The 576,716-nt window shown below is 40.4% G+C and overlaps 7 protein-coding genes, 1 non-coding gene and 1 pseudogene across 18 annotated transcripts in view; 7 read left to right on the top strand and 2 right to left on the bottom strand.

The window, feature by feature from the left end:
- Nucleotides 1-25,000: 25,000 nt before the first annotated feature.
- On the top strand, nt 25,001-29,051 carry SMIM28 (small integral membrane protein 28). Its single transcript, XM_030853351.2, is given in 3 exon segments — nt 25,001-25,118; nt 28,705-29,026; nt 29,029-29,051. Coding segments are annotated over 3 exon segments (456 nt in total). The 5' UTR covers nt 25,001-25,007.
- A 6,743-nt stretch (nt 29,052-35,794) lies between these two features.
- On the top strand, nt 35,795-36,073 carry LOC115851543 (ATP synthase membrane subunit K, mitochondrial pseudogene; annotated as a pseudogene).
- Nucleotides 36,074-45,847: 9,774 nt separating this feature from the next.
- On the top strand, nt 45,848-51,575 carry HEBP2 (heme binding protein 2). The gene is made up of 4 exons (XM_030853350.3): nt 45,848-45,991; nt 46,561-46,696; nt 47,440-47,620; nt 51,029-51,575. Exons 1-4 carry the CDS (start codon nt 45,893-45,895, stop codon nt 51,225-51,227), a joined length of 615 nt encoding a protein of 204 aa, XP_030709210.1. The 5' UTR covers nt 45,848-45,892; the 3' UTR covers nt 51,228-51,575.
- A 14,304-nt stretch (nt 51,576-65,879) lies between these two features.
- NHSL1 (NHS like 1) lies at nt 65,880-305,713 on the bottom strand. Of its 2 annotated transcripts, XM_030853346.2 has the most exons (8): nt 305,424-305,713; nt 122,974-123,126; nt 98,566-98,693; nt 86,273-86,462; nt 81,761-81,892; nt 72,256-75,504; nt 71,603-71,735; nt 65,880-66,857 (listed from the first exon to the last, which is right to left on the bottom strand). In XM_030853346.2, exons 1-8 carry the CDS (start codon nt 305,704-305,706, stop codon nt 66,122-66,124), a joined length of 5,004 nt encoding a protein of 1,667 aa, XP_030709206.1. In that variant the 5' UTR covers nt 305,707-305,713; the 3' UTR covers nt 65,880-66,121. The 2 variants fall into 2 exon arrangements, with proteins under 2 accessions (XP_030709206.1, XP_030709208.1); XM_030853348.2 differs by lacking the exon at nt 81,761-81,892.
- A 66,321-nt stretch (nt 305,714-372,034) lies between these two features.
- CCDC28A (coiled-coil domain containing 28A) lies at nt 372,035-388,491 on the top strand. Of its 4 annotated transcripts, none has more exons than XM_030853342.3 (6): nt 372,036-372,213; nt 374,085-374,284; nt 377,429-377,592; nt 381,827-381,981; nt 383,764-383,786; nt 386,142-387,912. In XM_030853342.3, the coding sequence occupies exons 2-6, from the start codon at nt 374,127-374,129 to the stop codon at nt 386,272-386,274; spliced, it is 633 nt and encodes a 210-aa protein (XP_030709202.1). In that variant the 5' UTR covers nt 372,036-372,213; nt 374,085-374,126; the 3' UTR covers nt 386,275-387,912. The 4 variants fall into 4 exon arrangements, with proteins under 4 accessions (XP_060139980.1, XP_069899615.1, XP_030709202.1 ...); XM_030853343.3 differs by lacking the exon at nt 386,142-387,912 and adding an exon at nt 387,930-388,491 and having other exon boundaries at nt 372,040-372,213; XM_060283997.2 differs by lacking the exons at nt 381,827-381,981; nt 386,142-387,912 and adding an exon at nt 387,930-388,491 and having other exon boundaries at nt 372,035-372,213.
- Nucleotides 388,492-397,476: 8,985 nt separating this feature from the next.
- Nucleotides 397,477-463,498, top strand: ECT2L (epithelial cell transforming 2 like). Its single transcript, XM_060283521.1, is given in 26 exon segments — nt 397,477-402,831; nt 403,431-403,557; nt 404,684-404,823; nt 422,046-422,096; nt 422,098-422,155; nt 422,157-422,193; nt 426,004-426,099; nt 426,102-426,257; nt 427,064-427,232; nt 428,194-428,339; nt 430,187-430,315; nt 435,844-435,902; nt 435,904-435,937; nt 437,507-437,689; nt 439,677-439,721; nt 439,724-439,779; nt 446,807-446,889; nt 448,774-448,921; nt 450,612-450,685; nt 450,784-450,830; nt 450,833-450,886; nt 450,889-450,938; nt 451,606-451,698; nt 453,020-453,108; nt 461,517-461,689; nt 463,371-463,498. Coding segments are annotated over 25 exon segments (2,400 nt in total). The 5' UTR covers nt 397,477-402,831; nt 403,431-403,455.
- On the top strand, nt 445,292-445,364 carry TRNAG-GCC (transfer RNA glycine (anticodon GCC)). The gene has a single exon. It is a non-coding gene; the product is annotated as a tRNA-Gly (tRNA).
- A 2,366-nt stretch (nt 463,499-465,864) lies between the features above and the next one.
- Nucleotides 465,865-538,222, bottom strand: REPS1 (RALBP1 associated Eps domain containing 1). Of its 7 annotated transcripts, none has more exons than XM_060283587.2 (20): nt 537,937-538,221; nt 507,125-507,248; nt 505,301-505,497; nt 505,015-505,168; nt 504,398-504,459; nt 503,668-503,830; nt 503,326-503,389; nt 502,026-502,180; nt 490,693-490,814; nt 487,127-487,207; nt 480,600-480,687; nt 479,713-479,814; nt 477,562-477,634; nt 476,118-476,236; nt 475,250-475,314; nt 472,731-472,916; nt 471,465-471,560; nt 469,651-469,799; nt 468,430-468,535; nt 465,865-466,125 (listed from the first exon to the last, which is right to left on the bottom strand). In XM_060283587.2, the coding sequence occupies exons 1-20, from the start codon at nt 538,087-538,089 to the stop codon at nt 466,057-466,059; spliced, it is 2,328 nt and encodes a 775-aa protein (XP_060139570.1). In that variant the 5' UTR covers nt 538,090-538,221; the 3' UTR covers nt 465,865-466,056. The 7 variants fall into 7 exon arrangements, with proteins under 7 accessions (XP_060139570.1, XP_060139569.1, XP_030709195.1 ...); XM_060283586.2 differs by having other exon boundaries at nt 487,127-487,204; nt 504,335-504,459; XM_030853335.3 differs by having other exon boundaries at nt 477,562-477,631; nt 504,335-504,459.
- A 30,778-nt stretch (nt 538,223-569,000) lies between these two features.
- Nucleotides 569,001-576,716, top strand: part of ABRACL (ABRA C-terminal like) — a 12,070-nt gene continuing 4,354 nt past the window's right edge. The window contains exons 1-2 of the mRNA XM_030853329.3: nt 569,001-569,167; nt 574,115-574,181. Of these exons, the coding sequence (XP_030709189.1) occupies nt 574,121-574,181 (61 nt within the window). The 5' untranslated portion in view covers nt 569,001-569,167; nt 574,115-574,120. The remainder of the gene's footprint in view (nt 569,168-574,114; nt 574,182-576,716) is intronic.

Raw genomic sequence — 576,716 nt, forward strand, 5'->3', positions numbered from 1 at the left:
ACAAATGCAGATTTATTTCCAAGGAAATGCCGACAGAGTTGGCACTTGACGAGCCCTATCAGGTCCAATGCCTTTGGCCCTTGGCAGCATCATAAAGGTTTCTGCCTCTTTGGGAATAAGGCTGCCTCATCAGATCATCTTCCACTGAGGTCCCAGATTCTCTCCCCTGAGATGTGTGAGCTAGTTTGACAGAGTAGAGTTTGGTTCCTCCCATCTGGAGGCCCCAGATGCTGTAAGCAAACCAAATGTGACCTCCACCTGATTCCCTAGCCTCCCTTCTAGTCGCTCCCAGGTAAACTTAGGCATCTCACCTCCCTTCTGCCAGTGGCTGCATTAGTCCCACTTCATGTTGTAGCTAACCGGCAAAAGACATCGCCCATTCCATGTGGATTGTAGCCAGATTCAGTCTTAGAACTGTAACTTATTTCTTTATATAATCTCCATAAGGAACATAACAGGACAAAAGCTTACTGAGTGACTCAATCTCTATGAAAAACATGCCTCCCCGTACCTCCAACGTATACACCTGCACCAGCTCAGCTACTCTGGACAGTCTCAAATTGTAATGGAAATAACAACTATTTGACTGATGGTTGAACTTGCAGGTGTCCAGGCCTCACCATAGAAATTCTCACAGTAAGAATGATGCAGGCCTCAGGGATCTGCATTTTGACAACCTTTCAACAGGATTCTGATAGAGAGCCTATAGATCACTCTTCAAAAATTATTCTATGTTTAGTCTTATTCTAAGAATCTGATATATAATCTGACCTAAAATTAAAAGGCTGTAAGTTTGGTCCCTCAAAGGAATAGTGTAGGTAGAGGCCCAGAAGTGGGTAGCAGTTGTTCAAGCATTTAACCCCCCCGGTTGATTCACTTTAAAGCAGAGATTTGTGACCTGGGGTGTGCAAAGAATTAGGGGATTCTTAAAGAAGAAAGGGAAAAAGTATAGCCTTATTTTTACTGACTTCTAACTGAAATTTAACATGTCTTTCAATTTGTAATGTAGGCAACAAACCACAGTGATGATGGCAGGCCTAGTGACTTGTTACCCATAAAGTCACAGATCTTTTCCTATTGCAGATCCCTCAAAATTCTCACATTTGGGAAGCACTAGAGTTGCTAGATCTTGTCATTTAATGTGTTAATGGGGAAGAATACCTATATATTACTGTTTCGAAAACTGAGTATTTTGACAGCTACATTGGTTTCGTTTGTAATAAAATGTATTTTAGTCTATGCATTTAAAGTTATTTCAAATCTTTAACATTACTCTCAAAAGGGATTCACAGACCTCCCCAAACTGCAAAGGAATCTGTGGCACAACAGTCAGTGAAAGAAATTCTGTCCTAGGATTATCATAATGAAGGATGGCTGTAAATCTAGGGTAAACTCATCAAGTTATGTTTGGGACAGGTCCATTTTCTCTCATGTCACCTTATATTCTACTGTGATCACCTGGGAATCAGGAGCCCTAACTCCCAGTCTTAGATCAACACAGTGTGTTTGTAAGCAAATTACCTCTCCGAGTCTCATTCCCTCATCTCCTACGTGACATGGCTCGTGAAGTGATTGCCTACATCTGGTAAAATATAAACAACTCAGTTTCCCTGACCAGAATTCTGAAAGGCAGCTCCTGTAAATTCTCACAAAGGCTGCTGCTTTGGAGATATTCAGATGAGGAACAGTGCACAGATTTTTCCTACTAGGAAGTATCTCCCTACTATAAAGTTTACATACAGTTCCGTATGTATTCATGAAATTCATACTTTTTTTTTTTAAATTCCACTTGGTCTAGGCTTTTAAAGCACTGTAAGAAAAAATATTTAACAGAAAAATTCAATGTTTTAATGTTGGGATTGGCCCTTTAAATTAAAAAAAATACTAGTCTCGTGTAATAAATTTTAAAATTGCTTTGAATTAGGAACATTCCAAAAATAAAAATAGACCTAACAATGTTTAAAGATGAAATGGGTAATATATAAATCAAAAGAATGAATTTTAAATTCTTATCCAGATTTGGCACCCTATAAGTGAATATACCAACACTTAGATGTCTGGAACCTATTGACTGCTAATTACTAAGCTAATATTCATTCTAAAATATTCAATAACTGATATTGGCAATGACTTTACTAGGGAAACTTGGTAAATGGTCAAACTCATTTATTATCACAGTCTCATACTGTTAGTCAAAAGACTATGCAAAAAATCTAGGAGAATTTTACCTACAACACCAATAATGGGCAGCCAGTGTTGACTATTTAATCATTTCTTCATTTTTTTTGTTATTTTCATTTTTAAAATGAATTTATAGACCACTGAAGTAAGCATTTTCTTAAGAAAGGTGAGACTAAGAGGAGAGAACTTTCCAGAGGAACAGGAGCCTCTGCTACTTCATGTTTAAGCTTGTCACAGAAAGAATATTTCCTGTCTGAATGGAGCATCAGATGGCAAGGAACCCAAACAAGCCCCCAAAACCACATCCTCACTATCTCAATACCCAGACTGTGCTAGACAACGTACTTACAATATGTTCTCTCATTTCACCAAACACCGCAATGTAAGTTTCTCAGATCACATTTTACAGGTGGAAAGTTAAGGCTCCAAAAAATAGAAGGGGGCATAAGTTGCTGAAGGTCACATGGCTAGCAACTGGCAGAGCCAGAATCAAACCCAGATCAGTCTAACCGCAAAGCCATGCTCTCTCCATCACATGATACCTCGGGGTAAAAATGAAAAGGAAATTAGCTTGTCTTGTTGTAGAGCATAGGTTCCAGGCACACGGGCTCAGCAGTTGTGCCTCGTGGGCTCTAGAGCGCAGGCTCAGTAGTTGTGGCGTATGGGCTCAGTTGCTCTGCAGCATGTGGGATCTTCCCGAACCAGGACTTGAACCCGTGTGCCCTGCATTGGCAGGCGGATTCTCAACCACTGAGCCACCAGGGAAGCCCTGCCCTTTAGTTTTATATGGTTTTTATTTATGAACAACCTGAAAGCCTTTTTGTAAGCAAGCAATATGTAAATCACATGTAAATAAAATATTTTCCCAAGAAACATGTGATCTAGCTAACTCTATGATACAACTGAAACCATGCCCCTTAGGGTTAAAAAGCCCATCCTGAAACTGTGCCCCATAGGCTTAACAGAAACTGGTGACTATGAGAAATACTTGAGCTTGTCTTGCAGAACAGTGGGTAAGGGATAGCTTCTTAAAAAACCCACCCGCTGCAGGACAGAAGGGAGTGGCATGATATATTTAAGGTGATGGAAGGGAAAAACCTACAACCAAGAATACTCTACCCAGCAAGGCTCTTGTTCAGATTAGATGGAGAAATTAAAAGTTTTACAGACAAGCAAAAGCTAAAAGAATTCAGCACCATCAAACCAGCTTTACAACAAATGCTAAAGGAACTTCTCTAGGTGGAAGAGACAAGGCCACAACTAGAAACAAGAAAATTACAAAATGGGAAAGCTCACCCGAAATGGCAAACATTCAGTAAAGGTAGGAAATCATCTGCATACAAACATGATATCTAAACCAATAATCATGAGAGGAGGAGAGTACAAATGCAGGATATTTGAAATGCATTTGCATTAAGAGACCAGCATGAATCTAGAAAAATGGTACAGATGAATGTTTTGCAAAGCAGAAACAGAGACAAAGATGTAGAGAACTTATGGATACCAAGGGGTGAAGAGGGGTGGGATGAACTGGGAGATTGGGATTGACATATAAACACTACTATGTATAAAATAGATAACTAATGAGCACCTACTGTATAGCACAGGGAACTCTACTCAGTGCTCTGTGGTGACCTAAATGGAAAGGAAATCTAAAAAAGAGGGGATATATGTTTACATATAACTCATTCACTTTGCTGTACAGCAGAAACTAACACAACATTGTAAAGCAACTATACTCCAATAAAATTAATTAAAAAAAAGAAATTAACAGACCAGAAACTTAAAACAATCATGTATATATAGAGACTGCTATATCAAAACCTCATGGTAACTGCACACCAAAAATCTATAACAGAAAAAAAAAAAGAAAAAGGAATCCAAACACAACACTAAAGAAAATCATCAAATCACAAGAGAACAAAAGAGGAAAGGAAGAAAAAAGACCTGAAAAAACAAATCCAAAACAATTAACAAAATGGCAATAAGAACATACATATCGATAATTACCTTACATGTAAACAGATTAAATGCTCCAACCGAAAGAGATGGACTGGTTGTATGGATACAAAAACAAGACCCATATACTATGCTGTCTGCAAGAGACTCACTTCAAATCTAGAGACACATACAGACTGAAAGTGAGGGGATGGAGAAAGATATTCCACACAAATGGAAATCAAAAGAAAGCTGGAGTAGCAATACTGGTATCAGACAAAATAGACTTCAAAATAAAGACTGTTACAAGAGACAAAAAGGACACTACATAACGATCAAGGGATCAATCTGAGAAGAAGATACAACAACTGTAAATATATACGCACTCAACATAGGAACACCTCAATATATAAGACAAATGTTAACAGACATAAAAGGAGAAATCAATGGTAGCACAATAATAGTGGGAACATTACATCTCACTTACATCAATGGACAGATCATCCAGACAGAAAATCAACAAGGAAACACAGGCCTTAAATGACACATTACACCAGATGGACTTAATATAGAGAGAGCATTCCATTCGAAAGCAGCAGAATACACATTCTTTCCAAGTGCACATGGAACAACCACAATGCTATGAGATTAGAAATCAACTACAAGCAAGAAACTGCAAAAAACACAAACATGTGAAGGCTAAACAATATGCTACTAAACAACCAATGGATCACTGAAGAATTCAAAGAGGAAATTTAAAAATACTTACAGACAAATGAAAATGAAAACATGATGATCTAAAACCTGCATGCAGCAAAAGCAGTTGTAAGAGGGAAGTTTATAGCGAAACAATCTTACCTTAGGAAACAAGAAAAGTCTCAAACAACCTAACCTTACACATAAAGTAACTAGAGAAAGAAGAACAAACAAAACCTAAAGTTAAGAGAAGGAAGGAAATCATAAAGATCAGAGCAGAAATAAATGAAATACAGACAAAGAAAACAATAGAAAAGAACACTGAAACTAAAAGCTGGTTCTTTAAAAACATAAACAAAACTGATAAACCCTTAGGCAGACTCATCAAGAAAAAAAGGGAGAGGGCCCAAATCAATAAAAGTACAGTGAAAAAGGAGAAGTTACAACTGACACCACAGAAATACAAAGGACCATAAGAGACTACTACAAGCAACTATATGCCAATAAAATGGACAACCAAGAAGAAATGGACAAATTCTTAGAAAGATACAATCTCCCAAAACTGAACCAGGAAGAAATAGAAAATATGAACAGACCAATCACAAGTACTGAGATTGAATCTGTGATTTAAAAACTCCCAACAAACAAAAGTCCAGGACTAGATGGCTTCACAGGAGAATTCTATCAAACATTTAGAGAAGAGTTAACACCCATCCTTCTGAAACTATTTCAAAAACTGAAAAGTAAGGAATGCTTCCTAATTCATTCTATGAGGCCACAATCACCCTGATACCAAAACCAGATAAAGATACCACCAAAAAAAGGAAATTAAAGGTCAATATCACTGATGAACATAGATCCAAAAATCCTCAACAAAATACTAGCAAACTGAATCCAACAGTACATTAAAAGAACCATACACCATGATCAAGTGGGATTTATCCCAGGGATGCAAGGATTTTTCAATATACGCAATTCAATCAGTGTGATACACCACATTAACAAATTGAAGAATAAAAACCACATGATCATCTCAATAGATGCAGAAAAAGCTTTTGATAAAATTCAACATTCATTTATAAAAACTCTCCAGCAAGTGGGCATAGAGGGAACATACCTCAACATAATAAAGGCCATATATGACAAACCCACATCTAACATCATACTCAACAGTGAAAAGCTGAAAGCATTTCCTCTAAGATCCGGAACAACACAAGGATGTCACTAATTTTATTTTCACCACTTTTATTCAACATAGTTTTGGAAGTCCTAGCCACAGCAATCAGAGAAGAAAAAGAAATAAAGGGAATCCAAAGCAGAAAAGAAGTAAAACTGTCACTGTTTGCAGATGACATGTTACTATACATAGAAATCCTAAAGACGATACCAGAAAACTACTAGAGCTCATCAATGAATTTGGTAAAGTTGCAGGATACAAATTAGTACACAGAAATCTGTTGCATTTCTATACACTAACAACAAAAGTTCAGAAAGAGAAATGAAAGAAACAATCCCATTTACCATCACATCAAAAAGAATAAAATACTTAGGAATAAACCCACCTAAGGAGGCAAAGGACCTGTAGTATTCCCAAAACTATGAGAGGCTGATGAAAGAAAACGAAGATGACACAAACAAATGGAAAGATATACCATGTTCTTGGACTGGAAGAATCAATACTGTCAAAATGACTATACTACCCAAGGCAAGCTACAGATTCAATGCAATTCCTATCAAATTACCAATGACATTCTTCACAGAACTAGAACAAGAACACTTAAATTTGTGTGAAAACACAAAAGACTCTGAAAAGCCAACACAATCTTGAGAAAGAGTATCAGAGCTGGAGAAATCAGGCTCTCTGACTTCAGTCTATACTACAAAGCTACAGTAATCGATTAGACAGTATGGTACCGGCACAAAAACAGAAATATAGATCAATGGAACAGGATAGAAAGCCCAGAAATAAACCCACACACCTACAGTCAATTAATCTACAACAAGGAGGCAAGATTATACAATGGAGAAAAGACAGTCTCTTCAATAAGTGGTGCTGGAAAAACTGGACGGCTACATGTAAAAGAATGAAATTAGAACACTCCCTAACACCATACACAAAAATAAAATCAAAATGGATTAAAGACCTAAATGTGAGATCAGATACTGTAAAACTCCTAGAGGAAAACACAGGCATAACACCTTTTGACATAAATTGCAGAAATATCTTTTTGAATCCACCTCTTAATGAAAATAAAAACAAAAATAAACAAATGGGACCTAAGTAAACTTAAAATCTTTTACACAGCAAAGGAAACCATAAACAAAGTGAAAAGGCAACCCACAGAATGGGAAAAAGTATTTGCAAATGATGCAACTGACAAGGGATTAATCTCCAAAATATACAAACAGCTGATGCATCTCAATATCAAAAAAAAAAAAAAACCCAACCCAATCAAAAAATGGACAGCAAATCTAAGTAGACATTTCTCCAAAAAAGACATATAGGTGGCCAAAAAGCACATGAAAAGATGCTCAACATCACTAATTATTAGAGAAATGCAAATCAAGACTACAATGAGGCATCACCTCACACCAGTCAGAATGGTCACCATCAAAAAGTCAACAAATAATTAATGCTGGAGAGGGTGTAGAGAAAAGGGAACCCTCCTACACTGTTGGTGGGAATGTAAATTGATACAGCCACTATGGAGAACAGATGGAGGTTCCTTAAAAAAACTAAAAATATAGTTACCATATGATCCTGCAATCCCACTCTGGAGAAAACTCTAATTCAAAAAGATACATGAACCCCAATGTTCACTGCATCACTATTTACAATAGCCCAGACATGGAAGCATCCTAAATATTCATTGACAGAGGAATGGATAAAGATGTGGTACATACATACAATGGAATATTACTCAGCCATAAAAAAGAATGAAATAATGCTATTTGCAGCAACATGGATGGAACTGGAGATTATCATACTAAGTGAAGTAAGTCAGAGAAAGAACAATATATTATATCGCTTATATATGGAATCTGAAAAAAAAATGATACAAATGAACTTATTTACAAGATAGAAACAGACTTCAAAAACAAACTTATGGTTACCAAAGGGGAAAGGTGGCGGAGATGGATAAATTAGGAGTTCAGGATTAACATATACACATTACTATATATAAAACAGATAATCAACAAGGACCTACTGTATAGCACAGGAAACTATTCAATATTCTGTAATAACCTATATGGGAAAAGAATCTAAAAAAGAATGTATATATATATATATATGTATAACTGAATCACTTTGCTGTACACCTGAAACCAACTAACTATACTCCAATATAAAATAAAAATTTTTCTAAAAAGGACCTACTGTATAGCAAATAAATAAATAAATAAATCTTTTATAACAACAACAAAAAAGGCAGAGATCTATAAAACACAAATGGTCATTTCCTATAGGCAGATCTCATCCTGTCTTGGCCCAAATTCCAGTGTAGTTTACCTTTCTAGTCTTATCTTTCAAATCTGTTATACGGAGCTGTGAGCAATAAAAATATGGTATAATTTACAGAAATTAATTTTGGGGATTTACAACTACAGAGAAAACATATTTTTCTCCCATAATAATTTCTATCCCAAAGATATGGCCCTCACTAGACATATTTTTATAGAAAAATATATTAAACTCCATGCCATAAAAATATCAGGGCTGGTGGCATTCATCATCACAGTTCACCTACCATAGGACAACACAGAATGAAGTCACAGATTGTCCCTATGGATAGACTTTGAAGTAGGCAAAGAACACTAAATTAAAAGCTAGGGCTTGGGAGATTTTGTTTTTGACTTTGTCATTGACAAGCTTTATGTCTTAGGCATGTTGCTTACTACTTCTGAGTCTCAGGTTTTGTATCTGTATAATTAAACAGATAGAAGAGGTTTTAAGAGAATGAGGGAAAATTATGTATAGAAGCCTCCTAGAAACATTTCTTAGTTCAAGCTAATCACCATCATTTTATTCTTCACGTCAGTGATTGGTTTAAGGGTGTTCCTACAACGGACCTAAGAGATGTGAGGGGCTTCAGTGAAGCTAATAAACTTAACATTAATCAAAAATGCTGGAAATACCAAAATAGTCTAGGTGTCACCAACATGGCCCTGGTTCACCAACTGGCATACAGCCTTTGGTAATAACAGTGACAACATAGATAAGATAGATAGATAGATAGATAGATAGATAGATAGATAGATAATGAAAAGTATATAATGTTAGTTATCTCGTTTTTAAAGTCTTCCATATATGTGAAAAACCAACAAACTGTTAGCAATTTTTCTCTATGTGATAAGAATATATATGTTATTTATTTTGGATAATCTGTATTTATATAAATTTATACTTAAACATTAAAAAAAATCCTCCACTTGTAATCTGTCTTCACTAACCAAGTTCACCTTAATTATTTTTTTGTGTCCTTAACCATCCACTACAGATGACACCTCTGATGTATGGGGTTGTATAGTAATGGGGACTTAAGCTATTTTCCAGAAACTTGGAGTCAGCTCTTGTCCAGTTTGGGCCAGCTAAGACTGGTTGGAACCACTAGCCCTAAAACTGGGCCTGTGTAGGCATCCACTGAATGACCTTTTGATGTCAGAGGGCCAAATACTCCACCCTCAGATCATGCTAAACATCTCCATTTTTGAACATGCATCCCATTAAGAAGCATATAACACAGATACACTTGGGCAGAACAGTGATTACCTCATCCTTCCCTACCTATAATCACCTTTCCCCACACCAAAGTCTACCCTGCTTCTTTACTGCATAAACATATCAAGTCCCTCACCTTCAGGGCGGCAAATCTGAGATTTCTCCAGTCGCCTCACTTGGCTGCCTTATGAATAAACCCTTTCTCTGCTGCAAATCTCAGTGTCTCGGTTTTTGACTTGCTGTACATCTGGGAAACAAACCTGGTTTGTAACATAACCAGCATACATACCTGCAGATCCTCTTAATATGAGGGTCACACCAGACACCCAAGTTTCTGCTCCATACTAGCCAGATACCATTCAGTGTCACAACCCACAGACTCTAAAGCAGATGTGGCTCAATCCCACATGGGTCCATCAGCACCACTGGGAGGAGGGAAGGTCTATGAGGTCTCCAGTCTCTCTTTAGAACACATACTTCTCTAAAGAGTTGAGACCAACAACAAGAAGAGTATTATGACCCAAGAGCTCTCAGGGTTAAATTTCTGTTAAATTTTCTAATTCTCCTTTAACAATAGAAATAGCATTTCCTAACATCACAGTAGCTGACGTTGAGCACTTACTAAGTATGAAGGATTTTATATTCATTTTTTCATATAATCCTCATGACAGCTCTAAGCTAGGGATTATCCCTATTTTACAGAAGGAGAACCTGAGGTTTAAAGACATTACCTAATTCGCCATTCATGTTTAAACAGTGGATGTAGGATTCAAACCAGTCTTCCCCAGAGCCTGTGCCTTTTACTACTGGCCTATAAGCCTATTCATAAACCTACAGAGTAGAATAACCTGAAAACGTATAAAGTTTATCAAGCAACTGTATCCAAGTAGTATTTATGCATAAATTTTTAAAATTTATGTTAATCTAGAATAGGTAAAATTCAGTAGGATATAGTAATTGAATATTTAATTCTCATAATGGCAGTGGACGGTCTTAAGACTTTCCAAATCAGCAACAAATTAAAGCTTTCTATTAAATAGTCTATTGTATGCATAGATCCAAAATCTAAAAAAAAAAAAAAAAAAAACTTGAGTTATCCCTATATACTGTATGTTTGTGTCCCACCAAAACGCTTGTGTTGAAACCTATTTCCATAGTGGGAAGCTGCTGCATAGCACAGGGAGATCAGCTTGATGCTTTATGACCACCTAGAGGAGTGGGATAGAGAGGGTGGGAGGGAGGCTCAAGAAGGAGGGGATATGGGCATATATGTACACATATAGGTGATTCACTTTGTTGTACAGCAGAAACTAACACAACATTGTAAAGCAATTATACTCCAGTAAAGATGTTAAGAAAAAACAAACTTATTCCCAATGTTATAGTGTTTGGAGGTGGGGTTTGGGGGAGGTAATTAGATTATGGGGTGGGGCTCTCATGAATGGGATTAGAAACCTTATAAAAGAGATGCCGGAGTACTCCCTTACCCTTTCTACTATGTGAAGACACAACAAGAAGATGGAGGTCTACGAACAGGAGTGAATCGGCCAGTGCCTTGATCTTGGACTTCTTAGTCTCCAGACAGTGAGAAAAAGTTTCTGTTGTTTATGAGCCATCCAGCCTATGGTATTTTGTTATAGCTGCCCGAACAGAGAGTTATCTTCTAGAGTTGTACTTATATTGCTTTTGATCCAGTTATGATGGTAATCTACAATTGCTCTCTTATCAGTAAACTCCCCTTCTTTGCCAATTCTTTTCTAGACAACTCCCTCACCTTAAACAAAACAGTTTTTCCTTGATAATTCCACATTTCTTTTATTTTTAATATATTTATTTATTTTTGGCTGCGTTGAGTCTTCATTGCTGCACACGGGCTTTCTCTAGTTGCGGCAAGCGGGGGCTACTCTTCGTTGCGGTGCACAGGCTTCTCATTGCGGTGGCTTCCCTCATTGCAGAGCACGGGCTCTAGGCACGCGGGCTTCAGTAGTTGTGGCATGCAGCCTCACTAGTTGTGGTGCACAGGCTTAGTTGCTCTGCGGCATGCGGGATCTTCCTGGACCAGGGATTGAACCCGTGCTCACTGTATTGGCAGGCAGATTCTTAACCATTGTGACACCAGGGAAGTCTGAATTCCACATTTCTAAAAGTCAGGCTGGAAGAAGTATAGGACGACTCTAGGCTCCCCACCATCTGCTTCCACACCATTGTTCTGACTCATATCAACCCCCTCCTTTGAAAACTGTTGATCCACTTTGTTCTGTATGTTGTTGTCATCTTTCTCTTCTGTCATTTAATGTTTATTCCATTTTCTGTCCCAGGATTGAGACATATATGTCTTTGTGTGAAAATATGTTCTTATTGCTTGGATAGATGCCCAGTAGTAGCTTTGCTGGATCTTAGGGCAAATGTAGGTTTTCCTTTTTTAAAAGCCGGTGAAACTTTTTTCCAAAGTGGTGATACTATTCAGCATGCCCAGCAGCTAGTATGAGAATTCTAGCTTCTCCATATTCCTGTCAACATCTGTATTGTCAGGGAGATTAACATCTTGTTAATCTCATCCATTCTAGGGAGATATTTGGTGACAGCTCATTGTAGCAACAGTTTTAATTTGCATTCCCCTATTGACTATGATGTTGAGGATCTGTTCATGTGTTTATTTTCCACTTCTATATCTCTGTTTTACTCATTTAAAAATTATTGGTTTTCTTACTGTGTCGTAAATGTTCTTTTTATATTATGGATACAGTCCTTTATCTGATATAGTTTTTGTAAATCACAGACTGTGTCTTGTCTTTTCATTTTCTTAACAGTAAATTTTGAAAAGCAAAAGTTTTAATTTTGATGAAATCACATTTATCACTTTTAATTTTTGGTAGGTCATGATTTTTGCATCTAAGAAATCTTTGCTTAAGTTCATTAAAAAAATTGTCCTGTGTTTTCTTCTAGCAGTTTTTTTATTGTTTTGTTTTGTTTTGCTATCACTCTTAGTTTAAGTCAGTGATCCATTTTCTGTTACCTGTGTTTAATTTACTCCTTTTTTTTAAGCTTAAGGTGGCATTCAGTTCAAAATATTTAATTTGCCTTGTGATTTTTTCTTTAATCTTGCTTTATTGAAAAGTGTGTTAATTTCTAAATATTTGGATATTTTTCAGATGTTTCCATTGACTTCCAATTTAAATCCCAGAGAACATGATTTCAACACTTTTCAGTTTATTAAGGACTTTTATGGCCCAAACTATGGTTTGTCTTATTGACCATATAACATGGTCATGTGGTCTATGTATACCTAAGGAATGCATATTCTACTGTTGTTGGGTGGAATGTTCTATAAATATTAACTAAGTCAATTATACTGAAAGGGAACGTTAAAATCTCCAACTATAATTGTGCATGTGTCTATTTTTTTTTAAATTTCTTCTGTTTTGCTTCATGTATCAAAGCTCTGTTGTTAACTTTTGAACTATTTTATCATCTTAACAAATTGACCCTGTTAATATTCCTTATGTTGATATCAATTTATCTGATATTAATATTAATGATATTAATCATTTGGTTAATGATTGCATGGTATATTTTTTTCTATTCTTTTCCATCCAATATATTTGGATCCTTATATTTAAAGTTGATTTTTTGATCTAGAAACAATAAATGCTGCAGATGGTGTGGAGAAAAGGGAACACTCTTGCACTGCTGGTGGGAATGTGAATTGGTACAGCCACTATGGAGAACAGTATGGAGGTTCCTTAAAAAACTACAAATAGAACTACCATATGACCCAGCAATGCCAGTACTGGGCATATACCCTGAGAAAACCAAAATTCAAAAAGAGTCATGTACCAAAACGTTCATTGCAGCTCTATTTACAATAGCCAAGACATGGAAACAACCTAAGTGTCCATCATCGGATGAATGGATAAAGAAGATGTGGCACATATATACAATGGAATAAAAAGAAACAAAATTGAGCTATTTGTAATGAGGTGGATAGACCTAGAGTCTGTCATACAGAGTGAAGTAAGTCAGAAAGAGAAAGACAAATACCGTATGCTAACACATATATATGGAATTTAAGAAAAAAAATGTCATGAAGAACCTAGGGGTAAGACAGGAATAAAGACACAGACCTACTGGAGAACGGACTTGAGGATATGGGGAGTGGGAAGGGTAAGCTGTGACAAAGCAAGAGAGAGGCATGGACATATATACTATCAAACGTAAGGTAGATAGCTACTGGGAAGCAGCCGCATAGCACAGGGAGATCAGCTCGGTGCTTTGTGACCACCTGGAGGGGTGGGATAGGGAGGGTGGGAGGGAAGGAGATGCAAGAGGGAAGAGATATGGGAATATATGTATATGTATAACTGATTCACTTTGTTATGAAGCAGAAACTAACATGCCATTGTAAAGCAATTATACTCCAATAAAGATGTAAAAATAAATAAATAAATAAATAAATAAGTAAATAAATAAAGTTGATTTTTTGGAGAGAGCTTACCATGGGACCAATCAATGGGCAAAAACAAGCCTGTGGCAGAGTTGCTTACAAAGGAGCCTGAGAAACAACAACCAGACTAGTGGAGAACAGTGTTAACCAAGTCGACTAAACGAGCACTTCAGAAAGAGAGCTTTCAGCAAGAATATCAAGTGGAATGAAGACTGGAAATAGGGCTTCCCTGGTGGCGCAGTGGTTGGGAGTCCGCCTGCCGGTGCAGGGGACACGGGTTCGTGCCCCAGTCCGGGAGGATTCCACATGCCGTGGAGCAGCTAGGCCCGTGAGCTATGGCCACTGGGCCTGCGCGTCCGGAGCCTGTGCTCCGCACCGGGAGGGGCCACGGCGGTGAGAGGCCCGCGTGCCGCAAGGGGGAAAAAAAAAAAAACTGGAAATAGTCTACAGTCTATTTGACGACTGCGATAACTTTCATTAGACCAATCACAGGGCAAAGGTGAGGGCAGAAGCCACACTGTAGAGAGAAGAGCAATTGGAGAAAGTAAGACATGAACAATGACCATTTTAAATTGTGGAGGTAAGGAAGGCAAGAAGGAACAAGGGCCAAGGAAAACAGTTTTTGTTTTGTTTATTTCAAGATGGGAGATAATTTAATGCTTATGGACTGAGCAGAAATCATTTGAAAGAGAGAGGCTAGACAGTCACTATCTGCTAGGGATGGGGGTGGGGTGGATGTGGTATCTTGTGGTATGAGAGAAGGGGACAGGATAGAGAGGGAGAGGAAGAGAGAGACAGAGGAAGAGAGAGCAACAAAGTGAGCACGAGAGTGAGCAAGTGGGAGAAAGCAAACAGGATCCCAGGAGGGAGGAGGCTGGGTTGGATGATGGGTTGGAGATGGACCTGGGCAGACAGAAGCTGCTTTGGATGAAAAGGACAGCTCTTCCACTGCAACCCCCCCACCATGGTGGATGAGAAAAGATGAGGAAGGTTAACGAAAGTGAGAATGGACAGAGTCTTGCTTAATAGTTATTTCAGAGAGAAAAAAAATGAGCCCAGGAGAAAAGAGGGGAGGTTGGCATAGGGTTTAAAGAGAGTGGTGAATGTTTGGAAGGAGTAAGAAAAGAGTTAATTGCGTATTTATCCCAGAAGACCGGTCCTCACGTCCCTATTAGGTTTAGTTGTCCTCTTCAAGGTTTCCAATTGCTCTTTGGGTATACAGATGCCCAAATGCTTCACATTGACCTCTAAATGTTCATTTGCTTGTCTGTCTTACACACAGTTACAAGTTTCTTTGGGCAGGGACTGCTTTATATGTACACATCATAATGCCTAGAATTTAACAGATACCCAATAGAAATGCTTGCTCAATAAATGACAAAAATATTACCAAGTAGTAAAAGATCTATACCATTTGCTTAGTGGTTAATTCCGAATCTGAGGCCCTTAACTTAGACTCCACCACCTAAGAATCCTTCAAACTCCAGTATTCTATAATTCAGTCAGTGATGGACAAAGAGTTTCAAATTTCAATTCAGTACTAACTGCTTATTATAACAATGGTAACAAATATCTATTTGCAGGGAGAACTACCAGTAGGGGTATTAAAAATATGTGTAAAGTATAAGCAAAATATATAATGGTAAGAAATTGAAATATAAGATTCAGCAAACTTTTTAGTTACAAATACTATTTTTAAGGCATGAGACTTAAAATGGGAATACAGATTAAAGTTGGCATTTCAAATCTGATGTCCCAAAATTAAATCACCGGTATCCCAATTGTATATCAAAGAACAGGACTGTTAAATAATGCACATTTCAATTCAAAGGCTTTCATCTGGATAAATTGGGCCATGAACTTACTTGTTAATGCCTTGCCCCTCTGTATTTCAACAGCAATACCATAGAGTATATAAATATCTTTCTAAATCACCTAGCCTAATTATTGGGAAACTACACAGCGTATTCTCCAACCAAGCACAATACCTATCATAACATCACCCCCCTCCCCCCAAAAACTCCTCTCTCCAAAAAGAATCTAAGATTTTACTTATATATTTTAACAAATATCTGTCCCAAGATAGTCATTCTTAGAAACATGTCTAATGGTGAGACATGTCACATACATTCTACTTATGGAATTTTTCAGGGTTAGAAAGCACACTAGTTTTATGACGTAAAGGATTTTCCCCTGGTTCTAATGCCGATTCTTTGTGAAACACTGGATAAGTCACATAGCTTCAGTTTCCTCACCTATAAAATGACGGTGTTGAACTAGAACTGCATTGCTCAAGGAATGTTCATTGGAAAACTAGATCTGAAAATAAGTCCCCCCACCCCCCCAAAAAAACCCTCCATGATCAAATAATATTAAAAAATGCTCTATCCTCAACAACAAAAAAACAAACAACCCAATCAAAAACTGGGCAGAAGACCTAAATAGTCATTTCTCCAAAGAAGACATACAGATGGCCAACAGGCACATGAAAAGATGTTCAACATTGCTAATGATTAGAGAAATGCAAATCAAAACTACAATGAGGTACCACCTCATGCCAGTCAGAATAGCCATCATTAAAAAGTCTACAAATAACAAATGATGGAGAGGGTGTGGAGAAAACAGAACCCTCCTACACTGTTGGTGGGAATGTAAGTTGGTGCGGCCACTATGGAGAACAGTATGGAGGGTCCTCAGAAAACTAAAAATAGAATTACCATACGATCCAGCAATCCCACTCCAGGCATATATCCAGACAAAACTATATTTCAAAAAGATACATGCACCCCTATGTTCATAGCAGCACTATTCAAAATAGCCAAGACATGGAAACAACCTAAATGTCCATCAACAGATGAATGGATAAAATATACAATGGAATACTACTCAGCCATAAAAAAAGAAAAAATGCCATTTGCGGCAATATGGATGGACCTGGATATTTTCATACTAAGTGAAGTAAGTCAGAAAGAGAAAGAGAAATACCATATGATATCACTTATATGTGGAATATAAAATATGGCACAAATGAACCTACCTACAAAACAGAAACAGACTCAGACTCACAGATATAGAGAAAAGACTTGTGGTTGCCAAGGGGAAGGGTGGGTGGGAGAGGAATGGACTGGGAATTTGGGGTTAGTAGATGCAGACAGTTACATATAAAATGAATAAACAACAAGGCCCTAATGTATAGCACAGGAAACTATATTCAATTTCCTGTGATAAACCATAATGGAAAAAATATTTAAAAACGAATGTATATATGTGTAAAACTGAGTCACTCTGATGTACAGCAGAAATTAACATTTTAAATCAACTATACTTCAATAAAATTTTTTTTAAGAATTTTATTGAAAGTTTTTATCTCTACTCATTCTAATAAAAGCTGGGAGAGGGCTGTTGACCTTTTGGAGCGATACCATAAATAATTGGTCAATTTTAGTATTATTTAGGATATAGGAATTGGGGAATGAGGGAGAAAAGTTTGGTAACAGAATTGAAACACTTCAAGTGTATACATTTTGAGTATCAGTGGGACATTTACGTGGAAATATTGAGTAGGGAGATGGAGGTATGAGAAAATAAGTTAACACATATAAAAGAATCAGTATAGCTCTTAGAGGGTAGAAATTCCTTAATAATTATGAAGTGCTATAATAACTATATGATTTGGGATTCACATATACACAGTACTATATATGAAATAGATAATCAACAAGGATCTACTGTATAGCACAGGGAACTCTACTCAGTATTCTGTAATAATCTATATGGGAAAAGAATCTGAAAAAGAATGCATATATGTATATGTATAAGTGAACTACTTTGCTGTACATCCGAAACTAACACAATATTGTAAATCAATTGTACTCTAATATAAAATAAAAATTAAATTATAATAAAAAAAAAAAAAAGAAATTCTCTATCCTATAGCAATGCACAGAAGGATACTCAAGAATCTGACAGGCAGGGTGAGGTGAAGCTGAAACCAGAGAAAAGAGCAGCAAGGTAGACTTGCCTCTATCACCATGGAATTAAAAGACTGAACCTGGGGCTTCCAACAAGGTGGACAAAAGCTGAATCTGCAACTCCCATTTTTAATCCTGAATCCTTAAGTGTGGCTAAAGTGTTATCCCAGGGTGGTGTTGGCCCCATCAGTACTAAATGCAAATCGTCTCTAGGGAAAGCATCTTCAATTTAGTATCTCAGGATTCCCATAGATCAGGTTCAACAAAATATGACCTCACAATTTTAAAAGTTACCAAACACACAGGGAAAAATCCATTCTCAGTCTCCTGGGAGAGATTAAGCAAAAATAAACAGACTTTAACCTTAAAGGACATAGACATTTAAATGATGAGATAAAGAAATGAAGTTTTAAGAAATAGTTAAAGAAATAAATAATAGGTTACAAAAAAATAAAGGATTCTAGGAATAGACTATGAAAATTTGCCAACCAATTTTGAGGGGAAAAAACCCTAAAGCACCTAGAAATGAAAATTATTGTTAAAATGTAAAACTCAAGAATGAATGTGTTTCGCAGCTGATTAGACTTGGTGGAGGAATTACTAATCAGTTGATAAATGCAAAACACAGCACAGATTTGAAGACATGCAACATGAAAAGAGAAGAGACACTGAGGACAGCATAAAAAGGTCAAATACATTTAGTAACAAACGCAAAGGGAATGAAAGAAAGGCAATAGGATAGTAATTCGAAATTTTCCAACAGCTAATGAAAGACAAGGACCCACAGATGTATAAAACACAACTTATAAGATTTAAATAAAATGTTATCTTCACCTTTAATTTCACAATGATATTAAAGACCAAAAACAAAAAGAAACTCTTTAAATGCAGCCAGGTAGAAGAGCTAGATCAGTTAGTTACAAGGGTATAGACATTACAGTTATAACTAACTCTTCAACAACAGATATTGAAGACAGCAGCATATCATCTTCAAAATGCTGATAAAAATATCTGTCAATCTGGAAATATTTGCTCAGAAAAGCTATCTCAACAATGAGAGTAAAATAAACGTATTTTGTGTTTTTAAGAGTGCTTTTATTCCTTCGTGAAAGTAAGATGAATAATGATTGCTAAAGGAAAATTTGATGCAAGAAGGATAGTAAGCCAATAAATTTGTAAATATGTAGGTAAATCTAAACAAGAATTACCTAAAACGAGAGTGTCTTATTTTCGGACTCAAAAAAACCAACCAAACAAAAAAACACCCAGAATTGAAATGAGCTATGGAGCCATGAAAAGACACGGAGGAAACTTAACTGCATGTTGCTCAGTGAAAGAAGGCAATCTGAAAAGGCCACACACTGTATGATTCCAACTGTATGACATTCTGGAAGAGGCAAAACTATGAACAGTAAAAAGATCAAGGATTTGTGGGGAGGAGGGAAGGAATAAATAGGTGAATGGCAGGGGATTTTTAAGGCAGTGAAACTATTATTTCGTATGGTACTATAATGATGAATACATGTTATTATACATTTGTCAAGACCCGTAGTACAACAGAATGAACCCTAATATTAAACTATGAACTAATAATAATGCATTAATATTGGTTCATTGATTATACCAAATCTACCTCACTAACGTTAGGTGTTAAAAATATGGTTAATTGGGGGTGGGGTAAAAAGGAATATGGGAACACTATACATTTTGCTCAGTATTTTCTGTAAGCCTAAAACTATCCACCCCCCCAAAATTAGTAAATTAAATTTAAAAAAACCAGAACTATAATATCAGATCATTCAAGTTGGGGGTGGGGCTAGGGCTAAGGTGATCCAAGTTCTTTGTATTATTTGAAAAAAATGATTAAGATCTGAATAAAATATTCAGAACCTTAAAGTCAACACTTAGAGAACAGTCATGTTTTCAACCATACATGGAACACTTAAGAAAAACCAACCACATATTTTTATTGTGCTATAAAATTTTAAAGAACTGGTTTCATACAAATATATTCTCTGAAAACAATCAAGCTTATTTATAAATCAAAAACAAGTGTAAATGAACGATCCTGACAGGTAGGAATTAAATGCATATCTAAATAAGTCTTAGGTCAAACAAAAATATTTGAAATCTATAAATACTCAGAACTAAATAATGAAAGTTATACACATAAAAACTTGGTGGGTGCAGCTAAAGCAACAGAGGGTTATTTATAGCCCTAAAGTGCTCATATTAGGAAAAAAGACTAAAAATTTCCAGAGTTAAGCATTCATCAAGAAATTTAGAATCATCAGAGCAGCAAAATAAATTAAAAGAAGGTAGAAAAAACATTTTAGAGTGGAAATTAATAAAATAGAAAACAAAGATAGAATCAAGAAGCCCAATATTGTCTTTAGAAAAGATTAATAAAATTGACAAATCTGTATAATCTTGTTAAAGATGAAAAATATTACAAGGCACAAATAAAACTGGGGATGAAAAAAATGAACTTAACCATAGACACAGGTGTGATTTTTAAATAATATCAATGATGACAATAAACTTGAAAACATAAAATCGGTCAATTTAGAGAAAAATAAAAATTTCTGAATATGTGAGACATTACCAAGATTCTAAGAGTCAGAGAGATACAAAGAGGTATAATCAGAGAAGTATTGCTCCCTCCTATCCCTATTGCCACGTTCTCATTCCTCCATCCATAGAGATGCTCCTTATTCTTTTCTACAGCTGCAGAGTGTGCTTTTGTAGGGACACATCACAGTTTATTCAAACATTCTCCTGTATATGGGCATTTATGTTGTTTCAGATCCTATAATTTCTCATAAAATTCCAAAAAGAGAATGAGTTTTCAATTGTTATTCAAAAGCTGATTACCCAGATTTTGAATCCTTTATATCCTTTGTTATCCTTTAAACTTTTATTTTTCCTCTTGGTTAAAATCTCAAAAGAGAGAGCATGATCAGGAAATGAAATGTAATTGGGCCATGTATAAGCTCTCCTGGGAAACTGTTGCCTTATTAGAACTCTAAGTGGAATAGTACGCTGGCCACGCAAAGGTAACAGGTTAAGTGTCATTTACATCCATTTCTGATATTAAAGAGATTCTAGTGAAAATGACTGCTTTGATTATTTCCCTATGTTTATATTTTGATTGAGAATGAGTCTCTCAATGCATTATTTGTGCTTATACTTTGATTATAAAGAACAGATAAATTAAAATTAATTGTGATAAACTAGAGTAAAAGAAAAAAAGCAGAGGTAAATGCCTTGGAGCAGGCAATTGTGGCCTACGTAAACAGAAGCTTCTCATTTCTGGTTAGCTTGACACCTGATTAATTTATTGCCAAAAGAAAATACATCCTCAAATTGTTTAAATCTTTCTATATAATATTATTTAGAATAAACAGGACAACATTTTAGACAACAATCCAAAAGGTCCCTCCACCTAATTTTTATAGAACGGAAGTTCCATAATTCTGCCTGTAATCACAAATCCAACAAAGATTTTGTTCTGTTAGCATAAGTGTGTGTGTTTGCAGGGGCATGGACGGGGTGTTTAGCTTTTATTCTTATTTGGACAAACTCATAATTATTGACTGATGTCTATAGGGGAAAGAATATCAGGAACTTATACGTTGTGACTTGAATAATATAACTATTTCAAAAATGTTGAACTGTTTGTTGAAGGAAGAAATTTTGTGTCAATTATCAGGCTGCACATAGTCAAGATGTATTTGGAATTCATTTCTCTTTGATTTTGAATCGTGAAGTCAAATCCGTCAAGCATTTTCATATGATAATATTTCTAAACTGATGAGAAGAGTTTAATGTAAAAAAGGACTTCAAAATACGTACTTAAATCAGAGTTATGAATGTTCTAATCCTTCTTTTCTATGTCTAAGATTAGCTCCTGCTTATTCATAAACTGTACTCGACCTAACATACGCCAGTTATGGTATTTGTTCTATTCCAAACTACTTGCTAAATTCCCTGTTCAGATTAAAATTCTCCTGAGAACATTTTTGGATATTTTAAGTGACAACTGCTTAAACTTATTAGCAACATCTTTGGGGGGATTCTGACAAGCTCAAGTAAATGGCAGGACAGTGCGTAGGCCCACTGATTAAGTTCCAGCAACAGTTGAGTTTGAATAAGCAGAGACCACAGAGGGAGGCACTGGCCCAGAGGCTAGACATAGTTTCAGCAGCTGACAGGACAACCCCCAGGGTCCCCTCACCTACTGCAGGTGCATGCAATCCACTAAGAGCCTCTCTCTGGTGAGGTCTTCTTCCTGACAGCATTCCAAAGAGTAATATAGATCACACATAAAATGAGACACCAGCACTTCATTCTTTCCAAAGCATTCACGTGCCTATGAGATGTCAGGCCTCGAATGAGCTTTAGGAGAATATAACTTAAAAGATAATTCTTTGTCTTCTACCAGTGAAGTAAAGAAAGACAGTCACACAATTTCAACACAAAATATAGCATGTGAACTAATGAAAGCATGTACATGGCACAGAAGCAGTCCAGAGGAGGTGGTAGTTGACTGTGCCTGGTGACAGAGGCAAATCAGGGAGGTGTCAAAACAGGGAGGCGTCAAAAAGTAACTGATGCTAAAGAAAGAATAGGAGTTCTAATTTTTTCTATGAGGCTCGTACTTATGGTCATACCACATTTGCCATCTCTAGGATTGTACACCAAATATAAGGCCGCCACACCTGTTAAAAGAGGAATGGCCTTCTTTGTCATATAAACTTCCTTTGCTTCACAGACAGTGAGGCATTAGATATATCCAGACCTGGCTCCTGGAATTGTATCATCTTGGAAAACCTTGGAAATTTTTTCCCCAAGTTTGCTTAATTCAAATTAACTTCCTAATCTGCAAAATTAGGAAAAATTCTTATAACAAGAGTTATTATAAGAAAAATATATAATATGATAATACATGACAATTTAAGTATCAAATAAATAATGAGGTTTTTCCACCCTGTCTAACCCACTTCCTGTCGTATATATGAATTAAAAAAACTATACATAAATTACATGAGAAATTTTAATCTAAATGTATCTACCTACTAGTTCCTGTTTTAAATTCATCAATTTGATTTCCATACATTTGTGATCATTTTCTATTTTAAATATGCTTAGATTTTCCGTGATTCCAAGTATAGAAAACCAAAGGCCAAATGTTTGAAAATACTCAAGTTCATAACCAGAGAACACAGTAAGCTTATACATTTCTTATCCTGCTCCCTGATTGTTCTGAAGAATTGAGATTTTTAAAAATACTCTTCCATTGTAGATAGAAATTTTAAAATAGTTGACTGCAGAAGGAGGGAAATTTCTGGGGTGATGGAAATGTTTTATATCTTGTTTTAAGTAGTGATTATAGGAGTGAATAAAACTGTCAAAATTAATCAAACTGAACACAGAAGATCTTTGTGTTCTGTTTTATATTATTCCCTCATAAAAAGTTTTTTTTTTAAATCTTCTGTTCAAACCTCCCTTTCCGTAAGTGCTCATATTCTTCCAAAGTAAACTTCATATCAATTTCTTTTTTTATTGTCATACTTGTTGGTTTAAAAAAATCATTCTGGGGTAGCTTCTTTTTTCAGTCCATATTGTTAGTGGATTTAGTCAAACTGTTTATGTCTTTCCTTCCAGATTATCAGGGCCAAAGTTGAACAAAAACCAAGGCCAGATCTGCTGACCCTTAGGTGAACCCCTGGGCCTTCACCAGCTCTGATGCAGGCAGTGATTCGTCACAGTACTGCCTGCCATCTGCTGATTCGTTTTTCAGTCATCCTAATCCAATATGTTTATTTAATTCTTATAATAGCATCTTGAGAAAGTGCAGTGACCAGTTGGCTAAAATTCAAATGTATTTACTAGCTTAGAAATTAAATGTAAAAAAAAAAAAAAAACCCTACCATTTTACAGGCATCTTTCGCTTAATTCCATCTTCCCTGACCTTGAGTTTTCAAGGACTTTTTCTCCATTACTGACCCAGAAGATGAAATGTGTAACACAACAAAGTCAAACTCCCTTAAGTTCCACAAATCAGGAGAAAACCAAGAAGTCTTGGTAGTTCCTGAAAATAAAAATGGAAAATTTATAATGTTGAGTTCAAGGGAATTAAGAAAGAATCGATCAAATGGTTGAAGACAAGTCAATTTCAAAAGAGAGAGAGGGAGAAGGAAAAGAATTAAGTAGAGCATGGAAATACTCTTCTCTCCTCAGTTCTAAAATACTTAGAGAAGTTTTAGAAATAGCTAATCAAACTTTCAGACTAATTGTGTCAGCGTTTATAATTAAAATCAAGCTATAAAAGTCCTAAACAGAAAAATCTTAGCTAAAAGCCTACTGAAATAACAGGAAGTGTTCTGCCTTTTAGGGTGGAGAAAAAAAGAAAAGAAAAAGATCATCTACTATGGAGTTGTAAAAAAAAACACTTTGATTGCTAAAATCCACACAGGTATAACTTTCTAGAGTTAAATACTACAGCATTTCTGTAAGCAGTCACAGCAAATTCAGCTATTGGCTCTCTAGGCTAAGCATATCCCCATAAATTGAAGTCATACCAGAGAACATTATTCCTTCTCTCTGTACCACAGAATCCAGACATAATTACAGGAAGTTCAGCTTGGGTAGTTCTTGCTCAGCTATATGTCTGGAGAGGGATATGGTAAGGGAAGGAAGAGGGTCGTATTTACATCTAAATACAAACAGCTCTTTATTCACTGAGACCATTCGCGACACTATAATAACACGAATGCGAAGAACTCCTCTGTCTGAAATCTATTCCATATCCGACATCTGATGCCAATCCTTACAGTGATAAAGGCCACAAAAGCAAACCCAGAGGCACTGAATTTAAATATAGTCCTGAGAGGTCTCTCTGGTTGGTTTCTTTTCCCTGTTGACACTCAGAACAAATTTCCCAACAGCCATCAGCCGAATTCATCCAAGCTGGATGCAGGCCAAGAAGCAGCAGTATTGTTGAAATCTGGGCAGCGAGGGGGAAGGGTGCCTGGCACATCAGTCGGGTGAAAACATGCGGGAACTGATGGGCAGCAGCTGGAAGAAGTTTGGCCACGCTGGCAGGGGGACATACGAGTGGTTAACCAGTGAACCGAGCCTACCTCTTCCGGAAACCCACCTGCAGGTTTGTACCTATGACTTATGTTTTTTCTTCCCCAAAGTATCTTTGTTAGCTTTAAAACCAACAATGCCTACATTTTTAGGAAAACTTAGTGGCAACATTTTGTATTACAGGCGTGACAAAAATATGAATTCACTGAATGGCTTGGTCTAAGGAACTACCTTGAAAGTTGGTATCTTTTGACAATGATAAACTCAAGTAAAACGTGTCACAAATATATTCTAAGAACGCTTGATATAGCAAATATATCAAAGAACACCGAAGCTAGAAGTCAACAAATTTTTATGCCTTGGTATGACAACTTTGTTCTTTGCTCAGTCTACATTAAAAAAAAAAGAGAGAGAGAGAGAGAGAGAGAGAGACTCCCTTTGGCTCTCCAGCTGTTTCTAAGAGTTAGCAGAAGCGAAGGATCTTACTTCAGGAAGGGCAGCAGAGGGTTAAGGACGCTTTGCCTCTCACTAAGAAATGCAGCAGCTGTTTTGCTTTACCTGGGAAATCCCCAAAGAAGTCTCAATCCGAGGTGTCATTAAGGAAAAATATTGGTAGAAACCTAAAAACTCAATTAATTTTACGATCAGCAGGGAAATGTGTGATACTACTGTCCCACCAGAAAGGGGGAAACAAACGTATTTTCTTGTTTTCTGGAAAATCGAGTGGTGAGATTGGTATTTAAATTCTCTAAAACCACTTTTAACAGAAATAAATTATACACATATATATGATATATCCTGCAGCAGTTGCACTTTCTATTGGTTATTTCTTTAAAGTATTCCCTGAACAGCAAAGTCCTTGAGAAATATTAAAAGTTAAAAAACCACGTTGAGGGTAGTGAAACAATTAGAATATTTGACTAAAAAAAGACATCCTGGAAGGGTAAGCTGGGACAAAGTGAGAGAGTGGCATATACATATATACACTACCAAATGTAAGACCGATAGCTAGTGGGAAGCAGCCGCATAGCACAGGGAGATCAGCTCGGTGCTTTGTGACCACCTACAGCGGTGGGATAGGGAGGGTGGGAGGGAAGGAGAGGCAAGATGGAAGAGATATGGGGATATGTGTATAGCTGATTCACTTTGTTATAAAGCAGAAACTAACACACCATTGTAAAGCAATTATACTCCAATAAAGATGTTAAAAAAGAAAAAGACATCCTCTCTGCATTAACAAAATCCACAATTTGAACCAATATACCATGAATCATTAAATAAGCGAATTAAGGATACCATCATAAATTTGTTCATAGCTCTGTGATCTCTTAACTAGGAAGAAAGAAGAGTTCTTTATCTTACGAAATTGTCCTAATCTGCGGTATTAAATAAGCCTTTCAGTGCCACTCAGTATTTGGACAAAATAACCAATGGACGTACCAATTACAGAAGGGGACTGTAGCATCTCTGTTTTCACAAATTTTTGCAACTAATAGCATTAATAGCATAATGGTAAGCAAGAGGGTCTATTACAGAAAAACTTTTAAATAGAATATTAAGTATCTTCATATTCTATGCATACTGAAGTTAGAGGGTTTAAATAGAGTATTTAAAATATGATGCCCACAACTGTTTGGAAACTATTATCATCCACGTTACTGAAGGAGAATGAAGGAAAAATCAGTTTTGCAAAATGCCTCGTTTATCAAGGTTGAAGAGTGATTAAGAGATAATAGCTTTAACATTTTAAATGATTCATCTAGTGGAAGAAAATAAACATATTTAAATTGCTTTTTCAGTCCAACTTGATTTTTTAATAACTGTAGTAAATTTATTTGAGTTCTTATCGCTTTTATAATCAAAGTCCTTGTTACAGCACAGCAGATTTTTAGTTAACAGTTCTGATAAACTAGATTATGTGTGAGAAAACAGAAAGAATTCATAGTTCATTGATTCATTAAATTCTCATGCCAACCCTCCAAAAAAGATGTTCTTATTCTCATTTCATAGAGAAGAAAAAGTAGACACAGAAGGGGCAAGTGAATGGTTCATGGTCACGCAGGTATCAGAAGGTCATATTGGAATTCAAGACCACAGCTGTCAAAGCCCAAAGATGATGTTCTGCTTCCCAAGAAAACCTTTAATTGTATGCACTTTAAGTTAAAATATCTTAATTCATATCTGAGAAAAAAAAATATTTAGCAGTGTAACTATTAAATAAACCATCTAATTTTGAGTCAGAATTAACAACACAGTTGTAAATTCTTTAGGAATTAAAAAAGATTATACGAACAACACTAGATAAGTCAGTCTCTTAACAGGTCAAGACCAGCAAAACATCTGTTATTTCCACCAAAATCAAGGCAAAAACCTCAGCTTTCATAGTTTTATTACTATAAGTTTTATTTTAAATCAGTAGACAAAGATCTTAAGATTTTGTTTTTTAAACACAATTATAAGGCTTTACACTGTTTTCTTTTCCTCTGTAGTAGTGTATACTAACATTCACATGTGTTGTGAATGAACAGAGAAGCTTGTTAATACTTCATTATTTCTCAGTAGCTTTGTGTAAAGCAATGTCTATGCAATTTGGAACAGGACTTAGTTTTTCATATGGCTTTTCTACCTTGCCATTGGAGTATCATTTCATGCTTATTATTTACTCCATCAAGAACCATCATTATTGTGATCTGACACAATAAAATCAATACCTTTTAGGTTGCTTAAGAATGAATTTATCTGCAATTCTTGGGCTTCCCTGGTGGCACAGTGGTTAAGAATCCACCTGCCAATGCAGGGGACACGGGTTTGAGCCCTGGCCCGGGAAGATCCCACATGCCGCAGAGCAACTCAGCCCGTGTGCCACAATTACTGAGGCTGTGCTCTAGAGCCCGCGAGCCACAACTACTGAGCCTGTGTGCCACAACTACTGAAGCCTGCACACCTAGAGCCCGTGCTCCACAACAAGAGAAGCCACTGCAATGAGAAGCTCGTGCACCGCAACGAAGAGTAGCCCCCCACTCACCACAACCAGAGAAGAGCCACGCACAGCAACAAAGACCCAACACAGCCAAAAATAAATAAATAAATTTATCTGCAATTCTTTTTCTTGAGAGAATTCCAAATTTCCATATTTATCTTACAAATATTGCAAAAACACATTGAGGAAATTTCAAAATCTCAATCATCATAAGCATCAGCTATCCAATCGGATTTCAAATGTTGATTACATGAGTATTGAGCACATAACAATGTCAGATTTTACTCCAGAATTAAAGAAGTCAGTTCCATATAATCCTTCTGTGGCAATAAAACATTATCGGTCTAATTCTAAACAAAATAAGTACATAAATAGTAAGCGTTCTCATTCAAAGAATGAGTGATGGACCTGCCAACTGAAACTTATCCTAATATTTTTACTTCAGTGGAAATAGTGTAGGGTACCCTTGTGTACTTTTGACATTCTGAATTTATACTTTATCACGGAAGTACACCTTACTTCATGCAGGCTCAAGCTCATTGGCATAAATGAATGATTAGAGTGATTTTTAGAGTCAGTAAATGATAAGGAGAATACAAGACGAAGACAGAGATCAGCCTTAGAAATGCAGCGCTCTTCTTTCCCCATCTTCTAACTCAATTCCGTTCCCTAACTCCAGGGCACCCAGAAGATAAGTTCCACCAAGGAAGATGTGGAGCCCTTCCTGTGCATCCTTCTTCCAGCCACTGTCCTGCTCTTCCTGGCCTTTTTGCTGCTTTTCCTGCATCGCCACTGCCAGGCCTCTCGGCCCCAGGGGCAGGTTTCCAGCCTCGACCTTCCAGAGCACCCGCCTGCAGGAGAGGTGACCGACTTCCTGCCAGGCTTACTCTGGAGCAGCGAGCAGACCTTCCCTTACTCCCCACTGCCCGGGGAGGCAGCCCTTCTCTCGTGTTCACCACCCTCCTATGAAGAGGCCACCAGGAACGCCCCTGGAGGAGAGGCCCTGGATGCGGGCCTTCAGTATAAAGCGGGTTCACCTGGACTGGATGTGCCACTATAACCCGCTCTTGTAACCATTAAAACAGCTCTCCACCCTTCAATGAGCCCGCCTGAGCAGGGGGACAAGGGCCTCTGGACCTAAGACGCTGCAATTCACTGGCCAACACCTGGATGAATGGGGATGGGGGGAGCTTGACAAACGTCAATCTTGTTAATGCATTTTCAAGTTCCTTAGGGAAAAGTCTCCCCAGGTCATTCTAAAGATGACCGGGCTCTTTTATAACATATAACGGCCCTGAGAAAAACAAGAAAGTTCCATGTGAAGAAAAAGAATTACTAGTGAACATAGGAAGGAAAAGGAGGAAGAAAAAGAATTACTAGTGAACATAGGAAGGAAAAGGAGGAAGAAAAAGAATTACTAGTGAACACAGGAAATAGCCCTGAAAAGAAAAACAGAAAAATGTTGATAAGCCAAAGATAACTGCTTTTGCCACCAAAATAAAACTTTTCTTCCCACACAAGTTGTTCAGGGCCTCATCATTTCACTTCTGTGTGAAGATGCATGGAGAGTTCTAGAAGGTGAGAGAAACACCTCTAGAGCTGTAGTAGTAAATAATGGTGAAATGTTTCAATATTAATAATAAAGAACAGACAGTTGCAAACATTTTAGTTTAAAAAAAAAAAGCTCTCCGAAATTCTCTCCTCTGTAGGGCTGCTCTTGCTTACTTTCTGATTTGCTTCCTAGAATGAGAGGATTTGGCTTAGTTACATGTGAATGTCTCACACTAGAATACTGTGGGTTGTCTGTGCTGAACAAAGGGTCGCTGCTCTGACACATTATCTTGGGGGACACAGTGACAGTGTGTGTCCTCACCAAGCAGCAGGAACAAGAATAGAAATCAGTTTAACATTGGAAGGGAAAAGTCGAAATCTTGGAGCCCATGGTAAAGAGAAACACAGGTAAGCTAACAGGAATCTTATACATCGCATAGTTCAAACTCTTGCCTTGCCTTTGTCAAAACTGGAGTTCAGAGCTTCCCTGGTGGTGCAGTGGTTGAGAGTCCGCCTGCCGATGCAGGGGACGCGGGGTCGTGCCCCTGTCCGAGAAGATCGCACGTGCCGCGGAGCGGCTGGGCCCGTGAGCCATGGCCGCTGAGCCTGCGTGTCCGGAGCCTGTGCTCCGCAACAGGAGAGGCCACAACAGTGAGAGGCCCGCGTACCGCAAAAAAAAACCACCACCAACAAAAAAAACTAGAGTTCAGAGAGGTTAAGTAACTTGTCCAGTGTTAAATACCACCTAAGAGGCAGAGCTGGGACCAGAAGCCTGGCCTCTCCATCCTGGGCCAGAGCAGCTTCCACGGTGCCAGCTGGTCTCCCAAGAAATTGCAAATGTGTAATTTCAGTCCCCGCTCCTGAATGGGGGCCAGCACTCATAACAGGATGGATATAGCTCTGAGTTTGGAATGGGATACAAATCTCCCTCCATGATTTTCAAATGGGGAGGTAGAGGTGGGTCATGTACCACTTGGGGGCTGTATCAGGATGCCCATAGGGGTGGGTATCAGGATAAGAACCACACATGGTTTTTAAACTCGTACTCATTGCTGTAATTTCAGGGGGGAAAACTATTTTTAGTGTTTTCACAGTATAAACTACAAAACTAAACAACCTTTTGATGGTTCAAAATGAACAACAAGTGACTCTTTAAAGCTTTTTTTTTTCCGGTACGCGGGCCTCTCACTGTTGTGGCCTCTCCCATTGCGGAGCACAGGCTCCGGACGCGCAGGCTCAGCGGCCATGGCTCATGGACCCAGCCGCTCCGCGGCATGTGGGATCTTCCCGGACCGGGGCACGAACCCGTGTCCCCTGCATCGGCAGGCGAACTCTCAACCACTGCGCCACCAGGGAAGCCCCTTTAAAGCTTTTTTGACATGAACATTTTTATGCTAGATATGCAACGTGGTACAGTTTTAGAAAAATAAAGTAGGATGCGTTACTTTTCAAACATAATCTGACAGAAATAAAGTAATTTCTTTGAGGGCTGAAGCAAAATATAATCTATTTGAGTGAAAAAATCAATAATATTTCTTTCAGGAAAATTGTACTGAACAATTCTCTAATGGCCTTTAAGGGAAGTAAATAAACAAATGGAAATGAAAAGCTCAGCAGACAGTCTTCTTTTTTTAATCCTAAGAATCTAGTTCTCTTGGGAGACTCTGTTGAGTCTTTCCCAACTGCCATTTCTTCCTCTTCCCTTGCTAACAGAACCCTGGTTTGGTTCTGGGATCCTGGAACCACCGGTGAGAGGCAGACCAGATCCCGCCCGATGACAGGGGATGCATCATGATAATTAATTATGGTGATCTCAATTCCTTCACTGGTGGCTGATTTGGTCTTTGGGACTGAAGGAGAGATCTACACAGGAGGTGAGGCTTGGTCTAAAAAAGATTGCCTCGTATTAAAAATAAACGCGTGGAAGGAGATACTCTTCCTCTTTGCTGGATGTTATGTATCTGCATATGATGCTTAGAGCTGCAGCAGCCATCTTGCAACCATGAGGCAAGACATCAGCCAGGACTAGTATTGAGGATAGTAGAGTAGAAAGATGGAAAACACCTGGGTTGATGATTGTCAAGCAGCTGAATAACCCTGCAGCTATCTATATTTTAATGAGAGAATACCTTCCCTACTGCTTAAAGCCATTTAAGCCATGCTTGTTACTTGTAGACAAAAGCATCCCAATTGCCACAATTTCAAAGGCTAATCAGGAAATACATTGCCATGTTTAAAAATGTTCTGATAGACTTATTTGAAATAAGTAGTCAATGTTAGGACTCATTGAAGATGTTGTCAATGATGTAGCTAAGGAAACATTTTCTCTTGTGGAACCAAACTGAAGAATTGAAGAAAATAAACTACAGCTGAACTATTGCCAAACTACAGTCCCCTAGGCCAAATCCCACTTGCAACCTGTTAATTGTACATCCTGAGACAAGACTGATTTTTACCGTTTTTAATAGTTTAAAAAAAATCAAAAGAAAAATATTTCATGACACATGAAAACTATATGAATTAGAATTTTGGCAGCTAGAAATAAAGTTATTGGAACCCAGTCACGCCCACTGCTACATCAAGAGTTGGGTAGTTACAACAGAGACTATATGACCTTCAAAGCCTAAAATATTTACTATCGGTTCCTTTAGCGAAAAAGTTTGCTGAAACCTGCTGCACACCAGTGGACTCCAACCCTAGTTCCATGGTAGAATTACTCGAGGAACTGCTAGAAATACTGATACCAAGACCCATCTGGACCAATTAAACAGAAATAAAGCCAGTGATTCTAATACGAAAGCAAGGCTGAAAGTCCTTTCTCTAGGTAATGTGGGTGGGTACAAAATACAGGTGAGCTTCCATGTGGACAGATGTACGGTAACAGGTTTAGAGAAAACTAGATCTGTAAATCTAGCTTTGAACCATCATTTATAACCCAGCGTTCTCTGTAAACCCCTTCCTGAAGCCGTCAGCCTAATGTGCATCTGCCACCAATTCAATTCACAAAGCAGGACTTGCCAGCAGAATATTAGAAACAACAGTGTCAACAGTGCATCCTTGTGTAAATGTTGACACAACTGGCACCCATGGGTAGTACTAGCTGTTAGCACTCCGAGACAGAGAGTGGAATTAAAAAAAAAAATCCAGGGATGAAAGAACTAGACCTTTAACAGCTAAAAAGTATTTGGGGAAGCAATAATTGTAGCCAGAAAAGATTAAGAATGGGAGGGAGTATAATAGGAACAGTGACCAGTATGTGGACATTTTCACTAAGTTCTACACGGGACGAGAAAATATCACTCAGGTAACATTTTATACAAAGGAAAAGGAGTCCCGTTTCTGGTCTGGCATGAAAAGAGCTTGAAAGTCATTCCTCCATCCTAACAACAAGAAAACGCTGAACAAACTGAAAAATCAACAACTCTTCTTAAATCCCTCAGAGAACTGAGGTCACAAATCGCTGTCCCCCAAATTAGGCAGAAGGCAGATACAAAGAATCACAACTTACCTGAGCAGAAATCCGCAAGCAGAAACGTCCTCAGGGACCAGCGCCAGGGTGGGGAAAGCTGAACTGTAATCGAAGGATTGCTGGAGGCTCAGAGTACACAAATCTGAGAATTAAAAACTCCAGAGGGGCCCAAACTCAGTTACTCTTGCCTCTAGGAGCCCTACCAGATTCTCACAGTGGAGCTCTGGGAAGAAAACCTTCTCGTGCTTCCAGCAGGAGGAGAAGAGGAACCATTTTGAAATACCTCAGAACATGCCGATCTTCTTAACGAGGTCTGCCCTCAGGAGAAACTACTTCACCAGGCCCTAGCCTGCTGGGGTTTTATCAGAGCCTAACTCCCCTGGGGGGAGGGAAATTCCCAGCCCCAGCTGGTTCTAGTCTTACTCTGCGGAAGGGAAATACCCAACTCCAGCCCTGCTAGTTATCTTGTTCCAATTAATGGGGGAAAAGAAAAAGCAACAGAGAAGCACTTGTGAAGTTCACAGCCCAGCGGCATAGGCTCACTACAAAACTGAGACCTAATCATAAAACTATAAAACGTTTTCCCTTGCCCCACACCAAACTACCAGCCACCACATTATTAAAGGCCTATTTACTGCAGTCCCTTTTACCTAGCACGTTGAGTTTACCTTTCAAGAAAAAATTGTAAGTCATACTAAAAAGCAAAAAACACAGTTGGAAGAGACAGAGCAAGCATCAGAAACAGATTCAGAGATAGCAGGAATGTTGTTGGAATTATCAGACCAGGAATGTAAAATAAATATGATTAATATGCAAAGGGCTCTAATGGAAAAAAAATAGACAACATGCAAGAACAGATGGGCAATGCCTGCAGAGAGATGGAAATTCTAAGAAAGAACCAAAAAGAAATGCTAGAAACCAAAAACACTGTAACAGAAATGAAGAATGCCTTTGATGGGCTTATCAGTAGACTGGACACAGCTGAAGAAAGAATCTCTGAGCTTAAGGAAATGTTAATAGACACTTCCAAAATGGAAAAGCAGAGAGAAAAAAAACTGAAAAAAAAAATCAAAGCAGAATATACAAGGACTGTGACAACTACAAAAGGGGTTACATACGAGTAACGGGAATCCCAGAAAGTGACAAGAAAGAAAAGAACAGGAGAAATATCTGAAGCAACAATGGTGGCAAATTAACCAACATTAATGTCAAACCACAGATCCAGGAAACTCAGAGAATATCAAGCAGGAATAATGCCAAAAACAAAGCAAAACAAACAAAAACTACACCTAGGCACATCATATTCACACTGCAGAAAATCAAAAATAAAGAAAAAGTCTTGAAAGAAGCTGGCGGGGGGTGGGGGGAGAGAACCTTACCTATAGAAGAGGAAAGATGAGAATTACACACAACTGTTCCTCAGAAACCATGTGGTCCCAAAGACCAAATCAGCCCCTGGTAAAGGAACTGAGATCACCATCTTCTGATGTTAGAATAAGGTATCATAAGCATCAACAAACTCTTAAGCCCCACCGTATTCTTAGTGCAGTGCAGGGCTCTCAATGTAGAGTTAAAACTTACCTTCTCCTTCTCCAATTCCCCAGCGTTTTCAGACAATACACAGAGTTGGATGTTTTGAAGGGCCAACATTAGCATTCATCTTCTCCATCTGGATTCGGAACAAGGTGAGGCCAAAGTTAAATTTTCTCACTTCAAGCACTGAATCTTCTTGGTTCTAAATTATTCATTAGTTACTCCTTTATCACATTCATAAGACCTGTCTCAGAGGGTTGTTAGAAGGATACAATGTTAAAACACACATCTGCCAAAAAGGCAGAGTCAGTACTAGTGCCTTTCTGTATTTATCATCCCCTATAATACATCATGTGTTCTTACCCTCTTGTAGGGAAACTAAGACATCAGGGCCTGCCTGTCCATTAGCCTCACCTGGCACCATGCTTAGAGCTCACATTATTTTTAGGGGCCCATAAAAATATTTTAATTTCTTTTACAATCAGAATTTTAAAAGTTAACTTTGGGGGTCAAAGATTATATTCATCTTTATACCAGCACAGTCGTAAAATATAATTTTTGTATTTTTCTACAGAGGAAGGGACCCACCAAGGCAAAAGTACCTTGGGCCTGTCACAGTTATAATGCAGCCCTGGGAGAGAGGCTATCCCAGTTCAAAGCAAGCCAGCTTCAGGCAAGAGAAGAGAGATCTGAATTTTTTCAGAGGAAACACCTGTGCTCTCTCTCTCCTCCCTACACAAACCCAAAGGTTCTAGCCACACTTTCCCTCCCTCTCTCCTCTCATTTTGTTAACGTCATCATAAAAGTAAACAAGTAAGTGATTTCAATAAGTTTTCTCCTATAGGCAGAATGTATAAGAACGCAATATGTGTGTTCAATAAGCAAGGGATCAGGTGAGTTCAAAGAACCAATTTCAGTTCCTAATGAACAGGTCCAGAGTTTTTACTCACAAAAGACCATACTAATAACTACTATTTATCAGGATACAACATGCAAAACATTGGGCTAAGAGATAAACAGGCATTATCTCTTGGAATCCTCAAAAATCATATGAGGTGAATACCATCCATTTGTACAAATAAAGAAACAGATTCAATAAGGCTGAACCACATGCCCAAGGTCACACACCAGGAAGTAGGAGAGCTGGGATGGAAAGCCAGACTCTTAAATCTTGAAGGAGACACCTTCTTCTGATCTGGTGGAGGGATGGCTTTATATGTTGAAGGACGCAAGCTATAGAATTCATGACTATGGCAGGATTGAAGCCATCGTAGGCCCAGAAACTGACACCCAATTCCAGTTCACTGGTATTAAAAAAAAAAATGTCAACACTTACACTCTCACAAGTAGAATGAACCATGTACAGACCACATATGCAGGCTTTGCTTTGGTTATCCTGTATTTCAAGTGCAGGTCCAAAAGAGTTGCAGATGTGAAAGCAACATTTATGGAGTCCAACCTGTCTCTACTGCATCCATTATGTTCTCAGCCCTAGAGAAGCTAATATCAACTCATCAAATGATATTCCATTTGTACAATAAATATGAACCTGGAAAAATTCCCCATGTTTCTAAACATTAAATAAATAATAAAAAACAAACTAAAACACAAAATGTATGTAATATATTTAAATATGAATTTATATTAATTTCTTTTAAGAGCTTTTTGAGAACATTGGCTACCTAGTTGTGGTGTATTTGGTTGTCTACTTTTACTTCAACGCATGAACCTTTTAAAATCAGTGTGGATATCCCTCTCTGTTTTTACAAACACCACAGTCTCAGAAGTTATATCAGCCTCACATTGATTAGAATTTATGTTTTAATTTTTAAAGACATTCCCAGCTTTAGACCTTAGCTTTCTTACCCTCAACCCCACATTCAATCAATGCCTCTTCATTTTCTGTGGCCCATGAGAAAGGCGGTTCACAAGTGCTTCTAAAGACACTCGATCACGGTCTGTGTCTGATAAATTCGGACTGGCATTCATTCAACATTTATCAAGCAATTACGTGTCAGGCACTGAGCAAAGTGCTAAGTGTAAATGGAGCTTCGTGGGTTGTTTTGTGTCTAAATAATGGATGAGTATTAAAATTCTCACCAAAGCTAAAGAAGAAACCAAGCAAAATAAAACATTACATTTTCTGTTAGAATACCAAGCTGCTACCCATTTTATAGTTATCATATTTGAGATCATGGTAACTATAAAAAGACCAATTATTTAATTACATTGTGGGTACAAGAATGGCCTCAGTTTAAACAATGACCTGAATGTAATATGTGGAGACTAGGACCAAATTTTATACACTTCTAAAACCCACGAACACCTACTACAGCACTATACACAGATGATACGTATAACTCTTCCAGTTATTATTCCTGAAAAAATGTCACCTCAAACAGAGTGGCATAAAAAATAACCATTTTATTAGATTCTGTGGATACTGCTTGTGTCTGCTCCATGACCCCTGAGGCCTCAGCTTGGAAGAATGGAGGCTGTCTGGAGGACAGGGAGTTGGAGCCATCTGAACCCTTGGTCACTCACACATGTGGTGGTTGATGCCACCTGTCAGTCAGGACATCAGCTAGGAACCTACACATAGCTCTCTGTGGAGCTGCTTGGGCTTCCCTTCAGCATGGTTGCTGAATTTCTAAGAGTAGGTGTCCTTAGAACTAGGTGGAGGTCTTTAATGACCTAGCCTCAGAAGTCACACAGTCTGCCCAGTTTCAAGGAAAGGGAGCAGAGACCTCATTCTGTCAATGGGAGTTGCGTCAAAGTCCCATAATAAGAACAGCATGTTGGATGGGAGATAATGCTGCAACTATCTTCAGGAACTAAAATCTGCCACAAGTATGGAATAATCAATGAATGACCAGACGATATCTTCAGCAATTGGCATCAGTACTTCTCTCAAATATTTGAAATCTTCTTTGACGACACAGTGTGATTGCGCTTTCACACCCCCTTGAAGTCAGTTAAGGCCCGATGACTTGCTTTGGTCAATGAAATATGAATGGAAGTGACTAATATAACTTAGTGCAGGAAGCATTTACAGTCAATCCTCATTAATCACAGGTTCCATATTTACAAATTCACCTACTTACTGATATATATTTGTAACCCCCAAATCAATACAGCACTTTCTGGATCTCAGGTGGATATGTGCGTGCGTAGAGTGGTGAAAAAGCTGAGCCACTGCTGCACGTTCCCAGCTGAGGTCGAGCAAGACTAAGCTCTGCCTTCTACTTCGAGGTCTTATATGGTAAACGAGTGTCCTTTTCACAGTTTATTTAGTGCCACATTTTTCACATTTTTGTGCTTCTTGTTGGTGATTTTGCTATTTTAAATGCGCCCCAAGCAGTGCTGAAGTGCTATCTAGTGCTCCTAAGTGCAAAAAGGCTGGGATGTGCCTTTCAGAGAAGATATATGTTATATACACTTCATTAAGGCGTAAGTTACAGTGTTGTTTTTTGTGAGTTCAATGTTAGTGAATTAACAGTATATATTAAATGAGTTATCTTTATACAATAACACACATAAAATGAGGTTATATATTGATCTGTTGATGAAAATGTTGTAACCAGAGGCTCACAGGAGCCTAAGTCTGTATTTCTTCTAGAAGCGATGGTTCAGTATTGACTAGTTCAATGTCCGTGGTGATCTTATAGAACATATATACCTGCCGTGAATAATAAGAACCAGCTGGAATTCCTGCTGCAGTATTCTCCCGTGCTTGCTCCCTGCTGGCAAGAACTTGGAGGCCCCTGGTGATACAAAGGTGCCACAAGTGCTGTAAATCTTCAAATATCTTCATAATGTCACATAAACATCAATTAAATATGAGCTGATAGAAAGAAAAATTTTACCTTAATTAATCAACAAGAAAACTGGCTAGATTATTTGACACATGAGTATAAAACTTGAGCCTTCTGAATTTCATTGTTTGTTCTAACTGAAATTATACTAGTTTAAAATAAATCCTTTTCTTTCCTTCCTTCTTTTATATGACTAATTATCACCTTGTAAATATAGATAATTCAGCTTAGTCACCTGATGTTACCTTCATTAATTGTATATTCCACACCCTATAAAATGAATGTCTCCAAATTTAGCCTCAGTTTTTCTACAAATAAAATGCTCTTGCCGTCAAAAAGCATCAAAAACTGTAAAAGGTGGTGCAGTTGAAAAAGAACAACAGATTTCTTAAGCAACAGTGTAAATTACTTCTCTTTCCTCTTTAAAAAAAAGAAAACCTTTCTGTAAAGTAAAATTGTATTCTTAGCTTTGCAAAGTTACCTACACAATGGATCACATCTGTTACATAAGTTAAAATAATAAGGCTATTTAAAAAAATAAGTCAAAATTCACTATTAAGCCTTCACTAAATAATTCAAATTTAGCTCAGCATAATAATAGATTTGCTGTAACACTAGAAAGTATCAGGTATCTGCAGGCCACAGCATACCTGTTTGGGCCAGGAAGGGGAAGGAAAGGTAAAAACATCAATTGCTTTAAAAGCAGGAGGCCCATACAACAGGGTACTATTCAGCAATAAAAAGGAATGAAGTACTGATACATGCTACAACATGGATGACTCTTGAAAACATTACACTAAGTGAAAGAAGCCAGTCACCAAAGATCACATATTATATATAATTCCATTTATATGAAATGTCCAGAATTGGCAAATCCATAGAGACAGAAAGTAGATTAGTGATTGCCAGAGGCCAGGAGGTTGGGAGTGACTACTAAATTGTACAGGGCTTCTTCCTGGAGTGACAGAATGCTCTGGAATTAGTGATGATGCCTGTATAACATAGTGAATATACTGAAAAACAATGAACTGTATACTTTAAAATGGTGACTTTTATGTTATGTGAATTATATATCAAAACAAAAAAATGTAAAGCACTAGGCATACCCACTAGGATGGCTATAAAAATAAAGCCGGGTAATAAGAAGTGTTGGTAAGGATGTGGAGAAACTGCCCATACCCCACTGGTGAAAATGTAAAACCACTTTATTTACTTTAAATTATTTTTTAAATTTTATTTTCTGGCTGCACCATGTGGCTTGTGGGATCTTAGTTCCCCAACCCGGTCCCTGGCAGTGGAAGAGTAGAGTCCTAACCACTGGACCGCCAGGGAATTCCCATGGTGCAGACAATTTAAAACCCAGTTTGGCAGTTCCTCAAAAAGTTAAATATACAGTTAGCATTTAACCTAGCAATTCCATTCCTAGGTATTTACCCAAGAGAAAGAAAACGTATGTCCATATAGAAACCTGTATACAAGTGTGTAGAACAGTATTGCTACTCATAATAGCCAAAAGTTTGAAACAATTCAAATGTTCATCAGCTGATGAATGAATAACAAAATGTTTATCCAACTGAATATTTTTCAGCCATTAAAAGGTATGAAGTACTGATACATGCTACAACATGGATGAACCTTGAAAACATTTTGCTAAGCAAAAGTAGCTAGTCATAAAAGACCACGTTCTATATGCTATGTTTGTGTCCTCCAAGATTCGTATGTTGAAATCCTGATGCCCAATGTGATGGCACTGAGGTGGGGCCTTTGGGAGGTGATTAAGTCACGAGGGCAGACCACTCACAAATGGGATTAGCGCCCTTATAAGAGACCAGGGAAAGCTCCTTGCCTCTTCCACTATGTGAGGAGACCATAAGTAGTCCCACCAGGAAGAAGGCCCTCACCTGACCTTGCTGGCACCCTGATCCTGGACTTCCAGCCTCCAGAAGTGTAAGAAGCACATTTCTGTTGTTTATAAGCTACCCAGTCTGCAGTGTTTTGTTATAGCAGCCCAATGTATTGAGATACTGCATGATCCCATTTATAGGAAATGTCCAGAATAGAAATAAGGAGCAGATTAGCAGTTGCCTAGGACTGGGTGGTGGAGGATTGAAGAATGATGGCTAAAGGGGTTTCAATGGCATTTCTTTTGGGGGGTTGAAAATGATGACAATGTTCTAAAATTCATTGTGGTTGATGGTTACACAACTGTGAATATACACTAAAAACCACTGAATGGTATGCCTTAAGTGGGTGAATTATATGGTAAGTGAATTTTATCTCAATAATTAAGTGGGTGAATTACATGGTAAGTGAATTAAGTGGGTGAATTATATGGTAAGTGAATTTTATCTCAATAATTCTCTTAGAAAAAAATACAGAATAAATCTAACCAAAAACTTTCAAAATCACTAGGGTCTGGCCACTGTCCCTTCTCTCTCTCCCATCCCACCTTCCCAGCCTGTTAGGTCTGGTGGGATGACTCAGAGGCGTGGGGGTCATTTGGGTGGAAGAGGACAAGAAACCAGTACAGTTGAAGATTTTCTCCAGGCGGGACTGTGGTCCCGCCCACTTCCTCTCCCTAGGGTCCCTGACGGCTATTTGGGCCCTAAGCCGCCGTCTAGGTGTGAGTGGGGCTGCCCACTCGCCCCGGGCTGGGTCCCCGGATCCAACCCGCGCACGAGCATTCGGCCCACCAGGGTGCGGACTGGGCCGGCCAAGATCAGAGTCAGTAGGAGCATTCCCCCTCCCCGCCCCCACTCCCACCTTTCACTGAGCACCAAGTCCAAACCACTGGACTAACAGAGAACCTCAGAACCCAGGGAATATCAATTGGAGTGAGGCCTCCCAGAGGCCCTCATCTCAGCACCAAGACCCAGCTCTATCCAGCTGCTTACAAACTCCAGGGCTGGATGTCTCAGGCCAAACAACCAGTAAAACAAGAATACAGCAGCTCCCATAAAAAAAATAAAATAAAATGACAAAAAAATTTGTTACAGATGGTGGAGCAAGGTAAAAACCTACAAGACCAAATAAATGAAGACGAAATAGGCAACCTCTGAAAAAGAATTCAGAGTAATTATAGTAAAGATGATCCAGAATCTTGGAAAGAGAATGGAGAAAATATATTAAATAAATGTTAAAGCAACATTTAACAATGCTCTAGAAGAACTAAACAGCCATAAATGTTAAAGAATAAACAGCCATAAAAGGAGAAATTGAAAGTAACACAACTATAGTAGGGGACTTTAACACCTCACTTTCACCAATGGACAGATCATCCAAAATGAAAATAAATAAGGAAACACAACCTTTAAATGACACATTAAACAAGATGGACTTAATTGATATTTACAGGACATTCCATCCAAAAACAACAGAATACACTTTCTTCTCAAGTGCTCATGGAACATTCTCCAGGATAGATCATATCTTGGGTCACAAATCAAGCCTTGGTAAATTTAAGAAAATTGAAATTGTATCAAGTATCTCTTCTGACCACAATGCTATGAGATTAGATACCAATTACAGGAAAAAAACTGTAAAATATACAAACACATGGAGGCTAAACAATATGATACTGAACAACCAAGAGATCACTGAAGAAATCAAAAAAATACCTAGAAACAAATGACAACAAAAACACAATGACCCAAAACCTATGGAATGCAACAAAAGCAGTTCTAAGATGGAAGTTTATAGCAATACAATCCTACCTCAAGAAAGAAGAAATATCTTACATAAACAACCTAACCTTACACCTAAAGCAATTAGAGAAAGAAGAACAAAAAAACCCCCAAAGTTAGCAGAAGGAAAGAAATCATAAGATCAGATCAGAAATAAATGAAAAAGAAATGAAAGAAACAATAGCAAAGATCAGTAAAACTAAAAGCTGGTTCTTTGAGAAGATAAACAAAATTGATAAACCATTATCCAAACTCATCAAGAAAAAAAGGGAGGAGACTCAAATCAACCGAATTATAAATGAAAAAGGAGAAGTAACAACTGACATTGCAGAAATACAAAGGATCATGAGAGATTACTACAAGCAACTATATGCCAATAAAATGGACAACCTGGAAGAAATGGACAAATTCTTAGAAAAGCACAACTTTCCAAGGCTGAACCAAGAAGAAATAGAAAATATAAACAGACCAATCACAAGCACTGAAATTGAAAGTGTGATTAAAAGTCTTCCAACAAACAAAAGCCCAGGACCAGATGGCTTCACAAATGAATTCTATCAAACATTTAGAGAAGAGCTAACACCTATCTTCCTCAAACTTTTCCAAAATATAGCAGAGAGAGGAACACTCCCAAACTCATTCTACAAGGCCAACATCACCCTGACACCAAAACCAGACAAAGATGTCACAACATAACACTACAGACCAATATCTCTGATGAACGTAGATGCAAAAATCCTCAGCAAAATACTAGCAAATAGAATCCAACAGCACATTAAAAGGATCATGCACCACGAACAAGTGGCGTTTATCCCATAAATGCAAGGATTCTTCAATATACACAAATCAATGTGATACACCATATTAACAAACTGAAGGATAAAAACCATATGATCATCTCAATAGATGCAGAAAAACTTTTGACAAAATTCAACACCCACTTATGATAAAAACTCTCCAGAAAGTAGGAATAGAGGGAACCTACCTCAACATAATAAAGACCATATATGACAAACCCACAGCCAACATTGTTCTCAGTGGTGAAAAACTGAAACCATTTCCTCTAAGATCAGGAACAAGACAAGGTTGCCCACTGTCACCACTATTACTCAACATAGTTTTGGAAGTCCTAGCCACAGCAATCAGAGAAGAAAAAGAAATAAAAGGAATCTAAATCAGAAAAGCAGAAGTAAAACTGTCACTGTTTGCAGATGACATGATACTATACATAGAGAATCCTAAAGATGCTACCAGAAAACTACTAGAGCTAATCAATGAATCCTGTAGAGTAGCAGGAACCAAAATTAATGCACAGAAATCTCTTGCATTCCTATACAATAATGATGAAAATTCTGAAAGAGAAATTAAGGAAACACTCCCATTTACCATTGCAACAAAAAGAATAAAATACCGAGGGATAAGCCTACCTAAGGAGACAAAAGACCTGTATGCAGAAAACTATAAGATACTGATGAAAGAAATTAAAGATGATACCAACAGATGGAGAGATATACCATGTTCTTGGATTGGAAGAATCAACATTGTGAAAATGACTATACTACCCAAAGCAATCTACAGATTCAGTGCAATCCCCTCAAACTACCAACGGCATTTTTCACAGAACTAGAACAAAAAATTTCACAATTTGTATGGAAACACAAAAGACCCTGAATACCCAAAACAATCTTGAGAAAGAAAAACGGAGCTGGAGGAATCAGGCTTCCGGACTTCAGACTATACTACAAAGCTACAGTCATCAAGACAGTATGGAACTGGCACAAAAACAGAAATATAGATCAGTGGAACAGGATACAAGGCCCAGAGATAAACCCACACACATACGGTCACCTTATCTTTGATAAGGGAGGCAAGAGTATACAATGGAGAAAAGACAGCCTCTTCAATAAGTGGTGCTGGGAAAACTGGACAGCTACATGTAAAAGAATGAAATTAGAACCCTTCCTAACACAAACACAAAAATAAACTCAAAATGGATTACAGACATAAATGTAAGGACAGACACTATAAAACTCTTAGAGGAAAACATAGGCAGAACACTCTGTGACATAAATCATAGCAAGATCCTTTTTGACCCACCTCCTAGAGTAATGGAAATAAAAACAAAAATAAACAAATGGGACCTAATGAAACTTAAAAGCTTTTGCACAGCAAAGGAAACCATAAAAAAGATGAAATGACAACCCTCAGAATGGAAGAAAATATTTGCAAATGAAGCAACTGACAAAGGATTAATCTCCAAAATTTACAAGCAGCTCATGCAGCTCAATAACAAAAAACCCAATCCAAAAATGGGCAAAAGACCTAAACAGACATTTCTCCAAACAATATATCCAGATTGCCAACAAACACATGAAAGGATGCTCAATATCACTAATCATTAGAGAAATGCAAATCAAAACTACAATGAGGGGCTTCCCTGGTGGCGCAGTGGTTGAGAGTCTGCCTGCCGATGCAGGGGACACGGGTTTCTGCCCCGGTCCGGGAAGATCCCACATGCCGCGGAGCAGCTGGGCCCGTGAGCCATGTCTGCTGAGCCTGTGCATCCGGAGCCTGTGCTCCGCAACGGGAGAGGCCACAACAGTGAGAGGTCTGCGTACCGCAAAAAAAAAAAAACAACTACAATGAGTTATCACCTCACACTGGTCAGAATGCCCATCATCAAAAAATCTACAAACAATAAATGCTGGGGAGGGTGTGGAGAAAAGGGAACCCTCTTGCACTATTGGTGGGAATGTAAATTGGTACAGCCGCTATGGAAAACAGTATGGAGGTTCCTTAATAAACTAAAAATAGTACTACCATATGACCCAGCAATCCCACTACAGGGCATATACCCTGAGAAAACCATGATTCAAAAAGAGACATGTACCACAGTGTTCTTTGCAGCACTATTTACAATAGCCAGGACACGGAAGCAACCTAAGTGTCCATCGACAGATGAATGGATAAAGAAGATGTGGCACATATATACAATGGAATATCACTCAGCCATAAAAAGAAACGAAATTCAGTTATTTGTGATGAGGTGGATGGACCTAGAGTCTATCATACAGAGTGAAGTAAATCAGAAAGACAAAAACAAATACCGTATGCTAACACATATATATGGAATCTTAAAAAAAAATTGTTCTTATAAACCTAGGGGCAGGACAGGAATAAAGACACAGACGTAGAGAATGGACTTGAGGGCACAGGCAGGGGGAAGGGTAAGCTGGGACGAAGTAAGAGAGTAGCATGGACATATATATACTACCAAATGTAAAATAGATAGCTAGTGGGAAGCAGCTGCATGGCACTGGGAGAACAGCTGGGTGCTTTGTGACCACCTAGAGAGGTGGGATAGGGAGGGTGGGAGGGAGACAGAAGAGGGAGGGTATATGGAGATATTCCTATGCATATAGCTGATTCACTTTGTTATACGTTAGAAACTAACACAACACTGTAAAGCAATTATACTCCAATAACGATGTTAAAAAAAAGAAAAAGAAAAAGAAAAAGAAAACAAGGGTGGGGAAGGGAGACCGCCCCCCGAAGAAAGCCTGGCCAAGCAGACCCTGCCATCGGGTCTCCTGGGGGACCCGCATGGGAGCGGCCGGCCAGGGTTGGGATCGCGGTAGCAGCGCCCCCTCCCGGCCTGGGCCCCGCAGTGCCCCGCGGACTCGGGGCTCCTGCAGTGTGTAGAGGGGGCCGGGCGTCTACGGGGCGGACACTCGGGGACACGCAGGCGGGGCGGTCCCGAGTGGCCCCCTTCCGGCGCAGCTCACCGGCCTCTTTCTCGGAGTGTCGGCGCTGCCCATGGCTGAGGTGCTGGAGCCCGATCCCGGGGCAGCCGAGGGCTCGGAGGCTCTCGCAGAGACGCCGGGCTGGGAAGCCCCGGAGGACGCGAGTCCCCAGGTAGGCTCCACCGCGGGCGCGAAGAGTGAGGGCCGGGGGGGTGGGCAGCGTGGGGCTGTCCTCGAGGTGATTTTCAATGCGGCCGGAGGGTCCCATAGGTTTAACTTAAAAGCACATTTTAAAAAATGGTCAGAGTCCCTAGCTCCATTCCTGCACAAACGGGAAGATTTGGTCGGTAAGCCGTAGTTACCCCCAGGCACTGGCCACATCTCAATTTCTTTTCTTTGTGGTTAAAAAAAAAAAAAAAAATCGACCACGTCCCAAAACCTGCGATGGGACCCTCCGGGCGGGGGCGGAACAGTTGCTTGCTTTTAACCCGAATCGAGCCGACTCTCCCTACCCGTGCTTGTGGGGCAGAGGCCGCCTGCGTCTCTAACCCAAAGATGGGAGCCGCGGGGGAGGAGCCCTGCCCGGTGCTGGGAAGCCAGAACCTCCGGCCGGACCCCAGGGGAGCGCAGCCCCTGGACTGGCTGTCCCAGGTGGACCCGAGATCAAGGTACCTGTACTGTTGCATCTCACGTTCTGCCTTCTTAGAATTGCTTCCCCAAGTTCCCCCTGTTCCATCTTAGCCTGGAAGTTATGAGATCCGACACTACGGACCTGCGAAGTGGGTCAGCACTTCGGTTGAGTCTATGGACTGGGATTCGGCCATGCAGACTGGCTTCACAAGGCTGAACGGCTACATTCAAGGCAAAAACGAGAAAGGTGAAGGCACTTTACCTTGTAATTATACACACTATTGTGGTTGAGTGCCCTGGCTTATTGAGTTTTCGCTGATTAAATAAATACCTTTTAGAATAGAAAAATAACCAGATCGTCAAAGACTTAATGTTTGAAGAGGAGGACTCTGCTCAGGACCCGAGGCGTCTAGAGGAGTGTAGTACTGGGCAGTGCTTTTTAGCCTCTGTTCTCCTTGTTTGTGGTTCTGCTGGATGAACTGGGCCTCTGTGTACGTAAGCATTAAGGCCTTTTCATGGCTAATGGTTTGAGACAATTTGGTGACTGACTGGTAGAGTAAGAGACATTAGGAGGCAGGAAGGGTCAAAGAACACAAGATCCAGGGTGTCAAGATATATCTTCTGGTTTGGCTCTCATGCTATTTATGTTTTAGCAGGTCACTTAGCCAATGGGACCTCTGTTTCTGAATTGTAAAAGTAAAGAATGAACTGGACTATGTTATCTCTCATTTCCCCTTCTGTCCCTAAAACTATGGAATTTATTAACGAAAAATATTAATCATACAGAAAGTGTTTAATGTGGGCAGTGGATAATTGTCATTTTGCCCTTATTATTTTTTTAAGATGAAAATTATCTTAAAGTTTAAATATTTATGTCAAGTAAATCAAGAAACTCAGGTCAAAAAATAAGTTTTTAAATGTAGTCATGAATACACTAAATCTGCTTTCACGGTCTCCTTTGCATTTAAATATATATTTTTTGTGGCACAGAGATGAAAATAAAGATGACCGCTCCAGTGACAAGCTACGTGGAGCCCGGTTCAGGTCCTTTTAGCGAGTCTACCATTACCATTTCCCTGTATATCCCCTCTGAACAGCAATCTGATCCCCCCAGGCCTTCAGAGTCAGATGTCTTCATTGAAGACAGAGCTGAAATGACGGTGTTCGTACGGTAAGTGGTAGATAATTTATAGCCTTTCTGACTGTTGGTTTTACTTGCGGGCACTCATAGTTTAGCTCCTGTGCAGCTTAGCTCCTATGCTTTTCCCCCTTCCATAAAAACAGGTCTAATGCATTTCGTGGTGTTTTCCTAGTGACTTAGTTTTATACGTTACTAAGGGTCCTTTACAAGAAATAACTTGTATTTTATTTATCAGAAGGCTGACGCACACCTTCCACAGATAAGACGCAATACAAACATACACCGGACCTTCCCCCACAAAAGCAAAAGACTGTCCTTACCTGCCCTCTAGTTAAATTTGGAGAAAAATACCTTAAAACAGTGCATGGTACCCCTCCTCTCAACTAGGAGCTTCTGATAGCCTCAAACTCTTCCCTTTGTTCCCCCAGCCCAAAGGATGGCAGCTGCTTCCCGCAGTGACTGCCTCTGTTGGTTGGTTTACTGGTTCCTTACTCTGACCTTACAGTGCCTGTCTCAGTAAAGTCACTAATCAGCCTGCCGGCCTCCCCAGCAAGGACTGTCGTAGCCATCGGCAGCACACTCAGCCCCTGAATCTGGCCCATTCGCCTTAGAAAGGGGTGTGATTCCGTTCCCTTCCTCCCCACTGTTACTTGCTCGGGCCCTCACCTTACAGGGACCGCAGCTGAGTCCTCTTTGCTACCCCAGTGCTCGGCACATGCCTGACACTCACCAGATACTCCGACATTTTTCAGTCTCAGGTTCCACTCCGAGAGCCTCCCAGCTGTTCTCTCTGCCCACCAGTCTCCTCTCCCTGGCCCTCCACTCTGGAACGCCGATCGTTCTCACAACGACAGCAACAAAACCCCAACCTGTTACTGTGTTTAAACATCTGTTGGCTTTTCCTCTTGCTTCCGCGTGACATTCAGACCGTTCCGCGTACTGCATCACCTGCAACACGCGGCCCAACCTGTCTCCCTGACAACTCCCCCCCCACCTCCCGCCCTTCACTGAGTAGGCTGAGTTCCTCCACGTGTCTGTACCTTTGACCTTAGGCAAGTTACTGAGACTTTGCTTGACAAAAATCTCATCTGTAAAATGTGTCTAATCACAGTACCTACCTACTATCTCACAGGGTTGCCATGAAGATCAGATGAGTTAATTTACCTAAAATACGTAGAACATGAGCATGATATTACTACCGGCTCCAGCTCCCTCTTTCTTCTCTTCCTAGAGAGCCTACTTTCATCCTTCAGGACTTAGATCAATTGGTACCTTGTCTGTGATGCCTTCCTCATTTTCTCCAGTCAGCCAGCCTCTCGGTGCTATGATTCTAAATTCTAATGACCTACTGATAGACTGTAATTTCCTCAAGAATACAGCAACACGTTACTCTGCCCATATCCTTCGGCTGCTGGTGAGGCAGGTGCGTGTGGGGAGGCTCAGTATATGTCTGTGTCCTGAATAAAGCCGTGGATAGGTCATTGTAGAACAACGTGTATTCAGAGGACAAAAGATGATTTCTAAGTAAGAGGCTCAAGATTTGATTTCAAGGAAGAAGTGCAATCTGAAACAGATTCCCTTTAGGCAGAACATTCCTTAAGGAAATAAATAATAAATTTAGGAGCAGAAATGTTTCCTAACACATGGTTCAGAATTATCATCATCAGTCAACATGATGGAAATTATAGAACAGATTTATCAATTTATCTTCAACGTTTTGTTTTATATACATGTGCATACACAGATTCCTCTACTTACTCAACTGGAATTTAAAAGGTACTGCAGGCCAGGAATGACTAGGTGCCTGGTAGACATTGTGGAACAGAACAGGCCTGGTTCATACCCTCGACACCTTACATCTTATCTGAGGAATGGTAGGAATGATCTTTTCCACTGGCAAATTGATAATAAACCTTATTTATGCTAAAGAAGGCATATTAGGAATGTTTTTGTGTCTGTTTTTCCTATTCTCAGCCTTCAAATTCATCATGTTTACATTTCAGCAACTCAGCTAGGTCGGTGTGCTGTCATGATTTAATCTCAGGGTATTTTTGTTTATATACTTTAAAATCTACACTTAAACTTCTGTTTTCCTACTTTTTATCCAAATCTTTTGACTGTCTTTTCATCCCCATCCTCTTAGCAACCTCCTAACTGGCTCCTTCTCTCCAATCTAGTTTCCATCTCTCTGCCTATATTTTTACCCAGATCTAATCAAGTTACTTTTCTGCTTTTCCAACATCCTTTGGAATAATCTCAAAAGGCCTTAGGATGATGTACAAGGTTCCTCCTTCCAGCTCTGACTCACCTTTCTTTCTTTCTTTCTTTTATTAATTAATTAATTTATTTTTGGCTGTGTTGGGTCTTCGTTGCTGCACGCGGGCTTTCTCTAGTTGCGGCGAGTAGGGGCTACTCTTCGTTGTGGTGTGTGGGCTTCTCATTGCAGTGGCTTCTCTTGTTGCGGAGCACGTGCTCGAGGCACGTGGGCTCAGTATTTGTGGCATGTGGGCTCAGTAGTTGTGGCATGTGGGCTCTAGAACGCAGGCTCGGTAGTTGTGGTGCACGGGCCCAGCCGCTCCGCGGCATGTGGGATCTTCCCGGACCAGGGCTCGAACCCGTGTCCCCTGCCTTGGCAGGCGGATTCTCAACCACTGCGCCACCAGGGAAGTCCTGACTCACCTTTCTGACCTCATTTTATGCCTCATTATGAAATTGCTTTGTATTTCTGGACTTTTGTTCTTTTCTTATCTCTCCCCTTTCTCTGCCCAGCAAAACTATCCTCCATTCCAGGCCCCACTCAGAGACACACCTTGCCCCGATGTAATCATATCCTCAGTGTTCCCAAGCACTTTGATTCTGTCTCTGTTAAAGCTTTTCTCAGACTGTATAGAGCTGCCAAAATGCCCATCTCTTCCATATAGGGTCAAAACTTATGTTCATCTGTAATACAGTGCCGGCCCTTTTTCTAAGGAGAAAAAGAAAGGGGAAATGTTCGATAGAAAATGGAAAGACTGAAAGGGAGGCTGCTAAGGGGGATTCATTGTGGCTCTCTGACCAGGAGGATCAGTAGTACAGGAGACTGTTGGAAATGCAGGCTCTTGGGCCCCAGCCCAGACGTCCTGAACCTGCATTTTCCCAGGTGACTCGCACGCACATTAGAGCTTGTGAAGCACAGAGTTAGAGCACAAGATGGCATAACTTCCAAATCTGCCCAACAGCTGGGACGTATTGCCTCCTCCTGGGTCCCCTTAGTGCGTGTGAGGTCACACTGAGCCTGGGAACCAGAGGAAGGGGACAGTCAGTTCAGCTGCCTAGAGGGAGGGGCTTTGAAACCGCACTCCATCCAGGTTTCCTTGTATCAGCTCCCACTTTTCTTCTTAGACTGACCTTCACATCAGTATTAAAATCATTTATGGTCATTTACTTTCTCCTTTGTAGGTCTTTCGATGGATTCTCTAGTGCCCAAAGGAATCAAGAACAACTCTTGACATTAGCAAGCATTTTGAGGGAAGAAGGAAAAGTTTTCGATGAAAAGGTTTACTACACCGCAGCCTACAACAGTCCTTTCGAATTGCTTGATAGAAAAAATGAGGTGTGGTTGATTCAGAAAAAAGAACCCTCCGAAGAAAAGGAATGAGCAAATGAGAGGAAGGTACATTGCCGGGGCAAAACCTCTGTTTAACATAGACGTCAACATTACCCATAAGCAAAATGTGTCTAGTAGCTCTACCTGAGAGTACTACTATGAATTGAGCTTATTTCCACTGTGCCTTTTTAATGCTTGAAGCTTTAGATACACAGATGACAGGGGACAGTATTCTATAAACATGTAAATCGATCTTTATTTCTATGAGGCTCCAGGGAAACGTCATGTTACTTCCCCCTTCTTCACTGTATCACAATCATGTTGCCTTATTTCTACTTGGATTTGTGTCAGTTGGATGTTACCTCCTCCAGATATTATCAATAAAAATGTTAAAGTTTATCCTGTGTGGAACTACAAGGCCGTCAAGCCTAGAGAACTCAAGTTCAGTTGGAAACAAAAATCAAAGTGTCTTTTCCAGCTGCCGCTGTTACTTTTTCCGTTGAGCCCTCTTTCCTATCTGCCAGCTGCTCCCCACACACGAGAAAAGCTCTCACAATACTCAAAAGTGTTGCTAATATTCCGTGACAAAAAATAAATGTATGAAGTTAGGCACTTCCTATTTTATTTTGATACTCAAGAGAGGCATGTTTTTTCTGAAGAAATGTATACAAACGTAGACTTTTACAATTCACTTGAGGGGCTTCCCTGGCGGTGCAGTGGTTGAGAATCCGCCTGCCAATGCAGGGGACATGGGGTCGGGCCCTGGTCTGGGAAGATCCCACGTGCCACGGAGCAACTGAGCCCGTGCACCACAACTACTGAAGCCCTTGTGCCTAGATCCCGTGCTCCACAACAAGGGAAGCCACCACATTGAGAGGCCCGCGCACCACAACTAAGAGTGGCCCGCGCTCTCTGCAACTAGAGAAAGCCTGTGCGCAGCAACGAAGACCCAACGCAGCCAAAAATAAATAAATAAATTAAAAAAAAATTCACTTGAATTTTTAAAGTATTTTATGCAGTATTTTTATATACTGAATCAGTATATAAAAATGATTCAGTATTCAAAGAGGGGTTTGCTGCAAAATCAAAGAGGTTGAAATTTGGACCTAATTGTATTGGAACACGCTTGTCCTGGAGAAGAGTGTCAATATCTGGAAGCCTGTCATGGGAAGGTCATAGCTTTACTGTGGGCTCCTAGTGGATGATGGTTGTAGGCACGAAGGAGAAAAGCACCTTGGAGCTCAGTGACTTCCCAATAGGTAAAGCTGCCCACGAATGACATTACTTCCCGTTTCCATCATTGTGTGTGTTCAAGCAGGCACGTGATCACTTATGTGGCAGGTTTGGGTCTCCAGTGGATGAAAGGGTGGGGCCGGATGATGCTCAAGGTCCCTGCAGCCCCAACATTATATGGTGTCTCTTAAAATTAATCTCCCTAACCTGGGTACACTAGACCAACATACCTAGAGTTAATGGTTTCCATAGCTAACATTTATGGATTGCCTTCTAGGTGTAGCTTTCTAAGCATTTCACCTGAATTCCCACAGTCGACCCTCAGAACAACCCTGTGTGCCACCTTGTGTCATCTCTGTTTCACAGATGAGGACATTGAGGCACAGAGATGTAAGGTAACTTGCCTCCAGCTGGAGCCGTAAGGGCAGAGGCCGATTCCATCCCAGGCAGTCGGACTCCTGGGTCCAGACTGCTAACCACTGCGCCCACTGGCAGCCAGTGTTCTAGAGTGCAGCTTTCTCAGGCCATCAGTGGGCTAGGACTGTGTTGAGCGGTCCTTCCTGCGTGTCATGCATGCATAATCAACATGATTATGACCTCAGAGATACCTTTTAGATTATATTTTTTGATACAAAACAAGCTAGGTTTCCGGTTTTGAAATTATTATATAATTTTTTAAGTCTTAGGCAATTATTTTCCGGTATTTGCTTGCATTGATTATTTTTTTATTCTTTGCATTTTTGTGTTTGCCAAAAAGAAATTAAATTTCTTTCTTAGCTCATTTACCAAAACCAACTGTGGGTCACCTTCTAGCCCTCCTACTAATGAAAGTCCACAGTACTCGCCTCTACTGGTATGAGGTAAATATTTATATATTTACCCCATAGTTCTATAAAAATAGACATCTCTTATGAAGTAACTTCCATTTTAGATGAGAAGAGCATATGTCTGATTGCCAAGATTTAGTTGTAATCTGAAACATGTTCCATAAAAACGCGATTTTGTACTATTCATTCCAAGGTATCCCATTTTCCCCTCCTGGTCCATAAATCATAAATAAAACATTTTTCAGCCCTCAATTAATCCAGACCAGAGAGTATTTCTCACAGCAATGAATCAGTTATTTTAATTATGTGGCTGGCACTGACTACAAAATATGCCTCAACATTTCTACTGAGATTTTTCTTCTCTTATCAATAGGAAATTCATGTCTAGATTCCTTTCTGAGGCTAAACCATCCACCTTTCCTGTTGGTCTAATTCATGCTCCATCAATTAGGCCTTCTCCCATCTTCAGGCTCTCCCTCCCAACATGCTCCAATCACTCTGCTTACCAACAGGCTCTGATTTGGCTTGATCCTCCCAGCTCCCCAGAATAAAATCCTAGTTCCCCCTAGACCCTTACATAGGACAATAATTCCCATTTCTCCCTTACCTTGATTATCCAGTTTCTCTGGAAAGAGTTGTCCAGAGGCTTCCTTGCAGCTCTAGGCTGTGAGGAGGTATCTCAGGGACCATGACAGGGATTTAAGGTGGGCAACACCCCTCCACCACCACCACTGTGCTTCCCACAGACCCATCCACGTTAGTCTACGTGTATGTCAATTTTTCATGCTTTTAAAAGCCTGAAAACAATCCTTTAAACTGAGTGCATTCATTCATTCCTTTCTAGTCATTCCTTAACCCTCTAAAAATCTTGCTTTTCCTCCTAAATATTTCACTGGAATGCCATTTATTTTCATTCATTCTTCAAGAAGCCTTATGGAGTCCCTCCTGGGTCGCAGGCTCTGCACACTATTCCAGGGGCTGGGCTATGGTGACAGGCAGAAATGCCCCCAACAGTGGTTGTACCCATCAAATCCAACCACGTCTTCCACTCTCCTACTCAGTCCACCTTCCAGCTGAGAATACAACAGTGAACAGGACACGCAGGGCCCCTGTCCTTGTGAAGTGTTCTGGAGAGCGAGCGAGTGCAAATACCAATGGGGCAGTGAGATAGGGTGTGGCTGGGCGGAGTGCAGTGGCTGTCACATGGGCGGGCAGGCCAGGCCTCCGGAGGAAGAGACAGGAGATCTGAATGATGAGAAGGAGCCACTCAGATGACAGCCTGGGGGCGGGGGAAGCCTTTTGAGCAGAGGTGACGTGTCAAAGGGAGAAGCCCCCTTCAGTATCCAGAACAAAGCTGCACATACTGCTGGCTGAGCAGGGAGCGCTGTGCTTGCAGGACACGGTCTCTCTGCACACAGAAAACGCTGACTTGTACGGAGCTTCTGGAAGTGCAGAGTTCAAGGATTAGCGGACTTTCGGAATCACTTAGGAACTGATTGAGCTTTAGTTGTGGAGGTGCGGTTACCAGAGCAGCGTCGCTGCTGCTGAGCGTGATTTAGGAGCCTGGTTCAGAGGCGAGGTTACTGAAGCGAAGCTGTCATCAGTCACTTCTGGTACTTATTCCTGATTGTGGCCAAAGAATGGGCATATCTCTTCTGGGATTTGGAGTCATGGCCGGCAAGCACGGGGTGGGGGCATGCCACTCAGATCCACCTTCATGAAAGGACCGCTGCCCAGCTGTGAGGGGTGTGGTTAGCCGATGTCTCCAGCTGTGACTTTCTTCAGGATCCACTGCCGATTGCAAGATAAGGACACACTGTTTTCAGGGGATACCTAGCCTACAACGGAGCGAGGCAGGAGGAGCTGATGGCATGCTTTTTTACTGGCATCTTTCAGCCAAAGACTGAGCAAGTTGGTGGTACAAAGGCCTAGCCACTTCTGTCCGACTCGGGACCCTTCCTATAAACAGTCTTTGCTCCAGAGCTCCCTGGCGGGCTCGCAGAAAGTGTCAGATCTGTGTTGCAGTCTGACGGCTCCCCTGCCCAATCTTGTTTTTCCTTTTTCCTTTCATTGGTATGACATTACCATACACCTTTTGTACTCCCAACTCTGTCTCAGCATCGAACTGGCACAGCTGGTATCAGTGTGGCCCCAAGACTGTGGGCAGTAAGACAGCGTTTGGGGGACTGGGTCATGCACTGCCTGGCTGGTTACGAGTTCCCCATCCCTGTGGACAGGCCGTACATACACAGCTCATGGCACGAGGCTGTCTAGTTATTAATCCCTTAAATGGAATAGCTTACTGGTGAAAAGGAATGCAGTGACTGGTGAATGATTCAGGAGCTTCAAACATTAGGACTGGGGTAGATAATGAGTACGAGGACAATAGACTTGAATGGTTGTTACTAAGTTGGACTGTTGTCCTGCAGGTGGATAATGAAAAGTTGCGGTCAGTTAACAAAGAACGTAAACCTACATGTGAGGGCCAGAGCCTCTTTCATAGCTTGCTAAGAAGTCCTCACCTCACGCAGAAGGCCAGCATGAGGACTGGATGGTAAAAGGAATAACCAACGGATGTTCGGCCAAGCCCCATCTGCCGTGTCAAGGTCAGGACCAAACCTGGAACATGAAATGGGGACATCCGGTGGATGCCCCCAACAGTTTTGACTCCCTAGAAGTTTCTGAACATTCTGGGCCTGTGGAAGAGGCCCACCCTTCCCCCCATTAAGAGCTAGAACTACCCTCTCTCCCTCCTGCCCTAATGTGAGGAAAGACAACATAGAGGTCTTTCCCCCACAAGGCAACAGGTGCCTCTGGGAGCTGTCCCCACCCCATCTCCCGACTGTCAGGCATTTACCCCAGGTTAAGTCACAGCATAACCTGGCAGAGGCCAGGCTGGGCCTGATGAAGGAAGAGATGGACGACGTGCAAAGGTTGCCGCATAGCCTAGCCAACGGGTACTGGCAGGGGTCAGGAGAGTACCCTGGGGACTAGGCTCTGAAGGTGCTCAGTCAAAGGTGCCAGGACACAAGACTGGATAAAGGAAGCTTATTGACATGGGGATGTTGCTCTGGATACAGGAGTTAACACCATGAGTAGAACTCCAGGGGGTACAGCAAACTCACTGCTTTAGGGAGGCACCTAGTAGCCTGAAAAAATGATAGAAATGTTGAAATGCCTGAACTGATGGAAGAGGTTAAAAAAAGGAAGGACTGAAAAGGCTCACGGAAGGGGCATGCTGGAATGGGTATATCATAGGCGGCAACAAGGCCCATCGGATTTTTGTCGTAGTCTGTTTGGGCTGCTATAACAGAATACCATAGACTGAGTGGCTTAAACAAGAGAAATGTATTTCTCACAGTTCGGAAGGCTGGGAATTCCAAGATCAAGGTGCTGGTCAAATCAGTGCCTGGTGAAGGCCCACTTCCTGGCTTGTAATAGCCATCTTCTTCCTGTGTCCTCACGTGATGGAGAGGGAAGGGAAGCTCTGGTCTCTTTCTTTTCTCGTAAGGACACTAATCCTACCTTGGGGACTCCACTCTCGTGACCTCACCTAAACCTAATTATCTCCCAAAGGCCCATCTCCAAATACCATCACCTTGGGTGCTAGGGCTTCAACATATAGATTTGGGGTGGGCACAATTCAGTCCATAGACATTGTGTTCCACGAGAAGGCCCAGAGGAGCCATCATTTACCAAGGCCAGTAGGAATGCACTGGTAAGAGAGGTGTGAGCATCACCAAGGACTCTGTGGAGGATCTCCTCTGCAGGCTGGGCTGGCTGGAGAGGCTGGGGTGGAACGTGGCTTGCTGAGAGCAATGTGCGTGATGACGAGACCTTGCAGAGCCCAGGTGGCAGTGCTAACCACAAAAGTAAGGGTGCGTAAATTATATTAAACACCGAAGTCGAAATGGCAGCCAAGGGGGCCTGACCTGTGAAGTCTTACGGAGGTAGGTAATAGAACATGGCATTCCTAGGGGCAAAACAGAGAGGGTGACCAATAAGGGTAATTCTTTATCATCAAAAGAGATCAAGGATGGATAAGCAGGGGGCTGAGATCACCCCCCCACACACACACACAAAAACCTCCAAGAAAACCCCACAGAACTGTTATCCCTTGCCCAGTTTCCAGACTCAAAACCCATTGACTGGGCCCTTAGGGGAACGGTCACTGCAATAGTTCAGTGTGTACAGTAATGATTCCCCTAGTGTTTTTCCAAAAGGTCCTATGGCCATTTACTCAGGTGGCTACACATCGGAGAAAGAAAAATATCCAGATACGCCGGGATTCAAACTGACATTTGATACCCAGAAGCTCAGTGTCATCCTAGTTCCCCTTCCCATTTCAAGTGGGAGCGTGTGGACGTCAGAAAAGAAATGGAGTACTAGTCAAAGTTTGGCTTCTAGTGGGTCCGCTGGGTCTGCAAACCCTCATTGTTATTTCTCCAATCCCTGGATATATAATTAAGATTGACGTACTTGGCAGGGAGGATAAACCCACACTGATTCCTTGACCTGTGAAGTAAGAGTGTAAGTCTCTAACCCCCCTTTCCCTCAGCCAGGGTGGTAAGTAAAGCGGTACTCCCTTGAGCAATGCTCTTTAAAGCTCCCCAGATGAACATCCCTTTCTGGCCACGATGGTGAAACAGGAGCCAGACGTGGAAAGTCCATAGCACACCACTGTGATCTCTGAGAGAAGGGGAAGAAAGGGAAGTCCAGTGAGTGTTCAAGCTTACGGCCTGGAGGTATAGTTTCCAGGCAGCAAAGCAGGAAGGGGGGAGGAAGCCAAACAGAGGCCAGTGGTCTCACTGAGTTGAGGAGACCGGGACCAGTGGGATGGGACGCCAAGGTGGCTAGGACTTGTTGGGCCGAATAAAGGAGAGGAGGAACACACACACACAGAGCGCTCTGCAGATCCGCAGCGAGTCCCTCTGAGTCTTGGTTGAGCACTAATCTGTGAAGGTGTAAGAAGAAACTATCCCTGCCAAGAAACGAACAACCGGAAAGCAGCAGAACAAATGAGCCACAGATCACATGTGGGGCTGGGACTAGCTTTTGTTCCCACTAGCAAGAGTGGAAATAACTCATAACGCACGGGGCATCAGGTAGAGTTTTCAAAAGGGTATGGTGTTCGTAGTGAGGGTAAATTGTCTCTAAACCAAAGGCTTCTCTGGAGCTCCCCTAACAAAGCTTAAAAGCCTTGAAAGGATCAAATGGATTCCAAAAGACCTGGCTGTGCACCAGAATAAAGCCTAATACTATTTAAAGGAATACAGTGAAATCTGTCAACGAGCAACCTACCATTCACAGTTCCCACCATCCAATAAAAAATTACTGGAAAAATATGCAAAGAAACAGAAAAATATGACCCATAATTAGGGGGAATCAATCACTAAAAACAGGTCCAGAAGGGGTAGATGTGAAGGAATCAGCCACTTGGACCATGTGATCTGGCAGACCCTAGGGTACTGGAGGTGTCAGTGGTGAAAAAAATTGCAGTGTGGAATTTATAAGACCCAGTGGGACCACACAATGCAGGTCCCTGGGGTCCTGAAGCAGGGCTGTGCTAAGTGCAGGAGAGAACCGCATGCTTTCTGAAAAGCAGCTTCTGGAGTGCTATTGGGTCCTGGTAGAGATGGACCCATGAGACACCAAGTGATGATACATCCAGAGCTTCCCATCTTAGCTGGGTCCTGTCAGAACCACCGCGTCCTAAGGTCTGTGGGACCTTAGGTGGTTCCATCGTGAGATGGAAACGATACCTCGAGGAGCAGTCATGTGCAAGAGTGGAGCATGCGAGCAAGTGACATGAGCAGGTGGCCCAGATCCCCATGTCATTACGGTTGCCCCCACGTTGCTCCCTCCCTATGGCTGTTGGGACCTGTAAGATAGGCTGGGGGGGGGGGCAGGGACCTGAGCCTGCTTTTTGGTCAGTGGGTTGGCTTACGATGTGGGCCCGAGCTGGAGATGGACAGCAGTTGCATTACACCCCCATTCAGGGGTGACGTCGAAAGAAAGCTTTGAGAAAAAAAATCTTCTGCAAAAAAAAAAGGCAGAATTTTTGGTGATGGACCTGGTCACTCACTTCGTGAGAGAGAAAAGTTAAAATAGATATGGAATCTTGGCAGTGGCCAATGGCTTGTCCAACTGGTCAGGAGTTTGAAAAGAAAAAGAATGGAATTGAGACAAGGTCTGCGGGTAGAGGCATATGGTTAGACATCTGGGAACAGGCACAGAGCCTGAAAAACCGTATCATATGTTAAGGCCCACTAGAAAGTACCCACTGGAAGAGGCATTAAACAACCAGGTAGACGAAATGACTTTGCCCGTTGGTATTAGCTCTTGTTGGTGCCCACCCCAGGGCTGGTACAATGGGCACACAAATATAGTGGCCATGGTGGCAAAGATGGAGGCTATGCATGGACCCCCAAAAATACAGACTCCCACTTATCAAGGCCAACCTAGATACTGCTGAATCTGAATGTCCAACCTGCCAGCAATACATACCAATGCTGAGACCCTGGTAAGGCTGTCGGAAGCCTGACTTGTCATTTGATACCAAGTTGAGTATATTAGACTCATTCGTTCCTGGCAGGCCAGCAATTCATTGGCACCAGGGTTAACACCTATTCTGGGTATGCAGCTTTCTTTCCTGCTCACAGGGCCTTGCCCAGCACCACAGTCTAGAAACTTACAAAGTCTCTGATCCGCTGGCGTGGATTTACAGAACGTGTGATCTACACATCATAACATCCAATCAGGGAGAGTTAGCTCATGGCCGCAGGATCCACTGGTTCTCTGACATACTGCACCACCTAGAAGCTGCTGGCCTGAGAGCATATTGGAATGACTTGCTTTAGTGCCTGGCTGGAGGCAATACCCTGCCAAGATGGGGCACCATCTCCCAAACACAGTACACTTACTAGATCAGAGAACCTGTATGCTGCTGTGTCTATAATAGGAAGGACACGTGCATCTGGGAACCAAGGGGTAGAAGGAGGAGTGACCTCACTTATCATCAGTCACTCCCAATGAACCACTAGGGATGTAGGACTTTCCACCCCACAACTCTGCAGAGCCAGAGGTCCTTGTTCTCAGAGGTGTACACTCCCCATTGGCAACATAGCAAGGGTTCCACTGAACTTCAACCTACTGCTTCCAGCTGGGCTCTCTGGTCTTTTTGTATCCAGGGGCCGGCAGGCAAGAAGAGTCACCATCCTGTCAGGGGCAACTGACCCTGAACTGTAGGCAAGCCTACAGTTGCATGAGGTGGGGAACTAGAGGGCCCACTTGGGGCACCCTTTGTACTCCTTCCCCAATTGTCTATCCACAGGCAAGTACAGCCACCCTGGCTCCCAGGATTTCAGAACACTCTGGAATGAGGGCTTGGTTCACACCATCGGAGAAGCCCCAAGCCCCACAGAGGTGATAGTTGAGGGTGAAAGGAATTTAGAGTGGAGGTGGGGGATGATGAGTGCCACTTGTGTCCTGGAGACTATTTGCTGGAAGGTTCTATAGTTGGTCCTATCAAATTCTTTTAAAATCTCTCCTCAGGAAGAGAGGTCCACCAGAGCCCTGGAGGAGCTGCTCTCCACATGCTTCTGCGGAACTGGATCCAAACAGTGCAAGTGGTGGAGTGTGGCAGGCATGGAGATGTGCTATTATATCCCCCCTCAAGAAAAGACTTGCCATCCAGCTGCAAGAAGTGTGCACGGTTGACAGCCTCCAACTATTGGCTTCAAAAGGTCCACCTTAGCTTTCAAGCTGAGGCCATGCTATTTCTCAAGGCAGGCAGGATAAGTGGTCAGTGATTTCACTAAGCTGTGGAAATTGAGGACACACTCTTCTCAGGGTGGCCTCTTGCAAAAGACCAAGCAAGACACTGATAAAGGACCTAGCTGACTGATCAGTACTGCAGGGTGATAGCTCTGCCCACCCCATTCTCTTTCCTCCCTTTTCCTTTCAAATGTGTTACAGTGTCTACTTCCTAAGGAACCTAAACCAGCATAGAAATACAGGCACCTTTCTTTTCAATAGTTAGAATAAAGTCTCTAAGTCCAGAAGTAGCATCTATCAGGGCACAGAAAGAAGAATGAGGCGAACCTTTTGAGTGAGGGGAATAGTGGCAGATCTTAAAGGCCTTGCAGGCCACAGCTAGAAGTTAGAAGCCTATTCCAATTGTAACATCTAGTCTTTGGAACGTTTCAAGCAGGGGAGTGCTTGAATTGTTTTTAAAAGCAATTTTGTAAGGTGAATTGAGGGTGGTTGAAGATGCATGATAAAGGGAAGAAAACCAGTTGGGAGGCTTCTGCAGTAGTCTGAGATAATAGTTTAGACCTGAGAGGTGGCAGTGGAACTGGTGAGAAGTGATTGGATTTGTGATATATTTTGGCAATATGGTTGACATGACTTGCTTCTGGTTTAGATGTGGGGTGAAAAGAGAGGCCATAAGGATGAGCCTAGACTTGGGGCCTGAGCCACTGTGTGAGTGGTAACGCCCATTGATAAAGGCTTGGATATATTTAAGTTTAAAACACCTCTAAATGCAGATTCTGAGTAGGCAACTGATATACTGATATACTGATGAAGTCAGGACAGGAGACACTCAGGAGTGACGGGTATATATTACATTAATGTAACACTATGGGATTAGATGCAGTTACCAAGGGAGAGAGTAGCTTGAGAAAAGGCTAAGACCCCAGGCAGGTCACATCATTCCCCTTCTTAAAAACCTTCATTGTTTCCCAGTACTACAAACATAACCCGAATTACCTGGGATGACATCCCAGGCCCTCTACATTCTTGCCTGAGATGACCTTTCCAGTCTCATGTCCCACTTTGTTTTTCTAGAGACTTCCTATTTTAGCTCCTTGGTTTCCTCTAAACACTTTGCTTCTGCGCCTCTGCTCATGCTATCCCCTCCGTTTGGAGTGTCTTTCGTTTGCCAGCTTCCCCTGCCCGGCAAAATCCTCCTCATTCGTACACTCTTAGCTCAGGTTCACCATAGCCAATCCCTCTCTTATCTTCCTCTGAGAACAGTACCACTCAACTGCAAAGCAGGTGACAAATGACTTACCCAGTGGGTCTGGAGGTAGACAGCCCGAGGCTGGTGCAGTGACTCTGGCTGTCATCAATGGACCAGGCTCCTTCCTCCTCCGCCTTCCACAACATGTGGCTTCTTCCGTCCTTATTGGTGCCTCAAAGGTTTTGAGAGTACTGTTCCTCCTCCAGCCTCCCACCCACTCTAGGGATAAAAGGAGGAAGGGGATGGCACCTACATAAGGAAAGCAACTCTCTTGGCAACTCCTAGACTGTTGCCAGTCTCACTGGCCAAAACCGTGCCACATGGCCCGTTGGATTGTGGGAGCTGGTGGGGTGGGCGGTACTAGTATGTTACTTGGTGCATGGCTAGTCTCTTGCCGAAGACCACGTGAGACAGTGGTAAAGGACCTAGCTGTTTCTGTCCACCACAGGACTCCTTAGGTAAGTGATCTTTTCCCCAGAGTTCCCCATTGCACTGGCTGACTGATCAGGTGTTCTGTGGGTAAAGGGGAACTCACACGGTGCGGGAGGACGCGCAGCAACGTCTGCCCAGGGTTCTTCCTTTTCGTCTACTCTGACAGTTCACTGTGTGTCTTCTTCACCAGGTTGGAAGCACCTTAATGATCTCTCATCCACATTTTTCTTAGAACTCTCTCTTCCTTACCTAGCACATGAGAAGTATTTAATAAAAGGCTTTTTTTTTTCAATGCTGAACAAGTGACTACAGGTTGCTCTAGTTCTTGTTCTGTGATTGAAGGCTGGCCTGTGTGGAAGGCAGTTTAGGGCAGCTCACTGAAAGAAACTATGTTATAGTAACTGAATAGCTTATTACAGAACCTCAAGAATCGGGTCCATGTTTTATTCGAAAGACCCTCCTTCCCCCTACCCGCCCAACAATATCCTAATGTCTGCGAAATCATCCTATTGTACCCGTTTCATGACGGCACCCCAGCAATATAAACAATTGTTCAAATTCAATTTATGTGCTGAAAACACATTCATGCAGAAAACTAATCCTGTGTTTCCCCTGTCCTCCTGGGACACCCACCCCAGAGCTGGGCGTGGTGTTGGTGGATGGGAAATAAGATCGAGAAACAGAAATGTCTCCTTTTCTTTCCTTGTCCTTGTGATTCCCCAAATACGGTCTCATCCCCACAGGAGAAGCAATGGTTTCAATCAACATTTTTCAGAAATAGGAGGGCAGAAATCAGATGAAAGTTGAGGCTGCTTCCAACCAACAGACCAAATGGTCATTTGTTTCTCTCTCAACTCTTAGAAAAACAAGGTGGAAATAGCTTAGCCCTGGGGCTTTAAAGTCTCGGGCTATAGGGAAGAGTCAATAAGTCTGTCCTCATTGAGTTTTTAAGTACATATGGGGCATTAACAGTATCGAGCCTCACAAAGTAGCAAAGCTGAAGGTGCCATGCGTTGCCGGGGTAAGTCTAGATCCTTGTCTCCCTATATTTCAACCATGCTGTGAGAAGTTCTCGCATCTCTCTACACGTCACATCACCTGAACTCTCAGTCGATACCTTACTGGGATTTTATTCAAAAGTCCATAGGACACCTCTTAGAGTTGCTTTTCCCTAGGTCCTTTTGGACGGCACCACCCACAGTGTCTGTGATGGTCTATTTCCCCTCTGTTGGGTCCCCACTTCCCACAGGCACCTTCTGGTCATCACTGCCGTTCTGTTCGTATCCAGTGAAGCACTCAGCAGTTCTGTAACCAGAAGACCTAGCTCACCATTCAAAGATGCACGTACAAACAGCAAGAACAAAAAAGGTTCAAATGTTTGCTTTACAATTGTTTTATTCAAAGCAAATTAAAAAACTTAATATATTTTTCCTTTAAAAATGGGGATTTTAAAAAGAGCTTTATAATTAGTTTTGAGGGTGCTTATCTTACCTTCAACATAAATGATTTATATATTAAATTTGTTTTCTGATATCCACGTACATTCTCATCCTTTTTAGGTAGCTATGAAAAGATTTCATATTCCAAAGCCAATGCCACTTTTCTAAAATTTAGGAGAAAAGATTCTTGCGCCCAATGTAGCAGACGCTTTGCTCCAAGTGGTAGAAAGTCCTTTTGCTCTTGGCCAAATGTCAGGTCTTGATTTCTGGTTGTGTGAAAAGACGTGTTTTGTTTTCTTCAGAGGATGGAAGGAGTCTCAATTCTTTAGGTTTGTTTTTGTCTCAAAGCCGTGTCTAAAATGGGTACCTAATGTTTTACTGTATAAACCTTGTGATGGTTGGGCCTGTGCAGTCCAACTTTTAGATGATATTTTCATACCAAAAAAGATGAAAATTGGCAGCTGCGCTGTATTTAGGCTAATAATCTCAGTCCTCTCATCTTAAGTCCTTCTGATGAAGACAAGACTGATTTTATTTAACCAACAAATAAAGGAGTCTATGTACATGGCAGTTGGAAGTGGTCACAAGAATATCACATAAAAATAAATACTTTACACACTTTTCTTCCATGTCTAAAAGTGTTAAAATTCTAACCAGAGAAGATTAGAAGGTAATTAGTGAACTCAACTATTTGTAAAAAATATAAAAACACACAAACCAAATGATGCAAAAAATCTTTTTAATCTAAAAATTCATTTCCCAGGGCTAATTAAGAGCCAAGGCCTGCCAATTTTTATCAGTTTATTTGACCAAAAAGAGCTCTTCAGCATTTTCTTCAAAGTAAGATAATATAGAATAGATTTTGATAAACCTTTCTAAGTGAGGACACGATACGGCAGGCAGTTCAAGGAAAAATAGCATTAACGTTTTCTTTGGTGTAACCAAAAGGATATCCAAAAGTTAGCAGATGTTGACGTTTCAAGTGATAAGAAATCGCCAACTGGAAGTTTCAACTCTGGTTTAAAAAAAAAAAAAGTTGTAAAAGGAAAGGCTCCACCCACAGTTCTGTAGTGCAAGTTTTAAAATTTAATTCTGAAAAATAATTTCATTTAATAAGCAGGAAACAAATTCCAGCAGTGTATCACTTACTCCTCTCCCCTTTCTCATCTCTGTTACCCTCTCTGTATGTGCCACTGTCATTTCAGCTCTCCAAGGAGGTCTCAGCTGCTGCTCAAGGAGGAAAGTCATTAAAAAATTACCTACATTTCTACAAACCAGGCTAGAAGTTGTGTGTCTGTGGCTGCACAGCAGCAGACTCCGAGTTACAGCGTTGCCATGTCCACGTATCTGTCATTTTTACAAAAAAGAAACAAAGCCTTTTTTCCCCAGAAAAAAGTACCTGAACCAATGAGTCACTTAGCCCCTTACCAACTTTTGGGGTAACCACTACATGGCCCCCCTTGAAAGCACACCTGTGCACATCCCCACCCGTTCTGTGCGCTCAGAACCAGCAAATCTACCCCCTCTTTCTCAGAAGTAATGGTCCTCTCCCTTCCGGAACTCATTAATTTCCATAAACGTAACACTTTTAAAGCAGTTACCACCTCGCTCAGAAGGCTCCATTACTCTACCTAGCTTAACGCTGTCTCTCCTATTTCTGTACATGCTGTATTTTTTTTTTAACATAAAAAGTGTTCCAAATGCACACACATACACATCCCTGCACACACACCCAGCATTTAGAGGAAAAAAAAAAAATCTTCCCCAGGAAGCACTTTTAGAAGTTAAGCTTCTACTTGCTTTTAAGCCACAGGGCAAGTGCCAAGTGAGTCCTAAATAGCCCTCCCTTTCCGCTGCGGGGCCGGCCGTGCCGGGCCCACAGCACAGATGCTGAGCGGGATCCGTGGACAAGGCAGGGAAGGGTACCTGTCAGGCTTCCCAGAGCGCTGTGCTGCACATCTCCCCATGTCACCTGGGAGGTTCTTGCCCTTAGCTCTCTTCCCTCTGGGGACCTCCACGCTGTTCTGATGGATCCGTGCCCTCTGCACTGGGCCGCCCCTCCGTGGGGCCAGGAGCCTGCGCCCCCCGCGAGGCAGCGGGCTGCCCTGCACAGAGCAGGCTGCCCTCACCCACTCCGTCCCCCACCAGTGCTTCCAGCGAACGTCCCCTCAGAGCGCCCAGGGGCCGGAGAGCCCTGCTGTCTACGGGCTCCGTGGCTTCCCCTTCGCCCTCTGAGATGACGGTCATGGGGCTGCTCTGGATCCGGTTCCGCACGCTGTACCGGCTGCTGGCGGCGGAAGGCGGAGTTCGGCTGCGGCCGTACCTGGGGCCAGAAAAGGACAGACTCCGCGGCATCGAGCCTTCGTTCTTGGCCCACTCCTCCTGGGCCCTTCTGTTCTTGCTCGGGGAGCAGCTTGATGGGCTCTCGGGGGTGTCCGGCGAAGGCTCCGACTTTGACCTCTGGAATCTGGGGTCTGTGTTCTTGAGCATCTCGGCCGCGGACATGCGGGCACTGGTGTCTGACCGACTCCCTTTTTTCAGCAGCAGAGCTTTGAAGTTGTCACTGCTGGTGCTGGTCTTCCGGATGCTTCTCTGAATCGATCCCACTTGCTTCTGGGAGGCCAGGCTGGGGGCAGCACCAGTGGGTGTCACTGGCGGGGAGGGAGAATGGTTTCGGGAGTGATCATCATCGGAATCTTTACGGCCAAGGACTTTCCTCTTAGACCTGAGATTTCAGAACGTTAAGATGAAGGTTAATTCCCGGGGGGCCACTGGATGCCCACCACATCCACCCTGCTTCTCTCACCGCACGTTAAGGTCACCATCTATTATTTTCACTATGGAAAGTACCAAACACCCAGGCACAAAGAATAGTTCATTGTATTACTATGTGTGCCCATGCCCCAGCTGTGATAATTATTAACTTATGGCCACCCTGTTTTCATTTCTACCCTCAGTGGATTACTCTGACACAAATCTCAAACATCATATTATCTAACTTTGGATAGGACCATGTCCAACGTTTTTAATCACTGCCATTTCTTACTTAACTCTTCTGTATGGGACTGAGGCTGAGTGAATTTCATGGTGCTGGCACTAGAACGGCCTAATACAGGGTCTCCACCCACCGGGCCGCGGGGTAGCGGGGCCTGTTAGGAAGCGGGCCGCACAGCAGGAGGTGAGCGGCGGGCGAGCGAGCGAGCGAAGCTTCATCTGTTGCTCCCCATTGCTCTCATTACCACCTGAGCCATCCTCCCCCCGCACCCAACCCCGTGGAAAAACTGTCTTCCACGAAACTGGTCCCTGGTGCCAAAAAGGTTGGGGACCACTGGCCTAATAGATAAGCCAACTCCTAGAATGTCCCACATACTGAGACAGGCCCCCACCTCAGGTTCTAGAACAACTCTGCAACTTTAAACTCTCCATCATTCTAGAGTTTGCCATAAAACCAGCTCTCCTTGGCTCTTACTGGACCATTCGTCAACTCCTAGAAATGCAATTTTCTGGAAAATAAGAGTGAACCTTCCACATCAGATCCTGTTGCCTGACTGCAGAGAACCACTAGCCGAGCAAGCAAACGTGAGGGATGTGGGTAGCATGTGAAAGAGGAGGGGCCTTCAGGAAAAGTAAAATTGTCCTGGGGGAATTTCTTACAACCAGTCTCTAAGAAACTCCTGGCTCAATGTGTCGTCTACTGAGAAGGCATTAGAGAAAATAAAGCAGATGTACCAAGTGGCCCCTTGCAGGTCTCTTCATACCAACAACTCAGTGTGGGAGGAATCTCTCAGCTAAGTGCAGGTGGACTGGCTATAAGGAAACTTGATATATTTACTAAAGATGTGGTTATACCTCTTTTTCTGCTATAAACTTCTAGAACATGCAACAGGCAAAGGTTGAGAGGATGCTGTCTGAACATAGAGATTAAGAGTTGAATCTGAGCAACTTCTAGCTGTGTGACCCTGGACCAGTTACTCATCTATTTACAAGTTTTCCAGACTTGTAAAATGTGGATGATGATAACAACCTCACAGGTTTGTGAGGATTCAGTGGGATAAAGGACCTCTGGAGTCACACAGACCTGGGTACACCCACTGCTAAAGCTTCCTTGCTCTGTAAACTGGGGCATGTTAAACTTTCTGATCCTGGTTCCTGCCTGGAAAAGAGGAATAACAGTAGACAGTTCAGAGCTTATCAATAAAGATAAATGCAGTCATAGCCATAAAGTGTCAGGCATAGAGTAGGTGCCTAACAAGACTTTCAGTGTCATTTAGGGAAATATAATTCTCCCTTCCTGCTCTCAGCTCAGGCTTCAGTGCTGTTTTTACCTGTCCTGCACATCGAGGCACAGGGGAGGATGGGCCCGTGATGGCTGCCCTGGGCTTGGTGCTCCCAGGGTCCTCTCTGTGCTCTGGCCAAAAAGAAGCCACTAAAATGGAAGACAGGAAGTGGTAAAAACCCAATTAAGAGGCTGAAGGGGGTGGCCAAGGGCTGACATAGCACCAGCCCCTTTAGGACAGCAGAGACTGGCCTATGATACTTTGGTTCAACAGTTCTGTTCCGCTGTCAACAAGAGCGTTGCTCTGGAGTTAAGTTGCTGACCCACTGACGAAAACCACAGAAACAATAACACCTCAGAATTTCAGAACTGGAAAACATTTAGGTGGTTTGGTCTGACCAGAGAAGGTCATCGAGGTCTAGAGAGTGAAGTCATACAGCTTAATACAAGAAGTAAGACCTGATGGAGTACCTTTCCAGTAGAGCACATGACCTCACAATTTATACTGTTTGCTTCCCAAAGACATCTCTGCTCATCTGATTCTTGTAGGTATTGGTTTGTGGCTTTTAAATGTGGCTTTTCTGTTTGGCTTTTACATGGAGAAGGCGAGCCATAGCTATGCTTGATCAAAGCCACAACCTTTAATTGTAGATTTAGAATGAAGATGGGAATTTATAAAAGTATTGTTGTTTTTCAAGAGTAACTGCCCACTAAGATGAGAATTAAAACTAAATATATGAATTCTCTGCATATATGTATGTATATATATACACACAGACTATAAATATGTGTGTGTGTATTTCTAAGGAAAATGGCTATAAAAAAACGCTTGAACAATTAACACTGGCTTAAAAACTAATTACTTCAAAAAAAATTTTACATTACTTCAATGAGGATAAAAACTTCACACCTCAACTGGTGTTCTACATTTTCCATCTGGCTTTAAATCTGAAGTGAATTAATTTGCATTATAAAATGTGAAAGCTGTGTTTCAATTTAGATACTCTTTAATTTAGATTATTAGCTTAGGTACTGAAGGATATAAAATAAAGCCCTAAAAATCACAGACTTTAGATGGCTTCCTATTATGTCTGCTAATATATTATCTATACCTATAACTCCATCTACTAAAAATTAGCCTGCATCTATCTATCTATGTATCCATCTATCCATCCATCTACTAAAAATTAGCCTGCATCTATCTATCTATGTATCCATCTATCCATCCATCTACTAAAAATTAGCCTGCATCTATCTGTCCATCCATCCATCCATCTCCTAAAAATTAGCCTGCATCTATCTATCTATCTATCATCTATCTATCTATCCATCCATCCATCTACTAAAAATTAGCCTGCATCTATCTATCTGTCTATCTATCCATCCATCCATCTACTAAAAATTAGCCTGCATCCTTACTCTCACTCTGTAATCCATACCCTACTCAGTCTTTCCTTCTGTCGTGTACACGGAACAATACAGACTGGCCAATTTCTGCATCTGCAGCAGATGTAACTTGTTGGTAGGAGAAACCACAGTCTTTTAGTGCCTTAAGAAGGTTGCCACAATAAAATACAGAGGAGATCCTTGGTATCTTGTTAGGAAAAGTGTGTAGTAATGTGGCCCCACAACAGTTGGGGTTCTCTCTGAGACCAAGTATTTAGTGCACAGAGCAACCAGGCAACACATCTTCTCTGTGGATGCTGTTTTAAATATATATGCCTGCATATTTACCAACCCAATGCATCCCATACCGAACAGGAGAAGTTGAGCCTTGGAAGAATTTCCTGACAGTTACACAGTCATTGAGAGCTCGTTAGGTGTCCAGCATGACTCGAGTTACAAACATCAGCGTAAACCTCTAGACATGTCACTGAAGTTGCTTTCAAAGGATGTGGAATTTTTATTTCCCTATTTGGAGGAATAATGTGATCACTAGCTACCTTTTTATTTCTAATGAGAGGACAGAGAGCGGTCAGACAATGTTAAAGAGGCAGTCTTTAGGGTATATTGGGACATTATACCAGTAGTGGAGTCAAGAGTTAAAGAACATAATTCTTGACAAACACCTTAATTCATCAGCTTGGTTTTTTCCCCCTAAGTTAGATGTTTACATGTTGCACGAGGAATCGCAGGTAGGGACTGCACAGGCTCTGCTTTCCATCTCATGCAATAACAGTCTTTTCAGTTAGATTCCAAGAATTGGGAAAGCACTGCTGACACAGGTTACTTACACAGAGAATCAAATGATTTTACAGGATGTTTAGTTTCAGGAGGAAAAAAAGGGACCTTGATTCAGGGACCTTGGCAGCACAGGGGCATTCATAAGAGTTATCTGAAAATACTATGGTAAAGAATTTTAGAAGGAAGTAAAGGGTTTATACAGCATATAGTTTAAAGTCCTTGCACGAACACAATCATATCCATTTTTACAATGAAACCGTTGTGGGAGTACTCAACTGTTTATGGCCAGAAAAATGAGGTAGTAAATAAAACTTTAGTGCTAAGTCATATTCACTCTTCAAGGTGATCACATGTAAAGAGTACAACAGTTCAGGCAGTTATTCTGAAAATTTTACTCTACTTTTTTTTTAAACCCGATAACTTCTTATGCCAGTAGATGGCACTAGCAGTATATAGTAACAAGCAAGTTTAATTCCTTTTGCTCCTCCTTAAAAAAGATGCACTTTTACTGAAACATTTAAGTAGCCAAAGATATTACACTATAAAATCGTAGTTTTTCTGTAAAATGAAAATAATAACAGCAATAAAACCAAACACTGTTAGGAAAGAAGAAGTCCCGTACGGCTAGTCTGTGCATCTTAAGTCCATTAGAACACAGCATCCCTCATCCTGGACTGGACCACTGGCTACTCTAACCCAACTCCTGTAAATATCCAATCAAATACAGCGACACTGCATTTCTTGCTAGTAAGAGAAGGGCCAACCAAATGGCATCATCACGTTGAGCCTCTGTCCCCCATATGATCATAAAAATCAGTGGAACTAAGTAAAACAGAAATTGGAGTCAAGGCAAATAAAAATATAGACACAAACTAAGAAATCAATAATCAGGTTAATGAAGCCTAACTGGGTGACAGCAGAAACCTCAAGAAAGAAAAATACATCGAGAAACGATTTGGAAAGGGGGACTCATAAAGTAGGTGCAAAAAAGAGGAAGGAGTTTTGGATACCTGTGAATAGCTGCAAAAAGGTCTTCCGTGGTCCGGGGTCTACTGGGGGTCATCACCTCATCACTCCCATCTTCCTTACAGAAGTCACAGGCCTCTGAGGAAGAACCGGCTGTGTCAGCCTCCGGTACCCCAGCTGTGGAGAAACAAGCAGGCAGACACAAGATGCACAAATGACTTGAATTTCAGTCCTTAGCCAAGCTCCCAAATATACTTCCCTACCATTCTGACAACGGGAGAATCACAGGGAGAGGCAGCAGGGCCTGTAGTTTGATATTTTACAAAGATGGGGAAAACGACACAAGCATGACAGTCACAGCTCAGGCTTTTCTGTTAAAGTCTAGATAAACTGACTGAATCTCCCTTAAATTTTGTTAGAACATTTCTTTGCAGCTCTCCAGGGGATTACTCACTGCTATTTAATACCCAGCCTGCTGCCGACCACTCCACCCCCTCTATTTTCTGCGCTTCTGTAAGCTCTACCCTTAGATCTAGGTTAAAAAAAATTTTTTTTTTCAGAGAAATGCCAAGTTGGTAACCTAAGTACGAGGCAGCGCAGGGAGTCCACATACTGCTGGCTTGAACGTGAACGTGCACCAGCCCTGTTCGCCTCAGCTGCATATGGTCAGAGGGGAACAAGAGAAAACCAGACTCACGCCCTGGGTCCTGCAGAGACAAACAGCTCTCCACGTTGTCCCCGGCGTCCGCACAGCGCTCGGCGCCCGGCTCCTCCCGCGAGGGGGCTGGCGAGGCATCGGGCTGCACCATGGGGACATTGGCTTCCACTCTGCCCGGGGACTCAGATCTTGAAGCTCCTCCCGCAAGAACCGAGCTGCCAGAGTCGGTCTCATCGGAACCAGCCCCGGCTGCACACTTCTCTTGTGCCTCTCCTCTCGTGGGGCTGGGCGACGCTTTGCTCACGTTCTCTGCGGGCTCCGCCGTGAAATCTCTCTGCGGAGGTGGCACCACCAGAAACAGTTTGGGCTTCTTGGAAACAGGGGGGGGCTTCCTGCTGGGCGACGGACTGGGGGGTTCATGGGGCGGGGCGGTCCCGGGTCCGGCCTCTGCCTCCCCGGCATGGCCCGGGCTGCGGCTCGGGAGGCCACGCTCAGCTACACTGTCCCGGTGACCCTGAGTCGAGCTCTTGGCAGGAGTCGGGAGCGAGCTTGTCGCGGAGGCAGGCTGGCTTTCACTCTCCATTTCATTTATGCTATTTCGGGATTTCAGGAGAGCAGATGGCTTTACATGATACTGGGGAACAACCGGAGTTCGTTTTTCCTGAGATGCATGTTCACGTAACTGTGCTACCTCGGTTCCTGAGTTCTTCCTCACCGGCCGCAACTGCACCATCTGCAACGCCTCCGTGGTGATCAGGGGCATGGGGGGTCTACCGCCCTCCTCCTTGGTGGAAGGCTGCCTGCAGGCCTCCCGGGAGGGCTCTGGCTGGCCAGCTTTTTTGAAAGAAGGCCTGGCATCTTTCATCAATTTGGGGTCAAGCGGTGGGGCAGGCGGGGGCACCGAGGGGGGGAAGGCAGGTGGTGGAGGTGGCAGGGAGGCAGATGAGTGCAGAAGACGGGGGCTGAGTGCTGTAGGTGTCGGAGGAAAGAAGGCGTTGGTGGGGGGACAGAAGGGCGTGAGAACTTCTGGCGGTGGAGTGGGGAAGAGGGGAGAGTCCGGCAGAGGCGAGCCCTCGGGGAAATCTGCCGGTGGAGGGGGAGGAGGGAGGAAAGGAGACTTGTCCCTGGGACAGGGAGATGGGAGAGAGGGCAGAGGAGGCGCAGCAAGGGGAGCGGCCAGCACCGAATCTAGCCTCTTCATGGTTCCGCTTCCTTCCGTAGAAGTGCTGGAGGAAAGAGACGTGGACGAGGAGGAGATGGATACTGAAGATACCAGAGAGGACTTCCTTTCTGGCACCTTGGGCTTGGGCTTCCCCCGCCCATTGGCTGGTGACACTGACTTTAAAAACACAGGCACAGGGGTGAGAGTCGTGGGTGTGTTCGACTGGCTGGAATACCCACTGGATGGAGAAGTGACCCTGTGTGACTTCTCCGGCGATGTGATCTTTGGTTTGACTGCGCCATCGGGCACCGGGGCTACCGCGGCCCTGGACCCGTCCGGGAGATCGCGGCCTGGCCCGTTTCCGGGCGACGCTGCGCTGCCAGCTGGACCCGCCCCGCCCGGGTTCCCCGGGTCCTCCTGCACGCCCGTGTAGTCAATGTAGTAACCCCACGGGTCTGTGTACTCGGACTTGACGCTGCTCGTGTCGCTCTGTGCCGGTGTGACCCCGGCCAGGGCGTAGACGTTGGGGGTGGTGGCGGAGGTCAGGCTGCTGCCCGCGCTCACTGTGCTCTGGCTGCGGGAGCGAGGCAGCCAGGGCTCTTCGAAGTCACTGCACGGGCTCTGGGAGGGCGAGCTGCCGCCCTTGCCCGGGAGTTTCAGCTGCAGCGAGTGCTGGAGCGAAGCGATCAGGCTCTCGTTCAGCACCTGCCCGTTCGACTGGACGCTCTTCTTGGGAATCCTGCGCAGAGAGTCTGTCCGAGAGGGTGGCAGGGGAGGCTTCTTCGCTTTCTTCAGAGAGATGTTTCGAGAAAGGTTTTTGTCTTGGCAATTCGACCGGTCCCCTTGGTTCTTCCGCGCTCTTCCATCAAAAATATTGACCACGCTGTGCCTCGGGTTCCCAAAGCCATCGCTGCTATTGCACACATTCCCAGGTCCGTGTCCAGAGTTGGTGCGCAGAGAAGTGTAGTAGCCATCGTGGTCCTCTGGATACACGGCCCTGGCATCATCTTTGTTGGACGTCTGGTCCAAACTGCCACTGCTCATGTTACCTACAGGAGTGGAGTAACCAGGAGTTGCCAAATGTGGCTTCCGTGGGGACGCACGCCCACTACCCGAGGCACTGTATTCCCAGGGCTCCGCGCTGCCGCCGTGTCCCCTGCCTCCTGAATGACTGGACTCACTCTTGCTGTTCAGATCCTGGGGGTGGACCGGGAAGCTCAGGTTGTTTCTACAATTATAGGCCATGGCCTGGGACCCATTCTCCCGATTTGCGGGCGTATTTAGAGAGACCGCAGAATCACAGAGGGACAGCACAGTGGTTGCACTGGACGAATGAGGATCTGAGGCCTGTGAAAAAATGGTGGGGTGCCCCTCAGTCCAGTTACCACGGGGAGAATGATGACCATCTTTCTGCCTGGAGAGGAAGTGGTCTCTGGATTTGATCTTTGTGTATGAAGACGAACTGGTAATTTTACTGTCCAGCTGCCCTAAGCTCTGAGCAGTGTGAATCACAATAACCTCTGAAGAGGAGGAGAGTGCGGCATTTGGGATGATACTGGTGGAGTAGGTCGTGTGAGGAGAGACTACGCACGCCGGGCTTGTTACGTTTTCACCCTCCAAGTACCCCAGCTCCTGGGATTTGGGCCTCAAAAGTGTTCCAGTCCCTGGGGCAGCTCCTAGATGTCCGAAGTCTTTGTCTACTTGCAGGTGACCCCTCTGGTAGGCAAGAGTTTCATCTGCGTCTTCTGCAGGGCGCAGGGCACCCAGCCGTGGCTCCAGGGACTGAACGTTTGTCCTCGCTCCAGACCGGGGGAGACTGTGGAAACCAGTGTCACTGTTGAGACGAGAAGGGAACACGACACCCACAGAGTCGCTCAGCACAGACATGTTCCCAGAGGAGCCTGGGAAGTGACTCATCTGGGCAGCAATGCCTTGCCCCTTCTGCGCCCTGATTCTTCTCATCGAAGGTGGTACGATTTTCACTTCCTCAGTCTGACAGCTGGAATCCCTGGTTTCTGAGCGCTGCCCAGCAGATCTATAGCCATCGAGCCTTCCAAGCGTACAGTAGTGGTCTGGGGTGTCCACTGAGTGGCCACCGACATCATCTTGGCCAGTGCCCCCCGAAGCTGGAGATAAAGCAGAAAGAGGCTTGTCACCTAAAAATAAAAATCAGTATCTTAGTTCATTACCTTGATCTCTCACCCTCTTCTGACTCTGTTCTGTTGTACTTAAAAGAAAAAAAACCTTTTCTATTTGGTCTGGTTTCTTTTTTCCTGTAAGCACCTAAGAGAAGGTTTAAGTATTGACAGTTACTGATAGCCCCTAAAATGAAAATCCTTATTATGAATTTTGGGTACTTCTCTTAATATATACTTCAAATCCTCCTATAGATTAAGTGCTGCATATAGGATTCTCAGGTACTGCCTTTGAGATCAAAGCTGAGTGCTTCTTGGAAGGTTTACTTTTCACATAACCTCCTTTTTGTAAAGGTAGCCTTTCACCCACCTGGTCATTGCACAGAACAGCCATCAAGCAGTGACTGTCTTTTCCAAAGACAGATGAATGTAGCAGTTCAACAATAGGGCTACAGAGATACCATTTATGAGGGATATTGGTATAAAACATTGTTAATTACATTAATTTTTTATGTCAGAAGGAAATCCTAAGAAAAAGAAAAATGATATACAGGCCCATCTGTGTTTCAAACATTTCATTATCCATGAATAACAACGCTCTTCTATCCATCTTAAGCCATTATCATCTGTCTGCTGATGACATTCAAAATTCAGTAGCAATCTGTTGTGTTCTGGTGGGGAAAAAGCAGCAGGAACAGATCCAGTGAACACTTCCTCAGTTTAGGATTATTCATTTCTTGGAGCTTTACAACCAAACAGAAAGAATAGTATGTTTAAAAAGAAAAGAAGCAGCAGCAGCACGAGGCAGCGTTTACAGAGAGGGAGGAAAATGGATGAGAAAAATCCTGAAGTGTAGGTAAAGGTTTCAAGCTACCTAGGAAAGAAGAGAAGCTTAAAAAAAAAAAAAAAAATCATGAAGCCAAGAACTTACTCAAAGTATAAATAGAAAAAAAATCAATCCATGCATAGTAATCTTTAGGACAAATTAAATCTTGAAAAATAATAGCAAAACCATAATTCTTTCTATGTTGTTATCATCCAACAAGGACCAACTGGCATCCCTGTTTACCTGGACAGGGACACTGGTGATGATGGGATTCCTGAGATCTCCCTTCCTACCCCACTTCAATTAACCATCATATAGCACATGTCCCTGACTGCACAGCACAGCTCATCCAAGGAGCAAAGCATAATGCTAAAATGGCAGCAGTGGTCTTGTATCAAATGCACAGGAGATGTTACCCTGCAACAAAGGCTCCCAGCATAAAGCTCTTTCCTTCACTGTGATGATGGAGAATCACTTTTGTACCTGTATCTTTGGCAAAGAAGATCTATTTCCTCCTCCTACCCTCTGCCAAGTATACTTACTGCACACACACACTCACGTGCACATGTGACGTTCTGCCTCAGAAAGAGGGGAAGTGGGCAAAAGGGCAGGAACAGAAGAAAAACCCACTTTAAGGAAAGAAAAAAGGTGCAAGTTTTTGCAGTTTAGTATTTTAGAAGGTGGGGGGTTGACTTGTAGTTCTGTATCAGTTTGCACCAGTTCAATTCCAAACATTCAGCATACTTTATTATGTTAATATCTTTTTCTTTCAAATTTGCAGTAGTTTTTACATGAGGTCAGTGGTAGATTTTTAAATGTCTTTAAGGGCCATAAACAAAGTCTTGATTCTTTCAGGTAACAATTTTGCAGGTGAAACCATTCTAGGCTTCTGAAAATGGGACTACAGCCATTTCTTTACCACCTAGAGCTCAATACTATTTTTTAATTAAAATAACAATGCTTTGGGCTTCCCTGGTGGCGCAGTGGCTGAGAGTCCGCCTGCTGATGCAGGGGACATGGGTTCGTGCCCCGGTCTGGGAAGATCCCACGTGCCGCGGAGCGGCTGGGCCCATGAGCCATGGCCGCTGAGCCTGCGCGTCCGGAGCCTGTGCTCCGCAACAGGAGAGGCCACAATAGTGAGAGGCCCGCGTACTGCCAAAAAAACAAAACAAAACAAAAAAACCCCAATGCTTTCCTAAAGACCTCTAAAATATACATATAAAACAACTCTGATATTATTTATCACAGGGACCACCAAAATTCTATTCCCAAGACAGATCCTCCAAAATTTTCACAGTACAAAAAAAGTGTGACAATATTACAGGACACAGATGAATGCTATCTTCATTAAACAGCAAAAATTACAAAAATAGGACTACAAACAAATATAGTCGGCTCAGGTGCTGCTAAAAATCTTGATGGGATTTACCTGATTTAAAAATAATTACACATATTTTTTCTTTTACTTACTATATAATACTACAAGGACTGCCCAATTTTTAAAAAACACATGTAATCAAAAATGATAGAAATCTACAAGTTAGTTTTACTTAAGGTTTAATGTATTGTCAGGTCTAAAGTAATGTTCTTAGTACAAACCAGCAAAAATTATTCAGAGGGGATTCCTTTAAACAAGGCCTTTTCTGCTTGGGGAATCCACATTGGGGTAAGTTCCAGGAGTACCCAAATGATTCAGCAGCCAAACAATCATTATATACCAACAAAATAATCTTATCTGCTTCTAAAAGAGGAAACCTCATAACAGGTCATTCAAATATAATTCTATGTACGTTTAAGATGAGAGTAAAGAAAGAGTTAGAAATTTCGGCCTTTTATTTAAACGGAAGGCAACACATTATATACCATAAATATGCTTTAAACAGAAAATATCATACCTTGATTTTAAAGCTTTATATATTGACTGGTCTCGCGAGGCCACTAAAGATTTTGAAGTAAAAGATGCATATAATTAAGCACAATTGACTCTACTTCCGGGAGCATCCCTGGTTAGATTTTAAAAATCCAAAGTCCCGGGCTTCCCTGGTGGCGCAGTGGTTGAGAGTCCGCCTGCCGATGCAGGGGACACGGGTTCGTGTCCCGGTCCGGGAAGATGCCACATGCCCCAGAGCGGCTGGGCCGGTGAGCCATGGCTGCTGGGCCTGCGCGTCCGAAGCCTGTGCTCTGCAGTGGGAGGGGCCACAACAGTGAAAGGCCCGCGTAGCGCCAAAAAAAAAAAAAAAATCCAAAGTCCCAACAACTTGGGCAGTGTTTAGTGGACAGGCTGCATCTTTCCTATTAAATGTCTTTCTTTCAGATAATCGTATCCTTTAAAAATCTAACTTGTTTGACTCAGCCATCCTTCCCTATGCTTTATATCTAAGGAAGACTAATTTTTTTTTTTTAACTTTTTTTTTTTTTTTTTTTTTGCGGTACGCGGGCCTCTCACTGTTGTGGCCTCTCCCATTGCGGAGCACAGGCTCCGGACGCGCAGGCTCATCGGCCATGGCTCACGGGCCCAGCCGCTCCGCGGCATGTGGTATCCTCCTGAACCGGGGCACGAACCCGCGTCCCCTGCATCGGCAGGCGGACTCTCAACCCCTGCGCCACCAGGGAAGCCCAGGAAGACTAATTTTTAAAGAAAACATGAAGTGTCTATTTTTGATAATCATTAGTTAGGTAGCACAAAGCTTTCCAATCAGACACCTTATAAGTACAAAATATTAGAAGAAAGGGCAAGGTCAACCTTTGTCCAAATGAACGAAGAAAAGATCTAATTTTTTTGCTATATGTTACTGTATTCAAATGTTACTTTCCCTTACTCTACCCACGAATCCTTCCAACTACCCTATCTATAAAACTAGAGTGGGGGCTTCCCTGGTGGCGCAGTGGTTGAGAGTCCACCTGCCGATGCAAGGGATGCAGGTTCATGCCCCGGTCCGGGAGTGGCTGGGCCCGTGGGCCATGGCCGCTGAGCCTGCACGTCTGGAGCTTGTGCTCTGCAACGGGAGAGGCCACAACAGTGAGAGGCCCGCGTACCGCAAAAAAAAAAAAAAAAAAAAAAAAAAACTGGAGTGGTTGTCTAATTGTCTTATTTTAAAAAAACTAGCTCTAACTTAGATACAGCTGTCTCAGTTGACCTCCAGCGGTGATCCAAGACATGTCATCAACTGTGCAATGACATCAACTGTCTCACATCTGGTAACACTCACAACACAGATGGTGTAGGGAAAGCTATTGTCTTTCCCTTAGGATTAGTGGTGTTCCTATGTTACGGGCAAAAGAGAAATGAATGCAGACCCTAGAGACTCTATCATTGATTTTAAAAATATTAAAATTACAGAAGATATGATTTACCTAGCTGATCAGATCCTTCCAGTAAGGTCAAAGAGGCAACTGAGTTACTGGCTCCATACTGGTTGGTTCAGTAATAAAAGTGATAAAAGTTCTTAACTCTGAGGCTCTGGAAATATAGATAGATAGATAGATGGATGGACAGATAGATAGATAATTCATATTGAATACTTATGTGTATGTCTATCTTTATTCAGCCCAAACTATTCTTATACTCTGCACAAAGCCATCCAAAACCTACCCATATTGGTTGGAAAGCCACTCAAAATGTAGCCTACCTGGAAACATCAACCTTGTTATCTTGCAAAGAGCTGTCTTTAAAGTCACTTTTTTAGGTTAAGGCTCATCTCCTAGAAGATCAGTTAAAATATAAATATTACCTGAGTTCTGTAAAAACTTAGCCCATTAATATCTGCTGAACATACTAGTACATATTATTTTTTCTCAAGTTAGTTAGCTGTTATCTAAAGGAGAGAGAAAAATAGAGCCTGAAAGAATGGGATACAGGAGCCCTGGCCCACTAAAGGAGGCAGATGTGAGGGCATGAACCAGAAGCAACTTTCATAAATCCTGTGGATGCAATCTTGCCTCTGTTTGTGATTAAACTCCTGTGTTATGGGATAAGATGAGCACCCGTATGTCATCGGGGTTACTGGAGCTACCTAGAGCAGAGGAGAAGCATCGCTACTCTTGTCCCATTGCTGTTACAGTCTGGAAGGCAGAGACCACATGCTGTAGAATTGGATGGCAGTAAGAGAGAAGACGCGGGGTGCAGAAGAGTGAGACTTCCTTCCCTAATACAAAGCATTTAGGCAAGGGTGTTAGGAAAAAACACACAAGAGTATGTCTGTGGCACCTGGATGTTGAAATGCTACCTCAAACTGCTATAACATATACCAATATTGCTAGGATAAACTCATTTTGATTAAAAGACTAATAGGCAAGTTCAGAAATAATGATTAGGAGTTTCTAGAGTATAGCCCTCAATAGCAAATAAAAGTAAAAAGACCAGGTGAAGTAATTACAAGGAAAGAAGTCCACAGGTTGGCCAAAAAGAAAAAGGCAAGTTTCGAGATAGGTAGTATTTAGTTGAATACAATAACTGTAATTGTAGCTATTATGTTTATAGTAGTACCAGGCACCAAGTGCTACATCTGTATAAATTCATTAAATCCTCAAACAACCCTATGAGGTAGGTTCTAGTAACATCACCAGCCACATTTTTTGAATGAAAAAGTAGACTCAGAGAGGTGAAGTAACCAGCTTGAGGCCACCCAGCAAGTAACTGGCAGAGATAGGATTTAAATCCAAGCAGCCTGGCACCAGAGCCCCTGCTCTTAGCCCTGCTATCTCGGCAGACATTCCTGATGGGCCATGAAAAAACAGGGAGAGGAAGTGAATATAGAAAGAAAAGAAGGAAAGGATTATCCAAAGCATATATAAAGAGAAGCAGAAACAAAATGTATGAGTGAATAACGAAGTAAATCACCCTCTCCACCAGCCGAAAGTATTTTTCATTTTCTTTTTTTTAATCAAAGGTTGAAAAATACTGAATCAAAAAGCTATGAAATTGTTTCACCGAAGTACCAATAAAGCACCAGCCCACATAAGTGACTATTTTCTACTGTACTGGTATTTACTAATTATGCTATACTGCTGTCTCTGATGACAAAATGCCACCGATATTGTCGGTACAGCTAATGAAGTCTCTATTCATAATTTGAAGTCCTAGAATAAGTTTTTGGTTTCATGAAGACTTAAGCTCTAAATTGAAAGTCAATTTTATTGTGGGAATGCCCACTGTTCAAGGTACATAGAGATGATGACATAACTTAAATTTCTATCATCCCAATTAATAGTCTTCTCTTACCTTCTCAACAAAACTGAATACATCATCTGCATGGGATGTTAAGATTTGTACCCAGTGCTTCGTTCAGGAAAGAAGCTGGCCCTTTGGGGTACCAAAAGGCTATCAGAATGTATCAATTTCATAAGCACCACCGATGACGTTAGCGTAGTAATGGTGAGTAGCAATGAGGGGCAACAGAATACAGTTCTGATGAGCCATACCTAGCTCCTTCTGTATGCTGTCAGGGACTCCTGTAATAGTCTTTCTCCTTTTGACTTTCTTCGGTCGTCTTACCAGAGTGTCTGTGTAAATTAGAGACCGCCGAAGGCTGGCCTGGCGATCGAAATTCTCCCCTAATGTAGAGCAGTAGAACAAGCAAAGCAAGGTTATTTTCAAGCAAGGCGACACCATGCACTTTCTTCCAGAAGCTTGTTGTAAAATGATAAGAAGGTATTAATAATGATGTTAGCCAGTCATACGATGATGAATGAATGCTGAAGGGCAAAAAAGGAAGGCAAGCACATTAGCACCATAAGGCTATTTTCCAACTTCCATGTGTGTGTCCTTCCGAAGGAAGCACCTTGAGCTCATTTGCAAATGAGCTGGAGTGGCAAATACAAACTGGTGAATAACACACTGGAAAAGTGATTTTGTGTTCTTTAAAAAACGTATCATTTTGGAAGTACTTTACAAAGGTCTTCTGGTCACTGAAATCACGCTTAACGTCAGTGTGTATGCAGTGCCAGCGATGAATACCTTTGACTCATCTGGTCCTCTCCAGAGACCAATGTAATGTCTTGTCCTATGTGATGAAACAAATCAAGAATTTTGGATGAAGAGCTTTTTCTTCCATCAAGGAGGCTGATAATTTGGATAGACTGTGGTAATTGCTATGGTGTGAGATACAATGATAATGGAAAAGAAAAAGCCTTATAATGATAAAGTACTTTTATCACAATGAGACCCAGAAGCACTGATGTTGTTAAAGCTGAACTGCTTCTTGCCGTTTCTGGATCACTTTTTAAAGCTGATCTAAACTCATTTCAGTTATGTTGAAACCAAACCCAGAATGCCACATCCACAAGACTCTTTTTCTTTCTAGCGTGTAAGCTGTGTGTTTAACACATCATGGGAAACCATAAAATAGTAACGTATCAGTTATTGATTGGTCTGCTTTAAATTTATCAGTTTAAAGAAAGTTTTATAGCATTGACCTTGTTAAATGGTTCTTCTCAAAGAGATTTAAAAAAAATACATACACAAAATACATACTTTTATGTTCTAAGAAAAGTATAAAAATTATTCACTCTTTTTAGCAATATTGACGCACATTCAAAGTGGGTATGTTGTAAACAATGTATCTTCTATTTTAATGGGAATAAATTGTGAATAGAACCAATAAGGTTCTAGTCAAAACAGAGGATAAAAGATCTGAATGATCAAAACACATTTCACCTACAAAGCAACAAACTTAGATAAGCGCTTGCAAACTTGAAAATGCTCACACTTCTGTTCCTAATGGAGAAAAACAGAAATGACTTAGAGAAGACCCTGAAACGCTGGAAGGTACCATCACTGTGATAAATGGGTCACTATGTACAATAGCATACATGGCGCTTGTAAGGGACAAGTCAGGAGTTCACTGGTCCACTAGTTCCCTGAAGCAGAGGAAAAATATTTTCTTGGATCAAGCCATTAAGAATGGACAGAACATTAACAGATAGCTGCATTTAGTCTCCAGTTTTGCTTCCTAAACCAAAACAAAGATAAACCACCCAAGCTCCAAAGAAATTAAGAAACAAATCATGAAGATGAACATCTAAGACATACACCATTACTGGCGCCGACACTCCATCTTGAATCGTGACCTAAAAGGACGGTCTCCCCCACTGGATTATACATTTCTGGAGGGTAGGGTCCGTAATCATGTACTGTAGCATCGCCTGTGGCATTCAGCTCAATGCCTGATACAAAGCAGTTATTCAGTAAATATCTACTGAATTGAGAGGAATTTAATTATTCCCTTTCATTGAAAAATGGCATTAGTTGGTCATGGTTACTACTTAGAAATCAATTTAGCTAGCTCGAACATCAGTACAAAGGCAGTTTGTAAGAAGTGCTTAAGTATGTTTACCCACTCTATTTATCTTCCAGGTGGAAGAGTTGTTATCCCACATGGCCGACTATGGGACATACTCATATGTACATTTTATTTTAAACATTTTTTTCTCAACTCTTAGAACATGACGAGTCCCACAGGACTATGACTAAAGGGATTAAATTGATTTTCAAGCCAGCAGATCACTGTGCTAATGTTCTACCTCTATGCCTGGCGAGCATCTCTCTGGATTTGAAATAATATATTTATTGGCATTCTTCCCTCTGCTGAACTGTACTGCAAACCAAATAGAAGGTCAATGTTCATCCAAAAAAATGAACACATGACAATGCCCTACAGGAAGCTACATTTTTATTTCAAAAGTCTTCTAGGGCTTTAGAAATATATCATTTAAAGAGCAGGAAGTTGTATAACCTATGTCAATTCAACCACTAAAAGTAAACATTTTAAATTTAATGCTTATTTATACCGGAATATTAGAAAAACTACTTCTTTATGAAATATGTGTGTATATGTGAACACACGGATCTAGAAAATGGATCAATAAATACATGATTAGGTATTTGCTTTCTACATTTCCAAAAACGTTAACCACTCAGAATTAAACTGCATTTTTTCCTAACTCATAGTGCTCATTTGTTTACTGTCATTCACCTTTCCTGTGTGGCATTTTCAAGCCCTCCTTTTAAACTCTATGTAATTCACATCCACTTAGTCGTCACACAGGAGAGAATTAAGTTCAAAGAGACTGACAGTGTCTGCTGTTGTGACAATGTATTTCACTGCAAATTATTCTTTATTCCTGAAACTCTAGTTACTCTGTTTTAAATTTCCTAATTTCACGATAATGCATTTTACCCTAATTCCATTAAGGACTGCCACATTTCATAGCACAATCTTATCTTATAATATTATTTCTGAGGCATTTAATCATATATAATGTAATTACATTTCTGCTGCATTTAATCAATCAAATAATGTAATGCATTATCTTGTAGAAAATACGCACCATGTATTTCATTGAAAATAAACATTGTACTTCGTTCTGAAACGTAACTACGTCTTAAAAATATCTTTAAAATATATGATCTAGGGCTTCCCTGGTGGCGCGGTGGTTGAGAGTCAGCCTGCCGATGCAGGGGACGCGGGTTCATGCCCCGGTCCGGGGGGATCCCGCGTGCCGCGGAGTGGCTGGGCCCGTGAGCCATGGCCGCTGGGCCTGTGCGTCCGGAGCTTGTGCTCCGCAATGGGAGGGGCCACAGCAGTGAGAGGCCCGCGTACCGCAAAAAAAAAAATAAAAAAATAAAAATAAAATATGATCTAGGTAAATGAGAATCACGCTCAGAAAAATCAATGTTATTTTTATAGAAAATGGAATGAAATGCCATGCTATTCCTTTAAGGCTTAAGTATAGCAAATATGGAAAAATGCACATGGAATTTAAAATAATTCAGGTACTTATTTATTAAATTTCTCTACAATTCAAAATAGAGTTTTAAATGTAATTTTTAAACATCCTGTAAGGTTTTAAAAAGTTCATCAGTAACTATCAAAATGTTTTCAGTTCCTTACAGAATGTTTTTAGTCCCACCAATGCCATGGCAAAAAGCTTTCTAAGTAGTCAAGAGCAGTTGCCTCAGAAACACAGCAAGGGTGCTATGGGTTTTCATCCTAATTTTTTATGAAAGCTTATCCTTATTGGTCACCTGATTTTTTTTAGGTTCTGGCCCTATAAACCAGGCTTTGTATGGACTGATTATCAATATAACTATCAGTAAACTATTTCTCTTGAACACATAGTCTAATGGCTGAAGCTACTAACTCTTAACGTGTCTATTTTGCATTTTGTACACTCCCCAAACCACTGACCTAGCTTCTCTGCAGGCTATGGAAGTGATAAAGTACAAAAGTTTTGATATCTTTTAACAGTTCTTCTACATTTGTGAAATACCGTCTTTGAACTTTATGTACCTTGTTGTCACTTTAATTATCATAGATGATATTTTTAAATTCAGAAGGAATGGATTTTTATTTGACGGTTATAGAATTCAAATTATGGAGCTCAAGATATAATTTTACCACCCTATTAAGTTTAAAAAAATATATTTATAGTTATTATTAATTCATTTGATATTTTTATTTCAAGTAATTTTTCTCTTTTTCTACTTGAGAAAACAAGAAGGTAAGCAAATCATTCAGAAATATCACTAAAGTGTTATATTTTCACTTCTAAAAATCAGTTAAAATAGCCCTTCAGAAGGTAAACCTAATTTTTTCTTACCCAAGATCACATTTGGAAGATATTCCCATATGGCCAAAATATTTTTAGAAGGCCAACCAATTAAAAGAAACACTTCAGCTGAATGGCTGGACCACTGAGTTCTTTGACATCAACCTTTGATGACATAGAGTCTTCTAATCTAAAAGCAATATATATTTGACATGCACACACATATATATGTTTTAGTATTCCCTTCATTAAACAAAGAGCAGGAAGTCAGACCACAGCTATTTACCTGTGATGTATAAATGACATGCTAAGAGCATATAACAAACAAAGAGCCATAGTCATTCTCCCAGAACATTTGGAACCTGTCTGCAGAGCAAAGCATACCAGTTATGTTAATAGGAACTACATCAGCCTGGACTGTTTGGGCCTGCTGTCGCATCTTCTCTTCCGGTGTTGGCAAGGGAAGTGATTTGGTCCAGTTGGTTTGAGTATTAAAGTCAGAGAAGTCACTTGAGGTTGGCGTTTTAGGTCTCCTGGTAGAAAGTCTTTCCTCTTCCGACGAAGAGATAGAACACTGCAGGGGAAAAAAGTGAGAGGAAGCCATAGTATGTGTAAATGCTGGCAGAAACATTTAAAAATACATTTCTTTAAAAAAATTTTTTTAACTGATTTGAAGCCATAAAAAAAAAAAATTGGTCACATTTAGGGACAGAAGCAACGGTTTGCAAGAGACGTGTTCATCACCTTGAGTATGACCCATAATATATATGATTTGCAGAGGCCTTAGTCTCTAAGCCATGAGGACTGCAAAAGGTTTTGCTGACCCACAAAATTTTTTAAGCCTCAATCTCATTTCCTTTAGGCTCTGACCTCAAAGAACAGTTTGAAAATGATAGAGCTTTTGTTGCTCAACTATCTGTGCTCTTCGGAACCCATTTATATGGGGGAAAAAAAATCAGTGTGAAATTGTTAAATTATAAGAAGCTGACTGAAGCTCTGCTTGGAGCTTATCAAAGTCCCGTGAAAACATTTCTAGCAGTGTCTGTTTTTATACAGATTAACATGCTAACTGGGGAGCCCTCGTCAATACCCTTCTTCCTGTAACATCTTAAAAAGTGTAAGCAAGAAAGTTGTTTTGGCAAGCATTTTATGATGAACTTCACCATGGCTCCAGCAGCTGGTTCTATGACAAGAAAACACCAAGAACTCAAAAGAAATGTGACGGTCTCAGGAACAGCAGCAACAATAACAACAAAAAAGGGTAATTGACTTTTGTTGGGAAATGGCAGGTTATAATCATAATAAACGCTTAAGGACTGCTCTTCAAGTCAAAAGCATTTAAACTAACTACCACCTAAGGCAGTTAAGACAGGTTTTCCTTAAAAATGAAAAGTCAATAAACCTTCCCAAGGGAATTCCTAGAATACTAGCACCCAGGTCGATTCAGCACCCCTCAACCACACAGCCCCCCAAAAGGGTAACTGCTATCCTGACTCCTAACACCCCAGCTTCATTTGCCTGTAATTGAATTTTCTCTAAGGGAAATTATACTGTATTTTCTGTTTCGTGACTTATTTCTTTCATTTAACGTTATGTTTGTGAAGATTTTTCTATCTTTAAAAAGCACGTGTTGGGCTTCCCTGGTGGCGCAGTGGTTGAGAGTCCGCCTGCCGATGCAGGGGACACGGGTTTGTGCCCCAGTCCGGGAGGATCCCACATGCTGCGGAGCGGCTGGGCCCGTGAGCCATGGCCGCTGAGCCTGCGCGTCCGGAGCCTGTGCTCCGCAACGGGAGAGGCCACAACAGTGAGAGGCCCGCGTGCCACAAAAAAAAAAAAGCATGTGTTGATGCATTTCTGGATTTACCGCAAGTTTCCAAGAGGACATCAGTAAGACATCTACAAGAAATGCACTAGTTAGATATCTCAAACAAAAGAACACTGCCATCTCTGTTTACTGCTATTGAATTAACCCTCCTGCAAAATATCTGTATTTATCCTACAACTACTAGCACTCCACAAATCTGAAAAAGACTACACAAGGGCTAATGAAAATGGGATGGTGCGGGGTTAGGGCTCTAGGCTAAGAATCCAAAGCCTCAGGTCACTCACTTTACAGTTAATTGATCTTGAAGCTGTTCCTAAACACTGAAGTTTACTTAGCTGTAAAAAAGGGCTATCCTCCCTCCCTTCCACACGCCACTACAGGTATTCGTGAACCTAGTGACATGAGAGCTGTGGGAAAGCCATCGTGGAAATAAAAATATAAATCATATGAACAGACATCTCAATATTTGAGACTTTATATTATTAGTGTATAAAATGATAACCTAGCTTCTTTGCCACCTAAGGAAAACGTGAAATGTGTGTAATTAAATTGACAATATACTCAATTTATAATGAGCATATGTTACTGACATCCTATGATGATACTAAATTGCACGATATCTATTCATATTTGATCCAACACTGGTCAAAATGATCACAACTCCTACAGATCCTTGAGAGGCAATCAAAGGGAGTTTTGAATCAGCAGCAGCTAAGCCATGCCGATGTAAATCAATTATTTCTATCCTTTTTGCAGTTGTGACACTCGCGTTGGGTTTGATTTATAATACTCATGATCTACCCTATGTTGCAGATACACAAATTAAAATTAATTTTATTTGAGAATTTCATGCAGTTTGTGTAAAGGTCACACGTCTGAAGTTGAATCTCAGTTTAGTAAATTAGGTTACTGATTTTCTGATATCTATACACAGAAATAATTTTTCAGGCAACTTTGAAATATAGCACAAATTTTAAAGGCCATAAGAAGCAAATCCTAATCAAAAAGGTCTGAAAGAAAGAAAAGTAAAGCTTCAGCTTGATGGAGAATAAATAGCATGGTGACACCCTACCAAGAGGGCTCCCTTTTCCGTGTGACGTCTGCCGAGGGAGGGGGAGAAGCACCGTTCTGTGGTCTGTATTTGGCTCAATGGGGCACATCAGCCTTAGTAACCTACCTCTCTTTCAGTTGACTGAGAGTGTCAGAATTGAAAACTGTCACAGTGCAATAGCACTTCAGTTTAGCCTCGTTGCCATGGGATGATGACCAGGGACTGCTCCAGTATGACAAGTGACAAAGATCATCTTTTTTTTTTTTTTTTTTTTGGCGGTACGCGGGCCTCTCACTGCTGTGGCCTCTCCGGTTGCGGAGCACAGGCTCCGGACGCGCAGGCTCAGCGGCCATGGCTCATGGGCCCAGCCACTCCGCGGCACGTGGGATCCTCCCGGACCGGGGCACGAACCCGTGTCCCTTGCATCGGCAGGCGGACTGTCAACCACTGCGCCACCAGGGAAGTCCTAAGATCATCTATTTTATAAAGTGCTCCCTTCCTTTGCAAGAAAACTTCCGAGACATGCAGGTCACAGATAAAGTTATATGCAAATGGGACTGTTATACAGTGCCACAATCTACTACAGAGAAATAAAAAACCAGGATGGTACAACTTCCAGAATGATCTGACTCCCATCCTTCTCAGCATTTATAAATGCAGCAGGGGAACAGGAGAAACCTCAATCATCTCAATGGCCGAACACATCACAATTACTCCATTAAGATGGATACTGTAATGCTCTGGTTATTACCTTAGCCTCTTAACTGGTGTCCATGCTCTGACCTTGTTGGCCACCCTCCCCTTCTCCCCACTGCCCCTTTGATAGTCTACTGCTCAACACAGAAGCCAGAGGGATCCTTTTAAAATATGTCAGATCCATATATACACTACCAAACGTAAGGTAGACAGCTAGTGGGAAGCAGCCGCATAGCACAGGGAGATCAGCTCGCTGCTTTGTGACCACCTAGAGGGGTGGGATAGGGAGGGTGGGAGGGAGGGAGATGCAAGAGGGAGGGGATATGGGGATATATGTATACACATAACTGATTCACTGTGTTATACAGCAGCAACTAACACAACAATGTAAAGCAATTATACTCCAAAAAGGATGTTTAAAATAAATAAATAAATAAAATATGTCAGATCATGGCTGCTCCTGTGTATCCTTACTATAACCTACAAGACCCAACATGACCTATGAACTGGCCCACTGCTACCTCTGACCTCATCTTCTACTATTCTATCCCTTATTTATTCTACTCCAGCCTCACCATCCTCCATCCAGTTCCTTGTACAAACCAAGCACTCTCTTGCCTCAGGGCCTTTGCACTTGCTCTTCCCTTAGACATCCTCACAGATAGCACCTTCTTATTCTTCAGGTGCTTAGTCAAGAGTCCCCTTCTTGTTGAGGTCTTACCTGTCCACTTACCTAAAATTTCAACTCCTCCCCAATATTTTATATCCCCCTTCTCAGCTTTCTTTTTTCTCTTCAGTACATATCACCAGTATGCATATATTTTAGTTATTCACCTTGTTTGTCTCTCCCATGAGAATGTAAGTTTCAGAAGGCTTTAAATCAGAATTGCATAGAGAGCTATTTCACAATTTTAGCTAAAAAAGGGGGTCACCATTTAGTAACTGATTGTTCAATGCCTTGCCCTGGGTTACAGGCTTTATAGGAATTGGTACCTCATTTAATCTTTACGGCATTAGCCTTGTTTTGTAAATAAGGAAATGGAGTAAAGCAACTTCACTTTTGGGAACTTCACAAGTGGGCAACTGGGACTAGAACCCACGTGTGCCCTCAGAGCTTCTGCTGTCAAACGGTGTAAAATAACAACTTGGCAATATTTGCAATAAATTACTAGGTTTTCTATCTAAAATTAAAATCTCCGGACTTCCCCGGTGGCACAGTGGTTAAGAATCTGCCTGCCAATGCAGGAGCCATGGGTTCAATCCCTGGTCTGGGAAGATTCCACATGCCGGGGAGCAACTAAGTCTGTGCACCACAACTACTGAAGCCTGTGCGCTCTAGGGCCCACAAGCCACAACTACTGAGCCCGTGTGCTGCAACTATTGAAGCCGGTGTGTCTACAGCCCATGCTCCACAACAAGAGGAGCCACCGCAACGAGAAGCCCGCGCACCGCAATGAAGAGTAGCCCCCAGTCGCTGCAACTAGAGAAAGCCCGTGCGCAGCAATGAAGACCCAACACAGCCAAAAATAAATAAAATAAAAATAAAATCTCCATTTGTATCTCTGAATAAGAACAAAACCTTTAAAAAAGCTAGAGTAAAGTCAACAGTGTGGTGTAGCAGGTGGAACACTACACTCTGGAGTAAAAAACAGTAAGTATCATCATGCTGGCTCTGTCATTTACCAGCTGTATGTTTTGAGCAACTCAAGCTCCCTGTGTTGAGAACAGAATAACTTAAATAGCGTCACCATGCTTCATGTTAAGGGATCCCTCGGTACAGGGTAAATTATTTTTTTAAATATTGAGTTTAAAGTGGTCTTGCTTTCAGAACTTAAATGCAGTTTTAAAAACTGTAAATTGATCAGTAATGTTCATTAACACCTTATATCCTTATCCTGGAAGGAATGGACAGTCACAAATGAAACATAAGAAACCTTGATTTCTTGTGTCAAATTGCTTAATTCACAAAGGGAGATCACCTGCCATACCAGCAGTTGTTTTGTGAATTTTGGATGCTGTTAAGTCCTGCATTTCAGAGACTACTAGGTCCTGTCTGGACATCAGACAAGCTCCCACCAGATGGATGGTGGGGCCTGAAACATGGTCTCTTTGGCAGACGGCCAAGTTAACAAAAAGTGGGCTTAACTATGAAACACATGTGCCCACCCAGGCTTTTTTTTTTTTTTAAATCTGCTATGCTTTTAAAAATTAGAAAACCTGGGCTTCCCTGGTGGCACAGTGGTTGGGAGTCTGCCTGCTAATGCAGGGGACACCAGTTCAAGCCCTGGTCTGGGAGGATCCCACATGCCGCGGAGCGACTAGGCCCGTGAGCCACAACTACTGAGCCTGCGCTCCGCAACGAGAGAGGCCGCGATAGTGAGAGGCCCGCGCACCGCGATGAAGAGTGGCCCCCGCTTGCCACAACTAGAGAAAGCCCTTGCACAGAAACGAAGACCGAACACAGCAAAAATAAATAAATTAAAAAAAATTAGAAAACCTAATTATAGCCAGAGTTAAAGTTAGCATTCATTTAGCGATTATTACATAAAAATAGATACAGAACAGATGAAACTATATAGAGCACCATTTAAGAGGAAAACCACATACATTCCGGTCCTTTTTACAGGACACTTACTTAGTCGATGGTGTTTTTCTCTCCAGAATTAAATCTTTCTTGGGTCAACTCTTTCTTTTTAAAGATTCTAGATAGTTTTATAAGGTGCCAAAATGTCTGGAGTCTTTTTTGGCTATATGCTTCTTCCACCGTCAATACACTGAGACACAAGACATCCTGACTTCATTCTCTTCTCTCCTTATTCCTCCCCCGGGCCCCCTGGGCCCTGGACCCAACAACAAAAACCAAGGGTAGTGGTTTGGGGGGATCCACACAGAAGCACAGTTCATGGCCCATCCGGCAGCTCCACGATGGCCAGGAGGTGGTTTCCACATTCACATTATTAAATAATTTCAATTGTTCCTTCTCTCCTACTCAGTATATTACCACAAACCTAGCCTCTTTATCATGGGCTCTAAACTTTCTTACCCTGTACTGAATTAAAATATTTTGGATTTAAACGATCACATATTAAGTGAACCTAAATGTTCAAAGTGATAATGTAATTTCGTCCTTTTAACAACCTTTTACTATAATAAATCATATATACAAAATAACATGAATTTTTAAGACCCTACTACCCAACTCATGACTTAAAATAGTACCAAAAAACTGCATCCACCCCAAACTTTTCCCTGCTTCCCCCAAGGTAACCACTCTCCTGAATTCTATGTTATTTATCATTCCCTAAATTGTTGTTATGTGTGTGCATAAATATGTCTAAATTACATATTTAGACTTGCTTGACTTTATAAAAATGGTACCATTCTCTTTGTAGTGTTATTTACTTACCATTGTTTCGAAGACATACCCATGTTGTTGTGTGAGCTACAGTTAATCCATTTCACTGAAGCCTACATTCCATTCTAATACATTTATTTATCCACTCTTTTACTGATGGATGATGGGTTGAAAAAGATGTTCTTCCTAGTATCTCAACAATTCAAAACTCCCCTAAGAGAGTAGTTAGCAGGAAAGAGCTGTAGCTAAGCCTCAATTCCGCATACACTCATTGTTTGAGGGAAAACAGGGGCTGTGGAGTCACAGATTTGGGTTTTAATCCTAGTTCACTTTTGGGGGTGCAGGGTGTGTTCACTATCTTGATTGTGGTGATGGTCTCCTGTATGTATCAATATGTCAAAACTTATTAAATTGTATACTTTAAAGACGTGTAGTTTACTTTATGTAAATTATACCACATAATGCTCTTTTTAAAAAGAGAGAGAGAACTCTGTTTCAGGGTTTAAAAGCTATGTGATCTTAAGCAAGTGGAGTAATCCCTCCAAGATGCATCTGTGACATGTGCACAATGCAGGCTACCTTGCATGGCTGCAGTAAGTATTAAGTAGACACACACAGCACCGAGCCCAGCCTCTGAGCTTTTCTTTGTGCCGGGTGCTTGGCTCCATACTGGGAATAAGAGATCAACACAGTGAGAATGCTGTGTGTCTGTCCCCCCGTCCTGCCCCAGTCTAGAATGGAGGGCAGATATGAATACAGCCCATTCCAATTTAATGGGATGTGTGTAGCAAGAGAAACCGGAACAAGTTACGAGAGACAGCCTCACTGTTTGAATGCATAAAGGCCTGGAAACGACAGACCCCAATCTTCCCACCCTGCCTGCAAAGGTGCAGAGTAACAAGGGCCACAGACTGCACAGCAGTGAACACAAGGAGCCAGCAAAGACTCCCCTGTGCTTCCACTATGTCCTCCTGAAACTGCTCACCCAGAGAGACCCAGTGAGAAGTGACTGTATCTGGGATCGTCGTAAAGGTTTTCTAGATGGTAAGTTACCCTAGGTTAGGGGCCCTGTCTGTATACTGAGACCAAGCAGGACTTAAATGGTCTTTGAAAACAATAGCATGAATGAATGAACATCAGACAAGTCAAAAATAGAAGGAAAAATGACAACGGCAGGCATAATGTGAAGGCACTGGGTAATTTAGTAATCTTGCCCTTTTATTTCACCAATATGGTTCAATGAAAAGAAATGAAATATAAGGTGAGAAGCCCTGGGTCATGTTCTCTGACTCATTCTGGCTATGTGATCTTCTTGGGAAAGTAATTTCATATATCTGAGTCTCAGTTTCCAGATGGTTACAATGATAGTAATAATTATTAAAGTACCTATTTCATGGGAGTTCTTGTGAAAATGAGATATAATTTTGAAAAAGTTCTAAAGCATTTTACTATCATTATACAGTTAGTACCAGTATAACCACTGGTAGTTCTACACGTAGATAACCTGTGAAGACACAATTAGATATTTTTTAGTAATTGCTGAAACCTCTCAAATTCATTGCCTTAGGTAGGAAATTCTATGTGGGTGGAATAAAAGACTCAGAGTGACTGAAAGAGTGGCCAATTTTCATAAAACCAGACAGTTTATAAGACACTAGTCATCATCATTTGAGCACATACTATGCACCAGGCACCATGCTTACGGATCTTACAAACCTTAATTCACTTCAACCTCACAATCATCCTCAAGGTGGGTGAGGTAATCATGCAATTTATTATCAAAACCAGAACACCTCTGAGAGTGAAAGGGGTGCTTTGAATCATCACACAGAACAGCAGCTGTAAACCAGACTGTCCTGAGCAAAACCAGAACATGTCGTTTATGACTCTTCACAGTTGAGGAAACCGAAGCTCACAGAGGGAAGCAATTTGCCAAGGCCACCAGCTTCAACAGGTGGAAAAGCTGCCCCGGACCGGTGCTCTGAAGCATCACTTTATACAAGCCTCCTCCATGTGCAGTCACAGAGTAAGGCTACTGTCCTTCTGTCGTCTTCTAAGTCCTCCTCCAGTCTAAATATCTCTTATCAGTGAAGACTAAAACAGAACCTGAGATGCCAGTTCAAAGAAAAACAGAAACTAGAAAAGAAAGTTTCTGTTTCTCTCAATACCATTAGAGCCAACGATTTATTGCCACAATCCCAGTCTAATTTATCTGTTTGGGGGGGAATTTTATGCAAGAGATTGAGTAATGACTGACATTCTTTCTGCTGAGACAATGGGGCCTCTATGAATGTTTCCTTGATTCAGTGAGGATATTCATCAAACATAACCTCCAGCAATGGCAGTTGGAGAAATGCCTTCTCAAGGAAGTGTTCTGTCATCTATAACTGAATTTTCTTCAAATACCTGAATAACCTCTTTGGTAGTACCTGGTACACACGGAAAACTGAAAGAACAAAAAAATGTCAAGGCAAGGACAATACTAAAGCAATGCCTCACTCTTTGATTTTACAGTTGAATAAAAAGGTATTTTGTGAGATTTCTGAATCTCTTTGCAGACAGCATTTTTCATGCAGGATGTTTACTCTTTAATGATATACATAACATATATAGTTGGAAATATTTCAAGCAATTTCTTTTCTTGCTACACTACACCACTACTTTGAAAGATGTATGTGGATATCATTAGCAAAATACCTTTCACCACACCATAAACACAAGTCCTACTTGGGAAATGTTTTGCATTAGGATAATTATTCTGGAACAATTAGCCAGAAAAAATAACCAAAACAGATGTCCCCTAAGTTTTCTGTTCTAATTTATGTCCTTAAATTTGCCCTATTAGCAACTCTCATTTTAGGAGAGTGCTTCTATCCTAAGCACATAATAGATGCTTAATTATTTCTTGAATGCAAGTTACGTGCTTTTCATCCTAATTTTCCTTTCAGACCATTTTTTGTCCCTTAAGCATTTGTTAACTTACCTGTCCCTTCTTCTCTATAGTTCACTGCTCTCCTCACCATAGCCCCACCTCCACTGCCCACCTGGAAATACAAAGTGAAGGGCTTCCCCAGTAGAATTTTCCCTCGAAACAGTTGGGATCATGTTTAAAATGATCCCAACTGTTAGAATGACATTTAAGGACATGACTGTAGTTAGGGGTCTTGGTCTTAACGTGGAGAACATAAGATGTTAGCTTGGAGCCCCTCGTAACAGTTAATGGATTCCCACCTGATCTCAAACGCCAACTTCATCATATACTAAATCCCTAAAGATTTAGGTCTACTCCTGGACTTTACAGTCTGTTTTTAATATTCTGTCCTATTGGTCTGTATATCCAGGTGCCACACTGGAGTGATTCTTGACTCTTTATGTCTTAATACCTGGTCAGGCCGGTTCTCCTTCCCCCACCACTGCTCTTCTGTTTTACAGCTTTCCCAGGTAGGAAACTTGGACTCAGTTTCTCCAGTCCTCGCCCTCCTCCTCCCAGCCCCTAAAATAACTCCAAATGAAAACAGAACAAAACTACTCAACTTTTTACAGTAAGTCCCCTACATATGAATCTTCAAGTTGCGAACTTTCAAAGATGCGAACCGTGTTCACATGTCCAATCACTTAAGTCACATATCTGGCGTACACTGTCACATGCGTGCATCCTCCACAAGTGCTTATGCTTTTGTGTACTTTACTGTACAGTACTGTATAGAGTAGGGTAGTACAGTATCTTTATTTCAAGCCCAGGTTGTCCGGAAGCAAGCGTAAAAGCAGCGGTGATGTAGCCGGTACCATACTGTACTTTTCAAGGTACTATACTGTAATATTAAATATGTTTTCTTTATTTTTTGTGTTTTTTTTATACGTATTGTGTGAAAAGTATTGTAAACCTATTACAGTACAGTACTATATAGCCGATTGTGTTAGCTGGGTACCTAGGCTAACTTTGCTGGACTTACGAACACACTGGACTTACGAACATGCTCTCGGAACAGAACTCGTTAATATGTAGGGCACTTACTGTATTGGTATTGTGTTAATTTTTAAAATTAACTTGGGCAGAAGTACAGCTCCGATCTTAGAGAACAATTTTCCACTCACCACTTTCTAGATGAAGAAATTAATGCCTTGAAGGCCCAAGTGATACATCCAAAGAAATGCAGCAAGTGGCAGAGCTAACGCTTGAAATTTGTCTCCTTAACTCCTAGAATAACACCATCTCTTAACTTTAGCTTTTAACTTCCCCCTTCCTCACCATTCACAGCCACTCTTTGGATCTCGAGGTCCGCAGGACTTCTTGCCTGTTGCAGTAGTCTATAAATGTTCTTCTTACACACCTCACCCTCTCCCAACCCCTTCCCCATTTCGTGACTGCCCAAGTCAGAAGAATTTCTCTTTCAAATGTCACTATATGACAAACATTTATTGCATCATGTTAATATATGTAAAAGTTTTCATTCTGGTGAGTTCTCCCTACCTGAGAGCTCTAAGTTTCTTGAGGCAAGTACAGATATCTTATTAATCTTCACATTTTGTAGTAGCAGGTAAATGCTATATACATTAAGAAACATTTATTCACTGGCTGCTGCTTCTTCCTGGAATGTCCTTCTCCAAGATTTCTGCATGGCTCACTCTTTTAATCCCAATCACCTCTTTGCTCAGGAAGCCCTATCCCTTTAATTTAAAATTGCAACCTCTTGTTCTGTTTTATTTTACTCTACAGCACACGTCACTTAGTACAGCATCATTGCTTATTTATTCTCGGTGTCTCACCATCAAATCAAAGCACCATCAAGGACGAGTATTTCCTTTGTTTGCTTCATTGTTACATCACCAGCACCTAGAAGAGTCGCTGGCACACAGAAGACGCTTAATAACTACTTTTTAAAAAATGAATTATAATTCTGTGTTTAAAGTAGTGAAGGTGATGGATGTGTTAATCAACCCAATTGTGATGGTCGTCTCACAAAGCACACGTATGTCAAATCATCACACTTTACATATATAAAAATGTATTTGTCAGTTCTATTTCAATAAAGCTGAAAAAACTTAATCTAAACAAAACAAAATCCTCACCATGTAATTCATCTTCTGATTTTAATTTTCCTTACTCACACCAACAAGAGAAAAGTGAGTTTTTAAAATTATAGGCTAGATCAATTTTGAAATAGCTGCTTTTCCTATTATAATAAAAGACCTTCTTTGTATAGATCTTCCTCAACTTATGATGGGGTTTTGTCAGATAAGCCCACCGTAAGTTGAAAACAAACGTCAAAATGTATACAATTCACTAACCTACCGAACATTGCAGCTTAGCCCAGCCTACCTTAAACACGCCCAGAACACTTAACATTAGCCTACAGTTAGGGCAAATCATCTAATGCAAAGCCTATTGTATAATAAAGTGTTTAATATCTCATGTAATTTATTGAATATTGTACGGAAATCAATACACTGATTATGTCCCTTTAATGAATTCCTTGGGTCCCGAACTTACCTTTTTTGGACTAATTTTAGACTTACAGAAAAGTTGTAAAGATAGTATGGAGAATTCCTTGTGTACCCTTCACCCAGTTTTCCCTAATATTGACATATTACATAATCATGGTACATTTGCCAAAACTAAGAAATTAACATGGGATAATACTATTAACTAAAAAACAGACTTATTCTGATTTCACCAGTTTTTCCAACTTATGTCCTTTTTCTCGTCTGGGATCCAGTCCAGGATCCTCTGTTGCATTTAGAAGCCTTACCTTTGGATCTGGTTCTTCATCCTCGTCTTGATAATCATCGCAGAATGGACTGGAGTTGGCTGCAAAGGTGGGTCCCTGGGAGTAGTACTGAGAACTCCGGTAGCCATCCTGCCGCAGCTTATCACATTCTGCAGGGGTACAGGCCAGGGAGGGGAGAAAGGGCTTTAAGAACCAGGATTAGTTTAATCCTCCTTACTTACCTTTCCTAGTAATATTTCTCTACGCATAACACGATTTCAAAATAATGACAATATTAATAATAAAAATTATGGTAAAAAGAACTACGAATTAGTAAAGCAGCGGCCACACTCTACATGCCACGTTAATACACTTCAAAGGGATTACCTTTACACCTCACAACAGCCCTCTGAGTCAGCTTTAGGGTAATTAAATCACTTGTTGTGTAATGTTACACAAGTAAGCAGTGGACTCAGAATTTGAACCCAAGGTCTTACTTACCATAATTTTTTTCCAGTTTTATGGAAGTATAGTTGATTTACAATGTTGTGTTAATTTCTGCTATACAGCAAAGTGACTCAGTTATACATATACATATTCTTTTTCTTATTCTTCTCCATTACGGTTTATCACCAGGTACTGACTATAGTTCCCTGTGCTATACAGTGGGACCTGGTGGTTTATCCATCCTATATATGATACTTTGCATCTACTAATCTCAAATTCCAATCCTTCCCTCCCCCATTCCCCTTCCCCTTGGCAACCACAAGTCCGTTCTCTATGTCTGTGAGTCTGTTTCTGTTTCGTAGATATGCTCATTTGTGTGGTGTTTTAGATTCCACATATAAGTGATATGTGATGTTTGTCTTCCTCTGACTGACTTACTTCACTTACTATGATAATCTCTAGGTCCATCCATGTTGCTGCAAATGGCATTATTTCATTCTTTTTTATGGCTGAGTAACATTCTGTTGTATATACATACCACCTCTTCTTTAACCATTCAGCTGTCGATGGACATTTAGGTTGCTTTCATGTCTTGGTTATTATAAATTATGCTGCTATGAATATAGGGGTGCATGTATCCTTTTGAATTAGGGTTTTCTCTGGGGATATGCCCAGGAGTGGGATTGCTGGATCATATGGCAACCCTATTTTTAGTTCTTTGAGGAACCTCCATACTGGTTTCCATACTTACTATAATTTTTGACATGAAACAATTGATTAAGTAATTCCACATCAAAAAACACAAGCAATTCTCATGCTAGTCTTGTTTTCTAGACTGATTAGCTGGAAGTGACAAGAGAAATCATGGATTATAATGCTCTCATTTTGTTTTTACTTCTCAATTTAACTTTGATGCTAAACAGCCTATAATCACTGTGCAGAATTTAGTTAGTACAAGCTGGCTGGCAGTCTGAGATGTCTTCCAGTCCACGGAGGAATGCCTGGCACCACTGAGTGGAAGGTAAGTAGCAGCCCTGGATCACAGGGGGACTAGGACCACTGGCTGCTCAGAGATTAGAGATTCTCTTCAAGGAGCAACAAACCATTGCACTGATAACTCCCATTGGTGGGGGTGAGCACAGAAAGAAGAGTTCTAATGGCTTTTCAAAGCCCCAGGAGCTCTCCTATTACCCAGATACCTCAGAGGAGCATTTGCCTTGCAAAAGGATTCCCCACAGGGTTCCTTTAAATATCCAGCTTGGTAAAGGAAGGTGACATGTGTTTGGTTTTGGACAAGTTTCTTCTTTGCACAGCTTTACAAAACCATGCGCCTAATGGCACAGAACTAAAGTAGGGCATCTTCAGAGTTCCCTTCTAACACTAGGAGCTAAGCTTCTTCTTCAAAGAGGAGATTAATAGTTGCTTTAGTGGAGGGATAAAAATTCTGCAACTGGAGAATAAAAAAATCCTTACTCTCCTGTGCTATCTACCTCACAGTGGGAGTGGAGAACCAAACCAAAACTATAGATCAGATTTTTTAAAAGTCCCATGGAAATAGTCACGAGGCTCTTTTAGAATGCCAAACTAACTTAAAAATTAATAATTTAATGATATAATAATCATAAGAGAGCTAAACCCCACTACTTCAGTTACTTACGGGCTGAACAATGTGTGGGCTGGCAACCACTGTTAATACTGAGTAAAAGAGAAAATTAAAAAAAAAAAATTTTGGAAACTTCCAGAACACACTTTTAAAAATGAGGATTTACTAACCCTAACCCTTTTCAGTGAGAAATACTTTCACATTTTCTCCAATATTTGACAATCTCTCTGCAAAAGTAGATAGTACAACCAGACTCTATGCTCTCGTTCTACAGCGATGTTACCAGGAGCATGACAGCTAGTTTTCAAACGGTGTTCTGTGCAGAGTTCTGGGATTCTGTAAATATTTGATTTTATTTTTTTATCTTAAAGCTAAGATAAAAAATAACAGCTCCATAGTTCTACATGTCATTAACTTGTATTGCTAAATTAACTTTTCTGTAGTCCTATAAAACTGAAGTCGCCTAAGGATTCAGGGTGAACCTCGTAAAACAAACCAATAAAACCTATTACCACTGGCAGCTACTTATCACGTAGTTCAGTGCTTTCAAACAGTTGCCAAACAAAACAAAATACAAAGTGAAGGCCAAGGGCCTCTTCAACTAAGTCCTTTCCCTGTTCAGAATAATCCTTTCTCCCCTCATCCACTGACCTTATGAAAAGTACAAGTCTCAAATTAGAGAAGTTTATAATATTAAAAAATCTGTTTCACGTACCAGGTACCATGTAAGAATGTATTTGAAAAAGATTCCTCTGCAAGGGACTGCTAGGCTAGATCATCTCTAAATGTGATATTAGTTCTGATATTCTTGGCAATAATATTAAAAATAAGCAAAGCGTTATCATCAAAAAGACAAGAAATAACAAGTGTTGGCAAGGATGTAGAGAAAAAGGAACCCCTGTGCACTGTTGGTGGGAATGTAAACTGGTGCAGCCACTATGGAAAACAGTATGGAGGTTCCTCAGAAAATTGAAAATAGAACTATCATACGATCCAGCAATTCCACTTCTAGGTATTTACCTGAAGAAAACAAAAACACTAATTCAAGAAGACATATGTACTCCAGTATTCACACAAACATACAGAGGACTATTACTCAGCCATAAAAAAGAACGAAATCTTGCCATTTGCAACAGCATGGACGGACCTTGAGGGTATTATGCTAAGTGAAATAAGTCAGACAGAGAAAGACAAATACTGTATGATTTCACTTATATGTGGAATCTAAAAAACAAAACAAACCAGAAACAGACTTATAGATACAGGGAGCAAGTAGATGGCTGCCAGAGGGGAGGGAGGTGGGGTTGGGCAAAATAGGTGAAGGGGATTAAGATGTACAAAGTTCCAGTTATAGGGCTTCCCTGGTGGCGCAGTGGTTGAGAGTCCGCCTGCCAATGCAGGGGACACAGGTTCGTGCCCCGGTCCGGGAAGAGCCCACATGCCGTGGAGCGGCTAGGTCCGTGAGCCATGGCTGCTGAGCCTGCGCGTCCGGAGCCTGTGCTCCGCAATGGGAGAGGCCACAACAGTGAGAGGCCCACATACCACAAAAAAAAAAAACCAAAACAAACCAAAAAAAAAAAACCTTCCAGTTATAAAATAAATAAGTCACAGGGATATAATATACAGTATAAGGAATACAGTCAACAATACTGTAATAATTTTGTATGGTGACTTATTAGGATTGTTTAGTAACGTATTTAAATATCAAATCGGTATGTTGTACACCTGAAACTATATTGTACAACAGTTACACTCCAATTACAATTTTTTAATTAAAAAGAAATTTAAAGTAGCCTAATAACTCGATACCTGTTGAATCTTAAAAGACCAAAATATCGTAAAATTATTATCCATAAGTTAAAAGCATGAAAGGCTCACAATTATTAGTATTTCCAATGTGTGTCACCTTTTAAGCCTAGTTCAAAAGATAATGCCTTTTTTTCCCCCAAGATTAAGTTTATGTCACAAAAATATTTAAATAGTAGTATAACAAACAGTAGCATATCAAATGAACACGATGCTGGTCTAAGATTAAATTAGGCCATATAGGGACTTCTCTGGTGGTGCAGTGGTTAAGAATCCACCTGCCAATGCAGGGGACACAGGCTCGATCCCTGGTCCAGGAAGATCCCACATGCCGTGGAGCAACTAAATCCGTGCGCCACAACTACTGAGCCTGCGCTCTAGAGCCCGTGAGTCACAACTACTGAGCCCGCACGCCTACAGCCTGTGCTCCGCAACAAGAGAAGCCACCGCAATGAGAAGCCTGCGCACTGAAATGAAGAGCAGCCCCCACTCGCCGCAACTAGAGAAAGCCCGCGCGCAACGGCGAAGACCCAACGCAGCCAAAAAAAAAAAAAAAGTCCATATAAATTTATGGCAGATGACCAATTTTTTATACCCTTATCAGATTTCTGCAATCTAGTAAACTCATCAAATTCCATTGCCATTTATCTTATTCCAACTCTACGGGAAATCTAGGAAAATTTCCTCCTGTCAAGTTGCAATGGCTCTCAGTTTCTAAACCATGGCTTTGTTCATTAAAAACTGAGTTTATTGTCTGTGGAGTGAGATGTAAGTGAGTACGAGCCATCATGAATAAACAAAGACTTTTCAAACACTGAACTGATGGTAAGAGCAAGGCAAAGCATAATTTAAAGCCAGGTTATGCCAGTAACCACAGGAGGGAAACACGATACTAAATGTAACAGAAGCTCTGTCTTTAACACATACGTCTCTTGCAACAGAAATTAAGAGTAAAACCATGCTATTGTTCTCACAGTACTACTTGGATAAAGGTGTCACTGTTTATTGTGTCCTCTGGTTTCCCAGCCACAAATTTCTTCCTCCTTCCTTTCATGTCAAACTATTTTCTTTAGTGCAAGAACAATGGACGAACACCTTGGTAGACCAAAGTTTTTAATATAGATGCAAAAAATACTGTCATAGGATTAGATGGTTACCTAAACATCTTGTGAATTTAATACGGTTCTGTCCTCCAAACCTTCACATATTAAACGATTCTTTAGACTTTCTGTTTTAATATTGTATATATGCTGAGAGAGTCTGCTGCAAGAAGATTTAGAGTTATCTTCAAAATCACTTTCTCTACTGGAAATCCTTGATGAATTTCCACTCTCTGTTTTGCTCCTAAATGTATTGAATTAGTGACAATGAGCTGGAATATACAGCAGTCACAGACAGTTCCAAAATCCCAGTGGCTTAATACAACAAGAAGATTCTTTCCTGCATGTTCTCCTGGTCTAGGCAGAGCTACTGGGGGCTCTGCTCACCACAGTCACGCAGGGACCAGGCCGAGGGAAGGTCCTTCTCAGCTTGTGCTTGGACCATCAGGTAGCAGCGCTGGGAGAATGTGCGTTTCACACTGGCTCTGGGAACTTCTGCCAGAAATAACCAGAGTTTACTTCTGCTCCTATTTCTTTGGACACAACAAGCCACATGCACAGCCATAGCTAACTTCAGAGGGGACAAGGAGGGGCCACCCTACCTCATAAGCAAGGGGGAGAATGAGACTATCCCACACCAGCTCTAATGACTCCTCCAAAAAGAGGGACAACACTGAATCTATGATTTTCCAGATTCTTGTCACCCCTTCTCCCAACACTTACTAAGTGTTTATTTCCAATCCTTCCTGAATGAGACTGAGAGGCTTCCGGTGTGCAATCTGCGATGAAAAGCTACCCTGCTGTGTTTCAGTAACAGGGCGTTGACCTTTGGGAGGGACTCTATGGGGAAGCCGCTGAGTGTCTGGAATCCAGGACAAACCAGGCACCGCTCACCACCTGTGAGACCTGGGGGACAGCATTTTAACCTTCTGGAAACTCAGATCCCACCTCTAGCGCTGGCACAGTACTTCTGGGAAGCTATCATGAGAATCAGTCAACAAATATTTCCAAGTACTTTGCTCTTTAAGGTGAGAGACTAGGTCAGGGTGTGTCAGGACTTTGCACAGAACACTCCACCTAGAGGGTGCTCAAAAAACAGTCACTGCTGTCAGCATTTACCACATAAACCATAACTACCTCAAACTCTCCCACTTTTATTTTTTTTCTTTTATTTATTTATTTATTTTGTGGTACACGGGCCTCTCACTGTTGTGGCCTCTCCCGTTGCGGAGCACAGGCTCCGGACGCGCAGGCTCAGCGGCCATGGCTCATGGGCCTAGCCGCTCCGCGGCATGTGGGATCCTCCCGGACCGGGACATGAACCCGTGTCCCCTGCATCGGCAGGCGGACTCTCAACCACTGCGCCACCAGGGAAGCCCCAAACTCTCCCACTTTTAAAAGCTAGTAAGCAATTCCATAACAAGACCTGCTTGGCTACACAGTTGTTTTTTTCTTTTTAAATAAATTTATTTATTTTCTTTATTTTTGGCTGCGTTGGGTCTTCGTTGCTGCATGCGGGCTTTCTCTAGTTGTGGTGAGTGGGGGCTACTCTTCGTTGCGGTGAGCGGGCTTCTCATTGCGGTGGCTTCTCTTGTTGCGGAGCACGGGCTCTAGGCACGCGGGCTTCAGTGGTTGTGGCACGTGGGCTCAGTAGTTGTGGCTCGCGGGCTCCAGAGCACAGGCTCAGTAGTTGTGGTGCACAGGCTTAGTTGCTCCGCGGCATGTGGGATCTTCCCCAACCAGGGCTCGAACCCGTGTCCCCTGCATTGGCAGGCAGATTCTTAACCACTGTGCCACCAGGGAAGCCCTACACAGTTCTTTAAGATTCTACACTTTGACCAAGCTGTTGGCTACGTCTTTACCAAAACATCAGGAGGTTGTATTGCTTTTCCCAAGTCGGTATGACACTCATACGGGGATTCTCTTACTGTCAATGGCCTGAACATTTATTTCTAACTCCTCTCAATCCAAAAAAGAGCACAAATATTTGAATTAATCTAACTACAAAATTTACAAACCTAATCAGTTTCATGTAAGACAAAGCCTTATACTTAGGGGCATTTTTACACTGAAAGAGTATCAGCCAGGTGCTTGGTAAATGTATTTGATATACTGTAACTACCAAAGCAAGGAGAGAAAAGGATCAAGGTTCTCTGATCTGAAAGTATGTGTGCTGGGATGAACTGTGTCCCTAGAAGAGATATGCTGAAGTTCTAACCCCTGGTACCTATGAATGCGACTTCACTTGGAAATAGTCTTTCCAGATGTAAGCATGTTAAAATGAGATCACTAGAGTGGGTCCTAATCCGATATGACTGATGTTTATGGGAAGAGGAAAAGGAGACACCAGGACCATTCAGAGACACACTGACACAGAGGGAAGACAGCCTTGTGAAGACAGAGGCAGAGACTGGAGTTATGCTGCCGTAAGTCAAAGAGCATGTGGGATCACCAGAAACTGGAAGAGGGCAAGGAGGGATTCTCCACTAGAGGTTGAAGGGAGCATGGCCCTGCCAACACCTTGATTTTGGACTTACAGGCTCCAGAACTGTAAGACAATAAAGTTCTACTGTTTTTGTTTTTAGTTCTACTGTGTGAAGCCACCCAGTCTGTGGTACTTTGTCATCACAGCCCTAGGAAATTAACCCAGTGTGGAACCAGGAGATGCTAAGATGTGAAAGACATTCATAAGGATCTTCAAAGAAATGGCACGGGGTGCCTTTGGCAGAAACCTTAGAGCATCATGGAAAAGAAACTGTGACAGGAATTGGGCATCTGGAGATGCCCGTTTGGCTACTGAAGAGCTGTGCAACTCTGGGCAAGAAACATCTGTTAGCTTCAGGCCCAATCTCTAAGGTCCCAAGAAAAGTTACCCTTTGTAGTAGGAAAAGGCGAGATGTAAAAACAACCCTCAGCAGACATACTAACTACTGCATATTAATAATACTGACTTTGATTGAGGGCTGCCTATGAACAAGCCATTGCTCTAAGCACTTCACATACAGTAAATCATTTACTCTGCACAATGAGCCTAAGAGATGGGGATAATAATTATCCACATTTTGGCTCCAATTGGTGGAGCCAACATTAGAATCCAGGTATTCTGGCCCCAAAGCTGGTGCTCTTTCCTGAGAGTATCAACTTGCTTATGACGAGAAACTACCCTCCTTCATATCTCTCTGTACCACCCTTAATTATGTATAAAATAACATTAGCCTTTATCTAGCAAATCGGTACATTCACTTTTGGGTTTTAGTTTCCTTAAACTCTTTCCAAGAAAGAAAAGATGTTAAACTAGTTTTATTATAGTTTTTCCCCTATACTTTCATTTCCATAACAACAAGAACTAAAATATGAGTACAAATGAAATAAGTAAATGTTCATCTAAAAGGATGTTGGTATTTAAGGTCTACTAAAATTAAGATTAGAGATGGACTCTTAACTTCTCAAAGGGAAAGCAGGTCTGTAGGTGAAAACACTGCATATCTCAAATGGGTAATGAAAAGATTAGCAGACTCAGAATTTTAAGGAGAAAAAGAAAATCTTTTGATCCCTTCTGGAAGTTATTTTATAAATTCTTCAATTTATATTAATTATACATATTAATATATAATGTATATTACCATCATCAGTTCCCAAACCCTCTTATAGACGATGGCATCCAGGGTCTACTGGCCGGCAGTGGCAACCGCCACGCTTACAGGGAACCCAAGTCACTGTGCTACTTCAAGATAGCTCAATCAAAATCCTTTGAGGTTTACTTCAAATCCCCTTTTCCACAAAGCTTTCCCTAGTTACTACAACGTTCCATGCTAGCCTGAACTCTTCAATATTATAAACCATATCACATACTTCCTTAGATCCTCTGCTGTGCCAGGTTCAAGTGGTGTTTTTAACGAAAGAATAGCAAAGAAAAGGAGTCAGGAGGTAGAGGAGCAATTACTGCCAAAAAGGCAGGATCGAAGTTGGAAGAAGTCATCAACCCCTAAGACAATTCTCTTTTCTCGGTTCCTCAGGTACAGTCCAGAGGAAAGCATCTCCATGCCACGTTTATCTGTTAAGTCATAAATGTTTATGAATCATCTACTACCTGCCAAGTGCTGTTACAGGCACAGGAGATTCCACAGTGAACAGAACAAACAGAAACCCCTGTCTTCATAGAGCTTATGCTCTAAGAGGTCACAGACAACAAACAGTAAAAAGAATCAACTACATAATATGTAAGAAGGTCCTAAGTGGTAAGAGAAAACTAAAGCAGGGAAGGGCACAGGGAGTGGTATTGAAGCAGGGCTACCTGAGTGGTGACATCTGAGTGAAGAAAGTGGGTTCCATCACCCTAAGAAAGAGCTGGAGGGAAGAGTGATCTGGGCTGGGTGAAGAGGAAGGACCATAGGAGATGGTTAGACAGGTAAAGGGGGAGCAGGTTACATAGGGCCTTGGAGGTTCCTGTAAGGACTCTGGCTGTCACCACGAGGCCGGAGGGTAGCCTCTGGAGACTACCAACAGAGAAGTGACATGATCTCACCTGTATTTACCACCTTCCTCCAGATGCTATGACTCAGCTAACAGTACTCAAATACATAAATTCCAACTAAACCAGAATAAGAGCCTGAACGTTACCTGTATGAGGAAAAGTAAATCACCTAGTGATGCTAGTAAAAGCACACTGGCATTTTTACCATTGATTTGTATAATTTGTCATAATTAATGTTTTCATATTTATAATTCCGTAAGAGACAATTATAAGTGAAAAATTTCATGAATTTATTATAAAGACTTTGAAGTATACTCTGAGAGAACAAAGTTTTTAACTTAAATGGTTACTAAATTCTGACTTACTTAAACGAAAGATAGAAGGAAAAGGAGGAGATGGAGAAAGAGAAATTGAATGCAAGGTGGGAAGAAAAAGGGATTCGTCGTTTATTCCCTAAGGAAATGATGTGGTAAGATGAGTGGACGCTAAAAGGGAAACAAGTGAGGTTTGCTGAACGTTAGCTTGTCTGAGTAAGAAGAGAAAGCAATGATAAAGGAAGTATTTAAAATGAGCAGCACTGCTGTCCTTAAAAAACTAAAAATAGAGTTACCATATGATCCAGCAATCCCACCCCTGGGCATATAACTGGAGAAAACTCCAATTCGAAAAGATAGACGCAGTGTTCATAGCAGCACTATTTACAATAGCCAAGACATGGAAGCAACCTAAATGTCCATTGACAGATGAATGGATAAAGAAGATGTGGTATATATACATAATGGACTATTACTTAGCCATAAAAAAGGATGAAATAATACCATTTGCAGCAACATGGATGGACCTAGAGATTATCATACTAAGTGAAGTAAGTCAGTCAGAGAAAGACAAATATAATATGATATCACTTACATATGGAATATAAAAACAATGATACAAATGAATGTACTAACAAAACAGAAATAGACTCACAGACATAGAAAACAAACTTATTGTTACCAAAGGGGATAGCAGGGGAGATAGCAGGGGTAGGGGAGAGAGATAAATTAGGAATTTGGGATTAACATATACACACCACTAAATATAAAATAGGTGAACCACAAGGACCGACTGTATAGCACAGGGAACTATATTCACTATCTTGTAATAACCTATAATGGAAAAGAATCTGAAAAAGCATACACACACACACACACACACACACACACACACGTACAACTGAATCACTTTGCTATACACTTGAAACTAACACAATATTGTAAATTAATTATACTTAAGAAAAAAGAAAACAAGCACTGCTGCATTAAAAGCCAAAAGGACTAGTTAAGAAAGATTATTTTGTCATTTTTCAGGTTATATGTATAGTGGTGGTGTATACGAGCATGAACTGCTAGGAAAGTGCTGAAACATTCAGGTCAAAAGCACAATGTTGGTATTTTACAACAGAACAGCATTTAGATGTATCATACTTTAAAATCTAAATGTGGTTTCTTTTTAACAGATTAAATCTTTCACAATCCTCCTCCTATAATTCAAGGTCATTAACAATTGGGAGGACTCCAGTTCCAAAGTTAATTATAAATAGTGGTCATGATGTACTGCTTCAGTGAGAATGTTCTGTGATGAACCACAGTCTAAAACACTATTTTTTTCAGATCACTGATTTTTAAAGCCATTACTCCTGATGACACTTAATAAATGCGTTATTTTCTAAACTGAAAGCCCTTGGCCATCATTTTGATTTGTGTGTAAAATATTTCTGTGGGAATTGAAGGAAAGCAGATATTACACCTGTCTTATGGATTATAAAACACAAGTGTTTTAAGTTTCTGGTAGATCCAGGTTTCCAAACTTCTATCCCAGTTATTTATCCATCAGATTATCAATGACAGGGTCAAACGCCAGTTCTATTACATATCTTTGCCCGGTACCAGAGAACTGAGAACACAGAAGACTACAAACATATATTTAGAAGAAAATCAATAATTAATCCCAGTCCAACAGCTGTATCAGATCTTATATAGCTAAAGATTCTAGTTCGAGCTTTCAAGTAATAAGCATGTAGGAAAAATTTACTGCACTCAAATATTATGCTCTGTAAACATTAGGGAACTTATTTTCTTAATGAAAATCAACCCAAAATGTATTTTAAAATAGAAGGGATCTGCCTTCTAGTACCTTAATTTATTGGGTTTGGCAATCCTGAGCAAGAGAAAGAAATCATACTGATACTGTAGTTCAGATTCTGCCTTGCCAGTCATATATATTGGATTTTCCAAAATTACATTTGGACTTTCCATAAACTCTTTTCTTCAGAACAGCTGTACTTCAATTTATTTAAATCGTCTTTAAGAATCAACAAATTAGAACATAATTAAGAGACTATAAATGGTCAAATGTTTTTAAGTTATTCAGTTAATTGCAGCATATCAAGTGAGTTGAAAAGCTATGTTAAATCTAAAGACACCATGGACTTAATATAGATATTTTCAATGGATATTGTCCTAGATAATTTGACAGCAATTTAAAATAACAGATTCCAAATAAATATGCCTTTTTGGTTTACTATTACACTAATGATTCATCCCTTTCTGCCCTCTCCGCTTAAGAGTAAGAGTTTGAATTGATATGAAGTTATACAGCAATACTTACAATGATATAAAAGCATATTATTATATATGAAGTATTATATCCAAATTTATCTTCCAAAAACTGCATATCTGAGTCCATAAGACAACTTCTTTATCAATCGTCATGTCAAAGATACTTTGCATCCAAAGTACGATAAAATAAAAAAGAAAAGGAGAAAATATATGGCTTTAATGATGGAGCCCAAGTCTCCCTAAAAGTTCTGAAATATCTCCTCTCTTAATGGTGCATCTGAGACAAAATGTTCCAGGTGTTAGAGTACACTTTGTTTAACTGCAGGTAAGAAAGAGACGGCCAATCAGAAAATATGCCAACAATCACCCACGTGTCAAGGAGAAGGAAGCGTCCTGGAAGGAGATGAATGGGTTTGTTCAAGTAACCTTCTGCTAACAGCCAGGGAGATGAATGGCGACAGTCAAGGGCTCAAACTCCGACAGTCAACAGCTGTGTGTTCGAACCCTAGCTTGCGATGAGCTAGTGAAACTGAAGGGGTACAACTTTCAAGGTGTTTACGATTTAGCTGACTGATTAAACAAGTTCACGTGACAATTTATGGAGCACTGGTTCTCCCAGTTAAGGTGCATCAGGATCCCCTGGGGGCTTGTTAACCACTTGGCTGACCAGTGGGTCCCAGAGTGTCTGATTCAGTGGGTCTGGAGTGGGGCCCGAGAACGTGCATTTCTAATAAGTTCCCAGGTGATGTTCCTACTGCTGGTCTGGGAGCCACAGGAGGAGAAAACTGTTTCAGAGGAAGGTAAAGTAGCCACGGAGAAGGAGAAACAATATTAAAGGTGCTTGATGTGAAATCCATTCAACCATTTGGGGTAGGTGTGACATAAAAGGAAAAGTCTTCCACTTAGAGGAGAGGCTCCCGAAGAAGGAATTTTCATAGTTTAAGATTTCCTACATATTCCAGGTGAGAAATAATAAAAGGCCCGAGGGGAAAAGAGAGTTCATCTGTTGCTTTTATTATGTCACAGATGATCCACACTCACCAACAGAATAACTTGAGAGGAAAACAGCAAACAAAGGACAAAAGAATTTAACAGATCACTGCAGGAGGAGGAGAAATGCTATATCTGGTATTTACTTTCGGTTCCTAAGGAATACTGTTGTTTTCAGAAAAAGCTTTAGTTTTGCTCCTGTAGAAGTACTTTACAGGTCAAGATTCCCTTAAACCGCTTGAAGAGGTCTTGTTATTTTAACGTACCGCATCAGCTCGGCTTTAAACAAAGCTCCCTGATTCAGGCTGCTTCCGCCTCTCCCTTGATTACAGTGGTATCTCCGCCCAGTGTCCTGCATCACCCCGATCCCTTTACTGCAAACTTTTAACACAGAGCCAGATTTAACCATTTAAAAATGATGAGTCAGGTTATGTCACTCCTGAGCTCAAACCTCTCCAATGGCTTCCCAGGCCCTGAAAGTAAAAGCCAATGTCCTCCTAAAGGTGTCTAAGCCAGACATGATTTACTCAGTGTGGCTGGCCAGGGAGTTCATTAACTGAATGAACCATCAGTACTTGAAAGGGTACTGTGATTACGTGACAGAAGGGCCGGCCCCATCCCTCACCCAGGTGTATTTTATCTTTGGCCATACTTTCCATCTTAATTTACCCAAGGCATGGGACCTGCCTATCTATCTGGTACACCACCCATGTATGTCATCAGTGTTTATTAAGCACAACTGGCAGGTATGGGTTGGGGCCAGCAGCAACACAGAATTTAAGGGGGAAGGGGTCCCAATCACATATATGTTCAGGAAATAAGAGGATGAGGGAAGAGCAGGTAGGGAAGATGATACTCAGTGCTCTATTTGGGTTATCTATACAAGAAAATTTGGTCTTGGTACAACTTCAGGGACACTGACCAAATCCAGCATGAAAACATTAATTCCATCACGTGCAACTCCCCCAAAGATTTCTGGTCAGACAGAACAGATGTCACAGGAAAGCTCCCAGAAAAGTTTTGGGAAGGAGTAAGGTAGAAGACAGATGGTCAGAAAAGCCACCTTTGAAATGGATGGGTTTTGCCAAAGGAGGGGGGGAGTGACAAGCAGATTGCTGAATTCATACGCCTAACACTTATTTTGGCACTATTCCAAATGACTTCTCATTTCAATCTCCTTAGTGAGTTTGGGGAGATAAAGGGGTCAGGATGGGAAAATGTGGTGTCATCAGCTCAACAGTCACACAGGAAATGAATCTGCTAATATACTGAAACGGCATTGAAAAGAGTCTTTTCGCTCCATACCCTGGGACCAGTATCTCCTTCACTGACATGAAACACCACAGGCAATCTCACTTATGCAGAAGGGCAAAAAAAGGTCATTTTGACCGATATTCTCCCTCTATGGTTAATTTCTATTAGGGTGGAATAAAAACCTCCCAAAACGCAGGAATTAAATATTAAAACTTATACCATTGGATAAAACTGTTAGCTTTATTTTTCATTGCAAACCATGGAAGGAATTATTCCTCAAATGTTATTTGCCATGGCAGAAAACTGGTTTTTAACATTTCTTCTCTTCACACACCCATAGTCATTTAAGACTTGAAGAACTAAATCAGATTTAAATGAAGGTGAAAGCTTTCTGGTGCCCATGATAAATGGGAAGGTGCTGCGAGTTTGCAAGCCCTAGTTGAGCACCACCAGAGCACAGCCAAACTGGAGGTGATCTCATTTCACTTTAGAATGAAAAAGCCCTATCACTGGCAGTCGTGGAGCATCACCAAGGTTACTCAATATCAAATAGCCTGCAAAGATTCTAAACGAACACCAGGGACTTCAGTTGTTCAGGGAATGATAACAACCTTATCCACAGTACCTTCAATGTAGCATTTTTATGCTGCGCTGGGCGAAATATAGCAGCCACTCAAGTTACTCACTTTATCAGGAATTAAAATGGAATTGCTGAAACAGCAGACTGACCATGGACACAAAAACAAAACAAAAAGCCTTTTGTTTAAACAATCCATAGTGCTTTGTTGAGACCTGGATCATTTAAATGACTGTCTTTGCTATTCTATCTTTTGTGTGTTGCTTACCGTTAAAAAAAGGCAACAGGTCTCTTTACCCACTGAAAAAGCAATGATTGTTCCTTTTTCTTTGCTCTTGCATCTGACTTCCCTCTCACAGGTTAACTACCCTTTCAGGGTTATCATACCCAGAAAGTTAGTATTATAAAAAATTTTGTGTGGCATCAAATCAAACAACAGAAGTTAAACCGCCACCTTTGTATATCATCCCATTCCGTTAATTTTTTATTTTTTGTCTTTGCACTTCTCTTTTCTCAATAGAGAATTCAATCCATTATTTCATCAGGTTGGGCAACTTTCCCTAAGGATAAAAATTCCAAAGGAAGTCTAATGAAATAGTAAACATTAAAAAAAGTCTTTAATAACATTACCATTTGTCTTTGAAAAGTCAACCTAATTAAATTCACAAGCACTGAACGAGAGAGCTCCAAATGAAGTCACCCTTCTCACCAAGGAACTAGCCACATAGTGGGGGCCATTTTTCTATCAAGACTCCAACACCCCTTAATAAACATATTCAGTGTTTTTTTGCTCCATCTCAAAATGCCCTTTCCCCAGTCCTGTCTGGGAACTAGAAGTCGAAACCTGACCTCTGCCTGCGCCCGTTCACTGCCTGCTGTCTCCTCAGGGAATGCTCCCATTCTCTCTTTATATTTGCAACCTTTTCTCCTCCTGTGGGCTCTTTTGTCTACAACCATGTTTTAATTGGCTCTAGTTTTTAAAACAAATAATACTACTACTTCTAGCCTGCCACCACCTCAAAATACTGTCCTTTTTCTCTTTGCCTTGTTGACATCACTTATTTCTTAAAGAATATTACTTGTATTATTTTTCTGCTTGTTAAAATAATTATCTCGTGAAACCTGGCTTCTTAAATCCACAGACCCCCTTGAAACCACTCTTTTGACGGTCACCAATGACTGCCTACTGACCAATTCAGTAGCCTCTCTTCCGACTCTGCCCATCCCTGAGCACCATGGTCACTGCCCCATCCTGATTTCCTCTCTTCTTCCCCAGTTATTCTTTTGCTGACTTCTCCTTCCAGCCCTCTAGATCAAAGCCTTCCAGGCTCAACCTTCACAACTCCTCTCCCTGCACTCTCTCCATCTCCAATCTCCTCACTCTCGTGTTCTCACCACTTGTTCTGTGACTGATCTTCCTCGTGAGCTCGAGATGACCTTTCCAGGACCTCCACAAATACAAGAGTATTTACAGTACCACGCACTGGGGTTACACAAATGACAAGAAAAGGTCCTGCTGCCAAAGGTCTTGCTGTCAGGTGGGGGGATAAACACGTGAACACAATTACTAGTTTAATGGAGGGGTGTAAGGTTCTATGGGCATGTGTAGAAAAGTGGGTAAGGGATGCCCAGGTCTACCCGGAGGAGTCCAGGAAAGCTTTGGGGGAACCCGAGCATCAACCAGATGACCCTTACAAGGGGAACAGGAGTTGGCCAGGTGTGAGAGGTTGTGGTTTAGAAGAGAGAGGAAGTGGACTGAGACGTTGGGTGGAGAGAAAGGGAGGGCAAGACAAGCCAGGGTTCCCACAGAAGGACTTTATCCTTACGTGTAAGGGCACAAGGTGAAGATCTTGGGTGTAGGAGGAGAGAAGCATGGGGAGAAAGGGTGATTTGTCAGGTGAGGCTGGACAAACAGGGGTAATGAAGGTTCTCAGATGCTAAGGGAGTTCGGTTTTATCCTGCCAATGGTGGAAAGCTGGTAAAAAATGATTAATGAGAGGCATGATTAGATTTCTGTTTTAAAGACAACACCCATGGACAAGGGTGTGGCTCAGTGATACCACCATTATCAAGCTTGTGAGTTATTCACACACTTCTCTCTCTGACGAGGTGTAAACTAGGAAAGCAGCCATGTCGATTTATCTCTGACTCTGCTGCAACATCCAGACCAGTGCCTCACTTGCTGGGTGCACTTAGAAACTTTTATGTCACCACAAACTTAGATTTGTGGACAATTCAATTTGTCAGTATTTGTGTTCAGCCGTAAATTGTATCTTTGTGTTAATAAACTTTGCATATCACTCTTAAACAGTTAAAAGAGGCCAATCAGAATTTTGGAGCTTAGAAGGGAACTTGGAGATTGAAAATTGTTTTCCAGAGGAGGAGGCCAAGTACAAAAATGGGATATGGGGCTTCCCTGGTGACACGGTGGTTAAGAGTCCGCCTGCCAATGCAGGGAACACGGGTTTGAGCCCTGGTCTGGGAAGATCCCACATGCCGCAGAGCAACTAAGCCTGTGCGCCACAGTTACTGAGCCTGCGCTCTAGAGCCCACGAGCCACAACTAGTGAGCCCACGTGCCACAACTACTGAAGCCTGCATGCCTAGAGCCCGTGCTCCACAACAAGAGAAGCCACCACAATAAAAAGCCCGCGCACCGCAACTAGAGAAGAGTAGCCCTGCTTGCCGCAACTAGAGAAACCCCGCGCGCAGCAACGAAGACCAAACACAGTCAAAAATAAATAATAAATAAAATAAATTTACTTTTTAAAAAAAGGTATATGATTTTCCAATGCCTCATGGGCTACTGGCAGCACTGGAATCACAATTCTGGTCTCCTAACTCATTTTTCAGAACAGTTACTGACAACAGAACAAGATGTCAATGCCTCTGTGGTTCAGGAAAGATGAGACAATTACACATCCTACTTCTGTTCAGCGGCTTTTCCAGAATAACAAACCACTCCCTGCCCTGCCCTCAATTCTATGCCTATTTTTGTTTAAACTAGTAAATAAGTTAAAATTCTCCATGAATGAGTGTAATGTAATGTTTCTTTCTTATAAAAAAAAAAATGAAAGACAATCCTTCTTTAACCAGTGACATCTCCTTTTGCACATCAATTTTACCAAAGGATTCTTCAGGAAGAATGTAAGTACAGGAGTAGGCAAAGAGTAAACTGGCTACAAGTGCTAAATCATTGGTATACTTAATGTTTCTCTTCCCTTCTCTTTCTTTCCTTTGTCGCTTTTATAACCTATTTATTACTCTTTTTTTTTAAGTCCATCGAGTTACTAATGACCTACCGTTGCCCTAAAAATACGCACCAAATGCTATTAGGATGAAACAATGGTTACAGATGTTTGTCACACGTGATGTCTCACGATGAAGCCTCCTTTCTTTATTTCTCTTAAACATATTTGACTTTTAATGAAATCAGGAATGAGTGAAGAGAAGTTTTCATGAGCAACAGGGAAGCCACCACCTTAGGCTATTTTGCATTTCCTAAATTAACTGGCTGAAGAAACCCAATCTGCCGTGAGCCTTTGGATTCCCCGTGTAAGCCCTGTCCCAGTGACCTTTCTGGAAGTTGAGGGTAGCTGAAGAGGCGTCAGAGATAGGCCCTTGGGATCTGAGATCAGAACAGGCCAGCATGGGCTGAGAAACCTGATTTGGAGTTCTGGGCAGAGCCATTTATAAACGGCAAAGCAGCTGTCAATCAATCCCTTAACTCTGATAGGTCCTGATCTACAAAATGGAAAGGGGATTTATTAACCAGAGGACCGGGGAGGGCCCTTCTAGCTCTAGCATCCTGGGCGTCTTTCAGAGGTTGATGGGGAGTCGGGGAAAAGGAATCTTGCTCATGTGGATGAAATGAACAAGTGTCGACGGCTGTCACTGTCATCTGACGAAGCTCCTTGTTCTCTTCCTCTCTTCCTCCTCCCCACTGTATATCCCAGGAGCATAATGGCTGGGAGAGGAAGTGTCAGCTAAATCATGACAGCCTTTTGGGAAAGAGGGCTGAAAGTTCTATCTGTATTCCACTGCACTTAAAAGGCACCCTTCTTTCTACAAACACTGCTTCCACATTGCGGCGCAGGTACTTTGAGACACTTTATATAAATAAGTTGGTTTTATTCCCACGAAAACAGATATTATGATCTTATTTTATAGATGAAAAAAAAAAGCTCAAAATGTTAAAGAGATGCACTCAAAATTAAACTCAAATAATATATTCCTAGTACATAAAAGAGGCAGGATGTGAACCTAGATGTGACCCATGCACTTTTCATGAAACCTGGGCTTTTCCTACTAGAAAGCAAGAACAACAGGAGGTTTCTGGAGTTCAGGTCATATTCTATTTTTTGACCAGAGTAATAATAGTTACATAGATGTTTGCTTTATAATTATTTGTTAAACTGTGCAAGTCTTATGTATTTGTCTGTGTTCTATGTCATAATTTTTAAAAAGTGACAGAAAAGAAAAAGATGAAAAATTCATTGTCATTAGCACAAGGTGGGCAAAGCAGATGTTCGTCCTGAGCCTGTCTGGGTGGTGAGCAGATGTATCATTGCAAGAGAGAGAGCTCTCAGCCAACATCCCCCAGGTCATGCCTAGAAAGGTGTCTTCCAGAAAGCTCTGTAAAAAATGCCACAGGACCCCCAAGAGGAGACTCTATAACCAAAACCACAGGGCACCTGGGATATCCCAGGGGCCCATCAGCCCAATGCAGACAGATGAGACCACCAAGCCCCCTCATCAAATCCAGAGATCCCCACAGCCCTTCCCAGAACAGACTTACTTGTCCAAGTCAAAATGCAACTAGTAGGTGGTTTCTTGACAATGAAAGGTAGATGCAGTGACCCTTAGATAAAGTCTGTGTGTCACGAACTGTCAGAGAAACGTGGCTGGGACTACTGGGAAACCTTGTCCATAATTTTAAGAAAGGTATACCACTCTTTAATGTTAAACAGGTTGGTCTGTACACACACACACACACACACACACACACACACACACACACACACACACACACACAATTGTTTTAAATCACTTGGTACAAATAGTCATTTCTTCAAAGTGTAAATCCCCAGTTCTTATCTCTCCAGGTACAATAAACATAACCTTCTGACTCTGAATTAACACAGGCCAGATCCAACATTCCACCCTGTGCTTGCACTCCTAATTCTAGAGCCACAGAGTAGGCTGACCTGCTAAAATATATTTCTTCAGGAATGAGAGCTGTGACTAGACGGTTTCTGATACCAACAACAGATGCTCTGTGAACTAATTCAGGCAGGAGTTAACACAGATGCAGTAACCAAACTGCCTGTTAAACATACTATGAGAAAGTATGTTTATCTCTCTCTCCCAAGTTGGCCTTTTGGGGGAATGAAGGCTGAAAAATAACATGTTTGTTTCAGCCTTTAATAATCTTAAAACTGTCAAATGAGGCCTACAGGTTGTGAAGAAATAAAATCTGAAACTTTCATTGAGTCTGGGCGAGCCCACCTCATCCCTCAATTCCCCTTTTCCCACTGAATTGTGGCCCCTTCGATATATATAAAAACTACCTAGATAAAAATTTAGATAGATAAAGGTTACTGATCATCACAACTAACTCTGATGAAGCTCATGAAGGGTTCAAATAACTATGGAAATTAAAAGGGAAGAATTCTGGAAATTCAGTAAAATTCACTATTCATTACTAGCCAGATGTCCTTTTTCCCCAAATATCAAAATACTCTTAAAATATGGGTATGGACTTCCCTGGTGGTGCAGTAGTGGGAATCTGCCTGCCATTGCAGGGGACACGGGTTCAATCCCTGGTCCGGGAAGATCCCACATGCCGCAGAGCAATTAAGCCTGTGCGCCACAACTACTGAACCTGCGCGCCACAACTACTGAGCCCGTGTGCCACAACTACTGAAGCCCATGCACCTAGAGCCCGTGCTCTGCAACAAGAGAAGCCACTGCAATGAGAAGCCGGCGCACTGCAACGAAGAGTAGCCCCCGCTCGCCACAACTAGAGAAAGCCCGTGCGCAGCAGTGAAGACCCAACACAGCCAAAAATAAAAAAACAAAAACAAATGGGTACACGTTTGTACTGTTGTTAGCAATAAGTCATTACCTAAATCTCTAGTAACTAAATAAATCAACAAAACCAAATCATTTGATCCAAGAGCATGGTCACTAAATTCTATCAAGTTCTCCAGAGACTAGCCCCCAACAACAAATATAAAAGATCTCTGCTTTATTTGGACGGGAATGGAAACCACCTGCTGCAGGCACTCCACATGCTGTGTGACGCACCAGGAAAGCCCATCTCCTCCGCAGCGGGGGAAAGGGAGAGTGGTGGTCTCCCAGTGCTGTTCTGGCTGACCGAGCTCTCCCCTATATGCCCAGCGTACCTCACGCCCGTCTCCATTACACTACTGTCTGTTTACTTCAGTCTTGACACCAGACAGCAAGCTCAGCTCTTCAAAGCTGGGGACCCACGACCTTTTGTCTCTTCATTTAAAAACTCCTGGCATAGCAAAGAACTGATTCTTAAAGACGTATTAAGTAGTGTCTATTATCTACCTTTATGTACTAACTCAAGCTTAGCTTTTTCGTAAAAAAAGTGCCCTCCTCAACCACTCTACTGACCAGTAAGCATCTGTGCATTACCTTAACATAAGCAAATGTTTACAACACTTAGTTATTCATTTGTTAGTATTCACTGTATCATTTCCCTCTGTATTTTATGGTCCTCAAGAGGGGAGCTGAGCGCCCCACAAAAACTGACAGAACAGCTCCGACAATGAGGATTTAATGATTAAGAAAAAGCACCAACCTGTTTAACAGTAAACGATAGTATTTCTTCCTTAAAACAATGGACAAAGTCATAAGTAAGACTAAAAGGAGGAACAAAATATTAGAATGCTCGTTGTGAATAGTGACCTACCTTTCTGTATTTTTAAGCAAAGGCTGTTGAGGTTATATTAACTTAGACTGATAATCTTATATAACATCATACTTTAACAGCTGCCATATAGTAAGGGACTGGATTTTTTCTTTTTAATCTTCACTGATAATGAGGCAATAAATACTCTGCACTCGTGTTTATTTCGAGTTGCTAACATGATGTAGGGGAAGTGGTATGTGAAGTTCTGTGCATGTGACTAAAAGTAAATAAATGAAGAACAAAAGAACTCAGATGTTCTTTCTCGTTTCATCTTTCTCAACCACTATTCTTCAAGTTATCAGTTATCTGAAATCTCTTAAGGTGCATTTAAATCCAGATTTAAAAGTTGAGCTGTAAGAATTTCCCAAACTTATTCATTTTATTAATAGTAAATCCCTTCGATGAACGATTTTAGGGCATTTAAGCAACCGCTGAAGCATTTACCTTTTCAAAATAAAATCTAAGTGTAGGCAAAACCAGTGGTGATGATATTTCATAGGTATCTGTTGAACAGTCCAAAAGAAAATAAAATCAGAAAAATCTATATACAGATGCTCAGCGTTCTAAGGGCAGAAAAGAGAAGCTCTGATCTGGTACTTGAAAAATACATGAAAGAGGTAGTGAAGCACAATTTCCTGGAGAGTTATCAAAAAACCACTGGGCCTGAATATTCAAACTCACATATACCTTTGAGAAAGCATTCTCTACAAGCCAGACCATGCAGTGTTCTGTCTTCAGAGCAACAAGAGAAATGTTAACAATGGCACTCCCTCAGGGGTTTGTCCTGGGAACCTTGCCATTTAATCTTCTTAGTAATTCTTTGGTGGAGGAAGGTGAGCTCTACGTAGAGAAGCTCTTTGTCAAAATTTACTAAAGACAAATCACTAGGAACTGAAGGGATCTAGAAGAAATTGTGGCTGGATTTAGGCACCTCATGAAGTCAACAAAGGTCAAAGTGCAACTCCAAGGCCATACGGAGGAGCCCAACTAACGTGATTCTTCTCATTTAAGCGTTTAGTCACTAAATATACAGGGTATTCAGTCTAAATGAAAAAGGGAGCTCAATAATGTCCTCATTGCTGGAGAGTCCAATGCCAAGACTGTAAGATACAAGATACATAAGACTGCAAGATACATATGAGATAACTGAAGCATTATAAAAGATTAAAGGAAGAAAAAACAGGGCCATGACCGAAAATGTTTGTACAGTTCTGCTCGGAATACCAAATCTATTGGGAGTCTACTGACAGCTATTCCTTCTCTAAGCAGAGATTATCTGCTTTCTTTAATTACAATACAGCAATTTTTGGCACCTCTCGAGTATTTTTCACACTGTGATTTGCACTCTAGGTATAAGTATAAATTCCACGAGAGCTGAGACCCTGTCTGTGTATTCTGCATTTCTGCCAGAATAATAGGTTTCAAACAAAAGGTTGTTAAAGGCAGCAGTTAAGAATATGGGCTCTATAGCCTGAGACTGTCCAAGGTTAAATCTTGGTTTTGCCACTAACTTTGAGATCTTAGGCAAGTTTCTAATCTTTGTGTCTCTATGTTGTCATCTGTAAAACTGGCACAGTAATGGTTTGTAGATTATTGTGAGGATTAAGAGATAATACGTGCAATGGTTTAGAGCAATACTTGTATAGAGCTGAGTGTTTAATAAATGTTAGCTAGTAACCACAGCAGTTACAGTAACAGTACATTAATATATGGATTACTTAATAAATGACTGATACACAAGTAAAAACTATCATAAAAATTAGAGGGGTCCTCATGCTGGGTTTTTCTTGAATCAATAACAGTATTTCTTAGATGTAAGTCTTAAACAATTAATTAAAATATAGGATGCCTGATTAAATTAAATTTCAGATAAGCAACAAGTACTTTTTTAGTATAGTTAGATCCCAAACAGCACAGAGGAGAAAACTGGTAGAAGCAGAGTCTGGTAGGATAAGAATGTTGGTTTGTTGCTTTAAGAGCAAGTCTCTGAATCTTAAAAGTCACTTCTTCCTCTTTTAAAGAACGTCCTCCCTCCTTTATCACTCTTAGGATGCCTTCTTGGTACCATGCATAAACTCTTCTTAACATCAGCAACAAGCTGAGGTAAAAATGAGAATTTTAAACTAGATACAGGTGTACACTCTTCCTGGATTTCTTACTGGCCACAGTGCACTCTGCCCACCTGGGCTTAAAGGAGCCCCGTTGGGTGCTGCCCAAGTTCTGATAAATCAAACCACTCTGCACTCCTTCACAGTCTATATTTAGGTCCCCTTTCCACCCAACTTGAACTAACTGAACAAACCATTACAAAGTACTAGCTTTAACAATTTGCTTTTAATACTTACAAGTCTTAAAAAGGCAGTGGCAAAATTCCCCACATCAGCAGGTGTTTATTTGGATTAAATTGGTACTAGTGGTGTAAACGTGCTCGAGGGTTCTAACATGGAGCAGGCTCTTTAAGGACAGATTTGCATATCTGTAAACCGGCAGCTTTCAGAGACCAGAACATATTAGGCATGTATTAGGTTGTGAGTATTTATGATATTTTATAAAGACACAGCATACTATCCGTTCATTATAAATAGCAACTAAATCTATGCTTTCAGTTCTAACAGTCAATAATCCAAGAACAGCACGCTTGCAGGGCACCATCTTACCCCTCAATACTGATTTGAGGTTGAGCTTGGCTTGGCGGTGCAGGTCCTCTACGCAGGGGGGTCTTGTGGTGGGAAGGAACACATTCTCCTGCTGGTGCCATGGAGCAGTGTAGTGGACTGTCCATCGACTCTCCTCATCTAGGTTGGAAACAGCTGTAGAAAGAAAGAACACATTCAGAGGTCAAATTAAATGTGTTACATCAAGGTGAGTTCTTGGTACCTAACACATCCACACGTAAGGGCCAGCAAGGGAGAAATGGAACAAATTTTGAATAGGATTCAATCTCAGGGGGCTTCCCTGGTGGCGCAGTGGTTGAGAGTCCGCCTGCCGATGCAGGGGACACGGGTTCGTGCCCCGGTCTGGGAAGATCCCACATGCCGCGGAGCGGCTGGACCCGTGAGCCATGGCCGCTGAGCCTGCGCGTCCGGAGCCTGTGCTCCGCAACAGGAGAGGCCACAACGGTGAGAGGCCCCCGTACCGCAAAAAAAAAAAAAAAAAAAAAAAAAGACTCAATCTCAGATCCCAGGGGTCCTTCCCACTGTGTTTCGTGTTTGTTCAGTTAATTGCTTCCCAGCTTTTTAGGCCCTCCCTCTACTCCAATGTTAGAAAGCGATTAACAAAGTCAATGAAGACCTCCAACTCCTGCTGAACTCCGCCATGACAAATAATAGTCAATTGTACTATGTCATTGCTTTAGTAAATGTTAGATTGTCAAGAGAGAAAACAAATTTTCTACTAAGAAGTTGGGACCAATTCTTTCCCCTCTAAGGCATTATTTTTAAAACATCACTGTTATAAACTCAATTGAATTTTTACAAAACTAATCATAAACATTCAAGGTAATACATTTAAATAGCATATCTAATTAGAAATCCATTTGTGCTACAAAATTTTCTCTGTATTTCTCGCTTTCATGGAATACTTTTATATTCCAATGTTTTTAGAAATTCCAATGCAATTGACTTTTCCCAATATAATCCAATTCAATTGAATTTTTCCAACACAAAAGAGATTGAGGACACCAGAGGGGGAGATGACAGGTAGGCTAAATCTCTATGACAACTTTCCTTTATCCTTCTAGGGACTGGGATCGCTTTGTCTACGCCATTTCATTTTTTCCTGACAACACAATCTAAGTGGGGTACGAACACGAAACTGACAGCACCATAAATATTCAACAACAATTTTTAAAATACTCTCTATATAACTGCTGCCATAAGCCAGGTGTAGTAGAGACTGAAGAAGTTTGAGAAGGACCCTGTGCTGAGGCAGTTACTGAGGGTGACTAGTCTAACTCCTGTAAAACCAGCAGATACGACAATTGTGAGTCAGGGGCGAGTCTTCCCCTACCTCTGACCTATGCCACACAGGGCACTCTGGGCATACTTGTTTCTACAACGTAACATGTCCCTGGAAATGAGACCATAAAGGAGACTCGTAAAATAAAATCAGCAGGTGTGCATGAACTATTGAACCTTTCTATTTGAACATGTTTAAAGTTAACCCAACGTACCTTACAGTACAGCTATTACAGCCATTAAACAGATCAAATGAACTAATATATGTAAAGTCTTAGCTTATGAAATAACTCATGTAAAGAACGGTTGTGGCGAGAGCAGTGCAATTACTTGAAGGTAGCTCCTGACTTTTCAACCATCGCTGAAGAGGAACTTGGCCTTTCTCAGTGCCCCTGGGAACACAAGCCACCACATATACCATGGTCAGCGCTCACCCCATATACCATCTTCTCTACAGCTACTGAATTCTACAAGGTGGGCTTTAAATAATTCATTTCCTAAATCATCCCACCTTCTCCAGTCGTAAGATAAATTAGTACTAGGGACGTGATATGCAACATGATGAACACAAGTAACACTGCTGTGTTCTATATAAAAGTTGTTAAGAATATATCCTCAGAATTCTCATCACAAAGAAAAAATTTTTTTCTTTTTCTTTTGTATCTATATGAGATGATGAATGCTCACTAAACATACTGTGAAAATCATTTCATGATGTATGCAAGTCAAACCATGCTATACACCTTAAACGTACACAGTGCTATATGTCAATTATATCTCAATAAAACTGGACAAAATTTTTTAAAACCATCCCACTTTCTCCATAAATTGCTAAATGGGAAAATAAACATTGAGAACTAGACATCAAGTTAAATAAAAACAGAAATGTCCTGTGTGCTTTCTGCTTTTAATGTTTGCTAAAAGCAGCATGTAAACTAGGCACCTGGCATTTCACATAACCTCCGTGGAACAAATGTTTTGCATGGTGCATAGAACTATCAAACTTAATCTGCGAAATCCACAGAGACCCGATTTAGCTCTTAGTTATGTATCTGAGAATCTTGCACAGGGTGGGACTCACCATATGTCCCCCAAAGAGTAGCCACAGTTAATTACAATGTTTTGCGCTAATGTCTATTTATTTGAAAGACTGAATTACCAGACTTCATAGTTGGAAAATACTGAAAATTGAAACTCTTCCTATTCGCCAATTACAAATCAAATCCAAGTAATAGTGTCTGTGTAATCACACCATCAGCCCCACCACACAGCTACCAAACTGGCTCCTAAGAAAGAACAGTTGTCTCTCCCCTGGTGTATCTCACTCTTGCCAGGGCAGACTTTAATCAGCCCATCCAAAGACAGCCTTCAACCAGGGAAGCTGTAGAAATGAGCCCCAAGGGCTGTTCTTTTGCTTTCTCCAAAGTTTCTCTTACCAGTGGCTCCTGCCCATGGCACATATATCCAGCTTAAATCCACTGGTCCAAAAACTAAAGTAAAATAAAATAAACCAACAACTATGTAAAAAACAGAACCATGTATTTATAAAAAGTATACTTTCCAAAGAACGAAGAAGCGCCTGGATTAAAGAAATTTAAACCAGTGGTAAGAATACAATGAAGCCACATCACAAAAGCTGTGTACTTTACAATCACTGATCAGTCTAGACAGAGCCTGTCCTTGAGCTCTTAAATACCTAACAGAGTGCCAGGGAGTTTTAGAGGATCATCCCCACCAAAAATATGTGATACATTACACAGAGGCTCCTCATATATTTAGCCAAAGAATCAAAAAACCATACACTGTACATCAAGGCAGACATAAAGTAAATACAAGGGTTTTTTTCCCTCCCCTTCTTCAAAGGACTTCTTTTGAGCAGCAGAAATGAATTCACCTAAAATCCCAACTATAAATAAATAAGACATGCTAAAAAAAATCACAGAATTCTGCCCTAGAGTTACAAAAGTCTGAGGTGTTTGAACAACTTGGTATAGAATGGAGTTTAACTCATGCCAATTATGCTGTTTCACACTCTTAATTCCGTCACTCGAAAGGATGAAGTAGTACATAAAACACACACACACACACACACACACACACACACTCGCATGTAGTGGGGGAGAAAAGAAACTACTTACTTTTCTTCCTAAAAAGTTTAATTAAAGACTTGATCTTTGTATTAATAAAGACCACCATTTCCAGGAGGTCTACATAGGGCTTAGAAATTTGAATCACGTTAAAAGCTCAGCGCAGCAAGCAGGTGGCAAGCGGCATCCTTCTGCTCCAGATTCGAACTTTCTTCCTCTGGCCTTGAATCCTTAGACATCTGCCCGGGGTGATGTAACTTTGAGGTTGAGCTTATTGTCAGGCAGTTACAAACCATTAACAGTCCTTGAACCTGAAACGCTCCCAGTGAAACCTAATCTTTAAGGCTGAGAGCGGCCAGTGACAACGTGTACAGAAAGAGAAAGCCAATCACAGTTCTTATTTGCATGATAGTCACATCGGTCTTTCTGTCTTGGTGCTCAATTATTCAGTTTTCTCTCCAATAGATCAGAAGTTTCTCCCCTCTGGATTCCAAAAAAACAGTGCAGATTTTCCTTAAGGAATTTGAGGTGAAGTAAATGTGTTCCCCATTTTCACTGGGCCACTGTGAACATCCAGATCTTTTCACTGGAGCCGCCAAGTCTTAGAGCCAGTCTGTTGATTCTTTGACTCCCTAGTTAAGTCAGGCATTTGAACTGATTTAGGGGGGAAAAAAGAGCCAGACTATTGTTTCCCCAACCATGCCCCCAGGCTCAGCCTCCCACACCAAAGGAATGTTTGCAAAGAAGCAGTAAAACTTTACAATAGAATCTCCATGGAGCTGTAAATGAGGACTTGGTTGCATTTTCCTGCAATTTAGTACGCCCTGTCTTCTCACCCAGTTCCTTTTTTTTTTCTTGCCAGTGTGAGCATAGCGTTGTCATTGTTCCAAAGGGTGATCTTGTCTGCATCTAGCTGCCGCAACTCTCCCACCTCACCCCACAAAAAAACCCCTCAACTTCTCCCACTCCAAAGGAGAAATTAGATGATATAGTACCCTAATCATTTAAATCTGTATTTTAAATTTAATTATCATCTAAGCCAGGTTTTTAAAATTCCACACCCATGGGAGAGAAGAGGAATAATTTCTAACAATCATTATTTGAGTTTCTCTTTAACTTGAATGTACTGTACTGAGTTCTGGTTCTTTCGCCCATTTGCAATTAGCCACAGAGAACTGGGGAAACACAAACAGAGAAGAATCCGAAACGTGGTACAAGCAGACACTGTAAAAAATACACTCTGGGGTAAAGGGACAGGAACAAAAAGGAAAAGAACACAAATAAGAAAATATTATGAAAAGGGACAAAGGAAAAGAATGTTCCTCACGTCTCTCCCCAATTCCACTTCATGGCAAAACAGTTTTTGAGGCACGTTAGACAACCTCTTATTTCATAGCTTTGGGCCAGGCTTACAACTGAATGGAAAAATGTAATAACCCACTAATTCAAAACATTTAATTTATAACAAAAGCTCTTGGTCAAAGAATAAAATTTATATAAGGGGCTCCCTCTAGGGAAAACTTTGGAATGATTCCTCCTCAAATCATTTTCCCCCCAATCTTATTTTTTAAACCACAACAAAAGCAAAGCAAACAAAAAAACCCAAAACACACATATTATCCTATCACCATACATATTATCAAAGATTTCCAATTTGTGTTATTTCATCCCATACATAGCTTTATTTAAAAGTAACCACATGGCCAGATGGCAAATGACAAACTACTGTGAGTGTAAGCTGCCTGAAACGAGTGTGCAAAGTCTCCCTCAGGAAAACACACTTATAAGCAAGAATGACAACCTGGCCCGGCTTCAAGAGCTGCCTCTCAGCTTATTGCACTCAGACAGGTAGTAGAGGTTTCTGGCAGGAAGCACTCCTATTCAGTTCACAACCAACAAGTTTCCGAGGTAGAATGTCCCCATGCAAACTTCCAACTGGAAACAGCATATGGCCTTTCATGTATACAACAATGGCACTGGAACATGGATTCATTCATTAAAAGATAAATATTGAGCACATACTAAGGGCCACTCATTTGAGATCCCTCTTGGAGCTTACATTACTTGACAGTAAACCACAATTATATGGTAAGTGGAATGGACAAAGGAAAAAGGTGAATAGGATAAAAGGGGCTTGGGAGGAGGGGAGGTGGCCAAGTTGTAGTATTAAACAGGAGTCAGGGTAGAGCTTGAAAAAGTGAGATCTGAGTAAAACCTTGAAGGAGGCAATGGCAATAAAATAAGAATCTATCCAGTGAATCCCACCGGCTCTCATTTTAAAGAGGGAGATATGTTTATGGGTAGTGAGATATTAGGACTAGTCAGAGAAGTGCTCTAAGAAAATGAACTCTGGTAAGAGTCACGCATGGAGTAATTTCCTTTCTCATTCAATTAAACCTGATATTAAGTGGCCTGAGTTGTGTAAAGATAATGCCATTATGTGGTTACACAGCAGTCAGTGGTGAGTCTAGGGGTAGAAAGCAGGCTTCCACTCCACTTCCCAGGGCGCACAGGGGGCACACTGTCCTCTATGCATTATTCCGCACTGCCTCTTAACCTCCTAAGTCCAGAGCTTCAGGAAAGAACCACGTAAATTATGGTATTTATTGTGTTACATAATAAGTCGTGTTTGGAAAGAGCTTTTTAATTATAAAGATTTCCCCAATGATTTTCTCATCTCTTACTTTACATCCTCCATAGAAGCATGAGAATGAGGAAGTGGTTTTTTTTTTTTTTTTTTTTTTTTTTTTTACTGTACGCAGGCCTCTCACTGCTGTGGCCTCTCCCATTGCGGAGCACAGGCTCCGGACGCGCAGGCTCAGCGGCCATGGCTCACGGGCCCAGCCGCTCCACGGCATGTGGGATCTTCCCGGACCAGGGCATGAACCCGTGTCCCCTGCATCGGCAGGCGGACTCGCAACCACTGCACCACCAGGGAAGCCCAGGAAGTGTTTTCATCTTATAATTTGCATTTGCCTGGATGTCACAGTTTATTGAAGAGCCATGGTTTTACGAAAGTGTCTAGTATTTTTCAATGGTTCCATTTACACATTCAACAGAAAATACATAAATCCATGGTACTTCTTATTCTAACTTTAGCTCTATACCAGTAGCAACAATTTTTTTAAAAAGTTCTAATATCCCGGACGTGGAAGACTTGACGGCATAGCAAAGGAGTGAAGAGCTCAGCTCTGGAGCCATGTCACCCAGGATACTGGCCACTTACTAGAGAAGTGACCTCTCCATACCTTGGTTTTCTCATCTGTAACACGGAGGTAACAACACTACATTACAAGGCTATTATGAGAATTTCAAGAGTTATTATTGACAAGGTCCTTGGAACAGTCCCTGGTATGTGGTAAGCATATATAAGTATTTGTTAGAGACATGAATAATATCTGAAGAGACAGCTAAGCAGCCTTAAGCTTAATAAAGGGACAGTAATGCCCTTTACTGTGAATAGAAATCAACTTCACAACCTCATGGTTGTCCTTCTACATGCTGCAGAGTTAAACAGCCAGCTGCATGAATGATTGCTCTAAACCTAACACTTCCACTTTTGATGCACAAATTATCTTTCCCCCTGCCTAAAATTCTACCACTCACCATTTAAGAAAGTTCTCAGTGGTCACCATGAACTTCTAACCAGTACCAAGGGTCTTCTGCTCTCTCCGCATCTTTCTAGTCATCTTTTGAATCATTTCCGGCTAATGACCCAGTTCTGGCACTGTTCTTCAGCAACACTGCAAACCACTAGCTCCTTTCCTACATTTGATTGCCCCTTCTCTGGATTCTGACAAACTCTTAACAAGCTTCCACGAGCCAGTCGTTATACTTCCGTCCTTTGCTATTCACTTATTCCCCCTTGAAACCTTAATGATTTTAGTGGTGTGAGGCAGGAGTCAACAAATTATGGCCCTTGGGCCAAATCCAGCTGGTCCCTTTATAAATGGTTGAAAAAAACTAAAAGAATAATACTTCATGACATGTGAAATTATCTGAGACTCAAATTTCAGTGTCCAATAATAAAGTTGTGATGGAACACCACTACGCCCATGCATTCATCTACTGTCTACGCTGCTCTCACGCTGCACACAACTGCAGAGCTGAGTAGTTGCGTCAAAGGCTATATGCCCTGCAAAGCTGAACGTATTTACTCTCTGGACCTTTAGAGAAAGATATGCTGACCTCTGGATGAAGCGTCTGCCTTTAAACACCCCGCTCAGTCTTCACCTCCATCTGCTGTCTTTCATTGGTCTGTCCTCCAGTTCCATCTTACTAACCTCTACTCGAATCTCACATTATCTCAAAGCTGAACGCCTAATTTAAGCCAGTTTACTTAAATTAGCGACTTATCAAGAACTTTCTCATTTCTATTAGGGCTGACAGTCAATTTTTCAGTGAACCAGACAGGTACATTTAAACTCCAGTTAAAAAAGAGAAAACTGAGATCTAGACGCTGATGCATGTCAGAGCTAAGATGAGAATCTGGGTGTCCTGAGCCCTCTTTCATTAGCGCAATTAAGTTTTGCAAAGATATCTTTAATTACATTCAAGTTAATATATCTTACACCAAAGTCTTTATTAGAGCCCATAACTAATAAAAATATTTAAGAGTAGAAGTCTTCAGTTAGGACATTCAAGTTAATGTATCTTACACAGAAGTCCTTATTAGAACCTATAAATTAAAATATTTAAGAGCAAATCATTATTCTCTAAAAATACCGTCAAATATTACAAAGGAAAATATGCTCTAATATCACTTGAATAATCCTGGCGGCTCATCCTAGTCCAGAATTTTGGAATTCCATTACCACTACTATTGTATAAATACTGGCATCCTTATTCATAAAAGTCCAACATTTCTGCTTAATCTTTCACTGAAATGAAATCTTATTTTTAACCAACATTTAAATTTTTTCTTCTAGGAATCATCCGATTATTTCTACAGTTATCTGATTACTTCCCAGGAGCGGGTATATAACATACCAGCAAAGAGTCAGAGGAATATTTTGCAAAGTAACACATATTCTAAAAATTTTAACTGTGAATATGCATTTATGTTCCACCAGTCAGCAATTTTACATCGAGCGCTTATTAGCTGCCTTGTGTTAGGCATCCAGGTTGAAAGTAAATCCAACATGGCCACTGACTTTCTTAGGAAGTTCACAGTCCAGCGGGCAGGAACCGCACCCAAACAGATAAAAATAATAAAACAATGAATAAGTATAGCGAGAGAGATAAGACCATGATGTTTACTGGAAAGATGATAAAGGGTATGTAGCTCACTTATTTTAAATTTATTTTTTATAAATTAGTTTTTTATTTGTGTTTGAAAGTTAATATATTTAGCTTTAGATCCTGTGTCATACTTTGAGGTATTAGGTCAGAAAACACTGCCACAGTATTGCTCCCTAGAGAAGAATTCAAGCAAACCCAAACATATTTTAGTTATTGGCAGCCACTTAAGCTTTTTTAAAAAATTGCTTTCTAGCATTACATAGGTTTTATGTGTACAACATTATTTTTAAACTTCTGTCCGAACTTCAGCCTGCTCACCACCAAGAGTTCAGTTTCCCTCCGTCACCATACAGTTGACCCCCTTTATCCATTTTTCCCTCTTCCCACCCCCATCCCTTCTGGTAACCACTACTCTGGTCTCTTTATCCGTGTTTGTTTTTGTTTGGTTTATTTTATTTATTTAGATTCCACATATGAATGAAATCATATGGTATTTGTCTTTCTCCATCTGACTTATTTCACATAGCATGATACCTTCAAGGTCCATCCGTGTGTGGCCAATGGCAAGATTTCATCTTTTTGTATGACTTACTAGTAGTATTCCATTGTGTGTGTGTGTGTGTGTGTGTGTATGTGTATACACACACACCACATCTACTTTATCCATTCATCTGTTGATGGGCCCTTAATGGTGTTGGGAAAACTAGAGAGCCGCATGCGAAACAATGAAACTAGACCACTATGTCACATCACACACAAAAACCAACTCAAAATGGATAAAAGACTTGAATGTAAGAAACCATAAAACTTCCAGTAGAAAACAGACAAACAGCTGTTAGGGAACAGAGGTGAAGAGGGAACTTCTAGGTAAAGCCCAGTCCTGGGACACACGGAGATCTGCAAATGCTTCGGTGTAAGCTTATGGGAGAGTGACACGGAGAAAGGTGGAGAGAGAGGCAGGGGCCTGACCCTGAAGGGCCTTGCTTGTCATAAGGGGTGGAATTCAGTTGGTGAGCTAGGGAGTCACGGATGGAGTTTAAGAGAGGAAGTTGTACGGCCAGCGTGACACTGTAAGACATCACTAGTGTAGGTGAAGAGTGTGTCTGAGGGGCTTAAGTGGGCTTGACTGCAGGGACGGAGAGAAGGTGGAGACCCAGTGGCAGCAAATCACGCCAGTGGGGAGGAGGTCAGAACCAATTCTCACGCAGGGTTGTTTTTCCACAACACCCTTGGTCTTAGCAGCCTGCCTTTAACAGTGTGTATTATGTTTCAGGAACCCTTATATACTTAACATGTAAAATTTTAAAAATTAGACCTTACCTATTAATAAATGACCCTGTTACCACTCATGCTTTCATTTACAGTAAACCTTAAAATATACCCTTATTCTTTTTATTAAGGACAAAAGATTACAGGTGTAAACCTATAAGCGTACGTGCAGAGCTGTCTAAGGACTCATAGATAGGCCTCCATCCCCCTTGAATTCTTCCCTTCCCCCTCCCCATTTACACAAAGCTTCAGGCATTAAATACAGTTAGGGCATTAAAAGTCTTTATTTTGAATTGAAAACTTTCACAAACTTTGTTTAAAAGTATTTGTAAAAAGAAACATTTTCAAATACTAAACAGGAGTTACAAGTAGAAACAAGGCATGATTATGCCATATAATATATATACACATTTTGAATTACATAAAATTTGAGTCCTAGATCAATTGAAAATGGACTGTATAATCAACAAAGATCACCGTGGTCATCTAAGCGGGGAGGGGAGCGAAGGGAAAGAAAAGTCAGATGTAATGGAGTTCTGGTCAGAGCTCCAGATTCTAAATGATAATTTAAGCATGTCTCAAAGGAATTTAGCTCTTGAAAATAGAAAATTTCTCAGCCTAACCTTATCTATAAATGGTGCTTTTACTGACTACTGATGTGTTTTATGCTATTTTTAAAAATCAAGCTTAACATCTGAAATAGAAGACTGTACATGACTAAGTTAATTTAGGTGTACTGATTATCTTTATGCATAGTTAAAATACTTGAAATACAACGTTTAAATCCATAGACACACCCATTCATTCTTGTGCTTTTCAGACTCGGTGGATTGGAAATCATAGCAGAAAGTAGCCTATGCAAGGCCACAGGTCTATAAAATAAAATGTACACACCTAGTAGTAAGAGATTTTAGAAATTTATAAAAATTAACTAGCAACATAATCTCCTTAATAAACGTTCATAACAATGCTTTAATGATAGACTTACAGAAAGCTTAGGCCTAGCTTCGGTTTATTGAGGAACAAAGTCTTCCCATAACTTTAACTTTTGGAAGAATTATGTTTCATGTTTTTATAAATACTTGCATATTGAGAGAAATTATATACAGTCCATAAAATTATATACAGTCTACGAAAATGGCAGTCATTATTGAAGCTGCAAAGCAAATTAATAACAGGCAGATGAATTAATACAATCAATAAATGTACAAATAAGGGAGTAAATTTTAAAAACAGGACTGCCAAATAAAATACAGCATGCCCAGATAAAGTTGAATTTCAGATAGACAAAATTTCACAATTAAGGGATTTTTTAAAAATCTACAAGTTCATTTGTTAATACAATTGTAATTTATGATATTAAAAAATAGCCTTAAGTATTTGATACAGCAGATGGAAAAATATACTTCATATTATTCAAGACAAATTGAATTCACCATAGCTTCTTGCTGTTTGGCACTTAATTGATTAAAAGCTGAAAGATGAGTTCGCCAGTTGTTGGCTAGAGGATCGATCTCTTAGCCACTGCAATGAGAAGCCTGCGCACCACGACAAAGGGGAACCCCTGGAAGAGTAGCCCCTGCTCGCCACAACTAGAGAAAGCCAGAATACCCGCGTGCAGCAATGAAGACCCAACGAGCCAAAAATTAAATAAATAAAAAAAAGAATCAATCTCTTATTTTTCACATCAGGCATTTTTCTTACAAATTACTACTCTTCATCTCTTTAGTCTAAGATCTTAAACATGTAAAACTTCTTCTTTGATTTACTTGTCAGTTTTAAATGCCATTACTGAAAAGCTGCCATCTAAGAGGACTATTAGGGCAATAGCACAAAGGAGGGATCAGCCTGCCTTCTCCTTAATCCAGCAGACGCTACTGGGACAACCGATAGTATGTGGGCCCGGACGTGATGAAATACCAAGTAATATAAACATCACCCATGGTAAATTCGAGTTAAACATTTTTGACAAGTTCAATTTTCCCATTTTACAGGAAATACAAGACTTAGAGCTAGAGGAAAAAACAAAAACAATCACTCAAACTGAAAAGTGGAACATTTTGCTGGTCTGGCCTCTCCAATAAATCAATTAAATAATAACAACAATAAAGGGAATGCGCCCGATTAAGAGAGATTTAAGGAACATCACAACCAGATGTGTGATTCTGGATAGGATGCAAGTTTTGGATAAACCAGCTATAAAGAAAGGCCTTTTAGACAAATGGGGAAATTTGAATATACACTGGGTGTAATCTTACACATTTTACAGTTAAATAATAATGTTAAACATACACACACACGCATGCACGCATGGTTGTAGAGATGCTGGCCTGGAATGCAAATATGTGTCTGATGGCAGACGCCCATGAAGAATTATCTTAACCGTCCCATGAATCATGTTATTTCACAAAAGTGTATTAAAAGTCACTAGTATTCTAGAACTTCATTGGTACAACAGTCTTTTCTTTCTTCTGCTTCTGAGTTAATCTTTAATGATGAATCATATGGCATGTTGAAAACAAGACAAATGGAAATCTCTCTTCTCATCAATATCTGGTCGGGGGAGTGGCTGGGGGTAGAAAGGGAAACCTTAAGAGATGATAATGTATCAATTCTTTAGAAGGAACTTGATCCGGCATCCACTTTGCCAGTTAATCCTGACGCTAGGAAATACCCTTCACTCTGCATGTGTTAAAGCTAAAGGCTTCTGCTGTGGATCCTAGTTAATAATTTAATCTAAAACCATTGCTACCATCTGCTTGGTCAATTTCAAAACGTCTGCTATCACTGTGACTAGTTTAGTCAAGTCACAATATTCATGTGACAAATGTTGAACAAATGAAAGGCGAAGCAGACGGAAAGTATGCTTTGGAAAAAAGAAACCCCCAACAAAAGTCTAAAACACAAAGGGAGCCCTGCTGACTGAGCATTCAAAGTTCAGCCATGCCTGCGGGGATGGAAGGACGCACTGTCTCTCTAATGTAGGGAATGTGACAATCCAGAGGCTGTCCTGACGTGATGGACGGAAGGTGGGGCAGACAGGGGAGAGCTTTGTGAAGGGAATGGGCCCTGAGATTGGAAATACTGGTGGGTAGGGACACAGCAAGGGCAAACTGGAAAGGGGAAATGTCACAGGCTCCTAGAAAGGTAGAGCTGAAAAGAGCCCTAAAGAGCATCCAATCCACTCCTTTTATTTTACAAAATAAGTGACCTGCAGTAGATCACAGAGCTCCCCAGCAGCTGAGCTCATGCTGCATCTTGTGCTCCAGTTTTCAATACACCGCGCTACCCTGCCTTCACTGCAGAGGGCTGATGGGGCAGGGCTCCAACCATCCACACTCATTTCTCCCTCTGTGACCCTGTTATTCTTCCCCGGGAATGCTGGATCCCTGACTTATCCACTTGGCATGCCCTATTCATTTTTTAAGTTATAATTCAAGCATTAACCTTCCTTAAGAAGCATTCCTTGACAGAGCTTTCATAAGTCTCTATTTCAAAAATATATGTCATTTTACTTCAAGGATAATTTCCTCCAAAGTGAACTATGTCTGTCTTGCAGGAAGAGAACAAATAATATCACTAAATGTAAGCCTCTTATACTTGGACTAATTATTCTTTACATGTTGCATAGCCCTAATCCATCCACCCGAGTGCACTGATTCATCTAATTCATTTTATTCAGCCTATATGAGGTATATAATCGGTCATTTCAGGAGAGAAATAATGTATACGAGTAGAGTAACATATCAACTAGTTCAATGAAGTTAACTCATTTTACCTTCCCCAATGCTGTCATTCAAAACATATTTTCTGAATACATATTAAAGGCCTAGCACATCTTAGAGAAGAGAATAATTTTCAATCACTTGGAAATAAAAATATTTTTTCTGGGCTATTTAAATTTAACATAGTTATATCCTTTTATAATAAAAATAATTTAAAGGGAAATAAAATTTTAAATTTGAAAAGATAAAAATGAATGTAACCTTTCTTCTAAATCTTCAGGGAAGAAAAAAAATCTCATCATGGAATGAAAAGCCAAAGTATAATGTGATGATCTTGGAAATCTAATTTAAGAGAGTCATGTGATTAGCTGAGGTGCTTTATATTCTGGGCTCTCTTTTACTTTTTAAATTGGACAATATTAAGAACCTGCTTGATTGATGGTGTTACAAAACCTGTAAAGAATCTACACTTGAGAAGAATTTTCTACCTAGAAAAAAACTGAGAGCAAAGGATACTTCCTAATCATGACTACCAGGGGAAAACTGACAAAACAAAGTCGAAGGTTGCCACCTACAGGGGGACGCTGTCTGCTCAATGAGACACTGGTACAGGAAAAGGATTCCTCCTGCTGTCTCTTGACAGAAAAGCTTGGAAAAAAGGGCTCTGGTTTAACACACTCACATTCATGGTCATGTCTCAAAAGAATGTCCTCATCTTCTTCCACCAAAGAAAGACCATACTCTGTGCCCCTTTAGAGCCTCCATTTAGACAAAGTTGATCTCATACCTCCAGGAAGATTTGTGAATATTCATAAGCTCCCTAGGATCTACAACCAAGCTCAGATTAAGGAAACACCCCTGAATTACAGAAGGCATTTCTGATTCAATAAGGGGGCAGCTACGAGTGAATAATTAGGACCAAGAAAATAGAGGTCCGTATCAATTTACAACCAAAAGGTAAAATTTTATAACAAAGGAATCCAAAGGAGTGTGTTTCCATTTGGAGAGAAGATGATTCTGAAACCATATTGTCTACAAATACAAAAAATAATTTTAAACGAACAAGGGGAAATCAGATTTATCGTTGCCTAAGTTCTTCCCAACTAATGATCAATAAGTATGAAGATTTAGAGAAAAGAATCGCTTGAGCTTTTTATTTTACAAGCAATGGGAAGAATTCCATGAACTGTTCAGTTTTTTTTTTATTTCCTGTGATTTCTTATATTGTTTCACATATGGTTAAGATGAAAGCTACAATTAATAAGCTGATGTGATCAACTGCTTTTGTTAAGAGGCCAGCTGGTTCACATGCAAAATGATAATTAGACAAATGAAGACAGACTGCTTTGGTTTGCTGATGAACTGACAGCAATACTTATAGTTAAATATCTCCAACTGTATTTCGTTTTCTAGTAATGGTAAAAGTTGATCTAGGTAAGGATAACATTTATCTGATTCGTGTTAGGTTTTATAAAAAAAAATTTACATTGTCCTAAGCCACTGAATAAACAGCAGCAGAATTCTTCAGAGAAACCATAGCTCCTTATAAAGCATGAGTGCTAGGAAGGTTTTGTAATTATGCTGGAGATGTCACAGCAGGACCAAGGGAAGGTCAGCCTGGCATAAAATGATATTCAGACAATCTAGAGAGTACAGAACTTTTACTTAAGTTAGGCAGTCACCGACTTTTGAAACAAATAAAACCTGCCTATAAACTCAAGTTTCCATACACTTTAATGGATTTTTCTTTTCAATCCAGAGAGGTAAGGTTTAAATAAGTAAACAACAAATGACAGCAAGAGACAAGAATAAAAACATTGGTTAGTATATAGAGACTTATGTTCAGTAACCTAATTCTCGTAACCTAATCTTTCTAAAGCAAGGATTTCACGATGTATATTTCTGAACTGATGCTGCAGAAGTGTCTTCACACTTGTGGGCATTCTCTGGTGCTAGAGGACAATACAACTGGACACAACTGGAAGGGAAGGGAAGCATGGTGATTGCAGAGCCCACATAATTAGGCTCACATAGAATCTGAGAAAAATCAATGGTAATCAAAACAATAATGCTAATGCTAGGTAACAGCTGGCCACTGGCTTTGTAAAAAATGATATGCTTAGGTCCTCCGCATCGGCGTCATGGCAGTTTGAAACAGAAAGCAGAAAAAAAAAAAAAGAGAAATTCTTCACACCTTGCAAATACAATCATATCAGGCAGGATTAAGATCAACAGTCTTCTTCATGTGCCTAACATTATTTTTAATATGCAGCCAAAACTATGAAGCTTGGAAATATAAAGACAGGTGTGAATATTTCATAATTTGCTCCACTGATTATTTTGTGTGTGTGTGCTTTTTTCACTAAAGAAAAAAGATCACGGGAGTAGAAACCACTACAGGAATTTGGTAACGAAGACATGGGCAATCAATGTCTTCCTCAACCAGAATAAAAAGAAAAGAAATCTGGGGAGAAAATAAAACAGATTAAGTTCTTACAATGCCAAATAGTTTTCCCAAACCTCTCTCAAGTTGTATGGCAGCTCTCAGAAGACTCAGCTTCATCCATTTTTATCACCTCATCTGAAACACCTATCCCTTTGTGCGTAGCAATCCACACACATCATTACATGATAGAAACAAGTTCAAATGAAGCTGCCACAATCAATTCTCATTAGCAAACTGTATTTAAGTATACATTCAGACTATCGAGGGCGGTCCTAAAATAACTGCACTTTTCAATACGTGCCTTGATGTTCACGTACAATCAGCTTCACTTGAATGGAATTTAATTATTTTAACTGCTTTCTGAAGAGAAATACTCACCAACTGCACCCCACTGGATAGAGGAATCAGTCACAGACTCCAGACAATGTATTACGTTCATTATCAAAATAATCCCCGGGGCAGCTCTGGAGAGCTACTTCCAGCAGGACACCCCATGTTGAAATAGGATAAAATTCACTTCTTCGCTCAGTAGTAGCCTTCCTCTCCCTCTTGTCGATACAATCACAACCACTCATCAACACGATAACTCTATATTCTGAACTTTCTAGCTTCACTCATATTGTTTAACATCACCACTCCCCTCCCCCCCCCGCAAAAAACCACGGCCTCTTCTTTCTGCAGCTGCTGCGTGCCACAAATAGCTTCTTGTATAATTTGACTTAGAATGCACCCCAAACTAAACATGTTGAATGGCAACGTGAATGCTTCATTCAGAGAGCACTGAAATGTGTAGAATGTCCTAAAGACATCGCAGTGGAAAAGGGGATAGTTTGGTAGTCCTGGGGCAGAGGACTGCTTTCAGCAGTAGCCTGCAAATTCTCCTCTGTTCTATGCAGACGGCTTCGGAAGATTCCCACAGTGATCAAAGGAGGAGCTAATTCCCCTCAGCCTGCCCTCTCCACGTGGTCTTTCTCTAAGGTTGCCTCCATTCCCCACGATGAATGTCTTTCTTCTTGCTTTCCTAATAGAAGGTCCTTGGTCTATTTATGCTCTAGCATCAATTATCCATTCTCGCGTTGAGTCAAATGGTTTTTAAGTTGTTTGCCTTAATGCTTTGTGTATTCTACACATGGCAAAACCCCCGCTGCCATTTTTGTAAGCTCCTGGTGGGCCAGGGCCGAATCCATACAGATCTCTTTGCACAGGGCCAATCCTGGTGCCAGGAAAAGCCAGATGCTTGGGAACTTGATACAATGTGACAACACATAACATTCATGGGCACATTCAAAAAAAGGGGGTAATCACCCATCTTTATGAAACAGGTGAGGGAGGGAAAGAGCCTGGAAATTTTAAAAGCATTTGTCTATAGGGCCATAGTTGTTTAACCTCTATGGAAATTTCCCTTAAGAAGTAGCCTGCAAATAGTAAACAAAAATTTCCACGCAGATAATGGTTATTTTCACCTCATTATACATTGTACAAGTCATTTTTTGAAATGTCTCCTTGTGTGTTGAAATTGGAATTTATTTACTTTAATACCAAGTATATTGGCAACCAAATGATTGCTGGGGCTGATGGACAAAGGGGGAAGAGTTAAAGGGAAAAACTCCTTTTTGGTTGCTATGAAAACTGAGAGACAGAAGAATAGTGGATTACTTTTTCCTTACTCTTTTCCCATCATACGTTGGGGCTCGGATTAATTGCCATTTCTTCAGGAAAGCAAACCTTTCCTGACCCTGATTCTGTTTATACCTTCTATTACTCTCATGGAGACCTTCACTTTTCTTTCATAGCACTAGTACTTGTGTATGTGTAGTTATTTGTTTAGGAACTGTATGTCCCACTAGACACAGGATCTAGACTGTAGAACAGAGGCCACAGCTCAGCGGGTCTGCAGGGTCCAGGTGCCAAGCACCAGATCTGATACACAGTAGGCATGCAATTAATATTATTTTATTAAAGGAATGAGTTACAGGAAGAAAAGAAACAGTTTAAACACAATGAGCTCTACAGGATTTAGCTTTACTCTATGGCATTAAAAAATAACTACAGGGCTTCCCTGCTGGCGCAGTGGTTGAGAGTCCGCCTGCTGATGCAGGGGACGCGGGTTCGTGCCCCAGTCCGGGAGGATCCCACATGCCGTGGAGCAGCTGGGCCCGTGAGGCTGGGCCCGTGAGCCATGGCCGCTGGGCCCGCGCATCCAGAGCCTGTGCTCCACAACGGGAGAGGCCACAACAGTGAGAGGCCCGCATACCGCAAAAAAAAAAAAAAACCACAAAAAAACAACAAAAAAAACTAATGGTAAAGTATCAGTATTAATAGAGAGCTTTTAAGAAGAGACAAAAGTTCATTCAAAAATATCACATCACTCCTTTCCAGCCTGGTCTTCTTTATTAAACATGCTATACACCAAGCACTAACTACTCTAGGCACTGGAGACCCCAAGATGGAGACAATTCTTTTACAAAGCTTTCCTTGATCCTTTCATCTCCCGTGGCCTCTCCCCGCAAGACTGGGTTGTCCACTCCTTTGTGGTTTATCCATTCCATAACTGGCCTTATCTGTCTCCCATACTAGGACCTTCCCTCCTTGAGGACCGGGACCCGGCCTTTTTTGGCTTTGGAGATGCCAGTAAGTTTGACTAAATGACAAAAATGAATCTATTCCTTGTCTGTAAGGAATTCTATTGAATAGTAGAAGACAAATACAAGCAAATGGTAATAAGGCATTTTAAAACAGAGGGTAAACTCTAATGGGGGCCAAAAGGAAATGATATCAGGGAAAACATGACATAGCAGGATGACATGCGAGCTAGACCTTGAAGGCTTTGCTACATAGAGAGGATATGAAACACATTCCAACTAGACAAAAGTGCAAGAGCGAAGGCCGAAAGAAGAGAGCGAGGCGTCTGTGTGCTGAGAATACTGAGGCATGTGTACGACAAATGGTGCACGTTGCCTCTGATGGCCTCAGTCAAACCGCCTTGCAGTCACAGGGAGCTGGAAACCACATTTCCCAGACTCCAGTATACCTTAGCCTCCTGGTTTGAAAAGTCGCTGCACCTAAACTTGGCTGAGAACTTGAGTCTGCACTCAGCTAGCTCTGGTGGTTAGTCTGACTGTTGAGACACTTCAGTAGGAGTGGTAACTGCAGCCTCAGTGTCCAGTCCCTCCTTACGTGGAGATGGTAGGCAAGACCAGTGGCACTCATTTCGCAGGTAAGGTACACAGCTGTGGCAATGTGATCTTGGAGTCCAAACCTGAGTGCCAGCTTTCTGCTTGCAGCAGAGATAACGGCTCCCTTGGTTTCTTGGAAATCATTCCTGGGAGTTCAGCTTGGACCTGTTCCCCAAGCTTTTCCAACGATCCTTACACCCTGTGTTGAATCCCCTTCTGCGTACATTGCTGTCTGCACCTGAACCTGCCTGAGAAAATCTGCTGGCCCTTAAGATGAAAAAATGGGGTTCCTAGGGCTGGCAGTGGGAATATGGCTGGAAAAGTAAGTCAGGACTGGTTGGGAGGAATCTTGCCTATTAAATAAAGGTGTTAGACTTCATTCAGTCAGTAATGATTGGACACCAAAAGTTTTCATATAAGGCAGTGATCCTGTGTTTTAGAAAAATTTGAAAGACATAGAAAAATGAATTGAGATAGTAGGCAAATTCCATAAAACCAAGATAAACTAATGTTGATGAAAGAAGGAATGGAGGTAAGTAGTCTGTGCCCCTTATGTTAATGACTTCCCCCATGCCTCACCTTTGGCTGTATCCTAACACTGCCTCCCTCTCTTCAATGCTAATCTATTCCAGGTAGGACACCAACAATCTGGGGAGATGGGATACAGTCACCTACTGATTCACGTTAGCCTCTAGTCTCACCAGTCTCTCTTTCAATTTCACATTGCTGGACAATTTTGAATGAACATTTTAGTTCCTGATTACTTCTTACCTTGGCAAACTGATTTTTTTCCCTAAGAGTGGGGTTTGTATAAACTGTATGGTCATGAACAAAGCCCATAAATGATGGCCAATAGACACATGAAAAGATGTTCAACACCGCTAATTATTAGAGAAACGCAAATCAAAACTACAATGAGGTATCACCTCACACCAGTCAGAATGGCCATCGTTAAAAGTCTACAAATAATAAATGCTGGAGAGGGTGTGGAGAAAAAGGAACCCTCCTGCACTGTTGGTGGGAATGTAAATTGGTACAGCCACTATGGAGAACAGTATGGAGGTTCCATAAAGAACTAAAAAGAGAGTTACCATACGATCCCACTCCTGGGCATACATCCAGAGAAAACTCTGATTAGAAAAGATACAGGCAATGTTCATAGCAGCACTATTTACAATATCCAAGACATGGAAGCAATCTAAATGTCCATCGACAGATGAATGGATAAAGAAGATGTGGTACATACACACAATGGAATATTACTCAGCCATAAAAAATAATGAAATAATGCCATTTGCAGCAACATGGATGGACCTAGAGATTATCATACTAAGTGAAGTCAGACAGAGAAAAACAAATATCATACATTACTTACATATAGAATCTAAAAAAATGATACAAATGAACATATCTGCAAAACAGAAACAGACTCACAGACATAGAAAACAAACTTATGGTAACTGAAGGGGATAGCGGGGGGACAGCGGGGGTCAGGGGGGAGATAAGTTAGGATTTGGGGATTAACATATACACACTACTATATATAAAATAGGTGAACCACAAGGACCTATTGTATAGCACAGGGAAGTAAACTCAATATCTCATGATAACCTATAATGGAAAAGAAAAAAATAAAGAAATGTATCTTATAAAAAAGACCATAAATGAAAAATAACATAGTTTCTCTTTATTTTTAAAACACTGTCTTTTCCTCAATGCTAATTACATACAACTCTGAAATACTGCATCAATTCTGATGAAGAATACACAAGAAAATCTAGCCACTATCAGCATTTAGGGAAAGAACATCAGATAATTGAAACAGGACAGCCAGCACCTTATTAAAGCAGCTATGATGGCAATGCCAGAACACTTAGATGCAAACAGAATCCACTCATTATATTAAGGTAAGAGGAATTACTGAGGGACCTTAAGGAGCTTTCAGAATCTCCAGGTGGCCAGAGGGTAAGTTTACACACCACATAGTCAGGACTGTTACAAAGAAACGTTGCTGCTGTCGTCACCTGCTGGTCATCACCGGCTATCACTGATCACGTACAAGTCTGGATGTCCAGTGTCCACAGAAGCAAATGTTGGAAGAGCAAGAGACCAGTGGTGCTGGGCTTGCCAGGAGATCCAAACAGCCTACACAGCTACTGCCTATGATTCCTAAGTTTGGCATCCAAATTCAATCAGTGGGTCTGGGTGACACAGCCTAGGTCATGTACCTGCAACTCTAGCTGCAAGGGAGTCTGGGAAATGAAGGTGTTAGCTTAGCTAACATGATAGGAGAAGTCAGGCCAGACAGGGAGTGAGATGGAGCTGAATGAGCCAGTGACAGAAACTGCTGCAGGATTTCTGGCCAAGTTCTGGAGAAAGAATAATTACAAGAGGCTCCAAAATCAATTGGGATTCATTGCCTTTTATATCTGTTTTTGATTCAGATCCAGAAATATAGTCATTTACATCTGATCTTCCTAAATCAGCAGCTGAGAAAGTTGGAGAATTCTTTTACTCAAATTGCATCAGTGGCCCACAAGCAGTATCCAACACCGTCACCTACTAAGTACATCAACTCAACACAGCCCAGGATTGGTTTCTTTCCAAAGACTTCATTTTTGGAGAACTTAAAAAAAAAAAAAATTACAGGAGATTTTTAAAAAGACATGCTCAAATTCACATTATATAAGAAAAATAATGGCAATAGAGGTGAGAGTGGAAGGTTCAAAGGAATGATTTTCAAGAAACCGGAATTATTCCACAGGTTGTTGCAATCTGACTTCACAAATTAAAAGAGCAAGTTCGATAAACTCACTTTTCCAACTACCTTATGTAATTAAAATTGGAAAAGAAAATGAACAGAAACAATGCTAGAAAAGTTTTATGTTTGGCCTTAATTCTCTACCATATCATGTGTTCTCAGGAAGAAGACTGAATAATCTAAGCAGTGATATAGAAACTCTGATACTTACACATTCCAAAATGCCACTGAAGAATTAAACACTCCATAGGTGAGCATCTATTGAGAGAACACAATTTTTCTGAGCACACTGCACAAATAAGCCATCTCTGGAATGAGGCAGGAAAAAAACACCATGTAGACAGTAATATCTTCAGCAGTATTTTTTCAAGGCATAATTTAGTGGTAATTTAGTGAATCTCCTTAAAAAATTCTATTTTGCTATCCAATTTTTCCTTTTGATAAAATGACCTGAAGAAAGTCTTATCAAGAAACAAATGACAATCAAATGGAATTTCTATGTATCTCATTACTCAAAAATATTTATGTCTTCATAAACACCCTGATATTATAAAATAAAAGCATTAAATACTAACGTTCTTACCCAGTTTTTTAAAAACCAGAGAAATGGCATCTTGTATGAAGAAAGTAATTTACTGCCGTCTCGATATATGAATAATTTAATTTTGCAAGGCGAGTGTGACGTGTGTACAAGATGTTTTTTTAATCGTCATGATACATAGGCCACGTCAGAAGAGCAACAGGGAGCAGGGCAACTTTCGTAAACAATCTTTGAAAACAAGCACAGCTGTCTGCAGGTTGTTGTCTGGGGCTAGTTCTTTCTCACACTTCAGAAATGACGCTCCTCCACACACAACTAAGGGTTTCTAACAAGATGTCTGGAGAAGGATCCAGAACACTTACATTGGCCATATCGTATTTCTTATTCCCTCCATTTCAGGATTCAGAGAGGGTTGATTAGTAACTCTTTGCTTCCCATTTATATTACTGAAATGTTCTATCTCTAAAAAAGAACAGTGACAACAGAGCCTGAATGAGAAGTTGGTCAATTCCACCTTGAGTTCTAATTTTTGGAACAAACACATGAGCTTCAACCAGATCTCTCTGACCACTATCCAATTTTCCACTGTGTGGAGAACAGATTGTATACAAGTAACAGGAAGTAGGAAGCTACTGTGGTGAACTAGGCAAGAAATAATGGAGGCTTGAACTGGTGCTGAAAAAAGAAATGGGTGGATTCAAAATATATTTAGGAGGTAGAATAGAAAGGTTAGATGTAGGGGCTTCCCTGGTGGCGCAGTGGTTGAGAGTCCGCCTGCCGATGCAGGGGACACGGGTTCGTGCCCCGCTCCGGGAGGATCCCACGTGCCGCGGAGCGGCTGCGCCCGTGGGCCATGGCCGCTGAGCCTGCGCGTCCGGAGCCTGTGCTCCGCAACGGGAGAGGCCACAACAGTGAGAGGCCCGCGTATCACAAAAAAAAAAAAAAAAGGTGAGATGTAGGACATAGAGAAAGGGAGGGATCAGTTAACTCCAGTTGTTGTTGTTGTTTTCTGCAGAATTTACCTTGGGGGAGGCTAGTGATGCTGTTTATTGAGAAAGGGAACCCTGGAGGGGGAACAGTTGAAGGGAAGGGAATCAAAACATGCTCCAAGGGAGCCGTCCATGGCACCCGCAAGTGAAAATCTCACATGGCCAATTGCGCGTTAAGTCTGAAGCTCAGAGGAGAGGTCAGGGTCAGAGATTAAAAACAACTTGGAAAACAACAAGGCCCTACTGTATAGCACAGGGAACTATATTCAATATCCTGTGATAAACCATAACGGAAAAGAACGCTTTGCTGTACAGCAGAAATTAACACAACACTGTAAATTACTATACTTGAATAAAATAAATTTTAAAAAAAAGTCTTGGAAATGAGCATACAAAAAGCACTGAATGAGCCTGGAGGGGTGGGATAGGGAGGGTGGGAGGGAGGGAGACGCAAGAGGGAAGAGATGGGAACATATGTATACGTATAGCTGATTCACTTCGTTATAAAGCAGAAACTAACACACCATTGTAAAGCAATTATACTCCAATAAAGATGTAAAAAAAAAAGCACTGAATGAGAACACCTGGGGAAAGAAGGCAGGTAGAGAAGAGAACGGAGGGTTGAATCCTAAGGCTCTTGGTTAGAAAGAGGAAGAAAGAGTCAAGAAGTGGCCAATGAAGTAGGTTCTTAAACTCTAAGGGAGGAAACTGTATCAAAGGGGGGAAATAGTCACGTGCACAGAATGTGCTACTAAAGTGAGGCAAAGACAAAAATGTAAGGCTGCATCCAGCCGCAGGGAAGCTGCGAGTACCCTGAGGGGATGCACGGCCTGCAGTGGACGACCGGCAATCCAGATCCACATCCACGAAAAAGAGAAGAGGCGGCGGGAAAGTGAGGAGATTGGATGTAGACCTGTTTTATTAACATGTTTTGCTCTGAAGACAAAGAGAAAAATGGGTGGGCACGTAAAGGATATGTGAGGTCAAGAAAGTAGTTTCAAACTCTGAAATACGTCATTATAACATCCCTTTTCAGAAAGTTTTTGGTCTGTTTCTCTTCAAGCTCTCTGGTTTGTTTCTCTGTCCATGGGTCACTGAAAAGCCCTTTTTAGATTCACATTATTACAAAACAAGATTCAACAATCTGCGTTAATGAATGCCAATAATCTTTAGGCATAAAGGGAGGGAATTATTTTCTGAATCGATGAATTTCATTAATGGAAAAAAGAAAGGGTCTCCACCGCCCCCCCATTTCACTCCTTCCTGATCTCTTTGTATAGCATTTGCGATCTCCATCTTCCCACCAAACAATGGCTGGATACAGGTTCTGAACATGCCTGAGAAGAATCACTCATTTGGGCAAAAGGTACCCAGCAAGGCAATTACGGGAAGTCTGCTCCCCATGTCTTGCAGCTCACCCAGCATTTTTTTGTATTTAGGAAGAAAAAATTGTCATTGGGAGGTGGAGGGGGTGGGGAAGGCAATGGATTAATGAGAACATTTTAAGGTAAAAAAGCTGCAGCAAAATAGCTCCATATCTCCAGGAATAGAAGACAGTGCACTGAGACAGGGGAATTCTTGACTCCCTTGATTGGGAATTCCTGACATGGAATCATGAATACTGGAACAGAAGAGTAATGGAGAGTATGAAGTCTAAGGACAGAAGAATGGGAAGCCCAAACCCATGTCTATGTTGTAGGTCTGGCCTGGTGCCAAATAGCAAGATTGCTCTGTATTTTTAAAGGACAGAACAGTCTTTAGGGGGACAAAATAAAAATAGTGCTTACTCTGAGCTGACCATTTCCATGCATTATCTCATTTAACTCACTGATGTGCTGATCACAGCCCTGAGTTGTCCTTGTGGACACAGAGACGCAGTAAGGAGCTAAGTGATTTTCAAAGGCCGTAAGCTTGTCCAGTGGTGGGGCAAGAATTAAAACCAGGTATGGGATGCTGGAAGCCCACTCCTAATTACTCGCCACTCCACAGGCCCTCTGGGGATGCCTGTGGAAGGAATAATCACTTACCGAAGAAGACACAGCAAGCCAAGCCCCACACAGATGCACACAAAGCCCGAGAACCGAAAGCTAAATGTAAGCATGGATTTTAAGTGCACTTTTTATCGGGTACAGCAAAGTGCACACATGGTTAAGTGAGCAGCTTACTGAATTGCCACAAAGTGGATGTCCATGTAACCAGCACCCAGATCAAGACATAGATGGTTACCAGCTTCCGGAACTCCCTGTTCATGTCCAAAAGGTAACCACTACCCTGACATCATCACCAAAGATTACTTCTGCCTGGTTTTGAATTTTATATGATGGGAATCATACTCTTCTGTGTCTGGCATATCTCACTCAACACTATGTTTGTGATATCCATCTAGGTGGTTGCATGTAGCAGTAGTTTGTTTATTCTTATTGCTGTATGGTAACAGACTTACTCATCCATTTTATTATTAATGGACATTTGGTTTTTTCCTCATTTGGGGCTACTATGAAAAGTATAGCTGTGAACATTCTCATGCATGTCATTTGGTGAACATATTTATATCTTTATGTTGGGTACATCACTAAAAGGGGAATTTGCTGGTTCATAGCGTGCATATATCCAGCTTCTACGTAGATAATGCCAAAAAGCTTTCCACAGAGGAAAGACCAGTAGAGTGATTTAAAGGTATTCTTCCACATCAAGTGAGTACTCAAGTAAAAACAGAATTTAAAAATACTGAACGGATGTTCCTGTGATTATCACAGGACCATTCTTAAATATCAAAAATAAATTAAAAGGAGAGTCTTTGTCTTTGAAAATCATCTGAATGATGGAAGCCCTTCTTGCCAAATTTTCATGTAATAAAAGCCAAAGAGAAAATTGGTTGAAAGGGTGTTGAAAGGGTTGGCACATATAATAACTGGGCTGGCTACAAACTGGTAGAGACAGAGTAGCCTTTGGCCAAGGACTGCCATTTCTAGTCCTCACACCTTGATAGGTGAGACCTGGAACCTTACTGTGTCTGCCTTGGTTTTTTCACATCTGTAACGACAGAATCACACAAGTTGAGCTCAAAGTTCTATTTGGGGCACAAACTTATGTGCTATAGATAGATAAAAGAGATGCTTCTAGCCTGTCAGAAACAGCAAGGATTCAGTCCTGTACAATCACTATATGCACCCCGAGCAAGAAGATATAAAATCATTTTATTTTGCTGCAAAATAAAAGACAACATAAAATTGGAGGTTCGCTAGGCTGATACAAGAGGGAATGCAGCCGAGTTCTAAGGACAACTTAAGTGTTGGGGAAATATTTGGGGGTCCGATAAGGAAGTCTATTAGGGAAAAAAATGATTTGAAAATATCTGGCCAAAATGATCACAAGATTAAAGATAAAACTTAAAATTTTATCTCGGGTCACAATGTTAAAACCCCATATTTTGTCATACACAGTCCCCACTTCTCTTCCTTCTTATATATGCCCCTTCCCTGCCCTCTCTTCTTTTACCCAGAACACCAGTAATATATGAACAAATTCCAGTGGGTTTGCCATTTTTCTCCAATTTTTATTATAAGCCATTTCAATAACTATGAACCTTCATACTTTTCCTGGAGTCAAGAGCTTGATTTTCATTCTTGTTTGCTTAAAAATACAAACAGGTAAGTTTACTAATTTTCCTCTGCATGCAGTTTTGGCTACATTTCATCAGTTTTGAAATTTAACTTTCTCTGTATCACTACTTTCAAGAGTCTACTTTTGTATTTAAATATCCTCATTTCCTTCTGTTTTTTACCTGCAATACTAATGAATTTTAAAGTAACCTGACACAGGGTCTTAAGTTGAATAAAATCCATCTTGATAATATCCATAAAAAGTCTGTCAATCTTGGTCCCTTTTTTAAAATGCCCCCAGCATCTACCCTGCTTCTTTACACTTACAGATATGCCTTAAAAAAAGGTAATACGCCCTGTAACGTGTGTAACATTAGCTTCTTTGTCTTTGCTTTGCAGTGTTTAAACAAGAAAGCAAATTGAGCCAGCTGTATGAGCAGCGCACAAATCAATACTGTCTCTCTTTGGGCTCCTCCTTTTTATCCTATTGACATATGAGGTCAAGAACAGCGCTGTGAGGCTGCACTGGATTTTGTACGGATAAGGCTTTCTTTCGTAGTTACATATTTTAGAAACTAAAGTTATGTGCAGAGGAAAAAGAAAAAAAAAAAAACAGTGAAACACCAAAACCCATATAGACATTTAGATGAACGTTCCAATGTGGCTCACGACCAGCAGCCTGGGACAGTGAATCAGGAAAGGCAAAAGTGCAACAACAGCAAAAGTTTCTGTTCTTTTTAAAATATGAAGTGACAAAAGAGTAATAAGGCTTCTAAGGCTTATCGCACCATGAAAACAAATCCCCTCATTTTCATGTGTGCAGAGCAGCTGAATTTATAGCTCCCGTCACTGGCAAGTCAGAGTGCAGCAGGATTACCAGTGTTCGGGCACTTGCTCAGAGCATCTGCATATGAAGAGTAAAAACAAGTGGGTAGATCCCTACCAATCCACTTAGGAAACAGAAAACGCTGAGTGAAAGGATCCTCTTTGACGCTGCAGTGTCACAAACAGCGGTTAGATTAACAGAGGCTGTGTGGCATTTAACACACATATAGGACAGAAAGAAAAACGGCAGTTAACAGTTATTGGGTCTAGACAGGTTCCAGGCAAGCTTTACATGCATTATACCATTGGAAGTGCATGAAAATCTCATGAGTTAGGGAATTAGCATCTGTATATTAGAGGTGAAAGAGCTGACACGCAGGGAAGGTAGGTGACTCCTGCCCCCTGCCATACAGTCACCTGCAGAGCTGAAGTCACCAGCGATCAGACAGCTCCACACAAGAGCCTGTGAACTGGATGCCAGACCTGTCTCCTAATTTATTCCTCCTCTGAGGTTCATGGGCCATTTTCCGGTTCATATTTTGTCATTTACTGGGCACTAGTAAATTGTACACATAAGACTCAGGTGAGAGGATCAGGGAGAGAAAGCAAGTTATTTGACATAATTATAAGGCTTTACAAGTAAATATAATGTCAGATGATTATACGATAAGCCTAAAATATCCAGATTTTGTTTCTGATATTTCTTTTTAAAATATATTCCTAATACTCAGAGAGAAACTGGAATAATGAAGAATTATAAAGAGTGGTAGAAAGGAGAGAAAAAAAACCAAAGGTTTCCATTCAGAAGGAAGGGATGAAACATATTCACAAGAAAAACAATAAATAAGTAGATCTAGGTTAATAAGTGTGCCCAAGGAAGTGTGAGGACCAAGGAAGAAAGGAAATGGAGAGAGAAATTTAGTAGCCAGCTTGGTCTTCAAACACCACTGGGCAGGAGCTCTGCTCTCAAACTAAGTAAATGTTTCTTTTGAAAAGATAAATATGCAGAGACAAAGACAAGAGACTGACTTAGAAAAACAAGAAAATGTAGACAATATCTGAGGGATGAAATGAATGTGCAGAAGGTCAAATGAAACTCTTATTTCTAAAGTCAAAATTATATCTCAAATTCATTACACATATAAAATAAGCAAAGCAAGCAAAAAAAGTTTTGTTGGCGGTGCTGCCCCATCCGGTCAGTAGCCCATTCTTTTTAATTTTCATTCTTCAACTAGTCATTCAAAGAATTATCTATAAGGTTGTTATTTCCCAATATACCGTGCTCTGAGAGGGATAGATACATTTGTCCTCTCAGGCGGTTGTCAATTTCTACAAAGGCGAGTGAGTGAGCAGGGTTATCAACTCTGTTAATTTCTGACTCTGCTGTCATCATCCTGTGTAGACACAACTGTTTCCTATTTTGATACCAGGTCAACTGTTTTAATATTTAATACGGACAAATTTACCACATTGACAAAGCACGGCCCAGACTTAAGTCTTTGCCTGTCCTGTACATCACAAATAAAATGAATGGCTTTTAGAACTGCAACATGAGAGTACAGTATTTCTTAAATGAAGTCACAATCAAATCCTCTCTCTTTTCCTTAACAAAAGATTATATATATTTCGAGCATTTGGGGCTTGACGGGGCCTTTGACAGAGAATAGCTCTCATAAAGGCAATATTAGAAAAACTATGCTAAAAGGAAGTAAACATCTTAAATGTTCTACCTTTAGACAACACTTGGAAAAACTGAGAATGAGCCTTTGATACTGTACTACCAAACACAATCTTCATTCGTCAGATTTATTGTTAACCTTTCCTGAACAAAGTCAGCATATAATAACATAAGATTCCCCTGGTTGATTTTTCCACTGGAGCCTTTAGAAGTCTAAGACACACTCATGGGCATGCTTCGGGTCAACTCTGATGTTCCGGAGGTCAGGGAAAGATCTCAGATCAGCCGGAAGGAAAGACCCCTCACAGCTATCAGAAAGAGCATTATTTTAGTGTCTGTCAAACATAGCCCATTCAATATGAAGGGCCACCGGAAATCAAGTGTCCTAACAGAAAGGTTCCCAAACTAAGAAGCTCCCATACGTCAGCCCCATTTTTGTTTTAACAAAATACCATGAATTCAGCACCTTAAAACCACACCCACTTATTTGTCTCGGGGCTGTACAGCTCTGTGAAGTCCAGCAGGCTTGGCTGGGTTCTCTGCTTAGGGTCTCACAAGGCCTACATCAAGGTGTCGGCTGGTGTGGGCTCTCACTTGGAGGCTGTAGAGGAAGAGCTGCTTCCAAGCTCATTCAGGTGTTGGCTGAATTCAGTTCCTTCTCAAGGTTTCCCGGTGGCTCCCCCCATCTTCAAAGCTGGCAAGAGCACACTGAATCCTTCCCACACTTGGAGCCTCTCCCACTCCCCCTTCGCCAGCGGCTCTGCTCTTTAAGGCTCATGTGATTACATGAGGCCCACCCTAGATAATCCCGGCTAATCTCCCCTTCTTAAGGTCACTGAGTAGTAACCTTAATTACATCTGCGAAGTCCCTTTTTGCCATGTAGTGTAATACGACGACAGGCATGGCGCCAGCCGATGGACATCACGGGGCCAAAGTCTGCATATCACGCTTGGTGGAGCAGAGAAGCGGTATTCCATGACTTGGATTCCTCATTCCAGAAGACTCAAACATACTATCTTAGCTTGATAATCAATTACGGCTCCATCATTAAATTGTTTATCTGTATTTGTCTTGAATGGGTTAATATTTTCGGTATGCACCACCATCCAGGTCATAAATCCCTAGACCCGAACACCTGCCTTTGGTTGACAATATCCATGTCATTTATTCCTACAGAATAATGTGGTCCTGCACCCCAAACATGGTTTTCCCAGGTAAAACCCAAATTCCTTTAGGACTTGTTTTTGGCATAGTTACTTCTTCCCAGACAACAACAACAAAAAATCTTACTTGTGCAATTCTTAATGCATTTCAACTCCCTGGAACCTACTTAAAGAGAACAGTTGGAAATGAGCCTCAGTATCCCAGGTGTGAGAAGTTTATAACTTTATACACGGGCAAGGTAATGTTTTCTATTTTGCTTCTAATACTAAGCCAGATGATACACCAGAATTTTCCCTCATATTTTTAAAGATTTTCAAACATGAGTGAATTAACTCAACCAAGTCTTCTGTGATTCTTGGCATCAAGGACAATGACTGATACAAATGCCCTGCCTTCTAGGTTCCTATTGCCTAGCACAAGAAGACACACAGCTGCATGACAATGTGACAGGCAGCACGGAGGAGGGCTTAAAAATCGGCTTTGGAATGTTAGTGATGGAGAGCTTCCAAGACGAGGTAATGTATGAACTAAGTCCTGTCGGTCCAAGCTAAATGTTAGGTAGATGTGACGGGAGAAACAGATAGTCCTCCTAAGCTGAGGGTCCTGACACGTGCAAAGAAAGATGAGCAAAAGTGGTGAATGTGGATGGGGGGAAGTGGCACGTGAGCACCGAGGCTGAAGAGGAAAACAGAGAGATGTTCTTTTATAAAGGGCTCCCCTGCATCATATTAAAGAAGTTAAACTTTGTCCTGAAGGCAATGTTATGGGTGGGGGTGGGGTGCGGAAACAAGCGTTACAGTAAGAGAAGAAACACGATGAGGTCTGTTACATTCTGGATAGGGTCTGAAGTAGGGGATCAGAGAGCAATTAGCCTAGAATCAGAAAGTTAGACTCCCGATAGACCAATGAAAGCATGAAATGCTAAGTCATCACACTAAGGCAGTGCTAGCCCAGGGGATGAAGAGGAGAGGCAGGTTCCAGAACATATTAAAAAGGTGGAATTGACAGGAAGTGTAGGAAAATGAAAGAGGAGGAAGCAAGAGAATTGCCAGTTTCCCCAATAACATTCCAGGTACTTTATCTCATTTGATTCCCACAAAATCACCCCTTCAAGCAGGCAGGGCAGCCACTTCTATTTATTAGATGGGGAAAATGGCTCAGTGGTTAAGTGACTTCCTCAGAGTCAGTAAATGATAGACTCAGGATGAGAAACTCTCTCTGACTCCTAGGTTAAAGAGTCTTTCTGCTTCACATGCAAAAATTTTACTGGTGGTTAATCACATCATGCAGATTTCAGGCTCACCATCCTGAATGTGCATTTTAGTAAGATCTCAACTGGTCATTAAAATGATGGATGGGTCCACCGTTTTCTTTTTTTTTTTTTTTGGTACGCGGGCCTCTCAACTGTTGTGGCCTCTCCCGTTGCGGAGCACAGGCTCCGGACGCGCAGGCTCAGCGGCCATGACTCACGGGCCCAGCCGCTCCGCGGCATGTGGGATCTTCCCGGACCGGGGCACAAACCCGTGTCCCCTGCATCGGCAGGCGGCCTCTCAACCACTGCACCACCAGGGAAGCCCCACCGTTTTCATTTTATTTGAGCTGAAAACACAACCTACAGGTTAAAGTTCCTGTAATTTTTAATAACCATAATAGTTCACAGAGATAAAGGGGAAGAAATAAAAGTCCTTAATGCAGCTAAGCACTCATTCACTAACATATTAATAAAGCACCTCTAGGTACACTCTGATATAACGTCCTGAATAATAACCAGCTTGTTCTCATAGTACCTAACATGGACAGAAAAACACAGGGACCAAATTGTAAGCATATTGACGGAGAAAATGGGGAACAAGTGTTGTAATGGAAATAGAGTGAAATGCATACAGGGGAACCCTAGAAAATAATCCAGTGGATCTGAAAATTTAGAATCAGGGACAGGAAGGCCAAATGAGATAAAATTTCAATAGAAATATTTAAATAGATATAAAAAGGAAAAAGTCCCATATTTAAATGATGACTTGCTAAAAGAAAATAATCTCATATTTCTAAAGATAATTTTACCACTTTCCTTTTATCTACAGTCAACTGCCCATTCATGGGACTATGCATTGGAGCAGAGTTTTGTTTTGTTTTGTTTTGTTTTTGTTTTTTTCCAATTGAAAACTCAAGAGGGAAGAAAGTGCTTAAAGGCTGCGCTTCTCCTTGGTGAGTAAATCCCCGGTCCTTTAGGAGAAGTGTAACCACTTCAGGGCGGTGCTTGAGAGGAGCCAGCAGGGGGCTGGCCATTTCCCTGGTGGTGACCTGCCACTTCAAAGACCAAGGTACCTGGGAAGCACGTCTCCCTCCCTGTCACCACAAAGTCTAGACCCATTTGTTCTGAATGTTTGAATTTCTAGAAACACATTAACCTTGCTCCTCCTCTCTGATCAGCTTCCCCCTCTTAACAAGCCATTAATGACTGAAATCGTTGCACTAGGTTATTCTATAAGGTTGTATAGAAAATAAAACTTTGAAAGTTAAAAATCTTTCTTGCTCTGCTTATTGCCTGCATATTTTCCGTCCCATTGAAAGTAGAGAAATCCACTTTTCTATTTTAAGTTATCCTCAGAAGAGTCCATTTATTTTCATGAAGAGTGATGGATGAAGTCCTTTCCACCTAAACTAGGTTAACTATTACATTTCATTCCTTTAATCACAGATACCAATTGGAATTCTTTCTTGGTCAAGATAACGGGATAAGCCCTCAGGGAGCTTAGAATCTAGTGGGGAAGCCACAGCACCTTTCACTACCAAACACATGACATGGTATGTCACAAAGAACCTGCAAATCTCACTCAACGAGTGGGTCAGAGCCTGCCCTCCATTTTAATAATGCTATGAAAGGGGAAAAAAAGCCGGGGTTCTATGAAAGAGTGAAATATCAAGCACTTATCATGAGAGGACTTTTTGATATTCCTTATAACAAACCAAGGCTCAGCAAAACAAGTATATGCGGGCTTCCCTGGTGGCACAGTGGTTGAGAGTCCGCCTGCCGATGCAGGGGACACGGGTTCGTGCCCCGGTCCTGGAGGATCCCACATGCCACGGAGCGGCTGGGCCCGTGAGCCGTGGCCGCTGAGCCTGCGCGTCCGGAGCCTGTGCTCCTCAACAGGAGAGGCCACAGCAGTCAGAGGCCCGCGTACCGCAAAAAAAAAAAAACCCAAAAAACAAAAACCAAGTATATGCATAAGAATAAAAACTGTAAGCTGCTTATTAAATATTTCTGTTAGCTTCCTAATATGGATAGGCTCCCTACTGTTTAGTTCTAACTTAATCCCTATCAAAAAAAAAAAAAAAAAGCCATGGGAATCAATTTTCCAAAATTCCAACAGAAACTCTCTTATCAAATTTATTTCTTAAAAACTAAAGGTACACCTTGGTAGCTGCATTAAATACACAAATGGCTACATTTGATGATAAAATGAGACAGACTGGAATGATCTTCATTCCCACTACAGAAAAGATGAAGGCGTCTCATGAAAGACCACACCTTCCACGGGCACCGGACAAGAACACTCCTCACCTGGGGCTGTGGTTTCAGCAAGGAAACCTTTTCATTTCCTGCCAGAATAGAGGATCTGACACAGCTACAAGTTCTGTGGTTCTCAGAAAACCACTCTTCTCCTCTATGGTTTAGTTTTGGCCTGTGACTGATGTTCCCAAAACAACAGGAAATTGCCAAGGCCTGAGCTTTTACTCTGAGGGCAAGGTGTCTTGAGCAAAGGAGTGGCGTGAGCTCACTTAGGTTTTCAAAGGTTCACTCTGGCTACTGGGTTGAAAACAGGCTGTCAAGGGAAGCTGTGATAGTCGTCCAGGTGAGACCCAGCAACGAGCTGGCAGTAGACGTGGCCAGAGGTAGTCAGATCCCAGAAAAGATTTTTTTTAATTGAGTCAATAGGATTTTCTGACATTAAACGGGGGAGGTTAGCAGGGAAACAGGAATCATATATGACTTCAAGGTTTATAGCCTGCTCAACTGCAAAAGTGGATTTGCCACCTATGGAAATGAGGAAGATTGCGGTGGGAGAGATGTGGGGACAAAGCGGGAAGGGGACCAGGAGAGTTCATGAGGTCCTTCAGACATCCAGTTGGAAACGTGGAGGAGGCAGTTGGATATTCACATTTGAAATTTAGGGGAGAGGTCCCAGTTGGAGATAGAAAGGTGGGAATTATCAGTACATCACAAATACTAGATTCCCTTACTGAAAAGCAGCAAAGGGCTCTTGACACTGATTAGAGAATTATCTTAGAATTGACATGAGAATTCTCGCTGTGCAGCGAGGAAGCACGACTCTGGCAGAGAGAAGCCTGCCTGTTCTCTCGCTTCTCTATCGGGCATCCCTACAGCCTGACCTAATTGCAGACGTCACAGGGTTGCTATGGGGCCAATATCAAGCGGGAGACAGAGAAAGGTAGCTGGTCTTCATACACAGAGCAGGAAGGTCACTTTCCAGTGTTGAAATGAGGGAGAGGGAAAATTAAAGAAAACCTAGTCAAACACTGTCCAAAATAGCAGTCGGGGAGAACCCTTTGGTATGTCATGTGCCAAAGGAATCTCATCTATCTTAGGGGCTCCTGTTTTCCCCTCAGTTCACAGACACTTTATCTTTTGCAGATAACACTCCAACAATGGATCTATTCAACCATTTCATGAAGGTGAGTGAGAGGCGGGGAGCAACTAAGACAAACTCACTTCTAGCCAAATGTGTTACTATAAGCCAAAAGAGCATATAAATAAAGATTTATAATGTCTGCCATGCCAACATTAACTTTCTGTGGGAAGCAGAAAACACACTGGACCTTTAAGCTTTAGATGTTCGCAATAGGTGACTGAAAAGAAGCTGTCTCTGTTGTAATCATATAATCCCAAACCTAAAAGTGATCGCAAATATCAAACTAATGTTTTATCTCGTGTTAACCAATGCTTTAAATCATGCTTAAAGCCATCAAAAATTTACTCATGTGCATTCAGTCCTTCCGGCGTTTATGGACCCTGCTTTTTTGGAGGAATGGACACACAATGTCATCCTTCGAGTCTGCTTTTTTTAACTTCCTTTGTAGTTTACTGACAGTTCAGCTGGACAACTCCTACACTCACGAACCTGTTCTCTCTGAGGTGGAAAATGGGCCAATTAACAATGGAAGAAGGAATTGAGTGAAAGGAGAAATATTCCAGCGATTAAGGAGAGCCAGTTACCGATTCCTCAACAGTCAACCTGAAATAAGGACATGTCTACCTATGAAGGATAAAACTTCCCACCCATCCGTTCCTCTCGTCTATAGATATGCAGAGATTTTTCTGAATACAAAGCAGTTTTATAAAAGGCACCATACGAGCAGCCCAAATCTTGTTTTAAACTGTTATCAAGTATTTGTTCTGCCAGGAACATTTCCATTTCCAAAAAGGAATGGTTTTCGTCTCAACTGCTGTGGGAGCAAACACTTCCGCTGGAGCAGTTAGAACCACGTCAGGATACTCTCCTTGGCCTCCCCCGCTTTCAAAATATTTGTGTTGCTACAGTGCTCATTTGCCAGTATATGTGACTTATGATTCTTTGTATTCATCTGGGTGTATTTATACAAAGGTGATTCCAGAAAACTTTACAAAAGTTGGTGTAAATATGTTGCAATGAAAAACCAGAAGTACATCTGCCTTTTTTCACTATATATGATCGTTACATTGTATTCGCAAATTGTGGTAGAAGTGGGTCTTTACTTTCACAAGCCCAAGGTAAGTCTAATCAGTAACTTTATGAAGCACTTAGAGAGGTCACATCTAACTAACACTACTACATACTCGTGAGAAAAGGTCCAGCATTTTATGTAAGTTATCATTTAATCCTTGGTCTTTTGTCAGGTAGCTGCTACTCTCATAGCTAAGGAGATCTTTACTCAAGCTTATGTTATTAACGGACAGAGCTGGGATTTCTTGAATCTTCTTCATAGATTAATCTGTTAATGTTTTGTTATCTGGGTCATCATTAGCAGGGAAACCCTTTAAAAAGTCTCTGGCTTTGCTTTGTTCTCAAAGTCAATCTTGGGGGAAAAAGGAACCCCCAAATCAGGCACAAGCAGAAGTGCCTTTTGAGAGGAAAGGAAAGCAGCTGGAAAGGTCCTGGGCGCCGAGGAGTCCTGGGCCCGGGAGAAGTCCAGGACCGTGGGAGATGGAAGGCTTTCTTGGGGCAGGGGGAGCCAGGCACATGGTAAGTACCCATTAACATCTGATGAATTAATACTTACACCCTAAACTCTGTCAAAACAGTTCGGTCAGATGTGATGAACCTCAGAGGTATTTCAGAATATCAACAAGTTTTGTATGAATCTAGATATATAAATTAGCCACCTTGGGATAATATTGGCCTTTTTTTTGCATAAAACTAGGTATTCTGTTATAGCAACATTTTTGCAGGAAAAGAAGGAACTACAGCCTCCTTTGTCCTCTTAAAAATGAGGAAAGGGTTAAAGAAAAACTCCAAATTTGTAAGAGATGGCCAAGGAAGGAGAGACGGAGTACCATCTGGGGCTAGGTGCTCCCGCATGCCTTGTTCTCCCTCACCATGCCACCTCACAGGCATCTTCTGAGGCTCCCTCTTCATTTGCTGAGGAACCTTTTCTGTTTGAAACCAGAAAAGGCACTACTCTCAGCTTCTCAGTTTCCCCAGCCAACCTTCTACCAACTCTGGAATCTCCTGGACTCCTGCCTTTCCTGAAGCCACCTTAACCATTCTGGACGCCCTCTCTCTTCCCTGTCTTAAGAACACCCCGGGCAAGTCGCAGGGCACCCCTCCGCCCCTCCCCCTCCACATATCAGAGAGCAGAGGCAGGTGTCCCAACTTTCATTCTAAAAGTTTCCAAAGCTTGCACAGTTTCACTCAGTGAAATAAAACCACAAGGAGAATAGATGTCCTCTTATGGTCATCAGAGGAGGGAATTTTTCTCTTTTGTTTCCAAATGCTGTCTTGCCTCTTGCCAAATCTCTCAAGAACAAACATGTAATATATAATCTGACCTTTGAGAACCATACTCCACTTAAATATAAATTCACTTAAACTATATTTCAACTCCCAGTTTCTAAAGCTCAATTTATGCTATTTATATCTTTTTGTTATAAGAAGACATTCCAACGAAGAAGTGGCGACAAGCACTCCCATTGCTCTTACCGTGCAAGCCCACCCCCCCAAATTAAGTCCTCATTCAAGCCAGCATGGCCTTTGTCTCAATGGCTCTCAGTATTAGCCACATTTTGACAGTAACAACAATACAAATTCTAAACCCAATTTAAGTTAACAAAACCCGATAAACATGACATAATCAGCAGATGGAGCACGGACACTGCTCATATATGATACCCAATAAGTTGGTCATTATACTACTGCCTGTCAAATGAAGACCTCTTAATTTCAAATCCAACTGCTATGTATGATTTTAAAAAACAATGGACATTTTTCAAATCTAGGAATATCCATCTTCCTACCCTGCGTCCCCAATACGTTCAATCATGCAAAAGCTATTAATTGCTTAAAGGCCCTTAGGTTGTTCGGCAGTATTTTCTTCTGATGTTTAAAATAGAAAAATACGTACCCCTGCATACCTTTGTGCCTGGCTGATGGTGGTGACATGATGTCCTGAGTGGTAAATTGCCTTTATCACACTGGTCCATCTGCCTTCGTCTATTAACTATCACCTTTACTAACGCGTGTGCAGATTACTGATCTGCACCTTCGTAACCAGAGGGAGTTCAAGCCAGCTTAGGTATGATGCAGCCCCCTCAATGAGCAATCAGAGGACGAGGAGAGGAGGAAAGGGAAAAACTAGAAAAAAAGAGACACGGAAATCAGCAAAGAAAGAAAACAAAAATAGGTAAAAATGGGACAGGAGATATTCAAATGGAGGATCTAACGGAAACCTCTGCCAAAGCTTTTGGTAATTCGAGTCATTTGATTCAGTTCCACCAAATCACCCAGGGCACTATCCTTGCACAGAGCATGCTCCACAGACAAGCAGACCCCCAGCCCTGCGTGCTTCAGGCAGCAAAGCTCTGTTAACTGCTCTTTCATTCCTTAAGGATGGCATCTCCTAGTTTTTATTATATCACCTCTTCAGCACAGTGATCTGGCTTCTACTGCAACGTATTTAAAAGCAAGATTTTGATTAGTAGTGGAAGGAAGAAAGAGAACTGGAAAGCGTGATAAAGTTTTCAAGGGAAAGACAAAGGAAATAAAGGGCCAGCTTTGTTTGGTTTATTAAATTGCAAGGGCTTTGCCCGCCAGTTTGAAAAATGCATGATATCATCAGTGTGTTTATTAAAAGTGCTACTTTAAATTGCAGATTTAGCAAATGCGAATTCCTCTTGGTAGCTATAGGTTATGGGCTAGCAATTATATGCCATTTTTAAATGAAAGGAGGAAGGGCTTGCAGGACTGTGGTCCTAAAGGCTGCTCCTAATTTAAGTAAAACTCAAAATCTGAATGTATGATAATGAAATGTCCAGATTCACACAGATGCAATATTCCCAGGGTCACTTTGCATTTTGATTGTTCAAGCCTTTTAAAATGATGCTCAGAATCGAATAGTAAAATAGCATGAACCTTGCTCAACACTTACTTGACAGGTTATTACTGGATTTAAGAAGGGGCGGGGAACCTTCCAGAGCAAATGGTTGCTTGCTAACTTGAAAAATGCACTTGTTTCAGCACAGAAATAACAAATCTGCTTCTGATTCCAGACATTATTTTCCAAATGTTGCCAAGAAAAGAATCTAAGGAATTCTTTTACATGTACAACATACACGAGACAACTGGAGAGAGGCCTGTGATCTGTTCCAGGGTGCACGAGGAGGAAGGACAGAGCTGAATTTCTACGATGAACTGCCCTCTCGGGAGCAGAAATACATGCCTGACATAGTTCATAGCTGTAATCTCCAACATAACTCTGCTATTATTGGACAACCTAAAGGCTTTCCTAAATCTGTAACTTGTGAAGCAGAAAAGGATGCAGACAGGACCCTACCATGCTGAGTATGTAGGCAGCTGGGATACACCCACTGTACAGAATGCGCCACTTTTCCAAACCATGAAACTCAATTTCTGGATCTTGGATGACAGTAAGAGGAGAGGAAGGGAAAGAATCTAGTCCAACCCCAAAGCCAGGTTTAAATCCCTGGAGAGAATGCCGGCCAGGTAAAATCAGTATTAAATTCAGAAACTTAACATTCACGATTCTCACGAAACGCACTGAAATTATTCTTAGAGTACAAAAGGATGTATGTACTAATCCTTTCCATATTAAGAGTGAGGACACTTTTAAAAATACCTTATGTTTTAAACGCAACTACATGGAAGTATCCTACTTTAACATTTCAAAAAATTAGGTAATGAGAAAGTCAATGATTCAAAAGTACATAACTTAGCATGCATCACTTCTGTTGTATTAATAAGGGAGGAACTTAACGGAATCCACTTTGGAGAGAAGGAGATAATAGGAGAATTCTGAGAGACCAGTTCATCCAACAGCCTGAGCGGAGCTAATGCAACTGTTTAAATTTTTGGCTCACACTGAGTTGACTGCAGTGAACTGAAGTTCAATTTTGTTTTTTGTTTTTCCCCATCTCAGCAGGATCAGAGTACATGAAGGAAACTGGATCCTTTATAGGAAATAAAAAGGCAACATTTTCTTTTGCTTGACTGATCGTAGTGGGTACATTCAACCCTTCTACCTACACATACAAACTTGTCAAACTGGCAATGCTAACATTTCAAATACATCATCACAGCAGCTACACTGGACAGCCATTCTTACAGCTCTCCATTAAATACACCTCCTATAATGCTACCCTCAATCCATGTGACTATGCATGGTCCATTCTCATAGAGTGACTAATGTCCCCCCCAAAATCCATGTCCACTGGGAACCTCAGAATGTGACCTTATTTGGAAGTAGAGTCTGCAGATGTAGTCAGTTAAGATGAGCTCATATACTGGATTAGGGTAGAACCCAAATCCAATGACAGGTGTCCTAATAAGAAAATCAAGTGACAGAGAGTCACAGAGAGACCACAGGTAGAAAGGCCATGTGAAGACAGAGTCATAGGTGCTGCCACAAGCCATGGAATACCTGAGGCCACCAGAAACTGGAAGAGGCAAGGAAAGATTCTGCCCTAGAGACTTCACAGGGAACAAGACCCTGTCAGCACCTGAGGTCACACTCTAGCCTCTAGAACTGAAAGAAGAAATTCCTGTTTTAAGCCACTCACTTGGTGGTAATTTGTTATAGCAGCTCTAGGAAACTAATACAGAAGTGTCTACTAACTATACAGATTTGTCTACTTACAAGTGCCAATGCTTTGTTACCAGTCTACAGTAAGATTACTACAGAAAATGAAATAAAATGTTTAAGAACTTTATTACACCTGTTTGACATTGTGGTGACAGCCCACAGCATGTGATTTTATGTTTTACAAAATACTTATCTGTGATAGACTGGAAATTAAAAGAAAAAGATAGTCTTCAGAGTTAGAGATGTACTGAAAAGATAATTAATATTTATAAAGATGAAGCTGGTGCACTGTAATTAAGAAATCTGCATTTCTGAATCGTCTCGGAGAAACTTAATTATGTTCCATGCAGTTTTGGAAGTAAAAATATTTTATTCTGATTTTTTGAATAAAGTCATCCATGAATGGTATATAATATATGCATGGTAGTTTCCTGTGAATCATATTATTTGACTGGCTGGAAACTCACTTCCCAGACTGCTGATTACACAGTGAAGGAACAACATACCTCGGCTTTGTTAACGACAAGGACCTTGGCAGAACTTGAGAGAACATCTTCCCAGAGACTGGGAGCTCAGATGTTGCCCATAGGAAGCAAACGTGGGTGGAGTGAATGTATCTGAGCTATTTCAATGGCAACAGTTGAGGGTGATTGTAACTATACGAGCTATTATAGCCAACAATAGTGACAAAGATGACATCTCTCTTCCAAGAAGACACTTTTTCTAGCACCAAATTGACCAAAAGCTGAGTAGACATGACTTCAGAAAAAAAGAAGTATAAATGGAGAAAAGGAAACCCTGAATCCATGTGGGAGGCTGTCTGATGTGTTTTCTTCAACAATTAAAAGAAATACACAAAGACACAATTGAACCCAAAAGACGGGCAATCATGCTTCCTTTAATGTCCACACTAATCATAACCAATAGCTCCTAGGACCTCAGGGAGCCACAGAAACAGGCCAATTAATGAAGTCCTCTGAAAAAGCCTCCATCAGAGGGAAACACAAATGCAGTAGGAACACAAAGCAACACAAGCAGCCCTTGATATTCCTGTGTTTAATCTCACTCACCATGACTTTATCTTGGGTTGGCCTCACGTGTAGGACAGAGGGCAACCTAAAAATCATTATTGTAAATCAAGAGGCTATAAATCACAGGAAGAGAGCAAAATGTCAAATGCTGTCCTGGCTGCTGGGAGATGGGAAAGTGGGTTGTTTTTTTTTTAAAAGGGATCGTGGAGTCCTGATTAGAACACACACTTCAGCATGAAAGCATTCAGTTGTCATCACATGCCATTCACTTGACTTTCTAAAATCTCCCAAGTTACCTCGGAAACTAAGAGTCCATGAAATTGATATATTCTTTAATAAAATGAAATTGCTGTGATGGGAATGGGTGGAGGCAAACACGCTGAAGCAGCGGAAGTCATGCCCTGCAACAACTCCACACCTGAATTCAATTAAAAATCCTAAACCGGAAGCTGTCATTAGATCATAATGATTTCAGCTGGGGAAATGACACTCGGTTAGGAGGCACACTCATCCAATGATACTCAATTTTGGCTCTTCATAGTTACACTTTTTATTTGCGCAAACAATTTTTTGAGAAAGCATCAGGAAAGCCCATAACTCATTTCACCTAAAATTATTTTTCAGAAATATTCAAATTCATTTCTGCTGATGGGGCTCCTTAGAAATCCATTGCAACTAGATACACTTTAGAGTAAGAATTAGTTGAATTCTTTTTTTTAATAAATTTATTTATTAATTATTTATTTTGGGCTGCATTGGGTCTTCGTTGCCGTGTGCAGCTTTCTCTAGCTGTGGCGGGCTCTAGGCATGCGGCCTTCAGTAGTTGTGGCACGCTGGCTCAGTAGTTGTGGCTCGTGGGCTTTAGAGCACAGGCTCAGTAGTTGTGGTGCACGGGCTTAGTTGCTCCGCGGCATGTGGCATCCTCCCAGACCAGGGCTTGAACCCGTGTCCCCTGCACTGGCAGGTGGATTCTTAACCACTGTGCCACCAGGGAAGCCCCCTAGTTGAATTCTTAGGGAGAGAAAGATGTGATGTTCTTTTCTGCTTTTACCCCGTCGATTTGATCAAACTTATACCAACCATATAAACAAACAACCCAAACTCAAAGTTTAATATTAAAGACTTTGGTCGTTTTTAAGGTGTCAGGGTTAAATCTATAAAGGGTGAGACTGGGGAACCCTGGTCAACACCTCAGTAATAGACTCAGGACAAAGGGGCAAATCAGCAAAGCAAGCCAGGACCACTTTATTTCCAAAAATTAAAAAGCCATGAAGAATTTCGCATCAACACAATGATATACACCAAAAGATATGAACAAAATAGTCTACTCTGGTTCCAAGGAAATTCATTTTAACTCCCCCATTCCAACAACCTCATCAAAAACCACATTCTTAAATGCTTAATTACATTATGACAAGAGTTGGAAGAAAAATAGTGTTGAAGAAAAAATAACTGCCTGAGAAAATACTCTCCAACTAATGGGGGAATCACTACATATATTCCCCATCTTCCAGTACTTCCCAAAGTACTATAATCCACACACACATAGCTAGAATGAGAAGTCTGTTCTACGGTAAAAATTAGTTTAATTCCTGGATTCACACATTAAAGCTGAAAGCAATAGAATCGCTTCCCCCTTTCTACTCACTCTAACCCTTTACAGAAGCAAATCATCACATGAAAACTTCTCTTAACAGGACTCATACTACAGCTGTAAACCATTCCCACTTAGACTATTAAGTTTCCTTTCATTCTAAACTTTTAATTACTCTTGTCTATGACAAAACACATCCAAAACGCATCCAAACAGAGAAATATCCTCTCTGTCTAAAAGAAAAATTCCATCTCCCCAGCAGGAGGTCTTTCTTCCTGTTTGCAACCAAAAAAGAACAATGACTTTTTCACTTTCATGCTTAACAAAACTCCCTCAAACTTTGGTTTTAAGAGAACTAGCTCTTGGATTTAGACTCTGATGCCTAACGAACCTTTTTCTAACTGTAACTTCACCACCCCAGCGGGCCCGAAGCCCCCTCACCTTTCAGGCAGAACATAGTGAGGCAGTTCCATGAGGGGCCAGTGTTCCACGGCCGGTGCGGGATGCAGTGCTAGCACAGCTGTCTCCCAGCCCACCTCCCAGCCCGCACTGCCAGGAGCGGGGCAGTCAGCCAGCGCCTGGGATTACAGGAAGCCACTGCCCAATCCCCAGCTTTCTGGGCTGAGCTGCTGACACCTCCCTATCTTTCATACGGAGTTTCACACCCTGGAATCAGCCAGGATCATCTTGGAAAGTGAGGGGAGCCGGGGGCGAGCAGTCGATGTTCGTGCGGTCCAGTGCAGGGCAGCACGAGAGCCAGCCCGTTTGTTTCTCTTATCTCTCAGCATTTTCCATTGCAGCAGATGGAGCACCTCACGTGATCCACAACACAAAAAAGAAATCACTCGATTCGGTTTCCCTGTTTGCTATTAATTCTCACAACTATTCTCTGACATCATTATTCTTTTGCTAGTCACACTCTTTTTTTTCTGATGTGGAACAACTCATATACTGGTACAGAATTAGCCCTGAACATGATGATATGACATTGTGCACACAGCTGAGTAGGTGGATATGTGTGAAGTGCTCAAAACAGTGCCAGACAAATGGTAAAAGCACTACAAAAGTGTCGACTACCACTATTACTACTACTATTAATATACTTGTGTGTTAGGATAAAAAAGGTGGAGGTTTTTAATTTATTTTTTAATTAAAAAATTTTTTTAAACATCTTTATTGGAGTATAATTGCTTTACAATGCTGTGTTAGTTTCTGCCTTACAACAGAGTGGATCCTCTATACATAGACATATATCCCCACATCCCCTCCCTCTTGCGTGTAGAGGGTTTTTTAAAACTTCTGTGGCACTGCCATTTTCCACACGAGGAAACAAAGATGAATATAGTTAAGTTGGCATCGGAGTATGTGAATATCCAACGCTATTGTACCCATAAGCAGAGTATTAGTTATCTCCCCCTCCACGGGAAAGCTAAATTCACTCTTGCAAGTTCAAGGTTTACTTTACTGTAAACTCTTTAACACAGGTTAAAAAGGGAGAGGAGGAGTTTTACTGCAGATCTGAAGAGAAACAGTCTACAGATGTGGCCTCGGGAGCACCCTGCCTGAAAGTGCTGTCTGAACCGTGAGTGGCCACCCCCGGCCCTCAGACTCTCCTGGTCACAGGAAGTGACCATTGTTCACAAGGCCCGTTGCTGTGTGCAGGTCTTCCTTTTGACTCCACAGGATACAGGAAACTGACTCAGAACCAATCTATCTGTCTGTCTGTGTCCTGGGGTGCTTGCTGCAGCCCTGGCTACATAGGATGGATGCTCTGAGCCTTTTGGCTTTAGACATGAGGTTCAGCATAGCCTGGCTGGGTTTCTGCTCCTCACCTTCCAGTATCACTAGCAGGGCCTGGTTAATAAGTTCCCTACCAGGGCTTCCCTGGTGGCGCAGTGGTTGAGAGTCCGCCTGCCGATTCAGGGCACACGGGTTCGTGCCCCGGTCCGGGAAGATCCCACATGCCGCGGAGCGGCTGGGCCCGTGAGCCATGGCCGCTGAGCCTGCGCGTCCGGAGCCTGTGCTCCGCAACAGGAGAGGCCACAACGGTGAGAGGCCCGCGTACCGCAAGAAAAAAAAATAAAAAAAATAATAAGTTCCCTACCATGAGGAAGTCACTGTACTAGTTGCTATGACCACAGAGAAATGGAAGAGGTTCTTAGCCAGAAGCTAGTTGGGATGAAAAGAAACCTGCATGTGGAATGACAAACAGTGATATTAACTCTTAGAACAGAACTGGAAGGAACCAGCTCATCTCATTGGGGAAACCGGTTCAGAGATGAAGTGATTTGCTCAACTAATTAGCAGCTGCCTCAAGATCAAAGTCAAACCACCTGATTCAGCCTTTCCCATCTCAACATGTGACCCTCCCCACAGATGGTCGGAGTCATTCTTCATCCTTTCTTATCTCAAGTGGTCTTCTCTGCAATGTATGAATTGCAAAGATATTCCTGAAAGTATTCTTGTGGGTTAGATTCAACTTTTAAAATCGCACACAGTGAGAGAAATTCTACACCCTGGAGAGTTAAGGCTTCTGAACATAGGTTAGTACCCAGGGTTTGGGGTGGTTGCGTGCTTCTAACAGCACTCTATGAATACTCACAGTTAAACCTTTTAATATAGAGATGATTTGATGTGCTAGAAAGCACACTGAATTGGAAAGTAAAGAGAACATGACTGTAGCCACATCTGTAGGCTTATCTAGCTGGTCTCTAGAGCAATTCATGACCTGTAAAGGTGTGGACTGAAGGTAGGGACTAAATTACTCTAAGATTCTATCCTTCTAACCTACTCCATTCATTTTTTGCTGTGATATATGTAGATATGTATATTAATATAACATAAATAACCATTTTGTTAGGTGCATTATATCAGGAAAAAAGACAATCTTTGCCTTCTTATGATTTAATGCAAGAGGCAAGTAGGTAAATAAATAATTGTAATACAATGTGATAAGTTATATAATAATTATATAATAGAAGAATATGCAAAATTAATAATGATCAATGACAGCTTCTTGCCTATTACCATCTAACCAAGCTACAGGTTAAAACATCTATAATTTAATGTAATGGGTTGAATACTGTCTCTCTTCCTCTCCGCCCCCCGCAATTCCTGTCTACCCAGAACCTCAGGATGTGACCTTATTTGGAAATACAGTCTCTGTAGGCATGCTTGAGATAAGGATCAAGATGAGATGACATCTTGGATTAGGGTGGTGTTAAGGACAGTAACAGTGGCTTTATAAGAGATAGAAAAGGACACACAGAGAAGGCCATGTGAGGAGGCAAGGATGAGAGTTATGTGGCCACAAGGCAAGGAATGCCTAGAGTCATCAGAAGCTGGAAGAGGCAAGGAAGGATTTTCTCCCTGAGCCTTGGGAGGGAGCAAGGCCCTGCAGGCACCTTGATTTCAGACTCTGGCCTCCTGAACCAGAACAGAAGAAATTTCTGTTGTGCTAAGCAACCCCATTTGTGGTATTCTGGTACAACAGCTCAAGGAAACGAATCCATTTAGCAAGGTAGCAACTGTTGGAGAAGGGGTATGATTTTTTTTTTTTCTTTTTAAACGGACTTCAATTTATGATCACAAGGGCTTAAAGCCTATTTTCCCCATATCACTGTACTTACTATGGCTAAATTTTTACTGGAAAAAGAAATCTTTCCATGATATAACACTGCTGAACAATACAAATACCATCTTCTGTTTGATTAGCGAAATGATAGGTATCACCATCTGAAAAGTCACAGCATTAAACACAAGCAGTGGAAATGGAATAGGCTTTTATTAATATCAAAAATCATTTTAAAAAACAAATCCCTTGTTTCACCATCAAACAACTGTGAATAGGTTTGAGAAATAAAACCTGAAAAGGCACACTGTTTAAACTAGGAAAAAAGAATAAGAACTATTCATTAAAATTATTATCTGGGGGTGGAGGGAGGAGAGAAATAGGTGAGGGAGATTAAGGGGTACAAATTTTCAGTTACAAAATAATGTCACAGGTATGACATGTACAGTGTGGGGAATATAGCCAATAATTATATCTTCATATGGTGACAGATGATAACTAGACTTACCACAGTGATCATTTTGAAATGCATAGACATATCAAATCACTATGTTGTGTACCGGGAACTAACATAGTTCTGTAGGTCAATTATACTCCAAAAACAAACAAACTCATAGAAGAAGAGATCAGATTTCTGGTTACCAGAAGGTTGCAGGGGGGTGGGGCGGAGGCAAAGCTGGATGACAGTGGTCAGAAGGTACAAACTTCCAGCTATAAGATAAATAAGCACTAGGGATGGAATGTGCAACAGGAGAGACATAATTAACATTGCTGTATGTGAATATGAATGTTGTCCAGAGTAAATCCCAAGAGTTCTCATCACAAGGAAAAAACATCTTTCTTCTATTTCCTTAATGTTCTATCTACATGAGATGATGGCTGTTCACTGAGCTTATTGTGCTAATCATTTCATGATGTATGTAAGGCAAACCATTATGCTGTACACCAGTGCTGTATGTCAGTTATATCTCAATAAAACTAGAAGAAAAAAATTATTATTATCTACCACCACTGATCACTGCTAGTGAAATTCAGAACTAAATCCCTAAGGGTGGTCCAGTGGTAAAGAGTCCACCTCCCAGTGCAGGGGATTCAGATTCGCTCCCTGGTCAGAGAACTAAGATCTCACATGCCAAGGGGCAACTAAGCCTGCACGCCACAACTACTGAGCTCACGTGCCTCAACGAGAGAGCCCACGTGCTCTGGAACCCGCGAGCCACGACTAGAGAGAGAAAATCTGCACGCCACAACTAGAGAGAAGCCCGCGTACCGCAACTAAGATCCTGCGTGCTGCAACTAAGACCCGACGCAGCCAAAAAAAATAAAGAAAATAAATAACAAAGAAAAAAATATAAAACTAACATAGTTTTTTTTTATTAAAAAAGACAAAACTAAATCCCTAGGAAGCCTGCGTGAAGGGAGCGGGCCAAGCATGACGCTCGCTCACAGAATTTACAGCCCTCTGGACAGAACAAAGGTCTTGCCTTTGCCAACCATGACCTTAGAGCCCAACCACTTCTCTCTCTTGTAGGATTACAACATCCTGCATCATGTTAAAGTTTAATATTATTGTCTCGGTCAGAGAGAGTGGCAGCCACACGTACAGCCAAAAATGTTTAGATGCTCAGGTCTTCCAAACCGCTGCAGTGCTATTTCATTTGCCTGCTAAAAAAGTTTGTTTGGTTTCAATAAAATAATGGGGATGCGGGTAAATTAGGAATTAATTTGCATAATGCATATAATGAATGAGTCTTAGATGGGCTCAAAATTCTTTGTTCCTGGCAAAACAAAAAACAAAATTACAAGAAAAACAGGCAGACCATATTTTTCTTTATGCATCCTGATTTTGACTCTTACCCAAAAAAGTCAGACAAAGATGGAAAAACCCTTTTCCGTACCCATTTGAGGGTTTGTTTCGCATCAACTATAGAAAGGTATGAAATCAGGCAAGGCCTGTTTTCATACCTATATCTTGGGGCATACCTCAGTGCTTTAAAAGTCAGAGGAGACTGAAGACATATTCCCAAACACCAGTGCTCCCATTTCCCCCTATACTGCCAGAAACTGAAGATGCTGAAACCCTCTGGTGCTGCTTATATGAGAATGACCACAGAAGAAGCCATTCTGGTGGCCAAGGCTGAATGGCACTCTCTGAACATCTTACCAAAGTGTTAGTCTTTCCCATCTTATCCACTTCAGTTCTTACCAATATTCTGAATTTCTCAGAAAAGAGAGAGACTCAGTCTGAGTTTTTCTGTATATTTATTACTACCACAGAACGAAGAGAAAGAAGGAAAAAAATGACAGCCTTATAACTTTAAACTGGCTAGTTTAAAGCTACTACTGGTTGCAGTACTCCAGTCTGGCCACCTCCGTAGGCAGTTTTGGCTCATCATTGGAAAATCCGGCACACAGGACTTTGTTCTTTCTCCTCCTAATATCATCTGACCCTGAACCCTTTTTGATTTTTCTGCACTCTGCAGCCAGGGCTGACCTACTTGATCCCAAAGGCAACCTTCATCCTCTCTGCAGTCACTCTTCTCTCGGGAGACGTTTCAGTCCTGGCTCATTAAGAAGACAGGTTACTTTGTGCTGAACGCAAACCAACTATGAAGCTCCAAGGCACCCTGTAAATACTGCACGGGGGGCTCTTCAACGGCTTCTGGTCTTAGGTAGCCTCATTCGCATCACTGTATTTCCTCCTGGAATCATGGAAGTTCTGCTTTAATTGGCCATTTTAAAATATACTCTCCTGAGCCAGTTCTTAGTTATTTCCTTTTTTTTTTTTTTCCTTCAGAGCCAAGTCTACGTCTAGACTTCTTGACATCACAACCAAGAAGGAAGCCCTCATTTGGTTCCTGATCATGCATTTTGTCTCTAATCTCATTCATGGACCCCTAGCTCTTCTAACACCCAAATGATTTGACTTTTTTCTTTTTTCAAGAACCCTTGGGCCCCTCTGGTTCTATTTCCCTAGGGAATGTAAGAATGAGTGTCCAAGTTGACCTGAGCTCTTAGCTTAGATCATCTTACAGCCTCTCCTGATCTCCCTTAGAAATGTAGAGTTGCCTTGACTCCACTGCTGTCCATGGGGCTCCAGTCTAGCGCATGTAGGAGCACAGTATGCCTCCTAGGCAATGGCAGCAGAAAGGAGCCTTTATTGTGAAATCTTGCTCCATTCATCCAGCCTGATGGAGCTTCAAAACTTAGTGCTGATGGCTAAGATGTTTCCTCAAGTGACAATATTCCTTTATAACTTTATAAGAGTTTATTTTTTCTTTCTAAGTCTGACCTCTTAATCCACCGTTGGACCTACTACATCTTTCCAAAAGAGCACTTAGTGCTCCATTCTCCCCCTTACGGGAGGAAAAAAAAAAAAAAAGAAATCATGTTTCCACTTATGTAAAAAACACAAGAATAAATCCCGAACTCCTCATCTAGCAATAAATTTGGACTTGAACTCAATTCTTTTCCCCAAAGTTTCCGGCCATATTTCTTTCAGCGGCCCCATCTGTAGGCTTTGTTTCATATTCCATATGGTCTCATACCTGCACTATCCTGGATCAGACTATTACTGTCTTTGTCTGGAGTACAGCCCCCATCCCCACAGCCTGTTTTTTTACTTCTCTGAAGCCATCCTTGACCTCGCTCCTCTCCCCCAGCAGAATCCCCAGCTTTATTTATGTAGCTATGATAGTGTCACAATTCTGTCTGCCCACCTAAAATGAGAGTTCCTCAAAATAAGGACTTGCTCGTTCACACCTAACCTCCAATGCCCTGTGAGGTGCCTGAAACACAATAGATGATCAATGCTTATAGCATAAACCAGAATTATTACTCTACTGTTTCACCCAAAAGTAAATAGTGGAGAGTGTATAAAACCTGCATGAGGTATCTATCCAAGTGCATAATGATTCCTATGAAAAGTCATAAAAATATTTAACATACTCCTTAAAAATTAAATAAATAGATATTATTTCCCCACATACAACTGTACTAAAACTCAACATTAAATAATAGTTACTGAATAGCTGAACTTATGCTGGAATTTTTATAAATCATCATTTCTTTAAACTAATAGTCCAAAGGGGGCCTCATTTTCAAACCCACAAACACAGATACCATTCTCTCTCAAGGCAAGTTCGTCAGAGCAAACTCAGAAGGCAGTTTTTCCTTCTCTCACTCAGCCTAAATTAAATGTTTGAAGGATGATGGAAGTAGAAAAGGAAAAAAAAAAAAGAATTTTTCTGGAAGTATCCATACAAGAATGTTGAGGTCAGTGTGTCCAGCTGGAGGGAGGACACCAAAAGATGTCATAATAATGACCCCAGATCCCCTTTCTTACTGAATTTATAATGGAATGTATTATAGGAAAAAAAGAAAACCACTAGAGTGTAAATTTCATCCTCTTAAAGACTGGCCATTGTCAGTGTGCCAAATACGTGCATATTATATTTTGGAGAGTCTAGGTTAAAACCCATCAAAATAAACTCATAACCTTTCATGCTGTATATTTCATCAATGTGCCTGTGGAGGGACTGACTCCCAAAATATACAAATCAATGGCAAGCCTCCCCACAAAAACCCAACCAAACAAAAATAAAGAGGTCATTTGCATCATTTTTTCCTAAGCATCTGAGTAATGCGAGGAAGTTAAAACAATAGCCAACCTTCAACTCTAGAAACAGGTGCAACTCTTCTGTCCACAAAATCACCGTCCTAAATCATTCTAAAGAGAAGTCAGACTACAAATCAACAGTATTCAAGATCATGTACCAGCCAACCAGAAGGAACACAAGTTCTGCCACAAGTTACTTGTTAGTAAAACATAAGCCCATAACCAGAGAGAGTTACTGGACTATAATTACTTTTAATCACCAAGCAAAAACATAAACATTCAAAGGAAGACACCAAGTTAAAATGCCCAGGCTCCTGATGATTTCTGCATAGAAAATCAAATAATCTAATGTTTAAGTTACTTAAGATTTATAAATTTAAAATATTTTATGTTTGATTTAGAAAATATTTGAAAAACTCAAAGCTCTGTATAAAGAACTAGAGAATTTCCATTTAAAAAAGGTAGTTTACTTCTGCAATCACCACATTCTTCAATTTTGACCCACTTAAACCTTGGGGACAGCGCTTAAAGGAAAGAGCTAATCATTTCCCTTTCAACTGCCAAGTCTTCTGAGCAAGGGGGCAGTTTGAAACTTCAGGAATAGCGAGTTATTTCAGGACCCATAGGATTTACAACAATAATGGTTTGAGGAAACCACAGCATTTAGGCTCCTTCAGTCTTTTCCCCTGTCCTTAGGAGTTTAAAAATAAGCACGAAAATGATTCTTCAAATTGGCAGACCAATTTCAGGGTGGCGTCTTGCCACAGGGCAAGATAATCACAGAGTTACAAGATCCACAGAGGACAGAGTATCCCACAGAAACAGCTCTTTTCTGAGCCTCCTCTTTGATCAAGACGAACAGATCTGCGCTTTTTCCATTTTCATTTTTGTTTTACCTCTTCCTCTCTCCCTTCCTGCCCCCCTTCTCTCTCTCTTCCTCTCTCCTTTTCTCCTTCCCTCTTTCTTCACTTAACATCAGTAAAGTTCTAATAAAAGTCACCTACAATTCTGTTGATGGAAGTAGCTGGCATTTACTTCGTGTTCTGTTTTTATTTAACACATCCCTGCAAATTCAACTATTAAGGATAATGAAAATCTACAGTTCCTCAAGAGGAAAAAGTTTCTCTGTCAAAAACAGAATACTAAGTTCACAGTTTTAAAATGCCCTTATTTCTCTCAAGGCAGGTATGCTTCTGAGGACTCTATTAAGTTATTCAACTGTCTCTAAGGACTTCAGCTCATACAAAGGAAAGACTGCAGGCTGAGACCCTTGGGGTTTTCTGTTTGTTTTGGTTTTTTTTTTTCCTTCAATTCTTTCAAACCTGAATGAATTTTGCTTTTGTAAGCAGAGTAAAAGTGACGCAGGAGAGCCTGTTTCCAGCGTCGATGCTGTCCCTCTTTTGCCTTTGCCATCACCAGTAAGTTGCTTGTTTTCGGCACATCTATTTAGAAAACTTTCTGTGTGATACAGAGTGGATGAAAAACTTCCAAAACCTGCTCTGGAAGGTCAACAGAGAAATCTGTCACTTGACCTTCATAGGGCAGTCAGGAGTGTCAAAATTAAAGAAACTGATAGAAAGGAACACAGTCTCAACACCATTTAAAAAAGAAGAAAAGGGGCTTCCCTGTGGCGCAGTGGTTGAGAGTCCGCCTGCCGATGCAGGGGACACGGGTTCGTGCCCCGGTCCGGGAAGATCCCACATGCCGCGGAGCGGCTGGGCCCGTGAGCCATGGCCGCTGAGCCTGCGCGTCCGGAGCCCGGGCTCCGCAACGGGAGAGGCCACAACAGTGAGAGGCCCGCGTACCGCCAAAAAAGAAAAAGAAAAAGAAAAAAAAAGTAGAAAAGGACACAAGGGCACAGCCTAACTGGGCTGCTCCTGGTTGTGAGGACTTTTTTTTTTTTTTTAATTTATTTATTTTTGGCTGCATTGGGTCTTCGTTGCTGCTCATGGGCTTTCTCTAGTTGCGGTGAGCGGGGGCTACTGTTCGTTGCGGTGCGCAGGTTTCTCATCGCAGTGGCTTCTCTTGTTGCGGAGCACGGGCTCTAGGTGCGTGGGCTTCATTATTTGTGGCACACGGGCTCAGTAGTTGTGGCTTGCGGGCTCTAGAGCACAGGCTCAGTAGGTGTGGTGCATAGGCGTAGTTGCTCCACGTCATGTGGGATCTTCCCGGACCAGGGTTCAAACCTGTGTTGCGTGCGTTGGCAGGCGGATTCTTAACCACTGCACCACCACGGAAGTCCCATGTTGTGAGGTCTTAAAGCAAGTGAACTCACCTCCCTGGACCCCGACTTCTCATCTGTCACACAAGGCTATCTCGGAGGTTCCTCGAGTCCTGACAAATTAGCTTTGTTTTTTAAGATAACTCTACTTAGATACCTTCATAACTCCGATTTAGGAAGTATATACAGATATTTACTAAAATGCTCTCAAATGGCACCGAGAGAAGAAAATATGTGATCATCGCTTCAATAAGCTCTCTCTCGAAGAGTTGCTAAAGTTGGTTTCTCTAGGTATACCCAGAACAGTCAGAATTCTTTGAAATTTCACTTCATTCAAAAGGAAAGACATCTTTACAACTGTCATCATCTCTGAGATTTTACAAACACAACACAGAATAACTATTTTGGATATCAAAAGCTTTTCATATCAGGAGTGAGCTTCTTCTATCAATTCTCTTATGCTTGGAGAATGAGAGAAAAGACAGCAATACTTTTGGAAATGGTTACTTTTCTTTGAGCCTCATTTCTTGAGTCATAGAAAAAAAGTATTTTCTACATCTCTATTTTCAATGTATTCAAATTGCACCCGAGCATTTTTGCAGCTCTCCTATGTATAAATCAAAGCATTCACTGAGCAACTACTGTGAGCCAAAATGAGGACTATTTCAACAGAGACTATTAAAAGGTCATACTAGTTCCAAGTATTGGTGTATTAGTGGTTTATTAAGAAATTCACAGAAAAAGCAGAGACAAAGCAGCTTTTTCAGTCACATTTTATATAATTCCCATTTGTGTTCAGGAGGATCAAACGTCACTTAAGTGTTTGGCCAAAAAAGTTTAGTGGAGTAGAACTGATTTCAGGTAACAGAAACATGTCTTATTGTCACCATCTTTTGACTTTTTTAGAAGCAGATATGAAAGTGAAGATATGGAGAGGCCATTTCAACCACATGAAAAGCAAAAATATATATTTGGTGTCCAGATATCAGATGGCGAGAAGAGAGGCGAGTGAGAACTCAACACATTACTAGAGAAAGTGGTTAATGATGAGACCAAAGCTGAAAAGCAATGCTTGCTTAAGTGAAACAATGCAGTAATCCTACTTGGAAACTCAGAGTGATTTTATAGATGTGTTTAAAATTTAACATTTACAAAAAGAACGGGGATGCCCAAATATAGACACAACTCTGTAACATTAATGCAAACGTGTGCTTTATTTAACTGTAGTAAAAAAAAAAATCCAACAGAAGAAGATAAACATGGAAAAAATATATTTACATATTACAGAACATCCCACTTATTAAGAGATCACTTTTCTGAAAAACTCAACCACTCAACCACTCAAAATATGGCCAAGACACAAGATAGCCACACTTGTGCTACCAGATAGCAATACTCACAGGACTCTGGGTTCGGATCTTATTATGATCCTCCAGTCATTACTGCTGTAATAAACTGGATTGTCCAGACCCTCCACACAAGGTAACATATTAGAAACCCCAGAGCAGAGAGTGGTGGGGACAAGAGGCAGGCACGACTATGGGGGTGAAAAGAGAAAGCTCACAGCCTCACAGCAAAAGTGGACTAAGAAGCAGGCAGTGGAGACCCACCTCGTGCCAAAGCAAAGAACCTTACAAACCTCAATAACCACCAGGGTGTCACCAGGTGCTTACAAGGTTCGGTGACTATTCACAGTGACACCACGGCATCTAGACAAGCTTCCATTGTCCTGAGGATTGAGCAGAGATACTACACAGTGTCATGCAGAGAGGGAGGGACTAGGTCATAAGAAGTGAATTCAAATCCAACTATTCCATTATTATCTCGAAGGCTTCAGGCAAGACACTTCATCTCTCAGGGACAGCTTTCTCAGCACAAAAGGGTTCGGTAAACGCCACCGTCCTGCCCATCTCACAGGACTGTCAGAGCAATGAAATGAGACCATACAGAGTGAGTACTGGGTAAACTATGACCTGCAAACAGACTCTATCTGCAGAGCAAATTTTAGAATGATGTTCATTAACATTTTTTAAATTGTTTTAGAATTCTGAACTATGAATGAAGCAAGCTTCTGTTATACGGAAATACAAATAATAAAAAACATCTTCCTCTAAGGTTTTTTGTTTTTGTTTTTTGTTTGTTTTGTTTTGCGGTACGCAGGCCTCTCACTGCTGTGGCCTCTTCTGCTGCGGAGCACAGGCTCCAGACGCACAGGCCATGGCTCACGGGCCCAGCCGCTCCGCGGCATGTGGGATCCTCCCGGACCGGGGCATGAACACGCGTCCCCTGCATTGGCAGGCGGACTCTCAACCACTGCGCCACCAGGGAAGCCCTTCCTCTAAGGTTTTATATAAGCTAACGTGTAGTCCATATGAACACAATTTAGAAAAGCATCTCTTATCAGTCGTCAGTTTTTTACAATAACTGTGTTTCAAAGAAAATGCAGCTTTCCTTCCAGTTCAGACATAGGATCTCTGATACATACAGGCTAGAGTCCAACAATTTGAAAGTAAAGTTAAATGGACTGAACTTCTCAACTAATTTTCCTCTATGGGGGATGGACAACAGGCCAGTAAGCATAATGACAGAGAAATCTCCAGACTAGGGCCGATATTCGTCAGACATTGCTATTCAGGAGCTTTCCCTTGGGCCAGGGAGCAGGTGCAAGGAACGCACGGAGCGCATTAGCAGGCTCTGCACAGCTGTGCTCCAGCAGGGAGCAAGGTCCATGCTGGAAATCGCTCAGTCCTGCCTGCGAGTTTTCAAGCATCTCCCCTTATCCACCAGCATGGCCCTGGGCTGGGGGGCACAGAGGGAAACCTAGAAGAGGACTTACTACGGTGAGTGAATGCTCAACAGCGTTGCTCAGTTCTCAGACCAGGTGGTTTTTCTGAGATGCACCAGTAATCTGCATTCCATCTCAAGATAATTCCGGTGTTCGAGGACCTCCTACAACAGTAATATGATGATGGACTAGCTGCAGAAACTCCATCACGGTTTGTGAGGGAGCTATCTGGAATACAGCATAATAAAACCCTACCACCAGAAGTGAAGTCTTCTGAAAGCATTATTTGGCCAGTCAAAGGCTGTGACCTAACAGGTAGTGATAAAAATCAATTTAGTAGGTCGGGACTGACGTCTTCTGTCTAATAAAATATAACAGAATAAAACAGAAGAGAAAAGAGAGGGTATCACATGTAGCCATGCAGTAAAGGTAAGTAGTTTCACAAAGCTTTTGTTTCATTGTATATAGATGCAAATGTGCGTATGTATGTATATGAATGTATGTGTGTGTATATATGTGTGTGTTTATATGCGTTGTAGAGACTAGGAACAAAAGTAACGTGTACTTGTTACTCTGGACACAGGCAAAACTTCTGAAAGTCATTGACTTAAACAACTATAATTAAACTCCTTGGGCACTGAAAAACTCAACATCCACATCATAGATCTACTACAGAAGGTTCTTTCTCCCATTCCAAACAAACATTTATTGGAGAGAAACTTGGCTTAACTTTCTCAGAAACTGGAGGAAACTTTAGCAATTGTGTTTTTGTTCAGACCTTTATTAGTTGGAATTGAAACATAACCTTTTGGATTTCTAAACTCAGTCACACAACTCTCCCCTAGTTACAACGACAGTCCACGGGACAAACTAACGCATACCCCAGTGTGTGGGAAGTAACCAAGGTCTGATGGTCCAAAGGAACGCTGAAGGAGAGCGATCCCGAACTCTCCAGCTTCCTAAAGCACACAAGAACATCCCCAATGCAACAAGCTGTCTCAAAAACTGCTTACAAATCAAACAGAACCGGGGTCCTTAGAATAAAACAACATTCAGACATTCATACTTAAGGACAAAGAATTGGACGTGGAAAGCTAGCAAGGAAAGAAAGGACTTAAATGATCTTTTCATAGTTGGAATACAGTGTGTTGATTAACTCTGCAATAAAATTACTTTAAGGTGAAAGTCAAAGTTCTTTTTCCAGGAAGTCAAAGCACTCCAGGTACTTTCCATGGGTGGAAAAAAAGTATGTAAATAAATAACCACCAGTCAAGCTGACCAGAGCAACCAATCCAACAACTGCCCACCAGGGTGAACTCAAACTGGCTTCCGTATTCTTTGCAAAAGAATCCCCAGCCACTCAAGAATGAAGCAATACACACCTGTGTCCAGGTAGGAATTCCGGCGTATCTCAAAATGTAATCCGGAAACACCAGATACCCAGCTTCTACTTTAGCTGAGGCGCTTCTAGTTACAAAGTGAAAGAGAACCTTCAGGAATAGAGGCAAAGGAATTGTAACAACAATAAAATATATTTATTCTTTCTCTTTTTAAAGTTTACTAAAAAAACCCCAAAAACCAAGTGATACAGTTTACTGAAATCTCAACTGCTTGTGGCTTTTACTTATTTATAACTGGGCTTCCCTTAGAGAAAGATAAATATACATTAAACTCTAATCTGACAATTCACTTGCACCACTGAAATTATATTAACCAGTGAACAGATTAGCCTTTATCCTTACTCCACACTTCTTTCAACCATGTACAGAAACTTTATTAAGCTATGCCTTAAAAGCAAGCAACCCTTAACTATTACAAGCGCACAATTAGTCCTGCAAGGGGCATATGCAGAAACGTGTCAGAGTCCCAGTAGACGACTATTATTTTATTGATTTAGAAGATGGGATCAGAAAAGTGTTCGTAAAAAGAAGGCAGAATAGAGATGTATGGAGACTCATTATCTCTTCTCTCCTTATATCTTTATCCTCCCTTCTTCACTCCTATCTATTGCCACCTTCTTCCGTTATCTTCCATTCATTACTGCCCCCAACACAGCCTTTTCTGAAAATAGGAGGGCATGAAAATGGCAGGATGGAGTCACTCTTCATTCCACCAGCTTTAATGAGTGCCTGCTCTAGGGAAGGCTGTGTGTCAGGTCACTCAAGGTCACTCACAAGCCAAGCCATCTTCACGCTGAATCTAGGAGAGGCTCACTCTTCCAAGTGGCTTTCTCAAGGTGTTGCTTTATATCAAGTCTACAAGGCAACAGTAGCTCTCAAAACCCAAGAATCCACAACCCACACCCAGATCCTGGGAATAAGTCTAAGTAAAGGGTGGTATTGAGAGAGGGAACTAACTGAGAACTCCGGCTAACAAATGCCCCCAGGGAGATGGTCTCAGACACCTGCTTCCTGGGCAAGCACTCACCATGTATTGTACACGTATAAATGGCCAAAATGTGATGCACCCAGCATAGTGATGGGTTCTAGCGAGAACTAAATAAATAGCTGTTGATCTAATGTCTCTGCTGACTAGTCGGTCATCAAATGGCAGCTATACATGACAGAGAACACCTTGCAATGCTGCATTTGATGGTACAGAGAAGTTCAGTACAGGCTGAAGCGTGGCAGACCGCAGAGACACCACTGCAAACAGCTTCTGGCTCCCCCAGCCTCACACCACACACATCTGTGTCTAGGAACAATGTGTACGTTGATTACATGTAAGTTTTCCAATCGCATTTATCATCACAGTGATCACCATAAATATCACCTTTAATCAGGAAGATTAGAAATACAAGGTGTAACTACCCACATTTCATAAAGCTAGAAAAGTGTAACTATACCTTTGAAAATCACAGATACTGTTGCTACACTAACAAGTAATTATTAAAACCTATGACTGGGATTCCCTGGTGGTGCAATGGTTGAGAGTCTGCCTGCCGATGCAGGGGACACGGGTTCGTGCCCCAGTCCGGGAAGATCCCACATGCCGCAGAGCGGCTGGGCTCATGAGCCATCGCTGCTGAGCCTGCGTGTCCAGAGCCTGTGCTCCGCAGCGGGAGAGGCCGCAACAGTGAGAGGCTCGCGTACCGAAAAAAAAAAAAAAAAAAACCTATGACTTACCTTAACAAAGAGGGCCTAACATGGAACTCTGTAGTTCCGTAACTGCTTTCCTCATGTGCCTACATAATCGCTTCGACCAGCACTCTTTTTTAAAATTTTTCAAATTTATTATTTATTTATTTATTTATTTATGCCTGTGTTGGGTCTTCGTTTCTGTGCAAGGGCTTTCTCTAGTTGCGGCAAGCGAGGGCCACTCTTCATCGTGGCGCGCGGGCCTCTCACTATCGCGGCCTCTCTTGTTGGCGGAGCACAGGCTCCAGACGCGCAGGCTCAGTAGTTGTGGCTCACGGGTCTAGCTGCTCCGCGGCATATGGGATCTTCCCAGACCAGGGCTTGAACCCGTGTCCCCTGCATTAGCAGGCAGATTCTCAACCACTGCGCCACCAGGGAAGCCCCGACCAGCACTTTTGCCTCTTTTCAACCTCTACAGCCCCTATATGGCAGGATTCTAGTTCCAAACACTCCGATCCATTCTGCACGCCCAAATCAGAGCAATTTCCTCCAGCACTGCTTATCATGCATTCACACAACTAGTATTTACTCACTATCTGTAAAGTACAAGACACTGGATAAGACACAGGCTAGACTTAAAAGGGCTTCAAATAAGCACATACCCAAATAGTCTCAAAGCAGAGCATTTGCCCTGAAAACAGAAGCTAACGAGTCAAAGACCCCAAAATGCCCGAAGTGCTTTCAATGCCATTTCTCTTTCTGAAGAATTATGCTTGGTTCCCTGTCTCACCACATATAAGTTTCTCTGCCCAGTTTTCAGTTCTCCCTAATGATCTAATCCTTCCTTATCAAACCAACTATTATTTTTATTGACTACTTATGGTATCCAGACAGTACTTATTAAATGAGTTCATTCAGGTACTGTGTCATTAAGAGTGTCGAGCCATGGCAAGCACTCATTAAATGTCAGCTATTGTTAATACTTAAGGGGGGCGGGGGCTTGACTGATTTAGACACAACTTTCAATTTAGTATTTTAATCATTTCAGGATTTGACATAAAAACTGAGGTATAAATTACTTGAAAATTATGTAAAGGAAGTGATAGCTTCCATTGGGGTTGCCTAGGTTACACAAGTAGTTTAAAAGCAATTACTTCTATACTGAAAATTCTGAGATTAGTATATATATATATTCCATACCAGGATAAAGACATCTTTTGACTCAACTATTGATAGTGAAGGGATTGCCAACCCAGAGGCAGTACCATTAAATACAAGCAGATTCAATCTGTAGGCTTATACAGTATCTATAGAACACACACTCATGTTTATTATTCAGTAAACAAGCTGTACCTGCTACCCCTATGTATGATGAATAGGTATTATCCTATTTTACAGAAAGGAAAACTAGAGCTTAAACAGATCATGTGATTTGTTTCAGGTCACACAATTAGCGAGTAACAGAAGCAAAACATCCAGATTTCCTGACCTGGCGGTCTTTGCATCCTTCATTCCCTTCCAATGAAAATTTACTCAACACTTACTATGGGCCAGGCCTGGGGAAACACTGGTTGTCAAAACAAACCCAAAAAATCACTCCTGTCTTAGAGGTTAAATTCTAGTTTGAGGAGACAGGCAGTACTGAAAATAAGTACGGAAAGTATATAGTATATTAGATGGTGGAAAGTGTTTCAGAGTAAAACAGAGATATGGACAGAAGGGTCAGGATGAAGATGTGGCAGTTTTATTATTATTATTGTTGGTTTTTTTGCAGGTGGAAATCCACTTGGAACTTTATTAAGGTCTCAAGCTACTTGTGTATATGCTTTTTAAATCTTCGCTTCCCTTCATTTCTTTCTCTTAGATATCTGTTTTATAAGGAAACATTTTGTGTTTTCTTAGTCTGATAAATATTTATTGACCATCTAATATATTCTGTTCTAAGCACTGTAAAATGTCCAGGTAGCACAAAGGCAAAAAAGGCAAATTATCTTCCCTTAGGGTTTCAGAGTTCAATGGGGGACACTAACATTGATATGCCCATGTGATAAGAGATGTCAGCAGAAGTTGTGCCAGATGGAGTCATGGCTTACACTACTGTAGGTCTGGGAGAACATATATGTTTATTTGAAAACATAAGTGCTAAGTCTATCATCAAGTGACGGCAGCGAAGACTGCTTAGATCACGCACTCCCTTCTATTTGCTGATAAGTAGTGACAAACATGACCTCGGAATAGGAAAATTATTCACATCGGTAAATACTTAAAGCTTGGCTTCATGAAAAGATCAACTTCCTATAGGCAGCTCGGGGCAGGGCTGCTGGCATTAAGCAATCCCAGAGCAGGGGCATCCAAGTTCAGACTCTGGTGTCCCCGCTTAGACTATATCCCCATCATCCACAAGGCAGAGCACCAAAGGAAAGGAATACAGCTGCAGCGGGCAAGATGCTTCCCTCGGAGTCTAGTCTCATGGTGGGACCAGTGCTACTGAGCCAATCACTGTTCCACAGGATGGCATGGGAAATGAGGAGACCATACATGTGCCAACTCTCTGAAGATGTGGCAATTTTAAATAAGGTCCCTGATGATTTTTGAGCGAAAACCTGGCAAAAGTGAGAGAGGGAGAGAGAGAATTGTGTGCACAGCTGGGATTCTAAGCGGAGGGCAAGGTCAAGCTGCACCTCGTGTTCTCACAGCAGCAAGGAGCCTGGTCTGACTTAGTGGAGAGTGAAGGGAAAGCACAGGTGATGAGGTTGGGGAAGCAATGGGGTGAGGGAGGCCGATCCCATAGGGCCTCATAGAACATTGTAAAGACGTTATTAAACTGTCTGAGAAGGGTTTTAAGCACTGAAGTTACACGGCTCGACCTATGTTTGATGTCTTACAGGGTTGCTGAGGCTGCTGTGTTAAGACTGCCTGGCTTGGGGTGAGGGAGAACAAGAGTGAAAGCAGGAAAACCGGTTAAGAAAAGATTGCGATAGCGCCGAGCTGCCTCTCCTTATCAGGCATGGCATCGTCCAACCCACACCTCATCCCTCTTCACTAAGTCAACTTTACTCATGGTCAAAACAGCCAGGATCAAACGCTTGTACAAAGTGTCTCATACGTACACAGTCTGCGTGGAGCAACAGGAAACAGCAGACTGCCACCAAACTTATGTTCCCATAAACTGCACCCTCTCTTTTGTTACACTCAGAAGAGTCCAGAGTCAGGAGCACTTGTAAGATTATATTCATCAGTATAATCGACAAAGTAAGCATGCAGTGCTACCTATAACCCACCATGCTGTAAGCAAATTCAGAGTACTGTTTGGCACGTGGGCCTGGGCAAACAGCACTATTAATAGTGTCCCAGGTGGGTTACGTTCACCGAGTCAGCAACCCTTTATTGGGTACTTAGCCTTGGGGATAAAAAAGGTAAGGAAAAAAAAATGTATATATGCATATAATTGAGTCACTTTGCTGTACAGCAGAAATTAGCTCCACATTGTAAATCAACTATACTCCAATAAGAAAAAAAAAGACTTCCCGATATAACACAGGGAAGAGAGCCAATACTCCATAATAACTATAAACGGAGTATAACCTCTAAAAATTCTGAGCCACTATATTGTACATAGTAACTTCTATAATATTGTACATCAACTGTACTTCAATAAAAAAAGAATGCTACATAAACTAAAAAAAAAAAAAAAAAAAGGTAAGGAAGACTTGGTCTCTGTCCTAAAAGAACTCACAGTCTAGCTCAGGTCACAGACGAGTAAACAAATAAGTACAACCCGGTGTGTGATAGACGCAATTACAAAGGTATGCAGGGGGTCAGGAGTAACACAGAGAAGGGAGAAATCAGCTCTACCCTCTGGGAATCAGGGAGAACTTCACAGTTTTAAAGCAGGAAGTAACAGGCAGAGGAGGAGACTGGAGCATCCTGACTCATGGAATGGGAGATGAAAGTTCTGGAGCTGTGAAAGAGCCGGGGGTCTGTTTGCTATTTCTGGAGTTAAAAGGGAGAGGGGACAGGGAGGCGTCCGATGGAGGAGGATCTCCTGCTATGTTAAATGATAAGGACTTCATTCCATGCACACTGGGAGCCACAGAAGAATGACCCCATTAGACAGTAGTCCCCCTTTATCCACAGGGGATACGTTCCAAGACCCCCAGTGCGTGTCTGAAACCGAGGATAGTACCGAATCCTACGTACGCTGTTTTTTCCTATACATGCCTATGATAAAGTTTAATTTATAAATTAGGCACAATAAGAGATTAGCAGCAATAACCAATAATAAAATAGAACAGTTATAACAATATACTGTAATAAAAGTTATGTGGATATGGTCTCTGTCTTACCTTCAGAATATCTTATTGTACAAATTTAATGTCTTTTCCATCTTAAGTAAGCACTTATCACACACTGTGGCTGTAACTTTTGCAGTTTGAGGTGCAACAGCAAAACTCGCACGAATTTCTTTTTCCTTCCTCATAATTTCACAGACAGAAGATTCCTTCTCACCGCAGATCTTAGCAACCTCAGCATATGATTTGTTTTTCCTATCCTTACGTTGAGAAGTTCACCTTTTCACTTAAAGGAAGCACTTTATGGCTTCTCTTTGGCTTATCTGAATTATCAACATCATTCTTGCACTTTGGGGCTGTTATTAAGTATAATGAGGGTGACCAGAACACAAGCACTGCGATACCACGATACCACACCAGTCGATCTGATAACCGAGATGAGACAGCTATTAAGTGACTAACAGGCGGGATACCCTGAGCGAAAGGATGATTCACGTCTCTGGCAGGACAGGTAGGATGTTGGTAGACTTCATCATGCTATTCAGAATGACATGCAATTTAAAACTTATGAATTTTTAAAACTGGAATTTTCCTTTAATATTTTCGGATTACAGTTGACCACGGGTAACTGAAACCGTAGAAAGTGGAACCGTGGATAAGGGGGGACTATGGTATTTTATTTTAGGAAGATCACTCTGTTTACAGTGTAGACTCAAGAATAGCCCAAAGGTGGCAAGAGTGAAGATAACCAAGAGTAGAAGACCATTCAGAAGGCCAGGTAAGAGCTGATGAGGGCCTGGACCACAGTAAGGATGGACAGATGGCTGCAGACACAATAGGTCTTGAGGTAAAACTCATAAGATTGGAGCTACCTGAAGTATTTGATAGGAAATACTGTGGTAAAAACAAAACACACACACACACACACACACATCATTCAATTTGATAGAAAATGATAGATAAACCCCAAACCCCTGAAATTACATGAAAATATAACACTTTCTATGACTATAATATTGATACATAATTATATAAATATAATATGAATTGTAAGAGACATAAAAATTAACCCTAATTAATGTGCAGTGTCTTTTTAAATTATTTTTAAAACAACTGTTTGAAAAGAACAATTTCAAAAAAGTTTTCAAAATCCAGTAAAGACATTTCCATGGAAAAGAACACAGGTTATATTAACTATACGCTAATTTGTAAATTAATTAATTGAATTTTTAAAAAGAAAGAAAAAGAACACAGGTTACTCACTTCCAAACCCAAGCTCTGACAATAAGTAACTTCCTTCATTACTCTACGATACTTCCAGTAATCTAAATAAGTATCTAAGTCTCAAAACAAACCCACAAACTTTTAAAAACAAGTAAATAAAAGAAGGGTATTAGTTAAAATATCATTTCAACAGAACTTCATCAACTTAATAACAAACAGGATCATTTTTGCCATAAAGCAAGGCAGCGAGACAACAGATTCCCAACTTCAAAAGAAAAAACCATCAAAGGTTAATAAAGGGCAGTCTCGATGAACCAGATTAAAATATTAAGTGGCACTCACTGTCTCTCTCACAGAATCTCAACTTCAGTAGAAAGAAAGAAAGAAAACATTACATTCACTGCACTGAGAATATTATTCTTATCTCTTTTTATTAAGACACCAAGATAAACTCCATTGAGCTATTTTTCCAACATCCATAGTGACCCTCAGGATAAATATTACTTGTTTAATTTTACTATCAAATTTGGGGTTCTGCTTTGACAATATCTGCTAATATTTTTCAGGTTCTTTTAATGCCACGAAGGAAATGTTCTTAGATCTTATACTGTTAAGGATTTTATGATCAAAAATAAATTACAGGTATTTACATAGAAACAGGATCTTGACCTTGCTTTTGGTCTGCCATGCCATTTTCCTCCACTGTAGTATCGGAAGTCACTGCTAATCTAATTATGCACAAGGATTCTGTTTTCTGCAATTATTTTATTAGGGAGGACACTGGGATGAAATTACTTTAAATACAGCCAACTCCACACAACTGATTATCTAGTGTATGGATTATTCATTACCCTTGATATCTAGTAAGGTCATTCTCTGGTCATTTTTGTCGTTCCTGGAAAGGGAGGGAACAGAAATCCAAATGATTCAAATTTTGTAATGTTGTTAATACATACGGCAATGTCCAGAAGAACAGAATGAAAGCATTTTTTAAATTGCAGCCTGGCATGTCAATTACCCAGTCTCTTGACCTGCCAATACCAGGATCATCAATCATGCCTCTGCCCAGCTGAACACGGAACTGGGGCTCCAACAAAACACGCTCTGCTCAATGAGAGGATACGCCATTATTATTCCTCCTCTTTTGGTTTTAATTGACAAGAGAAGAGTAAGTAAGCAAGACAGGGGAAGCACAGAATAACTACTACTGGTCATTAGTTTCCCTTGAGAACCTTCCCCAGTGCTGGAAACAAAGCAGGAGCTCATTAAATATTGTTGAAATCAATGCACAGCCAGAAGACCATGCAAAACATGGAAATGCTCCATATAAAGTACCTTCTCATCTAAGCCACTCACTTTACACTTTTTCACAATTATCCTGCATTTTCTCTTTAATTCTCCCTTAAATGCCTTATCTGCTTCTCCACTGAAGTATGAACTCCATGACTTCAGGGCCTGTGTGCTACATTTCTCTGTATCCCACACGTGGTACTCAATGAGAATTCCTTCTAAATGCTCTCACAACTCCACGTGAAAAGCAACATACGGTCTCATCTACAACTGACTTCTACTTTTTGACGACACAGGCATCTAGCAAAACAGCTCATGATTCACTAAAGGTAACATTCAAAAGGACAGTGATTCACACCCTTGATTTTTATGGCTAATTAAGTCGAAACATCATCTGCTGTGAGAGTGGGTCACATCACACGAAGAATATAAGGACGGGTCGCCGCTGTTACTCAATTCATTTTTACCTTCCAGAGTACAAATGTCAACGCAAGAGAGTTTTGAAACTTGCCATGTGCTAGAACAAGAGAGAGCACACAGGTCCTTACTTGTGATTGCTTTGGACACATAAATACGTATCTTCTAGTTACTTTTTAGGCTCAGGAATTTTATCCTTAGCTTCTCGAGTATAAGCGGTAACACTGGATTGTAAAGCTATGGGTCTATGTAATGATAGATATCCATAAAGGTAACCACTCAAACACTTTAATCTGATGTTACTGATAAGCAACCTAGCATGGAGATTCACTATAAAAAGAACTTCTAAAACAAAACTTGAAAGAACTGGTTTATAGAATGAACATGCATCTTATTCAACATACTACCTACACTGATAGTAGGGATTCAGGGGGCTAACTGTGCAAAGCAATGCGACCTGGAGATGTAGGCAGGGAGCAGGGCAAGCACTCCGGCCTTGCAGCAGCTGCTGGATGGGAGGGAGAAAGCCTGTAGAACCGGACACCTCATCAGACAGAGATCCCTTGGGGGTGGGGTGGGGTGCGGCGGGTAGAGGGAAGAACACAGACAGGACCACTGACACAAGGCTGACTTGTTAAGCTACACTGCCCTACTCCTGGCTGTCACTGCTTGATGGCAGTATATGTATGCATGGGAGAAGAAGGGCGAGCAGGCTTTTAGAAACCTGTGTATATCAAAAAATGTGAATATAAAGTCAGGGGTTTAGGGAGCAGGCTGAAAGGAAAGTGGATTTGGATGCCTGAGAAAGATGCTACACAATCCCCATAGACCAATACGTCTTCGATGCGTATTTATTTGCAAACAAATCCTAATATGGCCATTGGGCATTCTTAGCACTGACTGATAATCCTTGTTAGACTTTTAGCAAATTTATTTGATGCTCAAAAAAAAAAAATGAAACAAAACTCCAATCCTGTATAACTTTTCTGAAAGATTTTCCCTCTTTTGATCTGTAAGCGTAAACAAATGTCACTCTGTATTTCTCCAAAGGAAAGAATTATGTGGAATAAAGATCAACTGTTACAATGCCCCTGAGGCAACGTGTCAAAGTTGGGAGCCAATTTTCTTTTGCAAGTCAAATATGAAAAAAGAATCTAAGACCACGAATTCTGATCTATAGGCAGCTTTTTAAGGACTTTCCCCTAACCGCGCATGTCAAAAGTGATAATATCATCCACGTCCAACTATTTCTAAGAACCATACAAATTTACACACTGTATTATGCCACCATTTATCTTCATGAGGCTACTGTATCCCCTATTACTGTAAGGGATAAAGGGCACAATCTTTTGTATTGTTACATAAACAAGTCCTCCCTCTACAAGTCGCCCCTGGTCTTTACAATGACTTCTTTATTTTTCACAAGTCAAGTGTACAGTATTTGCTTCATTTCCCAACTAAAACTAATCCATGCAAATTCACAGTCTCTTTCCCTTTAGCGTTAATTTAGATGGCGCATCTATGATGGAAATCCTAAAGCCGCGTGCTCACATGTACACAATCTTTAACAGAAACTTGACAGCAGTTGATTTAAAACAAAACAAGCCATAAAAAAGCAACCCCTGGCAAAGGCCAAAGGAATTAAAACTACACCCTCTCGCGACCACAGTACTACTGTATCCACCCTTTGAACATGACAACCCACCCATTTACCAAAACCACAGCTTATTCCTGATTTAGAAAAGTAAAGTGCGTGGACTTAACTAAACTACACAACTCCAGCCAGAAAGCACAAATGGCTTTTCTACGCCTGGCAATTACACAGCATCTGAACTAAAAACCTGTGTATTTCGGCTCAGTATCAGCAGACCACTGTGGACCCCCTTCTTGACATAATAAACAACTGACATCTTCAAAGAGCATTAACCAGTCCCTCTTGTGCCACAGTTTAACGGACAAGAGCAAATGGCTTAACCCGCATTATCCATGAAGAAGGGTGCGTTTAATTCCCAGTCCATGGAATATAATTACTGTCCCCATAAGCACAGATTTAACTTAGCTCTCTCACGTTTCAGCAGTTTTATTTCCCCAAAGAAGGGGGAGGACAGGTCCCTGAAAGGTTTTAGTGAGGCTTCTCTTGGCACGGGAAGAATGTGATAAATAGGGAAAATACAAGCATGCGGAATGTCTGGACCAGGTTCCTTTGTAAACCTTAAATAGTGCTCCCCCACTGGGCTGTGACGCGGCTCTGAATGCAGAAACCATTTTAGAGCCTAACAATTCAGTCTCTCCAGTAAACATTCTAAAAGGAAGACCTCAGAAATTCTAAATATAAAACAGGGGTGTGTTTAAGAAATATTGAAATATTTCCCTCTTTTCCGCCAGGACTGCTATATTTCTTCACCTTGAAGAAGACAAAACATGCTAAACCTGAGAACAGAGACCAGCAATGGTCTGAAAAGGAACTTGAAAGAAATCCAAAAACTCCTTCTGGCCAGGATATCGCACTTCGTGTGTTCATTTCCTCGATGTCACCCCAACACCTGTTTAATTCAAGCGTTTGTGTAATTCATCAGTCTTCTTAAAGAAATATGCAAAAAGTTTATCCACGATTCCCAAAGTTTTCTCAGTGCACTGTTTCAGAAAAGAGCTCCATGTCCTAACTTTCAATTGTTGTAAAGAGCAGAAGATTCCTCCCAGGATGTAGTTTACCACTGAACTTTGCACAAGTCACATGAGCGTGCGGATATGATTTGGGGGTGGGGTGCAGTGCTGAGGACACATAACAGCTATTTTATCCTTCTTAGAAGGACACAATCTCAGGTTTAATCTAATTGAAGGACATGCAAACAAATGACTGACACTGAATTCCAATACAAAAACACACAAAAACTCCTAACGTGGCCAAGAATCGTGAACAGAAATCAGTGATAGAAACCAAGAATTCTAGATAGCAAACTCCTAAAAATGTTTAAATAGAAAAAAGTCAAGTCACCTTTTCTGGGCTGGATTCTGTAGGTCCAGTTTTCATCATCCGCTTCCACCTGCTGCCCACAAACTGAGAGCTCTCCATCACTGCGAAACAGCCTCTTTGTCTGCCTGGGCAAGGAGGAGAAATTTATCCAACTCACAGCACGTGAGAGGGAACCTGGGTTTGACTTGAGTCTGAAGGGACCTGAAGAGCCTTCCTTTTTCATCTTCTTTCACATCAAAATCAACTATAGACAAAGGACAGTCCAGCCAACAAAAAGCTTGTTTTTAAAAATCGTTCCAGGTCCTTTCAATGAAACTGCTCCTTCCTACTTGTTCAGACAATCCTGAGAGTCAGGCAGGGCACTCTGCAGAAAGATTGCTTCTGTGTCACCCAATTATAAAGAAAAGAAAAATGAGAGATTAGGGGAAAAAAAAAAATTTTTTTTTTTTTTACCCTAGCCACATTGTGGTACCTGGTCTCTAGATCAGGACTATTCACAGTCCCTACCTCACCCCCAGAAAATATGAAAATAAAAATAACTAAAAGTATAATTTAAAAAATGAAGCAGGGTGTTCATTTCAGGGACGCTTGTCAGGACTTGGTGAAGAACAAGACCAAGGCACTCCGACTCTCTGGTGTGTACCTAGCATCCCATACTGTAATCCTACTCCTCTCCCAGGCATCTTTCCCCACAAGGGCAGAAAGCCAGCCGTCTGCTGCAGACAGAAGGAACTCCTCAGGCTGGAGAGAAAGATTCAGCGCCAACCCAGGCGCCTAGTTTAAAGTTCAGCCACACAGGTGACTTGGGAGAAATCAAAGAGTTCAGCTCATTTGCCCTCTTTCCTGTCTGTGAAGCACTCAGGAGCCACAGGACTCCACAAACAATAAAACGGGCTGTGTGGTTACTGCTTGGATTACAGAGTAAGCGCTCCTATGAAAGGCGATAGGCTTTCCCAACACTGGAGCCACCTCATTGGAGACAAAAAACCCCGCCTCCCTGCTGCAGTCAATACTTCAGAGGCAGCTCAAACTTCTGAACTCCGGCAAAGCTACAGAAACGCGTACACACTTCTGGACACTTTTTTTTTTTTAAAGCCAAAACTTAATTAATTATCGTCAGACCACATTTCTGGAAGTGGGATTTTGAGAAGGAGCTTTCAGAGATTATGTAGTTATATACACATCCAGCATTCCTAAGTGGATTTAGGAATGTCATCATCTAAGGAAATGTACTTCCAAAGGGAATAAAACTGACCCAGCTATTATGTCACTCCCAGCTTTCAGCGAAGGTGAAACGCAGCCGTTCTTGCACCTGTCATTGCCTCTCCTGTCTTCCACCAGCAGCAGGAGTCGGGGGCTGATGAGCCACTTCTGCCTCCCCACCGGCAGCCCCTGGGGCTCATTCCTCTCTGGCTTTGAATGATCATCCTATCACAGAGAACCATAATCTGAGAGCTGTGCTAGTAGCTTTTAGCTGTAGGCTGCAGCCCTTTGGAAACCCTTAATCAGGGCATGCAAAATATCTACAGCCACATGTTGGAATGCATCTGGGTGCATCGTTTCACCCAAGGCCAACATAATTCCATGGTCCTAGGGGCATAAAGAACTTCTGCAACTTTTCATCATAGAGACTTGGGTCAGTGTCCTCTCCCCAAAGTGTCATTCAGAGTAAGGGCAAGTACAGAACTGGGTCCATCTCCCTCTCCTGTACTCACTCTCCTGTAATAGCAAATATATTAAAGCTAACAAATTACAACAGAAAATAAACTTTGATTAAAAATAATAAAAGCAGGATTTTGCATCATACATCTACTGCAATTCACTGGGATTGTAAGAAAAAGGCTCTACACGCTTACCAGGGCTGGGACGTTTATAGAAGAAAAACACAGAGCTGCTGCCAAGTATTCCTTGGATGGACAGCTCATATCACCATGGAAACCGCGACAGAGAACAGGTAGTAGGACTAAAGGGCAAAGGTGCAGAACAGTCCAGGTAGCAAAAACAGGGACTCGGGATAAAAGCTCAAAGCATCCTCAAGAAATCATGTAGTTTAAGCCCCTCAATTTACTGATGGAGAAATTCAGGTCCAGAGAACGTACGTGATTTGATCGCTATTCTAAGGGCAAAAGTGATATAATTACATATAGCATCAATGGCTAACATCAAAGTTCAAATATCCAATAGTCTTTCTGAGTCAAAGACTTTGAGAAACTCAAAATATAAAATTAAACTTAGAAAAAAAAAAAAGACCCTCGTGCCAGAAAATAGAAAACATCCCAAATGCTGCTTTTACCGTTTCAGATGCTCATGGGACACCCTGACACCCAAGTATGCGTTCTTTAAGGACCCATGGACCCCAAACAAGGAACACAGTGGTATCCCCACTGATGTCTACATCCTGCAGTTACAGTTTTAAGTTAGGAATATCTAAGCCCTGAAATAAACCGCATGCTGTTCTTTACATTCAGCAAGTGCTTTTGAACAGTGTCCCCAGACCAGCTTCCTTGGAGTGTGCACACACACACATACAATAGCACAGAGGCATTGATGTTCTTAGTAACTGGTGTGTTTTCCTCCGGTACCTCCTACACACATCTGAAACAGAGCTGATGGCAGGGGCTAGAGGAATATTCACTGCCAAGCAATCAAGAAGCAAAACGGGTCCATTCAAGGACTGGACTCATGACTCTTCCTCAAAGTGAATACACACTTAATGCTGGGCTTCAAAGAAACTTAATGGATTTCCCATCATTCACAAGACAGATGGCTATGTTTGCATATAACCAACTCTCCATCTATGAGCTATTCTGTTTCTGTTAGATTGAGCCTTGATTATTAATATCTTCACTTATGTAAAAGAAGGTCAAATAACTTAACTACTTTTACAACTGGACCAGAGTTCCCCTATGACCAAGATAAAATATAATGACTTAAATCGCTTTGTAGGAAATATTTGTATTTTAACTATCTGTGTTAGATATGTACTCCAATTAGCTTAGAAAAACATAAGCGAACTGCTTAAAAAGCTATTACATTCATTCAGCCTATATTTATGCAACAACTATGATGAACCACACACTTTAAGCATCTGGACTATCAACCCTAGGGTCATACAAATCTACCCCTGCCAGCAGCATCGGGGTCATGGCTACTTTGTGCCACGCACATCACATATACTACTGCTAATCTTCATGATAACCCCACAGTGGAAAATCCCTACTTTCAGAATATAACCTGTTTCTTCAAATATTAGATTCCACTATAATCTTCGATGTAATAAAACATCATAATTTAACCATTTTTTCCCAAGAAAATCTGCACTAGAATACACTCTTCCCAGACCTTTTAAACAGACATGCTGAACAGATTTTTTTGTCCACACTCCTTACTGTGCAGTGCTTTCCCATCTCCCCCCTCACTGTCAGGCTGTCAAAGTGAAACTTCTGTTGTCATCATACGTGCCAATAACTGCTCCCTTCCTACCATTTTGCCCCTGCTGAGCTTCAGGCAACAGGAAATCAGATAAATAATCTTGCTTAAATTATATGCTTCACGGGAGTCATGAACGCTCACGGAGTGAAATACATAGCTTTAGTGGAAGGAAGGGCTTTGTTACAGTTGCCTCCTGGCCAGCACCCTTGTCCTTTCACTTGCGAGATGGAAGCCCAAGGGTTGAAATGGCTGGAGGAGCAGCCTCTAGATAACGACCCCCAGGTGGACTGAAACCAGGTTTATGATTTATTGCCTCTTTTATATTAAGTTCTTAGCACTTGAGGGTGGTGAGGAATTTACCCAACATTACTGACCAAAAGTCAAGAAATTACTCTGTATTATTTCAGGAATGATTTAAGTAATACATTAAAGAAAAGTTAAGTAAAAAAACTGGGATGCACCGGAATATATTACTAAGGGAAGTTCTAGAATCATCTTCTTTGAGAATTCCTGAGTCAAATACCCATTAATCTGGAAAGATTTATTTATATTTCCACCAAGAGTCAAAGGGAGAGATTGAATACATTTGGAAAGTCCTTGCCAAAAGACACAATATTTCATGTTTCGATATATACCGACATCCTTAAAGATGAGTTAAGCTCAAATGGAAGTTTTTGATTTAATAAGAATTGTTAAACATGACAGGATATAGGATTAGACAAATCTCTCAACTCAATCGGGCATGTAATTGCCGCCCTTGCCATCTGTGTAAAATGCCAGCCAAGAGTAGGAACTAATTTCAAGTACCATCAGTTTTTTGGCCTCAAAGGCCACAAAAGAGCATTATAACTCTTAATTTCCATGTGTACCTTTTCTGCCCTGACCCTCTGTTACAGAGCCTAAGCTCGTACTGCTAGCCACACAACAGGCCAATAATCGAGAGATAAATCGCTGGGGCAAAGGATAGAGACTTTCTTTGGGAAGCCGGCAACCAAACGGAAAAGATGGTGGACTTGGGCCCCAAAGAATCATCTTGCCTGAGTGAGAATTCAGGCTCCTTTTATACTTTTATACTAAAAGGGGAGGGAGTAAAGTCAAACATTTCCTGATTCCCATCAGCCTCCAGAGGGGCTGTGTTAATTTCATCCTCCCTGCAGTCATTCACAGGTGAGCCTGGTCAGGATATTTCCTGTGAGCTAAACAAAGGTATTTTAGCTTAATGCTCATTACCTGGGAAGCAGCGGTCCCAGAGATTGGCCATTATGTGTAATTTAAGCTTATAGGTAACACCCCTTTAGTGATTAACTTGTAATAGAATACAAAAGGTTCTTCTTCCTTATTACACCTCTCCCTCAAACCTGGAAAGGAAGAATAGGAGAGGCAGGACCCTGATGCCACAAACCAATGGAGGACAGTGCTGTATGGTCAGAGTTGGTAGGGTTGCTGGCTTGGCTGGAATGGGGCGCACAAACAGAAGGCTTAATGAACAGAGACAGGGTGAAAAAAACATATACCGCAGCAAGGAGAGTCACTCCGAACTGTGTCTTGTTCTCAAGCAGCCCTGACTGGGCAGAAGCAGTGAAGTGTGTGCCCTATCAGATTACCCCGTGAGTCACAGAGGCCCTCAGCTTCTAGGACAGGGTGCAGTCGTTTTTCCAACTGTCATCTCTTGTAAATAATTGAAGAGTAGATTCAAATGCAAACTTTCTATGAGGTAATTTGTACACACGAATAAGGAAAGCTTATCTCAACATCTAGAAGTAAACAGTTCCAGCCAGACATTTACAACTAACAACAAAAAACCCATATTGCCCCCAGGGCCACAGCAAGCCAACTCCTACAGCACGCGACATCCTCCTTCCTCACCCACCTCCCACCCCCTACGGAATTAAGCACCTGATTTACTCAAGAAGGAAGTCAGAGAAGATGAAACGTTGCCAATTAACTATTCAGAGAGAGGTCTGTTTTTAGGGTTCTCCTCACCTACCACTGCTTCAATACTTAAAAGAAAAAAAAGCACTGCCTTTACGTTGAGCTCCAGCTTTGAAAGTCAGAATAGGTCCCTTTCAATGGAATTAATAATGCTTCCCTCAACTGGAAAGATTAAATGCAAACACTTGTATTTATGTATCACCACAAGCCTAAATCCCACGTTTCAGTGTCTTCATGTCTGAAAAGGACTCCTGAACAGTTCTGACACGAAGCCTTAGTGACACTGTTCCCCCAGGATCACTGATACAGGAGCAATATGGCAGCACATTACTGCTCTCAACCCCCTGGGATGTGGTGTGCTGCAAGGGGGTAAGGCCTGTGCCTGGTCAGAAGCTGTCACTGATGGATACTGTCACTGATGTGTACTGTGCACTGCTACGGGCTTGCCAAGAATGCAAACTTTGCCCAACCTTGACCAAGAAAATGTCCCCATCCGAGAAGTTCATACGAGAAGCTCCCCTAAAACTGAGCATTCACTTTGAAGTTCAAGGATGAACCTACTCTGAAACTGAAATAAAACTCCAAATAAAAAAATTAATCATAATCTCCTTTGTACTTCATCCCTCTCCCGATCCTTGTAATTATTATTTTTTCTACTTACTCAACCAGTTCTTCACAAACTTGTCTTGCACATAAATCACAGGAAATCTTATTAAAACACAGAGTCGGATTCAAGTCTGGAATAGGGTCTGAAATTCCGAATTCCCAAAGCACCCAGGTAGGGCCCTGGACCATCTTCGACTTAGCACAGTACTAGCCAATAACGGTCCCCAAAAGCAGGGATCTCATCCTTTTCCCTCCATGTTCCCTACGGTACCTAACACACAGCCAGCACTAACCAATGCTGGTCACAAGAGTGAACAACAGAATCGTCTACTCATTCCCGTGTTCCCTCTTTCTTTTGATCTTAGCATGTTCCAGGTCAAAGAGATAATTTGACCTTTATAACTAAATTCCATTCCTTTATCCCTAAGTTACAAAAAGCAGAAGTAAAATTTGTAAACTGTTAAAAATATATAATCTGAATTAAAGGGTTAATAATAAATTTCCATTATCCATAGAGTTATACTGCATTGCTTTGAGAAGAAAGACGGTCATTAACTGCTAGGTGGCATGCTTTTCTTAATTTGTAAAGACATCTACATTGCTTCCATCCACCAAAACTCTGGAATTCAATGATCCCACTCAGAACCTGGGACAATCAACAAAGAGCCAAAATCAGAAAAGCAGCCCACATCCTACCTGGTAATCCATGCAGACAGGCTGGGACCTCCTGGGTTCCACCATGTAAACTTAGTTGCTCTGTGGCAGTGGGAAAAATTTTTTTGTTAAGTTTTTCCTGGTACATGATTAAGACAAAGAATTTTTTCAGTCAACTTTAAGTGACCTTCCAAAATGTTTATTCTATTTGGCTCTATCTTTAAAACTATATTCACTACGGCTCTACAGAGCACATTGAATATATCTGGGTTTTTTTAACAGACATTTTATCATTTCAGCTATTCCCTTTATTATACTACCATTCCCTGCTAAACATGTGGTTAAATATTGCTGATACCAGGAATGATTCCATTGAACCAGACAAATGTGTGAGAAATAAATGAGAAATTCAAACATTAAAAAAAAAAAGGTGGGAGAAAGAAAACTTGAAAAGTTCTGAAACCAGTGAGAACAGTGGCAATGCCCATCCTGCTTTTGGCCACACTGTTCTAACTGGATCATTTGCTGCCAGCTTGATAGGTAAGTGGAGAGTCAGAATGAAGAAATCACAAACTTTCCTGTTGGTTTCTTCCCTCTAACGTAAACCCTGTGAAATATGTATCATCATACATATTTTGCAGATGCAGATACCAAGGATAAAGGTGATAAAGTAACTTGCCTAACAACCCCCCACTAAGTTATTAGGTAGCAGAGTTGAGATTTGAGCCAAGGTCTTTCCTCCCATACGCTGCCCTTCCTTCGACCATGCAGACGGCCTCAGCCTCGGGCCTCTCCCCTGGGCTATGACGATACCCTGGGAAAGGGGACCCCTGCTTTCAGCTGCGCTCCCCTCAGAGCTGTCCTCCACGGGCCAGCTCACACTATATTCTAGGCCCCTGGGCCCTTGACCCTTCTGTGCCTCCATCTGCCAAAACACCTCTCATCTTTTTCACCTGCTTGACTTTTACTCAACCTTCAAAATTTCTGCCAGGAGCTATCTCAGCTGAAATAAGCAAACGTTTATTAGGCGCTATACTGCTTAACTCCTGCTGCATAACAAGTCACCCCAAAACTCAGTGGCCTAAAGCAACAGTCATTTAGGATTTCCCACGATTCTGTGGGTAATCTGGAGGCCAGCTAATCTAGGCTAGACTCGGCTTGGGGTGGCTCTGCTCCCGTATGCCCGAGACTGAGAAATTTCCTAGGACATGGAAATTATTTTAAAATGGGGGCAGTCCCAGGCACACTGGGATGGTTGGTCACCCTAGGGATAACCTGTAGTGCTTCTCCTCCCTCCTAGAACCAGAAGGCCAGTCCAGGCTTACCTTTTTCATGGAAATGGCACCAAAGAGCAAAGCTCAACTGCACCAGCTTCTTCCGCATCAGGGCTGCTAACATTCATTGGCCAAAGCAAGTCACGTGGCCAAGCCAACTTGATTGGGGCGGAGCAACACACTCCACTCACCTGAGCAAGCAAGGGGAAGGGAGTGCCTATTTCTGAATCTCATCTACCACAGGCAGCTGCTGGGCAAGTTACTGAGGGTGAGAGACTCCTAGGACATCATTCCCGACCTCAGGGATTAGACTGCGTTAGATGCCACGCTCCCATGGCACACCATGAAAAGAAATGCTGCCCTTCCCCTAACACATCTGAAATCATGCATTTGCCACGGAAGACTCTAAGCTGCCCAAGTGGGAAAACCGAGGCATGTACAGTACCTAGCACACAGTAAGGACTGAATCAATGCCTGTTAAACTAAACTGGTCAATTAGTTTAATTGACCAGTTCATCATCATAGTCAACTTATTATATATACTCCAGTTTCTTTACTGGACTACCTTTGACGTGCTCCCACACAAAATGATGGATTACATGCAGGGGTCAGCAAAGTTTTTTGTAAAGAGCCAGAGAGAAAGTATTTTAGGCTTCGTCAGCTCTCCGGTCTCTGTTCCAACGACTCTATCTGCCATTGTGGCAAAAAAAAGCACCAGACCATATGTAAACCAATCAGGGTGGCTGGGTTTCAATAAAACTTTACTTACTAAAACAGGTGGTGGGCTGGATTTGGTCCCTAGACCATAGCCTATTGACCCTGGGTTAGAAGAAGTAGGAATGGCACTCGGAGTTGTGCAGACTGCACAAGCACAGATAGTTCAAACCAGTGTTTCCCAAAATGTGCTCCTTAGGATACCGGTATCAGAATCAACTTGGATTGGGGTAGGGGAGTTAGGAGGCCAGGAGGGCTTGTTAAAAATGCACATTCCTGGATCCTATTTAGTTCACACCTCTGGAGAGGAACCTGGGAGTCCACATTTAAATGAGTCTCATGCATGTTACAATTTGAAAATCACTAGTTTCATCATTACACTACGATTCAAACAGATACGCAGGATTCAAATCTTTACTCATAATTTCACTAAAAATGCACAAACGGGCTTCCCTGGTGGCGCGGTGATTAAGAGTCCGCCTGCCGATGCAGGGGACACGGGTTTGTGCCCCGGTCCGGGAAGATCCCACATGCCGCGGAGCGGCTGGGCCCGTGAGTCATGGCCGCTGAGCCTGCGCGTCCGGAGCCTGCGCTCCACAAGGGGAGAGGCCACAGCGGTGAGAGGCCCGCGTACCGCAAAAAAAAAAAAAAAAAAGCACAAACGTTATATCAAAGTATAGATATAATACCAAATGAATACAAAATAGACTAGGATGATATATCGTAGGATATTACAAGCAAGATATAGTATAACAAATATAAAAATTTTTTACTTTGGCATTTGTTTTTCCATAATTTGTATGCTAAACACAGGCTATAAATGTTTTAGTCAAGTAATGTTTAATTTTCATGCAGAATTATTTTAGACATAGAGAAAAGGAGAGAGATCATCACAGATTTAATAGTTAACGTATGGCTATATTTGTTTCAGTTTTATTTTTTAAAAGTAGTACAGATAAATTTCCCTCTTGTCCCCAGTCTCACAGTGGTAACATCATTCTAAATTTAGTGTGTATCATTCCCAAACATATTTTCCACACTTTTTCTACATACCAGTGAGGTCATCAAGACATAGTACTGTTTTGTGTGTCAAAGTTTTATAAATTATATTATACTGCAAATCATTCTTTTTTTAAATTTATTTATTATTTTATTTATTTATTTTTGGCTGCGTTGGGTCTTCGTTGCTGCGCGCGGGCTTTCTCTAGTTGCGGCAAGCGGGGACTACTCTTCGTTGCGGTGCGCGGGCTTCTCATTGTGGTGGCTTCTCTTTTTGCAGAGCACGGGCTCTAGGCAGGCGGGCTTCAGCAGTTGTGGCTCGCGGGCTCTAGAGAGCAGGCTTCAGTAGTTGTGGAACACGGGCTCAGTAGTTGTGGCACGCAGGCTCAGTAGTTGTGGCTCACGGGCTCTAGAGCACAGGCTCAGTAGTTGTGGCACATGGTCTTCGTTGCTCTGTGGCACGTGGGAACTTCCTGGACCAGGGCTTGAACCCGTGTCCCCTGCATTGGCAGGCGGATTCTTAACCACTGCGCCACCCGGGAAGCCCTGCAAATCATTCTTAAACTTATTTTTATAAAATAGTTAATATTAAAAAATTTCCACTCACTCTACAACCAGCGGCATGATGGGTAAAGGTGCCAAGGACCTGGTACCTCTAATGAATCAATTCACCTGATCCTTTTCCTACAACCTTGTTTAGGTAATTAAAGGAACATTTCACAGCAGGGTATGTCTGAGAAAAATCGATACCTAAGCTTCTACACTCGATGTGCAAATCTGCTTAAGGGAATGGACTTTTGTGTTTCTCCCACATACTGTGTCTATTAAAATTTCACTCGTTGCATAAGAGTGTTTTCTTTAAAAGCTTAACAAATTTAAGCTTTCTAGAACACATGAAAATATAACAAAGCATATAATGATGGCTTTATATGTTTTTCTCTTCATTCAGCTCAACAATTTTTACAGTCATCAAAATCTCCAAGTAAAAAGGCTGCTTAGAGAAGAGCAATTCAATCTGATGATGACGACTTTGGCTGTCCCTGTACAATCACATTTGTCACAGTCTTAAGTAATAAACTCACTTTGATAAGGAGAAATTCAGAAAACAAATGGCCTAAAAGACACTTAAGACGTTCAGAAATTTTTGGTTGAAACACTTGCTCTCCAGGGTCAAAATGAATGTGTTAAATCAAGGGAATTTTTGTTTCTATAATATGCTTCTTTAAGATAACGCCGTCGAAAAGAACTTCAAAGAAGGGTGAAGTATTTCTACAAAATAAACACTAGACCCTTGCCACTGATGGCAGGCTGGAGTGGGTGGATAGAGACTGGCTAGCACAGACGAAGGCATTAGTTATAGAGACTCCCCCTTCTAATCTCCCTTCTCTCAGCCCAGCCACTCTGCTGTCTCCCTGAAATGCAGGGACAATTACGACAGTGTTCCCTCAAAAGGCCCCAAGTGAGCGGCACCCTCTGTTCTCATTCCTGGGCTCAACCCGCTGCAAGACAAAGACACCAGGGACCCTGAAAACTAACTGGGGAGATGCGGACATCACTAGCACTTGATAATTGATAGGTTATTGTCATCTGCAGAAGCAGTAAAGAGGTAACCATTGATCTTACAGGACTTGAAGTAGAGGTGGCTAGTACACAAGTGGAGACGTCTGGTAAGGCCAGAAGCAGGAGATTAAAATTGTGGCCGCATATATAGGAAGGGGATGGTGAGCTGCAAAGGAGGGTCAGACTCCCAGCAGGAAAACAGTTCACTCAACGCCAGCATTGTGAGGAAAAGAACCAAGCATGCAGGCCTCACCTACACAGACAAAATTCTCAAGGAACTGCACCTGTGTCATTTTCTCAAGGAACTGCTAGGCCCATTTCTCTTCCCAAATGAGGTGAGGCCATGAAGGGTTTGAAGAAAAGTGTGAAATCCTGACAGGTTAAAAGGAATTACTACAAAAATAGCACAGGTGTAGCTTACCTCATAAGTAATGACAGTTGTGTAAAATAGCTAAAAAGTAAAGAAACTTCCAAATTTCATCACCAAATACACGCATGCATGCACACGCATACTCAAGATGTGCTCCAGCATCTTCTAAAATTTAGTTTGCTGACAATATTTGGTAGAGGAGGAATGGATACAGAAGAAAAGTACCAGTTACTGTACAGTTCCATAAAATACACATTATTGGTTATAGTTGATAAGAAAATGCTTGGCTAAAGGTAAATTACTATTCAAAATAAGAAAAAAAGTGAATGGTGTCACATAACCTTTAATTTATTACATAGTGCAATATTGCTTGTTCAGGCCATAGGGAATTATAGTAGGTTGTAGCCTGTATCTGAGATTAGGTCCAAGGGTGTCACTTAAGGAAGTGACGTCATTTAAGAATTACCTAAGCCAAGCAAGAATTAATATGTAAGCATATGCTCAGCCACTTCCAGAAGAGACACCTTTACAAAATGAGATTACAATGAAGCCTGAAGAAAGTTCAAAATGGAACTTACCTATCTAAGGGACAGCCTCATACTAAAGAATAATTAAGGAATCAACAGCCTAATAAAATGTTTTGTCACCAGCCTAATAAAGGTAGGAGAGAAAGATGAGGACAGAGGTGATGACCAGTAAGCATTTGTGGGTGTCCAGTGTCCAGAGCTGAGCACAGTGTCTGGAACCCTGTAAGTTCCCAATGTCTGATGGCCTAGCACTGCTCAAAGAAACACGGGATGGGTCAGCCCCAAAGTGAAACTGCATTAGTTTTTTAAAAACGTAAGTGGCCAAACAAAACACCCCAAACCCAATCTATGCATAACCTACTGAACAAGAATCTTTTACAAAAGGTGATTCTAATATTCACCCACGGTTGAGAATCAAGGCACTAATACAATTCCAGCTGGGCCTGACCCATCCTGTGTCTCTCTGGCCATCAAACACTTTGTGTAAGGTATGCCCCTACCCCCAATTAAGAAACACCAATCTTTGAGAAAGTTTACATTTTGTTTACAGATAAAGCTAAGTTAATGCTGGTTCTGTGTTTCAACTAACAATATTTAAAGGAACAATAAAATGAAGAAGCCTGCCATTTTTCCAATTCTAACTTTTTAAAATGTTTAAAAGAGCATCAGATGCCAAGCATAAATTAGTCTCCTCAGAAGCTTCCTAGACAGCATTGGTGTCACTGGGGGCTGGGGGTGGGGGGGGAAGAGGGGTACCTATCTGAAGGGCCGAGAACAGACACTGCCTTCCACAGTCACTAGGAAAACTAAGTCTTACACTCACGCTGACTGTTTGAATTACAGGAGCTTGGGACCAAAGGAGATCTTATTCTGTCATACACTTTCATCTTACAGATGAAGAAACAAAGAATCTGAGGGGTTTTGTGTGACACTGTGACACTAGCTCCATGGCTGCAGGAATTCCATCTAAGTAGTTTACCACTGTGTGGCCCAGCCTTTAACAGATACCCCAGAACAGTTTTAGAAATTAATTGTCAGGTCATCAGCAAAGTTGGGACCCAGAGTCAGGCACAGTTTAAAATAATGATGATGATGATGGTGGTGATGAAGATGATGCAACTACACTGAAAATAAACTGATCTTAAGAGAGGTAAAGCAATTTTCCAAGATTACACTCCTCCAATACTCCGGAGCCTGAATCCCATCTGTCTTCACCGTGGTTTTGAATTGCCAGAATCATTTGTCCATAGAACAGACATGAGGCATAAAAAAACCATTCTTTCTGAGATTAACACAGGTAACTGATCTCTCAGAATGTGTCGTTGTTATTAGTATTTTAACACCTGGGCTGGAAAAAAGGTTCCAGAGAGAAGAGAAAATTAACTTTGTCAGATTTGCAACATTAAGTATACAAGGTTTAATTAAGAGCAGATGGCCTTATTAGAGATAAGATTTTTTGCCTCATCTAGGATCCATTGAAAATCATGCTCAAAACCTGACATGGTTTGCCTGTGGTTGACCAGCAGGTGGCAGAACAGAACAATCCGTCTTCTGGAAAGCCCCAAGCAGTAGAGGCTTGGGTAAATTCAGGGAGAGTATTTGTAGTATTCAAACACTGGCCAAGCCCGGGTTAGGACCCAGCAAAGAATCCTATGTAAAACTCAAAACCTGATGGTATCTCATAAAATAGAAACAGTCGGGTATCCATGCACTTCAATAACCTACGGGTTAAAATTCAGAAGTGTCTTTCATACTTACACAGGCCAGATGGCTGAGGAGCTAAAGAAGAAATATCACAGAGGACGCTGTCCAGCCTTTAGGACATTCGGGCGTCCACGTCAGTGTTTCCTAAACTTGCCTGCTCATCGGCATGACCTGGGGGGTGCTTATTAAAACACAAACTCTGGGGCCCCCTCCCAGACACACACAACCTCTGGGGAAAGGGCCAGGGAAGCACCTGGGGGGCTGATCAGACAAGTTTAGGGGTCTCTGGCTGTGTACTAACTACCTGGAGGGGAGGTACAGGTCAGGGCAGGCATCGACTGGCTGGGCGAGGCTGACTAACCTCACTGCTCAGCACGCGGTAGGGCCCTCCGGCTGCCCAGCAAGCCTCCCCGTCAGCTGGGGGATCCGCCAGGCTCCCCACCCCTGACCCCGCATCTCTCTGTCCCTCCTTTTCACTCCAAAACCTCACTTATCCCATCTCCCCTCTCCTGGTTCACTCCTGCCTGCGGCTCACCATCGACAGCATGAATGAATTTGCTCCTTGGCACTTTCAGCCTCTGTTTCTAGAGGCTGCCTCCCTCTCCCTCTGATTCCCTCCACTGCAAACAACAAAACGCCTCCCTGCAGCTGCGGCCTCCTCAACACAAGTTCCGTCTGCAGCGGGGACAGTACAGCCCCCCACCTGTTGCTCACTCTCATCCTGTGAGTCCCTAACACCCTGTAAATGGGGAAAACAGCCTGACCACAAGTTGGATCGCCCACCTCCACTGGGCCCTCGTCTTCCTACAGTATTTCTACGCTTCCTTTGCACGTCGCCCAGGTTGTTCCAAACCATTAGGTTTTCCTTTCAGCCTCACTCCCACCTTCATACCCAGACTCAAAGATAACCTCCCTTTAAATAAAGCGACAGTCGAGACGTCCCTCTACCATTCTCCCGTCTGCCCTAAGGGAAATCCCCGCAGCTTCCAGCTTAGTTTGATCCATCTGGGCCTCCACGTTCTGCCACGTCAGCCTTGAACCGCAGCCCTGATCTTGTCAAATGCTGCTCAGGAGCCGCCGCTACTAATCTAACCCAGGCTTCTCGGTCTTTGATTTAGGCCCCGGCAGCAGAGGCCAACCCGCCCCCTTCTAGATTCATCTCAGTACCCCTTCCTTGGTTGCATTATTTCTGACCCTCCGAAGTGGCTGTTTATTTATGCACACCCTCGCCCCAAGAACTTGCAAGGCACCACGAAGTTGGGCATATGGGATTCCTTAGTTTGCCAGAGGTAACTGATGTCTAACCACCCATACTACCCCTTCTCCTGTCCACCAGTGATGGGCAACTCCTTGAGAAGAAAAATGTTAATTCTGTTGGTGTTCAGTAGAAATTTACTGAGTAGATCATGCAGGAAGCAAGGCTTTTCCACTTTCCTCCCCTACCCCCCCAAGATATGCTCCTACAGCAGAGAGAGAGGGACAGCACAAATATATAAATTAGGCACAGCTGGATTCCAATCTTGATTTCAACACATACTTATTGACAATTTGATCTGCCGCAAGCCTCTCTGAACCTAGCCACCCACTGAAAACATACAAACAAGAATAATAATACTGCCACCTAGTGGGGTTATGAGTCAAGCACATAGCACTGTAGGACGCCCTCAACGCATATATGGAAATCATTATTGTCAGGCGTATCTTTTTGAACTGGATAATTTGCAAAATACAGTCAGAAAAAAAGCAGGTAAGGGACTACTGGCACCAGTTTATCAAAAAATAAAAACAAAAACCACTGGTAGTAAAATATTATACCGTGGTTTGAGCTGCAGGAAGAAAAAGGGATAAAGTTACAGAAACTTTCACATATGATTTAACTTCGAAAGTTACCCTTTAAAAATATTTGGTTTTTTTTTTTTGGTACAGTTATTCCCTGACAATTGATGTATTCTCATAGCCATAATTAAAGAGAATTAATCATGACCCTCAGAATACTGTGCTATCCCCCTTCCCCAAAACATTCAAGTCAGATTATCACTTTTAGAGAATACATAGGTTAGTTTCCAACAGGCATAGCACTGATATTTCAATGTACCTGTCAATCTAGCCTGCGTGAAAGAAAATCATTACATGAACATAGTAGAACACAAGATTATTTTTATACAATAGTGACTGTGCAAAAACTACGTTGCAAGAGCTAAAAATCAGGTGTCAGGTATGCAGATTGCTGTTCTTAACGAAAAATGTCTGTGGATATATTTCAGTAGGGTGATCTCAATCGTTTTTTAAAACACTGTGAGGTATATTGAACAGGGCAGCTAGGAGCTAATTTACAGCTTCTGAAAAGAAACCCTGATAGAGCAAAACTTTTGCCTGTAGACAATAATGAACCTTTCTCTGACAGTGTCCCATACGCATCATTCTATACCAAATGCCACAGCCACAGGAAATCGGTTGCCCACAGCCTTACAAACCAAAGTTTACTTGCTTCCTCACTGTCTGTCATGGGCTCTCCTAGCCATACTCTGTCATAGCAATTCACTTCAAAATTTAAAAATAAAGGTTTGTTTCATGGAGCTTTGATGAATCCCATCTGAAGGCCATTAAGACATACACACCCACTTCCACACAAACCAGAAAATCCGTAGAATTCAGAGGCTCATCAAGTCTTGAAGCTGGCAGTTATCCTAGCAACAAATAATTCACGCTTCCCCTTATGGGCAGAAAGAAGGCCGAGAGGTTTAGTGAATCAGCCATTGTCACCGAGGCAGTCAGGGGCACTGCTGGGACTGGAACCCTGGTTTCCTTGCCCCATCCAGGTTCTCCCTGCTTTACCACGCCTCCGCTCTGGCTCTGAAGTTAGTGAGTCCCCCTTGATACTCTTCAAGTCCATCAATGAGTCATGTTTCCGTTTCCTCGCTCTGTTCCAAGTCGTCTTTGGTAGCACAGAGTTCATTCATTCACAATAACGCTAACTTGCTTGTACAGAGTACCAGCACACTCAAGAGTTACGAATTACACGTCACCTTCAAATCGGTGAAGCCAATGGCTAACTAAATCTAAAAATTAAAATTAAAAAAATCTTACTCTTAGCACTTAAAATACTTCCTTTCAACCTACTGTAAAACAACAGCCTATTTAGGAGATGAAAAAGTGAGTCATTGCTTTCAGCCAGCAGACGGGCTCCCCAGGCACAAACTCGCACATTATACACATTATATACTTCATGGGCCTTTTAAATATTTACTTGTTAGCAGTATTCTTCCTTTCAGGTCAAAGATTATAGTACTTAGCAACACAAAGAAAGCAGAGGGATATAGTTATGAATTAGTAAACTGCTTTGCCAAGCCTTCCATTTGTTAATTCAGTCCAACTTCAAAGGGGATTTTAAAAAGAGCTTCAGCTGTCAGAAATCAACCCTCAGAAAATCACTGAATCAGAAAGTGACTTGGCCAGTCTTTCCCAAACTGGTGTTAAGGAAAAAATACTTAGTTGTAGGTATAATAGGAGCAAAAAGTCTCTTCCTATGCAAATAAGTTTGTTTAACTCACACAAAGTTTTAGAGAGATTTTTTGTTATTGTGTTAACCACAGGACTTTTCCCAGCCTTTGATATGCTAATGAATGCTGAAAATTTCCAAGGATGGGGTGAGGGGGATTTCAGTTTATTTGATCACATCTATTATCTGGAGGGAGGCAGGGGTGTTGGGAATAAAATATGAGAAACACACTACCGCGGTTCCTCGCTTCCAGGCAACAGAGAGCGGAGAAAGGACTTTTTTTTAGGGTATTTTATTTTATTTTTGTTTGTTTTTAACATCTTTATTGGAGAATATATACTTGTGCTTTAGCAGCAGAGAATAGTTACATTCCCATTCACAACTATTTCAGGATAAGGTGAGAGTCTTTATTAAATCAAATGGGGATTGGAAGGAGGAGCCTAAACAGAGTTAAATCCCTAAGAGCTTAATTTCTCACGGCCACCAGGATTGCCAGTTCCTCTGGGCTTCCGAAATCACTCCCTGGCTCTCAGCAAAAACGGCCTCCTTACCTGTTCCTGTGGAACGACTTGGAGTAGTTGTGTACTTCCCCTGAACTCTTTGAAGTTCGTGCTCTAGTCTAGTTCAATGGGTTTTAACCATAGCTGTACATCAGAATCACCAAGGGAGCTTTCAACTCTACAGATGTGTGGGCACAATGCCAAATCTACAGAATCCAACTTGATTCCCAAGAAGCAGCAGCCAGAGCTGAAAACCACTGTTCTGCTTCCCAGGAAGACAAAGTCAATCGACAAATCATTAACCATGCGTGGGCCATGAATTGAGCCCATTGACATTAATGAGGAAGGGCTGCATAGCAAGATTTTAATAAATCCCCCAATTTACTGACAAATCGCAGGTGTCTTTTTTCCATTTCTGGGCCATTTTCACAAAGAAACACAAATATATTCTTCTGAGAGGAGTAGGTACTTGGAACAAAGCACGCTCCCCAAAGCCCGTTCAGGCGCAGAGGGCTGCGCCTGGGGAATCTGCTGGTTCCCGTGAGCTAAGTCCACCCCCCGCCCAGCCCACCCTGCACATGACCCTAATTTGGGACTCATTTCATTACATGTCTTGAACCTTTGGAGGTCACCTGAGAAAATGAAAACCAGAAGTGCTCACTATACTAAAGCCAAGACTACTGTATGCTACACAGCATGGGGTACGGGCCTCCAGGGGGATCTTCGTAAGGAGCTCAGTCACCTACGTGAGATAGAAAGTGACGTACGAAAACCAGCTTCTTCCTACATTATATTTACTTAGCCTTTCTTATACGTATCGTCTCTAAGCAGAGTGTCAGAAAAGGGAACAAACATGACAAAACGGGAGTGAGTTAAAATTTAAAATTTATATATATATATATATAAAAGAACCAACTTTAATATATGTAATAGGGGACCCTGGAATAGAATATAAAAAGAATCTCTCTCTCTTTCCTTTCTGAATTTCTTTAATCAGCAGAAAAGGTATCTACGGACAGTGAATGGGTAAAAATAGTCCAGCATAAAGACAGAGTTGAGAAATGGTTAGGAAGCAAAGCCATGAGTCCTGATGCAGATGATGGATAAGAGAAAGTGAGGGGTCTAGAGGCTGCCAAGGCTCCTGCTGCCACACCATCTATTGTATATGCACCTGCTGCAGGATTTGTATAATTGACAATGGTAGCTCCAATATGGCCCACCTTTCTGCTCATTTATGATAGCATGGTGGCATTTCTGGGTCTCTCTCTCCTTTAACACTGCCTTCTTTCCCAACCCCAAGGAGAAACAAAAGGCCATAAACTACTGTTTGAAAACTTAAACCAAACACATTCGGGACAAAAGTACCTCTTCCTTTGCATCCCTCACACAAAGCAACTTGAAAGGCACTTCTTTGGCAAAGATCTCAACGTCTACAGGTATTCAAGTGTCAGTCTGACGTAGGCAAAAGAACAAGGCCTAGGAGTCAGAATCTACATTGTCTGACCAGTGGAGTCAGCCTGGATAAGTTGCTGAAATTCTCTGGACATCGTGACTGTAAAATGAAGAGATTAAATTACCACCCCGAGGCCCTCCCAGCTCTAAGGTTAGGGTGCCCATATGCCAGGACTGACTCTACTTCGCAGTTTCCAACAAACAATGCAACATCTCAACTACTGTTAAGCTACAATGGGAGGCCCCCAGGGTCATGTGGAAACAATTTCTTAAATGAAAGCTTTTTCATCAACTACATGCAAAGCACTTAATAAATCTAAAAATAGGCTAAAAGGATTATGTGGACAAGTCAATATAGGATTTTGATGGCTAAGTGGATCTCTAAACTATCAATGACATACCTCAAAGCAAGTGAAGAAACAGAACAGTGTTTCATTCATTAATATGTTTAAGATTATAAAGACGTGATACCTTTGGCAAAACAGCCAAGGTTCTTAAAAGAATCAGCAGTACCACAAAAGGACACCCTGAGGAGTCTGCCGCAATTAATTTAGCAGAGCATCTCCAAAGGGTTGATGAGGTTGTGTACATTATTAAGTTCACATCCATTTCTCACCTAGATTCAACGGAGGTGGCGGTGGGGAGATGGGCATCTACGGACAGACTCTCAAAGCTTCACTGATATAACCCTTTAAAATAGTTTCTAGAGGCAGCTGCAGCAGCAAATTATTCCTACCTTGCAAGAGTTAAGCTCAACCAAAAAAAATCTCTCAAGGAAACTTTTAAGCCCATAGGAGTCCTACCTTGCAATCAAAAAGTTAAGACCTCCAAACACTGAGTAGAACACAAAAACCTAATACGCCGTACTCCCAGCAGGTCCTATGTAAATGGACATTCTTTTTTCATGATATTTTAATATTAGCATTGCCCTTCTTGCTTCCTTTAGCAGCTGCACATTGGGAGGACCCAGAAATGAATATTATGATCTATTAAAGTACAAGAAGGAGGACCAACCAACTCTCCATGAAACTGTTCAATAAGCAGAAGACATGTGCAAGTTAAAGAGCAGTTAAGCAGGCTTCCCTGGTGGCGCAGTGGTTGAGAATCTGCCTGCTAATGCAGGAGACACGGGTTCGAGTCCTGGTCTGGGAGGATCCCACATGCCGCGGAGCAACTAGGCCCGTGAGCCACAATGACTGAGCCTGCACGTCTGGAACCTGTGCTCCGCAACAAGAGAGGCCACGATAGTGAGAGGCCCGCGCACCGCGATGAAGAGTGGCCCCCGCTCGCCACAACTAGAGAAAGCCCTCGCACAGAAACGGAGACCCAACACAGCCAAAAATAAATAAATAAATAATTTTAAAAATGTAACAAATGTTCAAGTACAATTGGTGTCTCTGGGAAAAAAAAGCAGTTAAGCACATACAATTCCTTGTATGAATGTTATTTTCAAATAAAAGTTCAAAAAAATCAACAAAATATAACACTGTTCTCTTGTGTAACATAGAGCCTTGCATCAGTTTGACAGAACACTTAAATAGGAAGGTACCTATTAGGTTTTCCAACAGGTCATCTTGGGTTAAAAATCAGATAATGAAGAGAAATACAGATTTGTAATCAGAAACCAAGTGATAACAGACATCATTTCTAATAATGTGAAAAATCTAATGTAACTTAATTACATCATCTTAAGAGTCCCTATTTCTTAGTTTTCCAACTCCAGATATAGAAACAAAATAGTGTTTATTTTTTTGAGCTAGTGAATTGTTACTTGAGTACCTAAAACCCTTGACCCTCACCTCTTAAGTTTCCTGCATCAAATGGAAATGAAAGAACACATAGAATTAACAGGTATTTATTAGGACCCCTGTGTACCAGGTAGGTTGGGAACTACTAAGGACACAGGATGAGTAAGATGTGGTTGGGTGCTCCAGTGGGTGCATGGTAAGAAAGGTAGGGGAATGTGAGTTAGTAGACATTACTACAATAAGCGATACATTACTTTTCAATTTGTGAACTGCATGGTTCTATTTTACACATACCCTTTTATATATGGAAGAAAAGATATGTCATGTAATAATGTTAAAGTTAAATTTTTACTTATCCAGTGGAGAACAACTTTAGTTTATTAATTTCTTCCCTTTCATCTCTTGATATTCTTTTTTTTTTTTTCAGTGGGGGTTTCTTTCACTCTACCTTTCTGTTTAATTTTTCTGCATTAATCTTTGACTTTCTCATCTACTAGTCTAGTTTCAAACTCATGCCTTTCTGGCTTTCTGACACTCATATCTAGGTTGGTTAACTGCTTTCTTAGAAGTGACCTTTATTATATTACTGATCTTTATTGAAAGTACTCGTCTAGTTTTCTATTAACTGAATTTTTTTTCCTAACTGCCACCCAAATGAGTCTGTAATTTCTACTCCTATTATTTCACTTACACAATTAACCCTGGACCAATTTCTTTCCAAGCCAAACAGGACCTCTATGCCTCTTATTTCCATTTACAATTTTATTTTTTTAACCTATTATTGTTCATTTAATTCAGTAATGTAGTATGCCTGCCAAATCCCACCTCAAACACTCCAGGAGATGGCCTGAATTGCTTTTCTGTATTTTCTTGTATTTAACTGACACTTTGAATTCATTTTTTAGGAGGGTAGACGTGAGGGATGGCATGGCTGTGGATTCAGACAGACCTGGGCTCCTTTACTGGCTCAACACCACATACGTTGTATGAATTTGAGGTACACAGAAAGACTTAGCCCAACTTCTCTCTCTAAAGTCAAACAGGTTTGTAGAAGGGGGGTAAATTAGTTAATGTATACCGAGCATTCAGCCAGACACTCTGCACGCCTCAGTGAACAATGGGTATTTTAAGTAGCACATCTTTGGAGGAATATGGATTCCCCTCTTCGTGTGGGGAATATTCCTTCTAGCCTACCTTCCTCTTGAGCAGCCATCTTCTTCCCTTCTTGCAGTCTTGAAGGAACAATCTATGTTGTCGCCTCAGTTTTTTCAATGCACGGTTCTTGCCTCAGTGCACAGCAATACAACTTCACAACTTTTGTACCTGCTATGCTGATAAACGTCTGATAAATGTATATTGAGTCTGTTTAAAGCCAATTGCTATATCAGATGGCCACTTCTCTGCTGTAGTCTTCTTTGCTGACCCTCCTCCTCCTCTGCCCCTCAAATGGTGATGTTCATTCATGGCCCTTTCTGGGATTCTCTCTTGGTGATATCTTCCAGTCAACATGTCTTCAAACAACATAACGTATTACAAGAACTCTACAACCATGTTTCCAGCACTTGCACTCCTGTTACCATGGCCAACTGTTTTCCTGGCAATCCTCATCTAACTAACTTAAAGTCCCTCAACCGCAGTACTTCCAAATCAGAACTTAAGGTCCTTCCTCAAACGAAAAGTTAGTACCATCTAACTGGTTAATACCAAACCCATTAGCCCCACTGCCTAAAACAGAAAATTCAAAGTCAACGTGGATTTCTCACTTTCCATTTTTCTTTGAATCTCTTTAATCCATGTCCTTAATTCAGACCCTAATTAAATGAAAGGGTTTACACAGTGTCTTAGTCAGTTTAGGCTGCTATAACAAAAATATCATAGATTGGGTGGCTGAAACAGGCAGACCTGGTGTCTATTGAGAACCTGCTTCCTGGTTTGCAGATGGTGGTCTTCTTGTTGAATCCTCACATGGCAGAGAACTCAGAGTAAGCAAGCTCTCATGTCTCTTCTTAAAAGGGCACTAATTCCCTTCATGAGGGCTCCACCCTCATGACCTAACCACCCCCAAAGGCCTCACCTCCTAAAACCATCACACTGGGGGTTAGGCTTTCAACATATAAATTGGGTAGGGGGGTGCACATTCAATCCATAACATGTAATAACAGATACTCTGAAAAGGATCAATATCTATTTGCTCCTTTCTACTTTTCCCTCCGTTACCTCATGATTCTATGACAATGGGCTTCAAATGGTTCTTCCCGCTTCCTTTTTCTAGTTCATCTAACCAGCAACAGCTTCACAAAACCTAGAAAGTCATAACCAGTTCCTTAGGGTGGCATGCCTGTCTCAATTTGGTTCTTTATTAGTTAGCATCCCTTGGCTAAAACTAACAGCAACCAGCTTAAACAAACTTAAGCAAGGGGAATGTATTAGAAGGCCAAAATGGTAACTCATAGAAACCAACATTAAGAATACAACTGGTCTCCAGGGAAAACTGGAAATGACATGTCAGGAATCCATGAAGTTATTTCTCTCCATGTCTTGTTTGTGCCTTCTTCTTTATCTGTGCAAATCAACTTCCTGTGCTCCCCGGTCCACACAGTAAGACAATGGCTTAGAGGACCTCTTATGGGTTGAATTGGGTCGCCCCCCCCAAAAAAATATGTTAGTATACTAACCCCCAGTATCTCAGAAGGTGACCTTATTTGAGGATATGGTCTTTAAACAGGTAATCAAATTAAAATGAGATCATTAGGGCAGGCCCTAATGCGATATGATTGGTGCCCTTATAAAAAGGGGAAATTTGGACACAGAGACAGATACAAATAGAAGGGAGACAATGTGAAGAGACACAGGGAGAAGATGGCCAACTACAAGCCAGGGAGAGAGGCCTTGTACCAATCCTTCCTCAGCCCTCAGAAAGCACCAAACCTGCCAACACCTTGATTTCAGCTCTAGCACCCAAATCCAAAATTACTACACAGAGTAATTCTCTCTCTCTCTCTTTCTCTCTGCCCTCGTCTTTCATTCTCCCTGTCACAATACCCAAGAGGACACCCTGACTGACCAGCTTTGGATTAGTGGTCAACCTAGTCCAGTGCACTGGGTCAGGCTCCCTGAACAAACATGGCTCTGAGGATGAGGGGTGGGGATGGGGCATCAGAGAAGCACATCTTCATGAGGTGTAGCATCTGAAACGCAACACAATTAACATTATTTGGGGACAGTATTATAACAAATCACTGTTATTATGTTACAGCACATACTGTGTCTACTCTATCAGGTGACTGCTGGTACACACTAGTCAAATACGGCAACACGTGATAGGTTACAGAGTCACACTCAGCTGTCAGTGACTGGTTCTGCTATGATGACCAAAACTAGGTGGTCTGAGGCTTTGAAATTTTACCGTTAATAATATTGAATAGTTCAGTCTTCCAAAGAAAAATTCTAATTAACAATCCTTTTTCACAATAGTTTTTTAACATACTCTCCAGCATAACTGTGGAGAAGATGAGGTCAGGGAAATGATTTTTTCTGGGGTAAACAGCACTATTAAGGGTAGAGACCCATCATCCCTCAGGAATTAAAATCACACTACTCTCCACTACTACAAACTACAATCTTTTCCCACCTCCCGCCCACGACTGTACCCAATGAAGAGAAGTTAGGAGATGGTGTGACAGACTGCCGCCTTCTGAAAAGCAGGCAAATCATCAAAAGAAGCAGGAGATGAACCCTGGAAGTTCTCAATGGTAGTAGTACCTCCCCCTAGCAGGCATCTTGAACTGTGTGGGACATTTTGGGTTGCCACATTGACTGGGTCACATCACTGGCATTTTGTGGGCAGGCAGCAGGGAATACTGGACATCTTACAATGTGTGGGACAGTATATGGTCCTACCTCCTTCACAGATTTCAGAAGTTACAGACTTATGTTAGTAAAAAAGTCTTTTTCATATCATCTGAGCTTAGAAACTCAATTCTATTTTACATAAAAATGCAATATTTATGCTTGACTTTACTGTATGCCAAATCTTCCAGAAATACAGATATTGTTAAAATTGAAAGATCATTTCAGTTTGCTTACTTTGGAATTTTATCGAGAATTATTCATCATTTCTGAAAATTGCGTCACTGACAACACCCCCGCTCGCAGTGTTTGAAACACCAGCCTTCTCATCATGGTCATTCCACATACATGGAAGCATCTAATTGTGTCATTATATCTTCTAGTATAGTTTTGCCTGAGCAATGACTATGAAAAGCTACAAATGACTTTCCTTCTATTTCTCCTTACATTACAGTTAGGGTGTTATATTGACTTTTTAAAATGGTGTGTATAGGGACTTCCCTGGCATTCCAGTGGTTAAGACTCTGTGCTTCCACTGCAGGGGGCGCAGGTTCAATCCCTGGTCAGGGAACTAAGATCCTGCGTGCTGTGCAGAGCAACACCAAGAAAAAAAAAAGTGTATAAATGGATTACACTGCCTAAGAAGTTCTTATTTTAATATAGGAAAGGATACCACAAAGTATTTGTTAGATTAGTGAGATCATTTAACAATACCTGAGCATGACCCTTTCTCCACAGTACTCACAGATTCAGATTTGTCCAAAGAGACTAAAATGAGGGGAACATTTCCTTGCAGTGGGGTGGTAGAAACGATGATTCTACCCAGTGCTGAATCCTGCCTCTGTTCCTTCTAGGATGGCAGTATCCTCACACCTTAAGCTCTATAATGAAGATGAGATTCCAGCAAATGACCTTCTGCACATTTCTTTTTAATTCAGGTCACTCTCGTGTTTTCAATCATTAGATTAACAAAAGTACAGGAGTCAAAGTTCAGAGCTCAGAGCCATGCTTTCCGTCAGATCCCCTTGTTTGATCATCAGCAAATCACCTACTCTCTATGTGTTCAAGTTTATCCAGCTGTAAAATTAGGAGCAGCTTTGTTTGTTACCTCCCAGCACAGAAAACATTCTGAGCCACCTAATTGTTTTGAATTCCGGTATATATCTTTTCAAGACAAATTCTATACAACATGAATAGTTTTATGGTAACCTGTACTATATGAGAGAGATTTGGAACTCCTTAGAAGTCTTTTTCTTTCCCCCCTTGTAAATATACACAGAAATAATGGTGCTAATGAAATTAGAATTGGCTTATCTAACCAAGTGTGTAACCCAGATACCCTCGAAACCTCCAGTTTCTCCTTGAGTGCTCGAGATACCCTGAGCTTATCAAATGACAGATGTGCAGTTTGGTCCAATCTGATCTCAAGGCAACGTCTCAGGTTGGCTTAGGTTAGTACCTACAGAAGGGCTAGAAAGTAACTTTCCAATGTCACCTACATGTCTTTCCTGTTGATTGGTGCTGAAAGAATTCAGAATATAATGCTCTGGATACCCAGATGAAGAATGTAGCAAATTTAAAATGAAGCAATACAGAGGTATTCTGACGTTCTCTCACTGCCTTCTTTCAACTTGATTTAACATTGCCTACTGCAAAAATTAAGTGTTTATTAGCAGTATAAATGGTCATTAAACTCTAGGTTGCTGAGTGACAAAAACCTAAGAACTTTCTTTCCAAATGTTTTTAAACTTTAATTTTTTAATCAAAAGAGAACATTGCTAAGCAAAATCAAGTGCAATCCACGCTTCCTTGGGTTCAGACCATTTGTCTCATTATATTACAGTAAGTTTAAATGGAAAAATAATTTTGGCACTTTTTAACAATCTAGAATTTTACTTGAGATTTTCTTCAAGTTTTTTTCAGTAAACAGAAAATTCAGACACTTAGATATATCTAAGTATATCTAATATCCTCATTATATATATATCTTAATATCCTCATTAGAATTTACATGTTTGGCAATTAGAGGGATCAAAGGCTTTAATTTGTGAGGGGGAAAATTTGTTTTACAATAATCCAAACCTCCAATATTTCAAAATGTTCTTTAGAAAATTCATCCCACAAAAATGGCCACTTCATTCTGTAACATGATACGTCTCCATGTATCATCATGCGTCAGAATATACTGTCTACTTGGAAAGAGCTGCCTCCACTTCGAAATCATTTGTTACCCATCTGAGAGCATTTTTTCATGATGATTATGAAGGCACTGAATTCAACAGAAGACAAAGGATCCTAATCCAATATTATGTGCCTTCATTTACCTTTTGAGAGATTAAATGTACAGGGTAGAATTTGGATTAACTGGAAAGGAATGACTATAAAATCTGGTTGCACTATAAATCTAAATCATTTACCCTGGAACTTTGATCTAAAGTAAACCTCACCAGGGTTGTTGGATATCTTTTGGTTACACTTCTTGGCCTGATTTTAACTCTTTCATTCCAACACAGCAACTATAGCCACTGTTACCTTAAAATTCTCCTAAGTTATACTTTCCAGTTTTCTGTATACCCAACCTCAAGCTAAACCAACACCTACGTCATTAAGGAAATGTCAAACATTCTCCGTAATCTATTGGAAAACCTTTAACCTTCTGTTATGCATTCAGTTTCATCCTTGGACATGTGTTGCTATTGCCTAAGTGCACCTGTCACGCAGAAAATGCGTGTCAGAGGAATACTGTTTTTTTTTTTTTTTTAAAGTCCTCTTTGGTAAAGCTAAAATAATGACTAATACTGACCATAGGAGTTTTTCTTAAATCAGGCAATAGCACTACAAAAACTCAGGGATTCATTTATTTTAATGACAAAAGCCAAAGCTAAGATTAAAGAGGAAGGAAATGTATATGCTTTAACTTCCTCCTAAGGTGACCTATCAGATTAAAAACCCCTACAGCACAATAAGTGTATCATTACTCCTTAAGACTACAATGAGACAGCACCATGCATATGCTGAAAAATGACAGGATTAAGTTGGAATTGTTTTTAAGATGCAAAGGTGAAACAGGTTTATTTTTTAAAACTTGTGATTTTGAAATCATTTTCAATTTACAAGAAGGTACAAAGAAATGTACAGGGAAGTCCCATGCACCCCTCTCCCAAAATTAGTATCTTACATAACTACAGTACAATATCAAAACCAGGAAATTGACAATGGTACAATCCATACATCTTATTTATATTTCACCTGTTATATATGGACTCATTGTTTGTATGTGTGTAGTTCTATGCAATTATACCACATGTTACTTTGTTTTTTTTTCAATTTTTGAATTTTATTTTTTTTATACAGCAGGTTCTTATTAGTAATCAATTTTATACATATCAGTGTATACACGTCAATCCCAATTGCCCAATTCATCACACCACCATTCCCACCCCCCCACCCCCCCCCCCCCCGCTGCTTTCCCCCCTTGGTGTCCATACGTTTGTTCTCTACATCTGTGTCTCAATTTCTGCCCTGCAAACCGGTTCATCTGTACCATTTTTCTAGGTTCCACATATATGCATTAATATACGATATTTGTTTTTCTCCTTCTGACTTACTTCACTCTGTATGACAGTCTCTAGATCCATCCACATCTCAACAAATGACCCAATTTCGTTCCTTTTTATGGCTGAGTAATATTCCCTTGCATATATGTACCACATCTTCCTTATCCATTCGTCTGTCAATGGGCATTTAGGTTGCTTCCATGACCTGGCTATTGTAAATAGTGCTGCAATGAACATTGGGGTGCGTGTGTCTTTTTGAATTATGGATTTCTCTGGGTGTATGATTGCTGGATCATATGGTAATTCTATTTTTAGTTTTTTAAGGAACCTCCATACTGTTCTCCATAGTGGCTGTATCAATTTACATTCCCATCAACAGTGCAACAGGGTTCCCTTTTCTCCACACCCTCTCCAGCATTTGTCGTTTGTGGATTTTCTGATGATGCCCATTCTAACTGGTGTGAGGTGATACCTCATTGTAGTTTTGATTTGTGCTTCTCTAATAATTAGTGATGTAGGGCAGCTTTTCATGTGCTTCTTGGCCATCTGTATGTCTTCTTTGAAGAAATGTCTATTTAGGTCTTCTGCCCATTTTTGGATTGGGTTGTTTGTTTTTTTAATATTGAGCTGCATGAGCTGTTTATATATTTTGGAGATGAATCCTTTGTCCGTTGACTCGTTTGTAAATATTTTCTCCCATTCTGAGGGTTGTCTTTTCATCTTGATTACAGTTCCCTTTGCTGTGGAAAAGGTTTTAAGTTTCCTTAGGTCCCATTTGTTTATTTTTTGTTTTTATTTCTCTTACTCGAGGAGGTGGATCAAAAAAGATCTCGCTGTGATTTATGTCAAAGAGTGTTCTTCCTATGTTTTCCTCTAAGAGTTTTATAGTGTCCGATCTTCCATCTGGGTCTCTAATCCATTTGGAGTTTATTTTTTGTGTTTGGTGTTAGGGAGTGTTCTAATTTCATTCTTTTCCAAGTAGCTGTCCAGTTTTCCCAGCACCACTAATTGAAGAGACTGTCTTTTCTCCATTGTATATCCTTGCCTCCTTTGTCATGGTTAGTTGACCATAGGTGCGTGGGTTTATCTCTGGGCTTTCAATCTTGCTCCATTGATCTATGTTTCTGTTTTTGTGCCAGTACCATATTGTCTTGATTACTAGAGCTTTACAGTATAGTCTGAAGTCAGGGAGTCTGATTCCTCCAGCTCCGTTTTTTTCCCTCAAGACTGCTTTGGCTATTCGGGGTCTTTTGTGTCTCCATACAAATTTTAAGATTTTTTGTTCTAGTTCCATAAAAAATGCCATTGGTAATTCGATAGGGATTGCACTGAATCTGTAGATTGCTTTGTGTAGTAGAGTCATTTTCACAATATTGATTCTTCCAATCCAAGAACATGGTATATCTCTCCATCTGTTAGTATCATCTTTAATTTCTTTCATCAGTGTCTTACAGTTTTCTGAATACAGGTCTTTTGTCTCCCTAGGCAGGTTTATTCCTAGGTATTTTATTCTTTTTGTTGCAATGGTAAATGGGAGTGTTTTCTTAATTTCTCTTTCTGATTCTTCGTTGTTGGTGTATAGGAATGCAAGAGATTTCTGTGCATTAATTTTGTATCCTGCAACTTTATCAAATTCATTGATTAGCTCTAGTAGTTTCCTGGTGGCATCTTTAGGATCCTCTACGTATAGTATCATGTCATCTGCAAAGAGTGACAGTTTTTCTTCTTCTTTTCCAATTTGTATTCCTTTTATTTCTTTTTCTTCTCTGATTGCCATGGCTTAGGACTTCCAAAACTATGTTGAACAATAGTGGTGAGAGTGGACATCCTTGTCTTGTTCCTGATCTTAGAGGAAATGCTTTCAGTTTTTCACCATTGGGAATGATGTTTGCTGTGGGTTTGTAGTATATGGACTTTATTATGTTGAGGTAGGTTCCCTCTATGCGCCCTTTCTGGAGAGATTTTATATAAATAGGTGTTGAATTTTGTCAAAAGCTTTTTCTGCATCTATCGAGATGATCATATGGTTTTTCTTCTTCAATTTGTTAATATGGTGTATCACATTGACTGATTTGCATATATTGAAGAATCCTTGCATCCCTGGGATAAATCCCACTTGATCATGGTCTATGATCCTTTTAATGTGTTGTTGGATTCTGTTTGCTAGTATTTTGTTGAGGATTTTTGCATCTACATTCGTCAGTGATATTGGTCTGTAATTTTCTTTTTTTGTAGTGTCTTTGTCTGGTTTTGGTATCAGGGTGATGGTGGCCTCATGGAATGAGTTTGGGAGTGTTACTTCCTCCACAATTTTTTGGAAGAGTTTGAGAAGGATGGGTGTTAGCTCTTCTCTAAATGTTTGATAGAATTCACCTGTGAAGCCATCTGGACCTGGAGTTCTGTTTGTTGGAAGATTTTTAATCACAGTTTCAATTTCATTACTTGTGATTGATCTGTTCATACTTCCTATTTCTTCCTGGCTCAGTCTTGGAAGGTTATACCTTTCTAAGAATCTGTCCATTTCTTCCAGGTTGTCCATTTTATTAGCATAGAGTTGCTTGTAGTAGTCTCTTAGGATGCTTTGTATTTCTGTGGTGTCTGTTGTAACTTCTCCTTTTTCGTTTCTCCTTTTATTGATTTGAGTCCTCTCTCTCTTTTTCTTGATGAGTCTGGCTAATGGTTTATCAATTTTGTTTATCTTCTCAAAGAACCATCTTTTAGTTTTATTGATCTTTGCTATTGTTTTCTTTGTTTCTATTTCATTTATTTCTGCTCTGATCTTTATGATTTCTTTCCTTCTCCTAACTTTGGGTTTTGTTTGTTCTTCTTTCTCTAGTTCCTTTAGGTGTAAGGTTAGATTGTTTACTTGAGATTTTTCTTGTTTCTTGAGGTAGGCTTGTGTAGCTATAAACTTCCCTCTTAGAACTGCTTTTGCTGCATCCCATAGGTTTTGGATCGTCGTGTTTTCATTTATCATTTGTCTTTATGTAGTTTTTGAGTTCCTCCTTGGTTTCTTCAGTGATCTCTTGGTTATTTAGTAATGTATCGTTTAGTCTCCATGTGTTTGTGTTTTTTACATTTCTTTTCCCTGTAATTCATTTCTAATCTCATAGCGTTGTGGTCAGAAGAGATGCTTGATATGATTTCAACATTCTTAAATTTACTGAGGCTTCATTTGTGACCCAAGATGTGATCTATCCTGGAGAATGTTCCGTGCACTTGAGAAGAAAGTGTAATCTGCTGTTTTTGGATGGAATGTCCTATAAATATCAGTTAAATCTATCTGGTCTATTGTGTCATTTAAAGCTTCTGTTTTCTTATTTATTTTCATTTTGGATGATCTGTCCATTGGTGTAAGTGAGTTGTTAAAGTGCCCCACTATTATTTTGTTACTGTCGATTTCCTCTTTTAGAGCTGTTAGCAGTTGCCTTATGTATTGAGGTGCTCCTATGTTGGGTGCATATATATTTATAATTGTTATATCTTCTTCTTGGATTGATCCCTTGATCATTATGTAGTGTCCTTCCTTGTCACTTGTAACATTCTTTATTTAAAGTCTATTTTATCTGACATGAGTATGGCTACTCCAGCTTTCTTTTAATTTCCATTTGCATGAAATATGTTTTTCCATCCCTTCACTTTCAGGCTGAATGTGTCCCTAGGTCTGAAGTGGGTCTCTTGTCGACAGCATGTATATGGGTCCCACATGTTACCTTGAAGAACCATCACCTCAGTCAATATTACATCACCTCAGTAACTACACCTTTATAGCCACACCCACCCCATCCCTAACCCCTGACAACCACTAATCTGTTATCTATCTCTATAATTATGCTATTTCATGAATGCTATACAAATGGAATCATGCAGCGTATTTCCTTTTGAGATTGCCTTTTTTTTTTTTTCCTTCACTCAGCATAATTTCCTTGAGGTTCATTCCTTTTTATTACTGAGTATTACTCCGTGGTATAGATGTATCACAGTTTGTTCATCCACTGAAGGACATTTGAGTATTTTCTAGTTTGGGGCTATTACAAATAAAGCTGCTATTAACAGCTTTATTAACAGTATACGTTTTCATCTTTCTGGGATATATGCCTAAGAGTCCAACTGTTAGATCATACGGCAAGTCCATTTTAAATTTTAAACAGAAGTGCCAAATTATTTTCCAGAGTTTCTGTACCAGCAGTGTAGGAATGATCCAGTTTCTCCATATCCTCACTAGCACTCGGCGTTATTTTTTCATTTTAGCCATTCTGAATGGTATGTAGTGACATCTCATTATGGTTTTAACTTGCATTTCTCTAATGACTAATGACTTTGGATATCTTTTCATATGCCTATTTGCCATCTGTATCTCCTTTCTCAGTGAAATGTCTGTGTGTTTATTTGCCTAGTCCTAGTCCTGAAGAGTTTCTCCTATGTTTTTTCCCTAGACGTTCTGTAGTTTTATATTTTACAGTTAAATCCATGATCCATTTTGAGTTAATTTTTGTATGAGGTGTAAGCTTAGGTCAAGGTTCATTTTTTGCCTATAGATGTTCAGTTGCTCCAGCATCATTTATTAAGCATGTTTGTGTGGACCTATTTCTGAATTCTCTATTCTGTTCTACTGATCTATTGTCGACCCAACCCCAGTACCACAATGTCCTGATTATTATAGCTATACAGTAGGCCTTAACATTAGGAAGAGTGATTGGTCCCATTTTATTTTTTCTTTTCCAAAGTTGTTTTGGCTATTCTATGGCCTTTCCCTTTCCATATGAATTTTATTTTTTTAATTTATTTATTTTATTTATTTATTTTTCGCTGTGTTGGGTCTTCGTTGCTGTGCACGGGCTTTCTCTAGTGGCGGCAAGGGGGGGCTACTCTTCGTTGCGGTGCACGGGCTTCTCATTGCGGTGGCTTCTCTTGTTGCGGAGCACGGGCTCTAGGCACGGGGGCTTCAGTAGTTGTAGCACACGGGCTCAGTAGTTGTGGCTCGTGGGCTCTAGAGCACAGGCTCAGTAGTTGTGGTGCATGGCCTCAGTTGTTCCACAGCGTGGGGGATCTTCCCAGACCAGGACTCGAACCCATGTCCCCTGCAGTGGCAGGCAGATTCTTAACCACTGCACCACTAGGTAAGCCCCCATATGAATTTTAGAATAAGTCTGTCTATTTCTACCAAAAAAAAAAAAATTACTGAGACTTTAGTAAGAATTACATTAAATCTAAGATGAATTTGGAGGAGAACTGCCATCTTTAATATGGTGAATCCTCCAATCCATGAACATGGTATGTCTCTCTAAGTATTTAGGTTTTCTTTGATTTCTTTCAATAGCATTTTATAATTTTCAGCATACAGATCCTGTACATGTTTATTATTTCATTTTCTTCAGAGCAAATAAGGATATTACATTTTAAATTTCCAGTTCCATAGAAATGCAAATGATTTTTGCATGTTAATAGAATTATTTTTAAATCTCTATTTGATCTAATTTTGGATCGTGTCCAACAAGTGGAGGCATTTATCATTTTCCATGGGTAATGCAGCAAAGAGAATCCCCCTGGAACTGAATAAGGCATGCTTTTTGTTCTTTTCATCATCAGTATGCATAATAGAATTATATCCTCATCATTAAGAATCCATGTATTCAAGATACTGTTGTGCTGTTACAAACTAAAGCAGAATTCCTTCCTAGGCAGTTCATAAATTGACAATGGACACCATCATGGTTAAGCATGTGAGGAACCCACAGAGAAAGCTCTCCAAACAAACAGAGAAATTGCCGACATGAACAAAAAGTAATTCAGCTCGCAATGGTATTTGCTGGCCTCAGTTTCCTTTTATGGGAAGAAGAAAGAGGGCTTCCACTCCCCAAATTAGCTACTTAAACAACTGGCCAAAATGTAACTATTTGTTTTAAGGTTTTAAAATGAAATAGTTTGCTGAGAGAAGAATAACATTTTATCCACTTCTAGGAGAAACCCCTTTGAGGATTTTGAGCATTTTAAAAACAAAACACCACTCAGTGCTCTAGCCCAGGGGTCCCCAACCCCAGGCCGTGGACCACTACAGGTCCCCGGCCTGTTGGGAAGCGGGCCACACAGCAGGAGGTGAGCGGCGAGCGAGTGACGCTTCATCTGTTGCTCCCCATCGCTCGCATTACCACCTGAGCCATCGCCCCCACCACCACCCCAACCGTGGAAAAACTGTCTTCCACGAAACCGATGCCTGGTGCCAAAAAGGTTGGGGACCACTGCTCTAGCCCTCAGGATTCTGAGATCAGTGTAAAGATTTCCCATGCGTTCCTGGATAGGCACTATGAAGTTTGGTGGGACCTGCACAGTAGAACTAGTGCTCATGTGAGAAGATCTTTCACTAAAAGATTACTGGATACCTACTGTGTGCAGACCCCACACTAGGTGCTAAGGAACAAATGAGAATGGCCTCAGCCCTTGCCCTGAAGCAGCCCACAATCTAAAGACAGGAGGCTGACTTAAAAGTTACCATTATAAATTCTTACAGGTATAACCAGACCTATTTTAGTTCCAAATTCCCTTCTCTCATTTTCAATCTCTCATTCTAAGAACATCTCACCCCTTTCAAACGTAAACACGTCATACACACTAAATGCTACCAAGAGGCATAGCTATAGTTGCAGGGCAATGTGGTTCAATACAAATTCCAAATCGATTTTAATTTTTCTTTTGAGAGAAAAATCACACACCTGTAGCAACCACATACACATGAGAGAACTGGGTAAAATACACTGTGAATTTTAAGCTTACCTGGAATTAATTTAGAAGACCACAGAGATTCTGAATAGCAGAGATGTGTGGGCAAGTTGGCCACTTGGAATGAGGGGCAGAAGTTTTCCAAAGATGACTGAGCAGGAGTTAACTGCATTCAGGATTTTCCTATATAATGAAATCTCTTTTTGAAATCCACGCAAGAGAAATGATCATCCTAAACAGCGGTCCTTAACCTTTGAAAATCTGATGAACACTAAGGATATTTTCTGCAGAAAGCACATAGACACACAAATGTTACCCCTGAAATTCATGGACCTCGAGTTAAGAATCCCAGCTGTACGGCACAGAAACACAGAAGGTGAGACCTTTCCGGCTAACCCCTTGCAGAAGGGCATATCTCCGTTATTCTACACCTAGGATAACGCCTGGCACAAAGGCATTAAAAAAAAAACCCTCCATTATCAGAAGCAGAAACTGCTTGGCACAGCACTGTTAAACAGACACCAGGCCTAACTTGGATTTCACCACTTTTACCTTTATGTAAACAAATAAAAATATAAATGCTCACATTCTCTCCTCAAAGGAGTTTGCCAGAATTAAAATACTGCAGCAGTCAAAAATAGAACAGATTTCTTTCAGCTATAAGTATGTGATAAGGAACTACTGAGCAGAAAAGAAGACAAAGGTGTTAATTCTCTCAGTGCTGTGCCAGGTCCGCCCACCCTGTCTCCCCACCATGACTTTATTAATTTGAAGGGCATTGTAACACGTTAGGCACAACCATAAAAGCAAAATTGTCCTCAAAGTGAGGCATCATACAACCAAAACGATTTTGCTTCCAGAGAGTAGGCCCATCACCATCTTCATCTGAATAAGGTAAGTTTCTATACTGTTAAGGGTCTGTCCACACAGAGGCCTCTCTGCTGAAGGAAGCTGCTTGCAAAGCTGGGAGGAAAAGGTCCAGGACCCTTGAACTGCCAGGAAGCAGGGCAGAAGTGCAGTAATACGGAATGGACATGAGTTCTGGAGTTAGAAATTTGAGAGGTTTTACCACATCTTTCAATTCCTAATTGCATATTCTTGAACATCGCAATCTCTGAACTTCAGTTGTCAGTCAACAGCAATTACTGTTCTGCTGCTTTTTTCTTGCTGTTTTTCGGCTTCTTAAATAAGGATTTTGTGAGCTCAAAATTAATAATACAGGTGAAGGGACTTCACAAGCAGGAAAGAGCTTTATGAATGCAAGTCTTCATTGCGTTCTCAAAGCCCTCTGCTGTGCCAGCCCCCTTCCCACGAATCACAGCCTACACAGGCGGCTCCACTCCCTCCATCCAGCCTGGAGAGTACACCGCCTGCACCTCCTTCCTCTTCCTCCTGTTCCTTCCCTTCCCCCCTTCCCCTCTTGCAACCAAAATACTTCATTCTCCACAAAGAAGGAACTATTACCACTGTCTCATTCCCATCTACTACAGACTGTAATTAATTATCAATCATCATCACAAAATTTCAAAACAACAAAATGATACAGAGTCCCACAGTGTCCCTCATGATGGATGTTTTAGATGTCCATTTGTTTAACAAGCCTACAGAGTCATCTACTTATTCGGCATATTGCCCGTATCACTCCAGGTCACTTCTCTAGGCTAGGACCAAAGCCCCTTTGTATGCCAGCCACACAAGGTCCTCCACGATAAAAGGACCCCCACCCATCATAGGCCTCTTGCCACCAGCCGCCTAGCATCGTGTCCCCAGTGCCTCTATTCCCTAGCACACACCATGCTGTGTTCTGTGACTCACAATGCCCCTGCTTATCTATCCACTAAGATGGGACCTTCTCAAAGAGGAGACGCCCCGGAGTTGGATAAAAATCTCTCCAGTGCTACCATACTCCCTGTGCACCAGCCTGAATGCTCCACCCTGTTTAGTAATTATTTCCTTTTCTTTATCTCTCTCTTCCATCTCATTAAGAAGAACAGTACCTTATTAAACTTTGTATCTCCACAAACTAGCACCATGCCTCTCAGTCAGTATTCAAGCAATAAATTCATCCACTCACTGAATGCAAGTCACAGTGCTAACACTGTAAACAGAGAGATGAGTCAGCTGTGGTCTCCCTCTTACAAATTTCTGACATCATTGCAGTGCACATCACTTCTAAATATACTGTCATCTGATAAACCAACCAAAAGAAAAAGAACGTGTTCACATAGATGAGCCCTGAAACAGATGAGAAGACAAAAACACTTCATCTGGCCCATAAGCAAAAAAGCTCTTGTAGCAATACGAGTTTCAATTTACACAGGACACCTTAAAATGGTGCAAATTTCTTTGAGTTGGAAGTGAGGTGGAATGTAATCAGGTTTACAGTTTTGATGCTCTGATTCTTGCTTCAGTGTACAAAAGCTTGGGGAACTCAAGAAAAGCAAGTTGCTTTGCATAGAATAAAAGCGGTGACGAATGCCTCATACATGTGAGGACCGTCAGTGGTCATAACAGTAACCACAGAGTGGAGTTCCTCGTCTGCCTCCCTCCATCCTCTCAGGCTTTCAAGTCAAATGCTGAGGTCTGTTTCAGAAGGACACCTCCTCAAAGGGAACACAGTCAGGAGACCAAATCGATGCTCTGTAATGACTTTAAGCTCATATCTACTAGGAAATCAAATTAAAAAGTCCCACGATCTAGGCTCCAATGGTCGGTGACTGTGAGAGGAGGCCGTATGCCTCTCTGGGGCCTCAGTGGCACAACTCCCTTTGAGGTCCTCTCGGGAGATGCGGTGGTGTTCCCCGAGCATCCTAAGAGAGGAGCTGCTGCCTCCCCAGTTCCCCACCCCCATGCTAACCTTCGACCCTGCCAGCCTCACTCACTGTCCAGCCACAGGGCGAAGCAGGGAAATCTGTTCTACAAGAGTGAGCCCCAACAAAAGAATTCTAGACCAAGACACTGCTTTGTCCGAGCACATATTTTAGTTCACAGGAGCAGAAATCGTATTAGAGGAAGGCTTTAGTTTGTTTGAAAGGCGCTAACACGTCTGTCTGTCAGAAAATCATGAAAACTACTCTGAATGACATGTTTTTCATGCCGAGTAATTTCTGAAATAAAGGAGGTCAGTTTTCAACAACAAAAGGGTCTCAAGATTTTTCAATCTGAGCACCAATAATCCAAACACAAAAACTATAATGCACACATGCAACAGAATTTTAACAGTTGGTCTTTAAAAAAAAAAAAAAGTTAGCTCATTTTCAGGCTCCACATGCACGAGTCAACTAAACTGTTAAGAAGAGAGCTGAAAATTTTATACACGTTTCAACGCAGTATGTATCCAAGAATTCCCGCTTTCTCTATAAAACAGGCGTGTTAAAAAAAACAAACAAACAAAAAAAACAGGCGTGTTACAACGTGATAGGTCTGTAGCCCAAACTCATTTCTTGAGCCTATTAGGTTTGATAAGACTTGCTTCCTGCACTAGAACTTTTGTATCTACTAACTTTCCATATTATTTCAGTTAACGTTCCATAAAGAAAATTCCTGATCCATTACTAAGGACGAGAAACTGAAGTAACTACTTGGAACAGGGATGATTTGGCAAAAAAATAAGGCAGAGGGGTCTCCTTCAACTGTCGCTATGAACAAAACTCTACAATTTATTAGACAAATAACTGTGCTAGTTACATCATAATATACAAATAAATTCAGTATAAGATTGAGACTATCCCTTCCTTCTGGGGGATTAGGAAAAAACCTTAAAAGCAGGCAAGATATTTACATGATAGGAACATTTCGCTCATATCCTGTATTACGCACTGTATTACACATCTACTCCTTAGAGACGGGAAGATGCTGGGCATGTAAAGAGACACAGTGGTTTTCAGGACACTCACGAGCCCATGAAACCGTATGCAAACTGACATGCATATATGCAATTTTCTCTAGGGAGAATAAAGCTTATCCAAAGAGTGCACTGTCCCTAAAAGACGGAGAATTGTTGATACAGACAATACACGCTGGAGAGTTCCCAGGAAATGTTACTTTCAAATAAAGTGACCAAGAACAGTGGATTTTCCAGAGGCCTCAAAGGGGGCAGAGTTTCACAGGCCAAAGCTAATAGAAATGGTGTACTGAATGAAGGGAGAAGGAGCGGGGGACCAAAACTGTAGCAGAGCATCGGCCAGGAAAAAGGCAGGACACAGGAGAGGCTGCTCAAGCAAGCTGGAAACACATCACTGCGGGGGACACGCAACCCAAGAATCAGACTGCCTGGGCTCAAGTCCCACTACTGCTGCTGAGCGTGACCTCGACCAAGTTTTTTAACTTCATTTTCCTCTATAAAATGGTGATATCGACATCATCTATCTCAGATGTAGTTATGAGGATTAAATGAGATAATGAATGCAAAGTGCTGAGCACAGCCTCTGGCACCCAGCAACGCTCAACAGCTATTGCTGGAATGATGACGACCATTACTGCTGTCCCACCACTGCAACGCCCCCCAGGAACGTCCACTGAAGGGAGAGAGGCGCTCAGGTGCAGGGTGCATCGTAGGTTCCTGGCGTCATGCCACACTTCTCCCTTGTACCTGACCTGAGGATTCAGCAGGACACTCTCAGCTTTCTTGCCCTTATCACCCCCACCTACTTCAACAAGACAGGGGCTGGCTGTTTGCCCCGACAGGCCTCTACCAACATCTCCTCCCAAAGTGCCCCAAACAAATTTTTGAGCCAACTAAGACTTGAGAAGAAAGACAAGTTAGGTCCGGAGGCTACGTTGGCTAGACATTCAGTAGCAAATACTAGAAACACAACTTAAAAGACATAAACAAAAAGTGACACGTCCAGGGACAGATAGTTCAAAAGACGTGATCGCAAAACTCTCCTCTCAGCTCAACTTCCTTCTGCGTTCGTTCCATCCTGTCTCTTGACGGCCCCAGCCTAAGACCCATGGCTGATCATCACTGGCTCAGGAAACCCAAGATAATAACTCTTTCCAAGCTGAGGGCGAGTGCCCTCAGCTTAACTCAGCTGCCCCCAAAGTCACAAAAACCAAGAATGGGGTAGGAGGTCTCCCAAAAGAAAATAAAGATGTTATTTACAGAAAACGTAGGGAATGTATGCTAGAAAGGCACAAATAACACAAATAACACATATCTGTCAAAGGAACACATGACTAGATTCATGCCTTTAAGGAAGCACAATGATTCTTGGCATGATATTCTCATCTGTTTATTTGAATGTGTTAGAACTGTTTTGGCTAAAAGTGGCAAAAAAAAAACCAACAAAAAACCAAAATGTCTCAAGAAAAAGATCTGTTATACGGCTGCAAAGATTGCATTAGGAGATAAATCATGAAAATTGTTTCCCCCATGCCTAATATCCGACTCCGGTTAGCTTTGGGGGTAAAGACAGCCGTGTGCCCCCGTGTTGGGCATGAGGTGAAAGAGCCAGTCTGCTGAGAGGCGTCTGCTCTCTGCTAAATGGGAGTTCCTTCCCCCTACAGCTGAGAAGCCAGGAAGTAACAAGCATAAAGGGGAAAAGTCAGCATATGGAAAGTAGATAAACCCGAGCGGGGATAACATCACTGGGAAGGTGAGCCAAGAAAAATGAGAAATGTAAATTCCTATTTAAGCCACTTCATTTAAATTTCTGTTACTTGCAGCTGAGAGCAATCCTAGCTGACCTGGCAGACCAAGGACCCAATTTCTTTCCACCTTCCCTTAACATGTTGTTCTTATCAAAAGATGGAGACAACTGCTGTAGGTGTCACAGTGAGAAATAATACACACCGAATAAGAGGAAATTCTTCCCAGAATTCCTTCAGCAGGTGTCTTGCCATATCTCGTGGGCCAGAACTACAACATATGTTTATACCTCAACTCAAGCGGCAAGGAAAATGGTATTTCAATGATTTACTCCTGAAATGGGGTCACTTTCTGAAGAAAAAAAATAAGAGGTTCTGCTAATAAAACTATAGCGTGGATGGATGCTTGGTAGGCAACTCACAATGCCAATTAAACACAGCAGTCAATAGGGACTTCCCTGGTGGTCCAGTGGTAAAGAATCTGCCTTACAATGCAGGGGATGCAGGTTCGATCCCTGGTCAGGGAACTAAGACCCCACATGCCCTAGGGCAACTAAGCCCACATGCCACAACTACTGAGCTCACACGCCTCAACTAGAGAGCCCATGTGCCGCAAACTACAGAGCCCACGCGCTCTGGAGCCCGCGTGCCACAGTTAGAGAAAACCCACACGGCACAACTAGAGAGAAACCCACATGCCAAAACTAGAGAGAAGCCTGTGCGCCACAACTAAGACCCGACACAGCCAAAAAAAATTTTTTTAATAAATAAATAAATAATAATTTTTAAAAAAACATAGCCATCAACAGACAGCACCTTAATCATGCTTTTCATACATACATACCTCACTAAAAGAGTTAGGGGGACAATTTCTCAGTGTACTTTTGCTGCTTCAGTGGGATAAAAGTGCTGTAATATTTACCATCACTTCAAATTAAAAGCTTATTAAATACATATGAGTACTAAGTGTAACCCCAGAACACATATAAAAATGTATACAAAAGCTAACCATTAAAGGCTGTTTAAAAACACAGAAAAGAAATGCCATATAAAAAGTATGTTGAAACTCTCGTATACTGCTGCTGGGAGGGTGCATTAGTACAGCCCTCTTAGAAGGCAATTTGGAAGCATCTATTAAAATTTTCAATGCCACATACTCTATGCCTCAAATATCTTACTTCTCAGTATTCTATCCTGGAGAAACACTCACACCTGTGCACAGGAAGACAAATACAAGAACTGCACCATAGTCTGTGATACCCAAAAAACAAAGCCATAAACCAAAACATTGGCAACAACCTACATGACCAACCACAGGGGAATGACTAACACTACGGTGTAACTATAATACAGAATACTATGCAGCAATGAACAGAATGGGACAAGTAAAAATGTGCCTGTGTGTAATGATCTCCAAGATGTGTTGTTCTGAGCATCAAATTTACTAGGAGACCAGAACTTAATTATTCCAACCACTATAAAAGAAATGATAATTATGTCATGCACTACAGGTGCTAATTATCATTAAAGTGGCAATGATATTACAATATATATAAATATATCAAATTAACATGTACACCTTAAATTTACACGATGTTGTATGTCAAATATATTTCAATTAAAAAAGGGTATATTCTGTTAACAGCAGAAACCTGTATAATGCAAATTATAATAACTATATGCAATTTTAAGGATAACTTCTGTAAGTAAATATAAATGCCTAGAAAAAAAGTCTGGAAAGATATATGACAGAGTGAAAACACTGGTTACCTCTGAGGAGGGGACTAGGAAAAGTGGTCAAGGAGAACTGTAATGTTTGAATGTTTTACTATGAAAACGTTTCCATACACAAAAAACATATTTATAATTGAATTGAAACACTAGTCTTTCAACCATATTCCTTTTTAACTAGTCTGACACAATAGCATCCACCTTTACTTGTGGACTTTAAATATATCTTCCCTGTACTAAATGAGCTGGTTTGTGGAATTCACATAGCATTAAACAAATTAAATATACACTTAAAAAAAATTAACTTCCCGGGCTTCCCTGGTGGCGCAGTGGTTGAGAGTCCGCCTGCCGATGCAGGGGACACGGGTTCGTGCCCTGGTCCGGGAATATTCCACATGCCGCGGAGCGGCTGGGCCCGTGAGCCATGGCCGCTGAGCCTGCGTGTCCGGAGCCTGTGCTCCGCAACGGGAGAGGCCACAGCAGTGAGAGGCCCGCGTACCGCAAAAAAAAAAAACTAACTTCCCTTGCTGAGCCACTGCATTTATAAACCACTTGACAGAAGGGAAAAAACCCTCATTTTTAAAGGAGAGGGCACTGGAGATACCACCTTGAGTTTCAGCCAGACTAAGGAGCGTTTATGACTTCATAAGGAGCTGTCCGTAATTGTGTTTGCATTGGCTCTCTAAAGAGAGCTAATGGAATTAGAAGTAGATTTAAAGCAAATCCTGAGAAACACCACACCAGGCCCCTTTTTTTTTCCTAATGGAAAGTTTACCGATTCTGGAGGGAAAGTGAGACTGCTGCAAACAGGTATGGAAAGCTGCTTAAATATTGGCTGGTATTGTGTTTTTAACCAAATGCAGGCCTAAATATTGGCTATTAATAAAACAGCCTATAACGAAGCCCGAGCCTGAGTTTTAAGTAGTTGTTCCCATGCTGACAAGTCTTTCACTATTTCTGATTGAGGTGGAGTTTTAGACGATGACATCTGGCCTCTTGCCCTTCCCCAAATTCAGAAGCACTAATGGATGTGTGCTGTGCGCAAGTCACTTCGGTGATGGCCACCGCAGAGGGGAAACGCCATGACGGGGGTCCAGGAGCCTGTGCCAAGATTTCCCCTGCTGACCGATCCAGGCAGAGGCTCTTTTTCCATTTCATCAACACTCACCATGGGAATGGAATGTCAATAAAACCGAGGAAGTATGTAGGCCAAAGGATTCGATTAGAGGAGGAAAAAATACAGCAAGCAGGGAGCTGGACACTGGGAAATTCCCCCAAGGCATGCTAACATGCATGCTTCCCACCCCTTGGGGATGACCGGGCTGCCCTGCATCCTGTCCTCAGGGCTGGTGAGGCCACCAGGAGGCCACTGCCTCCATGGGTGCTCCCCAAAGCACCCTGGAGTTTGTGGGCAACAGAATAGAGGGAAAATGTCTAAAAAGGGCATTGGAGTCCCTGGAAAGTGACAGGGGAGGGGAGGTGGGCAAGGCTGAGAAAGCAGGAGAAAGATGGGAATGGGTCGGTGCTAGGCTCACAGCTACTCTGGGATGGCCAGGAAATGGATGTTTCACTCTAGAAATCATTCTCCAGAAGGTCTGCATATTTGCATAATTTCTAATCAGCATCGTGAAACCTCTTTCCCCCAAGGTTCTCCATCTCCAGAGACATCCACATTCAAGGACCCTTTCTACAGTAATACTGAGTGTAGTGCCAGACACTGCTGGTTTGCCTACCCAATATCCATTTCCTACTTCTTCCTTCCTACCAGTAACAACCTTGATACTGTTGAGGATGATAATGTGACTAATTAAACAGCTACACTTTCTTTCTTCCCTCATAGATAAGGCTATGTGCTACCATTTTGGCCAACAGGATACAAGTGGAAACTGATGGATGGGGCTTCTGGGAAATCTCGTTATAAGATGAGGCAATTCAGCTGGTGCTCACCCTTCGCCCTTCCTCTTCTTCCTGCTTGGAACCTAAGACAGATGCTGGAGATGAGGCAGCCATGTTATGACTACGAGGTGACAGGCCCAATAAGGATAGCAGAGCAGAAACAATGGAGTATGATGATAGCCTCGTGACACCACCCTACCATCCCTGAGATACCTACTTCTGAACTTCTCATTACAGAGGAAAGCAAACATCCACATGGATTAACCACCACTGTTTGGGACATATGATGATGTACGAATGACGACAAATGAAGCAGGTGCTTGCTATAGAGCAGGACTTGTTCTGAAGTAAGCCACTCACTGAATCCTCTCAAGAACCCTACAAAGTAGCTACTATCCACAGCACCATGTTCAGCTGAGGAAACTGAGACGCAGCAAATTTAAATAACATACCGTAGGATCACAAAGCTAGGAAATAACATAGCAGGGATCTGAGTTCAGACAGAACAGCTCCAGGGGTCTGGGAAAGAGCAAGAAAGCCCACCCCTCCCCAGGTCTCAGCCTCCAGTGTTACGGAAACCTCGGGCTCACGGGCTGCTGCAGGTGTCGGCCGGGTCAGTGCCATCCTTCCACGCCTTCTCCACACAGGAGAGCCTTCCAGCCCAAGCTGCCCTCCAGGCAGCAACCGGACAACAACTGTGTTGTTGTGTGGTTCACAGTCCTCTTACTGTAATGTTTAAAATGACGCCTTTTAGTCCCTCCTTGTCAATACAGCTATCTTGTTGGTGAAAATGATGATTCTATTCATAGACATATTCCCAATCTTCTTTAGCTACAAAAAGACATTCACGTTTTATATGAATAGAGGTGCCTAGTTTAAGAAACCACGCTTTGAAATGGAAATAACCCAAGCAAGCAAGCCAGGTAAGTAACTAAGTAAATGAAGAAATAAATACTTAAGAATAATAGGAGGAGGGAGGAAGAACATGCAAATTCAAACCAATGCCCACTGACTTAAAGAGTGATGCCCAGGGCTTCCCTGGTGGCACAGTGGTTGAGAGTCCGCCTGCTGATGCAGGGGATGCGGGTTCGTGCCCCGGTCCTGGAGGATCCCACATGCCGCGGAGCGGCTGGGCCCGTGAGCCATGGCCGCTGAGCCTGCGCGTCCGGAGCCTGTGCTCCGCAACGGGAGAGGCCACAACAGTGAGAGGGCCACGTACCGAAAAAAAAAAAAAGAAGAGTGACGCCCAGGTTTATGCCAAAACCTATGACTCCTGGTTGTGGCTCTACTGACATGGAAGCAGAGTTAGTACTCTATTTCAAAATATCTGCTCTAATCAAATTTACCAAAGCCCCAGAAATAATAAAGTCTGATTTGCTATTTTTTGAGGCAAAGCAAATAAATTCATACACAAGTTTTATTTCTTGTTGATGTTGTTTCTGAAATACATGCTGAAGGGACGACAAGCGGACTCTGCATTGCAGCACAGCTATGTTACAATGGGACAATTGCTACCTAAGGTCAAAAAACTGCAAGTCTGACCTCATAAACATCAGATACTTAGCTCCAACATTGCACTTCTTGAACACCAAGATACTAGTCAATGAATAACAGTGAATTCAAGGAGAATGTTCACTCCGCTGAGTAGCAAAACTTACAGCAGGAGCAGGACAGCCCAATTCTTGCTATTTACAACTCTAGTGAGAGAGCCTGCGGGTGGGAGGGAGGGATAGAGGGAGAAAGAAAGGGAGGGAGAGACAGACAGAGGGAGAGAGAAGGCAGAAGAGAGGAGAAAGTTCCTTCAGTGCTCCTTGCCACTCCGAGTATTTGAGTCAATGTTTAGCAAGGGCAGGGGCTCCCTGCAAATCAGGATAAACCAGACCACAGAGGGCTCACTCAACAACCTGAAACTGAGGGGAGCGGCACAGAACAGGTCTTGCTAGATCTCTGGAATTTGTGAAACCAGTTTACATTCCCCTCTCCTTCTACCAAGACTATAGCAATGGGAGGAAGCTCTCCAGGAAAACTGCCTTGTCAGCTAGAACCAGGTCAAAGAAACAATGAACTCCAGCCACAGAAGTTGCCATTCCTAGGGTTGATCCAGTCTGGGGAGGAGAGGTGTTTCTCTCCGTCACTCATCAAGCCAGAAGCCAAAAGGAAGTAGCCCTTTGAGCTCTCTGGGAGGGTCAGAGCCGGACCAGGAAGCATTAGCACTGCTCTCATAGGGGCAACAGGGATGCAGAAGTGACCTAGATGCAGTGCTGTTCTTGGTAAGGTTACCGTCTGTTTGGGAAGACAAATTACCTCCCTCACATAAAGCAAGAAGCAAATCAAAAGAGACTGTGATTAAGTGCAAAAGTGGGAAGGGCAACTCAAATACTATAGTAACTCAGGGGAGAGGAGGAAAACTAGAGGCTGCAAAGGAAGGAAGGAGTAACCACAGGGCCACAGTGAGTCTTATACATAATGGAAAATGTTGGCTAATCAGAGCGGGAAAGGAGATCTTTTCTGGCTGTGGGAAGAGGCAGATGTAACATGTATACGAAGTCAGGTCGGTGTCCTGGCTTGTTGCAAGAAGAATTTCATAGGAAACAGATAAACTGCAAACCCCCTCACCCCCCCACCCACCCACCCCCTCCCCGCAATGAAATCCATTTACCTCCCAGACTCACTGGAAAGGTTAATCAGTCAATTGCCTCCCCTTCTTTTTTTCTCTCTTTCTCCCACCCCCTCCCACCCACGAGCCACCACGAGCCACCCTCTCCATTCAAAGACATCAAGTTCACCCTTCATGCGCTCCTCCATCTATTAGTCTATTCCTCCCTCCCTCGCTCCACTATTTGTTCATAGAGGAAGCACCGTTCTTTAGGACATGAGTCTGCTGTATTGAGAACAGTTAAGAAGAGAAAGTCATGCTTGCAAAACAAATAGAGAATGAAAAACAGAACAAAAAAACTAAGATACCAGACAGCAATTAGCTAGGCTTGACAGCGCTTCTGAGTATATCAGGAACGCTACAGAATGGCAGGTACCACGTCCACATCACTACTAAAGACGGGCTTGAGTAATACGGAAGGGTATACACCCCCTCCCTGTCTGATCCCAACACAGTCCCATGCCATTCAAACTGCCGTGAGCCGAGTAGGGCACACACAGTGACCCGCAAGGTGACGACAGCTTCATGCTCACATCTGAGGCTGTCACTGATGCAGTTTTCACCCTGACCACCAAACATTTCTAATGAAGCTTTGTTTGTGCCCACTCTTGGGTTTTGACTAAAACTCTGTAGATACACAGAGGCAGAGCCCATGAGAAGTTTCAAAAATAGAAAACATCCATTAGCAAATTCAGTACTTAGGGGTATATGAATACCTTCATATGGACATGATTGCGTATGCCACTATTTAATATGCATTAATTTATAGAAACTTATAACAGAGAATGAAGGGCAAAGCCATGCAAGCATTCCCGGGAATGCTAGAGAAGGAACACCTGTTAGATCAGGACTTCCCAATCAAGGCCGTGCACCAGCCACCCAAGGAGATTTTGCTGAGAGCTGCATGCCCGGGCCCCAAACCCTGCTCCTGATTCACTGGGGCCAGAGTGATGCTCAGACACGCCTACTTTGAAAAAGCTCCTCCAACTGGTTCTGACACACAGTTAAAACCTGGCGTACACCACAGTCTTAAATGACTCAGAACATTCTGGGCACTCTGTAGGACCTGCATTAGTAGCTGTCTTCAAGTCCCGTCCTATTCATAAGAGGAAGCACTTTTCGAATAACAACTATGTGAAGCTGAAAGCAAAACACTGATGGAAAACATTTTCTGACTAGTTGTTTAGATCACTGCAGATAAACCACTCAACTAACTAATATGGCCAGAGAGGTATAGGCTATCTCAACAACCAGTTATGAAATCAATTTTAAAAATTTTTAACTATTGTACAGTTGAAACTAATATAATATTGCAAATCAACTATACCTCAATAATAAGTGAATAAATAAATGAGGAAGGGAGGGAAGGAAGGAAAGAAGGGAGGGAGGAAGGAAGGAAGGGGAGGGGGGAGGGGGGAGGGAGGGAAGGAAGGGGGAGGGGTGAGGGAGGGAAGGAAGGAAGGAAGACATAAGAGACCACATACTGTGCTTAGATGAGACACCCAGAAAAAGCAAACATATGGAGACAAAAGGCAGATTAGTCGTTGTCATGCAGTCTTGAAATGGGATAAGAATCAACTGTAAATGGGCATGAGGGATCTTACTGGGCGAGGGGTGGTGAAAATGATCTAAAACAGATGATGATAGTTTCACCCCTCAGTAAAGTTACTTAAAATTATTGAATTGTACACTGGAAATGGGTGATATGTAAAATGTACTTCAATAAAGTTTAAAACAAATTTACCTATAACACTCAAAAGAGGAAGGTATAAAGGGAACTGCAGAGACACCACTAGGGTAGGGAAGAATACTTTTCCTTCTTTTTTCTGCCTCTACAGAATTTTACGCTCTTCTAAAACACTTTTTTTTTTTTTGCGGTACGCAGGCCTCTCACTGTTGTGGCCTCTCCCGTTGCGGAGCACAGGCTCCGGACGCGCAGGCCCAGCGGCCATGGCTCACGGGCCCAGCCGCTCCGCGGCATGTGGGATCTTCCCGGACCGGGGCACGAACCCGGGTCCCCCGCATCAGCAGGCGGACTCTCAACCACTGCACCACCAGGGAAGCCCTAAAACACTTTTGTATGAAAGAAATGCAGAGAGATCTGACAGTAAGAGGTCCCACTCCAGCCACATGTAGATGAAACAGGAGGCCTGTCTGACACCGGGCAGAGACTTGAGCATTACATGTTTGCTAAAGCGAATTTGTGATGCTTGGTATTTAAAATACATGTGCATAATGTCATATGTCAATTATATCTCAATAAAGCTGAGGGGACTTTTTTAAAATAAATTATTAAAAACCATACAAATCATCACCTAAGAATGTTCACATGTCATGACCCTCTTGTCTCCTGGGTCACTGGCCTCATCCCCTGGGCCTGAGTGTCAGAGGCTCCTGCCTCTTCCTCCGCAATGTCCACTTCTATGAGGGTGAGAAGGAGGAGGATACAGGCTACTTAAAATAATAAAATGAAAAACGTGTAAATACCAAATGAGCCACTGATAATTTCCCCAAGGTAAGTGTCTATTTATAGAGGAAGAACATAATACTTAATGTCATTATTAAAAACTAGTTTAGGGCTTCCCTGGTGGCGCAGTGGTTGAGAGTCCGCCTGCCGATGCAGGGGACATGGGTTCGTGCCCCGGTCCGGGAAGATCCCACGTGCCGTGGAGCGGCTGGGCCCGTGAGCCATGGCCGCTGAGCCTGCGCGTCCGGAGCCTATGCTCCGCAACGGGAGAGGCCACAACAGTGAGAGCCCCGCGTACCGCAAAAAAAAAAAAACTAGTTTAATTAGAAGTAGAACAAAATTCACTAACTCCAGCAGTTATGGGAGGGGCTGACTGGCTGCTACTTTTCATAGTCACCATTCCCACCTAATTAAAGGACCTGCCAATATGGTTTAAGTGAAAAAGCAAGGTCAAGCAGTCCATATACAGCATGTTCTCCATGGAGTTTTTAAAAAGGAGGGGAGAATCATATAGAAACTTGGGATCCGCGAAGCTCTGAAATTATGTATCCCCCTTTTTCTGGGCAAGGGAAGGGGTCCACAGTTTTTCTGTAGGACCACCCATCAGTAGTTGTGTTCAAGCCCAGAAAAGAGTCCATTATTCCAAAAAGTTTATGAACTATTTCTTCAGAAGGAAACTAAAGGTATAAACAAGCTGACAAAAATCAAAACCATATCCCATTCCAGAGAATTAACTGATTTGAAAATATACCAGTACAATGTGCACAAATGGATGTAACAATGCAAGATAAATTCATGGGCCAAGAAAACCATGGAGAGCAGAAAGGTTTGAGAAACTGAACAATATGAACCAAAATCACAGAAGTAATTTTTTTAATTTCTAAGAATTGAAGGAGACTATTGACATAAATTATTAAGAAGCAATCTTCAAGTTAAAGCCACCCAAGTAAACAAAAACAACAAAACCATAACCCAATGGTCAAGTTTTTAAACTGCATTAAAAAAACAAAAAACAGGATACTCTGTAGTACCTGCCAAGAAAGAAGATGAGATAACATTTAAGATGCAAAGAAAAGAATCCTTCAGATTTAGGGAAAGAGAAAGAAGAGCCTGAAAGAAAATATGCACAAAGGAAATTATCACCCAGGCCCAGAACTGAGGCAAAACCCTCAGTTTGTTTGAAGACAGAAGAAAGTATTTCATGACCTAAATGATCTGAAACAATTTGTCAATAAGACCAACACCTGAGCAGGTCACAACAAAAGCAATAGGGTAGGAAGAGCTTATGCAGGAGACTCATGACCCTCCCCCTAATAATTTAATGTTAGCAAAATGTTATAATTGTTTATAACATTAGTCGATTGTTTTCAGAAGATCAAGGGAGTCTGTTACTATAATGATGGAATATGACTTACTGAAAATGCTAAACGCCACATCAGTTCTAGAAAAGAGGCCAAGATGGAAGTCGCTAATATAAAATAACAAGAATTAAACAATTTTACTACAAATGCTAATGAAAAAATGGAAATAAAAGCATTTCCTTATTGCCTATAATGCTATTCAAAAAGCATGCTGAAACACAAACCTCTGACACTAGAACAGATACGCTTTTGAACTGTGAGGGGAAAGGATTCTAGAATCCAAAAAAAACCATGTAGTAATATTCCAGATTATTGCTCCATCAAGTACAGCCTCCCTCAAGCTCAGTAGTGTGTGGCAATGCTGACTAGTGTTTAAGGTGGGAAACAGCTACAGAGGCCTGAGACAAGTTGGTCGATCTCCCAAGTGCCCCCTGCTTATGATTTTGTGAGCCGGTCTCTATTTTTCAAATATCCGATGTGCTGGGTATTTAGAGCAGAAGTAGGGGATCAGAGACAGGAGACCTAAGGACAATTCCTCCTGGCTTCATACCTGAGCCACACATGTGGGAAGGAAAGATGGGGTGAGTGAGGGGACACCACTGTCAGAGCAGCCCTTACTAACTCCCCAAGAAGCTAGTCTGGGGGAGACAGAACAGTGAGGAGCGAAGTGTCGAACAGATGAGGCCATAGTAGCACCAACGTGAGCAGCTTTTTCCTAGAGTCACTGCTGATCTATTAACATCAGAGTTAAAAAATCTGAAGAACACTGAATCCTGAATAAAGAGATTGTTGAGAAGGGTTAATTACACTACCCATGGAACACAAATCACACATAGCGAAGTTCAGAGCTGCCTATGCAGAATAAGCACGTATCATTATCTTCCCATTTAGTTCCATAGAAAATCAGAGTTTAAGTTCATCCCAGAAACGTGAAAGCAAGAAAATGCAAAAACAATCAGGATAGTGGAGAATAGCACAAATTACATCCCAATTACATCTGGTAGCTTATCTTGTGAAATATCTCAAATGTAAAAGAAAACATTAATAGAACAAACTTCCTATTTTTTTAAAGTTCCATTGAATTATTTTTTTTTTTAGTGTAACTGATTACCTATCCAAAAAATGCACACAGACTAAAAATCAGGGGACATTCCCAGGTGTACCCAGTGTGTACAGAACCCACTGTCACTGTCACTGTCACAGAAAGGCCATGCTTCAGAGCCAGCTCCAGCAAGGAGACAGCCCTGTCTGCTAGGTCATTCTCCTACGAGTCATGTGACTTGGGGAACTGTGTCCAGCATCTGAATGCTTCAGCTTCTTCCTCTGTCAAATGAGAATAATGCCACCTAACTTGCAGGGATCCTGTGAAGAGTAAACGAGAGAAAGTATGTAAAAGCAACTACCATAGTAGGTAGTGGGCGCTCCAAACACGCTAGCTATTAGGGAATTAGACAAAGAGACTCAAGGTACATTAAAGCAAATCTGTTTGTTCTAGTCTAGCCAGCAAATCTAAGTGTTCTAGTCTAGCCAGCAAATAAGTAAATATAAATGAAAAGCTAGCAGCAATGTAAACAAAAGAGGGAAAGCTGGGATGACGTGGCCAGAGAGAACTACAAGAGTAAGACTTGAAAGGCCGCTGCCAGAACAGGACAGCTTAAGCAGACAATGAAATTCGCTTGGAATAACCTAACTGCCATATAGGAGTAAATGGAAAAAAAAAAAAAGAGAGAGAAACACACTAGATTTCCAATTCTAACCAAATGACTTACAAAAATGGATCATGCAGTAAGTCAAAAATTTGGCCTACATTATGACAAAACGGGTTCATGCCCCGGTCCGGGAAGATCCCACATGCCGCGGAGTGGCTGGGCCCGTGAGCCATGGCCGCTGGGCCTGCGCGTCCAGAGCCTGCGCTCCGCAACGGGAGAGGCCACAACAGTGAGAGGCCCGCCGTACCGCAAAAACAAACAAACAAATAAAAAATCAATCTGAATAATGTTCCAGTATATGCAAACTGAAAACCAAAGTATCTCAAAGGCTGAACCTGGGAAGGAATTCAGAACACAATAAAATATTTTTGGTAAATAAGATAACAAAATGCTGGAAAGCTGCGAAGCAGAAGGAAAGAGAATTCGTTGCTCTATGACTGTGATTATATTGGTGACAAAATGAAAAGAAAAAAGAAAAGCATAATAAACCAAGCCTCTTGATGAAGAACTTAGGGAACAAATTAACAAGCCAAAATAAAATTAGAAAAGGCAAACTCGATAAAGAAACAAACAATATAGAGAAGGAAAATGCAATGAAATTGACAACCAAAAACAGTGGATGATTCTTTTGAAAATGAATGATTGACACCTAAAGTTAATAGATTTTAAGCTAAGAAGAATGGACAAAACTATAAAGTATGTGAGTAGGAAATACATCAATAAATTCAATAAATGGAAAGAAAAATCTATATTAAAAAAGAGGAAATTTCCAAACGTAACAAAATTCCATTTCCCAAGAAAGATTCAAGTGAAGGAACTGGAAAAATCTGACAATCTTTCAAAAAATCATTCTTATAATTAAAGTGACTCTACAGTATGATCTTTAAAGTTCAAATTTCAAACTGTCAGTCCTAGTGTTACACTAGTACACTTCAGCAGAACCTGTTCTACATTTAATTCATAAATATATTCATATAATCACTCTACTTATAACAAATTATAAAATATAGATAAAACTGAAATGTTTAATTTATCTTAAGAGAAAATATTATTTTGATCCCAAAGATTGAAAGAGAGAAGAATGAGCCATATTCAATTTAAACAAAGAACTAGAAACTCAGTAGGATTTTTACAGAAGGAAAAACATCGTGATTTCTCGTATTAACAGGGGAGAGTCCATATCATAACAGATTTAGCTTAGTAGATGGCAAGAAGGCCATAAACATCAGCCTTTCCAAATATAAACCTTATTAAAGGAAAACAGTGATGCAGTGAAGCAAGTATCTAAGGGCACTAATGAACATACACTTAAAACCAAAACTCAACCCCATGCCTACTGGAGAGATACTGTGAGCCAATTTCGATTTAAAAAAGTAAAAAAACAGCAACAAGGTGAGGATACCATGTGACACCATTCCTAATCAAGATGATAGTAACCACTGCCCTCAAACAGTATAAAATAGAAAAAAGAGAGAATTGTATTGTATTGCTCACTTCACGGAGTTGTTTGGAGGATTACGTGAGTGAATCAGGGACTTGCTCATCAGCATGCCTGGCTCAGAATAAATGGTCAAGGGAATTCAAGAATAAGTTGTCAAGGATGGGGTGGGCAGGGGAGGTGGCAGGGAAGCGGCGGATGATACAAAGGAGAGATACAAAACCAAATAAAGATGAACACTAAGGTATTGGTTCTCATGTTGGGGAGGAAGAGGTGTCGGGAGTGCATATTAATTTACTATTAAATAAATAAAGGGAGGCGAGCATGGACCAACGATAATCTGCCATAAACCAAGAACTATGATTGATCTAATTATGCGTACCCGAGTTCCAGAAAGGGGCGGGGGGAAGACTTAGCTGTATGAATAACTCCAGGAAAACAAACCCAATTTCCTAGTCAGTGTAACAAATTCAAGTTAAGAAACATCTATTGATCACTCTCTATAATTATCAGACCTTGCACTCAGGATATCAGGTACAAATAAAAATACAGCCCCTGCTCCCAAGGGCATCACATTCCCCTGTGGGAGAGCACAGCCACACAGCTTTCCTCTGGGTGGTGCTCCTTTGGTAGTAGAGGACAGGACCGGGAGGGGATCAAGAGCAGACAGGGTAGGTAACACTACAGTGATGTCCAAGGGCTGAGCAGGAAGGGAGAGTTCAGGGAAATGGGGGCGGGGGGCGGGGGGGAGGTACAAAACAGAGGACAGAATCAGCCATGTGTACTCAGGGAGTAACTTCTAGAAAAGAGCAGTGAGTGATGAGAAGCCACCAAGGCATTTCAGCAGGTGTGGAATCTGGATTTATAGGCAGGTGGATCTGAGGGTGAGCAGATCAGAACGACGCTGGAGGCCAGTTCAGAGGCCCTTGCAGTCACTTAGTCCAAAGAAAATGAAGCTCGGGACTGGTGCAGTGAAGTGAGGGTGGCCAGGGCAGGATGCTTGGGAACAGATGTCTTCAGGGGCAGGCAGGCAAATGATTGAAAGAGGCAAGGAGGCAGCAGAGAGTGCTGGAGGCTGCAGTGCACTGGAGAGCTTTAGTCCTCCACGGTGTGCTTTTCAACAGATACAATCCCAACCCACTATCCTGATTATTGAGATTACTGAGGAGAGACAACCTTTTGACATTACTAATTGATTGCCTGGATGTGAGATGTTGAGAGACAGCAAAGTCTAAGACGGCATGTCTCAAACTTTAATGTGCATAGAATTACCTAGAGAGCTTGTTAAAATGCAGATTCAAATTCAGTAGGTCTGGACTGGGGCTGGAGCCTCTGCATTTCTATCAAGCCGGGTGACACTGATGCTGCGGGTCATGGACCGCACTTAGAGGAGCAAGGATCTTCAGACCCTTGCTCCAGGAGACAAGGGAGTAGACAGAAGAGAAGGAGGGGCAGCTCTAAGAGTTCACTGTATGACACAAGGTGACTCGGGTTGCTGAAGTTGGGTGCATGCGTCTGGTGTCGTGAGTCTGGACTTAATTCCCACAAGTACAAAAAGTAGAACAGATGGAATGAGATTACCTGGGGAAATTATGTAATGTCAAGGCAGAAGAACGGATGCCCTGTTTAGCTTGAGCGGGCAATTAATATCGCGCAGAAACCCCGTGCTGACTGACACTCAGATCAGTAAGGCTTGCCTCTGCACCTTCTCACATTTCTCCCACCTGGATTAAATACGATCGAACACCGCCTAACATTTCTGCTCCAAACAAACGAACTTTGATATTTCCAAAGATCCTAAATGGCAGCAGAAGGGGCGTCTGCAAAAACTTCGACAGATCCTTGGGAAGATCCCTCATGAGAACCAAATTTCTTAAATATCTGTACCTGTCTCTACTACTTTGCATTACAGGTTTCCCTCAAGTTCTGTCAAAGACGCGTGGAACAAATAACCAGAAAAACGAATCGTGAACTCTCTAAATAAAATTTCAGGTCACCATGTGTCCTGATTATTGTCCAGACATTGCTTTTCCAGAGGTCATGTCTGTTTCACACTTCAAGTCTAGACGATCACCCCTCACTTACCCCTCACTACATAACTGCTCTGTATCCCTGAAGGAGTTCTTTTCCTTCTCCCTCTAGACTTTTGGAGGACAAGACAGTGCCATGAACACAGTGTGAGCTCAAAAGTATCTGTTGAATGAACGTTGTTTCCTTAGCCTAGCTCCTCTCTGTGGAAAATTACTGTTGAGGGGTGTTTCTCTCCGGCCTTCAGCATCGGTCAGCTTCCTGACCCTGCAGGGAGGCATTAGTGGCTACAACAATCCATTGTTAGAATCAAGAACAGGCAGAAGGCTGTCTCCAGACAGTCTGGTTTTAACTGATCAAATGATCCCTGGCTCTGAGGTGTCCAAATCATTCCATGTGCCTTCTTCGCCAACAAATTAATGTTGATCTGGGAAAGAAACATCTGGAAACAAGCATCCAGCCCTGCCTGACCGGTCCACTTAATTTAATTCAATCTAAAGACTGTTATTCAATTTTTAGAACTAACTCTTTTAGGTGGGATGTTAACGCAAGAATCTCTCCTCTTAAGGCAAAACCGCAAAACAGCTACTGTCATTTTCTCACAGTTCATGTCCGTAGATGGGCTGATTCTATAGTCTATAAATTCTGCTAAATCACCAGACGTACCAGACATACCTGTGAAGTGCGCTTGGGATTGAGGGCACATTAAACGGCTCAACTGGGTCCTTTTTTGCAATAAGCTGTTCACTGGGGTTTCAGCATCAGCTTCTCTTCTCTGTGATCCTGGCAGGGGAGGAACCTCTTAAGGAGAATACTCCTCTTTCCCTTACTGCATTTGACAGCCCTGGGGGTAAGAGGAGCAGCCAGGTACTGAGGTAGGTGTGTGTGTGTGTGTGTGTGTGTGTGTGCGTGTGTGTGTGTGTGTGTGTGTGTGTGTGAGAGAACCTCCTGGCTCTATCTCCTGTGTGTGTGTGTGTGTGTGTGACAGAACCTCCTGGCTCTATCTCCTGTGTGTGTGTGTGTGTGTGTGTGTGTGTGTGTGACAGAAGCTCCTGGCTCTATCTCCTGTGTGTGTGTGTGTGTGTGTGTGTGTGTGTGAGACAGAAGCTCCTGGCTCTATCTCCTGTGTGCGTGTGTGTGCGTGTGTGTGTGAGACAAGCTCCTGGCTCTATCTCCTGTGTGTGTGTGTGAGACAGAAGCTCCTGGCTCTATCTCCTATGTGTGTGTGTGTGTGTATGTGTGTGCGTGTGTGTGAGACAAGCTCCTGGTTCTATCTCCTGTGTGTGTGTGTGTGTGTGTGTGTGTGTGTGACAGAAGCTCCTGGCTCTATCTCCTGTGTGTGTGTGTGTGTGTGTGTGACAGAAGCTCCTGGCTCTATCTCCTGTGTGTGTGTGTGTGCGTGTGTGTGTGTGTGACAGAAGCTCCTGGCTCTATCTCCTCTGTGTGTGTGTGTGTGTGTGTGTGTGTGACAGAAGCTCCTGGCTCTATCTCCTCTGTGTGTGTGTGTGTGTGTGTGTGTGTTTGTGTGTGAGACAGAAGCTCCTGGCTCTATCTCCTACTCTCCAGTCCTGGCAATTTGAGTCTAGGTCATAAACATTCCCTCTCTGCCCCTGTGGAGCTATTTGGGTTTTTCCTGGCCCTTCTTATTAGCCCATTACCTCAATTTTCCTCTCTAGATTTGTACTTTGCTGGCCCCTAGAACGATAAACAAGCAGCAATGTTACCTGAGAAAGAAAAAAATCCACAAAGATCAACTGAATTCTTATACACTCGTGATACAGCCTGGGGCGGGGCAGGAGTGACTTTAAAACTTACCACACAGCAATCATGTTCAAAAATTTTCTTAATAAACATATAATTTGAAATGCAAGAGGTTTAAAAAACATAATACAGGATATACAGTTGACCCTCTGTATCCTGAGGTTCCATATGTGTGGATTCAACCAACCACAGATCAGAAATATTCAGAGGAAAAAAATTCCAGGAAGTCCCAGAAAGCAAACCTTGACTTTGCCATGCTGGCAACTATTTACATAGCATTTACACTGTATTATGTATTTTAAGTAGTCCAGAGGTGATCTGAAGTGTGGATATTCATAGGCTATATGCAAATACTACAGCACTGTATATAGGGGACTTGAGCATCCACGGGTTTTGGCATCCTTGAGGGTCCTGGAACCAATCCCCCCACAGCCGTCCTAAGGGATGACTTTAATGGGGAAATAAAGACAAGGATAAAGAAACAGCTTGCTCCTGCCAGAAAATTTAAAACAGCACTAAGTCTTCAATGTAGGAATTGAATGTTGCATTAAAGACTTTGTGTTATCGATTCATCAACTGGCACATGGGGTTTTGATATTAAAATCAAATTTATGCCTCCGTCAAGTTACAAAATTTCCAAACAGGGGAATGAAAATAAAAAGGACCCACTCTCCCATTTCCCAGGTTAATCAGACATTATTTCCTATTCCTGTATTCCTACTATGAAACTTGCATCTCAATACTCTCCTTAAACACTTCTACTTTCAGCAACTTATTTAATTAGACATTTCTATAGCTTTCTTTTATTTTATGAAAAAGATAACAATGATCACATCTAAGGCTACACAAAAAAGTAAAATAATTAAATGTAACAGTGTAAAATATTTCCTAGTCAGTCTTCACTCTACTCAAAGTAGCATTTTTTCTGATTAATGTCAGAATTTTGAAAAAAATTTAAAGTATAGTAATTGTGTTTGTGTGTGTATATATCCATATTAAAATTTCACTTAAATAAGTCATATGCATATTCCATGTATAAATTTCATCATATTAGATGTAACAAAAATACACATATCAAAGAATCAAGCAACTATGCTCATTAAAGATTATGACAAACTATAGTAAGTTAATAGTAAAAACTTAAATTAGAAAACCTAAATGTTCAAAAATAGGGAAATGGTTGAATTATGGTACATACATGGGATGGAATATTATGTTTTCACTAACAATTACAATTTAAAAAACATGAGGAAATGTTCATGATAATAGTAGATTATTGTGACCACCTAGAGGGGTGGGATAGGGAGGGTGGGAGGGAGATGCAAGAGGGAGGAGATATGGGGATATATGTATATGTACAGCTGATTCACTTTGTTAAGAAGCAGAAACTAACACACCACTGTAAAGCAACTATACTCCAATAAAGATGTTAAAAAATAAAAATAAATAAGTCATTGTGCTAATACAAAAAAAAATTTTTTTTTTAAGTAGATTAGGGGGCTTCCCTGGTGGCGCAGTGGTTGAGAGTCCGCCTGCCGATGCAGGGGACATGGGTTCATGCCCCGGTCCGGGAGGATCCCACGTGCCGTGGAGCGGCTGGGCCCGTGAGCCATGGCCGCTGAGCCTGCACGTCTGGAGCCTGTGCTCCGCAACGGGAGAGGCCACAACAGTGAGAGGCCCACGTACCGCAAAAAAAAAAAAAAAAGAAAAAAAAGAAAGTAGATTAAAAAAACAGAATATCAAACTATAACAGTCTATACATAAATGCATATGCACATATAAATCTCAACTACCCTTCAGGATCTAAATTAATATTAGAAAAAAGGCAAAACATAACAGAATACACCAATTCCATATGGCAGGTTGCTGTACTTTCCAAATTCTCAGCATTAGCAAATATTGCTTATATAATCAAACAAACATTTTTATAGATGACTATCTCATTTAATAATCAGGACTAAACAAAACATTATTGTATATCATATGCATATCGATATGCATATCTAGGAGAGGATTCTAATGTCTGGCATCACAAACAGCAAGGCCAATTTGAGTTGCTCTATGGAGTTGATGACTTACAGCTTTACCGTCACACTTTGGAACACTACACCCTACACCAGTTAGGTTAACTCCCCATTTCAATATTTTAATTTACCCTGAGTAGCCCAAGAAGAACCATTCACTATATAACTCAAAATACTGATTTTGGATTATTCTGAAATATTTTGAAATATTATTTTGAACCACTTACATTTAAATTACTTATTTCTGTGTAATTAAAGCACGTTCCTCCATTCTTTTTCCACAGTAGCCACTGGCCAAGACTAGAAGGCATCTGAAGCCTCGCTGATTAGCAGAAACTGTTACTGCAAAAACTGAATTAGTCCATATAATTGGGTGCTTAGTAAATATTTATGGGATAAATGGATGCTGAAAAAACACAACATTTTTATCCAGCACAGTTTTGAGAAGAAAACATCAGACATGTCATTACAGAACTCAACCACTTCCAGTCATCCCACATCAGCCTCAGAGAGGCACTATCAGAATTCTAATGATAAAACACAGTTGTCTCTCAAGGCTGCAACTTCAAAAAAAACAGTGTTCAATACTGAAATCATCTGAAGAAGCTCCACTGCCTGTACACATAAGAATATTCTGTTCATAATGTGACTGAATAAAGTTAGCGTCCAAGGGTAATGGTTTCTACCTCCCTCCCATCAGCCCTGCCCAGACGCTACTACAGTGTGGGACAACTGATGGGATAGCAAGGAATCTTCACCCTAATCATTTCAATGAAGGCCAAATCCCATTATGACTTAAAAGCATCAGATATGTTTGTTGCACAATAATTTTTATATCAATATTACACTGAATTTTAAAAAAGCAATTGACAGATTTTTTTTTTTTTAAATGCACAGATTTAGTTGTGGAAGCATCTGTGGTAATAGGATTTCCTTCTAGCCTTCTAGGAAGCCTCAAACCTTAATAAGCAAACAGATAGGATTTACAAATTTATTTCTATGAAAACAGGCTTCATAAAAAAGTGCTGCAGTCTGGAGAAATAATGACCACCCTCTTCAATTATGTATTTTTCAGATTTTCTTTAACAGAACACAATCAATTTCTCCTGAAGAAAAAAAAACCAAAACTTCTACTAAAAGATTCGACACTGTAGGGACTTCCCTGGTGGTTCAGTAGTTAAGAATCCGCCTGCTAATGCAGGGGACACGGGTTCCAGCCCTGGTCTGGGAAGATCCCACATGTCGTGGAGCAACTAAGCCCGTGTGCCACAACTACTAAGCCTGCGCTCTAGAGCCTGCGAGCCACAACTACTGAGCCCACATGCCCCAACTACTGAAGCCCGTGTGCCTAGAGCCCGTGTTCTGCAACAAGAGAAGCCACTGCAATGAGAAGCCAGCGCACCACAACGAAGAGCAGCCCCCGCTTGCCACAACTAGAGAAAGCCTGTGCACAGCAAGGAAGACCCAAAGCAGCCAAAAATAAATAAATTTTTTAAAAAAAACAAGATTCTATACTGTAAAACCTTATAAACTATATATGTTGATTATTCGTTTCAAAGCCATCTTTGAAAGAAATAATTATATCCTTGGATGAATAGCTAAATGTGTTTTTTCAGTATGCTGAAAAGGAAACAACTAATTCTGAAGTTATACAGTTTCCACTTTTACAATCAATTTCATCTCCGCCATGTGGCTGACAGCAATTTGTAAATGATTTAATATTTGTCAATCTGGGTAAATATGCTTGAGCTAAGAAATGTGTTATGCTTATCTTAACCTGATTCATTATTTTATTCTCAATGAGAAAAGTATATTTACTGTAAAGGAGGCAAAAAAAGTTAAGCCCTAATTGAATCCACATCAAAAAAAAAAACAACCAAAAAAAACCCACTTCCTATTTAAATGGATTGAAAGCCTTAAGCATTCAACTAACTTGAGAAAATGAAACTTGGTTACACTATTCCTGGATACATTTGCATCTTTCCTCAGAAAGCCCTGATAGGCCCTTTCATTGCACTAATTTCCAGCCCTTTGCTGCCTTCTCGGTCACTATGGAGCTGAATATTAATGAGTAAAAGCAGCCAGAATACGGGGAGCTCAGCCAAGAACACTAGGACAGACAAGAAAAGAGCTCACTATGTTCAAGAAAACATCTTTTAAGAGTTCTGGGCTCCCAGAAGTCAGGCCAAAACAGAGAGAAACTGCCTTTGGAGGAGGATAAATAAGTCTGAGCTTTGCCCATAGGGGATGGTAAAAGACTTTTCTTCTCCTTTTGTACCGTCTGTTTTAATAAAGTTAAATCTGGGTTACAGCAGATTCGTGCTCACGTCAGGATTACTTGATTTGTCTGGAGAGGAAATACAGCAAAATGCACAGTGTGTCATTAGGAACTGAAAGGAAATTTAGTATTTTTTAATGGCCATCTGGAAACTCTGTCAAATTACTCCTTCTCTCCATCTACTCCTGGGAGCAATTAAGGATATTCCTTGAAACTATCTTCAGGATAAAAAGCATTATCTAAAAACTTGAGAATTTGGGACAAACATATTTTATTCACCACAAAATAAGTAATTGCCACATAGTAAATTTACTCATTAACTGCTTAAAACATCAATGTTTACAACCTTCTTATCTTTATATACAAACTAATGTTTTTTCATTTTAGCTACCTTTTTTTGAAGAAACTTAGCTTTTCTTCCAGAACGCTATATACTTCATCACGTATCCCTGAGGGAGCACTAGCAACGCTTCAAAGCTGCCATCAGTAAGACACTGTATTACAGACTATATTCTCACGGAGATCCGCCAACAGCCCTATCCTTGAACATTTTGTGTCATGAGGCAAATTTTCCCCTTCTTATCGTCCACAGGTGTTAATGTCTATATCAAGGTTTTATTGTCTATATCAAGTATCTATATCAAGTATCTATAAGTTGTGGTGTGTAAGTGTGTGTTTTACTATCTTGTACCATCTTAAGTGCTCATCTGGTCCACACCCTCTGTTATACAGAAAAGGAAATTCTCAGGCCCAAAAGTTCCTTTACAATACAAAGTGGCATAGCTGATAAGTGAAAGGAACCTAGTACTCTGACTATTAGGCTAGAGCAACCGAACTTATTCTATCATTTCCTAGTAATTCTTTGTATTTTAATAGCACCTATCAAAATGCCTTGGATGTAATAGGTATGTTAAAAATATTTACTGGTTAATAAAACCAAGTCACCCCCAATCCTGGGCCCATTCAAGCTCATGGGCTGATACATTATCAGACTGAACTCTCCAAACATATACAAACCATCAGCTTTGCTGACAACAACAATGTTTATAACTGGTAAGCAATGTTTCCAAAATATTGTAGACCTGTCCTAAAGTAGAATTGAAAAATAAAAGAAAATTAAAACAGTTCCCCATCTATCCCAAAACCAATCTCAGCTGATGACCATTCCTGCCCCTCTAATTTCAAAGAAAATAGAGGCAGTCAGGAGAACACTGTCTGCTTCCAATGGCATTACCCAGACCACCCATCACCACCTGCCCCCAAATACTTGTACCCCATCCTTCCCTCCACCCATAAAGAATTAAGTGGCCTTCAAAACTATAATTCAAAAAGATACATGCACCCCTATGTACACAGCAGCACCATTCACAATAGCCAGGACATGGAAACAACCTAAATGTCCATCGAAAGATGAACAGATAAAGAAGATGTGGTATGTATATACAGGGGAATACTACTCAGCCATAAAAAAGAATGAAATAAGGCCATTTGCAGTAACATGGATGGAACTAGAGATTATCATACTAAGTGAAGTAAGTCAGAAAGAGAAATGTGTAATCTACAGAATGACACAAATGGATAACTACACTAGACTCCCTCTTGCGAAAACACCAGAATCACAAATAACTGCTGAACAGTCATCGACAGGAAGACACTGGAACTCACCATAAAAGATACCACACATCCAAAGGCACAGGAGAAGCCACAATGAGACGGTAGGAGGGGCGCAATCACAATAAAATCAAATCCCATAACTTGCTGGTGGGTGACTCACAGACTGGAGAGCACTTAATATCACAGAAGTCCACCCACTGGAGTGAAGGTTCTGAGCCCCACGTAAGGCTTCCAAACCTGAGGTTCCGGCAATGGGAGGAGGAATTCCTAGAGAATCAGACTTTGAAGGCTAGCGGGATATGATTGCAGGACTTCAACAGGACTGGGGGAAACAGAGACTCCACTCCTGGAGGGCAAACACAAAGTAGTGTGTGCATTGGGACCCAGAGGAAGGAGCAGTGACCCCAGGGGAGACTGAACCAGACTTACGTGCTAGTGTTGGAGGATCTCCTGCAGAGGCGGGGGGTGGCTGTGTCTCACCGTGAGGAAAAGGACACTGGCAGCAGAAGTTCTGAGAAGTACTCCTTGGCGAGAGCCCTTCCAGAGTCTGCCATTAGCCCCACCAAAGAGCCCAGGTAGGCTCCAGTGTTGGGTCACCTCAGGCCAAACAACCAACAGGGAGGGAACCCAGCCCCAACCATCAGCAGACAAGCGGATTAAGGTTTTACTGAGCTCTGCCACCAGAGCAACAGTCAGCTCTACCCACCACCAGTCCCTCCCATCAGGCAACTTGCACAAGCCTCTTAGATAGCCTCATCCACCAGAGGGCAGACAGCAGAAGTAAGAAGAACTACAGTCCTACAGGCTGTGGAATGAAAACCACATTCACAGAAAGACAGACAAGATGAAAAGGCAGAGGGCTATGTACCAGATGAAGGAACAAGATAAAACCCCAGAAAAACAACTGAATGAAATGGAGATAGGCAACCTTCCAGAAAAAGAATTCAGAATAATGATAGTGAAAATGATCCAGGACCTTGGAAAAAGAATGGAGGCAAAGATGGAGAAGACACAAGAAATGTTTAACAAAGACCTAGAAGAAAGAAAGAACAAAGAGAGATGAACAATACAATAACTGAAATGAAAAATATACTAGAAGGAATCAATACCAGAATAACTGAGGCAGAAGAACGGATAAGTGACCTGGAAGACACACTGGTGGAATTCACTGCTGCAGAACAGAATAAAGAAAAAAGAATGAAAAGAAATGAAGACAGCCTAAGAGACCTCTAGGACTACATTAAACACAACAACATTTGCAGTATAAGGGTCCCAGAAGGAGAAAGACAGTGAAAGGACCCGAGAAAATATTTGAAGAGATTATAGTCGAAAAATTCCCTAACATGGGAAAGGAAATAGCCACCCAAGTCCAGGAAGTGCAGAAAGTCCCATACAGGATAAACCCAAGGAGAAACACGCCAAGACACATAGTAATCAAACTGGCAAAAATTAAAGACAAAGAAAAATTATTGAAAGCAGCAAGGGAAAAACAACAAAAAACATACAAGGGAACTCCCATAAGGTTAACAGCTGATTTCTCAGCAGAAACTCTACAAGCCAGGAGGGAGTGGCATGATATACTTAAAGTAGCATTATATACTTATACTTCCCATGAAAGGGAAGAACCTACAACCAAGATTACTCTACCCGGCAAGGATCTCATTCAGATTCAATGGGGGAAATCAAAAGCTTTACAGACAAGCAAAAGTTAAGAGAATTCAGCCCCACCAAACCAGCTCTACAACAAACGCTAAAGGAACTTCTTTAAGTGGGAAACACAAGAGAAGAAAAGGACCTACAAAAACAAACCCCAAACAATTAAGAAAATGGTAATAGGAACATACATATCAATAGTTACCTTAAATGTGAATGGATTAAATGCTTCACCCAAAAGACACAGGCTTGCTGAATGCATACAAAAACAAGACCCGTATGTATGCTGTCTGCAAGAGACCCACTTCAGACCTAGGGACACATACAGACTGAAAGTGAAGGGAAAGAAGAAGATATTCCATGCAAATGGAAATCAAAAGAAAGCTGGAGTAGCAATACTCATATCAGATAAAACAGACTTTAAAATAATGTTACAAGAGACAAGGAAGGACACTACATAATGATCAAGGGATCAATCCAAGAAGAAGATATAACAATTATAAATATATATGCACCCAACATAGGAGCACATCAATACATAAGGCAACTGCTAACAGCTCTAAAAGAGGAAATCGACAGTAACACAATAATAGTGGGGGACTATAACACCTTACTCACACCAATGAACAGATCATCCAAACAGAAAATTAATAAGGAAACACAAGCTTTAAACAGCACAATAGACCAGATAGATTTAATTGATATTTATGGGGCATTCCATTCCAAAACAGCAGATTACACTTTCTTCTCAAGTGCGCACGGAACATTCTCCAGGATAGATCAGATCTTGGGTCACAAATCAAGCCTCAGTAAATTTAAGAAAACTGAAATCATATCAAGCATCTCTTCTGACCACAACACTATGAGATTAGAAATTAATTACAGAGAAAAAAATGTAAAAAAAACAAACACATGGAGGCTAGACAACACGTTACTAAATAACCAAGAGATCACTGAAGAAATCAAAGAGGAACTCAAAAACTACCTAGAGACAAATGACAATGAAAACACGACGATCCCAAACCTATGGGATGCAGCAAAAGCAGTTCTAAGAGGGAAGTTTATACCAATACAAGCCTAAATCAAGAAACAAGAAAAAATCTCAAGTAAACAATCTAACCTTACACCTAAAGGAACTAGAGAAAGGACAATCAAAAACCAAAGTTAGCAGAAGGAAAGAAATGAAAAAGATCAGAGAAGAAATAAATTAAATAGAAACAAAGAAAACAATAGCAAAGATCAATAAAACTAAAAGATGGTTCTTTGAGAAGATAAACAAAATTGATAAACCATTAGCCAGACTCATCAAGAAAAAGAGAGAGAGGACTCAAATCAATAAAAGGAGAAACGAAAAAGGAGAAGTTACAAGAGACACCGCAGAAATACAAAGCATCCTAAGAGACTACTACAAGCAACTCTATGCCAATAAAATGGACAACCTGGAAGAAATGGACAGATTCTTAGAAAGGTATAACCTACAAAGACCGAACCAGGAAGAAACAGGAAGTATGAACAGACCAATCACAAGTAATGAAATTGAAACTGTGATTAAAAATCTTCCAACAAACAGAAGTCCAGGTCCAGATGGCTTCACAGGTGAATTCTATCAAACATTTAGAGAAGAGCTAACACCCATCCTTCTCAAACTCTTCCAAAAAATTGCGGAGGAAGGAACACTCCCAAACTCATTTTGTGAGGCCACCATCACCCTGATACCAAAACCAGACAAAGATACTACAAAAAAAGAAAATTACAGACCAATATCACTGATGAATATAGATGCAAAAATCCTCAACAAAATACTAGCAAACAGAATCCAACAACACATTAAAAGGATCATAAACCACGATCAAGTGGGACTTATCCCAGGGATGCAAGGATTCTTCAATATACGCAAATCAATCAATGTGATACACCATATTAACAAGTTGAAGAAGAAAAACCATATGATCATCTCAATAGATACAGAAAAACCTTTTGACAAAATTCAACACTCATTTCTGATGAAAACTCCCCAGAAAGTGGGCATAGTGGGGGAACCTACCTCAACATAATAAAGTCCATATACTACAAACCCACAGCAAACATCATTCTCAATGGTGAAAAACTGAAAGCATTTCCTCTAAGATCAGGAACAAGACAAGGATGTCCACTCTCACCACTATTATTCAACATAGTTTTGGAAGTCCTAGCCATGGCAATCAGAGAAGAAAAAGAAATAAAAGGAATACAAATTGGAAAAGAAGAAGAAAAACTGTCACTCTTTGCAGATGACATGATACTATACATAGAGAATCCTAAAGATGCCACCAGAAAACTACTAGAGCTAATCAATGAATTTGGTAAAGTTGCAGGATACAAAATTAATGCACAGAAATCTCCTGCATTCCTATACACCAACAATGAAGAATCAGAAAGAGAAATTAAGGAAACACTCCCATTTACCACTGCAACAAAAAGAATAAAATACTTAGGAATAAACCTACCTAGGGAGACAAAAACCTGTATGCAGAAAACTATAAGACACTGATGAAAGAAATTAAAGATGATACCAACAGATGGAGAGATATACCATGTTCTTGGATTGGAAGAATCAATATTGCGAAAATGACTATACTACCCAAAGCAATCTACAGATTCAATGCAATCCCTATCAAATTACCAATGGCATGTTTTACATAACTAGAACAAAAAAATCTTAAAATTTGTATGGAGACACAAAAGATCCTGAATAGCCAAAGCAGCCTTGAGGGAAAAAAGCAGAGCTGGAGGAATCAGACTCCCTGGATTCAGACTATACTACAAAGCTACAGTAATCAAGACAATATGGTACTGGCACAGAAACAGAAATATAGATCAATGGAACAGAATAGAAAGCCCAGAGATGAACCCACACACCTATGGTCAACTAATCTATGACAAAGGAGGCAAGGATATAAAATGAAGAAAAGACAGTTTCTTCAATAAGTGGTGCTGGGAAAACTGGACAGCTACATGGAAAAGAATGAAATTAGAACACTCAATAACACCATACACAAAAATAAACTCAAAATGGATTAGCGACCTAAATGGAAGACCGGACACTATAAAACTCTTAGAGGAAAACATAGGAAGAACACTCTTTGACATAAATCACAGTGAGATCTTTTTTGATCCACCTCCTAGAGTAATAGAAATAAAAACAAAAATAAACAAATGGGACCTAATGAGACGCAAAAGCTTTTGCACAGCAAAGGGAACTATACACAAGACGAATAGACATCCCTCAGAATGGGAGAAAGTATTTGCAAACGAATCAACGGACAAAGGATTAATCTCCAAAATATATAAACAGCTCAAGCAGCTCAATATTAAGAAAACAAACAACCCAATCAAAAAATGGGCAGAAGATCTAAATAGACATTTCTCCAAAGAAGACATACAGATGGCCAAGAAGCACATGAAAAGCTGCTCAACATCACTAATTATTAGAGAAATGCAAATCAAAACTACAATGAGGTATCATCTCACACCAGGTAGAATGGGCATCATCAGAAAATCTACAAGCGACAAATGCTGGAGAGGGTGTGGAGAAAAGGGAACCCTGTTACACTGTTGGTGGGAATGTAAACTGATACAGCCACTATGGAGAACAGTATGGAGGTTACTTAAAGAACTAAAAATAGAACTACCGTATCACCCAGCAATCCCACTACTGGGCATATACCCTGAGAAAACCATAATTCAAAAAGAGTCATGTACCAAAATGTTCATTGCAGCTCTATTTGCAATAGCCTGGAGATGGAAACAACCTAAGTGTCCATCATCAGATGAATGGATAAAGAAGATGTGGCACATATATACAATGGAATATTACTCAGCCATAAAAAGAAATGAAATTGAGCTATTTGTAATAAGGTGGATGGACCTAGAGTCTGTCATACAGAGTGAAGTAAGTCAGAAAGAGAAAGACAAATACCGTATGCTAACACATATATATGGAATTTAAGAAAAAAAAAGTCATGAAGAACCTAGGGGTAAGACAGGAATAAAGACACAGACCTACTAGAGAATGGGGATTTGAGGATATGGGGAGGGGGAAGGGTAAGCTGTGACAAAGCGAGAGAATGGCATGGACATATATACACTACCAAACGTAAAATAGATAGCTAGTGGGAAGCAGCCGCATAGCACAGGGAGATCAGCTCGGTGCTTTGTGACCGCCTAGAGGGGTGGGATAGGGAGGGTGGGAGGGAGGGAGACGCAAGAGGGAAGAGATATGGGAACATATGTATATGTATAACTGATTCACTTTGTTATAAAGCAGAAACTAACACACCATTGTAAAGCAATTATACTCCAATAAGTATGTAAAAAATAAATAAATAAATAAAAATAAAATTACCATATGACCCAGCAATCCCACTACTGGGCATATACCCAGAGAAAACCTTAATTCAAAAAGACACACACACCCCAATGTTCATTGCAGCACTATTTACAATAGCCAGGTCATGGAAGCAACCTAAATGCCCATCGACAGACGAATGGATAAGGAAGATGTGGTACATATATACAAGGGAATATTACTCAGCCATAAAAAGGAACGAAATTGGGTCATTTGTTGAGACGTGGATGGATCTAGAGACTGTCATACAGAGTGAAATATCGTATATTAACGCATATATGTGGAACCTAGAAAAATGGTACAGATGAACCGGTTTGCAGGGCAGAAATTGAGACACAGATGTAGAGAACAAACGTATGGACACCAAGGGGGGAAAGTGGCGGGGGGTGTGGGTGGTGGTGTGATGATTTGGGAGATTGGGATTGACATGTATACACTGATGTGTATATAATGGATGACTAATAAGAATAATAAATAAATACACTAAAAAAAAATGACACCAATGAACTTATCTATGAAACAGAAACAGGCTCACAGACATAGATAACAGACTTGTGGCTGCCAAGGGGGAGGAGAGGTGGCAGAGGGATGGAGTGGGAGTTTGGGGTTAGCAGATGCCAACTACTATATATAGAATGGATAAACAACAAAGTCCCACCATATAGCCCACGGAACTATATTCAATATCTTGTGATAACCATGATGGAGGGAATTCCCTGGCGGTCCAGTGGTTACGACTCGGCACTTTCACTCCTGTGGGCCCAGGTTCAATCCCTGGTCGGGGAACTAAGATCCCACAAGCCGTGCAGCGTGACCCCCCCCCCAAAAATTTAATAAATAAAATAAACCATATTGGAAAAAAATATAAAAAAGAATGTATATATATGTAGAACTGAAACACTTTGCTGTACAGCAGAAATTAACACAACATTGTACATCAACTATACTTTGATAAAAAATTAAATTTAATTTAAAAATTAAGTGTCCCTTATTCGTGGCCACGTGCCTCTAGCCTATGAAGATATGGAGCCCCTTCCTACTCCTACCCAGAAAGATAACCCCTCACTCTCTGCTCCCACCTCCTCAGGGAAGGTGGGCCATCACTGCCTCACTCTTTACTATACCGTTAACATCTATTAATATTTAAATGCTTCTTCCATATGAAAAGGTTTTTTTTAATGGAATTACAGCTAAGCTACTTGATTAGTCTAACTCAATGCCACCACCATCTTACCTCCCATTTTCCCTCAGCTGACTATTTGACCTCTACTCCCTCCGCTCCAAATAACTGCTTTTGAGAAGATCTATACCTTCCTAACTGCCAAATCCAAATAGATATCCCTGACACCTCAGCAGTGATTTCTCTGGGACTTCCTACTCCACTGACCACTCTTCTCTCCTTCCTGAAACTCCTCCCATGGCTGCATTATCACCGTCTACTTTTCTGTTAGTTGGTCTCAGTCTACTTTGGGATCCCAGTTTCCACTGGCTATCCCTGAAATTAAGTTTTCCCTAGGGCCTGCAGTCTGCCTTTTTCTCATATTGTATAAACTCTCACTGAGCGATCTCTCTACCACATAGCTTCAAGTACCACCTACTCTCTGAGTGCTTCCAAATCAAATTCCCAGCTCAAATGTTCTGGCTTATTGGCTACCAACACATTCAAACAGATACCCTGCAAAGGTTCTTCAAGCAATAAATTTATTCATTTTTCTCTCAAAATAGCACCCGTTCCCTGAACAGGCTATGTGGTCTCATCTCTGAGAGCTTGGTATGTTTCTTCCCCTGAGACACCCTGCCCTTGACTAGCTATGGGTAGACTACATTCTTAACCCCCTTCTCATTCATCCACCTACCACCATAGACACTTTATTTTTCTTTAAAAAGAGACACTTTTCTAGCCTCTCTTGCAAGCTATCTAGGGCTAGCCAAGTAACCCAGTTCTTGTCAACAAGACATACAGAGAAGTCTTCTGAGGGGCCATGGGCAAGGCTTTTTCTAAGAAAGAAAAAAACACTTCTTAGAAGAAGGAAGAAAACATAAGATAGATGTTCTCTCTAGCTGCCTGGCCTCTAGCGCTCCCCACAGAATCCTACCTCTACACAGTTCTGTAAAGACAGAATGTCTAAAGCAGCAGTTTTCTAGAATTATTGCCTCTGAATTGCTAAGAAAAAGGCAATATAATATCCCTAATCACAGAGTTGAAAGAGGACTTATAACGAGAATATATAAAGAACTTCTACCACTCAATAATCAAAAGACAAACAACCCAACAAAAATAGGCAGAAGGCTTGGACAGGCTCTCCTCTAAAAGACAAACGGCCGATTAGTAGATGAAAAGGTAGTCAATCTCAAAGAAGTGAACATTCAAACTACAATGAGATATATCTTCATACATAATAAAAAGGTTAAATTAAAAAGAATGACAACAGCAGGGATGGCAGCAGCTAGAATTCTCATACATTCCAACCACTTCGGAAAAATTTGTGGTAGTTTTTTATAAAGTTTAGCATTTACCAATCCTTTGACCAACGAATCCCACTCATAGGTATTTACTCAAGAGAAACGAAACTGTGTTCATCCAAAGACTTATATACAAATATTCACAGCAACTTTATTCATAATAGTCCAGAACTGGAAATAATCCAAATGTCCATCAACAGGAGAATGGATAAGCAACCTTAGGTATGCTCAAACACTGGGATACTACTCAGCAATAAAAAGGAATGAGCATTGGCATGTGCAACAGCATGGGTGAATCTCAAAGATGTTACATTTAGTGAAAGAGGCCAATTCTACAAAGAACGTATATTTCTCCTCAGGATATAAGACTAAAATGAGCAGTTAGTGCTTTACAAAGTACATTCTCTAATGTTTTACTAGTTTATGCATGAAATATTTTTCTAAAAAAATCACTGAAATCAGAGTCAGAAAGAGACAGTTTAAAGGAGTGTAGAACTTGAATACACCCTTACAATATGGGCTTGACCTGAGATAGAGAAGATGAGGAAGAACGGCGTGAGCAGAAAGACTGGGACACACGAAAAGCCGCAAGTGAGGAACGCAGACGAAACAGATAAGGTTGTGCGTAGTCTCCACTGTCTGGTTTAGGAATCATGGAAAGTTAAACTGAATAAGGAAGTAAGAGGGTTCCAGATTATAGCGAACCATGAAGTTTAGGCAAAGGACTTCGGACGTGGTAACAAAGAGCCAATGTAAATGTTTTCAGAAAATGAAAGAAGGGGTATGGCGATGCTTTAGGAAATTTATTCTAGCAGCAGTGTAGAGTGTAAAAGAGAAGTGGGGGGAGCGGAGAAGAGGGAGTAATTAGTGGGGAGATCCAAAACGGGGCCGAGCACAAGGAGATAAAGGCTGTGGGCCTGCAAGGGAAAAATAATGAAGAGGAAACTCAAGGGTTCAAAGAAAGACACTATAATTAAAGGGTAATCATTCTCAAGTATTTTACTCTAAGATCCTTTTAAATACTGGATCTGCTTCATAAACGTACTCATCAAACACTTAAGTGGTTATTTTCAAAAGGCTGACGAGCAGGGTAAGGACAGGCAAGCTTAACACATTAGGTAGAAGACGAGTCAGAGATGAAAGCGAATCAAGCCGAAATAGCTACTGAGTGAGGCGCTGGGTTTTTTAAAATTAACAGCAGCTAGCATTTATTGAGTCTACTGTACGTCAAGCACTAAACTAGGTATTCTGCAGACATCATCTTCGTTCTTCTCAATTCTGAAGGTAGCATCAGTTCTATATTTTATAAATGGGAAAACTGAGTCTCACAGAATCAGTTCACCTGAATGAGGGCACATCTTTAGAAGTGGTAGGGCCAATATTCAAACCCATACTCATTTACATATGTTTAAAAACACATGTATGTAAGATGGAGATGTGCCTATATTAGCACCTCGTCAGCCCCTGGCACAAAGCAGGCCCTAAACAATATCAAAATTTAAAAAGATAAAATCAAAATTATGGTATAATTAGGTACCACTTTAACAGAATCGCTTATACTTTTAGTAAGAGGTAGAACTTATTTTTCAAGTTTATATGTATTCGTCGTTTAAAAAAGGAGAGCGGAACAAGAAGGCAGCAAAAAATTTCTCGAAAACTTATTTTCATATTGTAATGTGCAATAAGAAGCAATATCTTCCAAAGTGTCAGGTAATCAGTTTAAAAATCCATCTGGACTGAAAAGCTGAAAATGCGTGACACACAAAACAATGTTTTTAAAAGGGAGACACAGGCATTACTGTGTTATTATTACTGTTATTAATTCAAAATCTGATTTTGATTTTGAGGAATAGAGACTGAGATAAGGAAGTAAGATGGCAGAGAAAACGAAGATGAGACAAAAGATAAATTATTACTTTTTAAATAAAAAACTAAAAAACTGATGTGTTTTCTATATAAGTATATAAATATTAAAGTTCATCTTCCAGTTAAAATTCTGCTTCTAGATTCAATTAATATCTGCAGAGTACTTACTATGTATAGACACAGATTTAAGGAATTTTACATACTTCAACTCCTTTCATTCTAATTATCTGATTTATATGGTCTCTAACCTTGGATACAAGGTCAATGACCCTAAACATCTAAAAGGCCTCTGGGGCCTGATCAGGAATTCTAGAACAACAGTTACCTGTCACTAAGGTACTGTATGATTTACATAGGGTCTCAAAACCATAAAGGAGAAATGTTTGAAGATCGTATCTTATAATGTGGTTCTATTCTAGTAATTTCTCTTTTTAGTCTTATTTTATTTGATGGTAGGATAATATAATGCTCATTTCCAATAAGGTTCACAAATGCTAGCATGATCTAGCAGCAATCTGGACCAAGTTTAACCATCAAAGCATTCCTCAGAAGCAGCAGGCAGCCTGTACCCCGCTCAGGCCCTTTCCCACCCCTCTTCTTCCTCCCCTACCCTTCCTTCTGCCAGGAAGCCTCTCCTGCCCCGCATCTTCCAGACTCACTCCCTCACCTCCTCCAGCTTTGCTTAAAAGTCACCTTAAAGAGGCTTGCTCGGCTTATTTAAAATTATAACCCATTCTCTCTCCTTGATTTCCATTACCCTGCTTCACTGTTTCCATAGCACTCATCACCTTACAACCTACTATAGTATCTCCTTTTTGCCGTTATTTTCATTGTTTGTCTGCTCCCGTACTACGCGGCAGACTTCCCCAGAGCAGGGATCTGGGTCTTTTTGTTCACCATGACACCTCAAGAATTTAAGAGGTATCTGGCATAAAATAAGTGCTCGATATATATATATAACTTAATTTTTTAAAAAATGAAGTATGATATATATGATATGATAAATAAGTGCTCGATATATATATAACTTAATTATTTAAAAAAACGAAGTATGATATATTCTGAGCAAAAAGGTAAACCTAAAACCAAAACGTCTTTATATTCTTTCAGGTAGGGGGAAATGTTAAATACAAGCAGTTAACAGAAAATCCTAGTAAAGTTCCCAAGAACCTAAAGTTTCCCTCTTTTCATGTAATTATAGGGATACAAAAGCCTTTCCAATGCATCTTTCTTCCTCAAGCACCTTCCAACTCAGTAATTCCAGAAACATCGAAACATTCCTAACATTCCACATAAATCCCTTGTTACACAGGGTTTCAGCAGGGAATTATAAGAAAATCAACCACGCCACTATTTTTAACCCCTAACTCCAAATGATACTTTGTAAGCATTAGAAACTGTATATTGAAAAGACTCAGCGTATTATAGATACTTGAATTAAAAATAATTATCAATGCTTTAACAGAATTGGGGTAGAAAAAATCAGTGACTATCCACTGAGGAAGAAGTAGGAAACTGTGACACAATCCCTCACCATAAGCTGCCAGTCTGGGACTGTTAGCCTACTGCCTAGACCAGCAACTCCTGGGGGGAAAAAAAGCTGACTAGAAAGCTAAATTCATTAATTCAAAACATAATTTGAGTGTAGAGTTAGAAATGCTAAGATCTGTCCTAGGTTCTGGATTTTACAGTCTTGAGCAAATAAAATATGATGCCACCTTTGTGAACATTACAATTTTGAGAGAAAATGTTTCTCTATAAAATTACTTTTACACGATCACACAGATTAATGCCAAGAGGGAGGGAACACTGGTGTATTCAAATGTACACTGCTGGAGCCCATTAAGAATTTTAATTAAAATGGAACATACTACATCGGGAAGAAAAAAATTATGAAACAGGAGAGGGCTTGGATGTGAATGTTGTCCTTCTTTTGTCAAAATACTGATTCCCGGCTTTAGAAAATATCTGTGATGAAAGAATAAGACCTTGGCTCGTCGTCTGTATCCACTAGGGAGCAGCATTTAAGTGTCAGCCTCTCTTTTTTGTACTAATCACTCAAGAAGAATGAGTCACCAAAGGACCAGCACTGGTTACCAAAGTGAATATATTTTGTTCTGTAGTTTCCTGTCCCAGGGGCAAAAATATGAAACAAAACAAAACAAAACAAAATGGAGCAACGTACAGCACAAAATATTCAATTCAAGGCGTCATGCCAAGAAAACAAGTTTTCTTGTTTTATACTTGAGCCAAGGGCTTCTTGGTTTCTTTTAAAAATTTAAATCGTGACAATTATCTTGATGTTTCTTGATGAATCAAATCTGTCCACGGAACAAAAGCTTGCTCGGGAGTTTTGTGTACTCTGTGGAATAATTATTTCCTAAGCTTATTCACTTTTTTAAGAAAGCAGCTTACAGACAGCTTTAGAAGCTAGTGTGGCTTGAGTGAAAACATTTGTAATCAGTCAACCTACAGAGAGGTATTTAGTTTGAAACATCAATTGAAAAGAAAAGGATTCTGAGAAGAAAAGGAACTTAATGCATCTCATCAAAAAAATAATATTTTTATGGCTTCCCTGGTGGTGCAGTGGTTGAGAGTTCGCCTGCCGATGCAGGGGACACGGGTTTGTGCCCCGGTCCGGGAAGATCCCACATGCCGCGGAGCGGCTGGGCCCGTGAGTCATGGCCGCTGAGCCTGCGTGTCCTGAGCCTGTGCTCTGCAACAGGAGAGGCCACAACAGTGAGAGGCCCGCGTACCGCAAAAAAAAAAAAAAATAATAATAATAATATTTTTAATGTTCTTACTTACATTTCTCTTCCAACTTTGCGGTCTAAGTTGCTGCCAAAATTTTCAAAGTCATCAATACTTTATAGAGTTTGTATTGAATAACACCACTGAGTGACAGTCGAATCTCTCCAATGGCTATTTTATTCTTTCCCTCTTGATGTAACCATATTAGTAAACAGCACATAGTACATTGATGAATCTATTTTAATAGCTGATAAGCAATAACTTATATTTTACTTTTCTAGCATGTAAATACAAATTATTGCTAAGTAGCTATTAAAATGCATTTTTCAAATCTCAAGGTGTTTTCATTTACCTACTGCTGCACAGCAAACCACCCTAAAACCTAGCGGCTTAAAGAAACAATTGTTTTATTTGCTGGCGATGCTGCAATCCAGGCTAGGCTCAGGTGGGCAAGTCTTCTCTTCAGCTCATTTTGCCAGTCATCACAGGAGGCTGCATTGAGCCAGCAGGGACCAGCTAAGAAACTGGAAGGGCCAGGCCCCTCTCTTTCCAGTAGTCAGAGGGCCTCTATCCATCCATATGCCCTCTTCCTTAGGGTCACTGGACTTCTTAGATGTAAGTAGCGGGACTTCTTAAAGCTTAGGTCTGGAATTTACAGTGTGACTTCCGCTGATTCTGTCAGCTAACTCTCAGACCAAAACCACATTCAGAGGGAAGGGCCACACCATGGTGTAAATACTGGTAGGAGTCGTTCATTGCACTCCCCAATGTAACAGACCATCAGGGCAACTTACAGTCCACCTTCCAAACTTACACAGTATTTCTTTGGGTTAGTGCCATGCAAGAGGAAAGAATTTTTTTAAAAAAAGCTTTCAGGCAAAATAATTGAAAGAGAGGCACTAGACGAGAGTGGTAGAGGGGGTGGAAGGTAAGGTGAATATAATCAACCACAAAATAGCAAAAGTGAACAAATCTGGTGTAAAAACTGTACCTTGATATATTCTGGGTTTTTTGAAATCATTAAACTGGTTTACTGGTAAATCAAGAAGGAGTTGCATATAGAAGCTGGTTTAGCCATTATTTATTACGTATCACATAATCCTCAAGGAGCTGAACAAAGGGAATGACACACCGGGTTATTACAGCAAAGTGTATTCACTACACCCTCATTGGCAATTAGGATGACAGTCAGGCTACCAAGCAGAGTGAGTGGGGAGGCAACAGCAAGAAGTGGCTCAACCTTTATATCCAGAACTCCTCACAGACCACGACAGCCTGCAGGGGATGTGGGTTCTGTAAGCTTCTTCTGGCCCCTCACTGGGAAGGCACTAGAGATAGCCTCATTCAGTAGACCATTTCTATGCAATAGCTTTACTACCTCAAGTCAAAGAAGCCATTCTGAAACTTGAAACTCTACGGATCTTCCAATAATTAAACCTAAATATGATATAGATCTTTATTTCCTTCTATAAGGCCACTGAGAAAAAACATGGACTTCTATTTCTGAAAGGTTTTGTATGGGTCTTGTTTAATTAGAGCAAGTTAGATCTGTTTGTAACATGATTGTTTTAAATTGCCTCACAGTTTGAGCACACGCAACAAAACTTGTCTGTTAAGCCTACACGTGCCAAGGAACTTAATGTAATACTTGATATTTTCAAAGAAAAAAATTGTATAAATTACAACTGACTTTTATTGGCATTTCTTTAGTTTTTTCTAAATGCTCACTAGTCCTTTTACTATTTAAATTTGGGGAGGGCATCTTAGAAAAAGAAGAGAAAAAGTAAAAAATTGTTGAGTAGCACAAATAATACTATTCGAAGAAACGCACAAAATATGTTTTCCTAAATTGAACATACAGAGCATAATGTGTTATGACATTAGCTTTCGTTTTTCTTTCTAAACATCTACTAAAATGACACTATTTCTGCAATATACAAGATTCTTTCATCAAGCCAACTGGTCAAATTATCATTTACATCATTTTAAATTATGACACAGGTTACGAAACAGAAGGGCTAAAGTAGAAACAATGAAACACTAACACTCACTCACATCACCTAAACCTTGTCTTCTCTTTCTTGATGCTGCAGCTTCTTTAGATGAAAGGTAAATGGAAAGGAGTGATTTTCAAGGAGGAGGAAGAACAATAACATGGTTCTGTAAGATAACTATAAATTCATCTCAAGAATCTTCTACCTAACAAAGTCCCATAAGACGCTTAACAGGAATCTCAGTCATTATAATCACCACTGACAAAGTACTTACTCAAGCAAACTTTCTGTTAAGTCAGTAGGAGATGCTGATCCAAAATCACACTAGGTATCAGATGCCTTGGTACCACTGAGCAAAACTGAGGTGGACAGAGAAATGCATGCTCTGCTCCTGGGATGCCATCACGTAGACAGGATTAGATTGAATAAGAATATGTATAAAATTATTTTATGAAAGTAACATTGTAAATCAACTATACTTCAAAAAAGAAGCGTGCTTACCAATAAATAAATAAAATAAAATAATGTGAAACCTTTTGAGGGGTTAAAAGATTTTACCTAAATTTAAAGTAACATAATTAAGTAGACTCAATGTCAACACTGCCTCTCCATGCTTCATATGAACAAGAGAGAACATTAGCACCCAATAATATCATGTGGTGGTTGATAGTCCTTACAGAACTTTCACTTCCATTTTCTTCGGTTTGTGAAATAAGATTTCTTATCTAGTGTTTATATTTGCCAAAAATGTATCAGCAATACCTCATAAAATTTGAAAGAAATTAATTTATGACTGTACCACAGAACTTTAAACACACCAGTTTTCTAACATCACTATTTACAAATCCAGAAAATAAGATTAGACGCTTCCACTCATATCATTTTTTATGAAGATGCAATTATTGAATAAGAATAATTCAAGTAAGAACATTAAAACTGGTAGAGGCCAAGTTAATGAAAGATATAAGCACTTGGGAAACATACAGTACAGCACAAAATAGTCGTCATCATTATTGCTCTGCAAATGATGGAAAACACCCAACTATAAAAGGGAAGAAACACAAAAGTGTGGGTAGAATTTCTAACAGAAAGGCTATCATTTACCCATATGTCTCACACTTTAGAAATAGGAACAGCTGCCGGGTAATTAAATACACCCACATGCAGTGTCCCATTGCTTTTTTTTTTTTAATTTTAATTACCCCCTTTTATTATAATCACCAACACGTAATTTTCTAAGCGACGCATTTAAGATCAGCACTGGAATCGAGGGAAGCAAAACAGTCAAAATTAGTTCAAGCCACCACTCTTGGATGATCAGTTGCACATGTGCTGCTCACAGGGCAAAACTGTTGAGTGTCAAGATTTCCCCTGCATATTCCTGCCTGCGTAGCAGCGCAGCTGCTGCAGAGCAAAGGGCAGGGACAGTACTGGAGCGCAGATAAATTACATTGCTCAGTGAAATTAAGTTTAGCATGGTGGAACTCATCATTTCTTCTTCCTGCACCCAAGCCAGTTTGGCTTTCCACACCCATTATATCTCCAAGTCCAATTAGGTGACACGCCTATCTTTAAGCATTTAAGCCCCTCTGAAAGCCTTAGTCTTTAACCTTTTATAAGTATTGATACTATTGGAAATTTATTTTTTAATGCCACAAACAAGTATGAAAACTTCTTCCTCGGTTAGGACAGAAATAAATTGTGTCCTGAATAAATTTTTAAAGCTAAGATTCTCCTTACCAGAAATCCTCAACCCAGCGATATTTTACATCACAGTATAGCACTCAGACATATTAAAGAGGCATATATACATGTATTTAGGCACAGACATATTCAAAACACATTCTAAAATACTCATTCAATAAGTTTCATGAAACATGCCTTACCCTTACTGTATATGAGACCCTCCACCATTTTCCATTCTATTTCTGTTTTTATGCTGCTTATGAGCCCTAATTTGGTTTTACCAACCCACTAACTGGGTAGCAACCAGATTTTGGAAAACACAGCTCCCTCTATACAAATACCAATTCATAGCTCTTCACAAAAATCACTCCAGTCAGTATTGGTATGACACTCCCAGCAGATGAGACAAAAAAGACACTCCAAAGAGGTGACTGATTGGTGAACAGGGCTGTTTCTGAAACATGAATGAAACAGGCAACGGGATATTCAGAGCAGATGAGCACTGACTGCACTTCTCTAAAAGCAAGTCAGTTGCTTATCACCATATTGAAAGGACTCTGTAACAGGAGTTTGGACAGGAAAATGGAAACTTAAACACGACTTTATTTTTTCTCATTATGTAGGCAAAACGTTTTAACTGATGATATCTCATGTTGAAAAGGATGTGGGAGAATGTGCGTGCTGTTATTAGGACTGTAATTTTGTACAGCGGTTTGGGAGAGCGATTGGGAGCATATAAGTAAACTTTAAACATGCATACCCTCTTGACCCAGCAATTCTTCTAGTAATTTGTGCTAGGCTCTTACAGATGCACAGACACGTGTGTGCGTCTGTGTGTGTGTGTGTGTGTGTGTGTGTGTGTGTGTGTATGTTTAAAGACACTGACCATCGGGGAGGGAATATTTATGGTATAATCACATTTTTTAATTACATAAAGAAATGTGAAAAAGACAAGGTATTTCCATGGCACTGTTTCTCCATGGGATGCTACTGACAGTCTGGCCAGGATACTTTGTCGTAAAAAGGCCCCACATATTTAAAAATACGTCCTAGGGGAGGGTAGCACCGTATTTGATTGAGAAAATCACTATTCCATGTGCACTGTGGGGAAAAGAATCAAAAAACGATGCTACAAGAAAGAAAAACAAAGCAAGTTGCAGAACCACACATAGAGTACGACCGTAACTATGTGAAAATGAATCAGCCACACTGGTGTGTGTGCATGTGAATGCAGTCAGTTTGGGTACCTGTGAAGGGATTTACAGATCCTGCCTTATGAGCCCCGATATTGTTTGATTTTAAAAAGAAAAGGAATTTCTTTCTGTATTTGTGGTTTAGTTTCATTAGGTTAACAATATTTTATTTGGGGAAACTAAACTTCATTATATATTTAGACACCTTCAGTGGCTCCTTTCAGAACCAGGACTGAGTAGAGCCTGGGAAAGATCCATAAAACCGGGAAGGAAAGAGAATAAGAGGAATGAACATGCTTCTAATGACATGCTTGAGTCATAAAAGTCCTCTTCCTTTCCTATTAAAGTGACAAGATCCTTCTTTACTATGTTAATTAAACATACATAAAAAGACAATTAAAACGTGGAAACAACAACAACATTACTTGACTTGTAAGTCCACCTTGTTGCTCTCTTCCCACAATACGTGTTAAAATATGACTCTAACCTCCACATCCAGCTTGTATTTCATGTTCCCTTTCACTGTGGTCAGCAGCTGGTCCCCCGGCTGCCCCACCAGACCGGAAGCTCTGTGAGGCCAGAGGCCACGTCCCATCCATTGGTCACTCTCCACTCTCCCTTGAAAAGCTGCTGCTCAGTAAGAGGCAGTTGAATGATGATTGATTTTTTTTTAACCTGTGAAACAAATACCTAACTTGGCATGAGTTTTACGCAGGTTATAGTTTCGAGATAAGTCAGAGGAAAACAGATCATATTCAACAGCAACAGCTGAACACAAAATTACAATCCGTCTTTCCTTCCTCCTATAAAGAATACTAACTTTTTTGCAATTTAGTAACTTTGAAACTAAAAGAATTAAGCAAAGCCACATGATGTACTACCATCTTATGTGAGCGATTATCAAAAGGATTACATCCAAATAAACTCAGTGGAATAATAATAGCATTCTGTGGCACACACTGCAGTGCCAATCCAGGACCCGTTCTCCCCTCTTTCTTACTAATCCAACACCAACTACTTTCCAGGGCAGCCTTGTGCCCAGATGAAAACACAGGACCCCTTGCAGCTGGTGGTGGACATACACGGTTCTTGCCCATGTGATGTAGGTGGAAGTCACCAGAGATTACCTCCCCCAAAAATTCTAAGGAGGAACCCCCATGACCAAGATGGGTCCCCCAAAATAGGAAAAGCCTGGTCCTTAACAACGCTGGTGAGCAGCTGTGTGACCCTGGACTGCCTACCTGCCCAACCTTCTGTTACCTGAGAAAAATAAATGTCTGTTTACCCCAGTGCAGGGGTTTTCGTTGCAGCCAAAAACATTCCTAGTGATATATTATCTATGGGGGTGGAAATTAGCAACACACTCAGGGCTGAATCCCGTTGCTGAGACAGTAAGAGGATCTAGGATAACGTGGGGGAATGGAAGCCCCGATCTAGGGGATAAAACCATATAAAAACGAGGAGAGAGCAAGGCTGCTAATGCATGTTGTGATGATACACACAGGCACACTGGTGATCTGCCTTTACCACTCACCCCTAAGTACAATCGACATTCTGTTTCCAGACTGGTACACACTGAGGCTTCCCCTCTTTTGGCAACTTCTTTCAGAGCTGAAAACTTTTTGGATCACATCAGTAGCACATCCTAATTACCCAGCTAAGAAAACATTATTGAGAAGCCTGACAGAGGTTCTCAACACCACTAATTGTCTTAAGAGGACAACCCTGGGCTTCCCTGGTGGCGCAGTGGTTAAGAATCCACCTGCCAATGCAGGGGACATGGGTTCGAGCCCTGGTCCGCGAAGATCCCACATCCCAACTAAGCCCATGCGCCACAACTACTGAGCCTGTGCTCTAGAGCCCGCGGGCCACAACTCCTGAGCCCGCAGGCCACAACTACTGAGCCCACGTGCTACAACTACTGAAGCCTGCGTGCCTAGAACTCGTGCTCTGCAACAAGAGAAACTACCGCAATGAGAAGCCTGCACACCGCAATGAAGAGTAGCCCCCGCTCGCCACAACTAGAGAAAGCCTGCGTGCAGCAGCGAAGACCCAACGCAGCCAAAAATAAATAAAATAAAATAAATTAAAAAAAAAAAAAACGAAGACAACACTGAGGAAAACTTTGTGTCCTTACATACCATGTTTTAATTACTCATTTATCAGCTGCAATAATCAATTCTCATTTACAGAGGATTTCAGCCTGACCTACTGTTGCCTCAATCTGTATGCATTGTCCTCCATCCCGTAAACACACACACACACACACTCTCTCTCTCTCTCTCTCTCTCTCTCTCTCTCTCGCTTACTCACAGATGCTATTCTACTATTTGAACTGGATTCCTTGCTGACTGTACTCATGCATAACTGGGCAATCACTCTCACCAAAGAGTCACTCTGAGAAGGCTGCATGTATCAAGGTGCCTGAAAAAAATCAACACAGATTTTGTTCTGTCAGAAGACCAGTGTTCATAGAATTGAGGTTACTGGGTTTTTTTACTTACATTTTAATTATCTATTCTGTAATTTTTAAAAGAAATTCATATACATTTTCAGAAAGGTTTTATAAGCCAATTATCAGGGGCCTTCAATGACATTAGAAACAGAGCCAAAGACTCTTCCTCATAAAGAGGTTAAAAAAAATCATTCCACCCAATGAGGGCCAATACACATGCATCTTAGGTCCTGGCATAATGTCAGGACTAACACCAACATCTAATTTTTTAAAGTAATATAAATTATCAAGTATGAGAAAATTTAGATTTCATTCCTCATATTCGTATTGTAAAAAGATTTATCTTTTATTACATTTGGTAACAGCAGTAGAGAAACACCAAGGCTGATCTACGCTGTCTCTAGAACGAATGTCTTTCATTTCTGCGTAGAAGTTGGAAGTTTCTAAAATGTCCCTGAACTATCTGGAAAATGAACTAAATCTAGGTAATGAAAAAGTCCATAAATAATTCCAATGAGAAAACAATTGCAAAAAAGGAATTTTAAGATATATACGGAAATGTTAAAAAAAAAGTTCTGAACATATCATTTAAGAAAGAGTATCTGATAAAGTATAAGACTACCTTGGCAACAATCTTTGGCTATCTACAGTTATCTCCTAAAACAGAAGCCTCTAGCTATCACTGAGTTCAGCTGTGGTCTGTACAAGTCTTTTAAACTTTAAATTGTCATTAAAAGAATTTCAAGTTAATTTGACAAAATTTACTCTAATGACAAGAGGATTTCATGGGGCTAGCAGGAAGGAACAGAACTTTGAAAATGTTTCCTTTCTTTTATATTTACAGGTGTACCCTTGTTCTCCCACACATACTAAGTCTACAGCTGTACTCGAAGCAAGACAGGGCTGGAGTAGGTAGTCAACAATTACACATACTGACAAAGGGCAAGAGTATAGGGAAGTAGCTTGAGATACTTGCACTAATTCTTAACTTTTATCTTACAAAATCACTCTCATACTTCTCCTGACTACTAGTGAAAGTGTAAATAAATTTAAGACACTTCTGAATGGCAGCTGGGAAGGAGAGTATTTCTCTACAACCGAAGAAAAGCCAAGATAATCCTGGGCATCTCCTACCAAATTATGGATCTGGAGTTAAGAGAATGATGCTCTAACATCTAACGATTGACCCATTGAGGATTTAAGAGCCTGAGAATTACAAAAATACACAGTATTAAAAATCCTTCGTGACATTTTTACTAATTATGTTAACTGAATATAACCTTGAGTCAGGCAAGTACATAGCGAGTTAATTAAGAGAGGGAGAGTTACTTTTCCCTGTCACACCCTTTCTAAAATACATAACTTGGGGCTTCCCTAGTGGCGCAGTGGTTAAGAATCCGCCTGCCAATGCAGGGGACACGGGTTCGAACCCTGGTCCGGGAAGATCCCACGTGCCGCGGGGCAACCAAGCCCTCCAGCCACAACTCCTGAAGCCCTAGAGCCCGTGCTCCGAAACAAGAGAAGCCACCGCAATGAGAAGCCCGCGCACCGCAACGAAGAGTATCCCCCGCTCACCGCAGCTAGAGAAAGCCCGCGCGCAGCAACGAAGACCCAACGCAGCCAAAAATAAATATAAATAAATTTATGAAATACATAAATTGTATGATATCCTTCTTTCACATAATACCTCACATTTTTCTTATTCCTTTCCTGATGCAAAATACTGTATCTTTTGTTAAACATCCCCATGACTGAAGACCCTGGAGTCCAGGGGTTTTCACCTGGCAGATTTAACTCCAACTAGCAGGGGTAACCACACCTCCGTAATTCCCCTTCTGCGGCAGCACACTCAGGAGCAGCACTATGTTTTTATGTCATTTGTCTATTTTTCCATTTCCTCTACCTCTTAATTAGGCTGTGCTGGAACCTCTAAGACTTCAATTAGCTATAACTTGAGTCTGAGCACAGAAGATTTCACTGATGTGTGTCTTAGTACGTCCATTTGAATACTGAACGAATCGAATGCACAAACCTGATTACACAGAAATGTTTTTTATAAAAGAACTCCTTCCTTGAACTCTGGGAAAGAAAAATATAGGACTCTGACCACACACACAGAAAGGCAGATTCATTCAGTTCCACATACCCCCTTAATTTATAAATACCATGGGAACTACTTTAAATTTATCCATGTATTTTCAAATTTCCAACAACTGTTTAACGATCTTTAATCAAAAAATAAAAATGGTTAAACAGGAGAAAATTTAAATTTAATTTCTCATATTTCAGATTTACCTTTTATTACATTTGTTAACTGCAGTAAACAGAGACAAGAAATACCAGGACTGATCTTATGAAACCATGTCTCAGTTAAGTTTCTAGAATGTCCTGGGCTTCATGGAGAAAGAACTAAATCTAAGTAGGAAAAAGAGTCTTGAATAATTTCAATGAGGAAACACATTTATTCCTAGAATAAAACTGTTTTTCAAAAAATTGATCTTAGAATAAACGATAGTCCTTTATGTTAAATGAATGTAGCTTTATGAACAACAACAAAAACAGAAATAACTACCATAGCTTTCATAGATGTTTTTCCATTCTAAAAGCTTTCTGGATTATCATGAAGTAACATTACAAGTGTAGTTTAATTGTAATCCATGAGAAAAATTCAATTTGAGGCTACAATAGTTACTCTTTTAACATTTCTTACTAGAGACGCATTAAGATACTAACGGAGATGTTGTGATCCTGGTCCTTGGGGAACCATTATTTTTAACTGATAGTTGTATCACTGGTAATTGTTTGGACTTTCATGACAATATAACATGATTGGATGTGCTATACTCCATCCTCCCAGGATTGGGGTTGGGGATAGTCCTTTGGTCTTACATATTGTACCATGGTTCCTTTAAAGAAGATTCATAGTCATTTGACTTGCCTCCTCCCATCATTTTGCATTTCAAACAAACAAGTGAGTCACTCACGAATGCTGCAGGACTGGCTACTCATATTCTGGATGCTTGAGCATTTTGTTCAAACAAGCCTGGATATATGATGACTATTAATTTATCCTGGTAGAATTACTAATAGGCTTAACAAGTTGAACAAGACCTTATGCAGAATATTCAAAACTCAAGAAAAAGGAACCCATCCTAGAAAGGGTAAAAAAGAAAACCGCAATCGGTCAGTCACATACCTGTACATGTTGCAAGAACGCCTTTCATGGTCCTCTCCTACACCACTGGAATTAATATATATTGGTAAAACATTTCTGGAGGGCACTTAGGTAACATGTAGCAAAAACCTCCGTTAAAAATAAAGCTGGCTACCAGTGACCCAGAGATTTTACTTCTAAAAATTCATTCTTAGGAAATAATAGTTAATTGTAGAAAGATATATGTGCAAATATATGCACTGAGCCCCTGTTTAAAATAGAAAGGAAGAAGACAAGAAGAAGAAGAAGGGGAAGGGGAGGGGGAGGGGAGGGGTGGGGGAGGGGGAGGGGAGGGGAGGGGGAGGGGAGGGGAGGGGAGGGGGAGGGGGAAGAGGAGGAGGAGAGAGAGTAGATGTTCAATAATAAGGGGATTAAGTAATATATATTTCCCTGTAATGGAATACTACACAGGTATTAAAAATTATGTACAGTTAATAACAGCTAAAGGTGTCATGACATGTTTACTTGAGAAAAAGCAATTAACAAAACAGTATATACAATATGCTATCATTGCATATGTCTGAGTATATTAAAAATTCCAGGTCGATCTATACCAAAAAACGTTCATTTCTTTTATGGGTGATGAGATTACAAGCATTTCTTTTTCTTTCTCAATGCTTCTATGTTTCCTTGAAAATGTCTCTAAGAAATATTTTAAAGTCTAGCTTTATCTGGCCATGACTGGTGAAGTCATATCTGAGTAAATATTTGACAAATTGAAAACCAAATACTGATTAGATAATGGTTCGCTGTGGTATCCAAATGACCATAATACATTTCACACCTGCCATCCAACATAAGACTATGATCCAGAAGACGCTGCCGATGTGCCTGCCAGCCTCTCTGGTTCTGTTTGGTCACACTTATTTTCCATTTTAGTATGTCTTCTTTCAAGCTCCTTCTAGTATCAGTCCGTGATAAACTCTTTCACTCAGTAGACACATAGTGACAAATTCTTATGTGCCCACTAGGCTGGCTACCCAAGCTACACAAGCTAGTAGGAGCAAGTCGTAAGTTTCAAGAAGCTTGCAGATTCATTTGGGGAAACAGGCACACAGGCGAACAATTACAATAACATAATGCCCAAGAGGGGCGCACACAAGGTACTAACTAAGCAAGAGCAGAATCGGAAACTGCCTGAGAAGTGGAGAATTTAAATTGTCTGTCAAAAGACTCCAAAACCGGGGATGACACTAAATGCTAAAGAATAAGCTCAATAAATAGAAAATGTTTACAACTTGCCTCTAGCCATGTTAGAGTGTATGTGTGTATGTGTAGGTATGTATGTTGTGTGTGTGTGCTTGTGTGTGTGCATGTGAGTGTGTGTGTGTGTGTGTCCACCCATCTATCTAGAGAGAGACATTTATTTTAAGGAATTGGTTCATGCGGCTGTGAGGGCAGGCAAGTCTGAAATCTGCAGGGCGGCCAGAGAGCCGGGGAAGACCCGACATTACAGTCTGGAGGCGGAATTGCCTCTTCCCCGGAGGACCTCAGTCTTTGTATCTTAAGACCTTCAACTGATAGGATGAGATCCTCCAGACACATTATGGAGGGAAACCAGCTATATTCAAAGTCTACTGATTTCCGTGTTCATCACACTTGAAAAATACCTCCACAGTGGCACCTCGACTGGTGTTTGACCAAACATCTGGGCACCACAGCCTAGCCAAGTCAACACAGAAAATTAACCATCATGAACGCCAAGTCAGAGGAGTGGAATAAGAAACAGATACAACGAAATAAGCAGTTCTTTGGCCCTTCATCTTCATGTTGTCGACTTTCCACCTTCCCTTTTCTCTCCCCTAAATTCAGTGTTCGTTTCTCAGTCCTTGTGTCTGCTGCCCTGGATGTGAGGGAGGAGGGCTTTCAGAAACCCTTGCCTTCTGCACCATGCCACAACAGACAGCGACTTAGCTTTCTAACAATGCAGAATCGAATTCTGGCACTGCTTTACTTCTGTGGCTTCAACTATCACCTCCACACAGATTAAACCCAAAATCCATTTCAAAAGAACTCATGGTGCCAACTATTATTCTGCTCATCATCCCTCTGCACCTTAAACCCTACAAGTCAGAAAGCTAACAAGGGCTTCCCTGGTGGCGCAGTGGTTGAGAGTCCGCCTGCCGACGCAGGGGACACGGGTTTGTGCCCCGGTCCGGGAAGATCCCACATGCTGCGAAGCGGCTGGGCCCGTGAGCCATGGCCGCTGAGCCTGCGCGTCTGCAACGGGAGAGGCCACAACAGTGAGAGGCCCGTGTACTGCAAAAAAAAAGAAAAAAAAAAAAAAAGCTAACAAGACTACCCAACAAAACCAGTTCCTCCTTCCTGACTTTACCTCGACTGTAGCTGCATCAACATGCTACACTACAGGTCACCTGCTCTCCACACCTGTTCGGCAGGCTTGTCCTTTGCCCCTTCCCACCGATGCCTAACACAGTGCCCAGTGCGTCATACCACACGTGTAGTTGAATGAATACACGGGTGTTGCACCCAGTCAGTTGTCATTCTTGTAAATTCTATTCTAAAATATTGTCTCCTTTCTTTTTCTATTATCATTACACAAATACAAGCCAGACCACTTTATCCTCATCCTCACTTGTTTTTAAACTCCTGTCTCAGGTTTCTATTTCATCTCGTACATTACAACACTTAAATCTCCTTAATTAAAGGTATAATCCTATCACCCCTCTATTCAAATACCATTAATTTCCCTATTGCCCATTGAAATCAACATCTTGTTTTTCTACCTAGTGACCAAGTCCCTCCCAAGGTGAGCTCCAGATTCTCTCTGCAGTTATTCCACTACTGTATTCAGTCATGAATTTAATAAATACACGGTGTCTAGCTGGGGGATGAATCGATCTGTAAAACAGTGCCAGCCCTCAATGCACTTTATCTGCAAGGACACACACAGTAAAGAAGGAACACGACATCAGGTGCAGCTGCTCTAAGATGGGTAGGTACAGGGTGCCGTGAGAACGCAGGAGAGTGGACAGGAACAGAGGCAGTACACAACATAGCTCAAATGCCACCTCCTTGCAAGAGTCAGTAGATTTAGGCAGATTGACAAACTGTAGGAAAGGCCATGCAGTCAAAAACAGCAGCAGTTATCACTTGGGGGGTGAAAGTCAACAAGGAATCAGAGTACGTTTATTTAACTAAAGATTCAGGAAAATCATCTATTATAACTAAACACAATGCAAATGGCACATCAAGTATCATGTCTGATTATAAAGTAAGGAGATGAATTAAACACACACATACCCCTAGGAACTGCTATATCCAGATAAATATCATCTTTTGAATTAATGATCTTGAGACATTTATTCCAGGAATAACTCTGGAAACTCTCACTCTATGTCAAAATGTTCAACACCTGAAGAGCTTGAACACACACCTTATCACCAGATTTGCCATAAATTTGCCAAAAACGAAATCCATGCAGTAACACCAGATATTATCAATACTGCTACACAATGAGATGGGTACAAGGATTTTCACTGCATTGTGGCTTGAAATGATAAAAATTGAAAAAGAACCCAAAAGTCTATCCACAGGAGCATGACAAAACAATGTGATGGGAGCTATGAGGACAGACACCAAAATGCTGACTGTGATTAACTCTGCAGAGGGGAGTGGCACCAGTGAGTGTGGGGAACAAAATCCTGTAGCACTGGCACCTTTTCAATGAGAATTTAATCATACGACTAATACACAAGCACAAACCAAAAATATAAATGTGCTAACAGATTCCAGATTCAATTTTTTAAAAATTCGACGTTTTTAGCAAAAGCAACAACACTGGATGAAACACATACTCCCTCAAAATGACTACTATGGAAAGAATACTTTCACTGAAATGTATAGAATAATATTTTTATCAGGTTTTTTTTAGACGTCAAATTGCATCTATTTGCAGCCATTAGCGTTCCAGGGCCGTCCGTGTTCCATGGGAAAACTGGTGTCAACATCCCTTTAAAGATGGCAATTCCTTAGCCAAGGCAAAGAACTAGAACTGCGACTCCAGACAGAACGCTAAATGCAGGCAAGAGGAGTCCCATTTCTGAACTTAATTAATAGCACAAGCATAACAAGAAAAACCAAAGTGGAATTTTCAAATGCCTATTCCTGGGCTGTTTCATACTTCAAAGTCCAATAACGTTTACAACAGCAACTCTTTAATTGAAAGCTTTTTGTAGGACAGTAAAAGGTATGTTCTACCATATAACAATGTCCTTCTGACTGAAATTAAAGAATATTTCTGTCTACAACTGGTCAATAGGAGGTAAAAGGAAAACAATGAAGCAACTTCTGGCATTGTTAAAAAAAAAAAAGACTGAAATACTGGAAAACTTCAACACTAAGAATTGCTTTCTAGTCTACATCAAAATTTGGATTTTCATGTTTTGTCATCATGTGAGATAATGCAAAAATCATCTAAGTGAAGCCTGGGTTCTGCTGTAAATAAAAAATTAAGCAGGATAGCATGACCATCACTCAACACAACATAATTTCTCTTGGAAAGAACCAAATGGAAACGCATATACTTGAGACATTATTCTAAAGAACAGGGAAAGAAAAGGAGGATAAAATGTCAATGTTTGGTCAACCACAATGTTTTCAATTCTCTTCTAGAATTTCATTCTCTCACCAAATCCCAAGTAAGTCAAAACGCAAAGCATCTAACAGAAAGAATTTCAGACCCTTTAATTGCCTGTTCAAAGGAATATATCTTTATTTTGTTCATTATCTTCTCTACTTTCATATCCTTTCCATACTCTCATGAACATGAATTTAGAAAGGCGAATATCAAGTGAACAACCGGAAAATATCCGTGATGTTCAAATCCTTCTGTTATACACCACCTGCCAATAGTAGTTGCATCTTAGGGTACAGGACTACGAAAAAAGTTCATCACTTATGGAATTCTATAATTGTAACAGCTAATATTTCACTCTTCCTATGAAGTCAGGAAGACATTCTAATACATGTTACACACTGTGTGAAAACCTTAGAATCACTGGGAAAGAACTCTTACACTGGACACATATACCAAGTGTTAACCAGCATCGACAGTCTCAACTTTAAACAAGACTCCAAGGAAAATATAACTCCTCTTTAAAACCCAAAGCAGAGAAATGCCAGCTGCATTCAGTGACCAAAGTCCTACTATATAATTTCTGAAATCACCAGAAATTCTTACCCTATTTGTCCATTCTACCTGATGTCAGTTCATAGCATCCCAATGTGAGAAGTTCCTTAGGAATTTTAAGAAAAACAAACAAAAAATCCTCTTTCTTTACTTTGGATTCTAGAGATCATGTAATCTCATTCACCTACATTTCAAATGATAAAACTGTAGCCTAGAGAGGTGACATAACTTGCCTACGTGTCATAGTGTCAAGCATTAGAAGGTAAAATCCTCAAAATTCCAACACTCTTCCAATGTCACCCACAGATACTGTTTCTGGATCTCTGTCTGCACATCCATGAGTTCACGTAAAAGAATCTTAAGCAGCATAAGGCAGCTCCCCTTCTTGAGGAATTAGTACTTTTGTTGGACTTTAGAGATAGATAACATGAAAGGCAAGCCATTTTCTAATTTTTATTATTAAGTAGAAAAGAGAGACATTTGGAAAGAAAGGGATTTTTAACTCAGCCCAGAAATACAGGTACCATTTTAGATACATAGAGAGGAAATGGTTCTAGGATAGAATATGACCCACGTCCATAGGTTTTTTCACACGAGCCAATCCCCGCTGCTCATTTCCATGGCCATGAAGCCAGCTCTCATCAAAGGAAGCATGAAATGAATCACCATAAATCCTCTACAGCCACAGGGAAAAGTCAAAGCGAGCAGTTTAACAAACCCTTAGCAGTGACATCCTTGAATGCTAAGGACAATACATTACCCTTAAAGGTGTTGCAATAACTATGTATCAGCCAATGAAGAATTTTATCACTGCCTCCACCTTACGATTTTCTTTCCCCTTCATAGTTATTCCTCTGACCACCCACCACTCAACAATAAGATTTAAAAAGTAAAGCATTTAATTATTATCTGTGACCCAGGAAAATTAAAACCCACAGTATACTAACAGGATACTTCAGCTTTGTCTAGATCTGCAATGCCATCTGAAAGATGATGGTTTATTTCTAATATAAAATGGTTACAGCAAAAACATCTGAACAAAAGGGACATTACAGGTAATTCAGAATCCTTTCCAACTCTTCCTGAAGCAGATACTCACCATGGCTCAACTTAAAGTACTACATATGACTCTCAAAACATGAAATATATTCCTTTTCAAAGACTGTCAAAACTGTACCTTTCCTAATTATGCTAAATACTAGATTTTGGCTATTCATACATTTTCAATGAGAAAGCCTGAGAAATAAGCAAAGTGGTTTCCCAAGGGAGAAAATATTTCACTAGAAAAAAAAAATATTATTATTTGGTCTTGTCCCATCAATATAAACAGACATTTATGTAGCTAAGATTTAAGTGGCTAGAACAATTTCTAAGACTCAGCACTTTTTACCTCTTCTCTTTCTCCCTTCATTTTTATAGCTACAAAGGAAACTGTCAAGATTCATTTCTGGCTACAGAGATGGGGAAGCCCAGTTCCGTATAACACAATCGTTGCACAGTTCTAAAAGCTCTTCGTCGAGTTTTTTTCAAAGTTCAAGTTAAAAAACAGAAGTTCATTTTCACTTTGGAAATCAAACTTGAAAGAAAAATGTGACCTCCCAGAATTTAGTTCCTTCCAAGGAACTCCCTCAAGGACATAAATTGTTAAGACATGGCCACTTGGGGAAAACATTCTCAAGTCTTGTTTGACAGGCGAAGCTACATGGGAGTTGACAGGAGTAGTTTTTTTTAACAAGCTCTAGTCTGTCTTTTCTTTACATGTTCAAGATGATTTAAAAACATGTACTTTACCAAAAGCTTGCTGGATTCTATAAGCAATTCAGATCCTTTTCCAGAGAATGCTGAGTGGAAGTGGAAAGGATCTTTAATGCTTTACATATTGTTTATTTAAAGAACACACACACACAATCTTCGAACAGAAATCAAATGTAAATGCATGCTCATATAAAACTGGTAATTAAAAGCAAAAAAATAAGGATGGGTTTTTAAAACTGATAAAACTGCTGACCCTCATCCATTTAAACTCTCCTAGAAAAAGAGGCACTATAAGCAGCTGCCTATTACAAACACTCAGCTTGAAATGCTCTGCATAGAGTTGCCAATTGCCCCACATGAAACTGCAAGGCTGCTGGTGGCTTTGCCTTCCCAGACCCGGCCTGAACCTCTCGACTGTAATGAGTGCCCACAGCCAAGATCCTGCTACATAAGCACAAGACCTAAAACGTGCTCAGTCGCATACACCTATGCACCCTGGAAGCCACCCTACCCTCTGCTTCCAAAGCTTTGTAACTCACACAGCCTGCTATCACAAAACCATAAAGTCTACCTTCCCTCCCCTCCAAAACGGAATTTGGAGGCCTGATTCAAACCATTCATGCTATAGATGAAGCCAGTGTCACACAGCCTAGGGAAAGGGTTCGGAGGACAGAAGAATGTGATCTCGTATCCTGGTTGCCATTTATAATCCATTTTCCCACAGCAAATTCTCATGTGATGATTACACCCTGTGGCACTGTAGGTCTGGGTATCTATATTTCAGGTTGAACAGGCTTTCGGGGATTGCCCTGTGTCCTGAGCCTGGTCATGCTTTGGAAACATGGTTTGTAAGAGGAAATGTATTACAAGTTCAAAACAACTTACAAATTAACTTTTGTAACTTGATAGGTTTCTAAATTAGAGATTATGTGTGTAATAAAAACAACTCATTGGAACTCAACAAACCAAAACCCCTAACTTCATTTTATCTGATCCCAGTTTGAAAAGAGGAAAATGACATCAAAACTCATATCAAAATGTAACCAAAACACTATTTTTAGAGAATATGCTGAATAAATTTAACCCAATATTCTAGACCTTCAGAACTGAATTATCATGATATCCAAAACAAGGATCTTAAAGTCCCACAATCAACCCAATTATCAAACCTAATTATCAGCTATCTAGAAAACTAAATCAACCAGAACACAATTAACCAGAACACTCATCAGGAAACTTTACACTATTAGGGTCCAAACAAATAATTAAGTCCAAAGTCTTAACTTTATTTACACTTCAATTTTGAAATACACTCAGAAAAAAGAAGTTAAAAGTTTTTAAAAAATAGTAAGGGCGGGGCTTCCCTGGTGGCGCAGTGGTTGAGAGTCCGCCTGCTGAGGCAGGGGACACGGGTTTGTGCCCTGGTCTGGGAAGATCCCACATGCCGCAGAGCACCTAGGCCTATGAGCCATGGCCTCTGAGCCTGCGCGTCCAGAGCCTGTGCTCCACAACAGGAGAGGCCACAACAGTGAGAGGCCCACGTACCGCCAAAAAAAAAAAATAAATAGTAAGGGCCAATCCAAAGTACCTATCAGCTAATATTTCTTGTTTGTATGGGCCAGGCACTGTTCTATGTATCTCATTTTATCCACACAACTACCATTAACACAATACCCATTTTACCAAGGAGAAAACACAGCACAGAGAGGTTAAGTAATTTATTCAAGGTCACACAGCCTGTCTCTTTACTAGGCTCTGCAGCCATTATCAAACTGCTTCAATTATCTTTGACCTCTCCAAATTACAGTGGATTATACTGTACTAGCAGCTAATTTATGGACAGCTTATGTAAATAAGAAAATAATCAATGGAAAAGCTGAATTATATTGGGTAAAGCAAAATAGGATTCCACCACCCGCAACAGAACACCAAGTACTCAATATGTTTATGCTTGTATATTTTTCTCACATTTATTCAAACATGTAAGTCCCATCCACAAGTAAAATTTCCCATGTCTGCCTCAAGTTTTCCTAGTTACGTTTTTTCGTTAGGAGGCACTCACTAAAATATCGAAATGGGGGTTTTATGTAATCAGTATTTAGAAAGAATAATCCTCTCCCTTAAGATTTTGTTTAGAAACTGTGTCCCTACCCTACGATTGTGGTGAGTCACCTCCCTGCTCTCTAGATGCTGTTTAAAGTTCCTGGGAAAAGGGAAATCAGAGAGGCTGCCCTTAGCCCTGAGGACGATGAGCAAGCCCAGGGGGCAGGTTATTAATCTCCAAAGAGCGAAGGCCAGCTAGCCCGTGTGCCTCTGAGGCACAGACTGGCCAGGGTTCCGAGACTCTTAAGGCAAGACTCCCATTGTATGTTAATGAAGTGCATGTTCACAAACCCGAACTACCCCAGGGGAGGCGCAAGCTTGGTAAAGGGCCCTCTGGGGATTCAGCTTTTGCAGCCCCAGTCACTGCCCCAAGCACAGCGCCCAGGTCTCTAAGATTCACTCCTCTGGCCCCGGGCCAGCTGATACTGCAGACAGTGGTTCTCAAACTCCAGCAACAGAATCACCTGGAGGGCTGTTGGCAGCACATTGCTGAGCCCACCCACATGGATTGACTTAGTAGGCCTGGGGTGGAGGCCAAGATTTTGCATTTCGAGCAAGTTCACAGGATATGCCGATGCTCCTGGCCCAGGAATCACACTCTGAGAACTGCTGATTTAAGTTAATGGTTATGGATCTCAATTTCCATGGCCGCCGCCACCAGCAAGCACCACGCGGTTAAAGGTATTTTCCATTAACACAGGTAAATGTGCTAGAGAGTGGAGTATCAACCAGCTAGTCTCCTCCTCCATCACTAACAAGTAAACTAAGCCATTTCCTTGAGATATAGGCTTGAGAGAGCATGTTACAGTGTCATAGTATTTAAATACAGCAAGCTTGGGGAGAGAAGGGAAAGGCAAGAAGAGAATTTGCCCCCTTAACATATAGCACTAAATAAAAATAAGCCTGGGGTTTCCCTGGTGGCGCAACAGTTGAGAGTCCACCTGCCGATGCAGGGGACGCGAGTTCGTGCCCCGGTCTGGGAAGATCCCACATGCCGTGGTAGAGGCTGGGCCCGTGAGCCATGGCAGCTGAGCCTGCGCGTCCGGAGCCTGTGCTCCGCAACGGGAGAGGCCACAACAGTGAGAGGCCCGCGGTCCACAAAAAAAAAAAAAAAAAAAAAGCCTAAAATTGAATTTGTTCCTATATCACCTCTCTTCTGACGCTGATCATGAATATCTGGCAAAGGAAAAGAGACCAGAAGATGGGACGCATTAACAAAAAGACTTTGTATTTAGAGACGAGAGCACCTTTCGCCAGCGCAGCTCAAACAACCAGCCAAACTTTATTAATTCTCTACAGATTCACAAGAGCACTGTCACATGGGCTGCTAGTTCACCTCCATGGGTCATGCCACTGGGCTAGTGGCAAAATGATTAAAAATAACCAGAATAAAATAGAAAATACCTATCAACCCCTAGGCATATTCAGAAATTTTTCAACATTAAAATAAACTTAAAAGTTCACAAAAATTAACTAAAATTAAAAAAATGTTTAAACACAGAACTCACCTATACCATATTTTGTCTCTACCACTTACCAATTCTGTGACCTTGGGCAAATTACCTTACCTCTCTGTGCCCCTCAGTAAAGTGGGGGTGGTAATGTCTCTCTTACACAGTTTTTATGAGGATTAATGAAACTGGCCCACAGTAAGTAGCCTACAAATGTTAGCTACAAATGTCATCCCATCAATGTTAACCTAAATACTTATTATTAAGCGGACTGGGCAATTTACAAGCCATATATTTAGATTATGTGAAATGTAGTAATGGCACTCAAAGACATTTCTCCCACCCATTACACACCTTCATCCCCTGCCACCCTTATCATAAGTGAATTTGCCCCATCCCCCTATTTTTCCACAGACTATTCATTTTTCAACTAAACCATCCAACATTTACAATAAAAGGAACAAGGTTAATCCTCATCTTTCCACAAAACAAGAACCAAAGTTGCAGCAAGAGATAGTTGACAGACCTTTGTTTTTAAATCTTGTTGAGCTTAATCTAAACAGACCCCATATGTTGCCAAGACAAGGTGCCTGCCAAGGTGAGAAACCTTGAGACAGATTTCTAATTGACATTTTGGTGAAGGGAAAAGGGAAATGTTACTTGTGTTTCAAGGGAAAAAGAAATGTAACTTCAGAGGAAAAACAGCAACATAGTATTTATTAGTACGACAGGAAGGCAGCTCAACTAAAGAACCAAAAAAGAAGGAAGGAGACAACTATCTTTTTTTATTTTGTTTTGTTTTTGACAACTATCTTTTGACTCAACGATCTGTTTGCTGCAAGGATACAGAGAACCGTCGTATTGGGCAAACAATCTTAGACATAAAATATGAATTTTTCAAGCAGATGGGGATAATGACAAAGACTTAGCAATCCACTGGACTAACGGATAAAACTCCAACACACCCTCTCCTAGACACTACTCATGAGTGCAATTGACAAGTTCTCAAATAACTAAACACAGAACAAACCCTAGGAAGCACCAGGAGAACAAAAAAAAATTCTGTCTGCTTGATAACTCTTGTGTGAACACACAGACCCCTGGGAACATCATAAGGACTTCACTTGGGAGCCAAAGCAAAGTAAGAGATTGTCAGAGAGATGCACCCCAATGCTTCTCCTATTTAAAACAGCCTCTGGATGTCAATGACCTGGGGGAAATTCTCACAATATAAGCTAGGTTTTAAAAGATCAGGACAAAAAATTATATAGCGACAGTGATGTTCCCCGTTCTGTTAAAAATGCTATCTATTGCTATACTTATAGATAGATCCATACATATTTATTAACCAGAAAAAAAAAGAGGAAATGGACACTCGCTAGGTTGTAATACTTTTTCTTCTTTATATTCTCTGTACTTTACAGGTTTGAAATATTTGATGAATATACATTATAATTTTATAATCAGAACTATTTGATGACATACTTTGCAAGGCTGAAAGCTCTTTAATGTACTTTTATTTACACAAAACTACACAGTAGGCTGTGTAATTCAATGATTAAGTTTCTGAGTCTACACTCATGAATAATGTTTAAGTTAGTCATTTCTGTATTAATTCAGTACCAACCTTTGGTCTAAAGCAGGCTGACAACCAGGAAAAAACCCTCAAATGTCTATAGTTGCTTCATTCAAATGTCTATGAGTGTCACTCTGCACTGTACTCTGCACTCAAGGTAGATATAACCAAGACAGTGAAGTTAAAAATACCAAGCAGACCTCCGCATCATATGCATTTATTTAGCTAATGAAGTCACTATCTCAGAGTAAAACATTCCACACTAAAATTCAAATGCAGCCCTATATCAGTAATAGCCCCCTCCCACGTCAGGAAGTAATTCACATGCAGCATGCTGGATATCCAGATAAAAGGCAGAAAATGCCCACTTTTAAATAAACTCAACTTACACTGTGTTCTTACAAACATTTAACAGAAGCCCCTCCTCCCTTTTCCTTTGTTAATACAGGAAAAGAATCATCTCTTCGGAAGCTCATATTTTAAATGTATCTAAATCAAAGCACTGGCAATAAAAAACATTTAAGAAGGTGGTTAGATTAACAATCCATTTCAAGGTTTAATTAATCTTGTTTTTCCCAAATCAACTGCATTCTCTGACAAAAAAAAAAGAGTTAACTTCGATTTTACAAATAAAAAAGAAACTGGCTTAAAAGACATACAGAAAAATAATGAAAATAATCACTTTGGATCACATATACAAATAAAGAAAGGCAACAGGACGATCCAGAAATTATATATCGATAGATAGCAAACGAAAGGAAAATAACATAAATTAACATTTTTATGTTTGCATGAAGAAATTCTGAAAGAATACAGAGAAGTTAATAAAGTGCTTATTCTAGTGCAGTGGGGGAGGACATGGCAGAAAGGGGACAGAAGCAGGAGTGAGACTTTTCAATGCATAACTTTGTATATATTTTTTTCAACAATGTAACTGTACTGCCTATTCAATAAATGAAATGAAAAGTTATGCTAAGATTATTTGGAATGCATCATGATTTTCCACCAACCTTAGCCCTCTCATATAATGCAGAAGTAAAGAATCCCAGCTGTAGAGTCAGGCTACCTGGAGCTCCCTGACATGCCACCAGCTAGCTAAGTACAGCTGGAACATCCTGAGAGAGGGAAAGGCGGCTCCCTTGCCTAGATGGTGGTCACAGCAGCCAGACCATCGCAGGGAAATGGCAGAGCGCCTCAACGGTCGTTCTCAGATGCCAACGTAAGTCAGCCATGAGTTGGCTGTGCACAGCATAGCCTCCACTGAACTCGATTTCCTTTGCTATACATGGTGCTCTCTGAGTCCGCGGAACATTTCATCGGATGTCTAATATAGCCACGTAGCAAGCCCCCATTTCATTCTACCATGTGTTTCTGCCGTTTTAATCAGCCAGTTACTGCACAATTCTCCACACAGTACTTTACCAGCTTTTAATCTGAAGGGGTAAAAAGTAGAGGAAAAGAACAAGAGAGGATTTCCCTGCAGAATAACCAGAAACAGTTGTTTGTTCTCCCCAAGCAAGACACTGCTTTCCTCTGGGGGTGTGGGTGGGTAATTTCTTGTGAAACAAATCAGAAGAATAAGTGAAAATAAAAGAATATTAATGGAAGAAAATTCCCACCATCCCACAGGGGGAAAAAAAAATCTTATTCCAGAAGGGAAGAAATAATGTTGTCAATAATGCTTAATTCCTTAATATTTACTTACATATTGAATCACTGACACCATACGGTAAAGTACCTGAAGAAGGACCCTGTTCCTCTTGTACAACTCAGCACTAGCAGAATAACCCCAAATACACTTCATGAATGGAGGACTAGCCCGCCATCTTCAATGGACCAGATTCCTAACACATAACACAGACTGGTGCTTCCAAAACTCGGTTAATCAGAATCACCTGGGGGTACTTGTCAGCCAGGCATGTTCCTGGCCTCACCCCAGACTTGCTGACTCAGAGTCTCCAGAATCCCTGGGAATTTGTTTTTAAACAGGGCCCAGGTGCATTTCTGATAACTCAGAAAGTGTGGGAAACACGAGGTGAATGAAATAGTGCTAACAACTGCTCTGTGTCCAAGATGCCCAGGGAAAGCTGAGGTCTGAGCAGCTCCCCTCAAGTTCTGAGTGGGGATGTGAAATCAGGTAGGAGCAGGGTTTACGTGCTGACAGCTCCCTGGGCATCTGGGGTAAAGGGGACGCTCTTAGAGCTAAGCACCCAGTGGGAGCTGAGCTGGGTCTGCAGTTGCCACAAGGAGAAAGGAGGAAATGGAGGTGAAGAGGGCTCTCAGACATCCTCATAGAGGCCCCGGGAGAAAGGCTCGCTCCTCCAACCCCAGCTCCACGGGCCAGACCCCTGGGAGGCAGAAAGAAACCACCACCCTTCCCAGCTTCCTGTCAGGAACCACATGTACTTTAAGATCCTGGGCAGAACTCTCTGGTTTTCAAATGAGAAGTATCTGTATGTTTATCTCTGACCAAAGCTTCATCTTCTAGGCTTCAGTGAGTGGCCTCAGACGGACTGGGCCACCTGCAGTAGTATATGAACATCCATGTACCCTCATATGCTAACTCAGCCTTCACTGTCATCAAAACAACAGCAAAGGCTAAATACACATTAGCTGTGTGCCAAGCACTGTGCTAAGTACTTCAGAGGCATGTCTCACATTTCTTGGCTATATGCTAATAGTTTGAGAGGTTTCAAAACCAAAAAAGAAGGAAAAGGGAGAAGATCAAAAGACTTAGAGTTTCCCCCGGCCTGACCCCACTAGACACTTGCCAGGTTTCTGCCATGTCCTCTTAGCATCAGCTTTCCTCATCTGAGTACAAAATACCATGACTTGAGGAGAGACAGTACCACAGAATGGTTAGGACGGGCTCTGGACACAGGTCTGCCTGGGTTCAAATCCCAGCTCTGTTGCTTACTAAGCTGTGAATGTGGACAAACAAATTATTTGTGGCTTAGCTGCATCATCTGTCAAACAGAAATAATAATGGTATCCATTTCCTGGAGCTGGTGTACATAGTAAGGTGTCTGGCCTATAGCAAGTGCTCTGACATTAGCTGTCCTCACTATCAGACAGTACAAAGTTGCCGAAAAGACAGCCCAATACCAGAAACTGGAATTGTGCTGCTGCCTAGATACTGATACCACTAATGTCATTTTTTTGTTGGAGTGATGCTAAATGCTCTCACAGACATGTCATTTAATTCACAAGGAAAGGGACTGAGGCTGGGACCTCCAGGGCCTTTGCTCAGAAGAGCCCTCATTCAAAAACAGATGCTCCATCTCTTTTGTTACATTTGTCTAAAGTGCTGCTAAGGCGTGCAGCACAAAGGTAACATCCTCTACCACAACCGTAACATCATCCAGCACCATCCTGCTGAGTTTGAACTTCAATCTTGCAAAATTAATTCATTCCAGGATATAAACCAATTTGAGGAGAAACAGAGTTAAATAAATAAGTTAGTAGGTGCTTAGTTAGGTGCAAACCATTTTATTTTATACTTAAAATGTGATTTTTTAAAACATATTAAAATGATAGCCAGAGGAAAACACTGCGTTATTCTTCTCTGTTTCTAAATTTTCTTCCAAAATATTAAGACTCTCAAAGATCTCTCTCCTATTATGTAAGTTTTTTCATTTGCTAGTCCCAATCCTAACACAATACATACAGATGAAATTTTAATACTGGCTCTTTCTCTCATATAGCGGAAAACTAGGTAGTTGCTAAATAAATCATTTCAACCTAAATGTAGATAGCTTTTTTTTTTTTTTTTTGCGGTATGTGGGCCTCTCACTGTGTGGCCTCTCCCGTTGCGGAGCACAGACTCCGGACGCGCAGGCTCAGCGGCCATGGCTCACGGGCCCAGCCGCTCTGTGGCACGTGGGATCCTCCCAGACCGGGGCACAAACCCATGTCCTCTGCATCGGCAGGCGGACTCTCAACCACTGCGCCACCAGGGAAACCCTAGGTAGCTTTTTAAACCAAGTAATTATAGTTTCAGTACCCAGGAGTCGAAAAGTAGATTGATGTTTCGGCTTAAACAATATATGCTCATAATTTTTTTCAAAAATAACTCTCTTTTTAAGAAATCTAACATATGGCAAATGCATTTAAACAGTTCTCTTTCCAAAATGATGTTATCACTTTTCAAAGATGAAGAGGAAGCTATGAATGGGCTGTGGGCAGGATATACGCCAAATTTGAAACAAGTACCTACCTGATGTGTTTGGAAAATGACTAACCCCTCAAGATGTGAAGCTCCATGCACTCCACGTGGGTAAAATATGAGTTAAAGGAGTCCGTATGGTCATAAAGAATTGACTTTAGACACAAACACTTTTTTAGATGCCTAACGATAAGAATCGGAGAGAGATTACTGATCAGAGTTGTATTTACAAGGTCATCTGAGATACTACTATTACCAAATAGTAATCCCTCATTAGTATCCCAAAATGCCAAAACTGGAAAGGCCCATAGAGGTTATTTTAGACAAAGTCTCTATTTTACAGATAAGGAAAGGAGGTCTTGCATAAGTTACTCCAGATCTGCATTAGAAAATGGCAGAGGTGAAGCCAGACTCAAGTCTCCCAATTCTCAACCCAATGAGCTTTCCTGTCTATTTCAGCACTCCTCCAAGTCCTCTAAGAACACAAGGGCACTTGTTAAGCCTACTGGAGACTCCGACTCAACAAAGCTTTGGAAGGATCTGGGAATCCGTAACTTAAACGAGAGTTCCAGGCAGTTCTTAAGGTCAGGCAAGTATGGGAAACACTGCTTCATCTCCTGCGGCCTCCTAAACCTGAGGTGCAGTCTGGCCGCTCAGCTGTCAGTTTCTAGTAATACATTTAGGGACCATCCAGGGATTAGAGGTTGGTGGAGGCCTCATTTCCACACCAACATCCTCCCCAGCATGTGGTATGTTTCAATGAAAGCAAGTCTTATGCCAATGTCACCAGAAATAACAAACATTCATCAGCAGGCAGGCAGGCACAAAAACAATCACACAACCTGTTCTTAAGAGTGCAGTGAGGACTTCCGGGAAGATGGCGGAAGAGTAAGACGCGGAGATCACGTTCCTCCCCACACATACACCAGAAATACATCTACGCATGGAACAACTCCTACAGAGCATCTACTGAACGCTGGCAGAAGACCTCAGACCTCCCAAAAGGCAAGAAACCCCCCACGTACCTGGGTAGGGCAAAAGAAAAAACTAAACAGAGACAAAAGGATAGGGACGGGTCCTGCACCAGCGGGAGAGAGCTGTGAAGGAGGAAAAGTGTCCACACACTAGGAAGCCCCTTCGCGGGTGGAGGCTTCGGGAGGCGGAGTGGGGGAGCTTGGGAGCCGCGGAGGAGAGCACAGCAACAGGGGTGCGGAGGGCAAAGCGGACAGATTCCAGCGCAGAGGATCGGGCCGACCGGAACTCGCCAGCCGAGAGGCTTGTCTGCTCCCCCGCCGGGGCGGGCGGGACTGGGAGCTGAGGCTCCGGCTTTTGTCGGAGCGCGGGAGAGGACTGAGGTTGGCGGCGTGAACACAGCCTGCAGGGCGTTAGTGCGCCGCGGCTGGCCGGGAGAGAGTCCGGGGAGAAGTCTGGAACTGCCGAAGAGGCAAGAGACTTTTACGTCCCTCTTTGTTTCCTGGTGCACGAGGAGAGGGGATTAAGAACGCTGCTTGAGAGAGCTCCAGGGACGGGCGCGAGCCGCGGCTAAAAGTGCGGAGCCCAGAGACAGACATGAGACGCTAGGGCCGCTGCTGCCGCCACCGGGAGGCCTGTGTGCGAACACAGGTCACTAGCCACAAGCCCTTCCGGGGAGCCTGTGCAGCCCGCCACTGCCAGGGTCCCGGGATCCAGGGACAACTCCCCCGGGAGAACGCACAGGCGCGCCTCAGGCTGCAACTTCTCGCCGGCCTCTGCTGCCGCAGGCCCGCCCCACACTCCGTGCCCCTCCCTACCCCCGGGCCTGAGTGACCCAGAGCCTCCGAATCAGCGGCTCCTTTAACCCCGTCCTGTCTGAGCAAAGAACAGACGCCCTCCGGCGACCTACACGCACAGGCGGGGCTAAATCCAAAGCTGAGCCCCTGGGAGCTGTGAGAACAAAGAAGAGAAAGGGAAACCTCTCCCAGCAGCCTCAGAAGCAGCGGATTAAAGCTCCACAATCAACTTGATGTACCCTGCATCTGTGGAATACCTGAATAGACAACCAATCATCCCAAATTAAGGAGCCCTGTGGATGAAAGGCTCTTGGTGCTGCAGCCAGGAGTCAGTGCTGTGCCTCTGAGGTGGGAGAGCCAACTTCAGGACACTGATCCACAAGAGACCTCCCAGCTGCACATAATATCAAACAGCAAAAATTTCCGAGAGATCTCCATCTCAACGCCAGCACCCAGCTTCACTCAACGACCAGCAAGCTACAGTGCTGGACATCCTATGCCAAACAACTAGCAAGACAGGAACACAACCCCACCCATTAGCAGAGAGGCGGCCCAAAATCATAATAAGTCTACAGACACCCCAAAACACACCACCAGACGTGGACCTGCCCACCAGAAAGACAAGATCTAGCCTCATCCACCAGAACACAGGCACTAGTACCCTCCACCAGGAAGCCTACACAACCCACTGAACCAACCTTAGCCACTGGGGACAGACACAAAAAACAACAGGAACTACGAACCTTCAGCCTGCAAAAAAGGAGACCCCAAACACAGTAGGATAAGCAAAATGAAAAGACAGAAAAACACACCGCAGATGAAGGAGCAAGATAAAAACCCATCAGACCTAACAAATGAAGAGGAAATAGGCAGTCTACCTGAAAAAGAATTCAAAATAATGATAGTAAGGTTGATCCGAAATCTTGGAGATAGAATGGACAATAGAATGGACAAAATGCAAGAATCAGTTAACAAGGACCTAGAAGAACTAAAGATGAAACAAGCAACGATGAACAACACAATAAATGAAATTAAAAGTACTCTAGATGGGATCAATAGCAGAATAACTGAGGCAGAAGAACGGATAAGTGACCTGGAAGATAAAATAGTGGAAATAACTACTGCAGAGCAGAATAAAGAAAAAAGAATGAAAAGAACTGAGGACAGTCTCAGAGACCTCTGGGACAACATTAAACGTACCAACATTCGAATTATAGGGGTTCCAGAAGAAGAAGAGAAAAAGAAAGGGACTGAGAAAATATTTGAAGAGATTATAGTTGAAAACTTCCCTAATATGGGAAAGGAAATAGTTAATCAAGTCCAGGAAGCACAGAGAGTCCCATACAGGATAAATCCAAGGAGAAATACGCCAAGACACATATTAATCAAACTGTCAAAAATTAAATACAAAGAAAACATATTAAAAGCAGCAAGGGAAAAACAACAAATAACACACAAGGGAATCCCCATAAGGTTAACAGCTGATCTTTCAGCAGAAACTCTGCAAGCCAGAAGGGAGTGGCAGGACATATTGAAAGTGTTGAAGGAGAAAAACCTGCAACCAAGATTACTCTACCCAGCAAGGATCTCATTCAGATTTGATGGAGAAATTAAAACCTTTAGAGACAAGCAAAAGCTGAGAGAGTTCAGCACCACCAAACCAGCTCTACAACAACTGCTAAAGGAACTTCTCTAGGCAAGAAACACAAAAGAAGGAAAAGACCTACAATAACAAACCCAAAACAATTAAGAAAATGGGAATGGGAACACACATATCGATAATTACCTTAAATGTAAATGGACTAAATGCTCCCACCAAAAGACACAGATTGGCTGAATGGATACAAAAACAAGACCCATATATTTGCTGTCTGCAAGAGACCCGTATGCTAACACATATATATGGAATTTAAGAAAAAAAAAATGTCATGAAAAACCTAGGGGTGAAACAGGAATAAAGACACAGACTTACTAGAGAATGGACTTGAGGCTATGGGGAGGGGGAAGGGTAAACGGTGACAAAGCAATAAAGAGGCATGGACATGTATACACTACCAAACGTAAGGTAGATAGCTAGTGGGAAGCAGCCGCATAGCACAGGGAGATCAGCTCGGTGCTGTGTGACCGCCTGGAGGGGTGGGATAGGGAGGGTGGGAGGGAGGGTGACGCAAGCGGGAAGAGATATGGGAACATATGTATATATATAACTGATTCATTTTGTTGTGAAGCTGAAACTAACATACCATTGTAAAGCAATTATGCTCCAATAAAGATGTTTAAAAAAAAAAAAAAAATTCAGGAACAGAAAAAAAAAAAAAAAAAAAAAGAGTGCAGTGAAGTCTGTACTGTCTTCCCAACTCTGACAAGCACCTTGCATGAAAGATTCATTCTGAGAAAAAAGCAAAGATACTCTGACATCAGGACCAGCCAACCCTCTGGCTGGGTCAGGAGAACATTCACTGTGAGGTAGGACAATGCAGTTTGACACTTAAAGCACCACCCGGAAAGTATTAGGCTATAGTGTCTGCCTAATACAGACAATACAAACCCATACCTTGTTTATGCAAAAACAGTGCCCATACGATCTTTCTGCCAGCAAGCTATCTTGAGTGCCATTTATCTCACCTATAAAAATTGTATACATTCTACCAAGGCCATCACGTATGGGCGCACATGCTGAGAACCACACCAACCCCACGGAAGCACAGTTAACATACACTAAGGTGTGAATGGTGCCCCTACAGTCGTGCAACACAACAAACCTCTCTGAACTTAGAACACTTCTAGAATCTAAGGGGGTGAAAAATCTGCTTTTCTGGAGCTATAAGGGAAAAAAGCCAGCAAATCATCTTTTCTCCAAATCTGTTTCGACAATTACATTTCGTATTCACCCAGGAAGCACTGTTAAGGTGAAGTTTGGGACTAGAAATCAGAAGACTCAATATCTATATATGTATACCTCTTACTAATTCCAGAACTTCCATTTCTTTGTCCATAAAACGGATATACTACAACCTGGCCTTCCTACCTCGCAAGAATTGAAAAACATTCTTTCAGTTATAAAAGTGCTACATAGTATAATGTTATTATTAATTATAAAAAGAAACAAATCACTCAGGGTTTAAAAATAATACAGGGCTGTTAGATTGAGTGTCTACTGATTTCTGTATAGAAAAGTCTGTTTCGAATATTTACAGAGCCAAGATGTAACTACCCAGATTTCTGGCCACTGTCACTATTCTTAATGGGAACTTATTTTGTCAGCAGAATTAACGACATTTGACTTTTATGGAAGTATACTCATAACCTTAAAGAGGCAGAAAGTTTACTTTTTCATCTGTTTTTAAAGTAATTCTCGAGACTTCCCTGGTAGCACAGTGGTTAAGAATCTGCCTGCCAATGCAGGGGACATGGGTTCGATCCCTGGTCCGGGAAGATCCCACATTCCGCGGAGCAACTTAGCCCGTGTGTCACAACTACTGAGCCCGCGGGCCACAACTACTGAAGCCTGCACACCTAGAGAAGCCACCGCAATGAGAAGCCCGCACACTGCAACAAAGAGTAGCCCCCACTCACCACAACTAGCGAAAGCCCATGCGCAGTAACAAAGACCCAACGCAGCCAAAAATAAGTAAACAAAATGTTCCCTTTAAAAAAAATAAATTAATTAAATAAAATAAAGCAATTGTCTTGTTCATGCAGACTTGCAGCAGTCAGTATAACAGTCCCTCCCAAAGCTTTTTTTTTTTTTTTTTTTTTTGCGGTACGCGGGCCTCCCACTGCTGTGGCGTCTCCCGTTGCGGAGCACAGGCTCCGGACGCGCAGGCTCAGCGGTCATGGCTCACGGGCCCAGCCGCTCCACGGCATGTGGGATCCTCCGTGTCCCCTACATCGGCAGGCGGACTCTCAACCACTGCGCCACCAGGGAAGCCCCCTCCCAAATGTTTTTGTAGTTATTCTTCCTGACACTGAGCACTAAGAAACTAAATATTAGTTCAGTTCAAATATCGATTGAGCTGTCGCATTCCAGGCACTGTTTTAAACTTTGGAAAAACAAAGATGCAGCCATCCTTGACCTCAGGAGCTTGCTATCTAGCAGAGGGGAGCAGAAATGAATAGAGGATTTCAGCCCACACTGGTAAATGTGGGGATGGAGGGACCGAACAGATGCCTATACTGGATGCCATGGGAACCCTCCCTCCAACCTGGTGGTGTTGGGGGAAGCATTAGGGGAGTCTTTAAGGATAAGCAGGAGGGAAAAAATGATGTATGCTATCCCCAATTATAACAAAAAAATTATTTTGGATGATTACCTATGAGATTTTGAGGAATGGCAAACTTGACTAAATACTTCTCAGAATTATTGAGGCAGGGCTGGCCCACAGGACTAAAATGCCGTTTCTGTATTGGAAAGATAAAAGTGTATACGTTTTTTAAACAGCTCCACTCACACCCGTGATTATAGTAGAGACCCATCAGGCAGTGAAATATACACTGCTGCTGCACTCTGGCTTCTGATAAACTGTTCAGTTCTGTTACTTGCTCCTTGGGAGACTCATTACAAGGTTTATCTGACAAGAAGGATGAAATTAAATGGTCACTGTCATCCTTGGGACTGTTTATGGAATGTATCTAAATTGTTCCCCATTCCCACGAACCCTAAAAGGGGCAGGATATATGCAGTGGGACAGGAGGCGAGTCAATCAGGTCTGGGCTCCAGGCCCAGCTGTGCCATTAGCCCACCACCTAACCTGGGGCTAATCACTTCAACTCTCTTGGACTCGATTTCCTCCCTTGTTAAGAGTTAATGAAAGAGATGTCCTTTACAGGCAGTTTCAAGTCTAAAAGTCTATGCGTCCATTGTAATGTAGCATGTTATTCTCTAGACCTGCCTAAAAGGGGACCAAAATGACTTCAAAATGTAGCTTTTACACAGGAACAAGACATTAAAATAAAAAGAATCCTAACAGAGTCTAAATAAGATGAATGCATGGTGTTTCAATGCGTCTTAGCATATAAAAAAGTTAAGCGAGTGAAGGTGAAAACCCACAAAAACACCATGTCTTTATAGTTCAGCTTTCTTCTCTATATGTGTACTTCTACTCTCAGACATAATTATATTCAATAAAAGACTTCCTTCTCCATCATTAAAAAAAAGGATGAGCCAGGTTTTGCAGTATGAAATCAAAGCCAAAGATTCAAAGAAACTTGTGAAAAGTTTTGAAGTGAGTTACTTCAGTCACTAATCGGGACAACCTTAGTTAATTCAGGGAATTTGGGGGATTTTGACTATGAACCTTAGCTATTGGTGCATATGTATGAAGAGAAAAGTGATACGTTCAAATGTAAAACAAAACTGGCAAAAGAAGGAGTTCTTGACCTCCAGGGAGTTTTCTCTTGTCTTTCAGTTCCCACAATAGATCAGTTCACCTAGCAGTCAGATCTGCCTCATCACAGCATTCTTCAAGGGTGAAATTCTCCTTCACCTACACACAGACACTCTACACGGGAAAGGCATAGAAGCATCTAGTGATTACTGAGATGACAATGACATTCCACTAAGACAGTATATCCTGATGCATGAGGTCAGTATTCACATTAAGTAGATATATTCTTGTTATGTCCAACAACTTTATGAGACCACTTTGACTCCCCCCCCCTTTCTAACTTTCTTTTTTTGGTGGAGGAGGAATGGGGGGAACTCTCCCTGGTTGAGAACAGCCCACAACTTATAAGGATGTGTTGACAGCAATATCAGAGAGATGAACTGTAAAACCGTCACATAACTTCACAACTTGGAGAAAGATGTATTACAGCAAACAATCTCACCAGTATTAAAGTACTAAAAACTTGAACTGTTCCAGTTGTAAAGTGGTAAAATAGAGCTAAGCTTTTCTAGCAAGGATGAAAAAAAAATGTAAACCAGCTATTCAAGATTGCATATGAAGTGATTCTAAGAGACAGTATTTCATGCAGAGCTGCTGAAATCTAGGCGTGTTTTACACCAACACCTCCCCTCCCACCCTGCAATTCATCAACCATCTCCACTTTACTCTTTACACTGAGGAATATGACCAAGTCCATGTACCAAAAGGGGAGAAACCACATAAACATCACACTGAAAGTTTCTCTACTTTGGGCCAACAGGAAATTCCAGTTACTTCATTCACTGGAGCTGGTTAAGCTGCTGAAATGAAATAGATGCTTGGAGAGATCACTACCTCAGGACAGAGACTTGATTTTCAGAGTTGCAGGAGGTTAGACAAAGACGAATGGGATGCTGAGTTTCACTACAAGGTCAAGGCTCCCTGAATTATAAAGAGCTGGTGGGTCAGTGAAGGGGCCGGGGGTCGGGAAGAGGCAAAAATTAGCACCAAAAAAGAAAACCCTGAACTAAAAGCGGACTTTTGTTTGTACTTAGGTAAGAGCACCGGTCAGAGAGGTGAATGCAGCCCCAACGCTCGCTGAGATCCTCAGATTTTCACAAACGGATCCTCCTGAAGTCTCAAGGACTAGAAACATCGTTAAGTCCATACCTATGTGGTACCCTGCTTCCGCAACAGACTACCTTTCCCGGACCCTTTTCCCACGACCTCGGCTCCTCCTCTGCCTACAGCGCCCCCGGGGCTCCTCTCAGCCTCCCACACAAACAAGAGGGAAGGAGCGGACAGTGGGACGGGGCCAGCCCAATTCTCACACTCCATCAGGGCGCCCACTCCTTCGAGGCGGCCAGGAACCTTCGGAACCCGAGAATGCCACACGCGCCCGCCACCTGCACGGCCGCCGGGTCTCGGGTCCCGCCGTCTCCACTCGAGAGCCCAACCCTCGCGCTGGGCCGGGGCTCCGGGGCTCCGCGCGGATGCCCGAGAGCCGGCTCGGGGCCGCCAGGGGGCGGGAGGGAGCAGCAGGCTGGGCGCCTCCCCGCCTCGTTCCCCTCCCCCGAGCCGCTTGCCACTCACGGATTTTCACTCGGCGGTGGTCGAGGCGCGCGGTGGCGGCGTGCAGGGCGTCGAGGCGGCGGTACAGCGCTGCGGTACGGCGGCCCAGGGCGGCCGCCTGTCCCTCGAGCTCGCCGAAGATGTCCCCGGCGCAGCGCGACAGGTCGGCGAGTTGCTCCAGCAGGCAGACCAGGGCGTGCGAGCTGACCTGCTCCAGCGAGCGGAAGAGCGGCGCGCCCGCCGCCCCGGCAGCCTCCGGCTGGCGCAGCCGCGCGGGCTCCACGGTCCTCTGGTGGAAGGGCATGGCCGGGCCGGGCGGCGCAGGCGAGCGCGGCACTCAGTCCGGCCCCCGTCGGCGCGGGGCGCCAGTCCGCATCCAACACAAAGAAAAGTCCGGGCGCGGCGGGGCGCCGAGGGGGCAGCCGGGAGGCTCCTACCCGCCGGGGAGCGGCGAGGCGGGCGGGCGGGACGGACCGACGGGCGGGCGGGCGGCGAGGAGGAGGAGCGGCGGCCGCCCGGGGAGCCGCGGGGAAGGACTCCGGAGGGTCCCAGCGGCGGCCGCCTGGCGCCCTTCCAGCCGCCAGGGTTCCCGGGCCGCGCGGCCAAAGGAAGTTCGAGGAGCAGCTCCCGGGCTGGGGGCGCGGCGGGCGAGGCAGCGAGTGGAGACGCGAGTCCCGCTGAAGTTTGCAGGGAGGCAGGAAAGAGCCGGCGGCTCCTTCCCTCCCTCCCGATTGGAGAGGGAGGAGGAAGCGGGGGAAGTGCCGCCGACACCGGGCGAGAGGGAGGGGAGGCGAAAGAAAGGAAAGGGGGAGGAGAAAAGGGCCGGCCCGGGGAACCACCTGCGGCTCCCGCGGCCGCCGCTCCCAGCGCTCGCGGGGAGGTGGTGGCCCCGCGCCTGGACGTACCCTGGCGGGCCGGGCACGGCCGCCCGGTCTGGGGGTTCCCACGTCGCCGCCTCACTTCCCGTCAAAGCCCCCCCGGCGGTTGGGCAGAGCCCTCGCCCGACCCCCGGCCCCCGCCCGGGGAGGGGTGGGGCGCCGCGGGGCGGAGGCACGAGGGCGGCGGCGGCGAGCCCAGCTCCGGCTGCTCACCTGCGCTTCTGCCCGCGGGGCCCGGGTCAGCGCGCCCCGCCCGCCGGCGCCCCTCCGGGGCCTCTGTGGGTCTCCCTAGGCTCTCCCAGTCCCCCTCTGGAAGGCGGCCACGACTTCCGGGCCGCTTCGGTGGATCTAAAAGAGGACCTCGTTAAATCGCCCAGTGGCCAGGGGTTCTGTAGCCGACTAGGAGTGCGCGCGTCCCAACTGGGGGCGGGGAGGACTCTAAGGACTTCTTTTTGGAGGTGCTTCAAGTGAGTTTTTCTTAGCAAAATGGCTCCTCCTGTGGCTCCCTCCCTCCATCTGGAAGGGTCCTGGAGAAATGTGCTGAATCTGGGTTTCTTAACCCAAGCATGTGAGAGAGAGAGAGAGGGTGAGTGTGTGTGTTGGGAAAGTGGGGAGCGGGGGTGGGTGGGTGGGGGGACGGGGGAGAGGGCAGACCAGAACCTAGAACCCTGAATTCGGTGCCTGGAAGACGTTTAAGCTAAATGCTATTGAGATCACGGTCATGGGACACCCCACTAACTCAAACCTTCTGGTTAGAAGTATTTGAGGAGACTCAGTCCAATACCCCGAAGCTAAAATCTCACTGGCCTCCTCGCTATGTTTGCTCAGCAAAGGAATCTCGGTTCTTCGGTTTCTGCCCCCCAAGTGACCCGAATTGCTGTGCTGTTGGGTTGCAGTTTGGGAATCAGTCTCCCAGAGCTGTGCTGATTGTACTACAAAGTGGATTCCCTTTCTCTGGGAGACAGAAGAAGTGCAAGACAAACAGGCCTAAGGGAGCACCTTCAGATGAAAGTTAATAGAAATGGGTTCTGGTCTTTCCCTTGTACAGCTGATCATTTTTCACAATACGGGCAAATAACAGTCTCATAGATCACGCACTCTGACAACTTGCGGGTTATTATGAGGCACAAAGGAACTGCTGCTGTCCCTGAAAAAAATGCTTTGAAATTTATGAAGCACCGTATAAACATCAGGTACAGTATAAAAGTGTGTGATTCTCTCAAGAAGTATTTGTTGAGCGCCTGTGTGTGAAGCCTGGCTAGAAAATTAAGATACAGTCAGCAAAGCTGGCTCCATCCCAGCCATCAGGGGGCTCCCGGTGCAGGGAACCAGAATTAACATTTTGAATTCACAAATAATTCACCTATTTATACAATTCAGTGGATTTTAGTATATTCAGTGTTATGCAAACATCACAATTTTAGAACATTTTAATCACCTCCTCCTCTATCCCCCCCTCCACCAAAAACACAGTTCTCTTCAATACTCACTCATCTTTTTGTTTCTATGTATCTGCCTCTTCTGGACATTTCATATAAAGGAAATTACACAATATGTGCCCCTTTGTGTCTATCTTCTTTTGCTTAGCATCCTGTTCTCCCAGTTCATCCATGTTACACCCTATATAAGTGCTTCAGTTCCTTTTATGGCTGAATAATATTACATTGCATGGATATACCACATTCGTTCATCCGTTGATTGACAGCTGAGTTTCCACTTTTGGGCTATTATAAGTACTGCTGCTATGCACATTCATGTACAAGATTTTGTGTGGATATAGGTTTTCATTTCTGTTGAGTATACATACACCCAGGAGTAGAACTGATGTGTCACATGCTAATTATGTTTAACTTTTTGAGGAACTGCCAGACCATTTTCCAAAGCAGCTGCACCATTTCACATTCCCACCAGCAGCGTACAAGGGTTCCAGTTTTTCCACATCTTCACCAATACTTGATATTATCTTTTTAATTCTAGCCATCCTAATGGTTGTGAAGTGGTATCTCATTGTGGGTTTGATTTACATTTCCCTGAAAGCTAATGATTTGGAGCATCTTTTCATGTGCTTATTAGCCATTTCTCTCTCTTCTTTGTAATAAGATAGCATACATTTGTGGAGAAATGTCTGTTCAGAAATTTTGTCCATTTTTCAAAGACTGGATTATTGTCTTTTTGTTATTAAGAAGGAATAGGTCTTTACATAGTCTAGATACATGTCCTTTATCATGAATAACACTAACTGCTTCAGCAGACTGTTGTCGTTCAGCATTCATTAATTTGTGCATTCATCCTTCTCATCCCTTGAGACTGTCATCTTGGTCTGCAAAGAAATATGGTTTAATCACATAAACTAATATAAGGGGAGCAAGGACATTTTTGTTAATTTGTAATCCTGGGGCAATATGAATAGATTTTTTTTTTTCCTGCGGTACACAGGCCTGTCACTGTCGTGGCCTCTCCCGTTGCGGAGCACAGGCTCCGGACGCGCAGGCTCAGTGGCCTACGGGCCCAGCCGCTCCGCGGCATGTGGGATCTTCCCGGACCGGGGCACGAACCCGTGTCCCCTGCATCAGCAGGCGGACTCTCAACCACTGCGCCACCAGGGAAGCCCTGAATAGAATTTTTTAATAAAATGATTTCAGTACTCCAGAAGCTGAATTTAAGCTCTCTACGTAACCAGAACATTGAATAAACAGGATTTGTGGAGTGTACCCATAAAAGCAACTCAATTTTTGTTGCCCACCGCCCCATTAAAAATCAGTTCTTCCCCTTCCGCTTAATGACAACTCAAGCAGTCCCATAACTATTTTGTTTTCTCTCAGGTAATTGAAAGTCCTGCTATTACTTAGAGATAAGACATGCTCTTATTTCAGTAATTAAAATCTTGCTCCTTCCCCAGCACGGCTATCTGTGGGCAGAAGTCAGGCAAAGGGCTTTGTCCTCCATCTCACCCTCCCCGGCCAGCTTGCTAACAATCATGAGGGGAGGGAGGCGTGGGGCAGCAGGAAAGTTTATCTTGGGCTGGTACTCTGACAGAAAGGGCATCACACCCTCTGGGCCTGATGGACGTTTGAAGCCAAATCTTTCATGAACACTTTTGTGGCCCCTACTGGGAATGCTGGAACATACTTCCCGAGAGGCTGGCAAGGCTGGCAAGGAAGTCTCTCTAACTGCTTATTCTACCTCAGTCTTGGTTTTCCTTGAGTCCACTCCGCACAGACTCTCGCTGTTGGGTCCTCTCAACTCTCCAGCAAGACCTTTTAGGCAGAATCCCTTTCAAAATGACCCCAAGCTGACCTTCCTACTGTGGACTCCCATATGGTCTCTGAGATTCACACATTTCTAGAAAGCTTATGGTTGAAAGGTAGAACAACTTCCTCCCAGATGTGGCCCTCTACTCTGCCCCATAGGATGCAGTACCTTCCTCAGGTGGGAATCTGGCACCATCCACTGTCAGCTTGGAGCCTACACCACGCTCTCAGAGGTTCTGAGAAAGTCCTCACCTGGCTTGGTGTTAGATGCCAGTGCCCCTACCCTTGCGGAATGAGGCCAAAACTCCCCAGGCAGCTCCATCCAAACAAATGCTCCTCCCAAAGCCCTCCCAACAGTAACCTCTTTTGTAGTCTCTGCCTGAATAGGTATCTCATCAGTCCTCAACCACTTAGTACTTTGAGATTTCCACCTTGTAGTCTCCATCCTAACTCATTTTGGTATCTGATAGCTGTCATCTCCTGGTGCATCAGTCATAACTTCCCCGTTAACATCCTGTAAAATAATATATATAACAGAAAAAACTATGCTAATTTATTCCAAGAAGAATTTAATGCCACCTACTAAGTTAAGGAAAGTAGGAAAAGAATCTCATTTGGGAGAGAAGTGGTTTGGTGTGACATGCAGTTAGAAGGATGTCATGGGTAGGTAAAGATCTGAGGGTGGAATTCAGATAAGGTTTGGGAGCCATAGAGGTACTACTTAAAGGTAATACTTAAATACATGAGAACAGATGTCCTAAGAGCTAATAGATGACTAACTGTAAGGATGGATGAGCAGAGAGCTAAGGTCCAAGTCAGGGAAAGGCCCCAGCCAGGGGGCAAGAGGAGAAGAAAGGAGATTGAAAGAAAACAAAGGAGGAAATCTGAGTGGTGGCTTTCACCAATCCCTAGGGTAGCGGAGCTTAAGACTGAAAAAGTGGCCAAAACGAGGCAGGTAGAGGTAAGTGGGGAAGGGGTTATTGGCAACCTTCAAAAGAACAATTCCATTATGACAGTGGGGGCAGAAGCCAGATATCAGTGATATGAATAGAGAGGATATAGAGAGAGAGGATGTGTGTGTGTGTGTGTGTGTGTGTGTGTGTATGGAACATTCATAGAGAAAACTGCCATGAAAAGAAGCTCAGAAATGGATTCAATAAGGCATTATTATCAAAACATTTTTCCCCTCAAAGTAGTGCTTGAAAACCAGGTCTGGCTCAAGATGGCGCTATGAAAACCAGGACACTGCCCATCCTAGTGGGCCGTCCTCCCCCTTTTCTGCTGACAGAACTCACCTTGTGTACCGGTATGTCCAGCCTCTTGAGATGTCATAATCCTTCTGTCCCATCCTGGTTTGACAGTGAGTGGTCAGGTGTGACCCAACTCTAAGCCAATAAATTTTAAGGGGAAGTGGGAGCCTTCAAGAAATATTCACCTCCTTGATGAGAGGAGAAAGAAAAGAGAAGGCTCTCTCATTGTCGTCTCTCTGGTCAGACCGCTGCCTCCTGCCTTTGGATGCACTCTGATCATGATGGGATATCTGGAACTGCGGCAGGATCTTGAGACCATGAGACGCAACCCAGAAGAATGAAAGCCATCATGCAAATACTGCACTTGCCCCATAAGGATGACCCCATGTGCACTTAAGGGGTAAATCCTCATGGTCTGGGGACCGGGAACATTAGCATCACCTGGAATCTCATTAGAACTACAGAATCACAGGCCCCAGACTGGCTGAGAATAATTCAACAAGCTCCCCAGGTGAATCAGATGTATTGTAATATTTTAGTTTGAGAAGCACTAAACTGTTGGATGGATTTTTCTGTTACTTCAGTTGAATACATAGGAATTTGTGAGGGGAAGAAGTGGTGGGTGATCAAGGGATTGAAGATTCTGGAGAGAATTAAGTGAACATGGAAGGATGAGACCAAGAATACAAATGAAGTTGCCAGATGGCCTAGATCTCAGTAAGACGGGAGCAAAAACCATCCATTTGGAGGGGATATGAGAAAGGAAATGTGGGGGGCTTCCCTGGTGGCGCAGTGGTTGAGAGTCCGCCTGCCTATGCAGGGGACACGGGTTCGTGTCCCGGTCTGGGAGGACCCTACATGCCGCGGAGCAGCTGGGCCCGTGAGCCATGGCCACTGAGCCTGCGCGTCCGGAGCCTGTGCTCCGCAACGGGAGAGGTCACAACAGTGAGAGGCCCGCGTACCGCAAAATAAATAAATAAATAAATGAATAAATAAAAATACTTTATAAAAAAAAAAAAGAAAGGAAATGTAGGGAGTTTCTTAGCAACTCAACAAGTGAAGAATACAAGAATTACTGAATGACAGCTCAGGTGAGTTGGATGGCTTGAGTAAGAGGCACGTGGATCTAACTTTTCTGCACTCTAGAAGCCGCAGAACAGAGAGAGCAGATGGTTGCAAATTAACACAGTGGGAACTTCAGGGGGATCAAGGTCACAATGAAGATCATCATTAAAAGGCTCTCTGTGGAGTATGAGGTGGATTGGAGAACGTGGCGGACAAACAGAAGTAAATGACCTGAGTTCAAGGGAAGAGTTTCCAGCATGCAGTCCTGGGAAGGCCCAGAACTTCACGGAATGGGCCTGAAGTGGCTGCGGGGGAATATCAGAAAAAATAGGCAAGAACGTGGTGATTAGAGAAGGGGGCACCAGATATGAAATCTCAGAGATAGAACAACGACTTATGGTTATGTGAATGGAAAAAAGAAATGTTCTTATTGACAAAGGAGAGCAAACTGCATCAACCAACTAGGGGATGTACAGTTGATGTCTTCTTCTTGGTAATTATCCAAAAGGAAAAAATTAAAATCTGCCTTTAATGGAAATAAAATATTTATCCCATTTGAAACAAAATATTTTCTACATGCTCAATAAATCTTTTTTGTCCCTCTAGTAGTCAGTAAATCTTATCAAAAAGGACTCAAACGTTACATGATAATAGATATGGGTTTCACCTCAGGGTTTATGATAAAAATGGACACCAACTATATCCATTTCCTCAGGCTGCCATAACAAATTACAAACTGGATGGCTTAAAACATCAGAACTGTATTGTCTCACTATTCTGGAAGCTAGAAATGCGAAATCAAGGTGTCGGCAGGGCCCTGCTCCCTCTGAAACCTGTCGAGGAGAATCCTTCCTTGTTCCTGGTATTTATTTGCCAACAATCTTTGGTGTTTCTTGGCTTACAGGTGGATGCATCAGTCCAATCCCTTCCTCTGCTGTCCCATGGCCACATTCTCCCCACAAGTCTCTGTCTCTGTGTCTCTACCCTTCCTATAAGGACACCAGTCATACTGGATTAAGGGCCCACCCTACTCCAGTAAGACTTCATCTTAACTTATTACGTCTGCCAAGATCCTACTGCCAAGGAAGGTCACAGTGTGAGGTGCTGGGGGCTAGGACTTCAACATACCTTTTTAAGGGACACAATTAAACCAGTAACACTAACCCAATGAGATGACAGAATCAACTGTTTCTGGTTAATTATTTAGATAAAGAGAATCTTCATGCCTAAATTACTAGAGACACAAAGCAATAGCATATTAAACTCCCAGGTCCCAGTTTGGGACCTTTCTGGGTGAGGCAGGGTGTGCAGGGAAGGGCGACAGGATAGAAATACTGGGTGAGGCTGGTGTTCTGGGCTCTGGTCACAGCCCTCCTGTCAGTTGTTCTGTGCGGCTGTCACCCCTCTTCCTCCATTCATAAATTCTGCAAGAGATCGGGCTCTGCCCTTGACTCTGTTGATCTCTGCTCAACAGTCAACAAGAACTGAGAAAGCAGAAAGGGGCCCTGAGGTCCGAGACTACATCTGTACATGAAACCACGACTAGCGCTCTGTATTCACACTTTTCCATTAACATATTTGAAGAGAGAATAAAGAGAAATCCTATTAAATCAACTCCAGAACCAAAGTGGTAGAAGTTTATATACTTTGTAAAGACTCCAAAAACTAGTGGAAAGCAAAATCAGAAGTCCTGATAGAGTATACAGTATTTTCCAACTTTTTGATATATAGTACAAATTGTTATTGTATGAAAAGTCTCATGGTTGATACACTATTAGTATCACTTACCCAGTAGGAAAAAATGCAACAAATTATCATAATGTGAAAAAGACACAATAGGCACAGTGGGGTGTAACATGCAACATTCCGTCCATGAAATATACTGTAGTTTATATGTGGGATTTGCCAAGTGATAGAAATTTCTGTCTAGTCAGTCTGGAGACTTCTATAAATCAAAGAGTCTTCTGCTTTTAACAGACACTGGCAGGCAAGTGGTAATTTTCCCCAAATTAAAAATGACACTGGTCTTTGATTAGCCAGAGAGATCTTCCTCAAATGCAAATCTGATTATGGCCCTCAGCTCCAGAACCTGCAAAGCATTTCCAATACCCTTGGAATTATCCTTAATGGGGGGCTTAAAGCCTGAAGGTGTGGTCCTGCCTTCCTCTCCAGCCTCTACTCTCACCCTCACCTGAGAATGGGGTGGGCCGTACAGACTCAATATTTTCTTCAGTTAAAAGATTCTCTCCCGGGACTTCCCTGGCAGTCCAGTGGTTAAGACTCCGAGCTTCCACTGCAGGGGGCACGGGTTCGATCCCTGGTCAGTGAGGATCATGCATGCTGCGTGGCATGGCCAAAAAAAAAGTCTCTCCCTCCTCCTCCCCTCCCCCCGCCTTATTCTCTTCTTTATAGTTACCTTGACTCCCCTTTCAGATGTTCACTCACGTCACTCCCTTGACTAAACCTGCCCTTACCTCCCCAGCCAGGTCAGGTCTCCCTATCATCAGGTACTGAACTTCTCCTTCTCGAACATGTGGGAGTTTGTATTTATGTCATTTGTAAATTAATATCTATATTAGTCAGGGCTCTGAAAGGAAACAAATCAACTCAGATGGTTCAGTTAAAAGAACTGAACAAAGATAAGATGTTCCAGAGGTGTGAGCGGGTTAAGAGAGGCATCAGTGGATGCTCAGACCCCCTGGACTAGCAGTAGTGGGAAGCCTTTGGGGCCCCTGGGTTTGAAGGGTGTAAGAGGAGCACCTCCCTGATTCCCCTCCAGGACTGACCTCATCCACCAGCAGCTGGGAGTACTGGTGGCCAACAGGCATTAGCCAAATCCCTCTTTGGGACTTGTCCTTCACTAAAAGGAACTTCCTTACTGAAGACATGCCCTTCCCTAGAGGCAACCACACACAATGACTGGTCTACGTGGAGGTGTAAAGGTCCCGCCCACTTGCCCAGTTGTGACAACTAACTGCAGGGCCATCCCAACATATTCTGCCCAGTCCTGCTTCCCTCACTTCCCCACCCCAAGTAGCAACCCCAAGCACTCACTCTTCAGCAAACCTTCTACAGACAGAGTATCAGAGTCTGTTTCCCAAAGAACCTACCTGACCTGGAAAAAAAGCCCAGGAAGGAAGTGTTCTCAAAGCACCATACAGGCTGGTGCCATGAGAAGGAGGTCACTTGTAAACTGAAGAAGTGCATTCACTGCCAGAAATGTAGCCCTTGAGCAGGAAGAGAATGGGGGCGGGGAAGGAATATCCCAACCTCTCCTCTCCTCACTTTCAGTCTCTTGCTGGTATTTCGCACTGGTGGGAAGCTGGCCCAACATCCTGGGCTAGAACAGATCAGGTAATTGTTGTGGTGGGCAGAGGGGAGCAGACACAAATGGAGGTTAATCAGAACAGCCCACCTTTTCCCCTCAGCATCCATTTCTGCTCCTCCCTCAAGGAAGAAACTCTGACCCCCAACATGTGGGAAACACCCCTAGCTACTGTCAGCCACAGGATATCAATTCAGTTATGTTCTGAGCAGGACCTAAATTGCAATGTTAACTACATTCAGAACCTCATATGGGGTAGCATGAAAGGAGGGGAGGATAAAGAAAAAAATCAATTAGCATAAGTTACGCACGCACCTCTATAACTAGTCTTGGGGGGGTCTAAGCTGGTGACCACAGCACCCTTCTTCTGCCACCCACTCCGTATTCTCTTTACTCTTGGTCAGCACCCATTAGGGTAAACCACACCTTCATTCCTGCAGGATCTGAGTCCTGGACAATAGCTTTCCATTGACTGTTTTGTGTAGCAACAACCAGATATCTCTTTAGTAAGCAGCCAATACCTCCAGTGGCAAGAGGAGCCCCAAATAACCAAGAGGGTCATCTTAGCTTCCAATTTAATAGAACCATGGTTATGTTCTCTAGCAGAGCATAGACAATTTTCCCCCCTTGTGGACGAGGACTTCTCATGAGAAGCCAGCTGGCTAGGGAGACTAAGAGATGCTCAGCCATGAAGGATGGAGGAGGGGAGAGAGAGCAAATAGAAAATAACCAGTACAATGAGAAGAAATAGAAGAAGAAGTGGCTGCCACCAGGGAAAGTAAAGGTCAGGAGGAAGAGTTTGCCAACTATGTAAGATACAAAAGAGATCACAGACGAGTGTGAGTATAACAAGTTAAAAATAAAAATAATCAGACCCATTAGCAGATGATCCAGGCAACATCCAACAAGTAGTTAGAACCTAATGCTCAAGTGAGAAGAGGCTGGAAAATACGCTTGTGGGGAGATGTTCATAATGGGTGAGAAGTGAAGCTCAGGAAGTAGGTAAGATTTAGAGTCAACACAGACTGATGGAGCAGTCTCCCGGAGACTTCCATAGAGCCATCTTCATTCTCACAACAGTGGTGTGTAGTAAGATTGTCTCCATTTTTTGACATGAACAAATAGATTCAGAAAGATTCAGTGACTTTCTCAAAATTGCACAGAAGCAAGGAGCCTGGGTCTCTAGGGATCTCACCAAGGGAGAGAGAAGAGACAGGGCGTTGTATTTCTGAGCACCTCTTACGTACCAGGGATTGTGCCAGGCATTGTGTGTATATTATCTCACTTAATCCTCATGTAATCTGAAGGTAAGTTTTATTGTACCCACTTTATAGATGAGGTAGCTGAAAGGCTCAGTAAATTTAAGTACCTTGTCCAAGAGCTCAAAGCTAGGAAGCAATAGAGTCGGAGTCTGAACCCAGGTCAGGCCCCAGGATCCCTAACTATTCAACTATGTCACACTACAAGGGGACCCAGAACACATTTAACTGGTAAGAAAAGAAACAAGATCCAGAAAACCAGAAAAGAGTTCCTCAAATAAGCCTGAGAAGATCCAAAAATAGCCTAGTATCTTAGAAGTCAAGGGGAGACTTTTTCACTGGGAGAGGAATAATATCATGGAAACACAGTGGATTCTACTAGCTCCAAAAACGCTACAAGCTGGCTGTGAGACCAGATAGCAATCTCTTAGCTTATCTGGGCCACTATTTCCTCATGATGAAACAGTACAGAGGCTTCTCCTCTACCTCCAGACTTACCTGTATACTTACACATCATTTCCTCCATCTCCAGGTGGACATTCTACCTGCCTGTGCTTATTAGGAAGGATTCATCTGCTCCTGCATCTCCAACACCGTGCTCCTACAATCACTCTTCTTTGGAATCTTTGCTCTCTCTCTATCCCCACTTGCCACTTGAGCATTTAAGACACACTCACGCCTCTCATTAAAAGATTAAAAACCCTTCCCTTCATCCTGATTTTCTATATAATTAGCTGCCCCACCTTCTTTCTCTTTCCCTTCCTAGTCAAGCTTCTAGACTAGTCTGCATCTGAGGTCTCCAGGTCCACAAACCAAGTCACTGCAATCTTCTCTCCCACCCATCCCTCCTGTGAAATGGCTCTGCTGATGCCACCCACAACCTCGTGCTTGCTTTGGCCCTTGACTCTATGCTGCATCTCCCATTTTTTGACCATTTCCACTTTCTTGAAGCTGTTCCCAGGTTTCTGCCATGCTCCTTTTTCACTCACTCTATATTTTCCTAATTTGAGGGGCTAAAAGCTATGAACACACTGTGAAAAATGCACATTTGCAGGAAATATGGCTTTTATTTTTCTGAGCCTCTATAGGCCAACACACTGACCTTGGAGGAGCTACTGTACCTCAGCTCATAGAGGCTCTCAGAGCTACACCTATGACTTTATTGCTTAAATGCCCAGCTCTTCATTTTTCACCAGAGCTCACAGCTCAGCTCTTTCCACTTCCCAGCTGTGTGGCTCTGGGAAAGGCAGTTCACCACTCATATCTCCATTCCTCATCTGTAAAGCAGAGATCATAGCAAGATAATCCTTACATGGCTGCTGTGATACCCACATGAGTTACAACCTGTAAAGTGCTTAGCCACTGCCTGGTATATAGCTTGTTGGTACTTAATAAACGTGTGTTATTTAACTAGATCTCAATTTTTCTTTCTTCCTTCTTTCTTTCCTTTCCTTCCTTTTCTTCTCCTCCTCCTTCCCTCCTCCAAATCCATTTGCTCAACTGCTAAGGACATTTCAACCTGAAAGTCTCACAGAAATATCCAAAACTGAGCTCATCTACTCCACCACACCAACCTGCTCCTCCCTTAGCGTTTCTTATACCTGGACTACTCCTTATAACACGCCACAGAGCCCTCCCTCCAGAACGACAGCCATCTGTTGGTAAACATTTGAGTGACAGAGATGTCCAACTGGCTACAGATCTGCTACCCAAATTATATTCCACCGTCTTGTCTATAAGGAGATCACGGGAGACTATCAAAGACCTTACTGAAATCACGTTGCCATTCTTCTACAAGTAACCACCTCAAGAAGGAATGAAGGAACTGTGACTCAAAGAGAGAAAACAGCTATAGAAGATGAAATGCAGCAAATAAATAGCCTTTAAAATCTCAACCAGAGCAGTTAGAAATAACTTCTTTACAGTTATTCGACTATAATGTATGAATTCTACAAAAAACAAGGTAAAAGAAAACCTGAATCAGAATCAAGGCAGAAACATTTCTCTTAGCCAATTTCAACATCTTACTGAGAAGAGACTGGAAGTACCAGTATTACACTATGTATTTTTTTAGCTTTCTGCTTTCATATTTATACTTTGGTGAACTGTTTAGTAGAGTATCAGGTTCCTTCCATAGTATGGATTACTCCCTGCAGAGCTGTTTTTACCCAGCAGCTTTTAAATAACTCAGCTGGTCTTCATCAACTGACAATACAAGAAACAGCTTATAAACCTATTATTTTTTGTTTGCTATGAATATTGTTTACTACAGCTTCACTTGAGAAATTCCTTTTAAAACCTATATTAGGAAAAGCACTGCTTCCTAGAAGAAATGAGTATGTTTTTTCTCCACGGTTAATTAAAAAAATTTTAACTGACCATAGACCCATAGCTTCATGACAAATTTATTGTCCTATTATAGTACCTGTGCCCTCCGGGCCAGGATATATGTGTTCTATTTTCACCCAATCCCACCACCACACTTATTAACTTTCCACTCTATTTTCCATGACCATACTTTAAACAAAATTCTATTTATTGAATATTTACTTTTTTACGTGTGTACCTGGTGAGCTGCCTCAAATCCTTGGTTGATAAAGGTGAGGTGTGCATTAAATTTAAATTAACTATGTATTAGTTATTTAATATGGGTGCCATCATTCCCAATTAACCCCTGTTACTATTTTTATTTTTTTATTTAAAAAAAATTTTTGTTCTTCCAGTTTTTTTGGGGGGAGGGGAGGGTGGCACACCATGAAGCTCATGGGAATCTTAGTTCCCTGACCAGAGATCGAACCTGGGCCCCCTGCAATGGAAGCACAGAGTCCTAACCACTGGACTGCCAGGTGTTCTTCCAGTTTTATTGAGACATAATTGACATACAGCACGTTAAAGTTTAAGGTGTACAGCATAATGATTGGACTTACATACCTCATGAAATGATTATCACAATAAGTTTAGTAAACATCCATCATGTCATATAGATATAACTTAAAGAAACAGAAAAAAATTTTTTGCCTTGTGATGTAAACTCTTAGGATTTACTCTCTTAACAACTTTCATATAGAATGTACAGCAAAGTTAATTTATATTTATCATGTTGTACATCGCATCCCTAGTGCTTATGTGAAAGTTTGTACCTTCCCTCTTATTACTTTTAATGTTCTAAGGTTGCAAAAATAGTTTATGCATTATCATAAGGGGAGGTACCTAAGCCAAGTGAGCCCACCTGGCAATTGCAGAGACCACCCTGCTGCCCAGACTGGACAGACTGAGCAAGTCCTGCTCCACTGGAGGTGACAAATCGTCTTATCCGCAGAGTAGGCCTCTCTCTTTTCCAGTGTCCGTGCTCCAAATGTGGTGTCATAAGATGATGAAGTGGGTCAGATGAATATATTTTTCAGTAAATTCATATTATTCCCCTTCTCCAATTTCCAGTCGAGGATCCTAATTTTATGCCTCTTTCCTCTCCTTCCTCCCTCGTCTGGTCATTTATTTCATTCTTCATCTTCAAAAAGAAGAAACGGGATGAAAACAACCTAAATGTCCATCAGCAGATGAATGGATAAAGAAGATATATACAATGGGATACTACTGAGCCATAAGAAAAGAACAAAATAATGCCATTTGCAGCAACATGGGTGGACCTAGAGATTATCATACTAAGTGAAGTCAGTCAGAAAGAGAAGGACAAATACCCTATGATATCACTTATATATGGAATCTAAAATGTGACACAAATGAACTTATTTACGAAACAGACGCATAGACGTAGAGAACAGACTTGTGGCTGCCAAGGGGGAGGGGAGGTGGAGGAGGGATGGATTGGGAGTCTGGGGTTAGTAGATGCAACTATTATATACAGAATGGATAAACAACAAGGTCCTACTATATAGCACAGGGAACTATACTCAATAACCTGTGATAAACCATAATGGAAAAGAATATGAAAAAGAATGTATACATGTATAACTGAATCACTTTGCTGCAGAGTAGAAATTAACACAACATTGTAAATCAACTATACTTCAGTAAAATAAATTTTAAAACAGAAATGGGAAAAACATGACCAAATATTAGGCTATTAAAACTATGTACCTGAGACAAGAAAAAATTGAGAGACCAATTTTCTATAGTCAAAATGGAAAATTAAGAATATTCTTATTTCAAGAAGCTCTGAAAAAAAGTTCTTTCTAGAATTATTTATAGAAATTGCTTTATTTCCTACATGCAGTAAATATCTAAATTGTCCACTTCTTTTTGATCATGGAGATCTAACAAACATGGTCAGGAAAATTGTTCTTTCTCCATTGTGAAGTTATTTTAAGTTTAGGCTCCTTGTTTTACTCTTTTTTTTCCCCCCACTTTCAACCACTACTTAAGCCTAATATATTAATGTAACATTCTATGAGAAAGTTATTATGTAAATACAAGCAAGGTATAATTTTCTTACTTATTAAGTCTCCAGAAAAAAATCTACACCAAGAGAAAAAAAAATGCTTTCATATATATATATATATATATATATATATATATATATATATATATATATATTCCTTTGTTTCCATTTTTCTCACATCCTGTGAAAGGGCTATTGCCTATTTCTTTTGAAAAATACAAAATGGTAAAATTTTAAATTATTGTATTATGCTTCAATAAACAGATATGATAAGGGAACACTGTCAATAACAGAATAATTCACCATTTTACGTAGGTAATAGATTATTTGTAATATTATGCATCCCTAAGGATCAAACCCAAAGAGCTTTTTCATGAATGTGGGAAACTGGAGCATTCTCAGAAATTTTCACAATAATGTATATTTAGTCAGAGGTGAACTTACTGTGAAGGTAACAAGGCTAATGCCTCAGGGCTCCTCACTTGATTTTTCCTTGGCCCTGTGAGAAGACCTTACCAATGTGTTCACAGGGCCACATATTTTTGTGAAGTTTGCAAAAATCAATTATTTGGTATTCTTTTTTCTCAAAGAGGGACTCCAAAATTGCATAAGCTTTGGGCTGCGTAAAGCCTGGATCTATGCCTCATCTCAATGGAAAACGACCTAGCAGTCTATTTTTCTCAAAGTAAGACTGTAACTACGGCAAACCAGCTCTCTTCTATAAAATACTATTTTAATTGCATAAGACAGAAAAACATGTGTGCCTATTTGGGTCATTTATATTAGGCTGTTTTTAAAGTAATATGGAAATACAATTTGAAGAAATGCCCTTTTTAATATTCAACTAAGTCCAACTGTAGTTTAAATAATTAGCTTTTAACTTCTATTAATAATTTAGCCGTAACTCACACTTCCTAATAAACTAGAATTTGGCAATAATTCAGTATACAATTAAGATTTCACAGACATGCTCAGATTTTTTAAAATGTATGCCCATAAAGAGTTGAAATAATATGTCCCCCCAACATTTCCCCTTCTAGAAAAAACTACATTTAAGAAAAAAAAAAACTGAACATAAAAAATTGCATGTCCATTATGACCTTTTCGCAAGGAAAACTAATGTCTTATCAAATCAGGATGTTTATGACATATAAGTATCTTTCATTACAGAGTACTCTTTCTGTCATTGAAATTCAGCAATTATAATCCTAAACTATGCTTGCCAATCTTAACCACAAGGAAGTTAGAGAGAAAGGTAATTCATAAGACAGCTCAGTACCCCAAACCACCTAGATTATTGTGGGCCATAGTCAACACCTCAAATTATACTGAGAAACAAACAGGTAGCCAAAGGGAAATGTAGAATACAATTCTGAGCAATTTATAATTTTATTCCTTAGCGCTTGTGCTTCTCAACCATCAAGTGGCCCAACTGCACATGATCTGTAGCTTCCAAATGGCTCCTCAAAGTGTGTTGCAGACATCCAGCCTCAAGCTCACAAAGGCCACCCAGCATAGTGCCCCGAAGCTCTCGTAAGTTTTACCCATAGTAGGTGCTCACGCTAAATATCTGTTGGTAATGTGCCATGAAGATGATGGCAAGCCACTGCTGACCATCAATTGCTCAGGTGACCTTGCCCACGATCCACACCTGGATCAACTTCCACGCCGCTTCCTTAGAGGGTACTTAGACCTGAACTGTGGTTCTGATTCCACAGCCAAAATAAAAGATTCAGTCATGTGTTTCTGTACCTTGAGAGTGAAGAGATTAGGTCAAGGCCAAGTATCTCAACTTGAGAGTAGGCGGGGGCAAAGGAGAAAGCTGACAATATTGGAAAGTGTCCTGATGCTGGAGTTACAACAGTGACTTCTCCTTTAAAAGTTACTGATCTTTTCTGGGCTTCCCTGGTGGCGCAGTGGTTAAGAATCCGCCTGCCAATGCAGGAGACACAGGTTCGAGCCCTGGGAAATCCCACATGCCACGGAGCAACTAAGCCGGTGCATCACAACTACTGAGCCTGCGCCCTAGAGCCCATGAGCCACGGCTACTGAAGCCTGTGCACCTAGAGCCTGTGCTCTGCAACAAGAGAAGCCACCACAATAAGAAGCTCGCCCACCGCAGCGAAGAGTAGCCCTCTCTCTCTGCAACTAGAGAAAGACCACACGCAGCAACGAAGATCCAACGCAGCCAAAAATAAATAAATTTATTTTTAAAAAGTTACTGATATTTTCGAGGCACCTACCTACCATGTACTGGGCATTATGCCAAGGACTGTACAGGCATTATCTCATTTAAATAACTACAAACAGGACTACAAACAGGTTTTAGTAGTACTGCCATTATACAGGTAAGGAAATAGATTTGGTGCATAGCTAATGCATGAAGGAGAGACTCTGGATTTATATTCAGCCTGATTCAAGAGCTTGGATTTGAAAACTTTATGTCAATGTTTCCCAGAGTCTGAAACACAATCTCTGGCAATCTGTGATAGGATTTTACTTGGTGCACGGATGCTTCATTAAATATTGAGAAAGTCATGTTCTTTTGAAGGTCTTTCAATCCTTCTTTTCCTATCAAGGAGAAAGGCTCAGTTTGGTGCTGAATTGTCAACACCTCTCTAACGCTTGCTGGTGTCCTTTTGTAAACAATGAGACCAAGCCACAGGCTCAGCCTTCGGCAGGCAGTGATATCTAGCTGGAAGTTAACAAGTATTTTCATAGTATTTGTTTTCATATATTTTCTATTTATGGAATGTGATATGGGTTTTTCATCATGTAGTAAAACAAACTTTTCCTTTCAGTAAATTTATTTAAATAGTGAGCATATTTAAAGAAAATATTAAGTAAATGTGGTGATCAGCTTATGGCCAGTCTATCTCCCTAGGTATCCCATCAAACACAATAGGTAGTGCTGTGAAGGTATTTTGTAGATTTGACTGAAGTCCATAATCACTTGATTTTAGGTGAGGGAGATTATCCTGGAGTATCTGAGTGGGCTCAATGTAATCACAAGGGTCCTGGAAGGGAAAGAAGGAGGCAAGAGAGTCAGAGAAGATGTGAGGATAGAAGCAGAGGTCAGAGTGATGCAGCCGCAAGCCAAGGAATGTGGGCAGCTGGTAGAAGAAGAAAAAGGCAAGGGAATGGATTCCCCCCTAGAGCTTCCTTAAAATGTAGCCCTGTGTACACCCTGATCTTAGCACAGTGAAACTGATTGTGGACTTATGACCTCCAGAACTGCAAGAAGAGTAAATTTGTGTTGTTTTAAGCCACTAAGTTAGTGGTACTTTGTTACAGGGGCAACAGGAAACTAACACATTAGCCTGTGACGTTTGCTAGGCCACAAATGACACAGTAAGCCAGATGGTACTAAGTTACAATACCTATCTAGAAACCAAGAGTCAGACTGCTTATTAAACAGTTTAGAGAGAACAGCGCTCTTTTCCCTAAATTTTGAAATGTAGTCTATGCCTATTAAAGGTTATTGGTGCATAGTAGGTGCTCAGTGGACATCCAGGGAGTGGACAGATGATGAAAGGTGAGTGAGAAGGAGAGAAATATTTCCCTGTGAACATGCTGTGGGACTTGCTCTCATCTGTAAGAGCTGTGTCTGCCAAGTGAGGTTGGCCATTTGCCTCAACAAGAAAAGTAAAAAGGTGCCTGGGTCACCATTAGGAAGCAGTCTTAGGACTAAAGGTTTGCTGCTTGTAAATCAACTGCTCCACAGATATCAACTTCCAGGACTTTTGACACGATGCTCTTTTTGTGTTGTGAATTTCTTAACCATCTTTAGGTCTGATCACCCAGTGGCTATAACCCTCTGATATAGCATTTGCCTAGAAATTGCTCTCCTTCCTGATTTAGGACTTCTCATTTAACCTAAACTTCTCATTTTATCCTAATCTCTGTTTCATTATCTAGCTGCTGGTTTCCTTCTTGTGGACCTTCAATCATTATTTGAACCTTATGGCATTACTCACGTATGAAGTTTAACCCATCTCAAGCACTGACTTCTGGTTTTGCTACATCTTTTTCCTGGGCTTCAACTTCAGAACTAAAGATATTTTATTTTTTGTTTTTATATAGTATAGACTCAAATTATTTTAATAGTATTTTAAAATAATAGATGCAAATGTTTTTTTTTAATTTCATAGTACAAAAACGTATTGAACCCATCTTGAACCCCAGTTCACTTCTCCAGAGGCAGGTGTGTGTGTGTGTGTGTGTGTGTGTGTGTGTGTGTGTGTGTGTGTGTGTGTGTGTGTGTGTGTGTGTGTGTGTGTGTGTGTATGAGAGAGAGAGAGAGAAAGTGAAAGAGAGACAGAGACAGAATTATTCTTCCAGAGAAGTTTGATGCATATGCAAGGCCATATCTCTATCTGTACTCTTTAAGAGCAGTAGCATTCTGTACACTGTTCTCTGTTCTCCACCTTGCTTTTTTTTTAAACTTAAAAGCATATAGTAATAATAATAATAATAATTCTTAGGGTTGCTGTAAGGATTAATCAGTTAATCCTTAGTTCATCCCTGGGCACTAAATAAAACTTTGTTAAACAAAATACATACTCTCTTTAATAACAAAATTTCTAAGACTCTAAAGGATGTTACTTAAAATCAACACACTTCATCATTAATTTTTATTATTTCATATTCTTTTAAAATAATATGTAATAAACATATTTTACACGTCTATAATCAATATAAACTTGCAGTCTTGATTGTTTTTTAAAAAATGATTTATGTAGAGCTTGTCATTAATGACTCAGCCTGTACACTTGTAACTTTATGTTCTAAAATGCATGTTCTAAATGTTCTAAAATGCATATAAGTCATAGTTTGTGTAATCTGTCCCCTGATGTTGAGCATTTGTGATACTTATAAACTTTTTCTATAATATATAGCACTACTAAAATAAAAGAAGCTTAAAATGAAGAGGGGGGTCTTAGAAGTCACATTTCCTTAATACATGTATATCCTATGACAGTCCATATAGCCCAGCTTCCACTGAACACACCTAGTGAAACACACTGCTTCACGGAAGAGCCCATTCCGTTTTTCCATTTGGAACTGTTCTGCATCTTTAACCCCATATGTTGCTCTTACCCAGGCCTCATTCTACCCCATCTTGCATTTCCCCTCTGGCCTCTATATCTGAGGTCAAGACTCATCCTGCGTGCTAACCTATAGGCACCAATGATCCAGCAACAACATGAACTCTTAAAATAAAATTTCCAGTTTTAATGGAACATCCCTTTAAAAGGTTTATAACATGCTTAGTTTTGATGCTTTTTATATTTCTATAAAATGTCGAACAATTATATTTACCGGCTGAGCAAATGTAAAACAAAACTATGTATTTACTTCTGATAGGTACCATGGGAAAACTGGATAAAAATGTTGCTCAGTATGCATTTTCAAATTACATTCATTTATTAGACTAGTACTGAGTAATGCAATTGGCAAACTAATCATTGTCACTAAGTGAGCTATATCAATCCTTTAGACTGAATTTCTGACATAGTCAGATTAACAAACCATCTGCTAAACAAAGTTCCATAGAGACCTGGAAGCTGTCCACTGATGACTCAGATAAGAACAAATATGTTACACAGTCACTATAACACACCAGAAAATTGTGAAAACTAGACATTGTTACTCTTTTTCTGATGTTCTTTGTACAAGAACTTTTAACCTTGAAGATTCCAAAGAAGTTTAAATGCATACTGAAATAGCAATTGAATAATTCCAAATTTCAAGAAGGGAATGGAGAAAAGCTGAAAATAATTTCATAAAGCTTTCCTAGGATTTAAAAGGAAAATTTATCTTGGGACAATATAGGCACAATTATAATAAAATGGTGATTGGGAACTGTATGTACTGAATGTGAGATCCCATGGCTGGATGAGAGACTCCATGAGGCCCCAAAGCTGGTGTTATCTCTGGGACAGCCCTTTCACCCAGCAACAGAGCCTGCCCCATTGTAGGCAGTAAAACAAACAAACAAACAAAATTCCAATTTAAAAATAAGACATTATTATGCTGAAAGATATAAATATCAACATGAATAAACAGATACTCCACATTCAAGCCCGTAATAAATTATTAACTAATCCTGAGAACAAAGACTAAATCATTTTAACCACAAAGTTCCTATTTTATTGAGACATACAAATGCTGAAAGAATTCATCACCAGCAGACCCATGCTTTAAGAAATATTAAAAGCAAAAGAAAATATTCAGGCAAAAGAAAATAGATACCAGATGGAAATATGGATCTAAAAAAGGAATAAAGAGCACTGGAAATAGTAGCTATGTGGGTAAATTGTATGATTTTTTTCTCTCATTTAAATATTTTAAAATGCTAATTGAATGTTTAAACAAACATAACAGTGTATTATAGACTTAATAACATGCATAATTAAAAGGTATGACACAAATAGCATTTAAACATTGGTAGGGGAAAAAAGGTCATTTTTTCATCATAAAATGATGCCATCATAAATGATTATGCTCTTAATAACAGAGTTTCAAAGTACCATGAAACAAAAACTGATAGAACTATGTGGAGAAATAGATAAATCTACAGTTTTAGTCAGAGATTTCTACTCCCTCTCTCAATAATTAATAATACAAGTAGACAGAAAATTAAGGAAGATATAGAATGGGACAGCACTATCAATTTGATTTAACTGACATTTATAGAATTCTTCAACAGCAGCAGAAAACATAATTTTTTTCAGTTGCACATAGAGCATTTACTTAAACAAATCATATCTGTGGCCACAAAAAGGTGTCAATAAATTTTAAAGGATTCAAGTCATACAAAGTATGTTCTCTGACCACAATAGAATTAAATTAGAAATAAATAGCAGAAAGATTTCTGGAAAATCCTCAAATATTTGGAATAAAAATAACATACTTTTAAATAATCCATAAGTCAAAGAAGAAATCAAAAGGGAAACTTGAAAGTATTTGAAATTGAATGAAAATTAAAACACAATTTAGTGGGAAACTTATAGCACTAAACGCTTACATTAGAAAAAAGAAAAGGTACCAAATCACCGATCCAGCTTCCACCTTAAGGAATTAGAAAAAAGAAAACAAATGAAAACCAGAGTAAGCAGAAGAAAGGAAATAATTAAGGTCACAGAGGAAAGAAAGAAATAGAAAACATGAAAACAATAGAGAATATCAATGAAATTCATATACATAAGTCAATTGTATTTCTGTATATTGGCAATGATCAATTGGATATTGAAATTAAAAAAAAAAATTTACAACAGTGCCAAAAACGTATAAAATACTTTGGGATATATCTGACAAAATACGTGCAAGACTTCTATACTAAAATCACTATATTGTACATCTGTAATTTATATAATATTGTACGGCAGCTATACTTCAACTTTTAAAAAGATACACCAATAAATACATATTTTTTAAAAAGCACTAGACAAAAAAATAATAATCTAGTTAAGTAGGTCTCTGTAAAAATAGAACCAAAAGTATCAGGACAGTAAAAAGATTTGCTTAAAACCAATCTGTTAAAAAACAAACAAAAACCCTACAAAACACTGCTGAGAGAAGTTAAAGGAGACCTAAATAAATGGAGAGATATCTCATCATGGGTCAGAACACTTTACATTGTTAAGATGCCAATTCTCCAAAAATTGAGTTATGAATTCAATGCAGTCCCAATCAAAATTCCAGCAAGTGATACATGCTACGACATGAATGACTCTTGTGCACATTATACTAAATGAAAGAAGATAGACACAAAAAGGCAAAATATTGTATGATTTCATTTACATGAAATGTCCCTAAGAGGCAAATCCACAGAAACAGAAAACAGATTAGTGGTTACTAGGCGCTGGTGGGAGAGTAACCGGGAGTGATTGCTAATGGATACAAGCTTTCTTTTGGAGGTGATAGAAAAGTTCTGGAATTAAATAGTGGTGATGGTTGCACAACTTATACACTTTAGAATGGCTAAAATCGTTCATTTTATGTGATATGAATTTTATCTCAATTTTTAAAAATCTACTTATAATAAAATCCCAGCAGGCATTTTTACAGTAATTGACAAATTGATTCTAAAATTCATATGGAAATGCAAACGACTTGACATAGCCAAAACAATTTAAAAAAAATAGAACAAAGTTAGAGGGCTAACTCTACCTGATTTCAATACTTACTATAAAGGTACAATATTCAAGACAGTGTAGTACTGAAGTATAGACAAATAAAGCAATAGAACATAATAGAGAGTACAGAAATAGACCCACACGTAAATGGACAACTGCTTTTCAACAAAGATGCAAAGGCAATTTAGTGAAGAAAGGATTGTCTTCAACAAATGGTTGGAATAACCACCTGGAATAATCAGATATCCACATACAATAATAATAATAATAATAAACTTCCATCCATACCTTGCACCGTATACAAAAATTAACTCTAAATTGATCATTGGCCTAAATGTAAAACCTAAAACTACAAAGCTTTCAGAAGATAACAGGACAAAATCTTTCTGACCTTGGGTGAGGCAAAGATTTCTTTAGTGTTATATAACACTAAAATCACAACTCATAGAAGAAAAATATTAATAAATTGGACTTAAAATTTAAACTTCTGCTCTTTGAAGGATACCATTAAGAGAATTAAAAGACAAGCCATGGATGGGAGAAAATATTTGCAAAGCACATATCTAATAAAGGACTTTATCTGAATATAAAGAACTTTCAAAGAAAGAAGTTGCCCTGTAGAAGAGGAGTGAAACTGAGAAGCAAAGGGACTTCCCTGGTGGCGCAGTGGTTAAGAATCTGCCTGCCAATGCAGGGGACACGGGGTTCAAGCCCTGGTCCGGGAGGATCCCACATGCCACGGAGCAACGAAGCCCGTGTGCCACAACTACTGAGCCCACATGTCACAACTACCGAAGCCCACGCGCCTAGAGGCCGTGCTCTGCAACAAGAGAAGCCACCACAATGAGAAGTCGCACACCACAACGAAGAGTAGCCCCCACTTGCTGCAACTAGAGAAAGCCCACGCACAGCAACGAAGACCCAACGCAGCCAAAAATTAATTAATTAATTAAAAAAAAAACAAACTGAGAAGCAAAATGCATCCTGGCAGTGTTCTGGCCTCAAATGCCCATTGCCCTGAGATACAGTGAGACTGGGGCCTTCCCCACAGTTTGGTTACATGAGTCAATAAGTTACCCTTTCTGTCTAAGCGGGTTTGAGTAAGTTTCTTATTCCTTGCAACCAAAAATGCATCTTTAATATGAGTCATTTAGAGGAATGGAAGTATGAGAGAGAGGAATCGGAAAAAGGAACGTAAGAATGATGTTCTGTAAGAATAACTGTCAATAAACAAAAGATTCAGTGTGATCACAAGGAACTGATGGTATACAGCCACGTACTTGGCTATGAGTTCATATTTTACTACCTATCAAAAATTTTAGGGACTTCCCTGGTGGCGCAGTGGTTAAGAATCCACCTGCCAATGCAGGGGACATGGGTTCAAGCCCTGGTCCGGGAAGATCCCGCATGCTGTGGAGCAGCTAAGCCCGTGCGCCACAACTACTGAGCCCGTGTGCCACAACTACTGAAGCCCGTGCTCCTAGAGCCTGTGCTCCGCAACAAGAGAAGCCACCGCAATGAGAAGCCCGAGCACTGCAACGAGGAGCCCGCATTCACCGCAATTAGAGAAAGCCCGCGCACAGCAATGAAGACCCAATACAGCCAAAAATAAATAAATAAATTAATTAATTAATTAAACAATTTTTAAAGTGCACATATTTCAACTCAAGAAATCGACTGCTAGATATCTATCCTAGAGAAATATGGGCACATATGCACAAGGAGAAATGTATAAGGATATTCACCACAACTTCACTGTAATAATCAACAATTACAAACAACTAAATTGTCCATCAGAAGAATATTAAACAATCCATTGTAGATCCACATCATGGAATACCTGGTAGCAGCTTAGAAGAATAAGATGGGTCCATAATGTACTGACACGGAAAAGAGCTCAGAGACAAGCTGTTGTGTGACACGAGCAACTGGCATTCTTTAGCACATTGCAGTTTTAAAACATAAAATGTACAGAGCAAACCTCTACATTTCTATATGTGGACATGCATGTAGGTAAATGTATAGAAGAGAACTGGAAGTTTCACTGCCAACTGATAATTGAACTCACCTCTAGCGAAGGGATGGAGATTGGGAGGAATTAAAAGGAGCCTTTTAGTTTAGGTTTATTTAATAATTCCAGTTTTGTTTAAAAGTATTTACCAGTTTGCCTGTTTTGTTTGAAGTTTTACAAATGAGTAAGTTCACTATAACTTGTTTAATTAAAACAAATAAGAGAGTATGAATAATTTTTACTAAGCATAAATAGTATATTAGCTATTATGTAAAACAGGTAAGGTCCCTACCAAATGGAAATGTCTGAAGCTACACAATTTTAGGGTCAATATATGAGGCCCCTATGTACATAACTTCCAATAATAAAATGAACAAATAGTACTGCGAAAGATAATTTTTTTAAAAGGTCAATTAGGATAGGATATAAGGAACATAATATGTTTTATATTTATGAATAGAATATCCAAGTTTCTAATGGATTGTTTTTAAGACGTTCACCTACGGGTTTCTTGTTGGAAACTGCATTTTCCCATGGGAAAACGTTTAGATTTTCTACTTAAGTCACAAAACCTATTGTATCAGTGTTCTTTGATAGGAAGCATCAGAAATACTCTGGAAATGAAGGGGAAAATTTATTGAACACCAGGGAGAGGCTCACAGAATCTAAGGATCCATGAAACTTCAGTCCTCACGAAGAACAAGAACCAAGGCGGCTCTCAGATCTAGGCTACTGATGGACAGCTCAGCCATCTTCCCTGGAAATCAGAATCTTGAATCACATGTTACAAAGACACAAAAGCAATGGCAAGTCCTCAAGTCTGTCTGTTCCAGCCTCCTAGATACCCAACAAGGCCCATTCAGGTCTTGAGAATTTTGAGGTTCCAAAGATTTTCTGAACTGACATTCCAGCTGTGTTACTTACCAACCATATGACTTTGAACAAGTTGTTTAACCACCACTATCTTCATCTGTAAACACAGGGATAAAACTGTATCCAGCTCCTAGAGTTTTTGAGAGGATTAAGTTACACAATGCATCTGAAATTATTAACCTAGAGTATATATTAAATTAACATTGGCTATTATTATTTCCTATTTATAAACAGAAATATTATCAAAATGTTAAGTGTTTACAATAGTGGATGTATGAAGTATTCTCTCCTTTTACAAAGTTTCTCTAATGAGTATTTTTTTTTTTTTTTTGGCTGCTTGGGATCTTCGTTGTTGCGCGCGGGCTTTCTCTAGTTGCGGCGAGCGGGGGCTACTCTTCATTGTGGTGCACGGGCTTCTCATTGCGGTGGCTTCTCTTGTTGCGGAGCACGGGCTCTAGGCACTCGAGCTTCAGTAGTTTCGGCGCGCGGGCTCAGTAGTTGTGGCTCTCGGGCTCTAAAGCACAGGCTCAACAGTTGTGGTGCACGGGCTTAGTTGCTCTGCGGCATGTGGGATCTTCCTGGACCAGGGCTCGAACCCGTGTCCCCTGCATTGGCAGGCGGACTCTAAACCACTGTGCCACCAGGGAAGCCCTCTAATGAGTGTTTTATTCTAATTGTAAAAAGAAACATTTTTTAGTCTGAGTTGCAATAATCTAATGATTAGAATTACAATAAGATCGGCTATTCAAATTAGATCTTTTTATGATCAATAAACAATGTTTAGATGTCTTTAGCAGAGTTTAAGAACTACAGTGTGAAATTTTACCCATGGAAATTAACAATTTTTTTTGCCTCCAAAGAAAAAGATAATACAGTTCTTTAACTGGAACTGTCTTAGTTCAACAGACTCAAATGAATTTCTTGTTCATTTGTATATTTCATTGTTTGGCTCCTTTTTCGTATCTTCATTATTCATGATGGTTCTGTCTTGGTCTTGAACAAATAAACACCAGAATATTTAAAAATACTGAACTGTCTCTCCTGGCAAGAAATACATCCCAAATGACTAAAACCAAAAGGTCACAAGATGTTTCCCTTCATTTTGTCATTTGATCTTAGATATGCTGCTCTCAAAACACAAGCTACAATAAGTAGCTATTTAGAGACAAGACAGCCCAAATCTATCATTTAAAAGAGGAAATAAGTGGTGAGGACTTTGCATTCTTCAACTAGAACTTCTGAACTGAAAACTTTTTGTTTGCTTAAAATAATTCCACTTGACAAGGAATCAGTGAGAGAAAAATCCCAGTCAGTGGTGGCAGATATTGTAAGCTGGCTCCCTGACCACCCATTTCACCAGCTTTCCATCCAGCCTTCTCTACTAGGATGCAGGTTGTAAAGAGAGACTTGCTTTCCTATACTCGGTCAATAGAAGTTGGGTGGCCCTGTGATCCAGTTCTGGTCAATGCAGTGTAAACAAAAGTCTCTGCCTGAGGTTTACAAAAAAGTTTTTTTAAAGACTGGACTGGCAACTTCCTTTACACTTTGCCCTTCCTTCTTCCTCCTTCTTCCCACTTGTAACTAACATGATGCCTGAATTGAAGCTATCTTTCAACCATGAAAATGAGAGCCACATGAAGGCATTGCTAAGGCATCATCCCCACTCTGGAAGCTTGCCCCCAGATATCTCGTTGCTTGAGGCAAGTACATCTCTTACATGTTTAAGCCTCTCTTTCCTGCATTTTCAGTTGCTTGCAGGCAAACACATTTACACCTGATAAAAGTAATACACCAAGGAAAACAGATTACCCTCTGACATTATAACTTATTTTTCCTGAGACTATAAAGAACCTAAGAAAGGTGTTTTATCAAACTGCACTAGGAATGCCTAAAAAACTTGATTTACATGATGTGCAATGTGAATTTTGCATTCCTGAGCTTATTAGCAGAATCAACTTAGTGGAAAAAAAAAGTTAACATTTAAAAGATTTTCATTTTCATGGAGAATTAATATATAAAGAGAATATCAGTGAAATTATGGCCTGTGAATATACAATACAATCAGTCTTTGCAGCTATAGTCTCCTAAAGAAATTAAAAATATTCTTCACTATTAAGTTGAAATATCACAACATAATTACATTACGTTTTTCATTCTGGGGCTGCAGTGGGGTAGGTGAAGTAAGTAAATTGGGGCAACTCTCAGAACCAGATAGAGTTACAAAACAGAGCTTGACCACTCCCTTCCCCAAGCCTCTACCCATGAGATGATGTGAATTTTGGAGAGAGCTCTTGGTTATTTGTCTAAGTTTTGTAATCAAAATGACATAATTAAACTGGAGAAAATTTCTGCTATCTAGATTAGGTCAATCTCCTCAAAAGGAAAGAGACTTAGGAGCTATAGGCAAGGTATAGCTGCCATGAAAGTCTCAGTGTCCACCTGTAGGGTGAACACTCGAAGACCTCTGGAGACCTACCAGATTAGAGTTCTCATTCCCCTGGGATTAAGTTTGGGATTGGTCATCATATGTATAATTTAGAGCAGAGAGTTCCATTGGAGTCAGTCAGGGGCAACCTGGAGGGAAAAAAATAAATGGAGGAAAAAAAGATTTTGCAAGTCCACCACCCACTCCCTACACCATCTCACATTTGAGCCAGAACTGCCGTGCTTTACGCACTTCTATTTAAGGGGATTTGGAGTAAGTTTTCATTTGCAGCAAGTTTATATTGCTTTAAAAAAAAACAATAATTGGGTTAAGATATATCCTAATACCAGTTACAAATGCAAATATATTACTTGGGAGAGGTAACATTAATTCATCAGCATCCTCATACACATTAAAATTTAGCTGAGCTAGTGAATTAGAGCAGTGGAGCAGTCTGGAACTATTCATTTGATTCTCAGGTTGCTAATTCTTCAATTACATTAATTAAAAACGAGTTCAATCCATGAACCTATATTCACATCCCATCAAGTGCTTCATCAGTCACTTAATAGTTTCACAAACGTGGGCAAGTTAACTTCTCTAGTCTTTTATAATGGAGCTACCACCTCAACCAGGTATTATGAACATGTGTGAAGAACCCAGAAGCACAGAAAACCTCTGATCTCAGGTATCCTGAGCACCTAGTCCTGTCAACTTCTGGAGAAGTGGAATAATAATCAGATATTTTTCCAAATTCTACCTTTAGCTCTGTTGAAGTCTTCTAGACCTCTCCCAACTCTTACTGCTATATTTAGAACAGCTATTTTAAGGAAAATATTTTTTTATTCCCAAATCTAAGCCCTTAGCCAGTTTTTATTGCTATCCTGTCTCATCATTGCATAGGACTCCAGAGAAATAGGACACAGCTCTTTCGAGGGAAATGCATACTAGCTACTCCTCTGACTAGAGTTTCTGCCTGAGATTTATCTCGTACTCTGTGAGTTGGGCCAGACAAGATAGAAACCACAAATATGTCTTCCCCTTAGGCCCAGAGCAGAACCAGACCAGCTTTTCTCATAAGCACGGAGCTCTTTGAGTGAAGTCACGGACCGGGAAGAAAGCAAACCCCCTTAAAGTTCTGCAGGGGGAGAGGGAAGTTGACTCAGTACAGGAGAAAGAGTATGTGGATGCCTTTGTTCCTCCAGAATGGCAGCCCCATTGTGTTCCTCCCGTCTTTGATGTGACCTTTAATGCCAGCCAGAGCCTGATATTAGACTGGGGGGTGAAGAACCTCTGGTCAACCAGCCCCTTTAAGGCCAGCTCTAGTCTCAGCTCCCTAAGAACCACAGTCCAGGTTCATCCTTCCCTCCTAGGAAGTCTTGAAATGCTTACTATTCTTACCCATAGCTCTCACTTGGCAGCTTTTATTTTTATGTAAACAGTTTTTCTCCTTCAGTAGATTACAAATTCTTTGAGGACAGGATGGAAAGATTAGTAGCAGATTGTAAAGACCACAAACACTAGATAAATGTTGATAATTGATAATCAAGGAAAGAATCCTTTAATTTGGGAAAAGTATTTGATGAAAGAGATATCTCCTGCCAGAATTAGAAGGAATTTGGAAGGCTTCTTCTAAATCAAGAAATGTCAAAATAGAGTGTCTGGAGGCTTCACCAGAGTAGGAAAGTGAGTCTAGAAGCACGAGGAAAACAAGGCACCACCAGAAGAAGTGGATTTGGAGCTGAGGGGTAAGGTCAGCACTGCAGACACAGCAGGGACAACCTCAAGCAGAAATTGCAGCCAGGAGGAATCAACGTGTCAACTCAAGCCCAAGACTGGGGAGCGTCCAGTGGGTAGATTCACATTTGAACCATTCCTTGGGGCCTCTTATGTGGCCCTGGGGAATACCCACTGTCAGACTTTGAACCACTGTGATTTGTCTATTGCAAAACATATGTACAAACTTGTTTGTTTATCTCTAAATAAAACTTGGTTTTACTAAACTGCAATTACTGAACTTGCAAGTGGAGTTCATGCCAGTTTACTACACTATCAAATGGACAGTTTTCTCCGGTTTTAGCTCGTGCCAAAGAACATGACTTTGGAGTCAAAAAACCCTGGCATTTAAACTTCTGAACCTAGTTTCCTCTTTTCTGAAACAAGAATATTTCTCATCTCAACAAGTCTTTGCTTCAAGCACCTTACCAGACATATAGTAGACACTTCATGAATATTAGTTTCCTTCCTTTCTTTATGCCTTAAGTATATCTGGCAAGATGATTATAACTAGAGACATTAGTGCATGTTTAAGCTATAATAAATGTTTCCTGTAAAAAAGCAAAGGAAATAGCCTGAACTCTCAGAATCATTGGGAAAAAAAACCCAAGAAGGCATTTAGTTACTTTGGTCTTGCTCTTCTCTTAAGTGGATGACCTATTATAAAAAGCAAACTGTCTTTCAGTAAAGTTCATTTTGTTTTACGATGCGTTCAGTTTTCATAAAATCAACTCCACGAATTAATTTACTTCCTTCTAAGAGGAAATAATCTTTCAAGGAGCACTTATTCTTTTTACTACCTTTCTCATGCATTATGATCCTTTTATATCATACCCAGTTTTAATTTTAAATGCTTTTTTAAAGTAATTTAAAATGGTATTTTCACTGGCTGATATTTATACACTTAAAAATTAGTAGATTTTGCCCTGTATTGGTACATATTTCTAAATATCCATTTAGATATTCTTCTAAGGACTCTTAGCAAATCAAAGGGGTATGTAAATAATTTTTAAAACAAACCTGAGAAAAACCACAACCAACAATTTGTACTAGTCCTGAAAAGAGCAAACACGAACTTATCACCTTTCTACATAGAACATTATAAACACCTTTTTTTTTTTTTTTTTTTTTTTGCGGTACGCGGGCCTCTCACTGTTGTGGCCTCTCCCGTTGCGGAGCACAGGCTCCGGACGCGCAGGCTCAGCGGCCATGGCTCACAGGCCCAGCCGCTCCGCGGCATGTGGGATCTTCTCGGACCGGGGCACGAACCCGTGTCCCCTGCATCGGCAGGTGGACTCTCAACCACTGCGCCACCAGGGAAGCCCATAAACACCTTTTTGGTACAGTTAACAGATGGATGAAGTTGGAGGGTATTAATTATATACACATTAAAAAAGAAAATGTCTATTCATGTACAAGTTACTACCTAGTGATCAGTAACAATTAGTAAGAAAGCAATGTACTTCAAGTAACAAATATTTATCAAGCATACTTTATATGCCCAGCACTATGCTAGGTCCTACAAACCTGGCTGTGAATAAGACCCCTTATTGTCTTACTAGTTACATTGTATATTTAAGGATACATCAAAAAAATAGAATCATATACATTTTTTTACTGCATTAAAACACAAAATTAAATCTTAATATATTTTAAAATATTAATTTTATCATAAAAATAAATCAACAAAGAAGCCAGAAGGTTGAGCCAAAATGGAAACTCAGCTGTAACAGCTACTGGATTTATAGCCATTAAGCTATCTGGAAACTATTCTCTTCCTTTAAAATCCAAAATAGCTATAGAAAGCCCTCTCACTCCCACAGGGCATATTAGCAATAGAAATTGAGATCAGAGGGTTGGAGGAGCAGAGACAGAGTTCATACAAAGTGAAGCCATATGTACTAGACTGGATTACTGTTCACAATTCTTCCCTCCATCCTTCAGCCATATAAACCTACAGCACACTAGAGTGGATGGGTGTATTTCCTTACTTCACTGATGTTGCACCATGTAACTTGCTCTGGTCAATGGGATGTCAGTGAACATGACGTGCACAAAGGACCTAAATGTCCTTGCCTTCTTTGACTCAGTCTTTAGCACTCCGTGATTGCCATGAAGAGGCATGCACCAGCTAGCTGCTGCCCATCAGTATGGGCCCCAGAGTAAGATACGCAGGCAGTCCTACACTTGACCTAAAGCCAAGAGCCAAGACAAGCCAACCTGCAGCCTAAAGCAGAGCTACCCCTGCTAACCTGCAGGCCTGTGAGCAAAAATAGAAATGCTTCCTGTTATAAGCCACAGTGTTTTTGAGATCTTTGCAGGATTTTTGGAGGAATAATAGTCCATCCCTGGTTAAAACAAGTAGCACAAGTACAGATTATAGTATTCCAACTGAAAAGTAATACAAGGACTTCATGCAATTGTAGACAAAGAGACTCTAACAAACTGTGCAATTAGTTTAAAACCCCTAACAGAAGTAATAGACCATACCAATGAAGGGAATCATGGGACACAAGTGGGAATCAATGGAAGGTACAGAAAAAGGGCCACAAACAAATGAAGCAGGTCTAGACATCACAGGCTTGCTTAATTACCAACAGCTGGCATGCCCCAATGGCTGACACAATCACCACAGCTGAATTTGTTTCTTGTTAAAATCACAAAGCTTTATTTTCCATTCATGGTTGAAAAATATTTTCACAGATCAAAGATTTTGGCTTAAGTAATTTAATAAAATGAAAGTTTAATTTGATATCAATATAATTTGCAAGGCAAGCACAATGATGTTCTTCTTTGTCTTAGCAAAAGAGGAAAGTAAAGAGGCTGACTTATTGTGTAAATTGTACATCTGTACCAAGACGAGACTGAATGCTGTCACAGCAGGCTCTGTGAATGAAAGTTTTGCAATAGTTCAAACAGAGAAAAGCAGTGAAGAAATGATTTATTGCAGAGCACACACCTTCTGTGTAGGACACAAAGGCACGCAAAACTCCAAACAACCCACAACATATTAGCCGAGGCCATATTCACATTGGGAAGAGAAATTTAGTTTCAGTAAAACGACGTCTATAGCATTGTTGACGTGAACTTTTCTGGTTTGGTAATTAAGTTGGCATCTAGTTTGAAATTTTGTTTTTGTTTTGTAGTTCTAATAAATGTCAAGGTGAAAGATTTTGCCTCGGTTAGTATCCTGTTGTTGTGACAGAGAACCCAAACTCACTTAAATAGGAAGGAAAAATTTATTTATTCATGTAGCCTTGGGGTTGTTTAGTGTCATGAGTAGCTTGATCCAGGGGCTCCAAAAATGTAATCAAAATTCAGTTTCTCTTAAGTTTCTTGGCTCAGCCTTCTGCTGTGTCAGCTTCATTCTTAAGATTCATGTGGTAGCCTCTGGCATCTCCAGGCTTACAATCATGTCCTTATTGCTACAAGTTTCTGTGCAAAGAGAAAGTAGACCCCATACAACTGCAGTATGCACTCTGGTCGAACCAGTCACTATACCCAAGGCCATAGCTCCTGTAGCACAACGTGAAGCAGACAGATAGTTTTCAATGAGAAGTGGAGGTGCGAAATAGGTTCCCCAAATGAAATTAGGATCCCATTAGCAAAATAAGGGGTGACTTTGGGTAGACAAAGAGCCCAAAGTTCTATAGCAGGAGTTGGCAAACTATGTACGGCCCATGTGCCAAGTATGTCCCATTGCCTGCTTTCATACGGCCACTGGCAAAGAATGGCTTCTACATTTTTAAATAGTTGGAGGAAAAAAAATCAAAAGAAGAAGACTTCATGACGTGAAAATTATATGAGGTTCAAATTTCGTTGTCCCCAAATATTGGAAGACACCACACTCATTCATTTTAGGTACTGTCTACAGCTATCTTCATCCTACAATAGTCAGGATAGAAATGATATGGCCCACAAACCCTAAAATACTTACTATCTTAGTCTTTAAGAAAAATTTTGCCAACTCTTGCTCTACAGGTTTATACCCATAGCTTTATTTTAATACATTGGAAGGTGGCATTATTGTTTAAATGACTGAAGTCAAGACTGAGGGTTTTCAGCTGTATATGCCCTTTTAAAGTAGATCAGGCTCAAATTTGAGAACTTTAGTTTCATTTATAGGATTCTGAATAGCAACAGCGTAATACCAATCGGGATTTCAGTTGAATAGAGGACATTGAAATGGACATTGCCCAGAAAATGAGGATTCTGATAATGACAAGTAAATTCTGAAATGCTCCTGTGACATCACCTCCAGACTTGTCTGATTGGACATAGGCAGTGCTGAGTGGGGGAGCTGAATCACATCAACTGAGACATTTTGTCCATCAGGGAAGAAGAGTACAGATGCTTGGCGGCCAAGCATTAAATTGTTTTAGACATGCCAGTTACATGTCTCCTATGTCCAGTGTCATTTCAAAGGAAGTCACCCTTTTCACAGCCCTACTGATGACCCTGCTCTCAGCACTTCACCCAGGGGTGGCCAATCTACAGCCCAGCCAATGGCCTAGGGCTATCAAAAGCCCTCAGAGATGAACTGGGGTATTAGCTTCCTGTAATTGCCATAACAAATTACTGCCAACTGGATGACTTAAAACAGAAATGTATTCTCTCACAATTCTAGAGGCCAGAAGTCTGAAACCAAGGTGTTGGCAGGGTTGGTTCCTTCTGGAGGCTCCAAGGGAGAATCCATTCCATGCCTCTCTCCTGGCTTCACGTGGCTGACGTTTCTTGGCATTCTTTCCACTTTGGGCTACCCTCTAATCTCTGCCTCCGTCTTCACATGGCCTTTACCCTCTCTGTGACTCTATTTCTTATCCTTCTTTGTCTCTCATAAGGACACTCATGATTGGATTTAGGGTTCACCTTATTCTAGGATGGTCTCATCTTGATATCCATGCCTTAATTACATCTGCAAAACCCCTTATTCCAAATAAGGTCACATTCTGAGGTTCTGAGTGGACATGAATTTGGGAGGATGCTATTCAGCCCACTACAGCTGGGTCAAATAAAATCAGGAATTTGAATATAGATGGGAGAATATAGATGAGGCAACTAATATTGGTAGTTGAAGTTTCGATGTCCTAGAAGGAACCAAGGGCAAACCAAACTTATAAGCAAGCTGAAGGCACTAAAATTCAGAAACTATGGATATAGAAAAAGCTATGAGGAAGAGAAGGTGCATAAAATAGACTGTGAGGAAGCCAGGTGGTAGCAGAAAGAGACGCAAAAAGACAGCAAGAGAAGCAGAGATCAAGATTATTAGAGTCATATTAATACCAGGGCACTCATAACCCTGTGTGACCATACATAACTATCCCTGTGCTGTCTTGGACATGTTCCAGATTCTGAAGATATCTAGCGGTCTTAAGTTCCTTTGAGATTCTCTCTCTCTTTTTGCCAATTATATTTTTATAATAATCACCATTACTAAACTCTGCCGAAAGATGTCCCTTTTACTTATAACCTAAAGAGCTTAATATCTTGAGTATATTTAAGATAACTGCTGAGTAAAATTTATGTGGTACATGTTCACAGTGAGGTCCCAGTAACTCTAATTAATCTTTTTGCTTTATTTATAAAAATTCCTGAGTTAAAGAACTTCAGGTAATTATAAAAGATATCTGAGTCAGATATACCCAGCTGATAACTGCAGTCAAAACACGATTGTCAGCAGTCACCATGGCATGTGGATTGGTCAACTTTTACTAGGTAAGCTGCAGTAACAACCCCCAAATCACAGTGGCTTGGACAATAAAAGATTATATCTCATTCACATTGTTTATCAGCCATGGGTTGATGGCAATTCTTCTGCTATATGTTTCTTCTTTAACATTCTCATAGTAGAGGGAATACAGAGAGTTGGCAAAAAACAAAACAATAATCAACACTTCTATTTAGACATAATGTAAGTCATATCTGCTCACATTGAATTTCAGGGAATTTGAACTTGTAATAAAGAACTTGCGTTTCTGTCTGGTTGCCATATTGAATAGGGAACACATAAACACAAAAGACATGGATGGTCATTTCCCACTCACCCAGCATTTGTGAATCAAACAAAGCTATACTGGAGAAAGCTATACTGGAAACAAAGCTATAAAGGAGATGTGTACATCTCCTTTTCTCACATCTGATTGTGATACAACTGATTTCACACAGGCTTCCACCCTTTCTTTTACAGCATCTCTCCTCGAGAGTGGACCACACACTCCTGTTTCCTGTGCATGGTTTCTCTGGGCCAGTGGTATAGGACAATGTGGTAGCTCATTGGTACTGACACAACACACCCAGAAGCACAAACCAGCTGTTGGGGGAAATGCTTCTCATCTTCTCCCTTTGACAGAGGTCTGCAGAAGTTCTCAGCAGGAACAAGCACCAACCAGTCTCCTAATAATGCAGCCCAGTGTTGCCTTCCTCTCCTTCCCTAGTTCAATTTCCTTGGTCCCTCCTTTCTGCTTCCTTGAATCACAGCCCAAATAAACTATTTGCATGTAACCCTAGACCCAGGTTCTGCTTTGGGAGAAACCCAGAATAAACAAGTTGATACCAGAAGTAGCCACAGAAAGAAAACCCTCAAGACAAAATTCTAGGGCTTCCCTGGCGGCACAGTGGTTGAGAATCTTCCTGCCAGTGCAAGGGACACAGGTTCGAGCCCTAGTCTGGGAAGATCCCACATGCCGCAGAGCAACTAAGCCGATGCGCCACAACTACTGAGCCTGCACTCTAGAGCCCACAAGCCACAACTACTGAAGCCTGCGTGCCTAAAGCCCGTGCTCCACAACAAGAGAAGCCACCGCAATGAGAAGCCCACGCACCACAACAAAGAGTAGCCCCCGCTCGCCACAACTAGAGAAAGCCCGCGCACAGCAATGAAGACCCAATGCAGCCAAAAATAAATTTAAAAATAAATTTATTTTTTAAAAAAGACAGGATTCTAAACCTGGATCACCCACTGGTCATGCAGCAAAAAGAACCCCATTGTTGGTAGTATGTGAGATGGTTATAATCTCTGGTAACAATGGCTTCGCAAATTGCAATCGCCCATGTTGGACTGTAATGTGGTGGCAGTAGAAGGCATAGCGCGGTTACGTGGTAATTTGGGACTAGAATAGATGGCAATAGTAATTACAAGAATTATAGAATGGTTTGGCTTCTGTTAACTGCTTTAGAAGTCTTGATAAAAGAAAACATATTCATGTCATTCAACTATAACGCAAAGCCCACTATAAAAATAAAAAGTCTTCCATGTCAGTGTCTTTTCCATAATTGGTTCTGGATCCACTGGATATCCATATGGAAAAAGTGAACTTTGACCTCTACTTCACACCATATCCCCAAAGTAATTCTAGGTAGATCATGGACCTAAATGTAAATATTAAAACAATAAAGCTGGGCTTCCCTCGTGGCGCAGTGGTTGGGAGTCTGCCTGCCGATGCAGGGGACACAGGTTCGTGCCCCGGTCCAGGAGGATCCCACATGCCGCGGAGCAGCTGGGACCGTGAGCCATGGCCGCTGAGCCTGCGCTCCACAAGGGGAGAGGCCACAACAGTGAGAGGTCCGCGTACCGAAAAACAAACAAACAAACAATAAAGCTTTTAAGTGCAGGGAACTCTACCCAATACTCTTTAATGACCTATACGGGAAATGAATCAAAAAAAAAGAGTGGATATATGTATATATATAACTGATTCACTTTGCTGTACACTTGAAACTAATAACAACATTGTAAAACAACTATACTCCAATAAAAATTTTAAAAATTAAAAAAAATAATAAAGCTTTTAGAAGAAAATAGAGAACATATTCATGACCTTGAGGTTAAACAGAACATACACAGCACTAACTATAAGAAAAGATAGATAGGACTTCCCTGGTGGTGCAGTGGTTAAGAATCCGCCTGCCAATGTAGGGGACACGGGTTTGATTCCTTGTCTGCGAAGATCCCACATGCCACGGAGCAACTAAGCCTGTGCACCACAACTACAGAGCCTTCGCTCTAGAGCCCACGAGCCACAACTACTGAACCGTGTGCCACAACTACTGAAGCCCACGTGACTAGAGCCTGCGCTCCGCAACAAGAGAAGCCACCGCAATGAGAAGCCTGTGCATCGCACTGAAGAGTAGCCCCCGCTCACCACAACTAGAGAAAGCCCACGCAGAGCAACGAAGACCCAACACAGCCAAAAATAAATAGATAAATAAATTTATTTTAAAAAAAGAAAAGATAGATAAATTGGACTTCATTAAAATTAAGAACTTCTGTTCATCAAAAGACACCATTAAGAGAGTTAAAAGGCAAGCCAAGGACTTGGAGCATGTATTCAATGAAGTACTTGGATTCAGAACACATAAAGAATTCTTACAAATCAATAAGAATAAAAGAAACTCATATAGCTGGATTTTTGAAAACTGCCTCCATGTGGTATATACACAGTGGAATACCACTCAGCCATAAAAAAGAATGAAATAATGCCATTTGCAGCAACATGGATGGACCTAGAGATTATCATGCTAAATTTAAAAAGTGAGAAAGACAAACACCGCATGATATCATTTATATGTGGAATCTGAAATATGACACAAATTAACTTATGTACAAAACAGAAACAGACTCACAGACATAGAAAATAAACTTATGGTTACCACAGGGGAAGGCGGGTGGGGGGAAGGCATAAATTAGGAGTTTGGGATTAACAGACACAAACTACTATATATAAAATAGATAAACAACAAGGTCCTGCTGTATAGTACAGGGAATTAGATTCAATATCCTATAATAAACCATAATGGAAAAGAGTATGAAAAAGAATATGTATATGTATGTATAACCGAATCACTCTGCTATACACCAGAAACTACAGAAACTAACACAACATTGTAAATCAACTATACTTAAATTAAAAAAAAAAAAACAAAACAACTGCCTCCAAAATCCTTTTCACAAGGAGGATAAACAATGGCAAAATGCATATGAAAAGATGATTTAATTTCACTATTCATCAAGGAAATGCACATTAAACCTATAATTTGATACTACTACACTCCCACAAGAATGACTTAAATGAAAAGAACTGTCAGGATGATGTAAATACCTGGTGAGGATGTGGAGCAAGTGGAATTTGTTGCTGGAAGGGGAGTTTAAGTCAGTGCAACAACTTTGGGAAACTGCTTGGCAGTATTTAACTAAAGGTATATGTACATATGGTCAATAACTGAGCAACTCTACTCTGGGAAAATTCTACTTCCCAAAGAAATAAGTGTTTATGTTCACCATGAGTCACATGAAGTAACGTGCATAGCAGTTTTATCATAATAGCACAAACTGGAAATAACCCAAATGTCCATTAATAGGGGAACAGATGAATGAACTATGGTAACGATGGAATGCCAAACAGCAATGAACAAGAGCTACTGCTTCACACAACAACATAATATGTTCACAGACATAATGATGAGCAAGAGTACAAAACACGAACCCATTTTTACAAAGTTAAAGAATAGGAAAGGGCTTCCCTGGTGGGGCAGTGGTTTACAGTCCGCCTGCCAATGCAGCCGACATGGTTTCAAGCCCTGGTCTGGGAAGATCCCACATGCCGCGGAGCAACTAAGCCTGTGCGCCACAACTACTGAGCCTGTGCTCTAGAGCCCGCGAGCCACAACTACTGAGCCTGCGAGCCACAACTACTGAAGCCCACGCGCCTAGAGCCTGTGCTCCGCAACAAGAGAAGCCACCACAATGAGAAGCCTGCGCACCACAACAAAGAGCAGCCCCTGCTCACCGCAATTACAGAAAGCCTGTGCGCAGCAACGAAGACCCAACACAGCCAAAAATAAATACATAAATTTATTTTTAAAAAATTATTCTAAAAAGAATAGGAAAAGTGCTTTTTTTTTGGGGTCATGATGCATAGCTTGCGGAATCTTAGTTCCCCAACCAGGGATCGAACCCGGGCCCATGGCAGTGGAAGCGCAGAGTCCCAACCACTGGACCACCAGGGAATTCCCAGGAAAAATGCATTTATGATGAAAGAAATCAAATACTGATGCCTTTCTGGGGAAAATGTTGATTGGGTGGGGATATGAAGAAGCCTTCTGGAGTGTTGGAAATGGTTTGTATGTTGATGGGGTAGCAGTTATAAGCATATACACAAATGTAAACATATACTAAGCTCTACATTTAATATGTATTTACTTTGCTATATGTAAATTTTACCTTTATTTAAAAAAAGGAAATAAAAAGAGAAAGGGGAAAAATAAAATGACCCTCATTTCCTATAGCTGTAGGGCAATATATGCTTAAAAAATTAGGCCTCAGACTTAACTGTAAGAGTGGCAAAACTGCAAAGGAGAGTGAAGACACAACCTCAAAAAGGCTTCTGTGCCAAAGTCAGGGCCCTGCTAGGGAAAGCTGTATCCTGACATCCGGGATAGTGACATTTGGGTGGATACATCAGAATATCTTGAATCCCCAAATGTCCATGAAACTTCTGCCAGAAGCACCAATCCTTTCCCCCTTGCTAGAGAGAAAAATTCACAATGGCTGGAAGCTTTACAAAAACCTCACCTGAGTCAGTTGCTTTGTAAGACAATGCTTTTTCTGTTTAAGATATGCCGCTACAACCTTCACCGCCTCAGGAATAACAAGTGTTTACTGGGAAAAAACATTTCCCACTCTGGGAGGAAATAGCTTATACAATCAAAACAATCACAGGACCAGAATAATAAAGGCTGGCAAGAAGTGCAAGAGCACGTGTGGGAGTGTATCTCGAGAGTGCTCAATCGATCGGGGTAGTGGTAAGGGGCAAAGAATACAAATCTGCACAGTGGAGAACTTGCTGACACTGAAGCACTCTCCTGTGACCTGGGGTTACGCCTCCTGGGAAGGAAATCTGAAGTTATTCTAACATGCTGCTGAGATGGGCTCTTGAAGTGTGGCCATCTAGATGTCTTACTGTAAGCAAGGTTGAGATGCCAGAACTACTTTGGCAGAATATTAAGGAAGGGATCATAAAGGTCATGGAGGTGAAAATGTTAAGATAGATTTATCACACTTCTTACACGTGATCTGAGAACGCACTGTCTGACCATATACCCCGGGAAGCCCTAGAGGACATTGGCTTCACTAAGGGAATGAGAAATGCATCAAGCAGTTTGAATTGGGATCTTTGAGAAACTCATGACACATTTCCTCTGATGCCTTGCAACCAGCATTCAATAGAGGTGATAAGATTCTAGAACGGCAGAGGCCTGGGAATGGCACCTGACAGAGTCAATATGGATATAACTACCGTAATTGACAGCAAGGCTGGAATGGCAAACAGTGTCTTTACAGAAAGCTGTGGTAATGGTTACAGATTATGACCTTGCTAGGAGCAAGACAGAGGGATGGATACCCAATCAAGGCGTTACTTATTTACCTTGGAAAATGAAAAACAAAATAACAAAATAACTGCTGAGAAGACTGACATCAGCTGCAAAATAGAAAAATATTGTGGTCTCCCATTGAGTTTTAAGCCAGTTCGTAGACCAGATCCCATGATTAAAGGCGGGTATGGGTCTCCTTGAGGAAGGACTTTATAATACCTCCTCAAGTCTGCACAAAAAAAATTCTTCCAATCTTTCTTTAAAACCTCTTGCAGCCATTTAAAACAGAAACTTTACACTGGAGAAAAGAATCTTACTAGACTTTTTTTTTTAATAGATTTTTTTTGATGTGGACCATTTTTTTTTAAGTCTTTACTGAATTTGTTACAATATTGCTTCTGTTTTATGTTTTGGTTTTTTGGCCGTGAGGCATGTGGGATCTTAGCTCCCCAACCAGGGATCGAATCCATAACCCCTGCATTGGAAGGCGAAGTCTCAACCACTGGATGGTCAGGGAAGTCCCTCTTCCTAGACTTTTTTGAGGACTGTTACATAATAGGGCCTGAACTGACACTGAAACAATCAAACCCAAGATGCCATCATAGACCTCTGGGTAGAGTAAGGACTCATGGATGCCAGGTGGTATCCTTGATGCCTGGCACTAGTCCATGGTTACTGTGATCCCCAAAACTGCAGAATAGAACAGAATCCTAAAGATAGGAAATAATCTATTCTGTGGTTATTTCCCTAGTTCCCAGGTGTGAAATTCGAATGGACATACTTATCATTTGGCAGAACTTTCACATTCTGTGACCTACTATGTAAAAATTATCATGGTAAGAAGGGCTACAAAGAAATCCTTGAAAATGTCCCCCCACTAGAGTCAGCCTAAGTGCCAAGATAGTAAACCAAACACATCCCAAGAGGAATTTCAAGAATTCACACAGCTCTGAAATATTTAGAGGATGCACTGTGTTGGTTTCCCTGTTTAATTCACCTGTATGACTGCCGCAAAAACCAGATAGATCATGTTGCTTAATGGTGATATTTTAAACTTAACCACTTGCTAGCTCCAACTGAAACTGATAAGCTGGATGTAGTATGTTTAATAGAAATGATCAACACAAGCTCTGGCATACAGTACATAGTTCTTGCCCCACAATAAAAAGGATCCAAAAAATTTACCTTTACATGAGAAGGACAGCAGTATATTTTACTGTCCTGACTCAGGGCTTTTAAACTCTTCTGCTTTCTTCATAATATTGTCCTCAGAGTTCTTGATCATCTTGATATTCTCCGGAAAATCAAGCTGGTCCACTATGACATCATGCTAAGTAGACTTGGTGAATAGAAAGTGACAAGTACTCTGGATGCCAGAGGGTGAGAGATAAACACTACCAAGATTCACAGGCCTGCTACTTCAGTGAAACTTTCAGAGGGCCAGTAGCCTGGGATGTCACAGACAGACCACCTAAGGAACAGGACAAGTCATTGTCCTTGTACCACCACCAAGGGGCACAGGGATTGGGGGCCTCTTTAGATTTTGGAGGCAGTATATACTAAACTTGGGAATACTGCCCCAACCCACTTATCAAGCAGTTCAGAGGGCTGCCAGCGAGTGGGGCCTGGAGAAAGAGAACATGCATCTGCAATTTTAAGCCACTCAAGTCATATGCTAACCGAGAACCAATGATGTTAGAAGTATACTTGATATTTAAGGATTTAAGGATGTTAAGGATCACTGGAGAACCTCGATAGGAGAGTTGCAACTCAGACCCTAGGATTCTGGTGGAAAGTGATGTTTTTGGCGGCAGAGAACTACTTGTCATTTGAAAAGCAGCTCCTGGGCTTCCCTGGTGGCGCAGTGGTTGGGAGTCCACCTGCCGATGCAGGGGACACAGGTTCGTGCCCCGGTCCGGGAGGATCCCACATGCCACAGACCAGCTGGGCCCGTGAGCTATGGCCGCTGAGCCTGCGCGTCTGGAGCCTGTGCTCCGCAACGGGAGAGGCTGCAATAGTGAGAGGCCCGCGTACCGTAAAAAAAAAAAAAAAGAAAAGAAAAGCAGCTCCTGGTGTACAGTTAGGCCCCAGTAGAGACTGATTTCCTGTCATGAGACATCAAGTGACTGTGTGACCAGAGCTACCTACCCATCATGAATTAGAGATTAGAAGATCCACTAAACCATAAATTCAGATGGGTGTAGCGGTAACCCACCATAAAACGTAAGTGGTACATACAGGATAAGGTCCCGCATGTCCCCAGGGCTCAAGTAAATTACATAAACAGGTAGTCCAAGCTCCCACATCTCCTACTTTTATTGTACCAATGCCTCACTTTGCACCTATGACCAAATGATGGAGGAAGATAAAATACAGGCTTGGTTGTCAGACAGGTATGTTGGTGTGAGCCAAAAACAGAATGCGGACACACACAACTCCACACAGGAATGGCCCAAAAAGATGCAGGTAAAGGGAAATCCTCCCAAACGAAGAGCTAATATATGCTAAATATAGAAATCTAGCGTTTTCTTTGATTAGGTATGTAAACAACTAACCGCACTAACGTTGGTAGTGTCTGTGACATTGGGATGAACAGAAATCATGTTTTCATTTTTATTTATGGCTAGTTATTAGTTATCATATATTTAATTCATTAACAAAGAAGCATACCTTTTGCAGTCCCATGTACTTTGTCTTACGCATTTAAAAACATATTTTGAGATGAGTCTACTGGCTTCACCAGCCTGCTACAGAGGTCACAGCACAAAAATGGTTGAGAACTCTGTCCTAAAGACACTCACTCAGCGGTGTCTACTGGCATACACAGGGATAGTCAAGCCAACGCTATTAGCACAGATGGGAGCTGGTGGCAAGCTATGTCTTCATCATCAGAAGGGATAAGTTAAATGCTGTAGTTTTATTCGATGGACTACTGAAGATACATATACTAAAACAGGAATTCATCTTAAAATCACAGCTTGAGTGAAAATGAAAAGGGACACAGCAAGATCTATAGCAGAGTATAATTTAGGAAAACTTAAAACAGTTGCACATAAAATAACACTATAATATATTTCTCTATCTATATAATTAAACAATGTATACATATTCAAGGACATATATTAATGACATCACACTTTGGAGCAGGAGTCCAGGGCCAGGGGTAGGTAGAACCATAAGACTGGAGACAAAGGCTAATGGAAAACAGAAAAAAATAAATAATAGATAACACATGAGAAGAGCCTTAAATGAAAGAGTGATAAAGGTGTGTCATGAACCAAGGAGTCTGTACAGTTTCTTCCCCCTGATTCAAGGTCAAACAAACAAGCAGAAAAACCCCACCATGAACAAAATGCAAAGAAAAGCTAGGGAAAATAATCATTAAAAAAATAAGGCAAAGAGCTAATGTCTTTAAGAAGTTTTTATCAATCAATAAGGAAAATAGACAGATTTTTTAAATGGACCAAAAAAAATCAAATTAGGCAATCAAAAAAAAAAACTCACAAATATACAAAAAGGAAATATTTAAACTCACAAACAATGCAGGGTAAAATATCCTGTATTGTCAAGGGAGGGGGAAACCTAACCTTTCAAACACTGCTAGTGGGGAAGAGAAAGGCGGTACAAGTTTTCTGAAGGGAAATTTGGCATATGTTTAAAATTCCACGAAAATTCGCTCTACAAAACCTGCAAATCCTCGGCATAGCATCTTCACAGTTAGAAATGTATCGTAAGGAGATAATGAAAGTGCATGGATATTTAGTTACAAAGATGTTTACTGTGGCATTGTTTCTCACAATTGAAATGTGAAAAAAAGGTGATTAGATATCGGCAAAGTAAATTATATCTTCATATTATAGAATAGGATGATGTCACTGAAGTAGCATCAGTAAGATGGGAATACATTTTAAAAACAGCATAGAAGAAAAACACATAAAATCTATGTAGTATGAACCATTTTGTGATTTAATATTTATATAGCATTTTTCATCATAAAAGTTTCACATTCATGAAAATAATTTGGAAAACAAAGGTCAAAGAACATAACAATCACCCAAAATTTCACCAACCAGATATATTCACTGTTTATACTTTGATGTATGTTATGTTATGGATAAGAATCCAGTGTAAAGAAATGGAATAAAAATATATTCTTTGGGAACCCAAATGTCAAATTCAATTTCAAATCCAAACGTTGACAAGTGAGTAAATCCTGTATGTAAATAGGGTGAATTATGCTATTCCTACCTGAACTTTGAAAAGAGCTAATAACTCAGAAAAGTTAGAGATGCCAACTGGGTATATTTTCCAAATTCTGATCGGGAAACAAATCTGATTGGAAAGAGGTGGGAAAAATGAATAAGGAGGCCACCTCTAACTAACATTTTTTTTTGCGGTACGCGGGCCTCTCATTGTTGCGGCGCAGGCTCAGCGGCCACGGCTCATGGGCCCAGCCGCTCCGCGGCATGTGGGATCCTCCCGGACCGGGGCACGAACCCGCGTCCCCTGCATCGGCAGTAGGACCCCCAACCACTGCGCCACCAGGGAGGCCCCTATAACTAACATTTTTTTTGAACTTTTACCTAAACACCACAGGCCTGAGGTATGAAGGATTTTATGATAAACTGCTGGTTTTGCACAAGTTAAAATTCAAAGCTTGGGTTCTGGAGACTGGCTGCCTAGGGATGAATCACTGCTCCACTACTTACAAACTCTGTGTAATTGGGCAACTTAAGGTCTCTGTCCCTCAGTTTCCTCAGAATAGGGTGATAACTGGCCCCACTTATGGGGTTGTAAGGTGAAATGAGATAATACAATATATGTAAAGCACTTAGAACTGTACCTGGCTCTTAATAAGCACACTGTAAATATTAACTACTGGCTTCGCAAGCATCAGTGAAGCTATGGAAGTACATTTTTTAAACAGCAATCTGAAGCCCTTCACATCATGTGCATTGAATAAATGACTCACTAGGAAGCTGCACAAATTATATCCTCCCCTTTAAGTTTGTTCAGGAGAGCTGTTTAATACCAGCATAAAGACTTATGGCCCCTATCAGAACTAGTAAAGCCAAGAATGATTGCCCTGTGCATAAAGGCTGTGTGTGTAGATACGACATCCAAAAATCAGTACAGGGTTTCTTAGTGGGTTAACTCTCCCCTCTTTCCTGAATTCTTAGTATCGGATTATGACACTGGGCTCAAGACCCTGTTATAATGTTGGCCTATAAAGATATTTGAAGCTTGGTACCCAATCTTCTCAGAACTTAAAATCACTTAAGAGGATGATGTCAAAATACCTAAAAAGGTAACTAAGTAATCCTAGTATATTAGTTTTCTATTGTTGCTGTAACATATTACCACAAACTTAGTCGTTTAAACAATACAGATTTATTATCTTATAGTCTGGGAGGTCAGAAGTCTGCAACAGATCTTACTGGACTAAAATAAAGGTGCCAGCAGGGCTGCAATCCTCCTAGACACTCTTGTTGGAATATCTGTGTCCTTGCCTTTTCCAGCTTCTAGAAGCTACCCACATTCCTTGGCTCATGGCATCCTTCAAAGCCAGCAATGTCAGGCTGAGTCCTCACACTGCATCTTTCTCATTCCCTCTTCTGCCTCTTCCACTTTTAAAGGACTCATGATTACAGCGGGTCCATCTGGCTAATCCAGGATAATCTGCCTACTTTAAGATCTCCTAATTTACAACTTTAGTTCCACCTGCAATCTTAATTCTTCTTTACCATGTAACCTAACATACTCGTAGGTTCTGGGGATTAGGATGTGGACATCGCTGGGAGGCCATTATTCTGCGTTCTGCACCCAGTAAATGATAATGACCAAGTGAGGTAAAGAAATGGTACATGATAAGATTTTAGCAGGGGGTTAAAGTCACTGCAGTTGAGGACAGTCAGTGAAAGCTTAAAGAAAAAGGCAGATCTATTCTGGCCCTTAAAGCACAGTTTTAAAAGTGGAGTGGGAGGGGTCCAAATATGAAAGAAGGAATAAGAACAAAGTCTGGAAAATGTAAGAAATGAAATGGAACGAGGGTACAAAGGATAGAATACTTTGGGTAAAGGAAGGTTCACAAAAGGGGAAAGCACAGTGGCTGGGAACCACCATGAGAAGGCCTGAGGAGTTTCATCTTTATTCTTTGTCAAAGCAAACTGACCCCAGAGTGCTTTTTAACGTTACAATGTCTTCACATTGACCACCAGGAGTTAAATGCTTTTTGATGTAATAACATCCTCGTGTAATACCATCAGAAAATCAGTAGTTACAGTTTCTGCCCAAATTAAAATAGGTGGCCAAAAATGTCCCCTCAAATGAATGATAAGAAATTATCAAAATGGGTTTTTTTTTCCATTTTTAACAGATCCACTTATAGAATCAAAACATTTTATTAAAAACAAATGATACCTAATGTTAAATATCTCTCATGTTATATTTTTACTATACAAAATAACATGCAAAAATCTTTTTAAATGTGAAAGGGGCTCTTTTTTCCCCCATAATGTGGCTGCTTGATGCTAAAGGTAATGTTTCAGGTCAGGTTCTCGCATCAGGTGCTGCATCAAGTCTGCTCCTTCATTTTGTTTTCACAAAACAAAATGACATTTCACAAGGTGCATCATAGCAAAGCAAGCACTGCATATGCGATAATATATGAAATAGGCTCTTCCAAAAATCACTGTACATTTTCAATAGTTCACCTCCAGATTGTTAATTTCAGTTTTTACTTTTTTGCAAAATGTATTATGTATACTGATAAAAAAAATTGTAACTGCACAAAAGGTCAAGAGTGAAAGCCCATTTCCCTACCTCCTACCCTTGAGCCATGTTACTCTAGTTCACCTCCCCAGAGACCACCACTGCTTGCAGTGACTCATGTCCTTGTACAGAGTATCTTTACACCCAAATGGTAGTGAGACAGGAGGGAAGGGGGCAGGGCACAACCTTAAAAGAATGACATTGCCTTTGAGGATACAACACAAACTCCTTAGAACTGATTAGGCCCCAGATGGTGGAAGATTCGACTTCCAGGGGACCTGGAGCATCTTACACTCACTGGAATACATTAGCATATGCTAAACGACACGCCTCATCTATGAAATGAGGCTAAATACCTTCAGAAGACGTAAGAAGACTGTGAACATGAAATGACAAGATACATGTAAAAAGCTGGGAATGGTGCCGAGCGTTGTCGTGAGCGCTCAGTAACTGAGTGCCCCATGGGTCAGAGCAGCGGTCTTCAAAGTGGGCTCAGGCTTACCTGGTTCCAGGCACCTGCCAACCCTCCACCCCACCAATGCCACTTCTCAGAATCGCCAGGAATCCTCCTGCCTCAAGTTCACTTGCAGCCTCCTGTGCCTCCCACGCTCTCCCCCGATGTCTGTGCAGCTCACTCCCTCACTCTGCAGGGTCTTAGCTTCCTGAGCACCCAAGACCTCCCCCTGGTCCCTCCTTGTCCTCTGCTTTGTTTTTCTCCACAACACATCTCACCGTTCCCCGCCCCCACCTCCCACCCCCGCAATAAAATGTGAGCTCTGTGAGAGCAGATATTTTTGTTTTGTTCACTGATGTGTACCCAGCACCCTGAACAGCACTGGCATACTGCAGGAGCTCAATAAATATTTACTGAATCAATGAACGACTATTTCCCAACATATCCATTCCATTTAGGCACACTGAGACATGAATATTATAATTCTTGCTCTTACAATGTTGCCATGAACATTTTCTTGTCTATTTCCTTGTGCACATGTGCTTCTACTTAGAACTACTGGATCATGAGTTAAGCACATCTTTACTGGATATTGCCAATCAACTCTCCAGGGTGGTACTTACTCATATTCCCACCTGCAGTGTATGAGAATTCTGTTTCACATTCTTCACAACGCTTGACATTATCAGACTCTTCGGTTTTCTGCCAATCTGAGTATGAAATGGTATTTTTAGTTTTAATTTGCATTCACTCCATCACTAGTGAATTTGAGCATCTTTTCATGTGTTTACTGATCATTTTGATTTTCTCCTCTGTGAATTACTGTTCATACCTTTTGCTCATTTTTTTATATATTCTTTTCATTTTATTTATTTATTTAATTTTGGCTGCGTTGGGTCTTCGTTGCTGAGCGCAGGCTTTCTCTAGTTGTGGCGAGAGGGGGCTACTCTTTGTTGCGGTGCGTGGGCTTCTCATTGTGGTGGCTTCTCTTGTTGCGGAGCACGAGCTCTAGGTGCGTGGCTTTCAGTAGCTGTGGCTCGCGGGCTCTAGAGTGCAGGCTCAGTAGTTGTGGCGCACGGGCTTAGTTGCTTCGCGGCATGTGGGATCTTCCTGGAATAGGGCTCAAACCTGTGTCCCCTGCATTGGCAGGCAGATTCTTAACCACTATGCCACCAGGTAAGTCCTTTAATATATTCTTGATACCAATCTTTTGTCACTTAAATGTACAGTGTGTAACTTCTCCAGTCTCTATTGTCTTTTAACTTTTTAAAAGTGATTTTTGATGTACAGAAGTTGGCATTCCATTTCTTAAAGGCAAATTATTCCATGTTAATAATCTCTTAAAGGTGTTTAGAGTTTTTTTTAAGATTTATTTATTTGTTATTTATTTATTTATTTTTGGCTGCGTCGGGTCTTAGCTGCAGCACGCGGGATCTTTGTTGAGGCACGCGGGGATCTTTTGTCGTTGTGCAAGGGCTTATCTGTAGTTGTGGCATGCAGGTTTTCTCTCTCTAGTTGTGGCGTGCAGGCTCCAGGGCGCACAGGCTCCAGAGCTCATGGGCTCTGTAGTTTGCAGCACGCGGGCTCTAGTTGAGGTGCGCGAGCTGAGTAGTTGTGGCATGCAGGCTTAGTTGCCCCCCGGCATGTGGGATCTTAGTTCCCTGACCAGGGATTGAACCCGCATCCCCTGCATTGCAAGACAGATTCTTTACCACTGGACCACCAGGGAAGTCCCTAGAGTTTTTCTTACATACATAGAATTAAAAACACATTTTTGAATTCTTTTTTCCCACAGGCATCTATTTTTCAGCAAGATCTATTACTATCTTGTAGAATACCAGTGTTCCATGGCACAGATTTGGGGAGATGCTTCTCTAAGAAAGAGGGAAGGACAGGAGGCTTCTAAGCAAGATAGAGACATGATGGGAACATAGTTTAGGAAGAGAGGCTACTACTTATTGTTCTCTCATTGTTTCACGTGGGAAAGTTTGCCTCTGCCATCTTAAGGTCACAGAGTTGTTCAGAAAATCTTGACTGACTTATACAATGGCTAAATTTATCATTCCATCTGAAAGTCTTGTTTTATCAAAACATTTGACTAGGCTGACATCATTCTGCATGTTACTCTGTCAAGGAGATTCACAGGCCTTGTGGAACTTCTTTTCTGAAATACTATATTGGGAATTCTATATACCTAACTTCATATTTGAAAGGTTTAGTGTAGCTGTAATATTCAGGTTATTCTGAAAGATTTAACCTTCTGGAACTGAAGTGATGGGATGCAGTCAGATGTATTCATTTTAGTTTACCTAAATGCCTGATGATCATCATTTGATCATTAAATGCCTAAACTCCAGCGTGACTGAGGAGACTTTGAGCCCCACGTTCCTTTCCTCAGATTGTCAAGGAAACATTCTAGAGTCCTTATCAGGTTTGATTCTTTAAAGATAGAAACAGTAAGAGGCTACTTCTTGTAACTCAATTCTGATCCCCCTCTTTCTCAATTACAGTCTCAGGTAGACAACGTTGATAATTTAAATGATGTTTAAAGTCTTCATTGTTTCCTATCTCCTACTCTTTTGACTTCTATTCATCTTAACACATTACTAAATTTTAGATTAGGAGTTAATAGTAAGGTTGTCTAGGCACTGTTAGGTGAATAATAAATATAACTTGTAGCAACAAAAACTATGCCATTAAAACATAAACTAATCTAACGAATAGAGACTATTACTTTTTCAAATACCATAATTATTAATAATGCTTCAATGAAAAAAATCACCGAATAATTTTTAAGTAATCAAACCAAGACAATTAGTATGAGAAATTACTAAGGACATGAGAGAAAAAACTAAAGACATAATTTTAAAGCATTTATCCCACATGCCACGGAGCAACTAAGCCCATGCACCACAACTACTGAGCCCGTGAGCCACAACTACTGAGCCTGCGTGCCACGACTACTGAAGCCCACGCACCTAGAGCCTGTGCTCCACAAGAGAAGCCACCACAGTGAGAAGCCCGCGCACTGCAAGGAAGAGTAGCCCCCGCTTGCTGCAGCTAGAGAAAAGCCCATGCGCAGCAATGAAGACCCAATGCAACCAAAAATTAAAAAAAAAAAAAATTACGTAATACTACAGCACTTCTTACCCCAGGAACTTGTCTGGAGTAAGATAATTTCTTACTTACTGGATAATTTCTCTTATCATGCCCTAATGATGATGGCTCTCTTTTTTATCCTATCTTACAACTTGGGGCCCCCTCTTTGTCAGCCTAGATTATATAGTAAGGGAACTCCCATAACTCAAAAGGGGTTAAGTGCTAACTAGGAGGGATGGTGAAGGCCCTGTACGGAACATATGGAAATTCTTAGATGTGAGGGATACTCTATCTAGCAGCACCTTGAGGAAATCTCCCACTGAAAATTTAATAATCTTAGAAGAGTGATGAATTACATTAGACCTCAAAAACATTTTTTCCTTTTTTCAGACCCTATTGAGTCAATCTTGCAAAACTAGAAAACAAAACTAAAAATATTGATATTTACTATGAAAATATAGATTCCTTTTCTTTTTGTATAGCGTTCCCTTCCAGTAACAAATTGAAACAATGACATTTATCATTATGGTTACATAATACATTTATAAGTGACATCAAGATTTAAGAAGAACTAGTATGGGGAAGGGGAGAAAGTCAAGGTTTTATAAGAAAAGGTATAAATAAAATATTGGAGAAGTGTGCAGAAAAAAAAGAAGAAGAAAATTTTTGGCAGCCCTTACTGTTAAGTAAGGCCACAAATATAAGATGGTATTGACTGAACATTCTTCTTTTTGATCTCGAAATCACAAGTATATCTAATTGTTTTAAAAGGCTGTGATATGTAATGCTTTAATAGCATTACAGCTTAAAGGAACTATCAGGTGATACTCCTTTTCAGAGTTGGTAAAATAAATCCCCAGCCATCATGCCTGTTATTTGAGGAAAACGGCAAGATCCTGTTTACCCTCTTTTGGTCTAGTGTAGATTTCTCTCCTTCCTGGTCTGAAGCTCACACTATTAGAGCCACACCTTTCAATTACATAATGCACACAGGTCATTGGCTCAGAGGATGCAACTGCACCCAGGGATGGTGAAAACGCTTTCTCTCCTTAGCACAGATTCTCTTGTCAGATCATATCCCCTATTTCTTTCAGGCAGTAACTTAGACTCTGGATATTGGAAAATGAATAAGATATAGTCTTTTTCCTTTAGGAGCTCATTGTCTGACAGAAGATAATACACAAATATAATGCAACATGATACGTTTTCTACTACAATTGACAGAGGTTGAAAAAAATAATAAGAAATACATATTCTAATATAATAAATAATAAAGGTTGAAAAGAATAATAATCAGCATTAGCTAGAACGTGAGGAAACAGAGCACTGAAACATGACTGCTAGAAGCTCAAATTAATAATAAGTTTTCTGGAGGGCACTTCAGTATTATGTATCAAAAGCATTTTAAACAACCAACAAAAAGTGAATACAATTTACCTCGGCAGCTCCACAGCTCAGGACTTAACCTAAGGAAATCCTCAGACAAGTTTGCAAAGATGTTTGAACAAATATATAGAGTAGCATTTGTTGCAATAGTGAAAACACTACAGTGTCCAGAAGAGGTGGTGGCTGGGTAAGCGACTTTTGCTACACCCATACAACAGAATATTATTATCACCATTAAGAAGGCTATAGATTTACATGTAGTGAGTAGCAAATATGCATTTGATACATTTTTTGAGTGAAAAGTAGGTTATAAAGCCTAATGTAGATATGATGAAAATGGCATATATCCTCTGTGGCCTTCTTCCCCAAACCTATAACCCCAGTCTAATCAAGAGAAAAACACTAGACAAATTCCAATAGTGAGGCATCCTACAATATCACTGACCAGTACTTCAAAACTGTCAAGGTCATCAAAACAAGAAAAGTCTGAGAAACTCACAACCAAGAGGAGCCTAAAGAGAAACGAGAAATAAGAGTATTGTGGGGTCCTGGATGGGATTCTACAACAGGAAAGGAAGGACACTAGGTTAAAACTAAAGAAATCTGAATAATCTCTCGACTTTAGTTAATAATAATGTATCAACACTGGCTTATTAACTGTAATAAATGTATCACACTAATACAAGTTGTTTACTATGTAGGAGGTGGATATGAGAACTCTATACTAATGTTGCAATTTTCTGTAAATCTTGAAATATTCTAACAAATATATTAATAAAAGTCATATATAAACTATTTTAAAAGTATATATATTTACAATATATATGCATAGGGAAAAGTGTGGAAGGATATACAGGAAAATGTTAATTATTTTCCAGTCAGGTTTACTGAGGTATAGTTTATATGTACTTTTTTAGTGTGCAGTTTTATTAGTTTCGATAAATATATACAGTCGTGTAACTATCACCACAATCAAGGTATAGAACATTTCCATCAGCCCTAATGCCCTTTGTAGCTCAGCCCCTGGCAACCACTGTTTTCTTTCCCTACAGTTTTTGCCTTTTCCAGAATGCCAAATAAATGGAATCATACAGTATGTAGTCTTTTGATTAAAATTGTCCTTTTTCCCCAGAATGTGGGACTATGGATAATAATTACCTTATTCTTGTTATCTTGCTTATCTATAGCTTTGACTTTTCTATAATAAACATTACTTTTGCAATTAAGAAAAATAAAAGTAAAAAGTAATCGTAATGGATATTACACTAATAAGTGAGGCGATAAAATAATTGCAGTACATATGAGGAAATTTTTGCTTAAGATATTTACGTTGCAGGATTATTTTACTAAAGAGTTAATTTTGTATTTTTGTTTGTTTGTTTGTTTTTGCGGTACGCGGGCCTCTCACTGTTGTGGCCTCTCCCGTTGCGGAGCACAGGCTCCGGACGCGCAGGCTCAGCGGCCATGGCTCACGGGCCCAGCCGCTCCGCGGCATGTGGGATCTTCCCGGACCCGGGCACGAACCCGTGTGCCCTGCATCGGCAGGCGGACTCTCAACCACTGCGCCACCAGGGAAGCCCCTAAAGAGTTAATTTTGAGTAGCAACAAAGTTGAGAGGTGGGCTCTAGAATTAGCTAGAGCTAGGTAAAAATCCCCGCTGTGCTACTGACTAGTCGTGTGACTTTGGGTAGGCTGTTTAATATCTTTTATCCTCAACATCCTTATTTTAAAAATAGGGTTAAAACAGTATCTGTCTCATAAGGTTGTTAAAAGGATTAGATGAGACTGCATGTAAATTTGTGCATAATACATTCTAAAGTTATTTGTATTGTTTGACTACTGTCATTCTCACAATGATATTATCACTATCACTGTTGTGCTCTTGAGAGGTATTCAGATATGGAAAGGCGTTCCAGGCCAAGGGAACAGAATGTGTGAGAACAGAGTTATGGAAGTGCCTCCAAGGACGGAGAATGGCAGGCAGGGACAGAGGAAAGGGGTGTGGATATCCTAGAGCCAGGTCCAGAAGGCCCTGCTCGCCCAGGCCGGGGAGTCTGTTCCTTATCCTTAGGTCTGTGGACAGAAGCTGTCTTGTTTAGCCATGTATATATGTGTGTGTGTGTGTGTGTATGAGCATATATATGTTATCATATATCTTACATGTATTATATATATTTTTTAAATAGTCTTTTTTATAGTAGCTTCACCTTTTATGCCAGGTTAGTCGCTCCTTTCCCCCCTCCCTCCCCATGCTCCCAAAGCATTCCATTGCTCTCTCTCTGTTACTGCACTCTATATAATGTGGCACTATAATCACTTGTTTACAATCCTGCACCTCCAGTTAGACAGGAGCTCCTGCAGACTCTGTCTCCTGACTCACACTATGTTCCAAAGAGGTAGAAAATCCTTAATAAATATTTAGTGAATGAATAGCTACACTTTCACATGACAAAGCAGAAAGAAACCCCGAGAGGAAGCAATCCGTGGCAGATATGTTTCTATAAGGAGAAAACGAAGAAACCAAGAACTGAATGATTAGAAGGAGAAAGGGGATGAAAGGAAAGACAGACCTAAAGCTCTGGCAGATGCAGTGGTGGGGGTCTCTCCAGCCAAGGTCACCTGACAGTTTTGACTAGAATAACCTGGGTAGCTATCATATTAATCAATCTTAATATACTAGTATATCTAGAAAGTGCAAGCTCTGCATATGTCAATATGGAACAAAATCTAAGATACATTGTTAAGTGAAAAGAGAAAGTGGCAGAACAATGTGCATATCCTAAGCATGTGTGAATACATGTGTGTATATATACACATACATTCATATATTGTCCACATGTGAGATGAGACCACTAACCAGGCTGTCTGGAAGAGAGAGTTCCTTTTCATCATAAAACTTTTATTACCTTTTACTAGACTATCACATACATGTATGGATACACTCAAAATTTATTTTTAAAGGGATCTATAAAGTAAAATTTTAGATTATATTTCTAAGTGAACTTTTAAAAAAGGAAGCCATATGCAAGCAAGGAAAAAAGGTCTGGAATGAGATACATGGAAATGCGAATGGCGTAGCCATTGTCTGGTATTTCTAATCTTCTCCTTCTTTAGTCTTTTCTGTCTTGATTTCCTAATTTTGCCAGTTCCTGTTTTCCCAAGGCTCAGTCCTTAGGAGTTTTCTCTCTGCGTTTGCTTGGTGATCTCATCAGGTCTCACGGCTGTAGATGCTAGCTATGTGCTGAACAAATTTATACATCCGGGCTGGATCAGAGCTCCAGACTTAAGCATACAATCGTTTACTCAGCATCTCCACCTGAATGCCTAAAACATCACCTTGAACACAACATATCTCAAAATGAACTTCCTGCCCTCCCTGGCTTCCAACACACAAGTCTTGCCATCTTAGTCTATGGCAAATCCTTCCTTGCAGTTGCTCGGGCCAAAAACTTGGGAGTGATTCTTGACATCTTCCCACACCCCGTATCCAATCTCTCAGCAAACCTTGTTACTTTCACCTTCAAAATGGATCTAGGTTTTGACCCCTTCTAACTTCCTTCCCAGCTGCCACCCTGGTCCAGACACCATCATCTCTCACGTGGATCACCTCAATGGTCTCCAAATTGGTCTCCCTGCTCCTCCCCTCTACTCCCACAGTCTATTCCCAACAGCAGCCTGAGGTAGTGATCTATCAAAACGGAGCCTTGATCATGTTACTGCTCTGCTCAAAACTCTCCAGATGCTTCCATTTCTCAAAGGGAAAAAATCCTAAACCCTAAACATGGCGCACCAGGCCCCACATAATCTGCCACTTCTTCCCACCCTCCCACCCACGCAGCCTTAGCTCTCCCACCTCCCCACTTCTTGCCCTTCCCCGTGCTCAGCCCTCTCAAGCCAGCTTGCCCCCCTTACTGGTCTTTACACACCAAGCATGCCCCCACCTTCTGCCACTGCACTGGTCCTTGCTCTGCTCTTACCCCAGATGTTCTCATGACTCACCCCCTCCCTTTCTTCAAGTCTTTGCTCACAACTCACCTGCTCAATTCGGCCTTCCCGTACACAGCTCCCTATCTAAAACTGCAACGGCCACCCACAACCCTATTCCCCTTTCCCAAGTCTATTTTCCCCATAATACTTATCCTTTCTATTCTATAGAAGTGATTTCGTTATTATGGTTATTCGTACAATCTGCCATGCTTACATTTGAATACCAGCTCCATGAGAATGGGGATTTTTGTCTGTACTGTTCTCTGAGCCTAGAAAAATATCTGACACCTAGTAGATGCTCAGTAAACACATGTTGAATGCATAGGCTTGTATTACTTGTGTAATAAAGAATAGTTTAAAAATTAAAGTTACTATAACGAATGAAGGCTACAAGTGTCTATTTATTCATAATTTGAAAGCTTTTTGGAATGTTTATAAACAGTATATTTTGCTCTAGAAAACCTTTCCATTTTTGCTATCTTAGGAAAAAAAATATTTCTGGGTTTTATTTATTTTTTTCCTATTTATCAGGACTGAAGTAGAAAAAGGCTTTATTTTATTTTCACTATAGGGGAAAAAAAGTAATCCATTTTATTTCAGTGGTTGCATTTTCTACTGAAGGCAATACTGCAAAGGAAAGAGCAACAGTCATTAGGATTAAACGACAGGGTTTAATCCTATCTCCACCTCTGTACTCACACTTACGTGCTTTTTTTTTTTTTTTTTTGTGCTATGCGAGCCTCTCACTGTCGTGGCCTCTCCCGTTGCGGAGCACAGGCTCCAGACGCACAGGCTCAGCGGCCATGGCTCACGGACCCAGCTGCTCCGCAGCATGTGGGATCTTCCCGGACCGGGGCATGAACCCGTGTCCCCTGCATCGGCAGGCGGACTCTCAACCACTGCGCCACCAGGGAAGCCCTTTTGAACAAGGACCTTAACCTCCTCTGAGCCTCCTTTTCCATATCTGTAAAATGGGAAAGATACCTTCCTCATAGAGTTATGAAGATTAAATGGGGTGAGAGCTAATATTTGCTGGGTGCTTATATCACAAGGTGGGTAATATCATGCCTGTTTTCCCAGCTTAGGAGACAGAGGCCAAAGGTTATCCAACTAGCCAGGTAGCAAGGTCAGAAGGCTGTTCCCCAAAGAGTAAGTCCAGGATTCTTTTCCCTCCTGCCTCCTACCTCTTATCTCTTTGGGAGAGGGTAAAGGGTGGACAGAGTGTCTAAAGACGACTAAGTGGGGTTTGGAGTCTGACTCTTCCTTCAGCACATGAGGGACTGTGCCTTGAGCAACGGCCTTCAGGAAGTGCACCATTGCCACAACTGGGTCATGCATGACCTACCTCAGGTATCACAAATCTGAGCGAGTTAGATAGAACTAGCAACAGTTTGGGGCAATATCTCTTCCACTTCCCATTTCCTTTTCCGGTAGTTAATTAACAAAGTCAAATTCTTCTCCTTTTGATTTTTCTTTTCAGGTCTCAACTCAGTTATTCCACCCCAGAAATTTCTTTCTCATACCTACACACATGTGCCCCTTAATCTTCTTCCACCTTTTATTAACTCTTATCCAGTTACCTCAGGTAAATCTTTCTTCCTCTTTCTGACATTCTTTTTTTGCATCTATAAACTCCAAAACAGCTCCATTCTGGTTGGTAAGCACAAAAGGAGCACTCAAAATACACCTAAATTAAGGAAGAGACCAGCCCTTCACTTTGAACTGTTCTAGGCTCAGTGAACAATACGGTGTACTACCCTAGACAGTGATCAGATGTCCCCTTCAGAATCTTCTCCCACAATTCACTGAACTCTGTATTTACACCAACGCAGCTGTGATGTACAGGGCTTAATGCAGCTGTGGGCGGGCCCAAGTCCCAGTTCAACTACTCGGTAGCTGTGTGACTTTGGGCAGCTATTTAACCCTTGCCCGACTTTTGTGGGATCATAACAAAATCTACCACCTAGGATAACTATGAGGATTAAACGGGTTAATTCATTTAAATCACTTAGAATGACTTCTGGGACAGAGCAAGAGCCAAAGAGATTACTGAGATTTCCTCAAACACGAATATTCAATGTTTTAAAACCTTTTTTCTGGGCTTCCCTGGTGGTGCAGTGGTTGAGGGTCCGTCTGCAGATGCAGGGGATGTGGGTTCGTGCCCCGGTCTGGGAAGATCCCACATGCCATGGAGTGGCTGGGCCCATGAGCCATGGCCGCTGAGCCTGCGCGTCCGGAGCCTGTGCTCCGCAACGGGAGAGGCCACAACAGTGAGAGGCCCGCGTACCGCAAAAAAAAAAAAAAAAAAAAATCAAAACCTTTTTTCTTTCTTACTCTTTAAAATACTATTATTATAACTACCTTTTAAAAACCTGTTTTTAATTTAAAATACAGTGGTTCAGTCACATAATTAAATACACTTTTACTAGGTAACCTGAAGAGCTACCATTCATAATATTGTTTCTATGGAAAGCTTTTTTTTTTTTTAATATTTATTTATTTATTTTTGGCTGCATGGGTCTTAGTTGCAGCACGCAGGCTCTTTGTTACGGCGGCGTGCAGGCTCCTCTCTAGTTGTGCAGCGCAGGCTCCAGAGCACGTGGGTTCTATAGTTGCAGGCGCGCAGGCTTAGTTGCCCCGAGGCATGTGGGATCTTAGTTCCCCGACCGATAGAACCCATCCTTGCATTGGAAGGTGGAGTCTTAATCACTGGACCACCAGGGAAGTCCCTGGAAAGCTTATTTTAAATTCAGAAATGTTTATAAATGACATTATGAAGCACGTTTTATCTAGAAGATAGGGAATGCTTATATTAAAAATGCAAATGTACACAGAACTATAACATATGATTGAATTTACCAGAAAATTCTTTACTTTCTTGAAATAGGATTTATTTCATAAGCAATTCGCCTATTTCTGTTGTCATAGCTGTTATGGATCAGGTACCTCTGAAAAGTATAAATCAGAGGTGACGGAGTCTAGAATCTCATTCATGGTTTGGCTTTTGCAACCAGACTCACAAGTGCTATAAAACACTGTGTTTGTATAAAATCACCGCTTTAGGCTATACCATCTGCACTTGCTTGAGAGGTCAGTTTCCTGAAGATAAGTTACTCAGCTGGGGAACTCTGATCTGCACGGGTAGAGTACAAAGAACGGTAAAGTTAGACTTACAGCGAGGAAGCCGACCCTACCAAGCTACTTCCCTTTCATCTCTCCAAATAAGGAAACAGCACTGGGCCCTGCAGACCTGGGAGAGTTCTGCTTATTTTGTAATTAACGACGACAACAAAATGTTGTTGGTAAGATGGCAAGATTTAGCAAAGCAAAATATAGGATGACTAGTTAGATTTGATTTTCAGATAAATCAGTACTTTTTTAGTCCCCACTATTGCATGGGATATACTTATATGAATAAAGTATTCTTTATCTAGAATTCAAGTTTTACTGACCATCCTGTATTCAATCTGGTCAACTTGTTTGTTGGTAGATGAATTATTTCTAGACATATTACTGCCCCCCCCCACATTCCATACTTTAAAGAAATACATGTGTTTTGTAAGCAAAGTACACCAATTTGTATTTACCTTCAAAGTTTTGGAAATTAGAAAACTTGAATTAGAGAATGACCGGTAATTCTCATTTGTGTTGAAACTGGAGAAGAAATCTATAATCTCATGTAAGTACATTTTATTTCTTATTTTTGCTCAGTACAATTACAGAAGTAAGCTACAGAATTCTTTAATTCATTTATTGTTATTTTTTTCCCCCCTCAAATGTTAAATGCAATCTGGTCTCAAACAATTTAATATGAGATAATACTGCCACCTGGAGGCCAGAGGTAGGTATGACTAAGAATCCTTGTAATTTCTATGAATTAGTCATCTGAGTTATGGTGACACTTGATTAAATTAATAATGCCATTCTGCTACTCGCCATCATATAAGTCTAGTTTTCTCCTGATTTATTCACTCATTTTATGAACATTTTCTAGGTTTTTACTGTATGACAGACACTATGCTAGACCTTGGGAATATAAAGTTGTGTAAGATATAGTTCCTTCCTTCAGGTAGGTAACAGACTAGTGGGAGAGACCAGCAGATTACCAGGTGTCATCCCAGGTACCCTTGCCCTTTAAGGTTAAAATGAAATTAATATAAACCTCCAATCTTCAGATGGTGGAAAATTCAGGTCTCTCCCTCTTTCTAAGATTGTAGGGGACACTGTGGCTTGTAATTTTCTCGTTCACCTTGGACTCTTAGCTCCTGCTTCATCTGACATAGTTTAGTTTATGGATTACTTTACTATTCCATACATACTGCCCTTGTTCTCCAAATCTCCTAAAGATGTAGAATACAAAGCTTTTCCTTTGATTTCCATAATGACTAATTTACACAAAGCCTTGAGCTTGCAGCGGATTTATTTTGATGTTTGGAAGCATCGAGAACGTGTGTGTGTGTGTGTGTGTGTGTGTGATTACAGCCACACTAACAGTTACAGTTGGATAACAGCCCTCGTTGCTCTTCTTCTTCCCACCATTTTGTCCCTCCGTTCCCCCTCTGCTCCCCACTTTTTTGCTAACTATGAGCAACATTTCTCAATCCACACCCTCTGCCACCGAGAACAATTTCCCCCACTTTATCATACAGAACAATTCGCCTTTGTCAACCTCATATCCCCAAACTCAGCCTCCCGTTCACCTGTACGTATTCAATTCTCATTACTGTATTACGACACACATGGGCCATCTACCTAGAGTCTCATCCCTTTTCTTGCCCCAATGTAAACATTTATTTCCCCATTGATAGGAATTATGGCAACTCAAAAGACAGAGTGGTAGCAGCTTAGGATTTAGGTAACGTTTCAAAATTTCTTCGTTAAATAGAGATATAAATAGTGTTATGGGAGCCATTCCTACTCTTTACTCCCTCCCGCCCGCCCTCCCTCTTCTCTCGCTCCTCCCTCCTTCCTCCCTCCTTCCTCCCCTGCATCTCGTACTGCTATTCTGTAAGCTATCTCAACAGGCATTTCTTAGCAATCTTGTGATGCTTCATGATAATACTGCTACTTAATTAAAGCTCAACAAAAAGAAATAAAACTGATGGAAGGCTTGTAATGCAGTGTAGCTAATTTGCTGGTCCCGGTATACTTTGTTTTTCGGTTAAGCCTACAGTAAGCCTTCTTCTAAAGGTGGAGTGTCCCTCTGACAAGAACTTAGAGAAAGGATGAATTGTCCTCGTATCTTGCTGACAGCCATCCCCTAAACCTGTTAACTACTTCTGCCCTTAAAAAGGAAGTGTGAATACGAAATTATATTAAAACATTAATTTTGTAGAATCACAAACCGAAACTATACCAAATATTAAGTTTTTAAAATAATCACCCGGGGAACAATTTCCCTAAGCTTCAGGATTAGTTCCTTCATTAGATCCCTTGGTATGAAGGCTTGGGAAACAAAACACAAACTGCCCAGCTAAAAAAAGAGCCCTTGCCTGGGGATTAGTGACATCATCTGATTGGCATTATGACTGGGCCTACATCTATGGACTTTGGGGTTTAAAGAAGAATTATGTGAAACACTTTACTTTCAGAAATAAAATCAGAGAACTTCATTCATTCATAACGCATACATTTATTGAGCACCTACCTTATGTCATGTTCTATGTAATGCACAATGCAATGTGCTTAAGATACAAAAATCAAATAAAAAATAATATCTGCCCTCAAGGAACTTAAAGCCTATTGAGGGAGACAGATTAATCAAAGACCATATATGTGAGAATTCTGTAAATGTCTAAGTCTGTAACTTGTCAGATCAGTTGTTTACCCCCTTGTTTGCATTTCCAAAGCCATCAGCAGTAAAATACTTACAATTTTAAGGGTCCCTGTGTTTATTTTGGGACCCTTCACTAATGCTTAAGATGTACATCTTAGAGTAGACCAGAATCCACACCACCACACTGACTGGCATTCTTTCAGTTCCATGAATATGGCAAGCTCATTTCTGCTTTAAGGCTTGTTTACTAGCTGTTTCCTGAGTCAGGCATGCAAAGAAGCATTGATTCTGATCCATCTTGGCCTAGGCATTCTGGTATAGGAGGAAAAGGAGATGTAGGAACCCTTGGAAATGATAGATAGGCTTCCAAGTTAAAAAATCAAAACCTAAAAATCTCTTCCCTAAAAGAACCACAAGGGACAATAAGGCGTGACTCTTTTCCAGGCACTGAGGTAGAATAGCCATTTGCTTTGGGTTGAGATACCTTTCATCTCCTTTAGAGTGTAACCTCCAGGGGAAAGACATTGCCAGTTTGCAGCTCAACAAATGAAGATGTACAACAGTGGCTTCCAAACCCATTCATCACCTAAGGACGTCACAGAAAAATATTCCTGATTTAATAAAATGTAAAAAAAAATTATGACACTTATGATGCTATTGGAAATTTGAACACTGCATATTTGAAAATATTAAGCAATTAGTGTTGTGTTAGGAATAATAGTGATATTATGGTAAAGTTTTTAAAAGTCTTTTAGAGATCCATACTGAAATATTACAGATTCAGTGATATCTGGGATTTGCTTCAATGTAAATATTACTGGACAGGAGAAAATGTCAGGGGAGGGGCATAAGTGAAACAAGATTGGCCATGAGTCAACAGCTAGATGATGGATACTTAGGGGTTCATTATACCATTCTGTCTTCTTCGGTATATGTTTGAAATTTTCCATAAGAAGTAATATTTTTGAAAATATGCTAGTCTTTTTTTTTTTTTTTTTTTTGGCCATACTGCATAGTATGTGGTATCTTCCCCGACCAGGGATCCAACCCGTGCCGCCTGCAGTGGAAGCGCAGATTCTTAACCACTGGACTGCCAGGGAAGTCCTGAAAATATGCTATATAGAGTACATTAGTGGAGGGTGAGGAGACTGGTCTTGTTGATCACAGCTCCTATCCTGGAAATACATACTGTCTTTAGGAAGAAAATATCTGATTAATTTACACAAGGTGTGCATTTAACAATCCAAAGCAAGGATCTTTGCAGTATAAAGGAAAATCTAGTACGTCTCAAAGAACAAGATTTCTTTCAAGAACTCTAGATTTCAAATAAAAGTACCTCTATGACTCTATCTCATTACTGTATTATGTTGCAAATGCAAATACCACAGGGCTCAGAGGGATACTAAACACATTGTGTCTTAGAGAAAAAGAGAGATCACCTGAACTGATCTAAAGGAGGCAGCTGCTCTTGGTCTTGAACTACTGTTGCCAGTCTGTTGTGCAGATCTAGTGTGGTCAGATCTTCCCATTTATTACTGGGATGCCAAATGGATGAGCTGACATCATTTTTAATTCCTTCGCTTTTAACTGTTAGTAACCAACTTGAAAAAAAAATAAAAATAGTCTGTGAATCACCAGTTTGCAAGTTCTGCTTATTCAGATAAGACAATTCAGGGATGAGTTAAGAGACATTGAGAAAAGATACTGAGAAGATTGCCCCCTACAGCATTGTTTGTAACGGTGAAAAATGGGAAACAACCTAAACGTCCATCACTATGGGAATTCTCAGATAGTTTGTGGCAAGCCTATTTGATAGAATACTATATAATTAAGACACATGAAGTCTAGCCATCTGTATCAATGTGAATAGATCTCAAAAACAGACTTGGGTGAGAAGTCAACTTGTAGATCAATACACAAAATATAAAGCATTCATGTAAAACTTCAAAAGCCCAAAGTCATTCTATATATTGTTTACAAATACATAGTAACAGTGAAAGTATACGAACCTAGATTAGCAAGATGCGTATCAAATTTAAGACCGTAGTTACCCCTCAGAAGGGAAGTAGAGTGGCACTGAGGATAGGTAGCACCCGCTTTATCTGTAATGGTATATTTCTTCATTTAAAAATATAAAATGATAAAACGTAACATCCGTTAATTCTAGATAGTGGGTGCACGAATGTTTACTCTGTTTTTCTTTTTAAAACATTTCAGAATTTTAAAAAGTGGAGGGGGTGGCGGTAGAACATCCCATGTTAGAAACCAGGATAATTATATTCGTCTGTGCTCTGCCTCTCGGGCATTGATACAACCTCTAGATACGGTTTCCTTACTAGCAAACGAGGGAGAAGTACATGGTGCTTTCTAGTCTCTTCAATCTAAAGGTCTATGAACCTAGTATCTCCCACCCCCAACGGGGAAGGCTCCCCAGATGAGGGAATAAAACATGGATTCTCCCCTCATTTAGGAGAGTTCGATCTCTCTCAATCCTCAACTCCTTCTCCAGAGGGAGTAAAGGTAGGGAGGAACTGTCTTGGCGACAGAGAGACGCAGCCTTTCTGAGTGTCAACTTCCTCATTTCTAAAAGGGGGATTCTAACACCTAATTCATAGATTGCAGCGAGGTTTAGAGATGACGTCTGTCAAGTGCCTGAACAGTAGCTACTTATAGCAGCAGTAATAGCATTTCATTCAGGGGCTCAGCCTCGGGGTTGCTAAACAGAATCACGTTTTTTTACGCGGCCTTACAAGCCAACGTTGTTTTACCTTGCAAAGTCCAGGCGAGGCGTCAGAAACAATCCGGAACAGTTGCTATGGCGACAATCTGGTTCCGCCTCCACGCTTGCTCGAACAGCGTGCTGGGAATTGTAGTGCGTGGGAGCTGACACGGAGGGGGGGGACAGCTTCCGGAAAAGGTACTACATTTCCGGTTCTTGCCTCCACCTCCCGTCCTGACCGTCCCAGTTTCTGGGCCACTGAGCCCAAAATGAAAGGCCAGTTCTGTATCCTCCTTTCCATGCCCGTCGAACTTACAGTTGAATGCAGGACAGGGGAAGCAATACGATGCCAGAGCCGGAGACGGGAGCCGCACATGTGGAACAGGAAGAGGCGAGGCTCCCGGCTAGTAAGCGGAGGTTCCGCCTCCTTGCGTCACTTCCGTAAACAAAGGGCATTGTGAAGGCGAGAGCTCCGGGATGTGACCCCGGCTCAAGCTGCAGCTGTAGCATCGGCGGCTGCAGCTGCGGCGGTGACTTCAGAGGCCCCGGGGTCCTTGCAGGTTGAGGAAGAGGACCCCGATCCCCTTCTTCCCCAGGTATGAAGTGGAAGCAAAGGCACCCCCGCAATGTCCCCCTGTAGGCCCCTCCCACCACCGGTTCTGGCCGCTACCGGATTCTGGGCAGGGAAGGTTCTCCGTGAAGGCTGATGAGGGAAGGGCAATGAGGTGAAGTCAAGAGGAATTTCTAGTGGTCCGGCTTGGAGGCTGTGGGTTCCTGGCTCTCAAACTAATGTGTGAGTTAGACTACGAGCTGTAGTCTATGAAGGTCTTCTCTGAATGGTTCCTTGCTGCTTGGTATAAAAGAAGGGTTTCGGTGCTCTTGTAGTAGTGATGTTATCTAACCAAAAAAGCATAATTTTCGAGCCCTGGCCCCTCAGAACATCTTATCAATAGTTTAGACCACTGTTGGTTTATTTGCATTGTTTCCTGGTTTTTTTTATTATTATTATTCTTGTGTCACCAACTGTGTATAAGCATAATTAAATTCGAAGACCAGTGTGTTTATGTGTATCATAAATTTATACGGACCCTTGCCCCTTTGGGGAACTGATATCCCATCTTCTCTATTCAGTTATTTTTTAAACATTTAATTTGTGTTGCATGCTGAAACAACCCCAAAATGTCTGTTCTGTTACTTAAAATGCTTCTTAAAGGAAAAATTGTTAGCCAAGATTTAAGCGGATTTACGTTCGTTATCTGGGATTAGAGACTGGGCAATAGAGCCTCTCCTTTACAGCCTTTGGTCATTCGGAGGTTTAGCTCCAGTTATGATTGTCTGGAGTCAGCCTGAGCCAACTGAGCTCAATGATTTAAATAACAGTGCTAGTAGCTCGGAGTTCAGACAGTAGCCAAAAAAAATCTGTTTTCATTAAAATTCTCAAATAACTACTTGAGGAGTGACATCAGTGGATTTGAGACTTTTTGAATGGTCATAGAATGATTAAATTCAACACAACATACAATAAAAGACCTAACAGTCCTAGTGCACTTTACAATCTGATGAGAAGAATAGCCATATAAATTTCTCATCTTATGATGCATGAAACAATATATTTAGGAAGAATTTAATATTATGCATAAATAAAAAGGAAATGTGGAAGGATATTTTTAGATGGGTGGCTGTTAGAGAAATAAAGCTGGTTAATACATAAAGGGAAAGTACTGGATAAATAGAAGGTTTTACACATATTCTCTATGGAAGGACCAACTGTAACTTCATAGTGTAACTTTTTTGACATTGACAAAACTAAACATATATAATAAAGTTTCATGTTTCATTGGAAATAGGTAGAGAAAGTAAATTTAAAATTGTGAGGGAACAAGTTTAATTTTACAGAACTTCATTTGATCAAGGAACTAGAATCAGTATTAACTCTAGGCAGCAACTGAATTTCTACTTGGTAGTTGAAATAAGGTTTCTAGTTGCTAATTAAAATACAGGTACCCATGTCAATTATATATCTGTTTGTATCTAGGTGGTTTTTCAAAGAATACATTTTAGAAGGGAGACCTAAGGGGCACATAAAGCTTGAGTCAGGCTGGATGATTTGTTTAGTGTTTATATGTTGTTCCCCTTCCATAAGAATGTAGGGAACATTGAGGGCAGGGACTTTGTCTTGTTCAGTACTGTCTCCCCAATGCCCCAAATAGTGCCTGACATGTAGAAGAGAGTAAATTTTTGTGGGATGAATTAATAAACAGTGAAAAAATTTTTTGTCTAACAGGCAGTTTTGGTTAGGGATTCTGTGTACATAATACAGTAAACTAAGCTTAAGAATCCTTGTTCTAACTTTCTTTAATGACCTCTGAAATTCTTGATCCTCTTACAGCCCGTGAAGTGGGTCTTTGAAGCCCTTTCATTTTGGCGTATTATAGCATATATGTATAATTTTGCTGTATTTCCTTAGGTTATAAGAAGCTGGCCTTGGTGCAGTAAGGAACTTAAAACAATGGAGGAGCGCAAAGTGAAGAGGAGGAGTCCTAAGTCTTTTAGTGCCCACTCTACTCAGGGTGTTAATGCCAAAAAAAATGCCATTCCAGTTAGTAAAAGCACGGGGTTTTCAAATCCTGCATCACAGTCAACTTCACAGCGACCAAAGTTAAAAAGGTGAATTCTCTTCTTTCACATTATCACAGCAAAATGCTATAAAGTAAATACTAAATCCACTAATCCTTACAACATGTTTTTCCTCTTGGTTTGACTTTTGAGGCACATATTACATGTGATTTAGAAAAAAAATTTTTGAAGGTTACAGTGTATAGAGATTAGAAAATGCAGAATGAATGATTGGCTTTAAGGCTCTTACTCTGTCTCGTATTAAAATATACAAAGCAGGGACTTCCCAGGTGGCACAGTGGTTAAGACTCTGTGCTCACAATGCAGGGGGCCCGGGTTCCATCCCTAGTCCGGGAACTGTATCCCACACGCATGCTGCAACTAAGGAGCCTGCCTGCCGTAACTAAGGAATCTGCATGCCGCAAGTAAGGAGCCCTCGAGCCGCAACCAAGACCCAATGCAACCAAATAAATAAATATTTAAAAAAAAATACAGAGCAAGAAAACTTGCAGACAAAGTTGATGAGTTACCCAGAAATGGAAAAGACATATCTGGTTGTTGTTTTTTTTTTTAAGCTGAGTGTTTGTGCTTTGGTAGTTTTATTTTTTTTTAAAGAATGAGTTCACTGTTTTAATAGAAGTGATTTGTATTTATGGTAAATATTTAAACACAGGAAAAATTCAAAGAAGAAACAGAAGAATACTAAAATCCTACCACCTAGAAGTATCAGTATTAATATTTAGTGAACATATTAATATTTGTCTTAAGGCTTTAAAGGAAAAGGGGCAAGTTTAAATGTTACCTATTATTGCTGCATATATGAGTATTTTGTAGGGTTAGATATTTGGAAAGCAGGATAATATCTTAAGAGAAAAAGCATTTCATAATCTCAATCCTCTAGATAATTATGATTAAATAAGCTTCTAACTGCAAGCTCATCATGAGAGTTAGTTAAGGAAGTAATGCTTGTAGCACTTTGTAGCCACTGGATTAACACAAAAGACAAGATTGCTGGTGATGATCTCACACTGTCTTTGAGGAAACGAAAGGGACATAGCCAGAGACCCTTGGAAAAGAACATTCCAATAAGGACTAAATGAAAAACAAAAGTTATAAGGGCTTCTTTTTAATATATTATCAGATTGGAAAGGGGTTTTCCTCCTGGAGGAGTTTAATTTAGAATCAGATTTTGAATATGGTTATGGTTGATGAGGAAAGAAAGCCAAGAGATTTGAAAGGAAATCATTCCTTTTTCCAAATTTTTGCATCAGTTTATTTGTATCTCATTGTCTTTTCTACATTGCACTTTTATTTCTCTACCCTCTTCTAGAATGTGGGCTTCCTGAGGGCTGGGTCTTGTGTGCCAGACAGTATTCAGAGTGGGGCTTTGCACATAGTATAATTTCAGTGAGTGCTTTTTAATTGAATTATTTTAACATAAAGTGAGACAGCGTGACATGATCAAAAACACCGAAGTAAGAAGAAACAGATTTTTATTTTCTTTTCTGAGAAGGTTGTTAAGTGATGAACTGATGCAAAACACTTACTTGGATAAAGCTTCCAATTTGAAAAAAAAAAAATTTGCTATACTGAGTAGTTTATCTCAGATTTTAATGTGAATATGGATCTCCTGGGAATGTTTTTAAAATGTAGATTCTGAATCAGTTAGTTCGGGATGGGGCTTCAGCTAAGCATTTCTGATAAGCTCACAGGTAATACTGATGGTACAGGCCTTGGACAGCACTTTGAGTAGCAAGATACTAGATAGTGATAGTAAATCTAATACCATGTATGTAAAATTACAAATCCCGTTTTGTAAAGAACTGTTAGTGACCTAGTGTCAGCGGCCTATGTGTTCTAAGTTGATTTCTTTTCACGGGAATTAATTAGTCTTGCCACCTTTGCCCACACACTCACAGCCCCCCGTACACCCTATTCGTCTTACCCACATTGTGGCGAGTGCACTTGTGGGGAAGAGGTCTTCATGCTATGTTATGTAGAAATTAACTGAGTCCTGAATATATGTGTTACGTCAGGATCTATAGCACGTGTCGGGGTTATAAAAGTAACACACAACCCCCTCTCCCATTTTTGCCTGGTTCACTCCTAGTCTTTAAGCCTTCACTCACATATCACCTTTAGGAAGTTTTCTCTGCTACCCTTAGGTTGAGTAGACTGTTCTTTCTCTCTGCTCCCATATCACAGTATGTATAGCACCATCACTCCAGAGTTTGAGAGCCTGGCATATGCTAGACGTGTGTAATGAGAACTAGCCTAGTGTAGGGGTTCGGAAAGGGCCTTCCTGAGCAGATCACATTTAAACTGAGACTTGAAGCATGTGTGGGAGGTAGCCTGGCAAGGATGCTAACGTGGGCAGAGGATTAGCTGCAAGGAGACGAGAGAAGGGATTTCTAGGAAGCAAAAGAGATTCAGAATGTGTAGAGCATTGACATACAAGAGAGGATAGAATTTCTTCAGGTTATCTGACTACTGAAAGCTTTGCATTAAGTAAATTATGTGATCTGACTTTACTTTTTAAAAATTGACTTGACTGCTCTGTGGGCTCAGAGACGTAGAGGCCGGGAGACCAGCTGGGAAGCTGCTGGAGTAGTTGGGTCAGGTATAGGACAGTGGCAGTGGAGGAGGAGAGATTAGAGACAGCTCTATGGGTGTGACCAACAGGTTCTAGCGCTCCATCACATGTTGATTGTGAATTTCTGTCTGTCTTTCTCCTTAGACTGGGTGTGGTTCAGTGCAGTCACTGATGGCCTGCACGCATTCATATACTCAGTGTCTGGCACCATGTCAGCTACAGAGTATGGGCCCCATAACCACTTGTTGGACAGCCCATAGTTGAGGGAACAGCTAGGATAAAGTTAGATGGGAAGGCAGAATATGTTTACGGAGAAGTGAAATATAAAACACAGGCTAGTAAAAAGACTTACTAATTCTCTCTTCAGTTTTTTTTGCAGTCCAAGGAATTACCATAGAGTAAAAGTACATTACTCAAACTCTTTATATACCTTAGTAGTTGTATTTTATACATTTGTTTGAGATTTTCATAGGCTGTTCCTTGAAATGGCTGTTTTTATTTAGTATTGATTTTATTCAGATGTCTTGTTTTTTCCTTAATCTAGAACAGCCTGAAAAAATATCTCTCTTTAAAGGTAATTATAGGCAATTAATTTTTTACAGAGTGATGAAAGAAAAGACCAAACCTCAGGGTGGAGAAGGCAAAGGCGCTCAGTCAACCCCGATCCAGCACTCCTTCCTCACCGACGTCTCCGATGTCCAGGAGATGGAGAGGGGGCTCCTCAGCCTTTTGAATGACTTCCACTCTGGAAAACTCCAAGCATTCGGTAATCCATAGCTGTTTCTCTCTACTCTTTTTCTTCTCAAGATGTTTGCATCATATTTTCTGCATGTATTTTGCAATTCCTTTTTGAAGTGTCATTTTCTTTTATTTAAAAAAAAACAACAACAGTCCAGAGGCATAAAACGCAATCAACCTAGATTTCATTTGTCATGGGATATAATTTGTCTTGTAAGATTTCAGGGAAAAAGTTTTTTAAAAAGAGAGAGTTAGTTGAATTGTTAAAGTAGGATTGCTGTTGAGGGACTAAGTATCTTGAAAGTGTGACAAACAAAAGGGACATTCTCTGTCAACTGAAATATTTTAGATTTAGTGTTTCAGTTTTAGAAAGACTCAAGATCATTTTTCTTTACCCTTTCAAGCCTAAACTTGTTTCTTGCTCACAATGCCTGACTTTCGAATATTAAAGAATCTGGCTTGATGAAGATGTAAGAACAGTTAACTGATCGTCCCAATAAAACTCTGAATAGGTATTTTTGTATATGAGTTCACAAAGTGTATGGTCAGATATTTCATGTTCAGCTTCCAGCTCACTTTATAAGCTTTTTCTGATGATAAAAATTATTTCCCTGCATTTTTAAAAAGCAATCTAAAACTTATTGAATGCACACATATGGAATCTCACACAAAAGCATAAATGTCATCAACATAAATATTGTGTTTTTAAGTGCTTGTCTTTCCCTCCCCAGCTCTTTTACTTGGCTTCCCTACCCCTTCCCTTACGCCCTCTACTGCCTCCGCCTCCCCCCAGCCCCAACCAGTTAACTGTGTGACACACACACACACACACACACACACACACACACACACAGATTTTTCTTTTCATTGTTTTCTACAAATAGTATCTTATATACACTTTTCGGTGTCTTGCTTTGCTCACTAAACAATACCTGATGGGGCTTCCCTGGTGGCGCAGTGGTTGAGAGTCTGCCTGCCGATGCAGGGGACATGGGTTCGTGCCCCGGTCCAGGAAGATCTCACATGCCGTGGAGCGACTGGGCCCGTGAGCCATGGCCGCTGAGCCTGCACGTCCAGAGCCCGTGCTCCGCAGCGGGAGAGGCCACAACAGTGAGAGGCCCGCGTACCACAAAAAATAAATAAATAAATAAAATAACAATACCTGATGACAATCTCTCTGAGTCACCTGGTATAGCTCTAATTCATTCTTTTTTTAAATGGCTACATAATTTTCAAGTTGTGAATATACCCTGGTTTATTCAGCCATTTCTCTGTTGAAGGGCATTTACTTCGTCTCCAGTTTGGAGCCGCTAAACTCAGTGGTGTAGTGAACATCATTTTACATATATCCTTATGTGGCTGTTTTGATTTCTTTGGGATGGATTCCCATGAGTGGGATTACTGGGTCAAAGCATAGAGGTAATTTTAATATTAATAAAAGTATCCAGATTGCTTTTCAGAAAAGCTATTGCACTTTTAGTTTTCATTAGCAATTTATGAAACAACTCTTTTCCCTGAATTCCCACCAGCTAATAGGTATGACCAGCCTTTTCATTTTTGCCAGCCTGTTGGTGTAAAGAGTTTTTTTTATTACTGTTGAGTTTGAATAGCCATGAATGTTTGTTAAGCGGTTGGATTGCTCTTTTTTAGGACCTTTACCCAGTTTTTTATTTGGTTATTTATCCTTTTGTTTTTATTTACTAAGAGCCCTTTGCATATTTTAGGTACTAACCCTCTGACCTCTTTTGTTTTTATTTTTTTAAGCAACATTTTTTTAAGCAACATTAGTGTGTCTCTATATTTTAAGCAACATTAGTGTGGATTTTATGGTATACATCACCTTATAAAAGTTTTAAATTTTTGTATACTCAAATATGTCTATTTTTTCTTATAGTCTCTGGGTTTCCAGTCATGGTTATACTATTATTTGAAAAGAAGACATTAAAACACGTTATTTATTTCACAAAGATGTTTTATGACATCCCTTCCTCCTTGCTTTACTCCATCCCGGTAAGGTGGCATCTTTAGAATACTTTCACTTCCCTCTCCCCTCTCTTCTCTCCCACCCTTGAGATATAATCTCTGGATCAATTTTACTTCTTCACTTTTCTCCCCAACACCCTTCCTGCCCTAACTTTTAAGTGACTTTGTATTCTTGGATTGAAGTCTCTGTTATTCGATGGTTTGCTATATATAAGCATTGCAGATGAGAAGTTGATTGCCAGTTGGATTCTTTCTTTCTTTTTTTTTTTAAAGATTTATTTATTATTTATTTTATTTTATTTTTGGCTGAGTCAGGTCTTAGTTGCAGCATGCGGCATCTTCTATTGCGGCACAGGGGCTCTTCGTTGTGGTGCACGGGCTTCTCTCTAGTTCTGGCATGCGGGTTTTCTCTCTCTAGTTGTGGTGTGCAGGCTCCAGGGCACGTGGGCTCTGTAGTTGTGGCGTGCGGGTTCCCGAGGGCATGGACTCTGTAGTTTTGCAACATGCAGGCTCTCTAATTGAGGCATGCAAGCTCGGTAGCTGTGGCGTGTGGGCTTAGCAGCCCCACGACATGTGGAATCTTAGTTCCCTGACCAGGGATCGAACCCGCATCCCCTGCATTGTAAGGCGGATTCTTTACCACTGGACCACCAGGGAAGTCCCTGGATTCTTTCTTACCAAGTAACTTTTTTCAATCTCAATGCTTGAAAGATATTCTTCTTTATCTTTAAAGTTTAAGCCTTTACCAGAATATGCTTAGGACCGTATCATCCCTGCCTGGAAATCAGTGAGCCCTTCATATCTGCCAACTCATCTTTCATCTCAAGGAACATTTTTTTCTATTGGTCATTTATTTCTCCTCCATCTGTTCCTTTTTATCCTTTTGGAGATTCTGTTGTTCTCATGTTAGGTCACCTGGGTCCATCCCCTGACTCTCTTCTCTTGTTCCTTGTGATTTCTACCTCTTTATATTTTTACTCTATATTGTTTTTCTCTGTCTATATAATATATGTACATCTTTATATGTATACACACACACACACACACACACACACATATGTATCTCTTGAGGTAGTTCTTCCACTTGACCTTCCAGGTTGCTAACTGTTGAAAAACATCATGAAAATAGAGGAAATATGAGATATTTTACTATGAAGAAAGGATGATTTTGAAAGAGCTGTAACTAGCTTTAAAATTATTAGTAGTCCTTAACATAATGTAATATAGTCAATTTATGAAGATGTTATAAAGCTGGCTAGAGGAAAAGATAGTATAATTTACATTAATTCATATTTATTCAAGATACATACTTCAACTTTAGCTGAGCTATATTATGCCTTTGAGAAAAATCAAAGGTTTTGGGAGGGGAAAATGATAGTATCAAGAATTTGGAGAGCCTGTACTGAAACGGAATGAAAATATGTAATATTTCACGTATATACATCAGTTGATCTGGGCAGATAATGCTACCTCAGAGGAGTCTAGTCAATAAACAACGCAAGACCTATCCTTTAGCAATAAGTTGTCTTTCTCTACTGTGTATACATTGTGGTTCTCATGCTTCATTACATTCTTCATACTTTATTAATATTTTCACTTATATTTCTTAAAGGAGGAGTACACGGTTGGTTGGCAGAATGATTCATGGTTGAAGTCCTTATAGGACTCTTAGTTTCACTCAGATCATTATAAAATGTTGGGTTACTAAGTTGTTGTTTATTTTGCAGTATGCAGGCCTCTCACTGCTGCGGCCTATCCCATTACGGAGCACAGGCTCCAGATGCGCAGGCCCAGCGGCCACGGCCTACGGGCCCACGGGCCCACAGGCCCAGCCACTCCGCGGCATGTGGGATCCTCCCGTACCGGGGCACGAACCCGCGTCCCCTGAATCGGCAGGCAGACTCCCAACCACTGTGCCACCAGGGAAGCCCCTGGGTTACTCAGTTTTAATGGCAGTTGTCAACTAGGACGTGAATAGATGGTGTTAACACCCCTCTATATATTACTATTGAAAAAATTTTTTTTACCTAAAGGGTTCTTTCATTCTTAAATTTTTTTTCTATATCATTTTTTAATGCCCATGATTATTTTTTAGATTGTTGTGTTCCTGGTTGGAGATTTGATTTATAATTTTACACAGAAAATATGCAGTCATTAATGTAATTTACAAAAGAAGGAAAACCAATTTCTTTTAAGCACCTTGACTTTAGAAGTTTCTCCTCAAGACAGTTAGTTTGACCTATCCTAATCTTTATTAATGTTCTGGAATGTTCCCCCAGGAAATGAATGTTCCATTGAACAGATGGAACATGTTCGGGGAATGCAGGAGAAATTAGCTCGCTTGAATTTGGAGCTCTATGGGGAGCTAGAGGAACTTCCTGAGGATAAGAGAAAAGCAGCCAGTGACTCCAATCTGGATAGGCTTCTGTCTGATGTGAGTACAGTCCTCTTTCTTTACTCTTTTCTTAATCAAAATTTTTATTGAGATAAAATTCACCATTTTAACCATTTTAAAGTATAAATTCAGTGATTTTTAGTATATTCACAATGTTGTGCAGACATCACCACATCTAATTTCAGAACATTTTCATCACTCCAAAAAGAAATCCTGTACCTCTCAGTGCTCTCCTCCCCCATCCCCCAGCAACTGCCAATCTATTTTCAGTCTCTATAGATCTGCCTATTCTGGACATTTCATATAAATGAAAAGCATAAAATACGTGGCTTTTTATGTCTGGATTCTTTCACTTAGTGTAATGTTTTCAAGTTTTATCCATGTTGGACTTCATACTCTTTTTTGAAAGCAATATATCCAAGGATATATTGGGATCCAATATATCCTTATATTTACATCTAAGCACATTTTCTGGGATATTGGCAAATCTAAAAGGAAAATATTTGCTTCTGTACATATAAAAGATCTTAAGATGTAGAAGATAGTAGGTCAAAAGATCCTGGCATGATTAATGCATTTTGCCTTATTTACTCAGGTGGTAGTTACTTATAGTGTGTTTGGTGTTTATGGTAATTTAGCAGGTTGCCATGTGTTTTTGCTTGCAAAGTTTGCTGTAACAAAGTACCACAGACTGGGTGGCTTAAGCAACAGAAATTAATTTTCTCACAGTTCTGGAGGCTGAGAGCTGGAGACCAAGGTGTCAGCAGAGTTGGTTTCTTCTGAGGTCTCTCTCCTTGGCTTGTTGAAAACTATCTTCATGTTCACATGGCATTCTTCCTTTCTGTGTGGGTCCCTATGTCCAAATTTCCTCTTTTTGTAAGGACACTAGTCATACTGGATTAGGGCCCATCTTAATGACTTCATTTTAACTTAATTCTCTCTTTTAAGAACCTGTCTCCAAATATAGTCATGTTATGAAGTATTAAGGGTTAGGACTAAAACATGAATTTTGGGAGGATACAATTCAACCAGTAACACCATATAGGATTCTTTTTTTTTTTTTTTTTTTTTTGCGGTACACGGGCCTGTCACTGTCGTGGCCTCTCCCGTTGCGGAGCACAGGTTCCGGACGTGCAGGCTCAGCGGCCATGGCTCACGGGTCCAGCCGCTCCGCAGCATGTGGGATCCTCCCGGCCCAGGGCATGAACCCGTGTCCCCTGCATCGGCAGGCAGACTCTCAACCACTGCGCCACCAGGGAAGCCCTCAAACCTATACTTTTAATTGTGATTGTGGTATGCTGAAAACTGAATTTGAAACCAGAGAGCCTTTGTTTAGTCCAGGGTCTACATAGAGCTGTATAATTTTGGGCAATTTAATGTTTTTGTAACTCAGATTTTTCTCTCTGTAAAATAGGGGTGGTTAATTCTACCTCATACTAAAAACTGAATATCACATAAAATCGTTTTTGTAATTCATAAAGTTTTTAAAGATTTTGATCATTAAAATGGCAGCTTTTTAAAAAAAATCTATTATTAGAGATGATTATAATTAAGCATGGTTTTAAGAATCCTTATAAAACTTCAGTTTTTATCATATGGTGTTAATTCTCTTATATTCTTATTTCATAAATACTAAAGCTACTTTATTATTATTTTGCATAAGTGAATTTCCCAGTCTGGAAATTTTTAGAAAGTTTTTTCTTTAATACTTTTTTGTTTAAAGAAAGCTTAAATGCGAAATAATGTCTTTAATAATGTATGGTTAACAATTATCTATGATAGTTATCTTATAAAAATTAAATTTGTTACTTTGTGTTACAGCTAGAAGAATTGAATTCTTCCATGTATCCTTTGCTTAACATCAACAGTGAAAAGTTCACAGATTATAATTTTTGGTGAATAGTCCCAATCAAGTGAAGAAACCTACTGCTATTTACTGGGGCCATCTTTCCCTTTAGTTTCTAAATGGAATTTCCCAGTTGTTTTGTATGCTGAAATTTTGTTTTTCTATGGTTTGTGCTTTGCTCTGTATGGTTTCTGGGTTTTTAAGACAAATTTTTAAAATGTTTTAATCAAGAGAATTAAGAATTAGGCTAGTTGCCGTATACATTATTTTGAATCTTAGATTCTTAAGCTAAATGGAAGTGGGATAGCAGACATAACACAGTACTCTAAATTTAGTATTAGAACTAGAATATTTTAGATTCATTAAAGTGTATTATAGGATTAACTTAAAGGAAATCACAAAGGCACATGTAAAATATTCATGTTTTGACATTTCAATTTAGAGCAATTATTTCAAGAAATTTTTAAAATGTATTTTTGAACATACTGATAGGCACAATGTGAGACATATAAGAACAACAAAACAATGATCCTGCCTGTAAAATAATTTTAGTGGTAAGACATCTCTTTGAACCAAATAGTGAGACACTGGAAAGGATACTGGTTGTAGAGTTAAGAGATTTGATTTTCGAAATTTGGTTCCACGTTTTGCTAATGTAAATTTGGGTAGATTGTTTAACATTTCAGAGTATCGTCTTTAATACGGGGTAACTGCTACATGTAATCATGTGTATATGAAAATTTCCAAACTATATAGAAAAGATATTTTAAAAAATCACTCTTATTGCAATAACATATACTGTTACTAACTGCTGAATTGTGCAGTAAAAACAATGAAGAAATAGGAAGATATATACAAATCCAGTAATAGTAATTAATATCTCACCTTTATTGAATACCTACTATTTGCCAAGCATTATATGAAGTGTTTTACACGCATTATCTCATTTGGTCCTACTCTTGGAAGTAGGTGGTGTTATACTCCCCATTTTACAGATGAAGAAAATACAGTTTTGAGAAGCCACATAAACTGTAGGAGATATTAATGTAAGATACCACTGCCAAGAAAGAGTTTAATATGGGGGTAAGATAGGAGTTAATTAGGAGGCTTTTCTTAGGAGTAGTTCCCGGTTCTTTTTTTTCTTTGTATTTGTTTTACATTATATTCTATGCTTTATATTCTCTCTCTGCTTATGACATAACTCCTCTCCTCTTATCTGAGTTTCTGTTAAACATTTAGACTCATTTGTCTCCCGCTTTCCTCACTTCAGCCCCAACGGTTCAGCAGTCCGTGGTGGTAGACTGCAAGCGCATGGCCTTTGAATTGCTTGGTCTCAGGTCTTGGTAAGCAGCTGTGTAACCTTGAGCAAAGCCTAGCAACCCTAGTTTCCTCATCTGTAATAAATGTTCTTTCCGTATTCATACTTTCCCCTCCTAATTTTCCTCTCTGTCATCAGTGCCCCTATAATTTTTATTTTTTAAACATCTTTATTGGAGTGTAATTGCTTTACAATGTTGTGTTAGTTTCTGCTTTATAACAAAGTGAATCAGTTATACATACACATACATCCCCATATCTCCTCCCTCTTGCGCCTCCCTCCCACCCTCCCTATCCCACCCCTCTAGGTAGACACAAAGCACTGAGATGATCTCCCTGTGCGATGCAGCTGCTTCCCACTAGCTAGCTATTTTACATTTGGTAGTGTATATATGTCCATGCCACTCTCTCACTTCGTCCCAGCTTACCCTTCCCCATCCCTGTGTCCTCAAGTCCATTCTCTATGTCTGCGTCTTTATTCCTCTCCTGCCCCTAGGCTCATCAGAACCATTTTTTTTTTTAGACTCCATATATGTGTGTTAGCATACGGTATTTGTTTTTCTCTTTCTGACTTACTTCACTCTGTATTGACAGACTCTAGGTCCATCCACCTCACCTCAAATAACTCAATTTCGTTGCTTTTTATGGCCAAGTAATATTCCATTGTATATATGTGCCACATCTTCTTTATCCACTCATCTGTTGATGGACACTTAGGTTGCTTCCATGTCCTGACTATTGTAAATAGTGCTGCAGTGAACATTGTGGTACATGTCTCTTTTTGAATTATGGTTTTCTCAAGTGCCCCTATTATTTTAATCTTCAAGATTGTTTAAAAATCCCTTCTGTGACTATAGCAGACATTGCTAATCAGTCCTGGCACTATCTGCCGTTTAGCCTGGACAGGGACAGGAAATTATTTGCTGTCTCTTAATTACAGTTAATTGTCAGGTGTTACCAGTTCTGTTTTGTATTCTTCCTTCATTCTCTACCCTCATCACCTGATTCCACAATCTTGCAAATTTCTGTTCTCTAGAAACCCTAGAGCTGCACTGTCCAATATGGCAGCCACTAGCCAAGTAACTACTGAGCACACGCAGTGTCGGCAACATGGATTGACATGTGCTTTAAGTATAACGTGCACACCTGATTTCAAAGATTTAGAATGAAAAGATGTAAACTATCTCAATATTTTTATGATTACATGTTGAAATGATAATTTCATGATTATGAGTATAAGTAAAATATTTTTAAAACTATGTCTGTGGCTTACATTATATTTCTATTGGACAGTACTGCTGTAGACTTTAGACATTGCCACTGAGTTATTCTTCCTAAAACATCACTTTCATCTTGCCATTCTTGTTTCTTACGAAGTTTTTACTATGTCAGATTTCTAAAAGGTTCTCAGTAATTTGATCACAGCGTATTCATCCTGTTATAGTTTTCATTATTTTTCATTCCCACCAAGTTGGCTCTCTGGATGCCCAAGTTCATGCTCACCTTAATGCCTTAGTTCAGGTTGTACTTTCTACCTAGAGTTGCTCTGGCCTCCCCCTTCTCCTTATCAAATAACACTCAAGCTGACCACTTCCATAAAGCATTTTGTTTGTACCCCAAACTAGCATTCTGTGTTATTTCATTATCTGTTGATATGTGTTAAATCTCAACCTTCCAATTGAACAAGATATGTCTCTGACGGCACAGCTCATGTCTGTACATTTTTGCAAACGTCTGCTGTACACGTATTCCTAGCATTTAGTTGTCCTCAGTATATCCAGATCATTGTTGAGTCTTGAATTGAGTCTTGAAAAACAGGTGGCAAGTGGATCATATATATGAAAGAGGAAAATGAAAGGCAGTGATGAGAAGGGAATGGAATAAACTATGCAGGAATTTTATTCTATTTCCAGTTTTCTTGAAGAATAATTCAGAGGATTATAGGAAAGGTTTTAGAGCTATGACGATTTTATTTCATTCTCTTGGACTTTCACAAAGAAATTATTTTCCCAAGGAAATGAAGTGGTGTTGTCTTTTCAAGTGAATTTTGTTAATCCAGTAAGTTTTCATATTTGCCTCTAATCAGCTTCTTACCATGAAAATGATTCTTGCTGCATTAAAATAATTCTGTGCTCTATTAGAACCTGGAACATAGTCTTTTTTCTTTTTTTTAAGCCCTATTTTTTATTTTTATTTTTTCTTTTTTTGGCTGCGTTGGGTCTTCGTTGCTGCGCGTGGGCTTTCTCTAGTTGCGGCGAGTAGGGGCTACTCTTCGTTGTGGTGCATGGCCTTTTCATTATGGTAGCTTCTCGTTGCGGAGCACAGGCTCTAGGTGCGCGGCTTCAGTAGTTGCGGAGCACAGGCTCCAGGCGTGCGGGCTTCAGTAGTTGCAGCGCGTGGGCTCAGTAGTTGTGGAATACAGGCTCTAGGCATGTGGGCCTCAGTAGTTGTGGCTCACGGGCTCTAGAGAGCAGGCTCAGTTGCTCCATGGCACGTGAGATCTTCCCGGGCCAGAGATTGAACCTGTGTTCCCTGCATTGGCAGGCGGACTCTTAATCACGGCGCCACCAGGGAAGTCCTGGAACATAGTCTTGAATCAGTGATTTGTTTTTAAATCTTCAAATTCTAGACATAGTAAAATTACTTTACTCCATTTAAAGATTGTCTTACCACATCCAAGTTTCTCAATAGCAGCATAGGCACTTTCCCTTTAAACATACTTCTTTTTTTATTACCTCTGTCTCTTAGCTCTTGAATGTAATTTCCAGAAACTTAAAAGAAGTACTCATTAGAGAATGAGAATCTTCTTAACTGATGAATCCAGACAGAAACTCCATTTGGCAGATGCACAAGATGTTCCAAATACTTCTGCTGGCTAAAATGAAACGCAGTCGCTTTCTCGTGGTTTGAAGAAAAGCAGCATTCTTTACTCTTCTAGCTGAAACCAGTAGCAGAATCATCTTCCACAATAAGGAATTAATTAAAGTGCAAGTGCGGCGACTGCTTTCACATGCTGCTTTCAGTGAACTCGACTTGCCATAATTCACCATAACTGGAGGCCCTGGCCTTGTGGAAGGCATAACAGGAAATGTGATACAGAGCTTTTGCTGCTACGCTTTATATTGTTGCCTTACGGGTTATACTTGAAATGCACTGTGCTAAATGTTGTTGATGGGGCCGAACAATTTATCCTTCCTGAGCTCACCAAACTTATTCCACCGTTGATCATAAGTTGATGATGCCCAGGCTTTTTGTGGGAGCCCAGCTTCAGTTTACGTTAGATAATCAGTACACACGCCCGGTGTGTTTTCCAGTGGCCAGTGACAACAAAATGTTAAATGAGTATTTGTGAAATTTGCTATTTTTAATAAAGTGATTGTTTTAAATTAGTCTCTCTCTCTGTTTTGGAGAAACCTGTAGTCTTCAATCTGGGAATACAAGGGCTCAGTCCTCAAAGGTAAACTGTATTTAAAAAATTGAGGTTCTGTAACTTTCTTGCAAATCTTGCAACTTACGCACATTTAAATATTGGCATAATGAAAAGAGCATATGGTCTTTGACCTTGCTTAGACCTTGATTTGAATCCGCATTCTGCCCATTAGCTTTGGGTTCATGTGTGTTTACTCAGTTGCTATTTTAATTTTAATTTTTAATCTAGAAAATGAGGTTAATGACCAGCTTGTAGTGGTTGTTATGAAGAAGTAAAAAAGTACATATAAGATACTTAGCACAATAGCTGACACCAGTAATGTTCAGCAAACAGTAGCTGAACATTAACATTAGTTTTTAAATAGCTTTATTGAAATAATTCATATGCCATAGAATTTACCTTTTCTAAAGTATATAATTCAGCGGTTGATAGATTCACAGAGTTGTGCATCCCTCATCATAATTTAATTCTAGAACATTTTCATCACCTCAGAAAGAAACTCATTAGCAGTCACTCCCTAGCTCCCGAAGCCCTCAGCCCTTGACAACAGTAATCTATTTTCTGTTTCTACGGATTTGCCAATTCTGAACATTTTCTATCAATGGAATCATACAATACATGGCTTTTGTAACTGACTTCTTTTACTTAGTATAATGTTTTCAAGGTTTCAAGTTTCATCCATGTCGTAGCATGTTATCAATACTTCTTTTCCTGGCCAAATCCCATTCCATTGTATGGATATACCACACTTTGTTTATTCATTTATAGCTCACTTGCCTTCACCTTGTAGAATAGGTCCATGCTTCTTCCTCCTTGTTTCCAGGCCACAGAAACAAGCACTTAATGGGAGATGGGGAGGGTGGGGACCCATTGAACAATATTTTTTAAAAGTCTCAATTTCAGTAATTTTTGGCATTCTGCTTTCCAAGAGTTTTGATCAGTTTATCTAATCAGTCCTTTTAATACCCCTTTTAAAACTGAGAAAATCACCAGAACATTAAATGTAACCTTCAAAACTGCTTTGTTGGATTGAGCAAATAGGAATTCCAAGGGAAAAAGCATTCTAGGGTCTGACAGAGCAAAAGGAAACTTTGCCAATTGACGTGTTTTTCTTGGATGGGTCCTGACATAGAGTAAAGCAAAAGCTGTTTCCTGTGGCTTAGTGACAGAACAGCAGATTGACCTTGTTTATTCAGCTGGTTCATTTGTCCTTTGTGTCAGTGAACCCCATGTGGGTCCCAGGTAACAAATTTTTAGTTTATCTAATTTGTATCCTTTCACACAACTAAAACATGTTAAAGGCAACAGGGGAAAAAAATGAGGTGCCTGGATCAGAATAAAATTTATTATTTATATAGATGTTGCATATTTATTGTAGAATTTTTTTAATTGATTTTTTTAAAGTACTACAGGAGCAAACCATTTAACATTTGTTTACATACTTCCAGACTTCTTAGACAAACGTTTATTTACAAAAATTAGGTAGTAATATTCATATGGTTTTCTAACCTGCTTTTCATGTTGTGAACATCTTTCCTTGGTGGTAACTATTCATCTACATATAACTGAAAAAAACTTCCAGGCTTCACAATAAATACTTAAAGGCATTTTGACCAGAACCATTAGAAATTAATTAAGAAGGATGTTGCTTTGGCTTTGGTACCTCCTGTATAATGTGAAAATTGGCAATAAGTATTAAAATATTATGAGGATTTGCTGAAGATAAGAAACCCCACCTTTTCCATCACACAGCCTTAAAATTGCTGGCTTTCTTTGAGAGAAAGCAAACGTTGGTTTCTGTATCCAAGTCTCCTGTCGGGGTCTGGCCCCACTGCTCCGTGTCTTCAGGGGCTTCTGGAACTACAGTGATGTCCGGGATCCCACCGCAGACTCCCTGAAGGGTGACAAAGAAACGGAAACGCCGCCCGGGCCGGAATCCAGTGCAGCCCTTAAGGAGGGGGCGTTGGCCAGCAGGGCACTGGCGCTCTCGGGGCTTGGTCCGCCTGGCCTCTGGGCCTTCCAGCCGGGAAGGCGGCGTCGGTCACACGGTCCCTCCAGCCGCTCTGGAACCCTGTGTGGGTGCTGGTGCCGGGAGCTGCGGGGGGGCGGGGCCATGTGGTCGGTCTCTATGGAGACAGCGGGCTGCCGGCCCCGCCCCTGCCCCTCAGGCTGCGTCCGGGGTCCTGCTCTTGCAGCTCCACGCGGTCCAAAGAGGAGGCAGACGCTCGGAGCCGCGACTCTCCGCCACCTCCCGGAGGTAAAGCGCTTGCCTTCCGGGCTGCACAGCTTTTTCTTGGGGCCATGGGGGCCCAGCTCCCGGGCGGTTTAGTTCCCGGTGCAGCCTCGGGAAGACCCAAAGCAGCGCCCTCGCTGGGCTCCCCCTCGGTGACCTTGGAGAACCACAGCACTGAAGTGGCGTTTGGGAGGAATACCACTGTCCCTGCCTAGGGTCAGGTTTGAATTGGGCTGTGGCCAGTAAACTCTTATCTCCTGCAGAGCACGCATTTGAGATAGGGATGAAGTCACTGAGTTATTGAGAAGTTTGGAAAACACTGATCTTCATAGGATTCTGAGCTGGCTCACAGCGACTCCCTCCCTCCTTCGGGCAGTTCTCACCCTCTTCCTCCGGCCAGAGTCCGAAAAGTGGGGTCACCAGGCGGGGGGGAGTGAGAGGGATCGGGGGGCAGGTAGTGAAAGAGAAATACAAAGAATCTACTGCGAATACAGTAAGTGGTTAGAACTGTATAGCTCTGAATAGTTAATATGCTAAGATTTGATGAATAGGGTTATAGTCATATATAGATCAATAAGATCAAATCTTAGTTAAAATCATGATACTTATATTTTATCTTTTTAAAAGGACCCATGCTCTGCTTATTAATCAACCTTGCCATGTATCAGAACAGAATATCCTAACAACACACGCATTCAAGTGCAGCACAACCCGTGTAATTGTTTTCAGGCCCGTCTTGACATTTGTGCATCATAGGAACCTCAAAAATTGTGCTCTAAAAACCATTATTTACGTGAAAGAAAGTAGGGGTTGGAACTTGGAAGTTTTAGAACAACAATAATTGATTATTCTTCTTGAATGAATTTAAATAGTACAGTCACTTCTTGTTATAATTTTTATGTTATAGCTTTAATGTTTTTATGTTATAGCTTCTATAGCTGTGAGCAAATCCAGCATTTCATTATGTCCAGTTTTGGCCACAAAACTCCTCCTGTGCCTCAAAACATGCTATTACTTTCATTATTTATTTGTGCATTTAATAAAAATTATATACCAGTTTATGTTCAAAATGGCATGTTTTTACATGCCCCGAATATAGGACATTTTACTTAACTGGAATTATCTTTCATTTCTATTTTTTCACAAATCACACTCACTTTTCCTGTATACCAGTTCTTTTCTGCAATCTTTAGAACCACACAACCTCTGAGGAAGCATATTTAAAGAATTAACTTTTAGAAAATAAATGAATCATTGTACGACTTGCAATGTGAATTGCCAAAGTACTCAAATGTAGGTACCTCTGTGCCAGGGAACAATGTTTTGTTTCCAGTTTCCACTCCAAGTCAGTGTCTTGCACAGTGGAGTAGGACCCGAGTAATTTACATTCCTCCAGCTGTATAACCAATCACCTGTGGAAACACAGTTAATGACAACAGGGTTTTGATTTATCCCAGTGATGATTTAGCTCTATGTATGGACTGGCAGCTGTCCAGCCCTCTCACCCCTTAACCTGGCTTTGGTTGTCACACAACAGGCACCACCCGCCACCCCCCACCCGCCTTTTTCTCCCTAAGCATGGAGGTGCAAGTGTGGATTGCTGAGTTTCTCGTTGATATGTCAGTTATAAAGAATAATAAGTCATGGGATAGAAAGTGTATTTCCAAATTAACCCATACCAGTCATACATCCAATTCAAGTTACACTCACATGTTAGGAAAAATCCAGTATAACCTTTAAACTTGATACCAGTTACTACCTGTGTGACCTTGGAATATTTTCTTTACCCTGTTCTTTTCATCTGTAATCAAACTCCCAGGATGAATGTGAGAAATAAATGAGCTTGTGTATGGGAAAGAGACTTACTAGCACTGTGCCAGTCAGAGTAGCTACTCAAAAAAATGTAGGATGTTAAACATAGCCTTTATTCCATGTCCCCCTCCCCACTTTGATTTAGTTACTTAATATGTTTGTTGGATCCAGTAACATGAGAAAAACCACAGATTGGGGTCTCCTATTTTATTCCCTTTTTGCACCAAACTTTAGAAATATTTAGAGCCCTTGTTTTACAGAGTGAGGTAAGAAATAGTTCTCCAGTTTGTGTCACCCACACTGGAGTTTCAATTCAGTGGAAAACTAGGCTGTAAGCAAAGCAGCAGCAGCGGGGCATTTCCTCTTCCAAGAATGACTCGCTACTTTGTACTAGAACAAGAGAGATCCTAAATGATCAAGGAAGAACTTTGTGGTACAGTATTTTGGCTTTTGGAGAAAGCACATGGAGAAAAGATGAAAAAAATGGATGAGAATTTGATTTTGTACATTTAGGTTTTGAGTCTCTCTTGGTATTAGAAGATACTGTAGCTGTCCGATTGTAAACATAATTCACAATAAATATTCTTGCCCCCAGAGTGAATTCTCATCTCAAATACGTACGCTTTCTTCCAATTTGCTGATGTTGTGAAAGAATAATCAGTCCGATCTACATATGAATTCAATCCTAAGCTTATTTTGCCATCTAACTCACTTGACATAATGATGGAAATTACTAATAAGAAGATCACACAAGTTGATAAGTTGTTACAGTTGTGATGCAGTTGTCAAATCCTAATAATCGGTGAAGGAATTTGGCTTTTTCTTGGCTAGCAACTTTTCTTTCAGCCCTTGAATTTAGAAAATTGGTGGATGTGAACAATTATTCATTTATTCACTCAGCAACTACTTGCCAAGTCCCTACCTGTTGGCAGGCACTACAAGGTAGGCAGCTTCTAAAATGACTCCCAACGACCCCAGCTTCCTGGTATTCATGCCCTTTTGAATCTCCTCCCCTCAAGTGGAGGCTAGACTTGTTTCTAATGCAGGGTTTGCCAAACTTTTTCTGTAAAGGGCCAGGTAGGAAATATTTTTTGCTCTGTGAGCCATGTGGTTTCTTTCCCAATTACTCAATTCTGCTGTTGTACTGAAAAGCAACCGCAGGCAATATGTAAATAAATATGATTAGCTGTCTTTCAATAAAACTATTTACAAAAATGGGCATTGGGCCAAATATGGCCTGCTGACCATGTTTGCTGACCCCTGCTCTGACGAATCAAAAAGCAATGGTATATCACTTCTGAGATTTTGTTACAGACTCTAGCTTCCATCTTGCCTGCCCTCTCTTGCCCTCTCGCTTGCTTACCTGAGTGGAAGCCAGCTGCCGTTTTGTGAGCTAAGCTGTGGAGAAGCCCACCTGGGAGGGGAGCCTCCAGCCTGCAAGGAACTGAGGCCCTTTCTCCTCAGTCTGTGAGGAACTGAATCGTGTGACAACCCTCTACCCGAGCTTGGAAGTGGATCCTTCCCCAGTTCAGCTTTGGGATGACAAAAGCCCCAGCTGACACTTGGGTTGTGAGAGACCCTGAACCAGAGGACCTAGTTAAGCCATGCTTGACCCCTGACTGTGAGAGAATAAATGCTTTTTTAAAGCAACTACGTTTTGGGACTGTTTGTTACACAGCACTAGATACCCACCATGATACCCACACTAGACAACTAATACACTTCATGATAGGCTCCTTTAACAATGAACAAGAGATATGCTACATATTACCTCCTTCTCTTGGAGATTGACTGAACATCAATATACTAAATTTGCAAAACATCCTACAAAAAAAGTTTTAATTTTGTTCAATCAATCATTTCCAGGCATATTTAACCACAGATGCTGCTTTTCTGGGAAATACCTATTAATACCTTATGGAGCTACTATTTGGAGAGTTTTGTGTTTTATTTTTTAGAGGCTGAAAGAATTTTTTAAAATTATTTTATTTTTAAAATTTTTGGCTGCGTTAGGTCTTCGTTGCTGCATGTGGGCTTTCTCTAGTTGTGGTGAGTGGAGGCTACTTTTCGTTGTGGTGCACGGGCTTCTCATTGTGGTGGCTTCTCTTGTTGCGGAGCACGGGCTCTAGGTGCACGGGCTTCAGTAGTTATGCCTGGCAGGCTCTAGAGTGCAGGCTCAGTAGTTGTGGCGCACGGGCTTAGCTGCTCCTCGGCATGTGGGATCTTCCTGGACCAGGGATCGAACCCATGTCCCCTGCATTGGCAGGCGGATTCTTAACCACTGTGCCACCAAGGAAGTCCCTGGGGAGATTTTAAATGCTGGACTATGAAAAGAAATCATTCCATTTAAAGAAGTAGTGATTGCCAGCATGCCGTCTCTCCCTGGATCAAATAACTAGTCAATAAAGTAACATATTCATTTAAGAGAATGAATGTAATCCTGTGGGAATTTGTATCTGTGTCTATGTTTATATCTGTATATGATGTACTGTACTCACATATTGAAGCCCACCAGCAGAGATAGCAACTATTCTTTCTGTAATGTTCTGCTCGTTTTGTAACTCAGTAATACCTTACCACAGAGGATAATACCAATTTTGAGAAGTTGCTAAATAAAAATCCCTTATGTTGGCTCTTGGAGAGATTTCACATAACAACAGCTGGGCATCTTATGAAACTAAGGATTTGTTTTGATTTAATGTTGATTCAGAGGGAGGTATTTAATTTTCCACATTGCCATGAGGTTTTTATCTGAACATTATTTGTACTGTAGTTTGCCAGGACACATCACTGCCTTGCTTCACACGTGAGGAGACTGAGGCTCAGAGATGAAATTACTTGTAAAGCTTTAATTTTGGGGTGGGGAGGTTGAGGTTTTTTGTTTGTTTTTGGCCGTGCAGCATGTGGGATCTTAGTTCCCAGACCAGGGATCAAACCCATGCCCCCTGCAATGGAGGCATGGAGTCTTAACCACTGGACCACCAGTGAAGTCCCTAAGGCTTCAATTTAGGGGGATCAGAGCAGGAATTCAAATTTGGTGCTCACCATGTCATGCTGCCCTTCTGTAATATTTCTAAAACTGTTCCTAATATGGTACGTGACTTTCCGAGATATTCATTTTTAAAATGTGCTTCTGTCTCATTGAAGTGTAATAAGCGAAGAGGCACCACCAGCGTTTGGCTTATTCTCAGATTCTTCTGACTTGCCAATAAAATTTCTTCAGCTACTCCAGGCTGAAGAAATTCACATTGTTCCCTCTCTTCTTGGTATTTATAGCAACAGAGGGTTGCTTAGAAACTTAGACATTTCTGATGCTTGAATCTCAGCTAGAACTTCAGTGGAAGCAGTTATCCAATTGTGTTTTAACATCTTCTGTAATGGACATAACCTCCCAAGACAGCTAATGCTGCTGAAGTGATTGTTTTCCCACTTAGACTGAGCCAAAATCCATCTCTCTGACCTCATCCATTGTTCTTAATTTTGTCTTCTGGGCACTCACAAGCCACGTGTAATTGAATTTATATGTAAAAAGCCTCCAGACATTGATGTACGTGTGGTACAGTGTGAGAAAGTGGTCCACTTGCTTTTCTCTTTTTTAAATAGATACTCTGTTTTCTATAAATGGAAAATTCTCTCTCTTCCTCTTTGATTTGAAATCTAAGAAGTGCCCATGTATACATGAGTCTATCTATTTTGGACCCTTCTCTTCTGCTCCCCTGATTAGTTATTTGTCCCCATGCTAATACAATGTCATCTTATTAGTGCAGCTTTATAATAAGTTTTTCTACATTGTTTATTAAAGTATAGTTGATTTACAATATTATATTAGTTTCATGTATATAGCATAGTGATTCAATAGTTTTACAGATTGTACTCCATTAAAATTTATTACAAGGTAATGGCTGTAATTCCCTGTGCTATACAATATATCCTTGTTTTTTTGTTTGTTTGTTTTTATTGAAGTACAGTTGATCTACAAAGCTGTGTTAGTTTCAGGTGTATTGCAAAGTGATTCAGTTAATGTGTATATGTTAATCCCAAACTCCCAATTTATCCCTCCTCTCCTATAATAAGTCTTGATATCTAGAAACACATCTCCCTCTCTTGCTCTTCCAGACTGTCTGGACTACTTTAGCCTTGTAAATTTCCATAAATATTTTAGAATCAGCTTTTCAAGTTACACACATACAGTATCACTTTGGGATTTTTTTGAGATTGCATTGAATCTGTAGATCAATTTGAGAGAATTAGTCTCTTCATTTTTCTGAATCTCTAATACATATCTCTAAACATTTCTCTCCATTGATTTAGGTCTCTAAAAATTGTTTTTCAGTAAAGTTTTCTATCTTTATAAAGTTGTACTTTTACTTTTTCTAGGTACTTAGTAGTATTTGATGTTGTTTTAAAACTTCTTAATCAAAATAGAAGATATAGAAAAATATGCATGTTATAAGTGTAATACTCGATGAATTACAAAGTGAACTCACCCAGGCTCCCACCCCTAGGTCAATACCAGCACCCCAGAATCCCCTCTCATATCCCTTCTAGTCATTACCTTCTCTTTCCTCCCCAAAGGTAACCACTATCCTGACTTCAACCACTAGAGCATAGAACTTTGTATAAATAAAACCATGCAAGGGGCTTCCCTGGTGGCGCAGTGGTTGAGAGTCGGCCTGCCGATGCAGGGGACACGGGTTCGTGCCCCGGTCCGCGAAGATCCCACATGCCGCCGGGAAGATCCCACATGCCGTGGAGCGGCTGGGCCCGTGAGCCATGGCCGCTGAGCCTGCGCGTCCGGAGCCTGTGCTTCACAACAGGAGAGGCCACGACAGTGAGAGGCCCGCTTTCCGCAAAAAAGGAAAAAAAAAAAAAAAAAAACCATGCAAAATGTTTTACTTTGTTTCCAGCTTCCCTTGTTTAATGTCTTAGGTGTGTGATTCATGCATACTGTTGTGTGTAGCAGCAGCCTGCTCATTGAGCTGTAGCATTCTACTGCATGAATATATGACAATATATTTATCTATTCAACCGTTGATGGATGCTTGGGTTGTATCCAGTTTGGAGCTATCCAAAGCAGCTATGAACATTCTTGTGGATATATTTGGTCCACACGTGCATGTTTTTCTGTTGGGTCAAGTGTATGCATATGTTCAACTTTAGGAAATAATGCCCGTTTTTCAAGCACTTATACTAATCTACACTTTGACCAGCTATATATGAGTTCTGGATGCTCACCAACACACAACTTTGTCAGTCTGTGCTGGATAACAAACCATCCCCAAAGCTGAAACAGGAATCATTGTTTGTCACAATTCTGTGGGTTCACAATTCATCCGGGCAGTTCCACTTGCTGTTGTAGGCTGGGGTCATTCGTTTGGTTGCATTTACCTGAGAGCTCAGCTGGAACTGGAATACCCGAGATGGCTTCATTCACACATCTGGTGCTCTGACTGGGGTGGCTGAAATAGTTGGGGGCTGGTTCAACCTCTGTCTTTCCATGTGGTCTCACCTCACTCAGTAATCTAGCCCGAGCTTATTTACCCGGCAGCTAGATCTCAAGAGTGCAGGAAGAGAAACTGCAAGTCTCAAAGCCCAGGACCAGAAGTCATATATCATCACTTCCATAACGTCCTATTGGTTATAACAAGGCAGTGCTAGTACAGATTTGTGGGGAGGAAGGGCAATAAGACCCCACTTCTTGATGGGAGAACTGGATGGGAGCAATCATTCCTGGCCATATGTACAGACAGTATACCACGTTGCTTCCTCTGGTCACAAAAATTCACATGCCTTTCACAAGCAGAATGCATTTACCCCATCCCAAGACACCCAAGGTCTCATCCAATTATGGTATCAGTCTAGAAGTCCAGTCTCTCGTGATCTGCATCAGGCCCAATTGCAAGTGAGGCTCCTTGTCTGTCGCTGCTCTTGAACTGGAGACCTGTGAGTTTAGCTGTCTCCCAGACACCTAGATTACACTAGTGAAACACAAAAAGGGTAACCACAGCAGTCTTTCCTATTCACAAAGGCAGGAAACAAGTCACATGGCAGTTTCTGGTCCACAGCAATTCTGAAATTCAGCCAGACCAGTTGTCCTGATGATTCCTTGATTATGGTCCAGGTCTACTCCCTGGGAGTAATCTCCTGATCCATTGATCTCAGCTTCTCTTGGCTCTGCACTACTGACTCTTCGCTCTGTCCTCGGCGTCACCCATCTTTCTCAATAAGAAATTATCTGTGGTTGCAGTTGCAAAGCTTTCTCAGCCTGCTTCTTACCTGTAGAAAGTTGGAGGCTCAGAGACTATTTCAGGCCTTCTCAGTCCCTTTTATTTCAAGCTGGTCATGCTTTCACCAGAACAATCTTCTTGACAATTTTGTGGGTTTTCTGTGTATCTTATTATAATCCATTCTCTTCAACAAAGGCTGCATCCACAAATCCCTTTGAGATAGGCCCCTGGCTGCCTTGGGATATGAATCAGGGTGCTGTGGGACAAAGTCTCTAAGACTCTTAGGAACTCTTTTATTTTCTAAATGAGAGGGTCTATGAGACACACCACCTTAAACCTTTCAAAGACCTTATCAAGGAGGTCTTTGAAATGAAGCCATTTATTACTTTGAGACTTTTTGCTGGCTGGAGATACTGTACTAGATGTTCTTTATTTCTGTTAGATTCTGCTAAAAAACTAGATTTTCAGGTCAGTTCATGTCTCTCTTATTGTATCATATTCAGCTAAGAAGCCAGTCAGAACGTTCTGTATCCTGCTTGGAATCTCTTTAGCCAGGTCTGCACATTCCTTGGTAGATTTCCTATTGTCCACATTAAAGCAGGCAACAGTGTTACTAAACATTCCACTGCTACATAACACAGGTGATCCTTTTTCTAGCCTTTCTTAGCAACTTCACTGTTCTTCTAGGCTCCACTGACAGTCTCCTCACCACCCTTCCAATTTCCACTTGCTGCTCTTTTTCGACATCATTGCCATATGCTTTAAGTTATGTTAGGGCAATACTCTACTTCCAGGTATGAATTTTTTCTATCAGTTTTTATTGCTGAATGACAAAATGCTCCAAATTCTAGTGGCTTAAAACAATCTTTTACTGTTATGATTCTGAGGATCAGCTGGGCCTAACGGAATGCAGGGGTTCTACTCCATGTGTTGCTGACTAGAATCTTCCATTCCTACTATTCTGCAGTGCCACTAGTGTCATAAATCTAGTGAGATATATTTGCGAGTCTGTTTCTGGACTCAACTGGTTTATTTGTCTATTCTTATGCCAATATCTCATGGTCTATTTACACTAACTTTATAGTAAATAAGTCCTGATACCATGTAGAGTAAGTCTTATTACTTTATTCTTTTTAAAGTTGTCTTTGCTGTTCTTGACCCTTTGCATTTTCATACACATTTCATAATTAGTTTGTCAAACACACACACACACACACACACGTGCACACAAACACCCCACCCCACTGCTGGGTTTTGATTAATAGATTAATTTGGTACAACTAAACATCTATATAGACATTACTGTTACTTAGATCTTTAAAAATTTCTCTTGATAAAATTTTTAGTATTCTATGTGGAACATTTGTACCTCTGATTTAAATTGGATTTTTTAAAGTTATTATAAATGACATACTGTTTTTTAATAAAAATTTGTTGTTAGTATACAGAAATACAGGTTTTTTATGTTGACCTTGTGTATAGCAACCTTCCTAAACATGCATTAAATCTGACAATTTACCTGTAAATTCTTCAGTATTTTCTACATATAATTATGCCACTAATAAATAATGACAGTTTTTTCCTTTTCAATGATTATAATTTAATTTTCTTGCTTTATTACATTGGACAGAATTCCAGAACAATATTGAATAAAGATGGTAGTGGCAATTATAAGGAAAGTTTCAACATTTTACTATTAAGTTTAATGTTTGCTAGTTTCTTATAATATGTCCTAATTTGGATTAGGAAGTTTCTTCTAGTTCTAGGTTGGTAAGATTTTTTTTGTTATGAATGGGAGTTGAATCTTATCAAATGCACTTTTTGTATCTACTGAGATTTTCATGATTTTCTCCTTTGTTTTATTAATGATGAGAAGGGCATTGATTTTGTAATATCAAATCAAATTTACATTCCAACTTGCTGGTGATATATTAACATTTTTAATACATTGCTGGGTTTGGTGTTCTAATATTTTGACTAGGATTTTTGGACCTATGTTTATGGTAATAAACCTATAATATTCCTCTCTTATAAGGTTCTTGTTGGGTTTTGGTGTTAAGGTTATGCTGACTTCATTGAAGGACCTGGAAATAATTACCACTTTTTCTATTCTCTGGAATAAGTTTGTTATTTCTTCCTTAAATGTTTGGTAGATACAAATATTGGTTCCAGGAGTAAGGTGCTGCCATACCAACATCAATACATTCCAAATTATGTGACATTAACATCCAGTCTGGCAGCATGAAATTGTTATTGGAGACTTGGACAGTCAGCAATCCATGTTACCAAAAAAAATGTATAAAAGTATAGTCTAGAATAGCTTAAAAGGCATATTACATACCTAATGAGCTTGTACTTTATACAAAGAGGTAGAAAATGACTGTTATTAGAATGTGTTCATTTCTACTGGCTGCATTTGCCAAGGTACTACAAGAATTAAAGGAGCTCAGAAAATATTTGGCTGGTTTGCAAGCAGGAATGAAAAGGAAATCAGAGACAACCAAAAAACTCAGGGTTTTGCAAGCTTGGAAGGTGCAACTGATTCACATGTTCAACTAGTTAAGAAGCAACAGAGAAGTCCTTTGAGCAAAAAAGTCTGCTTAAAACTCTGCCTAGCAGCAAAGACCAAGTCAGGAAGAGTATGGTTGTCACACCATTGTTAGGATCTCTGAATGGAATAAGGTGGTACCCAGCAAATACTTTCACGCTGGGAAAATATCTCAAAGAGGGGAGACTTAGGGTTTGGCTCTTCCTAAGGAAAGTCTGATAGGCTCAAACTACTTGCAATTAAATTGAGAGAGAGAGAGAGAGACAAGTCTCTAAACAATTGTGGCACATAGCACTGCCTGGAATCAAATAACTTGAGATAGATATTGAGAAAGCCATTTTGTCAAAGGCGTTACCTACACGGTATAAAAGAGAATGTGATTGTTTGAGACTAAAAATGATAACTGGGTTCCAGCCTTCTACAGCAGGATCTCAGAACTGCTACGGATTAACTCTTTTATATATCGTTCTTCTCCTTTACAAATGGGAATATTTATTGTAGTTATCCTTTTCCTGTTCTACCATTATATATATTGTGTGTAGGAGCTGGTACCAGATAGCTTCTCTTTTTAGTTCAGAGTTCTCGAGATCAAGAGTAGGTATATCTGGGTCTGTAGAGGCTGTTATGAATCATTTCTATCTCCTGGGATCTAAGCTCAAAATACTGATGAGATCGAACTTTGGGGTTGTCTGCTTTAAGGCGTGGATGAGCGTGTTCTGCATGTGGGAAAGGAAGGGAACTGATCCAAAGGGTGAACTGTGGTAGATTGTATTACTATCTGCGCTCTTGTGTAATCCTCTCCCCTGGAGTATGGGCCAGACGTAGTGACTTGCTTTTACCTAATAGAACAGAGCAAAAGTGATGGGATACCAATTCTGAGGTTAGGTTACAAAGAGACTGTGGCTTCCCTCTTGTGTGCCCTCTCTTGCTTTTTCATTTGCTTCCTCTGATGGAAGCCAGCTGCCATGTGAACTGCCCTATGGAGAAGCCCATCTGGCAAGGAAAGCAAAGGATTCCTCCACCCAACAGTCCACGAACAACTGAATCCTGGTCACAGCCACATGAATGAGCTTCAGATCCTTCAGATGGGGCTGGAGTCCTGGCCAACACAATGATTGCAGCCTATGGGAGATTTTGAAGGAGAGGTACCTGGTATGTACTGAATTGTGTCCCCCCACCCCTAGATCCATATGTTGAAGCCCCCACCCCCGATGTGACTACATTTGGAGGTGGAGCCTATAAAGAAGTAATAAAAGTTAAATGAGGTTATAGGGTTGGGGGCCTTAATCCAATAGGACTGGTATCCTTATAAGAAGAAGAAGAAGAGATACCAGAGTGCCTCCTGCACCCCACCCCGTGTGTGCTCAGAATGAAGGCCTTGTGAGAACACAGCAGGAAGACTGCTGCCTGCACGATAGGAAGCGAGGCCTCACCAGAAACAACAATGCTGATCTTGGACTTTCGGCCTCCAGAACTGTGAGAAAACAAATTTCTGTTGTTCAGGCCGCCCAGTCTGTGGTGTTTTGTAATGGCAGCCCTAGTAGACTAACAATACTGTACCCTACTAGATTGTGCCTGGATTCCCGACCCTCAGGAACTTGAGATAATAAGAAGAGTTTGTTGTTTTGAGCTGTTAAGTTTTAGGGTAATTTGCTATGCAGCAATAAATCATTAATATATTAGCCTAACTTTTTCTTCTATATCCTTTTTGACTTATGTCCTCAAAAGCTAGGCACTGGGGTGGGAGTGGGGGCGCCCTCTTTGAGCCCTTCAGATTCTTGCTTTCCAGAGAAAGAAAAATTCAGTATTTATGGCTGATAAAGAATCATTCCAATTTCTGAGTCATTTTGCCAGCCAAGTAAAAAACAGCTCTGGTTTGGATTCACATTTGGGTCCAGGTAGTTGAGGAGAGAATAATCGCAATGATTTAGAGTTCATGAACTCTCTGTGTATATTTGTATGGATATATATATATGAATTGCTCTAATTGTATCTATATAAACAAATATATGTAAATGAATTGCTGTAATTCTATTATTCCTATATGGACAACATTAACATACTGGATGTTCTAGGTGTGGACGAAAATAATTTGCTGAGATGTCAGCTGGGAATTCTCCCAGGGAAAGCTTGGAAATGGAGAGCTTCCACACAAGATTCAGTGCCTGGACACCTTTTAGCAACAAGTCATTAAATTGACAGGTGAGTCACATACTCTAGAATAAGACAAGCTTTCTAAGGTGAATTTTACTGTGATATATTGGGTCTCATGTTGCCATATTTAAAATAAAATAAATACTTGTAAAGAACTTAGTTTTTGAGTCACTTTAAACAAAAATAAACCTACCCCAAAGACAGTCTCTCCTCACCCCAGTCCACGACTCCAATCTTATGGGAGGTGCAAGAGCTGCTCCCACTTTTGCCCTGTCAGCACCTCCAGAGATGAAACAGAAACCTCCAGGACACACCCTGGTTGCTGTAAGGGGGAGGAGACAAGAGAAGGTGCTTTGGTGGTATTTTGGTGTGGAGAGTGTTGATATGTGTTTCTTTCATTCTCTCTTCCCTCTTGTGCCAACTGCATGGTTCCCTGGGGCCAGGGGATGCCCCTCCTTTGAAAGATAACGCAGGAAGTAGTCACTGGAATGGCCCAGGCAGCTCTGCCAGACCTTCTTGGAAAAGGGGGCTGCCTGGGTCCTCAGAGCTCCTGCGTGGTCCAGGCGCATTCACAAGGGAAGGAGACCAGATGGGCTGGGACCAAAGCCTGACTAGTAATAAAGACAGTGGGTTTATATATGTCCTCTGAGCCAAGCTGGACTGAAGTCCTGGTTTGGGGGGACGCTGGTCCTGGTGTATGTCTTTCATGGAGACACTCCTAACAATGGCTCTTCAGCAAAATTTACTAACTTTCCTTTTGGTGGGTGCTATGAAGAGGTAGGACTGTGGGTTAGTAAAATCACACCTACTTCACATGGCCCTGTTTTCACAATTAAGCAAGTAGCCAGTATGTGTTTTCAAGATGAAGTGTTTGGGATCTGTTTCCCGGACCACATTAGCTTAGGTGGAAACAATAGTGAGGATCCAGTATCTCTTTGGGCCCTCCTTGAGCCCCTCTGCAATTACATCCCTGCCAGCCTTTCCCACCAGCCCACCCAACAAGCCTGGGCTTGCCTGCATCCCCAGATAAAAGGAGTTTAAGCTGAAGGGAGAGACCCTTACTACATATGTGAAAGTGCTTTGTGAACTGTAACGTGCAATGGAAATATTAGCTATGAGGTTGTTAGGTTGCCTATGGATTGCTTAGCAACTAAGAACATATTGAACTGTAAAGGAAAATGTCATTTCCTCTCCCTTATCGCTCTTTCAGGAAAGAGTTGCTCTTATAAGTCATTGATTTGACCTCTGGACTAACAAGCAACATCAAGAATTCTTATTCACGATTTTTTTATGATGCACTAAATTACAATTAAGGTAAATGTAGCCTAACGATGTAATTATCTTAAAGAAAATAAAATATCATAAAATGTTCACATAACTTTTAAGAGTTTCTTTTTTTCTACAGAAAAAAAGCAACTGATTTTTTTTGTGTGTGTGTGGTACGAGGGCCTCTCACCGTTGCGGCCCCTACCATTGCAGAGCACAGGCTCCAGACGCACAGGCTCCGGACGCACAGGCTCAGCGGCCATGGCTCACAGGCCCAGCCACTCCGCGGCATGTGGGATCTTCCCGGCCCGGGGCACGAACCCGTGTCCCCTGCATCGGCAGGCGGACTCTCAACCACTGAGCCACCAGGGAAGCCCCAGCCAATGAATTTTTAACATTCTCTTAGTATATTAAATTCTCCTTGGAACTCTCAGACAGATAAGATATTTGAAGTAGGTACTCCGAAATATTTGTTACATGAATGAATGGATCCAAAAAATATCTGAGAAATGACAGTGGCAGCAGCATTTAGGAATATGGGTAAGACTCATATGGCAGTGGTCACTGATTGCCGTTAAGTCCTGGTTCTTCTTATTCTTTCCCTTGCATCCTATTATCTCTGTAATTTATTTCAAAATACTCCAGCATGGCTGGTGTGACATGTGAAAGTGTTAGTTGAAATTACACCCAGGGGCAGCTAGTGTTCTGATCAAGAGTTAGTACTCTAGGGGTGATTAGCTAGCACTGTATTGGAAAGGTCACAGTGTTTTAGTTATTACCAGACACTTTGCTAATTAGCATAGCAAATATTAGATATTAGTTATTATCAGAGCAACTAGTGTCTTGTTAACATGCTGGTTGAATGCTAGAAATGGCCTGTCTTTGGTGAAATTAAAGGTATTCAGATATGTGGACTGACCAAAATATTCCAGAGAGCCCTCCGGCAGGCCTGGACCTGTCTGAAGAATCCAGCCAGGCCAGTTGGTGCTTATTAAGGATGGTTTCATCTCCAAAACATGGCCGTGTCTGACTGGGGGTTTTCTGGTAGCCTGAGGCCAACAAAAAGGATAGTAATAGAATCCTGTTCATGGAACATTGTTCTTTCTCAGTTGAATGAATCTTTCACCCAAAAGGCAGAGAGCTGGGATTTTGTCAGGCCTACAGAGGAGGCTGTATGAAGTGGTTTGGGCTTATTTACTAAAGTTTGTTCAGTGAAACTCCAGGTAGGGCATCCTTTGGGGCTGCTTTCACTACAACCTGGTGGTGGGGCTTGGGGGACAGGCTAACCCTCAAACTTCTTAGATATTCACCAAAAAGTGTCAAGAGTTGTGCAAGACCAAATTGGGTAATTTTAGTTTACAATACCTGCTTCTCTCAGTCTTTCTTACACTTTCACACAGTCATTTCATCTCTCCTACCTACGAGCGCACCTTCTCCATCGTCCGCTTTCTCTGCATCCGTGGGGCTCCTAGTGGATTATCCCTGATGGAGTCACCAAGTCACTGGAGGGAGACAGCCATCTTCCAGGCATGTCAAAAGAGGCTGCAAAGACAGGCCACAGACAAAGAGGCTCTTCAGTCAATGCTTAAAAATCAGGAGGGGACTTCCCTGGTGGAGCAGTGGTTAAGAATCTGGCTGCCAATGCAGGGGACACGGGTTTGAGCCCTGGTCCGGGAAGATTCCACATGCCGCAGAGCAACTAAGCCCGTGCGCCACAACTACCGAGCCTGCACTCTACAGCCCGCAAGCCACAGCTACTGAGCCCACGTGCCACAACTACTGAAGCCCGCGTGCCTAGAGCCTGTGCTCTGCAACAAGAGAAGCCACCGCAATGAGAAACCCGCGCATCGCATTGAAGAGTAGCCCTTGCTCGCCGCAACTAGAGAAAAGCCCATGCACAGCAACAAAGACCCAACGCAGCCAAAAATAAATAAATGTATATTAAAAAAAAAATCAGGAGGAAGGGAGATTTTTATGGTAGTCATTGGGTAGGCTTCCTTTGACTTCAATTTTGCAGCTTTCAAGATAAGAAAATAAGAGACCAAACCCTTTATCCATAATTGCTTTGTGGGCCATCCTGTTCTAGTCTCATGTATCACAAACCGAGCAATTTTAGTTGTAACCACTGGAGGTCATTAGTGATCTTGTGGTATATTTTGAGGCTCATCAACAGTAGGCCTGACATTTTTTCACTGGAAACTTCATTCACTGTCTGGCACCTGAATTCTTCTTTCTGTGGGAGAAGGATATGGAACTAACCTGTTAAGTGAAATTACGCTGCTTTGTTTGACAGCAGCTGTGTTTCTGCAGAGTTATATGTATTTCATAGTCCCATGAAGCTGTTATTACATGTTCTGGGCTACTAATTTCGGGGGAAGTTGTATGTCAATTTCTGGTCTCTGGGTTTGGCATCCTGAAACCAGGATCTTTAATTTGTAGTGGTGGTTTTTGTTGTTGAACATCAATCAGGTCATTCCCCACAGTCTGGATGAAGTCTTTCTTACATGACTTCCTGCCATCTCTTTTGGTCAGCCATTTCTTGCTTCTTACTGACAGCTGAAGACACCATGTGCAGATGGTCTAATCCAGTTTGAGCTGTGCTTGATTTTAACCCAATCTAAAAGCCCAACTTATTTTCATTTTTAGCCTAAAGTTAATGCAATAAAATTTTAAAGCATCTTTATTGAGATGTAATTGACACACATAAAATTCATGCATTTAAAGGACACAGTTCAATGGTTTTAGCAGGGGTCCCCAAGCTTTTTGGCACCAGGGACCGGTTTCGTGGAAGACAGTTTTTCCAGGGTTGGGGTGGTGGTGTTTCAGGCAGTAATGTGAGCAGTGGGGAGCAATGGGGAGCGGCAGATGAAGCTTTGCTCACTTGCCCTCCGCTCTCCTCCTGCTGTGCGGCCTGCTTCCTAACAGGCCGTGGACTGGTACCGGTTGATGACCCAGGGGTTGGGGACCCCTGGTTTTAGTACATTCACAGAGTTGTGCAACCACCACCACAATTTAAGTTTAGAACATTTTCATCACCCACAAAAGAAACCCCCTATCTATTAGCAATCACTTCCCATTCCAATCCCGCTCAATTCCAGCCCTGCACAACCACTAATCTATTTTATTTCTCTATAAATTTGCCTATTCCAGACTTTTCATATAAATGGAATCATACAATATGTGGCCTTTAGTTCACCTGTTTTATAGCATATATCAAGACTTTCCTTTTATTGCCAAATAATATTCCACAGTGTAGATATGCCACATTTTATTTATCCACTCATCAGTTGATGGCCATTTGGGTAGTTTCCACATTTTGGCTACTGTAAGTAATGCTGCTATGAACAACTGTGTATAAGTCTTTCTATATGGATGCTTTACTTCTTTTAGGTATATAACTAGAAATGGAATTGCTGGATCAAATGGTAGCACTGCAATCAACTTTTAATTATTAAGTGTTTTTTCTGAATTATATTTACTCCTCTAGTCCCTGTTCCCCCATAACTATGAATAAGCTTGTGAATAAAAGAAAGAATTTAGCATTATTCGAATGCCTGAAATCTTTGCATGTAAGCTCAGCTATATTTGTGCAATACCTTGCTTTTCAGACAGAGAAGCCATTGTTTTAGATGCTTTGTTTTATAATTTCTGAATAACTTTGTTTTAGTTCAGGCAGTTATAAAGCTTAAACAGGATATTGAAGTACCAGTCAGAAATATGTTGTCACAGTTTTCATTAAAAGTTTCTTCTTAATCTCTATGAGATATATTCAAATATCTAAGATTTTTCTTTTCTATCCTAATAAATATTCCATATTGTTAAGACTTTGGAAATTTTCTTAAATGGAGTTTTATAATATTTAAGACATTTTTCAAAGGTTCATCTTCTTAAACCTTCCCTCTGGCAAGTTCTCCCTCTCACTTCAACTTAAATGTCACCTCCACTGGGAAGCCTTTCCTGCTCGTCTTTCACCCCCATCATTTTTACAAACCTCTATCGTGGCATTTTCACTGTACATTATGCTTATCTGTCCACACGTCTGACGGTTTCCAGTGGTGTTGTCCCCCTGCCACTTGAGTAGGCTGACCTTTCCTGTGACTCCTTAAAGGAAACTGGGCTGTTTGTGTCTGCCACACTTGAAGAAACCTATGAGAAGATTGAATCAGTCTCCTAGTCACACTGGTGGGACCGGTTTCTTGCTTCTGTTCAGCAAGAGGTAATGCCTCCTACAAAGGCCTTTCATTACGGGGCTGGAGCTGTTCAAACTTGTAGCTTTTCCTGGTGGGTGGGGCAACATTCATGATTCATGTAACTGCAGTCCTAAGACATGGATGGAGTGTGTGTGTGTGTGTGTGTGTGTGTGTGTGTGTGTGTGTGTGTGTGTGTGTGTGTGTGTGTGTGTGTGTGTGTGTGTGTGTGTGTGTGTGTGTGTGTGTGTGTGTGTGTGTGTGTGTGTGTGTGTGTGTGTGTGTGTGTGTGTGTGTAGGGAGAGGGAGATCACCACCGAACAAGGATTAGCTCTTGTTGCTTGTCTCCATCAGAGTCACCTGGAAGGGGGGTTGGAGGGCAGAAAAAAGTACCAAAAAACATACCAACCCACGTATAGTTAAGAGGGAACACCGCCGTCCCGCACTCTCGCCACAGTACACCCACCCCATCTTCCCTGCAGCCCCTGAGAGGGCTCAGTTGAGGATGTTTATCTCGATTGTAATTTCTGAGGAAATCTGGTACATAAATTTTTCAGAGACAACACACTTCTAGATTAACCTTAAATATAGAACAGCTACATCACGCTGAGTTACTGACGTCCATGTGAAAGAAGGACATTTCTGTGTGGAGGTGGTGGAGGGGAGAGGGGAGTATTCAGAGACCCACTGTTTTCTAAATATCCAAGACAGGTCTGGAAACGTGGGTCATCCTGACTCTTCCCTCCCCTCAGCCCCATATTCTGGACATATTTCTGTCCTTTCACATAGATCAGATGGTCGTGGGCAACCACATATAATATTAGCATTTGCTGTTGGGTGGCTTTTAGGGGTGGATGAAGCTAAGAAAGGAAATCCTGGAGTTTGAAAGGAGAAGCCAAACCCCGAAGCTGTTTTACTGGGTGGAGGTGGGGACAGAGGGAGAGTGGGTGGTAGGACGGTCACCGGCTTACATTAGGCAAAGCCCCTGCACTTGAAGTCCTCACTTCCGGTTTTATAAGTGTTGCTACTCTCCCTCTGTAATGTTTCACTTCTCTTTACAGTATGGTAGCTCCACTTGCCATTATGTTATACACCGTAGTACTTGCTTGTTCATTTACCATCTGCCTATTCCACTAGAAGGTAGCTCCCTGAGGGCAGGGACTTTTTCTGGTAACTCTTTCTGTCCCTAGCACTTACAACAATACGAGGTTCATAGTAGCCACTCAATAAATGCTTGTTTGAATGAATGAAGATGTGTAAAACACTCCTAATGACGATGATAACAAAAAGGTACTCAGAACAAAGCTTTCCTTTGGTAGTTCTCTCAGAGGAAGGATTTTTTTCAAGATATTACAAGTTTTAGAACACAGGATATTACTAATATTTTGCTTCATTGAAGACTTTTCATTATTTAATTAATTCAAGACCTCTATAAAGCAATTCCAAAAGGAATTATGCATAGTAATAGTACCCAAGCCTGCCCTATCGCACACCTCCAGGCGACGCTATTTCACTCTATCAGCTGTGTGAACGGCACCTCCTAAACTTATTCATTGCACAACTTCCCAAGTGTAGCAGCCCTGATGACACTACCAGCCATTCATAAAGGACATGATGTTAGCTTCCAGATCTACCAAGTATCCTTTACCCTCTGCGAAGGGCCAAATCCACAGATAGTTCACTGGAAAATGGAGACAAGGTTTTAAGAGACCATTTGTCTCCATTCTGTCTTTTAAAATCTCTTTAGGAAATTTTCAGGAGGGTTGAGGCAGAATGAGAGTAGACGTAGCTCCCTGTGAGACCTAAACGGCTAGCAAGTCTTAGAAGCAGAAGGAGGATGCTCTTATTACATACAGAGTAAGTGCCCAGTGACTGCCTGTCATCTTTTGTCCTACCCTCTCTATGTATTCTTTTGATGTCATGGTCAGAATGCTTTCAAGTGCAAATAACAGAAATGGAATTCAAACCAGCCTAAGAAGAAAAGGGAATTTATTGACTTAAGATTTGTCTACTTTAGGCTGCGCTAGATCCTTAGATTCAATGTTACCAGGGCTCACTCACTCTCTTCCTTCTCTCAGCTCTGCTTCCTTATGTATGTTGCATAAAACTAAAAAGATAAGTGCAAGACCCTTATGAAGGAAATTAGAAATTTGTATTAAAGGGTAGTAGGAAAAAAACCCCTGGGTAAATAGATAGATATGCTATGTTTCAAGATGCCAATTCTCTCCACATTAATCTTTCAATTCAATTCAATCTTGGTACAAATCCCAAAATGGCATTTTCTTATGGACTTTGAGAAACGGATTCTAAAGCTAATCTGGAAAAGAAAATGGACTACAACAGCTACGAAAAATTTAAATATAAAGAAAAAGATTAGTAAGAGTTGTACTACCAGATATTAAAACTACTTTTATCCATTTATGAAATATCCCCATGTAGTATCTCAAGTGTCAGGAAGCAAGGACTGAGATAAGTAAGTGCTCTGAAGGGAAGGGAAAGGGCAGGCATCTTTAAGGGTTGGGTAGATCAGAAAGAAGCTTGGGCAGCTAGAGATCCTTCCTCTTCTTGCACCAATTCCTGTTTAGTGGGCTAGACACTGTCCATCACACACCCACACACCCATGCCATTCCCCAATTCCTCTCCATCTTCCTGACAAAACCCTTTTTTTCCCTCAGGTATCATGTACTTCAGGGGTGGTGGGTCACACTGACCCCCAAAGAGTGAGTCAGGGTTGGACAGAATCATGGTCATTCCATCCTCTTTTATGCGTCTGGTTTAGAAAGGGCATGTAGATATTAATTCGGCCCAAGGAAACACAAGAGAGTGGCTGCTAGAGTTTCTGGGAGAGTTTTCTTCACTCTCAAAGGGACCTAAAAAGGAACTAGAGGGAAGGACATGCCCTCTTCTGCCCTATAGCCTGTGATCTCTGTTGTGTGCAGATCTCTGCTCACAACAGTCAGTCATTTGGGAACCACCTCAGGGAACAAGTTGGAGGGACCAAAACAAATTACTGAGCAGGCAGAGTGAAAATATAGAAAATCCTTGGCCATTAGTGACACTGAGTTCTTGAATTCACTAACCCTGGAGCTATCCTGATTTCCCTTATTTAAGGAAAGTGAAAGGAAGATAAATAGGTTTAAAAATGGTCCATAATAGTCCATGTATCTAGTTGTCACTTCTCTTGTTATACCAACTCTCCAGAATCTAGCAGAGAACCGGCCAGGTTTGAAAAAACAAAAAGCATTTAGCAGTCAGACTGATGTCCTTTACACATAGGAGAGAGCGCATCAGACCCTCATGCAGAGTCTAAGTGTTTAATTAATTCAGGGCTTCAAATAGGATTATACATTCTCCTAAGGACACCATACATGTATTCAACACTTTGTACTTTGGCATCAGCATCTGCTAGGCTGCCTCTTCTACCAGTGGGCCGTCAAGTTCACCAATGTTGAGGAGGATGAACCCGTTAGAGTCACTTGGAGTTTGTTAAAAACATGAACTATGAGCCTCACCCATAGACATTTTGGCTCAAAACACCTGGGATGGGGCTGAGGAAGCTGTTTTTACTAAGTTCCCATGGTGATTTGGTATCCAGCCAAGGGTAAGACACAAGGCCTGGGTGACCTAAAGGCCCCAAGGCTTCTTCCACCTTTTCATCTACTCCTTCTTGGAGGCTGGAACACAGATGGTATGAGTGTCCCATCGCTCCTATTCTCTATTAGCAAAACAAAATTATTTGTTCTGTTTCTGTAGATTTTTCATGTTTCACTTGCAATACTTCTTAGTGGTTTTAGAATGTTTCATTATAAGTAACCTTAAACTTGACACAAATAATAAAAGAAATATTTGACTCTCATGCAATTGGAAAACCCATAGGTAGGTTTGGCTGCAGCTGAAGCTCGATCCAGAGATTCAGCAATGAAACGACTTGTTTCCTTCTGGCCCTCTGCTCTGCCTTCAGCAGTCATGGCGTCATTATTATGGTTCCTCATTTGTGTCCAGAAGAAAAGAATTCTCTGTTTGGTTTCCCTCTGGACCAGTTTGGGTCCATGCCCCTCCTGCCAGTGGCTGTGGCCACAGGATTGACCCACATGAATTTCATTAGCTTTGACCATGTGCTTTGTGGAGTCAGGAATGAAGTCAGCTCCTGTAGAAGCACATGGACCACCAAATAGGAACTGAGGTTATTTTATCTAAAGAAGAGGAAGTAAATGATGGATGACAAAAGCTAAAGTCTATTCATGCAGCATTCAACAAATATTTACCGAGGGTCTGCTGTATAGCAAGCATAGTTCTGGGTGAGTGGGATTCCACACGAAACAGAGTGTAAGAGACCCCTACCCTCTGAAGTTCATATTTTAGTAGACTAAAACTTGGCCTAAAATGGAACAAGAGGGATGTTCATGCACCTCACTGGATATCTGACGGTACAACGTAGCACCGCTGGAAATAAGTGGGGGTGTTTTGCATGTCTCAGAAGTTAGAGCACTGTGGTAGACTGGATAATTGTCTCCAAAGATGTCCAGGCCCTAATCCCTGGAACCTATGAGTGTTATCTTGTACAGCAAAGGGACTTTGCAGATGTGATTAAGAATTTGTGTTGGGGAGATTATCCTGCATCACTGGAGCTCAACATAGTCACAATGATCCTTATAAGGGACGCAAGAGACATCAGAGTCGGAAGAGAAAATGATGTGATGATGGGAGAGATGGAGAGACTTGAAGATCCTATGCTTCTGGTTTTGAAGATAAAGGGGACCTGAGCTGAGGAATAGAGACAGCTACTAGGCCCTGAACGAGACAAGAAAACAAGTTCTCCCCTTAGAGCTTGCAGGAAAAAACCAGCCCTGCCAACACCCTGACTGTAGCCCCGTGAAACTGATTTCAGACTTGTGATCTCCAAAACTCTGAGAGAATACATTTGTACTGTTTTAAGCCACTAAGTTGGTGGTAATTTGTTATAATGAACAGGAAATTAATACAAGCAGTGATTTTCTCTTCCTGTTTTTCAACTTTTTTTTTACATTCTTTATTCTAATGTACACATATCTATTTACCCCCTGCTAAGTTACAAGCACCATACCAGATGCTGGGGACAGAGCAGCAAACAAGACGGCTGCCATACCTTTTGTTTATGGGGCTTCCAGTCCAGTGGAAGAGAAAGACTTTAAATGGTGAATGAGTCCAAAAAAGGACTAAATTTGAGGGTCAGCAAGGAAGGAAACACAAAAATAGTGCTTAGGTTACACTTCAGTGCACATCAAGTGTAAAGGATACAGGTTTCGGCAAAGAATATGAGACGGCGTGAAGTAGGCAGGGCTCAGTGGGCTAGAGTAGCGTCCCACGGGGAAGTGTTTGGGGAGCAGGAACGGTCAGCCTGTTGGGAAGGTGAGAGGATTCTGGCAGTACCCCAGAAATACCACCCCAAAACAACCCACTAACATCGCCTTATAGTGTTACCTACATTGTTGCAAAAATCGCTTTTTATCAGCCACGTGACTTGGATCTGCCATGCTGGTTCCAGAGAAAGTCTCTTACTCCTTCCTCAGGACCCTACTGCTTCATTGGCCACAAGCCATATAATAATAAGAATCACACAAGGGAAGTCATCCTGCACTCATGTAGTGATGTCACATCCATGTGCATGCATTATCCTTTATTTTCCACCACCCAAGGGCAGGCATGGCCAACCCAATGGATATCAAAGAAATAGCTACGGTGGTGCTAAGTGACAAAGGAAAAGTAACTGGGACCTCACCTAGTCCAGGGGCTCAGGGAAGCCTTCCCTGAGGACTTGACATTTAGGCTGGATTCTGAAGGATGTGTAGGAAATAGACAAGACATTTTTTACCATTCAGTGGTAAAATCAGGCCTTTGGAGACACACTGGAAAGTTTAAATAAGCAAAAAGAGGAAACTACCAATCACCCATAATTGTACCAACTAAGTATAACCTAACTTTTTATGCTTTTATGTACCCATTTAACTATTTACAAATCAGAATATACAAATTATTTTTAAAGCTTAAAATAAAAAACCCTTCAGTCACCCTCCTTATTGCTGTACCCACACCAGCTTTGCTCTCACTCACTGGAGAGCTCAGCGCACGGTTCTGCATTTTCTGTCCACCCCAGACCTGGTCGTTATGCTGTGTGACACTGGCCTCCATGTGGAAATCCACCCAACACAGACCCTTACCACGCCATGGAGCGTGTGCCAAGCCACCAGACAAGACGAGGAGGTGCCGCCTCGGCCACTAGAGTGCAGGGACCTCTGCCAAAGGCACTCGGCCCTCTCCAGGTCACCTCCCCCATCTGCTCCTCAGCCATTTCATCACAATTCGGGCAGCGTCCTCCTATTTCTTATCACAAACTTCAGAGCAGAGAATTAGATTCAAGTCCCATATCGCTAAGCTTATTAGTTTTGCAAAGCACACATTGTGCGTGGCGCTGCGAGGCACTATCATGAATTATTCCAATGAAGCTATCTTTGTCACAACAAACGAGCGAAGCACATTTTCTTCATTGTCTCCTCACATGCTGGTATTTCTCTTCACGGATTTCTTACTTTGCGACATTAACTAAAATGCAATGAGCCACAATTTCATTACCGCAAACCACCCTAGTTCTCTGCTCCTCATGTACTGATTTTTTTTTTAATGTGACTGAAGCATTTTCTTTCCTTCTTGCTTAAAATTCATTATACTCGAATGTGTCCTTGCAGCAGCACAGACTAGGAACAAATATAAAATATGTATGATTAAGGTTTACTTTAAAAAGCAATTCTCTTTTGCTTGGCTGGGACGGAACAGTAGATGCTGTGAGGATGGGCACAAAGACTCTGAAGATACTGAGACCCGTCTCTGAAAAGGAGGCTGAAAACGTTTCTGTTTTGCATTTTATTTTATTGATCTGTCTTAGAGTTCCAAATGAGAGCAAGTTGTCTCTCAAGGGCCAGTGGAATGACTATGAAGCAGGAGCTAAGGTCACGAATCCACTGGGATTAACTGTCCTTGGTGTGGTCACAAGTCTCATTCAGTTTGAACGTTAATCTCTATCCATACTGAGAAGACCCCTAAGGGACACCTCTGCCTGTGAGTACCCTGTGCTGCCAGCACACACACAACTCCGTTCTTTTTCCTCCTGCTTACACCCCGACTCCCACCCTCTCTCCAGACTGCCCTGCCAACAGGTACATTTTAAGCCACTCTGTTTTGTCTCCAGTTATGACAAAGCTGCATGGACAAGGACCAAGAAAAAGCAGTGACTTAAAGTCAGGGGAGTAGAAACACACAAAAATAACAGGCAATCATTAAACCTTGGAACTGAAGCAGGTAGCTGCTTCTTAAAAACAAACAAGAAAACAACAAAAAACCCCACTTTTTACAATAATGTTTAACTTACAAAAACAGTGTAAACAATTCCTCTAAACTTTTCATCTGGATTCCTTGATTGTTAACATTTTACCATTTTTACCTTATTATTTCAAATATTTGAGAGTGAGTTGTAAACATAGTGCCCCACTAACCCTAAGCATTTCAGTATGATTCCTAAAAAACAAGCACGCTCTGCTGAAAACTCACAGTGCATCCTGCAATGTTGGGAAATCAGCATTGGTTCAGCACTACTGTCCAGTGCACAGACTCCATTCAATATTCCTGATTGTTCCAACAGTGTCCTTTATAATCGTCCTTTCCTTCTCAGTCCAAAATCCAATCTAAGGTCATCTGTTGTATTTAGTTTTCATGTCTCTACATCCACCTTCGATGTGGAGCAATTGCTCAGTTTTTCCTCACCCTCTTACTTGACACTTTTGAAGAGCATAGATCTGCTACTTTGTTTAATGACCTTCGGTTTGTGGTTGGCTGATATTTCCTCAAGACGACATTGAGGTCATACGTTCTTGGCAGGAATAACACAGACTTAATGCTATGCACTTCTCAGTGGATCATATTGGGGGAATAGCATGTCAATTTGGCCTACTGTTTATAATCTTAACTTTACCATCGGCTAAGATGGTTAATTATTAAGTATTTAGTATTTATTAATTAATAAGTAACTAAAAAGTATTTGAGTGATTACTTTTAACTTAATTAAAAAGTATTTGAATCTATGCAAGTATTTTTTTCCTTGTCAGACTTTTACTTACTAGTTTTAGCATACATTGATTATTCTTACCTGAAGCACTTATTACTGTGATAGCTACCAAGTGGTGATTTTCTCATTTCTTAATTCCTTCTACATGTATGAATTGGTGTTGTGTAGCAAGGTAGAACATTTCCTTTCCCAAGACTTGTAAGTGAGGCTCCAGTTAAGCCAAAAGTTTGTTAATTCATGGTCAAGACTGTCTCTGGGTCTAATGGATATTCAACAATGTGTTGGTGGGGGTAACTAAAGTCTTGTTTGTACCTAATTGGAGGTTTCATTTTCATTTCACATTGAAACTTTCTGAGGCTTGACCCACTCTATGGGAATTCAGGTCAGAGAAGATCCGCTGCAGGACGAAGTCTGTTCAGAGTTACAACTTTTCTTTCAGTGAGTTAATCTGAGTCCATTAGGACCCAGTAATTGGGTAGCAGTAGCCACTTAGTAGTGAGAAGAAGTCTTGTACTCCCAGTGGCCTTAGGTAAATGAGTTCTGGTAGGTTCTTATACCAAAGTTTCCAATCAGCTGTGAGATTGGCCACAAATATCTGTAATTCTGCTGAGTTTGGAGGAAATCAGGAGTTTCAGGGAAGAGCTAGATTTACTCATACCTGGATTGCTATCTGGTGGCTTGGGGCTGTAGCAGATGTTTATTGCTAATTATATACAGAGGACAATCAGGTATTCAGTGTCCTTTTTTGTGTGTAGTTGTTAGCTGCAGAGCCAGCAGTACATCCTTCATGGGCCATGAAATGTTTCTTTGGCCTAAGATCTATATAGCTTCCAAGATGGCCACTTGAGTAGGGGCTTGGATTTTGTATTCATTCAAGATCTGTCTGTGCTTAGGTGGCATGATTGTAAGAAGTTTACTTCTTCTGGATCCTCACTTACAAGTCTTTCTTGATGGATGTCATATTTAAAAAGTTTTCTTTATGAATGTCACATTAAGAAATTGTTGAATGTTAAGGTATGATGATAGTATTATATGCAGTATATGTTTAAAAATTTATTATTATTATTATTTAGTGATAGGGAATTCCCTGGTGGTGCAGTGGTTAGGGCTACATGCTCTAACTGCCAAGGACCTGGGTTATCCCTGGTCGGGGAACTAAGATCCCATAAGCTGTGAGGTGCGGCCAAATAAAACCCCCAAAACCAAAAAACAACATATTATTTATCGATACACACTGAAATATTTATGGATGAAATTATATGATGTCTTGGGACTTCCCTGGTGGCGCAGTGGTTAAGAATCCACCTGCCAGTGCAGGGGACATAAGTTCCATCCCTGGTCTAGGAAGATCCCACATGCCGCGGAGCGACTAAGCCCACACGCCACAACTACTGAAGCCCTCTCACCTACAGCCCATGCTCCGCAACAAGGGAAGCCACGGCAATGAGAAGCCCACACACCACAATGAAGAGTAGCCCCCGCTCGCCGCAACTAGAGAAAGCCCGCGTGCAGCAACGAAGACCCAACGCAGCCAAAAGTAAATAAATAAATTTTTTAAAATTATAATTAAAAAAAAGAAATTATATGATGTCTTGGATTTGCTTTAAAATAATAGCGGCATGAGGGAGGAAGAAGAAAAATAGGATGTAGCAGAAACCAGATTGGCTACAGGATGATAATTATTTGAATTAATTAATGGGGTCATAATAGTATTACAAATATTAATGTGAGATAAAGACATTTTCAAATAAAAGGAAACTAACAAGATTTGTTGTCAGAAGACCTGCAGTAAAGAAATGCTAAAGGAAGCCCTTCAGGCTAAGGAAATTGATACCAGATGGAAACATGGATTTATAAACAGGAATGAAGAGAACAGGAAATGATAAATGTGTGAGAAGATATAAAATTTTGAAGTTATTTTAGAGACTATGACTATTTGAAGCAAAAGCAATGTATTGTGGGGTTTATAACATAAGTAGATGCAGTAGAGATAACAACAAAAGCACAAACGATGGTGAGAATTATATTGTTGCACTGGTCTTTAATTTTATATGAATATTACCTCTAAGTAGACTACAAAAAATTAAAGATGCATATTATACTTCCTAGCAACAACTTATAAAACTAATGCAAAGATACCCTAAAAAGCTAATAAAGGAATTAAAATGAAATACAAAAATATGTATTAACTCAAACCAAGGCAGGAGAGGAGGAATAAAGGCTCATAAGACAGATGGGACAACCAAACAACAAATAACAAAATTGAGACCTGGGTTCAACTATAACAATAATTATATTAAATACAAGCAGACTAAACCCTCAAATAAAGGCAATGGTCGTCAAATGAGCTAAAAAAAATTTCATTGTATATTGACTATGAGGGATATACTTTATTTTTTTAATTAATTTATTTTTTTGCGGTACGCGGGCCTCTCACTGTGTGGCCTCTCCCGTTGCGGAGCACAGGCTCCAGACGCGCAGGCTCAGCGGCCATGGCTCACGGGCCCAGCCGCTCCGCGGCATGTGGGATCTTCCCGGACCGGGGCACGAACCAGCGTCCTCTGCATCAGCAGGCAGACTCTCAACCACTGTGCCACCAGAGAAGCCTCGAGGGATACACTTTAAATATAAAGGCACTGATTGGTAAAGTATAAGGATAGGAAAAGATACACCATGCAAATAGTAAGCATATAAAAGTAGGATGGCAATATTAATATCTGACAAAATGGACTTCAAGACAAGGAGTGTTACCAGAGAGATAGGTAGAGATGGACATTTTATAATAAGAAAAGTAACAATTCATCAAGAAGTCATAACAATTATAAATGTTTATGTACCAAATAACAGAGTTTCACATTACATGAAACAAAAACTGATGGAATAGAGCTAAAGAAAAAAATCAGTATGAATATAGAAGAACTGAGCAATCTTCTTATCCACCTTGAACTAACATTTATAGAAACTAGACACAACAATTTCCAAATATATGTTCTTTTTATGAGCAAAGTAACATTTATACCTTTATACCTCATTTCCTGGTCCACAACTAAGACTCAATACATTTCAAAATGGTTGAAATCTTATTAAGTATATTCTTTAACAACAATGCAATACATTTTGGGATTAATAAAAATAAAACATCTAGAAAATCCCCAAACATTTAGAAACTAACAGCACTTATAAATAACCTATGGTCAAAGAAGAAATCACAAGGGAAATTAGAAAATATTTCAAGTTGAATGACAATGAATATACAACATGGCTAAGCATGTGGTCTGCAGCACAGCTTAGAGGGAAAACAATATAATGTAAATGTTTATGTTAATGAGAAAAAGCTTTTAAAATTAATGATCTCAACTTCCCCCTTAAGAAACTAGGGGAGGGGCTTCCCTGGTGGCGTAGTGGTTGAGAGGCCGCCTGCCAATGCAGGGGACGCGGGTTCGTGCCCCGGTCCGGGAAGATCCCACATGCTGCGGAGCGGCTGGACCCGTGAGCCATGGCCGCTGAGCCTGCGCGTCCGGAGCCTGTGCTCCGAAACGGGAGAGGCCACAACAGTGAGAGGCCCACGTACTGCCAAAAAAAAAAAAAAAAGAAAGAAACTAGGGGAGGAACTTCCCTTGTGGCACAGTGGTTAAGAATCCTCTTGCCAATGCAGGGGACACGGGTTCGATCCCTGGTCTGGGAAGGAGCAACTAAGCCTGTGCACTGCAACTACTGAGCCCACACACTGCAACTACTGAAGCCCGCGTGCTCTAGTGCCTGTGCTCTGCAACAAAAGAAGCCACCACAAGCCCGCACACCACAACGAAGAGTAGCCCATGCTCACCGCAACTAGAGAAAGCCTGTGTGCAGTAACAAAGACCCAACACAGTCAAAAATAATTAAATTAAAAAAAAAAAAACTAGGGGAAAAATATAGCAAATTACACCCAAGTACATAGAAAGAGAGAAATGAAAATAAGAGTGGAAATCAATAAAATAGAAAATGAACAAACAATAGAGAAAATCTATGAAAACAAAAGCTGGTTTGTTACAAGTAGTAGTAAAATCAATGAACTCCTAGGAAGAGTAACCAAGGATAAAAGAGAGAAAATGTGAATTAGTAATATCAGGAATGAAAAAGGGGATGTTGCTATAGATTCTATAAACATTTGAAAAATAAAGAAAATTAGCAACAATGTTTTATTAATAAGTTCAACAATTTAAATAGTTGTTTTATAGATTCCACGTACATGGTACATGAATTGAGACAGTTTACTGCTCCCTTTCCAATACGTATACCTTTCATTATTTTTTTCTTTCCTTATTGAACTGGCTAGAACCTCTATTCCATGTTAAAGTAGAGAGTGTAGTCAACCTTGCTTTGTTAGGAGGAAGGCGTTTACTATTTCACTACTAAGTGTGATGGAGCTATAGGTTTTTATTCTAATTGCATTGGGAAGTCACTGTAGGGTTTTACTTGCATGAGTGACATTATCTAATTTACATTTTTATAAACCACTTGGGCTGCTGTGTGGAGAATGGGCTCTAGGAAGACTGGAGTGGAAGCAGGGAGGCAATCAGGAGGTAGATGCAACCGCCCAGGAGAGAGGTGGAGGTGCCCTGACTAGAGTGAAGGCTGGGAGGTGGAGAGAAGTGGCTGGGATGGGGGACATATTTGGGGGATATATATCTATAGAGCCGACAGGACTTGCTGATTTATTGAATTTGGGTAAAGAAAAAGGAAAAAATCCAGATTTATATCATACAACTATGTTTATTTCAGACTTTTTTCCCCTGTGGATTTTAGATATTTTTGTAATGCATCTTGCTGTTTAGAATGGATCGTTGAAAGTGGATACTTAAAAATCTAGCCTTATGTTATCTCAGGACTTAATTTTTTAATAGGTAGAGCACTAGAGAAAGAACAGTGACAAATATTTATACTGGATTTTAATCAATTTTAGATATTAGTGATCTGAACTAAATTTCTACATTTTTCTTTTTAGGGTTGTCCAAGACTGGTTTTCAGAAAGGATGCAAGTGGCCAAAGTGGATTTCTCTACCACGCTTCATTTCTCTATGTATCTTCTCCTTTCCAAAAGATTTGTGTGCAGCTGGCACAAGTCAGCTGGCCCTGGAAATTTTTAACTGAACAGCTTTACCACTTGTCATTTCCTAGTAATAGGGCCCAAATTCAGCTGTCATCTGTAATGAGGTGATTGGGGTAGCTCCCTTTCCTGAAGATAATAACTGAGCATATCTGAACCATAATTAACTTACCCTTAAGAGAAAAAACTGGGGATGAATTAAATACAGTAATTTATTTTATAAGTCAGGGGGATATACACTCTTCTAATAATTCATGTAATTTTAATAATCTTTAAATATTCAATTTAGTTATTTAGAAACTAATTATCTTGGTTAAGAAGTCCATTTTTTTGTGAAGAATTACTTAAACTTTGGTTTTTACATGATATTGTTTTATTCGTGATAACCCACCTCAAAAATTGCTATACAACCACAACTTTAACTGCTCCTCTTTGGCTAACCTCCGTTGAAGAATATAAATCTAGATCTACATCCTCTGCCATTATCTCTGCATTTGGCCTGTTTGTCTCCTCTCTTTTAAAAGACTTAATGAAATGTAAAGGTAGACATACTTTAAATACAAGTCAATAATTTACTCCTTTAACTTATACAAACTTTCCAGAATGGGCTTATGTTGAGATTCTGACCTTGGAGAATACTTGGCTCTCCATGGAGGAGCCACATGCAAAAGGCAACTGTGAGCCCTGGATTTAGAGCATTTATGAATCCAAGCTTAGTGTTCCCATGGTATATTGTTTCCTCTCTTTTTACTTTCAACCTTTCTGTGTGCTTATATTTAAGGAACATGTCTTGTAAACAGAATATGGTGGTGGTGGTTTTCTTTTAACAGGTGACAATCTTTGACTTTTAGCTGGGGTAATTTAGTCTGTTCACATTTATGTAACTACTGATATATTTGGGCTTAAGTCCAACATTTTACTATTTTTATTTATTATTTTATATTTTGTTTTTCTCCTTGTCTCTTTTAGGATTAGCTTAAATATTCTGTAGATTAATTGTAAATTCTTTAGCAGTTCTCTTATGGCTACCATAGAGATTACACCACTTATCCAGGGTTATTTTGCCACCTCTGAGGTAATGCAAGGAGCACAGAACTCTTAAACTCCGTCTGCTTCCCTGCTCGGTTTGTACGCTTTTGTTTTCAAATATTTTAGTTTTACTCATACATACGTATATAAAATACACACACATTAAAAAATATATATATTAACCTCACAAGGCTTTACTACTATTGTTTTATATAGTTAATATTTATTTATGAGTAACCACTTCAAAAAAATTTTTTTTTCAAAGTTGCATTGTGGTCAGAAAATATACTTTTTTTTTTTAAAGTAATTTTATTATTTATTTACTTATTTATTTTTTGGCTGCATTGGGTCTTCATTGCTGCACGTGGGCTTTCTCTCTAGTTGCAGCGAGCAGGGGCTATTCTTTGTTGTGGTGCACAGGCTTCTCATTGCGGTGGCTTCTCTTGTTATGGAACACAGGCTCCAGGCACATGGGCTTCAGCAGTTGTGGCGTGCGGGCTCAGTTGTGGCTCGCAGGCTCTAGAGTACAGGCTCAGTAGTTGTGGTGCATGGGTTTAGGTGCTCCGTGGCATGTGGGATCTTCCCAGACCAAGGATCAAACCCGTGTTCCCTGCATCGGCAGGCAGATTCTTAAGCACTGCACCACCATGGAAGTAACCACTTTTTCTGTTGTTCTTTATACCTTCCTGCATCTCTGATTTTCCTTTTGGGATCAATTTTCTTCTGAATTCTCTTTAATATTTCTTTTAGTGCAGGTTGCTGCTGACAGAGTCTCTTAGTTTTTGTCTGAAAATGTCTTTATTTCACCTTCAAATTTGAAGGATATTTCCACTGGGAATTTGAACTCTAGGTTGGCAGTTCATTTTTTTTTTTTTTTTTTTTGGCAGTTCATTTTTTATAGAACTTTGAAAATGTTCCATTGTTCTCTGGCTTTCATAATTTTTTTGGAGAAGTAGGGGGTTTTATTTTTGGTCCTTTAAAGGTAATATTTCTGTTTTCTCTAGCTGCTTTTAAGATCTTTTTCTCTGTCTTTTGTTTTCTGCAGTTTTGTTACAATGTACCTGGAGGGGTGTGTGTGTGTGTGTGTGTGTGTGTGTGTGTGTGTGTGTGTGTGTGTGTGTGTGTGTGTGTGTGTGTGTGTGTGTGTATTTATCCTGTTTTGTATTTTGCATTGATTTTTTAATTGGGGGTTTTAATGTCTTTTATCAGTTTTGCAAAGTTCTCAGATGCTATCTCTTCATATATTGCTTTTGCTCCACTTTCTCTCTTTTTCTCCTGGGTTTCAATACATTTGTTTTTGTTTTTTGTTTTTTTGCGGTACGCGGGCCTCTCACTGTTGTGGCCTCTCCCGTTGCGGAGCACAGGCTCCAGATGCGCAGGCTCAGTGGCCATGGCTCACGGGCCCAGCCGCTCCGTGGCATGTGGGATCTTCCCGGACCGGGGCATGAACCCATGTCCCCTGCATCGGCAGGCGGACTCTCAACCACTGCGCCACCAGGGAAGCCCTGGGTTTCAATACATTTAATTGATTCACCATGTCCCGTAAGTTTCATATTCTCTAATGTGCCTTTTCCATCATTTTGGCCTTTAGTGTTTCAGTCTGGATTTTTCTTCTGGGCTAGCTTTCAGTTTCCTAATTATCTCTTTAGCTGGATTCTAATTCGCTCTTAAACTGGTCCATTGAGTTCTAAATTTGCTATTATATTTTTTAGTTCTAGAGTGTCAATTTGCTTACTTTGCCAAAATTTTCCACCCAGCAATTTAATTTCTTAGGCATAGTAATTACAGGGCTTTTTTAAAGTTCATGTCTGATAATTACAACTTTTGGATCTTCTGAGGGTCTCTATTTATTAAAAAACAAAAGAAGAAACAAACAATTCTTGTCTTTTTGTGTGCCTGATAGTTTTGGTTGAGTACCAAATATTGAATATAAAAAATCGATGCAATAATTTGAGTCGCCGGATGATATTATCTTTCTCCAGAGAGATCTTGCTTTTGCTTCTGGCATTTGGTTAGGCTAGGAATCGCTCACTTAAATTCAATCAGAGAGTATTTCAAAGCTAGTTTCAGTCTAATTCCTTGTCATCCTTACTGAAAAGGATTCAGCTAAAAGCCTAGTGTCATTACCAGGGCTATTTCCCTTAGTGGGCCCTGAATTTAAATTTGTTTCCTCTCTTCCCTGCGAAAATGCCTAAAATTCTTAACAGCTTCTAAGTCTTTCAGTCTTAACTTCCTTCTCTGCTTCTCAGCCTTAGTTTTAAGGCTGAGTTTGGAACTGTCAAGTGCCTTGAAGTGAAAAGTGAGGCCAAATCAGGATGTTACCTCTCTGGGTTTCCCTCCTCTCTGAGGTCTTGGTTGCACAAGTCCTTATTGAATTGGTAGCTCAAGTCATTGTTTTATAGTATTTTGTCTAAATATTTGATTAGATGAAACTACATGAAATTTGCAGTTTTCGTATCTCAAAACTGGTTGCCTATTGGCAATATCATATGGGTCCCAGTGGGAGGGTTGGTCTGTGACAAACTACTGTACAATTGCTAGAAGCAGAATTCTCAAAATCTGGGGTTAAAGTAACCAAATGCTATGAGAGCATTGAATAAGTGTACAAAGATGACTAATACATATATTCATATATAATAAACATGTTCATCAAAGAATATTTTTCCTGTGTAGTAAGGTGTACGCTTCTTATTTCTCAGAGTCAACTTTAGGTGGCAAGTCAACTGCACTAGAAATCTCAATGTAATAAGAAAAAATGATCTGTGTACTGGAAAAGATTATTACTGGGAAATGGTCCTCGTAACTTGTTTCTCATTTCTTTTTCTGAAGGATTGCTTATGGATGTCCAAATGCATGAAGTTTGGATGGTTTCTGCCCTATACACCAACAGATAATGAGTATGGTGCTTGGAAGCACCATTACATTGCTGTGTGTCCAACCTAGATTGGCTAACCCCTAGGGAAGCCGCAGCTCTTTATGGGACCCTGAATGAACCCAAAACAGAAGATGAGCAACTACAGGAGAGGCAAAGAGAAAAGTGCCTAAGGAAAATAATTTGGGAGAAAATTGCACTATGTAAGAGTGAGTGGCATTTTACAACTTTATATCTTAACCAAGTATTGTAGAAACCAATGGATTAACATACAAATTCCCACAGAAGATAGCAAGGTCTTTCTGAAACAGCCTGTAAGTGGCATTCTCTAAAGTATCTCAGGACAAACTCTTTTTTTCTTCACTATTAATTAAGAAAAACAAAAAGATTTCTGATAAAATATGTAAGGTCAAATGTCAGTGCCTCTGTGAGACCAAAAATAAGGAGAGAGAAGTACGAATAAAGGCAAAAGCAAATAAATAGGATCAGGACAATTCGGAAGAATTAGGATCCGTGAAAAAGGAGGAAAAATGAAAATGGAAACAGAAGCAGGAATAATGACTTTTTTTTTTTTTAAGTGGAAAGGGAGTAAGGATGAGACACTCTGAGCTAAGCCTTCTGATTTACACGGTGTGTAAAGGTAATGAGCAAACCTGATTAGAGTTCTCCCATCTTTGTTTTCACTTACTCACCCTCTGCGAGATTGTAACAAATGGGAAATTACTTGAAGCCAAGAAGGCCAAAAATGAGGTAAAGCCTACAAACTGATGAACTGGTTTCTACAAGAAAAGAGTTGCTTATTCTCTGAGCTTGTTTCTTGACCTGAAGTGACTGGTAACTTGCAGCCACAGAGCCGAGAGGATAAGAAAACCAAAGAGTGTGTAAAAAGTGGCTCTAATTACTGCCATCTGGAATACTGCCTTGGAACAGCTCTATTTTTATGCCATTAACTGTGTAGACTTGGCTGGGAGAAGCATGAAGTAAACAGCCGAGCCTGCTGCTGTTTGTTTTTCAGAGAATTTGTTCAAAGTTCGACCCCCTTGGGTGAATGGAACATGCTGCTCTAGATTGTTCGAATCCAAATGCCAACCACGTCTCTCCCAAACTGTGAGGGATCGAGTGGGATTACAGGACACTTTGGAGAAACAGCTTGTTTTTGCATCTTTAGAAGCTTTGCCCAAGCGGTAAGCAAACCTCCATCTACTGAAGGTGGAGGACCATCCTGACACCAAGAATTCATTCTAGAATAATTCAGCTAACATGCAGGGATCTTGTGTAATTATATGGCTCTTATCCTATGAAATAGCAATAGAAATAGTTCCTTAATCTTCAAGAACAGTGGTCTTAAACGTGCTTCTTGAAGAGGGAGATACATAACATTCAAAATTTACGTTTTAAATATTCTTAACCCCGCAAAGAGGCTATATTGTGGACGTACCGTATTTTCTGTATAAAGTTATTGAGCAAAAGTAACATTTTTCCAGAAATTTTTTTGTAAGGAGTAAGCCTATCTGAAAGGTGATGGGGGAGGGGTGACTGTGGAGAGAATGGACACTACTCAGAAAATCATGAGGCCCAGGTGATTAAGGAAATTTAAAATCTCTTGGGGCTTCCCTGGTGGCGCAGTGGTTGAGAGTCCGCCTGCCGATGCAGGGGACGCGGGTTCGTGCCCCGGCCCGGGAAGATCCCACATGCCGCGGAGCGGCTGGGCCCGTGAGCCATGGCCGCTGAGCCTGCGTGTCCAGAGCCTGTACTGCGCAGCGGGAGAGGCCACGGCAGTGAGAGGCCCGCGTACTCCAAATAAATAAATAAATAAAATCTTTTGACTGCTCCTTCTACAAATGTCATTTTGAGCCCTTAAGTATGTCACTACGTTGGTTTTAAGTGCCCCACAAAAGTAAGTTCCAAGAGCCCTTTCTGGCATCCCACAAATGCAGGAGGAGAGGCCCAGAGGGCAGCTTTGGACCCACTCGCCCAGGAGCCCCATTTGCCGCTGTCCCTGAAAACCGCAGGGAGAGACTGAGGTACTCAGGCTGCTTGCCTTGTACAGGACAGCTGATGTCCAGAGGACATACTGGTGCTCACTTGTCAAAGTCAAATTAAGAGAAAATCAAAACTTCACTTATTCTCCCTTTTTCCCTACAGAAGCAATGTTTTTGGATGCCATTCCTACCCTTTATTATCAAAGAAAAATTGGCATGGAGTTTATAAAAATGACAGCAGCTCTTCACATGCTCTCCAGCCACACTTCATATTAATATCGTCTCGGATTCCTGCATATGAGGTACAGAGTGTGTTAGGAGGCTGGTCCTTTTTTGAATTGGGTCTTTTTTCATCTCCCTTAGAGGACGTATGGCAATCTCTTGGTCACCATGTGTACGAAAGTGATTCATCTTCTAAAAGAAAAGCAGTCTGATCTAGGTGGAAAGGTACAGACCCAAACAGTTTTTAAAATCAGAAGCAATAAAAATAACCATAAATCAAAATTATTTTTTAAAAAGTATTAAAGACCCAAACTGCCTTGCATTTAGTAGGTGTCCAATACATTTTTACTGAATCGAATTCGTTGCACTTAATCCGTAAAAGAGCAAAGTGACACAAATTATTTTAAATTTTCTTTGGAATGACCAAGGAACAATAATATCATGTAACTACCATCTCTCAAAAGAAAAATGTCAGAAATCCTACTTTGTGATCTATTTAACGAGGGTGCCATTAGATGAAAATATGCTTTCTATAATGAAGTTATATATTTTAAATTTCAATATAAGAAAAAGGAAGCACAAAGAAGACATAGGAAGCATGTATTTATATATGTATGTATATGTGTATATGTGTATATATACATGCATTAATACACACATAAGCACATATGTAAGGGATGGCATTAGTAGACTACATTCAATGGCTTACCTAGAAAATTTTTGCAAAAATTTCTTATTTGTAACCAAATGGTTGCTGTCAAGGTATGAAATCGCTTTTCTTTTTGGGCATCTAGGAATTGACTTGGATCATTTACAACTGGCTAGCTTAATGGATCCACGTGAAAGCAAGATCAGAGCTTTGATCTCCATGTGGGCCATAGATAGTTTCTCTAATGTTTAAAAATGCATAATGCTGGGCACAGAGGATAACTGGTGACAGAGTTAGGGTGAATAAACTGGAATCAAATGAGTCCATTCTCCTATTTGTCTTCTTTACATAAGACTATGCCATAATTACTTATTTGACTATGAATGTAATGGAGGTTTAGGTAAAAACCAGAATGTAACCATGTGGCGGTTCTCTATTCAGTTGAACCGTGACCTCCAGAAAGTGGCATGAAGTTTTGGGAAAAATCAATGCCTTCAATGACTTTCCAACCTGTCTGCTGCTAATGAATTAACTATATCACAATGAAAGGTTTATTTGGTTGTTGAATTAAAAGAACAGTGGTTTTAATATTTATTTAAATGGGAAATATTTATCAACATTGATCATTTGAAAATTCATAATTAAGAGGAAAACAAAATCTTTTCTTTTTTTTTTTTTTTTGTGGTACGCGGGCCTCTCACTGTTGTGGCCTCTCCCGTTGCGGAGCACAGGCTCCGGGTGCACAGGCTCAGCGGACATGGCTCACGGTCCCAGCCGCTCCGCGGCATGTGGGATCTTCCCGGACCGGGGCACGAACCCATGTCCCCTGCATCGGCAGGCGGACTCTCAACCACTGCGCCACCAGGGAAGCCCCCAAAATCTTTTTAAGAAGTCCATTACAAAATTGTATGATCTCGATTTTATTATTTTTAAAAGCAGTATATATGTCTCTGTGCATGGGTGTGTACAAGGAAAAAAGCTAGAGGAAAATAATTTGTTAGTATTTCTCTCTGAGTGGTGGAGGTACAAATGCCCTTAAATTTCCCCTCTTAGAAAAGAAACAAAATAATTTAAAAAGGAACAAATGAAGGGGAAATCTTCCTCCTATAGCTTTTGAAGAAAAACAATAGTCTTTAAAAATCACAGATTACATATTCACTGTTTTTAATTTATTAATAAGTGTTCTAAAGTAATGGGCTTTGGTTCCTACAGTTCTGGTTTCATTTTCTAGATGGTGGTGAACAGTGTTAGAGCAGATATGACATTTTGATCTTTCCCCCCTCAGGCTATAAAATTGGTATTAAAAATTTACTGAGGCCTGAAGTGAGAGACTTCTGGGAGAAATTAGGAAGCTATGTGGCCCCTGGAGAAGAAGGGGGCCACGTGGACCTCTTTGTACGACTCGGAGCATCAGGTCAGTTTTGAGAGGTAGTGGTCATACCTACCTCGTGATGGTATTTTGTGGATTTATAAAATGCCGTCAGTTCAAATGATTCAGTCACATTTATTTTTTTTTTTTTTCTCTTTATACTTCACATACTCAGGTATTTAGGGGGAAAGGGCATCAGGGTTAGTGGTCAGAGTAACTGTCCCTAAAGAAATAAAGTCACTAGTGGCAAGAGCCAGCCAGGAAATGTATTTCTGTTTCTTCTGAGTATTAAAAACGGTGGAGTGCCTTGTAGAGATGTGTGGTAGCTGATAATCTTAAGTGCCTACCTGTCTAATATCAGCCATATTTAACAGATATCTGTTACATAAAAGCTCTGTATTCATGGACTCATGGGCTATGTTTTTTTGTTTGTCTGTTTTTGTTGTTTTTTTAATCAAGCAGAGGAGAGGGAGTGTGAAATTAAAGTTTCTCAAACTGTTTCTTACTACCCATTCCTTAGGGAACTGTGAGTTTTAAAGTTCTTAATCCTCAGATTTCACTGAACTATTCAGTACATACAAAGCATGACCCTGGCAGGATTCCACGAGGCAAAGGAAAAAGCAAAAGGATAGAAAGGCGTTTAAAAGAAAACAAAGTATAAATTATTGTAAAAAAAAAAATTTTTTTTTTTTTTACAGTTACTACAATTATATAATCTCAACTATGTAGAAAATAGGCATAGAAAACTCTAGGAGGAAATATAGCAAACTCTTAACACCATCTATTTCTGGATGTGTTTTTCAAATTTCCTACTTTTAAAATCAGTTTGAAAAGAGTAAGTTACAAAGAAATATGGAAGGTGTGATCCCAATGCTTAAATCCCGTGTATGTGTCGGGGAGGGTGGTGGTGGTGTGTGTGTATAAAAGGGGTTTGGAAGGATGTATACCAACATGCTAACAATAGTTGGATGAGTGAGTTTCCCTTTTTCTTTTATCTCTTTTATTTGCCTCTATTTTCTGTAGTGAACTAGTGTTACTTTTAAAATGAGAGCAAAACAAATTTTCTAAAATTTGTTTTGGAAAAAAAGAAAGGATGAGGGAAAGTAAAGTATTCAAAGGCCGAGAGAATGAGGGTGAAAAGGGAAAAGAATAATAGATTTGGTGACACAAAAATGGTCTCAAGTAAAACTTAATGGTCTTCAAACAATGGATTTCCCACCGCCATTCTGGGCTCCAAAATCATCGCTGAACTTCGTGTCAAATATAATTTCCACCTGGGTGAACCATCAAGCCCCTGGTTCAGTCAAAAGGCCCAGGCTTCTCAGTCACAAATCTCTTTCCCACCACCTCAGGCATCACTCCTGAGCTTGTCCTCCCCAGTAGCTGTATCACCTCTGAAATCTTGATCTCAAGCATTTGTCTCTCCGAATACAACTTCCAAATCATATACTCAAGTATTCCCACTCTATCAGTTCTTCGTCTGAGGACCTCCAATGCACACACTCCCACTTTTTCACTCTCTATCACCATGGCTTCGACCTTGGTTCCTTCCTCATTAAACTTGGATTTAATGGTTCGTCATTATCATTACTCTCTTGCAAAGAATCTGAACTTCTTTGTTTCTTTTTCTCCTGGCCAAATCCCAGCTCATTTGGCTAAGCCCCAATGCTGGTTAAAACACGACCATCTGCATAATCTATGCCTGCCTGTACTAAAGCAGCTGAAGACTGTTGGAAAGAGTAACACAACTGTTCTTACTGCTCTAACTTTAATGGCATAAATATCAAATGGGATTGCAGCTCTGATAAGCAATCCTATCACATTTCCTTGGTAAATTCGTTTCCCCACTCTTAAAATGACTATGATGTCCCTTCTCTCCTTTTTTTTTTTTTTCCCGGTACACGGGCCTCTCACTGTTGTGGCCTCTCCCGTTGCAGAGCGCAGGCTCCGGACGCACAGGCTCAGCGGCCATGGCTCACGGGCCCAGCTGCTCCGCGGCATGTGGGATCTTCCCGGACCGGGGCACGAACCCATGTCCCCTGCATCGGCAGGCAGACTCTCAACCACTGCGCCACCAGGGAAGCCCCCTTCTCTCCTTTAGTCAATCTTTCACTAATTCTCTCACTTGATTTCACCTTTTACTTCCCTAAGGAAACTCCTTAATTTACCGCCCACCACAAAATCCACCACCTATCCCACCTCTTACCTTCATTCTGTCTTCCCTTCTGTTACGATGGAAGAAGCACCCCTGCTCGAATCAAACATCAACTACTCCGCTTGGACTCTGTAAACACATCGCCTTTCACCTTCCCAAGACGTCACTCCTATGCTCAAATCCTCTCCCACAGCCTGAGTCCTCTTTCTTTATTGGATTATTCCTATCAAATCAAGAACACCTGTAGTAGCTCCTCCCCTCTCGCTCCCCCCCACCACAAAGAGAGACCGTAAACTTTGTCTCACCAATTTTTGAGTGGACTATACCAGTGGTTCTCAAAATTTTCACGTGTATTTGACTCACAGAGGGCTTGTTACAATCCGCATTGCTGGGTCCCAGCCTAGAGTTTCGGATTCAGTAGGTCTGGCACAGGGACTGAGAATTTGCATTTCTAACACGGTCCCAGGTGATGCGAATGCTGCTTAACCCGGGGGCCACCCTTGGAGAATCGCTGGTCTAGCTGACTGCCTCCACCGTCCTCACCTCTCACTCACCCCTCAAGCTCGTCCAAGTGGTCTCCTTCTGCTGAAATCACTTTGGGAAAACTATAAGTGACTCTCATGTGCCCAAATCCGACGGTCCCTTCTCCATCCTTACCGGGCCTTGACCTCTCAGCGGCATTTGAGGAGGATGAAGACTTCTGGTAACTCTTCTTCTTCCCGTGCTTTCCCCAATACTACCCTCTCCTTGTTTGCCTCCTACCTCTGGGGTCTCTTTGCTCTCAGACTCCTTTGCTGGCTCCCGCTTCTCCTCCTCAAGACCCTTAAATGTGTCCCGGACTTGATCTCGGGCTCGCATCCTTTCCATGACTACACTCTTCCCCTAGGGAGCCTCATTTATTCCTATGACTCTACATTCAACCTGGATGCTGAAGACTCCCAAACTTATGTCTCCAGCTCTAAAATCTCTCAGCTGCACGCATATCTAGCCTTTACTCGACATCTTCATGTGGGTGTTTAGTATGCATGGCTAATGGGCATCTCAGAGTTCACACGCCTACAGCAGACTCTTGATTGCCTCCCAGCACAAACCTCCCCCTCCCCCAGGATTCCTCACTTAAGATATCATCATTCACCAGTTACTGCGTAAGCCAGACACCTAAAACTCATCTTTCTCGGTGTTACTTAAATTGTTTAAACAGCTTTATTGAGGTACAATTGATATACAGTATTTCAAGTGTGTAATTTGATAAATTTTTTAAGTGATTTTTAAATTTTTATTTATTTATTTATTTATTTATTTTTGGCTGTGTTGGGTCTTCGTTGCTGCACTCGGGCTTTCTCCAGTTGCGGTAAGCAGGGGCTATTCTCCGTTGCGGTGCGCGGGCTTCTCTTGTTGCGGAGCATGGGCTCTAGGCACGCTTGCTTTAGTAGTTGTGGCTCGTGGGCTCTAGAGCACAGGCTCAGTAGTTGTGGCACATGGGCTTAGTGGCTCCTCAGCATGTGGGATCTTCCCGGCCCAGGGATCGAACCTGTGTCCCCCTGCATTGGCAGGAGGATTCTTAACCACTGTGCCACCAGGGAAGTCCCTAATTTGGTAAATTTTGACATATGTCTGTCTACACACTATGTGAAACCATAAACCAATCAAGATAATGAACACATTCATCGTCCCCCAAAGTTTCCTCCTGCCACTTTGCAATTTCTCACTCTGCTTCTCCACTCCAACCTGAGGTAACCACTGATTGCACAATATATTAGTTTGCACTTTATAGAATTTTCCATAAATGGAATCATACAGTATGCATGCATTTTTGTCAGGCTTCCTTCACTCCAAATAATTATTTTAGATTCATCCACTTCATGCTGTTATCAATTGTTCATTCCTTTTTACTGCTGGGAATGATTATATTGTATTGATATACCACAACTTGTTCCATTCACCTGTTGATAGATATTTGAGTTCTTTCCAGTTTGGGGCTTTTACAAGTAAAGCTGCTGTGAACATACGCTTTCATTTCTCTTGGGAAAATACCTAGGAGTGGAATGAATGGGTCATATGATAGGTGTATGTTTAACTTTAGGAAAAAAAAAAAGAAAAGCTAAACTGTTTTCCAAAGTGGTTGTGTCATTTTATATTTCCACTCCAGCTGCCCAGCACTTGGTAGGGTCAGTCTTCTTAATCTGAGCCATTCAAATGGGTGTGTCGTGGTATCTCACTGTAGTTTTAATTTGCATTTTCTCTAATGACTAATGACGCTGAGCATCTTTCCATGTGCTTATTTGCCATTTGTCTTCCTTGGTGAAGTGTCTGTTCAAACCTTTTGCTCATTTTAAAAATTAGGTTTTTTTGTTTTTTACTGAGATCCTTGTATATTCTGGAAAAGTTGTTTGCAAATATTTTCTCCCAGTCTATGGCTTATCTTTTCCTTCTCTGAACAGTTTCTTTTGAAGACAAGAAATTCTTAATTTCGATAAAGTCAAATTTATCAGTCTTTAAGTTTTATAAATCATGCTTTTGATGTCATATCTAAAAACTCTACCTAACCAAGGTCACTTCTGTGTTTTCTCCTAAATTGTTTATAGTCTTAAGTTTGAAATTTGGGTTTGTGATCCATTTGATTTATGCTTTTTCTAAATAGAACACAAGGTATGGATTGAAGTTTTTTTTTTTAAACACATGTGGCCATCTATCAAATTATTTCAGCACCATTCCTTGTAAAGACCATCCTTTTCCCAGCGGATTTCATTTGCATCTTTGTTGAAATCAATTGACTACATATGTGTAGGTACATTTATGAATGCTCTTTAACTTCACTGATCTATTTGTCAGTGAAAACATTAGACACCAATAAGTGAGAGACACCCCGACCTTTGAGCCACTACCATCTCGTTGCAAGCAACTGAAACAAGTTGGAGTAATTATTTACTCCTAGACCACAAAGAATTCAAATATATTACCCTATAGTTTTATTTGAAGTAGTTCGATCTATATGCTGTGTCTCCAAAGAAGGGGTAAAATTAATGCTAAAATTTGACCATTGTATTCCATTATGTGTTTAACAGTTTTAAATCTATCCCCTTATAATGAGACTTCTTTGAATCAGACTATTTTAGAAAATATATGTAGACTTTTCTCTGTCTTTGGCCTGAGAATTCCAAATTTGAAAATTAGCACCAGGTCAAACTTCTCGCCCCTTTCTCCAACCTGTTGTCAGTCCTCCTGAATGAAGTGTCTGGACTTCAGCACTTAGGGGTGAACTGCAAAGTGCTGATGGACTCTTCCATGAGGGATTTGAATTGAAGACAAGACCTACAAGTGGCCTTTCTTGGCCAGCTCATTAGTGCTTCTAAGTAATATTTAACTGTTCATGGCAAAACCTGTGAGCAAACTCATGAAAGTATTTTTGGCTGTGCAGAGGCAGGAACAGAAGTTCTTTCTCAGCTATCTCAACTGACTGGCATGTTATTGACCGCCCCCCACTGGGATTGCCACCGTCTCGTACCAACACAGTAAGGGAATATGGGCACTGACCACCGTGCCCAATGACAGCCACCAACTCCAGGATCACCAAGGACAAAGCACAGCTCATAATCCTGGTTCTGGCGACGGTTCATTCCTCTCTGAAGGAATGCTGTCACTTCCCAAACTAGGTCATTTCTCATCACTCAGAAGGGGATTATTATTGCTCAGAAGGGGATTATTACTGCAAATATTTGCTTCAAACCATCACTTGCAAAAACTCCATTGAGAACACTAGCTTTAACAGCTAAACAAAGATGTATAGTAGCTGATTTAGAGAAATAATAAATACAGAGAACAATTTTTCTTAGTAAAACATTATCAATGTGCTTTCATTTGGAAAAATGAATTGCAGCTATAAAGAGATGGTGAAGGGGCCAGCTCAAGTTTCATTATCCGAGAGGAAGAACAAAGGTAAAATACACCTGAGAGCAAAATTTCACTTAGATACTAAAGCTGCAACTGTTGGATCAAAATGTAACATAGGCTGACGAACAGAGAGAGCCAAATTGCTTTGCTATAATAATGTTAATCATTTACCCCTTCAAAAATCCCTCACCTTCTATCAAAGAGGACTCAGAGTGATGTAAAACTATATAAAGCATTGCTTCTCTAATCCTGAACGCTAAGGGCCTTTCAAGACTGAGGAAAGCTGGCATGATTGGGAGGCTTGTAAGGGGAAAGTTTCCATATAGATACAACAAAAAGCACATTGACCTAATATAGTTTTGTAGCAGAAGTGTTTGTTAATTTTAGTTTATATAGCACCATCATCCAATGAGAGCATACTTGGCCCCGAGCAGGGAGGAATCAGCCTTGCAGAGACAGCGGGGTGCAGACACTGCTGTTTATAAAACAGGTTTTCTTCTTTTTTTCCTCCTCTGTCTCCTTTTCCTCCTTTTCCCACTCTTCTTCTTCTCCTTCTAGAAGAACATGTTACAAATACTTTCACGTTTATCAGCAAAAAATGTGGGGAGAAGAATCAAACTGTCCATTTAGGACAGAAAATCAAATTTCATTTGGTCCTGTATCATTCAGTCACTGATTTTCAAGGACAGGAACTTTCTTAAGCCCCCAGTACAGTCTTGTAGAGATATTTGTAGAGAAAGAGTAGCTTGACATGATGTAAACAAGATACAGGCTTGGCTACAATGGGGATGACTTTGGATGACACGATGGAGAAACCAGGCAGAGGGGGGTTTTTCTGTATTTTTATTTTTAGGATGTAAACATACAATTGTATATCCTTACTTGGATGTCTATTCTGCTTTCTGATGCAAAAATCCAGCAGCTATTTAATTTTTGATTTCAAATACAGTATAACATGTCGGCCTTATCCATCAAAGAGTAGATAGGCATTTGAAATTATTCATTGCATCCTTCTTGCGTTTCTAATTTTACCTTTGAAAGCAGACTATGGGTGTTTATCTTAGTCTTCTAATGAGAAAGGATAATAAGCCTGATATAAATGCAATTAAGTTTTTTTTCATACTGTAAACAGGAAGAATTCTTTCATCTGAGCTTAAGTCTGCGATGCTAAAAGGAGAAAATAATGTCAGTTCTTAGTGACTGGCTGGGACGGCAGTGGGAAAAGGCGCCCCCTTCCACCTACTTCAGCAAATCAAAGCTGCAGACATGGTCCAGCCTCACCGACTTCCTGGAAGACACCTTGAAATCAGTAAGGCAACAGCTAAGTCCTCTCTTCAAGGAGTTGCAGAAGAACGTAAGTGGCAGGATGACAGGTAAGAACTCTTGCTACTTCTGTTGCAGCTTAATTTTGAAGCCTGTTACACATCCAGAGTGAATACAAGTGTAGGAATGCACAAGTAAAAGTTGACTCTTAAGCATCTTTGGTAAACTTTATTCCCTTTGTTTTTCATATCTCCTTTCAAAATATCATGAGTATCCACTAAGAAAAAATATATTCATCTTCAAAATGCTGAAGCTAGTTCCTGGGTTCAAATTTTACCATCTTATTAATTCTGTGTCAGTCAATTGTTTACCTAGGCAAAATTCACTGTTTGCTAAGCCAGAGAGTTCGGTCCATTTCCCTCTACAATTTGCTCTAAAAGTTAATTGCCAACATCCCAATTAAGCATCTCTTAGACCACAGCACCCATGACTTAAATTGTTCTATAATTAAGTTCTATTTATTTTCTATCTAAAATATTTAATTTGGTGATGGGCTCCATGGACAAGCCTATCGGACATCACTGAATGTGTTTTCTCATTTACACGTCATACTCATGATCCAATTATCACAAGAAAGTCTTTTGGAAACCACTTCCTGTTTCAACTTTAGATCTTCATCTAAACCAGTCAGTTCTTTAAAATGAAGTATTTTAAAACAAACAAACAAACAAAGCCCACCTATTTAAATAGGTTTCTCCTGTGTCTTTAACTGCCTACTCATTTTTCCCTAACTCTTCACATGTCACTGAAGCACTGTACCAATCAAGTCATATGCCTTGCTTCTTCCCTTCCCCTGCCCTGCTCCTTATTTGACATCTGTTAACATAATTACTGTCTACACAAGAGCTGTAACACACAAATATGCATGGGGATATTTTATGTCAACATATGCCTACATCTATTTACACAAAGGTCTCCAAAGCAGGGATTTGTCTTCTTGGTTTTCTAGGCTTTTTTTTTTGTTGTTTTGTTTTGTTTTGTTTTTTTGCAGTACGTGGGCCTCTCACTGTTGTGGCCTCTCCCATTGCGGAGCACAGGCTCCGGACGCGCAGGCTCAGCGGCCATGGTTCATGGGCCCAGCCGCTCCGTAGCATGTGGGATCTTCCCAGACCGGGGCACGAACCTGTGTCCCCTGCGTCGGCAGGCGGACTCTCAACCACTGCGCCACCAGGGAAGCCCTGTCTTCTTGGTTTTAACTCTACCACATTTAGTGGATGTTCAACCAGTATTTTAAAAGTTATGAGACTATAAACAAGGAGAAATTATTTTTCCTGGTTCTTTCACAGATATTGAGGACTAGAAAGAAAAGTGGCAAGAGGAATGATAGAAGTATGTCATGTAGGTCATAAGCAATGAAAAGTCAAATGGAAAAAGGTTGTTTTTCAAATAAATGCAAGTTTTTCAAAATATTTTTAAAATGTAGAAGATGTCTATGTATGTATGTTTGTATGTTATTCCCTATGGACTTAAAATATTTACGGATTTGAGCACAAAGTTAATGCAGAATATGGAAGCGTTTCTGGTGGAATTGAGAATCTAAACTTTATAAGGTTTTTTTTCACATGTTCTTTCCTTGTCCAATTTACAGATTTCATTCAATACCAGCTTTGTCAGGGTGGGTACGTTCTATACGCTACACATCTAGATGCTTTTGCTCATTTTCTACTTTATCATGGTAGATAACATGGCATAGTAGTTTTTTTTTTTTTTTTTTTTTTGCGGTACGTGGGCCTCTCACTGTTGTGGTCTCTCCCGTTGTGGAGCACAGGCTCCAGACATGCAGGCTCAGCGGCCATGGCTCACGGGCCTAGCTGCTCTGCGGCATGTGGGATCTTCCTGGACCGGGGCACGAACCCGTGTCCCCTGCATCGGCAGGCGGACTCCCAACCACTGCGCCACCAGGGAAGCCCGCATAGTAGAATTTTTATTCTTAGTCTGCGTTTTTATCCACTAACAAGCAACTGTGAGGACTGAGTTTTCTTCTTGATCATATCTCTTACATATTTTAATTACAGGCCTATCACCTTATATTTTCAGGGCAATTTGTATCTGACACCATGAGTATGGCTAACATTCTGAATAACCGGAAATTATACAAGCTCTGGCAGAGGGATTGATTGAACTTTCAAAAGAAAATTCTGTAAGTGTTCCTTTGAATAAAACAAAGTACAAAAACCCCAACGTTAAATAAATTTTTAGTTTGCATTTATGGTTTTTTACCAGTTTATCCCTCTGGGACGCAATTCCTCAGAGAAAGTGCATCAATTAATGAAAAAAAGCCACTGAGAGATTTTGAACCCAAGATGTATTAGCTGCATAAAATAGACATATAGGAAAAATCTCGATAAGTTAAAGTTGATCACATGACGCACTGTTTTCTGTCTTGTGATTAATTTCAGTCAGAAGTGGCTTTAAAAAACATGTTTAGTGGCTTATATTTCACATAAACATTATTCAACAGTTAAAACAATTATGGCAGAAAACCTAAGAAAGTGTGAAATCAGATATAAAAAGATGAAGGGCAAGGAAGGCTAGATAAGAGAGGAAAGAGAACACAAGAACGGAAATAAGCAAATCAGTAATTTGGTTGGGCAGAGGCATGGGGGAAAGCCTGAAGAAGCATTTTCATCAGAAACAAATCTTGAACGCTTTTCTACAAAGGTCAGTCCACATACCAGGACACAGTGAGTAGAGGCAGTGTACAGAACACACTCTGCCCCAAGACCATGGCAAGGTTATAGGAAAATAAAATACAGTCAGCCATACGTATCCATGGATTCTGCACCTATGGGTCCTGCATCCTAGGACAACTAACCACATGTGGAAAATATAGGGGAAAAAAATTCCAGAAAGTTCCAAAAAGCAAAACTTGAATTGGGCTGTGCACTGACAACTATTAACATTGTACGAGGTATTAAGTAATAGATGATTTAAAGTATACGGGAGGATGTCCTAGGTTACATGCAAGTAGTACACCATTTTACATAAGAGACTTGAATACCCGAGAATTTTGGCACCTGTCGGGATCCTGGAGCCAATCTCCGTGGATACGGAGGGACAGTTGTATGCAGTGCTCAGTTCAGAGGCAGTTGAGAATAGGACAGGAGTAGGGGCGATATTAACATACCTGATGCTGTGTAAGGTCTCTAGTTTTCCAAGGAAAAATTCTCAAATCCTTCCCTCTCACTGTAGTAATTCCACTTTGTGGGTGCTTTAACGACGTCTTTGGACACTCTCTCCTTATCTATCGTGGTTTCCACTTGGCTTCCTGGGTAAGCACCAGATATCTCCTGGGTACGCTGTCCAGTGAGAACCCTGGGGAGCTGCCGTTAGCCATGAATTTCTTCCCTGAAGACTCAGCTCCCACCGCACTAGCCAATCCTCAGGCAGCTCAGTGGTAAAGGCCCTGGAAAACTTTGCTGATAATACGATCAGAGACGTTTACAGGGATGATCCTGAGGCCCTGAAATTCTCCGCACTGTCCCCAAACACCAACGAATTAGTCAACATGTTTGGTGTAGGTTCATGGTACTTATTACTGTCAAATTATTTTAAAATAACCTTGTATGATATAATTTTGGTGGTGCTCAAACCTACAGTCAGAGAGGCAACCAAATTTGGGAGTCTCACGGGGTGTTTTCCCCGGGAATTCTGCTGCTGGAGCCTCTCCCCCAGACCTTCTTTTTCCTGTGAAGACACAAGAGTTGTCCTGTCCCCTTTCCTCATTTGGCTAAAAAGTGTGGGCCACTTTGGTTCTGAAGATCTTGAGACCCTCCCACAAGATCTTGGCATCCTAACTGAACTGTGACCATAAGCTGAGAATCAAGATTAACTGGAAAGCTCCATTTACTGACTCTAATTGAATAACAGTTACTTTGTTTTCTGGACTTGCAAATTAATTAGGTAGAGAGATGAAAACTCTACTTAAAAAATGTGTTTTCTGCTGCACTTCTGTTGACCTGTATTTGAAATAGAAATTTTCTTGGGGGGGGGGTGGATTTTTCAGGACAACCCTCTGGAATTTTTGTCATATTTTCTGCTGAAGAAATGTAGTAGAAAGAGCAGACTTTGAAGGAAATTTTATTCTGACAAAATGTGACCCAAAGGCAACGTGCAATTTACTCATGAAGGTAAAGTTGCTGCTGCATGTTTATGCCATTGCTTCACTGTACAGTTAGACACATGTGCTTAAGAAATTCATAAACAAAAATGATAATTCTACCTGGAAAGCTTTCACCTGGTCATTTCTCCTAAGAACTTCCTTTTCATGGATTATTATTAAAATAGTATGCTTTGTAATTTCATAATGTGAGGAATATCTAAGCCACTTACAAGCATACGTGGCATCACACTGACAGGAGTAAAACTAGTTGGCTTTTGGGGGAAGAACTGGATACTCGCATTCTGCCCAACATAACCTAAAGAATTTTTTTTCATCTGTGGCCCAGGACACTTTTTTGGTGAAACTAAAAATGGTTCTTCTTTTTTTAAATTTAAGTTGAGATTCAAATTCATAAAAGTAAAAAAGTGGGTTTGAAGCTAGTTCTTTAGTCAAGAAAAAATAATTTTGCCAGTACTATATTCAGAATCCGTACATTCTTGGTTAAGTGAAATAATCTGGATTCAGGAAACACTGAAAATTGCATCGTCATTCAGAGAGCTGATTTCTATGAAAATGTCATTTCATGCCCATTGAAAAAGCACCCATCTGTGATGACTGAAGGCTTGGATGCCACCCCCAACACAAAGTCACCATGGACAGTGTTAGGAGGAATAGACTTGTGGGTTCCCCCAGCAGGCAAATCGTTTGTTGCCCCATTAACCTGATATTCTGGAAGTTTTTGTCCACCTGGCTTTAGAGGACAGCACAGTGCAGGGAGGGGCAAACAGGGTGGACGGCTGGAGGCAGCGTCCCCTCCACCAGACTTGCTCAGCAGAACGGAAGGCCTGCAGTTATTCAGCCCCCGCCCTCCGTCATTAGCAGACTGTGCACCTTAGCGGCCCCTCCTCCCCCTGAAGTGGCTTATTCTTCCCAACCACAAGCATCCTCCCCGAGAGGAGTCTTAATAAACACATTCGCAGGGACATCTAAACCCTTTAGAGGTCCGAGCCCTGCTTCCCTGATGCCCCACCCCTAAATCTCTCTCTTCAGGAAACGCTCACGGACCATGTATTCATCAGGGTTCTCCAGAGAAGCAGAACCAATAGGATGTGAGTGTATATATAGAGAAAGAGATTTGTTGTAAGGAATTGGCTCATGCAGTTATGAAGGCTGCCAAGTTCTAAGATCTGCAGCGTGAGTCAGTGAGCTGGAGACTAGGAGAGCTAACGGAGTAGTTCCAGTTCAAAGGCAGGGCAGGCTAGAGACCCAGGAAGAGCTGATGTTTCAGTTAAAATACAAAGGCAGGGAAAAGCCAGTGTCCCAGTTTGAAGGCTTTCAGGTAGGAGGAATTTTCTCTTACTTGCAAGAGCATCAGCCTTTTTGTTCCACTCAGGCCTTCAACTGATTGGATGAGGCCCATCCACGTTAGAGAGGACAATCTGCTTTAGTCAGTCTCCTGATTTCAGTGTTAACTCATCCAAAAACCTCCTAGCAGACATACCCAGGATAATGTTTGGCCAACATTTGGGCACTCTGTGGGCTGGTCAAGTTGGCATATAAAATTAACCATCACAAACCACTTCTCAGGCAGAGGTCAAGTCCCCAGCTTCTCAGTTCAGTTCCCTAAATACTTATAGGAAGCAATCACGTGCTAGGCACTGTGCTAGCCCTGGGGATAGACATAAAATAACACACAGCCCCTGCCGTTGAGGTGGATAAGACTGACACATACACAGATGGCGCAGCATGATCAATGCCTGTTAGCAGAATGCACGGGAGGGGGTGGGGCACAAGGGGCGGCATTTAATCGAGATGCTCTTTCTGCTTCTCAGAGTCCTTCTGCCTTGTTATGGTGGCCACTATCTCTTTGAGATTTCTGAGGATTATTCTCCCAAAAAGGTGGATGTATTCTCCATCCCTCCTTCAGCCTGTGAAAACCTTTGAAATATAGCACCCAGGGCTCCAGTACCACTAATTTCCCCTTGGTTCACTAAAGGGAATAATCGACATGTAACCACATCACACAGCTTCCAAGTTATTCCAAAGTCCTTACAACATCTGGGTCATTCCTGACCCCCTGGAAACCTTACTGAAGTTCTTCCATCAACCTTTATTCTTAAGAATGAAGCTGTCACCCTCAACCATGGACATACAGGCCCCAGAAATGCCCTTCTTTGGAGCAGGATAGCTTGAAGAAAGCAAAAGGAACAAAACTGTAAGTGCCTCTTCTTGTGAAGTGTTCATTTTACATCTGAAAGACCTTACTATTGTTGAGAACAATTTCTGGAATCTCTGGCCCCTAAAAGAATGGTCACCTAGAACATTTCCTCTCAAAGATACTTTCATTCTTTCCACTGCCAAATAAAATCCACACCGAATTAAGTCTTTTCAACCTAATCATCTAATCACTTTAATAAAATGATGCAGAAAGTTTGGGCTTAAAGTTGCCTCCATGCTGGAAGTCAGGCCTGCTCTTGTTACATCGTCTGCCTGTAATAAAACTACAGAAATGTGAAACACCTTAGTGCCTAGGAATGTCTTTGATATCTTCCTTTTTCAAAATCAAATCAGAAAAAATAGGTGTTAGATCCTTATTTGGTTCTCTGTTATACACTTGAGAGCTTGTGCGTGATGCCCATGAAACAAATTTGGGGACCCTAGGAAGGAAAACCACAGCTTAAACGTAGGTGCTGAATTCAGATAAAATAGAGAAGCTGAGTATCTCCACACCTCGGGGTTTATTTTTAAAGGTGTAGATGCTCGTCCAGAAGAGCACACAAACTCTCAGCCATAGGAGTGGAAAGTAATGCCTTCTTCTGAGATAATTGTTTGAAAGACCCTTCCACAGGGGCTTGTGTAAGAGGGCTTGTCTGCCAAATCCAGGACCAGATACACACACACACACACGTATATACATATAGACAGATACATATATAGCTCACTCACTCTATCTATCTATCTACCTATCTATCTATCTATCTATCTATCTATCATCTTGCTGCCCAGTAAGTAGTTAACTCCTGGCCTCGATATGCCTATAGTGTTTACACTGATACTATACAACCACAGTGATGAGTCACAGCCAGAATCATAGTTGTTCTTGACAATGACATATGACATAGTTGTACCTGTCATTTTCACAACTATTTCTGGTCCCTAATTCAGGCAGCCAAGTGTTTTCTGGGAGAAGCGCCAGCAATAACTAGGATGTTAGCAATAAGTAAGATCCTAGAGGAAAATTCCTAACGTGTGATCCAAGGTCTCCCTTACGGGTCATGGACAGAGCCAAGGCAAAGGCCCAGCAACTCCGAATAATTGTTTTCTTAAAAATGTGCAAAGTTTGCTGCCCCTGTTACTTCATCCCAATTCATCCCTAAAAACGAAGAGGGGATGGTATCTTATCCAAAAAATAGACTCTAAAAATCCTAATAATTAGACGGATAATATGAGAGAACTCACTGTTTTTAGGTTCAAACACAATTACTGCATCAAATTGATTTCTTAGCCACAGAGAAAATTTTACCTTTAAAAAATAGCTGTTGCTGGAAATTCCCTGGCGGTCCAGTGGTTAGGACTCTGCACTGCCACTGCAGGAGACCCAGGTTCGATCCCTGGTCAGGGAGCTAAGATCCTGCAAGACACCCAGCATGGCCAAAAAGTAAATAAATAAAAAATTTAAAAAGCTGTTGCTGAGCCAGAGATGAAACAAAGCCCCAGTATGAGCAAGCAGGTTCTAGGAGAGCCAGAGGGGTCGAGGAGTCCACTCCTTAAGTTTAATGCCTGAGCACTCATGGGGGCCTGTACAAAAAGATGATATCCCAGATAAGGGGGCCTCCCTCGTCTGTGGGATCCACAATCCGATCTGTACCGCTTGGGCTCTCTTAACCTCGGCCAGGCAGGTTGAGTTTCATTTTCATTTTACGCCTGCAACCACGTATACCTACACAACTACGGCTGTCACCCTGACTGGTTGAAGTTATCATTTCTCCATATAAATTATCAGCACTATAATTTATTTTGAAAGAAGAGAGTGTTCTATGCATAGAAATTATTGTGTCAAAATTCAAAGTAGATTTAAGTATAAGTACGTGCCAGGCCGCTATGGGTCAGCCCCGAACGGGGAAGACAAAGGACATGGCAGAAAGGCTCTGTGGGGCAGCTGTGAAGCGCTCAGGCTCAGGCGCTGGCTGGCTGCATGCAGTTCCAGGACCTCTCATACAAAGGCTTCGGGCAGCCATAAGGGATGGCTGCAGGTACAGAATAAAAACTTGTTTTTGCCTGAGTAGAGTAAGGCAAAAGGAGTCTTGCTTATAAATTGGTGTTTTTTTTCAGTCTCCCTCCTACATATCAATGGGTTGCTATAGATAGTTTTATCTTTGACTAGGAAGGGCAGCAGTAGTGGCCACTAATTATCATACGCCTCAGCACAAACATGGGACCATTGTTCCGTTGCTGGGGTGGACCCTGGGATGCTGCAGGCCGAAGGGGGGGGCTTTTTTTTTTAACGTGCTAAATCATATGGAAGCCACAAGAACAATTAACAAGGCAAAGTAAAGAAAGAATAAGCCATATTTAATGTGGAAACAGATCTAGAAATGGCATGTGAATTACTTCTGACGCTTTTTCACGAGGTGAACAAAGGGGTGAATTTTACAAAGTACTGTGAGCTTTTGCTTCTGGCGCTTAAAAGCAAGATAACTTGTTTGCACTCTGCTGCCTGGTGACAGAGCAGAGCTGAGGCAGAGGCCTGGTCCCAGGCACCTGGGAGGAGCAGCTGAAGAGCAGAATCCCTCTCCTGACTCCAGGGGAATGGGAGCTGCACTGAATTTACTTTCTCAAGTATCGTGCAGTTCCTAGGAAGCAAAAGGTTATTATTTTTTTTAACGTAACATTTAATTTAAGAGAGGCATCAAATTTGTCGAGTGCTTAATTCATTGTGTCTCAGGGCCACTATGGTTATGGCTGAAGGGCAGAGCTTCTGAACCCTCAGGGGGCTTGGTGCTGACTGGGTAGTTAGACATCCCAGGGCCCGCCCCAAATAACCAAGTCTGCATTTAATCCTCAGGAAAGAAATGTTATAGAAGATAATCCTCAGGACACAAAATCAAGTCTCGGCAAAAACGGTCCAAATTTTGAGTTGCTGCTTGAGTTGGTAAGCCAATTATCACATAATAAGAATTTTCTATTTGTTTTGCTCCTGACCAAAAAAAAAAAAAAAGCTTCAACCTTTATTCTGGTTTGTTTTTCCTTTTTTCTTGAAAGTTTCTCTCAGGGGGAAAGAACCCTCCAAATATAACTGGGGGAAATCCAGCCAGTAGATTTTTCTTTTGAATAAATCCTGGTCTAAAAAGAAGTTGAGGCAAGAGGATGGACGTGTAACATCTCGGCAGCAAGAGCCATCTCTGTGCTACTCCTTGCTTTTCTGATAGGACGCTAGGATGGCATTTAAAGAAGTGGTACGTGGACGTGAAGGTTCACAGGGTTTAACCGACCCATCAGCTATGGTCTGACTTCAAACGCTGAGTATAATCAATATAACTTTTAGGGCTCTGTCTTTCCGTTTAGAAAGGGTAGTAGTGGGTGAAGCAGGTGCAGACAGGCAGAGGCTTGGTCCTGTGCGACAGTAACACACAGTGCATGCGTGCCGTCTAGCATTTCTGCAACACACATCCACATTTATTATCACGTTTCAACCACAGAATCCTGTGAGTCAGGTGTTAGAACCCACATTTTGTAGAGGAAGAAGTAAAGTCAGAAAACTTAAAGGATTTCCCTAAGGTTAGACAACAGGCAAAGAGAGAATCTTGAATCCTGCAGCGCGGAGCTCAGCCCCAAGGCTCTTTCCCGGTCACACAACACCCAGGGCTGGTCCGCCTACAGTGGATGGTGCCGCCGTGGACCTCGCCGGCCCCGCGCTCACTCATCCCCAAACCCAACCCCAGGAACCACCAAGGAGGAGGGCATTTACATAGTGCAGTCATTATGATAGAATCTCATCCGACTATTGGTAATAATACCTGACAATGGTTTTAAGACAACGACAGAAGTTTTGACAACTGAAACCTTAAGTCAAAATGATGATAAATATTAGATAACGCCAGTATTTTAAAAATATGTAAATACACATAAAATATAATGTGGGCTGTAAGCCAACTGCCAAGTGGGATATAGATGTATTTTTTAACTCATTAGATATGTTTAAATAGGCATTATATACAGACCATGTGTTTGAAAGATAAAACTTAACCAAGAACAGTGCTTATAGTATTTCAAACAGAATGAGTTTTCTGATTTTTCTCTTAAATTACTTTTACATTTTAATTTTAGTTCATGAAATTATGGTTGATGTTTCAGGTGAAGATCACATGGCATTACACGTTAGTATTACCATATTTTATTTGGGGCAGTGTGGGGCAGACCTAGGGCTGGAGGGGAAAGAGGAAATTGTGTTCTAGGAGTTTTAATCGTTCTAGCCTCAAATATTACAAGGCCATTAGATTTTTAAAAATTGAATACTGTAATTGTTTTCTATTGTAAAGATACTAATTTTACAACTTTTCAAAAGTACAAATATAAGGAAAGGAATTACCTAGTCCCAGTAAGGAAAATTAATTTCTCCATACATAAACATAGCACAGTTAATATCAGGATGTGGGATTTCTTTACACCAGTGTATGGCTTCTCCCTCTGCATTACAAAATAAAACAGGACTTTGATATATAGAAAATACGGACCACCAGGCAACCTAATTACCCAGGAGTGGCGGGTTCACAGGTACTTTTCCCTAAACACAGAAAGAAGAGCCTGAGTTTCGGTGGAAACTGGCGGAAGGTCTTCGGTGGACGACCACCTGACTCAACCTGCGTCCTCACTTCCCATCTCCTCCTTTCCTGTCAAATCTGAACCGCTCAGTGTCAAGACAAAAGGATTTGACAAAAGCCCTGCCCTAAACGACTGACCACGAATTTATTTCTTAGGTTTATAGGTTGTCACTAGCCAATATTTCATGGCCACGCTTTCCTCATATTGCAGGTGGTTTCTAGATGACTTGAGAGACAGACTACAGGAATGGGGCCCAGCTCACTGCGTGGGAGAAATATTCATAAAGTTTGGAAGCCAGTTGAACATATACACCAATTTCTTCAACAATTACCCTGTTATTCTGAAAACTATGGAGAAGGTAAAAGATTGAGTGACCATCCAGGCACCTATTAGCCCTTCTGAGCTTGAGAGGAAGTTTCATGTGTAACCCGAAGGACTAGAATTACCAGGAAAGACTTCTTCTCTACTCTTGGCTTCCAGATCTTCTCTGGTTTACTGTGAGCTCCTTGAGGACGGGGACCCTGACTTACCTAATTTTGTGTCGCTACGGGCTGGCACAGTGCTTGACCCAGCAGCGCCCTGGAACCGGTTGTGGGACTGAACTTATCCTCATGCAAAAAGCCAGACTCCCACCTGTCCCAGTTACCCTGGGGCTCGGTTACAGGAACATGCTTCACAATGAGGCAGAAGCAAGACTGTTAACCCTGATTCCATGCTGCCACTACAGGCCTGGGCGTCCTGGGCGAGTCCAGCTCTCTCATGGAGAAAAGGAATTCATAATCCACACATTGGAATAAAAACACTCAGTGTGTGAAATCTCACGATGAAATGAGGAGTTCCTTTGTCGTACATTCCCGAGCGAGTGCATTATAAACAGTTGTCCCTGTTGTGACTCCTGCCGTACACCGTCTGAGCGGAAATATGCAGCTCCCGTCTATGCCCCTTGCTGCTCTTGTTGGGATCTCCTCTGATGGCAGTAGGATACCTCTCTTCCCTCCTCAGTTTACATCAAAAGGGTAGCAGGAGAGGCACCCTGTGACGTGGTGGTGCACTCTGCCACCGTCCCCACGTCCACTGTGGCCATGTCCACCTGTCTGCACTGAGGCCCTGAAGGGAAAGCCCGGGGCTGGGAAGTCTCTGGACGATTCCTGACCTCAGACATTGCCCTTTGCTGTCCTCTTCCTGCCCCACCTGGGGAGTTTAAACACTGCAGGACAACTCGATTATGTGAAAGTTGCATGAATAAAGCAATTTCATACAACTGACATTTAGGACAAGAATTGGAACAAAGCATCATATATTATTACAGGCAAATTTGTGCCAACATTTTTATAGTTATGGATAATAATGTATCTATTTCACTAGCATGGGGGTGAATATAAGTAAGCATGCCATAAACGTTAGCTCTTAACATTTCTGAAATCAGTGACTATTTGACTTCTAGAAATTAGCATCACTTCCATCTGAGAAAAATGAGGTAACTTCCTGGGGGCTGTAATGGTGATGAATAATACATTTTAAAACAGATATTAAGTATAGTGGAGCACCTTTTTAATGTTGCTGTGGAAAACATGCTTAACAGCAGTATTACAGGTGAACCCATTAATAGTCTCTTACTATTAGGAAATAACCTTTATTGTGTGACAGGCACTTTACGGATAGGATTCGCCCCCTCCCCACTCACTGCAAGGTTAGATATGATATCCATGAGAAAACTGAGGCTCAGAGAAGTTAAGTAACTTGACAAAGTCACATAGAATTAGATAGAATTAAATTAGAATTCTAGTTCTAATCCAGGCCTACCTGCACACAAAGCCCATTTTCAGTTTTCTATACTTATTAAGTTCAATGAATAGGGTTAGGTTTATGGTACAATTAAAACACTATACTTGGGATATCAGTAAGCACCTATAGTGTTAATAACACTGTGATTAGATGTAGATGCTGCCTTTTTGCTTTTGAGCGCTTCACAGATGGTGCTCGCCTGGTGGAACTGAATGCTTCCAAACTGTCTTATAGAGATTTGACAATATAATGCTCACCTTTAGTGCAGAGAAATGATACCAGCACTCCGAGCTTTCCTGAAGAAGCATGATAAGACCATTGTTACAAAGATGCTGAGGTAAGCTCTGAGGGAGAGCACAGCCGGGGCACCCCAAGTATGGGCGTTCTCTGGCCGTCAGAAAGAGACCAGGGCTCCCTTGTCTGTGCCTCATACAGCCTTCCAGAGCTGCTTTTGCACCCATCCCGAAGGTCTGAAGAATATATTCTCTTCTCTACGCTCTGAGGCTTCACACTTCTGCAGAACATGTTGACCACGGGACTCGACCACTGCAATTGAAGTAATCAAGAAATACAAAGGTTACATAGATCAGGTTGGCTGCTGCTAAGAGCCTGTGTCCTTTAAAAATGTTACAGTGCTTTTGTGTACTCTTAACTCAAAGATCCTGAAATACCTTATCCTCCTGGGGTATTCTTTACTTCAAAGTCTTTCATCCTTTTAATGTGAAATCATTGTATTCAGTGATTTTGAGCACGGAGGGCACCTATTCTAAACCAAATCACATGAGACAATGTTTTCAGATACCTGTAGAAGTACAATAAAATCTTTATTAATATAAAAGTTTAAAAAATGGAGTATTTGGGTGATTTTTCTAGATAACTAAAAGAAAAGAAAAAGGGTAAAACCCTTTGTTTCTGAAAGTACTTTTTCATGTATTAATTAACTTTCCTGCCTAAGTAAGTAGAGCAATCACAACTATATTCTGCAGGAATTCAGCGTCTTGGAGTACGGTGCTATCATTCTGAAAACATCACTGTGACGTGCACAGTGCATGGGAGTCTGGGCTGAATGTAAATGACAGCTCATTATGCCCAGAAGAAATTTTTGAATACAGTGTTGTCGCTAGCCTCATTGTTTTAAAACATATTGGGTACGGGAAATGGAGATTCTCATAATAGTTTATGAAAATACCGTGCCCTTATCAAGTGCCATAAAATATTTTAATCTATTTTTTATGTATAAAAACATCACAATTTCAGTTTCCCTAAAATCACTTTGTTTTCTGGATGAAGCAGAACATCAATATGAAAGATCAGCTGTCAAACATAGAGAGAATCATCTGTGGGTGCCTGGTATGTATTCTGATGCACTTGCTCCATCTCAGGCTCATGAATTATAACCTCAAGTCACTGGCAAAAAGGAGACATACAGATTTTGATTCAGCTAACATCCATTGAGTGCCTGCTGTGTGCCAGGGGCTGCCAAGCTCTCATATTCCACATCCCTGTTATTGGCAAGGATGCTAGATGAGAAGAGGCACATGTGGTCTTGACCCCATCCCATAACTTCTCTGCAGTCTTAGCACCTTTCTTGGGACTACTGTGATCATGACCCCCTTTGAGGAATGGGGCCGTGTCTTTACTGTTTTATATCTCCCTGCACATAGTATCTGGTGCAGGATTCTGCCCACTGAGGACATCAGCGGGAATCCTAGAAGTCCTCTGCTGGCTATCTGTTACCTACGGAATATCATCTGGTCCCATTCTACCCTCCTTCTCACTGCCTCGCCTAGCACCTTATGACAAACCACGTAAATCTACTCACGGTTCTCTAATAACGTGAGCCTCTCTTCACACATTCGTGCTTTGCCCATGCTCTTCCTTCTCAGAAATTGCCTTCTTTTTCTACTCCACTGGATAAACTCCTATTCAGCCTTTTAAGATCCATTTCAATCTTCGTCTGCCTTGTGAAGTATCCCACAACGTCTCCAGTGTGAGCTGCCCCTTCCTAGGTATTCTGCAGCACCCTGAAGGTCTCTGCCACGTTTTCCTTCAGTCCTTTATTCACAAGATTGGGAGCTCCATCAGGTATGAACTATGATTTTCGTGTCTTCTAGTGTTCAGCATATACTAGGAGTTCAATATATGAATTATACTGAATTAAAATATCAGTTGACTGGAAGTGTTATTGTTATTTGCTCAAACTGGGGAGCAAGGTGGAGTTGTTTGGGCCTAATTTAGATCTGCACATTTTGATAGGGAAAGAGGTGGAGTTGATTGGATTACAGAAAATCCAAAATCTTGGAACTCACAGAGCCCACAGAACTTTACCTTTGGATCACTATACACATCAAGTGATCATCTCCATGGCTAGATCAGTAAAAGGGCCTGACTTCTTAATTTGTAACATTTCATTCACCTCCTTTTCTCCATAGATCCCTTCTGACTCACCCCACCCCCACCTTATTTTTGATGCTAGGAAAGCATTTATAATAAAACAATGTTTTCAATAGTTTAAAAATACAGTTTTCACTGTTTGACAAACAATGCTTTTTCATAATTGAACTGAGTTCTACTCAACACTTACATCTTCTGGGATATAAAATGGTTCTTCAGTAGTGGAAATTATTTTCTAAAAATTTATATATTTCTAATTTTGTTTTTTATTTCATAGACTCTATCAGAAGTAAACAGATATCTGATTAGGGTCCAAGATGTAGCCCAACTTCACTGCTGTGATGAGGAACTAAGTTTCTCTTTAAGGTAAATATTTAACTATCCTATGGCTGTGACTGTATCATATTTATCTTGTACCCAGAATCCAGTACAATGTCTGTCATATTGTAAATTTACGATAAATCTTTGTGTTGAACTAAAAAGTTACACACACACCCCTCTCTGAGATGATGTAAGGTGTTTTATCACCTTACTCGCATACCAGGCAGCTACTGGGTAGAATGGAAGAAACTGAACTGTCATTGCCGGGACCACTAACTCCACTGAAAGAGGAGTTCTGAAGTTTGGTCACTTTCCTACTGAGAGGAGAGCCAGGTGTTGCGGGGTACCACATGGATGATCTGCTCAACTCTGAGAAAGAGAAGACCAGTTGATTGTCCGCAGTTAGTTACCGAGGTCAGTATTCAGAAGGTCTCACCCTAAGACCACCATGGTATTGAGGTCTCACATATCTAGTTTGTGCAGTGCTCACAGTATAAGAGCTATTGTGACGAGAGGGTGCTAGCATTCCCTTTCCTCCTTTAGAACAAGGATGGGCAACCTTTTTCTGTAGAGTATTCTAGGTCTTTCTTGCTGAATGATCTCTGTGGCAACTACCTAACTTTGCTGTTGTAGCACAAAAGCAGCTACATAAATACAATACATAATGAATAATACAATCTTCAAAAACAATACAATACCTAAGTGAATGAGTGTAGCTGTGTTCCAATAAAACTTTATTTACAGAAGACAAGGGGTGAGGCCATAGGTTTTCAATTCCTGCTTTAGAAAATTGTTTGCCAATCTATGTTTTCAGTATTAATGGCAAAGATGATAACTCAACAAAGAGCAACCAAATGGAGAGGAATTAACTGCAATAAAAGAAATGAAAATTGGTTTGCCTGTTATTTCAATGAATATTTCAGTGAATGTTTCCCAAAGGCCCAGGGCAGGGTGGTGGCAGTGGCGGGGGACGGGGGAGGTTGGAAGAAACCAGTCCCTTCCAGTCCCTTCACCTCGATCCCCACCTGGAGTGGATATTAAATGAAAATCAAATCACATAGTCGTATCACTTTTCTCATTGTCACGGTGTTTTTGTTTTGTTGTTTTTGGTCAGCAGCAATAGAAATGAGCTACAGTGGTAGAAGGACACTAGCTGTCAAGCCAGCAATTCTAAACGCACTGGTGTAGTAGGAGACATGCTAGGGATTATTCCAGTTTTTATTATTAGAATTTATTTTACTTTCATATATTCATTTTCAAACCCTCTTCCTTTATGTAAGTCCAAGTTTCTGACTTATATAACTTACCTTTTCTCTGAATAACTTCTTTTAACATTTCTTGCTAGGTAGGTAGATCTGTTGGCAATGAATTCCCTCAATGTTTGTCTGAGAATGTCTTTATTTCTCCTTCACTTCTTTTAGATTTTTTTTTAATGTGGACCATTTTTAAAGTCTTTATTGAATTTGTTACAATATTGCTTATGTTTTATGTTTTTTTTGTTCTTTTGTTTTTGCTGTGAGGCATGTGGGATCTCAGCTCCCCAACCAGGGATCAAACCTGCACCCCCTGCATTGGAAGGTGAAGTCTTAACCACTGGACCGGCAGGAGGAAGTCCCTCTCCTTCACTTTTTTTTTTTTGTTGTTGCTGTTGTTGTTTTTGCGGTACGCAGGCCTCCCACTGCCGTGGCCTCTCCCGTTGCAGAGCACAGGCTCTGGACCCACAGGCTCAGCGGCCATGGCTCACAGGCCCAGCTGCTCCGCGGCACGTGGGATCTTCCTGGACCGGGGCATGAACCTGTGTCCCCTGCATCGGCAGGCGGACTCAACCACTGCGCCACCAGGGAAGCCCCTCCTTCACTTTTTTAAAAAAAATTAATTTTTGGCTGTGTTGGGTCTTCGCTGCTGGGTGCAGGCTCTCTCTAGTTGCGGTGAGTGGAGGCTACTCTTTGTTGCAGTGCACAGGTTTCTCACTGCGGTGGCTTTTCTTGTTGTGGAGCACGGGCTCTAGGCACATGGGCTTCAGTAGTTGCGGTTCGTGGGCTCAGTAGCTGTGGCTCACGGGCTCTAGAGCGCAGGCTCAGTAGTTGTGGCACACAGGCTTAGTTGCTCTGCAGCATGTGGCATCTTCCTGAACCAGGGCTCGAACCCATGTCTCCGGCATTGGCAGGCGGATTCTTAACCATTAGCACGACCAGGGAAGTCCCCTCTCCTTCACTTTTGAAGGATACTTTTTCTGGCTACAGAATTCTAGTTTGGTGGGGGTTTTTCTTTCAACACTTACTTCACTCCCCCCTCTTCTTGCTTGCATGGTTTCCAAAGAGACATCCAGTGTAATCGTTACCTTTGTTCCTCTATAAGAAAGATGTTTCATTTTGTTTTGTTTTTCATTGTTGTCTCTGGATACTTTCAAGATTTTATCTTTCTCTTTGATTTTCTCAAATTTGTATGTGATACATATAGATTTGGGGGGATTTATCCTTCTTGGTATTCTCTAAGCTTCCTGGACCTATGGTTTAGTGCTTGTCAATAATTTTGGATAATTCTCAGCCATTATTACTTCAACTATTTCTTCTGTTTCATCCTTCTTCTTCTCCATCTGATATTTCCATTAGACATTTATACACCCATTGTAATTGTCCCACATCTTTTGGATATTGTTCCCTTCTTTTTTACTCTTCTCTTTTCTTTCTGTTGATGTAGTTCAGGCTCACTGATTCTCTCCTTGGCTATGTCCAGTCTGCTGATGAGCCCAGCAAAGGCATTATTCATTTCTATTATGGTGTTTTTGATTTCTAGAATTTCTTTTTAATTATTTCTTGGAATTTCCATCTCTCTGTTTATATTACCCATCTGTACTAACATGTTGTCCACTTTTTCCAGTAGAGTTCTTAACTTAATCTTAGTTATTTTAAACTCCCTGGTCTGATAATTCTAACAACATTTCTACCATATCCGAGTCTGGTTCTGATGCTTGCCATGTCTTATCAGACTGTGTTTTCCTGCCTCTTAGCATGCCTTATAATTTTTTTGTTGAAAGCTAGACATCATGTATTGGATAAAAGGAAATGAGGCCAATAGGTCTTTAGTATGAGGTTTTACATTTATCTGGCTAAATGTTAGCCTGTATTTACCATTTGTTGTAGCTGTGGTGTCAGAGGCTGAAATTTTCATTTTTGTCTCCCCTGTTGTCTTTGGGTTTTCCTAGATATTCCTTAAATAGGACTTGAACCTTGCAGTCCTTTTCAGCTATAATACCTTGTTATTATAAGGAGTCCTGTTGATGTGGTAGGAAGATGTGAGGGGAAGGGAAGAGTTGTATGTCCTATCATTAGGTCTCAGGTTTTTAGTGAGACTGTACCCCTGGGCTATGACCTTTACAAGTGTCTATCAGCTTTTTTACTTTTATTATTATTATTATTATTGTTAGTCACCTCTAAGACGAGACAGGAAGGTTAGAGGTAGCTGTGGGGTTGGGTATTTCCCTTTCCTCATCTTGGTTAGATTCTGGTAAAACTGTTTCCCTTGAAGGCAGGCCTTTGTTAAGAGAATAGAATAGGACTCTGGGCATGTTTCAAATAGTTACTTTCTCCCTCCCCATGGGAAGAATGAGGGTATTTTTCTGAGTGTCACAGTGAGAATCTGGTGAGGCTCCTGGAGGTAAAACTCCTGCAAGTTTTAAACTCATGCAAGGGTGCGGAGGTGTGGTGTGGGCCAGTGCTAGGCCTCCAGGAATTCGTAATCTCTTGAACTAGTTCACACTCAGGCTCTAGCAATTAGTCAACTACGCTTTAATATTCTTACCTGATGCTGGCTCCAACAGCAGTTTCTGCTTTCAGTAAGCTGTGATTCTACGTATCAGCTCGTCTCTTCAGCTTTGGGGTGGTAATCTACTTTATAACCTCACTTCTTCGATGGATCTAGGAAGAATTGTTGATTCTGAGTTTTCAGCTTCCTTTTTGTCGTGCGATGGAAGTGATGACTTCCAAGCTCTTTACACATCCAACCAGAAGTCTCAAATATTAGAATTTAGACTTCTGCTTTAGTATTTGGACAACAGTACATTTGAGAGTTTCAGGAAAACAGGGGAATACTACATTATTTTACACTCTAATTACAAGGTACATTTATGTTTAAGTAGGCACTATCTCAGTGATTTGCCAAGCAGTAAATACAAATGTAATTTTACATTAATATTTAAGTTAAGTAAATGCAAAAAAGGTTCATATTCCAAAAGTTATCTCAGAACATTTAGGCTGAAACCTTGTTTTCTGTCATTTTAGGAAGTCATATGAAACCCAAGAAATGACATTCCCACGATTTCTATCAGGGATTTCTACTAGGGGAAAGTCTGCTTATATTTTGCACACAGTGCCAACTCACATGAGCCTAAAGCTTTATAGTTCACCACGTATTTTAACTTCTCTCATTTGATATACTCTTTACAATCATTTGGTGAGGAAGGTAGGAATGGAACCATGTTATGCGTGGGGAATCTGGACTTGAGTAACTTGTCTGAGGTCACATTACTAACAAGTGCTTGTTTAGAATTCAAAACCAGGTCTCAGTGTTCTATCCACTGATTAGACCAGCAGGTGGAAAGATGAACTGAGACTTCCTCATAATAAACTCACCAACATAGCAAAAAGTACTAAACAAATTACTAATAAACAAGAGCAGTGACACAAAAAGAACAAGTAAATATTTGTACTATAAATGAAAAAATTTGCTCTGGGGTAGAGATGAAGTCGCAGTCATTTTAGAGTTAGGGAATCTGGAGGCATTTTTCCCTCTCCGGATACAGCCCTCAGAGTTCTGGGTTTGTTAAGCTTTTATAATACATTATGTACCTTGGAATTTTTATATTATTGTTTTTTTCAGAAACACCAATTTTCATCTATGTGACTTTAAGCTTGCTGATTTTTAGCATTTTTGTTTATTTTTGTTCTCCTTCTAATGGGGGTGTCGCCAAAGATGCAAAAGTGGAGCCCTCTAAGACTGGTGAATACAGGCATGGCTTTAAACCACCAAACAGAGCCATCCACTTCTCAGACCCCCGAGTCCTCTTGAGGAAAAACACTACCACACTACCGAGCATGCACACTGTTAACATTCCTTTTGGCTTACCCAGAGGGACCTACAGTCGTTTTCCAGGGCAGCTAGGCACTGGGGAGAGAGAAATACCCAGACTTCTCAGGGATGCTGGACTCTGGCTCCGAATTGATTTTTATCCTGGCAACCCAAAAAGCCACAATGATCCACCGTTCAGAGTTTTGGCTCAGGTCAGCTCACAGAACCAATGACCTACTGTTGTCTGTTCATGCCAAAGGTTGTGCTCTGAAAATTACTTTCAAAGTTTTATGTATTTATGGAAGTTGGGTACTTTGTCTCTTGGTCTGGCTAATGTAGCAATTAAACAACAAAACACTTCTCGAATGGTGTTAAGAATTTAAACTATGGTTGGCTGAGTCACTGAGCCTATTTGTGAATTAGCAAAGAAATCCTATCCAAGTTCAAGGAAAGAACTCTAACCCTGGAGTTGGTTCTTTTGAATGTGAGCAGAAGCAGCTTTATGAAACCCTAGTAGGATCCAGAGCTCCCATTTCAGTTGCTCCATTATGTCGGTATGAAGGGCAAAATCACTTGTTTTTACACGTGCAGAAGAACTAAGTTTTTTAAAAAAGATTCTGTTGTTTTTTGTCTTTGGATGAAAATTACTGGAGATCTTGGGGGGGGGTGTAAATGGCTTTCGGAAAGCTTTATTGTAGGTAAAATTCATTTATATATAATTTAAATAGCACTTTCCTAATCAGATTAAAATAATAAAAACCTCTTTGTGCGTTTATCTTTCCCTTCTCATGTCCTCAGATTACAAGTGGCCTCAACTCCAAGCTCAAGTTAATGTGCCTGCTCCTTCCCTCCTCTGGGCCATCCACGCACTCAGTCCAAGTGGGTCACAAAACTAGAATTCTCCTTCATTTACCTCTACTTTCAATGCTGTCCCTTCCAAAGGAAAAAACCAAACATCTGTTTACCAAGCAAACACCCCTTTCAAAGCTACTTCTTCAAAACACTCTTGTAGGCACATTCCCTGGTCATTCAGATAGAACGGCAAAGTTTTATTATAGCTTTGAACATTTTTCTAAAATGATATGATGATTCTTATCAGTAGTAAAAATATTGCCAAAAAAGGGTCAAGGATATGGGTGAAGTTCTTCTGCCTATTTAAAGTGGCCATTCACCATATACAGCCCACCACACACCGATTTAAACGCACCCCATCTTTCTTGCTTCCCCTCTCCCTCATCCCTAGCTCTATGTGCTCCATTATTCTCAGAATAACCTATCAAATTGATCTAGAACATTATTTCTTATAAACTATGAGTAAATATGAAGCATCCCGCTCCTTCCAGCCTAAATAATCACAGAGGTGGGAAGGAAATGTTTGAAAAAGGAAGTTAGCTCCAGTGGTTGGATGACCACTGCACTTCTATCTATCCACACACCTAATGTGACCTGCATTTCCCAACACGCTCCAAAGAGCTGAACCTGAAGTATAGCACTCCTTAAAAATGTTTAACTCCCGATCTAGTCCTCTGCCTACGTCACACGCATGACTGTAATAAATAAACAACTTCAGTGCCTCACTAGTCAAAGTGTGGTCGGCATATCAGCATCACCCAGGAGCTGTTAGAAATGCAGAATCTCAGGCTAGTCTAGCTCTACCAAATCAGAATTTGCATCTTAATAAAATCTCTGGGTAATTCAGATGCACATTAAAGTTTGTACTAAATATGTCAGAGCCATTATAATATAAAGTGGATTCTAAATGTGAATTATAGCAGCTTTTATTGAGAACAATCTGGAAGTCTTTGATAAAAATATATATGCCATTTGGCCAGTCAATCCTACCCTTGGGAATCCTGATAGAAATAACAGCACATGTAAGGAATTTGTTTATATGTAAGGAAATCGATTTATCCCAACATTGATCACAGTGGCAATTAAGAAAGAACAAATGAAAGGAGGAAGAGAGAGAGGGAGGGAAGGAGGGAAGAAAGAGACCTGAGCTTGTCAACAAAGCAAATGCCCATCAAACGGGGAAGAGTCGGATAAATCATGGTTCATCCACACTATTAAGTATCACTTAGTCACTAAAAAGAACTTGAAGTGATTTCCATTGATGAGAAAATCAAGAAAAAATTCTCGAATAATACTTGAAACAATGGCACCCTACCTGTAAGTAGATGCATATACAGGTACATCTGTGAGTGACTACCTGGGCAGGTTAAAGAAAAGTGGAAAGATGTGCACTAGGGTGACCTGAGTGGAGGGAGGAGTGAGCCAAGCAAAAAGAAAAAGTGAAACAAAAGAACAGTGCACGAAAAAAGCTGATAGTATATTCTGATGTTACTTTAGCATTGCTGTAAAACAATGTGGATCTAAATCAACAACTTAAAAATTAAACAAAGACAATGAAGATAAAAAATAAGAGAATTCCTCTGAAAAAGCCAGTAAATTGACTCACTTCCTCACAGTAACTTCCTGTGGGTTGCTTGATGCTTCTCAGCAAAACATATTCTTTTTCAGTCATCCTCCATCAAAATAATGAGCTTGCTGTACTTGGCCATTCCTGGTGGGGGTGGAGATGGGGGGGGGCTCGGTGGGGCTCCCCGAAGCTCCTCCCTAGCACATCACTTGATGCTCCATTGAGTACTGACATGAGATAACCCATACTAGAGTACAGTGAAACCTACTAAACACTGTGACCTGGGTCCACCAACAGAAGATACTAGATGGAGGTTAGGGACACAATATTTTGCCTGCTGATAAACATGCCTACCGTTGACCATGGTAGCAACCCCTGTGGAAATGAAGAGCTACTTAATTCCAGCTTTTCATACTTAGCAATTTTCCTCCAATCAAAATTAGAAAAATCCCTATTTCCTACTTAGTGAATGCTTTTCTTTCCCCTGCTTCCTACTTAAGACACCTTGCACCTTACTGATTCTTGTGCTTTTTTCTAACCCAACGTGTTACCCTTAAAGATGAAACCAAACCAAATGAAAACGCATTTTCCCCAGATTGCCTAAATACATCAACACGAAATACCAACCTTCTGACAAAAGTTTAAAAACAGAGCTTTAACCTGATTCATGTCATCAAGTTGGGAAAGTGCAGTGTTCATTTTTCCTGCATTGATTGGGTACTTGTCCAATGGATAAGCGCAAACCATTTCACCAGGAACCTTGAGGCCCACCCACATGACTGGTCTGAGAGACAGAGGGACTATTCACACCAGGAGGAAAATATACAGAGAACTTCAATAAGCCATTCAAAAGGTCTGAGGTAGGGAAGAACCTTGACTATCAGCTTATGAGCGTAAAGATGGTGAACTGTGTAACAAAACACGTACGTAAAACTTCTAAAACTGCTCCTTCTCTTTTTAAACCCAGGCTCTATGAACATACCTGTGATCTCAGTCTTTTCCTCTTCAACGATGCACTGCTTGTTTCTAGTGGGGGCACGTCTCATACTCCGTTTGAAAGGACTTCAAAATCAACCTACCAGTTCATTGCATCAGTGGCCCTTCACAGACTACTCATAGAAGATATTCCAGATTCCAAATGTATGTACTCTTTTCCTCCCAAGAGTTAAATACCTTTAGAAAGCTACATTATATAAAACATATTAACTATTAAAATAGAGAAGCAGGACAAGAACTAGAATTTGACAGCTTGCAAATAATTTCCCAAATACTTCTAGGGTCTCATTAATGTAAACTTTCATCTACCTCTAAAATAGCAAAAGAAAGGAATGCTGGCATTGTCAGACACACACCCTAGACATTAAGAAAACAGCTTTCAAAAATCACAAAGGGGGCTTCCCTGGTGGCGCAGTGGTTGAGAATCTGCCTGCCGATGCAGGGGACACGGGTTCGAGCCCCGGTCCGGGAAGATCCCACATGCCGTGGAGCAACTAGGCCCGTGAGCCACAACTACTGAGCCTGCGCGTCTGGAGCCCACGCTCCGCAACAAGAGAGGCCGCGAGAGTGACAGGCCTGCGCACCGTGATGAAGAGTGGTCCCCGCTTGCCACAACTAGAGAAAGCCCTCGCACAGAAACAAAGACCCAACACAGCAAAAATAAATAAATTAATAAAACTCCTACCCCCAACATCTTAAAAAAAAAAAAATCACAAAGGGAAACACAAACCTACATCATTGTGAAGGATTCTTTGAAGTAGTCTGACAGGAGAGCTGGAGTCCTTAACCATTACTCTATTTTGCTTGAGGATGTTACAATTTTAGGTTTTTATCTATTATTTTTCCATTCTACTAGGACTAAGTGATTTTTGCAGATCTGACTGTACCTCTTCCTCCGTAAGTTCGTATTTAAGAGTTCTTCTATAAAGGATCGATTTGTAAAGGGTATTTAATAACAAACATTTCATTCATAATAATCTCAACAGAAATATCATTTGTTACAAAAAGAAATCCTACTTAAACCTACTGTACCTATTTTTAGTTTTTATCTTACATTCTACTTCCCAATCTTAAAAGGATCCGTATCTCTTTCCTATATTTCTGTTAGGCCAGGCAATCTGAATGTAACACCTCTCATTCCAATATTCTTCACTGCATGTGAAGGTAGAACTTAAGGTTAAAGCCAGAACCAAGATCTTAGAGAAGGAATTTATCTAAAAAGGTCTGCTTCCCATTAGCTTCAGCTCCATTTAAAATCTGAGGATGAGAAAAAATGAACATTAAATGTGGGAATAAACATTTCACCTAGAAGACAAACTCAGCTAAGAAGGGTTAGTTACCCATAACATGTATGACATGTCTCCTTTCACCTCCTCTTAATCAGTTATGCTATATGTCAGAACATCATAATGTTAGCTAAAAGTGGGCATTCAGCTAAGTCACTGGCTTAATTCTGTCCTGGCCTCATACCAAGGCGGCCTAGGTCTAGCTCTCAGCATTTCTTATCTACAGTTAACTCTTAGTAAAGACCTTTACTGGTCCCAGTACCTTCTGGAATTAAAGAACATTGCATCGTCTATCACTTAGTCTTTAAAAATAATTGCTAATTATAATTAAACAATTATAAAGACAAGACTATTTTAGACTATATTTGAATAATTCAGTAATTTAGGAAGTTATTTTCGAAACTGGATTTGTATTTGTTTGAATCTCTTTTTAATTTTCAAAAAATTCTTCAAGATGACTTGAATTTTAAAACATTTTCTCCTTTTGATTTTTACCTGCAAAGACTAATTAGTGTACCTCAAATGTTTTTTTTTTATAGATATCAAGAATGCATTTATTCTTCAAGGTCCAAAACATGAATGGATTTGTGCTACAGAAGTTGAGGATGATAAATTCCTGTGGTTGTCAGTACTCCAAAATGCCATCGAAAGTAGTATGGAAAAGTGAGACTGGACTTAAAACACTGGGAGTTCCAACCTGCCCTGGCAAAGACAGACAGCATGTTATTTTCTGTTCCAGAAGATCCAGTAAGGAGCAGAATGATTATTTGTCATGGATGATGGGAGGATGAACTAGGATGACCCATAAAGCTCTTCCTAACTTTTAAACTTCATCATCTATGCTCAATTATGTGAAATGCACAGTACGAAAAATTTGAGTACGATATTTTGAACCACTTCTTTTGGTAGTTATTTTTCATGAACAGTATTATTTAGAGTAATCTGACTGACAGAACCTAAGACTGAATAAGGATATTGGGTATTTAAAGTTTTGTTTTCTGATCTAATGAAAAATAAAGTCATAATGAAAAGTGTTTCTTAAATGATCAGAGAAATGTCTTTATCTGTTGGTGATTTACCAATTATCTTTAACATTTTCATGAAATAGTTATGGATTTAAAAAATATGTATAAGAAATATAACTGGGGGCTTCCCTGGTGGCACAGTGGTTGAGTGTCCGCCTGCTGATGCAGGGGACACGGGTTTGTGCCCCGGTCCGGGAAGATCCCACATGCCGCGGAGCAGCTGGGCCCGTGGGCCATGGCCGCTGAGCCAGCGCGTCCGGAGCCTGTGCTCCGCAGCGGGAGAGGCCACAGCGGTGAGAGGCCCGCATACTGAAAAAAAAAAAGAAATATAACTGGTACTTTATTTAAAAACTTGTCAAATATATCCTTAATATGAATGTACTCCTCCAGAGAGCATTAAAAATATACCACTATACAGTACTAAAAATTTTTCTGTAACTTTTAAGTGGTCTTTTGTTGCAAAATTAAATTCTTAGACCTTCCAAATAAAAAGATTAAAAAATTTGTTACACTGTTAAATTAGAAGGCTGTTTGGCAGGGGGTGTGGGGAGGTACCTTTTAAAAAACAAAACTTGCCTGTAATGGAATTTTGCTGAGTAAAAAAATGAAGAAATTAAGACAACTATTTTAAAACAGAGAAAAATAAAAATAGGTATTGAGTAGTTTTCTGGGCGTTTAAAGCCTTCATTTAATTATTTAATAAACTGAAGCTATAACCTGTTAGCCACTTTGAAACTTTAGCTGATATATGCAGTAGTAAAAATATTTTTACTTAATAATGGTAGATAAAGTTGTATTAATATAGGAAGCTTTTGGTTGTCAGTCTCCTTTTTGCTTCAAATTCTCCTTTAAGGAAATGAAATTTACTAGTACAGTCTAGGATTGTGAACTAGGCTATTTTAAACATTTTCTTCTTTCAACAAAATACAGAATTTTTAATTCTTAAAATTTAAATTCTTGTTAAAAAATGTACAAAAGTTAAAATACTGTTTTTATTAGTGTAAAAATCACACTTTTGATTCTTTTATGATATATCCATGCAGCTTAACATCTATGATGCCACACACAGAAGAAAACGTTAAAGGAATATCTGCTGTTAGTCAGCAATAAATGCAAACTTACAAATGTGATCAAAATGAAAATATCATCTAATACAAAACAAATCCTGAGACGCTACATTATCCTGAATAGGACAAACTTCAGAAACCCTTTGTTAACAGGAAAAACCTCTCTCTACGGCAAAAGAATGAGTAACAAGATAGCTCAAGATAAACCAGAAATCTTAAGGAATTTCCATTTATTCTGTGAATAATTAAGGTCCTCAGAAATTTTAAAACATTTTACTTGAAAAAACTTGTAGAGGCTGATGAGCATAAGCTTCTAATTGAGAGTTAAGTACATAAATCATGCAAAAAGTGGTGATGTTTGCAAGTGGACAGTACTTACGTTGTTTGTGGTGTCAACACTTTCCCTTTGCTTCTAGGGGACAATTTAAAAAGGCCTGTCTTCACAGTTAATTTGTAAGTTTACATGACTGCTGTGGAATTAAAATCTCACACACAAGCAAGTTTAGGTCACAGGTGAAACTGATCAAATTTTCATAAGGAAAACAAAATCTGCCCCCCAGGTTGATGTGGAAAAGTCTGAAAGTACCATGTGACTCTTGAAGACTGTTAATTATGGCAGAGCTTATGGTTAACGAATGCCTTATACCATATAGTTCTTTCAAATCAAAAATTAAATAGGAAATGCATTTTAAAGATTTTTGGATTCTTTACGTTAAGTACTAAACCTAAAGACAAACTGACAGTTTATTTAATTTTGTCTCCTTTTGTAAATATTTCTGAGTCTGTGCTCGAGGTGTAAATGAGAAGCCCGTTCTGTAAATCCAAGCAGTGAGCGGTTCTGGCCACATAAGTATAATGGACCAATGTTATGGATGTACTCCTAATGCTACAGAGCAACAAGGGTGGGCTGTGCCAACAAACAGAACATACCCTCCACGAAGTCATCCTGACCCTTTTATTGTTGCAATTAAAAAATAAAAGGTACTTAAATACAGTGGTGAACACATAGGGCGAAACAGAATCATAAAATTTAATGTTGAATTAAGCAGTGAGCTGAACGTTTGGGTCTCCAAATTGGCTTTGAACCCAAAACCGCTTAAAAATGGGTATGTTCACAGTTAACGGCAATTGGCTTATAGGTGAGAGAATGGTCGAAGCTGTTCCAGTTGAACTTCCAGGGAAATTCTCTCCTCAAGAACATCCTGAAAAAGATGCAAAGCCAAGTTACGTTTCAACATGTATAAAAATGAAGGCACATCTAACAACAGCTCTGCATTCAGTAAAACAATTTAAATTTGTTAAGAAGAGGAAGGACAACTTCATATTTTAAAAGGATACTTTACTTTAGAAATGTAGTTTCTTTATATGTATGTAATGTTAAAATGTGATCTTAATTAAATCTTCATTTCTTAAGTCAGGGTAATAAAATGTTTTTTGTTTCATTATCAGAAAAGCCAGTATTTGCAAATGATAGTTACTGATGCATGAATTTTGCATAACCCCTACCCCCTGTAGTTAACCGTAGATGAATCAGTTAACACAGATTCTTTCCCCTGGTGATTACATCTGGTCATAACAACTCCTGAACCACCTTTTGAGTTTCAGTTTCACAATGAATAAATGTATTTTGTAATCAGAATTTCTAATTACTGTTGATTTTGAGCAGACTTTTCAGATAGCCCACAACTTCTAATTCATCCATTTTCCTTTTTCCTTTTTCTCTATCATACTAATAGTATAGTGTTTTAACCAGGATGACCTCTTCCTATTTGGTACCATACTTCCTATTTTCTGTCCTCAGAGATAATGAGAAAAGTGATTTTTAAAATAGCTCCTATATACATGTTGCTATGATTTTCCTTAGTTCTTCAGAAAAACATGCATTAATAAAACTTTCATCTTCGAGGTATGGTATTAGCAAGCTTGTCATGAGTTTTACATTCTTCCTTTACAATGGACCAAATTCATAATCACAGAACAGCTATGAATATCTTCTTTGATCAGAGAGTTATACAAGAATATTATTCCTTTAACATACATTTATCAAATGCCTAACATGTGCGAGGTTTTGGGGACAGAGACAAGATAGTTACAAATCTATCTAGGACAGTCTCAGTTTATCTCTGATGTCCTGGCCTATTAACACATCTCTCTCTTTTCTCTCAAAAGTACCTTGGTTTGGGGACTTCCCTGGTGGTCCAGTGGTTAAGACTCCGTCTTGCAGTGCAGGGGACACCGGTTCGATCCCTGGTTGGGAAACTAAGATCCCACATGCTGCGGGGCAATTAAGCCCGTGTGCCGCAACTAGAGAGCCCACGTGCCACAACTACAGAGCCCATGCGTTCTGGAGCTCACACGCTACAACTAGAGAAGTCTGTGCACCACAAAAAAGCGAAGTACCCGCACGCTGCTACAAAAGATTCCGTGTGCTGCAACTAAGACCGATGCAGCCAGAAAAAAAAAAAAAAATGTACCTTGGTTTGAACATTATATGGTCACCCTAAACAGAAATGATTATGGTTTACCCTCAACAAGTTCAGTTTTACTAGGACAGAGAGACAAATGTGCCATAGATATGGACAATGTGATAAAGGCTAGATAAGGAATATGAAAAGAATGTTATGGGACTCAATAACTCTGTATTCATTTTACATTTCAATGGACTCTTTCCTCATCTTTGTGGTTTACAACCTTGCTACTCAAAGTGGAGCCAACAGTCCAGCAGCATCTTCATCACCTGGAAGCTTATTAGAAATCGTAGAATTCTCAGGTCCCACTCCATACCTGATATAAATCAAAATTTTCATTTTAACATGACCCCTAATTAAGCGTATATACATTAAGGTTTGAGAACCACTGGTTTATAAGACATGAATGCTTAATAATGTTGATGAGTCATAAATGATTCTGGCTGTTAGCTTTTTTTGTAGGGATTCAAAGAAATCATGGTTAGTAGTAAGTAAGAAAAACAAACTCATTCCTCTCAAGTACAGATGACAGGAGTACACACTGGCACTAAGCACCATTTCTATTTAAGGCTTGTCTTTTCTACTTTAGAGATGATCTAAATTGCCCCCATCCCTCATCTTTAGACCTGTTTAAGTCATTTTAATAGAATCTGAGTTGTCTTTGATAAAAGGGTAAATTAACAATACTCAAATCATTTTAGAATTAGAGTATAGAGAGCCACACATGTGATAGTGGAGGTATCCGAGGTCACAACATTTCTGCTCTTGGGTCTCATTATGAAAGTTAAACATTTTAGGAATATGATGCCTTATGTACATGTAGGATAAGGCAATCATACCAGAATTGAGTACAGGAAATTCTTTTTACTATTAAAGGACTCAAAGGCATATAAAACACTTCAGATCTACACTTCTCTTGCTACGTGTAAAGTTTCATACTAGCGTAAGAATTGCTGGATCTCCTCCAAGTTCCAGTTCAACACTAAGAGGCTCTGAGTCCATGGAACTTCCCAAATAAAGATTCAGAAACTACATTACCTTTAATTGTTGCTGCAATTCACTATTCAATCTGGCCAAAACTGTGTTGGTTTCCTTATTGCGTCTAATTGACGCCTGAATAGCTTTCTTATCTTTTCCAACAGACCTGAGAAGATAAAAAAAATTACCTTCATTTTTTATCTTTAAATTCTCTCCATTCTTCCCTGATCTCTAAACCCAGAACGCAGAGGAAGCATCTTTGCCTTGTTAGCATAGCTCAACCTCACTTGCTCAGTTTTAATGCTCCACCAAAAGTATCTAAGCTTCAGAGACTTAATTATTGTAGTTGTTGTTTTAATGATTATTCTGTACAATCACCTGAGTTTAAGTCAGTCTAGAGCAAGCATCAGCAAACTTTTTCTGTAAATGGTCAGACAGTTAAGTATTTTAAGCTTTGCAGGCCATACCATTTGTGCTGAATGTTCTTCTTTTTTTTGTATCTTTTCTTTTTCTCTTCTTTTTTACAAAAATGTAAAAGCCCATTCTTAGCTCACGGGCCTTACAAAAACAGGCCATGGGCTGACTTTGGCCCATGAGCCCTTGTCTGCCAATTCCTGGTCTAGAACTACCATAGTTAAAACATCAGTGTTACTGTGCACTGTAATTTTTTTTAAAGGTTAAGATTTTAAAAAAAAATTTTTATTATATTTTATTTTTGGCTGTGTTGGGTCTTCGTTGCTGTGCCTGGGCTTTCTCTGCTTGCAGTGAGCGGGGGCTACACTTCGTTGTGGTGCATGGGCTTCTCAGTGCAGTGGCTTCCCCTATTGCGGACCACGGGCTCTACGTACGCAGGCTTCAGTAGTTGTGGCTCGCGGGCTCTAGAGCAAAGGCTCAGTAGTTGTGGCGCACGGGGTTAGTTGCTCCGCGGCATGTGGGATCTTCCCAGACCAGGGATTGAACTCGTGTCCCCCGCGTTGGCAGGCGCATTCTTAACCACTGCGCCAGCACAGAAGTCCCTGTGCACTATAATTTTTAAAGTCTGCTCCAGGATTTGCAATAGAGTGTAAAAGTGGAATTGGAATTGAACTTAATAATAGAAGGGAAAAAAGTGGGAAGAATATTCTACCCGCTCAAAAATGAGAAAACTCTCAAAGAGGAGCAGCGAAAGCCTATGCTCACCTACAGGACTAGTCTGACCATAATTCCTTTCAGTTTGATATTTTTAATTGCTGTGCTTTTTGTTTCTAGTAGTTACATGTGTTTAGGAATGGCTTTGATTACCTAGGAATAGAAGGTTGTGATGCAAGAACAGCAGCTAGGACACCTGTCTTTTGTGTATGTTCATCAACTTCTGGCCTTAATTCATCTTCTGATTTTAATCTCCTTCGAACAGGTTTAGGTGGTGGAGCAAGAGGTGTTGTGCCTTTGCTCTAGGAGACAAGAATTCCATTCATAATGATTATGCTTATATCATCATAATGATAATTATGAATTCCATTCATAATTTCTTGAAGACATTCACGGTTAGTTAGCACTTTGCCAACATCATATGGTTTTGTTAAGCCATTCATTCTCCAAAAATTAAGAGTCACCTGTCCTACTTTGAAACAATTTATATATTTGTGGCAACAACTGACTTAAATTGCAATGGGAAAGAACGTTCCTAGTGACACTACAATTGTAAATGTACTTACTAGACAAATTTTTTTATAGGGTGACATAATAAGCTCCTTGAGGCCCGAATTCTGTGACTCAAAGCTATCATATTCAGTTTTAACATAAATATGATACACTCGATATATACCTGTTCAATAACTATAAAAGGGAGTCTCCAGAAATATGCATCCATTATCTCCATAGGCTTTCCTACTCAAAAATCCTAAGATATATTATCTTAATGAATAAAACAATTTATAAAGAAGTGGAAAACTAGGCAATTCTCTAAAAATCCATCACTAAGATGCACAATAATTATAATTTTTGAAAATGAGTGGACATTTTATTGGTAACTGTGAATGTGTCCTCAGCAGAATCAAATATGGTATTCTGATATTTACCATAACCTGATTTGACCTGTTAATAAATAAAAACAAGAGTCAAATGCCATCTCTTTGGTTAAGTGCTATTTTTAATTTATTGCCATTAACTGACAAAAATAAAATTCACTATTAAGAAAATCACAGAACTACTAAATGTAGTAAAAATTAAAGTGTCCAGAAAGTGGAATTTAAGCACTTTCAGAAACACTCACTGTTTTCATGACTACTGGGAATGTCTTAATGATGACAAAAAAAAGTTACCAAAATTTTTTTCTCAAGGGGAAGTGTCCTGATATCTGTAATTTACTTTGAAATGCAAGCAACAGATAAGAAGGATTGATATAGTTAGAGAGAAGGATGGAGATATAAAGCAAGTATATTAACACAAGGAAAAACATATATTTCCTATTTCTTTAATTTTGTATTTATATGAAATGAAGAACATTCACTAAACATATTGTGACAGTCATTTCATGACGTAAGTAAGTCACATCTTTATGCTGTACTCCTTAAACTTATACAGTGTTGTGTGTCAATTACATCTCAATAAAACTGAAAGAAAAAGTATAGTAAATACTAATGGTATAATCAAGGTGTGGGTTTACTAATGTACAATGTAAAATTCTTTCAACCTTTCTGTATGTTTAAAACTTTTCATAATAAATTTTTGGGAAAAAAAATCATTCCTAAGACAGTTAAATAAAAACAGCACAGAGTATAACATTAACCTTAAAGGGTTGATAATTTTTCCCTATTATACTCATAACTGCAATAAGAGAAACTGAATATGACAAATAAGGAAGTTCTACTTTATATGTTTGAAAGACTGTAATAACCACATAAGATTTGAGAACCTGTGGCATGCATTAATACAAATGATAGGCTATCATCTCTATCTCTAGGTGGACTGTGTTCTGAGATGGACTAGGCATATTACAGTTAAAGGCAATGGAATGAGTTAGATCATCTCGAACTTTATTTCTAAGATTTTCAAATTATCTCATATAACTTTTCATATGCATAAAATGATCAATATTTAAAAAGACTTCTGTATACCACATTGGCGGGAGCGCTAGCAGCTGTCTTTTCTTCAATTTTACTATCTGTTTTGGCAACTCGAAGAGAACTTGCAGGATCAGAAGCTTTTTCAACCTAGAGATGAATATATTATTATCACAAATTATATATAAGTAATATACATATATGAATAAATATACATGTAACAAATCAGAGAGTTAAATGTTTATAAAATATCCATTCTAACAATAAGAAACGTGAGATGAAGATGAGGGGGAATTTGAGAATACCTTATAAAATGATCATTCTCTACTACTAAAGGGCAGAGAGGAGAGGTAATAAATCTCTGAGGGGGTGGGGGGCAGCTGAGGGTGCAGCACTGTCTGGGAAGTTCTTTGGTTGGGGGAGGGGAAGCGTCCATTCCAGGCGAGTAAGTACCAGTACCCTGTACACACCTGCACTCCCCTTAGGCCCACCCTGCCTTCCTGGAGGTGCAGCCCATTTCCCTAGTAGCCCCAGGCCAGGCAGAAAGTTGCAGGATTGAAGAAGTGGCTAGTAGAAAACTTTCCATGGATCAGACCTATAAGAACACTTTGTCTAAATTACGCCAGTCAAACAATCAGATTTTTGGATGTGTTAACAGAAGATCAGTATAAACTGAAACAATCAGAATGGACTTCAGAATTCCCCTGTTCCCTCCAACTCCACATTTACACTTAGCGAAGACAGGGATCCCTAGAGAAGTTCTTGCTGCTAGAACGAAAGAGTCTCCCAGAACACTGTCTGCAAAGATTAAATTTCAACATCCTGTAGTCTGTTAAGTCTAACTAATGTGACTTCCTCTCATACAATCTCCACCAAATCACACAATCAAATGCTTAGCAGTAAGATGCAACCCCCCATAAAGTGACTTAGTCTCATACAAACTGAGTGTAGCTATGGTAACCATAGCCTCTTATTATACAGAAATGTTCACCAAATCACACGAGATGTTTAGCATTAAGGTACAACTCCCAGAACAGTGTTTTAGCCAAGACCAGATGGTTGTGTTTGTGTCTTTTCATGTGACAGCTACCCCTCACCCAGATTTTGATTCTTATTAAGCATTTTATGCAACCAGCAGGTATCTGAGGCCAATAAGAAATTGAGAAGCACTGACCTAGGGAATATAAATCCTCTAAAAGAAGCAGCAGCAGATATTTTACTCGCTGATGTCCCTTCTATTATTTGCTCTTTTAGGGGTTCCTCTGAGCATGATATGAGAAGATTCCCAGCAGAAAATTAGATAAGCCCTTGAAAACTGACCGGCAAGACCTCTGGATGTTTCTCGGTTTCATCATCTTGTTCTTCATTTACATTTGATGCAGCAAATACTTCAAATTGGCTGAAATCTGCAAAATTTGGTTGTTCTGGTATCTGCTGAGGTGAGGTACTAGTGTGAGTTATTAGGCCATCGGCATCCACCGGGCGATGCACGACGGGACCAGCAGCCTATATGAGGGTTTAGGATATAGAGGAACAGACATTTTATTGGTGTTATCAGTGTCAGAGAGTAGCCTTCTTTTTCTCTGAAAATTTATTTATAAGGATGCTCTTTTTACTAGCTGAAAATTCAGGGAGGTGAGGTACAGTAACATTTAGCTCTAAAAAACCTTAAGTGAAATGCTAAGACACTAAAAAAATTAAGATGACAAACCTCCAATAAAAAAGATACTTCTACAAAATTCTTATTGCAAAGAAAGGGCATCACAGGAGAGGGGAAGTTCTGGCCCTAATCTCTGATTCTCCCCATGCATCTATTTTTTTCTTAATTGGGCTACTGCATAATTGTTCATTCTTTAAAAAAGCTATTTTTTTTAAATGTTTCATTTGTTTCTAAAAAAATTTTTTTTTTTTTTGCGGTACGTGGGCCTCTCACTGTTGTGGCCTCTCCCGTGGTGGAGCACAGGTTCTGGACGCACAGGCTCAGTGGCCATGGCTCACGGGCCCAGCCGCTCCACGGCATGTGGGATCTTCCCAGACCGGGGCACGAACCCGCATCCCCTGCATCGGCAGGAGGACTCTCAACCACTGCACCACCAGGGAAGCCCAAAGATTGTTATTTTTAAAGTGTGAAAACCCGTGCTCTAGCTACTCTCTGACACTCCAGTGCACGTTTCTTCAATTTGTCCTCCACTCCTTTGCCAGATCAAATCTTCTAAAGTCTTCAATCGAAAAATAAATTTATTGAGTATCTACTTTTGGCCAAGCACTATGGATAGATATAATAGTGAATAAACAAGTAAGGCCCATCCCCTAATAAAGCCTAGTGCAGGACAAGAGATAAATAAACAAGGGTTTAAAATACCGTGTGAGGAGTTTTATGACAAGGGAAGTAAGTACAGGATGCTACAGGAATAAATCTGAAGTCTCTTTAAAAAGTCCCTTTAAAAATTCTCTACATCCTATAAGAAAAATTCCACCTTCTTAGTATGATATAGGAGATGCTCTGCCCCTTTCCCACCTCTTTAATTTCCTTTCCCATGACTCTAGTTGTACTGAACTCAATGGTTTTTCCTTGAAGAATATGCCAGGCTTACCTTACACCTCTCTATGCCATTCCTTCTGGTTGTAATGCCCTCTCCCCAAGAAATACCATTTTATCTTTCAAGTCTCTGCTTAAGTCTAACTTACTTCATTTTACTTAGACCTTTTCAATGTGATTCCTGACTTTACCAGCTAGAAAAGCTGTGCCAAAGTATTTTATAAATATGTCTACTGCAGCACTTTTATTATAATTGTTGTTTACAGTTCTGTCTTTTGCACTAGACTGGTTCTGGAGTGAAGAGACCAACTCACTGGGTTTCACAGCTTAACACAGTAAAAGCATTTTTGTTGGCACTTTAGATAAAATAAATACTGGAATATTCAAATTTCAGTGTATTTGATGATTAGGAAACCATATTTTTTACTGCAAATAAGCAACTTCATTATAAGAATCTAACTCAGAAAAATCAACCGAACTCATTCATGTAAAAGGTAGCCAGTCAGTCACATGAAACTAAGCTATATTGCAGAATCTATCTTGGAACATAACAGTTTTATGCAGATGCAAACAACTTCGACCTGGCAGGGGGGTTGCAGAAGTCATCTAACACTTCCTTCACTGACACAGTAACAAATCCAGGGAGATGCAGGGAGGTTACTCTGAGTCACTGTTAGATCCAGGACATAACATGGACACCTCATATCTCCCAGTCCATTGCTCTTTCCTCTAAACCCTCCTTTGTCAAGACATTATCATTTGGTTCACTTCTGAGCTTCTTTCAAAAAATAAATCATTATTGGAATCCTTATCTTCTAAAATAAGACCTAGCTTCCCTGAATTATTACTATTTTTTTAATAAATGTATTTATTTATTTTTGGCTGCGTTGTGTCTTTGCTGCTACGCTCGGGCTTTCTCTAGTTGCAGTGAGCAGGGGCTACTCTTCATTGTGGTGCGCGGGCTCCTCATTGCGGTGGCTTCTCGTGTTGTGGAGCACAGGCTCTAGGCGCACGGGCTTCAGTAGTTGTGGCGCACGGGCTTAGGTGCTCCGCGGCATGTGGGATCTTCCTGGACCGGGGCTTGAACCTGTGTCCCCTGCATTGGCAGGTGGATTCTTAACCACTGCGTCACCAGGGAAGTCCCCTTCCCTGAATTATTAATAAATGCACATTAAGAATGACAATTATGTAATTCCTGATCTTCAGAATAATTCTAGAATAGAATCAAAGACCTAACAGACAAGTTGACTAAGGGGACTATAATAACTGATGCTTAGTAGTGAATACCTAGGAGAATTACCTGTGAGGGCTGTGGTCTTGGAGGCACTGCAGGAGGTTGGGCAACAACTCCAGCCTGTTGCTGTCCTGTATGAACACACAAGTCTTTTTGTAAATATATAATTACTTTGCTAATAGAACAGACAGGCTGAATGAATGCGATCAAATGATAAAAGATTTCCAATACCAACATATGGTACTGGAAGCCACATATAACTTGTAAAGCTGTCTAGATGTGGTCAGGCCTCATGGCCTCTTCTCAGACCTCATCTCTCTTGCTCTGCTGCATGAGGCACTCTTGTCTTGCTCCTCCCTATTTCCATAACACTATACATTCTTGGTTTTCTTCCCATATTTCTGATTGCTCTTTAGCTATCAAATATGAAGACTTCCAAATTTTCTCTCATTTAACACTTCAGTCTATTAATTCTACGTAAATGATTCTCAAATAATACATCACTCTTCCCTAATCCACAAGTCCAATTGGCCTGTTGATTATTTCTCTTTTTTCTCATCATTCCAAACGCATAATATCAAAAACAGAACATCATCACCCTCCGTCCTAACTTTTCTATTTCCACCAGCGTGATAACAATACGATCGGTCATATAAAAACTGAAACCTTTGAGTAAGTTATGACTCTTCTTTACCTCCTTGATATCTCCACATCATTCTTTTAAAATCTCTTGTGGCATCTCTCAGGTTCCCATCGTTATCATTTGAACTCAATTTAGGTAGTCATTAAGAAAAAAAAATTCCCTCTCATTTGATACTTTTTCAATTCAAAGTTTTTCTTTATATAAGTATCAAAAAATAAGAGAAAATATTGTGTATCTTTAGCTTAATATATTTAATGTATTTAATATATATTATGGTTCTCTAACCCCTACCTGTGGTGACTGAAAAGGTCCGATTCATATCTAAAGACGACGATCTAGAATGAGAGGGCTGAGGCCTTGGAGGGGGAGGTGGTGGTGCAGTGTTATCAGGCGACATTCCTGAATGAGACCTGCAAAATTCGCCCCGTTACAATTGGTCATGCTACTGACATTGGAGCTTTTCTTTTTTCTTCTTAAGCATTCAAACTCAGCTAAGCAGCAAAGGATCTTACTGGTGAGACATTTTCTCCAGAGGACAGACGAGTATTACAACAAACAAACAGTGCTGTTTATGATGCGCACTCACAAGTAGTTATTTAATATAGCAAAGAATCTTATTTATAAAGTATAATTATACATTCAACAAAATTTCAAAAAATTTAGAAAGAAAGTTAGCTATTAACATGAATTCAAGGTAGACTTCTAACCTAGTGTAATGTTTTTCCATTCATTTAAAGATAATATTAGTCTGAAAAGCTATTTTCAAAAAAGAGAAACTCTACTTTCAGATACGGTTAGCTTTCAACTTATTTCAAGTTTGGTAAGCTGAGGTAGAATGTAGCTCCACTGTATGAGATGCCCGTTCTGTGTTACCACAGGCCCTCTCATTTTAGAGGTGATTATTTATCCTCATGCTCAACCCTCTCTCGAGATTCACTTACTGGCCACCAAAGTCGTCTATGTATTCAGAAAAGAGTCTCGTGGACTTTAGCAATCTGATCCTCACTAATAGGAATAAAAAGTAGACTAAAATCCAAACTGGCTGAGAACTCTAAGATATATGAAAAGGCAGCCTTTTGACTGTGTGAGCTCTTCAGAGATTCTGTATTACCACTCTCTCCATATATCCTCCGGGAGTGTGGCAAAAGGCTCTTACAATGCGTGAAAAGCGGGGGAGAAAGATGCTTCTGTCCTGTGCACAGTTCTGAGTGGACGGTGAAGCCCTTGTAGACAGAGCCCTTGCTACCCTCACCCTACCCCACACCTTTTTTTGTTTGTGCCTGAGACGTTATGTATAATGCAGATCTTCAGGGTGGGTAGGTAGTCCAACACTGGGCTGTGCTTCCAGATGACATTTTAAAACACTGAATTCTTTTGGTACTTGCCCATAAGGCTATGAAAGGAAATCTGCACATTTCTTACTTAAATAGACTCTCAGTGATGAGCTACAAAAAGGACTGTATTCAACCACTACTGCCAAGAAATTATCAGCTCATTTTAAACCTTCCACAGAATACCATGAAGACATAACGGTTCCTTTTGTTTTCCTATTAAAGTTGGAAAGAATCAAAATCATTTCCCTTTTACATAAATCAGTAGGTAACCTAACAGCCTTTAGAGAAGTGCAGAACTGAAGAATAGAGAAAAATAACTTATACTTGGTTTTAAATAATTTTAAATATTAAAACATTAACAAGATATTTTAATTATGCTTTTTATTGACAGAAACACTAACCTTTGACGAGTTACATTGTTCCCAATCTGTTCTGGATCCGAAGTAAAAGAGTCTGAACTACTGTAACCATCTGCTGATAAATGGGATATATGCTATTTAATAATAATCATTTATATAACTGAATTATTGTTTCAAGTCAGAGATATTCAAAGATTGGCTAACACGTTAACATTTCATCATAGTATTACTAACTGTAAAAAATTAGATATAAATCAAATAAATCATGGACTATTTACACAACACAATACTATGCACAGTGAACAAGTTACAATCTAAAAACGTTATTATTTAATAACAGAGAAATATTCAAAATAAGTTACATGGAAGGAGGACAGGAAACAGTACATGTATTACAGTTTCATTTCACATAAGAATATAACATGCCCAGAATGAGGATTAAGGTTGACAAGGAATGCTAATCACGTCACTCGTAGAATAGTGAGATTACAAGTAATTTTCATATTTTTATTTATTACATTTCTACAAGTGTGAATAATTTTTGTAATGAAAAATTCATTTTTAAAGAATAAATTAGAAATATCTTAAGTAAAAAAGCTAACTTAAAAACTGTTAATGTAAAATTTTTAAAAATTTGACAAGGGAATAAAATGTGCTTAGACAATAATAAAATTTATGAAATTAACCAGAGGGTACCAATTTTTCACCTGAGGTCATATCATTTTCAATTTCCTCAAAGTCTTATGAAGGAGAAGAGAATCCCAGAAGAGACTAAGAGTTGTGAAGCAGTAAAGAAGTTTTAAAATAGAAACTCTAGGGATAATTTGCAGAAATACTACTCATACCTTTCAAGAGTGATACATTGAAGGGACTGGTTATTTGGTTTAGTTTCATTTCAAAATGTATCCCTTTCCTTTTTCTTGTCAAATCACTGAGAAGTTTACTTAATTGGTACAAGAAGGATGCTAAAATTAACGAATTTCCATTTGGATGTTCTAATAGGCATCTCAAACTTATCATGTCCAAACCTGAACTCCGACTCCCCCACCCCCCACACAAACCTTCTCCTACCACAGACTCTGTCAATTCCCAGTTGCTAAGATCCCTTGAACCACCCATGACCGCCCACCCCCACCCCTTGACATTCAAGCAAATCCTGTGGTCTTTTCCTACCAAAATCTAACCAGAATTTGACCACTTCTCAGCACTTCTACTGCTACCACCCTAGGCCAAGCCATCATCTTCTCTTGCCTGTATTGTTATAACTGTTTCCTAAAATGGTCTTTCCCTGTTTGAACTCTTGCCTTCTTCTGGCCTATTCCCAATACAGCAGCCAGAATAATCCTGCTAAAAAAGGAAGGTCAGATTATGTCACTTCTCCATTCAAAACCCTTCTAAATGGCTTTTCATCTTACTCAGTACAAGTCAGTCTTACACTGCTCCCCAGTTACTATTCTCCCACTTGCTACCTCTACCTGCCAAATTTACTAACTAGTTCTATTTCGGGCGTTTGCTTGCTGTTCCCAGTAAATAAGGCATCTTCCCTAAACCAGGGCTTCATATTGGCTGTTCCTTGTGCCTTAAACATCCTTCCTTCAGATATTCACATAGCCCAATTCCTCGTCTCCTTCAAGTTTTAACTCAAATGTCATCTTTTGTAAGGCCTTCTTTGATCATCTTATTTAAAATGTCACTACCTCTCCCCTTTCACAACTTAATTTTTATCCAGGGTGTTAATTATCTCCTAAGATATGAGTCCTTTTTTTCTGTTACCTTCCCTACAGAATGTAAACTCCAAAAGGGCAAAGATTTTTTTGTTTTGTTTTGTTTACTGCTGAATCCCCAGTGTCTAGAACAGAGCCTGGCACATAGTATTCCATTAACATTGGCTGAATGAATGAATATATGCACAATTTCTTGTGAGACAGAAAGAAAGGAGCTAGTGGGAAAGAGCCAATGTACAAAATCTGGCTAGTTGAGAGGGATGGCAAACAGGAGGCCTGCCTTGAAGAAGGTTTAGTGGCAATGGGCAACCATTTATTCATACAGAGGGTAGGGTGTTTAAAAGGACTGACTATTCTCTGCATTATCCAGTGAAGATAATATTAAATGGTTATATATTTGAATTATTCAGACTCTAAGTCCAGACTTAATAAACCTCAAATGGAAGATGTAATTCTATCTTTCACTTACCTACAGTATTTCCAGAAGCAAATTTCACTGATGAATTTATCTTATTTTCTTCTGAAAGGTCAGATGTTTTCACAAGTAATGGGCTAGTGGGATTAGTATGATCTAGGAGAGAATTAATAGGTAAAAATACAAGATATAGGTATCTGAATTAATAAATTCATAAACCTCAGAGTACAAGACTTTGTTTCAATACTCCAAAGAAGTAGCAAGTAAATCCATGAAATGTAAGACAAAATAATATTTAATAGGACAAACATAAACCTGTTTATACAGAATTTTGTTTTTGCCACAACAGAAGATACTTTATAATGAAAAAGTCAATCTGCATGTTCATACTTTGTTAATTGTATCCCTGTAGGGCAATTAGTTAAATAAAACACCACACAAATGACTGTAAAATAAGTAATTTATGTTGTTGACTTACATAGAAAACAAATCTATCTGTGAGAGACCCTAACTAAAACATTTAATCTAAAATGAGGAGAAACTTCAAGAGTTAAAGCAAAATATACTATTTCAAAGTCAAGATTCACTTTAACATATACCTCTTCGGTTAAAATTTGAACATACTTTAAATGTAAATTCACAAGAATGATCATAAAAACCCACAGGGTATCAGAAAAGTCACGTTTTCCAAACGTCCTTATTTAAAAACTTTATAAATTAAATTCAGTAATTTGCTTTTAAAACTGTAATATAAATTTTAAAAAATATACAAGCACATACACACAGTACAAATATAATTGCAGAAAAAGTACTATGTTAAAAAAATAAGCAATTAACAAAAGAAACCTGAACTCAGAATGATTACCTGTGTATTTTGGTTTGATGCTAATCTAAAATATAACCTCCTAAACTAAGACACAACCCAGCAACAGCTTCCTTACCACTGCCAGTCCTTTTAAGTTCCATTTCCTGCATGTGGATTTTGCTTGGAGTCATACGAATGGGAACTGGATGAACAATAGCAGTATCCTACAGACAAATGGGAGGAAATACAGAATTTGTATTAAAAATGCCAAGCAGGTACCCTGAAATAACCAAAATTAAAAACACTTCAAAAACCAGTGGACAGAGTTCCTCATTCACACTAAGGCAAGCATGAAAATTAATTTTTTAAATAAAAGTTCCAGAATTATATTTTAAAAAAATCAAGTTTTCTGTATACGCCTAATATTCTGATTTGTTTTATAAAAAGTACATTTTAACTTTGAGTGATTAAAGATTTGAGAAGAAAACTGATCTTATAAAAATACAATTCAAGACAATATTCAAAGGCAAAGTGTGAAATGATCTGATGAAGTTATACAAATCTGAACCTTTGAGGTTAAAAGGAACTATTTTATGAGAACCCAAAGACTAAGTAAAAGATTGAATTCATTTTCACTAAACTGCTCAAAAAATTTGACACTTTTCTTTTTCATATATAAAACAAAGTTAATGAGATGCCTGTCATATTGTAACAGTAGGCATGATACATATATTCTATAGATTAGTTCTACAGAACTGTTTAAAATTCATGCATAAAACTTCCACAAAAGGAACCCATTTTTTTAAGAGTTATGATAAGTAACACTCCTACTGTAACATTAATACTTTCCTTAAACTTTTTCATGACTATATTACATCTGATAATTCTCAACATAAGGCATGAGTGGCAAGTCTAGTTAGAGGAGTAAAGGAACTGACAGAATAAACTTCTGAAAAGAGTATAAGGCAATGTATGGCAGCCTCTCCAAAAGGGAAGGAAGAGAGAAAGGTGCATCTGGGTAGCCAGGGAGGCCTGGCCCTGGGAGCTGAGACGCGCAGGGGAGGAACTAGAACGGGATCAAGCATTTGGCTTAACAGCAACAGACCAGCTAAAAAACATGCCTACAGGAGTTCAGCCCCTTCTACTAGGAGTCAGCTCATATTTTGTATGTGCTGCTGCTCAAGACTGAACTTGAGATCCTTAAATTTCAAATAACTAGTAATGAGTTTAAATTTATCATTTAATGTGAAGGATAATGACCTTTCAATTTAAGTTGGACGCTGTTTTGGCGACAGTATTAACACCACACCTCTGCAAGTTCTAGCATACCATCTCCTGTCTGACAGGTCGCCTTGGCTTATTCGCATAATCTCTAAATTCAACCCATTTATAACAAATGAATTCTTTACTGCAATTATACAGATAAATCCATTTACAGTAATTTCCTGTCCCTACGCCAGTGAGATTCTGGACAGGGTTATGTACTATTTAATAAACCTGAACTAACACTTCCCCTACAACTCTAAAGTTACAGTTATAAAACATAATAGATGGATAAAAGTTTAGATTTCTCACATAAGAATGAGTCATACTCAGGAAATTATTAACAATACACTCAAGATGTTGTTTGTTATGTTTATGGTTATGAAAAACATGCCTTTAAGAATAACTACTATTTTCTTAACTTACAATTTTAATAGCAGAAATAACTGCTGAGAATCAGATTTTAACATTCTAAGGCAAGATTAAAGGAGAAAGCATGATAGATTCATGCTTATTCCAAACCCAAAGCACACTAAGAAAAAACAAGCAAGAAAAACTTATTAGATGCTTTAACTCATAATATTGATCTAATATATATTCTGTGTATATGTACATAGAGTCATATTTATAAAATTTGTAACAGATATATTAAGTAGCCTTTTCATATATTTCCAGTACAATAAAGGGAAGTCACAATAATGACCCCCCAAAAAGAAAATCATGAATGTTCTATTCATTCTCTAAATAATTTGCATAAGTTTCTGTACCAGCAAATCAATTTCCTATTGCATACTTTAGTCATATAACTAATTGTTGCTATGAGCCTGCAACAGCTTTAATCCAGTGGATCCTGCTACTAGTAGGACAAGGCAATTCCTGGAAGAGCTTTAACACAGATGACCAGGCCCAACCTCAGACTAGTGATCAGAAGCTCGGTCTGTGACTGTGACGTGCAGCAGAAGAGCGAGCTTTGACTTTAAGCATTTCAACACCCAGATGAAGAACCATAACTGCCTGTAAGTCTCTGGGTCCTGAGCACAAGATGCCAAAGTAACACTTTCTCTGCTCCAAATTAGCATCCCCATATTTAAAAACAGAGAAAAAAGTAAAGAGACTGACTCACAAGCTCTGCTCACTTTCTTCTAACTATTCAAATCACCCAAAACCTTTAGGAAACCCATTCCTAAACACTCATGGCACATTTGTATTATATATTGAGGTACTTGATTTTATACATCTTCGTACTTTATTGAATATTCTATTGTGCTCAAATATCTACATTTTCTACTTGGCTTAAATCTTACTATCCTGTCTGTCTGAAACCAGTCCTGTCTACTTGCTATTCCTGTGCCACTTAGTTCAGGTGCTCATCATCTCACTCTCTTTTTTTTTTTTTACATCTTTATTGGAGTACAATTGCTTTACAATGGTGTGTTAGTTTCTCCTTTATAACAAAGTGAACCAGCTATACATATACACATATCCCCAGATCTCCTCCCTCTTGCGTCTCCCTCCCTCCCACACTCCCTATCCCACCCCTCTAGGTGGTCACAAAGCACCGAGCTGATCTCCCTGTGCTATGCGGCTGCTTCCCACTAGCTATCTATTTTACGTTTGGTAGTGTATATATGTCCATGCCACTCTCTCACTTCGTCCCAGCTTACCCTTCCCCCTCCCCGTGTCCTCAAGTCCATTCTCTAGTAGGTCTGTGTCTTTATTCCTGTCTTACCCCTAGGTTCTTCATGACATTTTTTCCCCTTAAATTCCATATATATGTGTTAGCATACGGTATGTGTCTTTCTCTTTCTGACTTACTTCACTCTGTATGACAGACTCTAGGTCTATCCACCTCATTACAAATAGCTCAATTTCATTTCTTTTTATGGCTGAGTAATATTCCATTGTATATATGTGCCACATCTTCCTTATCCATTCATCCGATGATGGACACTTAGGTTGTTTCCATCTCCGGGCTATTGTAAATAGAGCTGCAGTGAACATTTTGGTACATGACTCTTTTTGAATTATGGTTTTCTCAGGGTATATGCCCAGTAGTGGGATTGCTAGGTCGTATGGTAGTTCTATTTGTAGTTTTTTAAGGAACCTCCATACTGTTCTCCATAGTGGCTGTACCAATTCACATTCCCATTGGCAGTGCAAGAGTGTTCCCTTTTCTCCACATCCTCTCCAGCATTTATTGTTTCTAGATTTTTTGATGATGGCCATTCTGACTGGTGTGAGATGATATCTCATTGTAGTTTTGATTTGCATTTCTCTAATGATTAATGATGTTGAGTATTCTTTCATGTGTTTGTTCACTCTCTCTTGATCCCAGCAGTCCTTCACATTGTTGCCTGAACGATCTTCCCCAGCTACCTCTTTGGCGCCCCCATCTTATCATGGTACTTCTTGTTAGCTCCCAGTTAAGTTCAGATCCTTGGTCTAGGAAACAAAGATCTTCCCAGTCAGGTTTCAGCCACACTCTTCAGCTCCCCATCACTCCCCCATACGTGTCTACCCTACACTCTCACTGCACTGAATTGCTGCTGCTCGTGACCTTCTGCTTGCAATGTCCTTGTCCACTTCTGCCAATTCACGGTTTCAGTCAAAACTCATCATACAAACATACCCTCTTTTGTGAAAACTTGCCCAAACACACTGGGTTGAGTTAGCCCACAGTTCTCTGCCCACAGTTTTGTTCATGGCTACATATGATAATTATCAAAGTCAGCATATTACCATCAGTTTATAATGATTAAGCTGTGGTCTACTTAAGACTGGACTTGTTTTTTGACATCTTGGTATTCCTAGAGAATAACACAGGCACCTGGAAGGGGGCTCCAGCAAACCAACTGAGTTGGCTGGGCATAATCAGTGATCAGATGAACTCCCTTGTCATACCCTGAGTGAGTCAAACATTCTACAGCACTCAAGATCAGAGATAAGTCATGGCAGAGACCAGTGCACTGCACTTCTCGTCAGTCTAGAATTTCCTGGTGGAAACACATTCTACCAGAATAAGCAGTTCAACAAAAGTAATCAGGTTGCTGGAAATGAGATATCAGAAACTCAGTTTCATAACAATTCTGGGAGCCTAATAATTAACCACTCAGTTTGCATGTGAGGTCACTGCCCTGGGTGATGGCTGTCTCTAAGTGCTACAGAGCAGTTTGGAGTCCTTCACAGACAAACTTTATTGAGCAATATCTACTTATCAAAATTTGGCTTTTAAAAATTATTCCATTAAGTGTTTCTGACACTGTAAGGTATGTTAAATTCATATCAGAACTGTAGTGTTCTTTTTCTCCTATGTGAGTCTCTTCTAATCTGAATGGACCTTATTTACTTACTTATAATCCTTATTTATATAAACCTTGCAAAGGATCATTTGGGAATGTGGCCACAGGCTGTGTTCTGTAGACTGGTAATATGTCAGGTAAGAATTAAATGAAGGTTAAGAAACTCAGACCCTCACTGAAAGCAGGGCATTGTACTAATTGAAAGTTTACAGTGAGATTATAGTTTGCCAGCGTAAAAGAAAAGAGATGTTTCTAGGTACCAGATTATAAATATTTAAGACTGCCAACTTTATCAAATTTAGAGGCCTAAACTCAAGTTTAAAATGTCAATTAACCATTTAAAACTTTCTTTCCTAGAGCCTCCTGCCATACTAGAAATAGCAAAAGAAAGTATTATGCCATATCATTTAAACACTAGAGCTGGAATTCACAAATTTGGATATTATTTCCAAAAAGTTACAAGAATATCACTGTTATTAAGTCAACTATTTCCCTGCATTTCCTGCCAGTCATGAGTCAATTTAGTTTGCCTCCGAGTTCTAGATTTTTATATTTAATGTTCTTTTCTGGCCTGACAAAGATCATAATACAATGAATTATTACTCTGAATATCTCTTAAGGGTTAGAGAATAAAAGAGTCTCTACTGCTACATCCTTCCCTGTAAAATACTTTTATTAAGTACTTTAAATAAAATTAACTTGACTGTAAGTAGGAGATAAGAATAATATGGAGAAATGAAACTCAGAGCTAAAGTAAAACTTTCTTTCAGCTTATAGCACGTGTCACTTCCCAAGAAACTTTAATTACTGCTGCTAATAAGCAGTAAAAATTGTTAAGTGCTGCCTTTTTATTTCTCTCCTATTTTTCAGAGACTAAAAGCAAAGATTAATGTCCTCAAAGTAGTAAGGAAAGAGAAGGCCAAAGGCTCAGATAATCTACATATTAATTGGCCCCTGAATAATGAATAGATTATAAAATAGACACTTAAAACACTTCCATACATTATGTCTGAATTCAATATAACAGCATTCTCTGTATTTCAAACAGATATAAATTCTTTAAAATTATAAAACACACCAAAGAGCCATTAATTTAAAATGTTGAAGATGTACTATTATCTTTGAATGCCACTTCTCCCAAATCCATATTAAATAACAAGACTATTTTAACATTTAATTAATAAATGCTGGCTATCTTTGGTCAGAAACATCTAGAAAGAATGCCTTGTGTCACTTTCTCCAATTCTTTTCACTGAACTCATTTTTAAAAATCCTTCCTTTACACTCTTCTTCCCTTCCTACTTACTTCCTCTTTTCTTTTTGAAAGGTACTTATTAGCATGTCCTTCTCTTTATAGGAAAAAATGAAAAATAAAAGAAAAGGCAGGAGTGAACAGTGAGAAGACTGTAATAGCTACAGTATAGAAGTTTTCAAATAACTTGAGGGACGGGTGGGGCATATATGAAGTTCAATCTATGGGACAGAATTTATTGTTTAAATCAGGATGTGAACTTTGTAGCATTTTCAAAGCAACACAGTGAACCACAGGAAGACAAGACAGAGCCTCCTCTGCACAATGGGAATCTTTGACCAACAGCACTATTGTTTTGCTGAACTTGATTCTCTTGTAACAGGACTCAACATACTAATTAAGTCAAAGCTGTACCATCTGGACTGTTAAAATAAAAGATGACACTGCATGTTTACATACATAGCACATGTTACATGATGTGTAAGCATACAAATAAAATAGTATTTACTGTCATTACACTGCAATAAGCAGTATATGTTTAATAAAACATACACTCAATTAGCAAATGAAAACAAGGTCAACTAAATCAACTGTCACAAAATGCTCCTTTAGACACATGTATCAGATTTTAAAAACATAGATTTCTCTCATTAAAATAACTAGAAAATACAAAGAATGGTAAAAAAAAAAAAAGTTCTTTCCACCATTAAACACACAAAATTGAAAAGCCTGCCACCATTTCCCTCTAAGCACTCCACTGAATCATGCATATCAGCTAAAAACCATAATGAATGAAAATTTGGGTTAATAAAATTAATTTCAAACAAGCAAGCTAAGTGATTGACTTACAGGATCAGCTGGTGCAATGTTAGAATCAAATTGGGTCAGAGTTTGTGAGCTTGAAGAGCGTTCACTAAATGTCTCCCACTGCTGAACAGACAGAGGAGAGACAAGTCAGCATGATGAGAAAGATGGAGTAAAAGATCACCGGAGAAGATTTAGCAAAGTAATTCAGAGGTTGCACTGCAAGTTGTGTTTCGTAGGCCTGACAAAATTCCGTAAGCTCTGTTTTTCCATAAACATTCTACATTATCTATGCTGGGTCATCTTGTAATGTAAAGTGAGCAGCTTCACGATCAAATGTACAGTAACAATTTATTGCAATCTCCATGGGAGAGATTCAAAGCCTTACAGAATTCAACTCAAAACACAATAAAGGAACAGAGTCTAAGTGGTATAAATGGTGACAAAAGAAAAATATAAAGGGGTTTGTCTTGACTAGAGAAAGAATAACTTCAAATCCTTCTTTTAAAATCCAAATGTTAATGCACTGATTTGGTGGTACTAATGAATTCTGAGTACGAAAGTTTTGGTCAAAACAAAGCAAGTCAGTGCGACTTGCCAGTGCGACCCCTGAAAGATGATTCTATTATGTATGTGCACATATTCTGTACATATGTATAGATATTTAATAAAATATAATTGAGATAAAATGCAAAGAATTCTGGAATTAATGTAAGTTTGAGCTTATGTCAATCTGTAGCAAGTCAACCCCTGTAATCAGCATTATGAACAGGGCCATGCCAGACTACAAGACAAAACTGCCAATCAGGCACCCACCTCCAACCCCATGCTAGAAAAATCAGAATGCGGCCACAATGAGAGCAAATCAAGCAACTGAGTATGTGTTATATATAGAAGATGTATTTTGATATGAAATACTACTCTTCTAAAAGAGGTACACAAATATCATACCTCAAATTAGGTGGAGTGATAAGTGATTATTAATTTTAGTAAATTCCATTTGAAGATCTTAGTAATAAACAGTATAGGATTTTATATCAAAATCATATTAAAATTATCATTAAAATTTGATTCTTAAGAATTACCAGTTATACGCTGAAGGAAAAACATCTGCACATATACAATATATACACATGAATGTTTACACACAGACACACCTACTCCATTAACCAAAATCCTCTTTTTATAATTCAGTATAGAAAAGTATACATTTTTATGCTTCAAAGTTCGACTTACTATTTAAAATAGTAATATTCAATTTGAGAAGACATGTAGAAACTAAATGTTAGCAAATGAACACATTTATAAAAATTATCTACAGAAATGGCTAATGCAATCATTCAACAGCTTTCCCTAAAGATTAGTTTTGAAATCATAAAATTAAGATATACTAAGAAATAAGAGATGCATTCAGCGTGTTTCCTGAATAAAGAAAATCCACAGTGATTCACTTTTATCAAGGGACATCACTTCAGGGAAGTGACTTACCAATATTTGTTAATGTAATTAGTTTCTTCAATAATTATTGTTGCATAGGTACAGAAGGAATTTTTAAAATTCTGATTATCTAACTATGGAGAAAAGTTTAGATGCAGAATATTTTTTCCAAAAAGAAGACATCTGTCTACCTATTTGGTGGCATGAGATTTTACTTGATTTTACAAGACTGTATGTAAGCTAGCTGGAGAGCAGAGAAACACTCTTATCTTTGTAACTTTAGTATAATGGTTAAGAGCACAGGCTCTGGAACCAGACGACTGGAATCCTAGTTACGCTGCACACCCTCAGGCAAGTTATCTAACCTCTCTGTGTTCCAGTTGTACCATCTGTAACGTGAGATTAATAATGCCTATGTCACAGGATTGTTATAAGGATGTAAAGAGTTAATATATGTAAAGAGCTTTTTGAACAGAACGGTTACATCAAAAGTGCTCAATATGTGTTACAGATTATTAGTGTTATCCCCTACAGTGCCTCATCCATATTTGCAAATGCTGAATAAATATTTGTTGAAAGAATATTAGTGCTTTGAGGTAGAAAATTAAAATATAATTTCCATATCCTAAGTAAATTAAAAAAAAAATATATTATTAAAATGTGTCAAAAATCAATGTTAGTTTTAGTAACATTTTGATTTTCCACACATAGTGCAAAAAACCAATTATGACATTCATGTCCCTATTAGCAAACACCACAAAATGAAACTTGGTAAGAAGATTTAAGAAGGGAAAATGCAACTGCTTAAATCAGATTTGAAAGGGATTTCCATTGCTAGTCTTTAATGATCACATGTGATTTTTACTTGGAATGAAGATGGGCTTTTGAACTGACATGCTTTAGAAAGAGTTGCTTTTATTTATGAACAGATATCAGTAAAAATAATCTTTTAATCTGATACTGCTTTTTTAAAAAAATGACAGAAATGAATAAAGGCAGCAAAAAACAGTGGTTTCAAGAACACTGAGCCTATTCTCCATAAAGCCTCTCTACTAGCAAATTCTTTCAAGGCTTAAATCTTCCCTCCAGAAAAACACTTATATAAATGGTTTTATATCTGACAGCATGACGGATGTATATTATAATGTCTCAGAAGCAGGTATCTGTGATTATGTCATAAAGCAGCAGCAAAGTACTTTAAACCTGCCAGTTACTTCTCTTGTTTTTCAGTTGTCCAAAATTAACTAGTGTCTCTTAAACCCAGTATTTTTCTGGCTTTAAAAGACATAGAAAGCACAGAAGCTTCAAGCACTATCTAAAAGTGATACAAAAGACTGTAAGGAAAAAAACTATAACTTGTTCACAAAGAAAAGTGCTCTAACAGGCTGAGCAGTGGTTTTCAATTGAAGTTCTACAGAGCATGAAGATTTAACAGAGGGGCCTCAGAGGGTGCTTTGTGGAGGCAGGGCCTCAGGTCCTCTTCCCTTATTCTAATCATAGTGGCCCTACTTTTATTGTTTTGTATAATGGAGTTCCAAAGTAATGGGGGGTGGTTCTCAAATTCTGTTTTCCACGCTGGGCTTGGTCTTATACAACATGGTCTTTAACCACTGCATTTAATAGGGTTAAATCATTCCATTTTGTATTAAATAAAATAAATTACTATGAATAGCCTGGAATGTAGAAAATACTTCTTTCATGTGGAAAGCTGGTTTAGTGGCTTCTCATATCACTTCCAAAGCCAAGATTCCAAATCTATTATCCCAGGCCTTGCTTACAGGAATGAGAAGGCAGTGTGACACAGCAGGTATGCTAGCTGACTGAACGTCCAAAGGACCTGTGTTCAAACCTCAGCCCTTGTCGCTTACTGGCTGTAAGATATCTTGTCCAAGACGTTTACCCTTTCGACTGTTAAGTTCATGCATCTGCCCCATCTAACCCACAGAGATTTAGTAGGAATGAATGGTGGAAACTAAATGATAGTATATACATATGAAAAAGTACTTTGAAAACCTCAGAGTCATATAATTACAAATATCTATCACAGTCACATTTGATATGGTCCCTCAACTATGCATGCATGCTGAAAGAGCTATATGCTGAAATTACCCTGCTCGGAACTTCTTACCTTAAAAAAGTGAATGTTAGTGAGAGAAAAGGGAAGCTTTGCTAACCTCACTGCTCTGATTCAGCTCAGGCCAAGTCTGGTTTAGTGACGGCATAGATGGAGACTTGCTTGGAGGTGCTTCTGCAGGAGAGCCTGAATAACCTACCTCACCTGGCTGATCCCCAACGTCTGCAATTTAAAAAAGAGAAATTCTCTATAAACAATATATTTTAGTTTAGGAATATTTACTCATAAAAACCTAACAGAAGGTTTTCACAAGTAGTAATTTATAATCTAAATTTCCTTTTCTCATGTTCCCAAAACAAACATCTTAACAATCAGACAATCAGGCAATACTTATTCCTGCAACTTACTGTCTACCCGAAACCAGAGTTTTCCATGAAAATAAAATCTAGTTAGAAATAAGTAGAAAAAGAGTGTTGTACATAGCAATGCAATAGGGCACATACTTTGAATCTAGTAGGGATGGATTTGTACCAGTTCCCAAAGTATATTCCATGGAATATCAATCAGTAAGATATTTTTAAAGATTAGGTTTTCTATTCAAATAAATCTGGGAATACTAAAATTCCCTGTTGGAGTGTCCCCACGCACATTTGTATATCAAAGACTTGTCATGTTTAAATCAGTTTTTCCCAAATATAAACCTTTTTTTATCAGATAAAAATCCCTCAATATTCCCTTGGCATATACTTTGGGAACTGCTGATTTACACTAATTCTCTCGAATTTTCTCTACAAGTCTTCCTTGTTACCAAGAAGCAGCATATATTTTCAAGGCAGACAGCAAAAGGAGAGAAAGAGCCCAGGCATGAGCAAAAGCAAAGTCAATGAGCCCACACGAAACAAACTTTTATCGTTAGGCTCACTAGCATTTGCAGACTTAACTGAGAGAGCTACAAATCCATGACAGGATTTCAAAGTGGTTTTTAAAGTATTATGTGACATCATGTTCTACTTTTAATTAGTTAAGGCTTCTCCAAGCTCTCAAATTGTAATTTAAAAACAGAAGGAATTTAATGGTAACTAAATTCTCATTCCAATCTTCCCAAATTTTACATGGCTTTGAATATAATCCCAGTCTGAAAATCACATTGATTGCCAAATTAATGGGGAGTACCTAATCTGTTTAGAACCTGTATCAAAAATATGACTCTAATATCTGTCACTATCTCATTGTTTGACCATGGGCAAGTTGAATAAAATAAATAGCACCTGAGTTTCTCCATCAGAAAGAAAGACATATGCCATTAAATGTTAGTACTATACTTCAGATTCCTATATAGACAGCCATATAACAACTTAGCAATGTATAGGTTTTAACCTTCCAATCTATTCATAAGTAAATCCTTCACATTTTAGTGCCTAACACAGGACCTACCACATATTAGGCATTCAAATATTTATTGAATGAGTTACTTTTGTGTGTTCTTCATTTAAATTCATTCTCCATTACCATTATTTTTCTAGAACCAAAATTAACTATTGATACGCTGAAGAAGTCTCAAAATTTTTCTTCACCTATTCTGTTACATGACTATCTCAAAATACCTCCCTTTTACTCACCCTGACATTATTTCTTTATAGTCATATCACACTGCAAGTTCTAATTTGTAGTCCAGCATCATATTTTGATAAATTTTTGTTTTCTAAGATCAAGCATTCTTGCTATTTCTTTCTTAATTCTATCTCTTTCTCAGTAAAAGTGCCAAAGTGATATAGAACAAATAAGAGGCAGAAACGCTTTATATAATGTTCTATGAAGACCTCTTAACACAATGCTCTTAGAGAAAAACTAATGAAAAAATTATTTATAATAAATAGTAGCAGCAAATTCCTCATGGAAATAGCTTGTGGTTTTCAGTGTGAACAAAAATCATGGACTTTTTTTCCTATGGTAACACAGGGAGATGAATTAGCCTAAGTTATTAAAGATGGTGGCGGAGCAGAGTCGCTCCCGGATGGACTCGCCGGTCTCGGCCTCTATGTTCGCCCCCGAGCCCAGCTCTCCGGGGGTGGTTGCTGCCCGGCTCCCCAGCAGCTTCAACTTGGACTGTAGCAAGGACGGCAAGGCGCTCGACGGCAAACTGGAGCTGGACCTCACCAGCAAGATGCTTCTAGTGAGCTCTACATCAGAGCAGTATGACAGCCTACTTTGGCAAATGTGGGAGAGGATGGACGAGGGATGCAGGGAGATCACATATGTCACTGGGCAGAGATCAGGAGACATGGGTTCAAGCCCTGGTCTGGGAAGATCCCACATGCTGCAGAGCAGCTAAGCCCGTGCGCCACAACTACTGAGCCTGCGCTCTAGAGCCCGCGAGCCACAACTACTGAGCCCACGTGCCACAACTACTGAAGCCCGCGCGCCTAGAGCCTGTGCTCCGCAACAAGAGAAGCCACCGCAATGAGAAGCCCGTGCACCGCAACAAAGAGTAACCCCTGCTCGCCACAACTAGAGAAAAGTCTGTGTGCAACAACGAAGACCCAACGCAGCCAAAAATAAATATAAAATAAATTTATTAAATTAAAACAAAAGGAAAGGGAATTAAAGAAAGAAGGATAATAGCTATAGATTTGATAGTTTACCGGAAGTGAAACTCTGTCAGAAGGATGGTGAATGAAGAAGCGTCTTTAAAAGATCTCCCAAAGCAGATATTAAGGAAAGGAAAAATAGAATAAAAATAGTATTAACTATAGGATGATTAATTTTTGAAAGAACCTATTTAAAAGTCATACTGTATTATTATTTAAGTTTCAAATGTCACCTTAAGGCAAACTGGGGCCCTGATTTGACTTGCCTGGACCTCTGTTCTCCTGTTAGTCTTCTACTGACAAATTTAGGGCCAGAATGTACACCATCCCCACTGCAGGGAAGTTCAGGTTTGGGATGGATTCTGGGTACCTCTTTGATTCACTAGTACCAAGCTGCAGTGGGTCCAGCCCCTTGAGGCTAACTAAGAACTGAAGTGTTATTCACCCAAATAATTATACTTCATAGTCATTCCGATACAGTTATTTTCCTACAGTACCAGTTCTTAAACTGTGAACCGTGGACTCCTGGGAGTCCCCATGACACTGCTAGGGGGGTCTAAAACATCAAAATTATTTTGTAATAGTAATAATGCTTTTTCTCTGTGTTGGCATATGCACTGACGGTGCAAAAGCAATGGTGGGTAAAACTGCTAGCTTATTAGCAAGAATCAAGGCAGTGGCACCTAAATATATAGTGATTACTGCTACAATATAGCAGTCATTGTATTCTTTACCACCATGCATTCCAGTTAAAATATGTAAAAATAAATAAATCAATAAATATGCATGACAATTTCACTGAAGGATGTTCACAATTAAGCAGTAAAAATTATTAATTTTATTAAATCTCACCCCGGAAACACATTTTTAAAATATTCTGTGGCAAAATGGGAAACAAATATGAAGCACTTCTCTATATTAAAGTGCAACGGTTGTCTCAGTGTGATTCAGATGTCAACTGAACAGGCCACTATTATTCTTGAAAGAACAGGTGATAAACTGTAATTATTCAGACATGGCTATTAGGCAGGGATTTTCTTGAAAATGGATTAAGTGACCCTGTCCCTTCAAGGAAAATAACAATTTTCAGTATTTGTTACTAATGACAAAGTTTGAGCTTTTAAGTGAAGATTAGAATTTTGGAAAATGTATATCCATGTCTATAAGCTCAAGAGCTTCCCAGTACTTCCTTGATAAGATAGGTTGTGATATTAACAAACACACTTTTTGATATTTTATAATAAAATGTCCCAACGTTTGAAAGAGCTGTACAACTCAATGAACCGATATTTTACAAATAATCAGCGCATTATGTTACAAAGCCGTGCATGGGTAAAAGATTCATTCAAAGTTCAAGACAGATCTATGTAACAGTACAAACAATTCATTAATATGGTTTCAGCTTTTACACTGCAATTAACCTTTAAGAAATTACCATTTGTTGAGTTTTGGTGCAATAGCAAAGAATATCCAAAATTATCTGAAAACAGTCCTCCCTTTTACTACGTGAGGCCAAATTTTCTTCAGGTACTAAGGATTGGCATCCTTTTTCTGCAAAGGGCTAGCCAGTAAATATTTTAGGCTTTGCAGGCTGTAAGGTCTCTGCTGCAACCACTCAACTGTGCTGCTGTCAAAAGCAGCTATAGGTAATTCACAAAGGAATGGGCTTGGCCGTGTTCCAATAAATTTTTATTTATGGATGCTGAAATTCAAATTTCATATATTCTCATGTGTAATAAATATTATTCTTTTTTGAAAACAAAAACCACTCTTTGCTTGCAGGTTATACAAAAACAGTCAGCAGACTGGATCTGGCCTCAGGGCTTGGTGTGCCAACACCTGATACACCTCAAACAAAGTAACACACTCATCAGATTGAATGCAGAATGCAGCTAGTTGAGATTCTAAGCTGTCTTCTATTAAACCAAATATGAAAGAGATTAGCATAAGTGTAAAACAATGCCACCTTTTTCACAATTTTTTTATTTTGGAGAATATGGTTATTTTCCTAAAAATACCTATGCTAATATATAAGGGGTATACTCTTGTTATTTTAAAATAAAGCAGTAAGTATTTTAAAAAAATGTTTCAGTTTTAATTTCTAATAGGGTTACTATTGACAGATGTAATCTACAAAAAGAAAGCCTTTTTGGGGGTCCACAAAAATATTTAAGAATGTAAAGGGGTCCCTAAGATGAGAAAGTTTGAAAAAAAATCACTGTCCTAGAAAATTCAAAAATTATCTCTGGAATAAATTAGCAAAATTACACATTGCTTCTTTCCTAACTTCATATATAGTACAACAAATGGCAGGAGAAAAGGAGCAAATTACCTATGTTCTAGAAACTAACAGTCATGAGCCTGGGAAGAGGCATTAGGTTTGTAAATAAACTACACTTCCTTCAACTTGGCTCCTTATAAACACTCCAACAAAGAGTTTCATAGCTGCCCACAAAAGTTAGTCTTTAAGACTGTATCCTTACGGAGGCAGGGGTGTAATTTTACTCTTACCTGATGCAGTGTTCCAACCTAGCCTCCTGCTGGAACACTGTGTCAACCCTGCCTCCCTCCTGAGGGTTCTGCTCTGCCCCTGACATCATCAGAGCATCAGGGCTGAAAAAGAAGAGCATGAGCCTAAATTATTTGTTAAAATCAACCCCAAAAGGGCTTTTATGCAAAAAGTATTTGCATGTATAGAAATGTGCCTGGAAGGCACAACCCAGGGTGATCATACTGATGTACTGTCAATCTACATTTAAAAGTTAGTAATGATAGGGCTTCCCTGGTGGCGCAGTGGTTGAGAGTCCGCCTGCCAATGCAGGGGACGCGGGTTCGTGCCCCGGTCTGGGAAGATCCCACATGCCGCGAAGCGGCTGGTCCCGTGAGCCATGGCCGCTGAGCCTGTGCGTCCGGAGCCTGTGCTCCGCAACGGGAGAAGCCACAACAGTGAGAGGCCCGCATACCGCAAAAAAAAAAAAAAAGTTAGTAATGATAATACGAAAAGTGCAAACCTTATTTTCAGGATCGCACTAGAAAATAAAAACACTGTCAGTAGTTTTCATCCTTCTAGGCTCCACAGACCCTAAAAGGTTCCCAGATTCAGTTCAGTTCAGTGTACCTGCTGAACAACCTCTTTCTTAAAGAGAAAGAACCTGTTTCAGTTTCATTCTAGGTTTATAATCTACCCACCCCAAATTTCTCTCATTTTCCTAGTATTATACTCAATACACTAAAAAAACTGCTTCAAAATGACTGCCAGCTATTATCAATCTAATAGAAATATATATACTCCCTGAAGTCTTATGGTTTAAAACTTATTTTCTTTTCAAGTAGCAAAACAAACCTAGGAAGAATTCTTCAATCATGTAGGTTCAAGGTTTTAATTTCATTTATCAGCTTCATCTAAGCAAAAAGTAACTATATCTTTTATTTATTTGAGATGTGAATATTATTTGTACAAGAAAAAAACATTTAAAATTTAAAAAAAACAGGTGTGGATAAATTTTAAGTTTAAAAAAACCCCCTATAAATAGCACCTTTTTCATTCACACTTAAAAGACAGGGATAAGCAATGCATATGCAGAAAGAAATTAAAAACTTAATTTAAGATATGCTTCGTTTGCCTTGAATGATATTACATGGATCGAAAAACTAAGTTCTATTTCCAAAATTAATTCCACTTCTCCCCAATATTCCACAAAATGGAAACTTACTCAGTAAGCAGATTTTAAGGACTAGGTAGAAGTCTATTAGTTTTGAATTAAAGCCAAAGATTTTTAAAAAAATGAATGTAAAAACATGTCTAACAAGGTTTGAAAACAATAAAACACTTATCCCAAATACTAATTAAATTGCATCTGTTGCCCTTTTTTCTTTTTTTGCAGTACTGATCAACATTTTATAGCAAATACCATTTGGCTCAGCTATTATACTTCAAAGAATATTACCCACAGATATACAGGAGGTTTCCATTATCTAAGTATAGCTACAAATGGAAAAAGCCCATTTAAAGTTAATCCACTTAAAATAAGGACTAAAATTTCATAAAGAGAAAAAACAACTAAACTGGGCGTTTTCTTCAAGACTTACACAGAAAATGAGTATAAAGAACAAACCATAAAAGATGTTAAAGATTTTGGGCGAAATTTGGTGGCAAAATTAATAAAAGCATGAATTCAATCAGTGAACATTTACTGAGGGCCTATAAGTAAATATAGTAAACAAAGATACAGTATTGAGCAAGAAGACAAGGCTCCCATTTATTTCCATGGAGTTCTCATCCTAACAGAGCAAGACAGACATCCTTCACTTCATTTTGACTTTCACAACACAATCATAAAGAAAAAAGCTCATTTCTGCAAAAAATAATTAACGGTATCATTAAATATACCCAAGGACTCTTACTGAATCCACTGATATTTAAACCATAATCTTTTAAAGCCCCTATTGTGGCATTCTTGCAGAGGTTTTCTCCTTCAAGTATTAGCTAGTCTTGTTTGTCAGGAATTTGTTTTTGCCAGGAATTTGAGGAGTTTAGTTATTTTGTCCACTTTCACTAAATGGTGCACCTTTGCCAATATTTACAATTGTACTGATTCATCACCTCCAATAAATACCCCACTATCTGAAAAGAAATGACACGAGTGTTAAGAATGTATACATATATGGGGTGGGGGCCTTGAGAATTAATTCCTTAGGTGTAAAGTTAATGATGAATATTAGTGCCTATTTTCATTTTCCTCTGCAACTAAAGGCACTTGGAGAGTAAATTTTCCAAAACAAAGATTCGAGGTTCTCTGTACAAAACAAAAATATATGTACCTTTTTTTTTGCAACACCAATTTAAAAGTAAAGCCAGGAAACTACTCGAAAATTCCATCAATAAGAAACTGGTTGAATTAAGGAACATTCACAAATTATGATAAAGAATGTGACAGCTCTATATGTAACAAAGTGCAGAGATGTACAACATTATTAGAAAAAAATCAAGGATGTACAGTGTGAATGCACTTGTGTAAAAACAGCTGCATGTGTTACTTTTACAGGCTTTTATATGTTAAAATTTTCTGTGTGAACACAAGAGAAACTATTAACATTGATTAACGCACATCAAGCTAGTCTCAAGTATGTATTTTTGGTAAACGACTCATAAATAAAAAGTCTGGATTTTAAAAATATTCATGTTAAAAGTACCACTAGGAGCTTGGGGACCTATGCTATCTATGCACCATATCAACAACAATGAAACACATGCTCAAGCTTACTGTACAAAGCAGCGATTATGGAGGAGGACACAGAATAGTGAACAAATTCCTTTACCTCTCTGAGCATCTCAAGCAGATACTACTGAGGTGCTCATGTGAGCAGTGTGGTGTGAAGACAAGAAACAGTTTTAAACAAGTGGTTCAGCCAACTTAGTCATTTCAAAAATGCGAACGCCTACTTATGTGCACTCAGTTTGCACCCTGCTAGGTGCTTAAACATGATGAACAAGACCAATCTGGTTACTATCTGCCCAGGAACCTCTAATCTAGTTTAAGAGAGACTGACCAAATAATCGCAAAAAAATATATGTAAAATTGAAACTGTGCTACAAAGATGATTCTTTGGAAATTGAGTTTAAGAGGTGGAGATTGAGTTTAAAATGTATAATAGCTCAACGTGTTTTTTTTTTTCTTTAAGATACAATTGTGGTAGGCTAGCAGGTCACCTTAATCTTTTTTTTTTTTTTAATAGAAGATAACCATTCCTAAGAGGGGAGAGGGATAAATTGGGAGATTGGGATTGACATATACACACTACTATATATAAAATAGATAACCAATAAGTGCCTACTGAATAGCACAGGGAACTCCACTCAATACTCTGTAATGACCTATATGGGAAAAGAATCTAAAAAAAGAGTGGATATATGTCTATATATAACTGATTCACTTTGCTGCACACCTGAAACTAACACAACATTGTAAGTCAACTATACTCCAATAAAAATTTTAAAAATTTAGAAAAAAAGAAGATAGCTATTCCTAGAAGATTACCATTCTTTCTTGAATTCAGCTTCAGAAAGCTTCCACAGATGAACTCTTGTATGTTTTCTTTTATAAGACAATGAAAGTTATTTACTCCAGCTGTCAAATTCAGTGATGTTCAATGTTAAATATTTTAATTCAGGTCTACACAAGTACTTCTACCTCTGGTCCTTGGTTGTTCTGTTTTATCTGGTATATTTAATCCTATAAATCTAATCAAATGACTTTGGAAAAAATACATATATATCCCACCTATGTTTGCATGCCTACAGAAAGCTTAGCTTGTTACTTCAAGCAACTGTAACTCAAGTCATCATTATTCATCATCTATTTTTCTGTGAGAGTTACTTAAATTGTAAATATAGAATACTTGTGGAGCTAATATTTTAATATGTCCCAACATCATCAAGTTAAAACAAATGACTGTTTTTCCAAAGACAGAAATGTTAAGGAAAAAACCCTACTTTAAAAAGGGCACATATTTAGCATAATTTACTCAATAATTATTTACTAAGCTACTTAGTCCATGCCTGCAAGTGCTAGGTCCTGAGGATACTACAATGAATACGATACATCTCCTATTTTTTTAAGGCGCTCAGAGTGTAGTGGTAGAAAGTGGAAAAAAAGAACAGGATTCAGCATAATGTGTGCCATAATGAACAGCACATAGGATATGCTGTGCAAGATCAGAGAAGATAGAAACCACCTTTGCCTGTAAGGCACAAAGTCTCCACAGAAGGAATATTTATGGTAAGTTCTCAGGTCAGCCAAAAGAAAGTGTTTGGGTGTGCCTCCTTTAACTGGGAACATCTAAAAACACAGCTATTTAAAAATGGTTTTTAAGGATACTGATTGAATCACAGGGTCACATGACAATTTCTATATTCAAAGGACTTTGTGTCATGAATCTCAGGCTTATGATAGGTAGGAGAAAGAAGATTAAATGGTTCTTCCCACCTCAAAATAGAACTCCAAATTCATCATTTATGAGTAGGCAAAGCAGATTTTAATCTAATATTGTGTGGTCAAAATGTTCACAATAAATTTGACTGGAAACCATATAATATTATGTTAGAATTGGAAAAAACTGAGTCTTTGACACCTTTAAAATTATAGTTAAAGGAATAGTGTATAGAGACATGCAGGCAAAAAACCAGAGTGTCTCTTTGCTAAACAAATCTAACAGGTGTAAAAAGACAAATGCCCAGGAAAGAACTTGCATCATCAGCCTTAAAATTCCGTCAGTAGATCAACATGACAAAGAATCACACTTTATTTAAATTAAAGAAAGAAAACAAAGACTCTACTGACTACATGCAAAAGTCAGATTCACCTATCTGAATCCAATAGATAACAAGATCAGACAAACCTCTAGAAAATGACATACAACAGAATAAGCTTGACTTATTTCTTGTATTAGTATGCTATCAGGTTTTAAAAAATTAAAGTCATAAAAAAACTCTACATACGAGCCCAATTTATAAATCAATGATGCAGCAAGTCTGCAGCTATCAAAATTGCTTCCCTTTTGGCTACTAGCAAAAAGCTAAATAAAGAAGTGATTTTTGTTTATTTCCTAGTTAGGTAAACCAAAGAACTCTGAAGCAAAATTATCTGACAAAAACGCTTCGCTTTCAGCTCAAGTTAGAGGGTAACTGACGCCAAATAACTACCTGAAATGATTAGGCAAATCCTAGGATTCTCACAGGATAATGTTTCTAAAAAACTGAAATCAACAGTAAATTATTTAATCAACCTATTGGTTGATAAAAGGTCAGGATACAATTCAGGTCTTAAAATATGAATGGCATCAAATCCGCATTTCAGGTGGAGAAACAGAAGGAAAAAATAAGAGTAAATGGTTAGAACTTGCCCAAGGAAGGTCACAGAGTAAGTAGCAAAACTAGAAGCACACTCAGATTCTTAACTCCAAGGAGACTGTTCTCTTCCTGACAGTAATGACATGTATATGGTTCTTTCCGTAAAATTTAGACAGTGAAGTCAGATGACTTGCGTTTCTGAGTTAAACAGACGTTGCCCTTTTAAGAGCCAAATTTCGCTCTATCTTCTCTTTTTAAAAGCATAAAATTCCTTCCAACATAAAATACAAGAGAATTTAGATAGAAAAATTGTAAACAATAATTTAGTTTTAATTAGGTACATTAATAATTTAGCATTAATTTCCTCTTATTCATTCAGAATGTAAGGAAAAAGTACTCATTTTTTACCCCTTGTAGTCTTATTTCCTTTTAAAGAAAGCTACCAGTAAGTATGAGCACTTATAAAAGCATTCTTGTAAACATTTTAAAAAAAGCACTATCTACAATCAAATACAAATTTCCCAGATTTCTTTAGAGTCTGAAGAAAAGAAGTGGGCTTTTTAAAGGAAAATGCTTGCGACTGTAGAGGTCTAAGGATAAACCAGGCATTCCCTTCAACAAATTAAGATGCATTAAATGGAAAAATGTTGATAATGAAGACAGGCTACTTTACCCACTTCAGACAATTTATAATGCAATTAAAGGCAGCAAAGTAACAAGATACTATGAAATGCTCTTCAGATCTCTGCAAGTCACTAGTGTAAGGTGAAATAGTGGCATGTATTCTTTATCTCTTTATTTAAAGTTTACTAAATAAGCCAAGCCATTAATCCAGGTTCAGCCTGTACATCCTATTCTGATGGCAAATCTACGTGCTTCTGATGAAATGTTTATGCTCTTAAACTAAGTTTTAACGTCTATCTTTATTTTGCTTTAAGAATCAAGTGTTATGTTTATTAAGGCATGCAGTCAGGTCTCTTCAGCTCCCGGTCTTACCTGCTGAATCTTCCAAATCAATCAGTTTGGGCATTAAGCTTTCAGGGAGTTTTTCCGGTAAGTCGTAGCCATTCTTCCTAGCAACTACCAGATGAAAAGCAGCACAAAACTCATCCAGTGTCAAGGCTCCATCTTTATCAAAGTCTGAGAGTTCCCTAGAAGAAAAACTTCTTATTAATATAATCATATTCTGCTTTGACTCCCTTTAGGTCTCAAAAAGGAGAGAAATCCTTTCCCAGAAAATTGCAATCTATAATTTTTAAAATTCCATAGATGGACAGATATGTAATAAAACAAATATAGCAAACTGTTAACTGTAGGTAGCGGGCATATGGGTGTTCAAGGAACAATTCTTTAAACTTTTCTGTATGTCTTAAATTCTCATAATAAAATGCTGAAGAAACAGTCCCAACAAATAAAGTCACCAAAAACTGACCTTTACCCCATATGCATTTTTAGTAACAGGATTTAGTTAAAGCTAGGCTTAGTTAGTAAGTCACTGAAATTTTTAAAAACTGTTTTTACTGTTATCAAATTTCTACATGTATGCACTTTAAGGCATCCAACAGAATTACAAGGCTTGATACAAAGAAAGAGCAGCCCCACCCTGATGTCGATTTTCTGGTTGCAGATGCAACCATTTTTCATTCATTACCTTAAACTACATAAATAGCATGCATATATTGCTAGTTCTTGATTTTTCGGTTTTAGGCATTATCTACCTACTTCCTACCATAGCATCCTATGCTTCTAAAAACCTTAATAACAAAATAATTTAGAATGTAAAGAAATACACTGATATACAGTAGAAATAACATTTGTTTATCCAATAATTGTTTTTAAAAAATAATTTGTGATTGTAATTTGTGTTTTAATGGCTAATTTCAACTACACAGCAGCTATCCTGAGTCTCAGTCTATATTTAAATGGCAGCTAAGCATGTCCTTAAGATCACGCCTTGGTATAGGACTTACTAAACTTGTTAAAAAACAAATGTGATAAACATAACCATGTATGAGCAAACTAGCTTTTATTCCACACATTATGCTTTCAACAAGAAACAGGTGATACAGCTTAAAGAATTTTATAACCCATTTTAAAGAACTACTACAGTGTTATCACTTATTTCTCTTCTAAAGAGTGAGAGAGAAGCTGGCTATTATAAGGCAATACTGAGTACTTTGAGAATACTCTTGAAAAGGTTACTCTAATAGTTTATTTTTTAAAGTTCAAAAATCTACCTGCTATAAACTCCTCTGAAACAACCCACATTACCCAACTAATGATATACCACACTTACCAAATATGAGAAAGTTCAAGAATAGGAAGTTTTGATTTTGTAAAAAACTCTTTAGCTGCAGATCCTGAAATATTAAAACAGTGTTGTTTAATGTTATTCTGAACTTACAGCTCCAAGAATAAAATGTGAGGTAAGAGTCTTAAGACTTTTGTCACTGAGAAAAAGGTAACCGTAACATGTGTACATGCCATGTTTTTGGTTTCCAGCGATTATAAAGTTTTTAGGCAATTTGAGAATTAATTTATCCTTTATAATCTCTGACCAATAAAACCATGTTTTTGAGATTATGAAATTGAGATTGTCCTATCCCATCTAGAAGAACTTCTGTTTTTAACAACTCACCTGGAATAAATCCGTTTAGATCAGGCTGAATGGTTTTAAATTGATTTACATAATACTGTCTTTGTTCATCTGTTATTTTCCAGGGATCGTCATAACTACTGGATTGCCTACGAATTTCATTGGCAGTTGTAGCTGATGCTACAGTTCGTACTGTTGTCTGGTCCTGTAATGAAACATTTTTTCCTCAGTACAGCATCTATCTATATGATTACATGGACCAAGATCGCTAGGTTACTTATCTTTGAAAGTAAAACTTTTTGTGGATGTTTAAAAAATAAGAAGTCTTCACAAACTCATCAGCAAACCACATATTTGTTATATAGGTTATTAAACGTTTTTGCACAATGATTATATAAATGTGTAGAACGACAGCAATATGTAAGCAACAGAAAGTTATGTGAAATGTGCCAAGAAAGCCAAGCAAATATATTCCTAGATGCAGAAACCTTTCAAAGCTTCACTATGGAATTAGCAAGAAAATCAGCCAAAACTTTCAGTGAAACATTCCAATGAAAACAGACTTGAAGAAAACGCACAGAGTTCTGGTTTTTTTGTAAAAGAGTGAACTTGCATTTATAAAATTTGCAACAGCAAAATATGAAAACAATGACTGCAGCAATACTCTGAATGAAGCAAATAAAAATGCAATACCAATAAAATGTCACACCTGGACAGAAGCAGGATGCATGGTTAAAAGAGTACTGGTTGGTGGAGTATCTGCAAAACTGACCCAATTTTCTTGAGGTGGAGGTGGAGAATGCCCTGACCATACTGCATCACCAGCAGAAGAACCTAAAAGCAGAATGGGTAAACATGCTGACTCATTTTTGGAGGAAAAAAATAAAGTTACAAGGTTTTTAATGATAACAAATCACCACACACACATAAAAGTTTTCTTTTAAATGCTAACTTTGAAGAAATGTTAACAATTTCCAAAATGGAATCTTTTCTGTCAATTTAAAATTATACCTCATTTGGTATAACCAATTTATTGCTGTAATAAGCAATATAGCAGCAGAATCATTTTTACAACAAAGTGTACTTCCCTTCACTAATATAATCTATACTTAGGAATATATCCCTAGGAATATTTATTTATTCATTTTACCCTTCAGAGAATCTGATCCCAGTAAACTTTTGTCTAAGCATCATAGATATAAATAAATGCAATTACCACTCTTCAAAGTGATATATCTACTTAGAAACTTTCACAGCTGGCTTTTGCTTTTTAAGGCACTTAACATATAATTAAAAATTGACTTGGAGGCAACTCTTAAAGGAACATTATCAAGTTTTCTTCAATTTACAACCCTTAATAAATGTTACTTTAAAAAAATTTCTAAATACCTGATTGTGCTTCACCAAAGGGAGACCAAAATGGCCCAGGTCCTGCAAGAGGCCTCTCACTGTTTCCTCCACTGGGATGGCGGCTGTGCTTCCTCCATGTGTGTGGAGAAGTTGGTGGAGACTGCTGTGGCGAAACTACTGGGGATACAGGTTCCTAGAAAGAACATCATTACTTTAAAATTTAAATTTTAAGGTAACATTTTCATTACCAAGGCACTCAATAAATGTTTCAGTGTAAGCATTAGCACAGGACATCAACTGATAGCATTTACATGCACGTGCTTACCTGCTGATCTGCAGATGTACGAGGCTGGCCAGTATCATGGCTTGTGGATCCCTTTTTCACTTGCCCCCTGCCCGGTGGTGGGGGAATTACACCAGAATAAGACCCTTGATTTTCAGAATCTGAAGAATATGAGGCTGCATGACGAGATTCCTGTTCATTCTTTGAAGCAACAAATCTTGGCAGAGGAAGGTCCTTTACTGTTAACCACAAAAATAAGTATTACTTCAAAATAAAAAAAGGTATACACACGAAAAACTAAAATAAGAGATGAATTTGACATTAGAAAGAATTTTTGCAAAAACGGATACAGAAACAACAGGCACAAAATGTTTACCTCTACAAAATTCAGATCATCTCTCTTAGATTGTTTAGGGAAACTCTAACCTAGAAAGAAGTAACACCAAACTGTCCTTAAGGAGTTAAGCTGTATTAAATGTTCATTGCATGTCTGGCCCTATGCTTGTACTTTATATCTATCTCGTCTCATAACCATTATCAACCCCATTTTACAGAGAAAGAAACTGAGACTCCAAGATACCAAGGTCATTGACAGTTAGGATTTCCACCCAGGTGAATCGGACCCCGAAGCCTAGGCTGTTTCTACTCACACTGGTTCCCTAAAGGAAAATGTTAGAGCTCTAAGCGAAATAAGAATATGTCACTAAGTTTGAGACTAGATTAATCTAGACATTTTCATTGCAGAAATTCCTGAAAACAACTTACTGTTCACCTACCAAGGACACAGAACAAGGTGTCAGTTATACCCACCCACTTCAGTCTAGCTTATGACACTCCTACAGGCAAATATTCTACATTCAATTTTAAGTAGAAAAGAGGATAAAAGACTGAGAATTTCTCTGCACACTTTTAGACTAGAACAATACAGCACCAAAACCATTTTTAGAGGAAAGTGTACTTCCCTCCACCATGATTACCAGAATTTCTCTTTAGAATCTCCACATTAAGAAGGGAAAACATTGTTTATTCAGCATTTATATAAAGGAATTCAAAATTACCTGCAAAGAATGTAAACTCTCAACTCCAGAACAATGATATGTGGCAAACCAGAGCTCCACAATGAAAACCTCTGGATGACTAATAAACTGAGCTGGTACTGAAAACTATGTTATAAAAATTCTAACATCAGAGAAAACCTCAAGTTTTCTCTTGCCTGCCTTTCCTATGAAAACCAAAGAACTCTGCATTTAAGTGCCTACCTTTATAGAATTTCCATCTACTTCGGCATCAATGAGCCTCCAAATAACAGAAAAACAAATTATCCTAGGTGACATTTGTAAGGTGGTTAGATGCTTGTATTTGGGTTTTAGTCTGCCAATATTTTTAATACTGTGTCTTTCAATCAAAATTTTGGTTAACTAATACTTTCTAATTTCAAATGGAGCTTTCATGGCTTTTCTAAACAGGAAAACACAAAGTATAATGTTGTTTTATACTTAGTTAGTAGAAAAGAATATAAGGAAAGCATATATGAAGATGGGCGCTATAATTCATCATTTACCTTGATAAAATTATTCATCTAAATTCTAAGCAATTTTTAGTAAATTAATTTTTAAAAATCACCATTTTAACAGTTTTTATATTACCATCAAATATGTATGAAGTACATATATGCCATAACAGAGTTAAGACAGACATATTTTTCTAATATTAACAAATGAAAAGAGCATGGTAGTAAAAGACATGACACTAACTCAACGTCACAAATACCACTGAAACATCAGAAAGACTCAACAGTTCTGACTTTACTTCATTTGTGATTAGAAGTTCATTTTCATTTCAGTTACTAATATATTCTGTATTTACCTGTATTTATACTTTCCACTCTTAAAGGGAAGCCAGACTGGGCAACAGCTACAAGTTTCAAAGCAATATAGAACTGACTTCTTCCAAAATAACCAAGTCTAGTTGCACCACAAAGCTCCATAATCTATAAAAGAACACAATGTTAACATTAAGAATTATGACAATAATTCTCCACATAAGCAGCTATCTAACTTCTGTTTATCACTTCTCCAAAATACATAGCTGACATATGGTATATTACTCTCAACTGACAACCAACTTCCTCAAGTTTCAGGTTTAAATGTTTGAAAATAAAAAGGCACTGACCTTACAATAAGAGGGTTATCACTCTCCTACGTATTAAAATTCATGTGATAAGTAACTACATTTTATTAAGAATCACATCTTTTAGAAACAAATGTACCATCTACTCTTCTTCATAAACACTGTGCATACAATAGGGCCAAAAGTTTCTGCAACTAACAGATTATTAAGCAGCCATTTAAAGTAAGTCATAAAATGACATACTAAGTGGGAAAAGGCAGGAGGCAAAATTTTAACTACATAAACAGAACTTTTAAAACAAACAGATATATAAAAATTCTACCAACAAATTTGTGAGGTGAGATTAACAGTATGGTTTTTTTCCCCTCTTATTTTCCAGATTATATTTAATGTGGTTATACTACTTTTCTTTAAAACAACAATTTTTGTTTGTTTGCTTTTTTTTTTTTTTTTTTAAAGCATGAAGGCTTTCAAGGATCATTCTAGTCACTCAACAAGTATTTCTCGACTGGCTACTACAAGTTTCAGACTAGAAAAGAGAATTTTGAATTACAAGATTAAATTATAATTCCCAAAGCTGGAGTAACATCTACTATACAGACATCATAAAGTAATCTTAAAACAAGCACTAAGTATCCTTGTCTCAGCTTCTCAAAAAATTCAACTTCTTGTACAAAGGGAACATATTTTGTCTATTTTCTTTTTCCCAAAACACTCAAAGGAAGATTAAGGTACCTGAGACGCTGTGGTACTAAATCAGAAGTATTTACTAGAATTGCAAAAAAGCAACTGTCACTGGTTCAGCAACATATCACAATAACAATAACCATTTGTTTACTTGCACAAGGAAAAAATACAGTCATTTTTGCTATGAATAATCAGCACAGGAGGAAGTTGCTGTTCTGCCACTAAGGGGCAGTGATGTTGGAATTATCAGGCCAGGAATTTAGAACTATGATTAATATGTGAAGGGCTCTAATGGATAAAGTAGACACCATACAAGAACAGAATAGGCAATATAAGCAAAGAAATGGAAATCCTAAGAAACCCCCCCTCCTCCCCAAAAAAGCTAGATATCTAAAACACTATAAAACAAAGAATGCCTTTGATGGGCTTAGTAGACTGGACATGGCTGAGGAAATAATCTTCGAGCTTGAGGATCTCAGTAAGACCTCTAAAACTAAAAGAGGAAAAAACAGAACAGAATATTTGAAAACTGTGGGACAACTACAAAAGGTATGACATACATGTAATAAGAAGACAAGAAGGAGAATAAAAAGAAGATTTACTTGAAACAATAATAACTAAAAGTTTCCCCCAAATTAATGCCAGAAACTGAACCACTGATCCAGTAAGCTAAGAGAACACAAAGCAGAATGAATGCCCAAAAAAGTACACCTAGTCCCTTTACAAAAATTAACTCAAAATGGATCACAGATCTAAATGTAAAGCATAAAATTATACAACTGCTGGAAGATAACTTATGTATTCGGGGTGCTTAAGAAAAAGTGGTGTTTTTTTTTTTTCACCTAATGGAATAACACTATTAAGAGTTTTTGTTTTGTTCTGTTCTTAATGATTTGTGACTTTTTCCTTTTTGCCAAGGTAGCATTTTTGCTCTATCAGCAGTCTTTCTAGTCATTGCCTTTATACCTTGTACGCCATGGCTTAGAAAAGGAATCAACCTTTTAATACTGTAGAAAACAAGAATAAATAGTTCTTTAATAATAACTCGAAGAGGTCTCCAATGAGCAAAATGTACACAAGCATCATTTTTTACTTCTGATACACAAAATATGGACATGTTGGGGAAAGGGCTAACATTTACTGAGTGCACACAATGCTAAGCACAGTGCTAAATACTCAAGGTGTTCCCATCTAATCCTAAAAATAATGGAGTAGAATTGCTATTTTTATCATTTTACAGGAGAAGAAAGAGAATCAGACTGGCCAAGTAATTAAGGCCAGAGGGCTCAAAAAAGGGCAGAGCTATAATTCAAAGTCATGCTTTTAATCTTCTACCAAGACAGGCTGTCCACTGTCCTCTTCCTAGAATAATGTCAGCTGCCTCAGAGCAAGTACCCTCAGCAAGTCCTAAAAGTTGAGTGCCTAGTACAAAGTGACAATGAAAGAGTAGTTTAAATGCACTAGGAAGGTTCTTTAATCCTATGCTCAGAACATGAGGTACAGGGAATTCTAACAACAAGAAAGGTATATGGAAGTTATTTGAGAATTTCAGCTTGAATCTACGAGCTGAATTATAAAGTAGAAAAATGCAAAAAAGTGGAATGAGGAATATATTGAAACTATACATAATACTAAGAATCAATACATCATCACTGAGAATACTGTCAAAATTCTCTCCAAAATGAAATTTTATGAATGTTTAATAAAATATAATAGAAAGTAAGATCCTCCCTTTATAGTCACTATCAAGTTAAAATTGAGAAGGTGACTCCATTGCTTTCATTTTTATAAACATTCTTTAATTTAAGTTGGACTGGGTCAATGGACAAGCCGACTGTTTTTGCTGGCTTAAAAGCCCAGGCAGTTTGGTCTACCTACATGCACAACGCTGGCTCCCAAGTCAGTCTAACTTTTATTGTTTCATTAACTTGTTAGACTTGTCCCCACACCTCTCTGTGACTCATCAGCTTTACCGACATGGGAATAACTTGTAATGGAGACTCAGGTTTACTAGAGAAATTAGAGGAAAACAGGGAACAATTACACTGAATACCTATTATTAGGAAGACTGTTTACTTCTTGTCCCACTTAACGCTCAGAACACTCCTCTAATGTTGGCTACCATTATCCCCAGTTCATAGGAAAGGAAACTGAGGTTAGTAGGTGGCAGTCAGGGTTCAAAGCCAGATTAGTCTGAGTCCGAGGCCTCTCTTCCCAGGTGCCTCCAAGGCATAGCTAAACAGAACTCTCAACATGGCATGTTTATGGGGCAGTAGTTCCAAAATGTATTCCAAAGAACACCAGTCAAGGTAAATGCTCTGTAGTTGAATAAACATATATTATAGCCCCCTTGGCGACTTCACAATGCATTTTTAGTTCATAAGAGGCACTAAAAAATCCTACAGCCTAGAAACAAACCTCTATTTGGTTTAGTATCTATTAAAATGCTTTAGAACTAGTGGTCCACAGATCAGATGCTCTGTATAACACACTTTGGGAATCAATGCTGTTTAAGAGCCCAGAGTAGTGATATTCAAACTTTTTGGTATCAGGATCCCTACTTATACATGCTTAAAAAAATTAAAGAGGACTCCCTCAAAGCGTTTGTTTTTGTGGCTTGTATTTATTGATATTTACCATATTAGAATTTAAATTGGGATATTAAAAAAATGCACCTATGAATTCGTTTAAACACAAGAATAATCCTATCACACGTAACATAAAATTTTACGAAAATAACTTTTTTCCAAAATAAAAAATTGAGAGTACATTGTTTTATATATATACAAATTTCCTTAATGTCCAGCTTATGAGAAGATTAATATCTGCTTCTGTATTTGATTCACTGCAATATGTTGCTTTGTTTAAAGACACTCACTTCACACAGGTATGTGTTGGAAGACAAAGGACAGTTTTTTTTATTTTTATTTATTTATTTATTTATTTTTGGCTGCCTTGGGTCTTCGTTGCCATGTGCAGGCTTTCTCTAGTTGTGGCAACAGGTTACTCTTTGTTGCGCTGTGCGGGCTTCTTGTGGCGGTGGCTTCTCGTTGTGGCGCATGGGCTCTAGGTGCTCAGGCAGTAGTTGTGGCACACAGCCTTAGTTGCTCCACGGCATGTGGAATCTTCCTGGACCAGGGACTGAACCCGTGTCCCCTGCGTTGGCAGGTGGATTTTTTTTTTTTTTTTTTTTTGCGGTACACGGGCCTCTCACTGTTGTGGCCTCTCCCGTTGTGGAGTGGAGCACAGGCTCTGGACACGCAGGTTCAGTAGCCATGGCTCACGGGCCTAGCCACTCCGCGGCATGTGGGATCCTCCCGGACTGGGGCACGAACCTGTGTCCCCTGCATCGGCAGGCAGACTCTCAACCACTGTGCCACCAGGGAAGTCCCAACAGAGGGCAATTTAAATAGCCTTTTCAGATAAATCTGTTATCATTTTTTGATACCATACCAAAACTCTACAAGTGCTAGTTGCTTAAAGGTTAGCTGCAATATAGAATCCAAAGCCATATTAATAAACTCTTTTGCATACTCTTACATTAAAAATCCATTGGTGTATCTGGTGCACTGCAACCTGCTTTGGTCATATGTAAACTACTGGTTCATAGTCATGCAGATCTTCCAAATGTTGACACATTTTATTTACAAAATATTTTTTAAAATTACATTTGTTAATATCACCACTGGTCTCATCAGAAAAGTCATTAAATACTGGGAAGCAGTCAAACACATGGTTGCAGCTAAGTTTTCCAAAATCCTGATTTTTGCCAGAAAGCTCAAATTTTATATCATTAGTAACAAATAGCATTAGTTGTTTTCCCTTAAGTGACAGTCATACTTGCTTCATTTTCAAGAAAATCTTTGCCCAATACCCAAGTAAGCTGTTCCTTCAAGAAAAATGGTGCTCCATAAAAAAAAAAGTCAGTACAGCTCACAACTCAAACAATAAAATAAGTACTTTTCCTCAAGACAACCATCATTCTTCAGTATGCAGCAAATGTGCTTTATGCATACTTCCCACTGCATCACACAAAATACGAAAAAAATATATGCTCAAGGGTGAAGATTTAATAAAATCAGGGTTTTTTTTCCTACATAGAACATTCTTCAGTGAAATTGGTTTCTTTCTTGTATGGCAGTAAAGAATACAATACTATTACAGTTTGGTGACACTGCATTGATTTGTGCTAAGGAGTCAGTTTTACCCACCACTTCTTTTGCATTACCAATGCAAAGGTCAACACAGGATTAAAAAAAAAAAAGCGGGGGAGCAGGGAGGAATAACATATTAGTATTATTATGAAAATATCAGACCAGGGCTCTGCAGATCAAACTCTGAGAAATGCTATTATAGAGCACACTCTCTATATGGTAGTGATAGAAGGACCTCTTGCTTTGATGTCAATGCTACATACTCCCTGCTCGAGAGCAGCCACTGAAAACACAATGTCTACAGGCGCAAGCAAGTATACCATAAATCAGTGAAACTGGCCAGATGGGGGATGTAGTGAGGTAAGGTGAGCAGGTGTGATAAGAGCAGCTGCTATTCAGCTCTAGCTAACTGCTGCTATAGAAGAACATCTGTCAAATGATGCCATCTTCAGATTTTTGTAAAGCTGGAAATCTGGAATATTCTATGATATTGTTCTCATTTTTAAATGCTAATGTGGATCCAGATAATTTTTTTAAATATGCAGATCAACTAAAACACCTAGATCACATATCTACATATTCTGTCTCAGAGAGTATTCTATAGTTACTAGAAAAATGGCATAAAATAAATGGCAAAAACTACAATAATGTTCCTTCAGGTCCTCTAGCAAGCAGGGTAGAAAAAAGTGAGACCAAGTTTCATGAAAGATAACCATATATACAGGTATTATTATATATTAACCTATCCTACTTATATAATGGTCCTAGAGTGTTTCAGCTGAGACTCTGGAAGCCCCCCCAAATTATTCTCAGGTCATTAATTCAGGTCATTAATGAATCATTATACAATGGCTTTATATAAGATCTTGTTATCTAGCAAGTGACTCAAAGTACTGAGACAACTGAAGAATAACCAAGGGAAATTAATTAAAAGAAAATGCATTATTTCATCCTTCCCTGGAGTGTCAGGTCCAGTCCTTATACACACCCACAGTATAACTAATACAAGAACTCTAAAACACCTCTTCCTCCTTTCCTTCAATAAGTCAAGACTGCTCCCACTTCAAGGACTTTGCACTTGCCGTATCCGCAGTTTGCCCCTCAGATCTTTGCTTGGCTACTTCCTCGGTCATTCAGACCTCAGCTCAAAGTGCAATCCTTCCTCTGAGTACCCTACTGTTATTTATTGTCAACATCTCCCAAAAGAATGAGCTTCCAAGGAACAGAGAAGATCTCTTATATTCCCACCACTTAAAACAACTCCTGATTTACAGTACCTATATACATTTGTTGGTTGGATACATGAATGAATGAAATATTTTTGAATCAACTTTGCTGCAGTCTCCTTCTACTCCTATACAGACTACCAGATTAACAAACCTAAAGTATAGCTCTGAATAATGTATATTATATTTAAAGAACAAACTCATAAGTCTAGCACTCAAGACTCTGTAAAATTGTCCCAAACTGCTTTTCTAGTCTTACTTCGGTCAATCTAGAGACTGGGCTCACCTATCTCCATATTTTTGCTTTTCTCTCTCACCAGATCACTCTGTAACCTATGTCTGCCTATTAAAATTATACCCTTTCTTCACAAACCATCATAACAGGCTCCGCCTTCCTGTAACATCTGCTATCCATATGCAGATGACTTTTTCTTTCTTTGTACTAGTACTCCAGCTTCTACCATTTGAGTTACTTGAGTTACCTGTGTAATTAGGTTAACCACACTGCACACTCCTGACACCTCCTCCCTCCATTAAACTCCTTGTGGGCAGAGACCATGACTTAGTCATACTGGAACCCCCCGAAAGATCTGGCACTGTATTTTGCCACTTAGTGCTGAAGAGAATTGCTCTCCCATGGTGCCCACATCCTCCTGATTTACCGAATTCATTCTGTTAGTCTTCATTTGAATTAAATCTTTCTTACTAGGAAAGATCATTTTTACCATTCCTTTAAAAATGAAACATTTTCTAATAATAAACATAGTTTGCGTTGTCCAATGTAGTTTGGATTACACATGATCCATCCATGCATCTTTGCTGCAGTACACTGTGGCAAGTAGAAAAGGTCAAGAAAAAAAAAGTCAATGGCAAAGAAGATAAGGGCATACATCAAAGCCCAATCATTCCAACATGACTTAATTCCCTTTCAAATACTGCTGTCAACACAAAGCATGTTTCACCTGTTTACAAGCTATGTGGACATATTAATCTCTAGTATTTTCCTCTGTTACGAAAACAATTTAATTTAAATGCTTAGCATACTCCAACAAAGTGGGCAACTCATCCATTACTGGATTCATGAAGCATGTTTGCATTCCTAAACGACTCTAGCTATCACTCTGTGACCAACTCCACAGCCAATTTCCTACTAAACTCAGGTCTGAAGTGAAATGCAATCTTACCAACCCCTTTGAGATACTTAGTTGCACTGGGGCAAATATCTAATCTCACTTTTACTATATTACTTTCTTATCCAAAACCTTTAATGCTTTTTGCTTTGCTTATACAACGCAACTCTTTTTTTTTTTTTTTTTTGCGGTACGCGGGCCTCTCACTGTTGTGGCCTCTCCCATTGCGGAGCACAGGCTCCGGACGCGCAGGCTCAGCGGCCATGGCTCACGGGCCCAGCGTCTCCGCGGCATGTGGGATCTTCCCGGACCGGGGCACGAACCCATGTCCCCTGCATTGGCAGGCGGACTCTCAACTCTCAATAGCAATATCAGAATTTTCTTGCGCCCTTACTATATATCAGGGACTGAAATATCAGATAAGTACTAAATAAGTAATAATCCCCTTTCTACACTACAAGTATTTGCAAAAGGTATATTTTTCAGTGTAAAGAAAAACTACAAATGTCTCCTATAACTTTTCAGCAGAAAAAAGTTCAAATATATTATACAAGTTCTTTTTCCCTTACTAATATTATCACAGGAATTCATCAAAGAACATACTATAACAATACAGATAACTGCTACAGGACTTAGAAGCTTAATACTGGAAGGCAGATTTCATTCTGCCCGCTAAAACAAGGAACCATAAAGAATGTACTGAGGGACTTCCCTGGTGGTGCAGTGGTTAAGAATCCGCCTGCCAATGCAGGGGACACGGGTTCGAGCCCTGGTCAGGGAAGATCCCACATGCCGCGGAGCAACTAAGCCCATACGTCACAACTACTGAGCCTGCACGCCACAATTACTGAGCCCGAGTGCCACAACTACTGAAGCCCATGCGCCTAGAGCCCGTGCTCTGCAACGAGAAGCCACCCAATGAGAAGCCCGCGAACCACAACGAAGAGTAGCCCCCACTCGCCGCAACTAGAGAAAAGCCTGCGTGCAGCAACAAAGACCCAAGGCAGCCAAAAATAAAAGTAAATAAATAAAATTTTTTAAATTTATTTAAAAATTTAAAAAAAGAATATTGAGTTAATTACTATAAAAGAGGACAGAGGTTAAAAAAAAGAGGACAGATGTAGATTTTAAAATTTTATGAAGTTCTTGACTTGAACTTCTGAATGGTATAGGTAATTAAAAAGATTCCTCTTAGCAATATATCTGATTCCTAATGCTATAATTTTACTCGCTTTGGGCAATATAAACTCCTTTTGACAGTCAACTATGGTAAGAGTAGTACATACAGACCAATAAATATTTTATTGCTTATAATCAGTATCACAGTCATTAGTTGTCTAAAGAAATAAAACATTTCTGACAGCCTCAAATGTAAAGATTCTAATATGAAAAATTATATGACTGCCTATAAAGTTTACTGGTAGTTCAAGTCCCCACGTCCAATTAAAATAATTTTTTGTATTACATACTTAACCAAAAAAACTTAAAACTGAAATATAGATTAAAGGTAAGAAAGGATAAAAACAATAAAAATACAAAAGTGATTTGAAAAATCCCACAAACCATCTAAAACTTAGGCTTAAAGTAGTAGTGTTTGCCTTTAGAAAATATTATTGAGACATGGAGATAATCTAGTAAAATCAATCTGGCCAATAAACTATACTTAGGGTGACCACAAAATTTACATCCAACCTGAGACATTTGCAAGAGTGAAAGGGAGTACTATTTATAAGTATGCCTGGACAAGAGGCATAAGCCAGGATTGTTTCAAGCAAAGACAGACTTATAACTTGCCTTTCCAAAACACCTTTAAAGATAAATGATTCCATTTAACCAACAGAAGGCAGAAGGTTACAGGAAAAGCCAACACTTAAAACATGTTCCCTTACAATATGTCATATTGAATATTAATCTTAATTAAAGAGTAACATTTTTCAGAAACCAGTACTAGTAATCAAGCCCCTCTGTTTTCTTACATGGAGACTTAACTGACTATTCTAGAGCTACAGCAACTCTAGTTTACCAAAATTTTAAAAATAATAATAAAAGTTAAACATTTAAACATGGGCTGGGCATCATTCTAAGCACCTTATAAATTAGCTCATTTAGTCTTCATAACAGAAACTTTCATCCCTGAAAGACAGAGACTTTTACTGCTATTTTACAGATAAGAGAACTAAAGGATAGAGGTAAAGTAACCCACCATGGTTCAAGGAAATGGGGAAGCGGAGGATTCCAGGGCATGTTCTTCTCTACTGCACTATGTTACCACTACAGCTCCTTTACTGGGAGGACTGGAAGCCCATGACTTTCCCTAAGTACACAGAATAGAGTGGAGCTCTAAAGTGTCTGCACTCAGTGAGTAGAGTTAGAGTGAACAGGGTTAAGCAGTTGTGATGTAATTTCTTGTACATTTTTCTCTATTACTGGCAAGTTGTCAGTAAAACACAGGCCTGGGAAATATCTATTACTTGTTTTGTTTGTTTACAAATTTATTTATTTATATTTGGCTGCGTTGGGTCTTTGTTGCTGCGCGTGGGCTTTCTCTAGTTGCAACGAGCTGGGGGGGAGGGGTGCTACTCCTCGTTGCAGTGCGCAGGCTCCTCATTGCAGTGGCTTCTCTTGTTGCAAAGCACGGGCTCCAGTAGTTGTGGCACGCCAGCTCAGTAGTTGTGGCTCGCAGGCTCTAGAGCGCCAGCTCAGTATTTGTGGCACACGGGCTTAGTTGCTCCGCGGCATGTGGGATCTTCCCAGATCAGGTCTTGAAGCCGTGTCCCCTGCACTGGCAGGCTGATTCTTAACCACTGTGGCACCAGGGAAGTCCCTCTATTACTTGTGATAAAGAGAAACCCATTTATCCCACTCTTAGGATAGTGTTCTAACCTGTGCTATGGGCTATTGAAGGTTATTAAAGGGTGAGGATGACAATAATGATTATGATGGTAGTTAACACTGATGGTGTACATACAATGTGTCAAGCACTGTTCCAAGCTCAGTAACATATTAACTAACACAATCATCCTAACAACCTTATGAGGTAGGTACTTCTTTCAAAACAGAAAACTGATACGCTGGTGAGCTTGCTCAAGGACACACAGCAAACAACAGAACTTGGATTGAAACCCATGCACTTAACCACTACATTATTTCATAGCAATTGTATTTTCCCAGTGGTAAATTCATATAATAAGCTGTGCTATACCAGAGTTCTACTATGTTACATCATAAAACAAGAGTTGTTAGTTTTGACGACTAGGTCACAGAATCAAGTTTTGATAACTGTTTGCTATGTGAATATAGGTAAGTTACATAATATGTTTTGTTTCCTCGTAAATAAAAGGCAAATGTTAGATTCTACCTCTAAGATCCCTTCTAGTGAAAATATTATTTCTCTGAATGAAAATTTTATATCAAGTCTGTAACCACAATACAAACTATCCTCTGAAAACGTCTGATTTTCAAAAATCTATTTCTGCCAAAGTACCAGACAAGATTATTAGTTACGTGCTCCCTTTTAAAAATGATACATATTTAAATATGAATTGTTATGATGAGCAAAAAATATAAGGAATTAATTTCACTGTGTTGGGGATTTAAGTAGGAATAATTAAGTCACTTGCTAAACTTTGTCCTGTAAATCTGCCTCCAAAGGAAAGATATCTGGTGTGAAATTCAAGCATCGGTACTTTTGCTTTGTAAATGAGTGTTTTATCATATTTTTGTATTAAATATTTGATAACAAAAAACTTTCTGCACTCTAGTTTTTTATTATGCCTTAAGGTCAATTTTCCCTTTTATAGGAAGAGAACCAGTGTTATTACTCAAGAAAAATAGGAAAATGACTTGGCTTACCACATTTGTTTTATAACCGACATTTAGGAACATAATGCACAGAGTAAAAAACAAACACTACTTGTCCTGAAACCAGGTGTATCTTAGAAAATAGATAAAAATTGAAGAACAAAAGTAGTACTAAATATAACCATTCAACTAATATGAACCCATGGTACTGCCTTTAAAAAATGCTGATAAAGTATACATATCAATATCAAATGTTCCATGGCATTTTACTCAATTAGAAAATGCTATAACATACAGAAGTTCATGATGATTCAACATCAGACCCCCTCAGTCCTTTGGGGCTTATCTGTCTTCCTTTGAGTTTCTTTAACTGCACGCTGTAATAATTGGGTGGTGGCTCAGAGTAGTTTTGCTGAAGACCTCCTTATTCTCCCTTGCTGGTTTACAATGATGCTAGTACCAAGATGCTTTACACTCAGTAAATCTTAATGAACATATCAAATATCACAAAACACCTTCCATCCCCAACTCAGGATGGTAAGAACAAAGGAAAAATAGCCTCAGGATCTTCCAAAAAGCTACATTCTTTCTAAGGAAATAATAATAGTAATAACTAATAGCTATATAGCACTACTCCAAATATCAGGCACCGTAGTATTCTACTTATCTTACAAATTCATTTAGTCCCCAAAACAATCCTATACAGGTGCTAAGTTATTCTCAATATGCAGATGAAAAAACTAATGCCCAGAGAAACTAAGGCCCAGGGCAGTGAAATACTTGCTTGAGGGTCAAAAATACTAAGAATTCAACTGCATCTTTAAAATTCTATTAAAGATTTTTAGTTAACCAAATGAGGAAATAAACAACAAATTATCAAAATTGATGATGAAAAAGCTACTATTTATTGAGTGGTATACCAGTACTTATTTAAGACAATCCTCAAACAATTTAAGAAGTAAGCATTGTTACATTCATTTTATAAATCAAAACAGTGAGGCGAAGAGAAAGTCCTTGTCCAAGGTCACAGACTAGAAATCAGCAGGGCCAAGATATGAACCCAACTCTGAGAAACTCCAAAGCCTGGCTTTTTCCATTATGCGTTTCCCAAACTTCAGATTCTTGCATACCACCATCACAAGCTCTGCCATGTCTACAGGCCACTTGTGCTATTATGTTCTTAATATTTCTTCTTTAAATCAAGACACTTTAAAAACTTAAATTTATTTTAGAAGGAAAATGTATCACTATATAAATGGAAATTAAGTATCACCTGAGATAAATAGAAAATAACAAAAACAGTAATACGTTCAATGAAAACAAAACTGTCATTTAATTTCAGCCAAAATACCACTGTCTGCAAAAAAACCTGTTCTTTATTAAGAGAGTTACCTGTGTTAGAAAGGTGTTAAAAACTTACAAGTAACAAACCGAAACTTCCTCCTTAATCAGATTTGAAAAACAATTCAAAAGGAATAGCTCACTATGTGCTTTCGCATTTGTTGGGTACATAGCCCACACTTTGGGAAACAAATCATAAGGCTGCTCTACTGCCTCCCTTTAATTCAGTATGCAGCCATGTCTGCAGTCTTTCTTGCACTCGTAACATTTTAGAGAATGCTCTAACAAGAAACATAGGCACACTGTTATAATTAGTAGCCACAGAAATGCCTCAGCCTCAGCAAAATGCTCCCCTCTTAAGTACGCACAATGTTCAAAGTACACAGTAGGCCCTAGGAGGCATGTAAAGTTTTAACACACATCCCCTATTCTTAAGAAACTTCTAACCTAGCTGAAAACATAACATACAAATGACAAAGATAAGCTATTATGTAAGGCTGTAATCTTATACACTGAAATGGTTGGTGTTTTGAACACAAGTTTTGCCATCTGATGGAGCTGGATCTGAATTCCAGCTTATGTCAAGCATGTAGCCTCTGGAGCCCCAGGTTTCTCAGTTATAAAACGGAAATAATATATATTCTCTAAGTTTAAAATTAAACATATGCCAAATAGTTCAATACCTGACCCATAGCAGGTGCTATGTAATTCATACTTGTATCTGTAAGAATTAGAGAGAAGTTACTATGGGTTGGAAATATTTGTTAGGAAAAAAAAAAAAAAAAAGCCTAACCTGGATGTTAAAGAATGGACAGGTTTTTGGGTAAGTCAAGATGGGCATTCAAACTGGGGGGGTGCCAACAGGTCAAAGTAGGAATTGTAGTGTGGTTAGGTAGTAAACTGGACCAAACTAGATGGAGAGGGTTCTAAATGCCAGACTAATCTTTACTGAGCACTTCTGAAGAGTATCATATAAGTTTTCAGAAATTCGCTTTTTTGTTCTTTAGCAATTACAGAAAACCTAGTTAAGACTTAGGAGGCTACTGCAGTAGTGTAGCAATAACATAGTCAGAGCTCAGAAAATAATTAATGCAAAGGACAGAAAAGGATGATTGAGATTTTTCAGAGAAAGAAAATCTCAAGGACTTTGTAGGCTGAATGTAAGAAAAGGGGTCAAAGCTGACTCTACACAAGAGAAAGACACAGTAGGAAGATAGGATGCTTAAAGATATAAAATAACATAATAATTTAGCATCACAGAGAACAAAAAGAAGAGATAATATCCACCAAGAATTAATTCAGTATCAATTACAAGGGAGATGATAAAACAGAATGAAACCTAAGAAAATATTACGGGACTTGGTGGCTAGGATAAAGGTGAACCTTAAGAATATCTTTTTTTTTCTTTTTTTTTTTTTTTAAGGGGTAGGGTAGGAGGAACAGAAAAAAGTTAGGCTACTAGTACAGACAGTAGAGAAGAAATCTGGGCCATTTGTTACTTGGCAGTAAAAGAAAAATAGGAAGGCAGATAGATGGGTGTACAGTCAAATAAATAACACAGGAAGCAAAAAGGAACACTATTAGAAAATAACCATTATACAATACAATTAGTAATTTTGGCAATTCTGTTTTTTCCCTTTGTTAGGTGTGAGAAACACAAGTTTGGATTCACTCCAGAAACAAGTCTTAGGAGTAATCTACAGAAATGTGATTAGGGAAGTAAAAGATTTCTATCTCTACGAGTTTTAAATTGTGGGTAGTAATAGAAAACCTAACTATAAATTCCTTTCCTCTGGTTATTAAATCCTCAGCTTCCTGAAGGCAGGCACAGAATACAGTAGGTTCTTAGATTTCAAAGGTTAACATCAGTAGTTTCTACTATTCCTGTGAGATTTACATTGACCGTGACAAGTAGTATAATCTGTAACTGTGACACGGCACAAATCTCAATGGCCTGTGCTAGGGAATGTGCAATCGCTGTCATGTGAGTGTACCCAGCACCCTCCCTCTAAATGGATTTGTGGTCTTCTCCTTTCAGCCAGGTACACTGGAACTGGACAGAAGCTGTGCTTTATTATATTTTATAAAGAAAATATAAGCAACAGTGCCAAGATTCCACCATGATTTATTTTAGTTGCCAATAAATTCCTATTTTGTTTCTTTTAAACTTCTTACATTCTGCTATTAAAAAAAAAAAGAATAGGGAAAAAAGCATTCTGAAAGGGAGGGAGAGGGAACTGGCAATGTTGGTCAGCAAAGCTGCAAAGTCAAAACTCTGAGAATTCTGTGCTATTTGTTCCTGTTCTTGCTGCCTCCTTCTCTTCTCATGCCCAGAATACTGACTGGGGTGGGGAGAGAGTACCCATAGCACTAGCAGTGGAACATCCAAGGCTGCAAGCTTCACCACCCGTACTTTTTACTTTCCTGGGTGAGGACCCCAGAAGTGCCTTAATTCGTCACCCCAATCACATCCATATATGCACAGCAATAGCAGAGCTAAGCAACTGGCTTCCCTAAATAGTTAGCTCTGTTTTATAAACATCTACTATGTGCTTTTGCTGCTCTAGATAATCATGAGGTCATGAAAGAAAAGAAACCTGAATGTTATTTACGGTTTACTTATAATATTTACTTATAATATTGTTGGGATGTAAATATCCTGGAAAAGCAGTCAAGCAATGACAAACGAACAAAAAGCAGTAACAGTGCAAAACACATACAGAAGGATAGGCAGGAGGCAAATGAGAGTCAGAGAGAAGGTAAGGTTGTTCAAATGACATTTCCAAACATATAAAAACTAAGGCACGTTTTTAATAAAAGGGGGAGGATGGAAGCACGGAAGCCGGGGGAGGGTACCGCAGATGAAGAAAGTTAACATGATGAGGAAAAAAAACCTAACAAGTAACTGTGAGAAACAGAAAACAGATCTGCTAGAACACAAAGTCCACGTTAGAAGAATAATCAGAAACAAGATTGTGAGAAGTGGGAGTGAGTTGGTAGATAACTTTTAAGGCTGGGTAAGCATGACTACTCAGATTTGATATGCTCTCCCTACTGCCAAGCATTTTACGAGAATGCTATGTTTTCCTCCAAAAGAGTCAACTAAATTAAATGAGAAACTACTGACCTGTTTCCTTATTTAGATTACTTATCTACCACTATTTGCTAGTTGTCATGTTCAAGAATTAGAAATTATACTTCTGAAAGGCAGAGAATCTCATGTGAGTTTATTACTAAACTATGGTATCTTTAAAAATAAAAAATTAAAAACATCCTTGAGGTACAATGGCTTAAAGAACAGTTATTAATATGCATGCTCACCATATCTGACTAAAGCCACCTGAACAACTTCAAAAGTATTAATATTAACTGGCTTATTCACAGTCTAACTGGAAGATCTATATAATCAGGTCTCAGAGGCTCCATATTGTTCAAAAAGGCTCATTCCCTGTCGTTTGGAATTTTTTAAGTGGTATGACAAAATGAAGAGGTTAGGCTAGGACCCATCAAGGTACTGATGAAGAGTGAAGCCCTGCAGCACCAATTAACCAGTCCAATAAGATCTGGGTGCCTAGCACAAGCAGAGTGATCTGAGGAAAACAAGAATAAGCTAACGCTTGCCTTCAAATTGCCTGTCACCTATCAAGGATAACATACACACACGAACAGGAAGCTAGAAGTACAAGTTGTATATACAAGTACAAACATATACAACAGTATGGGAAGATTACAGAAAGGGGGTTATCTGGTAGAGAGGATTAGGGGAAAGTTCAAAGAAGCAGGATGTCAAACCATCGGTTTGGCCAGAAACTTCATTCGGGGTTTTCCGTTTTCTTTCTAATTCCATGAAAACAGTACAACATTGTCTTTTATGAACATCAAGATATTCCTTGATGATTCAGATTTTTTTTATCACATCTGGGATAAATTTTTGAAGGAAACTAAAGGACTATAAAAAATGAGTTAGTTTGCAAATATCTCAAATATCTCAATATAGAGAACTCATCAAGAGAAGGATATGCTCTGGATCCTAAGGAAAAATACTGAATAAATAAAACCTCAGTAACAGTGTAGAGAATGTAAAAGAAAAACCAAGTATGAATTAGTTCAAAGTCTAAATTAGAACACATTTTTGAAAGAGTAATGTACCAACTTGTCAGGAAGCAATCCGACTTCCACTCATGCCTCCATGAAACCCAATATTGAGTTTGGTAGCATGTGACAGATGACTCTTTCCATAACTCTCCTTCCTTTCTTTGTTTCTCTGCTTTCCCTCCAATGCCTCAGGCAGCTACTACCTCAGGCTTCCTTTTGCTCTCTCCTTCCTTTAACTCCACAAGTTCATCCTGGCTAATCTTATTTATACCAATGGCGTAAACTGCCACTCCTATGCTAAGGAGAGCAAAACCAGGTTACCAAGGACCCTCTCCTAAGTTTCAGTCCTCTGGAGAAGCAGGTCCTCATAAAGTCAAACAAATTAATGTTATCTAGATTTCCTAGAGGAGACACTGACTAAGTCGGCCTTGGCGGATAAAAGTATTCTGTTTAGCCATCTTTTAGAATGTTATTTGTGTTGTAGAGTGTTATTTGTATTCTATATAAAAACAGTTTAAAATTTTATCCCTTTATTTCAATAAAATTATTAATTTACTCAGCAAACTACCGAAAATAAACAATGGCATCTAAGTAAATGTAGCAGAAGGACCTATTTTTAAGTTTTATTTGCAAAACTATCGCAAGACACGCTGCTGAAAGACATGGATAAACCGGACTTGTTATAATAACTCTTAGAACCTAACAAGACTCACAGCAGTACAGGGACTACACAAGCTGGTGTGGGGACCTCAGCGTGATCTGTAAATGTCAAGTAACTCTAAAGAAGAAATTGGGGAATTTAGAATATTGAGAGATATAGTAGATGGTAAAGATATGAGCATGGAAGTGGGATAATAAGTATTTAATCATATAATATTTAGGAAGTAGAGCAAAGTGGTTAAGAAAAGGACTACTTAAATCTAAGCTCTACCATTTTCGAGCTGTGTGACCTTGTAATAAGCTACTTGTCCTTTCTTTATCTTCATTTTAAAAGCAGGGATAGTAAACTGTACCCACTTCACAAATTAATATTTGTAAAGGGGTGCAAACAGTACCTGACATACAGTAGGCAGTACACTGGCATTTATTATTACTATTATTATTTGAATTGGGTGCAATATATATTCAAGCTAGTGACAAGCAAACATATTTGGGGGGAAAAAAAGGATAAATCCATGATCACTCATTCAACACTCAACAAATGTTAACTACCAACAATGTGCCAGAGATATAGTTGTGACCAGATAGGAACAATGACCCCCTGCTAGGTTCTTGGAGCTTAGGAGAAAGATTTAAGTTTTCCAGAAGAGCAGGAACCATGTCTCTTCCATTCACCTCTGCATACTCCATGCCGCTGGTGCATACCCTGATGCATAATAGATGTTTAATAATATTTGTTGAATTAATGATGTAATTGTAAGATATTAAATAGAAGAAAGTACTCTGAATATATGGAAAGCAGAATTCAACAGAACCATCCCTGAAGAAATGGTACAGCAATGCTCCAGGATAACTCACCCTCAAGGAATTTTTCCACACATCTAATTGTTGAGGATCATGAGAGCATTCAATTTCTTATTAATTAAATGGGGATAACAATATCTGTCAGACTTATATTATAAAGATTAAAAGAGATCTTGTGTTAAATGAGAAGCACAAAGCTGCAACGAGATGCTGATGGGAAAGCGTAGGCTAGTCTGTTCTAGCTCTGAGGCACATTCCTCAGCTAAATGCAATTTCTTTGCCTTGGAGGTTGCTTGCAAACAGCTAAGACCTCTTACTTTAAATGTGCAAATGCCTTTTGGGTTTAACAACCATGGTTCAATTCTCTGGAGGCTGGACTAAGTTCAGGTAAAGAGACGTTACACTTCCTCATCCACCCTGCCTTCCTAACAGTCTCAAGAGAGTTTCAGAAAATTTCTTAAGTCGTAAGTGAGAATACCTAAATCTCTACACAAAAGTGCAATTTACCATCTACTCTGAAAGGACATTTCAAATACACTAAGTTAAGTTTGCATCCCTCATTTCTATTGAATAGCCTCATTCAGGAACCACCACCAAGTCTGCACAAGCTTCTAAAGCCACCCAGCTGCTGCTCTCAAGCTTTCAAATGCCCACTAAACCTTGCTGCCCAGATGGACTGAACATGACATGGATGTGCTCACTCAGCACATCCAAATTCAGCACATTGCCTTCAACTAAACTAGGCCCCCCCTCCTCACTTCTTTATTTCCATTAATGGTTATCATCATTCTGCAAGCCAAGTAGGCTCAAAACCTCAGAATTATCCTTTATTTTAGTATTTTGGTGGTAAACTTCACTTCAGGAGTAAAAATCCTCTAATTACACCATGAAAGGGAGAAACACAAAGCATTATTGATAGGATCAAAGGATTGAGGGCAGTGTAGTAAGTTCAATGAAACAAAAACAACAAAACGTATAAAGCTAGGTTTGAAGAACAATGGGGAGATTTTTACTACCATTAAAGCCAAGATCCTACAAATTATGAATTTTCCTTAATAGAGCAGAGCTCGAGTGAACGAAGCTTCTCTGATCACCCTCTAAGAGCCAGGCACTACACTAGGTTTACATGTTACTTCACTGTGGTATTACGAAACTTTTGGATTTGGTATCATCCTCAGCCTACAGATGAAGAAATGGGAGTCTTCAAAGGGGGTTAATTAAGTTACTTGCTCAGAGCAAGAAAGTTAATAAGCACTGAGGTGGAGATTCAAATCTAGAACTGTCACATTCCTAAGTCTGTGCAATTTTGACCATACTCAATACTTGCTGACGCAGAAAATTACAAGGGTGTTGTAAGTAAATACTTTTCTATGAAATATAATTAAGTGCTTTAGAAAAAATATGAATTCTTCTAAATCAACTATTAATAACATACAATACCAATAAACACTGTAGTTTAAGCAGTCAAACCTCTGATCCTTCTAGTCACAAATGAGACAAGAAAAATCAAAAATACTCTTGAATAGTTTCTAGACAATAATTTCTTTTCGTAAGGACACAGATATTCCTATTTCCACATACAACGTTTTATATAATCCACAGACAAGAAGCAATAATCACTCTTAGATCAGCACTCTTAGCAGCTATTTTTTATCCAAAGGAGCACATTAATATAGGGACTTCTCTGGTGGCGCAGTAGATAAGAATCGCCTGCCAGTGCAGGGGACATGGGTTCAATCCCAGGTTTGCTTAGATCCCCCATGCCGTGGAGCAACTAAGCCCATGAGCCACAACTACTGAGCCTGCGCTCTAGAGCCCGTGCGCCACAACTACTGAAACCCACGCGCCTAGAGCCCGTGCTCCGCAACAAGAGAAGCCACTGCGAGGAGAAGCCCGCGCACCGCAACGAAGAGTAGCCCCCGCTCGCCGCAACTAGAGAGAGCCCACACACAGCAACAAAGACCCAACGCAGCCAAAATAAATAAAAATATTAAATCTTCAAAAAAATATATATATTTCCATTATTCCATATCACAATTTTTTCAACCCCTTCTTAATCTATTAATTAATGTACTTATTTATACCCAGTTGTAATGAATCTTCATATGGCAATCTCTTCCATACATAATATCTATTGATATATCACCTTTCATATGATATTCAAAACACAAATGCGTAACCAAATGCCAGATTACATTAAGTTACACTGAGGTTTTGTAATTAAAATTATATAGACAGCACAGAGTCCTTTATTCTCTACCACACTCACCTGCGCATTCTCCAAGATGACTATTTCATGCATTCCCCTCACTCTCCAAATTATTAAAGTTTTAATTTACAGCTTTGAGGTATAATTTATACATCACAAAATTCAACCGTAAGTGTACAATTCATTGAGCTTTAAGAAAATTTATAGAGTTGTGCATCATCACTACAATCCAATCTTAGAACTTTTCCATCACATCACCCCCAAAATTTTCCTCCAGAGTGTTTCCACTCCTGCCCTGGCCTCAGGTATCCACTGTTCTGTTTTCTGTATAGATTTGCCTTTTCTAGACATTTCATATAAATGCAACCACACAATACGTACTCTTTTCTGTTTGGCTTCTGTCACTTATCAGGTTTTTGATATTCATCTTTGTTGTAGCATTTACCAGTAATTTTTCCTCCTTATTATAGAACAGTATTCCATTGTATGGATATACCATATTTTGTTTATCACCATTTGAGGGACATTTGGATTGCTTTCCAATTTTTGACTATTGTGAATAATACTGCTAAAATGGACATTTACAATTCTTTGTGTGCACACATCTTCGTTTCTGTTGGATAGATTCCTAAGCGCGGAACTGCTGGTTTGTATGGTAAGCATATGTTTAACTTTTTAAGAAAAAGCCAAACTTTTCCAAAATGGCTGTACCATTTACCTTTCCAAGAGCAGTGTATAGGATTCCAGTTTCTCCACAATACCAGTAATAGGTAATGTCAGTTTTAAATTATAGCTGTTTAAGTGGGTGTGTTACAATATATCATTGTGATTTAACTTGCATTTCCTTAATGACTAATGATGTTGAACATCATTTCATATGCTTATTGGCCCTTTATAATATCTTCTTTGGTGAAATACCTACTAAAGTCTTTTGCCCATTTTTTAATTGGGTTTTTTCCTGCATAACTGAGTTGTAAGATTTCTTTATATATTCTAGATTAAAGACCTTTACCAAGTTTGTAATATTCAAATATTTTCTGAGAGTCTGTGGCTTGTCTTTTTATTTTCTTAAGTATCTTCTGAAGTGTAACAAGTTCTAAAACTTCATTAAAGAAGTCCAATTTATCAGTTTTTTCTTTAATGATCCATGCATTTGGTGCCATATCTAAGAACTCTGCCTAACACAGGGTCACAAAGATTTTCTCCTATGTAATATTTAGAATTTTTATAGCTTTAGGTTTTCCAATTACAAATTGACAAAGTCTATGATTTATTTTGAGATAATTTCATGTACGGTGTGAAGTATATAAAACAGTATATCTAAATCCATTTTTTAAAACATACAAATATCCAATTGTTCCAGCACCATTTGTTGAAAAGACTATCCCTTCCCCATTGAACTCTTCTGGCACTTTTTCAAAAACCAAGTGATCATAAATATAAGGGTTAATTTCTGGACTTTCAATTCTGTTCCACTGACTTATAATGCTTATCCTTATGCCAATCACACTGTCTTGATCACTGTAGATAAGTTTTAAAATTAGACAGGGTAACTCTCCTATTTTGTTTTCAAAAATGCTTTGGCTATTCTAGATCCTCTGCATTTCCTTACAAATTTTAGGATCAGCTTGACAATTTCTACAAGAGTCTACTGGAATTTTGACAGGTATTTTACTGAATCTATAGATCAATTTGGGGAACTGCCATCTTAACATTCTATCTTCCAATCTATGAATACAGACTATCTCTCCATTTATTTAAAAAAATCTTTATTTAGGGGAATTCCCTGGTGGTCCAGTGGTTGGGACTCCACGCTCTCACTGCCGAGGGTCTGGGTTCAATCCCTGGTCGGGGAACTAGGATACCACAGGCTGCACGGTGCAGCCAAAAAAAAAAAAAAAAAAAAAACCATACTTAATTTCTCTCAGTAATGTTTTGTAATATAAACATCTTGGTGCTCTTTTTTTGTTAAGTTTATTCCTAAGTATTTTATTCTTTTTGATGTTACTGTGACTAGATTATTTTTTCCCTTTCTCTCCTCCTTTTGAAATTGTGGAAGTTATCTGTTTCCTATCAAAGAACTGCTGTCCTGTGCCATCAGGATCCTAGACCATTCTTGCTTTCTCAAGGACTTCTCTCCTCATCTTCCTTCCTTCCCTTATTAATCCTAACAACTAAAACCATGCTGCAATATTTCTTATATACTCAAAAAATCAAAGACTTCCTTCACATCCTCATACTTCCGCTTTGGCCCCATGTCTGTTTCCTTTAACTTCTTTAAACCCAATTTCTAGTTCCTGTGTATCCCTCAAGTCACTCAAATCTGGCTTCCACCTCTACCAGTCTATGACACTGGCTCATTATGGTCACTGATGACCTTTAGGTTGCCAAATCCAACAGCCATATTTGTGCCCATATCTTCTCAACCTCTCAGCCAAACTCAATAGTTAAGTATCCCTTTCTTGAAATACTTGCATTACTTGGTATCCATGACATGATCCAATATATATTCCCAATTTCCCTACAACCACTCGAGCTGTCCTTCTTAGCTTCCTTCCTAGAGGGCTTCCAGTTTACCCAACTTAGAAATGTGCAGTGTTCCTCAGGTTTCTATTTCTAACCAATCCTTCTCTCCTCTCTATAGTCTCTTCTTCAGTGATTTCACCTATTTGCATGGCTTTGAATATCACTAACACACTGATAAGCTTCAAACTGACATCTCCAAGCCAAGTATCTCTGAGTTCCTCAAGATTTGATGATCCTCTCTGATAGAGGCCTTCTTAACAATCTCACAGGCTTCTGAGAACTTACGATTGATAAAAGAAAACTCCCAAATTCACCATTACCTTCCACCCAAATAAAACAAAAAACCCTGAAAAACCCATTCGTCTTCCAGGCATCCAATAATGGTGACTTCCGGCAACATCCCTGAATGTTTCCCCCGGTTATATTCTATATCCAATCCATTATCACATCCTCCTATTTCTACCTACAAATATCTCAAATATGTCCACTCCTCTCCACCTACCGCATCACTAACATAAGCCATCATGGTCTCCTACCTGAACTACTGCATATCCAGTGGCCAACCTGTTTCTGCTTGCCCCAATGTTCTCTTCTCTACACAGCAGGGTAACCTTTGATAAATATACTTTGGATGCTGCCACTCCCCTGAATATAAACTTTCAGTCTTTTATAATCCAAACTCTTTATCCCTGTGTACAAGGCCCTGCAGCATGTGGCCCCTGCCATTCTCCCCTCTTGCCCATAATGCTCCAGCTTTTCATCTCCTCAAACACACAGAGCTCTTCACATGCTCTTCAGGCCCTTTGAGTGCTCATTCCTTCTATGTGAAACATCTCATTCTCACTCCCTTACCACGTCCCCGTCTCCTCAGAGAGGCCTTCCCTTATACCTAAGTAGGTCCACATAGCCTCCCATGATTCCCCATTAATACAGTTCTTTTCCTTTTTAACATTACCACAAGTTATAATCCATGAAGGCAGGGAAGATTTCTGAGTTTTCACCACTGCATACACACTCTTGAGTATAAATAGTAGCCATGAAGAAATATTTCCTGAAAATATACAAAACTGACTTAAGACCTACGTTCAGCTTTCCCAGGTCTGTCTGCTCTTCCTTAAAACTGTCTTAATGTAGAGGTCCATGGGATGAGCTTGACTAGGTTGGGGGAAGGCTGGCTATCTCAAATTATATGCAAATTTTTGCGTAACTATGTTTTCTAAGCAGATGTCCAACATGTGCAACAGGAATCTCTCTCTCTTTTTTTTAACATCTTTATTGGAGTATAATTGCTTTGCAGTGGTTAGTTGCTGCTGTATAACAAAGTGAATCAGCTATACATATATATATATATATATCCCCATATCTCCTCCCTCTTGTGTCTCCCTCCCATCCTCCCTATCCCACCCCTCTAGGTGGACACAAAACACCAAGCTGATCTCCCTGTGCTATGCGGCTGCTTCCCACTAGCTATCTATTTTACGTTTGGTAGTGTATATATGTCCATGCCACTCTTTCACTTCGTCCCAGCTTACCCTTCCCCCTCCCTGTGTCCTCAGGTCCATTCTCTATGTCTGCATCTTTATTCCTGTCCTGCCCCTAGGTTCTTCATAACCTTTTTTTTTTTTTAGATTCCATATATATGTGTTAGCATATGTTATTTGTTTTTCTCTTTCTGACTTACTTCACTCTGTATGACAGACTCTAGGTCCACCCGCCTCACTACAAATAACTCAATTTCGTTTCTTTTTATGGCTGAGTAATATTCCATTGTATATATGTGCCATATCTTCTTTATCCATTCATCTGTCGATGGACACTTAGGTGTGCAACAGGAATCTCAAAGGAATCCACAACCAAAAAAGAGGTTAGACGGAAATACAGTCTAATAAATTCGGTCTTCATCATTTAACAAAAGAGGCTTAAATTCCATATACAGTCAACTCTTAAAACAAAATGAAGAGATGTGGTTTTAAGACTTTTAAGTCCTATAATTTATCAAACTGCAATAAAATTTGGTATATGGTATGAACTTAAAGAAAAGATTTCTGAAGCAAAATTATTACAACCTGATTTTTATGTCATGCCTATATATGCAACCCATCAACCATAAATTCCTTACATAGAGGCAGAGGGAAATGCCAAATCAAGATGCAGCTATCACAGGAAAGGCTACAGAAAATGAAACATGTATCAGGGAAAACATCAGAAATGCCAAGTCTTACCCATTTCAAATTTCCACCAGCCAGACACTGTGAAGAACTAAGTACCACGGACATTAAAACACTTTCATCAGTTCCCTCTTATATATATACTCACTTCAGCATTCTAGGCAAGAGTCTCCTCTTCAAATCTCCCAAGGTGTGTAAAAGAAATCAATTCCAGTTTCAAAATAGCGTATCAACTAATTTCAAGTCTGTGTGGCTACTTTCTTGAGGATGTGGCTGGACAGAGTGGCCATCTCTACACTGTAACCTCTCCTTTGAAAACCCCAATTCAATCATTTCCATGGTGAGAACTAAAATCCAGGCATTAAAGTGACTTGTTCAAGGTCAGGGCTGGAACTTGCCTTCCATGTTTAGTTCTCCTTACATCAACTTCTCACACTCTTTTAGAGCTCTGTCAAAATGCCTAGCTCGAATTCTCAAGATACTAAGACTCTAACTCTGGCCTACTGGCTAAAAAAGAGAAGACTAAAAGTACATTATGATATAGGAAAGAAAAAAACTTTAAGTAAATATGACACTACAGAGAGCCATGAAGTATGACTTCTTTCACAAACAGTATGTTTTTCAACTGTGTATAGTAAAGTGTCTGTTCAAGGTAAGATTATTTTTATAGTTTGTTATAATTTTTTTAGTGATTACAAACAGACAAAATCACTACTCCAGAACAACAAACCTGACATTTATTTCATTAAGTATTAAGTTTGTAACTTTCAATGCATAAATGAGGCTCTGCTTCTCTATTTTAATCCTATCTCTAATGAGTAGATCACATAATTGAACAAATTTCAAGAGAGACAAAATGGTTTATGTTTCATTGTCATCACTTTTCCTCCATTAAACTAACGTGTTATTCAAATATTCTACCAAGATATTGCTCAACACAAATGAACTGAAAGATTTTCTCAGCCTCATTTATAGGATACATTGCTTATAATCTTCAATAAAAGAACAGTTAGTACTAGAACCTTTTATCAAGTTATTATTCATTCAAAGTCTGTATGAAGTTTTAAAGCTTTTCCCAAAGATGAAATTTTAAGTAAAAGCTAGAAAAGCATACTGATTAGTGTAGTAAATAGCATACCTTCCCTAATGTTTAAAAAACAAAATAATTCTGAAGATTATTTTTAAGCCACTGAATATCTTCTCGCTCAGCAGACAGCAAAATTCTTCATGATTAAATCCTATGAACCAGATTTTTCTCCCCCTCGTCCTGTTCCTCTCTGGTGTGGAGCATAATTCTATAAAGCTTTAGCTCACTCGCTTTAGCTATTAACACACTGTCTCCCCAAAACAAACTCTTAAACTCAGAACAGGTTTTACTCTGGTATTCCAAAACAAGTGTAATGAACGTTTCTCAAGATGTTTGACAGTTGTAGCAATGTAAAACTCAGGATACCAACTACAAGAATCTTCCTATTTCTCTTAAGTGGCTGTGTTTTCAGACATCATCATACATAAAATTATTTATTTTGCAAAGGAGGAAATCCACATATAACTCAAAATCAAATAATTTTAAGTCTCTACTCTTCATAAGACTATGGGCAAACCAATCACATGAACAGTGAAAAGCAGGAAAGAGCTGAGAGGTGGCAAGAAATAATGGTAAAGGAGAAGTACTCTATTCACTAACTAGTCATTTTTGTTTGTTTTGTTTTGAATTTTGTTTTATTTACTTTTTTATACAGTAGGTTCTTATTAGTCATCAATTTTTATACACATCAGTGTATACAACTAACCAGTTATTTAACTTCTCTGCCTATCAAGTTCCTAGTTAATAAACAAGAATACTCCTCACTTCTCAGGGTTCTTACAAAGATCAAGTGAGTTCCTGCATGAAAATGATCTGCCCAGTAAAAGAACATAACAGGCACTCAATAAACGCCAGCTCCTTCCTCCTTCAGTTCTGGGCCCTCTGTTCTTTGTCCTCTATACTCACTCCCCCAGATGACTCAGCCTTCTCATGACTTTTATTAACAAATGCTGAAAACTACCACATCAGTCAAAGCCCTGATGTGTAAATGCATGCCTACCCTGTGAGAAGCTGTCTGGCCTCTACCTCCAAGATACTCAGGTGATAAAGAGGAGAGACCCCAAACATGTGAATTTCACTGTAATAACCGGCACTCAGGGTGGACAAATCACACATTTCCAACTGTCCCCTGGAGATTTGCACTGCCCTCTCAAAATGCCTGAAATCAAACTCATTATCAACTTTTTAAAATCAGGCCCTCTTCCTGCCCCTTTTCTAATTGTGAGTGGTGTCCAACAGAGAGTAACACTTGCCCTACTCGTCTCTCATCAAAATATCACCAGACAACCCAAGCCCATCAGGTCTACCTTCATAATCTCTACTTTATCGTCAGCCTCATTTTCTGTCCCACTGTCACCACCAGAGTCCACATTAGGTTTTCCGAATCTCGGCACTGCTGACGTTTTGGGGCAGGTGATTGTCTGCTGTAGGGGCTGTTCTGTGCATTGCAGGCTGTTTTAGCAGCGCTCCTGCCTCTACCTACTAGAGGCCAGAACTGCTCCCTCTCCCTGAGTTACAACAAGCAAAACTGTCTCCAAATGCCTCCTGGGGGGCAGAATCACGCTCCCCGCAGTGTCCCCCACTCCCATATTTGAGTCCCATAGCCCAGTATGTGCGAGACAATCAGTCCCCAAATTTGTCTCCAGTTTCTTTCCTCTACTTCCAGATGCTCTGATCTTCTAAATGCCTCCTAAAGCACTGCTTTTACGAGTCAGTTCTCTTAAATCTACAACTCCCTGCCACCTTCACAATTAGTTCAAAGCTCTCCACCCAGCCTTGATAATCTGGTCTCAATGAAACATTATCCCACAAAGCACCTCACATTGCGGCTACCCAGCAGCCCTTCATTAACACAGACCTGTTCATCCAGCCCCTCCTTTCTGTTCTACTGCCTTCACCCTGGTTTGGGTGCCCAGTACCTAGCATCCATTCCGGATCACTGCTCGAGCCTCCTTCCCCACCCTCTACTCTCTCCTTCACTCAAAGTCAAAAACTATCATTGGGGCTTCCCTGGTGGTGCAGTGGTTGGAAGTTCGCCTGCCGATGCAGGGGACACGGGTTCACGGGTTCGTGCCCCGGTCTGGGAAGATCCCACATGCCGCAGAGCGGCTGGGCCCGTGAGCCATGGCCGCTGAGCCTGTGCGTCCGGAGCCTGTGCTCCGCAACGGGAGAGGCCACAACAGTGAGAGGCCCGCGTACCGCAAAAAAAAGAAAACAAAAACAAAACAAACAAAGAAAACTATCATTGAGTCTCCATTGCCTACTGAAATATGAAATCTGCCTGTTCTTTAGAATCTTTCCTACCGTGGTCTCTTTCTGACTCTATGTTCCAGTATCGCCAAAACATACTCTAGCTTCAGCAAAACCTGTCTATCTGCTAGTCCTTGCAAAGGCTCCTTCCCACACCTTCCACCTTTGGTCGTGTTTTTTCTCTGCCTGGAAGTCCTCTTCATCCCTCCACACTAATATAAGGTCCACCTGAATTAAGTCAAGAGGCCTTTCCTGGTCATACCTTCCTTTATCCTCTCTTAGGGCATTCACATTGCTTTATGTTACACATGTGTATTCCTGTAGTTTACAAGGTCCTTGAGAACTTCTTACTCCTGTTTTGATGCCCTGCAATGCCTCGCCCAGTGCTAAGTAAAAACTAAACATTACACGTGAGTTGCCCCAAATGTTTCCCGCTTAAGAAGCAAGGGAGGGCTGTGTTTTCAGACAATGCTGAACTTCCATAAGGGAATTGTCCATATTCCTCTTTTGTTCCACATTTTATGTGTTAGGCCAATTTTTAAGTTAACTGCCTGCAAAATACCCAGAAAGCTATAAGAATTCTGCTTCTGCTTCAGGGAGTTCCCAGTTTCCAACGTGTAACTGAATCCTGACTATTTACGCTATTTAAGTTCTCTCTTTATACAAAAAGGCAACAGAAATTTATTTTTGAGTGTTAATAAAATTGAGCACAACATGAAAATAACTTGGATTGGATTAAACATATTTTAAGCAAAGGTTAATTAATGCTAATTTGCATCCTGAATAACATAAAGTCTTAAAGTCTTCATGCACTCTTTTTTTTTAACAACATGCACTCTTAAAAATATGAAAGTCAGTTTATTTCAGCTCCCCCCACCCCAGACATAATAAGCCGAATAGAACACGGGAGTTTTCCCCTTAATTTTAGTTTTTTAATGACTTGAAAGTATTTCTACAAAAAGAGCAAAATCATTAATGAGCATGTTCTGACCAGACCTACTCCTATAAGTGTAACTCCAAAGCCATATGGGGAGCGTAGAGTACCCGCACAGCTGCGGACCCCGTTTTGTATGCCCTTGAGCTAAGAATGATTTTTACATTTTTAAAGGGCTGTAAGAATGAAAACAAAGAATATACATAAAGAGACTGTATGTGGCCAGCAGAGCGTAAAATACTTACTTTGTTTTCAGCAGAATGAATATGAGACTCCTAGCTGTTGGTATGTAAGACACCGAACTTTTCCTCCCAAAATTTTTAAAAAGCAACGTAAAACAAACAAGATTATGCGAAAAGACAGAACTCATTCAATTTAGTCATAGCTAGTGCACAGGTAACTTCTAAAACAGAGGCCTTGGGGACATTTTTATATTTCCCAGAATTTTTGTTAGAAGCACACTTACGCTTGAAGAGTTGAGAGCGCTTGGCCCAAAGCCACACTGGGGGTTAACAGAGTGCGGTCAAGGACCCAGGTGTGACAAGTCCTCATTCAGGGCTCTCCGCAGTGCACTACATCATACCTATGCACGTGGCTCTAAGTTCTGGAGATCTGGATAACTGGCTTGGATCACCATAAAGATGAAGCTTAAAACCTGTTTCTGATATGTTGTTTAGACAGACTCTCACTAGCAGCTTTGCATCATTAAACACAGAGTAACATCAATGCTCACCACATACATTAGAGAGAACTTCCAGGAAGCCTTCTATTTTAAAAGCAGACGTGATGAAGAAAGCTTAAAACTTACTCTTCTTGCTCCTCTAGCGCTACAGATTGAGGCAAATATGCACCTTTGACTTCCAGTTGCTCAATACTTACCTCCCAACCCAATCCACAAATTCCACCAAGTGCTATCGAATGCCAATCGAAAAACTACCCAGTTTACATCAGCCACGCATCCTATAAAGTTCTTTTCATAGCTACTTGCAAACTACTAGCTAAAAGTTCTAATTTTTTAATCTCCCTAAGAATTGAGCTTCCTTAAAATATATAAAAGTAGGTACCAGGATCTAGGATTCAAAGACATGGTTAACAATCCAAGATCTTTCATCTGAAGTTGCTCTTCCAGTGTTGAAAAACACAGATTCTGAGGGGCAGCCGAGAGATACAGGACTTACGCTCTCCAGGGATAATACACAGACCCCCCCCAACCCCACCCCCATCGTATCTTTGAATGACTTTTGTCCTCGAAGAGCGACCCCCTTCCCCTCGCGAGTCCGGGCCTTCCGGGCACCTGCGGCTCCGGTCCGCAGCGGAGAAACCCGGGGAAACCTGCCCACAGCCGGCCCTTCTGGAAACGGCGCCCACTCCCACCTCGAGGAGGCTGGCGGCTGGAGGCCCGAGCCGCCGGGAAGCGACACCTCGGCGGCCGGCCGACCCCCCGGACGCGGCGGACGGGGACGGCGGCGGCGTTACCTGGTGGACCACGTCGTTGGGCAGCTGTGCGGCCCGGAACAGCTCCAGCACCCGCCCGTGGGCCGCCACCTTCTTGGTGCTCTCGCTGTCGCAGTAGGAGAAGAGATCCGAGTAGTATTTCTGCTCCGCATCGCTCAGCGTTAAACCTTCCATCTTCGCCTCCGCTCACAGCCACCCCGCCCCGCATGCAACACCCGGGGCCCGGCCCCGCGACGCCGGGACGGCGGGGACTGCGCGCCGCCCGGCCGCCTCCTCCTTGCCCCCCGAAGCGGCGGGGAGCCCCGGCCTCGCGCGCGCGCCGGGGGCGTCCGAGCCACAGGGCCCGGAGGTCGCGGGGAGGGGGCCCGGCTGGGCTCGGCGCGCCGCCGCCTAAGAGGCTCCGCCTCGGCGGCCGCGGGGAGGGCGCGGGGAAGGAGGCGGGGGCCGCGGCGGCGCGAGGCCCGGGCGGACTCCGCCACCACCCCCGCCGCGGGTTCGAGTCTCCCCGGCTCCCCGCCGCTTCCCCCCAGACTTCCCGCCTCGCCTGCCCCTTCCGTCCACGCCCCCGGAGAGGCAGCACTTCCCGGAAAAGTTGTGGGGCTCCTAAAGTTTCGGGGGCTCTGGGCTGATCGCGGCCGCCGCTCCGCCTCCCTCCGCCGCCATTTACTGCGCCCCGGCCCGGCCCCCGACGCGACCGCACCAACACTGACAGCGGCTGCCGCGCTCCAGACCCGGATGTGAGGCCAGGAGGAGAGAGCGCGAGAGGGAGAGAGAAACACCCACCGGGCTGGCTCGGCCGCTCCCTGGAGAGGGGGCTGCAGCGCCCCCTGGTGGCCTGGGTCCCGCGGCGGAGGGCCGAGCCGCCCTTGGCGCCCTGCGGGAAGAGCTGGGACCCCCGGGAGCGGAGACCAGGGGGGAAGAGCACGCCGCCCATTCAGACCCGGAGAACTTAGAAACCGGCTGTAGTTTGGATTGTTTCAAAGCTTCTGGCACTAAACGGTTAATAAACATTGCGTGAAAGGGGAACATTGTTCAGGTTATTACTGTATCCGTCGTACCGTTTTGAGGTCAGATGTTACTGAAGATTAATTCAATATTTCTTTGTGCTCTGAAGGGCTATGAACATCCAACCCATCTGAGAACTCTCATCAGACACCAACCACTGAGACCTAACTCCCACTCTTGCTCCAAGCCGTGTTTACCTGAGAAACAAAGTTGTTGAATAGGGGGAAAAGCTGGCAAAGTTTTTCTCTTTGTACAAGGTGGTTCTGATCAATAGGAACTTAGTGCTATAAATATATAGCATCAGCTCTATAAAGCTGTTTAGGCTGTGGACAGACCACAGGGGCTCACTCCTGGGACCCCCAATTTCCTCCTTTATGAAAATCATGAGGTTGCACTATTCTGCACCTATCTGAGAAGTGATTCTCAAGATATCTCAAATAGAATATCTTAACAACAGTTTATCCTTACCAAATAGGAAATATTTCCAAAACAGCTAGGGCAGAATTAGACAGATTTTTCAGTTTTGGTTTTTATTTTGTCTGCTACAGTTTACTCCCCAGAGTGCTGATCTTACAAATGACCCATAAAAGGAAAGTAATATTATAGGTTCGAAATCTTGTATCTGGAATTCCAAAATTCAAAGAGCACTGAAAATCCAAAGGGTTCTTTGTAACACTTTGTCAGCAAAACCTGCCCTGTTTCATTTGGAGGCAAAATCTCAACTCAACTCACATGAGACTATTTATAGTCTTTATGTATGCTGTTTAATGTCAATATTTATTCATTTTACTCCAGGCTTCAATGGGATATTAATATGCACACAGTTATAGGCATTGCATTACTTTTCTTTTTTTTAAAAAGGAAGAGGGTTTGTGGAGCTGTATTTGAATAGTAGCACTTTGTACACTTACATATATAACATGCCGTTAATCTCAAGTTTCTCTATCTCTAAAACTTTAAATTTGCCATAGCAGTTCCTCACGTGTCCCTACAGGACACCTACCAGAGACCCACAGATGGCCTGTTTTCCAAACGTGTAAAAGGGAGGAGCACATGAGGTAGGCACTGGCTTACAATCGTCTTCAGGATGTTTTTCTCCACCACCTTTCCTAGGCCTTGAAGCTCTTTCCTGCCCCAGGGCCTTTGCTCCTGCCACCTGAAATACTCTTCCCACAAACCTTTGCATGGCTTGTTCTCCCACACCTCAGGTCCCTGTACACATATCACGTACCGAGAGAGGGACCTTCTCTCAACACCTGACCTAAAATAGCCCCACTACCACGCTCTATCCCCTTATCTGAATTATTTTTCTTTATAACACTTTTCACTACCTGGCATTAACATGTATATTTGTTTACATTTTTAACACTGAGATGCAATTGACATACAATCTTTTATGGGGGGTGGGGGAGTCCTGAACGTCAGTGCTTATAAGGAGCACTGTATCTGCTTAAAGTCCCTCCAAACATACACACACTTGAAAAACCAGAAAGTCTTGCACGAAGGGGGGACATTCTCCACCCCCCAGCCAGGTATTGGGTTGCCTTGGTGCTGGAGGGCTTGACAGTTTCACAAATGAAAGGGATTTTTCTCTATATCCGTTACTTAAATTTATACTTTCACGTACAAAGGGGAAAAAATGATTTAACAGGCCCTTTGAGACCAATTCTAATTTCTTTCCTATATGTTTCTAGATATATCAGTTTTAAAAAGTGACATTATGAGAAAGCTATTTTAAAACAGCTGGACTATATTATATAGCTACAAATTTAAAGATACTGGTCTTCAGGTAAGATCAAATAGTCGGTTACTGCTAGCAAATATCAACTGTTTTAAACTGGAAACCTCTAATGAAGTTTTTAAAATAAATTAAGTGCAGTAAAATTCGTCGTTTCTGGTATACAGTTCTGTGAGTTTTGACAAATGCATGACGGTCATGTAACCACCACCAAAATCATGATGCGGAAACATTCTGTGACTCTCCCCTAAAATTCCTCTGGGCTTCCCCTTTGTACTACTCTGCCCTCTACCCTCAGGCCCTGGCAACCACCGATTTATTTTCTGTTTCTGTACTTTTGCCTTTTGCAGAATGTCATGTAAATGGAATTACACGATAATCAGCATTTTGAATCTGAATTTTTTTCACATAGCGTAATGCATTCGAGATTCCTCCATGATCTTCCTTGTATAGTGGTTCATTTTTTTATTGTTAAATGGTATTCTATTGTATGGATGATTATAGTTCGTTCATCCATTCACTAGTTGAAGGATATTTGGGTTGCTTCTAAATTTTGGGTGACTATTAATAAAGATACTATAAATATGTGTGTACAGTTTTTCTGCAAACTTAAGCCTTCATTTTTTTTTCCCTTGGGTAAATATCTAGGAGAGGGATTGTTGGGTCATTTGGTAACTAAATGTTCAACTTTAAAAGAAACTACAAAAAAAAAAAAAAAAAAAAACTACCAAACTGATTTCTAAAATGGCTGTACCATTTTGCATTCCCACCACCAATGTATAGAATTTTAGTTTCTCTACATCCTCACAAACCATTCTAATGGGTGTGCAGTGGTATCTCACTGTGATTTGAATTTCCATTCCCCCAGAGACTGATGATGTTGAGCACCTTTTCATGTGCATATTTGCCATTCGAATATCTTCTTTGGTAAAATATCTATTCAAAACTTTTCCTATTTTTTATTGGATTATTTGCTTTTTTTATCATTGAGTTTTGAAAATCCTTTATACATTTTTGGTACAAGCTCTTTGTCAGATACATGATTTGCAAGTATTTTCTAGAGTCTGTGGCTTGCCTTTTTATTCACTTTTGCTGAACATAATTGTTAAAATTTGGTTTAAGTCCAACTCAGGGGTGGCCCTGAAAGATATTAGTGAGGGGAAATCCATTGGAAAGAGTTTCTGTTGGTGCACCTGGTCATTCACTTAATGTCAGAGAGGTGGCCCAAGGTAAGAATACACAATAAACCCACGGACAGTGACAAATGATTGGGCTGGTAGGGCAGGGACTTGGTAGGAGGCAGTTTGGAAAATTAAGGAAGAGGAAGTCTGGGAGGAAATCATGTGGTTGAACCTATGGGAAGGGGCATGGAGTGTGACTATCTTTGCATCATGTGTTCACACCCACCAGAAAGCATCCACTATGGAGGAGGCATAAGTAGTCAAAACAACCTGGCCAGATGATGTCAGGCAGCCTCTGCAAGCAGCCACCCCAGTGTTGGCACATTGGCTCAGGAACTGAGTAGCTATTGTGGCAGCAATGGAAAGTATATATGAGCCCCACATCACAGCTTCCACTTACCAAGGCCAAATGTCCAACCTGCCAACAACGCTTGAGTTCAGCTCAGCTCACCTTGGTGTCAGCTCAACACCAAGTTCAATTCCTGATGTAACATCATCCCTCGAGGAGACCAGTCATGCATTTGGTGACAAGTTGACTTATCTTTATAGGAATCAAATGTATCCTGGGCATAAGTTTGCTTTCCTGTTCTCAGGGCTTTAGCCATCTAAGTGTTTAAGACTGTTTTTATCACCAACTTGTAATCTGCATAACATGACTTCAGACAAAGAGACCCTCCTTACAGCAATAGAAGTGCATTAGTGGACACATAACCATAACCCACTAAGCTCACATTCCGCATCATCCAGAAGCTGCTGACTTCAGAGAGTATAGAATGGCCTTTTGAAGGTGCAGCTGATGTGTCAGCATGGAGATGATATTCTGTGAAGATGGGACCCCATACTCCAGGATGCAGAAGCACCCTAAATTAACGATCCTGTATGTTACTCTGTCTCCAATAGGTAGACAATATGGGACAGAGAACCAAGGGATGGAAGTAAAACTGGCCCTATTTACCTTTGCCCTCCGTGACCCACTTGGGGGAGTTTCCCATCCCCTCAAACCTAGGTTGTTTTTATTTTTTTATTTTATTTATTTTTTTATACAGCAGGTTCTTATTAGTTATCTATTATATACATATTAGTGTATACATGTCAATCCCAATTGCCCAATTCATCACACCACCACCACCACCCCCTGCCGCTTTCCCCCCTTGGTGTCCATACGTCTGTTCTCTACATCTGTGTCTCTACTTCTGCCCTGCAAACCGGTTCATCTGTACCATTTTTCTAGGTTCCATGTATATGTGTTAACATACGATATTTGTTTTTCTCTTTCTGACTTACTTCACTCTGTATGACAGTCTCTAGGTCCATCGACGTCTCTACAAATGACCCAGTTTTGTTCCTTTTTTATGGCTGAGTAATATTCCATCGTATATATGTACCACATCTTCTTTATCCATTCGTCTGTCGATGGGCATTTAGGTTGCTTCCATGACCTGGCTATTGTAAATAGTGCTGCAATGAACATCGGGGTGCATGTGTCTTTTTGAATTATGGTTTTCAACCCTAGGTTTTGAGCATCTGAAGGTCCTGGTTCTCACACGGGATTGCTTCCTCTAGGAGGCTTATTATTAGTTAGTTATTATTAGTCCCATTAAACTTTATGCCACGAATGATGTTCTGTCACTTGGGGCTCCTTGTGCCAATAGATCAGTAGGGAATAAAAGAATCAACATACTGGAGGGTATTGAACCTACTCATCAGGAGGTAATAGTACTTACTTTACCCAATTGAGGCAAGAAGGAGTATGTTTCACACCCAGAAGATCCACTGGGTGTATTGGTCTCCCCTGTTTAGTTTTGATGGTAAATGGACAAGTATAACTGCCACAGATTGAGAAGGGCATGGTGACAAAGGCACTCAGACCATTCGGGGATGAGGGGCTGTGTCACCCCAAAAGGCAAGCCACCTAGAGCAACAGAGGTGTTAGCAGAGGGTGAGGAGACATTCTGCTTCTCATTACTCTTCTCCGCTTCTCATTCTATTGAAGTAGAGAAGGGACAATAAGTGTCAGAGGCGGCCTTGAAATGAGCTGCTATTGTGGCAGATATAGTTCACTCACATTCTTTTTGTGAAATTTCCCAGGAAATGAGACCCATCAGAGTCCTGGGGGAGCGGTTCCCATATCAGGTACTATATTATATGAAGCAAGTGGATCTGAGTGGTGTGAGTGTGGACCATGTGGTTGCTGTGAACTACCCAGATCACTGCCCACCTCACCCATTTTTCCAGCTGTTGAGAACGTTGAACTGTCAGGGGCCCACAGTGGAATCCCTTGCCAAGAATTGTCCTTGGGAGAAGGAACTTGCCTCACCCAGGTTACGCCCCTGCCCCAAGCGCAGCCCACATCCAGTGACTGGCCAGTGGATAAAGGAGACTAAAGGTCCTTGAATTGTCTAGGAACAACTCTGAAAAGCCATCTCAGTTCCAGATCTCTTCCAGGGATTGGAGGGGGCCTCTGTTGTTACCGCATTGCAGTTGTCCCTCTGCCCAGTTATGGGCTTTTTTCCCTTCGTACGGGTGCTATTCCTGACAAGAGTTATCAAGGAACTTCCTGTATACAAATCTTCATTTCAGTGTGTTTCTGGGGAACCCGATCTCAACCACTCACGCACTTCTGCTCCTATTAAGTGACTTAGTGAGTGCTTACCAAACTGTTGCACTTAATATTGTAATTGTTATAATTGGATTAAACATTACATAAACAAATTAAGAAAACAGAAAGATGGTTTTTGTTTCTGTGGAAACCAAGAACGGTACTGTGGGAAGATGTGATGATGGTGAATTGCTAAGAGAAGTGGCTGTTGAATTAGCTGTGGAACTCGTGGAGAAAGACTTGGAGTTGCAAAAAACAACACGGTATCTATAGGTTGGACACATGGGATATTCAATGTGTGCTTCTTGTTTGATTGGCGTAGAGTTTGGAATGGAATATAGTTTCTTACCTGTAATCAAAATTCCTGGTTTTTATTTTTGAAAAATCTATTATTTTTATAAAAATATACACACTCTCTGTAAAAACAAAATAACTCAAAAAAGAACAAAGAAAAAAATTACCTTGAATTCTGCCATCCATAGGCAACCTCTATTAACATTTGGATGAATATTTTTCTTGACATCATTTATTTAAAAGCCACACAAAAAGATAGGCATACAATATCAAGTAAAGGGATGTATTTTATATATAGTATATATATGTATATATACACACATTATATTTTATATATAATATGTTATTATACATTACAAACATATAATTTAAAAAATCAATAGATGCATTATATATTACTATATATTATTCCTGCATTATATATATATGTACACACATATATGTATATTCCATCCATGTATTTGATATTATATGCCTACTTCTTTGTTATATCTTTTGTAGCCGGTCTTTTTCACTCAACTATAGATTGTACTTGTAAAAGAGTTGTCCTTTTTTTTCAAACTTAATATGAATCTTATTTATTTTCCTCTTTCGGAGTCATCAATATAAATGATATATAATCAGGTTAACTTGAAAAACCACAACTGTATCCTCCAGAAACCACATGAGGCAATCTTACACTGTCTTACCAATGGGATCTATTTTCATTACCTAACTAGGAGAGAATCATAAAATGAATATTTTTTTAGATGTTGCAGTTGGGGTTTAATAATGAGATAGAAAATGCCAGATAAATGTAAGATCTCATATGAGCATGAAGTTCATCAGAAGCAAAGGCATAGAAATCCACACAAAATTGTTGGCACAGCAAAAATAAATCAACTCTTTGTATAAATAAAGTTCTCAGGGAAGACTAACCAAAAATGAAAAAGCACTTTTCTCCAAATAAAAATCAAACCAACAAATATTTATTATTTACTCTATGCAAGGAAGTTTTCCCCGTAAGTTTCCTTTGTAAACATTTTCTCAATATAGCGTGGTTTCAATATTTTAACTTTTTAAAATGAGAAGAGTCCAAATGGTTTCCCTATTCTTTAAAAACAGAAGCATGCAGAGGTAGTTGTAAAAAATACTAAATGCATGTTGCTTGTTGTTTTCTTTTCTTTCTTTCTTTCTTTCTTTTTTTTTAATTAGTAGTGTTTTCTAAAGCAAAACTTTTGCATTTGGGCAGGGTCACCTCCAAAAACTGCAACTTTCTTTTTTTTTTTTTTTTTTTTTTTTTGCCGTACGCGGGCCTCTCACTGTTGTGGCCTCTCCCGTTGCGGAGCACAGGCTCCGGACGCGCAGGCTCAGCGGCCATGGCTCACGGGCCCAGCCGCTCCGCGGCATGTGGGATCCTCCCAGACCGGGACACGAACTCGTGTCCCCTGAATCGGCAGGCGGACTCTCAACAACTGCTCCACCAGGGAAGCCCAAAACTGCAACTTTTTAAACTAGTAATTTAACAAAAATAAAGCAACCTGTCTTTAATTCTACATCTACAATCTTTATTAGTGTCTGTTAACTCCCATTGCCCTGCCATGAAAACATTTTACAGTGTTATGGGTTCCATAACCTTTCATGGTGCTTAAGAGCTAGAGGTTTTGTGCTTTGTGAAGTATTTTCATTTTAATCCTGTGTCATACTTTGCTGTTGTCAATATTTCATTTTCCAAGGATGCTTAGAGGTTATCTCTGTGCAATCTTAAAAACTAAAAATGAATAAAGTGAAAATGAATATAAGTCTTAATGGCTACAGCAATAGGAAGGTATCAAGTTGTAATGAAAACAGATAATCCTAGTTTGAGGTAAAATAGGTTTGAGGCCTGATTCTGGCTATTAATTAGCTGTGTAATCTAAGGCAAGTTTAACATCTCTCTTCTGTAAAATGGGATGCTTTATTTGGCCAGTATAAGAACAAGAAAGAATGAATATAAAAGGTAGTAATCTAACTGGTATTTAACTACTGGCAGCTATTATCAGGGACAAACATGATCATTAAAAATCTGTTTGTTTATATTTGTTTTTGTTCTTTGTTCAAATAATTCAAATGGCCAGGGCTGATAACCTTTATTAAGATATAAATAATTATTTACAACATATGATTACCAGCTATAATATCCATTTCCTCCTAGTTGTTACTATACTGTAAACCCTTTGGACAAAGAAAAACTGATGTGTCTAGTGCTTTGGGTATATTCAACAAGTGTTATAGTCACTAAGCATGTAGTGCTTAAAATCTACATATCTTTTTTCTTTTCTTTAACGATTATATATGTGTAGTGGGATCAAACATTTTAAACACTATATGTGGCTTTTTAATTTTCTCTAATACTTATAATCTTCATTAGTATCAGCATGGGGTTGAACTTAATTTTGTCAGTTATCGTATCTCAGAATCTTCCTGTTAAAATGTAATCATGAGTAATTCAGTCTCGCTCACTTAAATGCTCAGCCTTTCATATTTCTTCCTCTTTTCTCTGTTTTCCTCCCAGATGTCATGGGGGAATATGAGGACAGAAGATGGAGATCAGCTTAACACGATTTAACTGTGAGAGAGAAGGGGCCTCAAATCTACAGGCAGGAGTCCTTGTGCTGTCCTCTGGTTCTACTGCAAAGTGGCCGCTGTGGCCTGGTCACTTAGTCTATGTTGAGGTATCCTCAGAGTTAGTCTGGCCTTTTGGGCCATCAGGCTGGTATCATGAAATCACTTGTAACCTTTAACCTCTAATCATTAAGTCTCTGCATTTGGTGACTTCTGTAGTAGTTCCAATGGTCCATGTAGGAACTTGGGGTAGGGGTGCTTCTTAGAATTGAGAATTGGCAGGTGATTTGGTTAGCTATTGCTGTGTAACATGTTATCCCTAAACTAAACAGCAGAAAACATGATTTTGTGGGTCAGGGATGTGGGAAGGGCTCAGCTAAGCAGATATCTTTTGTGGTGTCTTCTATGTGCGGTCATCTGAAGGCTTCACTGGGCTGGATGTCCAAGATGACTCACTCATGTGGGTAGCAATTAATGCTGACTCATTTGGGAACTCATTTAGGGCTATCTCCTGGAGCATCTCATGGCATCTCCATCTGCTTGGACTTCTTACAGCATAGTGGCTGGGTTTATGGAGGGAGTATTTAAAGAACAAGTATTCCAAGCGATCAAGGCAGAAATTATGCAACAGTTTTTTAATGCATTCTATTGATTATAGGTGAGTCATGATGGCCAGTGCAGATTTAATAAAATGAAAATTATATCCCACCTTTTGATGGAAGGATCCACTGTTTTTCATTATGATCAATAAGCCACATAAAATGATTTGCCTTTTTAAACCATACATATTATAAATGACAAAAAATGAAAGCAACTAACCAGGGGCTTTACTTTATATCTTTCTTTTTTTTGGCTGCACCTTGCGGCTTGTGGGATATTAGTTCCCCAACGAGGCAGCGAACCTGAACCCCCTGTGGTGGAAGCCCAGAGTCCTAACCACTGGACCGCCAGGGAATTCCCAGGGGCTTTACTTTAGTTTTGATTTCTCTGTTACTCAATCAATCTAACATCTTTCTGTTGTTGGCATTGTGCTGTTGCCACTTTCCTATCAAGATTATGTTTAGGTCTCCGAATTTACTAGATAATTTTTTTCTATTTACCATGGGAATAATTCACCTATAAAACCACTTGATATTTTTGGGTGGTGTTTCTTTGCCAACTTTATTAGTTTCTGCCTAGCTTATTGGCCTTTTCAGGTTTTCTTTTTCTTGTTGAATAACTCTTTTTTTTTCCTCAAAAATGTATCCATTGCATTAAGATTTTTAAATTGACATAAATCTTTTTTTTTTACATAAATCTTTTTTAATGTGCCTTTTGTAACTATTTTAAAGACAGGACACAATTAAGCTTCAAGACAGAAGATAAGTTTAACTACTTTATTGGATTATTTTGAAAGAGATTTATAGTGTCTTACAAATTTTTTGTGTCATTGTGAAAATGTACTGTTTGGATAGTAGCAAAGCTAATTTTACCAAAATAAGTTTATTTGAGCTAAGAACTATAAAATTAACTGTATGCTACTTTCTGTAGCATATAATAAAGAAACCCATAAAGGTCAATCCCACAGGAAGTCGATAAACTCACTGAGATTCAGTCTCAGTGATCCCAGGATTCACAATGCTCATGTTCCCTGGATCAATATTTTGATTTAAGAACAGAAAACTATTTTCCCAAAGTAACTCAATAAACCAGTTTATTCACTCAAAGAGAATACTTTTCAAAGGATTATTTACTAGAAAGCAGTCATTAAGCTAATCATTATATGTACAAAAAGAAATTAAAAAAATAGAGAAATTCAGCTGAGGAATCAAAAGTTTCCCTGAAATTGCCTGGTAACCAAAATGAAATTTGCTTTTGTTTGGTAAGTTTGGCCTCATGTTTGTTGTTGATGGTTATATTTGCAGGATTTGGAAACTTTAAGAAAACAAACAGCTGCCTAAGCTGGCCCATTGACCCCAACTCAAGATATGCTCCCTAATCAGCCAGGTCATTTCAAGTGACCAGGCTGAGGAGTAGTTACAGGGATTTTGTTGTGAGAGTGCATATGAATGATTGGTTTCCACAAATTTAATATATATTCTTCTCTTTTATGACTAGAATTCTCCAACTAACAAATTAACTGTTTTCCTCGTCCTTCCTTCCTTTTTTTCCTTTGCTTCCTTCTTCTCTCTCTCCCCCAACCTTCATTCATCAATTATTAAATACATACTATATCTCAGGCACTGTGCTCAGTTTGAGGATTTCAAGAAAACATTCCTTGCCTTTAATGAGGTAAGAAGTCAGTGAGGGTGACATTCACTATGAGTAAACAAGTAATTATAATACAGTGTAGTACATGGTCTAAGAGAGAGAAACAGAATACTCCTAGAATATATGGAAATTTTCCCTACGTAGACCCGGAGTGGTGAGAAGTAAGTTCGATGTAATTTTTTGCTGTTGACCTGTTGTTGCTCTCTTTAGGAGAGAACTGCAGGAGGATGATCAGTAATTTGATAGATAGAAAACAACACGTGAAAGTTAACAAGATTAAAGCAAGGACATGTCCAGTTACGTCTTTGGAGCTGGGAAAATGGAGAATGGAACTAGAGGTGATGTTGAAGGCAAAGGTAAGTGAAAGACAGTGAGAAAAAGGAGACAAAAATGAAAGAGTTACACAAGAGGAATAAGTTCCAGTGTTCTGCTCTGCAACAAAGTTTGCACACATAACAATAATATATCATACACTTGAAAATTTGTTAAGTGGGTAGAACTAATGTTAAGCGTCTTAATGGCAATAGATTAAAAAAATAACAAGAATATTCCCACAATACAAATCCTTGTGTTGACCAGGCTGAACCTTAGTGGAGAGTGATGCCTGATTCTCTACAGAGAATCTGCCAGACCCCAGCATTTACTTGACATTTTCTGTTTTGTAATATCTGCCCTGTTGCCATCATCATTTTGAGAAAAAGGTGGTTTATTTGGAAATAAGACTAATATTCAGTGTTTCTAAGTCTGGTCTAATTAGATTAACTAGAGTTATTTTAAAGAAATTATTTGATGTGATGAGTTTTGGAAGAAGAACTACCACTTAGTTTATATTTTACATCCAGGTACTCTTCTGCCTATTTCCTTTATATTTGTCTTTCTCTTCATTTTTCTCAGACCTTCATTGATATGCATTCATTTAATGTTCCAATATATCTCTACCCTCTAAAGGTTTGAGTAGTTTGAGATGTGTGGAACTTTTAAGACATCCTGGAGGCTTTGCTCATACCTACATATATCTGTCATGTAAATAGTTTGGTAAGTTTAGTTCATTTCAAGCAAATATTTATTGAGCACCTACTAAGTGTTAATAATTCTACTAGATGCTGAGAACAGAAAGGTGAATAACACGATCATTGCCATTGAGGACTTTATAGTCCAGTGGAGGAGACAGGTGTATACTACCTAACAATTCCTTTTCTGTCCCCTGTATTGTACATTATATCTATGCACCTCCCCACCCTCACCCAACACCTCTGAGTCCCAAGTTGGCTTTGTTCCTAGTTTGAGGATGTCTGGTTCTCCTTTAATGGCCTTTGATCCCCTTTCATGTGAATGTTTTGCAGTAGCTTGTGACATTTCAGGCTGTTTTCTATGAATGCTTTGTTTTCCCCTGCTTGTCTGCACTGGAAAGATGGAATGCAAACATTTCACCCCACTTCCAGGGAGGATTTGGAGTTAAGCTCTCCCTGCTCTCAAGGAGAGCAAAATTTTCAGCTTTTAATTAACAAATTACTTTCTAACTTGTCAAGGTCTATTGTGAAAACACCACAGGAGAAGAAGGCGTCATGAAGGGAGATAACGCTTCTGAGGGAAAAGGGAAGTAGGAGAGGAGGGATTTTCCAACGAAAGGGGCTTACAGAGGGCCCCTTGGGAGCCTGTGGGTTGATCCTGGAGAAGCAGTCTAGAAGGCTTTAGGCCACTGCTCAAGAGAAGCAGGGTGAGCTGGAAGGACTACCAAGAGGGGTGCTGTCTGAAGACCCAATAGTCGTAAAACTCAGAACCCCTGACTTCACTGGAAAAGCCCCTCGTCTAGGAACAGGGAGCAAACTGTCTCTGTCTGCACTGTGTACTGCCCAGCGAGTGGAGCCCACTCAGGCTTACCCAAGGAGACCGCCCTCCGCTCTTGTGAAGACACGGAATATCCATACATCTGAGAGAGAAGGGCAAAAGCTCTACTCTTAGTTGGCATGGGGGGAAAGGGGAGGTTCCCCATACTTGGCTAAGGGTGGAACCAAAGAAGTTAAAAATCAGCCTGGGCTCAGATAATAACTGAAATCTGAGCTGTGAGCACCCACACACTCATTTGCCACTGACACCTTTTCAGTCCTTATGGCAAGCCATTCCGTGAAAACTATCAATGTCAATTCTAGAAGAAAATTCAGGAAAAAACATTTCTTTCTTTCCCTTTATCCAGCCCTCTACTACATTCGATTCCACCTTGCTTATATTCTGCCTTTTTTCTGAACTCGACCTTCATACTAGACCCCAGATTTGGTGCTCCTAATACTTTTGGTTCTTTGGAATTTGGCTATCGTGCATGATTTTGAATTTCCTTCAAGGAGAGCTCAATTTTCCTGCTCCTACAGCCTCTGTGTCTCCTGCCCTACATGGAGCCCTGGTCAACTCCTGCCCCTTGACCAGTGCCCTAATCAGGCTATGTTCTCCCCTCACTAAATGGAAGGGAGAGATTCAGACCCTGTTTCTGAGCCTTAGGACAAAGTCCGGGTTACTGTTACCATGGCCCTGTTTCCAGCTAAGCTTACCTGTAAGGTCCTCCTATTAGGTTCCTTTGAGGTATCACACAAATGTGTTTCCTGAACCATAGTAGCGTTCTGGCAGTTTCAGAAAAAGACCTTCAATTCTGTTCTAAAGGTGGAAAGAACTTGTATTCTGCTCTAAAACCAGGCCCTGGGTAAGCCGCTGCATCAGGTGACTATGAGAGCTCAGATCTGTGGGCATAAGACACACCTTTACTTGTCCCTTTGAGCACCTGGTATGGTTTGAAAGGAACCCTTTGCATATCCTGAAATGTCTCATCCAACCGATGGGAAGGGGGTTTCCATCACCCACACAAGGTTAAATTACAGATTAACTTATTTAAAGCTAAATAGAAAATTGCGTTACCATATCTGTGCAAGATCAGAAGTTCCTGCTGGGATATCACGGCAATTTCTTTCAGCTTCCTGGGTCCCTACAAAATGCAAGTCAGCAAAAGGGACATGGTACCCACTTTCTTATCTTGAAACTAAGCTGTAACACACAGATTCTGCCCATCAATTCCAGAAGAGTCTGCCTGGCTTTATCCCACTGCGCTGCTCGTGGGATTTTAATTCTCTGACCACATCTGCCTCCCAAGGCCTGGAAAGACAAACTCCATCATTTACTCCCATTGTACATACATAATAATAATAATTACTATTCATTGAATGATTGCTTTGGGCTAGGTAAGCCTTACAATTATTCTACAAAGAAAGTGTTGTTATTCCTATTTTACGTATGAAGGATCTAAGTCTTAGAGAGATGGAGTCCACACACATGAAGTGATAGTGGTGGGATTCCATCCACGGCATGTTGGGCCCCAAAGTCTGTGCTTTAATGTTTTCCCCACTGTTGTATGAGTGCACAGCTTCACTGGACTAATTTTTTCCCAGTGAAAAAAGAACTTTTATTTAAAAAATTTTTTAATTATTTATTTCCCTTTTTGGCTGTGTTGGGTCTTAGTTGCAGCGCATGGGCTTCACTCTAGTTGTGGCGTGTGGGTTTTCTCTTCTCCAGTTGTGGTGCTCAGGCTCCAGGGCTCATGGACTCTGTAGTTTGTGGCATGAGGGCTCTCTTGTTCAGGCGCGCGAGCTCAGTAGTTGTGGCACAGGGGCTTAGTTGCCCCATGACATGTGGGATCTTAGTTCCCCAACCAGGGATCGAACCCACGTCCCCAGCCTTAGAAGGTGGATTTTATACCACTGTACCATCAGGGAAGTCCCAGAACTGTTTGATAATAAAAATTTGGAGAGAATAAAAAAGCTACAGTAAACATCTAGCTTGAAACATTTAGTTTACTTTATGAGGCATAAAAACAGGCATATAACATATATCCTAAGACAATAATATATAAATTAGAAAATAACAGAGTAAATTATTATACTTAACTTAGTGTTATGAAAGTTATTTAAATAGTGTAGATTCACTGGGTGCATATAATGAATTAAATGTTACCACACAGCACATTTGGGGTGTTTTCAGAAGTACATGTCGTTTGGCAGTGGCTTATTAGAAAATTATGAACCTGAAATAAAACTGATGCAAAGATATAATGATACACACTAAATTAACAATGATGTACTTAATTAAAAGTCATTTATAATGAATCATAATCATACTTAATAATACACTTACGATAATTAAAAAGCAGACTAACAGTAACTGAAAACAAGAATCATCACAAGGTAATGCTGATGCCTCACTGTTGAGAAAGTGGCCTTCCTAATATGGCCGAATTCTAGTGCTTTGCCTGTGGAATACAAGTAGGTGCTTTGAAACATAGTATGGCGACCATTATGCTTTCTAATCTCAAATTTCACCACGGGGATGGCTGCCTACCCCATGTGTACGTAAGGCCTCTCTACTTTTAATTGGTTTGAAAATAATAGTTGAAAATAAAAGCTACATTGAGCAAGCTATAAGAGCCTCTGTACTCATGGGGGGACAGAAAAACAGCTACAAACAGAAGCTTCTGAAGATCATTGCAAAGTACTGAAAGAGAGCATTTGATAAGGGACTTATACAATCTCAGCTCAAGAATTATCTTGTAGGTATTTCCCCAACAGAGGAAATGGTTCTAGATATCAGACCAAAAAACCCTGTTAGGGGAAAGAGCAACCTATCAATTCATAGTCGGTACCAGATAAATACTTTTTTTTTAATATATATATATATTTAAAAATAAATATTTAATAAATGTTTGTTTAATGGTTATAATTACCAATGACAAAAATAACTGTTTGAACTGACAAAATATTAGTATTAAAGTCTTGCATGACTATAACATTACCACTCATCTTTCTTTTCTCTCATAAGCTTTGAATTCCTATCAATGTGCCAGGAATTAGATAACCTCTAGGATAATCCCCATTGTTTTGTCTTTATTTCTGTGATTATTAAAGCTGCTTTGTGAAAACCAATCTGATTTTGCAAATACAGCAATCCATTTGTAAACTGTGGATGCCCCTAGGTGGATAACTAAGCTAACTTTTTGTACAGTGGCACTCCTTACTGTGTAATAATACTGATGTTTCAAAGACAATCTTCTACATACTTGGTTACTATTAGCCATTCTTCCTGCTATGTGGCATAGCTGGAGGAGCACCCTGAAGCCACCTAACTATTCAAACGAGAAACCCATGTAGACACATCGGGATTTTGAATTTTTAAATTAAAATCTAAGTGTTTGAGTGACATAACCTATCAAACTCAATCAGACTTTGTAAGCCCATGGAACTAATTAGCTATTTTAAGGAAATCTGTGGCAATAAAAACCATGTTCTGAGTTCCTAAGAAATCAATGAAAAGATTGGAATTAATTCTAGAAGAAAAAATCTCCATTTATCAAAGAATTCTTATGGTTTATTTAGAACATTCCAAATAGTTTTTCTTTTGGCTGCACTGCACTGCTTGTGGGATCTTAGTTCTCTGACCAGGGATCAAAACTGTGCCCCCTGTAATGGAAGCACAGAGCCCTAACCACTGGACCCCAGGGAATTCCCCCAACTGTTAAGACCAAGAAAGAAGAAAATGTGGTATATGTGCCTTCCCAGCAAATTTTTGTTGTTTTTATCCCTTAATTAAACATATAGAACAACTACCAAAAAGACTTAAATATTTACTCTTGTAGATAGATCTTTTCAATTTATGTTGACAAAACATCAAACTACGTTTCTCCTCTCTTTCTCTGAGGAGTTAAAAATATGTACTGTGAATACATACTGATAACTGATAGTTAACAGGTAGCTTTAATAAAGAATTTTACATGCAATTAATAATATTTAAAATTCACATCATGTTAGCCAAGATACGGGAGCAACCTAAGTGTCCATCAACAGATGAATGGGTAAAGAAGATGTAGTATAGATATACAATGGAATATTACTCAGTCAAAAAAAAGAATGAGGGACTTCCCTGGTGGTGCAGTGGTTAAGGATCCATCTGCCAATGCAGGGCACACGGGTTCGAGCCCTGGTCCAGGAGGATCCCACATGCTGTGGAGCAACTAAGCCCACGTGCCACAACTACTGAGCCCACGTGCCACAACTACTGAAGCCCACGTGCTCTAGGGCCCATGTGCCGCAACTACTGAAGCCCGCATGCTTAGAGCCTGTGCTCCACAACAAGAGAAGCCACTGCAATGAGAAGCCCACGCACCACAACAAAGAGTAGCCCTTGCTCGCCACAACTAGAGAAAGCCCGTGCACAGCAACAAACACCCAACGCAGCCAAAAAAAAAGAGAGAAAAAAGAATGAAATTCTGCCATCTGCAACAATGCGGATGGACCTAGAGGGTATTACGCTCAGTGAAATAAGTCAAACAGAGAAAGACAAATACTCTACGTTATCACTCGTATGTGGAATCTAAAAAATAAAACAAATTAATATATGCAAAAAAAACCAGAAACAGACGGATGTAGAGAACAAACTAGTGGTTACCAGTGGGGAGAGGGAAGGGGGGAGGGGCAAGAGGGGTAAGGGATTAAAGGGTACAAACTACTATGTATAAAATAAAATGTATATGTATAAATAAGCAACAAGGATATACTGTGCAGCACAGGGAAATGTAGCCCATCATTTTGTAATAACTTTAAATGGAGTGTAATCTATAAAATACTGAATCACTATGTTGTACACCTGAAACTAATATAATGTTGTAAATCAACTATACTTCAATAAAAATAAATAAATAAATAAATAATTTTAAAGATTCACATCACGTTGGAAATGATATCAATGAAACTTTCATTGTCGTGATTGCTTGTCACGCTATCCCATTAAAAATGCATTCAATTAACTTTTGCATGTTTTAGTGGCTTATTTCAATTGAATATGGTCCAGAGGCATTGATACTGACGGTGGAGGTGCATTAATCTCACATTAAAAAGGCAATGGAAATAGAATATAAATGCTGGTAATTATATGTATTCACTACATACTAATTTTTTTTTTATATTACCTCTTCCCTAGAAACTTGTTTAAATTTTGGTGAAGGCGAAAAAGATATTCAGTCTACAGTGACTAAGGTATTTGGTGTACACATCTAATCTCTCATTTTAATAGCCCTGAGAGGAGTCAAGAGGTTAGAAAGTCAACCTTTAAGTCCATTCAACTAAACAATTGTTGAGTGCCCGCTCCCTGCCAGGCGCGGTGCCAAGCTTTGCAAAGGATACAAAATGAATAAGACACTGTCCACCCTCAAGAGCTTTAGAGTCTACTAAGAGGAAATGACTATGGCACAAGTTCCATACAGATTTACATAAATGTATTATTCAGAACAATATACCGTAGCAACTTTTGCCTCCCTGAGAGAGTTGTTGTTACTCACATCACTGAGAAAACAAATGGCTGTAGACTTACTTTCACTCATAGGGATTAGTAAGTGGTAGAGAGAGAAAAAAAAAGAAAAAGAAAAAAGAAGAAAAAGGCAAATTCTAAAGCTTCTGCCAGGTCTTCCAAGCTGTTCAAGGGTCAGAGAGGAAGGGTTTTTTTCAGCAGAGCACATTAATGAGACTTTGGAGTTTGGACCGGAAAGCTAAACTGCTCTGCACAATAGGAAGCGAACTAGAGGTTTTGGGGCCGGAGAAGGGCCTTAGGAAGCAGCTGGGAGATGTGACGACAGCCCCGGCAGCAGATGGGGAGGCTGGAGCTATGGGGAGGGGGGCCAGCGAGCAATTCCAGAGGCAGGGCCGTGAGGGAACCTGTAAACGAGACTTTCGTATTCCATTATAAACTGCTTGCTTCGCTGTAATGTACCTTGCCTTCACCCTTAAACCTTTGGTTAAGCCTGACATTCATCACAAATGCCAAAGGTTAGTTTTGGGGAGGAGTGGGGAAGGAGTTAGTGTGAAGGGTGAATAAAGAAACGAAGCTTTTCCACGTCTGCTTCAGGTAGAATGGCTAAACATTCACGAAGTGTGCGATGTAATTAGGATTAGAGAACTCAGAACCAGTGGAAAGCAGAACATACATCCTGAGAATTGCAAAAATAGAAGAGCATTGGACTTCCTAGAGGATTAAAGTAGGAAACTTGAATTAATTTTGTTAGATTTCAAAGATGATGGTGATATTTGCATTTCATAAGGTGACATGATATAACTGTCCTAGAAGATGTCCAAAGTGCTGGAGGACTCCCAAGAGAGGCATATGACACATTGGGGACAGAGAGGAATGGAATGAAGGAGAAGACGCAGGGCTGGGCACGTTGCTATATTAATTCATTTCCCAAGTTTTTTTGCAAAGAGGAAGGTTGCTTCAAAAAGACACCCAATTTGGGGCTTCCCTGGTGGCGCAGTGGTTAAGAATCTGGCTGCCGGGCTTCCCTGGCGGCGCAGATGGTTGAGAGTCCGCCTGCCGATGCAGGGGACACGGGTTCGTGCCCCGGTCTGGGAAGATCCCACATGCCGCAGAGTGGCTGGGCCTGTGAGCCATGGCCGCTGAGCCTGCGCGTCCAGAGCCTGTGCTCCGCAACGGGAGAGGCCACAACAGTGAGAGGCCTGCGTCCCGCAAAAAAAAAAAAAAAAAAAAAAAAAAAGAATCTGCCTGCCAATGCAGGGAACACGGGTTCGAGCCAGAGTCCGGGAAGATCCCACATGCCACGGAGCAACTAAGCCCATACGCTACAACTACTGAGCCTGCGCTCTAGAGCCCTTGAGCCACAACTACTGAGTCCACGTGCTACAACTACTGAAGCCCCCATGCCTAGAGGCCGTGCTCCACAACAAGAGAAGCCACTCCAATGAGAAGCCCGCGCACTGCAAGGAAGAGTAGCCCCCACTCGCCGCAACTAGAGAGAGCTCACACTCAGCAATGAAGACCCAATGCAGCCAAAAATAAATAAATAAAATAAATGTATTTTTTTAAAAAAGAGAGACCCGATTTTATTTACTCATTACAACAACCCTGCCAGTAGGTTTTAGGATCACTAATTTTTAGATTAGAAAACTTAGACTTGTAGAGGTTAATACCTTTCCTAAGGACATACACAGACAGGACTGGAGCCACACTGGGTGCCTGGGTAACCTCTGCCTTGTAGGTAACACGTGGGGCTTGGTGAAAGAGCCGGCATTCGGCTTTGGCCTTGGATTTCAGTAGGCAAAGACATGACGGGAAAGAAGGACTCATCAGGCAGAGGAAAATAAGGCAAAGGCAAGAAAGTGGGGATTTGGTTGGTAGAGATGAACCAGTTTGCAGGGCAGAAATAGAGACACAGATGTAGAGAACAAAAGTATGGACACTAAGGGGGGAAAGTGGCAGGGGGGTGGGTGGTGGTGGGATGAATTGGGAGATAGGGATTGACATATATACATTAATATGTATAAAATAGATAAATAATAAAAACCTGCTGTATAAAAAATAAATAAAATAAAATTTAAAAAAAAAAAAAAAGAAAGTGAGGATTTTGTGATTTCGGGCCCAGGAGAAAGAAGGTACAGGTTGTATGCCGAGCACACAGAAAGTGCTAACTAAACTTTTACAGAACAAAACTGATCTCCACCTCTTCTCCATACTCTGGACCAGGTGAAGGAAGAGGATGGAGTTCAATTTGACTGACTCATCGTTTTCACAGATGGTTTTGGGGGGTCAGGAATCTGAAAGGTAGTAGGGGTTGTAGAAGGTTTTAAAAGGCATGGTAAAAAGTATATATTTAATGGACCATGAGGAAACCCTGAAGATTTTGAGCAAGGGTGTGTGAAAAATAACAAAATTCAACTGAGTAAATTTTAAAGATCTAATTGGTTTCACTGAATGATTTATTGAATGATTCATGAATCAGGTATCATCCCATCTAGCAAGTAGAAAGGAGCTCCACGGAGTTGTACAAAATGGAAGGCTTTTATAGGCAGAAGGGGGAAAAGAGTGGATTGTTTCAGGCTTAGGTAACTTACCTATGAGGGATGGAAGGAGGCAGATTACCTCATTGGAGCTGACCATAAAGTTCTATACTGACCAGTTAAGACTACATTCCTGGGAGAGGTTATAACTGCAATTAAGTTAAGTATTAAGCCTTGGTTTGCTGATGTGGGGCTTAGCACAAGTGACTCCATTTGGGGCCTGTTGTTTCTTTTTTAACAGGTGTGACATGATTAAAGCTGTACTCAGAAAATTAACCTGACAATAAGGTGAAGGATAGCCCAGAGCAGGGCATCTCAGACTTGAATGTAATGGCAACTCTGTTACAGCGAGTCTGTGATTCTGCATTTCTAACAAACTCTCTGCCTTAAAGATTCTGACCCAGGGAGGCTAGGGTGGGTTCAGGGATCTGAGAACTCTGTATAGAGAAGAATTGGCAGGATGGACCAGAGGGAAAGTGACAAGTTTCAAGCTGGGAACTCTTCCTTTGTTTAGAGTCTCAGGAGACTTTAGAGAAGGAAGAAATGGCAATGGGAGAAGCCTCGAGGTAGCTCTTTATCCATCCTTGATACAGGAAAGGGTCTGCGTTGGTGAACTGCTCTGTCCCTTCCCAACCTTTCTGTGCACATATGCGAGTGTTTTTGTGTCGTCCCACTCCTCTCCCACAGCTGATTAAAAGAACTTGAGGCTGTCTGACTCCAGCTTCTCCCAGAGTCCCCTCCGCAGGAGAGGGTGCCCATCAGCGTGGCAGTATTCACCAACATTCTGCTGAGAGCTTTAGGGTATGCATGCTGCGGGGTCTGACCCCTGATTTCCTCTGCCTGAGCCCTGGCTCCTGGCTGTAATTCCTCCCCTCCATCCCCAGTCTTGGACCCAGTGGCAAGATCTGCTTCTGTTTCTGCATCGGGTCCAGAGTATAGTGAGGGGATGTGGTGAAGACCACTTCTGTTCTGTAAACGGTTATTTAGTGTTTTCTGTGCTAGGCATACAGGCTTATATCTTCTCTCTTGGACCTGAAACTTCCAGATCAGAACTCCAACTCTGGACTGCTTTAGACGTGCTTCTTTTGAACTCAGCCTTAGCATATCACTTTTCTCCCAGGAAACTGTAGTGGACCCTATTGCCTGCATTCCCCTGCCTCCTGTTTGCACCCTCAGATCCACTCTGAGGATCCCACTTCTTTCTGATCTCCAGCAGCCTAGAGCCACTTACTCTCCCTTACTGTGTAATGATCATGACTAAGGGGATGGGTGACAATGCCAAGTGCTATGGAGAGCTGCAGGGCAACGAGAGCTGGGGACAGGTAAATGTGTCTGCCAATCGTGAGTCATTAGTGACCTTAGACTAGAGAGAATACTTTTAGCAAAAAGGTGAAGGCAAAAGCCATATTATAAGTAGTGAAATACATAGCGGGTGGTGAGGGCTAGAAGCAGCAAATTTAAAGTGTTCTTTGAAGAAATGTGTCAAGAAAAAGAGAAAACAGAAGCTCAGCAAGCAGCAGAATTGAGGGAAAGAATTGTGAATAAAGCAGAGGATTTATCAGGATTGTAGAAAGAGACAAATGCTCCTACAGAGACCTGAGAAAGAGGAAATCGTCTGTTGGCCACTTCTAGGGACATTTGCATTTTGGAAAGGGACTTTTCCATCCTGCAGACAAGTTTCATTTTGCCTGGACAGTCTGTTAAAAGCATTTCAATGAATTGCCTCATTTTTTTAAAAATGGGAGATATATGTATATATATTTTTACAAATCCAGATTTCTGTCATCTCTTGAAAAATGGTAAGAGTTAGCAACATTGGGTAAACATTCCTGCAGCTGTCATTTATTATTTGCCTGTCTCTAAAAGCATTTGAATTTGTAATGTCTGTTTTAAAGCAATCTATACGGATTGAAATTTCAGGCATAAGTTATGATAGTAGAGGAGCTATTTGGGGGAAAAGAGACTTTCCTAAGCACTCCTCAAATCTGATAATGTTGCTGGGTCCCTACCTTGCCTAGGGATCAGACTGTCCTCTGCTCATCCTGGGAAAGTGTCCCTACCAGAGACACCATGACTGAGGGAGCCTGGGCAGAGACCAGAGCAGACCCTTTATATGCTGCGGGATAAGAAGACATCAATGAACTATCGTAGCTGAAAAGCAGCAGAAGTCCCTTGGAATTCCTTAGAGCAAGTGCTGCCCCAAGCTTTCCCGGGCAGCTGGCTTCAAAGCTTGTCCAAACCGGTGGTTCTTAACCTCGACTGCACATTAGAATTACTTTGGGACCTTAAAACGCAGATGTCCCAGAGATTATGATTTAATTGGTTTTGGTGGGTCCTGGGCACTGGGTCTTAGAGGTTAGCAGGTGATTCTAATGTGTAGCCTGATTAACTCGAACTGTCATGCTCTGTGGCATTAACCCCTTCCACTCCAGGCCTTCTGTCACCCCCAGACAACAGCTTGGATATTTGGACTAGAAATTGTATTTCTTGGTGCCCACTTTGATACCTGTCTCCCCTGTGATCATCACAGCTGCCTGCGTGGCTACTCTTTGCATGTAGCATTCAGCCCCTCGTTCGGGTAAGAATTTAGATTGCTTGTCAGAAAAGTAGGGGGACTAGAACAGAGGTGATCTGTAAATTTTTTTGGTTGGTGGGTTGGGAGTGGGGGAAGAAATGCAAAAACTAAATAGTAGTTATCTTATTAAGGTTCTTAATAATTTTCCAGATTTTGTTGATTTTTTTTAACCACCTCTAACAGCTCTGTCCAAAACAACTTTCTGAGGAAATAGAAATATTCTGTGTTGTCCAATACAGTAGCCATTAACCACTTGTAGCAATTGAGATTTGAATTGAGTCTACCTTGACTAAGGATCTGAAGTTTTAATGCTATTTCATTTCAATTAATTTAAATAAAAATGAAACTATCTATAGGGGTTTAGTAGTTACTTACCGTACAAGGCTTTATTTTTATTGTACTATAGAGTTTCTATTGTCTATGGTAGACATTATGGGCTGATTCATCTCCCACACCTCCTTTGTAGAGAAAGGGCAATCCTATGTATTGGACACAGCAGATTGAATTCTGGGATAATAATCGATCCAAACTGGCCCAACTGGATTTTCTCTTTCAAGAATCTGGAATTGACATACTGAAAGCCTGCATGCATTTGGTAGTGGTGAGCTGAGCAAGAAGGGTTGGCGCTGGAGCCTGTGCCTTGGACTCTCAAAGCCTTGTGCAACCCGAAGTTATGTTGGGGTGGAGACTAGAAACTCTGTAGTGAAGGTGGGGGAGGGGAGGAAAAGGGGGGCGGAGGAGGGAAAGAGGGAATAAATCACTTCAGATGAGTGATGGACATACTACCTGAGCTTTGTTGAACTCCATTGTTTCTAATTTGCATGCTAGAGAAGAGAAGAGAAAAAAGAAAGAAAGAAAGATATGGAGGAAGGGAGAAAAAAATAAAATAAGAAAAATATCTTAATATAAGTCCTGGAAATAATGGTGATATATACTGTCTAATAAACCAGTTTAGAAAAGTCCTGTCCTTCAGTTGACAAAGAATGGTTCTCTTTCACATGGGAAGTTTGTTCTCTTTGACCGCTTGTTGAGAAAGAGACATGTAAATCTTAGCCCATAACGGTTTTCAATAAATATTTGTTGAATGAATGAATGAATGGATAAATGAGCAATGGGAAAAGGCAGCATCTTTCCAGGGCAGTCTATCAACCCTTTTGTGCAACAGTTTTTTTTCAGCCAAAGCATCTTCATTTGTTCTCTTTTTTGTTTTGTTTTGTTTTGTTTTTTGGCTGTGCCTTGCGGCTTGCAGGATCTTAGTTCCCCGACCAGGGATTGAACATGTACCCCCTGCAATGGAAGCGTGGAGTCCTAACCATTGGACCGCCAGGGAATTCCCTGGTTTGTTTTTAAATTATTAATTGTTTATTAGTCTTGTCTTTCCATTGTCTCTTTTTCAAAAATTTTTTTAATTGAAATATAATTCACATACCATTAAATTTGCCATTTTAAATTGCACAATTCAGAGGTTTTTAGTGTATTCACATGATTGTGTGATCTTCTTCATTATCTAATTCCAGAGTATTTTTCATCACTAAAAAGGAACGCCATGCTCATTAGCCCTCTTTCCTTCCTCTCCCTAGTATCTAGCCACCAATAATCCATTTGCTTTTTGCTGTGGATTTGTCTGCTCTGGACATACAACTCCTGTCTATAGGACTAGGAGTAGAATGCTGAGTCAAGGAATTTAAAATATATTTTTAATTTTTTGAGGAACTGCTAAACTGTTTTCCGCAAAGGATGCACCATTCATTTTACACTCGCACCAGCATTGTCTGAGGGTTGTTTTCCCTGCATCCTCACTAACACTTGTTATTTTCCTTTTTTTAAAATTATAGCCATCCTACTGGGTGTGAAGTGGTATTTTACTGTTTTTGATTTGCATTTCCCTGGTGACAAATGATGTGGAGCATCTTTTCTTGTGCTTATTGGCCATTTGTATATCTCCTTTAGAGAAATATCTATTCAAATTCTTTGCCCAGTTTTAAATTAGATTATTAGTCTTTTCATAGTTGAGTTGTAAGAGTTCTTTACATTTTCTGGACATGAGATCTTTGTCAGACATGATTTGCAAAAAACTTCTTCCATTCTGTGGGTTACTTTTCACTTTCTGGATGGTGTCCTTTAAAGCACTGACATTTTAATTTTGGTGAAACCCAGTTTATTTTTTCTTTGATTGCTTGTGCTTTTGGTGTCACATCTAAGAAAATGTTACTTAGTCCAAGATGATAAAGATTTACACTTATGTCTTCTTCTAAGAGTTTTATAGTTTCTGCTCTTACATTTAAGTCTTTGATCCATTTTAAGTTTTTGTGTATGGTGTGAGATAGGGATCCAGTTAGCTATTTTCCTGTGGTTAACCAGTGTCCCAGCACCATTTGTTAAAAATATCATTCTTGGGACTTCCCTGGTGGTCCAGTGCTTGAGACTCCAAGGTTCCACTATAGGGAGCATGGGTTTGATCCCTGGTCAAGGAACTAAGATCCCACATGCTGCACGGCGTGGCCAAAAAACAAACAGACAAAAAACCATCCTCTCCCCATTGAATAGCCTTGGCTCTCTTGTCAAAAATCAATTGACCATAGATGAGTGGGTTTATTACTGGACTGTCAATTCTATTCCATTTTCTATATGTCTATCCTTATGCTAGCACCATTTACTGTAGCTTTGTAGTAAGCTTTGAAATCAGGGAATATGAATACTCCAACTTTATTCTCCTTTTCAAGATTATTTTGGCTATTCTGAATCCCTTTCATTTCCATATGAATTTTAGGATCGGTTTGTCAATTTCTGCAAAAACGATGTTAGAAATTTGATAGGTACTGCATTGAATCTGTCGATGATTTGATGGAGTATTGCCATCTACACAATATTAAGCCTTCCAGTCTATGAATGTAGGATGTCTTTCCATTTATTTGGGTTTAAAATTTTTTTTCTTTCAATACTATTTTGTACAAGTGTATGCACCTCTTTAGTTAAACTTATTCCTAAGTATTTTATTCTTTTGATCTTGTTGTAAATAGAATTGTTTTCTTAGTTTCAATTTCAGATTGTTCATTCCTAGTATATAGAAAAAACAGAAATATAACTGATTTTTGTATACTGATATTATTTACTGCAACCTCGCTGAACTGGGTTATTGATTCTGCTAGCTTTTTTTGTGTATTCCTTAGCAGACATCCTTGTCTTGTTCCTGATCTTAGGGGGAATGCTTTCAGTCTTTCATCATTGAGTGTGGTGTTAGCTATGAGTTTTTTGTGTGTGCTTGTTGTTAGGTTGGAGAAAATCCCTTCTATTCCTAGTTTGTTGAGTGTCTTTAATCATGACATGGTATTGGATTTTGTCAAATGCTTTTTCTGCATCTGTTGAGATGATGATATGGACTTTTCCCTTTATTCTATTAATATAGTGCATTACATCGATTACTTTCCATTTGTTGAACCAACTTTGCATTCCTCAAATAAAGTTCACTCACTCATGGTATATAATTCTTTTTCCATTATTTCTCAAGGGCACAGATTTTACTTTTACTTCTTTATATCACCCAAAGCACTCAAGCAGTACTGTACTTGGATCCAAAATTAGTGCCCAAGATATGCAATAATCATTATTATTACCATAATAACCAACATTAACACGAGCACAAGGTGACGACAGTCTGAACTAGAACGATAGATCCAAATGATAAACCTCATTTAAAGAATAAGATAAAAATTAGAGACTATTGGCCATAGGGAATTATAAAGTTTCCTAATATTGTTGAATAATCCTTATATTCCTGGAATAAGCCTTGTTTGGTCAAGATCCTCTCTTCTTTATTTTTAAGAAAATGTTAATAAAAAGAACATAGCCACAGGAAGAAAAAATTTATCTTAATTGGCCAGCTTGTTGAAGAGTCAAACACGTGCGTAACCAGTAGACAGATCAAGAAGCATATAGTCAGCACCCCATAGGGCCCCCCTCATGCCCCATCTCAATTACTATCCCCCACCACCCAACAAGGATAACCACTATCCTAACTTCTAATACCACTGATTAGTTTTGCCTGCTTTTAAACCTTTATGTAAAATGAATAATAGGCTATTTCACTCCACACTGTATTTGTGAGATTCAACTATACCCTTCTATGTAGTTGTTGGTTGTTCATTCTCCTTGGTGGGTAATTTCCATTTTTTGAATATGCTACAATTTATTAATCCATTCTAATGTTACTGGGCATCTGGGTGGCTCTAGTTTAGAAATATTATAAATAGTGCTGCCATGAATACTCAGTGAATATTTTGTACATGTCTCTTGGTGGATCTAGGTACCTTTTCTATTGGTATATACTCAGGATAGAATGGCTGTCCTGAAGATCCTTTACAAAGATTTTTTTCTATTCATTACAAGAGAGACAATTACATTTTTAAAAATGAACCTTTAAATATAGTGTTATTATTTTCCTCATTCTAGGAACATGTAATTTCTTAAGTGAATTTATTAGCCTATATGTCATGCTCTATTCTGGAATTATCTGTAACTACACCAGCCAATACAGTAGTCATTAACCATATAAAGTTATTGAGCATCTGACATGCACTCTAAGAGTAAAATACACAATAACTTTGAAGATTTAGTCCAAAACAAAGTTTATAATATCTAATTAATAATTTTAAAATATTCACTACAAGTTGTAATGATAGTATTTTAGATATACCGGGTTAAAGAAAACATTATATAAAACCATATTATTAAAATTAATTTCACTTTTTTTTTTTTTTTTTTTTTTTTTTTTTGCGGTACTCAGGCCTCTCACTGTTGTGGCCTCTCCCGTTGCGGAGCACAGGCTCCAGACGCACAGGCTCAGCAGCCATGGCTCACGGGCCCAGCTGCTCCGCGGCATGTGGGATCTTCCTGGACCGGGGCCCGAACCCATGTCCCCTGCATCGGCAGGCGGACTCTCAACGACTGTGCCACCAGGGAAGCCCTGAAAGTTCTTTTTGACAAATTAAAATTTTATATGTACATCGCTGAAAGTTCTTTTTGACAAAGATCATGCTTTAGGCTACTTTGTACCCTCCAGTTTGGGCACATTGTTGCCAGTGCATGCTTGATAGTTAATAAGTACTTCTTAACTGTTAAACTTTATTTTCTGTTTTTTAGGTTAAAATTCCACATCGCTTAGCTACATGATGATAATATTGGTAAAAGAACAAGAAAAGATAATGGCAAAAATCTGCATGGAAACTGAAAGAGTAGGAATTAGGTATGAAAAATATTACTTGGCGAGAATTTGATATTTCTTTTACTCTAAACAACTTTCTTGAATTGTAATTCTTTGTAGATTACATGAAGTTTATGTTATGCTTAGTGCAACATGTATAAACAAAGTATTTTAAAAGAGTGAATCCATTTTTATAGTAACAGGGACTTTTACTTGCTAAAAGTAATCGATTTCTCCCTCTCTCTCTCTCTCTCTTTTGTTTTCTCCCCATTGGCAAAGTACTATGAAACGCTACCTAGTTATAAAGAAGTGGTGCAACTACAAATTGATTATTCATTTCACTGGATATTATCCGAATGAAGAATTGTGGTCACTGCCACAAACCAAAGTAGCCAGGTCCTGCTTAGAGAATTGCTAAATATGATCGTTTCTTGAATTATAATTTTTGCATTATGTAGACTTTGAAAGATATAAAATACTCTCAGCTTTCTTTTAGTGAGAAAAAATTAGTCCTCAAACGGATGGTGGGATCACCTTAAACTTCATGTAACATGAGAAACCTTGACAATCAGACCTTTGTTGAAGAGTAATCTTTTGGTGGTAGGGAACAGAGACTCATTCGAAGTCACACCCAAAGTCATAGGTGTTTATTGTGAAAGGGTAACTAGAACGCTCTTTGGGAAGTGGCGGGATCCAGTGCAGCCCTAGGGACCTGGATACTCATATCTTCCTGAGGAGCAGGTCTTTGTTGTTCTTAATATACCACTGGGTCTCAGCTTCCCATAGAGGCACTTCTACCACTTCCACCCCCATCCACCTTCTACTTCATCTTTGGTTTTTGCTTACTCCGGTGTTTGCTTTGTGGTGGCCCATTTTCTCTACTTCTGCCTCAAGCCCTCTCAGCTTCAGCCTTCCTGTCAGATAGCTCATTCTCTGTATTCTCCCCTTTCCATTTCCAAGGGAGAATCCGATTGGCTTATCTAATGATCCTCACGGTTTGGTGAGAATTGTTTGTTCCAGGTCACCTCTTAGGGTGATGGCCAGTTTATGGACTGTGTCTCTTGGGTCACATGACCACTCTTAATCCAATCAGCTATGGTGGGGCGGGGCGGGGGAAGAAATTTGGGGGCAGTTATCTGTGCAACCTTTGTCCTAAGAATAGTTTGGGTCAGTTCTCTCAGAAGGGTCTCGGTTTCCTTTTTGAAGGGACACCAGGTACAGCAAACATGTCACACACATACACAAACACACACTGATTAAAACAAGTTACTAAAATAAAGGATGCATGAATAAAATGATTGAATTATGCGGTTACGTGTAGGAAATAATAAAGAGGGGAAGAAATCTATATTGACCGGGACCAATAATTAGCTTTGTCCAAGTAAAGTTTCTTCGCAGTAGAACAAATTGGTTTTCAAACATGAATTTTCTTTTGCAAAACTGACCATCCTGTTGTCACGTCTGTAGCTTTCTGAAGGCCCCTGCTCCTGGCTTACGTTCCTCCTAGGAGACCTCAGCATTCAGCACGCTGGGGACGCTTTGTTTCCTAAGTTAGGAGAGAGATCCTGGCAGGAAGTCAACGACCAGGATCAGATGCTGGGGTTGAGGACCCGTGGCTCCGAGCGAAAGGCGGCGGTAATCGAAGCTCTGGGCGCATTTTCCTAGAAGCCTCCAGCGCTCCGCCACCTGTCTGGAGTCTGCCCCCGTCTCGGGCATCTCCTCTCTTGAGTTTCCTCCTCATAGGCTTGTCCCTGGGAGTGTGGGCGGCCGCATTCCTGAGCACCGAAACTCTCCCCCCCTCCCCCCGCTAGCCTTCCTCCTCCTGCACACCAGCCTCTCTTTTCTGCCTCAGTCACTTCCTTCCTCAGCTTCTTCCTCCCCAGTGCGTTGAAGAAGATAACCAGCCCGCACCGACGCAGCCCCAGTTTTCTCGGAAAAGAAAAGGAGGCGGAGAGGTGAGTGATTGCCCTGGGAAGATGTGGCCAGGTAGGTATGAAGGATGGACGGGGGTAGCCGGTGGAGGCCAAGCAACCGGGGGCATCGTGGGCTGCGGGTGGAGAGCCGGGACCGGGAGGGGGCTAAGACGCCTGGAGGGTATAACTGGCCTTGGGCTGAGCGGGTGCGGGGGACCGGGTGGGCGCGCCCCTGCGCCCCCCAACTCCGCAGCAGACTTCCGCCCTCGGCTCACGTGACGTTTTGCCGCCCGGGGGCGGACAGGGCAGGGAGATCCGCAGCGTTTAAAGATTTTTACCGCGGAGCAACGTGTCCGCTTTGCGCTTGGGGAGCCAGTTCCGCAGAGCTGAGCGGGGACGGGCTGGGAGTGAGGGAACAGGTTTCCCCGAGGAATCTGGTGGCCTCAGGGCAGTGGACTCTGCGGCGCCGGCGGCGGGTGCGGATCTGTACGCTCCCGATTCTGTGTGCGGCGTGGGTGGTAGTGAGGGGACACCAGCGACTCCGGGAGCCCCGGGCTGGGTCCGTTTGCGTCTCTCGGTTTGGGCGCTCGCTCTCGGGGCGCGCCGGGGGCACACCGACAGCCGGGGAGCGCGGGCAGGCGGCGCTGGCGCGAGACTCTCGGAGACAAAGGCTTCCGGAATGCGGTTCTTCCTGGGGAGGTCGCCCGGGAGCCAGCCGTGCGCCCCGGAGCAGGGGGCCGAACCCCGCGCTCCCCAGCTCTGCACTGGTACCGGTGGTGACCGTGTGATGGCCCGCTGGGGACAGGGTTTTGGGACCCCTTCCGGGCCAGCTCCCAAACTTGGTGCAGGTATGACCAAATATGGAGTGTGTGCGCGCCTGCGAGGGGCAGGAAGGAACCCAGTCATTCTTTGACCCGCACCAGCTGCTCGTCAGGAATTGTGAAGGAGGGTAGGGAAACAGTGGCCAGCCCCAGGGTGGAGAGGTGGCTCCTGATTCCAAGATGTCCCCACTCCTGTAGGCTTATTCCCTGACATTAGAAAATTTTTAGGTATTGCCTCCAAACTTAAAAAAAAACCCCAAAACCAAAAAACAAACCAACAAAACAAAACAAAAAAGGAACCAACCACTCAAAGAAAAAAGCTGTGAGAGTCCTTAAATATATTCTTAAGTGCATATTGATGGTGGAGCATTTCAGCATATGGCCCAGATGGCCCAGTGCTCCCACATTCCGCTTTCTTTGTGATTCCCACGCACAGTGCCTAATTGGATTCTGTCTCAATTAGAGGGCCCGACTAGCATCTGCCATCGCCTTCTCCTGAGCCTCCCACTGAGGGGCTCTTTCTTTCCCTTAGACTTGCTCTGCCCATGGCTTCTCATTGTTCTTGATCTCGCTGCTTAACACCAGTCCCAGGCTTCTGTCCTTATAAAATGTCATGGGCCTTCCAAGGATTGTGCAACAGCGTATTTTATACTCCTTTGTCCTCGATAAATAATCAAATAAAGACGTAAACCATGCCAAATTATGTATGCTAGCAATAGTTTCTAAGCCTGTTATGTTCCCACTCGGAAGGGTCAGTGCAGGGAGCCTTTCTTACTTTGTAAGTGCCTGCCTTAGTAAGCACTCAGCATGTAATATTTCACACAAATACAACCCACTGTTATATTTAGTGCAGTTGGCATAATAACCAGCAAAAAAATAAATAAAACAAAATTTTTAAAAAAGGAGAAGAGCCAGAATGATGCAGTAGAAATGGCATTTAATTGTGGGAAGCTCCTCGGAGTCAGTTTCATCATCCATAAAATGGGGATAAATAATATTACTTTGTAAGGTTCTCAGGTTTACATGAATTAATGCAGATAAGGAGCCTCAGGTGTAATTAATTACAAAGAAATTCTGGTTGTCTTCCTGTCTTAAAATTGGATGAACATACATCTGCTTAATGTGATCCAGCAATTCACACTCCTTAAAGGCGGGATTTCCTCTTTGAGTCTCATTATTAAAGGAGAATTAGGTCTGAAGTGTGTGGCTGGTGGGGGGTGGAAGGAGTGGAAAACGATGTTAAAGAGATAAATATTCAGGGTGGGAGGAAATCAAAGCATCTGAGAATTGGAAAGGACTATAATCCCCTTGGACATTTCCCTTTCTATTTTGTCCAAGGTGGGCTGATTTCTTCATCAACCCTCACAGATCCATACTACTACTGCAAACTTTACTCGCTGTTAGACCGTTTCGATTGTTAGAGAAATTTTGTCTCATATGGCTTTCAAATCTGCCTTTCTGTTCCATCTATCCATCCTACCCAACAGAGCAACACGAAATAAGACTATTCACACAAGTACATAAAAGGAGCTTTAATTTTTAAAAAAATAGCAGCAGGTCTTCTCTAGGTTAACTTTAAAAGTGAAGATTCTTTAGAGTGCAAGTGACAGAAACTTAAGCAAACCAGCCCAAGCCAAACCAGGAAAGATTGGTTCATGTAACTGGAAAGTCCAAGGTCATATACAGACTCAGTCATTGTTATGTGGCTGGAGTTTTCTTTGTGTCAGCTTTATTCCTGGCAGGCTCTTTTCACATTGTAGCCATTTATACAGGGGCTGTGAGCTTATACCTTAAAACCCAGTAGGAAAGTGTCTTTTTACTAGTAGTTCAGGCAAAATTCATGGGCTGAACCCATTGTTCAGGATGGGATCACCTATCCTATGTCCCAAACCAATTATTCTGACTTTGAACCACTCCTGGAGTCCAGGGTGAGGCTCTACCCAAGATACATGGGTTTAGAGTAAGGAAGGAAAGGCTGTATCCAAACAAATATTAGACTGCTGGTGCCAGAAGGTGGAATGGGTGCTGAGCAGGGAGATATAACAGCTGTCCACCACACTGACACTAACAGGTTTTTTCTTACCATTATTCTCATGGCATGTCTTTCAGTTGTGTCCTCTGGGTATGTTTTAGCTTTTTAGTGTCTCTCTTAAACTACCTTGAATTGAATATAATGTTATAATTTCACCAACACAAAGTTCCCACATTTGGACACTATAATTTTTGATATTCGGTTTTATGTAGATGCATTAACCTAAGATGTTGCCTTTTATTGCAATGTAGGCTTCTTAAATTATAAGATTTACACAAAAGAGTAGCAGTGTAGTGGTGCTTTTATTATTAGCTGATAGCAAATCTGGGGTCTTGATCAATATCATTTAAACACAGATATCATTCTTGTTTTTTCAAAGCTACTGAGAAGTAGTTACAATCTGTCTGAATAAAGTTGTTTCTTCCAAATCATCACCCCAACGTAAACCATTCACACAATCCCACTCTTTTATTTGATTTGGAAAACTTACGATTTGCAGACAGACTGAATTGATGATTCCTTTTGCCCAGCTGCTCGTACTTTCCAACCCTCATGTTGCTGTTTTCACTGTAAATTACTGCCTTCCTATAGAAACTCATTCTTCCTCCTTTACTTCTATACTTCTTTGATCCAACAAGGTTGGGTTTCTCTCCTCCAGCTCTACCTGCACTTTCCTGTTTCTTGCTCTGTTTGTCTCCTCCCACTTTCTGTAGGTGTTTACCAGGCCCCTTTACCTTTTCTGTCTGAGTGCACTTCCTCCCTCTTAGAGCTCCTCTCTGTTCCTCACATAAATCAGCAGCTCCATGGTGACAACACCCACAGGTTGGTTCCATCCCTTCTCATGCCTTTGCTCATTTTCCAGTCTGCAAACCAGTTATGTATTGAACTCCTGCTCTCGGTGCCAGATGTGGTCCAGCAGTGAGCATGACGGTCAGATCCCCGCATAGAGGAGCTCACTGTCTAGTGATAAAAACTGAGAAGTGTCATTCCAATCAAGTGAAATGAAGAGGGCGCACATGCTGTGGGAACACACGCGGGAGAGCTCTCCTACCCCAGGGATTCAGGGAGGGCTTCCTGCAGGAAGTTATATCTCAGCTGGGACTGGACGTATGGAAATTAGCCCCAAGAAAGAGGAATAGCCAGAGTCCGGGTTGCAGAAGAAACAGGATATGTGAAGGCTGGAGGTGTGAGAGTGAGGGGTATTTGAGGAATAAAAAGAAGCCCTGTGGAGCTGCAGCCTGGATTCAAGGGGGGTAGATTTGAGGTGGCTGGAATGGTGGAATGGTGGGCCCAGCCCGTGGAGGACCTCATGAGCCAAGGGGATTCTCATAGCCGCTGTTAGTTCTGAACTCCTTATCCAAAGATGAATGGTTTTCATCACAGGCTCTCCATTACAGTCAGGTTGCACTGGGCACTGCTGGGGGAAGGGAGCCAGAGGTCATCACTGCGATGACCCCATGGTATTAAAATTGCCTTGGATCCACCTGGATCCGCCTTCCTTACTGGACTGCAGGCTCCCGGAGGGGAGGGATTGTGTTGGTTTATCCTGGTACCACCAGCTTCTAGCTTAGGGCCTGCTCCAAGTGTGCTGCGGTTTTGTTTTGTTTTTTTGCTTCTGTGCTTTTGTATATACTCTTCCCTGTGCCTAGAACATCCTTTCCCAACTGTCTACTGGCCACTCCTCCCCAGTGACAAAAACTTTGGCTTCCTCCTTTGTGTTCCCTTAATGCCTTGGACCCACCACTAAAAGAGTGCTTTCTCGTCACATTGCTATTCATTCCAGGCCTCTCTCTGCGTCTGGATGGTGAGTTCCCTGAGGGCAGGTCCTGTGTCACTCACCTTTGTATTTTTGGTGCCCAGAGCACGGGCTTAGAGTTCATAGTGGGTGCAAGGAGGATGGCTTCATTCTGCCCGGTAGACTGTGTGGGGTCAGCCCAGAGGGGCAGTTATAAAATTGGGGAAATGGAGGTACTCTAAGGCCGGGTACATCATGCAAGTATTTTTAGGAAGAGGGCCACAGTAAATTAATAGTTACAAATGCTACATGAACAAAAGAAAGGGCCCTTGGATTTTGCAAGGTGTGTTTAATGGAATGTAGAAACTGTAGTAATACACATTTATTTTTTTCTCCCTCAGGCAGCAATGAATGTGGATCATGAAGTTAACCTCTTAGTGGAGGAAATTCATCGTCTGGGTTCAAGAAGTAAGTATCATAACATGGATACAGAATTTCTTCTGAGTTTGTGTTAGAGCAGGTAGGACTAACTTTTAGAGGCATATGAAGGGATCACCTAGGGATTCGGGACACAGTTAATGGCAGCTCTTCTGTCAGCCTCAGGTGATAACTGCTCTTAGCCCTGAAGTGATTTCTGGAGACACAGAGCCACTGGGGTATGGTGTTTCTTATACAAAGAATGGTTGAGATATTTCATTATCCTTTGAATGGAAAGATAATTGCTGTGCTTCCGTAACCTAGCTGCATTGAAATCTTGTAATTAAATCATGTTCACATTTTTATTTGGCACACTATTAAAATTCATTTTTTTCTGCATTACCCTGCCACCATTTTGCAAATTGCCAAAGGACTAGGGACTCGGATTGAAATTTTAATAAATTGTCTTTATTTTCTCCAAGTTTTTGAGTGTTGTGTAATCAGGTGTTTATGTGTATATAACTAAAAGAAGCCATCCTTTAGGTAGTTTTCTTTTAGAGTTAGCTTTCCCCCTAGCAGCATATAAGCAGCTATTGTGAAATTTGTGACATGTAAAATTGGTAGTATTGGTGTCCTTTTCCTAAGTTGTAATGAAAGCAGCTGTTATGCTTGTAGCTATAAGTATTTCGTGCATCTCAGACCAGACATACGAGAGTTTGGGGAGCATTTCGAAAATTGTAAGAGCAGTAGATACATTCAGCAACAACTGGGATAATGGAATCCAAAGTTTTAAAATTACATCATATAAGTGAAAAACAACTTTAAAAAGTACCTTGAAAGAGTTGCTTGTCATTATAGCTTGATTCTTCTTACTTCTAGCTCTGTCTACTTATGAATCACAAATCATTTGAAATAACAAAAGGTACCTTGAAAATTCCATTAAGCCATTAATTAGTATCAAATGTCCCCTGTAGTTTTCTGTTGCTGATGTAACAGTACTACAAACTTTGTGCATGAAGCAACACATTTAATATCTTTTTAAAAAAATATGTTTTATTGAAGTGTAGTTGATTTACAACATTGTATTAATTTCTTCTGTACAGCAAAGTGATTCAGTTATATATATATGTATATATATATATGTATATATTCTTTTTCATATTCTTTTCCATTATGGTTTATCACAGGATATTGAAATAGTTCCCTGTGTTATACAGTAGGACCTTGTTGTTTACCCATTCTATATACAATAGTTTGCATCTAACCCCAAACTCCCAATCCATTCCTCCCCCAATATACCCTCCCACTTGGCAACCACAAGTCTGTTCTCTGTGTCTGTGAGTCTGTTTCTGTTTTGTAAATAAGTTCATTTGTGTCATATTTTAGATTCTACATATAAGTGTTATCATATGGTATTTGTCTTTCTCTTTCTGACTTACTTCACTTAGTATGATAATCTCTAGGTCCATCCATGTTGCTGCAGATGGTGTTATCTCATTCTTTTTTATGGCCGAATAGTATTCCATTGTATATATGTTCCACATCTTCTTTATCCATTCACCTGTCGATAGACATTTTGGTTGCTTCCATGTCTTGGCTATTGTGAATAGTGCTGCTATGATCATAGAGGTGCATGTATCTTTCTGAGTTATAGTTTTGTCCACATTTAATATCTTAATGGTCAGGTAGGTTGGGAGTCTGTCTCAGTCTGTTTGGGCTGCTATAACAAAATACCCTGGACTGGGTGGCTTATAAACAGCAGAAATTAATTGCTCATAGTTCTGAAGGCTGGAGGTCCAAGATCAGGGTGCCAGCATGGTCAGCTTGGAGTCCTCTTCCAGGTCTCAGACTTCTTGTATCTTCTCATGGTGAAAGAGACCAGGGATCTCTTTGTAGCCTTTTTATCTATCTATCTATGTATCTATCATTGTGGTAACATTGGTTTATAAGATTGTGTAAGTTTCATGTGATACAACACAGCATGCTCTTCTGTTTGGTTTGGTTTGTTCATTTATTTTGGGGGTTTTGTTTGTTTGTTTTTTATATTCCACATATGAGTGAAATCACATGGCATTTGTCTTTCTCTGACTTATTTCACTTAGCACAATACCCTCAAGGTGCGTCCATGTTGTCACAAATGGCAAGGTTTCATCTTTTTTTTTATGGCTGATGAAATCTTGCAGCCTCTTTTATAAGACATTAATCCTTATGACTCATGACTTTACACCCTTACACCCCCCATGACTTTGGCACCTCCCAAAGGCCCCATCTACTAATATCATTACCTTGTGGGGTTAGGATTTCCACATGTGAATTTTGGAAGAACACAGCCATTCAGACCACAGCAGGGTCTGATAAAGGTCACCTGGGCTAAAATTAAGGCGTTGGCAGGGTGCATTCCTTTCTGGAAGCTCTAGAGAATCTGTTTCCTAGCCTTTTTTCTAGCTTCCAGAGGCAGTCTGCCTTCGCTCTAGGTGCTCAGGCTTCAGTAGTTGTAGCACGTGGGCTCAGTAGTTGTGGCTTGTGGGCTCTAGAGCACAGGCTCAGTAGTTGTGGCCCATGGGCTTAGTTGCTCCACGGCATGTG

This window comes from Globicephala melas, chromosome 14, assembly GCF_963455315.2.
Source record: "Globicephala melas chromosome 14, mGloMel1.2, whole genome shotgun sequence".
Classification (NCBI taxonomy): domain Eukaryota; kingdom Metazoa; phylum Chordata; class Mammalia; order Artiodactyla; family Delphinidae; genus Globicephala; species Globicephala melas.

Coding starts and splice junctions, on each gene's coding strand:
- HEBP2 (XM_030853350.3), top strand. CDS start 45,893: ATGGCTGAGGTGCTGGAGCCCGATCCCGGGGCAGCCGAGGGCTCGGAG. Junction 46,697..47,439: donor TCAAGGCAAAAACGAGAAAG/GTGAAGGCACTT, acceptor TTTGTGGCACAG/AGATGAAAATAAAGATGACC. Junction 47,621..51,028: donor GAAATGACGGTGTTCGTACG/GTAAGTGGTAGA, acceptor TCTCCTTTGTAG/GTCTTTCGATGGATTCTCTA.
- REPS1 (XM_030853333.3), bottom strand. CDS start 538,089: ATGGAAGGTTTAACGCTGAGCGATGCGGAGCAGAAATACTACTCGGAT. Junction 507,249..537,936: donor CCAACGACGTGGTCCACCAG/GTAACGCCGCCG, acceptor GTTCTTTTATAG/ATTATGGAGCTTTGTGGTGC. Junction 475,315..476,117: donor GACCTTTTCAGTCACCACAG/GTAGGGGTTAGA, acceptor GTGTTCATACAG/GACAGCAACAGGCTGGAGTT.
- NHSL1 (XM_030853346.2), bottom strand. CDS start 305,706: ATGCCCTTCCACCAGAGGACCGTGGAGCCCGCGCGGCTGCGCCAGCCG. Junction 81,893..86,272: donor AGTTCCTATTAACATAACTG/GTATGCTTTGCT, acceptor GCTCTACATTAG/GGGAGAATTTCGATCGCCAG. Junction 66,858..71,602: donor CTTTTTGCAGCTATTCACAG/GTATCCAAAACT, acceptor CTGAAATCTCAG/GTCTAAGAGGAAAGTCCTTG.
- CCDC28A (XM_030853342.3), top strand. CDS start 374,127: ATGGAGGAGCGCAAAGTGAAGAGGAGGAGTCCTAAGTCTTTTAGTGCC. Junction 381,982..383,763: donor TGGATAGGCTTCTGTCTGAT/GTGAGTACAGTC, acceptor TTTGTGTTACAG/CTAGAAGAATTGAATTCTTC. Junction 383,787..386,141: donor GAAGAATTGAATTCTTCCAT/GTATCCTTTGCT, acceptor TCTGTTCTCTAG/AAACCCTAGAGCTGCACTGT.